Genomic DNA, 576,716 nt, shown 5'->3' with positions numbered 1-576,716 from the left:
AGCTCACGGGTGTGTTGCAGATTGATCCATTGTGAACACTGGAAAAGATTGAATTTGTTATGTCAACCAGAATGGTGTGACACCAACTGTGTTTTGATAATGTCAAAGTCAACATGGCTTTCTTGAATGAAAATATGTAAGAGATTAAACATATCCACAGTTCCTCTATTGACAAGAGATCTCCAGGCTTGAAGTTTTTGTTGAATGCATCAATCATTCAGGCTTGGCAGGGGGCTGGTCTCCCACCTGGCATAGTTTTACTCAGTTGATTCATTACATTGAACGTGGTTACCCGGCAATTGAGTTTAACCAGCCACATATTGTCTATCAGCAAGTTCAGGTTTCACACCAATTAAGAACTTGCATAGCTCTTCCTTGAGATTGAAGGCAGTGGTAAGCATTCTGATTCAACATAGCAAGTGTAAGCAATTTTGTTCGACCCCCCCCCCCCCCCCCCCCCACCACCACCTCTTTACAAATTGCAGCTCAACTGTTAAGGACACAAAGTGCTGGAGTAACTCAGCGGGGCAGGCAGCATCTCTGGAGAACATGGATAGGTGATGTTTCGGGTCGTGACTCTTCCTCAGACCCAACTCAAAGCGTCATCCATCCATGTCCTCCAGAGATGCTGCATGAACTGCTGAGATACTCCAGCACTTTGTGTCTTTTTGTGTATTAACCAGCATTTGCAGTTCCTTGTTTCTACACCTGGAAACGTGTTCTGCATGTATTAAAATTAAGAGGTTCACATGTGTGTGTGTGTGTGGATGCATGTGTGTGCGCATGTGTGAATGAATGAATGATACTTTATTATTACACGTGACATAGAAACATAGAAAAACATAGAAAATAGGTGCAGGAGTAGGCCATTCGGCCCTTCGAGCCTGCACCGCCATTCAATATGATCATGGCTGATCATCCAACTCAGTATCCCGTACTTGCCTTCTCTCCATACCCCCTGATCCCTTTAGCCACAAGGGCCACATCTAACTCCCTCTTAAATATAGCCAATGAACTGGCCTCAACTACCTTCTGTGCCAGAGAATTCCACAGACTCACCACTCTCTGTGTGAAAAAAAACGTTCTCATCTCGGTCCTAAAAGACTTCCCCCTTATCCTTAAACTGTGACCCCTTGTTCTGGACTTCCCCAACATCGGGAACAATCTTCCTGCATCTCGCCTGTCCAACCCCTTAAGAATTTTGTAAGTTTCTATAAGATCCCCCCTCAATCTTCATGTCATAGTGAAATTCTTTGTTTTGCAGGTTGCAGAGGTTCGCTTTTGTGCGTGTGCGCATATGTGCATGTGTGTGCGTGCGTCTTTTGGGGAGTGGGGGAGGGGACACCACACGTTCAGTATCTTTCATAACAAGCACCACTCAGTTTAAACAATGATGAGCCAGAAATTCTCCCTCACTCAGAAGGAACAAAGGCACTGTGCAAAGGAATAAAGGAGCATTGCACTCTGGCAGCAAAACTCTTCCCATTAACTTCAACTGAACTGAAATTTTGAGATACAGCATGCTGTGGCTATTGTATAGTACATTAAGCATTTTGCAAAACGTATTTCCAAATCCAAACTCAATCAAATAAACAGAGGGCATTAGCAGATTTATCAAGCTGTAAGGAAGTAATTGGTACATGTCTGGTCCATGTACGACCAACCAAGAAGAATCTCATTCTCTCCCATTGGGCCACATAGCCAGTGACGATCGCCTTCTGTATTCAGCTTCAAACTCCAGCTCCAGTGAAGTCAAGTAGTTAAATTTCACCTAGAGTATGATCAAAGTTAAATTTATGCTGTCTGCCATTAAATCTGTCTAACCTCTGACTATGTGAGAGAGGTGTTAGGTGTTGCATTTCGAGACGTCGAACAAGGGCTGGTCCTACACAGTAAATGGTAGGCCCCTGGGCAGTGTTGTAAAGCAGAGGGATCTAGGAGTACAGGTGCATGGTTCCTTGAATGTCGAGTCGCAGGTAGATAAGGTTTTCAAAAAGGCTTTTGGCACTTTGGTCTTCATCAGTCAGAGTATTGAGTATAGAAGTTGGGAGGTCATGTTGCAGTTATGTAAGACGTTGGTGAGAATATTGTGTTCAGTTCTGGGCACGTTGTTATAGGAAAGATATTGTCAAGCTTGAAACGGTTCAGAAAAGATTTAGAGGATGTTGCCAGGACTAGAAGGTGTGAGCTGTAGGGGGAGGTTGAGTAGGCTGGGTCTCTACTCCATGGAGTGTAGGAGGATGAGGGGAGATCTTATAGAGGTGTACAAAATCATGAGAGGAATAGATCGGGTAGATGCACAGTCTTTTACCCAGAGTAGGGGAATCGAGGATGAGAGGACATAGGTTCAAGGTGAAGGAGAAAAGATTTAATAGGAATCCGAGGGGTAACTTTTTCACACAGAGGGTGGTGGGTGTATGGAACAAGCTGCCAGAGGAGGTAGTTGAGGCTGGGACTATCCCATCGTTGGACCGGTACATGGATAGGACAGGTTTGGAGGGTTATGGACCAAGCGCAGGCAAGTGGGACTAGGGTAGCTGGGCATTGTTGGCCGGTGTAGGCGAGTTGGACCGAAGGGCCTGTTTCCACACTGTATCACTCTATGACTCTATGTGCAGAAATAAAGAACTGCAGATGCTGGTTTATACCAAAGATAGACACAAAGTGCTGTATCAACGTAGCGGTTCTGGCAGCATCTCTGGACAAAAAGAATAGGTGATGTCCTGACCTGAAACGTCCCCCATACCTTTCCTGCACAGATGCTGCCTGACCTGCTGAGTTACTCCAGCATTTTGTGTCAACCTCTGTCTATGTTCTGACTCAGACATTGCTATTTTATCCCGATTCCGAGTCGCCGAATAGTTCCTTCATAATTTCATTGGTGTGAGTCAGCTCCCCAACGACCTTCTGGATATTTTAACTCTGACAACTATCTGAACCGTAATGTTGGATGTAATGGTAAACCTTATGTTAGTGGCTGTTGCGAATTTTGTTACAACTTTAGGACCTATCAGTTGAAAAACAATTGTTGCTTGTCCTGCATCAAATGTTTCTGTAAATCAACCAACTAACCCACTTGTCTTTGGGACAATAGACAATAGACAATAGACAATAGGTGCAGGAGTAGGCCATTCAGCCCTTCGAGCCAGCACCGCCATTCAATGCGATCATGGCTGATCACTATCAATCAGTACCCCGTTCCTGCCTTCTCCCCATACCCCCTCACTCCGCTATCCTTAAGAGCTCTATCCAGCTCTCTCTTGAAAGCATCCAACGAACTGGCCTCCACTGCCTTCTGAGGCAGAGAATTCCACACCTTCACCACCCTCTGACTGAAAAAGTTCTTCCTCATCTCCGTTCTAAATGGCCTACCCCTTATTCTCAAACTGTGGCCCCTTGTTCTGGACTCCCCCAACATTGGGAACATGTTATCTGCCTCTAATGTGTCCAATCCCCTAATTATCTTATATGTTTCAATAAGATCCCCCCTCATCCTTCTAAATTCCAGTGTATACAAGCCCAATCGCTCCAGCCTTTCAACATACGACAGTCCCGCCATTCCGGGAATTAATCTAGTGAACCTACGCTGCACGCCCTCCATAGCAAGAATATCCTTCCTCAAATTTGGAGACCAAAACTGCACACAGTACTCCAGGGGCGGCACGGTAGCGCAGCGGTAGAGTTGCTGCTTTACAGCGAATGCAGCACCGGAGACTCAGGTTCGATCCTGACTACGGGTGCTGCACTGTAAGGAGTTTGTACGTTCTCCCCGTGACCTGCGTGGGTTTTCTCCGAGATCTTCGGTTTCCTCCCACACTCCAAAGACGTACAGGTATGTAGGTTAATTGGCTGGGTAAATGTAAAAATTGTCCCTAGTGGGTGTAGGATAGTGTTAATGTACGGGGATCGCTGGGCGGCACGGACTTGGTGGGCCGAAAAGGCCTGTTTCCGGCTGTATATATATGATATGATATGATAGGTGCGGTCTCACCAGGGCCCGGTACAACTGTAGAAGGACCTCTTTGCTCCTATACTCAACTCCTCTTGTTACGAAGGCCAACATTCCATTGGCTTTCTTCACTGCCTGCTGAACCTGCATGCTTCCTTTCATTGACTGATGCACTAGGACACCCAGATCTCGTTGAACTCCCCCTCCTCCTAACTTGACACCATTCAGATAATAATCTGCCTTTCTATTCTTACTTCCAAAGTGAATAACCTCACACTTATCTACATTAAACTGCATCTGCCATGTATCCGCCCACTCACACAACCTGTCCAGGTCACCCTGCAGCCTTATTGCATCTTCCTCACAATTCACACTACCCCCCAACTTAGTATCATCTGCAAATTTGCTAATGGTACTTTTAATCCCTTCGTCTAAGTCATTAATGTATATCGTAAATAGCTGGGGTCCCAGCACCGAACCTTGCGGTACCCCACTGGTCACTGCCTGCCATTCCGAAAGGGACCCATTTATCCCCACTCTTTGCTTTCTGTCTGTTAACCAATTTTCTATCCATGTCAGTACCCTACCCCCAATACCATGTGCCCTAATTTTGCCCACTAATCTCCTATGTGGGACCTTGTCGAAGGCTTTCTGAAAGTCGAGGTACACCACATCCACTGACTCTCCCTTGTCAATTTTCCTAGTTACATCCTCAAAAAATTCCAGTAGATTTGTCAAGCATGATTTCCCCTTCGTAAATCCATGCTGACTCGGAACGATCCCGTTACTGCTATCCAAATGCTCAGCAATTTCGTCTTTTATAATTGACTCCAGCATTTTCCCCACCACTGATGTCAGACTAACTGGTCTATAATTACCCGTTTTCTCTCTCCCTCCTTTCTTAAAAAGTGGGATAACATTTGCTATTCTCCAATCCACAGGAACTGATCCTGAATCTATAGAACATTGAAAAATGATCTCCAATGCTTCCACTATTTCTAGAGCCACCTCCTTAAGTACTCTGGGATGCAGACCATCAGGCCCTGGGGATTTATCAGCCTTCAGTCCCATCAGTCTACCCAAAACCATTTCCTGCCTAATGTGGATTTCCTTCAGTTCCTCCATCACCCTAGGTTCTCCAGCCCCTAAGTGGGAGGAAACCGGAGCAACTGGAGGCAACCCGCACAAGTCACACAGAGGGCGCACAATCTCCACACACACAGCACCAGAGGTCAGAATTGAAGACCTCACACAAAAGCATACTTGAAAGACACTGTGAAAGCCAGTTCTGTATAAAAAGCCCCATCAATAGGGAGGACCATTTGAAAACCACTGTGTGGTAATATTCAGACATGTGTTGCATATCACTGGATGGCTCTCCATATCTCTAGTAGCCACGAGGGCATAAATGACACGGAGGTCTCAAATTAATAAATCAAGCCATGCAAATTGCAAAGGGGTGGCACAGTGGCGCAGCGGTAGAGTTGCTGCCTTATAGCGCCAGAGACCCGGGTTCGATCCTGACTATGGGTGCTGTCTTTTGGAGTTTGTATGTTCTCCCTGCTATCCTTCATGAATAAAGGAATTACATCTGCTATCCTCCTGTAGAGCAATATTTAATATCATCACCGTGAGCTCTGCTTTTGAAAGTGATGAGCGGATGAATAATTTGTCCATCTCTGATACACCATGTGAAATGGCAGGCACTGCTGCCGGCATTGCCCTCTGCTACCCTTTCAGTTCCCACGCTGATAAGCTCCTCACCACAACCAAATGCATGTTTATGTCAGGCCGCATGAGCTGGCAAATATTAACAGACTTCCTCTGGAGATTAACAAAACAGCTATTAAAGGTGCAAGACAAACCAAGAATGGAGGACTCCAAGCAACCCCCTGCCCCTGAATGGCAAAGATTCAACTGCAACAACCTACAAGCTACCTACCACCCTAAAACAGAGGCAGATCTAGGAAATTATGTGAGATGATTTATACCCTCACAAACATTGCAATGAGCTTTGGTATAAAAAGTTTAGTTTAGTTTATTGTCACATGTATTGAGGTACAATGAAAAACTTTTTAATGCATGCTATCAAGTCAGCGGAAAGACTATACTTGACTACAGTCAAGTCGTCCACAGCGTACTGATGCAGGATAAAGGAAATAACGTCCAGTGCAAGATTAAGTCCAGTAAAGTCCGATTAAAGACAGTGATGGGTCTCCGATGAAGTAGATGGTAGCTCAGGATTACTCTCTAGTTATTGATAGGATGGTTCTATTGCCTGACAACAGCTGGGAAGGAACTGTCCCTGACAGCTGATCATATGAAACCTTTTTGCCCACTCCTCTGGGTATGCAGACCACCAGTTCTGAACCCTTTGTGTGATACAATTGTTTTCATAGACCCAAGTATTTCAACTATCTTCTGGTTAGCTTCACCTCTTGTGCTATCTATAAATTTCACGACATCCTAAACTCTAGTGTCCACATCCAACAAGTCCCTTTTAAACATCACCCCTATGCTCAACGATCAACAATGCCAATGATTTTTGAACACTTGGATTAGGGAATTCTCATTCTTGTTTCCCTTATCCCCCCCAGAGTCTAAACCCCCTCCAACCCCTCTCCCAATTTCTGTAACCTCTTCCACCCTTCAATTCTCTGTACTATTCTAATACTAGCCTTTTGAACTATGTGCATAAATCCACCATTGCCAGACATGCCATTAGCTGTAAAACCACAAAGTGCTGGAGTAACTCAGTGGGTTAGGCAGCATCTGTGGAGGAAGTGAGAGCGACAGACGATGTTTTCGGTGGGATCTATCTTCACACGATTGAGTATGCCATTAGCTGTCAAGACCTTCAGCTCTGAAGTTTTGTCTTCTCTTGCTATACCCCCCTTTCACCCCCCTTCTCTTCCTTGCACTCCACCTGGTTGTGCTCCATTTCCCTCCTCCCCTTCCCCTTCCACCTATATTTCTCTCTCTGGCTTTACATTTCATGCTTCCTCTATCCTTATCTCCTTATCGCACGCTTTCTATCTTTTCACCTCTAGCCTTTGTCCAACCATCAGCCAATCCAACCCCTCTCACGTATCCACCTATCACTTGCCAGAGTTTATCCCACTCCACGTCTCTTCCAGCTTTCTCCCCAACCCCCCCCCCCCCCTCCCCTTCCCTCCCCAACCACAAACAGTCTGAAAAAGGGTCTGACCTGAAACAACACCTCCAGAGATGCTGCCTGACCATTAGACCATAAAACATAAGAACAGAATGAGGCCATTCGGCCCATCAAGTCTGCTCTGCCATTCGATCATGGGTGATCTATTTTTCCCTCTCAACCCCATTCCCCTGCCTTCTACCCGTAACCTTTGACACCCTTACTAATCTAGAACCTATCAATCTTCTTTAAAAATACCCATTGGCTTAGCCTCCACCACCGTCCATGGCAATGAATTCCATAGATTCGCCACTGTCTAGATAAAGAAATTCCTCTTCATCTCCATTCCTCATCTGATCTGCCGAGTTACTCCAGCACTTTATGTCTTCTCTTGCTATACCCTATTAACTTGAATTTTTGGTCAAATTTTTGACCACCAATCATTGGAGGCAAATTTAATTTGAACTCATTGCTGCAAAGCATTGCAGGGAGCATAGGACTGTGAAATAAACCCACTAACGTTGCATATTACAACATATAATATTTCTGCAATTATACATTTGGAGGCAATTCCGTTTTTGCAGCAATGCATTTACATTGTTGACATGTTTTAGATGGTCTACTGATATGATTATGGAAGTTGGGACTTTATAATACAATTGTACAAGACATTGGTGAGGCCACATATGGAGCACTGTTCATTTCTGGCCATCCTGCTTTAGGAAAGATGCCATTAAGCTGTAAAGTGTGCTGAGAAGATTTACAAGAATGTTGCCAGGACTCAAGGACCTGAGCTATAGGGAGAGGTTGGGCAGATTAGGACTTTATTTCTTGGAGCATAGGAGACGAGGGCTAATCTTATCGAGGTGTATAACATCACGAGGGGAATAGATAGGACAAATGCACAGTCTTTTACCCAGAGTAGGGGAATCAAGAACCAGAGGACATAGGATTAAGGTGAGGGGGGAAAGATTTAATAGGAACCTGAGGGGCAAACGCAGACAAATGGGATGAGCTTAGATGAAGCATCTTGATCAAACGGTCTATTTCCGTGCTGTATGACTCCTCCATTTTACCATGATGACAGTGCACAGTACAACCAAATTGTTAAATGTGTTGGGGAACTTCACTGAAATATAACAATGGTATCCTCAAACGTTTCAAAGGAAAGGTTAATTTTTGAAGTGCCTTTTTTAAAATACATTATTCCCCTCCTGTTGACCCAGTGCAGCACTGCAGGATTATACGTATCAGCCGCTTTTCTTGCAACTAATCCAGGTCATTAATCATTTTGTCAAGGCCTTGGCAGGCTATTCATTCATGGCATCGTTGACCTTCTGTCAGTGAACAGGAGGCTTCCACCAGGAGCCTTGTGACGGGGAATCTAAAGAAAACACTCCTCTCCTTCTTCAGTTAACTGTTGATAAATCCACCATCCACTCTGCCTGAGGTGAGCAAGAGCATCACAGGCCAGCAAATTGGTCCATGATAACTTTGACAATCATGCTCTTGAGGGACCCCGGTAAACCTTACAGAATACAGAATACAGAGCCTTTATTTGTCATTCGGTACCGAGGTACCAAACGAAATTACGTTACCAGCAGTCACACAAAAAAAGAAACACAAGACACATAACCTCAACACAAACACCCATCACAGTGACTCCAAACACCCCCTCACTGTGATGGAGGCAACAAAACTTCCGCTCTCTTCCCCACGCCCAAGTCCCCACGGCCGAGCCACACCGGGCGCTGAAACATCCCACGGCCGAGCCGGGCGATGGAAGGCCCCGCAGCCGTACCGTGTGCAGCTAAGTCCCGCGGCCGAGCCGCGCCGGGCGATGGAAGGCCCCGCGGCCGAGCCGCACCAGCGATGGAAAGTCCCGCGGTCGAGCCGCGCCGGGCGATGTTAGGCCCCGCGGCCGAGCCGCGCCGGGCGATGGAAGGCCCCGCGGCCGAGCCGCACCTGGCGCTGAACCGTCCCGCGGCCGTACCGGGCGATGGAAGGCCCCGCGGCCGAGCCGCACTGGGCACTGTTAAGTCCAGCGGCCGAGCCGCACCGGGCGATGAAAGGCCCCACGGGCGATGGAAGGCCCCGCGTTTTTTTTTCCAGCGCAAATCCATAATACTTAGCATTCCACAAGAGTATAGAGTCGCCGTTCATGAATTTTACCTTTACAGAGTGTGACTCTTTAAAATTAAATCAAATTGAAGTGCAATAATATATTGATTAGGACACAAAGTACTAGAGTAACTAAGCAGGTCAGACGGCAACTTTGAAGAACATGGACCGGTGACGGCTAGACCCTTCTTGAGACTGAAGAAGAGTCTCAATATGAAAAGTCACCTATCCATGTTCTCAATAGATGCTGCCTGACCTACTGAGTTACTCCAGCACTTTGAGTCCTTTTGTGTATTAACCAGCATCTGCAGTTCTTTGTTTCCACAACATCTTGATTCGATTTACCATAGTCCATAGTGTGCATCTTTATGGATCCTGGTTACAAAGACCCATTGCTTGCCACAGGCAAAGCCAGCCAATCGTTTCCGAGTGTGAATATCGCCTCTGGTATTGTGAGGAGGAATAATGTGCACACCATTGTGAAATTTTTTTTTCCTTCCGGCTGTATATATATGATATGATATGATATGATATTTGAAGTACTCCACTGAAACAAAGGGTAAACGAGCTTTTAATTGGTATCCCCATATAGATGTTAGTCAGTTTCAGTGAATTTCAAGATCTTTTCTTCTCCCATGGGGGCCACTTTATTTCAACAAAGTCTGACTTTTCTTCAGCTGTTAACATGATGTGAATACTCAAAGGCATCATTGTTTCTCCTTAGCTTCTATTGAAGGCAACTCCAAAACACCAGTTCTCGTTTGATTGATGTCATTTTTATTTGCAACTGCCCAGGTTTTGTTTGAAGTCTTTAATTCCCCCCTTTAATCCTCCGTGTTCCCAAAGTTCCTTTGCATATGAATTATTTACCAGTGTTCAAGCTTTCACATCAGAGAAAGGAAAAATTAGGTGACTTGAAACCTAGCATCTCGGGCTGTTGGGATTGAGACAAGCCAAACTTTAAATTTCAACAGCTTAGATGTGGAAAGAACACTTCAGCTTGAAAATACCAAGTTGAAGAAAGATAATTTCAGTTCTGCACATCTCTTTGGCCATAAACAAAACAGCAAAGAGTGACATGGCATTGAAATTCTTTGCAACCCGTCTAAGACAATATTTTCATGGACAATCGAGTCTAACTTTCATTGTTACCCAGATCTGGAAAATGGAGACATAAAGAACTGCAGATGCTGGTTTACAAAAAAAAAATACAGACTGCTCGAGGAACTCAGTGGGTACAGGACATGGATTGGTGATGTTGGGACCCTTCTTCAGACCGATGGTAAGTGATGTTTTTGGTCGGGACCCTTCTTCAGACTGAAGAAGGGTCCTGATGCAAAACATCACCTATCCATGTCCGCCAGAGATGTTGCCTGACCCGCTGAGATATCCAGCACGTTGTGGAGGGTTTTCTGAAACCTAGACGATCTTACCAATGATTGAATAAATTTTGTACCAGCCATTCTGGACAAAGAGCTGCTCATAGACTGCCGTAAGCAGGGCTGGAAGGCAAGGTGTATGCCCATCGAGGTTGGCTGCAGAGGTTTTGCAGGACAATTGCTCTACAAAGCCTTGAGTGCACTGGGCATCACCGGAATAGAGAGGAGAAGAGTCATCAAGAACACCACAGAGGCAGTGGAGAAAACCTCGAGATGACTCTGGATCAGGAGAGGAGGTCCATGGGGCGAATGCCACCTGAACACAAGTCATGGTCTGATCAACCACGGCCGGGTCGCCCGGGCAAGGGTGTGTGATGTTGAAAGCCCCGAAACACCCAATGACCCCAGGTTACATCACTGATGATGTGTTCAGGAACGTCAAGAAATGTATTTTATCCAAAACAAAATGGAGATTCTACTTTGAATAAATTCTACACTAATAAATTCTACTTTGAATATTGGCATTGGATATTTTTACACACAATGCATCTGACAATCTGACACTGGGCGGCACAGCGATAGATTACAGCACCAGATCCCCAGGTTCGATCCTGACCACGGGTGCTGTCTATATGGAGTTTGTACATTCCCCCTGTGACCGCTTGGGTTTTCTCTGGATGCTCCGGCTTCCTCTCACATTCCAAAAACATGCAGGTTTGAAAGTTAATTGACTTCTGTAAATTGAGCCTAGTGTGTTGGATCGAACTAATGTGTGGATGATCACTGGTTGGCCTAGTGGGCCGTAGGACCTGTTTCCATGCTGTATCTCTAAAATAAACTAAACTTAACTAAAATCTGAAACCTCTATTTCATTACACAGACAGGTCACCCAATATTTATCCTGTCCTATTGTCTAAATAAAGGTCTAGACCAGAAATGTCACCTATCCATGTTCTCCAGAGATGCTGCCTGACCTGTTGAGTTACTTCACCACTTTGTGCCCTTTTGTGCATTAACTAGAATCTGCAGATCATTGTTTCTGCATTTATCCTGAGATGTCTGGAAATAGGTTTAGGCCTCAAGCTCCTGCCATTCCCCATTTTGGCCCGGGTACGGTATTACCATACAATATATTTCTTGCGACCTAGGAACCACTTTCATTCTGTCAAATACTGAACCCTCAGTGGAATGAGTAGTGATGACAATATCTGAATCAGCATTGTAAAATGAGTCAGTGAAATCACATTGTCGAGTTACAGTAATGCTATTAACTTAAAAGCCATTTGGCAAGATTTTTTTTCCTGATTGATTGCAAGAAATACACAATATTTGCAGCAGTGCCTTGTACATGGCTTCTGAAATTTAGTTCCATTGAAACCAAGGCTCTCAGGCAAGATTAGTATCAGTCAGATATTGACAAGGGAATCAAGGGGTGTAAGTATCAGGCAGGAAAGCGTTTCGTTTTATTGAAGAATGAAGCAGATTAGAGGGGTCACAACCTACTCGATGTCCTTGCTGGCTGATCCTGCTACCTCTACAAACAGCAAGCTGCCACTGGACTGATGCCCACAACCTCTGAGATGCCCACCCATAAGGATCGCTGGTTGGCGGGACCTCACCAGAAGGAGCATTGATCGGTGGAAGTTCGCACGAAGGCTCGTGGGTCGGCGTGACCATGAACCCACCCGAAGGCTTGTTGGGGCCCCCCCCAAAGACTCATCGGTGGCGTAAGCGGGAGGAAGCTGGAGGCGTCGGGTGCTAGGAGTGGGCTGGTAGGAGGGTGAACCTGGGTAATGCTACCAGCACCTTCAAGACCGGCTGCAGGACACACAAATGACTGGGCGAGGAGAAGATGGGGACATTGGTTCGCGGGAACTGCTCCAGTACATCGAGTGCACGGGTCGACCGGACTTTGGAGTTTGAATAACAGCGCCAAAAATGGCGGCACCAACTTGTGTAATATATGCAAAATGAATTTCACCGTACAGTTGCATATGTGACAAATAAAGCACCATTGCACAATTGAACAGCTTACTACAAATATACATATGAGAGCAATGGAGTGATTTTCTACCATTCTATCTTATGCTTGGTAGGAAGCAATGCACTGCAATTCACATATTTTCCAATATCTAGGCCTCTTAATCAAACCCAAAGTTAATTCCCAAAGGATTTTCCCCCTTCAACATCTTGTTAAAATCTTCCAACCCTAAAATCGAATTACTTCCCATTGTTCCTTTAGTTATTCCCATTGATGAACTCAGTGTTTTAATGGAATAATTCGATTGAGAAGAAAAAATATGTTTTCATAATGGTGCGGCACATTTTGCCTCTTCACAGAACCTGAAGCTATGTTGAGCCTCAGAAGCGATTGACTGTCTTTGCCTGTGGCAAGCAATGGGATCTTTTCAACAAGGATCCATAAAGTTTAGGCTACAAGGAAAATTAATGGGGGGAAAGGGGATTGCTCTGTGAGTTGGGATAGACTTGAGGTGCTCCAGGCAACTGTGATCCTGACCCTTCCATGTTTCTAAGACATGGAATAACTACCACAGACAATTTGAAGCATTGGAAAAGTACCACAAATATGTCTCTGTAAAAACCTCTATATTTACTGACGGGAGAAGTGAACCAATGTCACTGCCCTGTGTCCAGCCAATACCCCCAACAATAAATCCCTTATTACACTCAGTTGCTAAGTCTACATCTGTTCTTTACCCTTGGGTGTTTGGGTGTGCTGGAGAAAATGTGCATGTCCTGATGATCAGCGAATGCTGCCTCTCCTTTCTAAATATCTTTTTTTTTTAAAGTCTCCGGTTTTACTTTGGGCCTGTCTTCAGGGCCACAGTGGTGCAGCTGGTAGAGTTACTATTTTGCGGCATCAGAGACCCAAGTTCTATCCTTAGGCGCTGTCTGTGTGGAGTTTGCACATTCTCCCTGTCATCGCGTGGCTTTCCTCTGAGTGCTCTGATTTCCCCCCCAGATCCCAAAGATGTGTGGGTTTGAAGGTTAATTGATGCTGTAAATTGCTCCTAGTGCGTAAGGTGTGGATATGAGCGAGGGATAACATAGAACTATTGTGAATGGGCGATCGATGGTTTGCATGGACTCGGTGTGCCTTTGGGTGTGTTTCAATGCTCTATCTTTCAATCAAGTCAATCAATCAAAACTACAAACACAAAGCATGGATGACTTAGAGGTCCCATTGCACCTCAAGGAAATTAAATAACTCTGTGTCCCTGAAGACAGGACCAAAGGAAAACCTGAGACAAAAAATAAATGATATTTAGAAAGGAGAGGCAGCATTCATTGATCATCAGGACATGCACATTTACTCCAGCACTAGACCCAAACACCCAAGGGCAAAGAACAGATGTAAACTTATCATGAACAGCAAGGGAGGCAGCATCTGCTGGAAGGAACACATCAAAGAATTCCTCAAACACTGGGCTCTTTCCCTAATATGAGCGCCCTTGGATCCATTCCACAGCAAACTCTCCCATCCATTCTCATCAGCGCCCCAACCAAAATGATGTTGAAAAGTCTAGGAGCCGCAGTGAATTAGCTTGGAAGATCAGGACTTCACTTTTAGCTTCACCCATTCAAGAGGTTTTTGGATAAACACGGAGTGGAGGGACATGGATTATGCACAGGTAGATAAGAGATGGTCTTGGCATCATGTTCGGCGCAGACATTGTAGGACGAAGGGCCTGTTCTTGTGCTTACTGTTTTCTCTTCTATCCGTTCGGTAATCTGATAACAGTGGGAGAGGGACTTTTTTTGGCCTCTTGATCAGGACTGAGATGCGAACCTTCGGCGGAAGAATAAACAAGAGGAAAACTGCCTAAACCTCAAGTCACAGGTGGAAAGGTTAAAGTGACCTCTTTCTGTACTGCCAGGCTGTACTAAAAGTTGTTCCATTAGGCCCATTAGGTCTGACAAAATATTTCAGCGCAATTAATTTAGAGATGTCGGAACTATAAAGGGATGTACAGTTGGTTAACACATCAGTTCACTGACACAGCACTTAATGTTGCTGCCACAAATCTCAAGGGACCTGAGTTGAATTCTGACCTACTGTCTGTGTGGTGTCCACATGTTCTCCTTGTGAATTGCATAGGTTCCCCCTGGAGTGCTTTGGTTTCCTCTCACACCCTGACGATGAGCAGACTGGTCGGTTAACTGACCGCTGTAAACAACCCATGATGAGGGTGGAAGGCAAGAGAATGGGGGAATGGTGGGGTTGGTGGGCCTGTGAGCGAGAAAACGTCACAGGGAAATAAGTGGAGGAATCTGAGAGCTGGCGTAGTCTCAGTGAGCAAAGTGGCCTCCCTTTACAGAATATGAGGTGGGAAGTTAATAGAAAGCAATATTTTTTTTGGTCATTAAATTAAATGCCTGTTTCATGTTTGACATTTGCTCTGCAGGAGTAGCCAACAAAAAGATATGTATCATTACATTTAATGAGTGTCATGCACATATCAGAACATCCCAAATCTCTTCACATGAGTTTTTAAGTGCTGTCACTGAGACTGAGCTTTTCATTAGCCTTTTATTCACAAAATGCTGGAGTAACTCAGCAGGTCAGGCAGTATCTCGGGAGAGAAGGAATGGGTGATGTTTCGGGCGACCCGAAACATCACCCATTCCTTCTCTCCCGAGATGCTGCCTGACCTGCTGAGTTACTCCAGCATTTTGTGAATAAATACCTTCGATTTGTACCAGCATCTGCAGTTATTTTCTTATACTTTTCATTAGCCTTTCATTTCATATGGGCCATTTGAGCAAATGCAATGCTAGCGTTTATTTCGAGAGGACCAGAATATGAAAACAGGGATGTCATGCTGAGGCTTAATAAGACATTGGTCAGACAACCAAGTCAGTGGATATTTTTAAGGCGAAGATTGACAGATTCTTGATTAGTGCAGGTGCCGGGGGTTATGGGGAGAAGGTAGGAGAATGGGTTGAGAGGGAAAGGTAGATCAGCCATGACTGAAGGGCGGCGTAGACTTGATGGGCTGAATGACCTAATTATGCTCCGGTAACTTATGAACTTATGAACTTTCATCCTCAAAAACAGCTTAGACATAATTCTCAAGATTTAGGTAAGAGTACACATAATCTACACAATTTCAATCCAGAAAATTGTTTTAAATTTAATTTTAGGAAAGGTCTAATTTACTAATTCTAGTAAAAGGAAAACTTAAGAGTTCACATTAAAAAATAATAATTTCTCAACCAACTGATGATCTGTGCAGAGAAGATATTTCCAGATAAAACAAAGGTCTTAGTCCTGGCATAATTCCAAAGTCAAACGAATGTTGTAAAATGGTCACGCAAAGATCTTTTTAGTTCAATGAACCAATGTGGGCCAAGAAATTGTAGATTTATTCAGAACTATATCATCCTGCCTTATGGAATGATGGCTGATACAGCAGAGTATTCCAAATAGAGTCCAACCAATGCCTTAAACAGCAAGAACATCAATCTTATTGATTGTTAGTTTAAGTAAGACATTTGTCTTACTTAGAAAAGTCACAGCCTGCTGTTACCCTGATAGATCATAAACTAAAAGGTTTGTGGACTGTGTTTTGTAAACCATTCAGGTCCAGAATCTGATGAAATCATAAACTTTGCAATTTTTAGGACTTTAACACTTGGTATAATTGTTGCTGAATAATAAATTGGAGATAAATGTTTCAGATGGCTCTGTGATTTAGAGAGAAACTAAATATCTGCATAATTTAGCTCATTAGATCTATTTAAATCCTTGACCATCGGATGACAGCTGTTTTAGTTCAATAGAAATACTGCCAGAAGGACATTTTGTGCACAATCATTGTTCCTTGAGCACTCCGCGTATCAGAGGCAGTTGATGTGTTAAATTTCTTTTATATTTTCAGCTAAACCAAATCTCCACGCTTTGTGATTTCAAGACCTTAACAAAATCCAACTTCAAAAGCCAAAAGAAGCCTGAACAAAAAAGGCGACTAATACTAAATCACTGACAGGCGTTTTAATTTTTGATCATGGTAATACCTGTCAGTTTCTCCTGTTACAGTTCTTCCACAATCTTTTCCCAGTGCTGGCAGTGTCTTCTGTGGTCTGATGTTAGGCTTGCAATATATCTCCAGGGAACTCATAACATCAGGCATCATTTTGAGGTTGGTTGATGTATTATGATGTTTGCTCAATGTTGCTGCAACATCTATGCCAGCCCAAGTCATGCATGGAAACGGCAAACTATCACTAAAGTTTTTCAAGAACTTTTTGTGCATATTTTGAGAATCTTATCCCATTCCTGCATGGACGTACAATTCAGATATCAACTAATAACTAAACATCTAAGAATAATATTTATTTTTTTTAGTAAAAACAAAGAACTGTAGATGCTGGTTAACAAAAGAAATACAAATCAGCAGGTCAGGCGGCATCCCGGAAAAACATGGATAGGTGACGTTTTGGGTCGGGACCCTTCTTCAGATGTGTCAAGATGTGTCCGGACCCGAAATGTCACCTATCCATTTAAAAACCTTGCTACAATATGTAATTTTATTTCATAATATATTTGTTTTTTTAAACATTAGCACAAATGGCTCAGGGACATATGAATTATTCAAAGTACAGCTTCCCCAATGGAGACCTTCGAACTACCATTAATCAGACTTTATTGGACTTTATCTTGTACTAAACATTATACACTTTATCATGTATTTGTACACTATGGACAGCTTGATTGTAATCATGTATAGTCATTTCGCTGACTCGATAGCATGCAACAAAAAGCTTTTCATTGTACCTTGGTACTCGTGACAATAATAACCTAAACTAGACGAAAATATAGAACCCAAAAAGAGCATTGCCCATTAATCTCTATTTTTTTAACAAAGCACAAGTATTTTCCAAAGGATATGCCATCACAAACTGAATGATTCAAAAGTAAATATTTCATTTAACCCCTGAATAGGACTTCATAAAAGGATGGCATGATGGCACAGCGGTAGAGTTGCTGCCTTACCGTGCTTGTAGTGCCAGAGACCCAGGTTCGATCCCGACTACGGGTGCTGTCTGTATGGAGTTTGTACGTTCTCCCCACGACCATGTGGGTTTTTACCGTGATCTTCGGTTTTTCCTCCCACACTCCAAAGAAGTACAGGTTAGTAGCTTAATTGGCTTGGTGTAAGTATAATTGTCCCCAGTGTGTGTAGGATTGTGTTAATGTGCAGGGATTCCTGGTCGGCATGAACTCGGTGGGCCAAAGGACCTGTATCCGCGCTGTACCTCTAAACTAAACTATACTAAAAGAATAAGATCGTAAATAAATAACGTGAGATTATATATTTCTATATAGATACATTTTAATAGGTAGAATCATAGGGAAACAAGCGCTTTGCCCAATTTATCCATGCCAATCAAGACGTCTGTCTGAACTAGTTCCAATTGCCTGTGTTTGACTCATAGCCCTCTAAAACATTTCTATCCATATAATTATTCAAATGTCTTTTAAACATTGAAATTGTACCTGCCTCTACAGCTTCCTCTGGCAACTCACTTATCTACCACCCTCTGTGTGAAAAGTTGCCCTTCAGGTCCCTTTTAAATCTTTCCCCTGTCACCTTATATCTATGCCCTCCTGCGTAAGATTCCCTTTCCCTGGTAAAAAGACTGTGACCATCCATCTTATCTATGCCCCTCATGATTTTGTATAGCTCTATAAGGTCACCCCTTAACCTTCTATGCTCTAGGGAAAAAATAGATCCCAGCCTATCCAGCCTCTCCTTATAACTCAAGCCCACCAGACCCGGTAACATCTTTGTGAATCTTTTCTGCACCCTCTCCAAGTTAATGACACTATAGCTATAGCTGAACGACCAGACTGTGGTCTCACCAATTACTTGCATGGTTGCAATATGACACACCAACTCTACTCAGTGACCTGGACCAATGAAGGCTTCTTTAGCACGAGTGCCCAGAAGCTGAAAACAAATGAATAAAACAATTTCAGTTGTAAAAGGTCTAATTTTGTTTCAAGACTTTTTTAGAGATACAGCCCTTTGGCCCACCAAGTCCGCATCAACCAGCAAAAACCCCATACACTAGCATACCTACATACTAGAGACAATTTACAATGGCCATTCGTACGTGCGGAGGCCTAACACAAGGGACATCTTCCGTGTACCGAAAGTGCGAATTGGGCTGCCATTAACCGCGATGAGGGTGGGACCTGTCTTACCCGATCTGGTTTCGAGGTCGGTCGGCGGCACTATGCTGACGATGGCTCCCTTGTCTACCAAAAATTCTGTGTCCGTGAATCGATCATGGACATAGAGGCGCCGGTTCTGGCCAATCGTAACTGCCCCTATGTACGATCGGCCGAGGCATTTCCCGCGAAGGTACAAGGCAAACGACAGTTGCGGGATTCGTTACCCCATCGTAGGTGATAATAGCACCAGCCGCGCTTGTGCGGATCTTTTTGGCGGGCTTTCGGAGAATTGGCGGGAGACGTGGCGCCATCTTGCCGTCGCTGTGGCGTGGTCACTGATGTCGAGACTTTGTTGATTGAACCACTTGCCTTGTTTTTTGCCGCTATGAGCGCGTCCGCTTTCGCTGCATATGCTTCGGGGTCCTTAAAAGAACAATCCGTAAGCAGCAGTCGGACATCCTCGGGAAGTTTCTCGCGGAATGCCTGTTCAAACATCGGGCAATCCGTATGCTCACCGGCTAACATCATCATTTCGGCCATGAGGACGGAAGGCAGTTGGTCTCCAAGATCCGGTAGGTGCAGAAGTTTTGCCGCACCACCATGCTTATTCAACCCGAAGGTTCGTAGTAATACCTTCTTCATGGCCTCGTATTTGTCTTCCGCAGGTGAATTTACGATGAACCGCATCACGCGCTTGGTTGTGTCCGGCGATAGCGCGCTGACGAGGTAGAAGTACTTCGTGGACTCGTCCGACACCTTCTTTATATGGAATTGAGCCTCGGCGTGGATAAACCAAGCTTGCGGTGCGTACGTCCAAAATAACGGAAGATGAACGCCTGCCGCGCTTGACTCCGGTGTGCCCTGCTCAGCCATCGTCAACGAGGCGTCGGGTTCCTGCTCAGTCGGTGATCGTCCAGATCACGTCGGGGTCACCAATATGGCGAGTCCGAAACTTGTTGGTTGTAGACGAAGTTTATTGCAGCCGCAATACACGAATACAGAGTTAAACAACAAGGTACAGGACAACCAATACAAACTTACTGTCTTCCTTGAAGACTTCGCCGAACTGACTCAAACGGGCGCCAAACGCGCACCTGACATCGCTGGCCAATCAGCGATGTCGTTCCCTGGACCAATCCCCATTGTCGCGTTCCCACGTGACCTCGCTGGCCAATCCGAGGGTTCGACGACCTGGACCATTCTCTATGGTCGCTACACCTCACATGCTCTCTGTCTTCTTAATTACTTCCGGTTTCCAGGCCCCCACTCCCTCATCTTTACCATGGATGTCCAGTCACTCTACACCTGCATCTCCCACAAGGATGGTCTTGAAGCCCTCCGTTTCTTCCTCGAACATAGAACCAGCCAATCTCCCTCTACTAACACCCTCCTCCACCTAGCAGAGCTGGTTCTTACCTTCAACAATGTCTCCTTTGACTCCTCCCACTTCCTCCAAACCCAAGGCGTAGCTATGGGCACTCACATGGGCCCTAGCTATGCCTGCGTCTTTGTCGGGTACGTCGAACAATCCCTGTTCCAGACGTACACTGGCCCCATCCCCGAACTCTACCTCCGCTACATTGACGACTGCATTGGTGCTACCTCTTGTTCCCATGCAGAACTCACTGACTTCATACATTTCACCACTAATTTCCATACCGTTTCTGGATCTCACCATCTCCATCACAGGAGACAGACTAGTGACCGACATCTACTACAAACCCACTGACTCCCACAGCTATCTGGACTACACTTCTTCCCACTGTCTCCTGCAAAAAGTCTATCCCCTACTCCCAATTCCTCCGTCTATGCCGCATCTGCACCAGGATGAGGTGTTTCACACTAGGGCATCAGAGATGTCCTCCTCTTTAGGAAACGGGGCTTCCCCTCTTCCATTATAGATGAGGCTCTCACTAGGGCCTCCTCTATATCCCGCAGCTCCACACTTGCTCCTCCTCCCCCCATTTGTAACAAGGACAGAGTCCCCCTTGTCCTCACCTTCCACCCCATCAGCCAGCGTATCCAACAAATTATCCTCCAACATTTCTGTCACCTCCAACGGGATCCCACTACTGGCCACATCTTCCCATCTCTTCCCCTTTCTGCTTTCCGCAGACCATTCCCTCCGTAACTCCCTGGTCCACTCGTCCCTTCCTACCCAAACCACCCCCTCTCCAGGCACTTTCCCCTGCAACCGCACGAGATGCAACACCTGTCCCTTTACCTCCCCTCTCAACTCCATCCAAGGACCCAAACAGTCTTTCCAGGTGAGGTGACTTCTCTAACTTTAGATAGTTCCTCTGTCCCTTTCTTCCTCTCCCCCTTCCCAGTTCTCCCACTGTCTTCCTGTCTCTACCTATATCCTTTCTTTGTCCCGCCCCCCCTGACATCAATCTGAAGAAGGGTCTCGACCCGAAACGTCACCCATTCCTTCTCTCCAGAGATGCTGCCTGACCCGCTGAGTTACTCCAGCATTTTGTGATACCTTCGAAACAGATTAGCAGATTACTGCTTGTAGGAGTTACTTTTGCACAAAACAGCTGCTTCATTTTCTACCCTACAACAACAACATTTCAAGAGCAAATTTTTGGATGTCTTCGCTCTATGAACTCTGTTGACTCTAATACAACAATGGACCTATTACCCTCTATAGACCCAAAATGCTGGAATAACTCAGCGGGACAGACTGTTGAGTCCATCCAGCACTTTATGTCCTTTTGACCCTAATACTTATTTGCCTTGGTATTGATGTTTAATTGATAATCTTCTCAGACAGTTTGCTTCATTGCTGGTCTAAATAAATGGAAAAAGTTGCAGAAGATAGACACAAATGCCAGAGCAACTCACTGGGTCAGGCAGCATCACTGGAGAAAAGGAACAGGTGCCGTTTCTGGTCGGAACACTTCTTCAGACTGAAAGTCAAAAAGTCAGAAAGTGGAAAAAATTGCTGTTGTTTTGATATTTCTGGATTTCTACAATCTTTGGTTATATACAGCAATATGCTTCTCATTTCCCTTCTAAATATCACAGCTTCGATCTGAGGACATAAGATTAGAAACAGACCCTTCAGTCCAACAAGTCAGCCAAGAAAGGACAGAAAGTGCTCGAGTAACTCAACAGGTCAGGCAGCATCTCTGGAGAATGTGGATAGGTGATAGGTCCAGGACAGAAAGGTCAGTATGGGAATGGAAAGGGGAGTTAACATAGTTATCAACCGGGAGATCCATCAGGCCTTGGCAGACCGAGCACATCCCTTTTAACTCCCCCTTCCCTTTCCCATACTGCCCTTTTAGTCCTAGGCCTCCTCCATTGTCAGACTGAAGCTCCATGAAATTCGAAGAACAGCACCTCATATTCCACTTGATTAGCTTACAACCTACTGGTACGAACATTGCATTCTCCGATTTTAGGTGACTAATCTACAAAACAATGGCCATTTCCCCACCCCGCCACCCTCCTCCCCTTCCCCCCACAATCATTCAAAAGGATCACAACCCAAAACTTCACATATCAATGTTCTCCAGACATGTTTGATGTGTTTGATGTGTTTGCTTTTAGATGCCTTGAATTTGGATCATGCAGCATCACGTTTTTGAGTGCCATAAACAATAAAACATAACAGAAAACCGGTGATATTCACAATCTGCAATCCTCAATATGCTGACAGTGACATATATAGGAGTCCATCAGTATGTAATACGAGTACTGACATTACTTTCATGAGCCATAGCTTTTCAGGTACCTCGGTGCATGTAGCAATAAACTAAACTAAACTAAACTAAAGTTCTGGTGTGCATAGATTTGTGGGTTAACCGTGCAAAAACCTTTGGCACACTTGCGTCTACACAGAGGTTTCCCAGGCCACTGCTGGGCTTCTGACAGATAGAGAAAGGGAGAGAGGAGAAAGAGAGAGGAGAAAGAGAGAGAAAAAGAGGGAGAAAAAGAGGAGAAAGAGAGAGAAAGAGAGAGAGAGAGAGAGAGAGAGAGAGAGAGAGAGAGAGAGAGAGAGAGAGAGAGAGAGAGAGAGAGAGAGAGAGAGAGAGAGAGAGAGAGAGAGAGAGAGAGAGAGAGAGAGATAAAGGGAGAGATAAAGGGAGAGAGAAAGGGAGAGAGAAAGGGAGAGAGAAAGGGAGAGAGAAAGGGAGAGAGCGAGAGGGAGAGGGAGAGGGAGAGAGTGGTCAATAGTTGATGGATCAGGAGCATACTTAGCCCCACATAATGATGGAATGACTGTACTATCACAAAAACTACCATCTGCCAGCCCCATTAGGCATCAGATTCATCAACGACTAAGCCTTCTGTTCCCATATTGCTTTCATCATCCATCTCAGAACCTACAAAAGATTAGTGGGAGCAAGTCAATGGTACACATTGCCTGGTCCATCACAGGTACTGACCTCCCCACTATTGAAGGGATCTATAGGAGGTGCTGTGTCAAATGGCAGCCAGTATCATCAAAGACCCAAACCACCCTGGTCACACTATCATTTTACTCCTTCCATTTGAAGATGGTACTTGAGGCTGAAAAATATGACCACCAGGTTCAAGAGTAGCTTCTTCCCAGCAGCCATCAAGCTCTTGAATACTACACCACATTAACCACAGCAACTATGATCTTCTGTGGACTATTTATGGTTGCATTAAGGACTTTAGATTTTGCACTTGTATTTTGGTTATTCATTTATTGATTTTTTTAAAGATTATTATGTATTATCTATGTGTATCGCATTTATAGGCCTGTTAAGCTGTTGCAAGTAAAAATTTCATTGTTCTGTTGTCAGTATATATGACAATTAAATACTCTTGACATCCTTGATCCCAATGGAATGCCTGTGGAGTTCTTTGCAAGAGAAATCGCACAGCGTGTTATCAGGCTGAAAATAATTATTCTGGAGTGCTAGTGATTGTTAAAACCTTCATCATTACAGTAACATGCAGTTTGACTGGTGAATTCAAACACAATTTAAAAACCTTCACTCATCTAAGGTGCTGTTTAAGCTATTGACAGGGCCTTTAGGATGATTCACCTCATTTGAAGAAACCTTGAACTTCTTTCTCCACAATTTATCAAGGTGTTCCTGGTAAAAGTTGTCAAAAATTAAATTTCCAGGATGGCATGTCATGAACAGTCCCTTAAGAAATGCATTTTGTGAATTAATTTTCCTTTGAAGAATCACATTTATGTAAAATATGATCAAAAAAGGTGCCTTAAAAACAGAACACGTCAGGCAGCATCTGTCAAAAGAGAAATAGAGTTAATGTTTCAGTTTGTAGACCCTTCATTAGAACAAACAATATCTGCTTTTCTTTGACAATTTCAGCATCTGCCTTTTTTTGATTTTCAATTAGGCTTTTATACATTTGTCTTTTGCCGTACCAAAACACAAATAAATTGATATAAAAATGGGAAGTGTTGGAGAGAGAAACAATGTTAATCTTTCAGGTCTGATGAAAGGTTATTGACCTGTAATTTAACTCTGCTTTTCTCTCAATAGATGCTGCCAAACCTGCTGAATATTCCAAGCGTCACTATTTTAATTTCTGATGTCCATCGTCTGCAGTTTTTTTTCGGTTAAACTAATTTAAAACACCTCATATTCCACTTTCATTGCCTACAACCCAATGGCATGAATATTGAATTCTCCAATTTCAGGTAACCCCCTTTCCTTCACATTTATCCAGCCTTCCATCCCTTCCCCAGCCCCATCGCCCAGTTCTTTTCCCTTCCTTCACCTTCGTTTACTCATCTCTTATCCCTTCCGACAGCGGGACCCCTGCCCTGAGTTTTCTCCAACCCAACATCCCCCCCATCAGATTCTACTCCTCTCCTTCCTTCAAATGTTACCATCTGTACCTTTTTGCCCTCTCCCTTTATTGCCCCCAGCCTCGGTTTCTCTCTCCACTCTTTTCTCTCCCCCCTCCCCCCAACTGACTCACCTGCTTAACAACAGCTCCACACGTGGCTCCACACGTGGCTCCACACGTGGCTCCACACGTGGCTCCACACGTGGCTCCACACGTGGCTCCACACGTGGCTCCACACGTGGCTCCACACGTGGCTCCACACGTGGCTCCACACGTGGCTCCACACGTGGCTCCACACGTGGCTCCACACGTGGCTCCACACGTGGCTCCACACGTGGCTCCACACGTGGCTCCACACGTGGCTCCACACGTGGCTCCACACGTGGCTCCACACGTGGCTCCACACGTGGCTCCACACGTGGCTCCACACGTGGCTCCACACGTGGATCCACCTATCACCTATCTGCCTGCTCTTGTCCCACCCTTTACCCTCACCTCCCTTCACCAACTTTCTCCCCTCAAGACCATCAGTCTGAAGAATGGTCCCTGACCGAAAACATCATCTGTCCATTTCCCTCCAAAGATGCTGCCTGGCCCACTGAACTCCTCCAACAGCTTGCATAGGATTCAACCATCTGCAATCTCTTGTTTCTCTATTTCCTAGCTTGGATTGTTTAGAGCCATAGCGTCATTCAGCATAAAAGCAGGCCTTTTGGTCCAACTTGCTGACCCAAGATGCCCCATCTACACTCATCCCATCCTACACCGGCTCGCGTTTGGTCCACATCCCTCTAAAACATTCCTATCCATGTGCTATCCAAATGACTTTCAAATGTTGTTATAGAACCGCAATGTTTAAGAAACATTTAGACAGGTACATGGATAGGACAGATCTGGAGGGATAAGGGCCAAACACAGGCAGATGGGACTAGGGTAGCTGGGACATGTTGGTCGGTGTGGGCAAGTTGGGCCAAAGGGCCTTTTTCCATGGCGCTGTATGACTCCACGACTTGCCTCAACAGAGGGGTCTGGCAACACATTCCATGTACCCACCATGTGGCAGAAATTGCGGGTTAAAATTAATCATGACCCTGCAACAGACTTGGAGGTGCAGGCTGCGGCCCGTAACCATGGTAACCAGTGGGCGGGAGTGCGCGGGGTGAGAGGTGAGTGCGTGCGGCGGGCTCGGGTTCGGGCTCGAGCTCTACGCCGCTCGCAGCCGCCTCTCGCCATGACCAGCGACTTCCGACAGCGGGAGTCGGGCACCGAGGTGAGGGCCCGAGGGAAGATGGCTCGGAGAGCCGGGAGGGGGGGGGGGGGGGGGGGAAGAGGCGCGCCGCTGGGGAGGAGAGCCCGGTGGCTCGGGTATTAGCGAGGGAGGATCCGGGGGGGGGGGGTCAGCGGGACCGCACGAGGGGCGGTGACAGGGCGGGGGGAGTGAGGGGAGGGGGCGAGGGGAGGGAATCGAGGGGAGGGGGAGGGGAGGGAATCGAGGGGAGGGGGTCGAGGGGAGGGAGTGAGGGGGGGGAGGGGAGGGGGTCGAGGGGAGGGAGTGAGGGGAGGGGGGTCGTGGGGGTGAGGAGAGGGGATGAGGGGAGGGAGAGGGTGAGGAGAGGGAGTGAGGGGGGAGTGGGGTCGAGGGGAAGGAGTGAGGGGGGGTGAGGGGTCGAGGGGGAGGGAGTGAGGGGGGCGAGAGTGAGGGGAACGAGGGGAGGGAGTGAGGGGGTCCAGGGGAGGGGGCGAGGGGCGGGAGTGAGGGAGAGGGAGTGAGGGGGTTGAGTGGAGTGAGGGGTCGAGGGGAGAGAATGAGGGGGTCAAGGGGAGGGAGTGACGGGGGGTGGAGGGGAGGAGTGAGGGGTCGAGGGGAGGGAGTGAGGGGGCGAGGGGAGGGAGAGGGGGTGAGGAGAGGGGGTCGAGGGGAGGGAGTGAGGGGAGGGAGAGGGGGTCGAGGGACAGTGAGGGGGTCTTGGGGTGACAAGGGGTTAATGCAAGGAGATGGTGGGGGGGGGGGGGGGGAGTGCAGGAGAGGACCAATTGAAGTAATCCATGTCTGTGCAGCAAGACCAACAACACTCGGGCATTGGGCTTTTCATTGGCAAATGCACCTGACAGAAATGCCCTGGCAATGATTATCCCCAATAAGCTTGTGTATCCATCTACATATTTGATGTCATTGCCAAGTTACTTGATACTGGGAGGTAATGTTGACTATAAACTCAGCTGAACCAGCCACATAATACCATTGTTACAAGATTAGGTTGAAGGCTGAGTGCCCTGTGATGACTGGTTCACTGTCTGACACCCCAAAGCTTTTCTGTCATCCACAAGTTGAGAACAAGTTGGTAGAATACTCCATCTGCTTGGATAGTGTGGTGTTCAACAATTCTCAATATATAACTCCCTCCAGGAGAAAGAACCCTGCTTGCTGCACATCCTGACCATTAATTCCCTTTCCCATTGGCGTCTTGTGGTTTGCAGTTTGGGCATCGATAAAATGTACTGCAGTTATTCACCTTGATGACAATAGCGCCTCCCAAATCTGCAACCTCGAGCATCAAGAATGACAGGGGTTTTAGGGTCTTAAAATAACTGACCAGAATGATGTTCAATGTGTTGGTTTTCATTTTCAAACTGCCCTTGGATAGGCGAAGGTGACATTAGATTGGGGATTGAAACTGTAACACCTTTTTTCAGAAAGGGACTGAGGTTTAAAGCATGGAACTATAACACAGTTTGTTTCAAAATTCATGAGTTTACTTGTCATTTACACTGGATAGGAGCCAGAAAAATGAAATTCTTACTTTATGTAGTTTTATAGGCTCATTAGATGCAATGACATTCAGGAATAAACTCATTATAAAAGTAGGCCCTGGTAATGCAAAAAAATGTATACAGAGCAACCATAGTCGTGCAAACTCTAGTGGTTCAGTGCTGATGTAGGGTGCAATTAGGTTGTGCAGGTAGTTCAAAACTGATGGTTGATAGGAGATGTTCTTGAAGCTGGAGTTATCGCTTCTCAGGCTCCTGTTGCTTCTTCCTGATGGTAACAGTGAGCATGGCTCAGATGGTGTGGCATTTTCATATTAGCTGTCGACAGGAGATGGCACTTCCAGAAGATCTCTTCTAGTAGGGAGGTCAATACCCCTGATGGTTTGGCCATTGTCCACTAGAATCAAGGGTGTTTTATTGTCATATGTCTCAAATAGAACAATAAAATTATCACTTGCAGTAGCACAACAGAATATGTAAACATAGAACACGGTAAATAATATAATAAATGAGAAAAAAAGCCGTACATATAAAAAACAAACATACAATATTAGTGCAATAATAGTCTATGTAGTTCAGAGCTTATTTTAGGTTGTGATGTTCAATAGCCTAATGGCTATAGGGAAGAAGCTGAACCTGGACATTACAGTTTTCAGGCTCCTGTACCTTCTTCCTGTTGGCAGGGGTGAAATGAGTGTGTGGCCAGGGTGGTGTGGGTCTGATAATGCTGGTTGCCTTTTTGAGGCAGCGACTTCTGTAAATCCCTTTGATGGTGGGGTGGTCCACCAGCATTGGTTGCCTCGTCAACAGTCTGTCCTTTCTACTGTTTTTGTTATTTTAAGTATGTGTTAAAAGTATATTTTAGTGTTCCTTGATTTGTTTTATGTTGGTGAGGGGGGGGGGGGTTGGGGGAAACTTTTTTTCAATCTCTTCAACCTCGACGGAGATGCAATTTTTCTCCGTATCGTATTTCCGTCCCCAACGCGGCCTAACATCGAGGAGATGGCAGCCTTTCCCGGAGACCGGTCCAACGCTTCATGCCGGGGGTGCGGCGTGGACTTTAACATCGCAGAGCCTGGATCGACTGTGGAGAGCTCCAACCGCGGGGCCTGTGGACTTTAACATCGTGAAGCCAACGGTCTCTGGTAAGATTAGGCCGATTCGGGAGCACCATGCCGCGGAGAGCTTGTCAACCGTCCCGATGCAGGAGTTTCGATCATCCCGACGCAAGGGCCTCGGACAGTCGACGCGAGAGCCTCGGACAGTCGGCAGCGGCAACTGCGGATGGTTCAACGGTCCCGACTGCGATTGAACAAAGAGGACGATGATTGAACATTATTACCTTCCATCACAGTGAGGAATGTAGAATCCGCTGAGGTGGATGTTTATGTTAAATTTTATTTTATGTGGCTGTGTGCCTTGTTGCTTTTTACTTAGTATGGCTGTATGGTAACTCAAATTTCACTGTACCTTAATTGGTACATGTGACAATAAATTGATCTTGAAATTTTGGTCAGAATACCATTTTCTATATGTCTTTGGTCTTGAGTATTGAATGTCTAAAAGAGGCAGCAATCAATTTCTAAATGAGGCAGCATTCTCTATTGCACACCTGTTGTACAACTAAAACTTCTGAGGAAGTAGAGGCGTTGGTGAGCTTACATTTGTGATTGCATCAACGTGCTGGGCTCAGGACAGTCGCTACTGCCATCTTGCCAATTAAGTCAGGAGCATAGTCCCTTGGCTTTTCCTTTCTGAAGTCAGCAATCAGTTCCTAGGTCTTGTTAATGTTGAGAGCAAGATTGTTGTCCTGGTAACACTCGGCCAGATTGTCGATCTCCTTCCTATACTCTGACTCGTCATCCATTATTCATCCAACGCCAGTGGTGACATCGGCAAATTTTAAGATGATGTCAGAGCTGTATATGCAGTCATGGGTATAAAGAAAGTAGAGGAGGGGACTGAGCATTTGGCCGTGTGATGGGCAGCAAGGAGGAAGTGTTGTTGCCAATTTGTATTGATTGAGGTTTGCTGATGATGAAGTTGAAGACCCAGCTGCGCTGGGAGGAGCAGGGACCCATTTCCTTGAATTTGCAAATACATTTGGAAAGAATGATGATGTTGAATGCCCTGCCTTAGTCGACAAATAATGCGACATACAAGTCTGAAGAAGAGTCCTGATCCAAAACGTCACCTCGCCATGTTCTCCAGAGATGCTGTCTGACCCGCTGAGTTACTCCAGCACTTTATCTTTTTTTGTAAACCAACATCATCTTGTATCTAGTCTGACATACCTGTTCCCTATTGTCCAAGTATTTTGTGCAGAGTGAGGAGGCAATGAGATTGCATCCACTGTAAACCTGTTGTGATAGGCAAATTGAAGTGGGTCCAGGTCATTACTGAGGAAGGCGTTGATTTGTGACATAACCAACCTCTCGAAACACTTCATCGCATTGAGGCTTGTCATCTTGTTCTTGTGCACTAGTATTATGGATATCCTTTTACAGCAGGTGGAGACCTCAGACCATTGACGATGTCCATGAAAACACCTGCCGGTTAAATAACACACCGGTTGGTCTATGCAAGTTTTGAGAACACAGCCAGGTAGATCACCACAGCTCTCCAGTGGTTCACGCTGGAGAAGGATTTTCTGACATCAGCCTCGGAGATTGAGATCACAGACTGAGACTGTGGAAGCCCGTGAAGATACATCATCATCCTCCCTTTTGAAACGGGCAAAGAAAGCATTGAGTTCGTCTGGAAGTGATATTATTTGATCTCCTCGGTTTCACCTTGTAGGAAGTGATAGCAGGCCTAGCCACAGTTGCTGAGTGTCCATATGAGATTCCAGTTTAGTCTGGAAATATCTCTGCAATATCGATGGGCTTCTGGAGGTCGTACTTGGACTTCTTGTATGATTGTGGATCGTCTAGCTTGACGTCACAGATCTGATCTGGTCCTCAGTTAATTTATGGATCTCTTGCTTCATCCAAGGCTTCTGGTTGGGGAACTGTCAGATGGTCTTGATAGGAACGCATTCCCCCTCCCCACCCCCACATTTCCTCATGTAGTCAGTTAAGACTTTGGTGTATTCGTTCAGGTCCATTGTTGAGTCATTGAACATCACCCAGTCTACTGAGTCCAAACCGTCACAAAGCTGCTTCTCTGCCTCCTTTGACCAGCTCTACATAACTATTTTCACCAAAGCTGTACTCTTCAATCACTGCCTATATTTGGGAAGGAGGAGTATGGCCAGGCGGTCTGATTTTCCAAGTGTGGGTGAGGAATGGAGCGATAGACGCCCTTGGAGGAGTAGAGGTCCTCCGTAGCAGAGAACAATGATGAGATACAAGAAGGAGATAGAGAACTTAGTCATTTCAGGACAATACCTCTCCCGTGTCAGGAAGATGAAGGATCTAGTTATCGACTTGTGTGGTGGAGTACATGCACTGATCAGCATAAATGATGCCAAAGTGGAAATATTGAGAGCTTCAAGTACCATGGCATAAATATTACCAACAATCTCGAAGGACCAACCACATTGAAGTGTCAGCCAAGAATGCACACTGACATCTTCCTTACGAAACTGAGAATATTAGGCATGTCTCCAATGACTTACAAACTTCTACAGATGCTTCTTGGAAAGCATGCTGCCGGATAGCATCACAGCTTGGTTTTGGAACAGCAATGCCCAAGGAGGAGGTGAAAGGGGTGAAGAAAGGTGGCACTGTCAGCGATGGCTGCCTCGCCAATGGTCTGTTTTTTTGTCTTTTTTGTTATTTTTAGTATGTTTTAAAAATATGTGTTAATGTTCTCTGGTTTGATTTATGTAGGGGGATCGGGGGAAACTATTTTTCAATCTCTTATCTTGCCGGAGATGCGATCGTTTTCTGGATCGTATCTCCAGTCACTCTGCGGCCTAACATCATTTTTTTAGATTTAGAGATACAGCGCGGAAACAGGCCCTTCGGCCCACCGAGTCCGCGCCGCCCAGCGATCCCTGCACATTAACACTATCCTACACACACTAGGGACAATTTTTACATTTTACCCAGTCGATTAACCTACATACTTGTACGCCTTTGGAGTGTGGGAGGAAACCGAAGATCTCGGAGAAAACCCACATAGGTCACGGGGAGAACGTACAAACTCCGTACAGACGGCGCCCGTAATCAGGATCGAACCTGAGCCTCTGGCGCTGCATTCGCTGTAAGGCAGCAACTCTACCGTTGCGCCACCGTACAGTTGGCAACTCCATCATGGAGTTGGCGACCTTGCTCTAGACTGACTTTGAGCCCCACCGTGGGGCCGTGGACTTACCATCGGAGCCTGCGATACCTTGGCTGGGATCGACGCTCCAACTGCGGCCTGGGGATTTCAACATCGAGGAGCTTGCAGTCTCAGGTAGAGACTGATGTCGGGAAGCTCCAAATTGCAGAAGGTTCAACTAGCCCCGACCCGGAATAGATCGCCCGGCGCAGAGGAGCTGAGATTCACCCCCGATGCGGGAGCTTGATCGCTCCGACAAAGAGGGCCCGCCGCCGGCTACGGGAGTCAAGATTGTCCCGTCAAAGAAGGGAAGAGATTGAACCTTTTTGCGCCTTCCATCACAGTGAGGAATGTGGAGTAGTCACTATGGTGGATGTTTATGTTAAAATGTATTTTGTGTGTTTTGTTGCTTTTTATTGGTATGACTGGCAAAACAAATTCCTCGTATGTTGCAAAACATACTTGGCTAATAAAGTATGATTATGATTATGAAAGACAGGGCAAGGACAACTACAGGAGGGAGCTGGAGCTGAAACTGCAGTAGAACAACATGAGGGATGTGTGGCCGGTGTGAATAGCATTGCAGGCTACAAGAAGACTAATGGTCTGGGGAGGGAAAGCAATCAGGACTTGGCCAAAGAGCTAAACCTGGTTTTTAACTGATTTGATGGACGGGCCTCTGCCCACCCTCCCCCCTGCACCCCCACACTCTCCCCCTCAATTCCCCTGGTCCACTTCTGCCCTTTCTTTGTCAACAAACTTATCAGGAAGGCTGGTTCCGGTCCTGGGGCTTCCCTTCTGCCGTGGGGTAGATTGACGCCCCACCCCCCTCCCCAAATCTTTGCACATCCCCAATGCTTTCCACTCGTCACTTTTAATTTAATGTTTCATGTATCTTGTGTTTTATGACTGTTGCAAAGCAAAGTTTTCACTGTTCCTTGGTACAGGTGACAATAATAAATGTAAATCTTGCAGAGGTTCACGTGTTATATAAACATTCAGTTTAATATTTAAACGATACAGCTCAACAATTAGTGCAAGAGGTGTGTGTTAACATGTTGACTGTGAGGTGAAGACTAGCTCCGTCGTCTGCTGCACACCGCCGGCAGACCACCCAGGTCGGCATTGATTGGTCGGCCCAGTTCACGCCAGGTCCACACGAGTGCTTGGCTAATAAAGTATGATTATGATTATGAAAGACAGGGCAAGGACAACTACAGGAAGGAGCTGGAGCTGAAACTCCAGAAGACTAATGGTCTTCTTGATTGCAAAACATTCATGGTCTTCTTGACACTAATGGTCTTCTTGATTGCAATCAATGAAATACTCTTGATTCTTGACTCTTGAAATTAACATTGTTATTTGAAAGGGAAATCGCAACTGGTAGACTTGCTGCCTCACAGCGCCAGAGACCTGGGTCCAGTCCTGACCTTGTGCTCAAGCTCAATGAACGACGGTTCGAGACCAAAGTGGCTCAGCCCGCCACATGAGCCCCCCCCCCCCCCCCCCCCCAGAGGCGGTTAGGCTGTCAAGTGAGGCGGCCTGATCTTGTGTATGTGTCTCCTGTGTTTGGGCTTGCAGCTGGTTGAGTTGAGGGCGGGTTTGGTTGTGATGGACGTCCTCTGCGGTGGAGTTGTGCCACCTGCACTGGTTGATCAATGTCCAAGTGTGCCAGCTTATGACGGTCCATTGATCAGTTCCAGCACTCCGCCCACGGCTGTGCCAGATGCGTCGACCGTGAGAGCTGTTGGTGCGTTGGCCCGTGGATGTACCAGCATCGTTGCCTTTGCCAGCGCCTCCTTGGCGTTGTCGAACGTGGTGGTGGCCGCGCCGTCCCAGACGAGGTCTTTCGGCTTGTTGGCCAGGGCCTTGAACAGCGGTTGCATGATCCTGGCGGCTGCTGGCACGAAACGGTGGTAGAAGTTGACCATGCCGACAAACTCTTGTAGTCCCTTCACAGTCGAGGGTTTGGCAAACTTGTGAGTAACCTCGACCTTGGTCGGGAGCGGGACCGCTCCGTGCTGGTTGATGTGATGGCCGAGGAAGTTGATGAAAGTGAGGCCAAACTGACACTTGGCATGGTTGATGGCCAGGCCATGCTCGTTGAACCTCTGGCAGAGCTGCCGGAGGTGTGCGCGGTGTTCCTGGCGAGAGTGGCTGGCGACGAGAACGTCGTTGAGGTAGATGAACACAAAGTCCAGCCCGCGGCCCACCGTGTCCATGAGCCGTGGGAAAGCTTGAGCGGCGTTCTTGAGGCCGAAAGACATGCGCAGGAACAAAGAGCCCGAACGGAGTGATGAGGGCCGTCTTGAGGATGTCGTCTGGGTGGACTGGAATCTGATGGTAGCTGCATACCAAGTCGATCTTGGAAAAATCTCATTGTTCCTTTATCGGTACATATAACAATGAAATACTCTTGATTCTTGACTCTTGAAATTCACATTGTTATTTGAAAGGGAAATCGCAACTGGTAGACTTGCTGCCTCACAGCGCCAGAGACCTGGGTCCAGTCCTGACCTGTGCTGTCTGTGGAGTTTACACCTTCTCCCTGTGACCATGTGGGTTTCCTTTAGCTATTCTGGATTTCTCACACATTCCAAAGACGTGTGGGTTTGCAGGTTAATTGGCCTCTGTAAAATTGCATTTAATGTATAGGGAGTGGTTGGGAAAATAACATAGAACTACTGCACACAGATGATCAATAGATGGCAGACTCTGAGCCGAAGGGCCTGTTTCCATACTGCACCCCGAAACAAAACTAAGCATTTGACTAATTCATTGAAGTTCTTTGTACAAGTAACCTGCAGTGAATAAACTGGAACCAATAGATGTACTATGCTCACATTTCCAAATGGTATTTGATTGAATGCTGCATCAAGAATTATTGCAAAAATTAAATGCTGTTAATGCAGCAGGTAAATTTTAAAAAAACAACAATGCTGTAAATCTGAAATAAAAATAAAATGCAAGGATTTGGTCCAATAATGAAAGGCATCTCATGTGAAAGCTGGAAAGGGAGAGAGTCAAAACTTTCATCTGAACTGTCAGAATGATATAACAGTTGGTTTCAAGTTGAAAATCTGGAGAGGAATGGATAGAGCAAAGGAAATCTCTTTGAGTAATGTCTGGGCTGCCATAATATTATGTTGTTTACCGGACCAGCTGGTTGATCGATTAATGACGGCAGTTAGGAAAACAAACAAAGGGACATGTAAAGACTGAAATGCAGGTTATAGCTGATACGGAAAACTGAAACCAAAAAGAGAATGTTGGAAATGGCCTGAAGCCCAGATAGTATCTTTGGCGAAAAAAAACCTGAGAAAATATTACAGTCGGTAGCCTTAGAAGAACTAGCCAATGCTGAGGAAAAAAACAAAGTAATTTTAATATTGCGTCAAATAGGAGTTAGATTAATGGACTGGAAAGGAAGATTAAAGTGACAAGCAATTGGAAAGAAAATAGTTTAGGAGAAAATACATTTTAAATAGCTGGTAGTCTGGTTGTGTTGGTAAACCTATCCCTTGAGACAAAGAGAGGGAAGGGATCCAGAAAGGGAAGGGAGAAGTTGGAGATGGACCCAACAACTGGTCAAATTTAATCAGCCTCATGCACTGCCTTGAGGACATAAAATGTTGGATGGCACAGAACTTCCTTCAACTAAACGAGAGCAAGTCTGAGGTTATCCTATTCCCCCCCCCCCCCCCCCCCCCCCCCCCGACTCCATCAAAACTATAACAGGCAGCCTTGGAAGCCTATTCCCCCTGGTCAAACCGCATGTCAAAAACCTGGGCGTGATATTTGACTCGGCATTAAAATTTGACAGGCAAGTCAACGCTGTGGTAAAGGCCAGCTTCTTCCAGCTTCGTACCATAGCGAAAATCAAACCATTCTTCAAATCTGACGACACTGAAAAATCATTCATGCATTCATTTCCTCCCGCTTAGACTACTGCAACTCCCTATACACTGGGATCAGTCAATCATCCCTGTCCCGCCTACAATTGGTCCAAAACGCCGCAGCGAGACTCCTGACGCGTACCCGTAAAAGGGAGCACATCACCCCGATCCTGGCCTCTCTCCACTAGCTCCCAGTAAGGTACAGAATCAATTTCAAACTCCTCCTAATCACATATAAAGCCCTAAACAGGCTTGCCCCCCCTTATATCAAAAATCCTATCCCACCACTCTATCTCCAGGTCCCTCAGGTCGGCCGATATGGGGCTACTCACAGAAGGTAGTTGAGGCCAGTTCATTGGCTATATTTAAGAGGGAGTTAGATGTGGCCCTTGTAGCTAAAAGGGGGTATGGAGAGTAGGCAGGTACGGGATACTGAGTTGGATGATCAGCCATGATCATATTGAATGGCGGTGCAGGCTCGAAGGGCCGAATGGCCTACTCCTGCACCTATTTTCTATGTTTCTATGATACATTGAAGGTGAGAGCAGGGTGGAAATTGGCAACAAAAGTAGTGACATTTTCAAGTTTCATATGAGTGCATGGTGCAGAAAACAGCGAAGTTTTGCAAGAAAAATTGAGGTAATGCTCCTGATAAGGACTGAAACATATATCCAACAGAAAACATGTGAGTCGCACCTTTGTTCTGGAAACTGAGTAGTATTGAGGAAGAAATTGTTTAGTGTGAAAATTAGTGCAACCAGACCACATGTATATTAGTGGAGGGGAATTGGTTATCCCTTTGTTCAAGCAATAGGGGGGGGGGGGGGGGGGGGGGGTGCTCTCAGAACATGGTATGGAATGGAGGTGTAGCAGAATTGCACATCCATGTTAAAGATGAGCTGGTTGGGACCAGAAAATTGGACTGTGGGAGATGTAATATTGTTATTGTTTATTATGGCACATATACCGAGATACAATGAAAAGCTTTTTTGCATGTGTCCAGGCAAATCATTCAACAGGTATATTGCAAGTGAGTACAAGAAGTAGTGACAAAAGGCAAAGGCAGTGAGCGAGCTTAATTGAGCTCAGTGGTCTGGGACTTCTCCATGAGCTAAATCTCGTCAAATCTAACTCTGCAACCTTCTTCATATCATTGCATTTCCTAGAAGCCACAGCGATTATTTACTGCCTTTTGCCATACCTTTTCCAACAAACCACAATAGTGAAAGGCTTTTTAAAAAAAAAAGATGCATTAATCTTCTTAATATTGTCGAAGTGGCGTAATCCTTACAGTACCAAGTCACTGTTAAACGTGGATTGGAAGGATGTGTTTGGTGACAGAAAGAAACCCTTGCACAGTGGGTGGTTTTCAAGGTGACCCAGAGAAACATTAAGAATGTGTCGGACCTTAAATACCAATTCTATTGATGCCAAGTGGCATTCCACCCCTTGCACAAAGAAAGCATGAAATAGGTCCATAAAAAGGACTGAGATAATGCGCCTGTTGATTAGACCTCCAAAGGATTGTTTACTTTTGCCTTCAACATGTGGGGGATTGGGCACAGTAAAAGATCATCAACTTCATAAAATCCCCTATGCCACTGATGTTGGAGGTTTATGACTGTATGGTAAATTAAGTTCCTCATATGTTGCAAAACATACTTGGCTAATAAAGTATTATTGTGATTGATTGAAGTTGATCCTCAAACCCATAACAGATTTCTCAACTTTTTCAAGACAGGTTCATTTTGGCATTCCAATATAAGCCAATAATATCTGCATTTTAAAATTTGCTCCACGTTGTAATTTTTCTCCTTAGTGAGTTTACCCAGCTTGTTTTGTAAACTTTGCAGCTACTTCATGTTCTGCAGATGCAGTTTCACCAATCGATTTAACATAAAGCAGCCCATACCTCTTGAATTTCTCAAACCAATTCTTGCTGACTATTTTAGAAGTTTTCATGGCTGCTTTTCTCTCCCCAGAATTGACACAACTTTCTGTGTTGTTTCTTCCACTAAGTCTGCGCCAACTAGCGATCATCCAGTACACCAACACTAGCCTGCACAGTAGGAACCAATTACCGTTTTTACGGAGACAATTAACCTGTATTTCTTTGGAGTTCAGAAGGAAACCTGAGCACCTGGAGAATGCCTACACGGTCACAGAGAGAATGTACAAACTAGCACCCATAGGATCGAACCTGGGACTCTGGTGCTGTAAGACAGCATCTTTACCATTACACCACAGTGCCGCCCATAAAGAGATACGGGGTGGAAACAGGCCCTTCGGCCCACCGAATCAATGCTGACGTACGCTCGTTCCAATGACTACACCTGCAGGAAGTGTGTCAAGCTGCAACTCCTGGTAGTCCGTCTAGAGCAGTTGGAGCAGCGGATCAACTTGCTGTGAAACATCAGGGATGCAGGCAATGTAGCTGACAGTTAACGAGCTGGTCACTTCTCAGGTACAGAAAGAGATGAGGGGGGACCACCCGGAAGAGCAGCCAGGGTGAGTAAAGCACATTTCCCTTGCCAGTAAGTATGCCATGATAGATACTGTTGTGGAAATGTTCCCACCCCCTTTTTCTATCCTCATCCTGGATTCCTATTGGTTATTTTTGTAAATTAGGTTAATCTATTTAGCTTCCAAGTAAGCAATGTGGACCTGTGGAAAAGAACAAGCCAGGATCCCATTGACTTACAAATTCGAAAGAGAAAATGGAGTTGGATTGGACACACCCTCGGAAAACCTGCCACAAACATCACCCGGCAAGCCCTGAAATGGAACCCCCAAGGAAAAAGGAAAAGAGGTCGCCCCGGGAACAGCTGGAGAAGAGGTATCCCGGCAGAAATGTCTGAGAGTGGGCTCAACTGGGGAGATCTTGAAAGAACCGCCAACAACCGAGTGAGGTAGAGGACATTTGTCAATGGCCTATGCTCCCTCGAGGAGCCAAGGGCTTAAGAAGAAGAAGAAGATTTGGCTTCCCCCATTCCCTGTGTTCTGATTTATTGCTGCACAACACTTCCTAATTTTATTCTACACTTCACTGGGATCCAATTGAAAGCAAATTTCACAGAAATCACTGGAAATAAATACCCGGAGATTGTAAAATGACCAGAGAACCTTTTTGGAGAGATTTATTTCAGAAAAATATAAGATCAAATGGTGGAAATAGAAACTCATCATATGGAAAAATAGCAAAATCAGCCTGTGATTCAATTAATTTGCAAAGGATGTACTCTTAACTCTATCTCGTTTGTTATTCCAATATTGTTCTTTAATATTCTGTTGCACTACAATGATTTTGCACTGGAATCTTCTGCCGTTCTATTGTTTATGCACTCATTATCACTAATGTATTTATATTGTTTACTCTGAACTTCATGTGAACAAAGAATTTTATCACACTCTGGTGTATATGACACTAAACTAAAATGAATCTATCTTACAGTTTTGATCAGGACCAGGGAAGAGATTTGTTGCAGAAGAGGTTCATGTGAAATTGTTTAAGTGGACATTTATGATTACTAAAAAAGGTATTTTCATTTTTTGATAGCTGCTTGCCCGACTCAAAGGAAGAAGTTCTCTGAAGCATCTTGAGCCACGGCTTTTTTCTGAGGAAGGGTTGCTAAACCATGGTAAGAGGAACAATAATGTTGTGAAGAGTCGTATTAGCAAGTTCATCCTGTTTTTTCTTCTTTAAAGTTTTCTTCCAATAGTACTTTATGCCAGGAAAAGTAGAAACCATTTCACTCTTTATGATGACTGGCTAAGTGAAATTGAAGTTGCTTTATTTTCATATCTCGCCTGGAAAACTAACAAAGAATTGCCTCTGTGGTGATTTTTTTTTCATGATTGGGAAGCTTTTTGCATTGATTAAACTGGGCAAAATTTTGCAGTTCCATTGACAGTGGAACTAGCAGTTTTACTCATTAACTGGCAGTTTTAAGACTTCCACATAAAGGGTTTAGTTCTTAAGTCATTGTTTTGCAACCATCTCTACCATCAACAAAGGAAATGGAATTGGTGAAAATTTCATCAATTTACACACCAGCTTCAAAACCTTCTGCTTTGCAGCACAAGCTATAAGTGAGTTTTTGATGGTGCACTGCTAAAGTTATTCTTCAGCAAACTCAGGCTCTAAATGTAAAGCCTCTCCACAACACCTCCAGCCTTGGTTGCTTTCTCCAACCTGACTATACCCTCCAAACCTGGATCCACATATCATTTGCCATTTCTTATCCTACCCCTTCCCCTCACTTCTTTCTACCAGCTGTCTCCCCTTTACTCTATCAGACTGAACAAGTATCCACACCTGAAATGTCGCCTGCCTGTTTCCATCCTCAAATGCTGCCTGATCTGCTGTTCCTCCAGCAGTTTTTATTTTTTTTAAATATTTTCGCTGCTATGATCATATATGCTTTAATTTTTATCTTACTGCTTGTAAATTTGTTGAAATACACAGTACAAAAATGAACATTTTTTCTCTTGTTTTGCTGTGCCAGAATGTTTCAATGCATTTGACTGCTCAGCCAGTTTGATGGCATCATTGTTGCTCTGCATCAGTGATCCCACTGAACTGACACCTAGCAACAATCGAGTTTGTAGAATGAAAAGCCCACGCTGCAGAGATTGCTGGATCTATGCACATACCATGCTTTAAGGTCAACGTGGATTGCTTCACCATTTCTGTTTGCATTATACTCCTGCACTCACTCCCTAAATGGTATGGGGGTAGGAGGGATAGTTGGGGAAGAATAATTGGGAGGACACATATGGTGTATTGCAAGTACTACATTTCCTTGCCTTTGGTCGGGCGTGCACAATCTTCTGTTCTTGAGGAATGTAACTGTGAGGTTCTCTGTTAATCTTGGCCCTAGTTCCTCTTCCAAGCATTGGGAGGGGGAAAGTGCCAGAAAACATTATCTGACAGCTCTTATCTGGTTGACTTCTGAGCCAAAGAGAGGCGATGGTTGTACTCAGTGCAGACTTAACCTCCACATGGAATGCTTTGGAAGACTTTTCTTTTGATGGTTGAGACAAATTTAAGTGAATGCGAGTCATGGCTGCTTTATTCATCTTGCTTTTCCTCAAATGTCGCTCCTACCCGCACACCATTTAGGGAGTGAGTGCAGGGATATAATGCAAACAGGTGAAGCAATGCACTCCATGTTGACCTTGAAACAAGCTTGCTTTTGAAACTAGCCAGGTATTTTCAGACTGTCCATGGTCACCAAAATTATTCTCTCTTTATCGGTTGTTTAAGAAGAGTGGGTTGGACACATCAGAACAATGTATGTCTTTTCAATGGGCTCAATGAACTTGCCAGTCTTTTGATTATATTCACCCTTTTCCACGATGTTTGATGGTGTTGAACTATTTGATTGGATTTTCAAAGTGTTGCAGAATGACTAGAAATTCAGAACGTTTGCATTTGATGCCATTCTTCAGGACTTTGCAGCAAAAAACATAAGGAATTCTTTTTTTCTATGATCAAAGCAAAGTTCCACATATTTTAGTGATGAAATATAGTTTAGTAACTAAACTATATTTTAGTGATGAAATATAGTTCCACATATTTTAGTGATGAAATATAGTATACTATACTTTGTATAGTATACAAAGTTGTATAAAATACTGATGAAGCTGCAAGTCTGAAACAATGGTAGAAAATGCCGGATATATTCAATAAATCAGTGGAGGAAGAAACATTTGACTGTTCAGCTGACCTGCTGAATGTTTCCGCATTTTTTACTTTTCAGGTGCTGGTCTGTTATAAGATTTTCCCTGATAAACAGAAGAGTGCGGGTTTTATTTGAGCCTCTTGTATACATAAGACACCTAAATCGTACAGGTTAGAAGTAACATAGAGAAATTGGATAGTGTCCTAACACTGGACATAAGCTACTGACATCAAGATATCTGCTTGTCTCCCTCTGTCTTTTTGTTAAGGCTTTTTGTTGAATAATTGTCAGATTTGTTCTCTGTACTCAACAGCAGTGAAGTAAGCAAACTGAATCTCATTTTTATATGTGAGGATTTTTTAAAAACAGAATGAGCTGAATTCAAAATCATGTCTTAAAACCCTACGTCATTCAATCCCTGGAGCTCATTCAGAAGTATTTTCTTTTGGCTCTCTGCATAATTTATTCTGTTGGTGCTGTCCAAAACCTTGCTTATATTATCAAATGAAAGCTGAAACAACACATATTTCAGCTCTTGTTTGCCATTGTAAATAATGCAACTACACAAAATTCAACACACTGGTGAGTTTCCAAAAATTGATGGCACAAGATGTGAGCTCAACTTTATATATGTTTCCCCAATGAGCTATAAAGCAGCTGGGGTGGTGATGGTCTTGTCAGTGGTGCTGATGTATGCCCAGGGCCAGGCTGATTGCTTCCTGCTTGTCACAACTTTTTTTTGATCACTTGCTGGTTTCACTGTCTGAGATTCTGAAACAGATAGTTGTTACATTTCCAAATTCTGGCATATGCCACTTAAGAACTGTTTGAGAAACTACAGTTGTGCTAGAGAGCTTGCATTAAATAGTGCAAGAGCTTGTGACAGTTTTATTTTCTTACTGCTGCTACTTTTTGTCCTCTGAAATCTGCAGATTTAACCAGAATTGCTTTTTCTACTTTCTACAAAGGGGGTGCAGGTAGCAAAAATTAAAAATCATATGATCAAAGGGGCAGCAGCATTAACACAAACTGGAAACACAGTCGTTTCATTGCTTTAAGAAAAGTAAGCTTGACTTGCATGTTTCCCCGTTCACACACCCTGTATCAACCTATTACCTGCTCAGCTTTATCTTGCCCTTCCTCTCTTCCAGCTTTCTTGGGTCGAGATCCTTCTTCAGACTTGTTCTAACTCAGAATTGTTACTGTGGACCTGTTCCTGTGCTGTATTGTTCGATGTAAGGAGAATGCTGAAATTGCCCAGCAGATCAGGCAGCCTCCATGGAGGGAGGAAAAGTTGAGATAATTTTACATATAAATGACCTGACAGAACTGTCCAGTTATGACGTAAATAGGAAAGGCTAAATTAAAATTTGAAATTACCTCTTGCAGTCAAACATTGGAACGCACCAGCATTGAACAGTGGTGCTTTCGTGTGATCTCAGACGGGGATATGTCAGGCAACCTATAAACGAATAAGTCTGAGTGTAAAATGTAAGCTTAAATTAAAGTCTGATTCAATATGCTCAGCTGTGGATTGATTTCTAGCATGCAATGAGTAGAAATGGCACGTGTCATATTAGACCCTTGGGCACCTGATGTTGCCTCTAAATTGATTACAGTACAATTGAAATTCTAAGCCACAACCTTGTCACTTCAATATTGTTTTTATAGGAACTTGATGTGTGCAAATTGGACCTAAATCATAGTAGTGACTCTTCTTCAATAGTATTTCATTGATGTAAAGCTCACTGGGGTATCCTGACATGATAAAATAACCCATTTTACTGCCTTCAATTTATATTGACTAACTCGTCCAAATATCTGACGAGTTCCATATACCCACCACCTTTTGTGTAAAAAAAAAAAGCTACACCTCAAGTTCCAATGAAATCTCCCCTCACCTCACCTTAAACCTATGTCCTCTGGCTGCTCAACCATTCCTTTGGTTCAGGCTCTTGAGTCCTGGCAACATCCTCATAAATCTTCTCTGCATCCTTTCTAGCTTGATCTTTCCTATAACATGGTGCCCAAAACTGAACGCAATACTCTCAATGTGGCCTCACCAACGTATTATAGAACAGTAACATGACCCCCAACTTCTATGTGTAATACTCTGACTGACGAAGGCCAAAGTGATTCTTAATATAAGAACACATTAAGATGGCACGGGTAGGATAGACAGTTGTGTGCTTTATCCCCAGGGTGGAACTATCAAATGCCAGAGGACACAGCTTTAAGACAAGAGGGGCAAAGTTTAAAGGAGATGTGTGGGACAATTTTTTTTACACAAAGGGTGGTGAATGCCTGGAACGCGCTGCCTGGGGTGGTGATTGAGGCTGATACGCCACTTAAGAGATTTTTAGATAGGCACATGGATAAGCAGGGGTATGGATTATGTTGATGAGATAGGATTGGCATCATGTTCGACACCGGCATTAAGGGCCAAAGGGCCTATTCTAATGCTGCATTGTTCTATGTTTGATGATAATACAAAATGAATCCGTGATTCAACCAAGTTACATCTGGTACCAGTACAAAGGAGGAAGGCTTGCAAAATGGAATGACCAGCTGATTTGGATGACTGACCTTGAATTGTCCAGACAACTGCTTTGTCAGAAATCTTGTAGTTACTTTTAAACTTGAGATTAAAATGCAGGTGAATGTTAAAGTAGCATCCTGTAGAAGAAAACAAAAGGAACAAGGATACGCAGGGAATGGAGAGATATAGATCAAGTACAGGCAGATGAGATTAGTTTAACTCGGCATAGAGAACTCGGTGAAGAGCCTGCTCCTATGTTAAAAGGAACATTTTTATCTTGCCCTATTAAAGGTGAAAATGCTGTGTGAGATGCTAACTTTCTGCATGTTGTTTCTCTACTTCTCTGCTGACCCTGGGTTGTTGACTATTGGATATTTGCGCATAGGTGCATGAGGCAACCAGATTTCCCATAATGGCTAACCTTCACATGACACTGAAGGCATCACAAACCCACCAGGTTCACTCCTTATTTCATATGCACAATCTGTGGAGGCGACTGAAGCAGGAACCCTGCTTAAAGCTAACATAGGGGCACAAGTATATTGCAGCACATGTATAAGAAAATAACTGCAGATGCTGGTACAAATCGAAGGTATTTAGTCACAAAATGCTGGAGTAACTCAGCAGGTCAGGCAGCATCTCAGGAGAGAAGGAATGGGTGACTTTTGGGGTCACATGTATTGTGAGTTTGGTTGCACTCAGCTTTGTCGTAGCAGACTAGTGATAAAATCTTAGTTTTACCATTTTGCAACTCATGTCTAAACAAGCAGTAACAATGGGAATGTTAAATTTAAATAGACTAACCCACAGTCGCTCAGATATATTTTATCATGCGAATGACTGCGAAACTAGTACGAACCTGGTGTTGTCGTATTTTGTACAATTAATCTTTGCTGCAAGTGATAAACTATTTTACAAATTATCACATCTGCCAAAGGTTATCTTAATTGCAGCATTTGCACAGACTCTTCAAAGTGATCTTGCTTTGATTTTTCTTGCTGCGCTCTAGTAATTACTGCAAAATCTGTTAACTAGGTCAAATATTGCTTGAGGAATTTTGGAAATATATAATACTTCTTTTGTCTGGTGCTAACTTTCCCTTCTGTGCCTTACAGGAAATACGGTGGAGTTCCATGGCCCAGAAGGAACAGGAAAGACAGAAATGCTTTATCACCTGGTGGCATCTTGTATCCTCCCCGAATCGAAGGGTGGGCTCCAGGTTGAGGTGGTCTTTGTTGACACAGAATGTCATTTCGACATGCTTCGCCTCGTCACCATTCTGGAGCATTGTTTAGCGCAGAGCACGGAGGAGTCAGTTAAACAGTGCCTGGGCCGCCTGTTCCTCGTCCACTGCAGCAGCAGCGCCCAGCTCCTGCTGCTCTTCCAATCGCTGGAGAGCATGGTCTGCAGCCATCCTGCTCTCTGCCTGCTGATTGTGGACAGCATGTCTGCTTTCTACTGGATTGACAGACTGAGCGGTGCGGAGAGCTTCAGCCAGCAGGAAGCCAACCTCCGGCGCTGCGTCGAGTGCCTGGAGAATCTGCTGAGCGAGTACCAGCTAGTGTTAATCGCAACCACACAGGCCCTGATGCGCGGGCGAGATCCTGAGGCAGCCAGGCCAGATGGAGCTGTTGCAGCTCGGCAGCCACCGATGGCAGAATTTAAACCATATCTGTGTAAATCATGGCAAAAACTGGTCAAGCATAGGTTTGTTTTCTCAAAAAACACCACGGTGGACAACAAGCAAGAATTTGCTGCTGTTTCTCTCCAGCCAAGAAGCAACATTGTGAACAGGTGCTGCTTTATTATTACAGATGGTGGGGTCCAGTTTCTTTAACCCTTCGGCATTCATTCCTTAATCGACGACCGCTGGAGACCCACGTGATTGTACACGTGAGAAAGTGCCTCCCTTTTTGCTCACTGCTAATTGTTCTGGTTAACTGAAGTCTATTTATTGGCGAGCACTGGTGGGCACAATCTGATTAACCCTTGAACTGCGATTTGACCCTAAACGAGGTCAGATGAAGGTTTAGCCACCTTCATGTGCACATTGTTGAAGGTTTCATTGCAAATTCTCCAGCTGGTTTTGGCCTGATCTGCAGGTGAATGGAGCCAATCCAGGCACCTTATTCAAAGCTCCTTTTCTGGATGTATGTCCCCTTTGTGCATGTAGGCAAGTCCAGGACATGCCCTTAATATTGATTCCAGGCTCGTGGGTTAAAGCAGAATACCAGAAATACTGGAGTACATTTTTTTATGATGGCAACCAAACTGAACCTCTAAAATGCGATTTTAATAATTGTGGTGGAAAAATGTGATATTATTTAGCTTTCTCCGTATATAAATGACTTGTTCTCCAGGACGTTTTATAGGCAGAGCTCAATTTAATAAAAGCTTCAGCTGCAAGTGTAACCGGTCTCTTTCCATTGTTGAAACTTGGTTTAGCAGTCCTGTTTAATTTGTGATTGAAATTAGGGAGGAGGGGTTTATTGCTTTTTTTGCGTTTAAGTGGACAATTGATCCATGTTTCTACTTTAATACTGTAATACAGAGAAGACTGGGGCCAAGACAAGAAACAGAGCGATTGTAGAATTTACACCCACCTCTAATTTTTCAGGTGTACACAGGAATAAATAGAATGTTTTAACTTGAAAATTTGAATTTTAAAGCATGTTGCACACATTATTTTGAAGTTCTGGCTAGTTAAATCTCTTTCTAGACATAGCGCTCAGAAGGCAGCCACTCAATTCCTTTGTATTGGTATCAACTTTGATGATCCTCTCTAATTCTCTTGCCCTTTCCCCATTGTTTGCGTTCTCCAGCAGTGACATCTTTAAATTATTTTTCTGTCATCAAACTAAGACTCGGGAGGGGATTTAGGGACGAGGTAAGGAAAGAGGATGAAGTAAGGGAGGGGAGTGGGGGAATAGTTGGAGAAGGGTTAGGCTGAGGAAAGGCAGAGGACAGGTGAGGGAGAAGGTGAGGGTAGAGAAGGAAATGAGAGGTGAGGGGAGGGGATGTGAGGGGAAGGAAGAAGGACATAAGGAGAAGGATGGGGAGCGGGGCCTACAGGTGAGATGATGGACAGACTATCTTTCACCATGCCTAGTAGCTGCTGTTTGGCTGTTCACCACCCAGCCAGCCCATTGTGGGCAAAACATTAACAATGTAGGAAGACTGTAAGGCAGGAGAACAGAATTAGGCCATTTAGGCCATCAAGTCTACTTTGCCATTCAACCATGGCTGATCTATTTTCTCTCTCAACCACATTCTATTGTCTTCTTTCTCCCTCTAACCTAATCAAGACCTATCAATCTGTGCCTCAAAAATACCCAATGTCTTGGCCTCCACCGGTGTCTGTAGCAATGAATTCCACAGATTTCCCACCCATTCCTCCTCATCTCCATTTTGAATGTATGACCGTTTATTCTGATGCTGTGACCTCTGGTCATAGACTCCTATTACTGGAAACATTATTTCCACATCCACTCTATCTAGGGCTTAAATACCAATCATAAAAGTAAAACTTGCTTGGCAATCTTCTTCATAACAAACAAAATTTGTAAATTGAAACACTTTGTAGTTATAGCAGAGACTGAGACACATGAGAGCAGGTTGAAAAAACGAAGGCAACGAAAGCTGTGGGAGAGGTGCGCGTGTGTTTGCGCGTGCACAACTGATCCGGCCCGCATGAAGTCACATTTTGCCCATTCCGGCCTGTGACCTAAAATAAGTTTGACACCCCTGATTTAGACCATCGGTGTTGTAAATTCTGTGCCGCTGTGTCTGATGAGTGAGAGGGCATTGCAGTTGCTAGCAATGTTGGGGCAGTGTAAAGGCACAGAGTATGCGCTTGGGGAAGGACCGAGTATGTGCAGGTTTGTAGGTTAATTGGCCTCTATAAAATTAGAACTAGAGAACAGGTTGCAGATGGCCGGTGTGAACTCGGTGGGCAGAAGGGCTTGTTTCCATATTGTATCTCCAAATGAAACTAAAGTATTTATGGAGTGAAGGGATAGTAGGACAACCACAGAGAAGGAATGGAGGCACCAGATTAAAATATGGTCATAAAAGCAAAATATTGCAATTTTTGAAAATCTGATATACTTAGGCCTGGCAGGACCTCCAGAGAAAAACCGAGACACGAGAGTGCAGTGAAGCATTCAAGCAGAGGTGCTCTTGTATGATGGGTGAGGTTTATACATTATTACGTTTATGAACTGAGCTTTGTACATTATGACAGCAATGGCACTGCATTGGTGATGAATATCCTGTGGTTGTTTAAAGACGATATAAATAGAAGCCTTTTATTTGTTTGGGATGGCAATTGAAACATTTGCAACCCAAACTTAATTATAAAAATTCCTGCAAAATGTTGGAATAACTCAGCGGGTCAGGCAGCTTCTCCGGAGAAAAGGAATAGGTGATGTTTTGGGTGGAGACCCTTCTTCAGACCCGAAAAATCACCTATTCCTTTTTTCAAGAGATGTCGCCTGACCCGCTAAGTTACTCCAGCATTTTGTGTCTATCTTCGATGTAAAACAGCATCTGCAGTTCCTTCCTACACACTTTTTAGTCTCGGGAGTGCTGGCTTCCATAATGTTGTCCTGTATATTCAGGTTTCCATAGTCTTTGCAGTTTTCACTGCTACACTCAAAATGATGGGTGTAAAATATTTTCATAGAATCAAGGAATGATTGCAGTATAGAAGGAGGGCATTTGACCAGATGAGTCCATTGTGGTTCGAAGTACAATCCAACTAACTTCTGTTACTACAGTTTGTTTCCATGCAAGTAGTTCTCCAATTCCTCTTTGAACTTAAGTGAAGCTGCTGCCAATACTACCCCAGGAAAACAGGGATAGGTAACATTTCGGGTCGAGACCTTTTTTCAGACTGGTTGCGGGGGGAGGGGGGGGGAGGAGAGAGAGAGAAAGCTGGAAGAGGTAGCCTCAACCCAAAAAGTCACCTATCCATGTTCTCCAGAGATGCTGCCTACAATACAATACAATATATCTTTATTGTCATTGTACACGGACGGGTACAACGAGATTGGGAATGCGACTTCCATACGATGCAATAAATTAATTAGCTAATCAACATAAATTTAGACAACCCAGAGAAACAAAATTAGAAACAGTTTTAAAACAGAATAAAGTGCAAATAGGTCTGTGCCGGGTCGCTGTGCGACGTGACCATCCGACTCAGCAGGACTGGTTCAGAGCAGCTATGGCCCTGGGGATGAAGCTGTTCCTGAGTCTGGAGGCGCGGGCGTAGAAGGACTTGTAGCGTCTGCCAGATGGTAGAAGTTCGAACAGACTGTTGCAGGGGTGTGAGGAGTCTTTATGAATGCTGGTGGCATTTCTGAGGCATCGTGCATTGTAGATGCCCTCCAAAGCTGGTAGCTGTGTTCCGCTAATCTTTTGAGCTCTATGGACTACCCGCTGAAGAGCTCTCCCCTCTGCCTCCGTGCAGCTGAGATACCACACAGGGATGCCATGCGTTAGGATGCTCTCTATGATGCAGCGGTAGAAGGTCGTCAGCAGCTCTTGGGGCAGACCAGACTTTTTCAGTGTTCTCAGGTAGAACAGCCGTTGCTGCGCCTTCTTGACCATCGCAGCGGTGTTAGTGGACCATGTGAGGTCCTCTGAAATGTGAATGCCCAGAAACTTAAAGCTGGACAATCTCTCCACACTGTCCCCGTTGATAAAGATCGGAGCGTATTCCCCATTATGTGACCTTCGGAAGTTGATGATCAGCTCCTTGGTCTTGGAGGTGTTTAGAAACAGGTTGTTATCTGAGCACCAGTCCGCCAGGTTCTGCACCTCCGCTCTGTAGTGTGTTTCATCACCGTTGGTGATCAGCCCGATCACCGTTGTGTCGTCTGCAAACTTGACAATGGTGTTGGTGTCGAATGCAGGAACATAGTCGTGTGTGATAGGAAGTAGAAACACAGCCCTGTGTTGTGCCGGTACTCAGGGTGATAGTGGAGGACAGGTGCGGGCCCATTCTCACTGCCTGCGGTCGCTCCATCAAGAAATTCAGGATCCAGTCGCATAACGACGAGCTGAGGCCTAGCTGGTAGAGTTTGGTGATGAGCTTGGTGGGGATGACCGTGTTGAAGGCAGAGCTAGTCTATGAATAGCATCCTCACGTACGTGCCCTGTATCTCCAGGTGAGTCAGGACAGTGTGAAGAGCCAGAGAGATGGCGTCCTCTGTGGATCTGTTTGCCCTGTATGCGAATTGATGCAAGTCCAGTGAGGCAGGGATGCTGGATTTGATGTGTGAGAGGACCAGCCTTTCAAAGCCTGAACTGCAGTTATTCCAGCACTTTTGTGTATTAACCAGCATCTGCAGCTCTTGTGTATTAACCATTTTGTTAATTCCTTTTGTGTATTAACCAGCATCTGCAGCTCTTTGTTTCTCTAACCCCTGTTAGTACATTCCAGACCCTAATCACTTGTGTAAAAACATGTTACTTTCATCTCCAGCCTTTCAATACTTCAGAACCAGTGATTTGTATAGGAGACTAAGTGCCCCGATTTATCCCACAAACAAAAATAGGAGTAGTTAGTAATACCTTTGTGCATGCTTCGTAATGATCGTTGAACATAAAACAATATAGTGCTAGAACATGCCCTTCAGCCTATGAGGTACGTGCTGACGATGATGCCATATTAAATTAATCACATCTGCCTGCACATGATCCACATCCCTCTATTCCCCGCCTGTTCATGTGTTTAAATGCCTCTTAAATGTCACTATCGTATCTGTTTTCTCTATGCCCTGGCAGCACATTTCAGGCACTTAACCACTCGCTATGTTTTTAAAAAATTGCTTTGCAAATCTTCTTTAAATTTTCCTCCTCTTTAAATTTATGGTTCATAGAAACATAGAAAATAGGTGCAGGAGGAGGCCATTTAGCCCTTCGAGCCAGCACCGTCATTCCGTGTGATCATGGCTGATCATCCACAATCAGTAACCCGTGCCTGCCTTCTCCCCATATCCCTTGATTCCACTAGTCCCTAGAGTGCTATCTAGCTGTCTCTTAAATCCATCCAGTGATTTGGCCTCCACCGCCCTCTGTGGCAGAGAATTCCACAAATTCACAACTCTCTGGGTGAAAAAGTTCCTTCTCACCTCATTTTTAAATGGTCTCTCCTTTATTCTAAGACTGTGGCCCCTGGTTCTGGACTCCCCCAACATTGGGAACATTTTTCCTGCATCTAGCTTGTCCAGTCCTTTTATAATTTTATATGTCTCTATAAGATCCCCTCTCATCCTTCTAAACTCCAGTGAATACAAGCCCAGTCTTTTCAATCTTTCCTCATATGACAGTCCCGCCATCCCAGGGATCAATCTCGTGAACCTACGCTGCACTGCCTCAATTACAAGGATGTCCTTCCTCAAATTAGGAGACCAAAACTGAACGCAATACTCCAGATGTGGTCTTACCAGGGCCCTATACAACTGCAGAAGAACCTCTTTACTCCTATACTGAAATCCTCTGGTTATTAAGGCCAACACGCCATTAGTTTTCTTCACTGCCTGCTGTATCTGCACACCAACTTTCAGTAACTGGTGTACAAGGACACCCAGGTCTCGCTGCACTTCACCCTTACGTAACCTGACACCATTGAGATAATAATCTGCCGCCTTGTTTTTGCCACAAGTGGATAACCTCACATTTATCTACGTTATACTGCATCTGCCCACTCACTCAACCTGTCCAGGTCACCCTGCAACCTAACACACTCTTCACAGTTCACACTGCCACCCAGCGTTGTGTCATCTGCAATCTTGCTAGTGTTACTTCTAATTCCTTCATCCAAATCATTAATATATATATGGTGAATAGCCCCAACAGTGAGCCTTGCGGCAGTCCACTGCCTGCCATTCTGAAAAGGACCCCTTTACTCCTACGCTTTGCTTACTGTCTGCCAACCAATTCTCTATCCATGTCAACACTCTACCCCCAATACTATGTGCTCAAATTTTGCTCACCAATCTCCCGTGCGGGACCTTATTCAAGGCTTTCTGAAAGTCTAGATACACTACATCCACTGGCTCCCCTTCATCCATTTTACTTGTCACATCCTCAAGAAATTCCAGAAGATTAGTCAAGCATGATTTCCCTTTCATAAATCCATGCTGACTTGGACTTATCCTTTAACTGCTATCAAAATGCACCGTTATTACCTCTTTAATAATTGACTCCAGCATCTTCCCCACCACCAATGTCACGCTAACTGGTCTGTAATTCCCCGTTTTCTCTCTCGCTCCTTTCTTGAAAAGTGGGATAACATTAGCTATCCTCCAATCTACAGGAACTGAACCTGAATCTATTGAACATTGGAAAATGATCACCAATGCGTCCACTATTTCTAGAGCCACCTCCCTGTACCCTGGGATGCAGACCATCAGGCCCTGGGGATTTATCAACCTTCAGTCCCATCAGTCTACCCAATACTATTTCTCGCCAATGCAGATTTCTTTCATTCCTCTACCCCCCTAGATCATCTAGTACATCTGGGAGATTATTTGTGTCTTCCTTAGTGAAGACAGATCCAAAGTACCTGTTCATCATCGTCCTACTCAATACTTTAATACCTATTCTGTCCCTGTCCCTATCACTCTTCATGCCTTTTATTCCCTGAAATCGTTTACCTTGAATATATTTACAATATTTGACCATTACAGACCTGTGGTAGAGAATTCCGCTCTTTCTCCCCCTTTCCCCAACACGATTCTACCTCTCACTTACTTACTAGGGCAATTTACAGGGACCAATCAACCTGACAATCTGCACATCTCTGGGATGTTGGAGGAAACCCCGGTGCTCACAGAGAATATATAAACTCCACACATGTCACTGGAAGCCAGGTTGCTGAGCTGTGAAGCAGTACTTAATCTGCCTGAAGTAGTCACAAGATCAGATTTTCCAAAAAAGCATCTGAATAAATTTCACAACCCTATTTTAAGTTAGGATTGCGTACAACTTGAAGGAGATGATTGGCGTCATATTGTGTAAGGAAAATTGGTAGATCAACTAACCTCGCTGATCAAAGTTAGGATCAACTTGTCTTTCCTACTGAAATTTCTTTTCCTTTTCCAGTTCTGACGAAGTGTTCCAAGCCTGAAATGTAAACTGTTTCTCTCTCTGCAGGTACTTCCTGAATTACTGAGTGTTTCCTGCATTATCTATTATTTCAGACTACAGGGCTATTTGATGGAAATTGGTCATAGCCAGTAATTGAGAAGCCATAAGCATGAGACTAAATACGAGATAATCTAAAACAGAGCGAAAGAGGGAGACACAGTTTTGTGATTAAAATTCAACATTATATCTGATATAATTTGGATATCCAGCAATCTAAATTATGCTAATCAATTTAGATTGCTGCATACAAGAAAACAGATTGAAGATACGTTGGGTGTTAAAATTAATGAGAATGTTTTACTGTATACAGGTTAAGTTCAGAGACTGGGCCAAGGAATCTGCTTTTGCTTCTATACATTTATGCAGTTGGCTGATGTCTTGTGTTTTGTATTAAGTTTTATATTATGCAAAGTAATCACTTTTCTTTTAATTGGTACAATACAAACTCATGTATTTTGCACAAAGAATACAGAACACAATGAAATGGTTGAACCCATGGGTATTGGCGACTGATGTCAGAGAAACTCGGGCAGTAGTTCTCCCTTTAATGTAATCTCATTGAAGTTGTCATCTGCCAAATCTACTGCAATGTGGGCTTCTCCCAGTTCCTTTTGCATCACACAAATACATAGTGACAGATATATCTCTCTAAGTTCTTAGCGCTTTTTCTAACTCCACATAAGAATCAAGTCACGTCCATTTATTTAGCCCCCAGGCAAGTGCTCGCAGAACCCTTTGATGTCATGTACCGGATGAATTGCAGATTTCCATTTCATCTTTTGCCGCATTGTCGGTGCTCTTGTGACTGGAGCTGGGCTACAATAGGTTTCCCAATTGGGATTAGCAACAGCGTTGGGTATCTAGCAGCTCGTAACTAAAACATCAGTTGATGGAAAAGAATGATGGACTAACTACAATTGGTGATGTACAGATATGTGTAGCTTTGGATTTGTCCCAGATGTCCAATGGATACTGTATAGGAAAACATAATCTCCTTCAAGATGTAGGAATAAAGAACCGCAGGTGCTAGTTTACCCACAAAAAAATGGACACTAATTGCTGGAGTAACTCAGCTGGTCAGACAGCGTCTCTGGAAAACACAGATAGGTGACGTTTCAGCTCGGCACCCTTCTTCAGACTGATTGTAGTAGGAAGAAAGCTGGAAGAGGGGTGGAAGCCTCTCCCCCTCTGAACGTACAGCCCTCCACTAACACTGCAACAACCCCAACATTCATTCATATATCCCTTCGTTGTCACCTCTTCCACAGCCAACAATGTGAGCTCAGTCTTTCCTTTGTTATCGGTGCCGACTCTGATTTGTTCTGAACCTTTTTATACCTCTAGTTTCCCTGTGCCCTGACTCTTAGTCTGAAGAAGGGTCTTGACCAGAAACGGCACCTATTCCTTTTCTCCAGAGATGCTGCCTGACCTGCTGAGTTGCTCCAGCATTTTGTGTCTCTCTTTGGGGGAGGGACAAAGCCTGGCAAGTGATAGATGGATGGGGGGGGGGGGGGGGGGTGATTGGCAGATAATTGGACAAAGGCTAGAGATGAAAAGAGGAGAAAAGTAGGAGACAATGACAGAATAAGTGTGAAATGTGAAGCCACAGGAAAGGATATAGGTGGACAGGGGGAAAGGGAGAAATGGGTGTGCAACCATCCCCTTCAAGTTGCACACAATCCTGTCTTTGAAGTATATGGGCGTTACTGCATTCCCCTCAAGTCTACCTACTGGGAGATTACCTCAACTGACTTAATTAATGCAGGGATAACTTGCCACAAGAACATTCAGGCTGGGCGCAACCTGAAAACTAATCAGTTTATTTTGGAAAAGGAAATGTTGGCACAAATCAAATCAAATAAACATGCACTTTAAACTTTACATTTCACAATATACTTGTACGTGTTGCAAATGATAATATATATCTCATTTTAGTAATAGAGAAAAATTACAATAATTTTCTTCATTCACAGGATGTGGGCAGTGCAGATAATGCTAGCAATTATTCAATCCCTGACTGCCCTTGAACTGAGTGGCTTCCTTGATGACTTCAACAAAGAGGTAACCCCATGGCTGTGAGCTTAGAATCACATATGAACCAAATTTCCTTCCTTTAAGTGAACTGATTGAGTTTTTTAACCATACCCTAGTAGTTGAATAGTACGCTCCAAAGACTACTCTAACCAGACTATAATTAACTTGTTTAAATTCCCACAGATCCCTCAGCGTGGTTCACTACTCCTAATTTCGGGACCAGTTGATTAACCATGATGCCATTGTACCTCAACTTTTCCGCAACCTGATAACGGTGGGAACCATGCCCACAAACTGATGCCAAATGAGGGACCCATTTTGTTTGGTGGATCTGTGCCCACTTAGAACATTGCCCGCTTCCCAAGCTCGTTTCACTTAGGGTCCTTGCTCTCACAGACAGAGGACGTCCTTGTCATATCAGGAAAGAGCCCCTTTAATCTGGAATCACAAAGCACTTTGTCTACAAGGACATCCAGCTGCAAAAACGGCTTCATCTTCACATAAAGAGAGGCTGTTTGGAAAACCTGAAAGTGCTTTCAGGAGAGGAAGAGATGACACAAAGAGGAAGGGAAGCTTCACTGCAAAAATTAATGATTTTATGCTGGCAATAGCTGAGAAAATGCAATGGGCAGACTGTCCCCCTGCTTCAACAGAAACATCAAGAATGAAAAAAAAGCAATGAACTATAAGTCATTGAAGTGAATAAAATAAGGCTTTTATGTGTACATTTTAAAAGGAAAAATGTGTTGCATCTTACATCTAAAACAAACAAGTGTTGATACAAAACGATTAATGCAACTTGTCATTGTTTAAATGCTTCACTGGAGCTACAGCTTCTTTAAGTGGATACTCAGGAAAACAGGCACTGCCCAAAATATTACTGGATTAATTATGTTTGGATGAATTGACTCCTCAGATTTTGTTGCTTGTCCCACATATCTATTTTTAAGGAAAAAATTGTGTACGTTAAAAAGCCAAATATTACCCATCCAGGGAATAGCATTTTGTTTGAGAGAAGTAATATATTAATTGCACCATTATTAATGTACACGTTGGCAGGCAAACTCATGACATTAAGTGAAATGCCACAGAGAGCAAATCTCTAGAATATAGTGATTCCCCACCATTGTTTGAGCACAACCAGCATCTCTCTCTAGGGTTCTCTGTTGTTGCTGGATTTGCAGTTTTACTGCCACTGAAAATCAGGGGAGAAGATCATCTTGCTCTGCCAAATCTTTGCTAGAAATTACATGGAAACTCCACAATGGTGAGTAAAGGCTTTTGCTAATCTGGGGAAAAACCCAGAGGTGCTAACAGCAGTTCCAAGGGTGGTCCCGAGATCATGGGAAGGCTAAAGCAGGGCCTGAGCAAGGAGGGGGAGGGGTTCACAAGTTCTTGGAGTAGAATTCGGCCATTCAGCCCATCGAGTCTACTCTGCCATTCAATCATGTCTGATCTCTGCCTCCTAATCCCATTTTCTTGCCTTCTCCCCATAATCCTTGACACCTGTTCTAATCAAGAATATGTCAGCCTATGCCTTCAAATATCCACTGACTTGGCCTCCACAGCCCTCTGTGGCAATGAGTTACTCAAAATTAGAGAAATCAACAATCATACCGCTGGGTTGTGAGCTGCCCGAGCAAAATGAGAGGTGTTGTTCCTCCAATTTGCACGTGGCCTCACTCAGACATTGATTTGGGGGTGCGTCAAGGCTCGATTTGGGTGACAGTACTGGGGGACAGTAAATGTTGAGGAGGGTGAAGAAAAATGCCAGCAGGAAAGATGAACAAAGATGCACCATAAACAGTGGAGAATTAAGCAGCCAGTCACCAGTTAAAATGGTTCATGGTGCAAGTGGAGTTAGGAATGGTGCAGTGTATTTTGACAGCATGTGGGGTATATTTGTCTGAGTCGGAAAATGTCCCTCTTTGTGCTTCTCGACTGGGCCTTTTGAGTGGCTGGCACATTTGTATCCTTTGTTCATTCTAATGGTGCTCGGATGTTCAGGAAATGAATTGTGCTGTGTATCTTATCCTCGACTTTCCACATGGTTTCACTTATAAACCAACTGATGTGATCCCAGATCATCAGCAGAATGATTGAAGTGGAACATGGCACATGTGTGACTTTAAGAACTCTGTACCATGTGGTAGTAAGTTTATACATTGTTGTATCAGTGGGTTGCCATTTGGTTGAGGGACACTGCCCTTTAACAGTGGATGTTTTGACAAGAAATCTGTTTATTTCCTCATGTAACCAGCAACACAAAGGAACCCCCAGAGACTGCTTTAGAATGGAATTTGGGATGTTGCTACTCAAGGAGCGCCAAGACAATAATCGTGCAAAAAAACAGAACAGGGTTCCTCGGATAAAGCAGAGAAGCTGGCAGGCAGTGAACGTCCAATTTGTAGGGTGGCTTTGAGATGAGAGACTAGTACAGGTTGTTCCCCAGGTTACAGCAGGGTTCCATTCCTGAGAACAGTTTAAAGTCAGAAATGAGGCCTCAAGCTGAGTTCTCACATGACAGAAGATGCCTCAGTCCCCTGCAGCAGCCAGCAAATCCATCCCACCGTTCTCCTAAACATTGTTCATGTGTCAAAAGCTTTATGTAAATCAGGTGTTTCTAAGCTGAGGAGGACAAGTATGTGAGTACATATATTTCTTAAGATGAACAATGTGGTCAATGTCACTCGAGGAAGTCACAAGATGGAGAAACAAAACAATCTTGGGGAAGAGGGAGTCCATATTGCTGCTGTGGGTGAGGTCGAAGACATGTGAAAATTTGGGGAATCTACTGGTGCCACAATCTACAATAAAAGGACTCATCATATATTTGCGAATTCCTTGAATGGAATGAAGCAGATCACATTGGGCCTTCATTGTCACAGCCTTGCTCCTGCATCATGGAAAGATAAATCAAGGCAGCAGAAACCAACTGGTATATATAAAAAGGCACAAGCACATCATACGGTAACTTCAGTACCCAAGTAAATTGCTGCAACAGAACCAAATGCATAAAATGATCTCTTGGCAGCTCAAATCTCCATATTGTCCATAACTGTTGGATATCATGGTTGCTTCATTTCCAGCGGATTCAATCGAGCTAGATTTACACATTTTATGGACTCAAGAGATTCTGCCACAGCCAAGGTAAGATCACATTACTTATAACTCTTTTTCTTTTCCATTCTTCACATTTGCAAATGCATTGGTTTTCCTAAGAACCATTGCTGAAGGTTAATCGTATAGGGGAGGAAGTCATCAAAGATTTAAAGCCTCATTCATTGCATCGTCTGCATGACCCCAAGATAAAGACAGAATGTTAGCAAGGTGTCATTGTAGGGAGCGGAAGTCATGTGGCTGCAAAGCAGAGTCATCTGGAAACCATATGCAACATAAGCTTTACATCCCACTGAATACCAATGTGTGCAAATAAAAACGCTGGGAGTAGGACTAGTTTAAAAGCATGAGCAGTTTGATGACTATCTCCCATCCCGATCCCATATGGAGTCAGATCACAACCAAGTATAATCCCTCTTAGGTGCGAGAAGAGCTGGATGCATTTCCACCATGGATGTAACATTACAGGATGTGACTCATGGTAGTTCTTGCACGTATTTCCATTTATTTGATTTTTGGATGCCATGCAACAAATTCTAATCTTTTATCCGCTAAACAAATCTGGTGAAACAGAGAATGTTCAGAGATTTTCTGAGTCATGAAGTCGAGTATTTTATTGTCATGTGTACCAATAACGGAACTGTGAGATTCTTGCAGCAGCTTAACAGACCTGCAAATGCAATACATAGATTATATATATTTTTTAATTTAAATTCAATAATTTTTATGGCACAGCGGTAGAATCGCTGCCTTACAGCGCCAGAGACCCAGGTTTGATCCTGACTATGGGTCCTGTCTGTGCGGAGTTTGTACCTTCTCCCTGCGACTGTGTCGGTTTTCCCCAGGTGCTCTGGATTCCTCCTACACTCCAAAGACGTACTTGTTTGTAATGAATGGTTTTGGTACAAATTGTCCCATGAGTAGAATAGTGCTAGTGCACAGGCTGATAGGCTGGTCGGTGGGCCCGAGGGCCTGTTTCCGCGCTGTATCTAAGCTAAATTAATCTGAAATTGCTGTAATACTAGTGTGAAAACCAGTCTTTTGTGCAACCTGAGACAGTCTATAGAAGTTCATAGTTGCTGAGGTTAATGTGTAGTGTTCGATGGTTGTTGGGAAGAAGCAGAAGCGAACCTGGTGGTCACGCTCTTCAGGCTCCTGTACCATCTTCTCATCACCCAGGTGGTGGGGGTCTTTGATATTGGGGCCTTTTTGAAGCACTGCCTCTGACTGATCCCTTTGTGGCGAGATCTGCACCCGTGATGGACCAAGCAGTGCTACCACTCTCTGTACTCTCCTTCGTTCCTGGGCTTTTGAATTGCCCAACCAGTCAGTGATGCAGCCAGCCAGTATGCTCTCTACTGTACATCTGCAGAGGTTCAACAGAATATCTGTCGGCATACTGAGCCTCTCAATCTTCCCAAAGAAACAGAGGCATTGATGAGCTAGCTTTGTGATTGCATCAATGTGCCGAGCACAGCACAGATCTTCAGACATATGCATTCCCAGGAATTTGAAGTTGTTGACTCTTCACAACTGTCCCATTGATGAAGACAGGTTTGTGGATCTTTGGCTTTCCCCTACTGAAGTCAACCATCAGTGCCTTAGTTTTGCTATCATTGAGAGCAGGATTGTTGTTCTGGCACCATTCAATCAGACTTTCAATCTCCTTCCCATACTCTGACATAGCATTAGAATGCTCAGTAGATAGAATCTATGCAGGGATAAATACAAGATGGCTATCACAGTAGGGCAATGAATATCTGTACCTGGTCAATCATTGGGATCTAATAATGTAAAGGAGCAACAAGTCAAGTCAAGTCAAGTCAATTTATTTGTATAGCACATTTAAAAACAACCCACGTTGACCAAAGTGCTGCACATCTGACTAGGAAAAAAAAAAAAAAAGAAACATACAGTGGCAGGCAGCCAAACACAACGGCGCGGCCATCTTGAACAAAATGTTAATTCAATCACCCACAGTCCAACAACAAAAGCATTAAATAAGCATCAAAATTACTGTTTTTTTACATCAAATTACATCAAAACAGATGCTGGTTTACACAAAAGAAAGACACAAAATGCTGGAGAAATTCAGCAGAGATTCTTTCTGAAAAAGGGTCCCGACCCGAAACATTATCTTTTCATGTTCTCTGGAGATGCTGTCTGACTTGCTGAGTTACTCCAACATTTTGTGTCTTTCAGTCATTAAGGTCAATAGTTCTGCCTTTGTTTAAAAAAAACATTTTGCCCATGTATTTCTGGAAAAGTGAGCTCATAACATATATTGGGATTGGGATTCATTGGTCACCAACATCAGGTGAAGAAGAGATTCATTATGTGTGACATATTGGAATAATATGCTGCCTATGCCACCACTGACCCCTCCCATCCACTGCATCTCCCAAACCACCACCTCCCTACTTACCTGGCACTTCCTGAATGCAAAATATATGTTTGTCTCGGGTTCCTATAGGTATGCTTTGAACAATGTGCTCATGAATAACACAAATCCAACTTCTTTGGCTCTAATGTTGAATCGTTTGAATGGCTGTATCCTTCCCTGCTAGCAATAATTTCTTGTTGCTGTTTAAAACCTGTTTGCCTTTTGCGAATCCCATATTTTTTCTCCCTCTGCTTCTTTTTCCAGGCATGGTTGAATACCAAAGCCTAGTTGATTGTACTTCTATATCACAACCTCTAAATTACATTCCTTCAGGAGATAGACCAATTGTATGCAAAGGTCCCAGATGCCCTGTTGCCCTTGCGGCACCATTATCAGATTATACTTCCAGAAACTTGCAGTGCAAATATTTTTTTAAATGAGCAGCACATGCCACAAGTCTCCTGTCTCCCACAAGATTTGGGTTATTACATTCTGCAATTTGCTCTTTGTGGCTTGAGTACATTCAAGCTGAATAGTAGCCCTTGGTTATTCTTGATGAAATGCCAGTCCTGATATAAAGAGATAGCCAAACCTTTCTTTGGAGTATGTGCATGAATTTAAATTTATCTTACTTTGGAAACTTGCACATTTGCATCTATAGAGTTATGGGGTGAATGTATACAGGTGTCCTTTACCTTGTTTTTATTTTTTGGACGAAAACATGCCCCTGCACATCCACATAGAGTGTGTAATGGCCATCGCCTGTCCTTACTTGCTCTTCACCAGACGAGCTTTGCCCCCTTTGGTGTAATTTTAATGCAGTCTCAACCCAAATCGTTGACATTTCCTTTCACCCCAGAGATGGTGCTCAACGCACTGTTCCTGCAGCAGTTTGCTTATTTACTGCAGTTTTGAGTAAATTCAATAGGTATACGTTTAGGTATATTGTCACGTGTACAGAGATACAGTAAAAGCTTTGTTTTGTATACTATCAAATCAGATAGACAGCACAATGGCACAGCAGTAGTGCTGCTGCCTCACAGAACCAGAGATCCGGGTTCGATCCTGAGGATGGGTGCTATCTGTGCAGACTTTGTACGTTCTCCCTGTGACCGCTTGGGTTTTCTCCGGGTGCCCCGGTTTCCTCACACATATAAAAGGTGTGCATGTTTGTAGGTTAATTGACTTCTGTAAATTGCCCCGGATATAGAACTAGTGTACTGGTGATCAATGGTCAGTGTGGACCTGGTGTGCCGAAGGGCCTGTATCACTAAACCAAATATCATTCATAAATACTTTCAAGTCAAACTCGAGTACAATAGGTAGAGGAATGACGAAGATAGCAAAATATATTTCTCGGCACTGTAGTGCATCAGTTCCATGGACAACGTTCCAATGTCCCCACCTTATGGAAGGATTGTTCAGAAATCTGAAAAGAGGGGAAGATGCTGTACGGGCCAAAAGCGGGCAGTTGGGACTAGTGTAGATGTGGCATACTGGTTGACATGGGCAAGTTGGACCGAAGGGCCTGTATCCATGCTATTTACGCTATAAATTTGTAAGATTCATTGGAGACACGCTGAATTTCCTGTCTCCTGAGGAAGTTGAGGCATTGGTTTGCCTTCTTGGCTGTCGCTTCAACGTGATTAGTCCACGAAAGATCGTTGGTGATATTAATGCAAAGGAACTTGAAACTCTCAACAATTTCCATGTCCACACTATTGATGCTGATCGGGGCATGTACTCCACCACACTTCCTAAAGTTGATAACTAGCTCCTTCGTCGTTGAATTTGAGGGAGATGTCCTGACACCATGTTACGAAGTGGCGTCATCTGCAAACATCTAGATCGATAGAGCCAAATTTGGCCACTAAATTGTAAGTATATAGGTTGTATAGTAGGGGACACAGAACACTTCCTTGCGGGGCACCAATGTTGAGAATTATCATGGAGGAGGTGTCAGTGATTACCGTATATTAGCAAATGGTGGATGTCCATACAAAACGAGCATCTCCATTTATTTGAGATCCAGGTTAAACATAAAACTAATTAATGGCTTAATTGAGAAAGGATGGAGGCTCACATTGATGTCAACAACTGTTTCAGTGATGTATAAATAGAAAATTTCTCAAATGAACTATTATAAATCAGCTGGAGTAACTCAGCAGGTCAGGCAGCATCTGTGGAGAAAATGGGTGGGTAACTTTTCAGGTCGGGACCTTTCTTCAGACTGAAAGTAGGGTCCAGACCCGAAACGTCACCCATCCTTTTTTCTCCACAGATGCTGCCTGACCCGTTGAGTTATTCCAGTACTTTGTGTCTATATGCCAGCATCTGCAGTTCCTTTCTACATATTTTAAATCAGCTTTGGTGTCTGATGCGTTGACTTGGGAGTAACAATGCCAAGGTTTCAACCCTTAAAACCTATGTCTTTGTCAATAGATTTTGTCACATGTCCTGATAGTTTCTTCCATCGTTTGGTGTCAGATAATGTTTTAGTAACATTCTTGTGAAGAAGTGTGGGGCAGTTATATAAAAAAAAGACAGTACTAATGAATGCCGTGGAAAAATAAGGTCACATTTGAAAACGATCATGCAAATCTCGCTAGCTACAGATTTTGAACAAACATCAAGAGCGACATTGGAAGTTTGCACTTTAGATTGCCCTCATCTTCTGCTGGAACATTGACTGCTAATGTCCATTTTACCATTTTTGGAAGATGCTATTTTGGTTCATCCAATAAGCTTGTGTCTTTATTAACCAGAAATTTGGAATCTGAGCACCTTCACAACTCTATGGAGGCAACACAACTTTGCTGATGTTTGCCTACTTGCAAACTTTATGGTATTTGAAGATTGAGTAATAGTCCTCCTCTCCCTGGCACGATTGGTTTCTTGGAAGCTACGCTTTTCATCTCCTTCCTGTTCTTCGGACCGAGCTGGAAAAAAAACTCAATGAGGGAAAGCGAAGCTGATTGATTCTCACAGCAGTAACTTGGCCTTGGCAACTGTTATTCAGACTTCCTGTCAATGGCAGTGAGTGCCCCACTTCTTCCACTTTCTATGTGACAGGCTCTCTTTTCACAGAAGCAAAGCAAACTTCTCTTAGATCCCAACTTCTTTTGTCAGATAGCCTAGTTTTTGGCAAGGTTGCCGATTCCCGGGTCTCACATCAGATATAGTGTTTTTCATGTGATAGTTCAGCTTATATAATGTTTTCTCTGTATCCCTCTCTTTTTTATTCGCAGAGACAGCACAAGTTATTTAATTGGCCAACACAGAAAAATATTTATTTTTTAAGTTATTTATCCACAATAAATTCCATTCATAATTTCTCAGTTGCCATTAACATTGACATTTACAAAGTCTGGTACTGACACTAGATTAGACTATAACCTCATATCAAATACACTTGGATACTGTGATCTTCAAATTTTCACCAGGTTACCTTGGTAGAGCTTTGCTAGTTGTAATCTAGGCAGTATCTTAACGTTCCTTGCAATTATTGTTGTTCAGTCTCTTTAAAAAGAATTAAGCTAATGGCCACACTGTAAATTCAACGGAATTAATCTGAGTCTCTCTCTCTGTCTCAAGAGCAGAGGAAAAGAAAACAGTTCCTGAATGGTGTTTATTCTACGATTGAAGGGGAATGCACAAAGCAGTTTCCGGATTGGTAGGTCTTAAGTCACTTTGGGCAGTTGGCCAAATGGAGTGGAAATAAATTCCATTGAACCAGCGAACTTGCCAGTGATGTCACCAGCCAACCACCTCAATGAATCCTCTCAGTCCTAATGAACACGATGGGTATTGGAAGGAGAGATGGTAAAGATGCAAAGTTAAGAAAGGACACAGAGGAAACCCTGTCTTGTGTACTGAAACTGAATGCATCTTACAATTCCAAGATTTTTTTTTTGCACTAATGTTACCAGCTGCAAATATCACCAGGTAGGTATCTTTATCGATCATTATCTCAAATGTTTTATTCCAAATAATCCACTCATTGAACAACACCTGTTGCTCAAATGCTGGCAAAAGAGAGTCAAACTCGGTTATGCATAGTCTGGAAGCACATAGAAAGAACCCCCGATATATGGGTGTAATTCTGCCCCTGAAGACAAAACATATTCTTCCCACACCTTGGAGTGTGAGAAAACAGTTTCCAGGTAAGGATGCATCACACAAGGAAGCCCAAAAACAGAGTGCATTTTAGAATCATAGTCGTACAGCATGGAAACAGGCCCTTCGTCCCACCTGCCTGTGTTGGCCCATATCCCTTTAAACCTGTCCTGTCCACGTACCTGTCTAATTGTCTATCAGCTCGTTCCATACACCCACCACCCTTTGTGTGAAGAAGTTATCCGTCAGATTCCTATTAAATCTTTCCCCCCTCACCTTAAACCTACGTCCTCTGGTTATCGATTCCCCTACTCTGGGCAAGAGACTGTGCGTCTACCCGATCTATTCCTCTCATGATTTTATAAGATCACCCCTCTTCCTCCTGCGCTCCAAGGAATAGAGTCCCAGCCTGCTTAATATCAAACACTATTTAACTTGGGTTTCTTGGGAATTGATTAGAAGTTCTTGCAACACAGAAGAAGACTACAATGTGAATAATTAGCACCAGTAATGTTAGACAGGCAAGCATTGTAGCAATAGAAGAGCTTTGTTGACAGAAGCGGAACCCTGACAGCTAAAATGCTCAAATGGAAGCAATGTGCATCCATAATTTGCTTTCCAGGGCATGAAATCACATGAACTTAAGATGGAAAAGTCAGTCCCAAGGAGAAATAAACATCTTTTAAGTTTGATTAAAGCAAAGCAATTTCCACAGCAATTCCCCGATTTCTTTGCAATACAGCCATTGAGACTAAAATCTGATCACTTCTTGGCCCACTGGGACCTTCCCCGTCAGTCCCAAATTAAGCAAATTGCACATTTTTGACAGCTAAGATCTTTCTAAATGAGGTCCCAGTTTATGCATGTGTTAATAGTTGTCTGGCTTTGCAGTGTGGGGATTGATTAATCACAGCTTCTGCACGTGGAATAGATTTCCTTAAGGTTAACCTTTCATGCTAATTCACCTTCAAACCACGAAGGCAGAGAAGAAAGCATGTGCTCTCATCTTGTGAGCTTTATCATGCATGATCTCTTATTGTTGGCGCACCACATGACCATCTAAGCCCTTCTACAGGTTGCCCACAGCGTTGGAGAAGTTCAGACTATAGTGTGGGATACATGTTTCCTGAGGAAAACAAAGAAAAATATTTGCCTTTAAATACTGCCAGGGGCATTCTAAAGTGCTTTACAATCAATAAAGGAGTAGCCGTTATTGCCACTTACACCAACATGTGTATGGTGGGTGTATGGAACCAGCTGCCAGAGGAGTTGAAGCAGATACCTTTGCAACGTTTAAGAAACATTTAGACAGGCACAATCGATAAGACATGCCAAATACAGGCAGAGTGTAGATGAGACATGTTGGCCGGTGTGGGCAAGTTGAACCGAAGGGCCTGTTTCCACGCTGTAAGACTCTGTCTATCTAATTGGCCACTGTGAATTGGGAGCAAATGTAGTTGTGTTGAACTTGGAGAACTGGGTCTCTGCTCATCCCTATGCACCTGGATCTTCAACTTCCTCATTGGCAGACCACAATCAGTACAAATTGGCAACAGCATCTCCTCCTTGCTGAAATTTTGCACCGGAGCACTTCAAGGCTGCATGCTCAGCTCCCTGCTCTACTTTCTCTACCCATAACTGTGTAGCAATTACAACTCCAACACCATCTTTAAATTTGCTCACAGTACCACCATTGTTGAAAGAATAACAGGTAACAATGAGTCAGAGTAATGGAAGGAGATTGACAGTCTGTTGAGTTGCGCCAGACTTGTAGTCTTAGTTTAGTTTAGAGATGCAGTGCGGGAACAGGCCCTTCGGCCCACTGAGTACGCACTGACCAGCGATCCCCATACATTAACATTACCCTACACACACTACGGACAACTTTACATTAATACCATGCCAATTAACTTACAAACCTGTACGTCTTTGGAGTGTGGAAGGAAACCGAAGATCTCAGAGAAAACCAACGCAGGTCACGGGGGAAACGTAGACAGCAATATCATCAAAGGCCCACTCCACCCAGACCACGCTATTCTCTCAATGCTGCCAACAGGAAAAAAGTACAGATACCTAAGAAGTGAGTATTTTAAGTTTTCATAGAACAGTACTGCCCTGGGACAGGCCAAACAGCCCATTATGTCATTGTCAAACATGATGCCAAATTAAATTAAGCTTCTCTGTCTGCACATAAACCCATATTCTTCCATTTTCTGTTTATTCATGTGCCAATATAAAATCTTTTTAAACATCACTATTGTATCTGCTTCCATCATCACCCCTGGCAGTGTGTTCCAGGCACCCACCATTGTGTGTAAAATAAAAACCTGGCCCGCACATATCCTTTATAATTTTCCCCACTGACTCAAGGCTATGCCTGTTACCTTTAGACCTTTCTACCCAGGGATAAAGGTTCTGACTGTCTACCCTATCTATTCCTCTCATCATTTTATGTACTTCTATCAGGTCTCTCCTCAGCCTCCAATGATCCAGAGAAAACAATTTTAAGTTTGTCCAACCTCTCCTTATAGCTGATATCCCCAAAGCCAGGCAGAATCCTGGTAAACTTCTTCTGCACATTCTCCAAACCCTCCATCTTCCTGTAATGGGGCAACCAGAATGGCGCACAATACTCCAAATATGGCCTAACCAAGAGTCTATAAAGTTGCAGCATGACTTCCTGACTCTGATACTCAATGCTCCGACCGATGAAGGCAAGCATACCATGCCTTCTTTACCAATATTTGCATTGCTACTTATATGGAACTATGGCCTTGGGCCCCAATATTCCTCTGTACATCAGTACTATTAAGGATCCTGCCATTTACTGCCTATTTAACTTTGCAGTTGACCTTCCAAAGTGCAAAACCTCACACTTACACAGATTAAACACCATTAGCTATTTCTCCACGTGTATCTGAAACTAATCTATATCCTGCTGTATCCTTTAACAGCTGCCTTCATTATCTGCAATCTTCCATTTTTTGTGTTCCCTGCAAAGTTTCTAATCAACCAATCTACATTTTTGTCCAAGTCATATTTATATATGTCACAAATGACCAAAGTCCCAATACTGATCCCTGCAGAGCACCATTTTGCCTGAAGGCGACAGACCGCCAGCTAAAATAACACTCACCACCACCCTCTGTTCTGTATGAGTAAGCCAGTTCTGAACACTAAGTCACCATGTATCCAGTACATCTTAATCTTCTGGATCAGCTTATTATGAAGGACCTTGTCAAATGTCTTATTAAAGGCCACGTAAACATCCATTGCCCTAGCCTCCTGAATCACCTTCATCACCTCTTCAAAAAAATGCAAACAAATTTGTAAGATATGACTTGCATATGGCATAAAGCCATACTAATTATCCCTAATTAGCCTATTCATAGTGTCATACAGCTTGGAAACAGGCCCTTCGGCCCAACTTGCCCACACTGACCAACATGTCCCGTCTACACTAGACCCACCTGCCTGCATTTGGCCTATATCCCTCTTTATCCCTCTTATCCCTAATTAGCCTATTCATAGTGTCATCCATGTACCTGTCTAATTGATTCTTAAACATTGCAATAGTCTCTGCCTCAACTACATCCTCTGGCAGCTCATTCCACCCTTATGTGAAAACGTTACTCCTCAGATTCCTATTGAATCTTTCCCCCTTCAACATAAACCAATGTCCTCCTGTTCTCGATTCTCCTACTCTGGGCAAGGGACTCTGTGCATCTACCCGATCTATTCCTCTCATGATTTTATACACATGAATTTTATTCTCTTCCTAATGCAAGTAAATTCTATCCCGAAGAATTTGTTTAAATCATGCTGATGTCAGACATTTAAAATATATTAAAAATGAAGTCGAATTTAAAACATTGTGAAATGTATTCTATTTTTTAAATAAAATTATCATTAAAACAAATAATTTAAAAATACAAAAAACTATTTTTTAAAACGCTTACTTTCCCCTTTCTTCTCTACATCTCTTTCAATTCCAATTGAAATCTGTGGGGTCTCCGATCGTGTGCCAGGTTGAACCTGCCAGAGGATTTCACAGCTGATTCCCCAGCCTAATTACCAGGGAATCACAGCACGATGGAGTCCTGAATCTGTCAGAGAGCAAGATTAATGTGTTTAACAATACACATGCTAGGAGGTCCCGAACTTGTTTCCACTTAAACGAGTAAATGCTGGCAGGCACAGTAGGATGCAAATGTGGAGCCAGGAGCAAAGAAACAAACTGCTGGAGGAATTCAGCAGACTGAGCAGCATCTGGGGAGGCAAAGCTATGATCAACATTTTGGGTTGGGACCCTACATCAGGAATAAGAGTGCTGAAGGTAGCCAGTGTACGAGCTGAATTAGGGGCTGGCAGGTAATAAGTGGAACTAGACATGGGAAATATGATGGGCAGATAGAACACAACCAAATAGTGAAAGCCCTGGATACACAAAATACATAAAGCAGTCTACATCTTCCAGAACCTGCTGCTATGAAGAGGGAATTAATTGACAGAGGAATTAAAATAGAAAATGTTGGAAATAGCAGGTCAAATAGCATTTGTGGGAAGAGGCCCTTCATCAGGTCTAATTTACAGTTGGAAGATGAACTTTGATTTGCAAATGTTGTCTAATGCTTCAGTGATTCATTCCCTTGTACCTTATACGCTGATAAACCGCAGCTCAGTTTCCACAGCACCCTTGATCTGAGTCAAATTTAAACTCCTCACTGCAGAAAGTTGAGCATAACACCTAGGCTGACAGTTCAGTGCAATAGCAGAGTGCAGTACTGTCAACGATGCTGCTTTTTGCATGAAGGCACTCTCTCAGGTGAATGTATTTTGGAGAAGGCCAAAGGAGTTCTCACTGCAGCCTGGCCAGTATCTATCCTTCACTCAACATTATCCAACACATTATCTGTTCATAATGACATTGTTCACCGCCGTGGGAGTGTGCTGTGTGAAAATTGGCAGCTTTGTTTCCTACATCACAACGGTGACTGCACTTCAACAATGCTTATAAAGTGTTTTAGGTGGCTATATACTGCAAGTATTTCTGTTCTCTTCATATGATCTGCTTTGCTGCTCCTTCTCCACAAAGTGACCATTGTGCTGATCATCAGACACAGCATCTTTGCTGCCTTGAAGTAAAATAAACGTTGTTCTCCACAACTTCTATACAGCTGGGCCACGTCGCAGCCCTCTGCCCATTTATTCTGTTGGAATTGCTTTGAGTTCCAATGAAGCGTGAAAAATGTAAGCACAGAGATGCCCAGGAGCTTGGAAAGAGACGACCTCAATCATCATTTAACCAGGATTTAACAAGCTCTGATGAAAGGTCAGTCTGAAATGTTAACTCTTTTTCTTTGCACAGATGAGCAATCCCAGCATTTCTGTCCACACTTCAGATTTCCAGGATCTGCAGTTTTTTCTTGCTCTGCGTTTAATGGGTTAGAACATAGAACAAAGAACAGTTCAGCACAAGAGCAGGCCCTTCGACCCACTATGTCTGTGCCGAACATGATGCCACATTAAACCATTCTCTTCTGTATGTCCCTCCACCCCCTGCATATCCATGTGCCTATCTAAAAATCTCATAAATGCTACTATTGTATCTGCTTCCACCACCATCCCGGGCACAGTGTTCCAGGCACCCACCACTCTGTATATTAAAAAAAACTTGCCTCGTACATCTCTTTAAACATTAAAGGACTCAAAGTGCTAGAGTAACTCAGTGGGTCAAGCAGCATCTCTGGAGAACATGGATAGGTGACATTTCGGGTCGGGACCCCTCTTCAGAATGATCGGTCAAACAATCAGTCTGAAGAAGGGTCCCGACCCAAATCGACTCCTATCCATGTTCTCCAGTGACGCTGCCTGACCCACTGAGCTACTCCAGCACTTTGTGTCCTTTTGTGTAAAGCAGCCTCTGATGTTCTTTGTTTCTACTCTCTGTTTAAACATTCCCCTACTCACCTTAAAGTTGTGCCTCTAGTCTGTGATATTTTCACCCTGGTAAAAAAGGTTCTAACATTCTCCCCTATAAATGCCTCTCATAATTTTATAAATGTTCATTAGGTTTCCCCTCAGCCTCTGAAGTTTCAGAGTGCTATTGCAGTTGTTCATTAAGTCTCCAGTCATGGAGAGAGGCTTTGAGAGTCAGAGATTGTGAACAAATGAGCTCATGTAAAATGTCAATAAACAGAGCAAACAGCTCAATCGGTCTGGGTTTATCTTTGTCTTCTAGGAGATCCTCCTCCTACCTCAGTTCGCCCACTCTATCCGCTTGGAATTCATCCTTTTTTCCTTCCTGGAATCAAAAGTCTGTCGCACATTCACAGAGTGCAACCTTGTTTCTGAAAATCTACTGGTTCTGCAAAATATGGAAGAGGAGGTAGGGGGCATGTATCCATGAGCTTCCCCTTTCCTCAGGGTGGGTAAGGTTATCAGGATGAGGGCTTTTTGTGTGTGTATGTGTGATTAACCCAATCTCAATCCATCCACTCCCGGGGTGATCATTCTAGACAGAACTAGATAGAGTCAGTCCCGACCAAAATGTCGTCTGTCCATTCCTTCCACAGCCACTGCCTGACACGCTGAATTACTCCAGCACTTTGTGTTTTACTCATAGTTGCTGCATATGCAGTTCCTTGTGTCTTTATTTTCATTGTGTACTTTGTAGGTCTAAATGAAAGCAACAAGGAGTTCCTAATCATTTGTTATATATTTTGGATTGTTGTGGGGATGGGGACCAATATAACAATGATTTCAAGGGCGAGCAGGAAATTAGAACAGAAGTAGAATGTGTGGGTGTTCTAAGGGTGCAATCTGATAGAGTTTGTCCAGACTTTTCTCTTGATTTCATGAGTCATGCAGGACAGAATCAGGCCATTCGGCCCTTAGAGTCTCACTGACCATCAACCATCTGACATGAATCTTTTTTTTATCCTTTCATTCTCATCACCCTTTCCCAGATTCTGCCACTCGTCTGTGCACTGGGGGCATCTTACAACAGCCAATTAACCCGCACATCTTTGGGATGTGAGAGAAAATCGGTGGGTCACATGGATAATGTGTAGGTTCCAAACAGGAATTGAACCTAGATCTCTGGCACTCTACCAGCTGGGCCACTGCACCACCCCCTTGCACCCTGATGAATTCCCTTGTTGAGCTTTCAGAACCATATTAATCTTTGATAGATGCTGAGAAGTGGATATTCCAAGGACAAACGACCTTTCCTGCTTCCAAACTCCTGCTTTGTCCGCATTGACTGGGCAAAGAAATTAGTTAACATATGACTGTTTGGAGATCAATACCAGGATTTAGTTCAGAAGCTGAGGTTGGGAACTGAAGCCTCAAATGCAGAGCAAACCAAATAGAAACATATAATTTTGTTTTGTTGAAGCTCTGAATATTATAAAATCATATTGCAGCTCAAAATTAATCTTCGGGTATATAATTTACAGGTTTACCACACTCTCCTGTGTCTCCTGTGCCCTAATTATAAGTCATTGTCTTCACTTTTCCCCTAATGAATTTAATCCTTAGAGTGCCACAAGGTATATGTAATTCCCTGTCCTAAGATATACCATTTAATTATGAATCTACCATCTGAAAACACCAGAGGGAACAATGGAAGTGGTAACTATTAATGTGTCATACAGAGAATGTTGCAATAGTGATGCAATTTATGTTAATTAATTCACTGAAAAAACATTAAAATGAATAAATAATAATTTGTAAAGATTCGAATAGGTAAATCAAACCATACAATTGAATAAACAGATCTATTCAAGATCTTATTTCACCGAATGTGAATGAAACGCCATATTTCCCACTCTGAATCCTTTATTTCTTTGACTTGACCCTATGGTTCATTTTCAATTCCATCTAACGATTCTTCGGAACTCTCTCCCAAAGTCATAATAATTTTCCACATATCTCTTTTCCTCCAATATTCTATTTAAAACCATTAAAAACATTTTTTTTTGCAGTTCCTATTTCAACATTTACTGAATGTGGCTTATATTTTCACCAAGTGATCAACGTGCAGGATTAAAAAAGCAAGTATTGGTTTATTCTTGTCATGTATACAGTGAAAAAGGTTGATTGCGAGCTGTCTACTCAGATCATACCATACATGAAAGGACACAAAGTGCTGGAGGAACTCAGCGGGTCAGGTAGCATCTCTGGAGAACCTGGATCCTTCTTCATACTTCAGGATCCTTCTTCATACTTCAGACCCGAAACATCACCTATCCGTGTTCTCCAGAACTGCTGCCTGACTTGCAGAGTTAATCCAGCACTTTATGTATTTTTGTTTAAAACCAGTAGGAAAAAAACTGCAGATGCTGGTTTAAATTGAAGGTGGACACAAAATGCTGGCGTCACTCAGACTGAAGAAGGGTCTCGACCCGAAAAGTCACCCATTCCTTCTCTCCCGAGATGTTGCCTATTCAAGTAACTCCAAGTTACTCCTGAGTTACTCCAGCATTTGTGTCCATCATTGTGTAAACCAGCATCTGCAGTTCCTTGTTTCTATATTTGTTCATCCCATACATTAGTACAATCAAGTCATACACAAGTACAACAGGTAGTACAAAAAGAATAGAGCAGAGTGCATAGCATAGTGTTACAGCATAATATAGGATGAAAGGCAATCAAGTCAATTCTCGATCTTTCCTAGCATGAGCCACTTAATTTCATTTCCCAGAGCAGTCAATATTTTTCCCTTTGATTTTCCAATTTTATTTTGAAAACTAGAAGTAAATCACAGATAGACACAACGTGCTGGAGTAATTCAATGGGTCAGGCAGCATCTCTGGGGAAAAACCTAACTTTGAATATGGTCACAAGGCAAATCTCAAAGAGAAAATCAAACAAGGAATAAGCCAAAGGCACAGTCAAGCAGATGATCTGATGAAGTGTTTTGACGTGTTTAGGTTTGCAGCATGAAGGCTCAATTTATGAAAAGAATCCAGAGTTTGGGGCTGCCGTGGCTGAGGGCAATGCCATAAATGATGCAAGAGTGGCTTCAGAAAGAAATAGCTTTGTGATTACTGGCCCTGGCCCATTTGGAAGCATTCTTGCCTCTGACACAGATCATTGTGGGTTTAAATTATTTTCTAAACACTTGAGTATATAATCTAAGACAGGTCTCTCTGCAATGTGTGAAGATGAGGCATTGCCATCTCCCTGAGGTGGTTGCCAAAGATCATGGGGTGAATCTTCCTGCTGTTAACACTTCACCATCTCTAAAATAGATTAGATAGTGATTATCATAATTTGATTTGTGGGCCCTATTGAGTGCAAATGGTTATGAAGTGCTGGAGTAACTCAGTGGGTCAGCATCTGTGGAGAACATGGATCGGTAACATCCTTGGCCTGCTGAGTTGCTGCACCATTTTGTGTTTTTTTTGTAAACCAGCATCTGCAGTTCCTTGTATCGACATCCTTATTTCTGACCTTATCAGGGAAGGAAGATCATAGAAAATGAAGCTGAAAGTTGAACATCTGAGGGATTGCTGCAGTGAAGGACTGAGATGGTTTAGTTTAGAGATACAGAGCAGTGCAGAAACAGGCCTCTCGGCCCACCGAGTCCGTGCCGATCAGCAATCCCAGCACACTAACCACACATACTAGGGACAATTTACAATTTTACTAAGCAAATTAACCTACAAACCTGTACATCTTTGGAGTGTTGGAAGAAACAGGAACACCTGGAGAAAACCCACGCGGTCACGGCAAATTAACGTACAAACTCCATACAGACAGTACCCGTAGTCAGGATCAAATCCGGGTCTCTGGTGCTGTAAGTCAGCAACTCTACCACTGCGCCACCCACAGTAACTCTACCATTGCGCACACTGTGCTGCCCTTAGATAGTTGAGCCTTTTTCCCCTTAAATGCCCTTTGCTTCAGTTATCCTCTCCATATTCCTATCATTTCACCCCAGAATCTACTACCCCGAGTGCTACATACAAATTACACTCTAGGGGAAAATCACAGAGGCTAATTAACCTACCAACTTGCATATGATTGGGATTTGGGAGGAAACCAAAGGAGAACTGTCGCACTTGGTCCAAGCACTGCCTTAACGTCAAGGCAATCACTCTCACCCCATCTCTGGAACCCGGCCCTTTGATGTAAGTTTGAACCACGACTATCATGAAGTCTGGAACCGAGTGGACCTGGTAAAACCCAAACTGGGCGTCAGGGAGCAGGTTACTGGTGAGTAAATGTCTCTTGACAAAGGTGTTAGTGACACCTTTGGTCATTTTGTTGATGATTGAACGTAGAATGATTGGACAATCAGGTTGAACTTATCCCGCTTTTTGCAGACTGAGACAATTTTCCGTGTTGTCATACAGGCACCACTGTTACAAGCGATACTGAAATAGCTTGACCAGAAGCTCAAAGATAAGCACAAAATGTTGGAGTGACTCAGCAGATCAGGCAGCATCCCCGGATAGGCGACGTTTTGGGTTGGAACCCATCTTCACGTCCGAAACATCGGAAACTCTTGTATTTTGTGTCTATCTTTGGTATAAACTAGCATCTGCAGTTCCTTGTTATCACAGCAGTATAGCTCATTCTGCAGTGTGAATCCTCAGAAGGGAGAGGTGGGTGGTGGTCCCATAGTCTTCAATATCACAAGTGATCCCAGCCACATCACTTTCACAGGGCAGCAAATTAAATTGGCTATAAATAGACTTCTGAGATGGTAAGAACCTCAGGAGGAGAACAAGATGAATCATCCATTTGGTACTTCTGGCTGAAGATGGTTGGGAAATCGTTGTCTCTGGCACTTGTATGACCGACTCCACTGCCATTGAGGTTGGGGAGCATTTGGAGCCAAAACCTTGTATTTGACATTTCATTGTCCACGACCATTCAAGACTAGATGTGTCAAGAGCAAAGCCAGATTAGTAATTGTGTCAAAGGTTACGGGGAGAAGGCAGGGGAATGGGGTTGAGAGGGAAAGATAGATCGGTCATGCTTGAATGGCAGAGTAGACAATGAGCCGAATGGCCTCATTCTGCTTCTGTGACTCATGAACTTAAGGGCCTGTCCCAGTTAGGCGATTTTAAGGCGACTGCCGGTGACTAGGCTGTCGCCGAACGTTCGCCAGGGTGTCGCAGGCATGATCGTGAGGAGTCTTCAATGAATCGTAGCGGATCTCGGCGCGTCGCGGAAATATTTACCTGCTAGAAATTTCTCAGCGACAGCTGGCTTGTCGTGGGCGGGCGCTGTCGCATGCTGTTCCCAGGTGTGCTAGGTTGTCGCAGATGCATTTAGAAGCATGTAATATTAAAAATTTTAAAAGGCATTTGAAGATACCAGAAGATATTTTTGTTTAACCAATTTATTTACCGTCAGGACATTTGACAGGTAGATTGGAGGCGACAGTTTGAAGGTCAGGTAAGGGTGGGAATTTCGCGATGTTTCCGAAGACGGTGTACTCTCTTAGCCAGGTGCTAGTTCCACATAAAAAGTAACTAGTATCGACCTGACTCGGCATTGTCGTGGTCATTGTCGTAGGGTAAAATAACATTTTGGCGACCTGCTACGACTTTGACAGTTGCCGGCAGTCGCCTTATAAATCGTGTAACTGGGACAGGCCCTTTATGAGCTTTGATCTGATTCATTGGTTGAAGAATTGACCTAAAAACTTGCACATTTGACCTTGTTGGATGCATGCCAAACAGTTAATTATTACTGCATGAGCTAAAGCTTCATCAGTCTACAAAGAAAGGATTAGATTCAATTGTCTGTCATAGAATTAGAGTGCAGATGCTCAAATAAAACTTAATTCATCTCTGAATGGTCTTCAACACACAGACGTATTCTCAAAGATTGTATTCCCAAGCTTACACATAACATTAAAAAAACTAACTTCTGCAGATTCTGACAATCTGAAAGATAAATAAATATGATTTAAACAATCAACAGGTTATGCAGAAAGATAATACTGTGGAGAGAGAAACAGAGTTAATACTTCAGATCAATAACGCTATATCAGAACTGGCTGACACATTTTTACATTAATCAAATAATTTTGTCATGAGTCAAGAGTGAATCCTTTTCTACCTTTTCTTTAATAATAAATTCAAGCATTTTAACTCTCACTAATGTCAGGCGACCAGTTTTCGGTATTCCCTATTTTTCACTTTATCTCCTTTCTTAAATCTTGGTATTATATTTGTTGGCTTCCATTCTGTGCAAAGTATTCTTCAATCTATTTTGGAAGGTGATGTCCAGATTCGTATTTGCAGATTTTCCATTGCTATTTTTTGGCTGCAGATCATCAAATTCTGAGGTCTGAAGACGGGTCTCGATCCGAAACGTCACCCATTCCTTCTCTCCAAGATGCTGCCTGACCTGTTGAGTTATTCCAGCATTTTGTGATAAATGTTGAGGTTCTATCGCCTTTCAATCCCTTTAATTTTTCCAATAACTGTTTTGACTCATACTAATTTCTGTCAACTCTTCATTCACTCTTGACTTGTTCAGTTTAGTTTAAAGATGCAGTGCAGAAACAGGCCCTTTGGCACCGTATGCACCGACCAGCGATCTCCGCACATTAACACAATCCTACACACACGAGGGACAATTTACATTCATACCAAGCCAATTAACCTACAAACCTATACATCTTTGGAGTGTGGGAGGAAACCGAAGATCTCTGAGAAATCCCACGTGGTCTTGGGGAGAACGTACAAACTCCGTACAGACAGCAACCGTAGTCAGGATCGAACCCGGGTCTCCAATGCTGCAAGCACTGTAAGGCAGCAACTCTACCGCTGTGCCACCATGCTGCCCTGTTCTTCTCCATTATTTTTCTGAGATGTTTTGTATTTTCTTCCTTGAAGAGAGACACAAAATATCTGCCATTTCCTAGTTCCCCAATGTAATTTCACTTGCTTTAATTGATTGACTTGATTGAAAGATACAGTATGGAAACCGGCCCTTAGGCCCTTTGAATCCACACCGACGAAATTTGTTCTCTGTTATCCCACTTTCCATTCCACGCCCTTTACACTGGGGACAATTTACAGAGACAATTAACCGACAAACCCATACGTCTTTGGGATGTGGAAGGAAACGAGCACCCGGAGGAAACCCGCACAGTCATCGGGAGAACATGCAATCACCACACAGACAGCAGCCGAGATCAGGATTGTACTCGGGTCTCTGGCGTTATGATGCAGTACCTCAACAGCTGCACCACTGTGCCTCCCTTTCCAAATCTGTAAGGAGCTCATATTAACCTTTGATAAATATGTCCTTACTACATATTCGCTGAGATTTTTACAACGCATTCGTAATGGTCTCTGCTTGATTACTTTTGTATTCTCCTTTCCCATTCCTTATCAATTTCTCGGTCGTCTACTGAAATCTGAATTTTTCCTAATCGTCAGCCTTACTGCCTCTTTTAACAACATTCATTTGTTCCAGTAAACAAAGTGCAGGAGGAACAATGGGTCAGGCAGCATCCGTGGAGGGAATGGACAGGCAAATTTTCAGCTTGGGACGCCTCTTCAATCTAAATTCCTTCAGCACTTTGTGTGTTGTTCAGGATTCCAGCATCTGCAGTTTTGTAGTATCTCCCTTTGTTCTAAGGCTGTCTTTAACTTCTCAAATAGTCACAGCTGTTGATTTTGACTGGATTTTCTTTTGGTTTGAAAGGGTTGTGGTGACACCTTTAAGGTCCACTCCGATCCCAGCCACAGGCAAACAAGCCACAGCTGGATCAGATGAATGGTTATTGGACCAATTGATCTGATCCTTGCCCTTATAAACCCATGAGCCCAGCTGCAGAGGGAGAGAGAGAAAGCTGCTGGGATGATTTGAGATGTTCTTGTTTTTAAATAAAGCCCATCAGGTGAGTTCGCCTTACTGTGCTGATCCTGTGTCATGACCCCTGCCTCAGGGTATATATTTGATGTAAACTTTGTGTTCGTTCTTGAAATGTTAGCCATTGCTCACTTACTATCATAGCTTTTAGTCGAGCTTCCCAATCATCGTAAACAGCTTCCTTGTATTGTGCCAGCTTTTAGAGTTGTACAATGCAGAAACACTGTGGCCCAAATTGCCCATACTGACCAGGATACACCATCGATGCTAGTCCCACCTTCCTGTGTTTAGCCTACATCCCTCTGAATGTTTCATATACATTTGCCTGTCCAATGTCTTTGAACATTGTTATAATTGTTTTGTTTCAATGAAAATTACTAGGATTAATTTTCTGCAGAGTTTATAATAAGATCCTCCGGAGACTTTCTTTATTGTTAGCAAGCGATAGTGTTGGCCCCTCCTCAAACCATTTACTCCTAGTTGTCTGCAATATAAATGTTCTTCTCTGTAGAGAGAGATGGATTTTCATTATTTAATAAATCAATGGATTCTCCATAAGGAAGTCATTAATTTGGAATGGGTGCAAAGAGATTCACCAGGACCTTGCCTGGACTTGCAGACTTGCGTTTCAGAGAGTCACACAGAGAATCAGAGTCATAAGGCACCAAAACAGGCCCTTTGGCCCAACGTCCATGCTGACCAAGATGCCCTATCTAAGCAAGTCCCATGTACCCATGTTTGATCCATATCCCTCTACATTTCCTATCCATGTAACTATCCAAGTGTCTTTTCAATGCTGTTATTGTACCTATCTCCTCCAAAAGCTTGTTCCATATACCCAGCACCCTGAGTGAAAACGTTGCCCCTCGCGTTCCCATTAAATCGTTCCCCTCTCATCATAAAACAATGTTCCCTGGTTCTTGGTTCCCCAACTCTGGGTAAAAGACTCAATGAATTCACATAGCAATTCTTCACTTTATTTTATACAGTTTAGTAAGATCAGCCCTCAGCATCCTGTGCTCCAAGAAATAAAGTCCTGGCCTAACAAAATCTTGATGGCATGAATAAAGTGAACACTCACAGCCATTTCCCCAGAGTTGAGGATTCTAAAACTAGAATGAGAGGAGAGAGAGATATAAAAGAGACCTCTGGCAACCTTTTCAATCAGAGGATAGTCTGAACTGCCAGAGGAGCAGATACAATTACAACTTTCAAAAGACATTTGGACAGGTGTATGGATTCGAAGAATTTGGGGGGACATGGACCAAATGGAGGCAAATGGGACTAGCCCAGAGTGACAACTTGGTCGGCAGGGGCAAGGTGGGCTGAAGGGCCTATTTCCACACTATACAGCTCCATGACTCTCTTGCACCCTATTCAATCCTCATTATTATTTGTATCTTCCTTCCCCCATTGTTAAGGGACTTGGCTGAAGCTGTTACTCGTGTAGATTTGTTGAAGCAAATTTACTTTCTCACCTTACGGCCTTAGCCGCAGGCCACAATGCAAGGTACAGAAGAATAATGGTTAATGCTCTAGATGAATATGCAGAGGTCTAAACTGTTGATGAGGGCTTGTGTGTTTGAATCTCATCTAAGCAACATCTTCAATATATCTAGAATTAAAGAGCTGGTATCACAAAACTTGATGAACTGTCCTTGACGAGAAATATTAACTCTGTTTTGCTTCCCTTAGATGCTGTCAACCAAGAGCATCTCCAGCAGTTCCGTCTCCCCTGACTCTCAGTCTGAAGAAGGGTCTCGACCCGAAACATCACCTATTCCTTTTCCCCAGAGATGCTGCCTGACCCGCTGAGTTAATCCAGCAGCTTGTGTCTATCTTTGGTGTAAACCAGCATCTGCAGTTCCTTCCTACACATCTCCAACATTTTCTATTTTTATGTCGTAACATCCCAGCTGGTTTAGTAATAACCTTCAAATAAGGTAAGATGGCATCATTAAACCAGTCTGGCCTCTATGCGACTTCAGAAACACTGCTTATGATTGACTCTTAAACAGCCTCTTCAGTTTGGGATTGAAAGTAACTATGGGTTTGTAAGCAACATCTACCTCTCAACAGATTAATCGATAAAAATCGTGTAGTGTTTGTAAAAAGTGGATCACTCTAGTCTCTGCATATTGTACATCAATATTATTTGATAAGAATATCATGCAATATGGTTACGATCAAGTGACAGAATGCTGTAGACTTGATGGCAATTATAGGCAACTAAAGAAAAGGAAAATCATGCCATAAGAGGTCAGTGAATACAGGGAATTCTACCCATTGTTTTTGGCGGTGGATGTTGTATGTACACTCATTCTGTGAGATTTCTGACATGCTGGAGGCTTTAAGACAGAGTCACAACCAAAATACCTGCAATAATGCTGCTTAAGTTTAAACCTGCATTGTTTGATCTTCTGTAGCAAACATGCCTTTTGATCTGCCTCAGGTAATAGAGAAAACCCATTTGTATCCAGCAGATCTCAACTATAATACTCCACAATGCTGAGAACTATATTCTGCGCTGTATCATCCCCTTTGCTCCATCTATCGTACTTGCGTTTGACTTGATTGTACCTATGTACAGTACATGTGATCTGTTTGGGTAGCATGCAAGACATTATTTGATAAGAGTATCATGCAATATAGTTATGATCAAGTGACACAATAGATTCTTGATTAGTATGGGTGTCAGGGGTTATGGGGAGAAGGCAGGAGAATGGGGTTGAGGGGGAAAGTTAGATCAGCTATGATTGAATGGCGGAGTAGACTTGATGGGCTGAATGGCCTAATTCTGCTCCTACAACATATGAACTTATGAAGACAAAAGTTTTCACTGCACCTCAGCACATGTGATAATAATAAACCTACACCAACAACAGAAATCACGGTGGAAAAATTATCAACCTGTACTGAAAAAAATAATTTGTGAACACGCTCACTGCTGCCTTTTGCATCTTTTCATGCCTCATCACAGATGGAAAATGTATATTGGCGGATCCACACAGCAGTCTTGCAACCTTTCAAAGCCCTGGGGATCAAATCAGATCACATGTCACGACATAGCTGATGGGTAGGAAAAGTTTTTCCAGCGTATACAACAAAGTTTAATGGAAAGCAATTCACAGGACAGTAACCCTGAAGGCTTGAACTAATAATACAAAGATTAAACGTTCAAGTCCTTCAAAAACAATGTGAAAATTTGATTTCATTTTACTCTTCTGGAAATAGTGGAAATAATAAAGCAAGAATTTACATGATGAAACAGCGTATTCTGCTTGAGTAGCTTACAACCTAACAGTGTAAAAATCACTCTCAAACTCGTGTAATACTCTGCCCCAACCCTCTTTCTTTCCCATTTCCTCCCCCCCATTTCCGGTGTGCTCCCATTTCTCACCCCATTTCAACCCCCCTCCCCAGTCACCATGCTCCTTTCCCCTCCTTCATACACACGTCTTTCATCCCCAAGTTCTCCATTTTCTTCCCCCCTTCCCCTCCTCCACTCTTCTTCAACCCACAACCCTCCCTGCAGCTTTACATTTCACTCCTCCTCTTCTATCTGATAGCCTTTTGTCTCCTTTTCACTATCATTTGTCACTTACTCTATCCATCTCTCAATCAACTACTCTCCTCCTATCAATATACCACCTATCACTCACCAGGCTTTGCCTCACTCTCTTTTCCAGCTCCCCCCTCCTTCTCTACTCCAATACACCTGAAAAAGCCAAAATACCTGTCCATTCTCTTCCCAGATGCTGCCTGATCGGCTGAGTTCCTCCAGCACTTTGTGTTTTGTGCATGATATTGCAGAATGAAACTAAGAATATACAAGGAAGCCCATTCAGCCTATTGTGTGGGCCTAGGCTGTAAACAGCCCAAAGCTGTTTGAGAGACATTTAGCTGCAACAAAGTTTCTGTCTCTCCAACCATATTCTTGTATGTTACAGCACTTTATTTTTATTGAGGGATAAGTTCAGGCCTCTGAATTTCAGACCCCACCATCTTATGAGTGAAAAATATTTTCCCTCTAATCCTTCTGCATTTTGCCTTGAATTCCTGCCTTCTCGTTATTGGCCTCCTGTAATCTAATACGCCAGCTTCCTCGAGTCCAAAGGAAACAATTGCAGTCTAGCCATTCTCTCTGCAAAACCTGGCAGTTTAATCGTCTCTGAACTTTTTCCAGGGCTCAGACATCCTTCACTTCGTGCAGTGACATTTTCCAATTGGCTCACAGAACATTAGCACAGTTATATAATGGATGCAATTGCATCAGCTAATTCACCTTAGAACGAGTTTAACCTTCATGATTTTTAGTCCATACCTTGTTGATACATTTCTAATTCCATTCTATTTATTTATTTTGACCTGTTAGTCTCTCCAAATCCCATTTTCTATGATATTTTTGCCTCCATAACTTTCTTCCTGTTTCCACTCAGGAAGCAGAGGGTGGGAATAAAAGGAACGAAAAAGACACTAAATGCTGGAGTTACTCAGCGGGTCAGGCAGCATCTGTGGAGAACATGGATAGGTGATGTTTCGGGTCGTGACTCTTCTACAGACTGATAGTTGGTGGCGGGGGGGGGGGGGGGGGGGGGTGGGGAAGGAAGCTGGACGAGGGGAGTGGCAGGTGTGGCATAGGGGATGATGCGGCTTTGGTGCGTGTGTGCACATGCACACACTAACGCTGTCCTAGGGGCAATTTTACAATTTTCCTGAAGCCAAATAAACTACAAACCTGTATGTCTTTGGAATGTGGGGAGGAAACTGGAGCACCCGGAGAACACCCATGCGGTCACGGGGAGAATGTATAAACTCCGTACAGACAGCATCCCGTAGTCAGGATTGAACCCGGGGCTCTGGCGCTGTAAGGCAGCAACTCTACTAATGCGCCGTCCAATTTGGGGACTGTGATGTGCGAGGCACCACTGAAGAAATCTTGGCAACATATTACATTGCATTTTGTCGCTGATATGTGGTACAGCTTCCGTGTGCCAGCATTGGAGGGAGTGAATGCTAAAAGTGGTGGGAAAGACGCCAATGTAGCAGACTGCTTTGTCTTGCCTGGAGTTGAGCTTCTCAAGTGTTGCTAGATCTGCTCTCAGCCGTGCAAGTGGTGGAGAATTTTATCACAATTCTCGATTTGACTCGCGCAAATGCTGAAATGGCTTTGGGAAAACAGGTGGTGAGCAACTTAACACAGAATATCCAGGCTCTGAATCCTTTTGTAGTTCCAGTACTTAAATAGCTAATCCAGTTGCATATCTGGTCAATACTGACTCTGTCCAGGAAGTTGATGGTAGGGGGTTTCAGCAATGATAATGCTGACTACATTTCACATGTAGATATTTAGATTCTCACATTGGAGATAGCACTTGTTGGGCCACTGATCAACCCATATCTGAACATTATCCAAACCTTTCTGCATGCAGGCACAGATTGCATTATTATCTTTGCCTTCATTGGTCAGCGCATTGCGTGTAAGAGTCATGAAGTCATGTTGCAGCTTTATAAATCTTTGGTTGGGCTGCATTTGGAGTATTGTGTGCAGTTCTAGTTGCCCCACTACAGGAAAGATATGGAGGCTTTAGAGAAGGTGTAGAAGAAGGGCAGGAATAGCTTCTTCCCTGCAGCCATCAGGCTATTAAATACTGCAAACTCCAAATAAGCTAGAACTACAAAGACCTGGAGGCATTATCATATCATATCATATATATACAGCCGGAAACAGGCCTTTTCGGCCCTCCAAGTCCGTGCCGCCCAGCGATCCCCGTACATTAACACTATCCTACACCCACTAGGGACAATTTTTACATTTACCCAGCCAATTAACCTACATACCTGTACGTCTTTGGAGTGTGGGAGGAAACCGAAGATCTCGGAGAAAACCCACGCAGGTCACGGGGAGAACGTACAAACTCCTTACAGTGCAGCACCCGTAGTCAGGATCGAACCTGAGTCTCCGGCGCTGCATTCGCTGTAAAGCAGCAACTCTACCGCTGCGCTACCGTGCCGCCCATTGGTTTTGTCTTTTAACACTATTATTGTTTGTTTGTTGTGTGGGTGGGTGTGTGTGTATATGTGTGTGTGTGTGTCTGTGTATGTGTGTGTACTGAACTTTTTATTATATTATTATATTATATTCTGTTTATTATATTGTCTACAGAGTACTATGTTTATTCTGTTGTACTGCTGCAAGTAACAATTTCATTGTTGTGTTTGGCATATATGCCAATAATGCATTTATTTCCGACAGGGCATATATACAAAAACAGGGATGGAATGCTGAGGCTCTATAAGGCGCTGGTCAGGCCGCATTTGGAATATTGTGGGCATTTTTGGGCACCATATCTGAGGAAGGTTGTGCTGGCTCTGGAGAGGGTCCAGAGGAGGTTTACAAGAATGATCCCAGGAATTAATAGCTTAACATATGATGTACATATGATGTGCATTTGATGGCACTGGGCCCACACTTGCTGGAGTTTAGAAGAATGAGGGGAACCTCATTGAAATGTACAGAATAATGAAAGGCTTGGATGGAGAGGATGGTTCCACTAGTGGGAGAGTCTAGGAATAGAAGTCATAGCCTCAGAATTAAAGTACGTTTAAGAATGAGATGAGGAGGAATTTCTAAAGTCAGAGCATGGTGAATCAGTGGAATTCTTTGCCACAGAAGGCTGTGGAGGCAGTCAGCGGATATATTTAAGGCAGAGATAGATGGATTATTGATTAGTAAGGGGGTCAGAGGTTATGGGGAGAAGGCAGGAGAATGGAGTTAGGAGGGAGAAAAAGATCAGCCATGATTGAATAACGTGGGCTAATGGACATGCAGGGAATGGAGGGACATGGGTCACATGCAAACAGAGGAAATTAGTTTACCTTGGCATAGTGTTTGGCACAGATATCGTGGGCTGAAGGGCCTGTTCCTGTGCTGTACTGTTCTATGTTCTTTGTAAAACAGAAAATTCTAGAAATGATACTAGCATGGATAGCAGGTTGGCTGGGTGGCAGAAGGCAAAGAGTGGCAATAAAGGGGACTATTTCTGGTTGGCTACCAGTGACTAGCGGTGTTCCGCAGGGGTCGGTGCTGGGCTGTTACTCTTCATGTTGTATATAAATGATTTAGATGAGGTGATCAAAAGTTTAATTAAGCCTAATTCTGCTCCTATCACATGAACTTATAAATCTAAATCTGGCAGTGTAAGTTTAACTGAGGGCAGGTGCCATCAATTCACTTCTCTGGTAAAACTTGGCCCATTGTCCTTATAATTTATTGAGTCAGAAGCAAATCTTGGCATGTGATTCTTGATCTTAATCTAAAATAATTTTTTGAATGTCCTTATTGGCTCAACAGATTATGTTCACATAATTCCATTGTTTTTTTTGTTAGTTCTGCTTAGTCCCCCAAACTAAAGTCATGCTCTGGCTTTGAAACCTGTTCTCTTGTTCCTTTTAATGACAGTGTCCAATCAGCAGGAGATTAGTTTAGCCAGGACAGGTGACAGATTATTGTTCCTGATGGAGAACCATCTAACTTTTCTTTGGCTGTTTAAGTTGGCGACGGTCAAGGTAGCAAGTTAGGGAATTATACACATAAACCGGGGCGGTACGGTGGTAGAACTACTGCCCTACAGCGCCAGAGACCTGGGTTCGGTCCTGACTACAGGCGTTGTCTGTATGGAGTTTTTCCATTCTCTCCGTGACCACGGGGGGTTTCTCCAGATACTCCAGTTTCCTCCCACACTCGCGACATGGAGGTTTGTCGGTTCATTGGCTTCGGTAACATTGTAAATTGTTCCTGGTGTGTAGGATAGGGTTGGTGTACGGGGTGATTGCTGGTCGGTGCAGACTCAGTTGATCGAAGGGTTTGTTTCCTCACTGTATCTCTAAAGTAAAGTCTAAAGTAAAGTAAGAAAATTATATCCTGTTATATTTAAGTAAAAGCAAGAAATGCTGGGATGCACAGCAAATTTAGCAGCATCTGCAGACAGAGGGGAAACAAAGTTTCAGATTGAAGCCCTTTCATACACATATAGAATATACAACATAGAACAGAACAGGAACAGGTGCTTATGTCCAGAATGTCTGCACTGGACATGAAGATAAGACCAACTCTTGCCTCCCTGCACAGTCCTCTATTCCTTGCACATCCATGTGCTAATCCAAAAGTCTCTTAAATGTCACTTTCATATCTGCCTTAACCTCCACCCCAGGTAACACGTTCCAGACACCCACCATCCTCTGTGTGTGGAAAAAAAAAAAGAAAAACTTACCCTGGCTATCTATATACTAAAACTCTCGTTTGTTTGTTTGTTTGTTCCTGAACTACAGCCAAAACAGTACACGATAGCATGGCAATTTTAGGCCCACCTTACTCACCGTCATCCCTTTGGTGCTAATGGAAGAAGTTTAATTGAAATTGGTGTTATATTTTTAAAGTTATTCACATTTTAAAGTTTAAATCTATCTCCTAGAGAGGGGGGGGGGGGGGGGAGGAGGAAGGGGGGAGGAGGGAGGATAACGGGGTTGACGGGATGGAGTGATGGGTGGGGAAGGGGAGGGAGGGGTTGTGAGGGAGGGATGGGGAGGGGGGAAGCAGAGGGGGGAGGGAGGGGGGAGGGAGAGGGGAGGGGTGGGAAGAAGGGAAGGGGAGGGGGGGAGGGGGAGGGGGAGGGGGGGGAGGAGAGGAGAGGAGAGGGTGCTGCACCAATGCAGGAGAGGTTTGGGCCCAACGGGTCCACTTGATCTAGTCTCTTTGAAACTTTGCCCTCTCCCCTTAAAGCTATGCCTTCCAGTATTTGATTTTTTTCCATCCCGGTAAAGTGGTTCTGACCATCTATCCAAAATGCCTCTAATAATTTTATTTGCCTGATTTATGGTGCCCCCGTCTCTCTTCTTAACATATATTGCAGGTTGCTTGCTCTCCTCCCTGCTCCCCCTCCCTGCTCCCCATCCCTCCTCTGCACCCTTTCCAAAGGAATGTGGGCTTGGGATTTCCTATCCACATACCTGTCCAAATGTCTTTTAAATGTCAGTACCTGCCTCAGCTGCCAGAGGAAGTAGATGAGGCAAGTAAAATAACAACATTTAAAAGACATTTGGACATGTACACAGATAGGAAAGGTTTAGAGGGACAAGGGCCAAATGCAGGAAAATGGTTCTAACTTAGATGATCATCTTGATCGGCACAGATGTTGGCCCGAAGGGCCTGTTTCTGTGCTGTATGACCCTTTGACCCAATGGCAGTTTTATCAAAAAACAGAAAATCCTGGAAATGCTCCAGGGCAGGCAGGATCTGTGGAAAATGAAACGTTTGAAGCAAGTGTCTTTTCATCTGAATATTCTGAACCTAATACCAACATCCATATTTCAAATTTACAGCCTCTGCAGATTTTTGCCTTTCAATGCCGTTACTTTATGTTGGACCACTCGTACCTCCTGCGTTCACAATTATAAGAACAGATTGCTGGAGGAGAGGATCAAAAGCTGAATTAACCTTCATGCATTTAGGAAGGTGTGATCATTTTGTATTGATGATCACTTAACTAGCTGTTTTTGTTTCTCTCATGAACATTTGAAAATAAAACCAGGGGATTCTGGCAATACACAGCAGGTGTTTCTACCATCTGTCACAAGAAAGGACAGATTAACGTTTCAAGTAAGGGCCCTTTGCGGACAGTGGAAGATAATGAGCTGAATAATGCAACTGAATTATATAAAAAGGGATGGGGAGCAGGGAGGAGAGCAAGCAACCTGCAATATATGTTAAGAAGAGAGACGGGGGCACCATAATCCCAACCCCGGCAAATAATAAGGTACTGTTAGGATACAGAAGATGTCCCTAATTCTAACTGAGCAAAATCTAGTGATCAAATTTCACTCGAGTCAAGAATGTTTCATTATAACGTGTACCCACAACGGAACAATAACATGCAGCATAACAGGCCTGTAAGTACAATACGCATAATGTATAATAAAGGAAAAATCAATAAATTAATGACCGCATACCAATGCAAAAAAAATCTGACGTCTTTCGGGCAACCAAAAACAGTCCATAGAAGTTCATAGTTGAGTTTAGTGTGTAGTGTTCAAGAGCTTGCTGGTTGTAGGAAGGAAACTATTCTTACCTGGTGGTCACGGTTTTCAGACTCCTGTGCCTTCTTCCCAATGATTGTAGCAAAATGAGTGCATGGCCGGGGTGATGTGGGTCTTTGATATTGGCTGCCTTTTTGAGGTGGTAACTCCTTTGGATCCCTTCAATTGTGGGATCACTCCCTCATGCTTTCACTGCAGCGGGGATAGTTCAGTGTCGGTCCTAGAGCACTGTAACATAATGCCATTGACATGGTGCAGAGTACGAACACAAAGCTGCAAGACAAAGGTCTTCAAACAATCCAGCTCTACAGTACCACACTGCCCGTATGGGTTCTCTCTGGGAGCTCTGGTTTCCTCCCACAATCCAAAGACGCAAGGTTTGTAGGTTAATTGGCTTTGGTAAAAAATTGTAAATTGTCCCGAGTGTGTAGGATATTGCTACAGGATGATTGCAGGTCAACGCAGACTCTGTGGGCCTAAGGGTCTGTTTCCGCACTGTCTAAAAGTCTAAAGACTATGACATTAATGATGGCAATAATCCAAAGTGATTTTCCCTCTCTGGGTTTTAGGATGTGATTATCTGCTGTATATCTATATCATGAATGATTAAAGGAGAAAATGTGGAAGATTTTTTCAGGACTTTTGATTCAGCGTGTGGTCTATATCAACATGTTGCAGACACAGATGGCTCTGTCCATGTGCCAGGAACACCCTATCCTACTTGGCAGGGCTTGCTTACTTCCTGGGGCAGATTCCATTACATTTCAGCTCATTTGGTAGCACTCTGAGATTGCAGTTCACATTCGATTCATAGGGCCATAGAAATTTGCAGCACAGAAACAAGCCATTCAGCCCACCACTTCCATGCCAACCTTTTTGTCCATCTGTACTAATCCCATTTGCCCTTTGTGCCAGGACCCTATCCTTCAACACCGTGTCTATTTAAGTATCTGCCTAAAAATGTCTCTTGAACGTAGCAACCATATTTGATTCCACTTGCAGTGTGCTTCAGATACCAACCATGGGAAACTTTAGCCCAGCAAACTTTAGTAAGGCTCCGACGGCAGTACTGAAGGGCAATTGTGAAGTATTTTCAGAGATACTAAATTGCAAATTGATCTCTCAACGAGACGCAAGAGAAGTCGAAACAAGGAACCACAGATGCAAGTTTACAAAAATCGTAAGAGATCCTTGCATGCTGTCTCAAAATAATTACTTTCACTGTTGCGGACATAAATTTACCTTCGGCCCACATTTCCAAGAGATCTTGATGATTATTAACGTATTGTGAGTGCATGCTTTGCCAATTGTTGCCATGTTGATGTTACAAAGGGGCAGCACAGTGGCGCAGCAGTAGAGTTGCTGCCTTACAGCACTAGGGACCCGGGTTCGATCCTGACTACGGGTGCTGTCTGTACGGAGAATGTATGTTCACCCTGTGACCGTGTGGGTTTTCTCCGGGTGCCCCAGTTTCCTCCCACACTTCAAAGACGTCCAGGTTTGCAGGTTAATTAGCTTCGGTGAATATTGTAAATTGTCCCTAGTGCTAGTGTACGGTGATCGCTGGTCGGCGCGGACTTGGTTGTCCGAAGGGCTGGTTTCCGTGCTGTATCACTGAAATGCACTGAAATGTGAGCTGATCTCAGCGGATACTAGACACTTTGAGAAGAGCTATGGTCGTGAATGGCACTAGAGAAATACTATTCAGCTACTAGTTCCGGAAACAGCTGGCAGAAGGTTACATTAAAGAAACCCATACTCCTCTGCATTTGATTACTTCGTCCTGGTGGACAGCTGGCCCAGCCCACGCACCAGCTCCTTCTTTCAGAAGTGTTTGGAAGTAAGAAGCTACAAAGGAACAAGAGTCGATTACTCAACCCCTTGTTCTAGTCATTTACAGTGGGGACACCCAATCTGTGGCTTGTGGGCAACAGTGGCGCAGTGCTGCTGCCTCTGAAGAAATATTCTGACCCGAAACGACAGGACTTTCATATGAAGAAAGACTGGATAGACTCGGCTTGTACTCGCTGGAATTTAGAAGATTGAGGGGGAATCTTATAGAAGCTTACAAAATTCTTAAGGGGTTGGACAGCGAGATGCAGGAAGATTGTTCCCGATGTTGGGGAAGTCCAGAACAAGGGGTCACAGTTTAAGGATAAGGGGGAAGTCTTTTAGGACCGAGGTGAGAAAGTTTTTTTTCACACAGAGAGTGGTGAATCTGTGGAATTCTCTGCCACAGAAGCTAGTTGAGGCCAGTTCATTGGCAATATTTAAGAGGGAGTTGGATGTGGCCCTTGTGGCTAAAGGGATCAGGGGGTTTGGAGAGAAGGCAGGTACGGGATACTGAGTTGGATGATCAGCCATGATCATATTGAATGGCGGTGCAGGCTCGAAGGGCCGAATGGCCTACTCCTGCACCTATTTTCTATGTATTCCTTTGATGCTGCCTGACCCGCTGAGTTACTCCAGTATTTTGTGTCTCTCTTCACTACTGCCTCATAGTTCCAGTGTTCTGGCTTCAAACCTGATCTCTGGTGCTAACTGTACAGAGTTTGCATGTTCTCCCTATGATCATTTGGGATTCCAGAGTGCTCCAGTTTCCTCCCACACTCTAAGTATTTGCTGGTTGGTTTGACAAATTGGCAACTAAGGAACTTGCGTCGGAAGGGAATAAATGTCAGAGAGAATAAATAAGAAGGAAATAAGTTGGAGAATGGGATTGCTCTGAGTGGTGGCATTGATGCAATCACAAAGAAAGCCCATCAACGCCTCTACTTCCTTGAAGATTACGGAGATTCGGTATGTCGATGAATACTCTCTTGAACTTCTCCAGTGTACAGTTGAGAGCATATTGACTGGTTGCATCATGGCCTGGTTCAGCAACTTAAAAACCCAGGAATGAAGAAGATTGCAAAAAGTGGTGAACACTGTCCAGTCCATCATGGGTACTGACCTCCCCACCATTGAAGCGATCTACAGGAGTCGCTGCCTCAAAAAGTCAGCCAACATCATCAAAGACCTACACCACCCTGGCCAAGCTCTCATTTTACTCCTGCCATCAGGAAAAAAAAGGTATAGGAGCCTGAAAATTGTAACATCCCGGTTCAGGAGCAGCTTCTTCCAACCGCCATCAGGTGAGTAAACACGACAACCTCCAACTAAGCTCCACTCTATCCAAAGTGGGTGACTCTTAACTTCCTTCTCAGGTTAGGAACAAGGAGGCATGGTCATCACTGTCATTTTTGTCCACTTCTTACAAATGTTTTCATAAAAGGAAAAAAATTATCCATTGCTGTACTGTCTTAAACAAGACACTACAGCCTATTTCTGGAAAACGGGATTTTAAGACCTAGGCAAACTATCCCAAACTTGCAGTATAAAGCAGAAACATTGTAAACTGTTCACTGAAACTTTCTGGATTATTGTCAGTAAAAATTAGAACTGGTGGATTTGGGTTCAAATTCCCCCAAAAGATTCCTCTGAAATCTCCTATTGTGGTAAACAATGGAGATGTATCGGGGAGATGGTCGCAGAGGTTGAAGAAGTGACTTGGGAATGACAGGACATCACAGCGGATCTAGATAACAAGGGGGGCAGACAGGGTTGGAATACAAGAGGTTATCATGACCTCTATGGTCTCCAAGAGGGTATCATGAGTCTGTGACCTCCTGCACTGTCTCAGTAAGGCCCAACACAAGCTTGAGGAACAGCACCTCATCTTCCGTCTGGGCATGTTGTAACCTTTCAGACACAGAACTAATTCCTACAACTTCAGATAACTGATTTCTCTGCCTGCATCGGTTGCCCATCTGTGATAGTTTCTCGGCTTGTTTATTTATTTTCCCCTTTCCATTTTTTACCTAAAAAAATGGAGGACATATGCAACATGACCCGCTGGGCTTATCTACCTCCTCTGTATTTTGCAATGTTTACATTCTTTTGTGTGTGCCCTCATTCTCTAACTCCCAACACCTTCGCTCAGTCTGCCTTAACCAACCTGATCTCCCGGTGGCTCAGCACTTCAACTCCCCCTCCCATTCCCTGTCTGACCTTTCTGTCATGGGCCTCCTCCATTGTCATAGTGAGGCCCACCGCAAATTGGAGGAACAGCATCTCATATTTTGCTTGGGCAGCTTACACCCCAGCGGTATGAACATTGATTTCTCTAACTTCAGATAGTTCCTCTGTACCTCTCTTCCCCTCCCCCTTCCCAGTTCTCCCACTGTCTTCCTGTCTCCAACTACATCCTATCTTTGTTCCACCCCCTCCCCTGACATCAGTCTGAAGAAGGGTCTCGACCCGAGACGTCACGCATTCCTTCTCTCCTGAGATGTTGCCTCACCCGCTGAGTTACTCCAGCATTTTGTGATGCAGGAAGATGAGATTAGTTTATCTTGGCATGATGTTTGTCACAGAGATTGTGGGCCGAAGGGCCTGTCCCTGTGCTGTACTTCTCTATGTTCTTTTCTATTGAGCTTCAGTTGTAATAGAGACAATGTCAGGTTCGAAATGGCTTACTCACAACTATGGTTTAGTACTGAATGAGTATTTACTTTGAAGGGATAACAGCACTAATGCATTGAAATGACACCAGCGGTTAAAGGGTTGAAATATGACGACATTGGGTAACTTGCCCTGCTTGTTATTGATTCACAATGTAATTGGCTGGTGATCCAATTGAACTGTTTAAAATTATGAAGATAGTATTAACACAGATTTCGTTTCCTCTGGTGGGAGAATCTGGAACAAAAGAGCATAATCTAAAAATTAAAGCTATGCCATTCAGGAGTTCTTTTTCATGATGTTAAAAACCTGAAAACAAAACTGGATGCTAGGTTAAGGTTGCCAAAAACAAAATTGTCAAGATTTTTATTACTGAAGGCTTTCAAGGGATATGGATCAAAGCAGACAAATGGAGTTGAGATACAGATCAACCATACTCTAATAGAATGATGGAACAGGCCCAAGGGATTGAATAGCGTACTTCTTCAGTTCCTATATTTCTATTGCACAGCCATATGTTCTCAGATCCCTCACTCATTGTTCCCTCTTCACACACCTACACAAGCAGATCATTATCATGTGATGGGATGCAGATGACAGTCCCGCAACAATGACAATGGGACGAACTTTTGGGAGATGCTTCAGATCTGCTTTCTGCCCGAATGCACTTGAATGACAACAAAACGGCATGCAAACAATCTGAAAAGGACGCAGCTCCCAACAGATAATGGATTGCACAAAAGTCGCAGAACAAAAAAAGTTGCAGCATTGTTTTTCAAGTGAATGGAACTAATGGAGTGGGATTTCTTTGCTGGCTGGATCTAAGGATTTCAGTGACATAACAAGTCTGTAGATGTACTGTACTTTCACCCAGCAGTAATCAGACCTTTGAACTTGTTCCCTTCCACAATCCACATGCATAATTTACGGAAGAATTTGGGATCCTGATTTTTAACTTGCTCAGATTCTGGAAGCCAGAACTAAGTTAAGGAGAGGAGTGGGATTTAATTTAATTTAATTTGGGTGGCACGGTGGTGAGCAGTAGAGCTGCTGTTTCACAGTGCCTGCAACCCGGGTTTGATCCTGAATATGGGTGCTGTCTGTATGGAGTTTGCGCGTTCTCCTTGTGACCGCGTGGGTTTTCTCTGGGTGGTCAGGTTATCACCCACATTACAAAGACGTGCGGGTTTGTCAGGTAATTGGCATCTGTAAATTGTCCCTAGTGTGTAGGATAGAACTAGTGTATGAGTGATCAGTGCGGACCTGGTGGGCCAAAGGGCCTGTTTCCACTCTGTATCTCTAAAATTAAAACTAAACTAAAACTGAAGGATGGTGTCACTTTCCCCCAATGATCCTACTGTCTTCTTACTGTGAACTTCAAACTGATCTGCTCTTTCTGAGCTCGATTCATGAGCAAAAACAGTTCAATGTGTTCAGAAAGAACAAAACACTAGGTGCTTGAGTACTCAGAGGGTCATGAGCATCTGTGGAGGGAATGGGCAGGCGACGTTTCAGGTTGGGACCCTTCTTCAGACTCATTTTTGAGCGAGCTTAGGGCCGTGTGTTCAGTGGAGGAGTGGAGAAGTCAAGACGGTTGATGTTGCGCCTGCAGTTGGAAATAAAAATGTCCAGAGAGAGTGGAAGATCGATAGGAGAAAGCCAGGAGGAGGAGGAAAGTTAGAGATGGGGAATGGGGTAGTCACTGGGAGGCAAGGATTCCTTACCGGTGAAATAGACCTGGAGGCAGAGGCAGTGGAAGAAGAGCTCAACTTGATGACAGGCTCGGAGCTGAGAACTGCCAAAAAGAGCAACTGTTCCCATTCCTGGCACTGGCAAATAGAATAGAATGGAATCATTTGAAACTATTGTATGCAGGTTCTCCCTTGGTTAAAACAGAGTTTCATTCCTGGGAACTGTTTGTAAGCTGAACAAGGCAACAGAGTTGCGCAGAAGTAGAGTTGCTGCCTCACGGCGCCAGAGACTTGGGTTTGATCCAGTCTACAGGTGCTGTCTGTGCGTTCTCCCTGTGACCGTGTGAGTTTCCTCCCACATTTATAAGACATGCAGGTTTGTAGGCTAATTGGCTTCTGCACATTGTCCCGAGTGTGTAGGATGTGCAACTGGGATAACATAGAACTAGTGTAAAGGCGATTGTTGGTTGGTGTGAACTCGGTGGGCCCAGGGGCCTGTTTCCACACTGTATCTCTAAACTAAACTAAAGTTTGCAAGTTGGACATGCAATTGAGTTCCCATACAGCAGAAGTTGCCTGCAAATCCATCTCGCTGGTCTCCCCAATGCTTGTTCATATGTACGGGCTATCCAGAGAGGCACGAGGAACTGTAGATGCTGGAATCTTGCATTGAACAAGAGTGCTGAGGTAACTCAGCAGGTCAGTTGTTTGTACCCTGGGGAAGACCTGTGAAGTGTGCGCATGTGCGGGACTCGCGGGCGAGGCCTGCGGAATCAACGATAATTTCCAGACGCTTTGAAGATATGTATTATGGAAATGAGTTGCTTAAAGCTTAAATAAAGTTTAAGTAAATTGGAATTTTCATTTGCCTCACAACAATTTAAGCAACTCAATCTCAGAAGTTAAGCAGTGTGACGTTGAGATGGAGAAACTATTGAAACCACAACGTTTGGATCTGGATCCCAACTCACCTACTGCAGCAAAGGAATGGAAGCACTGGCTTCGTACACTAAATAACTTCTTTGATGAGTGTGGCGACAATGCACCAGACAAATTCAGGACATTAATAAGCTCTGTCTCTTATGATGTATATGATTACATAGAGGAATGTACAACTTATGATTCTGCTATTGATGTACTAAGCAGACTCTTCGTTAAGACACCCAATGTAATATTTGCTCGACACCTCCTTGCTACTCGTAAACAAAAATCTGGTGAGTCACTTGATGTGTTTTTACAAGAACTTCAAAGACTTAGTAAAGACTGTGCCTTCAAAGCAGTTACAGCTGATCAATATCGACAGGAACTTATTCGAGACTCGTTTATCAATGGTTTGGCATCGCCTTTAATACGACAGAGACTATTAGAAAACAAAACCTTGGATTTACAGTCAGCTTACAATCAAGCTTACTCATTAGACTTGGCTCAGAGAAATTCAGATGCTTATGGCTCATCTAATGTATATTCTGCTGCAACTACTACAAAAGAATCTCACCCAAGTACTAACATGGAGCAAGCTGAAACAATTTATACTGATAAATGTGCCCTTGCTGCAGCATATACTTATCCAAAAAGGAAGTGTTACTTTTGCAGGGGTAATATTCATAATAGAGAGATATGTCCTGCTTGAGAGGCAACTTGTAATAGTTGTGGCAAGAAGGGACATTATTCTAGAGTATGCAAGTCCAAAGCAACTACTAAAAGTGTGACTGCTGCCATGTATATGCCTTCTTATGTGCAATTACAGCTGCATTTCCTCAGAGCTTGTCTCATGCAGCTACAACAGTATCCATCAATGGCCATACACTTAATGTACTACTTGATTCTGGCAGTTCAGAAAGTTTTATAAGTGAACAAGTTGTGTCTCGACTAAATCTAACTATAATTCCTTCAAATAGAGAAATCTTGATGGCTCTGACATCTCTCAATGCTCTTTGCATGCTTTAGCCAAACCTGAATCAATAAATGGTCATAAGCTGTGCGAGTGAGTAACCGCATGCAACACAATTCCTAACAACAATACCATCCACATAAAGATTCATGAGCTGCCAATGGATTTAAGTGTGCATCTCTACTATGTATTAATGTATTCATTCCCACGATAATGCTTCCACATTGGGAATAATGAAATGTTAAGCAGGCTACTGGGATAATGACTTATGATGTTTTAAAAAAAAAAGAGGGAATCCTTCAGACCCTCCAGGAATGATGATAACAACATGTCAATGCAAGAAGAAGTGTACATTCTGTATGTGATCTTTCAAAATTCCCTAAACTATAGAGACGGCCCACCAGTTTAGTTCATTTTAATGTATAGATACAGCGTGGAAACAGGCCCTTCAGCCTACTGAGTCCGCGCCGACCAGCGATCACCCGTTCACACTAGTTCTATACTACATGTTAGGGACAATTTACAGAAGCCAATTAACCTACAAACCTGCACGTCTTTAGGATGTGGGAGGAAACTGGAGCACCAGGGGAAAACCACGCGGTCACAGGAAGAACGTGCAAACTCCATATAGATAGCGCCCGTAATCAGGATCAAATCTGGGTCTCTGGAACTGTAAGGCAGCAACTCAACTGCTGTGCCACCAGATTGGGGAATTTAAAAAAAAAAAATACAGTACCATTATTCCAGAGGCCAAGCTGCAAGGAGGACAGCTTTAAGGTGAGAGTGGCAAAGTTTAAAGAAGATGTGCGGGGTAAGTTTTTTTTACACGGAGGGTCTTGGGTGCCTGGAATGCGCTGCTTGGGGTAGTGGTGGAGGGCAGATACAAAAGTGGCATTTAAGAGACTTTTGGGTAGGCACATGGTAGTGCAAAGAATGTAGGTTTATATGTAGGCAGATTAGAGTTGGTCTGCACATCATGTTCAGCACAGACATTGTGGGCCAAAGGGCAGGTTCTTGTGCTGTACTGTTCTATGTTCTCTGACCAAAAAAAAAACCCACCAAATCATTGTAGATAGCTTAAATATTTTTTTTAAATGGCAAATGCAGATTATCTATTTGGGTGAAAAACCAGAAAATCAGAATATTATTAAGGGTGAGATGAACAATTGCTTATGTTCAGAAGTGTGGCCTTGTCCAAGAAGCGCAGAAAGTTCCATGCCATCACAGCAAGTGATGTGGAAGCCAAATGGAATGTGACCTTTATCGCAAGGAAGGCCAATGTGAGAATTATAGACCATCAGCTGTCGAGGAGAAATTGAATACAAACTTATATTCTTATATAACAACACCTGAAACATCGACTATTCTTCTTTCCCCACAGATGCTACTCGACCAGCCGAGTTCCTCGAGCAGATTGTTTGTTGTCATTATATGAGGGTATATTTGACTTGAAGCAGTTCACAATAAGGCTTATTTATTAGACTGTACACTGGATGGCTTGATTGTAATCATATATTGTCTTTCCGCTGACTGGTTAGCTTTTGAGTCTGAAGAAGGGTCTCGATCTGAAACGCCACCCATTCCTTCTCTCCAGAGATTCTGTCTGTCCCGCTGAGTTACTCCAGCATTTTGTGTCTACCTTCGATTTAAACCAGCATCTACAGTTCTCTCCTACACAAAGGCTTTTCACCGTACCTCAGTACGTGACAATAAACTAAAGTAGCTAACTAAAACCCTCTGTTATCAGGCTTCTAAATGATCCTTCCATAAGCTAGAATACTGTCCGATTCACCTCTACCCCATTGCAAACATTGGACTTTGTCTATGGAACTGATGGACTACAATGCTGAGAACTATATTCTGAACTCCATATCCTCTTCTATCTGTTGTACTTAAGTTGTACTTAAGTTTGACTTCATTGTATTTATGCATGGTATATCTGATCTGTTTGGATAGCATGCAAAACAAAGCTCTTCACTGTACCTCAGTACACATGATAATAATAAACCTAATCCTTTTGATTATAGGGTGAAGAGATGGGGAGAGATGGAATGGATTGGGCCGTTATTACCCCCACTGCTGTCTTCACAAAATCCTCCAAATCCACCAGCAACATAAGCGAACAAACATCTGCTTCCTCTCCCAGGCCAATGTTCCTACTGAGAGGCAGAGCAGCAAAGAGGAGTGGTAACAATCGTTAAAAAAGTGAATTTCAGACGAGGAACTTGTTTTGGTACTGGGGGTCCGAGCAGCGAACAAAAAGGAAGACAGGCTCCAGTGGGGTGGCCAATTTGAGAAAGGCTGCCTTAAGTTCACAGTGCTGCAGTTGAGGTCAATGTGTAGTCAAATGTGAGTCTCTTGACTCTTGGTGAATGCCGGTTGAGCAGCTTTAAAGTAAGCCGAGGCAAGGTAATGCAAGATCCTTCAGTCCACAAGTTGTTAAATGGGCAATAATGAAAGTCAGTGGAGTGGTATGCTCCTCCTGTGAGATGTGGGAGATCAGGGAGTAGTCAAGAGTCCCTGAAGACCATATCTGCAGGAAGTGTGTCCAGCTGCTGCTCCCCTCAGATGGCATGGATTGATTGGAATGGCAGCTGGACTTGCTAAAGGAGGCAGAAGGTTTATAGATAATAGTTTCAGAGAGGCGGTCACAAGGCCCTCGTGGTAAGCTTATCCAGAAGATGAAGGTGAAAATTTGGTAGATTGGATTCAAAATTGGTTTGGCCATAGAAAACAGAGTTGTTGTGAAAGGGTGTTATTCTGACTGGAAGTCTGTAAACAGTGGTGCACTCCAGGAATCATTGTTGGGACCTCTGACGTTTGTGATAAAAGATTTGGACAAAATGTAGGTGGGATGAAAATGTAAGTTTGCTGATGACATGTTGTGGATATCAAAGAAGGTGGCTAAAGGATACAGCTGGATAGAAAAGTTTGGAAATGTTACCAGATAAGTGGCAAATTGAGTTTAAGTTAGACAAGTGTGAGGTACTTTTACTATTGGAGGCAGGGCCGTCCTAACGCATGGGCCTGATGGGCACTTGCCCGGGGCCCCACGAGCATAGGGGCCCCATGCTGATCTGTGTGTGTTAAGTGACTTGCAATAAATAAATACTACTTTAAAAATGTAGGTTCAATAAGTGCTTTTTTCGCAACATTTTCGGTCCCTAAGTGCTTCTCACAGCGATCTGTAAGTGCTTTTCGCAACAATGTAGCACCCTAAGTCCATCGCTAAGTGCTTTTCGGTAAGTGCTTTTCGCCGGCACGACAGGGGGGGGGCTGGTAGGGAAAGGGGGGTGGGGGAGAGTAACGGTAGGGGCCCCAGTACACTGCTTTGCCCAGGGGCCCATAATGCTGTAAAAACGGCCCTGATTGGAGGTCAAATGTAAAAGGAGAATACACAATAAATGGTAGGACACATAGGAACATTAATGTACAGTAATGTCTTTGGCTACAGGCCTGTCGCTCCCTGAAAGTGTCAACATAAGTGAACAGAGTAGTAAAGACGTATAGGATACTTGTCTTTATCGGTTAGGAAAAGGAATAGGTGATGTTTCGGGTAGAAACTCTTCTTTGGAGGGAGGAGAACTTCTTCAAAGAAGATAGGAAAAAAACTGCAGATGCTGGTTTAAATCGTAGGAGACACCAAATGCTGGAGTAACGCAGCGGGTTAGGCAGCATCTCGGGAGAGAAGGAATGGGTGACGTTTCGGGTCGAGACCCTTCAGACTGATGTCAGAGGAGGGGGCAGGACAAAGATAGAATGTAGTCGGAGACAGGAAGACGCGTGGGAGAACTGGGAAGAGGGAGGGGGGAGGGGATAGGGAGGGAAAGCAGAGACTATCTGAAGTTATAGAATCTATCCGCTCCTTTCCTAGTTCTCCCACTGTCTTCCTGTCTCCGACTACATTCTATCTTTGTCCTGCCCCCTCCCCTGACATCAGTCTGAAGAAGGGTCTTGACCCGAAACATCACCCATTCTTTGGCTCCCGAGATGCTCCCTGACCCGCTGAGTTACTCCAGCATTTTGTGTCTACCTTCTTCAAAGTAGGGATACCTTGAGGAGATTTTGCATTGGTGCAGACAAAATGTGTAGGAAGGAAATGCAGGTGCTGGTTTATGCCGAAGATAGACACAAAATGTGACACTCAGTCTGAGGAAGGGTTTCGACCCGAAACATTACCTATTCCTTTTCTTCAGAGATGCTTCCTGACCCATGAGTTGCTCCAACCTTTTGTCTTCATCTTTGGTGTAAATCAGCATCTGCAGTCCCTTCGTTAGGATGTTGCCTCGACTAGAGAGTATTAGCTGTAAGGAGAGGTTGGACAAATTTGTTCTCAACACATGGACTTTTTCTCAAAGCTTCTCTTGACTTTGAGGTGTCAGAAGCCAGAGATTCTTCAAGTTGAACTTTTCCATGGGAGATATCTAGGCTCAGCAAATGGTCGTACTGCCTCACAGCTCCAGTGATGTGACTTAAAGATAGTCTGAGGGTCTCCAGTGATAAGTAAGAAAGATCCTTGAATCTATTTTTTTCCTGTTCTCTGGATAACTTCTTGAATAGAGAAATTATGAATGGGGTGCCTGTTTCATGAGTCTGGTGGAAACAATGTGACCTGCTCCTCTGAGCCAACTGAGTCTAATTTGTGTCTTAATGCTGTGAACATATAACAGTGCAACACAGGAACAGGCCCTTCGGCCTATGACGTCGGTACTGACCATGAATCCAATTTAAACCGATCCTATCTGTATGATCAATATTCCTTTATACCCTGCTTGTTCATATGCCTACCTAAATGCCTCTTAAATATTGGTTTTGTATCACCACCTCCCCTGGCACCCACCACTCTCTCAGGACAAACAAAACTTGACTCACAAATCTCCTTGAAACTTTCCCCCTTTCACTTTAAATCTATGCCATTTCCACGCTGGGAGAAAGTTTCTATCCTAGGTGTCTCTGCTCTACAACACTCTCCAGTGTCCTATCATTTATTGTGTAAGGGTGACTTGGTTTGACTTATCAAAATGCATTACTTCAGACTTGTTATACTTACATTTCATCTACCATTCGTTGGTCCACTTCCCGAATTGATCTAGATACTTTTGTACATTAGATGGCCTTCCTCACTCTCCATTATGCCACCAATTTTGGTGTCATCCAAATTATCAATTTATTTGACAAACAAAAGTGGATCCACCACGGATCCCTGCAGTACACCATGGATCACAGGCTTCCAATCAGATAAAACACCCTCCACACCCTCTGACTCCTTCCACCAAGTCAATTTTGAATCTAGTTGGCTACCTCACCCTGGATCCAATATGATCTAAACTTCTTGAGTTGCATAATGTGCAGGGTCTTAACAAATGCCTTGCTGAAGTCCATATAGACATCTACTGCCTTGACCTCGTCAATCCCCTTGGTGACCTCTTCAAGAAACTCTACAAAATTTGAAAGGGTTGACGTCCCACGTACAAAGCCTTGCTGACTATCTCTAAACAGTCTTTGCCTGTCCAAATGTTGGTAGATTTTGTATCTCAGAATCCTCTTCAGGAACTCACCACTACAGTCTGAAGAAGGGTCTCGACCCGAAACGTCACCCATTCCTTCTCTCCTGAAATGCTGCCTGACCTGCTGAGTTATGCTGCATTTTGTGAATAAATACCTTCGATTTGTACCAGCATCTGCAGTTATTTTCTTACACTACTGATGGCAGGCTCACCAGCCTGTAGTTCCCTGGCTTGTCCTTGAAGTCCTTCCTAAATAACAGTACAACCTTAGTCACTCCATTCTTCCAGTTCTTTCCACACGGCTAAAGATGATTTCCAGAATGTTCTGTTTTTATCCAATTCCATAAGAGAAAGAGTTTGTATGTTCTCCCCGTGACCATGTGGGGTTTCCCCATGTGCTCTGGTTTCCTCCAACACATCAAAGAGGTATAAGTTTGTAGATTAATTGGCTTTGGTAAAGATTGTAAATTATCCCTAGTTTGTGGGATAGTGCTAGTGTACGGGGATCGCTAGTTGGCGCGGACTTGGTGGGCGAAGGGCCTGTTTCCGCACTGTATCTCTAAACTAAACTAAAAATAAACTAAACGAAAGAAGAGTATTGGAGAAATGGGAATTTAGTTGAAACAGATCTTGTAATCCTCAAGAGTCATGTGTGTTCATTTATCATATTTATTCTCAGGAAGATTATACTGAATGTATCTATATTTCTTTACAAATCATGAATTTCAAACTATATCTGAAATTCTGGTGGAAGGTGGAATGGTTGAGACCCGGTCATTAAAATTGGCACAGCCTCAAGCTGCTGCAGGAGCAAAGGAAACTTATGGAAATGAGTAGTTTTAAGCTGGAAAATGCCAGTGAAAATGTCCCTCATAAAATGCACTAAGAGGTACCGTAACATCTCGTATTATATAGCAGCATATAACGAAAGAAAAACATGTCTATTTTGGAGCCCCTTTCCTCTTGTTTTGCTGCAAAATGACTTGTCCATGTGTTTCACTACATATTCTTGTAACTTATTTCAATCTTAGGTTGCAGACTGTAAAATTAAGGAAGACGTGCTGCAGTTCTCTAGGCATGGGTCGTTATTTTATTGTAACGTGTACAGAGATACAGTGAAAAGCTTGTTCTGTATGTTATTCAGTCAAATCATACTATACAGGAGTACAATAGATCCTCTTCTGGAACAACAAGCAGAGAGTCGCCATGTTCCAAGTATCTGAAAAATCAGATCTTGGCACAAGGAGATATTTCCTTATTGTCTTTAATTTTGAAATAGCTCACTTTAAGTCTCAATGGCTTGGCGGCACTGGATCGATGAAGTTGGGGTCGGCCTGGCGCAGTGTGATGCTGTCGACTCCATCCACTGCTGCTGTGTGAAGCTGCTGCAGGCTGTGCTCAATCCATTCCCTCAGTTGGCTGCTGTTGGACATCCCATGGCCATCTCACCAACACCACGACCCGTGACCACCACAACCATGGTGCTTGTCACATCGGGCAGCTATTCCTTCACTTCCGTGCATCAAGGTCACCTTGTCCTGCTTTCCGAGCCAATCACGGAACTTTAGGGTGCAACCCGAGGACGTGGGAGGTGAGCTTGCAGACCGTGCATAGCCAACAACTTTCCCCTTCAACTTCCACGACCGCCATATCGACTACATCAAGATTTTTTTTTCATTTAGTTTTGGTCTTCTTATTTAAAGAGGAACCAGCATTGGAAACATTTCAAATAAAATTCACAAAGGCATGTTCCTGAGATGAAGGGGTTGCATGTTGGTGAAAAACATAATGTGCAATAAGGAAGGCTAATTTATCTCGCTGTGGGAGTTGCAAGACAACCACAGCTGAGCTCTTGTATAAATTGTGAACCAGTTGCAATCATGCAAATCCAAAAACTGCCTTCTGGCGGATATATTTCAGATGGGAAGTAGTTCTCCTGCTCGTAGGTAAGCAGGATGTTGTAGAGTGTAGGCAGCTTACTTTGACAAACTCCAAGATATTCATTATAAAGTTTAGAAGAGTAATAATGCTTCCATGGGACTGTGTCAAAGACCTTGCTAAACTCCATATAGACAATGACCACTGTGCTCATCGGATCTCTTTTTTTAAAAAACTCATCAAATTTTATAGAGTTGACATCCCACACGCACATAATCATGTTGACTATCCCTAATCAGCACTTGGCTTGTCCCATTAGTATGTTAATTTTTTATGATATCTGAATCTTTTCCATTAGGTTCTACATCCATGATTTAGAATGTTAATTTCTCTCAATTGCCTGCCTAAAGAGTCCATCTTATTATTCAATTATGGCCAGATCACCAGTAGTATGATCCTATTTCCCGACATTAAGCTATTCGTAGAGAAGACACAAACTGCTGGAGTAATTCAGCAAGTCAGGCAGCATCTCTGAAGAACATGGACAAACGATGTTTCAGGTCAGAACACTTTTTCAAAGTGATTCACAAGGGGGTGGGGAGCAGTGAGAGAGGGTCTCGCAGAACTCCCATCAGAGAGAGGGGAAGATCTTCTTCAAAGTTTGCATGTCTTGAGGAGATTTTGCAGTAGGTCAGCAAAATGTAGAAACAAGGAATTGCAGATGCCAGTTTACAAAAGAGACAAAGTGCTGGAGTAACTCAATGGTGAGTTTTTGGTATCTTTGTCACAGATATTAAACTAATCATAATATGATTAATTAAACCTGCTTCACTTTTTGAGGTTTGAGGTTGGTATGCTCAAGTTAGGAAAAGGGGACGTACAACGTGATCTGGGTGTCCAAGTGCATCAGTCACTGAAAGGAAGCATGCGGGTACAGAAGGCAGTGAAGAAAGCCAATGGAATGTTGGCCTTCATAACAAGAGGAGTTGAGTATTGGAGCAAAGAGGTCCTTCTGCAGTTGTACAGGGCCCTAGTGAGACCGTTCCTGGAGTACTGTGTGCAGTTTTGGTCTCCAAATTTGAGGAAGGATATTCTTGCTATTGAGGGCGTGCAGCGTAGGTTTACTAGGTTAATTCCCGGAATGGCAGGACTGTCATATGTTGAAAGACTGGAGCGACAAGGCTTGTATACACTGGAATTTAGAAGGATGAGAGGGGATCTTATCGAAACGTATAAGATTATTAAGGGGTTGGACACATTAGAGGCAGGAAACATGTTCCCAATGTTGGGGGAGTCCAGAACCAGGGGCCACAGTTTAAGAGTATGGGGTAGGCCATTTAGAACAGAGGAAAAACTTTTTCAGTCAGAGAGTTGTGAATCTGTGGAATTCTCTGCCTCAGAGGGCAGTGGAGGCCAATTCTCTGAATACATTCAAGAGAGAGCTAGATAGAGCTCTTAAGGATAGCGGAGTCAGGGGGTATGGGGAGAAAGCAGGAACGGGGTACTGATTGAGAATGATAAGCCATGATCACATTGAATGGCGGTGCTGGCTCGAAGGGCCGAATGGCCTACTCCTGCACCTATTGTCTATTCTTTGGTTCTCGTTTAATTGTTTTTATATGTGGATACATGTGCCTTTTCAGTCCCCACACGAGCAGCAATGTACCCAAAGGTGCAATCTTTATAGCAGATAAGTGGCCCAGCAGTAGAGTTGCTGCCTTACAGTGCCAGAGACCTGGGTTCGAACCTGACTATGGGTGCTGTCTGTATGGAGTTTGTACGTTCTCCCTGTGACCACATGGGTTTCTTCCCATACTACAAAGACGTACAGGTTTGTAGGTTAATTGGCTTCAGTAAAATTGAAAATTGTCCCTAGTGTGTATGATAGTGTTTGCGTACAGGGTGATAGTTGGTCAGCACAGACCCGGTGGGCCAAAGGGCCTGTTTCCGTGCTGCATCTCTAAAGTCTAAAGTAAAGATAAAATCTTGGAAAACTGTTTTCTTATCATTCCGGAAATTCTAAATTTCTCCTTAGCCCCATATTTCTCATCTATATGCTGCTTCAATCATGTAATTCAAAAACTTCATATTCTACTGCTATGCTGACAATATCCAGCTCTGTCTAACAGACATCTCTCTTGACCTTATCTTGCTGCTTGTTTGTCACCCAGAGCTAGGTGAGCTAATTTTTCTGCATTGAAATATTGGGAAGACAAAGCCGCAGACTCGATTAATTGTTCACAGATTCCAGCAACAATGCTGGTCTTCGCAGTGATCCTGCTTCCCATATATAAATAATATTTAAACATTCATAATAAACCTGACCTGAAAGTGATGCAAATCATAGAGGTTTGGACCTTGAAACATTCCCATATTTTCTCCATCACTGAGGTGACATATTTCCGTCTCTTTTACACTCCCCATCTCATCTGTCAATCAAACCCTCTTCAATGCCATTGTTACTTTGAGTCCTTTTCCAGATGACCTCCCACTATGCTTCCTCTAAGTATGAGATCATCCAAAACCCACACCATCAATGCTCATTTGGAAAGGCAGGAACTGATTAGGAATCAGCATGGTGTTATGCAGGGGAGATCATGTCTCACAAATCCAACTGAGTTTCTTTGAGGAAGTAACTTAGCAGATTGTTGAGGAGAGAGTGGTAGACATGGCTCCTCCTCGTCTCTACAGCCATCCTGAAAAGTTGTGTTTTTCCAGTTTTGGTAGATTTTAGTAGTTCCACCATCAGGAGCCTGACTTCAGCTGCCCAACCTTAAACTATGAAAAACCTTGCTGGAAATATCCATGGTCTTCCTTTAAAATGTTCCTTAAAACTTATCTCTTTGCACTCTTAGTCACTTGTGTAGTTTAGGGATAATGTTTGTTTACAATATTCATGTATAGCATCTCACTGCACTTAATCATGCTAAAGCTAATATATTGCATTTATTACATTTAGTTTGTCCACTCCATTTCTTTTCTGATTTTAACTATTAGTTTCATCATCCTTTCTGTAGTTGTCATCAGTTCCCATTTTTATGAGTTGTTTGGTGAAAAATGAGATAAAACATCCATTTGATGTTCCTGTCACATGGGTATTAACCCCTGGCAGTTTGTCTTAATTTAGTGCCTCAATTGCTACCTTACCTCTATTTTTCATTTGACAAATTAGACTTATCTTGACGATCTGTAAAGAGGCAGAAGACGGCTTGTTGAAAAAACACAACTTGGTGGGGAAGGGGGCTCCCACCAAATTTGTGCAAGACCCCAAAAGGTAACATGCCATGCATGACAAACGCTGCACGCTGAATCTTACCTAAAAGTCTTTTGTCCACAAATTCATGAAATTGGTCACTGAGAAGTCAGTTGGTAAATAAATTGTGTCTTGTGGGGAGAGAGGGATAAATGAGTTCAAGGGAGGAAAAGATCATGAATGGAGGAGAGGATGAAAATCAGGAAGAGTCTGGGAGACGATCTGTGGTTGACAATTGGAAAGATGGTGTGGGGAAGGAGGGAAAGAGGATTAGGATGAATGATGATTGGTTGAGATAGGATTGAAGATTGTCAATTGTGGAGATGATTGAAGATGGCATAAGATTGGCACTGGTTTGGGGTTGCCTGAGGATATCAGCAGGGAAGAGGAGGGAAGCATGTGGAAACTAATATATACACAGGACAATCTGGAAAAGTGTGAAAAATGCACACTGCAGGTAAGGACACTGTGGCTTTAGGCCTGCTTTAAATAATGCCCAAGAAGACAATTAAGACCTGCTGCGTTTTGAATGGTCTGCATTGTTTAGCCTTGTTGCACAGGTCAAGTAGTTTTGCTATAATGTAATAGTTGCATTCTTAAAAAACTTTATGTAATAGAAAATAGTGTTCGAAAAACAATTATGGAAAAGGGGAAAAGGGGTCAGGGGCTAGAGAGTTTCAGACGTGAATTTTTATTCTAATCAGCATTTTCAAAAATAAATTTATTTTTAATGATTTTAGGTTTATCTTTGTTACTGCAAACTAAAAATACAAACCTTGCATGTTATCTTGTGTAATAGAGTATCATTGTAAAAAGGTCAATAGAAGTGATTCCTTGTCAATTCCAATGGCAGAAACTGACAGCGCATTCTTTAGGGACTTAAGGTCTGATTGCTGCGAGGAAATTATTTAGAAACAACTTTTTCACTCGACTGAATTTTTCATAAGACATTTTTGTTTCTGCTAGTCAATTTCCAAAGTAACTTTTCAGCAGTTATATAGTTCCTGATTTAAATTATGTGATAATTAAATTAACCTTTGTAATACAGATGGCTTTCCCTAATTCATAAATTGTGTTATATCCAATTTGTGATATGGAAACAGGTTTTATAGCAGAACTACCTGTACAATTTTGTGCAAATTGCAACAAACCGAGCATTGAAGAGTGTTTGACATAATTATGGATGGCCACTGGCATATGTTTTTGCATCAGATGCACAGAGGACACAAAATAAAAAGCTGCAATATTGGTGCAATCCAATTTTTGATCTAATACAACAATACGCACAAATGTTGTGTAGTAGGATGGAGTTTCTATTGTTATGTATTTAAAAAGTCAAAGCCCTTTACAGAAGGGTCAATGAACAATTGAATACTGACTGCAGAAGTACATACTACAGCAATTCAGCAAAAAATTGGTCAAATAGGTTTTAAAAAGCAAAATAGAGAAGAAAAGAAAGCTTTAAAATAGTTGACAATTTAAAATTTTAGACCCAAGATCAATAGTTCAGTGATTAAAATCATATGGTTAATAGGAATACTTTATTTTTTATATTCTTCGCAATTTTAATTAATTTTTTCCCTCAATTGTTTTTAAAGGTCTTTGCTAATATCATCGTCGTCCCCCTTTTACGTTATTCACTTAAGTGTTTTAAAATAGGTCATATTTTTTAGATTTATTTGATTTCTCCATCAAACACCACCATAGCAACCTCTCGATACTCCCAACACTTTTCCAAGAAGGGGGGGGGGATAAGGGGAAAAAATAGCGTTCACTTTCATTTTTCCCATATATATATATATATATATATCAAAAGGCGAACAAAAGTATATCAACAATTTTCGCTTCTACAACACCTGTGCCCTCTCGACTAATCCACCAGAACATTTCGCATGGATGGCGTAGCGCAGAACCAGAAAGAGAAAGCAAGAGACTCCAAATCCATTGGCTTCCCGATATCCAGACCAGAGTTTGCCACCGACATGTTAGTTAATGGTTGGTTAGAAGGTCTCCTCACTTGTGTTTATATCACTCCACGGGGTCATCGCAGTTGCTCTTCCAGCTCGAAAAAGAGGAATATTAAAAAATAAACGGGCCGGGGCTCACGGTGCTGACAGGGCCTCCTTGTTGGTTTGGAGCCAGTTGGTTTGCAGAGGGTGTGTATGTTGGTGGAGAAGGGGGGGCTGGGAGGTGGGAGACTTTAAAAAAAATCCTCTCCGCTTTCAGGGAGAGGAAGGGGGTGATCGAGGGAGGAGGGAGGAGGGAGGGAGAGAGCGACCGAACGAGCGAGAGAGAAAGGGAGAGAAAGAGGTTAGTCCTAATTGCTGCAGCAGACTGACTGACAGCACCGAGGGAGGGTTGTTCTCTGGCTCTTTCCAAGATGGCCACCAACGATGGAGTAATGCAATAACTTTACATCGAGACTGCCTGTTTTTTTTTGTTTTTTTATTGACAAAAAGTTGAGAGGCTGCTTTTTTTTCAAAACCCACAGAAAGAGAGAGAGAAAGGGGAAAGGAGAGGGAGGAAAATATACTGGATTCTGGCCTTTTTTCCCCCTCCCCTCAGTAGAAGAAGAAAGAAGAAGCACCATGTCTGATGTGTTTGTCTGTTGCTGGCAAACACCTTTGGATTAGAGCCGGCGAGGACTTCAACCGAGAGCTGTGCTTTCTTTTTCTCTCTCTCTCTCTCTCTCTCTCTCTCTTCCCTCATGACTTGGGAGGAGGACTAAGGGAAAACCCTTCTTGATTATATTGGATCTAATCCCTCCCCGAATTTCCCTTCGTAATTCCCACCCCCCTTTTCTCCCTCTCTACATTTCTCCTGTCACCACCACAAATAATATTTTTTCTCTCTCCCTGCTCTCGTGTCTGGAAAGTTTTGTGAAGGGCACCGTCGAAAGGAGAAGGGGAGGGAAAGAAAGTCTCTTGTATTTGTTTTTCTTTTTTTTCGCCAGGAGCGACGAGAGGGATTTGGAAAGAAGTAATTACAAAGAATTTGAAGGGAAACAACAAAAACCTCGACGCTTTGAGGCCGGATTTCTCTTTCTTAGAATATCAAATCGTTTTTTTTTTCTCCTGTGTGCGTGGGGACGTGGCAAGAAGAGAAGATTTTCACATTTATATTTCTTTTAAGGGAAGAGAGGAGGGGGAAAAATATAAGACCTCCACATCGAAGATTCTGGATAAAATTTCTGGTGGCCGCCAATCTCCTTTGATCAGATTAGAACAGAAACTTGTTTACTGTTCAATAGACAAGCCGGCAGGAACCACGGAGAGCTTTTCGTTAAAAATCTGTACAAAATATCTGCGAGGAAAATATTCTTTCTATCTCTCAAACCGAACCAAGCGCCGTTTACCCCGATGACAGTTGAGGTCATGAACACAAAAACTCCGCTCTTCTAGGATTTAGAAGGTGAGTACTTTTTTTGTTTTTTTTTAAAAGAATAAAGTTTATTTTTATTTTTGTTAATGCAAGTGTACGGCTTGGTTTGGTGGCTGGGTTGCGTGGCTTCGGCTCCCCTTTCAGGCCATTGGAGAAACGGGAGGGAGGGGGGGAGGGGGAGGGGGGTCGGTCGGTCTGGGCGCCATTGTGCAACTTGCTCAGTCATGGTTTGCAAGCCTCCCCAAAAGCTGTATTCTTGTTGACGACTAATATACATCTGGATTTTCTGTTACTTTTTGGTAGAAAAAAAGAATTGTAGAAAATAAACGTGAATGGAGAAGGGATCACTTTTTATTCTTGTTGATTTTAATTTTTAAAATGTGCATTTTGTTGACGAGAGTTGGAAGGAGGTGGTGGTGGGGTGTAGAACGTGGAAGGATTGAAGGAGAAAATACCTTGCAAAAACAAAAGCATGCAAAGACTTTTTAAACCACGGTTGCCGTGAGAATTGGTCACTTTTTGATTGCAATATTTGTCACCATTTTGTTGACTGCAAGAGTTATTGGTGGGCGAATTGGGTGGTGATCGGTGGTAAGAAAATAATAAACATATAGTGTGCAAATACTTGAATGCAGGTCTGTCGTGATAATTTATCACTTTTTCCTTGGGTTGCATTTTTAAATTTTAACTGGAGTTAGAAGGGGAGGAGTTGATGATGGAAGAGGAAAAATACTATTCTGGCGTTAGCGTGCAAAACGCTCATCCCCCGTGAGAACTCGTATCACTTTTCCTTTAGTTTTAATTTTTTGATTACACCATTTTGTTGACTGGAGGAGTTCGTTGGGTTGACGGTGGAGAGAAGGGAAGAAAAGCACAAATACAGACACGTATGAAGACAAAGCCAGAATGCGTCCCTAGAGAAGCTGTCAAACATTTTGTTTTTCAAAAACGCAACTTTCATTCCCACGATTTGAGATTGGGTGATCGAAATATTGGATCATTCTGGAGGGTTTGCTGTCCTTTCGCCGACTTTAAAATTGGGTATTGTAGTTGGCAAAACCGCCCGAGCTTTGATGTGTCCAAACTGCGCGGTCAAGTTGCCAACTGGAGGATCAGCCGCCCAGTCATGGCGGATCCCACTGTCCGTGTCAGTGTCAGTGTATGGCCGATGTGTGTGTATCTTCATTTTATACTATTAGTATTACTATAATTTGCATGTTGTCATCTCGTACAGCATTTTAAACATTCATTTGTGTACGAAATTCATTTGGATTTACATACCGAGTTAAATTAAGTCAAGCATTTTCAAAATTTGCTTTGACGTTGTCTGACATGGCCTGAAGGTTTTAGTTTTGAGCCCCCCTGCATTGGTTGCAATTAAACAGTTTCCAATTGGCAGTTTGCAATTTCATCTCTGTTTTGTGATTGAGAATTAAACTCGTGAGGTTGCAGTAAGAGGACTTCAACCCCAGTGTCATATTAAATTATTTTGCAGTGGATTTATAGTTTTTAATTCTGCTTCTCATTTTGATTAAAAATAAGGTCTTGTATTTCCAGATCGTTGCCAGGGCTTTAAATAAAGAGAAAGAGACTTGCATTGTGATAGCATCTTTTACTTCATTTTCTGTGTGTCTCAAAACAATGCACAGCGAGAAGTACTGACTGTTGTAAAGTAAGAAACGGTTTGGCAATGATTCGAAAAATAAATATTGTCAGTCAGCCTCCTTGGTCATTTTCAAAATAGTGCCCTGAGTTGTTTTTTGCATGGGGTCATGACTAACTTACTTATCTGAAAAATTACATGTCCAACATTGAACATTGCAAAACTTCCTCAGTACTGTACATAATTGGCAACCAAGACTTTTCTGTTCAAAATAACCTTAAATTCTGATATGGAACTTTATTTTTGTCATGCCAAATGAGCAATATTTCTTAATCTACCTGGCCTGCTGAATATCTGTAGCATCGGTTTGGCGATTTTTTTAGATTTTTTTTAGATTTAGAGATACAGCGTGGAAACAGGCCCTTCGGCCCACCGAGTCCGTGCCGCACAGCGATCCCCACACACTAACACTATCCTACACACACTAGGGACAATTTTTACATTTACCCAGTCAATTAACCTACATACCTGTACGTCTTTGGAGTGTGGGAGGAAACCGAAGATGGAGAAAAGCCACGCAGGTCATGGGGAGAACGTACAAACTCCGTACAGACGGCGCCCGTAGTCAGGATCGAACCTGAGTCTCCGGCGCTGCATTCGCTGTAAAGCAGCAACTCTACCGCTGCGCCACCGTGGCTTGATCTGGCAAAGATAGTATGCCACTTTTTAAATTGTACTGATTTTATTGTCTTAGTGTTAATGGCTCTATTTCAAAAGACCACGCACTAAAATATGGTTTAATACATCAGAATATGGAGTAAATCGTTTTCTAACTTTTAATGTGCCAGCATATCGATGGATTTTGTGGTTTAAGCTGAACTCATGATATATATAGAAGGTAGAAACAAAATGCTGGAGTAACTCAGCGGGACAGGCAGCATCTCTGGAGAGAAGGAATGGGTGACATTTCAGGTCGAGACCCTTCTTCAGACTGATCATGATGTATATAAATATTTAAAATCCAAATAAAACATCACACATTTAGAGCAAATACAAATGTGAGAAGAACTCTGAGTCAATCATGAACAGTGGAGGCAAAAGTTGCAAATCAACCCAATATGTTGACTTGCATCTGTTGCCATCACAGAAGCTGCTTGACCTGGATTTTTTTTCAGATTCCAGCATTTGTAGTCTCTTGGCCTTTATAATATAGGGTTTAGAAAATAGCTAGTTGTCTGATTATGACAAAGAAACAGATTAAAAGGTTGAATAGCAATATCGTTTTCAGTTTTGAAATTCCATCTCAATAACAATGCATTTTGGATGTCTTCAGCAGTCATATTCGCATGATGGTATTGGGAAGAGTGCAATGTTGTAAAATCAGTATTTTAGGAGGAAGAAGTGAAGAGAACCAGGCCACGGTGTTGTCTAACAAATACAAAAATATCACTTTTTAAAACTAGAAAAAAAAATGAAGTTTAGGGTGGGAACATTTTTTCCTGTGGAAGTATTTTATAGTGACAGTTGTGAATTGCTAGACTGGGATGTATTTTTGTTCCAAGTTAATCATGGTTCAAAATTCAAAGTAGTTGGTCCATGATTGCAGCTTTACTGTCTTTACTTGCCCCCCCTTTCTACACATTCAGAGGGAAAACTACAAATCTTAATCATACTTTTGTATCATTAAAATTGCAGAGTATTTTTAAATGTTCCAATCTTTTAGAAATCACTTTTTAATATTTGATTCAGTTTGACTACGTTTTATGTAACTAGCACTTTGTTTGAAAAAGCCATATTCCTTTAGCACTTTAACAGCTCTGTTTTATTTTGGCAATGACAGTTGGATTTTTTTGTTTGGTGCTTATTATTACCGTACAGTGGTTGATTTTGGACATAGTTATGGAGTAATACGGCACAGAAACAGGCTTTTTGGCTCACATTGTCGATGCTGACCATGGTGCCCATCTAAGCTAATCTGAATTGGGCATGAGAGAGAGATTAGGTTGGCGGGAAATAAATAGGGAAATGGGATTTCTCTGAGTGCTGGCGTAGATTAATGGGCTGAATGTTGCAGGGAAGTATGATACGTGATAGTCATAGAGTCATGCAGCACAGAAACGGGCTCTACTTTTCCATGCCGAACAAAATGCCCATCTAAGCTAGTCTCAACTACCTGCGTTAGATCCATATCCCCTCTAAATCTCAGTGTGTACTGAGACACATGAGAAATGTTATGTTGTTCTGTTGTTTTGGTTTATCTATCAATGATTGCCTTTAAACCTGGTGACACTTCAGCATACAGTGTTGTCAGGTCAAACCTGAACAAAGGTATAAAAAGGGCCAAAGACACCCACAGGCAACGGGTGGAAGACCACTTTAATACCACGAACACCAGAAGCATGTGGCAGGGTGTCAGGGACATCACTGGCTACAAGAGCAGCCCTGCCTGCCCCCACAGCGATATCGCACTAACCAATGAGCTAAACACCTTCTTTGCCCGCTTCGAAACTGGCAACACCACCATGAGTGGAAGAACCCCAGCCGAGGCAGAGGGACAGGTCTTGCAACTGAGCACACAGGAAGTACAACGCGCTCTGCAAAGGGTCAACCCACGCAAGGCTGCAGGCCTGGATGGAGTTCAAGGAAGGGTACTTAGGGACTGTGCTGAACAGCTGGCTGAGGTATTCACCAGGATCTTTAACCTGTCGTTATCTCTGGCTACGGTCCCCAAGTGCCTGAAGTCGTCTACCATAGTGCTGGTGCCGAAAAAAGCAAAGATCACCAACCTGAATGACTACTGTCTGGTTGCCCTAACTCCTATAGTCATGAAGTGCTTTGAAAGGCTGGTCCTCTCACACATCAAATCCAGCATCCCAGCCTCACTGAACCCACATCAATTTGCATACAGGGCAAACAGATCCACAGAGGACGCCATCTCTCTGGCTCTTCACACTGTCCCGACTCACCTGGAGAGACAGGGCACGTACGTGAGGATGCTATTCATTGACTATAGCTCTGCCTTCAACACGGTCATCCCCACCAAGCTCATCACCAAACTCCACCAGCTAGGCCTCAGCTCGTCGTTATGCGACTGGATCCTGGACTTCCTGCTGAAACGACCGCAGGCAGTGAGAATGGGCCCGCACCTGTCTTCCACTATCACCCTGAGTACCAGCACACCACTGGGCTGTGTTCTGAGCCCCATGCTCTACACCCTATTCACACACGACTGTGTTCCTGCATTCGACACCAACACCATTGTCAAGTTTGCAGACGACACAATGGTGATCGGGCTGATCACCAACGGTGATGAAACAAAATACAGAGCGGAGGTGCAGAGCCTGGTGGACTGGTGCTCTGATAACAACCTGTCCCTAAATACCACCAAGACCAAGGAGCTGATCATCAACTTCCGTAGATCACACAACGGGGAATACGCCCCGATCTTTATCAACGGGGACAGTGTGGAGAGAGTGTCCAGCTTCAAGTTTCTGGGCACTCACATTTCGGAGGACCTAACATGGTCCAATAACACTGCTGCGCTGGTCAAGAAGGCACAGCAACGACTGTTCTACCTAAGAACACTGAAGAAGTCTGGTCTACCCCCAGCTGCTGACGACATTCTACCGCTGCACCATAGAGAGCATCCTAACACATGGCATCCCTGTGTGGTACCTCAGCTGCACGGAGGCAGAGAGGAAAGCTCTTCAGTGGGTAGTCCATAGAGCTCAGAGGACCATCGGAACACAGCTACCAGCCTTGGAGGGCATCTACAACACACGATGCCTCAGAAAAGCCACCAGCATCCACAAAGACTCTTCACACCCCTGCAACAGTCTGTTCGAACTTCTACCATTGGGCAGACGATACAAGGCCTTCTACGCCCGCACCTCCAGACTCAGGAACAGCTTAAACCCCAGGGCCATAGTTGCTATGAACCGGTCCTGCTGAGCCGGATGGTCACATCGCACAGTGAACCAGCACAGATCTACTTGCACTTTATTCTGTTTTAAAACTGTTCTAATTTGTTTCATTGGGTTGTTTAAATGAATACTGACTAGCTAATTAATTTATTGCATTGTATGGGAGGTGCATTCCCAATCTCGTTGTACCCCTGTACAATGACAATAAAGATATATTGTATGGTATTGTACAGAAAGCATTAGTCCATTGCTGGTTGACATGTATTGATGATTTCCGTTAACTTCCCATAAATTAGAATTAATCTCAACTAAAAGTAGCAGCAGAATGAGGAATTGTAAAGTGTTGCCCCAACTTTTTCAATAACACTGATGTAGTAATCTATATATATTTATATTACTAAAACTCTCATCTTGTATGTATATATATTTGTATATAGGGATGTTCCTGAAATACAGCCAAAACGGTACACGATAGCACAACAATTTTAGGCTCGCCTTACTCACCATTCGCCTGTGGTGTGCATTGATCAAGTTTTGTTCCATTGTAAAAGTGATTAGCTTAATAAACTTGAATAAATGTGCTTTCTCCCCCCGCGCAGCAGCACCGGGAGTTCTGGCGCCTGTCCCGGCATGTCCCTCGCCTGACCTTCCTCCAGTGGTGCAATGTGGCGACAGAGGGTCAAAGAAGATGGCCGCCGGCAGGATGAACATATGGCAGCGCCTTGCGGCTGCCCTCCTGCTGCTGACCGCCGTGATGGCCGCTCGGGGCCGGGATGAGTGGCTCCTTCTCCCCTTTCCTCTTCCCCCCTCTCCTGGCCCCGGGGGAGACTCCCCGGCCGGCAACGGGTCCACGGGTCGTCAGTTGGGGGAGGGGTGCCAGGCCCGCAGAGGAGGTTTGGACCCAACGGGTCCACGGGTCGTCTAGTGTTAAATAAATACAATGTTACAAAAATTCCTAACTTTACTATGATAAACAATTCGATACTGTTTTGCAATAGTTCAATGTTTTACTGCAACTAAACTTAAAATGGAAATATATCCAAGAGTAATATTGTAATGGAGACTGAATTGCACCCATGCCATCTGGTCAGTTACCTGCTGCTATCGTCATACCTTTTCTTAATCTAAAAGCAAATAACTGTTAATGCTGACAATCTGAAATAATAGAACATACTGGAAGTATTCAGGCAGCATCTGTGAAGGTACAAACTGAATTCATGCTTCACGTCAATTACCTTTTATTTCGAGTTCTGATTTAAAAGGTTGTTAACCTGAAGTGTGAACTCTTTCTATCCCTCCCACAGATGCTTTCTGAGCTGAGTACTTCTAACATATTCTCTTCCTAACTTAGTTTGATTTCCTCAACTGAGTCCTGTAGGTTAAAGCAACTCATTTTTACCTTGATTTTTTTGTTAATCTCTTGTTTAACTTCAGGTGACCCAATCAATCAATTGGGAAAAGTAACTTTAAGTGGAAAAACATGAAGTGATTGTAATGAATAGAAAAATTGTTCAGCTGGCAATTTGTTTTTAAGTGCAGGGTAATTTCACGTTAAGGAAATGAATGTATGTTTTTTAAATGAATCTCCTCACACGGGGAATTGGATCTCCTCACAAATGAAGGAAATATCATTGAGAGTAACTGTTTTTGTTTTCATTTGTGGTAAACACAAGGATATTGATGAAATCAAAGGAGATGGGGTTGTTGGAGGGAAATGACTCTGGTACACGATTGGCCATAATCTTGATGAATGAAAGAGCAAGTTTGAAGGGCCAGATGGCGATTAGTCATTGTTCTTATCATTAGGTTGGTGAATGTAAACCATTTGTAGAGGTTTATAATCTTAGAGTCAAACAACATGGAAACAGGCCCTTCGTCCCAACTGGGCCGTGCCAATCAAGAAGCCCCATCTACTTTAGTCCCATCTGGCCCACACCCCTCTAAACCTGCATTTGGCCCACACCCCTCTAAACCTTTTCTATCACATACCTGTCCAAATGTTTTTAAATGTTGTTATTCTACCTGCCTCAATGACCTCCTATGGCACCTTGTTCCAAATACCCACAACTCTGTGTGGAAAAAGTTCTGTCCAAGTCCTGTTCCATTTAAATCATAATTTGCTTGGCTTTCAAACTGCCACTTGATATTGTTTCCAATTTATACATGTGTGGAGATTATTTGGTTTATTTTAAAGGTATTAAAACACACCATATAGAATATGGTTAGATTTATTTTTTAAGCTGACATCTATTCTATTGTTTAACTGATTTTTATCTGTAACAATTGCAACAATTCACATAGCATTATCAAAATTTAAATGTGAGTCCACATTTAATGAGAGATCAGGATATATGACTTAAAGATTAATCAAAAAGATGGCTTTTGATGTTAAACGTTCCAGTCAATGGTGTAAATGTTTAGGAACAATTCCAGAGACTGGCACTGGTAGTAGAAGCCCCATCTGCCAATTGATAGTTGAGCAGAAACTGAAGGTGGCAAGGGAGGTCCAAATCTTTCGCAAGTGGATGGAAATGAATGTGGAGAGATTTGAAAATGAGGATAAGAATTTTATAAAGGAGATGTTACAGGTTCTGTGCTTGGCATCAACTCCTTTATTATATTTTATTTCTTGCCGTCAAGACAGATTCATAAGCCTGCATATTCTGTGAACTGAAATTAGCATCCTCGTGTAAGATGAGCAGGAAGTAGTCTCACTTGGCTAATAAAGTTTTGATGGCATTATCTGTCAAGCCATGTCACCATCACACATTTTTCACTGCTCTGGTACATTCTGATTTCATCTAATATTTAAGCTAAACACCCTCCAAGCGTGTTTAGACTGGGGTGTGCTTGTATCTGAGGATCGGATAAGTTAAACCCTTGTTGAAACAAAGGTGTAATGACAAATCCAGTAACGACAGACCAGACAGTTTAATCTTAGCCTTGGGGAAAGTACTAGAAATAACAATTGGAGATAGAATTAGCAGATGTTTGCTTTATTGTGGATTAATTAGTAAAAACTAAAATGGATTTGTAGAAAAGAATTCTGGTTAACTACGCTAATTAATATTGTTTTAGAAGTAGGAGAGTTGATTAGGACAATGATGTCAAAGACATTATGATATAATGCCAACGAGTAAAAGGAGATGTAACAGCACAGGAAGAAAATTAGCTGAAGAATGGGTGGTGTAGTGGTGCAGGAGATTGTGATGCTAACTGACAGTGCCTGTGACCGAGGTTCAGACCTAAACTCCAATGTGGAACTTGCATGTTCTCCTTGTGACAGCGTGTGTTTCCCTAAGGTCCCTGATTTTCTCCCACATCCCAAAAATGTGCTGATTTGATAAGCTAATTGTCTCTTTATTAGCTAAATGGCCTCTTGGTTAAGATGACTGGTAGGAATGTCAAGATGGAGTTGATGGGCATAAGGTTGAGAGAGTTCTTTCCAGAAAAATAAGTGGAAGGAATGGGACTAATTAGATTGCTCAGAGATGGCCGGAGCTTGATGGGTCAAACACCAACCTCGTATGTCATGAGAAATGAAACAGAAATCAAAAATGGTAACAAACAAGGCAATCAACAAATAATCGATCAGACAAACGGGTAATGCAATTTTGATGCATTTTTCTTTCCAGGCACTTTGCTCACCTTTCTAAAATTTAAAAAATGCTGAACGGAATAGTGAGCAGGAGACTGGCTTGGCTAGATGGATCACTGCTGAAATATGCATATTTCTGGATTGAGTTTTTAAAAAATCCCACAAATACTCATCACTCATCCATGTTGACAGTTATTTTTAAAAGTTAGTGAACCACCTTAATAGTCCATTAAAAAAAAATGGATTGCTGAACTGAATTTGTGGGCAACTTAAAATGTGTTGAATCACAGGAAGCTATTTATTACATAGCCTAGACTTTATGTAAGTCTAATTGCATTCAAAATTCATTGTGAATTTACCAATGAGCTCCAAAATAGACATGCCAATTTAATTTACTGTTTTGAAACTTAATTTTTAGACAAAAACTATATAGATTATTAGCAGGGTACAAGTAGGCCGAGAGCTCGAACGTGCAGCTAGAAACAAAGTGGAGGTCAGTAATATGTCAACATTATGACTTTCTTTGCTGTATTAAAACAAATATTATCATTAAAAAAGTGCTTGGAACGGGCTGGAAGGATGTGCAATTTAAGTTTAACATTTATGTACAACCTGTTCCTTAATATTGTTCATAACTTCATCCTTGAATGTGAAGAAAACATGTTTTTTGCTTCTTTTGTGAAGATGTGTGTCAGCTTATTATTTTAATGTGTGCCAAGATGGGAAGTCAAACCAGGACAAGATTGTCACAGTGAATGGCAGAGCCTTGGGGAATGTTGTCGAGCAGAAGGATCTCGGAGTGCAGGTGCATAATGTCGTGGTAACTCGCATCATATTTAAATGTATCATGTGTTACTATGAGTTGGAAACGTCAGGACACGTTGCTGGGATGTAAAGGAATGGTGGAATAAAACAAAGCATTTATGTTCAGCGTCCTTGGAGTGTGTATTATATTCTGATCAAGGCGATAATCTGACATGAGGATGAGCTACTAATTGTTTACTTCAACTTTTGAAGCAGATATGGCACTTAATGAGCAGCTGGAATGAGTAGTTTGCATTAATTCGACCTGAGTGAGGAAGCAGGTGTTGTGAGTGAAAGGTGGGAGGCATGGTTAGAGGAATTTGATGTTTATGCAGACAGCATTGGACTGTTTGTTGAAGGAGCAATGGTGCCGGTGCAGCTCACACGACAGAGAGCATTGTTATTGTACAGTGCTGGAGCTTCAGTTTGGGAGACTTTCAAAACACTTCCAGAGACAGGAGGCAAAGCAGATTATGCAATGGCTGTTGCTGCTTTGAAGAAGCATTATGTGGTGCAAACAAATGCTGCATTTCAACGACATGTATTTTGCCAAATGACACAAAGAGGGGGAAAGCATTGCTCAGTTTGTCACAAGATTGCTTCAAGTTTCTGAGGGCTGTAACTATGGAGCTGAATTGGAGAATCAAACCAGGGATCAGGTTGTGCAAAGTTGCAAATCAAATGGCTTGAGATACAAGTTGTTGGAGAAAGGTGGCACGATAACATTAGTGGAAACATGGACAATTGCCGCTTCCTTTGAAACTGTGGAAACACATTTTCAGACCATGAGATTACGTGAAAGAAGCTACGTTAAGAAAATTACATCTACTGGCACTAGCAAGGAATATGGTAAAGGACATTCCAAAGCTGAAGATGACTGTGTTTTGGATGTGGGGATTTTGGACATTTTGCCACGGATTCATGCTGCCCTGCAGGGGTCATGTGTAAAACGTATGGGGGGGGGGGGGGGGATTTGCAAAGAAGTGTCGAGCCCCAGGCAAACCAGAGAGATGATGGAAAAATAAATAGATTTGGAAGAAGAAGAGGGCAGAAAGGCCGGTTACTATCAAAATTTAGGCCAATTTGATGAATGTTTGAATGAATGTAAATGTGATGAAACACGAATGGATGCAGGATATGCTTTTGCTATCAAAAATAAACACGCAAAGGTGCCAGTGAGAATTTGAGGTGTAGAAGTAGACATGGTAGTCTCTGGAAGTGATAGTAATGTCATTGATAGAGCCCTGTGGGAAGACTTAAAACAGATGTATCATTGTACATCATCGAAGCCATTCCATATGGTTGGAATTTTCCAGGCAGAGGTTCAAGCAGGTGATAAGCATACTATGACTGAATTTGTAGTCATCGAGGAGAAAGGACTGCCCAAGCATTAGGTGTGCTACAGATTGGGATAAGATGAAAGTCCAGTAGGGCGAGAAGGGGTACTTGCACAGAAGCATGGGGGACATTCGTGAGTCAAGCGTATGCACACAGGTATTTGACAAAAGTTTGAGTTATGGGCAGATCACAATCTGATGGAGACAATCTACTCCCCTCGATCCAAATTGCGTGCCCGGATTGAAAGGTGGATGCTCAGACTCCAACAGAACAAATAGAGAGTGATCCACATCGCTGGAATGAACCATAGAGCTGACTCATTATCCAGATTGCTGAAGGTAGCCAAGCTGCAAGGGCCTACACTGGAGACAGAAGCAGAATCATTTGTAAGGTTTGGCGCAGTACACTCTACACCAAGAGCAACAAGAACAAGGGAAATAGAAGAAGAGTCGGACAAGGATCTAGAGTCACAAGATGTTAGAGAGTGGATCCAAAGATGTGATTAAGGAAAGTCCACACAGGACATGTGCAGCTATCAGAGATTAACTATGCACAATTGGAAGGTGTGTGCTGAGAGGAAACATGATCATAGTGCCAACAAAGCTGAGATCAAGAATGATCGAGTTGGCTCACAAAGGACATTTAGGAATTGTTGAAACTAAACAAAATCTTCGTACAAAAGTATAATGGAAAAAATGTGGAACGACATGAGGTCATGCCATGGTTGTCAGATAGTAAGCAAACCCAATCCACCTGGGCCGATACGAAGTATGTTGTTACTGACAAAACCATGGGAAGATGTTGCGGTAGATTTTCTAGGCCCACTTCCATTAGGAGATTCAATACTAGTTGTGATTGACTACGACAGCAGATATTATGAGTATGCGATAATGAAGTCTACAACATCAGAAAAGACTAGCAGTTTTGATGGAAATCTTCAACACATGGTCAACCAGTGACATTATATTCAAACAATGGGCCTCAGTGCATTTCTCAGAAATTTGCTGACTCCATGAAGATCACAGGTGTGTACCATCACATAGTTACACCTAAGTGGCCGCAAGCTAATGGAGAAGTCTCTAGAGAAGAGAATGAGAATTGCCCAAGCAAAAGGCAAAGATTGGAAGTAGATGCTCTTATCAAATGTAGCAACATATAGAGCTACAGCACAACAGGGAAGAGTCCAGCAGAATTGTTGTTTGGAAGGAAAATCCGGAACAAGATACCACGGGTTAGTGACATGGTAAATGACCAAGAAGTGAGAGATCATGATGCAGAAAAGAAAGAGGCATCAAAGCTTTATGCAGACAGGAGACGAGGTGCCAAACCATTGGGTATGATGCCAGGAGATGAGGTGCTAGTGAGGGGAGAAAGTCCAAGCAAAATGGACACACCCTTCTTTCCTCATGCTGTAACTCTTTTATTGTCCATCATTCATTACCAGAAGTTGTAATACTGTACAGCTTCAATCTGATCCATTGTGCAGTTGCTTAGATCCATTTATTGCTGGCTGCTTCTGCATGCCTGTAGACTAGTGTTGCAGCTTCTCGACGTTGGCATCTCATTATTTTGGGGATCCAAGCATGCCTACCTGCACTCATTGAACCGGAATGAGAGTGAGAGATATGCCACGTGCATTGGGCGCATCTCAAAAGACTGTGATGGTCACCTCTACGATTGCTATCTTTGTCAGATGCATTTGCCACAAGTAGATTAGTGAGAACATGTTCAAATAGGTTTATCCATCATTGTTTTGCTTGCAATGTGACAGAAACCTAGCTTAATTTTGAGATACACCTTGGAAATATGCTCTTCAGTCCACCAAGTACACGCCAACCAGCGATCACCCGTCCACTATTTCTAGTTCTAGTTCGATCCTACACGCTAGGGACAATTTATAGAAGTCAATTAACATACAAACCTGAATGTCTTTGGAATGTTGTCGGAGACTGGAGCACCTAGAGAAAACCCATGCGGTCACAGGGAGAACGTTCAAACTCCGTACAGACAGCACCAGTAGTCGGGATCCAACTAGTTCTTTGGCGCTGTAAGGCAGCAACTATACTGCTGCGCTACTGGTTGCCATGTTCTCCAGCACTCTCGCACCTTGGTTGTTACTGGTGCTACTCTTGGCAATGCATAAAGTACATAAAACATAGTGCATCCAAATATTGTCCAACTTGGAGTATGAAATCATCAGCAGGAGGAGTACAGTGATCCACGTTGGCGCTCAATTTGACTACGTCAATTTTAAAATTCTGGTCTCTATTTACATAGAGGACAGCACTGAATCAGCCCCTTCGACCTACAATTACTGTGTAGATCACTCAATCTGATTTCCACTCTTTCCGCCCTTGCTCATTTTCTGATATGTTCGCGCTCCTCCATTTTTGAGTTTCAGGTTCTTGGCATCATGTTCGCCACTGACATTGTGGGCTGAAGCACCTGTTCCTGTGCTGCATTTTTCTATGTAACTCCTTTTTGAAAAATCTGTACTGAGAGGTAAGTTACAGTTGCCAATTCAGTTATTAGTACACCTTTGGGATGTGGAAGGAAGCCTGAGCACCCAATGGAAACCACATGTTCTCAGGGAGAATGTAATCTTTTAAGCAGACAGTGATTGCTCTCTGTCTGATTGAACCAGAGTTCCTGAAATTGAGGCAGCTATCTAACTGCTGTGCCAGTTGCAATAAGACTTCTGATATTTTTATTGCATGACTTCTGATATTCATATTGCCTCCATAATTTGTCTATGAACATGCTGCAAAGTACCGTCAATGTTTAAAATTGGAATTAAAACAAGCTGTTGTAAAACCCGGTGAGGTAGCATGGCTAGAGAAAAAAAGCTACAACTGAAAAAAAGTTATATTCTTTTATTCTTGAGAGTACAAATTTTTCTCTGCGAAGGCAACCAAAACTGGGAAAAACCTTATCTCCAGTGTGTACTCAGCTTGAGTAGATGTGGTGTGAACATTCATATTTTTATCATTGTAGGTACATTGTTATAATTTCTAATGGAACCTTGTACTTTAGGTAAACTGCTTCACTATTGATCGTAATTGGCAGATGGTGTACATTCGTAGACCATTCTTGATGTTTTTATCACTTAAACCTCTCTGGTTTGAAATTGGTAGAGTCACTTATTAGGTTAAAGCTATTGTTAAGGCTAATACATTTCAGCTGAGTTTTATAAGAAAATAACTGCAGATGCTGGTACAAATCGATTTATTCACAAAATGCTGGAGTAACTCAGCAGGTCAGGCAGCATCTCGGGAGAGAAGGAATGGGTGACGTTTCGGGTCGAGACCCTTCGTCGAGGCTCGGCGATCGCTTCGCTGAACACCTGCGCTCGGTCTGCATTAACCAAACTGATCTCCCGGTGGCCGAGCACTTCAACTCCCCCTCCCATTCCCAGTCTGACCTTTCTGTCATGGGCCTCCTCCAGTGCCATAGTGAGGCCCACCGGAAATTGGAGGAACAGCACCTCATATTTCGCCTGGGCAGTTTGCAGCCCAGTGGTATGAACATCGACTTCTCCAACTTTAGATAGTTCCTCTGTCCCTCCCTTCCCCTCCTCCTTCCCAGATCTCCCTCTATCTTCCTGTCTCCACCTATATCCTTCCTTTGTCCCGCCCCCCTGACATCAGTCTGAAGAAGGGTCTCGACCCGAAACTTCACCCATTCCTTCTCTCCCGAGATGCTGCCTGACCTGCTGAGTTACTCCAGCATTTTGTGAATAAATCAGCTGAGTTTTAGCTGCTCTGAGAATGTTGATTTTTGTTTTTATGTTGCTAATTGCCGTATATTTTAATTATGGAAGATTTTATCATATTGAGAGTTAATTTTTGATCAAAATAAGTACGTATAGCAGTTTTGGATATTTTAGATATGTATATTTTTTAATGTACAGTTTCCTTGAGTCCATTGAATGTAACGTTTATAAATTGGTAAATAATATAATATAAAGTGTTGGATATTTTCACTTCAGAAATGGTGACCATTTAATTATCAGCAATTAAAAATGATTTTAAATGTACAAATTAGTCACTGGTACTTCTGATTTGATTTGACTGCGACTTGAGCATACATTCGCTGAGCTCCGAGTTCTGAAAATTGACATTGTATCTTGTGTGCTACAAGGTAAAACAGATTTTAAGTTTATGTTCTTGGGAACTATGGTAAATCCAGAAAACTTTGTATTTTGCAGAATTAGTCCGTTAATTCTGGATTGTTGGGAAAATAAGTAACAAACGCTTTTAAGTTGGCCTTGTGGGGAAAGACTAAAATAGTTTTAAAATCAGTAAACTTTCAAGACATTGCATCAGTGGTGCAGCAGTAGAGTTGCTGCCTTACAGCTCCATTGACACTGACAATCCTGACTACAGGTGCTGTCTTCGGATTTGTACATTCTCCTTGTGACCATGTGCGTTTTTCCGGGTGCTCATGTTTCATCCCCCACTCCAAAAATGTACAGGTTTGTAGGTTAATTGGCTTTGGTAAAATTGTAAATTGTCCCTGTGTGTTAGATACAGGGTGATCGTTGGCCGGCATGGACTCCGTGGGCCGAAGGGCTGTATCTCTAAAGTGTAAAGCTACTCAGATTAAGTGGCAGCAGTTTGTAATGAATTAAAAAAAAAAAAAAGCGGTGCAGTCTATTTAATCTCACTTTATATGATGCACCTACTCGCTGAAGTGTCAGGTGAATATCTGTTGTGTGCCCTCTGAGGCAAGTTTTCATTTGGGTAACTTTATTTCATTTGACCCAAGTTTTCATTTGGGTCATTTTTGGAGAATATACAGAAACATTACTTAATTTCTGCTGGAAATTATGCTTGTCAAAAATGGTAAAAGTTGGAATGGAAGTGCTTACATCAAATTTTTGCCTCAAACATTTTCGTCAAACAGCACTTTTAACCTGTGTTTCAGAACAGAGTTGGGGACAGTGTATTATAGTTTTTGTGATTTTTATGTAAAGATGAGTATATTGAATATAGTTTATTTTGTTCCAAATGGGCTATATAGGTAAAGGATCAGAATTACTGACTTTAAGTAGTTTAATTGTGTTATTTCTGGACCAATTACATATTTTAAAAATAATATTGTTCATAAGATTTTAATGGTTCTTCAATGTTTTTCACATTAGCCACATTTTAAAGTAAACAATTTAAACCGGTTACTTTTGAACACTGAATTGGAACAGTTTATCCAAATAAAACATAGCTACAAAGTATGAAACATAATTGCCATTGGTTTATTTAGCACTCACTACATTTTCACCAATGAATTAAAAACTAGCACCGATGGTGTTAATAATAATAATAATAATAATAATAATGCATTACATTTATATAGCGCTTTTCTAGAAACCCAAAGACGCTTTACATATTAGATATAACATAAAGATAAATAAATAAACGAACAGAAAAGGAAGAATAAGGTGGAGCGACGGTCAATGATTGCAGGCGGTGTTGAACAAGTGAGACTTCAGTGATGTTTTGAATGTGGTGAGTGAGGAGGAGTCTCTGACGGTTTGGGGTAGTGAGTTCCAGAGGGTGGGAGCAGCGATGGAGAAAGCCCTGTCCCCCCAGGATCTGAGTTTGGTCCGGATGGGGGGGGGGGGGGGGGACAGGAGGTTAGCAGCAGCAGGGTGCGGGTGAGAGTGTGTCTGTGGAGGAGGTCAGTCAGGTAGGATGGGGCCAGGTTATGGAGGGCTTTGTAGGTCATGAGGAGGATTTTGTACTGGATTCTCTGGGGGATGGGGAGCCAGTGGAGCTTGTAGAGGACGGGGGTGATATGGTCACGGATCGGGGAGTGGGTGAGTAGACGGGCAGCGGAGTTCTGGATGTATTGGAATTTATTGATGATTTTTGAGGGTGAACCATAGAGGAGGCTGTTACAGTAGTCCAGACGGGAGGTGATGAAGGCGTGGATGAGGGTTTCTGCAGCTGTGGAGGAGAGGGATGGACGGAGACGGGCGATGTTTTTGAGGTGGAAGAAGGCTGACTTGGTGATGTGTTTAGTGTGTTTGTCGAAGGAGAGGGTTTGATCAAAAATGATGCTAAGATTCCGGATGTGAGGGGAGGTCGATACTGAGAAACTGTCGATGTTGAGGGTGAAGTTGTGGGTGGATTTGGTGTGCGTTTTTGGTCCGATGATGACGATTTCGGATTTGTCACAGTTTAGTTTGAGGAAATTGATTTGAAGCCAAGATTTTATTTCAGTAATGCAGTTTGTCAGGATAGAGTGTGTGGCGGTGGAGATTGACTTGGTGGAGATGAGGAGCTGGATATCATCGGCGAAGCAGTGGAATTGGAGACCATGACGGCGGATTAATTGACCAAGGGGGAACAGGTACAGGATGAAGAGGAGGGGGCCGAGAACTGAACCTTGGGGGACACCTTGGGGGAGGGGAGCTGTGGGAGATTTGCAGTTATTAATGGAGATGAACTGGTGCCTGTCGGTGAGGTATGATTTGATCCAGGAGAGGGCAGTGCCGGTGATGTTAAAGGTGGTTTCAAGTCGGGTGAGGAGGATGGAGTGGTTGATGATGTCAAAGGCGGCGCTGAGGTCGAGTAGTACGAGAATGTTGAGGTTGCCAGCGTCAGAGGAGAGGAAAAGGTCATTGATGATTTTGAGGAGTGCAGTTTCAGTACTGTGGTTGGAGCGGAAGCCGGATTGGAATGTTTCATACAGGTTATTGGCAGAGAGGTGATGTTTGAGTTGAGAAGCTACAGCGCGTTCCAAAACTTTGGACAAAAAGGGTAGGTTGGAGATTGGTCTGAAGTTGTTTGGGGTGTCAGGGTTGAGTCCAGGTTTTTTCAGAATAGGGGTGACAGCAGCGATTTTGAGGGATGGTGGGACGATGTTAAAACAACCTTTCAACAACCTTACTGTTTATTCACAAAATGCTGGAGTAACTCAGCAGGTCAGGCAGCATTTCGGGAGAGAAGGAATGGGTGACGTTTCGGGTCGAGACCCTTCTTCAGACTGATGTCAGGGGGGCGGGACAAAGGAAGGATATAGGTGGAGACAGGAAGATAGAGGGAGATCTGGGAAGGAGGAGGGGAAGAGAGGGACAGAGGAACTATCTAAAGTTGGAGAAGTCGATGTTCATACCACTGGGCTGCAAGCTGCCCAGGCGAAATATGAGGTGCTGTTCCTCCAATTTCCGGTGGGCCTCGCTATGGCACTGGAGGAGGCCCATGACAGAAAGGTCAGACTGGGAATGGGAGGGGGAGTTGAAGTGCTCGGCCACCGGGAGATCAGTTTGGTCAATGCGGACCGAGCGCAGGTGTTGAGCGAAGCGATCGCCGAGCCTGCGCTTGGTTTCGCCGATGTAAATAAGTTGACATCTAGTGCAGAGGATGCAATAGATGAGGTTGGAGGAGGTGCAGGTGAACCTTACTGTTGTTGAAACTGAACAGCGCCTGGGTGCAGTCTTTCTTCCAGTTCAACATTAAATTTGATTTTCTATGGGTATGGTTGAAATGAAGTGGTTTGTGAAATTAATATTGAGCTCCTAGTTTTGTTATAATTTCTGGAATCTGATCAAATTGGAATGTTGTTCATCTATACGCCACTACGCAAAACTGACTGGTTGTTGGAAGTAAACTGGTGTTCCACGCGGAGCATTAGAGTACTGTATATGCCCCACCCAGTGATTAGATAACTTGGTTGTCAATCATGGATCTCCTTTACAAATTGGGGCGACGAAAGCTTATATTCCCAGAGTGCATTACTTTGTTGATAGCAGCAGGTCGGTGGCAGGGAGACTGTTGGTGACTGGAGTCTGGCTGGCTGGGGAACAGCCAGCAACAAAAAAAAAGCAGTCATCGTGTAGAGCGACTTTACGTCGTAGCCGGCTTTCTTCACCTCTTACCATGACTGCATACGGTATTCATAAAGGGCGGAGAGAGGAAGGGGAAGTGAATGGCTTGACACGTGCATTAGGGTTTTCTGACAGCAAAAAAAAATGATGAAAGGGATTCATCTGTTTTAAACATTTGTGAGAGAACATCTATTTAAAAATGTTAACCTAATTTTGTAATTTCAATTTGAATACAAGATTTTTGCTATTCAAATCAAGTAAATTGTCAGACTTATTAAATCTATTCTCCTGCAAAACTGGACCTTAAACATTAAAACGTGTTTCGTTTTCTATGGAAGTCTCCTGATTACGGGGTGTTTGAATATTTCTGAAAAAGAAAAAACTAATATAGGAAGCGTTTCCCATTATTTTTTTACTGCTTATTTTGCAGTAATGACTCTCCGAGAGCTTCTGTTTGTAGCAGTACAATACATACAACAGACATTTGGTAGCTTTCTCTCTGGTTCTTGGCAGATTAAAAAGCAAGTGCACTATATTTGAAACTGGGACCTAATCCAGCGCTCCAACCCCCACTCCACAAATTGTGAAGAACAACTTGCTTTATATGGATGAGGGCATTGCTGGCAAGGCTAGATTTATTGCCTATTTATGACCTGAACAGAAGCTTGCTCGACCATTTCAGTGAATATTTAGAGGCAATCATATTGCTTCGAGACTGGAGTCATGTAAATAAGATTGGTAAAGATGGCCAGCTTCCTCCTCTGTAGGATATTGATTTATATAACAATTGTGGAATGAAAAAAAAATTCAAATGAGCTTAGCAGTTTGTCTTCATTATAAGAATGGTATGTATAATTGCCTCATTGGAATCATTTTGACTTCCAGACTGGGTGTGTCTGACAAAGCAATTGGGTGGAGTCCCAATGAAACTATAAATTTGTCAATTAAATTTTAAGAGGTGGCGGGAGTGTAAACCATGAGGTTGCTAGAATCTGAATTTCTATCACCATGTTTTTGTTTCCCACCATGTTATGTTTTGTGCGAATTTAACAAACGATAGGATGGTTTTTTAACTAGTAGCTTTTTTTAGGAAATACAGGTCTACAAAGAGAAAGTTACAATAAATGGAATTTGGAATTTATACTGACATATAATTTGTAATATAACAATAAATGCTGTTGAATAAATGGTGTGACATACTTAATGTTACAGACCAAACATCCAATGAAAGCAATTCAGCCTGAAACATTAATGCTGGCACTCTTTCTTCAGAAGTTGCCTGGCCTGCTGATTGTCTCCTGCATTTTCTGTTTTTATTTCAGGTTTCCAGTATCTGCACTTTTAAAATCTGTTTATTGGTTCTTCTACTGGTCATGTGTGGTAATTTTTGGATTGAACAAGTGAGAGAACAAAATGTCCAGAATAGAGCTCCTATGCTATGACTCTATTTGGAAAGAACTCATTGACTGAGATGTCACTGGGGTAGAGAATTTCTAAAATGTGACATCCTCAGCATGAAGAGGTTTCCTCTTTATTCCCAGGACTAAATGGCCCGTCCGAGTGTCTTCCTGGTTCTGGACCCTTCTGGCAGGGAAACAATCTCTCTTCATCTATCCTGTTGAGTCATGTAAACATTTTGTGTGTTTCGATCATTTCAACTCTCATTCTTGTAAACTCTAGTGAACAGCCCAAGCCTGCTCAGTTTCTCCCCAACTTTATTAATGTAAGAAGCATCGCAGCTAAAGAGGAAAAACTTGAGATGGTCCATGGGACTGCAATATTGTAACCATAATGAAAAAATAGTTGAGGGAGGGGATGACAGGCAGCATGGTGTTCTGTGGTACAGATATCACAGGCATGATAAAGTTGGAGATATAAGGAAGGGGGAATTGCTTTTTTGATACGGTAGAATATCACGGCAGTACTTACAAAGGACATTCTTGGGTGATTTCCAATGTGGCAGGGGATGATCATTTTGGGATTGTATTGTAGGCCCTCCAGTAGTGTGGAGGACGTGGAGCAAATATGTTTGTTGCAAAACAAATTTTAGAATAATAGTAGGTGATTTCCACTTCCCTCTGGCTGGAACTGCCATAATGCAAAGAATTTGGATGGTGCAGAATTTGTTAAATGTGTCCAGGAGCATTGCAAAATTAATATGTAAATGCCGCTACTAGAGAAGAGGTGACACTGGACCATCTATTGAGAAATGAGGCTGGGCAAGTGGTTGATGACAATGGGAAAGCATTTTGGGACCATTGACCATAATTCTATTTGTGTTTTAAAAAATATGAAGGATATTGCTGGTCTGCAAACATTGAAGTTATAAACCAGGATCAGGCAAATATTAGAGGCATTAAACAGGTTCATTGCAATAGGCTTTTTCAGCTAAAGGGGTATCTGACAAGTGGAATGTTTTTCAAAGTGAGATGAGGAGAGTTTAGGATCAGCATGTTTCTGTTTGGTTCATGGGCAAGGCTGGCATGATTAATGAACCCTGGCTGACAAGGGTTTTGAGGCTCAGGAAAACAGGCACAGAAAGCTGGTATTAAGCAAATCCCTTGATTATACAAATACATTTAAGGAAATCAGGATGGCAAAACAAGGGCATGAGATAGTTTTGGCAGATGAGATAAAGGAACATTTTAACAAATTCTATGTATATTAATAGCAAAAGGGTAACTAGGGTTAATTTAGGGATTAATGTGGTTGTTTGAGTATGGCTCTACAGGAGACGAGTGAGGTCTTAAATGAATATTTCTCATTGAGATTTACCATGGAAAAAGTCATGGAAGCTAGGGGAGGTGCTGATGGTTAAAACATATCAAGGTGGGTAAATACTTGGGGCCTGATCAAGCATAACCAATGATGTTGTGGGAATCTTGGGATGCAATTGCAGGAGCCCTGGTAAAAGTAGTTGCAGAATCTTTAGCCATACTGAAAGATTGGAGGGTGCCTAATGTTGTTCCTTTATTGAAGAAAGTGCTGTAAGGCAAAGTCGGGGAGCTGCAGTCAACATCAGACAACAACATGTAAGTCAAACATCAGTGGTGGGTAAGTAACGAGAGGGAAATCTGAGAGATGGGATCTACCACTATTTGGAAATACAAAGACTGATTCGGGATGGTCTGAAGAAGGGTCTCAACCAAAAACATCACCCATTCCTTCTCTCCAGAGATGCTGCCTGTCCCGCTGAGTTACTCCAACATTTTGTGTCTACCTTCGGGATGGTCAGCATGGCTTTGTTCATGGGAGATAGTGTGTCTTAAATTTGTTTGAATTTTTAGACAAAGTGATACAGAGGTTTGGTGAGGGCATGGTAATGGAGGCTGTCTACATAAACTTTAGTCACGCCTTTGACAAGGTATCCCACATGGTAGCCTTGTCTGGATGGTTAGATCACATAGGATCCCGAGTGAGCTCACCATTTGGATACAAAGTTGGCTTGGTGGAAGAAGTCGGCAGAAGTTATTCAGATTGGAGGCCAGTGACCAATCGTTGGTGACAGGGATCGGTGTTGGGTCCGCTGTTGTTTGTTGACTATATTAACAATTTGGCTGATAGTGTTGTTAGTGTGGTTAATGAGTTTGCAGATGACACCCAAACCTGTGATATAGTGGAAAGTGACAGGTGTTATTTAAAATTGCAACGGGATCTAGATTAACTGGGGAAATGGGATGGCAGATGGAACTTTGATAAGTGTGAGACATTGAGCTATGGTAAGCTACACCAGAGTAGGACTTGTAGAGTAAATTGCAAAGTCCTGCTGAGTGTTGTAGAACAGAGACTTGGGTGTATAGGTATATAGTTCCCTGGAAGAGGACACAGGTGGACGGTAGCAAAGAGGTAATTTATCATGTTCACCTTCATTGGTTAGGGATTTGAGTACAGTAGTTGGAATGTCATGTTAGTGCTGTACAAATTGTTGGTGAGACCATACATGAGTATTGCGTGCAGTTCTGGCCACCCAGCTTTAGGAAGGATGGCATTAATATGGAAAGGGTGCAGTGACAATTCATGGCGATGTCACTGGGACTGGAGGGCTTGAGTTTTATGGAGGGCTGGATAGGGCGAGACATATTTCCCTAAAGAGTCAGAGGTTGAGGGATAACATGTTTCAGATTTTAGATTTAGAGATACAGCGCTGAAACAGGCCCTTCGGCCCACCGAGTCCGCGCCTCCCAGCGATCCCCGCACATTAACACTATCCTACACACACTAGGGACTATTTTTTTTAATTTACATATTACCCAGTCAATTAACCTACATACCTGTATGAATTTTATAAAATCATGGGTGCAGAGTTAAGATGATTGATCATGCTCATTACCTCAAATTTGGGGAGTCTAAAACTAGTTGGCATACATTTAAAAGGTACTTGAAGAGCAACAGAGGATGGTGGGTGTATGTGCAGGCTGCCAGAGTCAGGTGCAGAGGCAGGTATAATGATGTTTAAAAAAACATTTGGGTAGGTTCATAGGAAGAGTTTAGAGGGATGTGAGCCAAATGCAGAGGAATGACATCAGTTCAGGTAGACTGGTTGGTGTGGATGAGCTTTGGAGGCCTGTGTCCATGCTGTATAATTCTGACTTTATAACTAATAAACTGGTTGCTCCGGAACCAGTCGAGCAATCTTTGCAGCACTCCCTCTGGTAAGTAAATGTTTTTAATTTAAAGGACAAAATTTTGTTCTCCAAGTGTAGTCTCACAAAGTCCGATGTAACTGCACTGAGCCACCTTCACTCCTCTGCGCACATCATCTTGGAATACCAGCTAATGTGCCATTTTCCTTCCTAACAGCAGCTGCAGTTGTATACAAGTCACTAAAATTCATTTGATTAATTTGCTATGTTATTGCTCAGAGATGACAGCTTTAAAAAAAAAAGGGATCTGGGCCTTACTAACAGGGCCAGTATTAATTGCCCATCCTTTTTTTGCACTAGCGGTGGTAGTGAACCACGGTCGTCTTTCTGTAGTTATGTTTAGGAAGTTCCAATTTTGAGGTAAATCTATTGTCATATGCACAACCTCAATGAGGTCCAATGTAGACACAAGGAACTGCATATGCTGGTTTACAAAAGAATACACTAAATGCTACAATAGCTCAGCGATTAGCCAGCATCTCTGGAGAATGTGTATAGACATTGTTTTGGGTCAGAACCCTTCTTCAGATTGATTGTGGGGGGGGGGGGAGAGAAACCTGGAGGTGGGGACAGAACAAAGTTAGGCAAATGATACATGAATGCAGAGGAGAGGGGGTTTTGATTGGCAGGTTGGACAAAGGTCTGAGATAAAAAGACAAAATGTGTGAGGAAAGGATAGAGGTACAAAATGTGAAGTCAGAGGAAAGAATACAGGCAGAAGGTAAAAGGGAGATAAAAATCTGAGGGACATTAGGAAGAGAGGGGAAGGTCTCGAGGCCCTCCATTTCTTCTTTGAGCAGTTTCCTTCTAGAATTCGCTGCCTGGCAGAACTTGTCCTTGCCCTCGATAACTTCTCTTTTGACTCCCCTCACTTTCTTCACGTTAAAGGTATAGCCGTGGGCACTTGCATAGGTCTCAGCTACGCCTGCGTTTTTGTTATGTCGGTCAGTTCTTGTTCCAAACGTACACTGGCATCTTCCCCGAACTCTTTCTCTGCTACATCGAGGGCTCCTTCCTGCACCCATGCAGAACGCATTGATGTCATTAACTTTACTACTAACTTTACCCTGCCCTTAAATTCACTTGGACTTTTGCATCTTTCTCCTCTTTCTTAATCTCTTTGTCCCATCACAGGGGACAGACTAATGTCTACCGAAAACCCACTAACTCCCACAGTTAGACACAAAATGCTGGAGTAACTCAGCAGGACAGGCAGCATCTCTGGGGAGGAATGGGTGACATTTTGGGTCAAGACCCTTCTTCAGTCTTCGATTTTAAACCAGCATCTGCAGTTCTTTCCTATACAACTCCCACAGTTATCTGGACTACATCTCCTCCCACCCCACATTGCCTTTTGCCTTTATGTCCTGGGCCGCCTTTCTTGCCAGAGTGAGGCCACAAGAAAACCAGAGGAACATCACCTCATATTTCACTTGGGTAGCTTAAAACCGAATGGACATTAAATTCCCCAATGGTTGGTAACTAACCTACACCCTCCCGTCCCTCTTTCTTCCTTGTGCCCCATCTGGACACCCATTTCTCCTTTTCTCTTTCCACTGTTCCCTTCCACCTATATTCCCTCTGGCGTTACATTTTATGCCGCTTCTATCCATGCATCTTTGGATACTTTTTTATCTTTTCATCTCTGATCTTTTGGGAAAACCAAAACTGGACATTCAGTAGGTTATCAGTGAGTAAGTATGCTTTGATAACACCATTGACGGTGGCTTCATCATTTTACTGCTGATCACGAGCAAACTAACTGGGCATTAATTAGCTGGATTGAATTTGTCCTGCTATTTTGTGTAAAGGCCATATCTTGGTAATTATCCACATTTTGTGATGTCAGTTTTATAACTGTACTGGAACAGCTTAGGTAGAGACACATTGGTTGTGAAGTGAATGATTCCAAAGTACATTACAACAAAGCCACTATTTCGATTTCCTACTCGTGAGTCATGGGTCAAAATGGATCACAAGATTACCGAGTGATAAAATACATCTAGTTGGAACAATTGTCAAGGTGCTGTATTTTTAAAATATTTATTTTTATTGAAGGAAAGATACAATACGAAAAACGTAATGCATTACATTCCCCTCCATTTTGTTCTTTATATATAACAACAAAAATAACCCTCACCCACCCTCCCTGGACACCCCTTTGCAGCTGATGTGTTCACAATACATCATACCACAAATACAAATGCACAATTTGACAGCAAAACCTCTACATTCTTCCAAGGTGCAGGACCATACATATCTACAACATGTCAGATGGTTCAGGATTCTCTCATTCATTATGCATCAGCCATCCTGTGAGGTAATCGGCAATTGTGTAAACAAAAATAAGTAAATAAATAAAAGTAAAACATAAGTTGCTGTATTTTAACCTTTGACAGTGTGATAGTCTGTTGGAGACGGAGTCAATAATTATTCTTTAAAAAAATAATTTTAGTTATATGGAAAAATATAGAGTATAAACTCCAAAGAAGTGCACACAAAAACTAGGTCTCTTTCTGTACCCCTTGTATATTTCTTGAGTCTAATAATCTAGGAAATAAATACAATCAGCAGTAGGCATTCAAGCCTCCTACCATTCAATATGAATGTGATATATTCAAATTCATTACCCTATTCCTGCTTCTACCAATATTCTGACCAAAATCAACATTAATTGGGTCTCTTCTCTCCCTCTGCCTCCATCCCCTTCAGAAAGACAGCCATTCTGAGACATCCATGACCCAAGCACTCGTCTGTTGAATCTTCCATCACTATTGCTCTCGTAGTCTTTTCCCTCCTCAGACAATTGATTATTCTTAACTGCCATACTTGTAGTTTGTGGACAACCTCAGCTAAACCTGGTTTTATGAATGACATTAGTGCCCCTGCTCCCTGATATCCCTTCATCTTAAAATCTGCAGCATCATTGCTGACCATGTAATATGAATAATGTCCATTCTCACCTCCCTACAACATAAGTTATTTAAGAATGACAGTTCTAATCTTTTCAATGTATGGCCATTATAGCTTGGGCTGTGTTCTGAAATATCCTTCCTGAACCCCCATTCTGCTCTTATAAGATGTACCAGGGCAGCTGATCTTTCCCGATTTGGTAATATGTTGATATACATTCTAGCACATGGAACTCTGAACATATTTGTATTGTGGGATTGCTATCGCCAGGACTGCATCGGTCCAGGAAGGCAGTTTGCCACCATCTTGGAGTTGGGAACTGGCAGTAATTTGTTTGCGTTATCAATGGTGCATCCTGAAAACTTTTTTTTTTTAAAGTGTCTGAATTTCCCAGGTGAGTTTTGTGTGAGGGTATGAATGAAGCAAAACGACCTGAAAATTGGGGGTAGAAGACACAATAACTAGACAGGAGACGATTCATTTTCATTTAACACTAAGTCGGAAAGAAATGTGGGTAATTATTAATTAACAATATGGTTCGAGGAGCTTGTACGGGACACAGAGGAGTGAGATGGGCCGATAGTTCCTTGGGTCGTCCGCAGGCTTGTTTGGTTTTGGTAGCACAATGACCGTGGCTTTCCACCAGATCTTCGGAATGGACTGACCAATGAGGCAAGAGGAGTAAAACTCACGGAGACAGGCCAGGCATTTAGGACCGCAGTGTTTCAGGAATTCTGGGGGGATGTTATCAGGACCACGAGCTTTTCCACATTTCAGTTGAGAGATGACAGAAGAAAGTTGTGCAGAGGAAAAGGGTGCTGACAGGTGCCCATCAGCGCCTGGAGCTTTCCAAAGATTAGTGGTTTCCTGTTTGACAGAACGAGTATGGTTCTTGTCCGCGTCTTTGGAGTGGCCATTGGCCAGGAACTGGTGGGTGTTGGAGTTGGCCATGACAGGGCAATGCTTTGGGTGGGTATTTCGACCGGTGAGGCGATTGAAGGTCTTCCACGCCACCCTACTGGAGTGTGTGAAGTCGATTCCTTGGACTGTCTCTTCCCACCGCTCTCTGCGCTTCTTGTCAAGGCAGTTTGTCAGTTCCTCAGCCTTGGAGGCAGCCTCTTCGCCAGGTTCAGCACACAGGAATGCATCGTAGCATGCGTCGCACACTTCGTCCCATCTGGGGATGTACCGGCGAAGATAGCCGCGAGGAATGGAACTCTTTGCTGCCCTGATGAGGAGTTTGCAGAGGGCTGAGTAGGCATTGTCCAGGTTGGAGGGGGTGGGAAGGCTATCGATCCAGAAGTCCACCAGACGTGATATGGCCCCACCTGGTCTTGCGAAAATTACACCTTCGCAGCTTTGGTTGGGACCGGCTCGATGGAGTTGTCCGGGATACTCAGAGATGGACGATGTTGTGATTTCGGGAAGTGATCCAGGGTGATACGGTGTGAGGATGGTCCATTCAGGTTTGCAAAAGCCAAGTCAGGGTTGGTAGTGATCTACGAAGATCTGGCGGAAAGCCACCGTCATTGCGCTACCAAAACCAAACAAGCCTGCGGACAACCCAAGGAACTATCAGTCCATCTCACTCCTCTGTGTCCCGTACAAGCTCCTTGAATGGCTTCTCCTGGCCTGGCTCGATCCAATCGTTGACCCTCAACTACCCGCTGGACAAGCCGGATTTCGGCGTGGACGCTGCACCACCCACCAAATAGTCAAGCTGACCAATGACATCGAAGACAGTTTCGAAAAGGGTCACAAGGCGGGCATCACACTGGTGGACCTCACCGCCGCTTATGATACTGTGTGGCACCAGGGCTTGATCTTGAAGCTCCTCCGAACCATCCCTGACCGTCATTTAGTGCGGTTCCTTGCCAACATCCTTGCCAACCGCAGTTTTGTTCTCAAGACCAGCGACGGACAATCTAGTGGACTGCGACGCCTAAGAAACAGAGTCCCCCAAGGCTCGGTACTGGCCACCATGCTCTTCAATCTCTATATCAGCGATCTGCCACGCACGACCTCGCGCCAGTATGGATACGCAGATGACTTGGCCCTACTGCACTCGGACAAGAGCTGGTCAAATGTTGAGGACGTGCTCTCGGCGGATATGGAACTTGTCGCAGGCTACCTTAAGACCTGGAGACTAAAACTGAGTATGGCAAAAACCACCACAACAGCCTTTCACCTGAACAACAAGGAAGCTCAACGCCAGCTAATCGTCACCCTCAATGGTCACCCCATCTCTACAACCCATTTCCGACATACCTCGGGGTGAAACTAGATCGCCACTGACCTACAAGCAACACCTTGAAGCTCTCCATGCTAAAGTCTCGACAAGGAACAACCTCCTGCATTGCTGGGCCGGATCGTCATGGGGCGCCAGGACATCTACTATTCAAACCAGTGCTCTTGCACTCGTGTACAGCGCCGCTGAGTACGCCGCCCCAGCATGGTGCCGCAGCGCTCATACCAGCAAGCAAGACGCCACTCTCAACGACACCATGCGTATCATCACTGGCAGCCTACGCCCTAGTCCGACGGATCTCCTGCTGGTGCTCACAGGTATCGCACCCGCCAAGCTTCGCAGAGAGTTCTTCACTCATAGGCTGGTGTGCAAGGCCCCATCGGATGCCAAACATCCTTTGCACCACCTCGCCCAGGATTCACAGCAACTAGGACCTCAACGCCTGTCATCTCGTCACCCTTTCTCCTGTCATGCAGCGACCCTCTGTGGCTCCGGTTTCAACATACTAGGAGCATGGAGAACCAGCTGGGAACAGACATCATGACCTCCTTAATTCACTGGCGCACCGAACACCACAGCCCCACCCGGCTCGGACATGCCCCGCAAAGAGTGGGTCGCCCTGAACCGGCTCCACACAGAGGTCGGACGGTTCAATGCCAACATGCATCGTTGGGGGTTGCATCCATCAGCAGCCTGCGTGTGTGAAGCAAAGCAGCAAACAGCGCAGCGCAGCACGTCACTTTCGACTGCACTGTCCTCCGTCCCCCTGGTGGAGGGGTAGACCTCACGGCCCTTGACAACAGCACATTGCACTGGCTACAGCGCCTGGAGGGCGTTACATAATTTCTGCTGCCTCAAACGCAAGAAGAAGAACAACAATATGGTTGCATAAAGATCAAGTAAATTGAAATAAGCTTGGCAAGCACAAGTCAGGAAGTGGGCTAAAATCTAATGGCTTCATCTTAATGTCAGCTTTTGGCTCAGAGGGCTTCAAAGGTTCCCCTCAACATAGCAAGAATATCCAAATTTTTACACACATCAAACTTCTCTCTGTCAGTGGATCAAAACCTGGCTGTCCTTATTTAAGCATTATAGGAACACGCTGACCATATTATTTTCAAGAATATATTCCACTTTTATTTCACATTATATGAAACTTGGCTGGATCATTCTTTAAACCCTTTAATTTTGTTTTAATGAGGGGTATAGGTAGTGCTGGCAAGGCCAAATTTCATTGGTCGCTGTAATTGTCTTTGAGATAATGATGGTATGCTATCTTTCTAATCCAGTAGAGATGAGCAAGCCATACACAGGGTAAAGACGAAAGGCATTGCAGGCAATTGAATGGAAAATATTGATGTTAAATTTTGCAGAGCTGCTGATCTGTTGGCATTTTCAGATGCAAATTAATATTGACTGAAACCTCTCTGGAAATATACATTTTTAGTTATGTATCTTGGAAGTAATGAAGAGTTTTGTTGCAGTGATGTTGCATATGCAAAAATATTGCCTAAAATTGTGTTCGTTTATATGCGTGTCTGGATTATTGAGCTTTATTATACTTTCTATTGATTAATGCAGGAATCTTAATGGTTATCTCTGCCGGAAGTACAGAGTGATTACATTCAGGCCAAAAATACTTTACGCAATTCTGGTACACAGATCTACGTTTCTGGATAGGTCCAGACATTCTGCAGAGGTATTCCAGGTAATACACTGCTTTATAGGACCATTGGCATAGGACTGAACAAACAATCTCCTTGCTGAACAGCTCTGTCATGTAGATAAACGTGTCACTGAAGGAAGCGAAGATGTGGCAAACCTCAAAAACATTCTTGCCCTTGGCCGCCTGTGATCCCAAGCTGATCCCCTACTCTTCCTTCTTCTCGGGGAGCCATTTTGCATCTCCTCCCGTGGGTAATGATCAAAGAGAATAAACAAAATACCCATGCCAAAAGTTCGATCTTCTGGGAAATTTGAAAAACAATTCAGCACAGAAGCATAAACCAGTAAGACAAATGTATTTTTAACACACTACCTCTGTCAACAGACAAGAGACTTGGAAAACAAAAGATCCAATGGAAGGCGAAAGTCAATTGTCAGAGGCATTAAAATGAATAGGCCATGTCATATGGCACAGAAAATGCCAATTCGTTATTCCATTGTGTCTGCATGGTTAAAGAAAAGCAACCAGTCTAATATCACCATATGTAGACACAAAATGCGGGAGTAACTCAGCAGGACAGACAGCATCTCTGGAGAGAAGGAATGGCTGACGTTTCGGGTCGAGACCCTTCTTCAGACTGATGGATTGTCTGACCAGTTGACCAGGAAGTTGCGGCGGGAATGGTCTCTGTGAAAAGCAGAAAGGGGTGGAGATAGGAAGATGTGACCAGTAGTGGGATCCCGTTTGAGGTGGCGAAAATGTCGGAGGATTATATGCTGTATGCGATGGCTGATGGGGTTCCGCAGAGACCATTTCCTCCGTAACTCCAAGGTCAATTCATCCCTTCCCACCCAAACCACCCCTTCCCCAGGTACTTTGCCCTGCAACTGCAGGAGATGTAACACCTTTCCCTTTACTCCCCCCCCCCCCTTATATAAAGGGCCCTGACAGTCTTTTCAGGTGAGGCAGAGGTTCTCTAACCTCCTCTAACCTCGTGTGCTGTATCCGCTGTTCCAGGTGTCAACTCCTGTATATCGGCGAGACCAAGCGCGGGCTCAGCGATCATTTTGCTGAACACCTCCGCTCAGTCCGTCTTAACCTACCGGATCTCCCGCTTGCTCGGCACTTTAACTCCCCCTCCCATTCCCAATCTGACCTTTCTGTCCTGGGCCTCCTCCATTGTCAGAGTGAGTCCCAGTGCAAGTTGGAGGAACGACACCTCATATTTCGCTTGGGTAGCTTACACGCCAGTGGTATGAACATTGTCTTCTCTAACTTCAAGTAGCCCTTGCTTTCCCTCTCTCTCTATCCCCTCCCCCTTCCCAGTTCTCCCCGACTACATTCTATCTGTACCGCCCAGTCCCCTGACATCAATCTGAAAAAGGGTTTAGCTGTGAAACGTCATCCATTCCTTCTCTCTAGAGATGCTACCTGTCCCACTGAGTTACTCCAGCATTTTGTGTCTACCTTCGATTTAAACCAGCATCTGCAGTTCTTTCCTACACCTAATATCACCATAGTTTTTTTTTTAGCCTTTAATCGATTCAGGTATTAGAAGTGTTTTTTCTTGCACCAGCCTCAGTTATTGAATTCTATAACCACACCACATCAACATAACCTTCTGATTCTTTAAAATGTTACTTTAAATCTAAGACTTTTGGTTGTTTAGATTTCTGCCAAAGGAAATGGATCATTGTATTAAGACAATAATTTTATAAAAGGGGTCGTGTAAGGAATTATTGCTTGGTGTTTTCTGCTTTTGAAATATCTGTTGATGCCTTCTAGAAGACAATGCCTTCTAAAAAGAAAATGAGAAGATAGATAATTGCAGAAGATTTATCCATAGCAAGAAGTGCATGTTGTTGGGTTAATTGGCCATTGTAAGTTGGTTTCGTGGGCACTTGAGGAAACTTGCATGGTCACATTATTTCAGCTAATTTTAACCTTCAGGAGCAGACTTCTCCGAGACCTTTTGATATTTTGCTGAAGAAATTGTTGACAAGAGGCAAGAATGATTTCAATGATTATTTTAGCCAAGTGCACCACCTTTGGTAGAAATTGTCCATAACAATGCACTTGCACAAAATAGCTTGTAGTTATTTAGATTTACTTAAATTTGTAAAATTTAGTGATGCATTTAGCAAAGAAAAACAATATCTGCATTTGTCCTGCAGATTTACAACAAATGATCAAAGTTGTGCCCTATTTCCTACAACCAACCATTTCTGGATTCGCAATTAGCTGTATGGGTAATGTTAGAAAATGCCACTTTAGATCTTGAATAATCGAAATCTGATGATTTTCGTGGCAATATGCCTTTTTGATAATATTTTATGTTAAAGTCGACTAACTTTCCTGGGCTAAAAAAATAATTCAGCTAATGTCATAATTAATGTCATATGGCAACATGCGTGTGAACTGTTTTGCTTCTGTTGACTTAAAGCTTGCTAATGTTATTTGTTTGATAATGTCGGCATGTTTCTTGGACTTAAAAAGAGAATTATTTATTTGTGTTCAGTATTTAGGGTATTTGTGCCACTTGGACCATTTCTGCCCCTTTGTGAGTGCTTATTGCAGTCAATGCTGACTCAGTTAAGGCAGAGACTCCCAAAAGTGCAAAGTCTGTGATTATCGTCCAGAATGACAAATGCTGTGTGCTAAATAAGAAGGGATTAATAGCTTGCATTTTGCTGTTAAATGCTGCTGGTTCTTATGATTTTTATCTGTAAAAAAGCGAAAAGACTCCGTCTTCTGTTCAAGTAGGTAATTGTGAATATACTGAGCCTAACAGCCCTGGTCACTATCTTTTGAAGTGCTTTGCTGCCGGATTTCTAATATAGAACGGTGGCTGAACCTAATCATGCCAAGGCTCCATGGCAGGTTTGTATTCTATCGTAGTATAGAATCCGTGAGAGAAATAGGGGCATTTTCAAATTTTGTTCTTGCGATATTGATTTTGTAGAACTAAAAATTTGTAAACTCTATCCATGCACGAGACTTCAAAAGAAATTTGCTTCTATCATTAAGGGACACTCTGTACACTTATTCTTGAGCGCTGGCTGTCCCGCTCTTTAATGGGTTATCTTGATTTGATGATGGTGCCTTTGCAATTCATGTCGGGTTTTTTTTACACTGCATGTATTAAAAGTGCATAATCTATACTGTTCAAGGCAATAAAGTTTTGGGGAAAATAATTTATTTCATGTTGTTTTTCAAAATGTGTTCCCTTTCTGATATCAGAACTATCAGCTGCCATTGTTGTATTTAAAACAGTGTTTCCTTGAGGAGAAGTGTAAATAAATATGAGTGTGTTAACATCCCTCCATCTACCAGAGAACATTTGAGGCAGAGGAAAATATACGGCCATGGGAAGAGACACAGTGAGTGAAGTTTGTTCCAGTTTTCTCCAACTGAATAGTTTTCTGCCGGTGCAAAGTCTGTTTTGTGGCTTTAAGTGAAGTTCAGATTGCAGAGATTTTTTTTTAAGAGATATAATTGGGAGTTTAAATGTTGCAGTTCTGTTTTCAATGTTAAAATGGTACAAGCTGATGGAGCTGGGACAGGAGGAGCAAGGGAGAATCAGAGGCTGAAAAATGATAAGTCGAACCAGCACGGTAGCGCAGCGGTAGAGTTGCTGCTTTACAGCGAATGCAGTGCCGGAGACTCAGGTTCGATCCTGACTACGGGTGCTGCACTGTAAGGAGTTTCTACGTTCTCCCCGTGACCTGCGTGGGTTTTCTCCGAGATCTTCGGTTTCCTCCCACACTCCAAAGACGTACAGGTATGTAGGTTAATTTGCTGGGTAAATGTAAATTGTCCCTAGTGGGTATAGGATAGTGTTAATGAACGGGGCTCGCTGGGCGGCACGGACTTGGAGGGCCGAAAAGGCCTGTTTCCGGCTGTATATATATATGATATGATATGATATGATATAAGGGAAGGAAGGTGGAAGCAGGTGAGAAAGGAGTATTGCGTACAGTTTTGGTCTCCTAATCTGAGGAAAGACATTCTTGCCATAGAGGGAGTACAGAGAAAGTTCACCAGATTGATTCCTGGGATGGCAGGACTTTCATATGAAGAAAGACTGGATAGACTCGGCTTGTACTCGCTGGAATTTAGAAGATTGAGGGGGGATCTTATAGAAACTTACAAAATTCTTAAGGGGTTGGACAGACTAGATGCAGGAAGATTGTTCCCGATGTTGGGGATGTCCAGAACAAGGGGTCACAGTTTAAGGATAAGGGGGAAGTCTTTTAGGACCGAGATGAGAACGTTTTTTTTCACACAGAGTGGTGAATCTGTGGAATTCTCTGCCACAGAAGGTAGTTGAGGCCAGTTCATTGGCTATATTTAAGAGGGAGTTAGATGTGGCCCTTGTGGCTAAAGAGATCAGGGGGTATGGAGAGAAGGCAGGTACGGGATACTGAGTTGGATGATCAGCCACGATCATATTGAAGGGTCGAAGGGCCGAATGGCCTACTCCTGCACCTATTTTCTATGTTTCTGAGAGAGGTACGGTATTGATTATTGTCATGTGTATTGAGATTTGTGAAAAAGTGTTTTGCGTGCTATCCATGCAAAATTGTGTCATAGATTAGTACATTAGATAATGCAGAAGAGAAAATAAAGTGCAGACTTTAGAGTCACAGCTACAGAAAAAGTGCAAATAAAAAAAAAGTGCAAGGACTGCAATGAATTATATTGGACTAGCCACATGGAATCTAAGACCGGCAAGCCAATTGGATTCAAAAATTAGCTTTGAGAAAGGTCAAAGGATAGTTGTAGAGGGTTGCTATTATGATTGGAATCTTGTGACCAGTGATGTGCTGCAGAGGTTTGTGCTGGGTGCACTGTTTGCCATCCAAATCATCCATGTAGATAACAATGTAGTTAATATTGTTAGTAAATTTGCAAATGACACCTACATTGGTTGTGTAATTGACAGCAAGGAAGGTTGTTAATTAGGTTACAACAGGATTTAGTTTGGTTGGAAAGGTGGGCTAAGGAATGGCAAATGGAATTGAAAGGTCAAACCTGGGCAGGACTTGCACACAATAGCTGTGTAGAATGTTGTAGAGAGAGATCTAGAAGTACTGGTGAATGCTTCCCTGAAAGTTGCAATTCCGGTAGACAGTGGCGAATAAAAGCAACCAGTCTGAAGAAGGGTCTCGTGCCGAGAAGTCACCTATTTCTTTTCTCCAGAGATGCCTGAACCGCTGAGTTACTCCAGCCTTTTCCTTAATTGAGAAGCGTATTGAGTACAAAAGTTCAGACATGGTAGTACAGCACATGATTGTGAGACCACACTTGGAGTACTGTGTGCAGTTCCGGTCGGTCAGCTATAGGAAGGATGTTATTAGGATGTTACCTGGACTTGGCTTCAGTTAAAGGGAGAAGCTGAATAGGCTGTAAATTTTTTCTTTTATAGCGACAACATAAGCTTATGCTCCCTAGTTTTAGAACCCTCTCCCACTGGGTAAAAGACTAAGGTGAGTGGGGAGAGATTTAAGAAGAAACTAAGAGCATCTTTTTCACTCAGGGTAGTCCATATCTGGAGTGAGCTGCCAGAAGAAGCTGCAGAAGCTGATCGAATTGTACATTTCAAAAGCCATTTGATCAAATATTTGGAATGGAAGGGTTTAGAGGGATACTAGATCAAGTGGACCTGTTGGGTCCAAACCTCTCCTACATTGGTGCAGCACCCCCTCCTCCCCTTCACCCCTCCCCCATCCCCATCACCTCTTCCTCATCCCTCCCCAGACACCCCTCCCCTCCCGACCCCCTCGGCCCAACCGTGGAGCCATTGCTGGGTGGGGAGTGCCCCCGTGGCTGTGTGCCAGCTAGGGAGGAGAGGGAAAAAGCAGTGACGTTGGCCCTGTTTCTCCTGTGGAACCGAAGTGTCTCCTGCAGCTCGGCTGCAATCTGTGGCGGGGAACGGTGGCGACGGCATGGACCCGTTGCCGGGCGGGGAGCGTCTCCCGGGGCCATGGGTGGGCGAGAGTAGACAGGGAGAAGGCACTGACCTCGGCCCCATTTCTCCTGCGATCGGCGGGGAGCAGCGGGGACGGCCATCTTGTTGGACCCTCTGCCACAGCCTCTGCGGCATGCTGCAGCATGGGAGGAAAGTCAGGCGCGGGGTACACCGGGATGGGCGCCGGTCCTCTCTCTGGTCCTTCGGGGGAGGGGGGGGCAGATTTATTGAAGTTTATATGGATTTTCTTTTTTAAAGTAATAAAAGTGGGTTTATTCACACCACATGGGAATGGTGAGTAGGGTGGGCCTAAAATTGTGGCTCTATCGTGTACCGTTTTGGCTGTGTAGCGGGCATGGTACACACATAAACACAAACAAACTGAGAGTTATATGTGCGTGTGTGCCAACTTGGTTCGAATGGACAATTAGGCCAAGTATGTTTCCATGACAAATAGGAAATTCATCCCTAGCATGTGAGTGATCCGTTCAGTAGTCTGATAACAGCAAGGTTGATGGTGTTCTTGAATCTGGTGGTACATGCTTTTGTATCTTTTTGTCTGACAGGACAGGGGAGAATGGACAGGACACGGGAGAATGAAAAATAGTCCTTGAATTATGTTTTCGGAAGGAACTGCTGATGCTGGTTTAAACCGAAGATAGATACAAAAGCTGGAGTAACTCAGTGGGTCAGGCGTCATCTCTGGAGAAAAGGAATGATGTTGGCTGCTTCTCCGAGGCAGCATGAAGTTTTGATAGTCGATTGGGGTGGAGGAGAGGGTGGTTAGTTTGTAATGTCTTGTCGTCTTTTGCAGTGAAGTTATCATACCAAGCTGTGATGCAACCAGATAGGATGTTTTTCTGTGGTACATCTGGAGAAATTGGTAAGAGTCATTGAAGATATGCCAAACTTCCTTCATCTTCCTAGGAAGTGGAGGTGTTGGTGTGCTTTCTTGCCTGTAGCATCAGTTTGATTGGGCAAATAGTTAGTGATATTCATACTGAAGAAATTAAAGCTCTGGGCCATCTCCACTTCTGCACCATTGATACAGACTGGGATGTATGCTCCGCCCTGCTTCCTAAAGTCAATTTGCTGACATTGAGGTAGAGGATGTTGTCTTGATGCCATGCTACAAAACCTTTTCTCCTTACTGTACTCCATTTTGACATTGTTTGAAATCTGGCCCACTATGTCGGTGTCATCTGCAAACTTGTAAATGGCGATAGAGCAAAATTTGGTTGCACAAGATGCTGTAAACCTAGCCTTTGGGCCCTTGAGAATTATTGTGGAGGATATTTTGTGGCCTCTTCTTAGTAAATATGGTTTGTTGGTCAGGTGTCTAGTTGCAGATGGGTGTGCTGTTCTAGGTCCAGGAGTTTGAAGATGAGTGCTTGGAACTATGATGTTGAAGGCAGAACTACAGTTATAAATAGGTGTAGGAAAGAACTGCAGGTGATGGTTTAAATCGAAGGTAGACACAACATGCTGAAGTAACTCAGCTGGACAGGCAGCATCTCTGGAGAGAAGGAATGGGTAACATTTCGGGTCAAAACCCTTCTTCAGACTTCTGAAGAAAGGTCTCGAGCCAAAACGTCACCCATTCCTTCTCTCCAGTTATAAATAGGTGTCTGATGTATGTGTCCTTGTTATGCAGATGTTACAGGGATGAGTGTAGGCCCAGGGAGATGATGTTTTCCATGGACCTGTTGTGGAATTAGACAAATTGCAGTGGATAAAGGCTGTCTGGAAGGCTGGTGTGCCATGATCAGCCTCTCTCAACACTTCATGATGGTGGATGTCAGATCCACCAGGCAGTCATTAAGGCCTGCTACCATTTTTTGTTTGGTACCAGGATGACAGTCTTCAAGCAAGTTGGAATCTCAGATTGGAGTAGGTGAGGTTAAAGATGCCCATGAATACTCATGCTAGCTGGTCTGTGAAAGTTTCGAACACTGCGGGGGAAGGGTGTGGCGAAATAATAAGGGCATAGGTTTAAAGTAAGAGGGGAAAAGTTTAAAGGAGATCTATGAGGTAAGTTTTTTAAACAGAATGGTAGGTGCCTGGAATGTGCTGTGTGGAAGCAGAAGTTTAAAACTCATTTAGACAGGCATATGAATTGGCAGAGAGTGGACGAATATGGACCACGTGCAGGTAGATAGGATTAGTTGAAATTGGCATCATGGTCAATTGGTATCATTGGACCTTATGGGCTAAGCGTCCTGCTTTTGTGTTGTCTTGTTCGGTGTCTCCTTTTTTTGTGACCAGACTGTTATACCCCTTTCTTCCCCATCAAAATTGGCTTATCTTCACTTTGGGACTTGAGGACCAGTCCTTCCTATTTCAATGTGTGGGAAAGAACTGCAGATGCTGGTTTAAATCGAAGGTAGACACAAAATGCTGGAGTAATTCAGCGGGACAGGCAGCATCTCTGGAGAGAAGGAATGGGTGATGTTTTGGGTCTCGACACGAAACGTCACCCATTCTTTCTTTCCAGAGATGCTGTCTGTCCAGCTGAGTTACTTCAGCATTTGGTGTCTACCTTCCTATTTCAATAACTATCTTGAAACTAATAGTAATATTGTCATTGGACCAACAGTGCTTTCCCATTGATATATCAACTATTGCCCAACCTAATTTCCAAAGAATGATTCAAGTTGTTCTCACCCCATATTCATTATTATATTAAGTTTTTCGAGCCTAGGTTGTGGGGGAATGGAGCAGAATTTTTTTCCATTTGCTCCAATTTTGTTTCAGCAGCTGAGTTGGTATAATTAGTGATGCAAGGGATTTGAACCTTGGCTGTAAAGACTTATAATTCAACTCGTCTTGTTTGCTAATTTGCCTCAGGAGAAATCATTAAAAGTGCAAAGTATCTTGACTGTGGTTTGTTAACTGATGGTAAAGATGTTATTGGCCAATATTTTCACTTCACCATCTGTTAATGATTAAGTTAAGAAATATGCCTTTTGAATGAGATGATGTAACTTGCGACGTAAATTTTCTGTTCACAGAAATATCTTTAAGGGGATAATACAGCATCTTGATGTTCTGACAAAATATGCTTAAAGATTTAAAGGAGAAAGATTCAAAGGTGTCCTGAGTCACAGTCGTAGAGTCGTGCAGCATGGAAACAGGCCCTTCGGCTCAATTTGCCCATGCTGACCAAGATGCCCCATCTGCACTAGACCCACCTGCCTGTATTTGGCTCATATCCTTTTAAACATATCCTATCTGTGTATCTGTCCAAATGTCTTTTCAATGTTATTATAGTAGCTGCCTCAGCTACCTCCTCTGGCTGCTTGTTCCATAAACCCTCTGCCCCCATGGAAAAACCTGCCCTTCAGGTTTCTTTAAATCATCTTACCCACGTTTGGTCCACATCCCTCTAAACCTTTCCCATTCACGTGTCTATCCAACTATCTTTTAAATCCTGTTATAGTACCAGCCTCCTCTGGCAGCATATTCCATGTACCAATTGCCCTCAGTCAAAACGTTGCTGCTCAGGTTCCTATGAAATCTTGCCACATTTGCCCAAACCCATGTTGTCTGGTTCCACTACTCTTTGTAAACGACTTCATGAATTCACATCATGATTTTATACCATAAGATCACTCCTCAGCCTCCTGCATCCAAGGAGTAAAGCCCGAGCCTGGTTTGAATTTAATTTTAACAATGTTCACAGTATCTGGCCTTTAAACAAAAATAGAGAATGATGGAAACGCTCAACTGATAGAGTTTTGGGCCGGAAATATTAACTTTCTTCTCTCAGTTGTTGCCTGGTCTACTCATTGATTCTAGCATTTTGAGTTTTATTTTAATTTTGGAGTTCCAACATTAAAAGTTTATTTTTCATAACCCTGGTTTACTTGTCCTGTACAGCTGATAAATTGGTTGTTGATTTGCTGCATACAAGCTATTTCTCAGGCCAACTTTGGGCTGAACACAAATACTATACTTAAAATAACAATATAGCAAAACTCTTATTCCATTGTTTGGAAATCCCAATGGTCTGACGTCGGGCTCATTAACCCAGAATGGGAGCCTGGGACTTAACGTGCAAGACGGCTTTGAGGCCAAAGCAGGTGGGGTTGGGGGGGCATGGGGGAGGGGGAGAAGTCATGGATTTGGAGTGTGGCTGGAGCTGATGTCCTGACTGAGGGCCTTCTGTGGAGCCAGGGTTGATTCCTTCAACACAGTCAGAAATGTGGATAGGTTTGCAGCTGTCCAGAGTGCATGTACATTTCTCGCTTCCATTAAATTAATCGGGTTCACTATTGCAACATATAACAAAAAATAAAGTAAAATGTAAATGTAAAATCTGCAGATGCTGGACATCTGAAGTTAAAAAAATATGCCTGAAAACTTATAATAAATTAGGCAGTACCTGTGGAATGTCAAGTTCAAGTCAAGTATTCATTGTCATATGCACAAGTATGGTGAGATACAGGCGCACTGAAAATGTTGCTTGCAGCAGCAGCATCACCACCGGTACATAGACATAATAATAGGAATTATACATAAATTCTTCAAGACTACAAAAACACAATTAGAAACAGTCCATTGTATTGCAAGTGATCTGTCGTGTCCCATTTTTGCTGAGATAGGAAGAGTGTTGTGCAGGTCATTCAAGAACATTGTGGATGTCCTGAACTTTGATGTGTTGGACTTTAGGTTTCTATGCCTCTTGCCTGAAGGTAGTGAGAAGAGGGCATGGCCCAGATGGAGGATGAGAGATGCTGCCTTTTTGGGAACCTCAATTGGGCACATGATGGCCTGCACAGATCAAAGCCAATATTATGGGACCACATGGATCAATAGCTGCAATTTGGGTTATGGTGTTCAGTTTTCATTTGAGCATTTCCAACATTAGTGGTATTTTAGATTTGGGCTTGTCCCTTACCCAGATTTTACTGAATGATTGTACACTTATTCTTGAAATGTTTACTTGGAATTTAGATTTTTTTAAACAAAGCTTGTTATCCAACTTTTTTTTACTCTGGTAGTTGTCAGGCACGCAAAATGTTTGCTGACTCTAAAAAAAAATGGGGAATAACTGATCCATTCATCTTAGAATCCATGTTTTTAAATCTCAGCATAGTAGGATTATAACCGCTGACATTTGTGGATTTGTGTGTGCAGAGAGGATAAAACTAATTGTGCTCGATGAGAAAAGCCGATTGCCGTGTATGGAAAATATGACATTTTTAATTTTCTCCTTCACTAATGCTTTGCCCATATATTTCCATTATATATTGTCTGTTATATATACTTGTTAACAGCTCTGAAATTCTTTAACCCCTTTCTGTGTATTTTCTGCATTTTTGTTTTTATTTCAGATGCCCAATCTAGGTAAACTTCTTTAGTTTTCTTGGCTATGCTTTATTATCATTTTTTAAAAAACTGGTATCTGAAGTTTGACACTGTCTTCCAAAGATAATTTAACAATGGCCTGATTTTGTGTTTGAGAGCAATACGACGAGAGAGCTTTACAATGGCCTTGTCTTTGAACAAGTTAAAAAAAAAACTTGCACAATGCTCTGGTTGAACTGATGCCCGTGCTTGGAACTGGGTCTGACGAACGCTCTCTGCTCCCTTGCCCCATCTATACCTCAGGAGGTGGGTGGTGCTGAGTGCCAGCTTTGTGTGACACTTTCAATTACTGGCTGCATATTGCACGTCCAAATGTTATTTTAGTAAACAAATATTCAAGGTCAAATTTTCAAGTCACACAAAAACTGCTGCAATATATCAGGTGTAGAAAGGACCTATGAATTGTTAAAATCTGTATTACATTTCATACAAATCTTAATTGGGGAACCATCTGTGTTGAACTTGTTCTTGAATATGTAGTGAAAGTGATTGCTTCATTAGCTTGCTGTCATGAAATTATAAACTGACATTGAATAGTTTGCTTAGCTGGACTTATGACCTCGTGATTTTTTTCAATCAAGAATAAATGGCGAATGGCCACAGTAGTATGCCATCCTTTTATCTCCTGATCTTCTGTTGGTTACATTTGTTAAATAAACCTAGTAAGAAAAAAACATAAAAGACACTGGATAGAACAACATAGACTTGTATTTATATGTTGTCTTCATTGCACTAAAATTTGTTAAGAGCACTTCAACAGAATGATATCAAGCAAAACCTGATACTGCACTACAAGGGGTATTAAGACACGATCAAAAAGAGGTTTTAGAGGTGGAGTGTAGGATGGCAGTTCTAAAGGTTTGTGTGGCAGTTAAAATGACTGAAAATTGCTGACACACAGAGACCAGAATTGGAGATGGGCAAGTTTAAGGAGGAGGTCAAATTGACAAGGTGCAAGGTCAGATGGATTTGAAAATAGGGACATGAATTTTTAAACTGAATAATTGACCTGGATGCTGAAGTAGGCCATTAAATATAGGAGTCAACACCTTTTGACTGTTTTCTCCAATTTAAGAAAATCTTGGGTAACAAAGTCATGGATGAGAAACAAAAGCAGTTGATGGAATCTTGTGGGAAAGGAGGGTGGAGAACAGGACCAAATAAGGGAGGTGGGGTAGGCAGATCAGAACAATGGGGGGAGAGAGCCCTATGGGAAGACATGTGTAGGTGATGGGCAGAAGCAGGTGATCGGAGGCAGGTGTTGTTAAAACAAATCCTTGTATGAGTGGGGGATCTAGATGGATAGCGGGATGGCAGGGGAGTAAATTACCTGAAATTAGAGAGTTCTCTACTTATGCCATCAGGTTGTAAACAGCTGAGGTAAAATATGAGATGTTATGTTAGTTTGAATTTGGCCTCATCCTGGGATGGATGACGCCAAGGATAGACTAGTGGGTGTGGGAATAAGGAGGGGGATTTAAATAAAGAGTAACCAACAGCTCCAGTTGGCCATGGCAGAGGGGCTTGGCAAAGTTGTTACATAGTTTGTGCTTGGTTTCACCAGTGTAGAGGAAGCCAATCAAAAGCACCTAATACAATGAATGAGATTGGGGAGGGGTGACTCTAACTTGCCTAGAAGGACAGTTTTGGTCCTTGGATGTAGTAAGGATTGAGGTGCAGGGACAGGCGTTGCGCCTTCTACCTTTGCAGGGCAGAATGCCTGGGGAGGGTGAAGGTTGGAAAGAATGAGCTAACTAGGGTGTCATGGAGAGGGTGGTCTCTGCCGAAAGAAGAAAATGGTAAGGAGGGTAGGATGTGACTAGTGGCCATAGTGTGGCTGGTGGAAATGCGGGATGATGTGTTTGATGCAGAGGCTGGTGGGCTGAGAGGTGAGTAGTCATTTGAATTGCAAGAAATTGCTTGGATATTATTTATTGGCATAATAATTGATAATTGTTCAGAAATCAATTTTCTTCATTATATTTAAGCCAGTTTAGAAATCTATTTTCTTCAAGGTATTTTCTCTCCATATGTTCCTAATTTTTTATGGTTACGCTGAATATTTATGCAATGTTTTCTTTGGAACTGTTTATTGAATGTAGCAGACATAGTACATTTTCTTTGGTAAGTTGAGTAAGTTGCTAGTTCCATAGAAATAAATAGCTTTTCTTCAAAAAAAACAGGTTCCAGAAATAATTTTCTTTAAATCAAAAGACCTGTTTTAGTTCTCACATTAACTGAGGTTTTAAAAATATGATTAGAGACTTGTTCAGAATGTTTGCATGGGTTGTAAAGGCTATGTAACTAGATTCCGTAATGGTTCTGAGGAGACAAGACACTGCAGATTATGGAATCTGGAGCTAAAAATAAAGTGGAAGATCACAGCAGTTCGAGCAGCATCAATGGAGATGGTCAGTTTTGGGCCAAAACCCTATCGGGTGTGCGAGCGTTGAGGGAAGACGGCTAGTGTATAGGGAACAGAAGGGGTGAGGCAGAGACTGGAAGTAATAGTTGGAACCAGATGAGGGATGGTGATGCCCAGATGGAACCATGTGGAGGTGGATTAAGTATTCATACCGAGGCTGGGAGGTGATGGATGTAAACAGATGAGCAAGGGATGATGGATAGATGGAACCAGGTGAGGAGGAGATGGGAAATGTGAAGAAACCCGGGGAGATAGGTGTGTTGGTGATGGACAGATGAATACAGGTGGGGGAGGGTGATGAGTGTAGGTAATGGAGAAGGACAAGGGTTGGAAAAGGTGAACAAATGTAGAGAGTTCCTGGATGGATTGTTAGGTGTGGAAAAGGAACATAAGCGTCTTTGAGTATATGAAAAGCGCTATATAAATGTAATGTATTATTATTATTATTATAATCTCTCCCTTATCTGGCTCCATCGATCCCTCAGCAGCCTCTGTCTCTGCTCTTTGCCTTTCCACCTTCCCCACCCAATGGCCTACATTTTTTTCCCCTGTTTATTTCCATCTGATCCCTCCCTCTCCCTTTAATAAACTGGCCATCTTCCCATTGCATGCTCAGTCTTGATGTAGTCTCAACCCAAAACCTCAGCCATCCCTTTGCCTCCATAGATGTCGCTCGATCTGCTGAGGTCTTCCAGCATGCTTTTTTTTGTAATGGTTTTGTTTGAATTTACAGTTGGCTAGCAAAGCTTGTAAATGTTATAAATGGCTTGAGTATTGGTTAGGGTGGGCAAGAAATAATGCTACCAATATCTTGCAGGCTGAGGCACACAAAGCTGCTCTAGTAGGTGCTTGTTCTGCTGCTCATCTACAGCTTGTGCGGGTAGCTCATGAGTGGAGATGGATGTTCCAATATGCTTGAGGCTTTCTGTGGTTGATGGTCACTGTATGGAGCAGGTTATGTAAATCAGACTAGTAATTGTGCCCTATGGAAATGTAGTTCATCTTTTATTTTCTAACTCTAGTATAAGGTGCAATGTCGTAACATCTCATCAGATTAAGGTATATTTGAAAACCTTACATTGTGAAGAATGAATGGTTTAAAGAGGGCAACTGAAGAGTGGTACTAAAGAAAAGGAGGACAAAACCTGCAAATACAAACACCTAAGATGACCTCCAAATAATTAATTTTGAACATTGTGAATATTTTATGGGCAAATGTCACATTGCATTATATTATGACACTTTTCCCTGCTAATTGTAATAGTTCATGAAGATCCTATGGGGTGCAGATCAATGAGACAGGCTGTTAGATGGGTTCGCAGTGATAATAAGGACCCACATTAGCAGTGTCCTTCACAACATATGGATGCCACAGACTGATTTGCAACCAGTAAAGTGCTTTTGAAGTCCAGTTGCCAATTTAATGTAAATTATGTCCCAAGTTGTCCACAATATGATTCTATAGTTGTTTTAGTTTAATTTGGTGATCCTTGTGGATTCTTGTTTAGTCAAAGTAGTGTAGGAAAATAACTGCAGATGCTGGTACAAATCGAAGGTATCACAAAATGCTGGAGTAACTCAGCACGTCAAGCAGCATCTCAGGAGAGAAGGAATTCCTTCTCCTGAGATGCAGCCTGACCTGCTGAGTTACTCCAGCATTTTGTGATACCTTGTTTAGTCAATTGATTAGTTCCAAGGATTGGCTAAGAGCTGGTACAATTTTAAAAATCTAGTGTTTCGGTCATTTTAGAAATGACTGGGTATACAGTCTCCCACAAATGGGACATTCTCAACAAAAGTTAAATGTATAGTTTGTTATTTTATAGACTTTCTGAATTTGATGGTCACTTGAAATCAGATTGATGTCATCAGTCGGCTGGAGGAGCAATATTATATTCTGTTGACATTTTTTTCACATTCTTGCAAATATCTGAACAGCATGAAGAGAATTTGATGAGTTAAGACAAGAACTCAAGACTGCTTATGCTAGATAACAAGTTTCGTAGTGTTGGGTGTAAATATATCTGAAATGTTACTGTTTCAGCAAGTAAAAGATTAATAGAGCAAAATACCTCACAGTGAAGTGGATTAGTTCAGAAAAATTAATACAGAAAGCAAAGTGGTTCTCTAGTTCCTGTTCAAAATGGTGTAGTGACCACTTCGGCCAGTGTAATTGCAAGTAATGTTCACTAATTCATCACTTACTCTATATATCATCCAAAATGACACCAGAGTGTGACAACTCTTTGCATGCTGTTGCCAGAGAAGGATCTACTACCATCCAATACAATTGTTTAACTCTTCTAAATCCCTTTTCTATCTGTAACGATATTCTGTATGCTCCTCTTTGTTCTATCTATTGTATTTGAGTTTTAACTGATTGTATCTATTTATGGTATATCTTTCAAAACATAGCTTTTCACTGTACATTGTCACATGTGACAATAATAAACATAAACCTAAATCACCGTTGCAATTCAGCAACTGCAGAAGTTCATAAGTCATAGGAGCAGAAATTTGGTCATTCGGCCCAGCAAGTCTACTCTGCCATTCAATCATGGCTGATCTATCTTTCCCTCTCAGCGCCATTCTCCTCCCCATAACATTTGATACCCTGACTAATCAAGAATCTGTCAATCTCTGCTTTAAAAATACCCGATGACTTGGCCTCCACAGCCATCTGTGGCAATGAATTGCAAAGATTCACTGCCCTCTGACTAAAGAAATTCCTCCTTATCTTCTTTCTCAAGGTACATCCTTCTATTCTGCGGCTCTGCTCTCATTCTTGTAAACTGCAGTGAGTAAAGGCCCAGAGCCATTAAATGATCATCATATGTTAACTCAATCATCCCTGGGATTGTAAACCTTCTCCGGACCATCTCCAACTCCAGTACATACCTCCTCAGATATGGGGCAGATAGATTGACCTAGGAACTGTTTATTGGTGGCAGAATATGTTGGAATTAGAAATGTTAATGTACCACCTTTTTGTGATCTCCAGATGTATCAATGATCTTTACGACCAATTAAGTACTTTTGAAATGCAATGCAAGAAACATGCGCAACAAAGTGGCAAAGGCCAGATAATCTCTTTTGGATGATATTTATTTGGGGATAATTATTGGCCAGGATACATGGAAGTACTGCAATTGTAAATATTTGCAGGATTATTTCAATCTAGAACAAGGTAGACAGAAGCTTGGTCTCAAGTCTCGTCTGAATGGTAGCACCTTCAATAATGTGCAAGTGGTTCATCTGGGATTTTGGTAGTCACGAGTGGGAATAGAACTCACACCTTTTGAATCTCTAGGTGAGCTCTGCCACTGAAATGCAGTTAAAATTACTTTTTCAGAAATCTATAAATTGCAGATGCTTCAATTCTCTGAAGGGTAGAAAGGCATAATAATAGCAGAAGACCAGGAAATAGGTGAGTCATGAAAATAACCATCTCAGCAATGATAGTTCCTGGAGAGCTTTTCAAATCCTGAGCAGGATGATGCTATGCAAGGGAAAGTTATACTGAGTTGATATCAGCCATCAAAACATGTAAAGCACATTAGGGAATCGAAAGTAAATAAGCAGTCCTATAGTTATAGTTTGATTGTTTTTACTTAAGCATTTCCAGCCTTTTCTTAATCTGCAGCATTGTTAAATCGAAAAAATGTATTGAGACTTTAAGACAATAGTTGCAGGAGTAGGCCATTCGGCCCTTTGAGCCAACACCGCCATTCAATGTGATCATGGCTGATCATTCACAATCAGTTCCTACCCTCTCCCCATACCCCCTGACTCCGCTATCATTAAGAACTCTATCTAACTTTCTCTTGAAAGCATACAGAGAATTGACCTCCACTGCCTTCTGAGGCAGAGAATTCCACAGATTTACAACTCTCTGACTGAAAAAGTTTTTCCTCATCTCCGTTCTAAATGGCCTACCCCTTATTCTTAAACTGTGGGTCCTGGTTCTGGACTCCCCCAACATCGGGAACATGTTTCCTGCCTCTAGCGTGTCCAATCCCATAATAATATATGTTTCAATAAGATCCCCTCTCGTCCGTCTAAGTTCCAGTGTATACAAGCCCAGTCGCTCCATCTTTCAACATACGACAGTCCCGCCATTCCGGGAATTAACCTATTGAACCTACGCTGCACTCCCTCAATAGCAAGAATGTCCTTCCTTAAATTTGGAGACCCAAATTTTAGATTGTAACTTTAAAGAATATTGTTTTGTAAAAATTGTTTTCATTTCTGGGACCCATTTTCTAAATTTCCTGCTAATTCATCATGATATAAGAAGAAGCTGTTTGTCCCATTTGAGTTTATTCCAACTTTCAAACATTCTCGAGATTCCCATTTCTTCACATCTTCCTGCCACCAGCTTTCATTCACCCACCGATGAGCTCCCCACTCATTATTTCTGCTTCCCACCTATACCTAGAGACAAATTACAGCAACGATTTAATCCACAACCACACTTTCGGGATGTGCGAGGAAACGGGAGCATCAGTGGAAACTTAAGCAGTCACTGGGAGAATGTGTAAACTCTATGTGGATAGTGTCCAAATGTTGACGATTGTGTATCTGTGCTGTCTGCTGTTCTAACTGTCTTTTTAAATGATCCTTTCGATCTGCATGTTTGCAATAATCTTTGGGCATCTGTCCTAATATCCCTCTGAGTAAAGGCAAAATGCTGGAAGATAAACATTTAATTGGATGTATAGATATTATCTCTCGTCTTTTTTTGTGGCTTATACTGTTATAGATCTTCCCTTGTATTTTCTTTTCTCCAACCTTTCTTTATGTCTTAGAATCTGGTTGTCTCAAAATGTGAGTTATTGTTAAATGCCATTGACCTTTCATGCAGCTTTTTTATTCTGGATTTACAGCATCTGCACTACTTTTGCTTTTTTAATAAAAAAATTGATTGAAATGTGTTGGATGATGCTTCTGTGGAATGCCGTAAGAATTTTTTAGTTGTTAAAGAAGCTATGTAATACAAATTATGAGAGATTTTTTAGAAGATGTTAAAAACAGGTAGTGTTTTCTAGAGAGCTTTAATATTCAGCTGACATTATAGTAGCAACAAAACTAATTATCTGTCAATGATCTGGTAGTTAAGGTTCTGGTCTTGCAAAGACCTAGACCATTGATCCAGGGGGAAGAGTTTGAATCCCACCATGGCAGCTGGGGGTTTTAAATTTTAAGTTTTTAAGTCATCCAGGATTTAAAGAAAAATTTAGTCTTAGTAATGGGAACCATGAAACTACTGAGCGCCATAGGAATCCATTGATTCCCTAATGTCTTTGGCAGATGGCAGCTTTCCTTCTCTTAATGTGATTTATAATTAATTACCCTGAACTGATTAGGGATTATCAATATATACTAGTATTGCCAGGAATGTCCGCATCAAATGAATGAAGACTAACCCTTCCTGAAGCCTTGTGAGGATGTCACCAAGTTCATGATTTTTGTGTTTGTTGGGCATTTCAGTGCTAAGGGTTGAAATAGGTATGGTAGTGCAAATATGATGCTTTCCTCTTTCTTTAAGATAATACTGAAACAAGGCAGAAGTTGAACCAGAATGATGTTTGTTTCCCTTGCTTCGAATAAATGTCATTGACGATGGAGAGATACAAATATAGGACATGTGACACCTCCTGCTTGCTCTACCATTCAATGAGATCATGATTGACATGTTGCTCCAGTGTCACTTTCCTGTCTGAACTTTGTTTCCAGAAGCCTCTGTCTTGATTACACTCAGCAAGCGAGCCTCTAAAGCCCCCTTAGGTAGAGAATCACTACTCTTTATCTGAAGCAATTTCTTCATATCTATCCTGAATGACCTACACATCATTTTCAGACTGTGATTCTTTCCTGGTTCTGGGTAGCTCAGTCAAGGGAAGATTCATCCTGTCTAAAGGACATAAAAGGACTTAGCAGATCAGGCAGCATCTCTGGTGAACATGGATAGGTGATGTTTTGAGTCAAGATCCTTTTTCATATCTGAAATGTCACCTATCCATGTTCTCCAGGGATGCTGCCATACCTGCTGAGTTACTCCAGCACTTTGAGTCATTTTATGGATTAACGAGAATCTGTAGTTTGTTTCTGCAATCAACCTGTAAAGCCCTTGAGTATTGGATAATTTAAAGAGATTACGACTTATTTTTCTGACCTCTCAGTCCAGTCTGGTTAACCTCTCATTCTATACAAATGATACAAATCCGTATCCAGGAACAGCCTGGTAAACCTTTGCTTCAAAGTCATACAGCATGGAAACAGACCTTCGGCCCAACTTGTCCATACCGACCAAGATGCCCCATCTACGTTGATACCACCTGCCTTCATTTGGCTATATCCCTCTAAACCATTCCTGTCCATGTACCTGTCCAAGTGTCTTTTAAATGTTGTTGATAGTATCTGTCTCAGCTACCACATTTGACAGCTTCTTCCATATACCCACCAGGGTCTGAGTGAGAACGTTGCCCCTCAGGTTCCTATTAAATCTTTCCTCTCTCACCATAAACCTATGTCCTCAGGTTCTTGAGTCCCCTACTATGGGTAAAAGACTGCATTCACCCTATCTATTCCTCTCATGACTTTGTGCACCTCTATTAGATCACCTCTCCTTATAACTCAGCCCCTCGTGTCACGCAACATCCTCGTGGATCTTCTTTGCACTGTTTCTTGCTTAATGGCATCTTTCCTATAGCAGGGTGATAAAAACTGAACACGCAACAAATGTAGCCATACCAATATGTTGTACAATTGTGACATAACATCCTAACTTTTGCACTCAATATCCTGACTGATGAAAGCACATGTGCCAAAAGCCTTGACCACCCTGTCTACCTGCGACACTACTTTCAGGGAACTATGTACCTACATTCTTAGATCCCTCTGCTCCACAACACCTTCCATCCAGTGTGAAGGTCTTGCCCTGGTTTGACTTCTCAAAATGCAACTGCTTGCACTTATCTGCATTAAATTCCATTCGCCATTTTTCAGCTCACTTGTCCAGCTGATCAGCTCCAGTTGTACTCCGCTCTATTTTGCTCAGTTCTCATCTCTCAATTGCAAGTATATCCTTCCTTGGGTCGAGAAACCCAACCCATGTGCAATATTCCAGATGGGTCTTACTGGATCGTATATCATAGGAGGAAGACATCTCTATTTTTAGACTTGAATCCTTTTGCAATAAAGATCAATGTATTTTTGTTCGTTTTACTAATTGCTTGCTCTCCCTGCACATTGCAGCGTAAAAGGACAGCATGACTGTTTGAGTATTAACACCTTTTAAGTTCTCGCAATTTAAGAAGCATCTCCAGTTTTCCTCCCATTTTTGCATATCACAGTGAATGCATGTTAACAATGTTTTATATTTCGGCGAAGAGAATTAAAGCTGGAATTAACCGGCTGATGCAGAGATATTATTTCTCATGAATATAGATTCTGGAGCTCACAATTGATTGGTTTTTAAATTATTTTGTGAAATTCTAATTGTGTAGGAGTAAGACCTGTGAGCATACAGTAAAACTGATCATCTAGTGTCGGTTTGTTTGGAAATCCTAATCTGGAATGCGAGGTTGGGGGGTCTAGAGTACAAGCAGGATGTGGGGCAGAGTTGGCATCCGGTGTGCAGCTGGAGCCAAAGGATTGCATATATAGCCAGGGTCGGAATTAGGGTCAGGAACACAAGAGGTCAGGTTTGTGGGTAGGTTTGCAGCCAAACCTAGGGATCCATACATTTCCTTCACCCTCAACTCACCAGGTTCAGATGTAAAACAAAAGTGAAATTAAATGTATTTGGAATTGAAAAGGAGTAGCATCCAACAATTCAGAAAATATTTTGGTACCAAGGGTGCCGGGTCATCAGAGTTCTACTGTACATGAAGATCACAAGCATCAACAAATTTTTCAGATAAAACAAAAATCTCTGTTTAAAAACATTGTTTGCTGCTCCTTTCCTGATGCTGGCCTCAAACACTTGATAACAAAACACCGGATTTCTATTGCAGAAACTATTTTTTCTGATTGTATCCACAAGTAAAATTCACGTTTAAATGTATTTGTTCTTTAATTTTCTGCCCTTTGTCTGATGAAGTATCACCATGTTTACAGACTTTGTGTGCCTCTTGTTATGACAGTGCATTGGAAACTGAGGCTAGGACCCACTGGGCTGTATAGCAAGCCACATTGACAAATGATGCCTTTATTCAGTTGGCCATTGAGCGAGTTTAATATTTTGTTTTGTCTGTTCACACATTTTCTGGCACTTGTTTCCCAGCTTTTGGTTGAATGTTTATATTGATAGATCAATGCCATTCTTTTGCCATCTGTTATGATTGGATAAGCATGTGCGTGGCTTGGAATACCACGCGATTGTAAGTTACTTTGATTAAAATGGAGCATCCCAGCCAAATTAGTTATCTGTGCCAAATTTTTGACTCGCTAATGAAACCAGTAGATGTCTGATAATTCATCATGGCCAAATCGGTCAAAATACGTGTTTGTTTTTGGGTATCATATATGGAAAGGTCAGTATTGGAAGTGGTGCAGCACAGATTAATTAGAAGGTGTAAGTAATGAAGCACGCCTTTCCCTTGACTTTAGATGATTGAATAATCTCTTCATAATGATTTAAGTCATAAAGAAGCTTGAAGATCACAAGCATCAACAAATGTGTTGTTTTCTTACCATATTACATTCAATATAAACCCGCTTTAAATTCAATTCTTTAATTGCTAGATCATGAGGAAAAGGAAAATTCAAATTGTTCCTAATTTGGAGAATGTTAGGGTCTGTACAAATTTTAATGTTTAAATACTGTGTCTGCATAGGGGTGACTTGATTTGGGGGGAAAAAATAAACTGACATCTTGTTTTGTTGATTTAGAGCATTTGGAAAAAAGGAAACAGTAACGTTGCATTTACTGTTTCCTTTTCATTTCTGTGATATAGGTTTAATCTAATAATGGAAGATTTTTTAAACTCTTAATTTCACCACGCTGACAGTGTTGACTTCACTGAAGCCAAGTCTTCACGAGCTCATACAGATGTTGTAGATGTTGCTGGAATGTTACCTTGGGTTGAATTCTGTGCTAACTCTGGCCAGTAGTATTTATCCAGTAGGAGTGGCTTCCCAGTTTGATTGTGTTTAACTATTAGCCACTTTAATCAAACAATGGGATATCAGGATGACGTATGTGAATAAGTCACTTGTCATGCAAAGGTTATGTGGCAGAAGTAAACACTGCCCTTTAAATTTTTACTTGATTCTTTTCAATTGTGATTCAATCATTCAAACGGTCAAAATCAACTGATTTCAAATGTAGGCATAAAAATAACAATTAAATGAATTGTTGCCCCATTCGTTTCCTCAAAATTTAAAGCACGTTTTCAGGATAGGTTAATACTGTGCTTCGATGGCCAATCTGGATCCAAGTTGTATTTCACATTAATTAATGTCTTAACCATAATAATGGGATTTCATTTTTTTTTGGAATCCCACATTCGAAAATTGTTATGAAAGTCAATGTAGAATTCAGAAGTAGCGTTATTAGAAGCTTCTGGATTTAAAAAAACCCAGTAATGGAGAAACTCAACAGGCCAGGAAATATCTGTGGAGGGAATGGACAGAAGCAGACATTGTTTTGGGTTGAGACCCTTCTTCAGCCCAATGAAGTAGAAGGGAGCAAACTGGATAAGAGAGGTAGGGCTGAGCCCTAGCCTAGCATGTGATACTCTGGTGAGGAGGGTAATTAGTAGATAAATGAAGATAGTGATAAATAATAGATGAAATTGGGACCAAAGGGTCTTGGATAAAGAAGGAAGAGAAGTGGAATTGAAAGCCGAAGGGAGGGATACAGTGTGGGGTGGGGGTGGTGCTGAGATAGAGACAGCATGGAAAGAGGCCCATTGGCCCAGCAATCTCTACATTAGTTCTATCCTACACATTAGGGATAATTTTGCAGAAGCCAATTAACGTCTTTGGGACATGGGAGGAAACCGTAGCACTCAGAGAAAACCCACATTTAAGGAAAGCATATTATTTAAATAGGAGAGAATATTAATCTCAAGGATGCACAGGGATTTGGGTGCCCTCGTGTGTTTGGAAAGCTCACGATATTAGTGTTTTATTGCAAGGGGAAACTAATTCACTTATTTCAGTACTATAACAACATTTAAAATACATTTGGACTGGTACTTGGCTAGGAATTGTTTAGAGGAATATGGGCCAAACATGGGCAGGTGGGACAAGTGTAGATGGGGCATCTTGGCCTGCATGGACAAGGTAGGCCGAAGGGCCTGTTTGTGTATTGTCTGACTTTATGATTCAAGTATGGAGGCTAAACATCCGTTATATAGGGCATTTGTGAGACCAATGAGGTAATACATATTGTATTGATTTCCATTATTTATGAAGGAATGCAAATACTTTGGGAGCATTCACTAGAACGGATGGGATATCTCGTGAGGAATGATTGGACAGGATAGTTTTGTTTCTACTTCAGCTTAGAAGAGAGAGATGACTTGCTTAAAATCCAATGAATAGATTCTTGACTGGGTAATGGTTATGAATATTCAAAATGCAGTGTTAAGATTATAATCAGATCATCTGTGTTCTCACTGAAGGGCAGAACAGGCTTGGAGGGTTGCTTGACGTACTCCTGTTCCTAATTTGGACGTATGTTTAGGCTCATGAATGATTGGAATTCTCTACCTGGAGAGGTCAAGTCAAGTCAAGTCAATTTTATTTGTATAGCACATTTAAAAACAACCCACGTTGACCAAAGTGCTGCACATGGAGACCAAATATTACCAGGGACTACACTGAGAGGTTGATGGATTTGGAGAACTGGCAGGAAAGAGGAATGGAAGCCAGGATTAGATCAACCATAATCTTATTGAATTGCAACCTGGCAGAGGGCCAACTAGTCTACTTAGACCACTTAACTTTACAATCTATTCTTTCCCTTCATCCACAAATGTGTACTTAACAGAAATCACCAGATTATATAATGTTGAGAATATCTTTGTTTTAATTTTCTCTGCACGTAGCAGAAGTCGATTACTCCATCTAAAATACATCAATGCCTTTAGTTATAATTGAAAATTAAGAGTTAATGAGTGTATCTACAGTTTTTGGTACACAGCCTTTTATGTATGGACTTCTGTATAAGCCCTGCATATGAGTCATCTGACACAAAATCTCTTTACCTAGGACAACTGAATGCAGGTGAAAGCCAATCTGCTCCAACATAGTGACATTCATGTGGCCTTCACCTTCAGTTTCAGGTTCCAATTACTGCATCAGATAACCCAGTTAAGACTGTTGAAGAGATGTGATGCTATTGGGTAGACTGCAGTATTTTTCCATGGATTCATTCTAGCCAAGAATTAAAAGGCTTGTAAAAGAAAAGTTAAATGTTGGCCAAGATTGTCCCATTTTCACAAAAGAGAGTCCATCTGTGACGATTTGAGGAAAATTTGTCACGATTGCTTTTCTTCTGAATCAAGTAATAAAGTGCCAGGCTTGGATCTTTGCAGAACCTCAGAGCTGACAGGAATATTATTTCTGGTGCAGTTTGAATATCACTGAGGAATCAGATTGGGTTTTATCTGTAATGTGTTCTCCTAACCAAAATGATTTTGCTAGATGACCTGAATATGGATCCTAAATGTTCCAGTTTTGACATCTGTCCTATTAATAGCAATATTTCTTAGCCTCCTTTTATGCAGTGTAAATGTTAGCTTTTTGTTGTACAAGCATGCATTAAGTCACTTCAAGCTTATTGTGTGGCTAATTCAACATTCGTATATAAATATTCATCAAAGTACTGTATTTGCTATATATGCTCTCTTAATGAGGTATAAAACCTAGTTTGTCAAATTAGCTGGAAAACATTATATAAAATAATTTACATGTGTTTTTGCATTCAGAATGCAATTGGGTTAACCACCGCTGTATCTACGATTGCGAGAAGTGCTTTAGGACAGATTTTGCATGCCAGTTTAAATGTCGTTATGGCAGAGAAAACAAATTCCAACTTTTAAATTGATGAGATGTATTTTCATCTCAACTTTGATAAAAACAGGTTGCATTTAATTAATCCAATGATAATGTTGAAGGTGAAGTAAAAGTTGGGCTACGTATAACTTTTTCTCCCTTGAAGTTTAGTTGTGCATGGTTTAAATCATTATATGGGTTTGATTAAAAATTTGCATTTGGTATTCGTCATTTACTTGTGTTTGAGATCCTTCCGACTCTTAACAGAATTTGGGACTGGTTGCTTTGTTTTGGGCTGATATATCCTTTATCATTTGGCTTTATTACTCCTTGGAAGGCACCTTTTCAAAACCACAACCTCTGCCGGCTAGTACAAGGGCAAGAAAAATTTGAGAACTCCACCACCTGGAAGATGCCCACCAAGCCACTCGCCATCCTGACTTGGAAATATTTTGCCATTCTTCACTGTCGCTGGATCAAACTCGTGCAACTCTCCTGTAATTTCAATGATGATGTATTCTTGCATTGAATATGTCTAAATGTTCCTTCCACCTGGCAAATGGGTTTGTCCTTGAATAACAGACATTGGCTGCTGTTTCTCAGAATAGTTGTAATGATTTTAAATGGCTTTATGATGGGGTTTTTCCAGGCTTCAGGCAGTGTTGACAATGGCTAGCTTAGTTTAGAGATACAGCACGGATACAGGCCCTTGAGCCCACTGAATCCACAGTGACCACTGGTTACCCGTTCACACTAGTTCTATGTTACCCCACTTTCGCATCTACTTACACGCTTGGGGTCAATTTATAGAGGCCAATTAACTTACAATTCCGCATGTCTTTGGAATGTGAGAGGAAACCTGGAGTAAATCCGCAGTCACAGGGAGAATGTGCAAACTCCACACAGGCTTTCACAAGATCATGATCAAACCTATGTCTCTGGTGCTGTGGGGCAGCAACTCTACCAGCTGCGCTGCTATGCCGCCCTAGTTATGAGTCTGGATCAGGAACATCAAAACATCAGACAAGCATCACATAGAGTGTGTCTCAAATATACCAACTTGTCCAAACATGAGAGAGCCCAAGAAATGTTCCCATGATTATTGGTGGGCGAGATCATAAACAATGACTATTATCTAGATAAAGAAAAAGATGAAGGCTGGGCATTCTTTGACAAATTACTCTTCCCATTGCTCCCAAAACCTTTCTATCATTTAAAAATCTCCACTCAACAGTGTGATTGTATTAACCACTTGTCTAATTGTTGCTGTGGCAATAAAATCTGAAGCTTAAGGTTATCTACGGTAGAATAATTCTCTTGATGGTGCTGTTGCCAGTGAACCTGATATCATCTGTTCCTTCAAGTACCATCACGTGTGTGGCTAGAGGTTGTGCAATTTGGGTGTTGCCTGCAGCGATTGGCAACATGTTCTTCCTCTAAAAGCTTACTGTTAAGAAAAAGATGCACAGATGACTGTTTCCCTTTAACTTGCACAGCATCATGGCTATTTCATCATGATGGTATCAAAAGCTTGGGCCTCTGGTCACAAACAGCATTGGCTCTAGGATTAAAATCATACATGCATACCATAGCATCTTGAAGTCTCTGTAAAGCACTCACTAATCGGCTACCTCTAATCGCATGAGCTTCAAACTGACTCAACTGCTTGTTTTAACAGATCCACTGGCAGTCCATTGCTCAAAAGTGAAATATTTTGGATGGATAAGAAATACTGCGTATTACTGGGATTGACAACTAAAATAGTGACTGAAATTAAAATGTTGCATTGATGGTTGTGGCACACAATCTCTGAAGTGAACCAATAGAGCCCTTTATATTACAAAAGAGATGGTTTTGTTAACAGTGTTTCAATCAGTTGCTAGTCAAAGGCAACCACAGTTGGTCTGTGCTATTTTATTTGGGTTAAAATAGCCAGACAGATATCTACCAGGTAATTGGGATTTAGCAACTGGATTTGATGCTTAGTTTGCAGTGTTAGTCATTGTTTTCTAATTCCAAATTTTATTCTTCCATCCTCCTTAGAATGTCATCAGAGGACAAAAGTGTGGAGGCATCTGACCTAGTACCGCCACCTCTTTCTGCTGCCCTCGCAGCTGTTCCTGTTGGCAGCCCTGTAAATAATGACAAACGGCCACGGGGCCGACCTCGCAAAGATGGCACAACTCCTCTACAGAAGAAAAAGAAGTAAGTGCTATTTGAAAATTTGTAAATTAAGTTGCATTGGTTGTGTTCAGATGTTACCAAGCAGCCACTGTACTAGTGATTGTTCTCCGAAATCTGCATTTGATATCTTGAGATTTGCTAATGCCTAAAATGCATCAGCTTTCAGGAACATGATTTTATTTTAAACCCGTTTGGTTTGTGTACTTGGGTCATGGAACAGGTGGCCTGGCATGGTTACGATAATATATTTGATGCTCCCTCAAAATCTTTATTGTTTTTGGAAATACAATGATCTTCTGCTACAAAGCCTTTTCTCTTTGAGGCATGTTAAAATCTGCATGGTTTTGAATCTTGCGCATGTCTTAAGGGCCTGTCCCACTTAGGCGATTTTTTAGGCGACTGCCGGCGACTGTCAAAGTCGTAGCAGATCGCCAAAATTTTCTTTTACCCGACGACAATGACCACGACAATGCCGAGTCAGGTCGAGATTACACCGTCTTCACAAACATCGCGAAATTCCCACGCTGTCAATGCTTCTCCGGTGTCCTAATTTTCGCTGAAATCACTGACAAGTCGGTAAGTACTTGAGAGTTTTGAACTATAACATCTTGTATGGGTTACTTACAAAACCAAGCTTCATGGTAACAAGGCATAAACTGGATTGACTTCCAGTTTACTAATGGCAGTATTAAGAAATTTAATTTTAAAAGTGGTTAAATGGATTTTTGTGAAAAGTGTGTGGGCATTCATTGAAAATGTACGGGAGATGCATATCTGGTTTCTGGGTTGCATATCTGGGTTGGGAGCCTACTTTAAATGTGATCGCTTATGGCCATAAACATCGTGAAAATTCCCACGCTTACCTGACCGTCAAATTGTCGTCTCCAATCTACCTGTCAAATGTCCTGACAGTAAATAAATTGGTTAAACACAAGTATTTTATGGTATCTTGAAATGACTTTACTTATTTTAATATTATGTGCTTCTAAATGCATCTAAGAGAAACTAGCAAACCTGGGGACAGCATGTGACAGCGCCCGCAATAAGCAACGATACCTGGCGACAAGCCAGCTGTTGCAGAGAAATTTCACTCAGGATGATTTCTCAGCAACGCGCTGAGATTCACTACGATTCTTGGAAGACTCCTCACGATCATGCCCACGACACCCCGGCGAACTGTCGGCAACAGCCTAGTCGCCGGCAGTCGCCTTAAAATCGCCTAAGTGGGACAAGACCTTTAATTCAAATGTATGTGGACTACTACTTATTTTGATAGGTCAGTTTAAGATTACTTTCTGTCAATTGAAGGTACAAGCCAGAACTGTGAAAGAACTTAAATTGCCTGGATGAGTGTAGCTCCAATAGCACTCAAACCTAACACCCTCCTGGACAAAACAGCTGATTATTGATATCTCATCCACCACTGTAAACATTGACTCTGTCTACCAAGCATGAGGTGTGCATCATTTGTTTCCCCAAGATATATGTAATATTTGCACTTAGCATTATGTAAATATTCTCTAATTTCACCCTTGTCACTCATTTAGTACAGTGCTTACATATAATCCAAAAAATAATATTTAAAGCGGTTTGACTAATTTCAGCATTTTTTCATCCACTCAAATTGTTCTAATTATGCCATCACTAGTACCAGAAATTCATTCATTCGTAGTAATGCATTCACTCCCAAAACCAAAACATTTGGCTGAGTGTTTTTTAAGCAGTTGGAGTGGAAGCTGTCTGAAAAATCTACATTTGCCATTAGGATAATTCTTCCTAAATTAAATTTAAGACGGAACAATTTATCTTTTATTTAAACTTCCTCTAAATTAATGTAGAAATGCAAAATAATCATAGATGCTGGAAATCTGAAATAAATGCTTAAAATGTTGGGAATGTGTGGCAGAATCTAGAAATTTGTGGCGTTCATCATCGTTCATCCCCTCCAAGCTCGCAGAATTGGGTCTCTGCAAATCCCATCTTCGACTTCCTCATCAATAGACCACAATCTGTATGAATTTGCAGCAATACTTACTCCTCGATAACCATCATCACGGAAGCACTTCAAGGCTGTGTGCTCAGCCCCCTGCTCGACTCCCTATATGCTCACAACTAAGTAGCTGGACACAGTTCGAACTCTATCTTCAAGTTCGCTGACGACATCATCGCGCGCGGTTGGACGAATTACAGATGACGATGTGTCAGAGTATAGGAGAGAGATCGATCAACTGAACAAATGGTGCCAGACCAACAACCTTGCACTTTATGTCAGTAAGACCAAGGGACTGATTGTGGGCATTGGAAGAGCAAGGCAAGGACCCAAAAACCTGTCTTCATTGACAAGACGCTAGTGTAGTCAAAAGCTTCAAACCTATGGGAGTGCATGTCTCTGAAGCTCTATCCTGGACCCAGCTCATTGATGCAATTATAAAGATAGCCCATCTCCACTTCCTGAGAACATTGAAGAGATTTGGTCTGTCAACGAGTACTCTTAAACCTGTACTGGTGTGCAGTGGAGAGCATATTGACTGCATCATGGCTTGGTTTGCCAACTTGAATGGAAAGGAATATAAAAAGTGGTGAATACTGCCCAGTCTATCACGGATACTGACCTTCCCACCATCGAAGGTATCTACAAGAGTCGCTGCCTCAAAAAAGCAGCCAGCACGATCAGAGACCCACACCACCCTGGCCACACATTCATTTCATTCATGTCATCGGGAAGACTGTATAGGAGCCTGAAAACTATAACATTCAGGTTCAGGAGCAGCTTCTTACCTACAACCACCAGGCTATTAAACACTACAACCTCCAAATAGGATCCAAACTTCAGACTCGGGGCATTATTTTTGACGTTGCACTATTATTGTTTTTTTAATTTTGTTTATTTGGAGTTTTACAGAGTATTCATATCTGTTGTGCTGCTGCAAGTAAGAATTTCATTGTTCCGTTTTGGGACATTTGACAATAAAACACTTTTGACTTGAAATAAAAATTGACTTAATGTTTCCGATCTTTCAAACTAAAAGCTGCTAACTTGAAATGTTACCTCATTTTCCATCTCTAGAGCTGCTTCCTGATCTGTTGAGTATTTCTTGATTTTCCTTATTGTGGTTTATAGAAGTCTGGCTGAAATTGACTTTTGAATTGCATTCCTAACTTAAACTATGATTAGAAATTTGTTTTGGCACCCTATTAATGTTTTTGTAGGGCAGTCTGCCTGGAAATATATAGTATGGGAGAGAGGGAGGAGGTCAAAATGGGATCTGAGAGGTAAATATTTCGTAGGGGAAAACTGGAATGAGCTGCCAGAGGAAGTGGTGGAGGCAGAATGTTTAAAACATTTGGAAAAGTACATGAATGAGTAAAGCATCGAGCGATATAGAATTAATGCAGGGAAGTGGAATTGATGTAGATAGGTATGACGGTTGGCATAGATGCAGTGGGACGAAGCACCTGTTAATATGCTATACAACTCTAATCAGACTGGAAAATTGAGCAGTGTCAGTAGAAGAAACAAGGTTTGTGTGATCTTGTAATTTTATTTGGAAAATAAAATTCTCAGTGTAGAGAAATCAAGAACCAGATGATATAGGTTTAAGCTGAGAGGAGCAAGATTTAATGGGGACGAAAGGCAACATTTTAGAATATTTTAGTTTTCTATGATATTTCAATTGTTCTAATTGCCTCTTTCCTGACTTTCAAGATTAAACCAAAATGAGTACTTCTGTGCTTTGAGGTATAAATACTTTAGAACTAAGTTGACACCGGGTTAATTTATTTTGCTTATTTGTCCAGCTGTTAAAGTGAGGGTATCTTAATCTGATCAGTTTGAGCTGTATTTGAATTTATATTCCCGAGATATAACATTGGTGTTGGCATTGACTGTACTAGTTCTCTGCTGATAATGTGGGCTTAATGTATGTTATGAAGGTTGTCCAATGTAATAGACATCCAAAATGGAAGTTTGAAGCTGCTTCTTATTTTGACAAAACATTTGTGCATTCGGAATGATCATGAGACTCTACATTTTGAGGGATAGATAGATAGATAAGAGAGTAATTGCTGTTGATGAATAAGATCATTATGCATGTTGTTATCAAAGGAATAGTAAATCTTAATTTAGAAAATAGGATATGGCTAAAGAGTAGATTGCAAAGTAAGGCTAAGACTTGTTTGTATCCTCTTCTACTTCATAATATCTCTTTTTGAATTATTTCTAATTATTTAAGTTTGACTTCTCCTTATCTATATTTGAAATGATACAATTCTACTTTGTCTCATTTAATATTTTATAATTTGATCAAATTTCTTGCCACTTGATTAGAGTTTGATTGTTGAGCTGCCTCACATCCACATTTGCTTTCCCTCTCTCTCCATCCCACCCCCTCTCCAGTTCTCCGACCAGTCTTACTGTCTCCTACTACATTTTATCTCTGTTTGCTATGTTGTTAACTTCTCCCAGCTAACAATGATCTCTACATTTTCCTTCTTTCCTTCTCTCCTGAGATGCTGCCTGACCTGCTGAGTTACTCCAGCATTTTGTGAATAAATACCTTCGATTTGTACCAGCATCTGCAGTTATTTTCTTATTCTACATTTTCCTTGATCTCTATTCCCTTTGTCCTTTTTTCACACTGCACACTTCCTTATCTATGTATTTCTCTCTCCCCTGACATCAATCTGAAGAAGGGTCTCGACCCGAAACAAGACCCATTACTTCTCTCCTGAGATGCTGCCTGTCCCTCTTCCAGCATTTTGTGTTTATTTTTGGATTATGTCTCTGGTTTCTCCATTTTTTGAATGCATATTCCCTTTATTAGCATGTATCCAAAGTTTAAAATATTACTTTGAACTGTTATTTCATCAATTAAAACTGTTGAATTATGTCAGTAGACTTTGTTTCAGTCCTGATATTTCATATTTTTCTTAACTGACTTGTTCAGATAGAAATGCCTACTATTAATATAAAGCATTCAATTCTTTCAGTTGATTTGGAAGTATTTTATGGGTGCTCTTGCTGTATTTCTGCTTTTCATTAATTATCTCAGTATAAATTGAATGAGTCATTTGCTGACTTTAATATAATTTATGTGGTAAGCACTTTCGTGTGTTCTGAATGCACCAGTATATTTTGTATTGTTTAGTACTGCACATCTATGACTGTTGGACAACCAAATGCCAACTTAATCCAAAACAAATTGTCATATTTACAGTGTTATTTCCTACTTATTTTTGTAATTAGCAAATTGAGCAATCAGATTGTAAGAATTTGAGGACTTAGTACCGATTCCTGTAGTACACCACTTGTATACATCTTGCCAACCACTAAAAGATCCGTTTTGCGTACTTAGTTCTGTGTTAGCCGACAATCGTCTGTCCACACAAATGTTATCTGCTACACCATAAGCTTTCAATTTCTGTAACATCATTTGATGCTGCCCCTTATTAAATGCTTTTTGAAAGTCAAAGTTTAGTATTTCCCCATTTTCTACAGTACATGTTACTACTTAAACGGACACCATTAAATTGTTCATAAATGATCTCCCTTTAAAAAAAACCATGTTGTTGTTGCCTGATTACCATGGATATCTTTTAAGTGCCTGCTTTAACATCTTTAATAATAGCCTCCAACAGTCTTCTTATGACAGCTGGTGAGTTAATTGGCCTGTAGTTTCCTGCTTTCTGTGTTCCTCCCATTTTGATAAATAGAAAATGTAATAACTGCTTCACTCAATCTAATTGAGCCTCCCCCAAATGTAAGGAAATTTTTGGAAAATTAAAACTAAAGCATCAACTGTGAAATTAAAACGTACTGCTGGAAATACTAATCAGTTTTGTGTGGTGAGAGAAACTGAACAAATGTTTTATGTCAGTGACCTTTAACAAGAACCAACTCTTCATTGATCACCTCTTTTTTAGACCCTGGGATGAAGTCCATCATGACCCAGTGAAGTTGCTAATTCAAGTTAAGTCGAGTCGAGTTTATTGTCATGTGCACAAGTACGTTCAAGAGTCAAAAGTGTTTAATTGTCATGTGCCAGGAGCAGAATAATGAAATTCTTACTTGCTTCAGATTTACTGGCCCATTTGTGAAATAACACAAAATACAAATATACAATTATTAATTATACAATAAATTAATAATAATCAACCAGAAGGCAACCAGATCATAACAGTGCAAAACCAAAGTAAGTAGTATGACAAAAACAAAGTCCATAGCAGATAGTTGCTGAGGCAGGGTGGTGTTTAGGGTTGTGCTGTGTAGTTCAATGGCCTGATGGTTGCTGGGTAGAAGCTGCTCTTGAACTTGGAGGTCATGGTACTCGGGCTCGTATACCACTTTCCAATTGGTAGCAGTGAAAGGAGAGCATGACCAAGGTGGTGTGGTCTTTCATATTAGCTGCCTCTTTGTGGCAGCACTTCCTGTAGATCCCTTCAATAGCAGGGAGGTCAATACCTGTGATGGTTCTGACAAAATCCACCGCTTTCTGCAGCTTCCTCTGTACCTGAGTGCAAGAGTTACCTAATCAGGCCTAACCAGATGAGGTGGTAATAAAAATCTTGACTGCAGCAGCATCTCAAGCACATAGACACGGCCAACATTCCGAAACATGAAGATTATACATAAATTGTATACAAATTCTGCAAATCAGTGAAAAGATAGACATTGTGGAAAAAAACATTAGTGCAAAACATAATTAGAAAATAAGTCCATGGTAGCGCAAGGCATGGTATGTCGTGTTTTGTAGCCAAGCAGGATTAGGGTTGGACAGATCAGTTCAGGAACCTGATGGGTGTAAGAAAATAGCTGTGCCTAAACTTGATGGAGTTGGACTTCAGACCTAGTGGACTTTTTTGACTTCTTGTTTCTCCACTTGTTTTCTTCCATCCAATTCCTTTCCTGGCTAATAACTATTTTGCAATATGACTATATCCTCTATGATGGCTGATATCTTTGTACCTCCCCTCCTTTGCCAATTTCCACCTTCTCTGCAGCCCCCTTCTTTGTACCTCACCTCCTTTGCCAATTTCCCCCTTCTCTGCATGTTGTCTCTCAAGATTTGCTGGAGATCCGAGGTCAGTGCAGGCTCAACAAAAAAAAAAAAGGCCGGCATACTCTGAAGCTGGAATTTAAAAAATCCAGTGCAAAGTTCACAAAATCCAACCCAACCTACTCTACTTCTTCCCAAAATCAATCTAGCCTGTCCTTGTTTCATGGAAATATTTGTAACTCAGCTTTTACTTTTGTTCTTGGGTTTTCTTCCTGAATCCCTTTTTCTGATGCCCTCAAAGGTTAATGTTCTTGTGGTTCTAATTTTTACTACATTTGTCCAATCCCTCCACTGCTTCATCTCTCATCATGCCACCCCAGATGCTCTTTCCTTTTTTGATTGGAGGCCAAACCTGTCCCATCTGTCACCTGTATTCTCTGCCTGACTGAACATGTTCTCGTATTACAAAACTTTTTACTCTATTCTCTTGAAATAAGGTGTTGCTTGTGGGAATCTGTATTAATCCCAGTTTTTTATTGAATATTTGGAATGTCTTTGTTTATTTTTTCTCACTTCGTTTTTCATTATATTCTCGCTCTTTTGTTTGAATTTTGTCCATTTTGGTACTTAATTAAAGTTGCATTTAGTCTTTTTTTTGCATGAGCCCACCTAACTTTTATTTTTCCTTCATGAACATCACTGTTTTCACTTCCATGTTATTGATTAATATACACTGTAGGTCCACAGATTCCCAACGCAACCTTGATTGCATTTCTTTATGCCTTGCTTCCTGAAAGGGCTATATTCTATTCTCCCAATTTTGTATTATTGGATGTGCGCCAATGATTACAACTTCCGCATAAGTACCAGTGACCATCATTGACAAAACCCTCTGTTCCTTTTTCTGCTTTCATGCTTCATGCTCCATTGGTAAAGGTGGTCTTTGTTCTTGCCTTCCGTCCCAGCATTCTCCACTGTAAACTGATCATCTATTTGCCATTTCTGTCAACTCTAAAATGATTCCACCATCAAGCAGATTTCTCTTCCCTCTTCAGCCTTATGATATAGCCATTCTTTGTACACTGTTTCTCTCTTCAGTTACTCCCCGCACTCTGGTTCCTTATAATATTTTTCCATGTTGGGCACAGGAATTGCTAACATCAGCTTTACTAGTACGTCTTCTATTTTTGTTCCTTCTACACCACACTACTGTACAGAGCCTTGAATAATCTAAGAAAATAACTGCAGATGCTGGTACAAATCGATTTATTCACAAAATGCTGGAGTAACTCAGCAAGTCAGGCAGCATCTCGGGAGAGAAGGAATGGGTGACGTTTCGGGTCGAGACCCTACATCTCGGCCCGAAACGTCACCCATTCCTTCTCTCCAGAGATGCTGCCCGATTCGCTGAGTTACTCCAGCATTTTGTGATACCTTCAATTTGTACCAGCATCTGCAGTTATTTTCCTACATGATTGGTTTGAGTCGTATCTCAATTTGATATAAAAGAATGACAGTTTCTCTTGCAATTCTGTTCTCCACACTCTTAAATTTTTGTTAGCTTCCTGTATTGTCCCCATGAAACTTAATCATAGACACATAGAAAGCAGGAGCAGAAGGACATAACATTCTTGAGCTTTTACTATGATCATAGTGATCATCGGTCTCCAATGCTGTATTTTCTATACAGTCGATACCTCTTGATTGTTTTACATATACAAAGTTAGCATTCCATCTTAAATATATTCAGCAACTTCTCCTTTACATCCCATTGCGATAGCAAATTCCATAATTTCATTACCTTCTGTAGAAATTTCTTCACATCTTGGACCTAAATTTCTTGTCCTGCAACCTGAGCCTGTGGCCCCTATCCAAAGGAAACATCCTCCCTGCACCCAATCTATCTAACTCTGCCAAATTTTCTTTCATTTAGACGACCCTCTTCCCCCCCCCCCCCCCCTTTATAAACTCAAGTGAACTCGACACAGTCGACCTATCTTGATTGAGTATGGACCTTGGGCGCCTTTTTCACTCAGAAGGTAGTCCACCTCTGGAATGTGCTGCTGGAGGAAGCATAGGTTCAATTCAGTTTGTTATTGTCACGTGTACCGAGGTCCAGTGAAACGCTTTTGTTGCGTGCTATCCAGTCAAAGAAAAGACAATGCATGGTTAGCAACAAGCGTCCACAGTACACATATAAAAGACACAATATTTAGTGCAAGATAAAGCCTAATTAAAAGTAGTTCAAAGGTCTCCAGTGAGGTAGATGGAAGGTTAGGACTGCATGCTAGCTGATGAATGGTCTGTTCCGTTGCCTGATAGCAACTGGGAAGAAACTTTCCCTGAATCTGGAGAAATGTGTTTTCAAACTTATGTACCTCTTGCCTGCTGGGAGATACAAGTGGATACAATTACAACTTTCAAAAGATATTTGGGCAGATGAATGAACAGGAAGGGTTTAGAGGGATTTGGGCCAAATGCATGCAAATTAGATAGAATGCCAATTTGGTTGGCATGGATAAATTGGGCTGAAGGGCCTGTGTCCACGCTGCATGACTCAATTACGCTGTGAGCTAACCTCTTCTCAACAGCAGTTCTGTGCCAGGAGCAATGACTCAACGTTTAACTGAGCATAGCGGCCTGTGGACTCAACATTAAGTTTAGATAATGATTCAGTTGTTGCCAATACACTTCTGCATATATCCTGTATTCGTTTCTTGCCCCATTACCATTCCCTTTATCCGTATACTGTAAGCTTATTTTAATTTCCCCAGCACTAACCGTTTGTTTCTGATGAAAGATCATTGATTTGAAACTCTCCCTCTGTTCTTTAAGTTAGGTTTATTTTTTAATGTAGAAACCTAGTCCGCCTTTAAATGTAATATGGAACAATTGCATTTTGTGTATCAATGAAATCATATGAAAGTGCTTGATCAGCATTGGAACGCAATGTGATGAAAATAATGCTAAAGGGAGGCTTTCATCGAGATGTTGAAGGTAATTATCTTGTCCAGAAACCCCACATTAGCAAGTATTAATTCCTGTCTTCCTTTGAGCTTGGTTAAGAATCTTGGCGTGTAATGGGTTAAGTTTTGCCATGTGTCAGTTTTTGAATCCAGATCTTAAACTGATCCATGCCAGGATTTTTGCTCAGCCTTAAGGTCGGCACTATTTTCGCCAGCAGTGTTCCACACCCCCCCCTTCGTTTTAGTTGGATCATGAGGATAAGTTTTATTGCATTGGCTGGGGGTGGGGTATGGATCATTAAGATTGTGGATTTTTTTGTTGCCAGCTTAATATTTTAAGTGGAAGTTACAACATACTCTGTGCAATTTCTTGTTTGTTTTCGGAAAACGCTTTCATTTAATGGGGGAGTTTACAATGAGCGCTGAATTTTCTCTCCGAGAACCAAACAAGACATTTTCGATATATTGACGACTTTAGAAAGCGGTTACTGAACGATATTTAAATATTGTGTTTACGACTTGTAGGTTAATTTCACTTTAAATGTCGGATCACATCTAAACAAACATTTGAAATGGCTCGCGATGAAAGGAGAGACGCGCATGGTGGAATATATAATGTGTAGTGATTTATGTTACCCCATCTTGCAGACCGCGGTGTGCATCTTCCCTCTGAATTATTGTTTACTGTTGGGCAGTGACAGTTGCTTTATCCTTCATTCGTCAGTAATTAATTGAGTATAGTAGTATTGATTGTTCTTATAGCTGTAGTTATGTTTCAAGGTCAGAATAAAATGGATTGAAAAAGTAATAGTTGTATTATAGAACTTGTAATTAAAAAATCCCTTCCTAATTCTTGTGTTAGGTTATATATTTACTGTAAGAAAAATATTGAATCTGTTGTCCTATCAGATTTAATGCATTACTTTATCATTTTCAACTTTATTGTTTGTACGTTAATGTACTTTTTTACAGTTATGTTGAAGTTATTAGATAAATGGTTAAATATTGAAATATGACTGGCCTATTAGCTCATCTGATGTGTTAAAAGTCATTGGTATTGAGGAGTAAATTTTAAAGTATAAAACAATTGAAAGAAGATTTGTCATTTATGCGCTCAGAAGCCACGTTGCCCAAATTTCACAATGGGCTGCATCTCAGTGCCATTAATACTTGCCCTCGGGTGTTTCATAGGTATACATGCATTTCATTTGGATACTGAGGTGCCAAAGATAATGGAATATGTGACTAAAAGATAGGACTAAGAAGTAGACATTACAAACAACTTGAGGAGAGGTGAAGCTACCAGTGGAATGGGTTGAGGATTTCTGAAGGCCAGAACTGGAGAAGTGGAAAGTTCTCTGGAGGTTGTGGAATGGAGCACACTGGAATGAGATGGGGCCATAGAAGAACTTGTAGGCACATTAAAATGGTTTAATCAGAAGGCTATTTAATTATACCCAGGGTTTGCACATTTAAAATTTTGAATTTAGCAACAAGCGAAAATATACACAAATCTTTGTGCACCTGCAAAATCATCCAGAGGAATTAGCACCTTCAATTGAGGAAGATATTGTAAAGAACAAACAATATCCATGCAACAAAAGGGGAAATTAAATAGGATTTAAGACACTCCATTGTATTGGAGTGTGATTATTGTATTGGAGTGTGATTAATGTTTACAGTGGGAGTCCGGCCCAACTCGTTCATGCTAACCAAGATGCTCTATCTAAGCTAGTATATGACCATATCCCTCTAAACCTTTCCTATCGATGTACCTGTCCAAGTGTCTTTTAAATGTTGTCATTGTACATAAACTACCTTCCCTGGTAGCTTATACCCACAACCCTCTGAGTGAAAAACTGCCCCTTGGGGCCCCTCAGTCTTTTCCCTCTCACTTTAAACCTATGTCCTCTGGTTTTTGATTCTCCTACTCTGGGTAAAAGACTCTGCATTCACCCTGTTAATTCGCCTCATGATTTTATACACCTCCATAAGATCACTCCTTTGTCTCCTGTGCTCAAAGGAATAAAATGCTGGCTTGCCCAATCACACTCTATAGTGAGACACAGAGAACAAAGAGGGGCCATTGGGACTACATTCAATAGTTTGTAACACTTTGCATACTTTGTGAATGGTCTGCAAAGCAAAAAGTATCAATCCATTTTTAACAAAACGTTGCAGTAACAAAACGTTTTTAACTTAAAAATACTCAGCAGATGAGGCAGCGCCTTTGGAAGGAGAAACGGAGTTAACGTTTATGGAAGATGTCCTTTCACGCTGAACTCTGGGTGGGCAGCTGACCGTGGAAATCTCAATTACCAAGGAGAGAGTTTCTTCACCCCGCCACACCAATGCCCCAGACCTTCCATTTTAGAGTGTAGAAACAGCAGCAGGGGCAGTGGTTATTTACCATTCCCCAGCTGCGTTGGACATGGTGGTGCCGTGTGATGGAGGGAGGTTCCACTAGGCTCTCGATGACGGGACACTAGGGCCCGGACTCGGCCAGATATCTGACACGGCCCAGGCTGTGGTGTCAATGGGGGAAAATCCCTTACTCGGTTATAGCAGACAATCGGCAATAACAGACACCATTCCTTACCATATGTCCTTTCTAATGAAGGCTTACTGTACATCTTATCTCTCAAAAGCTTCTCCAGTAATTTGCCTACCACAAATGTCAGGCTCACTGGTCTATATTTCCCAAGCTTTTCCTTGTTACTCTTCTTCATCATAGGCACAGCATTAGCCACCCACCAGTCATCCGGCACCTAACCGTATCTAATGATAATTGATATATCTCCATCAGGCCTTCTGCAATTTTTTCGCTAGTTTCCCACAGTGTCCCCGGATATATCTGGTCAGGCCCGGGAGATTTATCTACATTTATGTGCCTTAGCATGTCAAGCACCTCCTGAACCATAATACTGTCCTCAAGACATCACCGTTAGCAATCCCAAATTCATCACTTTTGTTTGGATTACTCTGGCCGCTGTCTTGTTATGCATTGTGAGAATCGTGTTTTTTTACTTCTCTGGTGCTTTTAACACCAACTGCCAGGGACCAAACTGGTGTCCTGGATTACCAACTACCTGACTGTGTCGCAGACATGGTTGTGAGCAATGCAGGGGCCCCACAGGGGACGGTCCTCTCCCCCTTCCTGTTCACCATCTACACCTTGGGCTTCAGATATAACTCTTTGACTGCTGCCACCTGCAGAAGTTTTCAGATGACTCTGCAATTGTGGGCTGCACCAGTGAGCTGTGGGAAGCTGAATACAGAGGTGTTGTCAACGACTTTGAGTGGTGTGGGCTGAATCACCTGCAGCTCAACACTGACAAGAACAAGGAGTTAATGGTGGACTTTAGGAGGAGAGGAACACCCCTGTCTCCATCAATGGTGTGGATGTCAATAGTCAATAGTCGTTTATTTGTCACATACACATAAATGTGTAGTGAAATGAAACATTACCCGCAGTTGAAACACTAAGACCAATAAGAATAATCAATAAAAATGCAATAACACATACAATCATACACTAACACCAAACAAAAAGAAACATCCATCACAGTGAGTCTCCTCCAGTCCCTTCTCACTGTGATGGAAGGCCAAAATGTCTTTTCTCTTCCCTGCCGTCTTCTCCCGAGGTCAGGCTGTTGAACTTGCCACGTCGGGGCTCCCGACATTGGAGCGCCGCGCCGGACGGTGAAAGGTCCACGGCCTATTCCAGGCCGCGCCGGACGGTGAAAGGTCCGCGGCGGGCCGACCCAAGCCCCGCGATTCGGGGCGGGCGAACACGCTGCCGCTGCCGGAGCTCCCGATGTCGGCCCCCACCCAGGGGCCTGTGGGCTTCTGACGTCCACGCGGCCCGCGCCGGAGCCTCCGGAGACGAGTCGCAGCCGCTCCCGCAGCATCCGCAGGCAGCCAGCGCCGCAGATGGTGAGTCCGGGCCGTGGGCTCTGCGAACCAGAGCCCCAGGTGGTCCCAGGTGCATGGCCGGTGGTAGGCCGCAACGGGAACGGAGGCACGACACAGAAACAAAGGTCGTGTCTCCGTTCGGGAGAGATAATTTTTTACAGTTCCCGTTCCCTCCCACCCCCTCCCCCCCACATAACATACAAACACTACACCATATTAAAACTACAATTCATACAAAAACAACAAAAAACACAAAAGACAGACGGACTGCAGGCAAGCCGCAGCTGCGACGGCAGCGCTGGCAGTTTACCAAGGAGTACAAATACATTGGAGTCTACCTGGACAGTAAACTGGACTGATCCAGGAACGCTGAGGCCCTGTACAAGAAGGGACAGAGCCGGCTGTACTTTTTGAAAAGGCTCAGTTCCTTCAATGTCTGCAGTAAGATGCTGCAGATGTTCTACCAATCGGTGGTAGCCAGTGCCAATTGCTTCGCTGCCATGTGCTTGGGCAGCAGGGCGAAGGCTGCGGACGCCAATAGAATTAACAAACTCATCAGGAAGGCTGGCTCCGTCCTTGGATTAATGGGAGGTGGTCTTGGAGGGGAGGATGCTCCTCAAACTACGGAGCATCCTGGACAATACAGCTCACCCCCTCCATGATACACTGGTCAACCTGAGGAGAACTTTCAGCAACGGACTGGTTCCACCAAAATGCAGGACAGAACGCCACGGGAGATGCTTCTTCCCTGTGGCTATCAAATTGTACAACTCCTCCCCCTTCTGTCATGGTGTAGATGATGATGTGATCTTTGCTGATGACAAATGTCATTTGTCACCTATCACATCATGTGATGATGTGATAGGTGACAAAATGTGATATTGACTGACTTCTGGCTTCATTTTAAATATAGGAGCCATTGCCGATTTCAGTGCCTCTCCATCAGTCTGATCTTTTCAAACACTTAAATTGTAGTCTCTGTAAATCTCTCTGTGTCAATGAATATACCGATAGTATTGCTACTCCTTTGAGTACATTTGTCAAATTCTGGATGAATCCATGTTATGTCTCATTCTTGAGTATTTATATAACACAATGGAATTTATTAAACTCTTATCTTTTGTGTTAGCTATATGCCCACACAAGATGATATTTCCAGTCCTTTGCCATGAAAAATATATTGATTTAACAATCAGAAATTTTCTCATTTTCCCAGCATTTTATTTTTGTAAAAAGAAAAGTGGGTGCATCATGCGCATGTCTTCCAATACATTCTGGCATAGTTTTTCTTCTAACTTAACTTGGGATAGGGCCTGTCTATTAGTCATCGATGCAACTGCTTTAAAGCAGCTTGTTCAAAATCATTCACTCCCATTGGGAAGAGTTGAAGAAAGCTAATTGGGTTTTTACACTTTTACTGACTTCTGAACACTTTCACTTAACCAAAAATTCAAAGAAAATTACTTTATTATTTCCTGTTTATAAGTGGGGCTCACCTTGGAAGGCTTCTTGGTAGACCTGCATTTTCATTGGTAAATTCTGTGTGGTTGGTGTGGAATTTTCCAACTTTAGATAGTTCCTCTGTCCCTCTCTTCCCCTCCTCCTTCCCAGATCTCCCTCTATCTTCCTGTCTCCACCTATATCCTCCTTTTGTCCCGCCCCCCCTGACATCAGTCTGAAGAAGGGTCTCGACCCAAAACGTCACCCATTCCTTCTCTCCTGAGATGCTGCCTGACCTGTTGAGTTACTCCAGCATTTTGTGGATAACTGTTTTGTTTAGTGGAAGGCCAAATTTGGAGTATTGTGTTCAATTTTGGTCACCTTACTATAAGAAGGGTGTGGTTCAGCTGGAAAGAGTGTAGATAACTTTTACAAGTGTGTTTGCCAGGACTTGAAGGCCTGAGCTGCAAGGAGAGGACATAAGGTTAAGGTGAGATGGGAAAGATTTAAAAGTAATCTGAAGGGCAACATTTTCACACAGGGTGGTGGGTATATGCAACAAGCTGCCAAAGGAGGTAGTTGAGGCAGGTACTAAACAACATTCAAGGATATTGGACAAGTACATGGATAGGAAAGGTTTCAAAGGAGATGAACTAAATGTAGGCAGATGGGCCAAGTGTAGATGGGGCATCTTGGTTGGCATGGGAAAGTTGGGCTAATGGGTCTGTTTATGTGCGGTATGTCTCTATGCTTCAAGTTTGAATATCCGATATTCATCATGTCAAGCAGAAACTGCAGAAGGAGAAAAAGGTAAAGCCAACATCTTTAAATTAATATCCAGGTGTATCATGAATGTTTTGAAAGAGCTTTTAAAAGCAGGGAGAAAAATAGGAGTTGGAAAAAAATTTAGGAAAGGATTTGAAGCCAGTAATCTGATATGGCTAAATGCTCCTACACCAAGGGTAATGTGCAGTATAAGAAAATAACTGCAGATGCTGGTACAAATCGAAGGTATTTATTCACAAAATGCTGGAGTAACTCAGCAGGTCAGGCAGCATCTCGGGAGAGAAGGAATGGGTGACGTTTCGGGTCGAGACCATGTGCAGGGCTGAAGCTGCGTTTGCAGCTAAGAATTGGCATAGAGATGATATGGTATGAAGAGTTCATTGTTGAGGTATGAGATGCCAGGGAAGATTAGCCAGAAAAGATAAAGCAGAATGGTGTCAAGATCAAGCATACAATAAAATCCATCCTAGGTTTAATAAAGAGGGGAAATAAGACTGATTTTGCCTAGCATTAAATAATGCAGCATTGGGAAATCCAGTTTTAGATTGAAGACATATTTTTAATGATCCTGATCCAGATCCTGCAGGAAAGCAATCTGAAATATTAATCCTCCCATAGCTTTCCCTGCTCTTGTTTGACCCACTGAGTTTTTTCAACAGTTTGTCTTTTACTCCAGATTCCAGCATCTATAGCCTCTTGTGATACATTTATATTTAAATATTTTTTAAAATCTTTCAAATGCCAACGCATGTGCATCTTGGGACATCTGAAGTTGTAAAAGGTGTTACCATAAAGATTAACATGTCCTCTTTTCACCCGACGGTGCAAAACAGGTTCTGGACGTTCACATAGATGCAGAAATGAACCATCTACAGATTGCAAATACCTGTTAATTTGTGATTGAATATCGCATTTTAAATACCAGAAGGTGCGATCTGTAAAATTGAAATATGATTTTCCTTGGTGAAATCTGCATTAACTGAGGAAAAAGGCATTTTAAAATAATAGACTAGCAATGTCAAATTGATTTGCCTTATGGTGGAGGATATAGAGTAAACATGGATAACTGTTTTGTTTAGTGGAGATGGCGATCATTTTTCCTAATGTGTAACGGGATGTGAAACAGGATTGTTGTGGCTTTCTCTTCTTGGGTCCATTTTGACAAATTCAAGCTCACCTCTAGACACTGTCAGTCACTTTCATTTAATTTCTTCTCCCCATCTTACCGTTGCTATTTTGTGTGCCATTTGTTGAGAGTTAATCATATCCTAAAGAGCTATAAGGCAGCGAAGTACTCTGCAACCTATGATTCCTGGATGAGGGATGGTATTCAGTGGGAAAAGTTAAGTAAAATGGGCTTACGTATTCTGAAGTTTCAAAGAGTGAGTGGTAATTTCATTGAAACTTAAGATGCTGAGGTTGCTTGACGGTAAATGCAATAGACAATAGACAATAGGTGCAGGAGTAGGCCATTCGGCCCTTCGAGCCAACACCGACCGCCATTCAATATGATCATGGCTGATCACTCTCAATCAGTACCCCGTTCCTGCTTTCTCCCCATACCCACTGACTCTGCTATCCTTAAGAACTCTATCTAGCTATCTCTTGAATGTATTCAGAGAATTGGCCTCCACTGCCCTCTGAGGCAGAGAATTCCACAGATTCACAACTCTCTGACTGAAAAAGTTTTTCCTCATCTCTGTTCTAAATGGCCTACCCCATATTCTTAAACTGTGGCCCCTGGTTCTGGACTCCCCCAACATTGGGAACATGTTTCCTGCCTCTAATGTGTCCAACCCCTTAATAATCTTATACGTTTCGATAAAATCCCCTCTCATCCTTCTAAATTCCAGTGTATACAATCCTAGTCGCTCCAGTCTTTCAACATATGACAGTCCCGCCATTCCGGGAATTAACCTAGTAAACCTACGCTGCACGCCCTCAATAGCAAGAATATCCTTGCTCAAATTTGGAGACCAAAACTGCACACAGTACTCCAGGTGCGGTCTCACTAGGGCCCTGTACAACTGCAGAAGGACCTCTTTGCTCCTATACTCAACTCCTCTTGTTATGAAGGCCACCATCCCATTGGCTTTCTTCACTGCCTGCTGTACTTGCATGCTTCCTTTCAGTGCCTGATGCACTAGGACACCCAGATCACGTTGTACGTCCCCTTTTCCTAACTTGACACCATTCAGATAATAATCTGCCTTCCTATTTTTACCACCAAAGTGGATAACCTCACACTTATCCACATTAAACTGTATCTGCCAAGCATCCGCCCACTCACACAACCTGTCCAAGTCACCCTGCAACCTCATAGCATCTTCCTCACAGTTCACACTGCCACCCAGCTTTGTATCCTGCAAATTTGCTAATGATACTTTTAATCCCTTCATCCAAGTCATTGATGTATATTGTAAATAGCTGTGGTCCCAACACTGAGCCTTGCGGTACCCCACTAGTCACTGCCTGCCATTCTGAAAGGGACCCATTTATCCCCACTCTTTGTTTTCTGTCTGTCAACCAACTTTCTATCCATGTCAGTACCCTACCTCCAATACCATGTGCTCTAATTTTGCCCACCAACTCCTATGTGGGACCTTGTCGAAGGCTTTCTGAAAGTCGAGGTACACCACATCCACCGGCTCTCCCCTGTCAATTTTCCTAGTTACATCCTCAAAAAATTCCAGTAGATTAGTCAAGCATGATTTCCCCTTCGTAAATCCATGCTGACTCGGAACGATCCTGTTACTGCTATCCAAATGCTCCGCAATTTTATCTTTTATAATTAATAATAATAATGCATTACATTTGTATAGCGCTTTTCTAAAAACTCAAAGACGCTTTACATGGTTTACTAAAACATAGAAAAAATAAAATAAATAAATAAGTAAACGAACAGAAAAGGAAAAATAAGGTGAGGTGACGGTCAGTGGTTGAAGGCAGTGTTGAACAGGTGAGACTTCAGTGATGTTTTGAATGTGGTGAGTGAGGAGGAGTCTCTGACGGTTTGAGGTAGTGAGTTCCAGAGGGTGGGAGCAGCGATGGAGAAAGCCCTGTCCCCCCAGGATCTGAGTTTGGTCCAGATGGGGGGGGGGACAGGAGGTTAGCAGCAGCAGAGCGGAGGGTACAGGTGGGAGTGTGTCTGTGGAGGAGGTCAGTCAGGTAGGATGGGCCAGGTTATGGAGGGCTTTGTAGGTCATGAGGAGGATTTTGTACTGGATTCTCTGGTGGATGGGGAGCCAGTGGAGCTTGTAAAGGACAGGGGTGATATGGTCACGGGTCGGGGAGTGGGTGAGCAGACGGGCAGCGGAGTTCTGGATGTATTGGAGTTTATTGATGATTTTTGAGGGTGAACCATAGAGGAGGCTGTTACAGTAGTCCAGACGGGAGGTGATGAAGGCGTGGATGAGGGTTTCTGCAGCTGTGGAGGAGAGGGACGGACGGAGACGGGCAATGTTTTTGAGGTGGAAGAAGGCTTGACTCCAGCATCTTCCCCGCCACTGATGTCAGACTAACTGGTCTATAATTTCCCGTTTTCTCTCTCCCTCCTTTCTTGAAAGGTGGGATAACATTAGCTACCCTCCAATCCACAGGAACGGAACTGAATGAGGATATTTAGCCTATTGGGAAGTAATTAACATGGTCTTGGGATAAGGAGGCAGCCACCTAAGACTGAGATAAGAAGTTCACAACCTTCAGTTGTGATTCTTTATCCCACAGATTTGTGGATACCCTGTTGCACCATTACATTGATTCTTCTAGGCATGAATAAAAGGTAATTATGGAAGTTCTCACCAATACTTTTTCACATCAGAGAAGTATGGGGGAGTGGAGGGGTGGTGGAGTGCCAGGTTCTTTAAGTATTGCATACTTGCCAAGCAAGATCCATTGTGCTTTGTTGCGTGTTCATGGAGCTAGAGTTTAAGGTACTTCCAAATTTTGCTGTTCAATTGATTAAAACCAGGCAGTTCATGGAAGAATCCTGCTGGTAGGCTTAAGGAAGCCACTTGCCCCTCAAATTTTTCCGTCCATTCTGCCATTTAACATAACATCTACTTTAATTATAATAACTCCTGATTTCTATCTACCTTGCTTATCAGGAATTTATTTACATTCTTGGGCCTTTGAGGATAGTTCCAAAGAGTAGGATGCTCTGAATTTATTTATTTTTGCCTCATCACTATCTTAAACCAGTGACCCATTATTTGAAGCAGTGGCCACTATTTCTAAAAGCTCAGAGAATAGAGCCATTGAAATCTGCAACAACAAAAAAAACATCACTAGAGAATTCAGCGGGCCAAGCAGCATCTGTGGAGGTAAAAGCTGCAAGTCAATGTTTCAGGTTGAGACCCTGCTCTAGTCCTGGATATTCTCTTTAGTGAATATAATTTTGTTGACTTTCTTCCTCTCTCCCTCGCTTCCAACTTTCTCTTGCTATTTCTGAGGTTACGTACACTCTGGACTGGGTGATTAAAGATGCATATTTAACTCATCTGCCATCACCTGATCTTCCATTATTAATTGTTCAGATTCAATTCTACGCAAGGCAATTCTGTTGGTATGTATACAGGTCTTGTTCAAACTGTCAAAAAATTAAACTCCTTTTTGGTCATATTTGTTTGAGAATCTTTCTGGTCTTGATATTAGACTCTACAACTTTGGCTAACTACTTTTCTGTTTTTATCATAATGGACAGTTTCTGCTGTAAGCTGTCCATCTGCAATAGTGGCTCTGTTACCACAGTTTAACCTGCTGGAAATGTTCAATAGCCATGCATTTTGCACTTCATTCGAGTCATGGAGTCACAGAGCATTGAAGCATTTTTCAGCCCACCATATTCATGGTCATTTTTAGTCATTCAACACAACTCCCATTTGCCCATAATAAGTATGAATCATTGGATGCCAAGCATATTTAAATACTTGCCTAAATATCTCTTAAACTTAACTCCTCTGGCGATATGCTCCAATATTAACCATTCTCTGCAAAAGAAACGTCCCCAAATCTTTTTTAAAACTGCTTCCCCATCTTAAGCCAATGCCCTCTTGTTTTGATGCCCCGATTATTGGAAAATATTTCGACCATTTAACCTTTCTATGCCATTTAGCTTTATATACCTCTATCAAGTCACCTCTTGGCCACCTTTGCTGCAGGAGGAACAAATCTGCCTTATTCAATCTCTTCACAAAACTGAAGTCCATTAACATCCTGATGAATCTTTTCTGCATTCTCTCCATTGTATTTTCACCAATCAACAACGATCCATTGATCGTATTATCACCTCAACCCACCTCCCATTGACCTGAGTGCTCATGCAGTTTATCTGTAATGAAACACTGACTTTTTCCTATCACAGATATTCCATTTATCCAATCCACCCTCACTTCCTTCCTCTCCACACCCCCCCCCAACCAAGCTTCTCCATAAAACAAGTGCATATTTTTCACTTCACATGACTAGTCTTCATTTTTAAACAACGAGTGTATTTCTCATTCTCCAGATGTTGCATGACCAAAGCATTTGAGCTTTTTATTTTATTGTTATTATTTTATTGTGTATCTAACATCATTTACTTTACTGACATTAGTTGAGGGAAGTGTTATTTCCTGAGGCTCTTTTCCACAAGCAATATATTGCACACCTTTCAATTTGGTGTATTGTTTCATTTTTAATAACAACTTTAAGTATTCCTCATCTGATAATGCCAAATTGTTAGATTAAGCAGTGCATTTGTTCTTTGTTTTCTGCAAATGTGATTTGGAAAAATGAAAGATAGGGGAAAATGAGCATTTGTACCTACCTAATTAGATGCATCTGAATTGGCTTTATAGTTTCCTTAATCTAGTATAGTGTCTCAAAGCAAAGGGCCTTGATTGGTTCTAACGTAATTTTGAGACATGGATAACTGGTCATTTTTACGCATGCTATATAGTATTCAAGTCTCTTTGTATGACTGACTAGCTACGTGGCTTCAACATTTCCGATGCAGTCACAGAGATCTGGATTTAATCAAGGCAATTGTTGAGAAATTTACATCTCAACTTCCTGAAATTGATGATGAGCATGTCTACACATTTACTGGTGCACATTGGATTATGTACTATTGCTTTGGTCTCCCCCGGTAAAGGAAAATTATCTTGTATTATGGGCTTTATCCTAATTAAACTGATATTTGAGCTTTAGAAGAAATCAGATTTTTAAATTAAATTATTGGAGCATTGTGAATTGAATTAATTGTGAATTCACAGGGGTTTTCTTAAGTAGCAAAGAGTTGCTGCGCAGCGGTAGAGTTGCTGCTTTACAGCGAATGCAGCGCCGGAGACTCGGGTTCGATCCTGACTACGGGTGCTGCACTGTAAGGAGTTTGTACGTTCTCCCCGTGACCTGCGTGGGTTTTCTCCGAGATCTTCGGTTTCCTCCCACACTCCAAAGACGTACAGGTATGTAGGTTAATTGGCTGGGTAAATGTAAAAATTGTCCCTAGTGGGTGTAGGATAGTGTTAATGTACGGGGATCGCTGGGCGGCACGGACTTGGTGGGCCGAAAAGGCCTGTTTCCGGCTGTATATATATGATATGATATGATAGCATTTGGCTAAGAACTAATGACTTTGTAAGTGAAGATGTTCTGCCCAAATGTCTTCCTGCAGAGCCATCCATCCTTGCTAATTTCCCTGTAGCCCTGCTACTTTTACACATGTCCATCAACTGCCCTTTGATTATTTTGCTACTTGTCTAAGGTAAGCGATAACTCATAGTGCTAGATATCCTACCAGTATGTCATTGGAATGTGCAAGTAAACTGTGAAAAGTAATGAGGTCATGGAGTATGTACAGGTTTTATGCAGACTGCCCCCTAGGTCAGGATTGAATCGTCCCTGGTCTTGAGGCAGAAGTGCCAAGACTAAAAGAAATAGAAACAGGAAAGGCCATTCAGCCCCTGGATCCTGCGTCACCATTTAGTAGTCAAGGGAGTTTTATTGTCATGTCCCAAACAGGGCAATGAAATTCCTACTTGCAGCAGCACAACAGAATATGTAAACATAATACTATGTAAACAATATAATAAACAAGAAAAATGGATCATGTCTGTTGGAGCCCTAGTCATGCAACAAGGAAATAGGTCCTTTGGCCTCTCTTGTCCATACCGACTAAGGTGCCTATCCAACCTGATTCCATTTGTCTGTGTTTGGCACATAACCCTTTAAAATCTTTCATATCCATGTATATGTTCAAGTGTCTTTGCAATGCTCCGATTGTACCTGTTCAATTGTTTTCTCCAGCAGCTTGTTCCGTATACGAACCAGAGGACTCTGTCCCCATAGCTCTCTGTGCAATAAGTTCCAAAGACCCAATCCTCAGAAAATATTCTTACTCAGCTTTGTCTTAAATGGAATAATTTTATTCTGAGACCACTGGTTCTAGACCTGCCCTTGAGAGGAAGCACCCTGTTAAATATTTACCCAATTTAGACTTAAGAATCTTTGTTTCAATAAGTTCCCCATATTCTTCCAAACTCCAATGAATAGTCTCAACCTGTTTAACATTTCCAAGGGAGTCACATTGGCTGTTTTTCTATCTTCTGAGTGGTGCTATTTTGAAAAATATTCAGCCATTGGGTCTATTTCTGTGTAGTCGCTTGATTTAAAACCTAAGTGTGCTGTCCATTGGGTCCTGGGCACTTCTCTGCCTAGAGCTCCCTGCATTTCTCCAATACTTAATGCCTTGTAATCGGAGTTTTTATGAATTCTACCGCTATTGTCTCCCCTGCCATGTTGCCAAAGGCATGTCATTTCAATAAAGAACATTAGATTTGCTTTTTTAAACAGTTATCCACAACTCTGGATTTGCTCTATTTTGTATATTTCCCTTTGCATCTTCTGCCCTTGACTATAAATTTATGAACTTCAGTTCCCACCTTATTATCTTCTACATCTACTCTTTAAATTCCTCCTGATTTATTAAACCTTCTGTTCACGGAGCCTTCCCTTGTCCTAATTTAAATGCGATCATCAACTCTAGTTGTGATTCATCAGAACACTATCAAGGTTCAGTAAAATAAAAAACTTCAAGAGTATTTCATCTAACTAGGTAAGAGGCAAAAGACTATCTAAAGGGAGAATAGATCAGTTAAGAACCAAAGAGGTAATTGTGTGGAACAAGCTTAATAATATTTTGTGATTGCATTCACTAAAAAGGGTACATTGCCAAAGTTGTAGTCAAGGCAAAAATGTGTGCTATATTTGATGGGATAAACATAGAAAAGAGTAATTAAGAGGTTTATTATCTAAGAATGGAAATCTTGTCCGGTGAAATATATCCGAGGCTATTAAAAGGAACAAGGCAGAAAATTGTGTATGCTTTTAAAAAAAATCTTCCATGGCTAAATGAGATCCCAGAGGATTAAAGGATTGTTAATGCTGTACTATTGTCTACAAAGCCAAGTAGGAAAAAAACAAATTACAGACCAGTTATTTAAACTTGAGCAGTGGGCAACCTATATGAAACATTCTAAGAAGATAAATTCTCACCTTAAATGCATAATCAGCTATTGTTATTTATTCAAGTGATGTGGACTTCACAGACTGAGGCAGCATACAATTGTCCATCCTTAATTGCTCTTGAGAGGGAGCTGGTGAGCTGCCGCCTTGAGCCACTGCAGTCCTTCGGGTATAGGTATACCCAGAATGCTTTTATGGAGAGAATTGCAGGGGTTTGATGCAGTAACGATGAAGGAACTGTGATATATTTTCAACTCGGGATGGTATGTAGTTTGGATGGCAACTTCTAAGATGGTGTTAAGATGCTTTTGCTGGCCTAGACCTAGCCAGTAAAGGTCATAGATTTTTGAAAGTGCTGTCTGAGGAGTCACGATGCGTTATTGCAGTGCATCGTGTAGATGGTAGAAACTGCTACTGCTGTGTGTCAGTAGATGGTTGGAGATAGAGTGCATATCAAGTTGACTGTTGTGTCTTTTATGGTGCCAAACTTTGTGTGGAAATTGGAAATAAGAACAAAAAATATTGGAAATACTCAGCACATCAGGTGTATCTATAGAGAGAGAAACAGTTACTGTTTCATATGGTGGACATTTTTTCAGAACTGGGAAGGAGGTATTTGGAGCTTGTTGGGTTATCTGGGCATTGAGTGAATTGAAACAGAATGAGAACAGGCAAAAGATTGTGGGAGTTGGGAAATTCATAGCAGGAAGACGTACACAGCCAGTCAGGTTGGGCATGTCCTCCACGACGAGGAGAAAAGAAAAGTAGGGGGAGAAAAAGCGAACAAATTTGCATTCTAAATAATGGAAACTACAAAAAGCAATCCCCAAAAAGTATTTGCAACCGACTTAAGCGAGGAAGGTTGCTTTCTGAGTTCACCAACGTGAATATATAGAATACTGCAAAGGGCCAGGTAGTGTCCTCTCTGCTTCAGGACTACCATGCCTATAGTTAAGTCTCTAGTCAAGCTGCCCCAGTCCAGCTACACCAGCGTATCTAACTAACAATATCCAATCCACAGAAGCTGAATAGGTTTTCACTGAGGTGATGCAATGTATAACTAAGTCTGTCTTTAAGTGACACTTAATCACTGCCTGCTCAGTTTGAGTTTGCAAGGACAACCAGATTGGGTTCAACGATAAGAGTACTGACTTCCAAAGGTAACATGTTAATGACAGATATTATGGCTTAGTTCGATTGAATTAGATTTTTAGATTTAGAGATACAGCGTGGAAACAGGCCCTTCGGCTCACCGGGTCCGCACCGCCCAGTGATCCCCGCACATTAACACTATCCTACACACACTAGGGACAATTTTTTTAAAACATTTTGCCCAGCCAATTAACCTACATACCTGTACGTCTTTGGAGTTTGGGAGGAAACCGAAGATCTCGGAGAAAACCCACGCAGGTCACGGGGAGAAAGTACAAACTCTGTACAGACAGCGCCCGTAGTCAGGATCGAACCCGAGTCTCCGGCGCTGCATTCGCTGTAAGGTAGCAACTCTACCGCTGCGCCACCGTGCCGGTATCAGGAAGTCCTGGCAAAACTGTTTTGGTATCAGGAAGTCCTGGCAAAACTGTTTCAATGGGCATATTGGAGAAAACTCCCATTGTATAAACTTGGAACCAACACAAAGGAAATTTTATCGCGGTTGTTAAGCCTTAGCTGCAGGACGTTACTGTAGGACTTTGAGAAAACACACCGAGATCTAACTCTACACTTGCTCCATCAATAGCCCGTATCATCATAAGGTCATAATGTCATCTGGTGATTACAACCTGAACTGATTAACACCAATTAGTGAAACCATTTTTATACATATGCAGTTAGGTGAAACTGAGGGCGTTAGGTATAAGAGACCGACAACATCCACCGAGAGATCCAAAAGTATGACTGTTACCAAATCACTCGCCATCAGCATCTTGGGATGCGATTCAACTTTGATCTAAAATTTAATTGGGGAAGTCTTAATTGCTGTGACAACACAACAAACCAAAGGCCATAATAACTGAGCACTGGTAAATTATCAATTAGATTTTTGCCATGTAAAAGAATAGTCTCAAGTTGAGCTAATTTGTTTTGACTGCCGACATACACCTTCGAACTACCTTCCACTGAATGATGGAGTGCTACCATTTACATACAGTTACTTTGAGAATTGTTCATTCAGAAAAGGTGTAACTTGGGTGGTTAAAATAATAAGAAACAAGTTAATATACTCCAGCAGAAATGAAGGTTTTCTCCCACCGTGCTGGGGTTGACAACTGAGACAAGAGATTTTGCTGCAGATTGTTTCTTTCATTAAACTCTTGAGTGATTCTTATTGCTCAGAACCACGTCTCCAAATTGAACTGTCAAAATAGAAAGCAGAAAATCAGAGGTGTATTAGGAAGTAGAATGTTTAAGTTGATCAGTAGAATGTTTACAGTATTCAAACAATACACCATAAGCACAAGTCAATCCATACAATGTTTATGACCCGAAAGCAGTGTGTGAAACGATAGCAGAGTCTGATTTTGAGATTTATGCCACTTAGAAACATGGAAACATAGAAAATAGGTACAGGAGGAGGCCATTTGGCCCAGAGCCAAATTCATTGTGATCATGGCAGCTCATCCATAATCAGTAACCTGTGCCTGCCTTTTCTCCATATCCTTTGATTCCACGAGCCCCTAGAGCTCTAACTCTTTTAAATTCATCCAGTGAATTGGCCCCCACTGCCTTCCTTGGCAGAGAATTCCACAATTTCACAACTCTGGGTGTAAAAGTTTCTTCTCACCTCAGTTTTAAATGGCCTCCCCTTTATTCTTCGACTGTGGCCCCTGGTTCTGGACTCTCCCAACATTGGGAACATTTTTCCTGCATCTAGCTTGTCCAGTCCTTTTATAATTTTATATGTCGCTATAAGATCCCCTCTCATCCTTCTAAACTCCAGTGAATACAAGCCCAGTCTTTCCAATCTTTCCTCATATGATAGTCCCTCCATCCCAGGGATTAACCTCGTGAACCTATGCTGCACTGCCTCAATAGCAAGGACGTCCTACCACAAATTAAGAGACCAAAACTGCACACAATACTCCAGATGTGGTCTCACCAGGGCCCTATACAACTGGAGAAGGACCTTTTTGCTCCTATACTCAAATCCTCTCGTTATGAGGGCCAACATACCATCAGCTTTCTTCACTGCCTGCTGTACCTGCACGCTTACTTTCATTGACTGGTGTACAAGGACACCCAAGTCTCGTTGCACTTCCCCTTTACCTAATCTGACACCATTGATATAATAATCTGCCTCCTTGTTTTTGCCGCCAAAGTGGATAACCTCACATTTATCTACATTATACTGCATTTGCCATGCGTCTGCCCACTCACTCAACCTGTCTAAGTCACCCTGCAACCTCCTAACATCCTCTTCGCAGCTCACACCTCCACCCAGCTTTGTGTCATCTGCAAACTTGCTAGTGTTACTTTTAATTCCATCATCCCAATCATTAATATATATTGTAAATAGTTGCGGCCCCAGCACCGAGCCTTGTGGCACGCCACTGCCTGCCATTCTGAAAAGGACCCGTTTATTCCTACTCTTTGCTTCCTGTCTTCAACCAATTCTCTATCCCTGTCTATTCCCATACCCCAATACCATGTGCTCTAATTTTGCTCACCAACCTCCTGTGTGGGACCTTATCAAAGGCTTTCTGAAAGTCTAGAACTGGCTCTCCTTCATCCATTTTACTTGTCGCATCCTCAAATTCCAGAAGATTAGTCAAGCATGATTTCCCCTTCATAAATCCATGCTGATTTGGACCAATCCTTTTACTGCTATCCAAATGTGCCGTTATTACCTCTTTAATAATCGACTCCAGTATCTTCCCCACCACAGATGTCAGGCTAACTGGTCTATAATTCCCCGTTTTATCTCTCGCTCCTTTCTTGAAATGTGGGATAACGTTAGCTACCCTCCAATCCACAGGAATTGATCCTGAATCTATTGAACATTGGAAAATGATTACCAATGCGTCTACAATTTCTAGAGTCACCTCCTTGAGTACCCTGGGATGCAGACCATCAGGCCCTGGGGATTTATCAGCCTTCAGTCCCATCAATCTACCCAATACTATTTCTCACCTAATGCAAATTTCTTTCATAGAAACATAGAAAATAGGTGCAGGAGTAGGCCATTCGGCCCTTCGAGCCTGTACCGCCATTCAATATGATCATGGCTGATCATCCAACTCAGTATCCCGTACCTGCCTTCTCTCCATACCCCCTGATCCCTTTAGCCACAAGGGCCTCTGTCCTCTAGTACATCTGGGAGATTGTTTGTGTCTTCTTTAGTGAAGACAGATACGAAATAACTGTTCAACTCTTCTGCCATTTCCTTGTTTTCCATAATAATTTCACCCGTTTCTGCCTTCAAGGGACCCACATTTGTTTTTTACTAATTTTCTATTAACATATCTAAAGAACCTTTTACTGTCCTTTATATTCTTGGCCAGCTTCACTTCGTACCTCATATTTTCAGCCTGTTTTGCCCTTTTTGCTACCTTCTGTTGTCCTTTGAAAGTTACCCAATCCTCTGGCTTCCCACTACTCTTTGCTATGTTACACATCTTTTATTTTTAGTTTTATTCTATCTCTAACTTCCCTTGTCAGCCATGGTTGCCTCTTACTCCCCTTAGAATCTTTCTTCCTCTTTGGAATGAAATGATCCTGCATTTTCTGGATTCTGCCCAGAAATTCCTGCCATTGTTGTTCCATCCTCATTCCTGCTAGGATCCTTTTCCATTCGACCTTGGCCAGCTCCTCTCTCATGCCTTCATAGTCCCCTTTGTTCAGATGCAACACTGACATTCCTGGTTTAACCTTCTCCCTCTCAAATTGCAGATTAAAGCTAATCATATTATGGGTCACTACCTCCTTGAGTTCCCTTATTAAATCTGGTTCATTGGACAACACTAAATCCAGAATTGCCATCTCTCTGGTAGGCTCTAGTACAAGCTGCTCTAAGAATCCATCTCGGAGGCACTCTACAAACTCCCTTTCTTGGGGTCCAGAACCAACCTGATTTTCCCAGTCTACCTACATATTGAAATCCCCCATAACCACAGTGGCATTACGTTTGTTACATGCCAGTATTAACTCCTGCTGCAACTTACATCTTATATCCGGGCTGCTGTTTGGGGGCCTGTAGATAATTCCCATTAGTGTCTTCTTACCTTTGCAATTCCTCAACTCTATCCACAGTGACTCTATATTGTTAATCCCTATGTCACCCCTCGCAAGGGACTGAATTTCACCAACAGAGCTATCCCACCTCCTCTGCCCACCTGCCTGTCCTTTCTATGGGACATATAACCCTGAATATTTAGTTCCCAGTCCCGATCCTCCTGCAGCCACGTCTCTGTAATCCCCACAATGTTATATCTACCAATCTCTAACTGAGCCTCGCGCTCATCCACTTTACTTCTTATACTTCGTGTATTCATATTTTGTAATTTTAATCCTTTGTTCATCTCACCTTTCACATCGATTCCAATTACACTTGGCCATTCTCTCCTATTCGTTCGTGAGCTTTCTGTCCTGTTAATTCGGGGGTCTTTCTTAACTTTTCCTATACTCTCTTTCCCTTTAACTCCATCCTTGTCTATCCCATTTGAAACACCCCCCCACTATTTAGTTTAAAACCACCCGTGTTGCAGTGGCAAACCTGCCTGCCAGAATGCTGGTCCCCCGCCTGTTGAGGTGCAACCCATCCCTTTTGTACAATTCACCCTTACCCCAAAACAGAACCCTGTGGTCTCAGAATCTAAATCCCTGCCCCCTGCACCAGCTTTTCAGCCACACATTCAGATCCCGTATCTCCCTGTTCCTGCCCTCACCAGCACGAGGAGCAGGAAGCAAACTGGAGATAACCACCCTGGAGGTCCGGCTTTTCAGCCTTCTTCCGAGCTCTCTAAAGTCATGTTGCAGAATATCTTTCCTCTTCTTCCCGATGTCGTTTGTGCTGACATGCACAACCACGTCTGGCTGCGCACCTTCACCCTTGAAGATGCTCTACACTCGGTCGATGATGTCCTGGATCCTGGCACCAGGGAGGCAACACACCATTCTTGAATCCTTTTGTATAAATTAATGTAAACTTTCTTGGAGTACATTTAATGCTTTATCAATTTTTTATGTGTATGCACAGTATTGATATATTTTTTAAGATGAGTTTAAAGACGACCTGATGGTTAGCTGTAATGAGTTTCTGCAATGTAATGATTAAAAGCATTGCACTATTATATATCAACATTTTTCAGTACAAATAAACAAAAACTGAATAAATAGAACATGGTACCTACTAATGTTGGTCCCAGAATATTGAGCAAGTGCAGTTGATGAAGTGGGAACTGGCTTTGCTGTGTTAATAGTGGATTATGCCTTCAGACCTGTATAATATTGATACCATTGTGATCGATAATAAAACTCCACACCAGAATAATTTCTTGTTTTTAAATAAGCCAAATACCCATTTTACCAATAGGGACCATATTTGTTCAGAGAACAAGTGATTGAGTTGTACATCGATGGGTGAATACGGGCCCATGGGGGATGAATTTATTTACTGAAATATAATGAATTAACATTTCTCATGCAAGTTTGTAAATTGAAGCAATAAATCTAAAAATGTCACCTTTATTGGAAGCCTGATTCTCTAACGGACGTCTAGGGCCTGTCCCACTTTGGCGATTTTTAAGGCGACTGCTGGCGACTGTCAAAGTCATAGCAGATCGCCGAAAAACTTGATTTTTTTTAACCCTACGACTCCCCCTACGACAATGCCTACAACAAGCTATGACAACCTACTACCTAGGCGACGGCAAGCGTTGGCGACAACTGGCGACCCAGTCGTCGCGACCTAGGACGTCCACTTACCACAGCGATTACGACAACCGAAGTCAACCTACCTCTACCCTCGACAAGCTATGACCCTGTCAGGTCACAACTGATGACAACGGGGGTAGCCATTTCACGTAATTTTGCCGCAAAAATGGGTTTGGGTAGGGTCTCCGATCATTCAGCATCATGACTGCCAGCAAGCAACAAGTGATGGCATTGCTCTTACATCAAATACAAGCCCTGCTGCTTGCAGCGGCCCTCATGCTTAAAATTCTGCAAGACAGAAGGACAAGAAGAATGGGGAAGAAGAAGCCCAAGAAGAGGTCTGTGTGGTTGAAGCCCTTGTCCCTGAAGAGACCCAATACAGTGCAATGTCAAAATAAATGAAGAGTTTGCTCTTCATTGCAGTGCAATGTTTGTGTTTGTTTTATTGTTCAAAATAAATGAAATTAAAATATTTGTAAGAGATGCCATGAGAAACTGAAATCCAATAACTTCAAACGTCAATCTTTGGTCAAAATGTCCAAATTTTATTTTATTCAAACAAACAAAATTCTTATAAAAGGTGGATCAGCAACAACCAAAGACACCTGGCGACAGCCTACAAAAGCGCCCACGACAGGATACGACAAGCTACGATCATTGGCGTCAAGCAGCTGTTGCCGAAAATTTGAGCAGGGAAAAATTTCCGCGGCGACCCAAGAAAAGCTACGATTCATTGGCGACTACTCACGACCATGCCCGTGACACACCGGCGACCGTGCGGCGACAGCCTAGTCGCTGGCAGTCGCCTTAAAAATCGCCGAAGTGGGACAGGCCCTTTAACTATGTAAAAGTGTTTTAGGTAATCCCTTCCACACACGCCCACAAGTTGCAGTTGCTTGGGTGACTGCAACTGATATCTCTCAAATGACTACCCAAAAAGTTGAGATACAGAATACAATTCGTGCTCATGAAATTTGTGTGAAAACAAGTAACTAAACATAAAATATTTTTTTCAACTTGTGCAAATGATATTGCTTCGTGTTACAGAAAATAGCAATCTCGGAACTGAATGCTGCCTATCCCCTTGGAAATCAGGATGGTTGTCTACATGCAACGTTCCTAAAACACTTGAGGCACAAGTCAAACTGTTGGAAGGATAAATTAGGTTGTTTAGTTTAGAGATACGGTGCAGAAACAGGCCCTTTGGCCCACCAAGTCTGTGCCGACCAGAGATCCCCTCACACTAACATTATCCTACATACACCAGGGACAATTTACAATTTTACCGATGCCAATCAACCTACAAACCTGTACCTCTTTGGAGTGTGGGAGGAAACTAGAACACCTGGAGCAAACCCACGCAGGTCACGGGGAGAACGTACAAACTCTGTATAGGCGGTCTCTGTATAGGATACTCTCTGGAGTCAGTATCGAGCCCGATCGCTGGCGCAGGAGAATGGGGAAAGGAGGGAGAGATAAACCAGCCATGATTGAATGGCGGAGTAGACGATGGGCTGAATGGCCTCGTTCTACTCCTATTCCTGATGACCTTATGACAGCAAATCTACGGCTGCGCCACCGTGCTGTAGTTTCAAGAAATTAGTTTAAAGGTTTTATAGAAGTGAGAAGTGGATAGGTTAGGGATGGAACTCTAGGGACATACATACACATTTGAAGGCATGGTCTTCCATTGTGGAATGAGGAGATTGACTATAAAAGATAGCAAAGAACATTGTTGGGTAAGATAGTGTTGTGGAACTAGTCAATGTGGTCATAATGTCAATTGCAATCTGCCGTAACATATTTGATCCCTGTATATTTACAATCACAATTTTTCCCAATAATTCAAGACATCTCTTTCCACAGCTTTTAAATGTCTTGGTGGTTCAGGAAACACCACCAAGACATTTAAACGCTGTGGCAAGAGATTTTTCTTGAATTATTGGGAAAAATTGTGATTGTAAATATACAGGGGTCAAATATGTTACGGCAGATTGCGATTGACATTTAAGCAACATATAATCGAAGTTTGTGGCACCCTCTATGGAAAAAGTTGATCCCTGGGGTTCCTATTAAATCTTTTTCCTTCATGTTAAACCTACAGTGCATTCAGAAAGTATTCATACCCCTTCGCTTTTTCCACATTTTGTTACGTTACAGCCTTATTTAAAAATGGATTAAAAAATTTTTTTATCATCAATCTATGCACAATACCTCATAATACAAAAGTGAAAACAGGTGTCTAGAAATTTTTGCAAAGTAATTAAAAAGAAATAACTGAAATATTACATTTACATAAGTATTCAAACCCATTACAGTACTTTGTTGAGGCACCTTTGGCAGCGATTACAGCCTCAAGTCTTCTTGGTAATGACGCTACAAGCTTGGCACACCTGTATTTGGGTAATTTCTCCCATTCTTCTCTGCAGATCCTCTCGAGCTCTTGTCAGGTTGGATGGGGAGCGTCGATGCACAGTTATTTTCAGGTCCCTCCAGAGATGTTCGCTTAGGTTCAAGTCCGGGCTCTGGCTGGGCCACTCAAGGACATTCACAGACTTGTCACGAAGCCACTCCTGCATTGTCTTGGCTGTGTGCTTCGGGTCGTTGTCCTGTTGGGAGATGAACCTCCGCCCCAGTGTGGTCCAGAACGCTCTGGAGCAGGTTTTCATCAAGGATCTCTCTGTTGTTTGCTCTGTTCATCTTTCCCTCGATTCTGACTAGCCTCCTAATTCCTGCAGCTGAAAAACATCCCCACAGCATTATGCTGCCACCACCATGCTTCACCTTAAATATAATATTGGCCAGGTGATGAGCGGGGCCTGGTTTCCTCCAGACATCATGCTTGGCATTCAGGCCAAAGAGTTCAATCTTGGTTTCATCAGACCAGAGAATCTTGTTTCTCATGGTCTGAGAGTCCTTTAGGTGCCTTTTAGCAAACTCAAAGTGGGCTGTCTTGTGCCTTTTAGTGAGGAGTGGCTTATGTCTGGCCACTCTACCACTATAGTGCTGCAAATATAGTTGTCCTTCTGGAAGGTTCTCCCATCTTCACAGAGGAACTCTGGAGCTCTGTCAGAGTGACCATCGGGTTCTTGGTCACCTCCCTGACCAAGGCCCTTCTCCCCGATTGCTCAGTTTGGCTGGGCGGCCAGCTCTATGAAGAGTCCTGGTGGTTCCAAAGTTTTTCCATTTAAGAATGACGGAGGCCACTGTGCTCTTCAGGACCTACAATGCCGCAGAAATTGTTTTATACCCTTCACCAGATCTGCGTTTCGACACAATCCTGCCTCGGAGGTCTACGGACAATTCCTTCATCTTCATGGCTTGGTTTTTGAGGGGGGGAGAGAGAGGGGGGAGGGAGAGGGGGGGGAGGGAGAGGGAGGGGGGGAGGGAGAACATACAAACTCCATGCAGACAGCATCTGTAGTCAGGATCGAACCCAGTTCTCTGGCTCTGTAAGGTAGCAGCTCTACTGCTATGCCACTGTGCCGTTCCTTATCAGAAGCTCTTAAGTCTTTGGGCTGAAAATGGTGAATTTCCCACAGGTGAATTCCATGAGGGTCAGCTTTGATTGAGTAATATCTTGCCATCATATTTGGTGAAGTTTTGACTTCAATGCAAATCATTATCTATTTTGCCACACATTTGAGGACGTGAGCTGTCAAAAATTGTGCAGACACAATTTTATGTCCAATTTCACTTGCGAGAATTGCAATTCAAACTCTTAAATTTTAATTGAATTGAATTAAATACATTTTATTAGCCAAGTATGTATACATACATGGAATTTGCCTTGGTGTTTTGCTCGCAAGGATAAGAACACGATATACAGTAGACAATTAAAAATAAAACATAATTTAAACATGTGAAGAATAAAATAAAATGTCAGTGCAAAAGGAGGCTACAAAGATTTGGCTGTTGAGTAGAGCTATTGCTCGTGGAATAAAAGCTGTTTTTAGTTCTGGCTGTGGCGGCTTTGACAGTCCGGAGTCACCTATCAGAGGGAGTTACTTCAAAGCGTTTGTGGCCAAGGTGAGAGGGGTCAGAGATGATCTTACCCGTTTGCTTCCTGGCCCTTGCAGTGTATAGTTCGTCAATGGGGGGAAGATTGAGGCCAACAACCTTCTCGGCTGATTGAACGATGCGCTGCAGCCTCTAGATGTCATACTTGGTGGCTGAGCCAAACCAGATCATGATGGAGAAGGCGAAGACAGACTCTATGATGGCTATAAAACTGGACCATCATTGCCTGTGGCAGATTATGTTTTCTCAGCTGCCACAGGAAGTACATCCTCTGTTGGGCCTTTTTGACTGGAGTCGATGGTGGCCTCCCATTTTAGGTCCCTGGAGATGATGTGACTGTGGTGTTATTGATGGTGAGTGGGGGGAGGGGAGGGAGAGTTCTCCTAAAGTCTACAATCAATGAGGATTGAGCTCCAGGTTGTTGCGATGGCACCAGGATGTCTGCTGTGTCACTTCCTGTCTAGGCAGATTCCTCCCCATCCTGGATCAACCCTATTTAAAGGTTTCAACTTGTATTTCGTTTTGAAATCAATTGATGAAAAGGATTTAAAATTATATCTCATAGCTGGGCTTGTTAGTCTTGTTTCTGTTTCTATTTATGTTAATAATACTTAGTTTGCAATTTATTACTTGAGAATTATAGCCTGCTGGTGCTTACATTCAAAATGGAGCTAAAAGCTCCGGGTGATCATTTATTTTCCAATCTGTCTCAAAGGGTTGTATTTGCATCATTTGTGTACATTACTTATCCAGAATTACAAAATGCAGTACTTATTCACAGGAATCATGGCCCCAAATGAGGAAATGCATACTTTAGTTTGGGATGTAAAAATTACTTCAAATCACAGGGGGAGCCATCCTTTGTGAGAGTGAGCCAGAGATGCTGCCTAACCTGCTGAGTTACTCCAGCATTTTGTGTCTATCTTTGGTATAAACCAGCACCTGCAATTCCTTTTTATTACATCCTACTTTCAACACCATATTTCTAATCAGACTCATCTCCAAACTCTTGGACCTAGAACCCCTCAGCATCCAGAACCTAGACTTCCTAACCTGTAGACCACAATCAGTAAGGACATGCACAAACATCCTTGGCGATAACACAGATTCCCCGCAATATCGCATCCTTAGCCCCTTACCGTACTCAGGGTGTGGTGAGGAGCTGTTGATGATCATGTCTGTGTGGCCAAATTCTGCGTAAACTCCAGTCATAAATTTGCACATGTCACCATTATAGTGGGGCCATATCTCAAAAAATAAGGAGGCGGGGCACATAAAAGAGAGCTTGGTAACATGGTGTATTGAAGATGAAAAGGAGCTGGCCATCGGGCAGGAATGCAGATCCGAGTCTTTATTAATGGTGTTGAAGTAGAGATACCTCTCAACCCCCCCTCCCCCCCCCCCCCCCCTCCCCCGGACTCCAACTGCACTTTATGCACTCTGGAATGCACCCATATCGAGGACCTCTCACATCCCAATCATTTATTTTGCCCCATCCCATTAAGCAAAATATACAAAAGTGTGAAAGCATCTACCACTACATTCAAAAAGCAACCTTTTCCTGCTGATACCACTCTTGATCAAACCTCTCATATGTTTAGAAGGTACTAGACCAAGTGCACCCGTTGGGCCCAAACCTCTCCTGCATTGGTGCAGCACCCTCTCCTCCCCCCCTCCACCCCCCCACTCCCCCTCCACCCCCCAGTCCCTCCTCCCCCTCCACTCACCCACTCCATCCCCCCTGAACCTCCCATTCACCCGCTCCATCCCCCCTCAACCCCAAACCTTCTGCATTGGTCTAGCACCCTCCCCTCGCCCCCACTCACCCACACCATCCCCCCTGAAGCCCCCTACCCTCCTCCCCCCCACTCACCCACTCCATCCCCCCTCAACCCCACTCACCCACTCCATCCCCCCTTGGCCCCCCTTATCCCCCTCACCCACCCATCCTCTCTCAACCCCCTTATCCCCCTCCTCCCTCCACCATTAGCCTCCCCATCCCCCTCCCTATTCACCCACTCCATCTCCCCTCGACCCCACTCACCCACTCCATCCCATCTCAATCCCCCCTCCCACCCCACCCCCCTCCCTCCCCTAAGGTGGGCCTAAAATTGTTGTGCTATCGTGTACCATTTTGGCTGTATTTCTAGCACAAGAATAAATATATAAATATACACACAAACAAGATGAGAGTTTTATTAATATGAATATAGATTTTAGATCTTCCAATCGACCTTGTTGCGACCTTTGCCCTTTTTAAAAGTCTGCACTTTCTCGCTTTATGCACTGTTTATTTTCTCTTTTGCACTACTCGTGTTTGGTCTGATTGTACTTGTATTATCTGCCTGGATAGTGCTGAAAACAAACTTTTTCCCCGTATCTTGGTATACATGACAATGAAATACCATGATAATATGTTTACTCACGAACTTGAGAATGGATAAGAGAATTTTCCAGTCATGAGCCCCGCTGTTTGAGTTGCTTCAAAATAATCACTTTTTTTTCACATTTTACTGAAGGAAAACCTTTGTACTGAATATATTTAAAGATGTTGTTGATTTGAATACACTATTCACTTTTCATGAAATGTCAATGCAAGTGTTCTTTATCATGAGAGCAAGCCATAGCAACATAATGCAAGGTGAAGTACACGAAAATGAGAATATAAGTTTCTTATTTTTTTGGTCATGTAATAATCATTTTCAAGAAAGTGTGGAGAGGCAAACAACTGCAGATCCTGGAATCTTGATCAAAACTTAGTACTAGAGGAACTCAGTGGGTCAGACAGTCTGGTGGAGGGAAAGGACAAGTGACATTTTGGGTTGGCTTCCTTCAGACTGATTTCAATAGGGGGAAGACAGCTGGAAAGGACAGGGTGGGGGCAGGACAAAGCCTGGTGAGTGATCGGTAGATACAGGTGGGGTGAGGGGGTTGATTGTCAGATGGGATGCTGAGTGTAAGGAAGATGAATGTCATGCAAAAATCATCTTTTGACATTTCATTTTGAAAAAAATCGTCATATTCCATAATAATTAGGTGAGCCAAAATTAATGCCAGTTTATGAAGCCATCAAGGTAATAATTTGAAATGCTGAAATGTTTTATTGACAATAAAATCTATAAATTCATAAAAACATAATTTATCTTTTCAGGGTAGTACTCAAGTGAATCATTTTTAAAAATGGGTGTAATAGAATGCTGCTGACATTCTCTTGCGGGACAATCTAGAATAAGGGTCATTGCCTCAAAATAAAAACTTGCTCATGTAAGACAAGTTTTTCTGAAGAGTATCATCTTCATCAATAGCTGTGAAAGCAGTTGCAGAATTGCGGTTACAATCAAATCAGCCATAATGTAATTGAATTGCAGAGCAGCTCAGCGCCAAGTTATTTAAACCTGCTCCTAATCTAAGTGGCCCATATATGTTAAGATAGCGAAAGGGATGTTGTGACATTTAGTTGTCCCTGGTTCCGATAATGGTGTCGCTGCTTTTGAATCTAAACCTGATGGAGCTGGCAAACTTGAAAACAAAAATTCTTTTTTGACTTTTCTTCAGTGGCTCATAACAAGACTTAAGAACGATATTAATGGATAACTTTGTATCTAATAAATCTCGTTATAGCAAAACATAACCATTTGCATCATGTGACCACATCTAATACTGTGGTTCCTGTTGGCATTGTCATCTGCAGATTTCTAAAAGCATTACATGAACAGAAAAAAGCAGGAGCAAACTATTTGGCTCCTTGAGTCTGCTCACCATTCAATAACATTGAGCAGCTCTACCAGCTGCACCACTGTGCTACTCAACTTGTACAGTTGCAACTGGTACAGTTATTCAGGCATTCAAACTACCAATGACTAGTCTTGAATGTGTTAACACTTTCAGAAGATTCATCATAGCATTCTTTTTCAGTCTGTATATAAGCGATGTCATGGACCATCATCAACCTTTGGCACACGTTGTTGATTCTGATCATGTAAGCACATGCTTAAACATCAGTCACACATCCCTTTCTCACGTTCAGTACACAACTGGAAGTACCATTCTGCTGCAGCCGGTAGAGTTCTGTTTCCAACAGATAATTGTATCAAGAGTATTATACACTTTTTATTTCATCAAGCACGTGTCAATGGTCTGCACAAGAAACAGTCTATTAACTGTCAGAAATGGATAGTGATCTTTGACTCAGCTGTGCCTGGGATTTTAATTGACACTTACTGCTGATATCACTTAAAATGACTCAACCCCCACCACTCCTCTCTGCTCCCTAACGTTGAAGGATTGTTCACTGAGAGTGCCAAAAAGCTTTGTTGATGGAGTCAGTTACATTACACACAAAAATTATCAATCGAATGCTTGTAAATCGAGCATGATCTGCGTAGATCATGTGTAGATCAATTCCAGATTCCTAGTATTAACTCTGCTAGTTAGGAAATGCAAGCTTAAGGCACTTTGACGCAACAAAAAATGAAACTGACCATTGGACCTCTCTAACGTGAATAAATGGGGAAAATTGTTAAGATCTAGGAACAGTTCATTTACAGCTACCATTCAATAAAGGAAAGTCTGTATTTTCAGATAAAGAGAGGTTGCAGACATAAACGAATAGAAAACTATTTTCTCTAAAATAGAGAGAGAAAGGAGGAAAAGCAAATTGAGAATTATTAAGGTTTTTAAAGTATTAAATGATTATACTAAAAAGTTAGAAATAGTAAGTGACCCAGTTCTTACGTGACAAAATAATAATAGGAATTGATCGGGCAAACACACGGAGACTCTTGCCCAGAGTGGGGGAATCAAGAGCCAGGGGACATAGGTTTAAGGTGGTGTGGGGGGGGGGGGGGGGGGCGGGGAGATTTAATAGGAACCTGAGGGGTGACTTTATTACACAAAGGGTGATGGGTGAGTGGAACCAGCTGCTCGAGCAGTTAGTTGAGGCTGGTACTATCGCAACATTTAGGAAACATTTAGACAGGTACTTGGATAGGATAGGTTTAGAGGAATATTGGCCAAATCACAGGCAGATGGGACTAGTGTAGTTGGGAAATGTTGATCGGCGTGGGCAGGTTGGGCTCATGGGCCTGTTTCCACGCTGTTCAACTCTATGAAAATATTTCATTTGATTTTAATGAGATAAAATCTCATCATAATAAACAGGAAAAAACTTGGGTAACTTCTGCAAGATAAATCCATTGTATTTTATAGCTTTTGACATATCTTTCATGATTGCAGGACTCGAAGCAGGGGGAAGATGGTTGTTGATGATGATGACAGTATGGATGGGTTGGAGACAACAGAAAATGCAATGGAAACAGGTAAAAAAATTACATCCTGCATTACATTACATTAGAATAATATTATCATCTTTGAAAATTATTTACTCGTGCTGCAGTGGGTACTTGTAATCTTCTTTCCTGTAAGTGGCAATCACAATTTCAGTGTTAAAAGCCCTGACTCATCCCCGATACAATATCGGGCAGATGTTTACAAAGTCCCACGACGAGCCACATCTGATCCCACTGGCAGTTATGTTGTTAATGTAACTTCTGATTTGAAGGAATTTCTTAGTGAAACTAAACCTGGTTGGAAACCGTAACAATGGCTGGAATGCTAGAAATTGAGAGGATGTTTCCCCCAGCAGGCGAGTCCTGTACTGTGGCTTTGGGGTCACAAACTGGATTTACACATGGTTTATTCAAAGGGTAATGCGTCGTTTGACTTTAAAGTAGAGAATCCCAATAAATTATTGAGTACGTTTAGAGTAGAGAGATTTTTGACCTCAAGGAATTAGTGGAAACGAGTATTCACTGAGAGCGTATTTGAGGTGGAGAATCAGTAATGAATCGTGCAGCTGGCCTCAGTTGTATGGCACAGTCCTTTCTGGCGTCATATATCATGTGCATATATAATATCTGATTCGTGTGGGCCGAAGGGCTTGTATTTGTGCTGTTCCTCTGAACGAAACTAATCTAAAATTAAACACTGGTGTAGGAAGGAACTGCAGATGTTAGTTTATACCGAAGGTAGATACAAAACACTGGAGCAACTCAGCAAGTCAGGCTGCATCTGTGGCCAAAAAGAATAGGTGAATTTTGTGGGTCGGAACCCTTCCTCAGAAGAGACTTTCTCAGGCCCGGGGAAGGATTCCAACCTGAAACGTCATCTACTCTTTTTCTCTAGAGATGCTGCCTGATCCGCTCAGTTACACCAAGATTTTAGTATCTATCTTCCAATACCAATGAGTTTATTTTGCTTTTAGTAGTATTTGGCATTTGTTTTCAAGAAATCATTGGAATTATTTTTGTGCTACGTGTCCTTTTTATATATGTGGAATAACTCTTCTGTATGGAGTCCAATTTTCATAGGCTAACTGCCAAGTTAGTCACTGAACCGGCACATTTTAAGTCTTCCCAAGTGTAAAGTGATCGGATAAAATTCATTAAAAACGATATTTTTGAAATTGCCACCTCGCTGTGTTACTTAATCACAACTATTGAATAGTTTTGAGTTACTGATATCTAAATTGAAGTTTTGGATAAGTATTGCATTGCTGCTGATTTCACGGTTTCATATTAGTTAATTTCCTGTTATGTTTTGCTGCTACAGTATTCACAATAACCTGAACAATTTAGTCCTCTTTTGTCTGTCACAGTCTGCACCATCCCTCAGCATTATGCAATGCTGATTATCGGATTCAAAGATTCCATTAACTTTGCGGAATTAACAGCACTTCCCTTGCTGTGCAGAAATAATAAACAGGTTCCACAGGATCATCTATTCAAATTACTTGGAAATAAATGTCTCCAATACTGTGAAAATGGCAGGTCAACAAAGAAATTACAAACCGTGTAAAAAGTGTTATGGAAGTGGTACTAATGTCACGACAAAATAATGAATGAATTAATTAATAAGTTTATTGGCCAAGTATGCATATACAAGGAATGTGCCTTGGTGCTCCGCTCACAAATGACAACACAAACATACAGTTAACAATTAAGAATAAAGCATAACCACATCAAACCAATAAGGATACAACATTACGGTCTAAACATGTGGGTGAAAATAAACCAGAGCAAAAAAGAGACTACAGACTTTGGTTATTGACTAGAACTATCACTCGTGGAAAAAAAGCTGTTTTTATGTCTGGCTGTGGCTGCTTTGACAGTCCGACTTCGCCTTCCAGAGGGAAGTGCTTCGAAGAGTTTGTGGCCAAGGTGAGAGGGGTCAGATATGATCTTGCCCGCTCGCTTCCTGGCCCTTGCAGTGTACAGTTCGTTTATGGGGGGAGGGTTGCAGCTTGAATCTTGGAATCAACCAGTGTCTGAGGCCTAGAAATCAAACTCACCCAGATGACCCATTTTGAATACATATGGAGAAACAAAAAATAGCAGATGCTGATTAATACACAGAGTGCTGGAGTAATTCAGCAGGTCAGGCAGCATCTCTGGAGAACATGAACAGGTGACCTGTTAGGTCGAGCCTTCTTCAAACTGATTAGGCTGAATGTGTGGGGAAAAGAGGGGGGAAAGAAAGCCGGAAATGGGGAGATGCAGGACAAAGCTTGGCTGGTAATCGGTTGGCATGGGCAAAGGCTTTTTTCTTTCTTTCTTGTCTCTGACCTTTGTTCCAACCAACTGCCAATCTCAAAATGCCTTACTTATTCTTTCAAAGAATAAATGAAGAAAAAATAATTTTGAAAGAAAAGGTGAAACGTATGAATTGCAAAGTCTTCAGATGTTCAATGAAACCAAGTTTCAGAAAGAGCATTTATAATTGGTACCATATATGCATATACAGTGCATTCAGAAAGTATTCAGACCCCTTCACTTTTTCCACATTTTATTACATTACAGCCTTATTTTAAAATGGATTAAAAAAAAATTTTTTATCATCAGTCTACACACAATACCCCAGAATGAAGAAGCAAAAACAGATGTTTAGAAATGTTTGCAAAGTAATTAAAAAGAAATAACTGAAATATCACATTTACATAAGTATTCAGACCTTTTGCTATGACACTCAAAATTGAGCTTAGGTTCATCCTGTTTCCATTGATTATCCTTGAGATGTTTCTACAACCTGATTGGAGTCCACCAGTGGTAAATTAAATTGATTGGACATGATTTGGAAAGGCACACACCTGTCTATATAAGGTCCCGCAGTTGACAGTGCATGTCAGAGCAAAAACCAAGCCATGTTGACGAAGGAATTGTCCGTAGACCTCCGAGACAGGATTGTGTCGAGATACCGATCTGGGGAAGGGTATAAAACAATTTCTGTAGCTTTGCAGATCCCGAACAGCACAGTGGCCTTCGTCATTCTTAAATGGAAGAACTTTGGAACCACCAGGACTCTTCATAGAGCTGGTTGCCCGGCCAAACTGAGCAATCGGGGAGAAGGGCCTTGGTCAGGGAGGTGACCAAGAACTCGATGGTCACTCTGACAGAGCTCCAAAGTTCCTCTGTGAAGATGGGAGAACCTTCCAGAAGGACAACTATATTTGCAGCACTCCACCAATCAGGCCTTTATGGTAGAGTGGCCAGAAGGAAGCCACTCCTCAGTAAAAGGCACAAGACAGCCCACTTTGAGTTTGCTAAAAGGCACCTAAAGGACTCTCAGACCATGAGAAACAAGATTCTCTGGTCTGATGAAACCAAGATTGAACTCTTTGACCTGAATGCCAAGCGTCACGTCTGGAGGAAACCAGGCACCACTCATCACCTCACCAATACCATACCTACGGTGAAGCATGGTGGTGGCAGTATCATGCTGTGGGGATGTTTTTCAGCGACGGGAACTGGGAGACTAGTCCGGTTCGAGGGAAAGATAAACTGAGCAAAGTACAGAGAGATGAAAACCTGCTCCAGAGCGTTCTGGACCTCAGACTGGGGCGGAGTTTCACCTTCCAACAGGACAACGACCCCAAGCACACAGCCAAGACAACGCAGGACTGGCTTTGTGACAAGTCTGTGAATGTCCTTGAGTGGCCCGACCAGAGCCCGTGCTTGAACCCGATCGAACATCTCTGGAGGGACCTGAAAATAGCTGTGCATCAATGCTCCCCATCCAACCTGACAGAGCTTGAGAGGATCTGCAGAGAAGAATGGGAGAAATTACCCAAATACAGGTGTGCCAAGCTTGTTGCATCATACCCAAGAAGACTTGAGGGTGTAATTGCTGCCAAAGGAGCCTCAACATAAAGGGTCTGAATACTTATGTAAATGTGATATTTCAGTTATTTCTTTTTAATTATTTGCAAAAAATTCTAGACACCGATTTTCGCTTTTTTATTGTGGGGTATTGTGTGTAGATTGATGATAAAAAAATGAATTTAATCCAATGTTTTAAAATGTGGAAAAAGTGAAGGGGTCTGAATACTTTCTGAATGCACTGTATGGCACCATGCATTGTGGATGGATTTCCAACATTGTCCTTGCAGTCCGGCTTCAGTTGTTTCTAAAGTAAGGTGCACATTTTGTATTACCTTTGCATTGGATAGGGTGAACAAAAATCCAGTGCAGAATAGGAACAATATGCCACCTTTCTGGCGTTGAACCAAACACGCTCAGTGGAAGCTATTGATTTTAGGCTACCTTCTTGGCATTTTCATGGGAAGGTGCTCCCTTCTTCCTTTCAGCTCCTCACCATAAGAACCAAATTGACACTGCAAAATAATATTACTCTCATGATCCATGCTAATGTTGTACAATAGAGGGCTGGAATGATTGTTTCCCCCTCCTTGCAGGATAATTTGCAATGTGGGACACTTCATCAAAATTTATGTTAAAGCCGATTAATTTATAAGAAATTAATGCATGCAGGATGTGAAGCATTTGAGATGGGCACAAATAAGTCTGCTAGGAGTCCAAGAGCTACATGTTACCAAATGATTTTGGAAAACAAAACATAAAATATAGCTATTAGTATGCCCATTGATCTTTTAACTATTTCTAAAATGTGCAAGTTTGTGAAAAATATGTCAACATGACCATGGATTTATGACCATAATAATATTTTACTTCATTTTAAAATTGGCCATGTCGTTCTACTAAAGAGCTAATCTTTCATTAATATTTCACGTAATACCTTCACATACAAACCTGTGTTCATTTATTTCTCAAACAAAGCAATATTTTTATTGTATAGGATAGACGAGGCTTGGATCAAATATATTTTCTATATCTGATATCTACAATTTAATCAGAAAGAGACCAACACTGTCTCAATAGTAAACATTACTCCATAAATTTTGGGTGACATCACTGTTGTCACACCGTTGAAGTGGTTCCAAAATTCTGCACAATCTCTGTGGCAGTGCAGCGTATTGATTTTCAGCATTTCTCTGCAAAACCCAGAGCGGTAGTCATGAAAAAAATGTCTTCTATTAGAAGATTACATGAAGGCCTTTTTGACCTACTTGATCTCAGCAGTTCAGAATATGAATCTATTCACCTGAGTAACAGTATCTTATTATGTCATCACTAAGCACTAGCTGCAAATGATCAAAATAGTATATTGCTTTTGGAGTGCTTTTTAAAAGAGCAATAATAGTAATTATCCCCGTAAAGTTTTCTATAATAGGTCATCTCCACTTATTTTGTTACTTACCTATGTAACTACAAGTTCCCCCCCCCCCATTAAATCCTTCATTTGTATCTTCAAGAGGAGCATTGATTGAACAGAGTGAGTGACTTTATGTGGTCTGTGACTAAATCACACCACACTAGTCACTGCCTGCCATTCTGAAAGGGACCCATTTATCCCCACTCTTTGCTTTCTGTCTGTCAACCAATTTTCTATCCATGTCAGTACCCTACCCCAATACCATGTGCTCTAATTTTCCCCACTAATCTCCTATGTGGGACCTTGTCGAAGGCTTTCTGAAAGTCAAGGTACACCACATCCACCGGCTCTCGCCAGTCAATTTTCCTAGTTACATCCTAAAAAAATTCCAGAAGATTAGTCAAGCATGATTTCCCCTTCGTAAATCCATGCTGACTCGTAACGATCCTGTTACTGCTATCCAAATGCTCTGCAATTTCGTCTTTTATAATTGACTCCAGCATCTTCCCCACCACTGATGTTAGACTAACTGGTCTATAATTTCCCGTTTTCTCTCTCCCTCCTTTCTTAAAAAGTGGGATGACATTAGCTACCCTCCAATCCACAGGAACTGATCCTGAATCTATAGAACATTGGAAAATGATCACCAATGCGTCCACAATTTCTAGAGCCACCTCCTTAAGTACCCTGGGATGCAGACCATCAGGCCCTGGGGATTTATCAACCTTCAGTCCCATCAGTCTACCCAACACCATTTCCTGCCTATTGAGAACCTCCTTCAGTTCCTCCGTCACCCTAGGATCTCTGGCCACTAGAAAATCTGGGAGATTGTTTGTATCTTCCTTAGTGAAGACAGATTCAAAGTACCGGTTCAACTCTTCTGCCATTTCCTTGTTCCCCATAATAAATTCCCCTGCTTCTGACTTCAAGGGACCCACATTTGCCGTGACTCTTTTTTCCCTCTTCACGTACCTAAAAAAGCTTTTACTTTATATTATTGGCTAGCTTACCCTCGTACCTCATCTTTTCTCCCCGTATTGCCTTTTTAGTTATCTTCTGTTGCTCTTTAAAAGATTCCCAATCCTCTGGCTTCCCCCTCTTCTTTGCTATGATATACTTCTCTTTTATTTTTATGCTGTCCTTGACTGCCCTTGTCAGCCACAGGTGCGTCTTACTCCCCTTAGAATCTTTCCTCCTCTTTGGGATAAATTGATCCTGCAACTTCTGCATTGTTCCCAGGAATACCTGCCATTGCTGTTCCACTGTCTTCCCTGCTAGGGCCTCCTTCCAGTCAAATCTGGCCAGCTCCTGCCTCATGCCTCTGTAATCCCCTTTGCTATACTGTAATACTGACACTTCCGATTTTCCCTTCTCCCTCTCAATTTGTAGAGTAAAACTTATCATATTGTGATCACTGCATCCAAATGGCTCTTTTACCTTGAGTCCCCTTATCAGATCAGGTTCATTACACAACACTAAATCCAGAATTGCCTTCTCCCTGGTAGACTCCAGTACAAGCTGTTCTAAGAATCCATCTTGGAGGCACTCCACAAACTCTCTTTCCTGGGGTCCATTACCAACCTGATTTTCCCAGTCTACCTGCATGTTGAAATCTCCCATAACCACCGTAGCATTACATTTGCGACATGCCAATTGTAGTTCTTGATTCAACTTGCACCCTATGTCGAGGCTACTGTTTGGGGGCCTATCATTCCTTACCAACAGAGCGACCCCACCCCCTCTGCCCACCTGTCTGTCTTTTCTATACGTTGTGTACCCCTGAATATTCAGTTCCCAGACCTGGTCCTCTTGTACCCATGTCTCTGTGATTCCCACAACATCATACTTGCCAATGTCTAACTGAGCCTCAAGCTCATCCACTTTATTTTTCATACTTCGTGCATTTAAATACAACACTTTCACTTCGGTATTCACCTCCCCTCTCACACCGGTCACAATTGGCCCTGACCTTACTCTCTTATCCCATCTAGAACTTCCCTTCCCATTTATTCGAGAGTCCTTTGCAATTTCTCCTGTATTCACTTCCCCTTTAACTCCAATTCATATTCCCAATTTGTCAACACCTCCCCCCCACTACTTAGTTTAAAGCCACACGTGTAGCACTAGCAAACCTGCCTGCCAGAATGTTGGTCCCCCGTGTGTTAAGGTGCAACCCGTCCCTTTTGTACAGGTCACCCCTACCCCAGAAGAGATCCCAGTGGTCGAGAAATCTAAATCCCTGTTCCCTGTACCAGCCCCTCAGCTATACATTCATTTCCCCGATTTCTCTAATAAAACATTAGAGGGCAAATTGGTTAATTATTGTCACATGTACTGAGATGCAGTGAAAATATTTGCATTTGTGCTCTCCTGGCAAATCATATCATACATGGGTATAATTAACCCATACATGAATACAACAGGTAATGTAACGATCGAAAGGAAACAGAGTGCAGAATTTAGTGTTGCAGCTAAGGGAAAAATTAATATTTTAAAAAGTACAATAGTCGTAATGAGGTAGATTGGGAGATCTGAAATATATTTGTAGTTTATGAGAGGTCTGTTGAATAGTCTGAAAACAATGATAGGTAAAGGAAGATGGCATCTGCAGTGGGCCTGTTGCAATGGTAGGCAAATTGCAGTGGAGCAAGGCACTCTGGGAGGCTGGAGCTGATGTGAGTCATGACAAGCATCTCAAAGCACTCCATGATGGTGGATGTAAGAGCATGGTAGTTATTAAAGCATAATGCCTTACTTTTCTTTGGCACCGGGATTATAATGGTCTTCTTAAAACAGGTGTGGACCTCAGAATAGTGTAGGGAGAGGTTAAAGATGTCTGCGAATACTCCTGCCAACTGGTCTGGCAGGTGACATCATTCCACTGACCTTATGTTCCAAACAAACATAAAATGCATTGACCCCAATGAGACAGGCATGTGAATTTTCTGTGTTTCCGCGGAATTCCGCATTTTTAAAATCCATTTTCCGTGCTTTTTGCATGATTTCCACGTTTTTCACTTTGCCAAATAAATGGAGAAATTGGATCGAAAAAAAACAGGGGAAAACCCCAACTATGTATAGACTTGTAATGAACACTAGGTTTCGCTAGAGGTCGCTAGGGGTTCCGCGAGAAATCCCCCGGGCCATGGAAGTCCTCCCGAAAATGTGGCGCCTCGGCTGGGCAAGGCAGCCAATCTCGACCTTATCGGGATTTCCACGGCCGATCGGTGGGTTGAATTTGCAACCTGCGGCAGGGGCTCTGGAACTCCAGCCCAGCTGGAGCCAGCACATCTATCCCCATAGCCGACTTCCTTGGCCTGCTGGATAAACTAGCAAAACTCTGAGAGTGTCAAGAGTGTCAGAAGAGTGTCAGAAAATCAAGTGGTGGAACTGTAATGAGTAAATATTAAATTTAAGTGCAAGATTATATAACTAAATTAATTAAGACAGGGTTAAAATATAAAACACAGCAAAAAAGCCAATTACCACCTTTTTGGGCTGATTATCAATTAATGTGCGAATATACTTCAAAATGTTATTAGTGTAGTGATATATTTACATTATTTTGTAATGTCTGTTTTAACTTTGAAATGCACTAAAAGAGGCTTGAAACTGGTAATATTGTGTGTAAATTTTCAAAAATATCCCAATTTTTTGACCCTTGTAAGTGCTCGGCTCTTTTCCTCTTTTTTTTTTTTACCTCCCTCACATACCTGATGAGAGGGATGTGTTTGTTGCTAGTAAAGATGGCATCCTTCACCTTTTGATTTGCACTTCTGAAAATATGTTTGCCTTGCTCAAAAAATGATAAGCATCTCGCTGTAATATTTCTAAACTCAGACCTCTCGAGCGCAGATACAGGCCCTTTGGTCCAGCTCATGAATGCTAACCAAGTTGCCTAACCAAGCCTGCCGTTGGTCTGTACCCCGCCAAACCTTTCCTCTATGTGTCTAGCATAAAGTGTACTGGCTCAGTCTGCTTAACACCATTCATCCTCGGTTCCCTTTAATCCCAGAAATTTGATCTGTTCAATTTCTGTTTCACTTCCTTTCTCACAAGACTTGAATGCACATTTTCAGTGTAGAGTCTTAGTGGCCTCAATAATTCATATGTGAGCGTACAAATGAATAATACTAAACCAACTTTGAATCAATTTTGCAATCCCACCCTAGATGCCAAGTATTTTGATCTACTGGACTAGCCTACCATGCAGAACTTTGTCAAAGGCCTTGCTTTGTAAACATCGTCCACCACCCCACCCTCATCAATCCTCTTGATCACTCCCTCAAATAGATAATCAAATTTGTGAGACAAGGTCTCTCACAAAAGAAAACCATACTGACTAACCGTAAGCAATCTTTGCCTTTCCAAATGCAAATAAAACATGTCTTCTTTTTTTTTAAACTCCACTAACGTTTCCACTGATGCTAGGCTTGCTCTTAATGCAAAGCTGGGTTTCTCTGTGGGTTGAGGAAGATACAAAGACATTTCACAGGATACAGACACAAGTGCATTGGAAAGATGATAGACTGATTGTGCAAGGAAAAAATATGCACTCCCTCTCGGCTTTTCTCTCTGCTTGTCTGTCAATGATTTGCCACAGATTTCCACAACTCTGCTCTGCTGCTGTAAAAAAAAACCTTCCACGTTTCCAGATTTTGTTCTCTTTCAGTTCTTATATTTGCTTTTTGCACTAGAGCTTCTGAGCCTCTTGTTTAGTTTCAGTGATCTGTGCACTCATTGCTGTGGCTTGATTTTGTTTTATCTGGCACCTTGACTAGCCTTCTGGAATTGTATTTTACTTAGACAGCTTTGGTCTTTGGCTCCCTTTTTGTAGAAGTAGGACGTTGACAAGAGGAGAGCAGTTAGTTCAGGTTGGGCCACATTGGCTCATTTTGTTTGTGTTGATGTGCTGATTCTGCATTTCAAATAACATGTTCTGCAGTCTGGTATTTCTGGTTTTGATTTCATTGTATTTCCATATAGATTTTTAATCTGTTGTTTTCTTTTGAAGGGCTTTTATATCTGATTAATACACTTTCACTGCCTCATTTAGCCAGCCTACACTAATTTCAATATCTTTTTGCTGCCTCAATGAAGAGAGCTTTGTATTTAATTCACTAGATTTAACCACTTGTTTGAGCTATCATTCAAAAATCCCTTCTAAACCTCATGTCCATACCCCAGGACAAAAACAATAAAATGTTGGACTTTTATTATAAATGCAGCCGAGCCATCTATTTTTTTGTCTCGACTGCATTCTTAGCTTCCCTTTGCCTTAATCTTCCATAATTTCCCCTGATATCTTGATGACAGGAGTAAGTTACTGACAATGTTGCTTCCCTTCCTGAGCTCTGTGTTAGATGTTACTCCCCTCAGTCCTCTCCTCTTGCGTTCCTTCCATTTTGCTGTAATTGCCTTTCCTCCAAAGAAAATCTATTCTTGATCATTGGCTGCTTGTGTTCTATTTAATTCCTCCAAACTGGTTTCTGACATAACATGATACAGAAAAGTCCTTAAAGTCAGAGGTAAACTTTATTGTGGTAAATCACAGATTTACTGGATATTGGTGGCATTTTGCTCTATACTGGTATAATCTCTTGGGAGCATTCCGTTCTGATTCCTTTCTGTTTTTGACTGACATCTAATACTGGATGAACAAGGTGAGCTACAGGTTAGACAAGAAAATCTGGACAATTTAATTCCTGCTACAAAACTGGTTTCTGGACAACATTCTCCTACAAATTTGTCTGAAGCTGAAATAGGCCTTGTGCAATCTCTTTCAAAACATCATGAAGTGTTTATCGTTCTCGTGGACCGAAGAGTGTGTGCTGTACTGTTCTATGCTGAAAACAGTTTTGTCTGCTTCATTATTAAAACTATCTATCTGTTCACACATTTGTTTGACTCTACGATATTTCAGCTCATTCTGATTGACGTTCTTGTGGCCTACAAAAACGTGCATTTATCTATCCTTGCCTTACAAAAGCTGCATCCTGCTCACCCATGGTGGCAGCTGCTCCCAAAACATCTGAACTTTGAAATCTACCATCAGTGGTACCTCTTCTGGCCTGCAAGTCTTGAACACATTTCTGTTGGTTTGAATCTGGCCTTTTGCACACTCCTAACTTTTAATTTCTCCCACTATGCTTTCAAGTGCCTAGGTGCGAAGCTCTGAAATTCTGTGCCCCTCTACCTTTTCTCATTAAACTACTCCTTAATCTTCCCTCTTTGAAGCAGACTGTCTGTTTTGATATCTATTTAACATGTCAAAACTGTGAGAAAGGGATGGCGTCAAATAGCATAAACCAGTATAGCACAGGACCAGGCCCTTCAGCCTGCAATATTCATGCCAAACATATTCAGGTTGCACAAATCTCATCTGCCTGCATGTTTTTTGTTTTAATTTTTTTTAAATAATTTATTTGAAAAAGGGACAATGTACATTAATTGACATTCAAACAAATGTAAATGTACTCGAGTTAGCCGAGAGGTTAGTTTTCATCGACAGTCCTGATGTTATTAGGCATCCTAGAAAAGAAATACAATACAATATGTACAATAGTTAAAAACATAGTACATTACCATACAAAGCAATACAGTTGATTAAAATGAGCAGACAAAACCCAAATAGCAGATGTAAAAATACAGTGAGAGTACAGTCTTAATTTAAAGTTTACATTTTTTAAGTTTAAGTTTTAAAAGTCACGTTCAAGTTGGATGTGATCCATATCCTTCCATTCCCTGCATATCCATGCACCTATCTTAAATCCTCTTAAACATTACTATTGTATCTGCTTCCACAACCACTCCTGGCCGCACAGTCTAGGTACCCAGCAGTCTCTGTGTTAAAAAAAACCTACCCTGCACATCTCCTTTAAATTTTGCCCCTCTCACCTAAAGATGCACTCTAGTCTTTGATGTTACCACCCTGCAGGATGTCTCTCATAATTGGCAATGCCTTTCTATGCCTCTCATCTATTCTATACACTAAAACTCTTGTTTGCTTGTTTGTTCCTGAACTACAGCCAAAACAGTACACGATAGCGCAACAATTTTAGGCCCACCTTACTCACCGGCATCCCTTTGGTGCTAATGGAAGAAATTTCATTGAAATCGGTTATATTTTTTGTTATTCACATTTTAAAGTTTAAATCTATCTGCTAAGGAGGGAGGGGGGAGGGAGGGAGGGGGAGGAGGGAGAGGGGGATTGAGGGGGATGTAGTGGGGAGAGGGGAGGGGGTGGGGAGAGGGGGAGGGGGAGGGGAGGGGAGGGGGGAGGAGAGGGTGCTGCACCAATGCAGGAGAGGTTTGGGCCCAATGGGTCCACTTGGTCTAGTAATTTTATAAACGTTTATCAGATCTCCCCTCAGTCTCTAACGCTCCAGAGACAACAATCTAATTTTGTTCAACCTCTCCTTATAACTAATATCTTCTAGTCCAAGCAGCATTCTGGTAAACCTTTTCTACACTCTCTATTGCCTCCGCATCATTTCTGCGATAGGTCGATCAGAACTGCACACAGACTGCACGTCCTTGCAAGAGGTGGTGACATGCAGTCTGGATAGCTGTGGGAGTCGGTGGATTTATAGTTTGGCTGCTTCTTGCAATTTTTTTAGTATACAAATGGGAACACTTTCAATGCATGCTTAATTGAATTCACATGTGTTGTGCATTTTTTGGCTGAACTACAGCCACCAGGCCAGAACACTGATTAAGAAAAAAAAAGAAACTGAAAATATCTTAATTGAAATACTCAGCAGGTCAGGCAGCATCTGTGGAAAGGGAAGCAAATTTGGGGTTTGGGTTAATGATCTTCCTCTGGTGTTTTACTAAAAGTTGGCCAAAGACTAAGTTATTATGAATAATGGGTGACTAAGACGAGAGGTTGGACAGATTGATGAGAAATAAAATTACCAAAGAGCTGTTGTCAAGTGTAGTTCGTTAAGGTTATTTTTTTAAACTGCAGGTTGAGTGATGGACAAGATGTTAAAGAACTATTGATACATTAAATACTGATTGAAGAGTTCATGTTAGAATTGTAGAAAGCATTAGTTTGGCCACAGCTAGTGTATTAAGTACAGTCACCACACCACAGGAAGAATGCTTGTAACTTAGGGGGTGCAGTGGAGATTGACACAGTTTTTGCCAGGTTGGTTGTTTTTTGACAGGGGTGGAGAAGTCTAATTTAGAGAAAATGACACAGTAAAGGCCGATGGGAGATCTAAATTAGTTGCATGTAACCCTGAATAGGATCAATTAAAAGGACCCATTTCCCTGAGCAGAGAGGTCACTATACAGTGATAGTGGTAGAGGTGAGTGCAATTACATTTGTCATGCCACAAAAGGCTGTGGAGGCCAAGTCAATGGATATTTTTAAGGCAGAGATATGGGCCAGGTGCAGCCATGTGAGACTAGCATGTAGAACATAGAATAGTGCAGCAAGGAACAGGTCCTTTGGCCCACAATGTTAATGCCGAACATGATGCCAGGTTAAACAAATCTCTTCTGCTTGCATGTGATCCAAATCCCTCCATTCCCGGCATGTCTATGTGCCTATCCAAAATCCTTTAAATCCCACTATCATAGCTGCCTCCAACACCACCCCAGGCAGCGGTTTCTAGGCCCCCAACCCCTGAGTTGAAAGAAAATTGCCATGCACATTTTGGGATTAGGTTTATTATTTTCGTGAAAAGGTTTATTTTACATGCTATCAAAACAGATCAGATATATAAATACGATCAAGTGAAACTCTATTACAATGGACGAAGCAAAGAGGAAGGTAAAGATTGCAGAATCTAATTCTCAGAATTGCAGAGCATTGTTGCAATTTTATAGACAAAGTCCAATGTCTTCAATGGGATAGAGGTAAATCGGACAGTGTCCCAGCTTATGGAAGGACTGTTCAGAAGTCTGACAGCTATGGGGAAGAAGCTATTCCGAAGTCTGTTGGTGCACGCTTACAAGCTACTATACCTTTTGCCGGATGGGAGTAGGGAAAATAGGGAATAACCAGGGAGGACAATTTTTGATTATGTTAGCTGCTGATTCGAGGAAGTGTGAAATTTAGATAGAGTCAGTGGTGGAACGTCTGATCTATGCGATGGACTGGGTTACCTCCACAACTCTCTGCGATTTCTTGGAGTCTTGGGCACAGCTGTTGCCAAGCCACGCTGTGATGCATCCTACAAGGGTGCTTTCTATAGTGCATCTGTAGAAGTTGGTTAGAGTTATCAAACTTATAGAACAAGGAACAATACAGGAAGGAACACACCCTTTGGCTCACAGTGTCCATGCCGAACATGATGCCAGGTTAAACTAATCTCTGTGATTTTAAACTTTGCCCCTCTCTCCTTAAGTCCTCCAGTCTTTGACATTTCCACCCTGGGGAAAAAAGGTTCTGATTGTCAACCCTATATATGTCTCTCATAATTTTATAAATTTCTATCAGGTATCCCTACAGCCTCTAATACTCCAGCAAATACAATCCAAGTTTGTCCAAACTCTCCTTATAGTTAATACCCTTTAATCCGGGTAGCATTCATATTAACCTATTTTGCACCGTCTCCATAGCCTCCTTCCAGTAATGGGACAACCAGTCAGTCATTGGAGACATGCTAGACTTCCTTAGACTTCTGAGGAAGTAGAGATGTTAGTTTGCTTTTTTGGCTGTAACTACTATGTTGTTGGCTCAGGACAAATTGATGCTGATATTTACACCTCAGAATTTAACGCTCTTGACCATCACCACTAGTCAATAACTAACTAACTCCTTTGCCTTGCAGACATTGACGGAGACGTTATTGCCTTGATACCATGTTACTAAGCTCTCTATCTCCTTTCTGTACTTTGTCTTGTCATTGTTTGAGATCCAGCCCACCACTCTGTTGTACACTGCAGGCTTGTAAATGGAGTTAAAGCAGAATTTAAATGCTCGGTTGTGAGTATAGACAATAGACAATAGGTGCAGGAGTAGGCCATTCGGCCCTTCGAGCCAGCACCGTAATGCAATGTGATCGTGGCTGATCATTCTCAATCAGTACCCCGTTCCTGCCTTCTCCCCATACCCCCTGACTCCGCTATGAGCTCTATCTAGCTCCCTCTTGAATGCATTCAGAGAATTGGCCTCCACTCCCTACTGAGGCAGAGAATTTCACAGTTTCACAACTCTGACTGAAAACGTTTTTCCTCATCTCCGTTCTAAATGGCCTCCCCCTTATTCTTAAACTGTGGCCCCTGGTTCTGGACTTCCCCAACATTGGGAACATGTTTCCTGCCTCTAACGTGTCCAACCCCTTAATAATCTTATACGTTTCGATAAGATCCCCTCTCATCCTTCTAAATTCCAGTGTATACAAGCCTAGTCGCTCCAGTCTTTCAACATATGACAGTCCCGCCATTCCGGGTATTAACCTAGTAAACCTACGCTGCACGCCCTCAATAGCAAGACTATCCTTCCTCAAATTTGGAGACCAAAACTGCACACAGTACTCCAGGTGCGGTCTCACTAGGGCCCTGTACAACTGCAGAAGGACCTCTTTGCTCCTATACTCAACTCCTCTTGTTATGAAGGCCAACATTCCATTGACTTTCTTCACTGCCTGTTGTACCTGCATGCTTCCTTTCAGTGACTGATGCACTAGGACACCCGGATCTCGTTGTACGTCCCCTTTTCCTAAATTGACACCATTCAGATAATACTCTGCCTTCCTATTCTTACCACCAAAGTGGATAACCTCACACTTATCCATATTAAACTGCATCTGCCATGCATCCGCCCACTCACACAACCAGTCCAAGTCACCCACCAAGTCACACCTCATAGCATCTTCCTCACAGTTCACACTGCCACCCAGCTTTGTATCATCTGCAAATTTGCTAATGGTACTTTTAATCCTTTCATCCAAGTCATTGATGTATATTGTAAATAGCTGTGGTCCCAGCACCGAGCCTTGCGGTACCCCACTAGTTACTGCCTGCCATTCTGAAAGGGACCCATTTATCCCCACTCTTTGCTTTCTGTCTGTCAACCAATTTTCTAACCATGTTAGTACCCCACCTCCAATAACATGCGCTCTAATTTTGCCCACCAATCACCTATGTGGGACCTTGTCGAAGGCTTTCTGAAAGTTGAGGTACACCACATCCACCGGCTCTTCCCCTGTCAATTTTCCTAGTTACTTCCAGAAGATTAGTCAAGCAAGATTTCCCCTTCGTAAATCCATGCTGACTCGGAACGATCCTGTTACTGCTATCCAAATGCTCCGCAATTTCGTCTTTTATAATTGACTCCAGCATCTTCCCCATCACTGATGTCAGACTAACTGGTCTATAATCTCCCGTTTCTCTCTCCCTCCTTTCTTAAAAAGTGGGATAACATTAGCTACCTCCAATCCACAGGAACTGACCCTAAATCTATAGAACATTGGAAAATGATCACCAATGCGTCCACAATTTCTAGAGCCACCTCCTTAAGTACCCTTAACTACCATCAGGCTCTGGGGATTTATCAGCCTTCAGTCCCATCAGTCTACCCAAAACTTTTTCCTGACTAATGTGGATTTCCTCCAGTTCCTCCTTCACCCTAGGATCTCTGGCCACTAGAACATCTGGGAGATTGTTTGTATCTTTCTTAGTGAAGACAGATCCAAAGTACCGGTTCAACTCGTCTGCCATTTCCTTGTTCCCCTTAATAAATTCCCCTGCTTCCGTCTTCAAGGGACCCACATTCGCCTTGACTATTTTATTCCTCTTCGCATACCTAAAAAAACCTTTCCTATCCTCCTTTATATTATTGGCTAGTTTACCCTCGTACCTCATCTTTTCTCCCCGTATTGCTTTTTTAGTTATCTTCTGTTGCTCTTTAAAAGATTCCCAATCCTCTGGCTTCCCCCTCTTCTTTGTTATGATATACTTCCCTTTTATTTTTATGCTGTCCTTGACTGCCCTTGTCAGCCACGGGTACCTCTTACTCCCCTTAGAATCTTTCCTCCTCTTTGGGATAAATGGATCCTGCAACTTCTGCATTATTCCCTGGAATACCTGCCATTGCTTTTCCACTGTCTTCCCTGCTAGGGCCTCCTTCCAGTGCCTCAGTGAGCACTATAGGAGCACATTCGTGTGAGGACTGATGTTGAGATTTATCATGGAAGATGTTATGTTGCCCATCCTCACTGTGGTCTGTGTATCAGGAAGTCAAAAATGCAGTTGCAGATCCAGGAGTTTGGGGATTAGTTTGGTTAGGATTATGCTATTGAAGGCAGAGCTCGAGTCATAAATAAGAGTCAAACATAGATTTCCTTGTTATCCATATGTTCCTTGGGTGAGTGTTGGTCCAGGGCGATGACATTTACTGTAGACCTTTTGATAGGCGAGCTGCAATGGGTCAAGGCTGTCTTTAAGACTGGAGTCAATGTGCACCATGAATAGCCTTTCGAAGCACTTCATCATGATGGATATCAGAGCCATTAGGTAGTCATTAAGGCATGGTGCCTTGCTTTTCTTTGTCTCTGGGATGATAGTGATCTTAAAGTAGATAGGAACCTCAGAATAGTCGGGAGTACTTAAAGATATTAGTGAATAGTCCTGCAAGGCAGGGTCCTTGTTCAGAGAGAGACAGTGAGATAACTCCCTGAATACAGTAGACGGTGTTGAAAAGGCACGTGGCATGCTTGCCTTTGTCATCCAATGCGTCGTGTATAAGATCTGGGATGTCATCTTACCGTTGTAAGACGTTGGTTCGAATGCGTTTTCAATATTGTGCGTAGTTCTAGTCACAGCACGATAGGTAAAATGTACTGAAGATAGACTACAGGGAAGTGGGGAGAAACCTTTGACTAGATACTGGTTAAAAAGTGGTACACTTTCCACAGAAAATATTGAAGATAAATAGCAAACATTTAATCGAGCAGGAGATTAGGAAAGCTCATGTTGGGAAAAATGAAAGATAGATTTGAAGGCAATTGGATGAAGAAGCAACATGCAGCGCACATAAACCAGGATGTCCCAGTGTGTCTGGATGTGTGATTTGTTGCCATGTGATATATCGTTGCTGTAATTGTGCCGAATTGTCCAACTGAGAATTATCAGTTCGACCCATAATCTTTGATACTTTGTTTCATGCTGGAGGATGGCCGGATCAGTCAAGCCCTTTGAGGATGATTAAACCGCTGACCTTCCACCCACCAACAAATTGGGTACCTTGCTAGTCGCTTGCCATTGGAAACGTAATCTCTCAGCCAGCCCATTGGTGTGGAGTTTTCCCCCTTTACTGATCCATGTTCAGGACAGAATAACAAATGCAAGTGTATTGCTGAGCATGGAGTGCATCAGAGGTCCGGTCTCCTGAACTCCTTTGGGCAATGACATCAATCTATTAATGTGTTACAGTCAGACAGTTGTACGATCTTACTTACAGTCTCTTGAGTATTTGTTTCTGCTGTGTAATAAATTGCGCTAATTCATACGAGCTGCAAAATTCATCTGATAGCTTTACATTTTCACAGGATTTAGTATTAATTTGACTGTGACTTCACATTCTTGGATAGCAGGTTATTCTGATAATTGCTTGATTATTTGTCTCCGTATCGGTGCTTTCTATAGCAAAGATTAAGGTACAGATAAGAAAATTGGGAATTAATTTGCAAAACATTTTGGTTACATCAGGTGTTTATTGTGACCGTAGTGCCATGAAAGAAGTGTGAATATTCCCCGCAATAAATATTAACCTTGAGCCAAATTGATATTTAAAAACGTCTCCGCAGACCCTTCAGTAAAATTTGAGTACTCTTTTTCATTTTCAGTCTCTGGTGTCTTAAACATACCTTTGGTTAGTTATGGAGGCTCCTGCAGAATTGAATTTCTATGCCTGGTTAACATTATGTAGTTCAAATTTTAATTACATATTGCTAAAACACTTTTCTATACCATTTTGAACACTCAATTATTGATCATTTACGATTAATTCTGTTATTCAAAACCCTTTATATAATGTGGAGCAATTGTAATGATTGGTGAGATCTGTATAAGTAGTAGTTATTGTTTTATTTTAGTTTCCTGGTTTTATTTCTCATTACCTTTTTTAGCTGGCAAAAGCATAAAAATATTTATTTGGGCTTTTAATTTTACGGTTTAATAGTGACACAGTGCAACATTTGTATCTAATAACTGTGAATGGTCTTTGGAGAATCTGTTTGTGAAAACCTTGGTTATGTTCAAAGATAGTTGGAGAGCACTGATGCAAATACTGTGAAAACCAATATCGTGCGTCAAAGGGTCTGTCCTGTGCTGTATTCATCTATGTAACAGTCATATTGCCTATATGGAATAGGGTTCAAACGCTATCTTATGTGCGTCTTCTAAAAGGAAAGGATATGAGGGAAAATTATGTTAGTGAAATAGTGCATCCTTTACAGAAATTATTAAATAATAAGGACCCCGGGATTTGAAGGCACAAGTTGATTAGAGACCTGAGAAGTAAGATTAAATCCAATTGCGGTAACTGGGGAATTTTAATCCAAGTAATCAAACCTACTTGGTTCACTAATGGCTCTTTCTGGGAAGGAAATCTTTCATCGTCGGCAATTTTGATCTACCAATTGACTTGGTATTATCCTCTGAAATAACCTTGGCAGCAACATTGAGATGGAATGTATGTTAGTGACAACCACATGTAAACAAATAATAAAACAAAATGGCCTTGAGATCTCTATCTAATAATGAGGGCTTGAAGGGTGCAGGAAGAAGGTGGATGAATTGGGTTGATTATGCATATCAATTAACTTGTTGAGTTTAGAATGATTGAAAACTGTCTCAGATAGAATTATCTCATCAATGAAATTTCAGGTTGATTTTTTTTTTCTCCCTGTTTACAAAATGCATCATCTTATCTTGAAGGTCCCTGGAAGGCACTAGATTAAGAGCAGGTGAAAATTGGATCTTTGACTATATTTCACTCTGCTAATCTGCCTCAACTACTTCAGTTAACATTTGTTAAGCAAATTATTGTGTCCCCCAAATATTTTTGAGGTTCTGAAGAGTATGACACTCTTGGATATGTGATTTAGTTGAATTATTTTTTATCAACCAAAGGATACTTGATTAGGCATTCAATACTACATAAAATGTTCCCCAGGCTTATCATTACGAAAGGAAAATAAATGCCACTCACTTACAATGCATTTATTTTCTTTAATTCTTTCATTCAAATTTATATATTGTTCTTTGTTCTCTACCACTCTTAACTGGGTTTAACAGTTGAGTATTTTAAATATGGCTTTCATTCTCCCAAGGAAATACATATATTTATAATGAAACATTGGGTATAGTCCATAGTAGATTAAATATGAAGGAATAGCAAATTAACTATATGAAAGAAAAGTATGGTTAGGAATGTTTGTTTTTATACAGTGATATTATTGTTTATGTTTGTCATTTCTGTTTAACAGACAGAATAATAGGGTGACCAAAGTACAAAATCCAGCCCAAAGTGTGATTGCTTGTGTCCTGTTTCAGCAAGGATTTAATGCACTTGCTGCATTGTAGATTGAGAACAATCCCTGCAGAAAATTAGGTCAATTGATACAATTTATTTATTTGTAAAAATAAATAACTGCGGGTACTGGGTTACCAAGAAATAAAGACACAAAATGCTGGAGTAACTCAGCACATCAGGCAGCATCCCTGGAGCATATGGAGAAGGGACCTGAAACGACACCTATCCACGTTCTTCAGGGATTCCACCTGACCCGCTGAGTTACTCCTGTATTTTGTGTCTTTCTTCAATTTATTTCTTTGTTTATCCTAAAGCTTTTGGCTGCCATCTTGAAATCTGGACCAGTCGTATATGACATTGCATAAACAAATATATCACTCTTCTGTCATTGAATGTACACCGAATATGACAATTCTCAGGTTGGACTTTGTCACAAAGGCCTTCTCTTTTTGCAGTCTGAATTATGTTTTCAAAGCCAAAACTGGAGATATAATCATTAGTCTCATTAATGCTCTAGCTTGCATCAGAGCACATCAGAGGATTAACACTGCTCCAGTGGAACTATAATGTACGTGGTAATATTAATAATTTTTTTTAAACAATCTATACTTAACTGGTAAGAGTGCTATAGATTCCGTTGATACTTTCAATGAGAGAGAGTTACATCATGGTTATCAACAATGATGCATGGTGAGGCAACCTGTGTTACAACAGCACAGCAGTACTCAAAAGACACAATGGTCAGCCCATTAGGGAAAGCAGATTTATTTTTGAGTTCTGGTTTCTTCACGACATGCCAAATATTCTCTTCCCCACCCGCCCTTCACCTCCCAGGAAGCACCAAATTTGGAAAAACTGTAGATGATTACAAGGAAAGAGGCAAAGTGTTAGACTAACTCAGCAGGTCAGGCAGCATCTCCGGAAGAGAAAGCTGGAAGAGAAAAGGGACAGGACAAAACATTACAGGTAATAGGGGAACATAGGTGAGGGTCTTCAGTCTGAAGAAGGGTCTCGACCCGAAACGTCACCCATTCCTTCTCTCCCGAGATGCTGCCTGACCTGCTGAGTTACTCCAGCATTTTGTGAATAAATTAACATAGGTGAGGGTAGGGGTTGATAGGCTGAAGATTGGACAAAGGCCAGAGATGAAAAATCAAGGTCTGGGACAAAAGGATTAAGAGTGCTACCTGCATCTGCAGTTCCTTATTTTTACAATGATTACAAGGTGTTTCCTCACAATTTTTGAATAGATATACTCCAGTTAATTTCTCATGATGAGTCGTGAGACGTGAACAGAGCCATTTCGAGAGGTTGACGTTGAGGGTTTTGCTTATTAGAGGTGATAGAAAAGAGAGGAAAAATTAAAAAGTTCAAATAAGGCCATTCACAGATCAGTATGACACAGCTCCAAAAGCTTTAATTTTGTTTGGCACAACTGAAAAAAAATCCTATAAAAGGAAGACTTTTTTCATCTTAAGGCACTGGAAAATGATTTTTATTGTGCACAATGCACAGCCCAATATATTTTGTTGATAAAATTGGTGCTTGAGTGCAGACGGAACAACTGTGTGGGGAAGAAAAAGGAAAACATCCATCATTTCATTTTACATTGTTTCCTATCATCCAAATGGAAAAATAGTGTCCTTGTGGAACAAAATCCTCAAGGACATGTTCCATACTATTCAACCTCGGGCAGCTTCTGGTTCTTATACTCTGCAAAGTCAGGTTTGCATTTTAAGTCAGGTTTGTAAGTTTAAAAATGATTAATTTGGTCCAGATTTATTGATAGATTGATTTCAATTCACAACACAGATCTGCTATTATCTTTGGTTTCTATTCCTTTCCATGTGTTTATGTGGTCTTTCTAAACAGAAAACCTTTAAACCCACATTTACAGGAATTACATGTTAAGATGCATTTAATACATCTTTCCAGTAGCTGCAATATATTTTGCATTAGACGTACAACTAAAAAATTGATTATTATTATTAAATTAATGCATAATTGGTAGTATAGGAAATAACTTGGGTTTTATATTGAAGATTATGAAAACTTTGCTTACTTTCTTCAACAGAAGCTAAAGATGACTCACTGGAGGAGGACAGCCGTACAGAAATGGAGGCCAATGAACAATCACCTCTATTGCCGCGCACGGTATCTGATGAGTCTGCCAGTTCCGTAGCCTCAATCAATCTCAATACAAAAACCAGGTTAGAACTTGAAATGCTGAGTCATTCCCTCATGTGTGATATAATGAGAAATGCAATTAATACCACAAATTGATTGTTAACCCTTTACAGGGGTTGAGAATGCAAATGGTTCTAAATTGAGACATGGCTTGAAATGAGCTCATCTGGCAGTGTATCTTAGATTGTTGGATGAATCCAGTGATTGTTTTATTTTAAATTCTGAACTCCACCTTTGTATCTGTTGAGTTTAAAAAAAGTTTTTTTTCTGTCTGTATCTCTCTGTCTTTGTCTGTCTGTGTGTCTCTCTATCTGTCTGTCTGTGTCTGTCTTTCAATACAATTAATAAGCAGTCTTGGAGGAGTAGGGAGGATATACTGTAGGAGTCAGGTTAGTTGTGGAAATGGGAAAACATTTTCTCTCATCCTTGCAGAAATTGGAGGAACTTCTGTTAAATTCTGAGAAACGTGAATTGGTTGGTTGGGTTTTGCTTTTGGATCAGGACTACTTTTTCGGAGGTATTACAATGGTGTATAGAGCAACATTGGGCATTTGACTTTAATGCAGCATAGAAATAAGCCCTTCGGGCCACTAAGTCCATGCCAACCATCTATTTACTGCATTAACCTCATCTTTTATTTTCCCCACATTCTCATCAACTCTTCCAGTTTCCATCATTCACTTACACACCAGGGGCAGTTTTAAGTGGCCAATTAATTTACTAACATCCACATCATTGTGATATGGGGGAATCAGGAGCACTCCGAAGACTTCCATAGAGTGCATGCAGTTTGCACAATTTATTTGAGCTCGGGATTGAACACAGGTCTCTGGTGATGTGAGTACTAGCTGCATCACACTGAAACCCACTCAGTGACTCTGGTGAAATCAAGACATAATTGATCATATTTGTATACTATGACCTTTGCAATTGGCCGGCAGATGCCATTTGCAATGTACCAAATTGAAATGCACATGACATTTTTGTCACTGGAATGCTATTTGCTAAATTGATTATTAGTTATCCCTAAAGTTATGAATTGTTTGCAGTGGAGCGAAATGTTAATCATGGAAGTTAAATCTCTATTTGTACTTTGTTTCTTTGCTTTACTGTGCTTACTGAGCTATTTTGGTCCAAATGTGTCAAAATTAGTATTAAAATCTCCCTCTCATCTGAAATATTTCTACAGCCATTCCCCTCAATGATTTCTAAGCACTGTCCACCCTTACAACTACAATACTTTGTCACGCCTGACCACTCTGTTATTCCAATCATGTCCAAAACTTTTGGGCAATACTAGCCGGAATACCGGCTGTCATCAACTCTTCACTATTTAATTCCTTAACGTATTCATTTGACCACATTTAACCAACTGCCCGATAAATTTGTCTTTTGTTGTGTACATTTTTTTGCCATTATATTTTCATAAAGTACATTGGGGCATTCTTTTGTGTTATAAAATTGTTCGTAGTCAGACTGTGCAATGGGCTACTAAAGATTCGTTTCTGTGGATTATGCAATGGCTTTTTAAAATTGTGATATCTGCAGTAAGTTTCTCAATCCCCCTATTTTATATCACAAGTTAAATTCCTAAATAGACTTTTTAATTTTGTAACAACAACAAATAGAATAGATGCTTTAAGGCTTGGTCCTGCACTTGCAAACCCGAAGCTTTCATTAAAAATTCCATTGTGACAAGATGTGCATTACATTTTTTTACAAAAGAAAATCAGTATTTTGTATTAAACTGTATGCTTTATCATTAACTCTTAATGTCCTTTAAAATGGTCTAGTAAAACCACTCAGTTGAACAAACAATTGCAGCAAAGCATGAATTCGCCATTCAAACTGCAGCAGTTCAGTTAGTTCTGCTGTTTGGCTTGTACTTTAAGAACAGCTTAAATATACAAAAAAGTCAAAGATGAAAAATGTGAGAGACTGAATGCTTTAATTGACTGTACAGGTTTAAATGGTTTGTTTTCATAACTACACACTGGTCTCTTGTCCACATAATGCAGCACTATGATTACTGTGATAGTACATTAATTAGTCTCTCCCTTGTGGCATTTACAAAACATATTCTGTAACTTGTTTTTTCTTGATGTCCCCAAAGCATTTTGAGTAAGTTTAATATATTTGGAAATATGTTAACAGTCAAATAGTTTATTTGCTTGGCTTTTTTACCCCATAAAATCTTTTCTGGAAATTCTGGACAATACAGTTCTACCCCCACTCGCGCCCCACAAAATGTACTGTTTTGAGTTTTGGTTATCAAAAAGTAGCCTTTGGAGATTTGTTCAAAGAATGGAGGAAACACTTTGATTTATCTGGATTATCTCCCATCACTTTACACGATTAAGAACTACATTTTTTATATGTGCCATATGTTGTTCTGCTCTCGCTTTCCATCAGGTAACATATGTATGGAAGACATGAATTGATAGATTCTCAAAAGTTTCCCATTTAATGGCCTAAAATAGAATAGTTCCTCTGAGAGAACAACTTTAAATCAAATTCCTTAAAATGTTGCTTGTCTGTAAAAGCAAAATTAAAATCCTTCTATTCCTAAATACTACTCGAGGTAAATATTAAATAATCGTCTGTGAAAATAGGCAAGTGTAAAATGATTGTTATAAGAATAAATGGCTTTAATCATGCTGTTAAAGGATCTATTCCATTTCGTGTGGCTGATCTACATCAGTTTTTTTTGTCAACAGTTTCAGTTGTGACGCAATAAAAATAGCTTGATTTAGTATAGTACCACAAATCCGTGGATTGTCACCTTCTCGTGGTGGAGAAGCTTGTGTGGTCCTGAGATCGTCTGTAGCTATGCTCCTGGTAGGGTCACCCATGGCGGTACGGTCGAGGAGGAGGTCCCTGACAAAGAACAATCCAAACAAGACCTCAACGGTGGAACAGGCGGTGGATGATGGCTGACTTTAGCAGAGCGAGACAGCGGCTGGGAAGGCGGATGAAGGCTGCAGCAGAAAAGGGTCCCCAGTCGTCTTGGCTTCCATACCACTGGATTCTGACCCAGATCTGTCAAGGACCGTGTGGTGGCTGTCTGTGCACCCTAAATGGACATCCCCCCCCTACATCAAAAATCTTCTAACCCACCTCTCTAACTCCAGGTCCCTCAGGTCGGCCGACTTGGGGCTACTCACTATCCCGCGGTCTAGGCTTAAGCTCAGGGGTGACCGCGCTTTTGCGGTTGCAGCTCCTAGACTGTGGAACAGCATCCCTCTCCCCATCAGAACTGCCCCCTCCATCGACTCCTTTAAGTCCAGGCTCAAAACCTATTTCTACTCCCGAGCGTTTGAGGCTCATTGAGGAGGCGCTGTGAACTGTTTTGTATGTGCTGATATGTCTGTGTGCTACTGTATGTTTCATTTTTTTCCTTAGTACCTAATCAGATGTACAGCACTTTGGTCAACGTGGGTTGTTTTTAAATGTGCTATACAAATAAAATTGACTTGACTTGACCAGTCTCCCCACGTTAAACAGAGACACGCACAGGCGTCCTCAAGGATAGTCATACTCGTTTCGAGTGACCGCCGATGATGATGACCACAAAGATAAAAAGTATGGGAGTATAAAAAGTGGGAAATCAGTTTATTTGCTATTTATGATGCTTCTTGCATTTTATATTTAAATAAAGAAATTCCTCAAAAATCTGTAACAAGTTAATGAGATGGGGATTTTTTCTTTGTCGTATGGTGTGAAATAGCAAATTTTGTGAGGGAATGGGCTTTCGATGTGTCGGGTGGAGAAGATAATATAATTTGGAATCCAATTTTTTAAAATATATTACTCTCCTTGCAGCAATGAACAGCTCTGTGCCTTGTGCTATTGTGGTGAGCGGAGCTCGTTGGGGCAGGGCGAGTTAAAAAGGTTCAGCCCATCTCCAGATTTCACCGTGCTAAGAAAGAGCCCATCTCAAGCAAAGCAAGACAGTACCAACAATTCAGAGGATAGTAATGACAAGAGCCACAAGCAGTGTTCCACGTCACAAAGGCAACAGAAGAAGTGAGTAGATTGTTAATTTTAGTCAAGAGAAAATCCATGTCCTTTTTGTGTGGTTTTGAATTTTTCAAAGTTTTGTTCATTTGGAATCTGTAAACATTTTGCAGTTCTTATTTCAGGATTATATTTGTAAACATTAATCATGTCAGCAATATATCCATTTAAAATATAACACTGATTTCAATGAAACTTCTTCCATTCGCACCAAAGGGACGATGGTGAGTAAGGTGGGCCTAAGATTGGCACGCTATCGTGTACCGTTTTGGCTGTCGTTCAGAAACAAACAAACAAACAAACAAGAGTTTTAGTATATAGATGTGTTTACCATTTGTGTTGCTACAGATGTATACACAAAATTTGTTGATGCAGTAGATTTATGTTTATTATTATCACGTATACCCAGGTATAATCTAAAGCTTTGTTTTTCCATCCTATCTAATCACATCAGATAAACAACACATAAATACAATCAAACATGATTATAATAGGTAGAGCAAAGGGGAAGGTACAAAAAGCAGAATATAGTTCTTGGCGCAACAGTTCCATAGACAAAGTTCAATGTCTGCATTGGGGTAAGGTGAATCGGACAGTATCCAAGCTTTTGAAGCTTTTGGAAGGACTGTTCAGAAACCTGATAACCGAGGGGAAAAAGCTGTTCCTGAGTCTGGTGGTGTGTGCTTTCAAGCTTCTATACCTTTTGCCTGGCAGCACCAGGGAGAAGGAATGACAGGAGTGGGATGAGTCTTTGATTATGTTGGCTGTTTTTCTGAGGTAGCGTGAAGTATAGATGCAGTCAATAGTGGGCAGATTGATCTGTGTGATGGACTGGGCATCATCTAAAACTCTGCAATTTCTTGCGGTCTTGACCAGAGCTATTTCCAAACCAAGCAGTGATGCAACCTCAAGGTATGCTTTCTGTGGCATGTCTATAGAAATTTGTAAAAGTAGTATGTGGAATATACTACTAGCCCCCTCCCTCCCCTCCCTTCCCCCCCCCCCCCCCTTCCTCCCCTCCCCTAAAAAGTAGTGTTTCTTTCTTGGATTAGACAAGTTTGATGTAAGATCAATAAGATTGTTAAGAAGCTGTGCGAATGCAAGTTTTTGGCCTATAATTTTTGCTTGGTTGTTCACTCCTCACTGGTTACTTTCTTGCTTTTTCAGTGCAAAATAACACAAAGAAGGTGATACAGAGCAGACGATTAAAGTGCTTTGAGTGCTGGTTAACCCATTACCCACATTCAAAAAAAGCTGAAAACTGTCAAAAAGCATAAATGTTTGAGTATGTCTAACATTCACAAGCAATGAGCTGTTAAATATTAAACATAATTTAAACATGTAGAACATTAGGATAAATTATCCAATTTAATCCAAAAGAAAGTTACAGGACAGATAACCCTCATTATAAAGGACCATGCGGAGGGGAAGAAGGGGGGGAATGGTGTTTGTTGTTGCCGAGTAACCGAGTAAGAGTTTTCCCCCTATTGAGATCACTGCCCGGGCGCCGGGTCACAATCCTGGATCTGTGTCACAGAGAGTCCAGTGGGACCTCCCTCACTACACTAAGCGCAGTGGCCCAAGAAGGATGTCTGGTACCACCTTGTCCAGCACAGCTTCTGCTGATTCCTGCATTCAGGGATTGAAAGCAAAATGGAAGGTTTGGGGTGGTGGAGTAAGGAAACCCTCTCCCGCTCTAAGTGAGACTCTCGACCAACTGCTCGCCCGGAGTTCAGGGTGAAAGGATATAGATCTTAAACAGTAACTCTGTTTCTCCTTCCAAAGGCGCTGACTACCCTGCTGAGTGTACAAAGTTATTTTTAACACATAAAAATGTATTTTTGGTACAGCAAGCTAAAAATAAAGGCTGTTTTTACATTGTTTGATAGAGTATGATTGCACAAGTGTCAATCAAAGCAATTGCTTGTCAATTTCAATAACCTCCTTTAGTGGAACTAGCAGCCAGTGTTCTTAAAGAGACAGTGGTGTCTAATTACTGTAGGGACTCTCTGCTGTAACCAAAATCACAAAGGTGGACTGTATATTTGCCCTTCCTACTTGTCCTTCTTTCTTGTAAACATCCCTTCAATGAAAGAAAGGACTGAGGGTTCTTGCATTAGGTGTAACCCGGTACAGGAACAATAGACAGCCTCTGGGTTAGATTCGGACCTTACATAAAACTAGAAAATGGTGGTTGGTGCCGGTCAATCATTCCCGTTGGATATTGCTGCATGAGTTCCTAAAGGATTTGTCCTAAATCCAACGTTGTGTCAATGATTGCACAATGTTTAATTCTCTTAATGATCTGCTTCACAAACAAATCATTTTCTGTATACTGCAGAACCTAAATGACAATTAGTCCTGGCTTGATAAGTGCCAAGTAACATTTGCGCCATAAACTGATCTTCAACACCTGTGGTTGTAAATTACTAGAGGGGATCCTGAAGGATAAAGTATCTACATTTGGAAGACACGTTGATTAGGGATAGTCAGTGTGGTTTTGTGCATAGGAGATGGTATCTCACAAATTTGACTGAACCTTTTGAAAATGTAACCAAGAGGGTTGATGAGGGCAGTCTTAGACATAATCTGTATGGATTTAAGAAAGACGTGATAAGGTTGCTCTGAAAGGTTAGATGGAGTGGGATCATCCACAGAATTGGCTTGATGGTAGGAAATTCGTGGTTGAATGGTGTTTATTGAACTGAAGGCCTGTGAATAGTGGTATATCTCAGGGATCAGTGCTGGGCCTATTGCTGTTTATGTATCAATGACTTGGATGAGAATGTACAAGACATGATTAGTAAGTTGGCAGATGACACTAAAATAGGTGGTATTGTAGAGAGTGAAATGGTTATCATGAATTACAGCAGGATCTTGATTAGCTGGGCAAGTGGGCCGAGGAATGGCAAAAGATGTTTAATTGAGATGAGTGTGAGGTGTTGCAAGGTGTTGAGGAAGTCAAACCAGTGCAGATATTCACAGTGATTAATAAAGCCCTGGGGAGTGTTGTAGAGCAGAGATCTAGGAATACAAGTATATATAGTTCCCTAAAGGTGGACTGTGTGATGAAGGCAGCTTTTGGCATGCTGGCCTTCATCGGTCATGGAATTGAGAATAGATGTTGGAACATTATTTTACTGCTGAGGCCACTCTTGGAATATTGTATTCAATTTTGGTCATGTGAAAGGCGGTCTTAGAGGTGTATAAAATTATAAGGGGAATCAATAGGGTGAATACATTCATTCTTTTTCCCAGAATAGGCAAATCAAGAACTAGAGGCCATAGGTCAAAGGTGAGAGGGGAAAGGCTAGTTTTTAACTCACACAGTGGTGGGTACATGAATTGAACTGCTGGAGGAAGTAGTTCAAGCAAGAATAATATCATCATTTAAAATGTGGAAAGGAGGAACTGAAGATGCTGGTTTATAAAAAAAGACAAGGACAATGTGCTGGAGTAACTCACTGGATTAGGCAGCATCCCTGGAGCACAGATGGGGAGCAGTGAAAGATGGTCTCACAAAACATGTCTGAGAGAGGAGGCAAACTTTTTTAAAGCAGGCATACCTTGAGGAGGTTTTGCAGTGGCCCAGTAAAATGTAGAAACAAGGAACTGCAGGTGCTGGTTTACAGAAAAAAACGCTGGTGTGAGTCAGGCAGTATCTCTGGAGCACAGGGGGAGCAATGAGAACATTTAAGTAGATTGGACAGGCAAGTGATTCATGTCCTGACATAGCGTCTTTGACCAATTACAAGGCTTAAGCCAGGAGAATGATTGAATATATCCACATGCCTTAGTGAGTACAGGTATAATAACAATCCAGGAGCCCAATACAATCCAAATCTCCAGGTCTGTGATCATACAGTGGAAACAGTCTGACTTGGTTTGACATACCAAAACAACACCTTATTCTTGTCAGAGTTAAATTCCATTTCTATCAACATTAACGGCATTGGCAGCAAATCATTAATGTAGATAATAAACAACAATGGTTCCAGTGGTGCAAAAGTCTACTCGTCACCATGCTACCGATTAGTAAAACAACCTCCATAATTTCCTTTTGACACCTTCCACCAAGCCGATTTTGAATCCAATTGTCTAGTTTACCTTGGAATCCATGTGAATTTTCAGACGTTCCAGACTAGCTTAATGTAGGAGCTGCTCATGATTTTAAAAACCTATAGAAGGTCACCCCTAGCCTCGACTCCAGAGAAAACCGTCCCAGTCAGGCCTCATAATTCAAGCTCTCTAGTCCCTGCATATCTTTTCTGCATCAGCTCTAACTTAATCACATCCTTCCTCTAGTATGATGCCCAGAACTGCTCACCAACGTCTTGTACTGCTGCAATAAGATGTCCCAACTCTTGAAGTCATTGCTCAGTTCCATGAAGGCAAGCATAACATACTCTGTTTTCGCCACTTTGTCTATTTGTATTGCCATTATCAGGAAACTATATACTTGTACCCAGAGGTCTCCCTGGTCTTCGTGTTGAGGAACCGAACTTATGGACACAGTTGAAGTTCTGAGATTTGTTCTTACAACTAATTTAGTCTGATAATATAATCAGCGAACACTGTATACTCAAAATTGCATTTTTAAACCAAACAAGGAATTGAATTAGCTTAATACTTTAATTACTTCACTTTGGAAAGGTCACAGTTGAAATCACTCTAGATAATTCCAAAACGGCCTTTTGCAAATAGCAATTAATTGAAGCTGGCAGTTAATTGAAGCTGGTGATTCATTCATCTTTCCTGCAAACATTGAATTGTCAACTGGACCTGAAAAGGTTCCCAACCTTCAAGGTAATTTTAATTGCACCACTTCAGTGCACCTGTGTGTGCATTGTGAATTAAAATTCTGTAAAATATTGGCTGCTGTACTTTTGTTGCATTCACTTTTTTCTTTAAAAGTTGTACTATTAATAATTCAAGTAATTATTTTTGTAACTGGCATGATCTTGGCTGGGGATATCATAACAAACAGGGGTGCAGTGCTGCCAGAGCTCATTGGAGCGCCGCTCCGGCACCTCTGTTAAAAAAAAAAGCCAAAATAAACAGTGGGGAATTTTAACTAGCGGGGAATTTAACAACGGCCGCTCCGGCACCAGTGACAGCTCCGGCACCTAAAAAATTAGCACGGCAACACTGATAACAAAGAGATCTTCGGTAAATGTATTATAAAGACAAGCCATGTGCTCTGGTTCAGTAAGTCTTTCTTGGGCCAAAATAATCTGTAACACTAGGCAAAATCCCCATCTGAATCTGCTGAAGTTAATGTAGAGGGGGGTGGGTAGCACAGGCAATTAACAAGGGTACTTTATCCATCTAGATTGTAATGTGTGTATTTATTTGTGAGTGCACGTACAGGTAAAGCTGCACTTTATAATATGGATAACAGTTGTCTGGTTGGACGACACGCAAATGAACTTATTTGAGCAGTTTTATTCCACTGCAGTTTATAACCTTGTGGCCTGGCCGATCTTTCACTTTTAATCTATTTTTATTAAACCATGGGACCAATCGTAACTTAATGGTGAAGTATAAGAAAGCGTGCTAGCAGCAGCAATAGCCATAAAAATGAAATGTCAATCTGTTTAGGCTTACAGTAGTAGACCATATACGTGAAAAATGAAGCAGGATCCCATAGGCCGAACCTTTGAAATTCCACAGACCAGATTAATGATGTGGGATCAATGATCAATCCTACCATGTCCAATCATAAACAGTGTTGGACAATTAAACCATAACTTGAGGATGGCTGCATATGGAGACACAAGGAACTGCAGATGCTGGAATCTTTAGTCGAACACAATGTGCTGGAGTAACTAAGCAGGTCAGACAGCATGACTACAAGATGTGGGCAGGTGATGATTTGGGTATTATATTGCATGATAAGTTGCTTTCATCAGAGTCTATCACTCTAATATAAAACAGGACAGCCATCTGCAGTTTTGAGGTGCTAAGGGCTACATACGGTACTCTTCCTAATACCTCTCCACCTGAGAAGCCAATTCAGTGCACTCTATTTGATGTCAAGGAAAGGCTAAACTCAATAGATTTTTTTTAAAAGTCTTGACATCAAGGCAGTGTATGCCTAAATGAGAAATTAGGATAACTTTTCACCAGCTTGAATCTAGATTTTGAAATGTTACCTTGCAAGCCCATACATGAGTCAAGTCTGTCAAAGAAAAATCAGGAAAAATTGTCTTCCCCCATCAGATTAACCTTCACACAAATCCCTGTTTGGTTGAGTGTTAACTGATTTCGGAAATGGTGAGTTTTGGGACCTAATTAATGATAACTGTAATTTTCCATTGGTGTTCCCACTGCACGAATAAGTAAATAGCAAAAGAAAATGGACAACGCCCATGTTTAGAAAATCCAATGATACTCCCTCCGCCTTACAAGATTCTGATTCTTCACAATCAGAATATCCTGGAAGTCTCCATTGACCAGAAATTTAACCTGAAAAATCACATGAAAGTTATGCCTGCAAAATGTGGTCAGAAAGAGAGCATTGTGCGGTGAATGACAAATCTTTTGACTTTCCATTATTTGAAAGATGCTCCAAAAAATGTAGTGAGAATTTAACTGAATTCTTTCACGCAGATGGCTGTGTATATTGAAGACTGCATAATATTTTCAACATTAATTGAATTGAAAATATGGGGAAGAGATGAAAAAAGCAGAAGAGGCACAGGGTTAGCTATAATTTTATTGAATGCAGTTTTGCAAGGAGTAACGGGTGAATGGTTCACTGATTCTGTTTGTGTTCAGGGGTGTGATGGAATACTCTCAAGTTGCATGAATGATTGCAAGCTTAGCAACGCTTGAACATTTGAGACACAATTTATAGGGACCTTGTACATTGTTCCAGAATTCAGACCAGTTGATTTCTTAGTGTTTGTTGTCATGAGAATTGAAAATACAGCAAAGTAAATGAGGCTATGAGGGAATCTGGTAGCAATTGTGGATTGTAAGATAATTAGGGGTTGTGCATCAGGAGTTTGTAGTTTGAAATTGAGGCTGTAAGGGTTGATGCGCTGGTTTCAGGGCAGCCAGAATTACAATGATAAATCGATTGTGTACAATTAAGGTCAGCCACCAAGACCACTGAGTAAATCTTAAATTATTATGACTTTAATTAGGTTGGCCAGGAATGATAGTGGGATGTTAACAAATGGGGAACAGGGTGATAAGCATGAAAATAGAATTAGTAATGCTCTCTTCCCTATCTTATTTTAGAATAGTAATCCTGTCAAACTTGTGTTCTGTAAGCCAAGCCTAATGATCTGTCGATATGATTTCAAGTGTTATCAGCTGTGTAATTTAAATTCAGTTTCATTTTAAAGCTGAAAAAAACAAATATCAACTTCTAAAATAATGGTTCAATGAACAAATTGTTTGTTCTTTGATAGAAGTGTTCTATCTGTTCTTACACACCAAGTCATGTCATATATGTGACTTTAAGCCAAAAGTAATGTGCTTAATAACTGGTCTCTAAAATTGCCTACTACACCTGTCAGTTCTATCAAATCACTACAAAAAACAGTTGGAAGACTAAAATTGAACAAATCAGTTAGAATCAACCTTAATACCAAATGGAACAAATGCACTGAGCTCAGTCAGTTTCATAAAGTGCATACATAAGTATCTTGAGTCTTGTGCTAAAATTGAATGAGCTTTCCTCTAGTCAAAATATTATCTGCATCTGATGTGATATGATGCTTCAAGAACTAGGGCTATGTACCTCCCTTTGAAACTGGATTTTTGACTTCCTCGTCAGCAGACTTCAATCGGTGCGATCGGTAACAACTTCTCCTTTCACTGACCATAAATACAGGCACACCTCAAGGCTGCATGCTTACTCTTTGTACCCACGACTGTTGCTAAGCACAGTTCCAATGCCATCTATAAATTAGCCAATGACACCACTATTGTTAGCCAAATCACCATTGAGGTGGTGGTGAGTCATTCATTGTACACAAGAGATGGAACACCTGGTTGAGTGGTGTCACAATAACAGCCTCTTATGCAAGAAAACCAGGTAACTAATCGTTGATTTCAGAAATGGGAAGTTGGGAGACCATCTACCAGTGTACAAAGGGGGGTTGGCAGTGGGGAGAGTTCAAATTCCTGAGCACTAAGGTATTGAGCCCAACAGTGGTTGGGGAGGAGGGGGATGACCGAACCAGGGAGTCGTGGAGAGTGATCCTTGTGGAACTCAGAAACGGGTGGGGAGCGGAAGATGTTTGACTGGTGGTGGGATCGCATTGTAGCTGGCAGAAATGTCAATGAATGATGTGTTGGATGCGGAGGCTAATGGGGTGAAAGGTGAGGGAACTATCCCTGTTCTTTCTTTTGGGGGAATGGGGGGCGGGGGGGTGGGGTCGTAAGAGCTGAAGTGTGGGATATAGAGGAGATATGAGTGAGGGCTTAACCTTTGAGGGAAAGGCGTGTTTCTGGGAAAAAGCAGGACATTTCAGATGCTCTGGAGTGGAAAGCATCATCTCAAGAACATTGCAATATAGACGGAGAAACTGTATATATATGATATTATATGATATGATATGATATGACAGCGGCCTTGCAAGGCAGATGATGGGTACCGGTTGCAGTCTTTTAGTTTTAGAGATGCGGCATGAAAACAGGCCTTTCAGCCCACTAAGTCCAGCCGATCAGCAATCAACTGTACACTAGTTGTATCCTACTCACGTGGGGCAATTTACAAAAGCCTATAAACCTGCAGGCCTTTGGAATGTGGGAGGAAACCAAAGCACCCAGAAGAAACCCACGTGGTCACAGGGAGAACATACAAACGCCATACAGACAGCACACATAGTCAAGATCGAACACGGTTCTCTGGCACTGTAAGACAGCAACTCTACTGCTGAGTCACTGTGCTGCCCTGTCGGTGGATTTGCTGTAGATATCATTGGACCATTTCTCTTCCGAGCTGCAGCTAAGAGATCAAGAAAGGGAGAGAGGTGTTGGAAATGGTCCACATGAATTTAAGGGCAGGGTAAAAGTTAGTGGCAAAGTTGATGACATTTTGCATGGTTACAGGAGACAACCCCATCCTAGTTGAGAAGAGTTGGAAAATGGTGCTGGGGTAGGCTTGTAACAAAGACTACACCACATAGCCAACAAAGTGGCAGGCATAGGTGCCTGCATAAAGTCCAAAAGATTATCCATGGAAACATCTTTAATTGAAGAAGGTGAGAGGAATCAAAAGAGAAATTAAGAGTGAGAACAAGTTCTGCCAAGTGGAGAAACCATTAGTTGTGAACATTGTTTGTCCAGCATCCGGATTTTAACACAGGGGAGTACAGCACAGGAATGGACCCTTCAACCCACAATGTTTGTGCCGAACATGATGCCAACTTAAACTGATCTCATCTCCCTGTACATTATCCATATCCCTCTACTCCCTGCACTTCCATATGCCTATCTAAAGGCCTTTTAAATGGCACTAACAGATCTGTCTCCACCACCACACCTTCCTCTGCGTATCCCCATTAAAATTTCCCCCTCTCACCTTATAAGCTATGCCCTCTAGTGTTGGACATTTCCACCCTGGGGATGAAAAGGTTCTGACTGTCTACCCTATCTACGCCTCTCAATAATTTAATATACGTCTATCAAGTCACCCCTCAGCCTTTGTTCCAGTGACCGAGATTTATTTCTCATTAAACATTCTGAATGTTGCATCCAAGTACTTTGGTTCTCATTAGTCTCATCTTCCTTCTCCACAACCCCTGTCCATGCCCCGTACTGTATCTTGGGGCAGTCTATTATGTTTGAATAATCAAAATATTTTATTCAACCCTGAATTTAGTTTTCAACTGCACATTGCTCCATTTGGAAATGCAGCTACTTCCAAATCAGCAACAATGCCTATTAGAGCTCTCAATGGACTTTTATAACAGCTTACTTCCAGATATTGAAAATTAAATTAGAAATCTTAAGCTGCCATGGTAAGTACAATCTTTGGACTATTAGTGTAGGCTTGTAGTCGACTGGTTACAAAACAGCCAATCCTCTGAGTCACCACTGACAACACATGGGAGATCTGCTAATTAATAGTAAATATTTGGGGACTTTGAATTTTATTATCTTGTTGCAAATTTGGAAAGTGCCACAGCTGCAACGATTCATTAAAGGATGATGTGAATAAATTAGAATAATTTTTACAAGTTTTGTATTGAGTCACCAGCTTCATGCATTAAACATGCAGTGTGATTTATAGTTCAGTACAATTATACATAATTTTATGCAATAACTACTATAGAGACTGTATGAAGGTGTGACTTGTGCACCAATCTTTTAATATTAACTTCTTTGATTGCAAATAAATGTTTTAGTTGTATGATCATTCATGGCAAACAGTAAAATTAATGTTTCAGATATTAGGTTAAGAATATTTTTTGAAAAAGATGCATCAAGTCTGAAAGCAGTGAATTGGGAGAGGGTTGTTTCAGTGAGATGTTAAGCAATCCAGCTCAGAAGGATTAGAAACAAAAACTGATAGGTTAAAATAATTAAATAGTTTATTACACATTATCTATTGAGAATTAGATAGGCGTCTATGTATTGCTTGCTAATTTTAAATGATTAAAAATCAATACATTTTTGAAAAACAAAATTTAAATACCAAAACATTTGAACAATGTTTAGAGACAATTATTACAAAAAGGAAAATGATAAAAAAATATATTTCAAGCTGTTGTATCTTCTATCCGATGGGCGAAAGGAGAAGAGAGGATGACTGGAGTGAAAGGGAACTTGGTTATGTTGGCTGCTTTCCTGAGGCAGTGTGAAGTATAGAAGATAGGGAGGCTGGTCTGTGCAATGGACTGGGCTTACATCTACGTCTGCAATTTCTTGCGGGAGTGCTGTTCCCTAACCAAGCTGTGATGCAACCCAAAAGTATGGCTTCCATGGTGCATTTGGATATGGAAGGGCTGCTTAGATGGTGGTGAAGGAAGAGTTGTAGGGATAAATGTTCCTTTGGTTGCAGGGAAAGTGCCAGGGGAGGGGGAGCGATAGGTGGTTAGGGTTGAGTGAACCAAGGAGTCACAGAGAGAATGATCCTAGCTGAAAGTGGTCTGGAATGGATGTTGCTTGTGATGGGATAAATTAACATTATTCATTTTGGTTCTAAAACAGAAAGAAGATCATTATATATTGATAAATTGGAAAAAGTGAGGTACAATGAGACCTAGATATCTTTGCATAAAGATATCTTTGCATGTAAGGCAGCAACTCTGCCTCTGTTCCACTGTGCACTCTACTCTTGCTGCTATTTTTTATTTGACTACATTAATAAATACTTGTTTTGACATAGTCTAAATTCCTGTTGTTTTTGTCATGTAAAATTACTCATTTGAAACAATAAACTTAAATTAGCCGAGAATTCTTACTTATCAATTAGATTGTAGTTTTAAAGGCATGGCTCTGTGTGGAAAACAGATAATAGATAATAGTCTTAATTGATGTAACAGATGTTAGTAGTAGTAGCACTGTGATATCTGAATAATGGTTTGTTCCAATGGTTCAATGGCTTGCCTAATTCAGGTAATGGGGTGCTTTTAAATAAGATCTCCAAAACCATAAAGGTGATCCATGGGCAAAATAATGATCACACTAGCCAAGGCAGGGAAGAATTCTTCCCACAGCAAGTTGTTTTACAACATAATTGTTGTGTGTTAAGTTTTCACCAGTTCACAATGTAAAGGTGCCATTTAGACTTGCTATTTAAATTGCAGAGTATGAAGACATAATATTAGTTTTGAAACAAAATGCGCCAAATATTTTGAATAGCTTGAAATCATGGAAACTGTTTTATTCTAGGTCTCCTTCCCACACTGCACCTGCTACTGTTCCAGCGGCACCCGAAGAACAGATATGCAGATTTTGGGACGAACTCAGTCAAGTTGGCCTTCCTGATGATGCTGATGTTCAGACCTTATTTGAGCCTTCAGGTATGAATAATAAATAGATATATTATTTTCTCTAGTTATCTAATTCCCTTTATTAATTACAAGTCAACATCCACATATTCTAATTATCAATTGTGTGAAAAATTTGTGCTCCATTGTCCTTCCTGTTTCAAATCCCTGGCATTTGTGGAATGCAGAAAAAACTTTCATTATTTGTCCTGTTTGAAAGGTACATGAACCTTTCAACGATAATTTTTGAAGAATAGATCATGATTGATTATTTTTAAGTGTTTTCCTACATGAGATCCGAAGTAATCTTGTTGCATTTGTAATAAATTGTGACTTTTCATAATATTTTCTCTTTTTTTAGGAACACTGGCTTGTTTATCAAAATTTTATTTTTGTTGCTATGTAATATAACTTTCTATTATACAAGATATATGGCAGTTCTACTATTTTCTATGGGATGTTCAACACGTGTTCAAAACGGACTTATAAATTGGCATTATTTGAAGTATTCATGGAAAATAGAAGTGTACCGTTAAGATGTGCTGGGTCAACAGTATATTTTACTGTTGTGGCTCTGATTTCCATCAGTAATGTCTGTTTATTACCTGCTAGTATTAATTTGGAATATGCAACCTAAATGTTGCTTCCTGACTTTAAAAAAAATGTGTGTATCGCCAAATAAATTGTCCTGATGTAACTAGTTTATTTACATCTTAGTTGGTTACATCTTGCACAGTTTGTTTACATCTTACTTGGCTTTAAAATAATACATAGTTACCAATAGAAGTGAAATAACTATCAATTTTTGGGTAGAATATATGAAGGGTAGAAGCAGGAGATGGCTATTTAGCCATTCATACCTGCTCAACCATGCAGTAACACCTTTTTCCTGGGTGCCAGTTTCCTGTACTAAACCACTATTACTCTTTCCCTTAATTTCCCAAAAATCTATCGACTTGCTTTAGTAGCTGGATCTTCGCAGCCCTTTACTTAAGAGATTTCAAAAGATCACTGATTTCATTTTATCTCAGTCCTAATTCGCTGATGTTGTCATTTTTAGACTTGAGCCTGAGAAACATAATCTTTTGACCTACTATTATGCTTCCACGAGACTTCTTGTTTTTCATTTAAACTCAGTATAGATCAGAAATTAGTCCTAAAAAGATCATGTATTGGGAAATGGGTAGGTAAGCATGTTCAACAAATGAATTATTAATCTTTTTCACAGGCCACTGTTGGGTCCACCATTGTTGTGCAGCATGGTCTTCTGGAGTGTGTCAGAAGGAACAGGTATTGGTGAATGTAGACAAAGCTGTTCTCTCAGGGAATACAGAGGTAAGTTGAAACGGGAAAAGAAGTGAACAAAAAATCATAACCTTGGAACAGCTGCAGCAATTGTGCTGATTATAAAACGTTATCTCACTAAGTAGATGATATTTTAGCACCAATTCAATGAAAATTATAACGTTACCGCATATTGAGTTGTTTGGATATTCAAGTTATGTTGCATCTCATTTCTAGAGCTTCTTGATTTTAAACCAAAAGCAAGGTTTTGTCTGTCTCTCTTTGTTTTATGAAAATTAAATGAGGAGCACCTTATCTTATGCAAACATACGAGATCCTAATGTGGCATGGCAGGGGGGATGTTGGGATGTTTTCACTAATGGGGAGTCTCAAAGAAGGGGACATAACTACAAGAGAAGGGTCCAATCATTTAAAACTAAGTCATGTAGAAGTTCACGTGGATGCGTTCAATGTAAAGCCTGTTTTATTTCTGTTTTAAATGAGTTTAGTAACTCAGTGTGTAATTGGGGCAGCCGTCTCTGTGGCTTTTTACTGTTTGATACACTATCAGTTGTTTTTAGATGATTGAAAGAAATAGATTTATCCTAAGATATACTCCTGACATTTTAAGATATCAACAATAAAATCTTTAGTGGTTTCTGAGTGTCACATTGCAAGAGATACATGCTTACTCTATCTAATTCTGACAGTAACTCTTTTGAAATCTGACTATAAGGGTTAATAAATTGAATTTGGGTCAATTAAAAATAGGAGTGATGTTTAGTGAACTGTTGGAATGGTGCATAATTATAAATCACAGGAAAGATTATTATTTTGAAATCCATAAATCATTGGTTAGGTGCTGTCTGGAGTACATGCAACATAGAACAGTACTGCACAGGAATAAGCCTGTCAGCTCACCATGTTTGTGTTGAACATAATGCCACGTTAAACAAATCCTCACTGCCTGCACGTGCTCCATATCCCTCCATTCCCTGTATATTTATGTGCCTATCAAAAAGTCTCTTAAATACCGTTGTCAAATCTTGGATGAGATGCATTTTGGGCAACACAGTGTGCAAGGGGTAGAGTTATATCATATCATATATCATATATATACAGCCGGAAACAGGCCTTTTCGGCCCTCCAAGTCCGTGCCGCCCAGCGATCCCCGTACATTAACACTATCCTACACCCACTAGGGACAATTTTTACATTTACCCAGCCAATTAACCTACATACCTGTACGTCTTTGGAGTTGCTGCATTACAGAGACCCGAGTTCGATCCTGACTACGGGTGCTGTCTGTAGGAGTTTTTATGTTCTCCTTGTGACCGTGTGGGTTTTCTACCGGTGCTTCAGTTTCCTCCCACACTCTAAATACATACGTGCGGAGGTTAATTGGTTTCGGTAAAATTGTAAATTGTCCCTCGTGTGTAGGATAGGGCGAGTGGATGGGGTGATCGCTGGTTGGTGTGGAATCGGTGGGGTGAAGGGCCTGTTTCTTTGCTGTTTGTCTAAAGTCTACTTCAACCATGTCACCCTGGCAGTGTGAACCAGGCACCATCTTCAGACTGAAGTAGGGTTATGACCCGAGACGTCATCTGTACATTCCCTCCACAGATGCTGCCTGACCTGCTGAGTTCTTCCAGCACTTTGTTTTTTGCCGTTGCGTGTTAGACATTTGTACCCTAGGAAAAATGGTTCTCCAACCCTACCTATGCATAGTTTTATATATAACTATCAGGTCTCATTTAAGCTTCAGATGCTCCAGAGAATGCAATCCAACCTCTCCTTATAGCTAATACATTCTATTCCAGACCACATCCAGGTAAACCTGCATCCTCTATAAGGCTTCCACATCACTTTCTTCCATCTCATCCATCATCATGGTGCATGGTATTAGGAAGACTGGAAGTGCCTGCCACCCTGGGTATTCCCTTTTTCTCATCTTCTTTCCAGGTGAAAATATTGTAGCATGAAAACCTCAACATCTAGACTGCAGAACAGGTTCTTTCCCATTGCTATCAGATTTCTGAAACATTCACCTCTTTCAAAACCCAATCCCAGAGATCTTGCCATGTATTCTTATTCTTAACTATACCTCTAAGTTCTTCTATTCCTGCACTGTCATATTTCTGGTATTGTTGCCATTGTTTTTTTTTGGTGTGGGTACTGAGATGCCTTGAAAGGCTTTGTGGAAAAATAAAAAAATAAACGGAGTGCAGAATTTAGTATTACAGCTACAGAGAATGTTCAGATGAAAAAATAGTGCAAGATCCACAATAAGGTAGATCGGGAGATCAGGAATACATCCTTAGCTTATGAGAGGCCTGTTCAAACGGTCTGGTAATAGCAGGGAAGAAGCTGTTCTTGAATCTGTTGGTATGCTTTCAAGCTTTTGTATCTTCTGCACAATGGGAGAGGGAAGTAGAGGGAATGACCAGAGTGTGAGTGGTAACTTGATTATGTTAGCTGCTTTCCTGAAGTACCATGAAGTATGGATGTAGTTGGTGTGGGGAGACTGGCCTGTGTGATCAACTAGGCTGCTTCCACACCTGTGCTGATTCCTGGGATCTAGAGCAGAGCAACTGCAAAATTTGGCTGTGATGCATCCGGATGGGATGCTTTCTATAATGCACTGGTAGAAATTGGTAACAATCCTTGTGTGCTGAACTTCCTTTGCCTTCTGAGGAAATAGAGGTGCTGGTGTGCTTTCTTGACTGCAGCGCCATTGTGCTTGGGCCAGAACACGTTGGTGATCTCTCTATCTCCTGAACTCCATCTTGCCATTTTTGAAATCCAGCTCACTACGGTTGGTGTCTTCCGCAATCTTGTAAATGAAGCTAGAGAAGAATTTTGCCGCACAGTCGTGAGAGTATTGGGTGTATAATAAAGGACTGTATAGTAAAGTGTGTATAGTAAAGGACTGAAAATTCATCTTTGAAAGTAACTGGTGTTACTTCAGATAGCATTAAAATCTACACTGTTCTGTGTTTTTGTATTTGTTGTTGTAGCTACCATGTATACTGTTTACTCTATGAACTTCATGTGAATAATGAATTTCATTCCACCCTGGTGTATGTGACAATATTCTGAATTTTTAAATATGTAATACGCAGTAGAGAGCATTTTCAGAAAACCAGCTCTAGCACAGTTGACTGAATATTTCCATCTATTGTGCAGCAAAAAAAAAAGTCCACAACAACGTTCAATTCTCATACAAACCTGCTGATTTAGTGCAGTGTTCACTCTTCAGTTTTCTCCTGACTGTTTAGCACTCTTCTCCTTAATGCTGTGGGTTGTGAGATGCAAGTCAGCAACTAATAAAAAGGTGATAGTTTCCAGCAATGTGACAGTAAAACCAGTTGAGATCAAAGCTGTGAAATCCGTATTGCATAAAAAATTTGTAGCAACAGATGTCACAGGAAATTGTTTGTTTCATACACCCCTTGGCTGTTGGGGATGAGGCAGAAGGTAGTGTGGGAAAAGAGAAGAGAATTTAGTCTATTCATTAATATGTCATCATGTGTAAGAGTCTGGTGCTGGGCATAAAGTATTTCAGTAGGTCTTCAGGAGTTTAAGCTTACTTGGTGGAAACAGCTTTCAAATCCTGGAGTACGTTTAGATGGAGTTTGTTTGGGATATAGGCAATGACATCTAAGTTAGATGGTTAAACATATCTTCTGTCTATATACTATTCTCCAGATTCATTCCTCCTCCACATAACCCATTGATTGTGCTGCAATAACAAATATGTTTTGTTTAATGACTCCCTTGAAAGAAGAAATGCAATGAATTGCCCTCATTTAAAATCTACATATCTTGCACCAAAGGTGTTCTGCAGGGACTCCAATGTATTTAAAAATCCGTCTGACGATTTTTGCACAAATCAATCTGTGAACGACTGTGCTGGATATCAGTTGGCACAGATAATCTACTATGCTTTGAAGTGACGTTTACTGCTGTATACTTATCAGTAGTACTTTTAAAGGAAAGGTACTACTTTCCATATTTTTCACCTGAATATCCTATGATAGTTCAAACATACAATGTATATTGTTGTATATAAAACACAAGAAGATACTTCCAGTTTTTTTGTTACCAGAGTTACACATCAGATGAAGAAAGACTGTCATGTATTAATTTTGTTTCATATTCTGCTTGAGATCCTGAGCCTGCTCCTTTGTTTCTCCCTTTACTATTTTGGAAGGCCATTTTGGTTAGGGACACTGGTGCATGTGGGTTCATCACTGAGAAATGGAAAATTGCTGATAAAGGGAAAGTTGGGATAAGGGGCAATTAAAATAAAATTTTAACGGATGAGAATTAAATCAAATGGTTACTCTTATCTTTTTGGAGAGCTGTAGCTATTGTTATTTTTGATTGAAAGACTCAGCATGGAAACTTTGGCCCACTGATTCCATGCTGACCATCGATCACCCATTCACACTAGCTCTGTCATCCCACTTTCGCATTCACTACCCACACAGTAGGGACCCTTTACAGAGGTCAATTAACCTATAAACACACACATCTTTGGGATGTGGGAGGAAACCAGAGTACTCAGAGGAAAGCCACATGGTCACAGGGAGAATGTGCAAACTCCACACAGACAGCACCAGAGGTCAGGATCGAACCTGGGTCTCTGGCATTGTGAGGCAGTGGCTCTACCAACTGTGCTACTTCGCCTCCTTTATTGATTGCCTTGTTTTTCTTAGGCATGGTTACCTTGTTCATCCGTGGGTGGCTTCTGTCTGCAGCAACAGTCAATTTCAATAGATAGAATCCATTATTGGATTGATGTTTGCTGCTCCATTTCAATTTTAGTTCTTGACCATCATAAAATGATTTTCTTAAATGTTATTAAAAATAAAATTAAAGATGAGGGAATGAAATTCCAGTCTTGTATAGATTGATTTAGTTTTTAGCAGCAAAATAAGTGTACTGTAATCTTGTATCTGTAAGCTGGGCGGCTCAATTGTAATGTATAGTCTTTCCACTGACTGGATAGCACGCAACAAAAAGCTTTTCACTGTACCTGGGATACACGTGACAATAAGCTAAACGAAATTAAACGAAACTAATTAAGACTTGCTGTGAGTTTTTTTTTAGAAAGGAGAGGTTCTAGTTTTGGTGTATTTGGCAAGTAATAACTAAGTACAGGATCTCAGTGTAGTTGAATACGATGCTTTAGGAAGTGCACGGCATCTCATATAGGAACTTAGATTTGTAAATTTAACTGTGCATATGTGGTCACTGTAGGTTGGTGTCTGATTAGTCGCTCATTATTCATCTCAGTTTTACGCAAGAAAGTCTGGCTTAAGGTTTTTCCTAAATTTTCCAGTGCAAGAGTCATATCCTTTGGGAAACACATATATTGATAGATTGGTATAGAGGGAGCAGAGATGATATAATAATCAATTAATCAGCACAATTGCTGCAGCTGCTCCGAGGTTGAACTTCTGGGGAAAGGTTACTTGATGAATACCTCAAGTGATGTCTATTGCTCTTCCTCCAATCCACAATCACAAAGTTAAAATGACTCCTTTGAGGATCTGGCTGACTATAGATAATTTTAATTGTGTTTGCAGAATCACTTAAAGGTACATTACAGAAATATCTCTGGCTGGACACGTCGCAAAACATAATCAGTTCATCTACCAAAACCCATTGCTGTATTAAAGGCAGGGTGGAAGCATTATTGTCAGTTGAGACAAATGGGCATATCATTAAAGGGTTTATAGAGCAATGATTTAAATTTCAGATTTTAGAGAGAGCGAGAGCGTAAACAGGCCCTTCTTCTTGCTGAGTCCACGCCAGCCAGCGATCACCCCGTACACTCGTACTATCCTACACAATAGGGGGACTTTACTGAAGCTAATTTTATCTACAAACCTGTACATCTTTGGAGTGTGTAAGGAAACTGGAGAAAACCCACACGGTTGCAGGGAGGATGTACAAATTCCGTACAGACAACCCCAGTAGTCAAGATCAAACCCGGGTCTCTGGCGCTGTAAGGAAGCAACTCTACCTCTGCACCACTGTGCCACTCACACAGCATGGAAACAGGCCCTATGACCCAACTCGTCCATGCCAACCAAGATGTCTCATCTAAACCTGTCCCATTTGCCTGTGTTTGGCCCATATTCCTCTAAACCTTTTCTATGTCAAAATGTCTTTTAAATGTTGTTATAGTACCTGTCTCAACCACCTCCTCTGAACGCTCTTTTATAAAATAAAGATTTACAGCTCATGCCTGTGTTCCCTAAGTAAAGGTGCCTTATCCTTTTGAAAGAATCTCGTGCCAGACATATACAAATTTTTAACTCCATTTTTGTGGTTTCTTTGTTTTGTAACTGGATAATTGTGCAGATATCCTCCAGGTTCTCAACCACCGTACTGAAGGAATGGTTGAAAGTTTGCCAAAGATGATCTACCATTTACACCCTACTTAAAGATATAGCAAATAGCATAATGCAAATAAAGTTTACAATAGATTTCTAGCAAACTGTCACTACCGTTTTGACCCAAGTTATAACCTAAATACAACTGGAAGTTTTGCAGACAAACTCCCAAGAATATGTGTTACTAAACAACACAGACGGAAATTATGATGACCTGAAAATTCATATCTGCACTGTTTACTATTAATTTAAAGATGGCCACCGAATGAATCAACCAAAACCAACTGCCTTTGTTCTATTTTTCATTGAAAACACTTTGCGTGATTACAATTAAAACACAAAATACTTGTGCGACAACTCCAGGATAAGCGCTCAACTAAGAAAACCAAGCCCAAATCCAAAGTATTATCTAATTAAATACACCAACTTACAATAAATTACTCCATATGCAAAAAAAAGCTACCTATAAATTAATTAGCTCTTAAAAAAAAAAAAAATCCTGCAGATGCAAGTATATAATTGGAGTTATCAAGTGGGCACCTCCCTTCATTAGTGTTTCATTGAGTTAGGCCCACGACACCTCGGGAAGGCTCAACAGTTGGTTCTGGCATCCCAGAACAATCCCCCTTTAAGTTGCAGCCAATTAGCTCACTCTAACAAATGCTAAACACCTGCATCTTATCTTCCACTAATCCCAGCCCATTATTAAGCTTATAACACCACAAATATCACCCTTGCAGAAGACCGGGATACACTTGCACAGACTACAGTTACAACAAATACAGCAAACTAAGACACATTCTCAACATTGTAACTGCAGCGATTGAATAAAGCTCAGAATGGAGCCTAATTGTACTGTATGCCTCTCCGTTTAATCATAAAAGAAAAATGTGTTTGTGTCACTCCTCATGACTTTGGGATGTCCCCAAGCATTTCGTAGCCAAAGCAATATTTTTGAAGTGTGACTTTCATGAAAAAGTGATGATTTATGCCCAGCAAAGGCTCATAAACAATGTTAATCAGATACTTCAATGAATTAAAAACAAAGTGGTGTGAATGTTCAGTAGACCAGATAGCATATCGACCTGACATTTCAAAAAGTGGCTTGGAAGATTAGTTAAATGTTCTTTTAGCAGTAAAAGTTAGCTGGCAACTTGAAGTAAACACTTGGTTGATTCTGAGTTGTGCCAAGGGATTATTAATGCCCTCGAAGGGACAGGACCTGCAGTTCAAAATTTGATCCAGAATGCAGCAGCATTTCAAGATGTGCTGGCTAGCGTGTGTGTTCACATTCATGGAACAGGTCTTGAACTTTGAGCTCCTGTTTGAGACACCTCTGCACAACCACAAGTGCTTTTAATGCGCAGTCAATTTTCAAAAAATATAAAACCTGTTGAAGAAAGGGAAAACAAATCTATATATTTTCATATGAGCTTGCTTTCTAAAAGACAACTGTAAAATAAAAAACATGAATTAGGCAATTTGGGGTGAAATGAAAAGTTTCCAAGCAGAGGATAGTAAATCTTTTTGGCGTCCTCTACCCTGGACGACTACAGAAGCTCAGTCAGTGTTCTAAACAGATATTGATAGTTTTCTGGATATTAAGGGAATTGTATATGAGGATGGACAGAAAAATGATTGTTGTGGAAGAACATCAGTCATTTTTGTGATGATTGACAGAACAGGCTTGACAAATAGCCTACATTTTATGTTTACTAACGATAGTTTGACTGCTTAGTGAAATAATCCAAGTAAATCAGATAGGTTCATAGTCAGCTGAAATTGTGTTGTCTTGTGCTTACCTGGTTTAGTAACATAGAAAATAGGTGCAGAAGGAGGCCATTCGGCCCTTTGAGCCAGCACCGCCATTCATCGTGATCATGGCTGATCGTCCCCAATCAGTACCCCGTGCCTGCCTTCTCCCCATATCCCTTGATTCCACTAGCCCCTAGAGCTCTATCTAAGTCTCTCTTAAATCCATCCAGTGATTTGGCTTCCACTGCCCTCTGTGGCAGAGAATTCCACAAATTCACAACTTTCTGGGTGAAAAAGTTTTTTCTCATCTCAGTTTTAAATGGCCTCCCCTTTATTCTAAGTACAGAAAAGAAAAATAACAGAATGTGCATTGAAAATAGTTTGATAAGCAACACGGTAGAATCGTGCCAAGTATACAGCTGGTGTGACACCAGCGAATTGAGGAAAATCAATTTCCTTGGAAGAAAAAGATTCTGTTTAATAAAGAATTAAACAAATACAACCTAAAATGAAGCAACTTTTATGCCAACAAGGGAAGAGTGATCACTCCAGAAACTGCAGTGAATGGAGGATGCAGTTTAATGTGGATAAGTGTGAGATTATCCACTTTGGTGGTAAGAATAAGAAGGCAGATTATTATCTGAATGGTGTCAAGTTAGGAAAAGGGGACGTACAACGAGATCTGGGTGTCTTAGTGCATCAGTCACTGAAAGGAAGCATGCAGGTACAGCAGGCAGTGAAGAAAGCTAATGGAATGTTGGCCTTCATAACAAGAGGAGTTAAGTATAGGAGCAAAGAGGTCCTTCTGCAGTTGTATAGGGCCCTAGTGAGACCGCACCTGGAGTACTGTGTGCAGTTTTGGTCTCCAAATTTGAGGAAGGATATTCTTGCTATTGAGGGCGTGCAGCGTAGGTTTACTAGGTTAATTCCCGGAATGGCGGGACTGTCATATGTTGAAAGACTGGAGCGGCTAGGCTTGTATACACTTGAATTTAGAAGGATGAGAGGGGATCTTATCGAAACATATAAGATTATTAAGGGGTTGGACACGTTAGAGGCAGGAAACATGTTCCCAATGTTGGGGGAGTCCAGACCCAGGGGCCACAGTTTAAGAATAAGGGGTAGGCCATTTTGAACGGAGATGAGGAAAAACTTTTTCAGTCAGAGTGTTGTAAATCTGTGGAATTCACTGCCTCAGAAGGCAGTGAAGGCCAATTCTCTGAATGCATTCAAGAGAGAGCTAGATAGAGCTCTTAAGGATAGCGGAGTCAGGGGGTATGGGGAGAAGGCAGGAACGGGGTACTGATTGAGAATGATCAGCCATGATCACATTGAATGGTGGTGCTGGCTCGAGGGGCCGAATGGCCTACTCCTTCACCTATTTTCTATTGTCTATTGTCTAATTGCATGAAATAGATCTTTCTTCGCTTAGAACAATACAGCTGCCAGGCTTAATTGGGTGAGAAATTATCGAAGCACCACTAGTCTTGTTGATAATACATTTGTTAATATATGCAACCTGAAAACAGATGAACTTGAAGATCATCATTTCATCATACTCTGTGTCCAAATGAGCTTCCCTTTTTATTCCTTTGATACTAGTTACGTTCTGAGTTTTGTTCTCTATAATAGCTATTCTTTCATCCATGAAGCTCATGTCCACTGGAACTCCCTCAATCTCTTGATCATCATAAATTCCTTTTGAAGGCTTTTCAGTTTTTATGATTTGGTGATTTATCTCCCCTTTTCCTCTTGTTCAGTGTACATTATATTCCTGAATCTATAATGGATAATAAATGGGTTTAAGATTGTAAATGCAGGTCATGAAACTAAATTGTATGAAAGGAAATGGTTTGAGAGTAAGTTAATACCAGAGAAAATTTAAATTTGCGAGAAAAAGAATAAAATCAACACGTGTTGAATTTGAGTATTTAACAAATTTTCGATAATCCTTCCGAGTCAAGTTTTCTTTTATCGCATTGCTACTATAATACCAGGTCTTTGGTCAGCTGATGATAACATGCATTTTGTTTACTCTTAATTTAAATGCAAGTTTTGCATTTTATGTTTTTGAGAGTCTGTCTCAGAAATGATCATAAATCAGATGATTTATTTCACCCAATATTTGCAATATACTCAAAATTCCATTTTTCAAAGCAAATTTCATAGAAAATTTGAAGCTCTAAAACCTTCTATATCTCCACTACTGCACTATGTGATCTCAACGGGCATTAGTTTTATGAAGAACAATGCATACAAGCCCCTCTCTCCACACTTCTATGTGCCGCTATTTGTTGTCAATACAAGGGCGACACAGTGGTGCAGTCAGGGACCCGGGTCCAAACCTGACTAAGGGTGCTGTCTGTATGGAGTTTATACATTCTCCCTGTGGCTTTGTGGGTTTTCTGCAAATGCTCCAATTTTCTCCCACACTCCACAAAGACGTACAGGTTTGTAGGTTAATTGGCTTCAGTAAAAATTGTAAATTATTCCTAGTGTGTTGTGTAGGAGTGATTGGGGGTCAGCGCAGACTCGGTGGGCCAAAGGACCTATTTCCACATTGTATCTCTAAAGTCTAAAGACCATGGTCCCTTATAGACATTGTCTAATAAGATGAATGGAGTACTTTTCCTTGTACCCAATTTCTCGCTGCATGTTGTTTGAGCAGATTCCCACCCATAAATGATGAGGAATTGCCTAATTCCAATCCTTGTGGAGACTAATTAAGAATGCAATCAGCAAAACAGCAATGAACAGTTGATCACAGTGCAAGACTTGGGTGCTCATGTGGAAGTCATGAAGTTACAGACAGTTACTGTTGAAATGTTGGAAGAGTTGCAAATAAATAATCCCTTCAATATACTCCTTTAATATCTAGTGAGTGATACATAATATCTAGCTGAGTGATACATTTATGGAATCACCATTTCATATATAATGGTTAAAGCATTTTTTTGGTTTGTTACCGGCTGTTATCTTTACCTGTCGCTGTTATTTTTAATTGCCTTGTACTTGATTCTAAGTTGTTGAAGTTTGAAAAAGATGACTTTCTAGCTGATTAGTTTTGTTCACTTTTATTCTGCTGACATAGTTTGGGAACAGTCTTAAAAACAAATTGAGGTGTCTGAGGTGCAAATGCACAGTTCTTTAGATGATCATGGGTAACCAATATTTATTGCAGGGTATTAAGTTTACATTTAAAGTAATTTTCTTATTTTAACATGCATATCTTTCTTTTTCAGCGTTGTGCATACTGTAAACACCTTGGAGCCACCATCAAATGCTCGAAAGTGAATTGTAATCAGCTGTACCACTATCCATGTGCAGCTGGAGCCGGTACTTTTCAGGATATTAGAACTCTTACGCTCCTCTGTCCAGAACACATTGATCAGGCTCCTGAAAGATGTGAGTGCAAGTGTGATTCCAAGTCCTTTTCTGATGTGATGTTTTACAAATAGTGAACATACTCAATTGAACTAATGGCATTTTAATAAAGATAACAATTATTATCTATTAACGTAATTAAAATAAACTGCTCACTTTGACAAGGTTGATATAATTGCTGCCTCTAGTGAATTATGTTTCAAATATATAAACAATGGGAAAGTCAAGGATGCATCCATTCCCTGAAGCTTTTGTCTTCAGACAGTTGTCCAAAGGCTGCAATTTAGCCACGACACACTGTACAAAACGTGTTTATATTGCCACATGTGACTGGAATGACAAAAGTGGGGTCGTTTGGCATATCAGCTAAAACAAGGTTTTTCTTTGCTCCAACCCTGGTGCCTTCATGTGTTAATTTATTGATTACCTTTTCCCCTTCTCAAAATGCTAGTTATCTTCCTGGAGGTATTGGGGTAATGGACTTATTTATGCTCAAAATTGTTGGAACTACTTCTTCTTGCGTTTGAGGCAGCAGAAATTATGTAACGCCCTCCAGGCGCTGTAGCCAGTGCAATGTGCTGTTGTCAAGGGCCGTGAGGTCTACCCCTCCACCAGGGGGACGGAGGACAGTGCAGTCAAAAATGACGTGCTGCGCTGTTTGCTGGTCTGCTCCACACACGCATGCTGCTGATGAACGCAACCCACAACGATGCATGTTGGCATTGAACCGGCCGGCCCCTGTGCGGAGCCGGTTCAGGGCGACCCACTCTTTGCGGGGCATGTCCGAGCCGGGTGGGGCTGTGGTGTTCGGTGCGACAGTGAATTGAGGAGGTCGTGATGTCTGTTCCCAGCTGGTTCTCCATGCTCCTAGTATGTTGAAACTGGAGCCACAGAGGGACGCTGCATGACAGGAGAAAGGGTGATGAGATGACAGGCGTTGAGGTCCTAGTTGCTGTGAATCCTGGGCGAGGTGGTGCAGAGGATGTTTGGCCTCCGATGGAGCCTTGCACATCAGCCTATGAGTGAAGAACTCTCTGAAGCTTGGCGGGTGCGCTACCTGCGAGCACCAGCAGGAGATCCGTCGGAGTAGGGCGTAGGCAGCCAGTGATGATCCACATGGTGTCGTTGAGAGTGGCGTCTAGCTTGCTGGTATGAGCGCTGCGGCACCATGCTGGGGCGGCGTACTCAGCGGCGCTGTACACGAGTGCAAGAGCACTGGTTCGAAGAGTAGCTGTCCTGGCGCCCCATGACGTTCCGGCCAAGCAACGCAGGAGGTTGTTCCGTGCCGAGACTTTAGCACGGAGAGCTTCAAGGTGTTGCTTGTAGGTCAGCTGCAGATCTAGTTTCACCCCGAGGTATGTAGGAAATGGGTTGTAGAGTAGGGGTGACCCATTGAGGGTGACGGTTAGCTGGCGTTGAGCTTCCTTGTTCAGGGGAAAGGCCGTTGTGGTGGTTTTTGCCATATTCAGTTTTAGTCTCCAGGTCTTAAGGTAGCCCGTGACAAGTTCCATATCCGCCGAGAGCACATCCTCAACATTTGACCAACTTGTCCGAGTGCAGTAGGGCCAAGTCATCTGCGTATCCATACTGGCGCGAGGTCGTGCGTGGCAGATCGCTGATATAGAGATTGAAGAGCATGGGGGCCAGTACCGAGCCTTGGGGGACTCCGTTTCTTAGGCGTCGCAGTCGGCTACATTGTCCGTCGCTGGTCTTGAGTACAAAACTGCGGTTGGCGAGGATGTTGGCAAGGAACCGCACTAATTGACGGTCAGGGATGGTTTGGAGGAGCTTCAAGATCAAGCCCTGGTGCCACACAGTATCATGTTGGATGATTCAGTCTAAATAGTGGAGGTACTTTAAATTGTTTTCTCAAGGTTAACGTCCTAAAATATATTTCTACAAGTGGTGGCAGACATCAGAGCTTCAACAGTGTACCAATAGACAAAATTATTTTGGATTGGTATTGGTTTATTATTGTCACACTATACTGAGATCCAGATAAAAAACTTTGTTTGCATGCTATCCAAACAAATATACAATACATGAGTACAGTCAAGTCAAATACAAGTACACAGGTAATATAAAGAAAAAATACCAGAGTGCAGTGTAACAGCATCATAGTTACAGAGAAAGGGCAGATTTTTTTAAAGTACATGGTCCGTAATGACGTACGTTGGTAGATCGGGAGTACGTCTTAGCTTATGGAAGGACCATTCAATAGTCTGATAACAAACAATGGGAGTGGTGCAATGAGAAGCACCCAACTCTGGATCAAGATTGCGAAATTGTGTCCCACTTCAGTGTTTAATGAGAAGAGTCAGGCTGAAACTCCAGAGCTGTACCATTTAGGGAAAATGGGAATAAGGAAAGAAAGTCGGGGCAGTGGAGGGAATTGCAACATTAACTTTTACAGATCGTCCGTAATCTTATTATGTGATGGTGTGAAAATTAGGCACAGCTCTGATTTCTGCTCTGATTTATTATTCCATTAGCAGCATCTTAGAAGAGAAGTTTCAAAATATCACCCAAATTCAACATGCCAACTCCTCAGAAAGGTTGGTGTATCAGGAAGTAGGAATGGAAATCCAATTGATATTCCATTCTTGTTAACATTTCCAAATTAGGAAGTTTATTGTAACATCTCATGTATGTCTCACTATTCACCACTATACAAATGCAACCAAGAGATTTTTTTTTTTCTCTAGGTCATTTTACGCTGGCACATTATGGGTGGAACTAATCCTTAAAACGATAAAAAAATCATTCAGCTGAAGTTGAAAGAGCCAGCTTGCCTTTCTAAGGGAGAAATTTGTCAGGTGTTGAGTTCTGACTTAGTTGCTTCAATTAAAGACTATTTCAAATAAAATCGCGAAACTCCTTTTCAATATGGGTTTGACCATAACCAGCGATTGTCAAGTTATTACAGCTCATTTTGTCTTTAAATGGCACTTGAGTAACCGTTGCTAATTTTTTTTTCAGCCAAGGAAGAATCAAATTGTGCTGTATGTGATAGCCCAGGGGAACTTTTAGATCAGCTTTTCTGCACTAGCTGTGGACAACATTACCATGGAGCATGCCTAGACATAGCTGTGACCCCTTTGAAACGGGCTGGATGGCAGTGTCCAGAGTGCAAAATCTGCCAGACCTGCAGGTAAATTCCATGTTAGAAGATTCGCTTTTAATGCGGAGCAAGATTTTGAAAAATAAAATGGTAATACTACTTTAGTGCAACATGAATCACATCATAAATTATGTAATTATGGTAATTAAACTAAAATGTGGAACAAGGGAGCCAGTCCTGTTTCATATTAGATGCTCTAAAAATGCAAATAGATTTTAGCATTGAATGATAACTTATCTTAGTGAAACCCTTGCTTTTTAATATTTTAGAAAATATTATTCTAATCTTCTGTGGAAAAAGAAATACAGGTTTATTTACATTTTCAGTATCTTCAACATTTAGTTTTCACGTTTCATTGAAACTAAATTCCATGTTGTGGAAGATTGTTTGGACTAAATATATAAGGCATAGGCATGTTAGTAATAGCCATTTTTGTTTGCTATCTGCATTTAGAGTTTCTTTTCGGTTTTGTGACATTTGAAACAAGTGGGAACAGACCATTCCCTCCAGCGTACTCTGCTTTTCAGTGAGACCATGGCTAATCCGGTCTTGGTCTCAAATCCATTTTCCCATATCCCTTATTCCCATGTAATTTAAATATCTGCCATCACTGTGATGACTATATTCAAATACTTCATTTCCATGGGTCTCTACAGTAGAGAATTCCAAAGATAAGGGGCCCTGTTGTGTGAAGCAGACAGCACCTTTTTTGAGACCAGGTTCCTGGTTCTTGATGCATCCATGAGAAAACCATCCCTTCTGGATCCACCCTGTGAATCCACCTTATGCATTTCAATAAAATCACCTTTTTCATCACAATACGATAGAACTTATTTATCCCAGGAGGGAAATTGATCTGCCAACAGTCATAAAAACACAATACACAAAACACAAAATACAGAAAACATGAAATTAAAGTGACGAGTGAAAAGGCTTGGGGGATGTACAAAGATTGGGGGGCGGGGGGAGTCAGTCTCGGTCTACCGCATGACAGAAGGGGGAGGAGTTGTAAAGTTTGATAGCCATAGGGAAGAAGGATCTCCTGTGGCATTCTGTCCTGCATTTTGGTGGAACCAGTCTGATGCTGAAGGTACTCCTCAGTTTGACCAGTGTGTCATGGAGGGGGTGAACTGTATTGTCCAGGATGCTCCGCAGTTTGAGGAGCATCGTCCCCTCCAAGACCACCTCCCATGAATCCAACTCCGCCCCAGGAGGGAGCCAGCCTACCTGATGATTTTGTTGATCCTATTGGCATCCGCAGCCTTCACCATGCTGCCCCAGCACATGGCAGCGAAGAAGATGGCACTGGCTACCACCAATTGGTAGAACATCTGCATTGCAGACTCAGTGAGCATGTACTCAACCGTCTCAGCCTTCCTTCACACATCAATTCCTTCATCCCAGAAATGAACCGAGTGACCCTCCTGTGCTGTTTCTTATCTTAAATATGGACACCAAAACTGTTGGCAGTACCTCAAATGTAATCTCTGTGCTGTGTTAAGTTGTAACAAAATGTCCTTCCATTAATACTCCATACTCCAGCAATAATTCTTATGCAACTTGAAGAAATTCTCCGATGTTGAATCTGAGTCAATGTTAGTGCGTGAAGTAAAATTTCAGAATCAATAAATGATCTGCTGGAGGAATTCAACAAGTCAGGCAGTAACTGTGGAAATAAATGGTCGACGGTTTGAGTTGAGTCCCTGCATCAGTACTGCCAACTTTGAAGAGGTTTTCCTCCAACAGAACTTTCCACACACAGAAGATAGACACAAAACCTGGAATAACTCAGCGGAACAGGCAGCATCTCTGGAGAGAAGAAATGGGTGACGTTTCGGGTCGAGGCCCTTCTTCAGACTGGTTAGGGATAAGGGAAACAAGAGATATAGACGGTGATGTAGAGGGATAAAGACCAATGAATGAAAGATATACAAAAAAGTAACGATGATAAAGAAAACAGGCCATTGGTAGCTGTTTGTTGGGTGAAAATGAAAAGCTAGTGCGACTTGGGTGGGGGAGGGATAGAGAGAGAGAGAGAGAGAGAGGGAATGCCAATGCTACCTGAAGTTAGAGAAATCAATATTCATACCACTGTGCTGCAAGCTGCCCAAGCGAAATATGAGATGTTGTTCCACGTACAGATGCTGCTTTACCTACTGAGTTCCTCCAGCAGATTGTTGCTCCATTTTCCAGAACCTAAATGTTTAGAGACACAAGAGACTGCGGAATATTTGATTTGGGCTGCATCACCTGTATGGTTTTAAAGACCAGAGTTTGATGCAACCCTTAGAGGTCACACGGTTCTAGTTTTACAAAAAGCGAAATTGTTCTTAAATGTTATCATTTTATGTTCTTTCAGACATCCAGGTGATGACAGTAAAATGTTGGTTTGTGACATATGTGACAAAGGCTATCATACGTTTTGTCTTCAACCAGCAATGGAGTCAATACCAACAAATGGCTGGAGGTGTAAAGTGAGTGATAATTTGAACCTGTTATATTTATCTACCAATTGGTTTGCTAACGTTGCACCAAACGTAAGAAAATCTGATTAACACTTGTTTCAGAATATCATGGTAATTTGTACATTCTTGTATAAAGATTCTCGCGGCAGACTGCAAGAGACCAAGGAAGGTTAATTTTATAAAACCATTTTTCAAAATTAAATTAAATCCCCTCCACCCTGTTCTTTGCCAGCTTTTGATCTGTTTCATTATTTATTTATCCTTGATGATGCCAGCAAATGGTTTTTGACTCCTTTTTCCCAAGAAAGAGCCTCTTATTTTGTATCGGTGCAAAAATAATAAATTTGTCTGACAATGTTCTAGATTCCTTGAAGGCAAACACAGGTGGTGTGGAGTTTATTATACTTAGTGGTCATCAAGCTAGAAATGCTGACAGTGCAGGGTATTATGGCTCGAAGCCACTTCTATACTATTGTAATTAGACTGGTTTAAAAACATACTGATGTGACACATTATAAACCTCTGAAATTAAGCACCAAGAGCAATACAGGATTCATACCCTTGCTGTAAATGTTTGTGTACATGATCAGAAAAGAAAAAGGGAATTTTGTTTGATTTGTGGCATAACTTAAATTGTATCCTGCATTTGATGTTGGATGTTGCAATCTTCAGACGTGCTAACATTATGTGCTGTAGGTATACCTTTAATCTGAACTGGCCTTCCTTTCATGTCTCCTGCTCGTGTCTCTGTCAGTGTTATTTTTTCCTCCAATTTTCAGGTACAGTGCTTCAGTAATAGTTTTTGGCATATGCTGTATACACAGGAGCACCTGTCAATCACTGCAGCATCACACCAGCGAGCCTTGTCCCCAGAAGCAATGTGAGTTTGTGCCTGCAGTTCCCCATATAGCCCTCTGAAATGTGCCCCCTGTCAGCAGTAGGTCTGAAGCATGCTGTACAAGTAAAACTTTATTAAATTATTAACTTGACTTGGGTTAAAGTCTGCATCACAAAATTGGTTATAATTTGGTAAATGGATGCTAAATGTCAATCTGACCCTGACTGAAATGAAAAATATATATTCTTTAAGTGTAGTGTTTTTAGGGAGGGAGATTGGGAAGGTGATACTATTGTGAGATGGATGGTAAGGAACCATAAACGGTACCCTGACACTGAGCATTTGATGCAGGGATTGTGTTTCAAAGAAAAACCTGTCACTTTTTAGCACTGACTATGTGAATAAAAATATTGGCCTTGCCATCCTACGCAAAAAATGAAATTGCATGAAACTTCATTATTTGTCAAATCTTCAAACTTCTTCAAAGTTGGTACCGGTTTACTGAGCGTCACGGCATCATTTACTGTGTTAATTGCAGGCCTTTACTATTAATGGACTGCACTTAGCACAGCAAATGATGCCCATAACATTTGGTAGACTGTTGCCGACTTGCGAGGAGTTGGAATGATTCAAGACTAAATCTCCGAAGGTATCTAGGATGAGATGATGGACTGAAGTGTGTTTCTTCATTGCATGTTCTCTTTACTTCCGTCATTTTATACAACCACTGAATTTTCAATCCACCATAGGTTCTAAAGTTGCATTTTAGCTGCTGGATGAACATGTTCCAACTATTTCACTCACTGTTTCAATAGTAGTCCATTACTAAGACTTGACTTGCCTATTTTTACACTCCTCGGATTTCCTTTCACAAGTACCACCTCTCGTGTAATCTGGGAACTAATCCCAGAATCTTGTTCACAAGACAGCAAAATTATTGTAAGGAGTTGTGGGTGATAATTGTGTAAGATAACATGCTGCTATACCCTGATTTCTGCACATGTGAGAATTCATCAGAAATGTTTCTTATAATAACATTGTTTGCAGATGAAATCGGATGTTTCTAAGGCTGCTTAACTCATCGCACACAGTAGCAATAAATGATTGTGATAATACAACTGATTAGGCAGCATCTATAAAGAACAAAAATGTCTTTATTCTTTGCAGATGTTGACTGCTTTGTGTACTTATTTGCTTCTTTTTGTTTCAGATTTTCAGTTTTCCAGTTTCTGTTTCATCATTTGTAAATCACCTTGTTCAGTTGGGTCATTAATTGGTTTGCTTTGCTTGGTTATTTATATTTATTTGTTGTATTTCACTAACACAAAAGGTTTAATGCCCAACATTTTGCTTCAGAATTGCAGGGTATGTGTTGAATGTGGCACACGGAACAGCACTCATTGGCACTACAACTGTTCACTTTGTGCTAGTTGTTATCAGCAACAAGACCACAGCTTCTTCCGTCCACGCTGTGGCAAAATCTGCCATCAAGACTCCCAAAAGGACGCACTGCATTGTCAGATGTGCAAAAGGTAAGAAGATGATCCACAGCTTTATAAAAATGGCCCATAGCATAGCAACTTGAAAATTTACTGGCGAGCAAAAAATTCAAAATCGACATGTTTTGTGTTTCAAATTATTCTAGGATAGCACAACAATTCTCTACTGCCTTGCAGGGGAAGATGCTACAGTATGTCTCGAGGTAGGGTGCATGGGGAGCCTCTTAATCTTGGCAGAACGCTCTTATTTGATTATTTTACAGCAGGTCAGGTTTTCTAAACTCAATGAGCAAGTCAGATTCTAGTCCATCTCTTGTATTACAGGGAAGAATGAAATATAATTTTTGTTTTACTTCAGAAGATAGAATTTAAATATAGTACCATATCTCTGGCGTACTCTAATGCAGCAAAATGACTACAGTTTCAAACCTACATTGCATAGTCCCAATGGTCTTTCTTGTGCTATCCAAAAACTTCAAACCTCAAAGGGATGAGGACCTTGCTCTTTTTCATTACCTGTCTGTGCCTCATGCCTCGTACCTCGTGTCAACTGATAAGATAAGATTCTGTCCCAAACCAATGTCTCCAGCATCCACACCAGAAGAAGACATAGAGCAGAATTAGGCCATTCAGCCCATTGAGTCTGCTCTGTCAATCAATCATGGCTGATTTATTTCACATTGCTGAAAGAATCGCAGATGAGGTTGGCAGGATATGTCAGAAGAAGCAGCTACTTTACGGAGAATTCCCTGAAGGCAAATGATCACATATTGAACAGAAAGAGTTTTAAAGAATCTTAAAACATCTCTAAAGTGTTGTATCATTGATACACACCACTGGGAACAACAAGAATTGGATTTGCCTGTTTGACATACTTGCATAAAAGTGATGATGAGGAAGCTAGAATGGAGGGAAAAGGGAATCTCAGAAATCAAGAACCACTGATACTACACCTCCGTCACCGATGTGTAAGGAACTTTTGAGGCCAGATTGGCCCTATTAGCCATCTCACACATCACAACATTTAAACTAGATGTCATAGTCATACTTGAGAATGGGTGAACAAGCCAGATTAACCTACAGATAACTTTCCACCACCTTATATTATGTGCACTTTGGTAATAGGACAGGAGCTCTTTTAGTGGTGGGTTGTTGGTTCCTGGTTGTTGACTGCTTGCTCCAAACCTCGGCCAGAGCAGCGTCGATGTGTGGTCGGATGCAAGCCTGGGCGATGTCATATGAAGGACAGGCTGTTGCCCATGCAGCACGTCCCCCCTCTCCACGTCGCTGATCAATCCAAAGGAACAGCAGAGCCGTTACGGTTTGGCACCAGCGCCTTCGCAGGAGCTGCCAGAACGAGGTTGTAGACAACGACAAACTGCCTTAGGGACTCCGACTCCGGATTTTTCTTGAGGTTTACTCCTGAAGCCTTTTCCATGACTGGATATGGCCACAAGGCAGTGGAGGTTTTAGATCAGAGTTTTCCCTCTCCTCATCTGCCCGAGACTCGTGGGGGCAGGAGCGTCTACCTTCCCGTCTATAGCACCTGCCCACTGCAGTCTTCATCCGCCTTTCCAGCCGTTGTGACGCTCCACTAAAGTCAGCCATCATCCTCTCCGCCTGTTCCACCATTGAGGTCTTGGTTGGATTGCTCTTTGTCAGGGACCCCCCCCTCGACCGTACTGCCATGGGTGACCCTACCATGAGCGTAGCTCCAGATGGCATCGCTGCACACTTTCACTGCACACTTTCATTTCACTGTCACACTGTGCATGTGACAAATAAAACTTGACTTGACTTGACTCTCAGGATCTCAGGACCACACAAGCTTCTCCACCACGACAAGTCTATGTATATGAAGATTGAAAGGGTAGGGGAGAGTAGATCTCATCAATGATCAGTGCAGTAATTCATGTGTGAGGCCATGGAAAGTGGGCAGGCTCTTAAATGAATACTACTTGCCTGTAATTATCCTGGAGAAGGATATGCGGCCATGTAAGTTCAGGGAAGGGGAGGCCAATACACTAGAGCATATCCACATTGTAAAGGAGGAGATAAATATGTTATGGGAAGCGAGAGAGTCAGAGAATGCTGCATCTTTAGCCATCAATGAGATTCAGAAAGACTGGAAGACAGCTAATGTTCTGTCTATTTAAGAAGGACAGCAGGTGAATCGTACATCAATGGTGGGAACGTTTATTGGGATTCTGAGAGAGAGGATTTATTTGCATTTGGAAACGCATGGACTGATGAGGGATAATTGGCAACGCAAAATTGATGGTTATACAGGCATGTGCATTTTCCGCGGATTTCCACGTTTTAAAATTCCATTTTTCGCGCTTTTTGCATGATTTCCGCGTTTTTCTCTTTGCCAAATAAACGGAGAGATCGGATCGGAAAAAAGAAAGAAAAATAAATAAACAATGTATAGACTTGTAATGAACACTGGGGTTCCGCTAGAAGTCGCTAGGGGTTCTGCGAGAAATCTCCACGCCCTGGAAGTTTCCCCGAAAATGTGGCACCTAGGCTGGGCAAGGCAGCCAATCTTGATCTCTTCGGAATTCCATGGTTAATTTGGCCGCTAGAGGTCGCTAGGGGTTCCGCGAGAAATCCCTCGGCGTCCTGGAAGTCTCCCCGAAAATATGGCACCAAGGCTGGGCAAGGCAGCCAATCTCGACCTCATCGGGACTTCCATGGCCGATCGGTGGGTTGAATTTGCAACCTGCGGCCGGGGCTCTGGAACTCCAGCCCAGCTGGAGCCAGCACATCTATCCCCCTGGCCGATTTCCTTGGCCTGCTGGATAAACCAGCAAAGCTCTGGAACCAAGAGTGCCAGAACATCAGTGGTGGAACTTAATGAGTAAATATTAAATTTGTGCAAGATTACATAACTAAATTAATTAAGACAGGGTTAAAATATAAAACACAGCAGAAAAGCCAATTACCACCCTTTTGGGCTGAATATCAATAAATGTACAAATTTACTTCAAAATGTTATCGGCAAGCGCTCGGCTCTTTTCCTCTTTTTTTTTACCTCACTCACATGCCTGGTTATAGGGTATAAGAAAGGTGCATAAAAGATTCATGAAGATGTAACTAGGACTGGGAGGCTTGAGTAAGAAGGAGAGGCTGGATAGTAAATAGGCTCCCTGGAACTTAGGAGGCTTAAGTGGTGATCTTATGGAGTTTTGTAAAATTATAAGGAGCATAGATAAGGTGAACAGATTCCCCCCCCCCCAAAAGATAGAGGAGTCTGAAACTAAAGGGCATGAGTTTAAGATGATGGAGGGCAGATTTTAAAAGCATCTCAGGGAAGGGGAAAACAGGGTAGGAGTACATCAACTTTTTCATACAAAAGGTGACGCTTGTATGGAACGATCTGCCAGAGAAGAGCTGTAGAGATGGGTAAAATGACAACATTTGAAAGACATTTATACAGGTACATAGATAGGAAAAAATTTAAAGGATAAGGTCCCACTGCAAGCAAATGGAATTAGCTGAAGTTGATACCTTAGTCAGCTTTGTTGAATTGGGCCAAAGAGCCTATTTCAATGCTCTGTAACTGACTCTCTTCTCTTTCCTGTACAGCATCCTTTTTTTTGCAATTATCATTTCTGGATTGTAAATGCCTTAGTTTAACATTAACTATTACATGGGAATGGCTGCTGTCTGGATCCATAAAGCCTGATGTCATGGTTTTATTGGTTTGTTGAACCATGATTAATGTCTCTTTGCTCTTTCGAAACTCCTGTAATGAAGCCCTGCTAAAACGATTAACATTGAACTAACAGAATGGAGTCTTCTTGATTGGTGATTAGTCATTAATTCTTCACAAGAATATTGTGCTCCTGGGGGTTCTTGGAGTAGTGAAGCCAAGAATGTTAGGAGAATCTTTCTGTCATAGCTGAGCATTGTCGCAGCATAATTCACTGGTATCAAACAATTAAGTTTGGGTTTTATTCCATATAGAAAGAGGTTTAATTCTTTCATTTAACCACAAGTATTTCACCTAGTCATTTAACAGCTTTCATTAGAGAAATGGGTGCATTCAATGATGAGCAAGTGAAGAGCTATCAAGACAGAAATGGACCAAGAAGGATAAGTAATCAGATTACACACCTTCTGTGCCTTCTGTCACATTACCAGAAGGAATTAGAGTCATGGTGCATGCAAACAGGCCCTTCGGCCCAACTCGTCTAAGCTGACTGCAAAGCAATGCCATCTGCTAGTCCCATTTGCCTGTTCCTGGCCCATATCGCTCTTAATCTTTCCCATCCATGAACTTATCCAAATGTTTTTTGAATGTTGTTATTGTATCTCCCTCAACTACTTCATCTGGCAACTAGTTCCATATGCTCATAACCTATTACATGAGAAAGTTGCTCCTCAGGTTCCTATGATATTTTCTTCTCACCTTAATCCCATGCCCCCTAGTTTTTGATTCCGCTATCCTGGGAAATGGACTCTGTATTCGCCCTATCCATTCCCCTCATGATTTTATACACCTCTATTAGATCACTCCTCAATCTCCAGTACTCCAAGGTATTAAGTCCTGGCCTGTACAACCTTTCCAATGGCTTAGGCCTCAACATCCTTGTAAGTCATCTCTGCACTCTCTACAGGGAGCTATGTACCAGGACACCTTGAGCCGTCTGCTATACAGTGTTCCCCAGAACCCTTTACTCTACAATTCACTGCGAAGATCCCACCCTGGTTTGACTTCCAATATAAAACACCTCACATTTATTTTAATTAAACTCCATTTGCCATTTCTTGTTCCATTTGCTCAGCTGATCACAATCCTGCTGTAATTCCTGATAATTATCTAACTGTCTACAATGCCACCTACTCTAGTGATAACTGCAAATTTAATAATCCTTAATTTACTCCCCCCTCACCTTCATCCAGGGACCCCGCAGCCCTTCCAGATGAGTCAGATGTTCATGTGAAGTGTGTAGGAAGGAACTGCAGATGCTGGTTTAAACCGAAGATAGACACAAAATGCTGGAGTCTGGAGAAGGGTCTCGGCCCGAAACATCACCCGTTCCTTCTCTCCAGAGATGCTGCCTGTCCCGCTGAGTTACTCCAGCCTTTTGTGTCTATCTTTGGACACAACTTCCTCTGATCTCATTTACTGCATCCGGTGTTCCTAATATGACCTCCTGTACATCGGCAAGACCAAGTGTAGATTCAGCGACCATTTTGTCGAACACTTGGACTCAGTCCGCCCAAGCCTATTGGATCTCCAGGTTGCTAACCATTTTAACTTCTCTTCCTATTACCATACTGACCTTTCTGGCCTGACTGCCTCCATTACCATACTGAGACCACATGCAAAACTGGAGTATCAGCACCTCCTATTCCATTTGGGTATCTTACAATTCATTGAATTCTCCGGTTTTAGGTAATTACAAACCTGTCTCTTTGCAGCCCCCCCCCCCCCCCCCCCTTTCTCCCCTGTGTCCAACCTGGGCTTGCACTTATTTCTCCTCTCCCCCCCCCCCGTCACTTCCACCTCCATTCTTTCCTTTAGCTTCATAATTTGTAACTCCTCAACCCTTTTGTTTCACATCTTCTTTCTTTTCACCACTGGCCTTTGTCCATCTGTCTATCAACCCTAACAAACTCCCATCACCCGTACCCACTTCTTACTTGCCAGGTAGTCACAAAATGCTGGTGTAACTCAGCGGGACAGGCAGCATCTCTGGAGAGAAGGAATGAGTGATGTTTCGGGTCGAGACCCTTCTTCAGTCTGAAGAAGACATTTTGTGACCACCTTCGATTTAAACCAGCATCTGCAGTTCTTTCCTACACATTTTGTCTTACTTGCCAGGCTTTGTCCTGCCCTTGCGCTCATCCAGCTTTCTTCCCACCCCACCACAATCGGTCTGAGGAAGGGTCCCAATCTGAAATGTCACCTACCCATGTTCTCTAGAGATGCTATGTAGTCTGCTGAGTAACGGGGACTTCAAGAGAGAGTTAGATTTAGCTCTTCGGGCTAAAGGAACCAAGGGATATTGGGAAAAAGCAGGGTACTGATATTAGATGATCAGCCATGATCATATTGAATGGCGGTGCTGGCTCAAAGGGCCGAATGGCCTGCTCCTGCACCTTTTTTTCTATGTTTCTAACCCCACCACTTTGTATCTTTTTTTGTAAACCAGCATCTGTAGCCCTACATCTACGGCCCTGGCCTCATTAACCTTCTTGGTTACCACTTCAAAACATTCCTATCAAATTCATGAGGCATGATCTTCCATGCACAAAGCTATGCTGACTATACTTAATCAACCCCTGTTTTTCCAAATGTTTATATATCACATCCAATAACTTTATTACCACAGATGTTAGACTTACCCGTCTTTAGCTTCCAGGTTTTTCTTTGAAGCCCTTCTTAAATAAGGCACAACATTACCACCCTCCAGTCTTCAAGCACCTCACTCGGGTCGAACGATATTTCATATATCTCAGCCACAATTCCTTCAAATTCTTCTCTTGCTTCATGCAGAGAGCATGGATCTACCTGATCAGGCTCTGGAGATTTATCTACCGTCACACTTTTTAAGACACTCAGCACCTCCATGACTGTAATCTATAGCTAAACTTTTCCAAGTTCCTTCGTCTTCGTGACTTTCTCCACAGTAAAAACATAGGAGAAATATTCATTGAGATTCTCCATCACCTGTGGCTCCACACACAGAGGACCAATTTGTTTTTTGAGGGGCCCTATTCTCTCTCAGTTACTCTTTCCCCCTTAATATACATAAAATCTCTTTGGATTCTCCTTAATCCTATCTGACGGTGTTATTTCATGCCCCTTTCCTGCCCTCCTGATTTCCTCCTTGAGTGTGCTCCATAGTCCCCTATTTTCCTCCAGGGATACACTTAATCTCAGCTGCCTATTTCTGCCCCCTTCTTCCAGACCAGCACCTCATTCTTTGTTGTTAAAACATTGCAAGGAAAAACAAGCTGTTTTATCAAAAGGGAAAGAAAACTCTCAAATTGTTGAGCCATACCTAATTGATCACGTATTAACATTGATCATTTATGGAAATCAGATGGTGATATGGCCTTGGGGACTGATTATGATTGTACAGTAGATAGTGTGGAAGATCCACTTAGGAAATGCAAAATCAATTTAGCCACTAAAAGTAACGTTTCATTCTATTCCTTCTAGCCCTTTTATATCCCCAAATAGCAAGTGCTATTTTCAGGTTATAATTTATATTGCCAGGATTCTGCCAGTATTACAGTTACAAGAATACCTCTGTGTAACTCCTGATTCTATTTGAAGTTTTCTGTTAACCATTCAATTGAAGCAGAGCAGTTATCACTATTTTAATACCGTTTGCTTTAAACTCTATTAACATTGTTCATTTGTAACAGGCTGCCAAGCAGTGGATTTATAACTTAGCCTTCAGGAACAGAGTTGATTGAAAACTTGGAAAGCTAGCTTCATTGATGTGAATGTGCCAGCTTGTTTTTCCTTGCAATATTTTGAATGTTCCTTCACTTGACTTTACCTTTTATTTTATTCAAGTTTCTTCCCTAGCCACCTCTGGCCCCAGTCCTTTCCTCAGAGTGGTGCGACCATATGCTGATAGAGTCCTGTGATGTCTTCCAATGACCTTTTAAAGGAAATCATTCTTATGTTTAGTTCAACAGTGAATGATGGCAAAATGGTTGACTGGAAAACATGAGAGCTGAAATTTTCCCTATATTTATCCGACACCTGCATGGATGTGCCCAGGAAAATTGCTGGGAAGCAAGAAGGAACTCTGGCTGAGTTTCCTCCTTGTAAACTAAAAGCCTTGAGAGTAGTTATAATACTGTTATCATGCACCATCCGAGATCTAATTCCGAAGAGCAGTCCAGAGACTGAGTCTACAACCATTATGATCTGTTCAATATAGATTCATTGGCGTACCTGTCTTTTCTACTCTGACTGAATGGCAATTGAAATAATGTGACTGCTTCTGTTCTGGTCTTTAGGTGGATTCATATAGAATGTGACAAATCTTTGGAAAATAATGAGGCTAATTTGGTAAAAGAATGCTACATCTGTGCAACGTGCAAAGAAACTGGTGCAGAAGAAAATGTTCAGTCCTGTGAGAACAAGGTTGATGATTGCATTCCAGAACGTAAAGCAGGTAAGGTTATTAAAAATCATTTAAAATATATTAAAAACATGTTACATAAGGCTCACTGGAGCAAGAGGTAAGTAATTGATTTTTGATGAGACCATTTACCATGCGTATTTATTGTGTTAATAGATTTTCTGCAACCATAGTGCTTGTATCGAAGTTGCAAAAATGTTCAGCTACATTGAATTATAAAAGGAGATACAAGGAATTGCAGATGCTGGTTTATACAAAAAAAGATACAAAGTGCTGGAGGTACTCAGCGGGTCAGGAAGCATCACTGGAGAACATGGATAGGTGACGTTTTGGGCCTGAAGAAGGTCCCAAAAACCATAGCCGATCCATGTTCTCCAGAGATGCTGCCTGACCCACTGAGTTATTCCAGTGCTTTGTATCTCTTTTTTAATTAAAAAGGTTGTCCTTTTATTTTGTGATTATATCCAAACTCTATCTGGATGAGTCTTATTCCATTCTCCAATCTTTGCAACGCTCTTCCCCACTCAACCCCCATTCTGTGATGAGAGAGAAGAGTAAATGTGGCCAAAGGATAAAAATAGCAGATTCAAAAAGATCCATTTTCAAGTGAGTGCATGCTCGCTCAAATCAATTTTGTCAAACAGAAGTGTAACAACTAATGGCAGCACTTGGTAAGATTAGTGAGTCATTTTAAAGGAAACACTAAAAGCACATGTGAATTGCTCTGAACATTAGAAAGCTTCAGCACTGACATATCATCATGACTATAAATCACAGAATACTGATGGGCCATCAGCTCTCCTAAGTAGACTAATGGCTCATGGTATTTCTCTGTGTTTACTAAATAATCTCCACAGCAAATGTGAGCCATTCCATGCAAGCAATCTTTTGCTGTATACTATTGCAGATTATATTTCTATCTAAAGAATGGAATGCCCAGAAATATTCCCAACAAATTGTTTTTTAAGCAGTCCTTGTGGTAATGTGCTGAGATGACTAAACTAATTGAATTGTTGCCTCGTGGCTATTGTGGCTTGGGATTCATTCCTGATTTATTCATAAAGTTGCAACATTTGAAACGGGCCCTACGGCACCCCTGAGTTCACACTGATCATTAATCACCCGTTCACACTAGTTCTATGTTATCCCACTTTCTCATCCATTCCCTACACATTAGGGGCAATTTACAGAGGCCAACTAACCTACAGACCATCATGCTTTTGGGATGAAGAAGTAAACCGGAGCACCTGGAGGAAAACTACCAGGTCACTGGAGATTGTGCTAACTTGAAACAAACAGCACCAGATGTAAGGACTGAACCCAGGTCCCTGGAACTGTGAGGTAGCAGCTCTATCAGCTGCACCACTGTGCTGCGCCTAATTTTGGTGCTCTGTGGAGCTTACTTATTCACCCTGTCACCTTATGATACTGTCGAATTGTTCTGGTTTCCTTCTACATTCCAAAGATTTGCGCAGGTTGGCAGGTTAATTATCTATAGGCGAGTGGTAGAATCTAGTGGGTTCTTTCAAATGTGTGGAGGAAAAATAGGATAAATATGTGAATAGTGTAAGTGCTTGTTTCATGATCAGTTCAAACCATTGTCATAGGATCGTCATGATGTGCAACCTAAATGTTGTGTATTGCCAGTGGACTGCTTGTTCTGTTCAAGTTCTCTTTTTTTTTTTTTAAGTGTTGGCGAGGGCCCTTTGCCAGTTGAATGAGCCACTTAGTCGATTACAAGACTTACTTGTTCTTGTAGTGAATACTGTGTTGCCAGGGCTGATGCAGTTAAGATTGTTGGCGTCCTTTTGAATCAAGTGTAATTGAGCAAAGTAGAGCACATTCATAACAATCTGCTTCTGGAGTTTTGTTTTGGATCCATGGCCACTTTGAAACAAGTAAAAAGCTGAATTACAACTAATAGAGTAATTACTGAGATAATGGGTTATCAATTTTTGGATCATTTTGTTGGAAAAGTGTTGGAAAACGTGTAGGTTTAATAAATATTTTAAACCAACTTATTTGCATTTTAAATAGATTTAAATTCAGTGTTAGGTGATTTGTTTCTGTTGGTTAAAAGGCAAATTGTTAATATTCAGTGTTAAATCAGCCATTAATTTTAGAGTTCATGTGCTGCATACATTGTAACTATATTTAATGAAGTTACTAATAATAGACATCAACTTATTTGATTTTTAAATCTGGTATATTTACAATAAATCTTCATCAGTGTTAAAATATTCAGCTGAGATCTGGTTTTGAAAGTAGCATTGAGGCTTGTGCTACTAATATTTGTATTTTGAAACGTGTAGGTGTTCCTGGAATTAATGGAGCTGTTGAGGAACAGTTATCACAAGGAGAGGCTATTCACCAGCCAGACAACCCTATTAGCCTTGCTGAAGATCGGAGTATTACAGTTAAGAAAAATGGTAGGAAGTCTGTTATTTTGATTTTCTGCCTTGTGCAATGAGAACTTTGCTGATGATGGTCAGCATGGTGTCAGGTTTAACTCCTCACTTCTTCCAAATAGTGCATATATTTGGCTTGCAAGCAGTGAGGAGGAAATATTCAAATATTTTGCAGCGTAATGTTGCTTATCATATAGCCATTAGCTCCAACGTACCTACATTTCTTCATTATTTTTTGCAAAACATTCTAATCACTTTCATGCCAATACATTTCCATCAATACTATGAGCTTCTATCTTATGCACTAGTCTTCTATATGGCACATTGACAAACACAAACTGGCCTTTATTCGCAAAATGCTTTCAGCATTTTGTGAATAAATACCTTCGATTTGTACCAGCATCTGCAGTTATTGTCTTATAACACAAACTGGCCTTCTCTCACCCCCTCCTCCCCCCACACATTCCATCGACTCCCTCTATACTTCACATCACTACTGGAAAGTAGCTAACATAATTAAGGACCATTTACACCTGGACGTTCTCTCTTTTCCGCCTCTCCGTCAGGCTGGAAATTCAAAAGCTTGAAAGCAATACCACCAGATGCAAAAATAGCTTCTTCGCCACTTTTACCAGACTGTTGAACGGACCTGTCATATGCTAGGGATGTACTTCCTAAATCTTCCAATTTGCCTGGTTGGGGTTTTTGTTCTTTTAATCTGCATTATCTCTGTAGCTGTAAAATTATATTCAGCACTCTGTTTATTTTCTCTCCTTGCACTACCTTATCAGAATCAGAATAACCTTTATTGTCATCCAAAAAACAAGTCTTTTGGACACAATTCTGTTACCCACAGTCCAACAATAAGAGCAATAAAAATGCGCAATAACGCACGCAATCACAAACCAACACAAAACAAAAAAAAGAAACATCCATCACAGTGAGTCTCCTCCAGTCACTGTGATGGAAGGCCAGAATGTCTTTTCTCTTCCCCTGCCGTCTTCTCCCGCGGTCAGGCTGTTGAACTTGCCACGTCGGGGCGGTCAGGGCTCCCGACATTGAAGCCCCGCCGGGCGGAGAAATTCCCGCGGCCTATTTCAGGCCGCGCCGAACGGTGAAAGGTCCGCGGCGGGTCGACACAAGCCCCGCGATTCGGGGCGTGCGAAGACGCTGCCGGAGCTCCCGATGTCAGCCCCCACCCAGGGACCTGCAAGCTTCCGATATCCATGCGGCCGAAGCCTCCGGAGCCTCCGAAAGCGAGTTGCAGCCGCTCTCGCAGCGCCACCACAGCCTCCAAGGCAGCCAGCTCCGCAGATGGTAAGTCCGGTCCGCGGGCTCTGCGAACCAGAGCCCAGGTGGTCCCAGGTGGAGGCTGCCAGCTCCAGGTGTTTGGCCGATGGTAAGCCGCAGTGTGAACAGAGACACGACCCAGAAATAAAAGTTCGGGTCTCCGTTCGGAAGAGACAATTTTACAGTTTCCGCCACCCCCACACACATAGTACACAACCACAAAAAACACTACATCACATCTAAACATTTCAATTAAGACAAAAATCAACAAAAAACACAAAGACAAACGGACTGCAGGTTATTGAAACATATAAGATAATTAGGGGATTGGACACATTAGAGGCAGGAAACATGTTCCCAATGTTGGGGGAGTCCAGAACAAGGGGCCACAGTTTAAGAATAAGGGGTAGGCCATTTAGAACGAAGATGAGGAAGAACTTTTTCAGTCAGAGAGTGGTGAAGGTGTGGAATTCTCTGCCTCAGAAGGCAGTGGAGGCCAGTTCGTTGGATGCTTTCAAGAGAGAGCTGGATAGAGCTCTTAAGGATAGCGGAGTGAGGGGGTATGGGGAGAAGGCAGGAACGGGGTACTGATTGAGAGTGATCAGCCATGATCGCATTGAATGGAGGTGCTGGCTCGAAGGGCTGAATGGCCTACTCCTGCACCTATTGTCTATTGAGCCGCAGCTGCTGCGCAGCGCCGCCACTTCCTATCGTGTCTGACATAATTTGCCTGGATAATATGCAAAACAGTTTCCCACTGCATCTCAGAAATAATATACCAATACCAAAATCCAAAAACGTCACCTGTATATGTCTTCCTGTATCAACTCTGGTTTTTACATTCTCGGAGAACTCATGCAAATTTGCCAAAATGCAATTTATCTTTCATAAATCTATGTTGACTTGGTTTGCTACATTAAGTTTTTCTTTAAGCAAACTTAAATTTATTTTGTGTTTGTCTTCTTGTCTATTGCAAAATAAGGTAGAAGCTTCCATTTACTTTATGACACTTAAGTCTTCCTATTTAACTCTAAGCTCATCTCTCGTATTTTTCCATTTCAATCTGAAGTATATATTTCTTGTCTTTCCGCATAAATCAGAATGTTTGACCTCTCATGGAATCTCCATTGTAACTGTTGTATCATAAAATCATCTCCACAATATTCAGAATGCAACATGTGACCAATTTTAGGAGAATTTAGCCTTAAGTAAAATAATAACCTATTAACAACTGTGGCTTTTGGGTTTAATCTAAGTTTTCATTCATGGCTTGTCAAGATTTATCTTTACAATTTCACTAAATTGCCTTTAAACTATCTTTGTAAAGAAATGCATAAATACAAGTCTGTATTAGCACGGTCAAATTCACCCAGCCAAATTTTTGTTCCATTTATTCTTACGTGCAAGCAGCACAGAACCTTTTTGCAACTGGTGATATTTACTTATTGGGTTTCATAAATGCATTATTTTGATTATAATAAAACTCATCAGTAACTTAAATATGCAAAGATTCATTTTAATACTAGTTAGAGAAAGCATCTAAAAAGCATTCCACTGTGAGTAAATTACTGGAGTCTGTAAGTAAAGAGAGAATGACAACACCTTAATATTTGGCTGATCTGAGAATTAGTATGAATTTCTGAAGGCTTGATCATACTAAAAAATGTCATGATTTTTTTTGAATCGTTGATTTTATTTAAGTACTGGACTGGGGAATATCTTTGGCTGTTTTTGAGTAGATTTAAAAGGAATATAATAAAAGTTGCCCATTGTTGAACTAGACGTTGCAGCATTGTAAGCTGTTTGATGCACTATACCTTGGAAAAGATGGACTGGTTTCGGAGAGAGCACAGTGCATTCTTTAACTTGCTAAAGATTGCACAAATTGGGATGCAGTTCCTGAATTCATAAGATTAAGTAGTATTTGCTCCAGGTTTCTAAGATGATCAAAATAACTAATGGGAAGAAACTTTTTTATAGGTTAAGTAGTTTAGGACTGGGGTGAAATCTGGAAGGTAGAGCCTGGCATTTCAGGCAAGCTGGTTTGCATGATGCACTGGGCTGCGTTCACAAGTCTGCAATTTCTTGCAGCCTTGAGCAGAGTGGTTGTCATATAGGATGCTTCAAATGGTGCTTCTGTAAAAATTGGTAAGAGTCATTGGAGATGTGTCAAATTTCTGTAGCCTTCTGAGAAATTAGATGCGTTTTCTTGGTCATAACATCAATGTGGCTGGACAAAGTTTTGGTGACATTTACAGCAAGGAACTAAGAACAGCTATATTGGGACGTACTTTTTTTCTGGTAAAGTAAACAAGTATAGTCTTCAGTTGTCACAAACATTTTAATATTAAAATGTTGTTGAAAATGTTCTTTCCTTTGATTACCATAGCCATATTGGTAGATTAAATTGATTTGAATGCATTGCTCATAGCTATTTCAAGTTATTGATTATCAAATGAAGTAGCTGTCACCTCATTTCAAGGCTGACTTTTATATATTTGAATATATTTCCAACATCAGATTTATTTTAAAAAATACTTTATACTTATACAGTGAATACAACTGCCACACATCTTTACATACTTTGTACCAATACATTCTTGTATTATCTGTTAATATCATTTGCGTTTCCTTCTTAAACAATGCAACCATGAATCGTTTGAAAGATAGCTAGACAGGTCTCAGCCTCTTAGTGTCCAGTGGTGGAAAAACCCTAGGCTGTAGTCCTTCCCCACAAAACCTTTGTGGTGGCTGCATCGAGCTTCCATATGTCCCTCAGCACAAACGTCTGCGCCTTGGAATTTGTCAATCAGCAGCATTCACCTATGGACATCTCCCTGCACTGAAAGACAAGTCTCAGGCAGACAAAAATGCCTCTTTCATCAGATTAATGATCATCCATTAGCAGTTGTTGTTTGATGGAAGTTGCTCAGAGATCACGAGACCTCTGTTACGCAGCTGCTTGGTTGAACCTTGACAAGGATCATTGCATCCTTTTCCAGACTTTGGTAAGCATACAGTCGACAAGCAGGTGGGCATTTGTCTGACCCCCAACATCTCTGCCAACGTAAGGGCAGCAGGCAGTAAGAATGATGCTCTGCTTTACAGAAAGGATCTGATGTGGGAGGCACCTCTCACTGCCAGACAAACAAGGTTTTGGTTTGTGTTGTGCCAATGAGGCATTCTGGCAAATGACTTTTGACAGTATGCTCCAGAAACTATCCCACAGGACCCACTGACTTCCTGCAATGATTCCAGGACATTTTGTGCTGGCTGCTGCCTGATGACCTGTGATTGAAGGTGGTTTTCTGCAGAAAACACTGGGGTCAAGTAGAATTTCAGCATGCACAGCACTTGGTGTCCGCATACTGGGGATCTATCCACAGCTTGATGCAGCCTTCGGCCAGTAAATTATGAAAAGTAAAATTAAATGTGACTCTGGTCACCACCCTGCTCTCTGTCGTTCCCTTCTCTCCCCACTTCCCACCTCAATGATGTGATGCAAAGTTGCATAATTTGATTTGGAAATTAATTGATCATTAACAAAAAATATTGAATTGATAGCATTGCCTTCAGAATTAACATCCAATTTAGTTTTAAAAATGTAAATTATATAAAAATTCCAATGTTGCTATTTAATTTAGCTATGCATTTCTGGACTTCAATTTTGAAATGTAGTCACATTTGATAGATCTTTTTCATTTTAATTTGTTTATGTTTGTAGATTTGGCAACAGCCCATACAACTGACCACATAGAGTCTGATTTGCCCAAGGACGCTATGGTCTCTGGAGAAGTACTTCAACAGCTTGAGTGTCCAACAGCGGTGAAAACAGCGGTGAATGTAGTCCAAGACACAGAGACGAATGAAAATAAACCTGAAACACTATTGCAAGCTCAACTGGATGAGAAGGCACTACATTTGAAAGAGTTTGTTGAAGAAACAGTTCCAGTAGCAGAGCACCCGATTTATGAGAACAAGACTGAACCAATGGAAATTTCAGCCACAGAAGTGTTAAATAATGGGCTTCTACAGGAGGCTGTACTGACCAAGGAACTTCCAGAAATCGTACCGGTGGATAATGTGGCACAGCGAAGTGAAGAAAGAAATTCCCAAGTGTCTCTCAGTAGCAATGTTTTTGAAGCTGAAGAAATTCCCAGTGAGTATACATCAGAGCTAAATTCACCAATTGAAAATAAAGCTGTCAAAGGCTTTGGAGAAACAGGCAATAATTATGCCAACAGCAGCAGATCCTCTTCAGTTTCTCCCTCTTCTGTGACTGTTTCAGTTGGTTTAACTCCGATGACTAATGTGTCTTGCACTTCAGCTCCAACCACATTTGGTTCAAGAATTCCTGCACCTGCCTTCGTACCTCTGGTTCCAAAAATAGGCATGGGGAAACCAGCTATTACCAAAAGGAAATTTTCTCCAGGAAGACCCAGAATGAGACAGGTACAATTTGCTAATGTGTATTAAGTATATTTATCAGTTCTAAACTGGCTGTAGTATTTCATTAGACCATAGCTGTCTGTGTATTTTACTAGACAGATATTGCATTGCAAAACAAGACAAAACACGTATAGTGGCAGAGACTTTAAGAATCCAAAGGATAACATTTTGTTTAAAATTAGAGATGCTAACAAAAGTCGAGGTTTCATTGGCTTTATGCCATGCCAGAATTGTATTAAAAGCAAAATGTTTTAAACTTAATACAAATAATACCTAGTTAAGCTGTTGATTCAAAAATATATTTCACTTTTAAAATTTTGAGTTCCTAGATGGTACATGGTAACTTAAGTAAATAAGATAATCATGTTCATTGTTTGAAACCAATTGAATGCATCTCGATATCTGATAGGTTGTTCACCTCCTTGTGAAACTTGCCTCTCTCAGTATTGTGCACTGGACTTTATTCACAGTGTGTGGCTTATTTGTGTCCAAACAGTGTTGAGACACAAATGCTTTAAAAATGTTCTTGTGCCGTTTACATGAAGCGTGAAAAAAGCATTTTAATGCTTTCAACATAAAAATAAGGATTGTGTAGAAAATCTCGTCTTTGAGTAGACAAAAAATATAACCATACAAGGAATATTTTGTTCTTAATGTGAAAAATTTTAGTTAAAGAAATAGGTGTTTGCTTTTCATTTGGAGTAAAGTAAGTGTAGGTAGCAAGGAACAAGATATTACATATCAGCAGTGTCAATTTAATGTTTGCTGCACCAAAAGCAGGTAGCTTTTGCTGCTGGTGGCATTAAATGCAATACTGCTAATTTGTGAAATCTTGTTCCTTGATACCCACAATTGCATGGGATGGCTTTGGCTTGCTTGTGCCTTATGTTAATTTTAATGAATAGAAATGGTAGTATTGATCCTTATAGAGTCTATTTCAAATTTTAGACCCTAGTAATTTAGAGATGTGTTGACAAGTGAAGTTAAATAGCTTGAAGGACAATGTGACCTTTTTTTCTCTCTTTTAAATCATCCTGAGATCTTTCAGACAATTCTAGATCTTATTATTGTGCTATTTAAAATGGAGAGAAACTGTTCTCATTGGCAGAAGAATAAGAACCAGAAGACGTGGATAGGGTGGTCAAAAAGGCTTTTGGCATATTGGCCATCAGAGTATTGAGTATAGAAGATGGAAGATCATGTTGCATTCATATGTGATGTTGCTGAGGCCGCATTTAGAATATTTTCAGTTCTGGGACCATGTTACAAGAAAGATGTTGTCAAGTTGGAAAGGGTACAGAGAAGATTTACGAGGATGTTGTCGGAACTAGAGAGTCTGAGCTATAGGGAGAGATTGAGCAGGTGCCTTGGAGCACAGGAGGATCAGGGGTGATCTTACAGAGGTGTATAAAATCATGAGAAGAATAGATTGGGTGGAAGCACAGAGTCTCTTGGCCAGAGTAGGGGAATCGAGAACCTGAGGACTTTGGTTTAAGGTGAAGGGGGAAAGATTTAATTGGAATCTGAGGGGTTACTTTTTCACACAAAGGGAGGTGGGTGTATTGAATGAGCTGTCAGAGGTGATAGTTGAGACAGGGGCAATGTTTAAGAAACAATTAGACAGGGACATGGATAGGACAAGTTTGGAGGGAAATGGGCCAAACGTAGGCAGGTGGGTCTAGTGTAGATGGGGCATGTTGGTTGATGTGGGCAAGTTGGGCTGAAAGGCTTGGTCCACGCTGTATGACGCTAAATGGGACTAGCATAATTGAGGGATCTTGTTCGGCATGGATGATTTGGGCTGATGGACTTGCTTCCATACTGTATGACTGGCTCTAAATCGTTCACTTTAATACTCAGATCCCTCTGCTATAACGTGTGTTTCCATAACGCAAATTGAATACCATGTGATTAATATATTAGTGGACATGATTTGTATTATACGGGCCATTTGAATTGGTTATAATGCAAAAGTCTGAGGGTGAAGAAGGAAACTGTTTTCATGTAATGTCCTTGCAGCAATAGAGATTATTGCCTCTTCAAAACAGTTAGTCTATATCACTGCAGGTGGCCATTGAAACTGACACTTGTCCTAGATACTCTTAGTAACAAAAATGAACATACAGCTTAGAAAAAGATCTTCAGTTATGAAAATTCAGCAGGGGAAAATATGGTTATTATGAATCTGAAACACTGCCTATATACCCCCTTTACGCCTTGAGATAATTGATTTTATAACGTGAGCTTTCATTGGAATGCTACGATCACATGTGGAACAGCATCCCTCTCCCCATCAGAACTGCCCCCTCCATCGACTCCTTTAAGTCCAGGCTCAAACCCTATTTCTACTCCCTAGCGTTTGAGGCTCATTGAGGAGTCGCTGTGAACTGTTTTGTATGTGCTGTTATGTTTGCGTGCTACTGTATGTTTCATTTTTTCCTTAGTACCTAATCAGACGTACAGCACTGGTCAACGTGGGTTGTTTTAAAATGTGCTATACAAATAAAATTGACTTGACTTGACATTATAGGAGAACTGTATTTAGATAGCATGCTTTTTTAAAAGAAAATTCCTGTCAAAATGGAATTTCCACTCAACCTTTTTATATTCCTTTGTATCTTCCTTGTGTCCTCTTTGTAGCTTGCTTGTGCATCTGCTTTTATGTTTTCAGAAGATTTAGCCCTGATCTAAGTCATATTTTGTCTGTGGCCTGAGTGCGTGTAGTTTAGTTCATGTGAATTCTACAAGCATAAAGGATTTGATATTGGAAGCGATTTGGGCCATGTGGCAAGGTGTAACTACATAGGCTTGTAATTGACCAGTGCAGCAACCGAAGTGCATTACATTGAAGAGGAGTAAAACCAAAAATCTACCCATGAAGATCACAAGTTGTGAAGAGATGGAGATGCAGGGCAGATATGAAGCTACGGTGGAGGAGATCTAGCTGCACAATGTTGATTACATTTAACTGTGGACCTGGGAAATCATCTTACGAGTGATTGAGGAGTGATGAGAGCAGCGTTCTGAGATTGCGTTTCTGGAATTTGCAGCATTGTACAAACTACCACATAAGTAGGAATTTGAACTTTGCTTTAATTGAGGTTCTTGCATTTTATTGCTAAGATTGGTAAGAAATTGAAGATGAAATCAGCTTCACATAATTATGTTTAATTTGATTGCTACATGTCAAATGTCAGTTGTATGACTTCAAGGATAATTTTATGCTTTATACCTTGTCAACCATAAATTTTAATTACACGCGGATAGATATTTCATTGTTTTGGGATGAATTATATAAGTATAAATTCCCACAAAGGTTTAGTGTATCAATTAAGCAGGTTATGTGCTGCTTCTGTAATTCAACCCATGTTATGGTACAGCATTTGTGCTTGGGATATTTTCAAATTGACATTGATTTGCTAAAATCATAAGTATTGGATAAGTTAAACACAGGCAAATGGAACTAGCTCAGGTAAACAGCTTGGTTGGGTATGGAGAAATTGGGCAAAAGGCCCTGTTTCTGTGCCATGTAACTGAGGTCTGGGCTCAGTTGAGTCCTTTTTTGTCTCGACATTGCTGACACTTGATGTTTATAATTGAAATCAATGGATCCAGAAAACATTGATTTCAAATGGCTTTCCCAACAGTACAAAAAAATATCAGGCACATTGAGCTTGAGCTTGGCTGCAGGAAAATAACTGCAGATACTGGTACACTGTTTTTGCATGGTCACTAAAAGTTTTGTCAATCGTTACTGTTTATTTTTTTGCCACTCAGCTAATTGTTAAACCAACTTGTCACTCTCCGTCCGATCCCATAGGTTCAAATTACTTAATCAATCAATCATATCATATTCATATCATATCATATATATACAGCCGGAAACAGGCCTTTTCGGCCCTCCAAGTCCGTGCCGCCCAGCGATCCCCGTACATTAACACTATCCTACACCCACTAGGGACAATTTTTACATTTACCCAGCCAATTAACCTACATACCTGTACGTCTTTGGAGTGTGGGAGGAAACCGAAGATCTCGGAGAAAACCCACGCAGGTCACGGGGAGAACGTACAAACTCCTTACAGTGCAGCACCCGTAGTCAGGATCGAACCTGAGTCTCCGGCGCTGCATTCGCTGTAAAGCAGCAACTCTACCGCAACTCTCCTGTGCTTTCAGTTCTGTTTTTACTTTGTTTGGTGCAATAATTAGTTTGCACAATTATTTGTAAACTTTCTGCTTTTACCTTGATTCAATCCTGCATCCCGATGTCCAGTCCCTTCCAACCTACGTCTATGGCACCTCTTATGCCCTCTCATGAAAATACTTAATTCCCTGGCCCCTTCACCATCTCGCTTTCACCAGTCCTGATGCAGCATCTCGATCAAAAATGTCAATCATCTCTATTCTTCTATAGATGCTACCTGACACAATAAGTTCCTCCAGCAGTTTGCTTGCTGCTTCAGATTCCTGCACCTGCAATCTATCATGTCTCTCTGAATATCATTTACTGTGTTTTATTCCACGGTGTTTGGCTGGTGATTGCCTAATATATTGCCAAATATATTAGGTACTAATGCCCATGTGATTTAAATTTCGGGAACAACATGGGGGAAGTTGCATCCATTTTGACATGAATGTACATCCTGATGATAAATTTGAATTCTAATTGTTCACTCAAATGAGGTAATGCTATCATCTTTGCAGATGATATAAAAGTGGGTGGTTTTGCAGCTAGTGAAGATTGGTTGTGAAAAATTGCAGCAGGATCTTTTGATCGATTGGCCAGGTGGGTTGAGGAATGGTTGATGGAATTTAATGCAGGGAAATGTGAGGTTTTGCATTTTGGGAAGTCTAACATGGGCAGGACCCACACCGTGAATGGTAGGGGTCTGGGTAGTGTTGCTGAGCAGAAGGATCGAAGTGCAGGTGCATGGTTCCTTGAAGGTGGAGTTGCAGGAAGATCGGGTAGTCAAAAGAGCTTTTGGCACATTGGCCTTCATCAACCAGAGTATTGTGTATAAAGGTTGGAAGATCATGTTGCAGTTGTACAAGATGTTGATGAGGCCGCATTTAGAGTATTGTGTTCAGTTCTGAGCACCATGTAAAAGGAAAGATGTTGTCAAGCTAGAACGGGTGCAGAGAAAATTTACGAGAATGTTGCCAGGACTAGAAGGTCGGAGCTATAGGCAGAGGTTGAGTAGGCTGGGACACTATTCCTTGGAGCACAGGAGGATGGGGTGATCTTATAGAGGTGTATAAGATCATGAGAGGAATAGATCGGGTGGAAGCACAGAGTCTCTTGCCCAGAGTAGGTGAATCGAGAACCAGAGTACAGAGGTTTAAGGTGACGATGAAAAGATTTAATAGGAATCTGAGGGGTTACTTTTTACACAAAGGGTGGTGGGTGTATGGAACTAGTTGGGGCAGGGATCATCCCAACATTTAAGAAACAGATAGACCAGGTTTGGAGGGATATGGACCAAATGCAGACAGGTGGGACTTGTTTAGCTAGGACATGTTGGCCGGTGTAGGCAAGTTGGGCCGAAAGGCCTGTTTCCACACTGTATCACTCTATGACTCCATCTACCCTTCTAATTTAGCATAACCTGCTGTAGATTAAATGCATTATGTATGGCCCACATGAGATGCAAACTTTTCAATTGAAATGGCTTACAGAATGCATTATTCCACTGAATATTTATTATGTGCATATTAGATAAATGCTTAGATTCATGCATGAGTGCAAAATTTACCATACTGCCAATCAATTTTAATATATTAGATGAGTTAGATGAGAGTTCCATAAAAACAAAGATAAGCTACTAAGAATGGGATGTGAATTCTTGTCCCAGAAGGTACAATGGTTATGCTCTTCTTGCCATTCAGTTTGCTGATTCAGTTTATACCAAATATTTATGTTGATTAGTGTTTAAAAAAAAATGATGCAAACTGAACTACTGATGCATTACATTTTTACCTGAAGCTTTTGGGACAAGGTTTAATATTTATTCATTTAAATACACGTTAAGAGTAATTAAAGAATATTTTAGAGTTATCAACAAAATTCACATGAGAAAAAAGTACATATTTCTGTGGGCGCAGGTAAGTTTGAGGTAAATTAATATTGGAATTGAAGTGCTCACTAGGTTAGGCAGTATTGGGAATAAGAAACAAAGTTACAGTTTCTCATAGATGACGTTTTGTGCGTACAGGCCACCACCGATTTTCCAGCAGTTGATGCCTTTTTCAATCTGGACAAAATTACAAGAGTGCACTTGAAATATGCCCAGGAGGTCCCCCTGAAAATCTGGCGCCAAGGCCGGGTAAAGCAGCCGATCTTAACCTAATTGGGCGGACTTCCAATTGGCGGGGCAAATTTGATCACTGCAGCCGGGGTCTTGAACTCCGGCCTGGCCAGAGCCGGCAGATCCGTTTCCATAACCGCCTTCCACTGCCAGACTTCCAATCGGCAGGTCAAATTTGCCTCCTGAGGTTGGGGCGCTGGAACTCCGGCCCATAGCCAGCCGACCTCCAAGACCAACTATGCAGGCCCGTATCTCGGCTCCCCTGGCGGCCTTAGGTGGACTGTCAGGCTCCTTGGAGGCCATGACCTTTGTTGGATAATCTGGCAAGGCTCTGGAATCAAGGGTGCTAGCAAATAGGTGGACCTGAATAATTATCAATGATTTTGATGATAGGCCATCAACATAAAGCATTAATGCTGTTACTATCCATGGATATAGTCTGATTCTGACCTTTTCCAGTATTTTTATTCAAAATCAATTAAAGACAAAAGAATAAGAACTGCAGCTCCTCTGCACTAGCCGAACTGATTTTCATACAGAAAACACTGTTTAGGATGGAACTATTCTAATTTCTCGGGTTGAATTTGCAGAAGAAGTAAATTATTGGGTGTGTAGTAATTTTAATTTCTCATGCCCTGCTCCCTGTGTAATCAAATTTTACAAACTTTATGATTTAATGCATTATGTCCTGCAACCAAAATTTCTCTTATGCTTTCATTTTGTATTACCATACTGATCACCTGTTTAACATTTTAAGTTTATTTTGCTGGGGATTTCCCCAATTACATATTTTTTCACCTACCATATCCTAGGGCATATGGGCGACAAATGCTATGAGTTCACCTTCCTGGTCTGCAAACAGTTATGAATTTCGGGAGAGTATGGTAAAAACAAAGCAACCTCAGAACACCATTTGGAACGTCAAAGTGGTAATTCATATTATTTCATGTCTTTTTATTTCCTTGGTGAATTTGTTTGGCTTAACTGTTTCTATCATGTAATTAGAGAGTAGCGTGATTTTTGTTTCTGATTTTTGTTCGTTCCTGCTTTGCAATAATCATTACAAATCATTGTAGGCGAATGCAAGTGCTCTTTTCTGTTAAAGAAAATAATGTTGTTAAGCTAGATGAAGTTTTCACTCCCTTTCCTTATCCATGCCCTTTATTATAGGACAGGTTATTTTCAACATGAATATGAAACCAAGCGTATCTTTGCAACATGCTCAAATACAGAGCTTCTTCCAGATGTCTATCCCTAAAATCCGCCATCAGTTTTATTTAACAATTATTGGTATCACTGCTGATTGCTGTACCCCAAAGACAACTATCATTTTTGCTTGGTTCTCTTTTCATTCATGCAATTTTTAACATCTAGCCTTGTTGGCCTCTATAGATTTAGTTTTAAGGTATTTCTGTTTGTAAAGTAATTTGAAGTTCTGTTTTGTTTGATGCAATTTTCTTTATCTAGCACATAAGCATTGCATAGAGTTTAGCAGGAAAATAAGTCAATTCAGACCAATTTCTTGTACCTATTTACCTTCTATATCCCTATTCATCCAGTCTTATATCATTTTTTTCCCCAGTTGTGTGTTTAACTATTTTTTCCTTTATCACTTGTGGTAGTGAGATTTATCTTGAATTCTCTCTGACTTGTCAGTAGCTTTCTTATATTTATGATCTACAATTCTAGAGACCCCACTTATGGAAATATTTTTCTCGGTGTTTCTCTTCATTTTAAACATCATCTAGTGTTTTTTCTTACTAGCAGCGACCCGGCCACTCCCAGCAAGCAGCGGCTTGGGCACTCCTGGCAATCAGTGGCCATGGCACTCCCAGCAAGCAGCGGCCCTGGCCACTCCTGGCAATCAGCGGCCCTGGGCACTCCTGGCAATCAGTGGCCATGGGAATTCCTGGCAATCAGCGGCCCTGGCCACTCCTGGCAATCAGCGGCCCTGGACACTCCTGGCAATCAGCGGCCATGGGGATTCCTGGCAATCAGCGGCCCTGGCCACTCCTGGCAATCAGCGGGCCTGGCACTCCTGGCAATCAGTGGCCATGGGGATTCCTGGCAATCAGCGGCCCTGGGCACTCCTGGCAATCAGTGGCCATGGAGATTCCTGGCAATCAGTGGCCCTGGGCACTCCTGGCAATCAGTGGCCCTGGCCACTCCTGGCAATCAGTGGCCATGGGGATTCCTGGCGAGCAGAGGCCCGGGACACTCCCGGTAAGCAGCAGGCCGGGACATTTACGCAGTCCCGATGTCCGCCAAGGTTAGACAACGGAGGAGGACTCGCCCTCTGCAAACTGACGACGTAGGAGGACCCGCCCAGCTTGTCCACCGCTGACTCCAAAGTGGCCCAGAGCCTCTGGCGTTGATGGGAACCGCTCCACTGAGAGCGAGGTGGACCGCCGAGAGCAATGGGGGGACCCAGTGGAGGGCCGCTCAGAACAAAGGGGGCACCCGATGTGAGGGGGTCGCCGAGAACAAAGGGGAAGACCCGGCATGGGGGGCTGCCAAAAACAAGGGAGGCACCGAGAATGAAGGGGGAACTGGTGTTCGGGAATGGAGGGGCCTGCTGCTGCCACGTGCTGCGGCAGACAGTAGATAGGACTGTTTGGTATGTTTGTAACTTTGTCGGCGCCAACACATGGCTACACTTGTGCACTGCCTAGGTTGTATGCAAAACAGAGCCTTTCACTGTACCCAGGTATCCCAGGTACATGTGACAATAAAGTATCATTCATTCATTCATTTATTCATTCATCACCAGGCTGTCCAAACTGGTCAACATCTTTAATATCTGGGACTAGAGTTCCAATTTTGCAGTGTATCCTCGCAAATGTTTATCTTTTCCAGACAGTCTCTGTGCCCTCGAATATTATCATGCAATTTTTAATAAGCCTGAAGCTGTTTTTAAATTCATTAGTTAGTGTTATTGCTGAGAAGCTGATCTAAATTAAGTTATCCAGATGTAACTAGAGGCTTGTTCCATTTCTACCATGATATCCAGCTCTATTTCAGATGGAATTGAGCTTAAATGTGAAGAAGAAGAAAAAAAGGGAACCAATTAATTAAGTTGTTTTGACATTCAACCCCATTCACCAGTAGCCAGGAGTCTGTTAAATCACATAGGACAAGTTCTGAACAAAGGGCTCTAATTTTATTTGTTGCATATTTTTCATTATTCACATGGTTAATTGTTGCGTTCAATATCGTCTGGTTAGCAAAATGTTCACTTTTGTTGAGAGATAGTGAAAAATAGAAGGAATTGACTACAGTAATTATACTCATCCCACTGATATATCATTAAATTTAAAAAACTGCTTCTCATTGCTAGTGCTAGTCACTGATCTTGTCAGGTTATAACAGATGCTGTACGGGCTGAATCCAGTCAAGTGTCTTCTGTGCCAGAATGAGCAAAAATATTGTTTTGCTCTCCCAATTCTCAATGGATTGTTTTTTGTCTATTCACCCCAAATATCTCTGATAATGCTTTTGATATAGACTGCTAATTCAGACTGATGAAATAGGGCTTCCCTGTTGCCATTGCCTGATGCCTAAATGTAATTTAACGTGTTATTTTATGGTTGTGAATATTAAATTCTGAGGCCTTGAGGTCATATATTTTCAGAATATTTCTCTAAAATACCTCAGCATCCTCTTTAGGTGCATGTGTGATTCTGTCACTAAAGTTGCCAAACAGGATTCAACCCTGATTTCCAAAGCTTCCAGTGTTCTTTGAATTTTCCATCATCTCCTTAATGGCTTAACATATATTTTACTTGGGGAGGGATGAACATACTGTATTTGGCAAGAATACAGGGAATTGCTTCCAGTATTAGAATACATTGTCTTTATTTCTTATATTATGGTAATATGGGGGGGGGGGGGGGGGAGGTGGAAATCCAGAAGTAGGGGGATCCTTCTCAGATTGGCCAGATGTGACTAACAGGGTACCTCAGGGGTTCGTGCTTGGAACCGAGCTCTGCGCAATCTGTATCAAAGATTTGGCTGAGGGGGATCTAAATGTCATATTTCCATGTTTGATGATGTTACAGAACCAGGTGGGATTGTGAGTGTGCAGAACGTACAGAGGATTCAACAGGATGTAGACAAACTACATGAATGGGCGAGAGCACAAGTTGCAAATGACATGAAAAAACTTGAATTAATTTACTTTCGTGGGCAGAAATAAAAAGAGTACCCTTTTCAGTGGGTAATGGTGATATTCAAAGGCAATTGAGTGTCCTGGTGTACATGTTGATTGTCCTTGTGTACATGGAAAGCCACCATCCTGATACAACAAGATATTAGGAAGGCAAATTACATGTTGGATACTATGGTAGGATTTGCATATAGGATTAAAGTCTTCCTGCGATTATATGAGACCGTGGTGAGACCTCGCCTGTTAACCTTTTCTAAACACAAATATAACTTTCCATAGAGGGAATGCAGTGAAAATTCATTTGATTGATTGATTTTGGGGATGATAGGTTTGCAATATGAAGAGAGATGGAATAAGTGGCTTGTATTCTCTGGATTTACATCTGTTAAATTAATTGGCTGAGGAGACAATTAATAGGTGTTTACCAGGAGACTTGAGATCCAGAGATTACAGAATAAAAACTGAGGACTGAAACGAGAGAAAGACTTCCTCACATAGAGGCCAGCGAATCTTTGCTTTTCTCTAGTCCAGGGCACCTAGTGGTTCAGACGCTGAATTTTTTCTAAGCAGAGGTCAACAGATTTCTGTAGATTTGGGAATCGACAGATTAAGAGGATAATTAAGGGAATCAAGGAAATTGACATGGAAGTAGAACAGGATGATCTTAATGAGTGATGAAACAAGCTCAAATGGCGAAATAGCCTCGCCTTCATGTTCTTACATCAGGCGTAATTCATACACAAATATGAGACAAAGATTATGAATTTTCCGTCACTCTAGTGATGTGCAATTCATATTATCGGTTTTCATGCTTACACCAACACTTCGATTTTATTTTTAAGTCCGTATTGTTTTATATGGCAACAAATGATTTGTTGCCCGATAAAAGAACTGTGAATGCCGTCAAGTTCCATGGGAAATATGATATTAGATTTTGAACCTGAAAAGTTCATATTTTGATTATTCTTGTTTTGATCTGCTGAATAGATCATTAAAAGGTAGTTTCTACATTCTGTAGTTTGCTTCCATTATTGCATCTTTGAGACTGAATATAGATCCTCAGCTTGAACGTTCAACCTCAGCTGACTTCTGCGCAGCACTAATGGTGCACAGAATTTGCCAGCATCCAAATTAGATGTTAACTTGTAAGGGCAGATCATAATTGTTTATTTATTCTTGAGTATGGTCAAGCAATAAAGGCACATTTTGTCCATTTGATGGACCACTAAAGTCACATGCTGACTGTGCTTTCATATTGCTATTAAGTGGGAAATTTCAAGATTTTGACCCACTCATGAACAACAGTATCTTAAAGTCAGGATGAAACTTTTCATCGAGGTGATGGTTACATTTCCTACTTGTGGCAAACTACTGTTGACACTTAACAACTGAAATTTAAAAAATCATATGCTAGAAAGAATCATTAGCGTAGCGAAATATTTGGAAAATGAAACAGAGGGATGTTTCGGGTGTAAAAACAGACCTGAAACTCTCAACAGGTCTGGCAGCATCTGTGGAAAGAGAAACAGTTAAAGTTTCAGCCAGAGAACATCTGACAGAACTCGGAAAGAGAAAAAAGTTTGTTTTCAGTTGCAGAGAAGTTGTGAGACGATGGGTAGAACAAAGGGGAGTATCATTGATAGGATGAGACCAACTGAGTACATTTAATAGTTAATGTAGTAGTTAGGATTAGATTATACTTTGTGTAATTTGTTGCTAATAACAAGGCCATGAAGTACGCCCAGAAAGCCACACTGTACTGATAGAAAAGAAAAACTGAGCCAAGTTGCTGATGCAGACGTGGCCAGATTTGATATAGACAGAAAGAAGGCGATTATCTGATGAATCTTTTCTGCACTCTTTCCAACTTAATTAAATCCTTCCTATAGCTGGGTGACAAAAACTGCATCCAGTACTCTCCAAATGTGGTCTCACCAATGACGTATGGCTTACAAAGCATCAACTTTCTTTAAAGAAAATTATCCGTAATACTGAAAATCAGCACGGTGCATTTTAATTAATATTGGCAGAGTTTACTTTTAACGTTGCATAAACATAGGTAATTGACATGTTACACTTTTTAGTAACCAAGACAAGACAAAGTAGATTTTCACTGTACTGAGGGGTGGTAGAGCGGTAGAGTTCCTGCCTTACAGCGCCAGAGACCCAGGTTTGATCCCGACTATGGGTGTTGTTTGTTCCAGGTTTGTACGTTCTCCCCGTGACCGCATGGGTTTTCTCTGGGAGCTGCGGTTTCCTCTCACATTCCAAAGACATACAGGTTTATAGGTTAATTGGTTTCCGTAAAAATTGTAAATTATCCCTAGTCTGTAGGATAATGCTTGTTGATGGGGTAATCGCTGGCCGGCACGGTGGTGGCCTGAAGGGTCTGTTTCTGCGCAGTGTCTCTAAACTAAACTGAACTAATATTTCTCCTGCAACGTATTGCAGGTGCATTGTATTCAGAACAGGACTTTCTGAAGTGTTATTTTCCACAGGGTCGTGGTGCTGGTTTTCCTGGTAAAAAGAGGCCACGTGGTGGAGGACATCCTGGTCGAGGAGTTAGAGGCAGGTCCAAACTGAAAAATGGCATTGGTGCGGTTATAACATCAGGAGTAAGTACTTGTTATTTGTATTTGAATTTAAATATGATTTTAGATTGTATATATTGACTTTCCAAATAGTTACTAATAATCTGGTGTAATCAGTTAGTTGCCAAAATGAACATAAAATCCTTTATTTGAAATGTGTTTTATGTGATATATTGAATGTGTGTTCTATTGCACATTCTTTTTGCATCTTGACATCACGTCCAATTTGCTTGTTTTTTGTCTTATCACATACCTTTTGATCTGTTGAATATTTTCAGACTCCACGGACTAAAATGTAATTTTCCCAGCATGTTAATGCCTGTTAAAGGTATTTTTTAAATGTATACTAGACTGAGGTGGACAGAAAAAATTAGGCTATCAGTCTTTTTACCGGGCATTACAGATCATTTCTTGGGTATGTAATTTAAGCAAAGATTTGGGCCCAGAGACTTGAAATGGAATGCAGATTTCAGCCTCTGGTTCCAACATCATCGTCACTGTCCTTTGTTGCCACCGATCCCTCTATTTGTGAATAATCATTAATAAATCTCATGACAAAATTGTCACTTGATTCTAGGGAAACCGTTTGGGGTCATCGCTTTCAAAATTGTGCTGAACATGTATATTTTCTAGGTTTGCTTTCAGTGTATCTTGGAGAGTCATAGAGTTAACGAGTCAGAGACATCCATTGAATTGAATTGAATTAAATACTTTATTGTCACATGTGACAAGTCACTGTGAAACTTTTTGCTTGCATACCCAAGGTATGCAAATAGTCGCCACCTGAAGGGTGCTTACAAAGTTACAAAGTATCGCACTCCAGGTCCCAGTTTTGTTCTCCCCTCTCTCACGGCGATTCCTCCTCGCCGGGTCCTCCTTTGTGCTCGATGGCGCAACCTCCGGCCCCATTCAACGCAGGCTCTGGCCGCGGGCTCCATTGACCCAGGCTCCGACCGCAGGCTCCATTTGACGCAGGCCCCTGCTGCGGGGCTCCGCAGCCTCCCGTGCATGTTCGGCCGCCTCCGTTCCCATCTGGTCTCCTCTGTACCCGTTGACCCTTCCTATGGAGCCAAACGAGCTCCAGGCGGGTTCGGCAATCCGCCGAGCCTTCTGGGTGGCGTCGAGATCGCGGGGCCTCGATAAAGGCCTCTGGCCGCATTACTGGACCGCAGCTGCGGCTCGGCGGGAAGCCTTTGCACAGTGAATATATTAGATTTCATCATTCAAACCATTGTGAAAGATTGTGAACAGCTTAACACCAGTCCCTGCAGTATTCCACTAGTTATAGCCTCCTAAGCCAGTTGGTTAACTGTGTCAGCTTCCATGAAGGTGGATTCAAAAATGTTTTGTTTTTTTTGCCGTTTGTTCATCTCTGATATAATTTTTGCTAGTCAGTCTGTAAGGAGGCTACATTAACATAACTTCTTTTTTCTTCTGTATCTATCTAAGATCTCATTCTGTTTCTGTTTTCCAATGTCTCTAACATTCACTTGATCAATAACTCAATGTGCTTATTGTTGAACAAATTTGTCTGATTTGCCAATATTTCATTGTGCTCACAAATAGGATACATACTGTATGCCATTTCCTTCTTCACGGTTGTCAACTTCCACACAATGAAGCTAAACACAGGCTTTCGGCCTTACCTTCATTCTGAAATCCAACCTGAATGCAAGTGCAATTGGACCTTTATGATCTTGCATTGCTGTTCTGGGTATTGTTTCTCCCATATAGCAATCATCAGGACATATTCGTACTATCTGCCCTATCTCAATATGGCTACATAGAACATGGGCTATTTGGACAGAATTCTTGCATTTCATGTTATCTTCATCTATGTTGCTTCTGACAGACTTTCTCAAAAGTAAGCTTAGCTGTGCCAAATAACACATTAAATGTTTTTATCTGTCAACCAATCAAACAGTTTTCTATCTCTTAGAACTTTAAGAAACCCACTGAACTTTCAGAGTAATGAACGTTCTTCTGTGCTATAGTTCTTTCTAGACTTGCCTAACATTTGATTTAATTTATTTTCTTCATCTGCAAAAGAGTCATCTATTGCTTTGAGGTGTGAGTTAATTGGTCAGAGTTCTGTACATCTCTGGTCCAATTTCAGTTAAAAGGATCACCATGCAGGGGGATCAGGGGGAAAAACACACTAGACAAGGTTTACTCAAATATTAAGAAGGGGTTCAGGTCAGCACCACTACCACACCTGGGGCAGTCAGATCACCTGTCCATATTCCTAACCCCAGCATACACCCCACTCAGGAGGAAAGCTCCAGTCACCATAAAGACTGTGAAGACATGGCCTGAAGGAGCTTCCTCGCAGCTGCAGGATTGCTTCGAAAGGACCAACTGGGATATTTTTGAGGATCAGGACTTGGAGGAGTACACATCAACTGTACTTTGCTACATCAAAAACTGCGTTGACAATGTCACCGTCGACAAACGCATCCGGTTGTACCCCAATCAAAAACCCTGGATGACAAAGGATGTCAGGTCTCTCCTCAAGGACCGTAACACCGCCTTCAGGTCTAGTGACAGAGCTCTATACAGTGCTGCTAGAACCAACCTGAAGAGAGGCATCAAGGATGCCAAAGCGTCCTACAAGAGGAAGATTGAGGACCACTTTTCCAACAATGACCCACGGCGGGTATGGCAAGGCATCCAGCACATCACCAATTACAAGACCAGCAACCGCACGACTGCCGACGGCGACGCCTCGTTGGCTGAGGAACTTAACTGTTTCTTTGCTCGTTTCGAGGTGAAAGCTACAGTGGCAGACATTACACCCTCTCCAGCACCTGAGAGCAACACCTTCACTGTGCAGGAGTATGACGTTAAGCGAGTGCTCAGAGCAGTGAATCCCAGGAAAGCTGCAGGCCCCGATGGTGTGACGGGCAGAGTGCTGAGGGAATGTGCAGACCAATTATCTGAGGTCTTCACAAAAATCTTCAACCTGTCCCTTTTAAAATCCACCATCCCTCCCTGCCTGAAGTCCGCCATAATCATCCCACTGCCGAAAAAGCCTGTCATCAGCGGTCTTAACGACTACCGTCCGGTAGCACTCACACCGGTCATCACAAAGTGCTTCGAGAGACTGGTCCTGCAGCACATCAAAGCCAGCCTCCCACCCACCTTCGACCCATACCAGTTTGCCTACAGAGCAAATAGGTCTACAGGGGATGCCATCGACACTGCTCTTCACACTGCACTGACCCACCTTGAACACCAGGGGAGCTATGTGAGGATGCTCTTTCTCGACTTCAGCTCTGCCTTTAACACGGTCATCCCGAGCAGACTGGTCACCAAACTTTCCGACCTTGGATTTTCCCTAACCATCTGCAAATGGATCAAGGACTTCCTGACCAACCGCCCCCAGACAGTCAAAATAGGCCCTCACCTCTCCTCCACCATTACACTGAGCACCGGCTCACCACAGGGCTGTGTGTTGAGCCCCATCCTTTACTCCCTCTACACTCACGACTGCGCCCCCACCCATCCCACCAACACCATCATCAAGTTCGCGGATGACACGACTGTGGTTGGACTTATCTCAGAAGGAGATGAGACAGCCTATAGGGATGAAATCCAAAGGCTGGCAGCATGGTGTTCAGTGAACAATCTGGTCCTGAACTCCTCCAAAACAAAGGAACTTATAATTGACTTTAGAAAAACCAGTGGAGATTACGACCCACTCTACATCAATGGGGTCTGCGTGGAAAGGGTACCAGCTTTCAGGTTCCTGGGTACGCACATCGCAGAGGATCTCACCTGGTCTACCAACACCATCACCACAGTAAAGAAGGCACAGCAGAGACTCCACTTCCTGAGGATCCTCAGGAAAACCAACCTGCAGGAGAAGCTCATGTCCTTCTATCGCTGCTCCATCGAGAGTGTGCTGGCATACTGTATAACCACATGGTATGCCAGCTGCTCAGAAAAGGACAGGAAGGCCCTTCAGAGGGTCATCACGACGGCCCAGAAAATCATCGGCTGCTCACTGCCCTCCCTGGAGCACCTGTTCAGCCTGCGCTGCCTCAGTAGAGCAGGCAAAATAATAAAAGATCCATCCCACCCTGGCCACCGTCTGTTTGTTCATCTGCCCTCTGGTCGACGTTTCAGGTCAATCAAATCCCGAACAAACAGACTTAAGAACAGTTTTTACCCCAGGGCCATACGAGAACTGAACACTACCTGTGCACTAGGCAACACCGTTAAAAAATCTTGTACTTAATTTAATTGTATTTATGTATTTATTTGTTTTTGCATTTATTGCATATATGTTTGTACGCACCGTCAGGATTGGCTGTTTTTTAATTTCGTTGTACTCGTTGCAATGACAATAAATGAATATTATTATTATTATTATTATTGTCTTGTTGAGTAATTCAATGTTTTCTGCACATGTATTCTCCCTGCTCTTAATAAGAGGTAAATAACTCTATATCCCAATTGAAAGTTTCTAGCTTTCAGTAATAGTAAAGTGCAGTAGCCAGATTAGAACAATCTTCATTAGGTTTGGTCTCTGCCAGCTGACCTTCTAATTATGTATTTTAAAGAAGAGTACGAGATGTGCATTCAGAGAAGGTGACTGACAGAAGTTGTGTATTTTTCATTATAGGCTGGGGCCACAGAAATGATCGTTAATAAGGACCAAGATGAAAATGCTATGCACAACACAGTTGTTTTGTTTTCTACCAGTGATAAATTTACCTTAAAACAGGTAAGCGATATTTGCTCATTAGGAAACCCTCAGCATAGGAGAAATCTATTTAGCTATAATGGTCTTATTAAATAATCCCTGAAAGCTCAGCAGTATGAAAAAACAAGTAGTAGACTGGTGGTGCCAGTTATTTCTTTGCAACATACAGTGCATTCAGAAAGTATTTAGACCCCTTCACTTTTTCCACATTTTATTACGTTACAGCCTTATTTTAAAATGGATTAAATTCATTTTTTGTATCATCAATCTACACATAATACCCCACAATAAAAAAGCAAAAACAGGTGTTTAGACATTTTTGCAAAGTAATTAAAAAGAAATAACTGAAATAATGAATTTAATCCATTTTAAAATAAGGCTGTAACGTAACAAAATGTGGAAAAGGTGAAGGGGTCTGAATGCACTGTATTTTACTCGATGAGGGCAAGAATCAGAATCTGCATTCCAGTTAGATGAAGGATCAGATGTTGAACTGAACTGTAGCTCAGAAGTGTAAATTACGTTTTAGTCCAAATATTTGTTTTGTGGAATTTAAAAACTGGAGAAACTGAGGATAAACACATTAACATAATTTTGTAGATTTTACTCAAATTTGGCTTCCATATTTGCCTATATTATTAATGTCTATAATTCATTTTGGGCACGAATGATAGTTATTTCCTATTAATCTCATAGAGTAAAGATGTTAACAAAAAATACAAATTTGACCTGATGTTTTCCTCTCCATAAGCAAGAATTAAATATTTAAAATTGAACCAAAAGACAAACTGTATTAATTTTTAATGTGATTTCAGGACATGTGTGTTGTTTGCGGGAGTTTTGGGAAAGGTCCAGAGGGACGATTGCTTGTTTGCTCTCAGTGTGGCCAGTGTTATCATCCCTATTGTGTCAGTATTAAGGTAAGAGATGATTATGTTTGTGTGGGATCTGAAGGACTATGGATAGACTTCAATATTTTTCATGATTATGTGGCGTTTAAGATCAATCGGTGATAATTTTAATTGATGTTGTAAATTGATAGAGGCTAAAATAAGGAACCGAGAAAGATTCTGAAATTTGCTCTTGGGAATAAAACATTTTCAGGCATGTGAATTTTCCCCGTTTCCGCGGATTTCCGTGTTTTTAAAATCCATTTTCCGCGCTTTTTGCATGATTTCCGCGTTTTTCACTTTGCCAAAATCGCGTTTACCAACGGAGAAATTGGATCGGAAAAAAAAAGAAAACGTTGTATAGACTTGTAATGAACAAGTTCCGCTGGAGGTCGCTAGGGGTTCCGTGAGAAATCCCCCGTGCCCTCGAAGTCTCCCCAAAAATGTGACACCTAGGCTGGGTAAGGCAACCAATCTCGACCGCATCGGGACTTCCACGGCTGATTGGTGGGTTGAATTTGCAACCTGCGGCCGGGGCTCTGGAACTCCAGCCCAGCTGGAGCCAGCACATCTATCCCCCTGGCCGATTTCCTTGGCCTGCTGGATAAACCAGCAAAGCTCTGGAACCAAGAGTGCCAGAAAATAGGGCGGCACGGTGGTGCAGCGGTAGAGTTGCTGCCTTACAGCGAATGCAGCGCCGGAGACTCGGGTTCGATCCTGACTACGTGCGCCGTCTGTACGGAGTTTGTACGTTCTCCCCGTGACCTGCGTGGGTTTTCTCCGAGATCTTCGGTTTCCTCCCACACTCCAAAGACGTACAGGTATGTAGATTAATTGGCTGGGCAAATGTAAAAATTGTCCCTAGTGGGGTGTAGGATAGTGTTAGTGTGCGGGGATCGCTGGGCGGCGTGGGCCGAAGGGCCTGTTTCTGCACTGTATCTCTAAATCTAAATAAAAAATCTAAAATCAGTGGTGGAACTGTAATGAGTAAATATTAAATTTAAGGGCAAGATTATATAAATTAATTAATTAAGATGGGGTTAAAATATAAAACACAGCAGAAAAGCCAATTACCACCTTTTTGGGCTGATTATCAATTAATGTGTGAATGTACTTCAAAATGTTATTAGTATACCGTGACATATTCACATTATTTTGTAATGTCTGTGAAATGCACTAAAAGAGGTTTGAATGGTCATTTTGTGTGTAAATTTTTTTACCTCAGCTGTACGCCTCGCGCAAGCGCTCGACTCTTTTCCTTTTATTTTTACCTCACTCACATGCCTGCATTTTGAACTGTTAGAGTGGGAGTGCTGTTCAGTTTGTCCTGTGTGCATGTTCTGCACACTGATATCTTTGTTTTACTAATTGGCTAAACTAACCATACCCATACGTGATGAAGAAACAATGCACAATTTTAGTGCATAGTCTGCTTTGTCTTTCGCACCAATAACCTTATGCCCGTAAAGGATTAAGATAAAATGGGATCATATTATTTACCTGAAACTGACATTTTCATGAATCATTTTCTGAAGAGTTAGAAAAACAATTTCATCCATTCCTTTTTTATAAAGGGTGCATCCCACATGTAATTTTCGTCAGTGCTTTGCACAACTTATAATCAGTAAAACAGTTTATTTATTTTTGACTTTCAAAGATTCAACAGTTATCGAATGTACTGATGTTCCTCCGCTTTTCTTTTCTCTTCTGAAGCAGAGACTATTGCATGATACATTTTTCAGATCATATCAACAAGAAAGCTGCGACCTATTGCTGTGGAATCCTGTGGAAAGGCCTATTGCACTGCTCCCCTTCCTACTTTAGTTGATAACAAATGAATCCTTATACCTCAAAAATGTAACCTTGATTATTTTTGTATCTTAGGCCTTTGAGTGGATTGGCTCACAAAAGACTGGAGCACATAAATGAACACATTACAAACACAGCACATTGTGTTCCTTACATTTCTCATATTTTTTTCCTCTTCATTTAATCAGTATGTTTACAGTTATATCTGGCCTATCAAATAAGTCAGCTAATTATCAACTCTAATTGCTAGTAAATTGAACAGTATTCTTAGACTTTAAAATGCTAGTGTGCTCAGTTGGATATATTAGATGTGGAAATATTTTTTAAATTGGTGCTTGTGGAGTGCAGGTGGTCAGCTTATGAATAATTGCTTTGCAGGATGATAGACTATATTCTTCTGAATACCACCTTGTACCACAAAAAGACTTGTGGGTGTTTGTATATAGATTATACTTCCAATGCTAGTTCAAAAAGTCACATTTCTGAGAAATGACATTGCACAATGGGAGATAATTCTTGAGATCTTTGTTCTGCACAGATCACTAAAGTGGTGCTGAGTAAAGGCTGGCGATGTCTAGAATGCACAGTGTGCGAATCCTGTGGAAAGGCCACCGATCCAGGTCGTTTGCTTCTCTGTGACGATTGTGACATCAGTTATCATACCTATTGCTTAGGTCCACCTTTACAGACAGTTCCCAAAGGTGGCTGGAAATGTCGATGGTAAGTTATTTTAGAAAAATTGTAAAAGTAAACTTGTGATCATTGCCTGTATGCAGTATTTTGTCCGTATTAAATTAAAAGCTTATTAGGAAAGTATCCTTTGTATTCCTGCTGAGGCACTTTTAACAGGGATGTGACTGAATAATAACACACGGTAAGTTGCAGCACATTTCAACACTGGGACATTGCTGGTTATCCTTTGTTTATAAAGGGTTTATTGATTTACTCGGGAGTATTTTGTATGTAACCAAATCACTCTTTTTAGTCAATGGAGAAATTTGTGTTATTTTATAGTCCTTTCAAAATTGCAATTGTTATTAATTTGCTTCACAGATTTTCAGCAGCTACAACTACTGCAGTGAACGCAAATGACTAAAGTGTTGTTCGAGCTGAGTTGTATGCTGCTGATACTTGGTTGATTTTGTTTTTAAAAAGGGAATGGTGGTGTAGAGTGCTTCTGAAATAATTTTAATGAGGGCAACATCTTGAGAAGTTTGACATTGGGGAAGTGGAATATGTGAAGTTGGCTGAAGAAGGGTCCTGAACTGAAACATTACCTATCAATGGTGCTCTGACTTATTTGGAGTCTGTGACAGAGAGGCTTGCATGTGAGACGGAACATTTTTGCTCTGCAAAATTGTAAACTGCATCATTCCATTTCGAAGCCAACATTAGGAGCTGCAAATTTAGGCTGCTCTACTAAACCGCTCTCTGTAGAATACCATCCCCCACCAATAAAGGTCACAATGAGATCTTATAAAATATAGACCATTTCTCAGAGGTTAGAAGCCATCTTTCAGTTAAGGCTGGCATCAACGATGACATTCACCGTCTTCAATATACTATGACAACCTTTAGTCGATTGATGCTAAGAGAATTTTAAGATCAATACCATAGACTTGGCACAAACCTAGCAGTGATGCTCCTTATTTGCTTCTGAGATGACCCATGGCAGGCACTTCAAGGTCATGGAAAGGTATTGCAACACCAGCATTGAGGCCTGAGTTGCACTCAGTTGATCTGGGTGTCCTAGTGCATCAGTCACTGAAAGGGAGCATGCAGGTACAGCAGGCAGTGAAGAAAGCCAATGGCATGTTGGCCTTCATAACAAGAGGAGTTGAGTATAGGAGCAAAGAGGTCCTTCTGCAGTTGTACAGGGCTCTAGTGAGACCGCACCTGGAGTACTGTGTGCCGTTTTGGTCTCCAAATTTGAGGAAGGACATTCTTGCTATTGAGGGCGTGCAGCGTAGATTTACTAGGTTAATTCCCAGAATGGCGGGACTGTCATATGTTGAAAGACTGGAGCAGCTAGGCTTGTATACACTGGAATTTAGAAGGATGAGAGGGGATCTTATCGAAACATATAAGATTATTAAGGGGTTGGACACGTTAGAGGCAGGAAACATGTTCCCAATGTTGGGGGAGTCCAGAATTAGGGGCCACAGTTTAAGAATAAGGGGTAGGCCATTTAGAACGGAGATGAAGAAAAACTTTTTCAGTCAGAGAGTTGTAAATCTGTGCCTCAGAAGGCAGTGGAGGCCAATTCTCTGAATGCATTCAAGATAGAGCTAGATAGAGCTCTTAAGGATAGCGGAGTCAGGGGGTATGGGGAGAAGGCAGGAATGGGGTACTGATTGAGAATGATCAGCCATGATCACATTGAATGGTGGTGCTGGCTTGAGGGGCCGATTGGCCTACTCCTGTACCTATTGTCTATTGAGTAGACCATGCTGTTTATTTGACTGGCACTAGACTCCAGAAATAGATGTTTCTGAGCTCTGCCTTGAGAGAGCTTACTAGATGGTCCAAGGAAAAGATTCATGGATGTGCATTGAATTTTCCTACCAAATGTTTCCCATATCAGTTCAAAGTGGAGAAGGGGTATTCTAGATGGTGCTGAGTCCTTGAAGTCTCTACATTGGGAGCACACAAAAGCTCAACATAGATGGTGGGAAAAGTGTACTATGTCAGGAATTACCTGCCCCATTGGAAAGATGGGTGGGATGACAATTTGACGAAGTGTAGTTCAGTACATGGCATGATGGGGCAGAGGGCTCAGTGATGGAAAAACAAAGATTAAAAATGCAATAATGGGTAATTTTCTACCCAAGTGGACAGAAGTCCTTCCGTGAATACAGTTTTACATGGTGTGCTGCCTACCTCAAGCTACGTTAAGGGACATTAAGAGCTGGGAGTTATCTATAGGCCCCCAAACAGTAGCCTCGACATAGGGTGCAAGTTGAATCAGGAGATAAAATTGGCGTGTCAAAAATGTAATGCTACGGTGGTTATGGGAGATTTCAACATGCAGGTAGACTGGGAAAATCAGGTTGGAAATGGACCCCAGGAAAGAGAGTTTGTAGAGTGCCTTCGAGATGGATTCTTAGAACAGCTTGTACTGGAGCCTACCAGGGAGAAGGCAATTCTGGATTTAGTGTTGTGTAATGATCCTGATCTGATAAGGGGACTAGAGGTAAAAGCCATTAGGAGGCAGTGATCACAACATGATAAGTTTTACTCTGCAAATGGAAAGGCAGAAGGGAAAATCGGAAGTGTCGGTATTACAGTATAGCAAAGGGGATTACAGAGGCATGAGGCAGGAGCTGGCCAAAATTGACTGGAAGGAGGCCCTAGCAGGGAAGACGGTAGAACAGCAATGGCAGGTATTCCTGGGAATAATGCAGAGGTGGAAAGACTCAAAGGGGAGTAAGAGACACCTGTGGCTGACAAGGGAAGTCAGGGACAGCATAAAAATTAAGGAGAGGAAGTATAACATAGCAAAGAAGAGTGGGAAGACAGAAGATTGGGACTTTTTTAAAGAGCAACAAAAGTTAACTAAAAAGGCAATACGGGGAGAAAAGATGAGGTACGAGGGTAAACTAGCCAATAATATAAAGGAGGATAGCAAAAGTTTTTTTAGGTACGTGAAGAGGAAAAAAATAGTCAAGGCAAATGTGGGTCCCTTGAAGACAGAAGCAGGGGAATTTATTATGGGGAACAAAGAAATGGCAGACGAGTTAAACCGTTACTTTGGATCTGTCTTCACTGAGGAAGATACACACAATCTCCCAAATGTTCTAGGGGCCGGAGAACCTAGGGTGATGGAGGAACTGAAGGAAATCCACATTAGGCAGGAAATGGTTTTGGGTAGACTGATGGGACTGAAGGCTGATAAATCCCCAGGGCCTCATTGTCTGCATCCCAGGGTACTTAAGGAGGTGGCTCTAGATGCTCAACATCGGACACGGCTGCAGGAGACTGGCTGGTGAGTACCACAAAACCCTCACCAAAGTCCCGACGGAGCTTGGTAGAACAGGCCCCTGGACCACCACACCGGGGGGTTGGAGAAGGAGCCAGCGCAGGGAGAGGAAGCAAAAACGTGGTCGGAGAGCGGGGGTGCAGGCCAGGCTAAGGAGGGCCCCACAAAGACCATCCTTACCAAGCATCTTTCTCGCCAATGTCCAGTCACTCTCCAACAAGCTGGATGAGGTAAAGCTGTGGATCAACACCCAGCGATCCCTGAAAGACTGCTGCGCGCTGATCTTCACGGAGACGTGGCTCAACGCGCTGGTCCCCGACGGGGCTGTGGAGCTAACAAACCGGTCACTACATCGGGCCGATAGAACAAAGGACTCCGGTAAGAGCAAGGGCGGTGGGCTCTGCATCTACATCAACAATGACTGGTGCACCAACCACTCCGCAATAGAGAGCTACTGCTCCCCAGACCTGGAGTACTTACTGCTCAAATGTAGGCCATTCTATCTGCTGCGGGAGTTTACGGTGGTCATCATCATGGCCGTATACATTCCCCCACAGGCTAATGCTAACCTAGCACTAGCACAGCTGCACTCGGCCATCAGTAAGCAGCAGGATGCCCACCCCAACGGTGCCTTCATTGTTGCAGGGGACTTCAATCAGGTCGACCTACGAGCCTCGCTCCACAAATTCCATCAGCATGTGCAGTGTCCTACCAGGGGCTCAAACACACTGGATAAGGTGTACACCAATGTAAAGGACGCCTACAGAGCTCTCCCCTGCCCACCCCTGGGACAATCCGATCACCTCTCACTGTTTCTACTGCCCGCATACAAACCCCTCATCCGCAAGACCAAACCCACAATAAAGACGGTCAAAATATGGCCCGAGGATGCCACCCTACAACTCCAGGACTGCTTTGATCGCACCGACTGGGACCTGTTTGCACAACAGGCCACCTACGGTTCAGAGGTAGACTTGGAGGAATACGCATCCACTGTACTCTCCTACATCAACTGCTGTGTGGAGAATGTCACGGAGGACAAGGAGATAAAGATGTTCCCAAACCGGAAACCCTGGATGAACAAGGAGGTACAGAACCTGCTGAGGGCACGCAACAATGCCTTTAAATCTGGTGACACTTCAGCATACAGTGTTGCCAGGTCAAACCTGAACAAAGGTATTAAAAGGGCCAAAGACACCCACAGGCAACGGGTGGAAGACCACTTCAACACCACGGACACCAGAAGCATGTGGCAGGGTGTCAGGGACATCACTGGCTACAAGAGCAGCCCTGCCTGCCCCCACAGCGATATGGCACTGACCAACGAGCTTAACACCTTCTTTGCCCGCTTTGAAACTGGCAAAACCACCTTGAGTGAAAGAACCCCAGCCGAGGCGGTGGGACAGGTCTTGCAACTGAACACACAGGAGGTACAACGCGCTCTGCAAAGGGTCAACCCACGCAAGGCTGCAGGACCGGATGGAGTTCAAGGAAGGGTACTGAAGGACTGTGCTGAACAGCTGGCTGAGGTATTCACCAGGATCTTTAACCTGTCATTATCTCTAGCTACGGTCCCCAAGTGCCTGAAGTCGGCTATCATAGTTCCGGTGCCGAAAAAAGCAAAGATCTCCAACCTGAACGACTACTGCCCGGTTGCCCTAATGCCGATAGTCATGAAGTGCTTTGAGAGGCTGGTCCTCTCACACATCAAATCCAGCATCCCTGACTCACTGGACCCACATCAATTTGCATACAGGGCAAATAGATCCACAGAGGACGCCATCTCTCTGGCTCTTCACACTGTCCTGACTCACCTAGAGCGACAGGGCACGTACGTGAGGATGCTATTCATAGACTATAGCTCCGCCTTCAACACGGTCATCCCCACCAAGCTCATCACCAAACTCCACCAGCTAGGCCTCAGCTCGTCATTATGTGACTGGATCCTGGACTTCCTGCTGGAACGACCGCGGGCAGTGAGAATGGGCCCGCACCTGTCCTCCACTATCACCCTGAGTACCGGCACACCACAGGGCTGTGTTCTGAGCCCCATGCTCTACTCCCTCTTCACACACGACTGTGTTCCTGCATTCGACACCAACACCATTGTCAAGTTTGCAGACGACACAACGGTGATCGGGCTTATCACCAACGGGGATGAAACAAACTATAGAGCGGAGGTGCAGAACCTGGCGGACTGGTGCTCGGATAACAACCTGTCCCTAAATACCACCAAGACCAAGGAGCTGATCATCAACTTCCGTAGGTCACATAACGGGGAATATGCCCCGATCTCTATCAACGGGGACAGTGTGGAGAGAGTGTCCAGCTTCAAGTTTCTGGGCACTCACATTTCGGAGGACCTGACATGGTCCAATAACACTGCTGCGCTGGTCAAGAAGGCACAACAAAGACTGTTCTACTTAAGAACACTGAAAAAGTCTGGTCTACCCCAACAGCTGCTGACGACCTTCTACCGCTGCACCATAGAGAGCATCCTAACGCATGGCATCCCTGTGTGGTACCTCAGCTGCACGGCGGCAGAAAGGAAAGCTCTACAGCGGGTAGTCCATAGAGTTTAGAGGGCCATCGGAACACAGCTACCAGACTTGGAGGGCATCTACAACACACGATGCCTCAGAAAAGCCACCAGCATCCACAAAGACTCTTCACACCCCTGCAACAGTCTGTTCGAACTCTTTCCATCGGGCAGACGATGCAAGGCCTTCTACGCCCGCACCTCCAGACTCAGGAACAGCTTCATCCCCAGGGCCATAGCTGCTATGAACCGGTCCTGCTGAGCCGGATGGCCACAACGCATAGATCAACTTGCACTTTACCCTGTCTAAAAACTGTTACAATTGTTTCGTTTCGTTGGGTTGCTGTTAATTACTTAAATTATTGCATCGTATGGGAGGCGCATTCCCAATCTCGTTGTACCCCTGGGTACAATGACAATAAAGATATATTGTATTGTATTGTATTGTATTGTCTATCGTCTGTATAGGAACCAGAAGCATTGGGGGGAAAAAGTTGAGGTCCCACAGTCAGAAATTCAAAAATTAGGATGCAAATTAAAAAATAGAATACTTGAATTGGTCACTTTATTGGCAAGAATTGAAATAGAAAAGTAATGTGTGATTAAAAACATAATGCAGGAGTGCGGGCTTCAGATTCTTCAAGCATTGAGATCAGTCGTACGGTAGAAGAATGTGTTAAAGCTAGTTGGGTTGCATCTCAACAGAAGTGTTTCATATAGTTTGTTAATGTCATGTGTGCCGAAGTACAGTGAAAGGCTTTTGTTTGCCTGCTATACAGTCAAGGAAAATACTAAAACATGAATACAATCAAGCTGTCCACAGTGCACAAATAAAGGGTACAACATTCAGTGCAAGATATAACATTGAAGTTTGATAAAGTACAATTAAAGATAGTTCAAAGCTCTCCAATGAGGTAGACGGGAGGTCAGAACCGCACTCAAGCTGATGAGAGGACTTTTCAGTTGCCTGACAACAGCTGCCTCCTTAATCTGGAGGTAAGCATGTTCAAATTTCTGTACCTTTTGCCTGATGGAAGAGGGGAGAAGAGGGAATGACCGGGATGACACTGGACCATCATTAGGCTGGCAGCCTTGCTGAGGTAGTGTGGTGTAGATGGAGTCAATGGAAGGGAGGCTGGTTTGTGTAATCGTCTGGGCTAGGTCCACAACTCTGCAATTTTTTGCGGTCTTAGTTAGATCTGTTCCCAAACCAGGTTGGGTAAAATGCTTTCTACGGTGCATCTGTAGAAGTTGGTGAGCATTGTTAGGGGCATGCCGAACTTCCTAAGCCTTCTAAGGAAGCCGAGGCGTTGGTGCGTTTTCTAGGCCATAGCTTCAATGTGGCTGATCCAGGACAAATTGCTGGTTATATTTATTCCTTGAGATGAAGCTTTCGACCATCCCTACTTTGGCACCATCAATGTTGACGGGTGTGCGAACTGCTTTGCTTCCTGAAGTCATTCACAATCTCCTTTGCCTTGCTGACGTTGAGGGAGTGCTTGTTGTCTTCGCATCAAGTTACAAAGTTCTCAATCTCCTTTCTGTCCTCTGCCCTATTCAATATCAGGTCCACGACAATGGTGTTGTCTGCAAATTTGCAGATTGAGTTGGATTAGTGTTTGGCTGTACAGTTGTGAGTGTATAACGAGTATAGTGAGGGGTTAAGAACTATCCTTGCAGGGCATCAGTGTTGGGAATTATTGTAAGGATGATTTGTGGAATTAATGTTCTCTCTGACAATAGACAATAGGTGCAGGAGTAGGCCATTCAGCCCTTCGAGCCAGCACCGCCATTCAATGCGATCATGGCTGATCACTCTCAATCAGTACCCCGTTCCTGCCTTCTCCCCATACCCCCTCACTCCGCTATCGTTAAGAGCTCTATCCAGCTCTCTCTTGAAAGCATCCAACGAACTGGCCTCCACTGCCTTCTGAGGCAGAGAATTCCACACCTTCACCACTCTCTGACTGAAAAAGTTCTTCCTCATCTCCGTTCTAAATGGCCTACCCCTTATTCTTAAACTGTGGCCCCTTGTTCTGGACTCCCCCAACATTGGGAACATGTTTCCTGCCTCTAATGTGTCCAATCCCCTAATTATCTTATATGTTTCAATAAGATCCCCCCTCATCCTTCTAAATTCCAGTGTATACAAGCCCAATCGCTCCAGCCTTTCAACATACGACAGTCCCGCCATTCCAGGAATTAACCTAGTGAACCTACGCTGCACGCCCTCCATAGCAAGAATATCCTTCCTCAAATTTGGAGACCAAAACTGCACACAGTACTCCAGGTGCGGTCTCACCAGGGCCCGGTACAACTGTAGAAGGACCTCTTTGCTCCTATACTCAACTCCTCTTGTTACGAAGGCCAACATTCCATTGGCTTTCTTCACTGCCTGCTGTACCTGCATGCTTCCTTTCATTGACTGATGCACTAGGACACCCAGATCTCGTTGAACTCCCCTTCCTCCTAACTTGACACCATTCAGATAATAATCTGCCTTTCTATTCTTACTTCCAAAGTGAAAAACCTCACACTTATCTACATTAAACTGCATCTGCCATGTATCCGCCCACTCACACAACCTGTCCAAGTCACCCTGTAGCCTTATTGCATCTTCCTCACAATTCACACTACCCCCCAGCTTAGTATCATCTGCAAATTTGCTAATGGTACTTTTAATCCCTTCGTCTAAGTCATTAATGTATATCGTAAATAGCTGAGGTCCCAGCACCGAACCTTGCGGTACCCCACTGGTCACTGCCTGCCATTCCGAAAAGGACCCATTTATCCCCACTCTTTGCTTTCTGTCTGTCAACCAATTTTCTATCCATGTCAGTACCCTACCCCCAATACCATGTGCCCTAATTTTGCCCACTAATCTCCTATGTGGGACCTTGTCGAAGGCTTTCTGAAAGTCGAGGTACACCACATCCACTGACTCTCCCCTGTCAATTTTCCTAGTTACATCATCAAAAGATTCCAAAGATTTGTCAAGCATGATTTCCCCTTCGTAAATCCATGCTGACTCGGAATGATCCCGTTACTGCTATCCAAATGCTCAGCAATTTCGTCTTTTATAATTGACTCCAGCATCTTCCCCACCACTGATGTCAGACTAACTGGTCTATAATTACCCGTTTTCTCTCTCCCTCCTTTCTTAAAAAGTGGGATAACATTTGCTATCCTCCAATCCACAGGAACTGATCCTGAATCTATAGAACATTGAAAAATGATCTCCAATGCTTCCACTATTTCTCGAGCCACCTCCTTAAGTACCCTGGGATGCAGACCATCAGGCCCTGGGGATTTATCAGCCTTCAGTCCCATCAGTCTACCCAAAACCATTTCCTGCCTAATGTGGATTTCCTTCAGTTCCTCCATCACCCTAGGTTCTCCGGCCCCTAGAACATTTGGGAGATTGTGTGTATCTTCCTCAGTGAAGACAGATCCAAAGTAACGGTTTAACTCGTCTGCCATTTCTTTGTTCCCCATAATAAATTCCCCTGCTTCTGTCTTCAAGGGACCCACATCTGGGGATGTTCATGAGTGTGGATGGGAGCAGTTAGATTGGAAGGCAGTGGGTCCAGAGTGTACAGATGAAAAGAGGAGTAACATAAAAGAGAGAATGTATCACAAAATGCTGGAGTAACTCAACGGGTCAGGCAGCATCTCAGGAGAGAAGGAATGGGTGACGCTTCAGGTTGAGACTCTTCTTCAGACTGATGTCAGGGGAGGGGGGTGGGACAAAGAAAGGATGCAGTGGGAGACAGGAAGACAGTGGGAGAACTGGGAAGGGGGAGGGGAAAGAGAGGGACAGAGGAGCTATCTAAAGTTAGAGAAATCAATGTTCATACCGCTGGGGTGTAAGCTGCCCAAGCGAAATATCAGGTGCTGTTCCTCCAATTTGCGGTGGGCCTCACTATGACAATGGAGGAGGCCCATGACAGAAATGTCAGACTGGGAGTGGGAGGGGGAGTTGAAGTGCTGAGCCACCGGGAGATCAGGTTGGTTAAGGGGACCGAGCGAAGGTGTTGAGCGAAGCGATCGCTGAGCCTGCATTTGGTCTTGCCGATGTAGAGAAGTTGACATCTGGGACAGCAGATACAATAGATGAGGTTGGAGGAGGTGCAGATGAACCTCTGCCTCACCTGGAAAGACTGTTTGGGTCCTTGGATGGAGTCGAGGGGGGAGGTAAAGGGACAGGTGTTGCATCTTCTGTGGTTGCAGGGGAAAGTACCTGGGGAGGGGGTGGTTTGAGTGGGAAGGGACGAGTGGACCAGGGAGTTACGGAGGGAACGGTCTCTGCGGAAAGCAGAAAGGGGTGGAGATGGGAATATGTGGCCAGTAGTGGGATCCCGTTGGAGGTGACGGAAATGTTGGAGGATAATTTGTTGGATACGCTGGCTGATGGGGTGGAAGGTGAGGACAAAGGGGACTCTATCCTTGTTACGAATGGGGAGAGGGGGGGCAAGAGCGGAACTGCGGGATATAGTGGAAGCCCTAGTGAGAGCCTCATCTATAATGGAAATAGGGGAAGCTCTGTTTCCTAAAGAATGAGGACATCTCTGATGCCCTAGTGTGAAACACCTCATCCTGGGCGCAGATGCGGCGTAGACGGAGGAATTGGGAGATGGGGATAGACTTTTTACAGGAGACAGGGTGGGAAGAAGTGTAGTCCAGATAGCTGTGGGAGTCAGTAGGTTTGTAGTAGATGTCGGTCACTAGTCTGCCTCCTGTGATTGTGATGGTGAGATCCAGAAACGGTAGGGAGATGTCGGAGATGGTCCAAGTATATTTAAGAGCAGGATGGAAATTAGTGGTGAAAAGTATAAAGTCAGTGAGTTCTGCATGGGTACAAGAGGTAGCACCAATGCAGTCGTCAAGATAGCGGAGGTAGAGTTCGGGGATGGGATCAGTGTACGTCTGGAACAGGGATTGTTCGACGTACCCGACAAAGAGGCAGGCATAGCTAGGGCCCATGCGAGTGCCCATAGCTACGCCTCGGGTTTGGAGGAAGTGGGAGGAGTCAAAGGAGACGTTGTTGAGGGTAAGAACCAGGCAGAGGAGAGTGTTAGTAGATGGAGATTGGCTGGTTCTACGGTCGAGGAAGAAACGGAGGGCTGCAAGAACATCCTTGTGGGGGATGGAGGTGTACAGTGACTGGACATCCATGGTAAAGATGAGGGAGTGGGGGCCTGGAAACTGGAGGTTATTGAGGAGACGGAGAGCATGTGAGGTGTCTTGGACATAGGTGGGGAGGGATTTGACCAGGGGTGATAGGATGGAGTCGAGGTAGGTGGAAATTAATTTGGTGGGACATGAACAGGCAGAAACGGCACGGTGGCGCAGCGGTAGAGTTGCTGCCTTACAGCGAATGCAGCGCCGGAGACTCAGGTTCGATCCTGACTATGGGCGCCGTCTGTACGGAGTTTGTACGTTCTCCCCGTGACCTGCATGGGTTTTCTCCGAGATCTTCGGTTTCCTCCCACACTCCAAAGACGTACAGTATGTAGGTTAATTGACTGGGTAAATGTTTAAAACAAATTGTCCCTAGTGTGTGTAGGATAGTGTTAATGTGCAGGGATCGCTGGGCGGCGCGGACTCGGTGCCGAGTCCGCGCTGTATCTCTAAATCTAAAAAATAATCTAAAACAATAGGTCTGCCAGGACAGTTCTGTTTGTGGATTTTAGGTAGAAGGTAAAATTGGGCCGTGCGGGGCTGGGGAACGATAAGGTTGGAGGCATTAGAGGGCAGAGCCCCGGAATTGGTGAGATCAGTGATAGTGTTAGTAATGAAGGTCTGGTGCTCGTCGGTGGGGTCATGGTCCAAGGATAGGTAGGAGGAGGTGTCTTAGAATTGTCGTCTGGCCTCGGTCCGGTAGAGGTCAGTGCGCCAGACTACCACGGCACCTCCCTTGTCATCGGGTTTGATGACTAAGTTGGGATTGTTGCAGAGTGAGTGGAGGGCTGTACGTTCAGGAGGGGAGAAGTTAGAGTGAGTGAGAGAAGAGAGAATGATAGAATGAGATTAGGAATGTAATAGCAAGAGACTCGGATTCATACAGGCCCTTCTGTCCATCATGTCAATGCCATTGTGTAACATAATTTCTCATTAATTTGACTTTTTGAACTAGCATTTCAAGTACATTAATTTGTTGCAGTGTTTCAGAGATGTACCCTCCTTGGTATTGTAATTTTATCCATTGTTTATACCTGACGTTTCATAGACATGCTTCCAGACATCGTGATAGACACAAAAAGCTGGAGTAACTCAGCGAGATAATGGAAATGAGAGATATAGACAATGATGTAGAGAGATAAAGAATGAAAGATATGCAAAAAAGTAACAATAACAAAGGAAACAGGCCATTGTTAGCTGTTTTATAGGGTGAAAACGAGAAGCTGGTGCGACTTGGGTGGGGGAGGGATAGAAAGAGAGGGAATGCTGGGGTTACTTGAAGTTAGAGAAATCAATATTCATACCACTAGGCTGTAGCTGCCCAAGCGAAATATGAGATGCTGTTCCTCCAATTTGCGTTTAGCCTCACTCTGACAATGGACGAGACCCAGGACAGAAAGGTCTGTGTGGGAATGGGAAGGTGAATTAGTGTTTAGCAACCAGGAGATTAGGTAGGTTCAGGTGGACTGAGCAAAGGTGTTCAGCGAAATGATCGCCCAGTCTACCTTTGGTCTCGCCGATTCATACAAGTCCGCATCATCAACAACGGACCCAGTCGATGAGATTGGAGGAGGTGCATGATGTCTGAGTGCAAACCATGTTCTTCTGATGCAGTTTCCTTTTTGTTTTATAGGTGTGTTGCTTGCGTACAGTGTGGGGCAACCTCACCTGGGTACAAGTGTGAATGGCAGAACAATTATACACAATGTGCTCCTTGTGCTAGCTTGACTGTCTGCCCAGTCTGCAATAAGAACTACAAGGAGGAGGAACTTATTATACAGTGCCGACAGTGTGACAGGTGGGTGCATTCAATTTATCCATGGCTTATCTGGATTGTATGAAATAGAAATTCACTAATGAATTCTAATAGTACCCAACTATAATTACAAAGATATAAACTATATGCATTTTTAAATATAAATATAATTGAAAGGAAAGTGTGGAAACATCTATTAGTCTTATCATTGTGTTACTTGAGCAAACTGAGCTAAGCAGGATGCACGATTGCTAAAAGTGTTACAGCGTACCAGTCATGGCCTGATATAAAAGGGAAAGTATTAAAACCAACATTTAAAAAAAATAGTGAATACTGCACTTGCTAGAAATCTGAAATAAAGCAAAATGCTAGAAATACAGTTGGTCGATTTCATGTAAAAGAATGGGGAAAAAAAGCAGGAACTACAGACCAGTTAGCTTAACATCTGATAGGGGCTTGTAATAAGCTATTATTAAAAACATTTTAGTTGCAGGACAGTTAGAAATAAATCTCAGTCATTGTTCAAAATCAGAATATTTTTTTGTTCTTTTTAGGAATAATGTGTACTGTGGGGAAAGTGATAAATAGATTTCCAGAAGGCATTTGGTAAGGTGCCACGTTTAAGGTTATTTAGTTTAGAGATAAAGCATGAAAACAGGCCTTTCAGCCATCAAGTCCACGCCTATCAGCGATCACCCGTACACTAGTTCTATCCTACACACTAGGGACATTTTACAGATGCCAATTAACTTACAAATCTGCACTTCCTTGGAATGGAGGAAACCTAGGAGGCCACAGGGAGAATGTATAAACGTACAGACAGCACCCGTCGTCAGGATTGAACCCGGGTCTTTTGTGCTGAAAGTGGGATATCATTGGACCAGTGTGAACGGGAGATCAATAGTTGGCATGGATTTGGTGGGCCAAAGGGTCTGTTTCCATGCTGAATCTCTAAACTTAATAAAAAGGGTTGATGAGCAAAAAATGTTAACTGTTTCGTCACAGAAGCTGTCTGACTTATGGTGTATTTCCCTTTTTTTAAACCAGAGAGAGGAATTGAATGAACAGTTGAGACTCAGTGATTGATATTAAATTGCATTGGATTTAAAATAATAGGCCGATTAACCTGTAGTTCATCTTCTGGTTTTATTTATCTTTCCATTTCACTGCAGTGCAAGCAGGTGTCCATTATTTCTTAAATTGAGGTCACCAGTTTAATTGCAAGATCCACAAATATTTTTTTCTCTATTCTATAAGCCTGACTGTTTTAGATTACAGCTGGTGCATTATTGCTCGGTGAATTAAGTGATATCTTAAAGATGCAACAGAAGGCAGACAACTAACATTTAACTGTTTAAACTCCATTACCATAGATTCACAAGATGCATTACGGTTTGGACAATATCCTATGTGAACATAGTGGAGTTTTGTTTTTCACTATAATTTTCCAAATGCTATTTACCATCATCCAGGGTGAAGCATAAATTGTTAATTTCTTGCTTCTGAATAAAGAAAACAAATAGCATCTGATAAGGAGGTGGTACTAGAAATGCTTAAGTCACCAAATCGGGATGGGGTGATTTTAGATTGTTTGGGGAAGTGGGGTGGAAGTTGCAGAAGGGCCCAGCATAACAACCTTAAGGGTGGCCTCAATGCAGGGACAGTACCTCAGGATTGGAAAATCTCAAAAGTAACTTAGAGTTGACTTGGGGAGTGGTTGCTTAAGGACATGCCACGCAACTGTAAATCAGTCAGTTTAATCTCAGTGAAATCATTTAGGGGAATTAGAGCAGTTTGTGTTGATGATGGGCAATATTGATAATGAATTTGTTAAAGCTTGTTATTTACAGCGGTGGTGCAGTGGTTAATTTATAGGACTTGTAACCCAGAGGCTTAATCAACATTTAAAGTTCAAATCCCACCATGGCAGCTGTGGAATTTAAACTCGGTTAATAATCTGGAATTTAAACATAAAGGACAGCTGGCCTTAATAATAGCAGCCACGAAAATCCCAGATTGTTGTAAAAGCTCTTCTGGTTCACTAATATCTGTCAGAGGATCCGTTTAGTATCTTACTCTGGACAATGTAGTTGAAGTTTTTAGAAGAAAATAGTCCTCTGAAATGACTCTGTCTCCATTGAAGATGGGGGTCAATAATAAGTGCTAATGGTGCTAACATGCACAGATCCCAAAAAAGTATTTTCTTAAAACAAATCATGGGTTACTAGTGAGATTGAATTTTTATTTTGATCAGGTATCAGAGAAGGTTGTTGAAAGAAATGTTGTTGATATCAACTACAAGAATTTTCAGAAAATGTTTGATAAAGATCCACGCAAAGGGCTGGTTAACAAAATTCAGAGCTGTGGAATTAAAAGATCACTAACTGCATTTATAGGAAATAGGCTTTTTTTTTTAAATCCGAAAAGATAAATGATTGATTTTCAGATCGGAGGATGATAGACGGTCATGTTCTTCAGCAGTTAGTAGTGAGAATTCTGCTATCTTTGTTGACTAGGAAAATGCATATTGTTGAATTGGCAGATAGTTGAAGAATAGAGAAACTGGGTTGTTCCCCTTTAGAACAATGAAAAGGACGAGGAAATTGGATAATAGTAGAAGAACATAACTTTCTGAGATAAGATCAATTCCAGTTACTTGATGGTTAAAAGATAAGGGTGTGTTTAAAATTGAGGGCAACTGGTACAAGGGAAAATGAGAACAAGTATGATCTGGATTTCAATTCCTGTAAGGGTGCTAGGAACAGAATCAATCAGTATCTTCAAGAGAGGATTTGGAGGACACTAAAGAGAATAACATTTCCAGGCCTGTAACGATACAGCAGAATAAAGAAACTAATGGGATTGTTCTACAGTCATCAAATTATGTCACACGGAAACAGGCCCTTCGGCCCAACCCATCCATGCCGACCCATGTAAGCTAATCCTATTTGCCAGTGTTTGCACATATGCCTCTAAAACATTCCTGTCCATATACCTGTCTAAACAATGTTTCATTGTTATTGTATCTGCCTCAACTACTTCCTGCAGCTCGTTCTATTTACCCATCAACCTTTGTGTGAAAAAAAGTTGTCCCTCAGGTTCTGATTAAATCTTTCCGTTTTCACCTTAAACCTCTTGATCCCCCTATCCTGGGAAAAAGACTGTGCAAACATCAGATCAGTTCTTTTCATGATTTTATACACCTCTGTAAGATCACCCCTCTGCTCCTTGCACTCCAAGGAATAAAGTCCTAGTCTGCCCAACCTCTCTGTATAGTCGAGGCCCCACAGTCCTGGTAACTTTTACCAACTATTCCATATCTGACTGCAAAAGACATGATGACCCAAATGGAAGCCTCCTGCAATGTAATAGTCATAAGACTGTATGTTAATAGGAAATAGAAATTTGGTGATGAGTTGTCCCAGCTTGTCATTCATTCTCAACCTGCTCTTGTAATTGTGACCTAGTTAAATTGAACAGTAAAATGTAAGATAATATGCGCGTTTTTGAGCAGACAATTATCGTGTGTTTGACAGGTTCAATGATTAATAAAGTTGTATGCTGCTCTAGTAATCCACAATCAGAGACATGCCAATTTAGAAAACTAAGCTGGCAACAGTCCCAAATGGACACTACCTGAAGAATGACTGTAATTATGAACCAATGATGTGTGAAAACAGGTAGTTTCATGGCTTTGTAGTTTCTGCTTTGGTGCGAATGCAACATTATTTCACATAGGGAGAAAAAAAGTGCACAAATGTGGAAGGCGCAAAATTTGTTGCAGATTTCTACATTACTTTAGGGATATAAATCCCTGGAAGGTTACATTTATTTATTTATCCGGGTTGCTTCAAATATCATTATTTTTCTCAATAGAACAGTATTTTGAATTTCCGGGAAATCTGTCATCCTTAGGTGATCAGGCCCTATCTGACTCCAGATTAACTGATGTGGTGCACTCAAGGGCAATTAGAGACATTTTGCATCCAATAATTGATACATTTTAAGTAAAAAATCCTGTTCCCTATTTCGTTCCTTTCTCTTGGTTACCATAATTTCCTTCCTTCCCTTGTTCCTTTCATTATCATCCCTTCATCCAACGAACCCGACCTCCCACACCTGATCTTGCCCCAAAAGGAGCCCTATTTTTTGTGATGCCAGAAATGTTGGCAGGATAAATGGATGAAAATAATGCCCATGGACATTTCTGCAAAGGATTCAGTTGTTGATTGAAGTGAGAAGAGAAACACTGGCAAAGTAACCAATGCCACTAGCTGACAGTGTTTACTTCTATTCTTAGTAGCCTCTTTGAACGTAATCTACATTACTTATTTTGTTGCAGAAGAAAAACATTTAGACATTACTGGCTTCCACCAGAGCAATCTCAGCACTGCCATTCCACTTCCTCTTTCCCTGCATTTGTTCTCTTTCACAAGTCATAGAAACTTGTGGTCCATTGGGTAATATAGACCAAATGGATCTTCCTTTGGTCGATTTGGTCTATATTACCCATCAACTACCCATTTACACTAATGTAGTATTAAACCCATTTTTTATTCTCTTCAACTCCCCAACCCCTCACCCCATAGATGTATGTGATCTCCTTTTTGGTTCTTTTTTTCCACCTACCTACATGAAGGAATGGTTTAAATATCCAATTAACCTACCAGCTTGTCTTTGAGGTATGGGTGGCAACATGAGCGTCTGGTGGGAACCTACACGGTCACAGGAGAGCATGCAAACTCCACTTAGACAGCATCGAAGATCAGATCAAATCTAGCTCCCTGTGAAGCTGGGGAATGAGCACTACCACTTTCCCCCACCATGCCACACTGTGTATATTGTAAAGTATTCTTTTAAATTAAATATTATTGTCATCATCTTTATGTTCTCAGGTGGATTCATGCTATTTGCCAGAACCTGAACACAGAAGATGACGTTGAGAATGTAGCTGATAACGGCTATGACTGTTTTACATGTAGACAATATGCAACGACAACTCCAGGTTAGAACTGAAATAAACCCTTTTGCTCAAACATTTCTTTTAAAGTGCTTGACCAAAATAACTATCCTTTTATGCTGGATTGATTAAGATTGTCTGCAGTTAAAACAATAATTAATCTCAGAAGCTACAAAGTTTCTAATCGGTTTCTAATTTCTTTTGCCTCAGTGACTACCTCAGAAGGGATGGATCTGTCTTTGATTACACCTCAAGTTATTGTAAAGACAAAGGAATCAGGTAAATTTGATCCCAACTTTCTACCCTGCTATGATGCAGGATGTCTATGTGCATGCTTGCTGAGCCAGTCTCAGTGAAACTGTATCAGTCAGGTGGTCATTCCACATTTGTGAGCACAATAGTGAGTGTCTCTGGATGTTCAATAAATCATTGCAAACAACCTTATTCATGTCTTCAGCTGACATCCAGATATATAGCATTTACAACACAAGATGATCGTTTTGAAAATAAGCAGATTGACATTGCCTAATTTCAGGATACAAATCACTCTTTTAAAAAAAACCACATAGAAAAAATCATACCAGATTGTTCTGAATGGCCACACTTGCCAGCAAGATATTTGGAGATCTTTGAAGGTTCAGATCTATTCAACACATTTCACAATTTGGATCAAGCTTGCATGAACTTGGATTGTGCAAACCTGCTTATTTTCCAGTTGCCAAATGAGGGAAATTGACACCATTTTTGTAAATGACTTAAATGCACCAGGGATAGATTGAGATCTTTAAAGGATGAACAGAAATGAAAGCAGGATTATATCCACCACATCATTTTGTTACATGGATCAGAGGTAGCAAGGCAGCTTGGTGATTCAGCAGCTAATGTTGCAGGTTCACCACCCAGTTCTGACCTTGCATGCTTTGTTTTCTCCAACAACCCAAAAGTGTATTAATATGTAAATTGGTTTCTAAAAATTACCCTTTTGGGTAAATTGATAGGAAAAGAATCAAAAGGGAGTCATTGGGCATGTGAGAGAGACATAAAAAGCTGGAGTAACTCAGCGGGACAGGCAGCATCTCTGGATAGAAGCAATGGGTGAAGTTTCGGATTGAGACCCTTCTTCAGACATAAACCTTACGTGAGAGAGATCCGTTTGCAAGGCTACAAAAGGATGGGACTGATGAGCGTGTTCTTTGGTAGCTGGCATGGACTTGATGGATGAAATGGTCTTGTGTTAATTATTAACTAATTTACTAATTAAATAAGCTAGTAAACCACAACTAATTTAAGTTTAATTCACATAAATTAAGTTTACTCAGATTTTAGGTTTGTTTACATAGATTTTCAGAAAGCCTTTGATAAGGTGCTACACGTTAGGCTGCTGAGGAAGATGAGTGCCCACGATATCAAAGGGCAGATACTAGCATGGATAGCAGGCTGGCTGGATGGCAGAAGACAAAGAGTGGCGATAAAGGGGGCTTTTTCCGGTTGACTGCCAGTGACTAGTGGAGTTCCGCAAGGGTCGGTGCTGTGGCTGCTACTCTTCACGTTGTATATTAATGATTTGGACGAGGGGATTGAAGGCTTTGTGGCAAAGTTTGTGGATGATGTGAAAATAGGTGGAGGGGCAGATAGTGTCGAGAAAGCAGGGACTCTGCAGAAGGACTTGGATAGATTGGGAAAGTGGGCAGAGAAGTGGCAGATGGAATATCGTGTAGCAAAGTGTGGAGTCATGCATTTTGGTAGTAGGAATAAAGGTGTAGACTATTTTCTAAATGGGGTGGGAATCCAGAAATCGGAGATGCAAAGGGACTTGGGAGTGCTAGTGCAGGATTCCCGAAAAGTTAATCTGCAAGTCGAATCAGTAGTAAAGAAAGAAAACTCAAAACTCAATTTCAAGAGAACTTGTATACAAAAACAGGGAAGTAATATTGAGGCTCTATAAGGCACTAGTAAGGCCACATTTGGAATATTAAGAGCAATTTTGGGCACCATGTCTAAGGAAGGATGTGCTGGCTCTGGAGAGGGTCCAGAGGAGTTGTACAGGAATGATCCCAGGAATGAGTAGGTTAACCTATGATGAGCGTTTGTCGGCACTGGGCCTGTACTCGCTGGAGTTTAGAAGAATGAGGGGGGTGGGAAACGTACAGAATAGTGAAAGGCTTGGGTAGAGTGGGTGTGGAGAGGATGTTTCCATTAGTGGGAGCTTCTAGGATTAGAGGTCATAACCTCAGAATTAAAGGGCATTCTTTTAGGAAGGAGATTAGGAGAAATTTCTTTAGTCAGAGAATGGTGAATCTGTGGAATTATTTGCCACAGAAGGCTGCGGAGACCGTCAGTGGGTATTTTTAAGGCAGAGATAGATAAATTCTTGATTAGTACAGGTGTCAGAGGTTATGGGAAGGCAGGAGAATGGGGTTAGGAGGGAGAGATAGATCAGCCATGATTGACTGGCTGAGTAGAGATTATGGGCCGAATGGCCTAATTCTACTATTCCTTACGAGCTATGATGACCTTATGAACATTGGGACTAGTGATCACAATTGGGTTGAATGTAAGATTTTTTTTTTTAGTTTAAAAAAATGATTGTAATAGAAATAATCATCTTCAGAAAAACAGAAGTGTGGTTTCAGTGCTTGTAATGTGGTTGTTTAAGTTTAATTCTAGATTACCGTTAAGAGTTAGAGTCAAACAGCATGGAACAGGCCCTTCAACCCAACTCATCCATGCCAACCATGCTAGTCCTACTTGCCCACGTTTAACCCATAGCTCACTAAACTTTTCAATTTGTTCACCTGTCCAAAAAGATGATGATGAATGTCCAATATGGCCAGAATTTGGATTCTTCCTTTCTATTCTATGTCCCTGAGTTTGATTTTGAATCTCTCTGTATTTTACTATGCTAGAGATAGAACATACTGAAATGGGCTAAATGTAATTCAATTTATTTTGACATTACACATTGTTAACTTGTGTGTAATTAAGTACTGACTAATGAGAGATTGATTGTGACTTGGAATAGAAAATAATAGGCATGACAATCAAAATCGGAATGAGTTGTGAAATAATTAAAACCACTATAGTAATAGTCTGCTGTAAAATATTAGTCAAAGGGTATATCACGATTGCAGAGGTAATACCAAGGTTTTATAAAGGATGTTGAACTTCCTGTATTATGTTTAGTTTCAGCTAGTGAGCCAGAAGAAATGGAATAAACTTGATTTTTAAAAGAGGTGTATGCGCAGTAAAGGTTCAAGAACTATAAAGTTATTGGACAGAGCAAAGCTGTTTGAAGGGGAGAATTTACGTTCTTTATAAGATTTGGAACTGCAAGGTGATAGAAGCAAATGCATTCAGGATTTCCCAGGACAATTGGATGGTGTGATTGGAAAGTCAACACTCTGAAGGAATGAGTTTTGATGGGAGAACAAATCTTTTCTCATCTCTGTTTTCTGCTGTGATAACAAAGTAAGAATTATATATTATGGACCTATGACTTTTTGTATAGCACCATCAACAATGTATTGAAGAAAATTATAACCATTGTTAAAAATGGTGAATAATTCTTGGATGCCTCCAACAAAAAAATTTAGAATGAATTTAGTAGGAATCTCCTATCTCATTTGGATTAGAAAATCCTCACTCAGTATAACCTTTGCTTTTCTTGGAAAACAGAACCAACACGGACTTATACACAGGATGGTGTCTGCCTAACGGAGTTGGGTATGTCACAGCTCCAAAGCCTCAGTGTTGCTCCACCACGTCGGAAGCGACCCAAGCCAAAGTTGAAGCTAAAGATCATAAATCAAAACAGCGTGGCTGTTTTGCAAACTCCACCTGATCCGCAGTCCGAACAGTCCAGAGACCTAGATGGAGATATGGATGATAGCAGAGGTACAATATTCTGGCTGATCCCTTTCATTAATTAACTAAAGTGAAGAAAGAGTGTTCACGTTGAATATTTAAACCTCACTTGCATGTGTCCAAATTAGATAACTAAGTGGAGGAAATGCCTTAACACTCCCTGTCTGTTTCAAGTAACAGTTGTTGATAAATGCATTGAAGTACCAATCTCATGCATTATTTCACCAGCATGGCTTTAAGATTTTATTTAGTCACTTTTTTTAAGCATCGAAACATTACTGGCAACTTATTGCTCATCCCTAATTGCCCTTGAAAGTAGCTGTAAATTACTGCCTTGAACTGCTACACAGCATAGAGCTTTTGGGTAGGGAATTCCAAAATGTCTGCCCAATGACAATGAAAGGCATTGATATATTTCAAGGTCCGAAATGTGTGCAACGTAAGAGTGGAACTTGTAAATGCTGATGTTCCCCAAGTGCATGTTGTCCTGGTCCTCCTTGGCTGTTGAGGTCATGGGTTTGGAATTGCTTTGAGCCTGATCAATAACTGAAATGCATTTTCTAAAAGGTCCACTGCAACCACGATGCATAAGCAATGAAAAGAATAATTAGATAATGTAATTAATGGGGTACCAATCAGGCAAATTGCATTTAGAATATTGTGTTCAGTTCTAGGCACCATGTTATAGGAAAGATATTGTCAAGCTTGAAACGGTTCAGAAAAGATTTACAAGGATGTTGTCAGGACTAGAGGGTGTGAGCTGTAGGGAGAGGTTGAGTAGGCTGGGTCTCTATTCCATGGAGCGCAGGAGGATAAGGGGTGATCTTACAGAGGTGTATAAGATCATGAGGAATAGATTGGGTAGAAGCACAGAGTCTTTTGCCCAGAGTTGGGGAATCGAAGACCAGAGGACATAGGTTGAAGGTGGAGGGGATTAAATAGGAATCCGTGGGGTAACGTTTTCACACAAAGGGTGGTGGGTGTACGGAACAAGCTGCCAGAGGAGGTAGTTGAGGCTGGGACTATCCCATCGTTTAAGAAACAGTTAGACAGGTACATGGATAGGACAGGTTTGGAAGGATATGGACCAAGCGCAGGCAAGTGGGACTAGTGTAGCTGGGACATTTATGGGTGGTGTGGGCAAGTTGGGCCAAAGGGCCTGTTTCTACACTGTATCGCTCTATGACTATGAGATACTTAATCTTGGATACTGTTAAGCTTCTTAAGAGTTGTTAAACTTGCTCTCATCCATACATGCTCCTGATATTAGACACAAAATGTTGGAGTAACTCAGCGGTCAGGCAGCATCTCTGGAGAAAAAGAATAGGTGATGTTTCGGGTCGGAACCCTTCCTCAGACTGAAAGTGTGGGGGGTGGGGGGGAGATAAGCTGCAGGCGAGAAAAGGCCAGAACAAATCGGGGCCAGCAGCAGATGACCTCAGGAAGAGTGGAGCCCATAATGGCCCATTGTTGGTTGGGGAGGTGTGATAACAAGAGGGAGACAAAAATGCGAACGGTGGAACTGATAGGACGACTAGGGTGCGGGAGGGTGTGCTCCTGATGTTTGCCAGCGGTGGAAAGGCGTTGGGTGTAAGAAATGAGTCACTCACAGCAGGATATCTAGACTCTGCTCTGCCCTTGTAGCCATGTGACTATTCAAGTTGAGTTTCTGTTCAGCAGTTACTTCCAGAATGTTTCTGTTTGAAGTCTTAGTAGTCGAACCAAGATTAATTGCTGATTCATTTCATTGGTTTTGTAAACATTCCGGTGCATAATTTATGCTGGGAATTTCTGTTGTTCAGATTTTAGTCTCTTGAGATGCGTATAAAATAGCAGTTATCTTCTTTAGCACCTTTATCTCTCATTCATTTTTCTCCATTTTTTAGCAATCCCACCCATTGTTCCCCAATTATATTTCAACCCCTTCAAGTTTTTCTTTCCTCCTGTGCACGTTGCACTAGATCAGACTGACATTTTGGAGATTGTCGGGTACAATACATTTAAGAAATGAATATATTTCTAAGAAAATATGATATTGATGTCAGGCTAAGTTCAGATTAGTTTATTGTCATTTACATTAGGGTGCAATGAAATTCTTTGCATAAAGCTCAGAGGAAAACAGTATATATGGCAATGATAGAAGCAATAAAAACTGCAACAAATGCAAAAGAGCAGAATGGTGCAGAGATTGTAGTGCAACCTGATGTAGTGTAAAAACAATCCTAAAGTGTGATAACAGAATAACTGAGGTAAAGTTAAGAGTAAGAGTACACTGCAGCAACTCCAGGAAGGGGTTGTGAAGGAGGTTATTGGTAGAAGAGACTGATAGAAGAGAATGAGAATTATCCAGAAAAGGGGTTGGATTTGAATGTTTGAACACGTGTTGGTCCAAATGCAAATAGTTACCTTTGTGCTAGTTTGCCTAATAATTTGAGACATTTATTTTCATGAAGCATGAAAATGTATTTGCAGTGGTGTATTAGTTTGAGATTTCTAGATAGTGAAGCCCTTTGGCCATGTACATTATTTCATTCTATCTATATGCAAACAAACTATTTTGTTCAATTCTCTTTCTTTGATCTACTGTTAAATTTGTATCAATTTTACAGCATGTCTGCTTTGGAAAGAACAAGTTCTTTTAATGTACACCAGAGAAAACTGGCTAGGTTCCAATTTATATTTGATTGCTGCCTTCTTGAATCCAGAATATGCATTGCATTATTAAATCTGCTCTTGGGTTTCAGCTTTCTTTAAGAAAAATACAGAAATTTAGATAGTTTAATTTTGAGACATATAACTCTTAATAACTTTGAGATATTAAACCAGGTCACTTCCCTCAGATGGGTATAACGCATCTCCCAGCGCTATTTTGAAGATAAATAGTGGGAAGTTTCTTCCCAATATTGCAGTTAATACTTAAAACATTACCAAAGCCAGCCAAGATGATTTGTTCACATTCAGGCCAGAATTAGTATATGATGGCTAGAATATTCCATCCTGATTCTAGCACTAACCCAGGAATTTACCCATTTCCCCGCCGAAATTTCCAGTTTCCATCACTGGGCTTAAGCCATTGATTCTCATCGATGGCAATGTGAATGAGGTGAATGCAACTTCATTCACATTGCCATCGAGGTTGTTAGCTGATCTTGTGGTTTATGTGTCTGAAGAAGCCCAAGCCTCTGCAGGCTTCTTAATTCCAAGGCCTATACCAAGAGTCAAGAGTGCTTTATTGTCATGTATACCAAAACAGAACAATTAAATTCTTACGTGCTGCAGCTCCATTCAAATTATTGGAAGATATCGGCTGCAGAAGTAAGGTGGCCTGTTTGACCAATTAAATTGTTTTATGTATGTGTGTGTGTGGGGGTGTGTGTGTTAATATGCACACAAGCACATGCAAGTGTTTTTGTTTTAGTGCTTTACTCTAACTTATTTGGAGGGGGGGGTGGAATCATGTTTACAAAACCTTTAACAGTTCCCATGCTTTCAATATTTGTGAACGGGGATGACTATTTTAACACCCCATGAACCCCAGGATAGGATGTCAAATTCATACTAAATGCACAGATGGCTGCTTGAGCTACACTCGCCCCGATACTGCATTCTGCTAAGAATGGCAACACTGTGCCCACGGCCATGCTGGAAGAAACAGCAGGGTCCTCTGAAGGCAACTGGTGATGCAACAGTACAAAATCTGCTTCACATATGATGTTATGCGCTTCATGCATAATGTTATGCTGTGAGTGGCACAGTTGTGCTTTCTAATCCAAATGCACCCATCTCAACTCCTCACTGACCTATATTTTTACCCCGCCTCCTTACTCTCTCATTTAAAATTGCAAACATCATTATAAACCATTACGTTTATGAACCTTACCCTGTTACTATAATTATCAGCTTCTCACAGATTTTCCTCTCCCCTTAAATTTATTTGCTCTGCAGTTATTACCAAAGAAGATTGCTTTAAGAAACTCGTAACAAAATAATAAACTATATTTTGGCAACAGATTTTTTTAAATATGTGGAATATATAGGTGCATTCTTCCTCAATTTAGCTTGGAGCATCAATGTAGTCTCCAAGAGCAAAGTGTTTTTAAGAACAGCTGTGTGAAATGTTATCTTGTAGAGACATTACTGCATGTCATTTTATTTCAAGACAGCTAATTCAAATTAGTATGTGCAAGGTGGACTTCAGTCAACACATTGGAGCTGTTTCAACAATATGCAATCAAATATAGTTTTCTCTGGATAAATGTACAGTCCAGTTTAAAACTACATTCTGTGGCTCTGATGTTTATTTTTCTAAATTCACTTCATCTTTCAATCTTAAATTTACAGTAGCTGATCTCATGGACGGTGATGCAAAGTCTGATACACTCACTAGCCCAGAACGAGAACCAGCAGATGATGAACATAATGGAGGAAAGGGGTCTGACAGCCTAAAGAAGAGGAAGAGAAAACCATATAGACCTGGTAAAGAATCTCCTTAAGTCAGGTTCCTAAGTCAAGTTTGTTTAAATACTTTTTCCTGTGAATGAAGAGTGACCCAGCTTGAGATCAATGTGTGAATTTTTATTACACATTTAATGTTGTTATATCAAATTGCAACAGAATTTTTAGCATTTCATTCAGCTGAGTTTAACAATTTAAAAAATATATATTTGTCAAATATAGGAGTATTTCATTACCCCCGCTGAGGTTAATTGGATATGTAAAAATGGCTCAACAAATGCTAGGCAACTCTGCGATGTGTTGGATGTTTACAGAGCTTTCTCTTGTTCTGTTTCCTTCTATTTGTCTCCCACTGACTCATTTGTAAAATCAACACCACCTCCAATTTCTCCTGTGCTACACGAGGAAAATATTGCAGATACTGGAAATCTGGTGTAAGTACAGAAAATGTTGCTCATACTCAACAGGTTAATCAGCATCTATGAAGCATGAAATAGTTAACACTTCATCTCAATGATCTTTCATCAGAACTAAGTTCCAGAACTTAATTTTTTTTAGCAGGTTCTGTTTTCCCTACATTTTGCTTTAAAAATTATGTAAATTTTCATCCTTTCCATAGCATAGCAAAGAAATCATCCTGATTATTCTGTTATTTTCATGGTACTTTTTTGTCACTAAGCTTTCTGTCTACCAGACTTTGATGTGCACTGACATTTTAATTACCTCGTGCTGCAAAACAAGTATATTCTTGCTAATGTGATATTAATCCTCAATTAACTTATTTCTCTTGGGATCTACTCCGAAAGTGTCTTAGCGCAGTGGAGCATTAACATAGGAGACCTCAGAATAATGAGATGTATATTGTTATCTCATTACATTGCTGTGCAGAAGTGCCAAACAAAAGGCAATTAATATCTTCATTGCCTATTGAAAATTAGGTGAGAAAATGCTGGGTAACATTCCTGCAGCAGGGCACGAGCAGCATTGATAGAAGCCCATGATTTCAGATTCTGCATCAACTGCAGTTACAGTAAAGTTGAAGCGGTTCAGGTGTTAATATTACTGTGTTGTTATATGTCCTTCAATTAGTGCAATACAAATGTAGATTCATATGATATTGCAACTTCAACAGTTACAAAATACTTAATTTTTGAATTGTAGGATTTATACGTTAATACGAAGAATATAGCTCAATGAAAACACAGTAGACTGCAAAAAAAACTGCTGGAGGATTTTGAGTGAAATACAAAGTGCTGGAGGAACTTGGGCAGCATCTGGGGAGGGAATTTGTTTTAGGTCAATACCCTCCTTGCTCAAGATTCCAGCATCTGCCATCTTTTGTGTCTCCATGCTGGAGAAACATAGTGGGTTTGGGAACATCTGTGGAGGCAAAGGAGTGGCAATGTTTTGGGTTGAGACTCTCCCTTAGGTCAGTCCAATCCCCTTGTTGAATAATTAACATGATCAATAGCCTTTTGAAAGATAGGTTAATATCAAAATTTTAAGTTTAGGAAGCTAATCAGAATGTGTTGAAGTTTGTCCTTACTCTTGTACATTTTTCAGTGAGATGGATTAGCATAACAATTATATTTTGATACATCAGGATTAAGGAAGCTTGGCAGTGGAGTGTACTTTTTGTTTCTTAATTTACACTTCGTATCAGGTTGATTAACGTGTATTTGCCCATGTACGATTTAAAATTACATTATCAACTAATAAAATGTTAATCCATCTGACTATGATGTAAACAAATTAAATTTTCTTCTCATCTTCTTCCTACATCTTGGTTGGGCAGGCGACAATTTTATTCATTAGAGCGCAGGAAGCTGAGCTTGTAGCTGAACAACTCTCTGAATTCACCCTATCTATTCCTCTCATGATTTTATACACCTCCACAAGATGTACACCTCAATGCGAGTTTTACGGTAGGAGTAGAAAGATTTAATAGGAACCTGAGGAGCAACTTTTATACAAAGAGGGTGGTGGGTGTATGGAATGAGTTGCCAGAGAAGGTGGTTGAGGCAGGTACTATAACATAATTTAAAAGATACTTGGATAGGTACATGGATAGAAAAAGTTTAAAGGAATATAAGCCAAGCATGGGTAAATGGACTAGCTGTTTCGTGCTGTTTGATTTTGAGTAGCAAAACAGTTCAGAAGACAATTGAGAAAATGGTCGAAAATTGAAAAGTAATTTTCTACCTCCCTTGATGCAAAAGAGTATCAAGGAGATTAGTAAAGTGACACCTTATTCAAAAAAAGGTGCCATGGGACATGCCAGGCAATATGTGATGGAAAAATCTAGCTTTTGTGAAGCTTTTAGGAACAGTAATCAGGGAAATCATTATAGGTGTAAGGAGATTTGAATTAATATAGGAAAACCAGCATGTATTTGTTAAGATACATTGTGCAGAATTCATACACAATTAAATTGAAGGACTTAGTGAGGATATTCTTGGGGGATTGTCTAGTGAGTTTAATGGGTAGAACGTGAACAGCAAGGGAATGATCACTTTGATAAAACTGTATTAAAAGCCCTTAAAAGCATGTGGGAATTAGAGGAGCAGATGTGCAGGAAGATTGCAGGTTGCTATAAGAATATAGGGTCGTATCTGGAAGTAATTTCAACTTCCCAAATATATTGATTAGGATTCCCATGGTGTATAGGGCTTGGAGACATGGATGGAATTTGATAAGTATGTCCAAAAAGAGCCTCCTTAACCAATACGGAGGGCTCTACTAGAGAGTGCCAACACTGCACCTCCTGCTTGGGAACTAGAGAGGACACAACACTGGATCATCTCTTAGGGAACGAGGTATAGCAAATGACTGAGCTGGGGAAGCACTTTGGAACCAGTGACCATTATTTTATTACTTCTAAAGTAGTGGCGAAGAAGGATAGGGCTGGCCCACAAGTTAAGATCCTAAATTGGTCTCGGCTGATTTTGGTTACATTAGGCAGGAACTTACAGAGGTCAATTGGGAGGTTCAGTTTGCAATTATGAGGACGACGGGCACGTGCAAGGCTTTCAAAAGTGAGATGGCAACAGGGGCTGCATGTTCCTGTTAGGATCAAGAGCATGGCTGGCAAGTTTAGGGAACCCTGGTTGCCGAGAGATGTTGAGGTTCTGGTAAGGAAACATACATCAGATGTAGGGAGTCAGGATCAAGCAAACCTTTCCACGAGTATAAGAAGTGTAAGAGTACACTTGAAAGGGCCATCGGGAGGGCAAAAAGAGGACATGAAATGGATCAGGCAGCCAAGATAATGGAAAATCTTGAGATTCTCCAAGTATATTAATAGTAAAAGGATGGCTAGTGAGAGAATGCCACCCTTTAAAGATCAACATGGCTGTCTTTATGTAGGGCCATAAGAGATGGGGAAGTTATTAAATTAATATTTCCTCATCCGTTTTTACCAAGAAGATCATGGAAACTAAGGAATTGAGGTATATGGGTTGTGATGAGTTAAACAAACACCCTCGCATCGAAGCCTTTAATATATATTGAAAATTAGCAATGATCCTGCCACTGACCCTATCAAAACAACACTATCTGCAATCCTTCCATCCAAGTCGTTTTTGAATGTGAAGAATGTTAAGCCCGCAAGCTCCAGAATGGAATAAGGTGTAACTTTACTAATCTTCATTGTCTGGCAACTCCTTTGCATCAAGAGAGGTAGAAAAGTTATAGCTATTATGCAAAATTGATCCCAATTTCCCTCTTTGACCTGGAAATATCCCATCCAGACCAAATGATCGGATGAGAACATAAGAGAATAGATTTTTTAAGCATACCCAGTCATTGATAAGCCTTCTCATTAGTTTTCATCTCTTTCATTATCTCTATCTCTGATGAAAGATCCCAGAACTGAAATGTTAACTGTTCCTGTCTCCACTGATGCTGACCGATGTGCTGAGCTTTCCAGCATTGTGTCTTTATTTCAGTTTTCCAATATCTACATCTCTACCACCACCTCCTCCGTTGAAATGTCTCGTCAAAAATTGTACTCTAGCTGTGGCATCACACGTGTTTCTTAATTCCATCATCACCCTCTTTCTCATATTTTATTCCATAACAAATACAGGAAATGTATCTAGTATGTAGCTTTATCAGTTTATCCCGATTACTCTGAAGATATGTGAATATGCAGCTACGGTCCTTTTACTATTATGCCTCCAATCTTAATATCCTATCATATATTGTGTTCTCCCTTGTATTATTCACCTTCCCCAAATGTATTATCTCACACTTCTCCAAATTTCATTTGTCATCTAGTTGTCCGATTGATCAGTCCGTCAATATCTACCTTCAGAATTTAGCTTCTTTCCATGGTCAATTTTGTATCATTTGCATCTTTTTAATCATGTTGAATATATTAAATCTGAATCATAGCCTAAAATGCAAGATATTTTACCCATGACTGTGTTCCCTATTTGCATAATAATTGTTTATCGGTCACAGCTTCAACGGTATAAATTGATTTGAAAATCATTGATTTGCAGACAAAATTTCCAGTCTTATGCCATTAGCACGTTTATATGTTTTGTAATTTTCCTCTACTGTCTCTAAATTCATGCTTTTTGAAAAAATTTATTTAACAGCAAATCATAGCGTCATAGCATGAAAAGTATCCCCTCAGCCCAACTCGGCCACGCCGATCAAATGCTCATCTAAACTCGTCCCATTTTCCTGCATTTAGCCCATATCCCTTTAAATCTTTTCTATCCATGTACCTATCTAAATGTTGTTATTGGACTTGCCTCAATAACCTTCTCTGGCAGCCTGTTCCATATACCCACCACCCTCTGTGTGAAGAAATTGGATCTTGTATCCCTTTTAAATCTTTCCTCTCACCTTAAACCTGTGCTTAGTCCTCAATTCCCCTTCCCAGGGAAAAAGACTGTGTGCATTCATAAATTCACAAGACATATGAGCAGAATTAGGCCATTTGATCATGGTTGATCAATTTCCCTCTCAACCCCCTTCTCCCCATAAACTTTGACACCTTTACTAATCAAGAACCTATCACCTTATCTATGCTGTCATGAATTTATAGATCAATATAAGATCACCCCTATAATCCAGGGAATACTATCCTTGCCTGTCCAATGTCGCCTGATAACCTAGGCCCAAATTTTATTATTCATAATTAATATGTTCTTTTAACTCTTTGCTTAATTGTCACTCGGTATCAGAACATTTCTTTTCACTACTGTCTGATTTCAAAAGTATCTTGACATTGTGTAATTATAAGGTTTTGAAAATCGTGGCCTTGGGACAACGATGCAAGTGTGAGCTTTATTGCAGAATAATTGCTTGGTGAAATTCCTGTCTGTAATATCACCTTGGTTATTTTTTGTTCAGGGCAATGTTAGCTATATTCACTTGTTGTTCTTGTTCTGATAGGAATTGGTGGGTTCATGGTACGCCAGAGGAGCCGGACAGGACAGAATAAGTCAAAGCGCTCATTGTCCAGGAAGAATTCCACTGGTTCAATGTCTGAAATGATGGCTGGGAAGGAGGATGGTAAGAAATATACCACTTGCTGAAAGTATTCTCAAAATAACCCAAGCATTTGAATAATTTTTTTCTGGGTTTTGGAGAAAAAAAACAATTTGGGAAACTGTTTGAAAGGGGAAGAAATAACTTCACAGCTCATATGTCCCATGCAGCACAAGCATTTTTATTTCATGGCCTAATCCAGTGATGCTGTGTAGAATCCTAAAAATCCTACTTTCCATACTAAATAAAAAGTCACCAAGTTACAGCACATCTTTTTTCACTCTCCACTAATGCCTGCTGAATCTTTCCAGCTTTATTGGTTTTATTTCATCAGTAAAGAGTAATAAAATAACGCTTCTCAGTCCAGAAATTATGAATGTTATGGACTTGAGTTAGAAAGGATCTCAAACTTAGTATAAGCCATTCCAAGTAATTGTAAGTAAACATTCCTCCTATAGATCAAAATACTTTAGAGGGTTACAATTTCTCCTTCTGCAGAAAGGATTCTTAATTTCATCAAGGATGACAAAGAGAGGTACTCTTAAGTTAAGTTGTTACATATAAACTTTATACTAGTTTTACATTGAACTTTTGATTTTGATTTTAAAACCTCATACTGCTAGATATGCCACAACCAGCACATTCTACATGTGCAATTATGGATGTGCTCAATTTAGCTCGAATTTACTATCTCCGAAGGATTTCTCAGAATGGAGTTAAATGAGTTGTTGTATTTGTTTTTATAGGTTGGATTGAACAACAATCAGAAATGCCTGTTGATGCAACGGCTATTGTCCCTGAGATTGTAGAGAAAATAAAAAAGCGATATAGGAAAAAGAAGAATAAATTGGAGGAAATGTTTCCAACATATCTGCAGGTATGGTCATTTATCAAGTCAAGTCAAGTCAAGTCAATTTTATTTGTATAGCACATTTAAAAACAACCCACGTTGACCAAAGTGCTGCACATCTGATTAGGAAAAAAAAAAAGATACAGTGCCTTAACCCAACACTTATTTTCTGTTCAAATGCTGTATTTCTTCAATGCAATGTCTGCAGCGAGTTGATACTACTGTATGTGACCATTACTGTCCCTAATCAAGGCGGATAATGTTAGAAATGCCAAGCAGGTCAGGCAGCATCTGTGGAGGGAGAAACGGAGTTATCTTTCACAGACTTGAAACCTTGATCTATTTCTCTTTCTTCAAATGCTACTTGACTGACAGAGCATTCTCAATTTTAACTGAAGCAGATTTCCAGCATCCATAAGATCTTTTTTACTTGTTCTCAGTGTATGGGCTTCTGTGGCAAAGGAAGAGTAATTTTTAGTTCTTTGATCCCATGAGAAAATGTTGAAGGGCCGACTGAAAGGCTTGGTTGATCCCTTCACAGAAGAGAAAAATGAATTTCTTTATGGTGGGACAGTTAGAACACATTAGTGGATCCTGTTGATTTTATAATCATAACTTCTTTACTCTATTTCTATTTTTACTCTTGGCATTCTTTAACTGTATTAAAATATCTGATAACCTTGGTAGGATCTGAGCTGCATGCAATTCAGGTCACCATATAATAAAAAAGGGACTGAGTCACTGGTCAGGGCGCAGAGAGAATTATCAAGAAATGAAAGCGTATGCACACGAGTACAGACTGTTTTTAGTTAAAAAATAAAGCGAAGATGTGACTTTAAGGAGTTCTATAAATGAAAGGAGGGATGCAAACAGAGTGACTAAAAAGTAGTCAATATGAAGTAGTGAGCAAATTAACCAATAGCAAATTTAGAAAAAGCTTTACCCAAAGAATGAGGACTTCACCATTACACAGGTGTAAGTTGAAGCAAATAGTATAAATGTGTATCAGAGGAGGCAAGACAAACATGAGGAAGACGGGGATAATTAAACTAATGGATTAAGTAGAGAATAGACAAGAGAAGGCTTGAGTGAAGCACAAGTGCTGACCTGAACAAATTAGACCAAGTGTTCTTGTGTCTGAATCCAGAGGTAATTGACAAGGTATCATGTAGAAGTCTGGTGCATAAATCAAAAGCCAAAGGGAAGTATGTTGGAATGGATTTATAAAATGGATCTGCCTCACAGAAAACAGAGTTGGAATGAATGAGTCCATTCATACTGGAAGGAGATGACCATGAAATACTGCAGGGATCAGTTTATTGTTCACAAATTTGTCGAAGATACGAAAATAGGAGGTGTGTTGTAAGATGACTTTGCAACAGGATATAGATTGAGTGAGTAGGCAAAAGACTGCCAACTGGAGTGTGTAGTTATGCACTTTGGTAAGACAAATCAATGGGCAGATTATTTACTAAACTGAGAAAGTGAGAGAAATTACAAGTGAGGTCTGAGGGATCTGGGTGTACTGATGTAGAAATCATTAAAAGCCAGCAGGCAAGTCCAACAAATAGTTAAGAAGGCAAACAACAATTTGGCCTTCATTACAGAAGGGTTGCAGTTTAAAAATAGGGAGGTTCTGTGGCAATTGCAAAGAGCATTGGCGAGGCCTCATCTGAAATACTGCATATTGTTTTGGACCCATTACCTGAAAGATATAGTAACATTGGAAGCCGTACAAAGGAGATGGAAAGAGATGCTGTTGCACCAAACTAAATAGTTTGGGCCTATATTCCTTGGATGAGGGGTGAACCTAGTTAAACTTACGAGACTCTAAGGGGCCTGACAGGGTTGATTTTGGAAGGTTTTCACCGCTGGGAGAGTGTCAAATAACATGATAAGAGGTGCTCATTTAGAACTAAGGTACACAATAAATTTCTTCTCGTAGAGGATGGAGAATATAGAAACATAGAAAATAGGTGCAGGAGGAGGCCATTTTGTCCCTTTGAGCCTTTCATTGTGATCATGGCTGATCATCGACAATCAGTAATCTGTGCCTGCCTTCTCCCCATATCCCTTAATTCCACTAGCCCCTAGAGCTCTATCTAACTCTCTTTTAAATTCATCCAGTGAATTGGCCTCCACTGCCTTCTGTGGCAGAGAATTCCACAAATTCACAACTCTCTGGGTGACAGTTTCTCACCTGTTTTAAATGGCCTCCCCTTTATTCTTAGACTGTGTCCCCTGGTTCTGGACTCCCCCAACATTGGGAACATTTTTCCTGCATCGCGTGTCTAGTCTATTTATAATTTTATACGTCTTTATAAGATCTCTCATCCTTCTAAACTCCAGTGAATTCAAGCCTGGACTTTCCAATCTTTCCTCATATGACAGTCCCTCCATCCCAGGGATTAACCTTGTGAACCTATGCTGCACTGCCTCAATAGCAAGGACGTCCTTCCTCAAATTAGGAGACCCAAACTGCACACAATACTCCAGATGTGGTCTCACCAGGGCCCTATACAACTGTAGAAGGTCTTCTTTGCTCCTGTTCTCAAACAGTTATAAAGGCCAACATGCCATTAGCTTTCTTCACTGCCTGCTGGACCTGCACGCTTACTTTCAGTGACTGGTGTACAAGGACACCAAGGTCTCGTTGCACTTCCCCTTTACCTAATCTGACACCATTGAGATAATAATCTGCCTCCTTATTTTTGCCGCCAAAGTGGATAACCTCACATTTATCTACATTTTACTGCATCTGCTATGTATCTGCCCACTCACTCAACCTGTCCAAGTCACCCTGCAACCTCCTAACATTCTCTTTGCAGTTCACACTGCCACCCAGCTTTGTGTCATCCGCAAACTTGCTAGTGTTACCTCTACTTCCATCATTCAAATCAAATATATATATTGTAAATAGTTGTGGCCCGAGCCTTGTGGCACTCCACTCTCCACTGCTTGCCATTTTGAAAAGGACCCGTTTATTCCTACTCTTTGCTTCCTGTCTGCCAACCAATTCTCTATCCATGTCTATACCCTACCCCCAATACCCATGTGCTCAGATTTTGCTCGCCAACCTCCCGTATGGTACCTTATCAAAGGCTTTCAGAAAGTCTAGATACATTACATCCACTGGCTCTCCTTCATCCATTTTACTTGTCACATCCTCAAAAAATTCCAGAAGATTAGTCAAGCAGGGTTTCCTCTTCAAAAATCCATGCTGACTTGGACCAATCCTTTTACCGCTATCCAAATGCGCCGTTATTACCTCTTTAATAATTGACTCCAGCATCCTCCCAACCACCAATGTCAGGTTAACTGGTCTATAATTCTCAGTTTTCTCGCTCGCTCCAATTTTTTGAGGATGTGACAAGTAAAATGGATGAAGGAGAGCCAGTGGATGTAATGTATCTAGACTTTCTGAAAGACTTTCTTGAAAAGTGGGATAAGATTAGCTACCCTCCAATCCACAGGAACTGGTCCTGAATCTATTGAACATTGGAAAATGATCACCAATGCGTCCACGATTTCTTGAGCCACCTCCTTGAGTACCCTGGGATGCAGACCATCAGGCCCTGGAGATTTATCAGCCTTCAGTCCCATCAGTCTACACAATACTATTTCTCACCTAATATCTGGAATTCTCTAACCCAGAGGGTGGTAGACGCTGGATCTTTAGAAGTATACTAGACCAAGTGGACCCGTTGGGCACAAACTTCTCCTGCATTGATGCAGCACCCTCTCAGATTTTACAAAATGTTACGGCACCTATTATCTATTTGGCCAATTGTGCCTCTGATAACTCTTGAGAGGACAGTTATTTATCATTCATTTACTTTTACAATTGTGTTGAATCTTTATAAAATAAACAACATTTTTTTTCATGTAACCCCCGACGTTTTAAGATATAGGGTCGATTTACTATAGCTCTATTTTGGCTGATTGTTGACTGGTACTTGAAGCACGTCAACAAATCTCAGCCAGTAATAGAGAAAACGTGATACTGCCAAATTGAGTACCGTCACCACAAGGCATCCTTGGCCAGCTTTGTCATCCATCTAGACATTCCTTGCATAGAATTTACTTCAGTTTAGAAATCAGGCCATTTTGTCCTAAAATAGAGAAGTGCATCCCTTTGTACTGATATCCATAGCGATGGTGTATAACCTGTGACGACCAGGGAACGACTAATTCCTTCTGTACAATCTTTAATTGTTTGGATGTTCAAACAAATGCAAACAGAAGAAAGAGCCTTGATCAGCCTGATTTTCTGGTAGTGATGCTGATAGCCCCTTTCAGAACTCAAACACGATAACAATGCAGGATCTTTGACCTGAGACGTCAACTCTGATTCCTCTTTTTCTGATGTTACTGACCTGAGTATCTCCAGCTATTTTGTTTTATTCCACACTTTCAGTACCTTTGTTGATTTCTGATAGTTAAAACATTTGCCAAAGGTTCACCGTTGCAATTTAACATTGAAATATAAATATCAAAACCACACTTTTGAGGGTGATTCAATTTGAAAAAGAAACAGAAGTTTGGCTTCACCTCATCAATCAAGTCACTAAATAATCAAAGATAGATGCTGAAGTAACTTAGAGGGCAGGCAGCATCTCTGGAGAAAATAAATAGGTGACCTTTCAGGTCGGGTCCTTTCATCAGAAGACTGAATGAAGAAGGTGTCCTGAAATGACACCTATCCATTTTCTCCAATTATGCTGCCTGACCCGCTGAGTTGCTCCAGCATTTTGTGTCTATCTTTGGTATAAACCGGCATCTGCAGTTCCCTTTTATTACACTAAAAGATCAATTTTGAAGTGCAGTGGCTATAATGTTTATTTTTTATGTGCATTCCTTTCTCAGGAAGCTTTTTTTGGTAAACATTTACTGCATACGAGTCGACAGAGTAAGTCAATTTTGGATGCTCTGTCTGATGATGAATCTTCACAGTTACCAAACAGAGTACCAAATGTGAACGTGAACTTCCTGAATCCTTCTTCTGACCCACTGTTGAGTTCAGCTGCCACACAAGTATTGACAAAACAACGAAGTGGACAAGGTATGTATGGATCTTTAAAACATCAATGCTAATCATGGAAAAGGAAAAAATAAATTCACTCTTTGCTTGTATAATGCAGAACATAACATTGCCCTTTTCCTCTTGCACTATTGCACCATGCTGGTACACTATTACAGAGTTGTGTTGTCGTATTGATATGGAAAATAGTCCCAATTTCCCTCTTGTACACTCTGTATTCGTCCACTGTATTACTCATTTGGTTTATTCTAAGTAAATCTACACTATCCACATTACACCATTTAATTATGTCTCTCATGATTTAAGGGTTTTATTTGCCATCTCACCATTACTGCTACTATGTAAATAGTCCTTTGAGGTCAAGGATGACTTCCTTCTGCTCCAGATCTGAGAATTTTAATTGACAAAAATTTAGGACCTGCAGACTCTACTACAAATGGCACAGGAGAATGTTGTCAGTGGGTACAAGGAGCTGCAGATGCTGGTTTACAACAAAAAAACCCCACAAAGTGCTGGAGTAATTCTGCTAGTCAGGCAGCATCTCTGGAGAATATGGATAAGTGATGTTTTGGGTCAGGGCTCATCTTTCGACTAGGACTTGTGGGTATGTCGTAAAGTGAGAGATGGTGGTCCTTCTGTCATTACTGGACGTGAATTCCTTTAATGAGGAGACTGTTCTCAGTGCAAGAAGCTCTATCCTTGATACGTTTCCTCTGCCTTTCCATTCATCTCTTGCTATGATGGAGCTTGGTGTAATGTATCTGTTTTGGGAGTCTTGCATTGGACATGCAAACAATGTGGTTCACCATAGAAGCTTGCTGAGTTCTTTTAGAATCACAATCACAAAATGCTGAAGAACTCAGCAGGTCAGGCAACATCACTGCAGAAAAGAAATAGTTGCCTTTTCGGGTTGGAACCCTTCTTCAGACAGTTTGTAATAGATGTTAGTCAGTGGGTTTGTAATAGCCCTGGAATCTGAACAAGGGTTCTGACCCGAAACGTCACCCATTCCTTTTCTCCAGAGATGCTAACTGACCTGTTGAGTTACTCTAGCATTTTGTGTCTGTCTATAGAATCACAGTGTTGGCTTGTAAGGATTGCTGATGTTAGTTTGCTTATCCCATTTGTGTTTTTTAGAATTTTGTGGAAATAGTTTAAGCATTACTTCTACATTGCTTTGAGGAGTCTATTGTAGGTCCTCTATATTTCTGTTGGGTGAGGACCAGCCTTTGCACCAGTCTTTATGCAAGGTTTGAGATCTTGGTTTTCGAACAGTCTCGTCCTCGGACAGTCAAGGACAGTGTTGGAGCTGGTTAGTTTCATCTTTGATGTCTGCTTTTGCTGTGAGGTTTGTAATCACCTTTTTCCCATCTTTGTCTAACTTATTTGTATGAGTTTAGTTTAGCAATATAGCGTGGAAACGGGCCCTTCAGCCCACCAAGTCCATGCCGAACACCGATCACCTGTACACTATTTCCATCGTAGACACTAGGGACAGTTTATGGACGCCAATTAACCTATAAACCCGCATGTCTTTGGAATGTGAAAGGAAACTGGAGGAAACCCACACGGTCACAGGCAGAACGTGCAAACTCCGTACAAACACCACCTGTAGTGAGGATGGAACCCAGGTGTCTGGCGCTGTCAGGCAGCAACTCTGCCACTGTGCCGGCCAGTGTCACACTTCGGGTACCCACATCTATGCTTCATAATCCTAGAAGTGTTCTTGACTTGCATAAATAGGATTCCCTTTGTTTTTTTTCAGTGTTGGGCTTTAGCTGCTTTTCTGCACTGCCAATCCTCATTGATTTATCTATGCACTCTCCTTCCAGGAACGCCTAACTGGATATTGATTTTTTTGTGTGCTAGTAAAGGCCATATGGTGTCATATTTAATCGTTAAGCTGCTATCACCCAGCTGTCCTTGCTTCCCCCTCTAGAATGTTAATTGTGTCACTTTAGTGTAAAAGTTGTCTTGCTACATCCTTTAACTGCCTGGTTCAGTAGAGAGTCATGTATCACAGTCTCCAGCTCCCATTCAAATACTACTGAGGAAGTCTTAAATTTAGATGTATGAGGCTGTTCTCAGTTTATTATGTTTCCCAAAATCCTCTTTATTGTAATGTTTTTATTTATAGCTACTTTTTCTTGTAGTGTCATTCGTCACACCCATGCCCTTCTGTTTAATTTTAACTTAGTCATTCATTGCAAGCTCACATTATTTAAACTATCTAAGTGTTAATATAGCTATAAATTACCATATGTTTGGACCTGAGGGGTAGGAAGAGGGAAGGACAAGTCACAACATGCAGAAGCTCGGGAGGGTAAACTGGGAGCAGGTGTCATTGGGCAAATCTACATCTGACTTGGACAAGTCTGCGTCATTTAAGGATTGGCTGATCAGTTCATTTCCTGTATGTTCCAGTTTGGGGGAGGGACAAGGATGACAAAGTGAGGGAAAATGGGAGAGGTTGTACATTTGATCAAATGGAAAAGGAAGCATGTCTAAGATTTAGGAACACTAAATCAGACAAGGCTTTGAGGAATGGAAAAAAACTGAAAATAAGTCAAGCAGGGAAATACGAGGGCCCAGAAGGTGCCATGAAATGTCATTGGCAAGGAGGATTAAAGGGAACCACGTGGCATTTATATACAAATTAATAACAAGAGGGTGACTAGGAAGAGAAAAAGACCACTCAAGGATAAATGAGGGAATTTGTGATTGGAGTCAGAGGACGAAGGTGAGGTACTATCATCAGTAATAATCAAGGGGAAGGTCATGGTAGATGGTGAGATCAGTGTGGAGTGTACTAATAGGCTCGAGCAGTTTGAGATCAAGGAGGGGGTGGTCATGGATTTCCTGAAGAGCATTGCAGTTGCTGAGCCCACAGGGACTGATGGGATCTATCCCCATTTATTGTGAGGCAAGATAGGATATTGCTGGAGCCTTGAAGAAGGCAATTATATTCACTATAGCCAGGGTGAGGTCCTGGAGATCCTCACATTTGGAACTGAATGGGCTAATTAAGGATTGTCAGCATGGTTCTCTACGCAGTATGTCATGTCTTATAAACTCAATTTAGTTTTTTGAGAAGGTGACAAAGGTAATTGATGAAGGTCGGGAAATGGATGTTGTCTACATGGATTTTGGTAAGGTATTTGATAAAGTTCAGCCGATTAAGATGCATGGGATCCATAGTGACTTAGTAATTTGGATTCAGACTGGCTTACCCATTGAAGACAGGGAAGTGGTGAAAGGGGTGTTATTCTGGTCGGAGGTCTATGACCATAGTGTTCTGCAGGTGATATAATTATGGAAAAAATATAGATGGGTTCATTTGTAAGTTTGCAGACAACATAAAATTTGGCAAAGAAGGCTGTCAAATGGTACAGCAGCGTATAGATCAGTTACAGATTTGGGTGGAGTAATGGCAAATGGAGTTGAACCTGGACAAGTGTGTGTTGTTGCGCTTTGGGAGGTCAAATGTACTGTAATAGTATACAATTAACGACAGAACCCTTGACAAAACAGCATTGGTGTACAGAGGGATCTTGGAGTCCCAAGTTCAATGCTCCCTAAAAGCAGCAATCCAAGTAGATGAAATGGTAAAGAAGGTATATGGCTTGCTTGCCTTCATCATTCAGGGGCATTGAGTATAGGCCAGGTGGTCATGTTGCAGCTTGGTAGAACTTTAGTTAGGCTGCGTTTGGAGTATTGTGTGCAGAACGTGCAGACAAGATTTACAAAGGATGACGCCTGAATAATAAGGTACTAGCTACGCTTTACAGTAAGGGTGGAAATGTTATAAGGAGATGTGTAGGGAAGTTTTCTTTACAGAGAATGTATTCCCTGGAATACACTGCCAAGTGTGATGCTTGAAGCAAATATGATTGTGGTGTTTAAGAGGCTTTTATATACACTTGGATATGTTTGGAATGGAGGAATATGGAGAATGTGCATGCAAAAAAGTTTAGTACAAGTAGGCATCATGTTCGGCACAGTTGTGGGCTGAAGGACCAGTTCCTGCTCTGTGGTGGCAATTAGAAATGTAGCAGTATTCACAAAAACTAGCGAGGTGAGCGACTGATTTAGGGAATAACACAAAGATAATTTCTACCCGTCTTAGGGTAATATACTCAATCCACCTGAAAAGGTGCAATAGAAATCTGAATTGAACCAGCAAGCTATATATGGGCATATTGATTGGCATTGATGAGTTTGGCCAAAGGGCTTCTTTCCATGCTGTATGACTATTAACAGACCACCACAGAAACCATTCTGGTCAGTTAACGATTCAGGAAAGTTGTTCACCAACTTGTTGAGGTGAGCTAAGTATGGGCACAGTATGTGGCCCCGGCACAATATGCAAATCCCACAAATATGTTGTGAAGTAAATCTGTACCTTTTTCTGTAAGGTTTGAGCTTATTGATTGCTCTGCAGGTAATGGAGATGATCCACTTGCTGATCTCTCAGAAGTCCTTACCACGGAAGACGATATCCTTGGAATGCTTTCTGATGAATTGGGAAAAGCAAGAGATGAGTCAGGTATGTTTGGACGCTACTTTGAATCTCATAAACAACCTCAGACATTTCCAGTGTTCTGTGAGGAAGAATAAATGGAATCTGTGATGTTTCAACACGTTATTTTATTTAGGTTTTCAATGTCACTTTTCTAGCTGTTACGTATTTCATCTTTTGTGCCTGTTTTATTTCAACATTTTGCTGTGGTGTGCTGTGCTTGCTATATAATGTAGCTATCCAAGACATTAACAATCAGTGCTTATGCTACTTAATGCGCCACTGCTCAATGCCTGAAGCATGCTCTTGAGTTGCTTATACTGTGTTTGAGTTTTATTTGTTTTCTTTTAATTCCCCCAGTTATTTATCCATTTTATCTGGTTTGGGTCCTGTAGGTCTTGATTTATGCACTTTCCAGGTCGAGAATTCACCATCTCCATTTGGTAAGAGACTAAATGGTGGATAGCAATAGTCTCATGTCTGGTGCTTCTGTCTTATTAAACATAATGTCTGTCTATGCATGTATGTACATTTTGGAGAAATCCTTTGATTTCTTAAGTTCTTTGTTCTGTTGCACTAACAAATTTTATCATGCCATTAGTTTGCTTGAAAAGTAAGCTGTATTTTTGCATCCGCATTAAACAGTAGAATAACTATAACTTCAAATGGATTAGATAATTTAAACAAGATCGTAATATCCACGCGGGTGTGTGGGCCTGACTTTGCAAATAACTTGATTTGGGCTTTCATGTACTGGATTGTACAGATACATGTATTGGAAAAGTTTAGAGGGAAATGGATCAAACACGGCCAGATGAGACTAGCATAGATTGGCATCTTGGTTGGAATGGCTTAATTTAGGCCAAAGGGCCTGTTTCTGCCCTGTACAATACTATTGATTCTACAATCTGTTTGAGATTATGGCAACGGTACTTGACGCAGTACCTCCCCAGCTTAAGAAAGGCCGACTTGTGTTCAGCCCACATGTACGATTGCGTGTTTGGGAGACTGGCAGGATGAATTTGGCAGCCATTTTCTGTTGGGTGGGAACTCTGTTCGTGCCAGCATTGCCGACTTGTGAACTGTTCATGCTCACTGCCATAACCTGGAGAGGATCAGTATAAGGGAAATTAAAGTAAATTTTAGCAATGGAAGTAGGAAAATATCAGGAACATGCCAAGCATTTGCAACTGGGGCTACAGCTGAAGGAAATTAATGTATGTGAAAAATTATAGAACGTATGCTTCAAATTGACAGGGACATTGAGCCAAACTTTTCTGAAGAAACAGCAGCACATTAACTGAATAATGTGCTGGTCAGCCAGGAAATTCTTGAATTTGAGGGACACAAGAACATAAGTAGGTGAAGCCATTCAGCTCCTCGTGTCTGTTTGTTTTTTTATCTCAGTGTAGCTTTCCTGTAGTTTTCCCTTCCAGACCTCTTATTCTGAAACTAAGATCACTGTTTCTAGGTGTCATCCCTGCAAAGATCCAGGTTCAATCCTGACCTTGGTACTGTTTGCGTGGAGTTTGCATACTCTCCCTGTGATTGCATGCATGGGTTTCTTCTGAGTCCTCTGATTTCCTCCCAAATCCCAAAGATGTGCTTTATTCGCTACTGTTAATTCCCCTTGTGTATAGATGAGTGGACAAAATCAGGGTGGGGGATGGTAGTGTAATGGTTGATGGTCAGCATGGACTTGATGCACCTAAGCACCTGTTTTCTTGCTGTGTATCTCTGACTCCATGTCAGGCACTGTAAGAATTTTGTACATTTCAATAAACCCACTTTTCATTCTTAATTCGAGAAACATGGTCTGTTCGATCATCAATCAGTTCCACTCCCCTACCCCAGGAATGACTCTGGTGATGCATAAGTTGCAAATCTTCAGAGATTTTCTGGTGATGTACATTAATTGCTTTTACAAATAACATTTTCCCCTCTTGTGCTCCCGTTTATTTTTAAGAATTTTCCATTCCCTGAGTTTGAGGGAAATGTGAAAAAGGAGTAAGAATGGAATTGTACAACCACCCTTGCTTTCCATCTCTGTAGCTGATTATTATCAAGACCTGAAATTTCTTGAACCATGTTTCCCATTTCTTCTTTATAATATAGTCTGTTATCATCAGCCCTGCTCTGAAGATGTGAGAGATAATATCATGGGGGAAAAGGCTCGACATTTAAGATGCATTTGTCTTCCAAATGGGATTATTTATCTGCAATTAGCCAATTACCCTCTATTTCACCATGGTTCAGCCTAGAGATAGAGCTGTCTCTGTCTGAGCTCATGTATTCAAGAGGGTGGGGGAAAAGAGCCACCTACTAGAACCATTGAAGTCTTTGTGGTGATGGTATCAATATTCTGGAGTTCCAGGATTTTCATCCAGCGACAGAGGACGGTCCCTATTTCAATGGTGCATGCCTTGGAGAGGGACTTGCAGCTGCTTCCCTTCTCCTTCCAAGCATTGGAGGCGTCAGACTTTGGTGGTATTTTTGAAGGAGTCTTGGCAAGTTGTTAAAATTTACTCTGTAATGGTAAGCCCAGATAGTGCTGGATGGGATGCCAATCAAAAACCCTACTTTGTGGATAATATTCCACACTGAATGTTGAATAAAACAACCTCTGAATGTTGTTGAACCTGCACTTAGAGGCAAGTGGAGAATATTCTATCAAGCTCTTGACTTGCCCAGATAGGAAATAGAAAAGCATTGCAAGTCAGGAGGTAAGTTGGTTTGTGGCAGAATATCTAGTGTCTGAGTGTTCTTCTATCCACTGCATTTATGCAGATGATCCTGAGGTTTAAGCCAACTATATCCCCCATAATATTAGTTATGTGAAATTTGAGAATGATAATGTTATTAAATTTCATAGAGAGCAGTTGGGTTAGTTATTTGACTGGCACTTAAACTACTTACCATTACACAAGAACCTGCACAAGAATTTGTTTGTCATTGTGAGGCAAGATAGGATATTGCTATCATAAGTGAATGGAAATCATAAGTGAATGTCACCACTTCTGTTCTAGATAGAGTGCCAAACAATTTTTTTTCACTGTATCTCAGAACACATGACAATAATAAGAAATTTATGTTGGAAAGAATGTTACTGATTAAGCAGTTGAAGAGAAGTAGATGTATTCACTGAATAAATTTTGCAACGATCAACTTGGATTCAGATAATAGCTGTTGAACAAATCCATTACTATCATCTTTTCTGTTTTAAGCTAGTTCTAGCTTGATGAAAGTGGCAGGTTGGAAAAGTTGCTTTTTTGTAAAATAGCCTATGAACTCTAGCACTTTATAGAGGCACAGAGTGCAATAATAAGGAAGCCATAATGACTCTGTATCAACAATGTAGTTGAACCATAACTAGGGTACTAGAAAGGTGTATGTGGTTTAGTGAAATTATCACAATGATGGGGGATTTTTGAGGCTAGACTGGAGATGGGGTAATTCTCCCTGGAATAGATTGCATGGGAATCTGATGGAAGTGTTTAAAATTATAAATTAGAGAGAAACTGTTACCATAGATGGAAGGGCCATGAACCAGAGGACATAGAATGAACGTGAATGACAAAACAATCAAAGTGATTTGAAATCATTTTCTGCAGCCAGCAGTTAGGGTTTGATCTGTCAAGGGTGGAATGAAGGCAGATTCAATTGTAGTATTCAGATGAGAGCCTGATACAGCTGAAAGAAAACAATTTGCAGGGTAATGTGGGGACCAGTGCAGGAACGCTCTGCAGGATGAGCTGGATGGCTCTGGCACAATATCTGTTCAGACTCAAAACCCCTTTTTTATAACCACCTTGTGATTCAACAAATACTAAACACAAGGTCAGTACAATTTCTCTCATGTGTTTGAGTTTATTTGCAGAATTCATTGAGAAATGAAAACATATGGTAAATGCAGACCATTTGGAGTTATAAAACAATTGATAAATTACCAGGGGTAGGATATAGCAATAATGTTTTTACAGAATATTACGTGTTGTTTCATAAGCACACTGCAGCCATCCTTATTTAGTGCAAACATACATTCAGAGGTTGTTGATGATGGTGAAATTTGGGTGTGGCAGATTTTAAGAGTTTTGAAGAAAAAAACATGGAAGACTTAAATAAATGTTGGTTCAGTTTAATATAGAAATATGAAGCGATGCATTCTGCAAGGGCAGCACAGTGGTAGAGTGGCTGCCTCACAGTGCCAGAGAACCGGGTTCGATCTTGACTACAGTTGCTGTCTATATGGAGTTAGCACGTTCTCCCTGTGACCACGTTGTTTTTTTCCGGGTGCTCCTGTTTCCTCCCACATTCTAAAGACATGCATGTCGCAGGTTAATTGGCTTTCTGTAAATTGTGCCCAGTGCATAGGGGAGAGCGAGTGTCTCGGTGGGTTGAAGGGCCTGTCTCCATGCTGTATCTCTAAACTAAACTAAGCACTAAACTAAACTACTAATAAGGAAAGGAAATTTTACAAATTAGCCCTTACTGCCCAATTTAGAAGGATAAAGTAATAAAGGAATGCGGTAATGATGAATTTGTACAAGATGTAACTGGAATGATGTGCAAAGAAAGGATCCCGCTTTATAAAGAACATAGAGTTACTGAAAGTAGCACCGGACAAGATGGAAAAACTGTTGTTAATTGAAGTCAAGCCCAACAGAATTCCTGGATTATGAAGGCTTACAATTAAAAAAGTAAAGTGCAGTAAGTAGGAAGCTATTCAACCCACCGAATCTCCTAAACCTACTGCTCTTTGTGAGTGTGTATATATCTACAATTTTTAACGTTTATCTATTTCCCTTTGTGTGGCTACAGTTGGATTAATTTCCACTAGTCCAAGAACTAATGTATTCAAAATTCTGCCTGTGATTTCAATTTAACAGGATTGAAACAGTAAAAAGGATGGATATATTTTAGCGAATCGTAATCAATGGATTGCAAATATTTTTCTTAAGATACAGTGAGACTTGCAGTTCTCTGTTATAAATAATCTTGAAGCTGAATCCTTGGATATTGATGGTGATGTGACTAGAAATTGGGATTAGATTTGGGTGAGCATGTGAAGAATCATAGGATTTTGCAGCGTAAACTTGTTCCTTGAAACCTTTCTTGAATGTACTATAATGGTCTGTGATTCTAGGTGCTGCAACACGGTAGCCACTTGTGGCTGAGTAACTTCACCAACCAGAGTTTTATTCAAAGAGTTATTGACAAATATAAAGTTTTCCAATTGAGAAAAATTGGTGACAAATAATTAGTATTGCCAGCTTCGTCAAACAGAGGTTTCTGTTACACTTAACTGATTCTGTGAAAATAATCAAACAAACCTTTTGTTCAGCTGGACTGGATCTTGGCCCAATTTCAGAGGATCCATCCTCTGGTTCGCAGTCAAGTGGAGGCCAAGGTACACGACTGTCTGAGGAGCAACTCGACCGAATCCTCAGCCCTGACCTTGAGAAAATAGTCACAGATGGTAAGATAATTTGATGGTTATGCATGCTTTGTTTTGCATACACATTCAGGATGTCCTGCGAACCGCCTTTAAAAAACATAAATATTTTGTTTTGTAGGTACAATTCTGAGTAACCTTTACAAAATTCCAGGTAAGTGTTTTCAGCTATTTAGAGATACAATGTCATTTTTATATCCGTTTAATTATTACTACCATTAATATCTCTCTTTCTTACAAATGAAGAACTGGAAGGAAAGGAAGTGGAAGATCTGTTCACGGCCGTGTTAAGTCCTTCAGCTAACCAGCCGCCTCCACCAGTCATGCCCTTGCCACCACCTGACCATGGTATAGAATTTCTTATAATTATATGAATTTACACAGTATCTCCGTGCAATCCCAAGAAACTTTCCATGTGTAAAACATTAAATCATTTTAAGCAAAAACAAATTAGATTATTAACATGTTTAATAGCTAACATATTTTAGAGTCATACAGCTTAGAAACAGGCCCTTCAGACCAACTTGCCCATGCTGACGAACATGCCCTATCTACACTAGTCCTACCTGCCTGCATTTGGCCCATATTCATCGAAGCCATTCCTACCCATGTACCTGTCCAAATGTCTTTTAAATGTTGTGATTGTACCTGCTTCAGCTACCTCCTTTGGCAGCTCATTCCATATACCCACCACCCTTTGTGTGAAAAACACTAAAGGCTGTCTGTTATATTGTTTGATAGACCTATAAACCATCTTTTATGTTTTTAGTGATCCATTTAGCTGAGTTCATTATATTGTAAATTGTATTTGCTTTTTATAATTATTCATGGAGAATTTAACTTTTCATATGGGGACTTTCAATTTGTGCCACGTTTGAAACATAGACATAGAAACATAGAAAGTAGGTGCAGGGATAAGCCATTGGGCCCTTCGAGCCATTCAATTGATCATGCTGATCATCCAGAATTAGTACCCATATCCCTTGCTTCCGTTAGCCCTAAGAGCTGTATCTAACTCTCTCACGCATACATCTGTTTCCACTCTACCTCACAATCTAAATCCTCACCATTAACACTGTTCATTGGTGATCTTAAAGAAAGCCACTGCAGTTCGGAAACACTCTATGATGGGGGATTTGTGGATTTTAGATCTCGGAATTTAAGAATGGGGAAAAAAAATCCTAAATATTTTGTTATGTAAATCAAAACTTTTATCCAAGTTGATTAACGGAACTATCAAATTAAATGTAAAATATGTTTATTATTGAATTGAATTGAATAAATTTTATTAGCCAAGCATGTATACATACAAGGAATTTGCCTTGGTGCTTTGCTCGCAAGTAACAACACGATATACAGTAAACAATTAAGAATAAAACATTAAAACATTAAGAATAAAACATTATAGTTTAAACATGTGAAGAATGAAATAAAATACCAGAGCAAAAGGAGGCTGCAGACTTTTGGTTGTTGAGTAGAGTTACTGCTTGTGGGAAAAAAGCTGTTTTTATGTCTGGCTGTGGTGGCTTTGACAGTCCAGAGTCGCTTTCCAGAGGGGAGTGCTTCAAAGAGTTTGTGGCCAGGATGAGAGGGGTCAGAGATGATCTTACCCGCTCGCTTCCTGGCCCTTGCAGTGTACAGTTCATCAATGGGGGGAAGGTTGCAGCCAACAATGCTCTCGGCTGATCGAACGATGTGCTGCAGCCTCAGGATGTCATGCTTGGTGGCTGAGCCAAACCAGACCATGATGGAGAAGATGAGGACAGACTCTATGATGGCAGTATAAAACTGGATCATCATTGCCTGTGGCAGATTGTGTTTTCTCAGCAGCCGCGGGAAGTACATCCTCTGTTGGGCCTTTTTGACTGTGGAGTCGATGGTGGCCTCCTATTAAGGTCCATGGAGATGATGGTTCCAAGGAACTTTAATGACTCCACAGATGTGACTGTGGTGTTGTTGATGGTGTGTGGGGGGAGGGGAGGGGGACCTGTCCTAAAGTCTACAATTAGTTCCACTGCCTTAAGAGCATTGAGCTCCAGGTTGTTGCGAAGGCACCAGGACGCCAGCTGTGTCACTTCCTGTCTGTAGGCAGATTCCTCCCCATCCTGGATCAGTCCAATTAGGGTTGTGTCATCCGCAAACTTGAGAAGCTTGACAGAGGAGTCTGCGGAGGTGCAGTCGTTGGTGTAGAGAGAGTAAAGGAGAGGGGAGAGTACACAGCCTTGTGGTACTCCTATGCTGAGGGTCAACGGGTCCGAGATGTGCTTTCCCAGCCTCACATGCTACTTCCTGTCTGTCAGGAAGTTGGTGATCCATTGACAGAGTTTGGAGTGTAGTAGCTCTGGCACAATGGTGTTGAATGCAGAGCTAAAATCCACAAACAAAATCTTGGCATAGCTCCCCTTGCGGTCTGGGTGTTGGAGGATGAAGTGCAGGCTGCGTCGTCCCTGAACTATTGGCCCGGTATGCGAACTGCAGGGAGTCCAGCAGGGGGTTTGTGATATTTTTCAGCTGGGCCAGCACGTCTTTCAAGGGTCTTCATGATTACAGAGGTCAGTACGACAGGCCTGTAGTCATTAAGTCATTAAGTCATGTATTATATATTTTTTAATAAAATAGAAATATTAACCTATGTCTATAAAGAAAATAAGGAAAACCTAAGTCAACTCATCAGTACAGCTTAAATGCAGAAAATTGCTGGAAACACTCCATTTAGACAGCATCTGGGGAAAGAGAAAAAAAAATACAGTTTCAGGTCGAAGACCTTTCATCAGTACAACAGAACAACGTAGCACATTCTGGAAAATTTGAAGTGTGACAGCTGTGTGTGTTGGCAGTGTGCAGGGGGGGGGGGGGTGGAAAAGGAAAATAAATCTTGGATTGTAGTTACTTGACATTAGTCCATTAATCCATGAGTTGTTTTGTTACTGAAATGAATTGTAACTGAGACTAATTACAGAAAAAAAACATTGACTTGCACATTCAAACAACGGCCAAGACTGGACAGAACAAATGCAATTTTAGCATTTTGGTCTTGATGACCTAAAACCACAGAGGTCATCAATGAAATCTGCCATTACATTATGACAGAGTTTGGCAGTTTTCTCTTATCGTTTTGAGAAGCTCCAAAACTGGCCATCAACATGGGGGAGATTTGATTCCCTCTCTGGGAATGGAGCCATAATTTTAGCCACCCCTATTACAGACATTTCCATGCGACAGACAGCTGTCATCCATCTGTCTAATTTGGGAAGATGTCAAAGACTCGTATCAGTTTTCTAAAAACATCCAAAACTCTGCATATTTCTGCCTGAATTTTTCTGGCATTGTGAGAACACTTCAATTCAGCGCCCATCTCATTGACAAGTACAGGATTTTGCTTTTCATAAATTAGCTGCATGGCTGTCCAAAAATTGCACAGTGAATACATCCACAACAGAAATTAATTGAACATATCGTAACGGGCTAAATAAATAGATTTATTTTTCAGATTGTTTGCTGCTTAACCTACATAACAACAATCAACTTCCAAAAAATGGGGGAGTATTAAGATGGTTTGGGACTTGGTAGAGATGTTATTCTGCGTATATGTAAATCATTAGTTACATGACAATTACACTGGTAGTTTAATGGTGACTTTTCTTTGTCTGCTCCTAAATAGGAAATGGAGGCTTTGCCAGGGTTCCAGCCATGAATGGTGTGATTGGACCACAACGTCAAACACCTTTAGCACCTGGAAATGGACGTTGCATCAGCACTTCTTACTCTTCTATCCCTCAGGCACCGTTCCCTGATGGCAACCGGTATGTATTCCACATTATTAGATTTTTCATCCAATTACTGTACATAGATTTTAATATATCCAAAAGAGTCTGTGAATAAACCCTCCTAGTTACGAGGACTAATGCCATCTAAGAAATTGCAAAGATTATAGTTAATTATCAGAGGGACAGTGCAGTCAAAGGGTGCAAGTAGGAACTGGAGAAAGTCATTTTACATAATCATGGCTGATTATCTGCCTCAGATACCATTTTCCTGTTAATTCTCATATCCTTTTGACTCCTTTAGTAACTAGAAATCTCTCATTTGAATGCGATCAATGATTGAATCTCCACTGCCATCCAGCACAGAATTCGCCATCCTTCAAGTGGCAAATTTCTCCTTATTTATTTTTAAATGGTCTATTCCTTATTTTGAAATTTCGAGTTCTACGTTCCAAAGACTGGGGAAAACCTCCTCCCTGCCTCTGTCCTGTCAAGCTTTTTTCAGAAATGTGTCTGTTTCAGTGGGATCATTTCTCATTATTCTAAACTCTACAGAATCGAGGCGTTATCAGTTTAATCTCTATCCATTTGAGGAAACCACCATATAAATAAATGGATGAATTATGAGCAGGTGCAGGTCACTCAGCCCCTGAAGCATGCTCCACCATTTGGTCAAATTATGGCTGATCTGATTATAACCGGATATTTCTGTCTATCATAGCAAACTTTCATCTTGCTTATCAAGTATCTACCTCTGTCTTAAAAAATATATTCACTGCACAAAAATATATTCAGGAAGAGAGTTGCACCTGTAACATTCTCTCTCTTTTCCCTTTCTCCACAGCTGCTACCTGAACTAACTGAATTTTTCCAGCAGTTTCTTTTATTTCAGGTTTCCAGCATCTGCTGTGTTCTTCATCTTATAGTTCAATACTTTTTTCTCTTTTTACTGCTCATGTTGATCTTCCTCCACTTACATTCCTCACACATCAGCTATTGTTCAGCCATAGCTTATAAACATTAATCTCCCTCTCTTAGAGAACATCAACGGAATTTGTGTTACCTGAATAACCTTTGTTTTTGTTGTATCACAAACATTCCTCTGTTTTCTTAAGTTCTCCCAATCTCTATAATGAATATGCTTGCACCCTCACTTTTCTACTTTACATGAAGGGTCATCAATTTGAAGCATTCAAGTTAATATCTTTATCCACAGATGTTGCTGGCCTGCTCAGCATTTTCTGCTTTTACTTTCTCTTCTAGCATTGAACTAATGACATTCTCGGATATACTGCACTATCTTATTAATATAGATTTTAAGCAGCTGAGAGTCCAAATACTAATTTTACAAAACCTAATTCTTGCTATTGTACTAATCTGAAACAAATCAATAAGTTCCAATTGTTTTATGTCTGTTAACTGTCCTAATTTCTGGCTGATATTTATGCCCAATGTCGTATCCGAGGGATAATGTATATTTTAACGGATAATCATCGAAATTAGGACCAGAAGTAGACCACTTAGGACCTTAACCCTGCTCTGTCTTTCATTTAGACCATGCATAATTCATATCTCACCTTCACATCAAACCCACTCTGGGTTTTTTTATCCTCTTGCTTATCCACGGTTTTCTACCCCAGCCTTAATAATCTGCTTCCTTTAAAGAAAAAGTTCCAAACACTCTCAATCCTCTGGGAGAAAAGCCATGTGTTTCTCTCTTAAATGGGTGACCCCATATTAATTCCTTAGTTGTAGAATCTCCCAAAAGAAGAAGCATCCTCTCCATATCAACGTGATTGGCCAATTGTTTCTCAAAAGGGCACAAAATGCTGGTATAACTCAGCGGGTCAGGCAGCATCTTTGAAGAACAAGTATTAGCGGCGTTTTGGGCTGAGACCCTTCTTCAGACTCTGATTTAGTAGGGTTTTGACCCTTAACATCACCTATCCATGTTCTCCAGTGATGCTGCCTGACCTGCCGAGTTACTCCTGCACTTTGTGTCCTTTTGTGTATTAACCAGCATCAGCATTTCTTTGTTCTACATTCTGGGTTTTTTTTCTTCTCCATAAAAGAATTGATTAATCAAAAATATCCTTACAACAGTTTCTTGGTTACTGCCATTTAGCCAGCTTTTTATTTGGCTTCTATTCGATTTCCAGAATATAAATCCGCTGTTGCTGTGATGGAATTGGACCTCTCCTAATCGGTAGTCCAATCCCAAGTCCATACTTTATCGATTGTGCTGCAGTGCTATTTATAATTACTCTTCCCTGAGGGATTCTTACTGTTATATAAATAAGAACACTTTCTTTAAGCAGTGCTAGATCTAAAGTAATCCATTCCCTAGAATCCTTAAACCTCTGATTTAGTAAAGTATTCGAACATTAGTAAAGTATTCATCAACATCTCCTGCGTATTTTCATGTGTGGATTTTCTGGTCTATGAAATCTCCAGTGTTTATTTTAAAATACCTTTAAATTTTTTAATCTTTTTCCACCTTCCCACTTAACTTCCAACAGGAGGACGTAATCTGCACCCAACAATTATTTAACTGAACCCAAAATGCATTTTGATTTTCAAATACAAGATCTTTTCTTTGCATCTCACTATTTGCTCGTCATGCTAAACCTTTTCATTTTGTGAATCTCTTCGCATGTACAACCATCCCAGAATAATTAGTTTCCAATGTCAGTCATTCTACACCCAAGTCTCCTAAGTGATTTAGATAAACTCTTTTACTTCTATTCATGCAAATTCATCTTGTTTGCATGCTCTTTGTTCTGTGACATATAATGGCAATTTTTGGGGGGCTTTTCCCTGTTATAATCTTGGTCAGTAATGCCCAGTAATCTGAACCCTTTATCCCTTCCTGACTGTTTATTTTTACCTAAATTATTCTGCTGGGTGGTCCTTTAAACTGATCACAAATTGAACCTACCTCCTAAATAATGTTCTCATTCTCCTCCCCATTCGCCTTTAGCAGCTTCATTAGATTAATCCTGCATATGCCACCTTAGTTATTCAATATGCAGGTCATGGCTTTTACTTTGTTTAAGTGGGATACATCTCTTCGAACAACTTGCCTTTGCCTCAGACCTGGTGCTCAGTGAATCAAAACCCTTGTATCTAATACCAGTCTTTCTTCCATAAACATAACGTTCACAGCATTTTGCACATATGATTTTTGAGCGTGGCTTGTGTAAGAACTAGGTGATTTATTATCAATTTGGATCTGGGTTCAATAAATCTGTTTTTACCTATGTTATTGGAATAGGACACATCTACCTGTGTTACTGGAAGGAATCCATAAACCCCAATACGCCCACACTGTCTCTCTGCATAAGTAATCCAGTTTGTCCCATTCTCCAGCTCTTTCCCTATAACTCTTGGGTTTTTTTTTTCTCCCATCTATTGAAATCTACAATTCAGACAGTGAATTCCGAATCAGGAATGTTTTTGCTGTTCTTAGACCTGATTCTTAAATTAATTATCTTAAAAATGTGGGCTGTAGATACTGTTAAATGTTGTTTGGAAAGGCAAATGTGAAAGAAACAAGCTTTCTACTTTACTTAATTTCATTAAAGATGGCAGATAACTTATTTTATGATGTGTTCTACTGTATATGTAGCATTTGCAATTAATAGGGTGATTTAAGTCATTCTTTAAACTCGTGTTTGAACTGGATCTATTTAATAGAGACAAGAACCATACTTTTAGTCAAGTTGTTGGTGACGGACCCAGCCCATGGGTACCCTCTGCTCCTGCTGTGGAAGTGGAAGGAGACACGCTAAACTATACACAGCGGAGTACTCTGAAATGGGAGAAGGAAGAAGCTCTGGGAGAAATGGCAACAGTTGCCCCAGTTCTGTACACAAACACAAACTTCCCAAACCTGAAAGAAGATTTTCCAGGTAATGCCAACCAACAGATCATATTTCTAGAAATAATGAATGAAAATCAATAAACTGCGGCAGCTGGAAATCTGAAATAAAAACAGAAAATACTGCAAACACTCAACAGGAGAGGCTGCATCAGTGGAAAGATAAACCGTTAATGTTTTGGGCCGATAAATTGTTCTGACAACCGGCCTTAAACCTTAATGCTTTGGGCTGATAAATTGTTCTGACAAATGGTCTTTTGCCAGTCTTAGCTCTTTTTCTCTCTGCTGATTTCCTCTCTGTGTTTCTAGTATTTTATGTTTCTGAAAATATTGAATTCTCATGAATGAAATACACGAAGCATTTTTCAAAGTTATAAACTTCCCCCAATTATGGATAGTATGATGTTATTTAAATCATGATGACTTAATTTGTTTTCAAATATTTTAGCAAAGTGTTTTTCAGGCACTCTTGCCTCCAAGTTTAAAAGAATTTATATTTGCAGAAAACTTTTTAGCAAATATTTCCGCTTGACATTTTATGGCAGCAGCAGTATAACATTTTAGATTATGTTGAAGCTTTGTAGCTAACTACTATTTTATTAAAATGCTCTTAATTTAAGCTGAATACTAAAAGGGAAAATTGTGATTGTTGTTTAGAAAGGCTAAAAGTAATTAGGTGTGTTGGCATCGTAAAAAACATATCTGATCAGTAGGAAAAGTCCCTTATTAAGTTATTACTGACTTTTGATTTTGAGGCTGAATATTTTTGGGCCGGAAGATAAGTTTTACGATTTGACTGAATGAATGAATAAGTTTATTGGCCAAGTATGCATATACAAGGAATGTGCCTTGGTGCTCCGCTCACAAATGACAACACAAACATATAGTTAACAATTAAGAATAATAGTTAACTGTTAAGCACAATAGACAATAGGTGCAGGAGGAGGCCATTCGGCCCTTCGAGCCAGCACCGCCATTCAATGTGATCATGGCTGATCATTCTCAATCAGTACCCCGTTCCTGCCTTCTCCCCATACCCCTGACTCCGCTATCCTTAAGAGCTCTATCTAGCTCTCTCTTGAATGCATTCAGAGAATTGGCCTCCACTGCCTTCTGAGACAGAGAATTCCACAGATTCACAACTCTCTGACTGAAAACGTTTTTCCTCATCTCAGTTCTAAATGGCCTCCCCCATATTCTTAAACTGTGGCCCCTTGTTCTGGACTCCCCCAACATTGGGAACATGTTTCCTGCCTCTAACGTGTCCAACCCCTTAATAATCTTATACGTTTCGATAAGATCTCCTCTCATCCTTCTAAATTCCAGTGAATACAAGCCTAGTCGCTCACATCAAATAATAAGGATACACCATTACGGTCTAAACATGTGGGTGAAAATAAACCAGAGCAAAAAAGAGACTACAGACTTTGGTTATTGAGTAGAACTATCACTCGTGGGAAAAAAAGCTGTTTTTATGTCTGGCTGTGGATGCTTTGACAGTCCGGAGTCGCCTTCCAGAGGGAAGTGCTTCAAAGAGATGGTGGCCAGGGTGAGAGGGGTCAGAGATGATCTTGCCTGCTCGCTTCCTGGCCCTTGCAGTGTACAGTTCGTCAATGGGGGGAAGGTTGCAGCCAACAACCTTCTCAGCTGTGCGAACGATCCGTTGCAGCCTCCGGATGTCGTGCTTGGTGGCTGAGCCAAACCAGACCATGATGGAGAAGGTGAGGACGGACACAATGATAGCAGTATAGAATTGGATATTCATTGCCTGAGGCAGATTGTGTTTCCTCAGTTGCCACAGGAAGTACATCCTCTTTTGGGCTTTTTTTACTGTGGAGTGGATGGTGGCCCCCCCATTTAAGGTCCCTGGAGATGATGGTTCCAAGGAACTTAAATGACTTCACAGATGTGACTATGGTGTTGTTGATGGTGAGTGGGGGGAGGGGAGGGGGATCTCTTCAAAAGTCTACAATTAGTTCCACTGTCTTGAGAGCATTGAGCTTCAGGTTGTTGCGATGGTAGCAGGGCGCCAGCTGTGTCACTTCCCATCTGTAGGCAGAATCCTCCCTATCCTGGATCAGTCCAATCGGGGTAGTGTCATCCGCAAACTTGAGGAGCTTGACAGAGGAGTCTGTGGAGGTGTGGTTGTTGTTGTAGAGAGAGTAAAGGAGGGGGAAGAGTACGCAGCCTTGCGGTGCTCCTATGCTTGAGGGTCTGTGGGTCCGGGATGTGCTTTCCCAGCCTCACATGCAGCTTCCTGTCCGTCAGGAAGTTGGTGATCCATTGACAAAGGGGTTCATGCACAGTCAGCTGGAAGAGTTTGTAGTGTAGTAGCTCTGGCACAATGGTGTTAAAAGCAGAGCTAAAGTCCACAAACAAAATCCTGGCATAGGTCCCCTTGCGGTCTAGGTGCTGGAGGATGAAGTGCAGGCCTAGGTTGACTGCGTCATCCACCGATCTATTGGCCCTGAATGCAAATTGCAGGGGGTCCAGTTGGGGGTTTGTGATGTTTTTCAGCTGGGCCAGCACAAGTCTTTCAAAGGTCTTCATGACTACAGACGTAAGTGCGACAGGCCTGAAGTCATTAAGACCAGTGATCCTTGTCTTTTTGGGTACAGGGACAACAGTGGAGACCTTGAAACAGGCAGGGACAGTGCAGGTTTGCAGGGACTGGTTGAAAATGTCTGTGTTGGCCAGTTGTTCGGCACAGAGCTTGAGGGTAGAGGGGGAAACATTGTCCGGTCCTGGAGATTTCTGGCTTTTCTGTTTTCTGACTAGCCTCTCCACCTCCGAAATTTCTATTGTTAAACTGGAGTCATTCTGTGAGGATATGCAAATTGGTGATTGCAGACGGGTGGGGGGGGGGGGGGAAGGGCCAGACTTTGCAAACTCCAGCCAGTCTCTGAGTAGGTGTGAATTGCTGCTTGGGGAGGAGTGTGTGGGGACGGATCCAGTCTTTGCAAACTGGAGTCAGTCTTTGCGTACGTGTGAAGTGGTGATTGGGGGTGGGGGGAGGAGGTTCCAGGATTATGTTTCTGTTTCTCGAACCTGATTTAATCGTCCTACGATCTATTTGCCCATCAACTCCCACCAATATTCCTTCTTCCATCCCTCCTATACTTGCAGCAAAATGCATTGGCCAATTAACCTACCAGCACATTTGTGGGATGTGGGAGGAAACCAGGGCACCTGGGAGAAACCAATGAGGTAACAGGGAGAGCATTCAAGCTCCATTCAGTACCCAGGAACAGGATGGAGTCTATGTGCTTTGTGGCAGCGACGTTAACTGTTGTGCCTTGTTGAAGATTGATTATTGGCAGCCAATCTTATTTTAATCCCATGAATTTGGAAGGTTAGGCGACATCTGCAGACAGAGAAACAGAGTTAATGCTTCTAATTATTTATGGAATTGAATCACATTCATGACACTGATGAAGGACATTTGGCTCAAAGAGTCCATGCAGGGCAAAAAGGAACCCAAAAGCTTAATTCCACATTCAAGCACTTAATCCATTAGCTCCGTAGGTCGTAGCACTTCAAATAAGCATCCAAGTACATCTTAAAGGGGGTTGAGGGTTTCTGCCTCTAATGCCCTTTCATTTGGGAACTTCCAAACCACATTACTTTCTGAGTGAAATTTTTTTTTTTCATCCCCCCTTTGATCCTCCCAACAATCTACATCCCAGAGTCTTTTATTCCTTTGTAAAGGAAAAACTGATTCATCCTATTTACGCTGTATATACATCTCATCATTTTATGCACCTCAATTAAAACTTCTCTTAGCCTCCTTTACTCAAAGGAAATGACTCTAGCATAGCCATCCTTTTGGCTGCAGTTTTCCAGTCCCGGCAACATCAACACAAATGTCCTCTGAACTCTTTTCTATTCATCAGAACTTCAGAGTTCTGATAAAAGATCATTGACGTGAAGCATTAATGCTGCTTCTCTTTCCACAGGTGCTGTCTAACCTGCCGAATATTTCTAGTATTTTCTGTTTTTATTACAGATTTACAGCATCAGACATTTGCATTTCATCCAAATTTAATGTGCGAGAGTGTAGGAAACTTGCTTTTATCGTTGCCTCTTACTTAGCCAGTTCTTGAAGCAATCTTCTGGTTTAGAGTTGCGCTCACTCTGCAGCAACCCTGACATTATAATCAAACCCGCTGACAAGGGAGGTGCCATGGTAGTCTGGCGCACTGACGCTGAGGCCAGGCGTCAACTCTCAGACACCTCCTCCTACTTATCCATGGACCATGATCCACAGATGAGCACCAGGCCTTAATCTCAAACACCATTACTGATTTCATCACTTCTGCCTGTCTGCCTTCCACATCTTCCAACCTTATCGTTTCCCAGCCACGCACAGCCTGTTTTTACCTTCTCCCCAAAATCCACAAACACAACTGCCCTGGCAGACCCATTGTTTCTGCCTACTCCTGTCCCACGGAAATGATTTCTACGTACCTCAAATCTATCCTATCCCCCCGGTCCAATCTCTCCTGTCCTATATCCAAAATACCTCACATGCCCTTCGTCTCTTCAATGACTTCCGCTTTCCGAGCCCCCACTCCCTCATCTTTACTATGGACGTTCAGTCATTCTACACCTCCATCCCCCACCAGGAAGGCCTTGAAGCCCTCCGTTTCTTCCTTGACCGCAGAACCATCCAATTTTCCTCTACTAACACTGTACTCAGCCTAGCGGAGCTGGTCCTCACCCTCAACAGTTTCTCCTTTGATTCCTCTACTTCCTCGGTCCAAGGCGTAGCTATGGGCACCTGCATGAGCCCCAGCTATGCCTGCCTCTTTGTAGGGTACGTTGAACAACCCCTGTTCCAGGCGTACACTGGCCCTATCCCTGAACTCTATCTCCGTTACATTGATGACTGCATCGGTGCAACCTCCTGCACCCATGCAGAACTTATGGACTTCATCAACTTCACCACTAATTTTCATCCTGCACTCAAATTTACTTGGACCATCTCCGACACCTTACAGTCTCCATCACAAGAAATAGACTATTGAATGACGTCTATTACAAACCCCACAACTCCCACAACTATCTCGACTACACTTCTTCCCACTCTGCTTCCTGCAAAGACTCTATGCCCTACTCTCAATTCCTCCGTCAGCGCTGCATATGGTTCCAAGATGAGGTGTTCCACACTAGAACATCTGAGATGTCCTCATTTCGGGAACGGGGGTTCCTCTCTCCCATCATAGAAGAAGCCCTCACTCGTGTCTCCTCGGAACCTCGCAGCTCCGCCCTTGCTCTCCCTCCCCCTAGTCGCAACAGAGTCCCCCTAGTCCTTACCTTCCACCCCATCGGCCATCGCATACAACACATAATCCTCTGAAATTTTCACCATCTCTAACGGGATCCCACCACAAGCCACATTTCTCCATCTCCACCCCTTTCTGCCTTCTGCAGAGACTGTTCCCTCTACAACTCCCTGGTTAACTCATCCCTTCCCACCCAAACCACCCTCTCCCCAGGTACCTTCCCCTGCAACCGCAGAAGATACAACACCTGTTGCTATACCTCCTCCCTCGACAGTCCTTTCTGGTTAGGCAGACGTTCATTTGCCCCTCCTCCAACCTCATCTACTGTATCCGTTCTTCAAGATGTGGACTCTTATACATCGGCGAGACCAAACGCAGACTGGGCGATCGTTTCGCGGAACACCTTCGCTCAGCCCGCGTGAACCAACCTAATCTCCCGGTTGCAAGACACTTTAATTCTCCTTCCCATTCCTACACAGACCTTTCTGTCCTCAGTCCCCTCCATTGTCAGAATGAGGCTAAATGCAAATTGGAGGAACAACATCTCATATTTCGCTTGGGCAGCTTACAGCCCAGTGGTATGAATATTGATTTCTCTCACTTCAGGTAGCCCCCACATTCCCTCTCTCTCTATCTCACCCCTATCCAAGTCGCACTAGCTTCTCATTTTCATCCTACAAACAGCTTACAATAGCCTGTTTCCTTTATCATCGTTACTTTTTTGCATATCTTTCATTCATTGTTCTTTATCTCTCCATGTCACCGTCTATATCTCTCGTTTCCCTTATCCCTAACCAGTCTGAAGAAGGGTCTCGACCCGAAACGTCACCCATTCCTTCTCTCCAGAGATGCTGCCTGTCCTGCTGAGTTACTCCAGCTTTTTGTGTCTATTCTCAATTTTAGATGTCAGTTCCAAGTGAATTTATTTTCAGTTTTATTAATACATGCTGGAAAATGAAGCAGATGATCTGCAATGTTTTGCCGAAAACCACCTCCAAAATCATTCTGATAAGCATCCTAATATACCAAATTAGATTGCAGAACTTAATTTATGCAGGTGGTCCAAGGTGAGATTTGGCAGATATTGAATTATCAATTGCCAATCTATGTGTGATTTAAATATCCCTGCATCCAGATTAAATAATTGCAAGGTTTCATTATACTGGAACTCGTAGCTCTTTTTTGGTATGTATACTCTGCCAATTATAATTCAGAAATCAACATTGCTTACCGAGTATTTGCAGACCCTAATCTAGACGACATCTGTTTTTTTCAGATTGGTCTACCAGAGTTAAACAAATCGCTAAACTGTGGAGGAAGGCAAGCTCCCAAGAGCGAGGACCTTATGTGGTAGGCATTATTTATTATACGCTTTACTGAATATTATGATTATGTGAGGAAGCAAACCTGGTGATTTGTTTGATTTACGATAAGATATGATAAAATACGATAGAACTTTATTCATCCCCGGAGGGACTTCACTATTTAATTAATGATACCAGTTTCTATCAGTGCATTACTGTTTGGGACTTAGACCTTTACATTTCCTAGATGATATCATGGTGTAAAGTTGAAAGAGGTTGAGTTGTTTTAATGTTTACTATATTATGCCAAAACATTTAATTCCTTTATGTTTTAAATTGTAAGCTATTGCAGTGCAAGGCAGCCGGATTTTGAGTCTTTTACAGGTGAACGTTATGAGAACAGGAGTTTTGAGAGAAAATTTGCGACTCATGGGGTTTATAATAGTTTTAAATATTGTGACCTATTTTGAACACATTTATATTGTATTTTTCGTAAAAGTAATGCATTGAGAAGAGATTTACAGGTAAATTTCAATTATAGTCCCAACTTGAGGGCAAGTTATGGAAATTGAGAATGCTTTAATAAATTATTGGGCATAAACCATTGTTTGCTGCAAATCCCTCGTTACATCCACAATATTAAAATGATCTTAAGCATTCAGGAGATAAAGTTACTTTAAAGAAGTGCTAAAAATACCTCACTTTCTCAGTAGCATAAATTATATTCTTTGCCATGAGTTGTGATGAACTCTTTTGTAAATGTTCTCCTTTTTCCAAATGAATTAAATCTGCTTCATAAAATTAGTTTTAATTTTCTATGAGATGTCTCCTGAAGATTATCTTAAAAATGGCTCGAAACATCTTGCCTGTCAGCTCCCATTTCTCTACTCTGTCCAAAGTTATGGTCATGCTTTGTGAGACCAAAACTAATTCTGTGTTCAACAAACGAAGACGGAAATGGACTCAAAATTCTCAGTGACAATTTTTCTCCGCAGCTTAAAGCTACCATTTTATCTGAGAGAGGCAATTGGATATTGAACTAAAAATGTGCTGGCTCTCAGTATTTCATTCCAGTATACATATTTGAATTGGATAAATAATAATTAGTAACTGCTAGTCATTCATTAGAAATTAAAATAAATTTATGATTATGCTCCTACCTGTTTTTTTAAAACAAAGCATTCCCAACCATCCACTATTTCCCAAAACAATTTTTTTTGGTTGCATAATTTGGAAATTGAGGTGGCTCCTGTTCAATTTTTTTTAAATAATTGTACTCGCTCTTTAAATATGTTTTCTGTTCTCACCTTTTACTGGTTAAAAGAAAATCCAAGTCCTGATAACAATCAGCATACATATAAAAACAGATTTTACGAATTGTAAGCTGGCTTGTGATTCTGGAAGTTTAAGATTTTTAAACAAGAGTTCCATTTTGCAACCCTAAAATTAACTACCCTAAAATTAACTACTTGTAATGGTAAATTGGGAAATTCATTTTCACTTGTAAATTGAAAAATAATTGTTATACATTTGTGCAGCAAAAAGCAAGAGACAATCGGGCAGCATTACGTATAAACAAGGTTCAAATGACGAGCGAAACTTTGAGAAGACAACAACAGGAATGCATTGACTCTGTATCGCACCCTGATGTTGACCTGCCGTTTAAGGATCAAATGAAGCAAAAGGAATCGGAGCATGAGCAGGAATGGAAATTTAGACAGGTAATCATATTTCTGTGAATTCACAATTGTTATGTCAGACTCAAACTTTTTTTGTATCTTGTCAACAATCTATAAAGTATGGCTAAATTATGCACAGAATTTCAATGCATATGGTGAAAGGTTTCATTTTAAGACGCTTATTAACCTAGTTTATGGAGGCCTGGGTTGGCAGTAATTAATTAAAAATTAAAGATGCAGATTCTTGAGTTTGTTCCCATATTAAGTTTCATCCAGCCATTGAGATGAACCACAAAATGTTATGGGAGTATTTTAGGGGATGCTGACCAAGATAGTTTATATCTTGTGGTCAGCCATGAAATATTGTTGAGAACACCCAGGCAATCCCATGGCATGATGTCAACTAACTTATTGTTTATTTTGAATTTATTGTAAAAAACTATCCATAAACATGTTCCTTTACATTGGAAAGAATACTTTTTCTTCCCAGATCATGTTAGGTGATTCACCTGACTCTAAATAAAGAAAAAGGCACATATCCAATGTTAGTGCAGGAGAAATATATTAAGTCAGGAAGGAGGTATTCTGTCTCCAAAAAACAGAAATGCTATGTTTGACAATTATCTTCCTTGGATTAGGGGAGAATTCCATTAAAATATACTTAGAATGAGTATGTAGTCTGTTACATTTGTCAACAGATTTCAGGTCATTTTTCTGTTTAATATGCCCTCTTGAATTCCATGTATTATCTTTGCAATTTAAAGCTGTAGTTTGTGCATGTACGTGGATGCATGTGTGTGTTAGTATGCTAAAATTGATGTACATTTAAACCACTATTTCCATTCCTCATTACATAAATCCTTATTTTAGGTCTATGAACTTTATTGACAATTAGTTTATTGTTTAGGTCATCAACTTTCACTCTTTCTATATTTACTGCAGACCTGCTGAGTGTTTTGAATATTTCCTGCGTAATTTCATATACCCAATTACTTTAGAAAACCTCCTTGAATTAAATCTGATCCTGTTACATTCTTTCTTGATGTCATGATGGAGTTTAGACATTTAGAAATTCATCTTAATTTAGTACAGGCATGACTTTTTTTCTTATCACTCTTGCTAACTCACAGCTCTGGAGACCCGGCTTTGATCGCAAGTTTAAGCGTATCCTTGCTGCTTTCTTTGTTTAGTTAACAATTTCTCCCTGTGGGTTTGTGGAAGCTCTGGGTTTCCTCCAGATGCTCCAGTTTCCCCCCTCATACCTTGGTTGATGTTTGATGGGTTAATTGTCCTGATGGAGGAAAATGGGGTGCGAGCTGGTTGGGCTTTTTTTAAAACTTTCCTTTTCATCCCCAACAACTCTGTTAGGGATGAAAGGGAAAGTTTGGGGAAAAAAACTATAGGATTAGTATAGATGGGCACCTGATGGTTGATGTGGACCAAAGGGCCTATTTCCATGCTGCATATGTTGACTATTGTGCAATGTTTGAGTAGAAACCTCTGCTAGATAACATTTCTTTGCACAGCTATATTTATCGTATTTTTCAAACTTTAAAAATAGCGTAAGTTGCACATTTCCAGGTGGTTAATGGACCATTATTTCATTTATTTTCTTTGCTGCTAGCAAAATATCAGTGTAAAAGGTCAAAGGAAATTTTGTTATAATAAAACATGAAAGTGTATGGTTATCAAAAGCTGAATAGCAAATTGCACAACAGTGGAATTTCTAGCCTTCAGCTTTCAACACTTGCATCTTTCCCAAATATTCTAATGTTCTTATGTCATACAGCAGAGAAATAGGCTCTTAGATCCATGTCCATATAGATGGTTTTGCACATCTACACTAATCCTATTTGCATTGTCTGTGTCCTTCTACAGCTTTACTATTTAAGTGCCTACCTAAATTCTTCCTATATGTGATGATTTTATCTCACTCCACCACCTCAGGCAGTGCTCCAGATATCAACCACACTATGTAAAAAAAAACTTTCCCCTCGGATCCCCTTCACAACTCCTTCCTCTTAAATCTATATTGTCATGTTTTTGATACCCCTACCAGAGCAAAAAAAGATTCTGACTATCTTATCTACTCCTCTAAAAAAAAAAAAAATCTCGATGAGGTCACCCCTTAACCACTTTCATTCCCAGCCTATCCAATCTCTCCTTATAACTAAAGTTCTCTAATCCAGACAACATCCTGGTGAATCTTGTTTACATTCTCATGAACACAAACATATTCTTAAGTGTTAATGAAATTGCTTTTCATGCAAATCTGGTTCTATTTCAATTCTCCTTTAGTCATACATCATTCAATTTATCAGTTTGTATTTCATGTTGTACCAAAACAGCAAATGCGGCAAAAGAGTAAGCAACAAGCCAAGATTGAAGCTACACAGAAACTGGAACAAGTGAAACATGAGCAACAACAGCAGCAACAGTTTGAATCGCAGCAATCAACAGCTGAGGATGATTCCAACAGTCCTAAAGTAGATGAACAGGACAATGAGCAACTGTCTCCTCTACAACAGTTGCCCAAAGAAGAGTTTACAGGACCTCAGGTTCCTGGCACTCCTGCATTAATGTCATCAGACGATGTCTTCTTAAGACCACAAGCTCCTCCTCCAACCCCAAACAGGACCCCTTTGCAGGATCCATTTGCACAACCTCAGACTTCACAGCCTTCAACGCAAATGTTTTCTTCAGCTGCAAATGGATCCAGGCCATCATCTCCTTGGGATCCATATGCAAAAATGGTTGGAACACCGAGACCACCACCAGTCGCTCGGAGAAATTCAGTGCCCTCTCCCGATTCCTGTGCTGTTCCTCAAGGTGTTTCCAGGACATCCCCAGCTGCTGAACAGATCGAGAAAAGTAGACCTTCCTTAGCCAATGAGTCCTTTGGTTCACCAGCACCGCTGGCCAGCATTGATCCTTACGCAAAAGCACCAGATACTCCTAGACCGGCTATGACCATGTCAAAAGATCACTTTTCAAAGCCATTAGGATTGCCAAGACCACCAATGAATCCTAATTCAATTGCAACTGATCCTTTTGCTAAACCTGCACTCAGGCCTGATATGTTTCCTAGAAGTCAGGTGTCACATAACAGAATGGCAACTCATGATTTTTATTTGCGATCTCAATTGGCATTAGGGTCAGCCGGTAAAGATGGTGGAAGTGGACACTTGTTTAAGACACCGATGTTACCACATCAGTCACCACAAGACCCTTATGCATCAGTGCCTCTAACTCCAAGACGTATTCCTGTTGATCCGTTTGAAAAAACTGCATTGACCCCTGGACCTATGGATGACTTTCAACAGAACCCAGTGCAGCCTCAATCTCAGGCAGTGGATCCATACGCACAGCAACCACATACACCTCGTCCTGAGCCGTATCCACAAAGTCAGAGAATTTCCCAGCTGACCCAAGGCGATATGTTTATTCAGCCAGGATTGAGGTCGAGATGTTCTCCTCAGGATCCTTATGCACAGCCGCCTGGAACACCTCGTCCAGCAACTGATCCTTACGCACAGCCGCCTGGAACCCCTCGCCCAGCAACTGATCCTTACGCACAGCCGCCTGGAACCCCTCGCCCAGCAACTGATCCTTACGCACAGCCGCCTGGAACCCCTCGCCCAGCAACTGATCCTTACGCACAGCCGCCTGGAACCCCTCGCCCAGCAACTGATCCTTACGCACAGCCGCCTGGAACACCTCGCCCCACAACTGATCCTTACGCACAGCCGCCTGGAACACCTCGCCCCACAACTGATCCTTACGCACAGCCGCCTAGAACACCTCACCCCACAACTGATCCTTACGCACAGCCGCCTAGAACACCTCACCCCACAACTGATCCTTACGCACAGCTGCCTGGAACACCTCGCCCCTCAACTGATCCTTACGCACAGCCTCCTGGAACACCTCGCCCCTCAACTGATCCTTACGCACAGCCGCCTGGAACACCTCGCCCAGCAACTGATCCTTACGCACAGCCGCCTGGAACACCTCGCCCAGCAACTGATCCTTACGCACAGCCGCCTTTAACTCCAAGGCCGGCTCCCGTTGATCCATATGCACAGCAACCGCATACACCAAGACCTCCTCCACACCAAACAGATCTATATTCCCAGCCGTCTGGAACTCCAAGGCCTGGACCTGGGGATTGTTTTGTGCAATCACCAATCAGTAAACGATATTCTGATCCATATGCACAAGCCCCTGCGACCCCAAGAGCCATTGTTACTGATGTCTTTTCACAACCTCCACAGTCTCCGAGACTCATTACAACAGAGTCATTCGACCGGCAAGCATTGACAAGACCAGGTTTGTTGGCAAATCAGGATCTATTCTTGCAACTGCAGATCAACAGAGCCTCGAATATCCAAGATACATTCGTGCGACCTGCTGATCCACGTGGTCGAACTCCTCAGAATCCCAGGCAAGCTGGAATGTCTGATGACCCCTTTTCACCCCATGCTCCATCACTGAGGCCAACCGGTGATGCATTTGGACATATGGTACATGACCCATATGATCAACAACCGAGGACTCCAAGACCTCAGATCAATGACATATATGTCCAGGGGAGGCTTAATCACGATGTTAGCGACCAGCAAGGAACTCAATCGGATATCCTGAATTTCAGCAGTTCTACGGAGTCACCCATAAATACACAAGTGCAGCAGTTTCATAATGTGCCTTCAACACAAGATCAAGTCCAATCAACATTGGCGTCAGAAACTCAAAATAACACAAGCACAGGTCATATGGGCAATGAAGAGAAACAAAGACAGGTAAAAAGGCTACCTTATTTTGACATAGTTCCAAAGTTAGTGATTAAATGTTTAGAGATGACGCATTAATAAAATGCAGTTACAAATACCTACCTCAATTTGTGTAGAGAATGCAGATAAAATGCAAGAAAACCAAAATATGGTTGTTTTCCATTTGTGATGATTTCTCAATTTATTAGCTGGTCTTAATCTTGGAAGCCTATTAGGTTACCATATGACATAAAATGATGTTGGACCAGGAAAGGGGGCATTTAACTGATTTGGCAATATGATACAAGAACATTTTAAAAACTAAAACACAGCAAGGGAAAGATGTCATTAAAAACATGAGAATAATTGGTTGAACTAGTTATGCTAGAACCAGAAAAAATGGTCGTGAATTCACGTATTTGGATACAATTCCAAATTTTATAAATGTAGTTAGAGCAGAAGACATACCAGTGCCTTTTGCAGGAAGACTGTGCATTAGGAAATGTGATTGGCTTTCTAAGAAAGAATCTCTCACTTCCATGTTTCACAGTGACAGCCCAGTTGTTACAGCTGTGTTTAGGCAAGGCAAGGCACGTTTATTTATATAGCACATTTCATACAGCAATGCCAATTCAAAGTGCTTTACACAGAGCATAAAAAATACAGAACAAGGAGAAAAGGTAGGAAAATACAAATAATAAGAGTAATAAAATAAAGAAATAATAATTATAAGTAAGATTAATAGAGTAATGGGGGATCATGACAGAAGCCTCCTCGTGGCGATCCCCCGAAAAGACGACATAGTAGTCTTTATGAACCCAATAAAGCCAAAATATTACTGTTTGTGAAGTGCAGATAAACAATTTTTCTCTTTGCAGAATTTTCATGTGGGCGGTATTAAATGGAATTCCATACTATGCAGCCAGAAAGTCAAATTTGATAGTGAATGCAGCACTTGGTGAAAAAAGTACTTAAAACATGTGCCATGAAACGGGAATTTCTTATGTTGCAATATTCCAATGCGGTACCCATTATATTTTTGGTACTCGTAGAAACCACCCAGATCATTTTGCTTTGGTAAATCTCCTGAGATTTGTTTCCCTTGGTCTGGGTTATATTTTGAAAACCTCTATAAAAATAAATGTAATGCTAATTTGATATTTAGAGCATCTAGACCACGTGCATGTGTGAAGTTATTTATAGTATATCCTCCCATGAATCATTCAATTGGTTTATAAAAACTTTGAGGACTCTGTCCACAATTATATATTTTTGTTTTCGGTCAAGGAAGAATTAAAGCATTATCTCAGTGATTGTGAGTAAGGACCATTTTAATTTGTTACAGAGACTGAGATTACGGGAACTGATTCTCCGCCAGCAACAGCAGAAAAATGCTGTCCGACAGGAAAAGAACATGCAAGAACAAGCAATGACATCTGCTGCAACACCACTGAGGCACTGGCCACAGGAGGATCTAAAAAATCACAATGAATTATTTGGAAGGCCACCTCCACCGTATCCTGGCATTGTGCGAATTCCACTTGCACCTCAAGCTGGCCAAAGATTTTCCGGCCCTTTTATAAATGAACCAAGGCGACGTTTTTTAACTGATGGTCAATTTAACAGACCTCAATTCTCTGGAGATGCTGCAAGAATGGTTATGAGACCCCAAGGTCCAAGGTATTACCTCCCTTCCCCCCCCCTCCCAACATCTTCCTTTCCAAGACTGAGATGCATTTTGCTTTAATTAAGGAAGTTAAATTCATCTAAATTTATTTTGCTACATATCACTTAATAGCTATTTTGCATTAAGGGTAATTTTGAAAATCTGTTAATTACAGAAATTAGTCATGAATATTGACATATTAGTATCTTTCATAACATCCGATAATCTTAAGTGTATTAATGTGAGATCAGTTTAATTGCATTTGGTTGCAGCTATGTGCTGTACCATAGGGATAACACTAAGTGCCTTATTCCTCTAATATTAGAAGCTACTTGTCTTGAGTGAATGCAGAGATATAAACTAATGCACTGTGCCATTTTAAGGTATACTGTTCGAGGTTGTGTTTTACATTGTGTATCTCCCTTTTTCCTAGGTATTTTGCAGGAAATGGACAGAGACTTTTTGCCAGTCAGGAACTCTTTCTTGCGCAGCAGCAGATGCACATGCATGGTCCAGGTCTTCGACAACAACTAAGGAGATCATTGTCTGTAGACTTTACCAGGTCTTTAAACAATCCACAGGTGAACAATGGAATGATTATTCCTCAGCATTTTCCTCCTCAGGGTATACAAATGCAGCAGCACAATATTTTGGGTCAACCATTCATTGAACTTCGGCACAGAATGCCAGAAAGTGGGCCGCGACTTCCATTTCCATCAGCCAGTGGTTTAAATCCAGCCAGCCAGCAACAAAGACCTGGTGAGGTAATGCCAGGACAGGGTGCCTTCTCTTCAAGTCAAGGACCAACGTCATTGGACTCTGTATCAAACCAACAAAATATACGTAGTCAAGTGGAAAATTGCAGCAATATGGATCAGCTTAATCAGCACCAACAGCAACAGATGCATATACACCATCCAACTGTGCCCCTCTCTCGTTCGTTAAGCAATCCTCCAGCTAGTCAGGCTTTTTCATCAACAGTCTCTTTATCAACCAGTTCTTCTTCACAAGGAGAGGGTATGGTTGAGAAACTTGATCCTGATGATCCTTCAGTGAAAGATCTTGATGTGAAGGAACTTAAAGACTTGGATGATGAAGATTTGGAAAATTTAAACTTGGATCCAGTGGATGGAAAAGGTGATCCTGATTTGGATAATTTAGATAACATAGAAACAAATGATCCACATTTGGATGACCTGTTAAAATCAGGGGAGTTTGACCTTATTGCTTATACGGATCCTGAGCTGGATCTGGGTGACAAAAAGGATATGTTTAATGAAGAATTGGAGCTGAATGATCCAATAGATGTTAAACTGGATGAGCATAAGACTGAAGAAGAAAAGAAAGCTGACCAGGAAACCAAAGCAGGAGAACAACCTGGTAGTTTCACTGATAAACAAGCGGCTGCTTTGCCCTGCGATGGATCGGCTGATAGGAGTCCGATTGAATCAAAGTACTGTATAAAATCGGAAACTGTTACTGATGATGGTAATCATGATACTCCATATGGTGCGAGTGCAACTGATTCTCAGGCAACAGATACAATAACGGATGGTACTTCCACTTCTGACTCTTGTATTGGTAGAGAACTGGAAATCACAAAGGAAGAAGAAAGAGTGGATAGTAACCAAGAATTAATGGGGGCTAGCCCATGTTACAGTGACTCGCAGTCTTCTACCCAAACATCTATGTCCTTAGGAAGTTCGTGCAATCTGACTGGTTCCACTCCAGTCCTTTCAAATTTGCTAACTGAGACGACAGCTAATTCTGGAGTTGCATCATTGAGTTCGCCTTCCAAAGTTGTGCCATCACCCCAGCCACATCCAGAAACAGGTATACCACAGTCTCCCAAAATGGCAGGTTCCCCAGGACAAATGACTGAGAACCTAATAAATCCAAACTTGCAAAGGTTAAAACGTAGCTTTTCGCAAGGCCCTTCAGGAAATCAGACCTTTTTTCAAGTCCATCCACCCAGCCAGAATTATGCACCAGGGCAAACTCCAAGTCAAATTCTGACTCTAGCCAGTCAGCCAGGACTTAGTAATCAGTCTAGCACACAACAAATCATGCTTTCCCAGGCGATGGGTTCCCAGGGGCAACGTGAGAGGCCCCTCCTTTTGGAAGAGCAACCCCTCCTTCTGCAGGACCTTTTGGAGCAAGAAAGGCAGGAGCAGCAACAGCACCGACAAATGCAGGCAATGATACGTCACCGATCTGCCGATTCCTTCTTTCCTAACATTGGTGAGTTCAGACATAAATTGTTTTCACTTTTTTAGGAATCCAAACTGGAAAGTAATGAATTAGTAGGTTTAGTGATTCAGGATATTTTACTGCAGGTAGGAGTTATAAACAAAGCCTAGAGTTATATCATAAAATGTTTTGTGTGCGAAAAGCAATGAACCTCACTAAATTAGCTAAGGAAATCTAAGAGAGATGCACCCCTCCCAACCCTTCCGAATTTGGCAGAAAGTTTCCGCTTTCTTATTTCATTTCCGCCATTCCGATTTCGCCTCACATATTTCCGCAAAATAGTCGGTAATCGCAATTTGTTAATTCGGTCGCTAGGGGTTCCGCAAGAAATCCCCCCCGACCTGGAAGTCTCCCCGAAAATGTGGCACCTAGGCTGGGCAAGGCAGCCAAACTCGACCCCATCGGGACTTCCATGGCCGATCGGTGGGTTGAATTTGCAACCTGCGGATGGGGCTCTGGAACTCCAGCCCAGCTGGAGCCAGCACATCTATTCCTCTAGCCGACTTCCTTGGCCTGCTGGATAAACCAGCAAAGCTCTGAAACCAAGAGTGTCAGAAAATCAGTGGTGGAACTGTAATGAGTAAATATTAAATTTAAGTGCAAAATTACATAACTATATTTATTAATTAAGACAGGGTTAAAATATAAAACACAGCAGAAAAGCCAATTACCACCTTTCTGGGCTGATTATCAATTAATGTGCGAATTTACTTCAACAAATACTTCCGTATGCTTAGTCGAGTCGCATATATCAACTCTTTCTTCATAACTTAGACATACATTTTATAACCATTGTTCTTTCATTCAATACCAAGAGAATTGGGATGTATAAGGAAAAAGCAAAATAGAAAAATCAAAACAAAACAATTTTTTCTTTGTGTTGCAAAAAGTATCTCTGTTCAATAACCTTTCTATAAATAGCAGAATATACTCATGATAGGCCTGACATTGTACATGTAGTCCAAGAACTACAGACTGTTGGAAATAATAGTCGTTTTTCACACATGAATGTAGCACAACGTGTATGCGCATTTGGCGTGCATATCTTTTTTTTGCTGAAAAGTTGCATTAAGCGCCATATTATGAATTTTGATGTTAAATTATTAATTTTGGGCATCAAAATTATGAATTTGTAAAATCAAATGTTGGGAGGTCTGGAGATGACCAAATCAATCTCTTTTGGAAACGGTAAACACCTGAGGCAAATCCTAGGGCCTGGAAATGTTGGAGTAGATCTTACCCTGGACAAGAACTTTGATTTGTATATTGGTAAGAGAGCCTATGCCATGAATGAAGAGGGATAAAGCCACCAGACACTGTTATGGGCCTTTATATTCTGTTTCTCCATTTACCTGTCCTGTTTTATTTACCGTTTGTTCATTTTCACTCTGGTGCTTCCTTTGACCTTTCAGCAATGTGCTGTAAAATGTGAGAAACTTTTTATTAGAAATATTAGAATGAAGGGAATAAAAACAAAACAAAAGCTGGAAGCATTCAGCAGGCCAGGCAGCATCAGTGGAAGGAATAACTGAGTTAACTTTCAATGTTAAACATATAATTCTGTTGCAAAGAACAAACTCCTGGAGGAATTCATTGGGTCAGGTCGCATCTGTAGAGGGAAACAGATTGACAAAGTTTCTGTTTTTTATTTCTATAGATCCTGTTTGACTTGAATGTTCCCAGTATTTTAATTTTTTTAATTTTTAGAATGAAGGATTCTAGTTTATGTAGAATGCTGTGATTTAAACAAAATTGTATAAAGAAAATATCTCAGTAGTTAGACACAAAGTGCAACGGGTCAGGCAGCATCTCTGGAGAAAAGAAATGGGTGACGTTAAGGGTTCTGACCTGAAACATCACCTATTATTTTTCTCCAGAGGTGCTGACCCACTGAGTTACTCCAGCACTTTGTGTCTATCTTTAGTATAAACTAGCATCTGCAGTTTCTACAACAGTATCAGTAGTTTTCAGCTTTTGTTCTGAGTTAATCCAGGTGTTGCAGCAAATAATTCTAAACTCTTCAAAAGTAGCATTGAATGTATTTGCTTCGGTGAAATGAAAAGTACTTAGAAATGATTTATTCACAAAATGCTGGAGTAACTCAGCAGGTCAGGCAGCATCTCAGGAGAGAAGGAATGGGTGACGTTTCGGGTCGAGACCCTTCTTCAGACTCATTAGAAATGAGGTTTGCAGTTCCTCCCCAGAATAAAGGAAAGTGAAGTATTTACACTAGTTTAAGATTATTAACAATGCCAAGTTGTTTCTGCATTCCACCAGCAATAAGCATATGATCCCAATTTTAAGACCCAAAGTGATTGATAATCTGTCTGTCTACACCACGGCCATGACACAACACAGCTGTAGCATTACTAAACACTCAATGTCACTAGTTCCAGGTTGTTGACTGAGAGGTGATTTTTTTTTAAACTTGCTTTATCTAGTGAAAAGCAGGTATCAATGTGGTTAAAATTTGGCATTTTGTTTTTGTGGTGCCACCTGCCTGCATTAAAACCACATGATATGAAATAGTGAAAAAGTAAATCTGTACCAATATTACCAAGTCTATGTTGTCCAATGTGACAAGTGGGTGTCCATTTACTCAACTATTTTACATTTTCTCACTGTGCTGCATGTGACATGGTCACAGTGATGTGAGATGTGACATGTCGTTGTATAATTCCATTTCATTTACCTTTATCCTCTTTGTCTGAACCTGGCAAGGTACGCTCTAATATAGTTCCAAGTTGAGCAGCATCCATTGACGTGCTTTCGCAGCTTTATTGAATGGATAATCCACACCCCAATTCAAAGCGATCTGGCCTTGGAAAACAAATAAATTCAATATTTTGTTCTCCAAGATTCCAGATTTAGATTTGAAGACAATCAAATAGCAATTAGGACTGAAGTGTGTTCTTCTTTGTCGCCATTATTTCCCTTTCACTGATCTCTCCGAGTTTGCCATGCTGAATTAGTATACACCTACCCTCGCTAATAATGGGCTCACCAGGACACCACCCTGGCAGAGGTCATTTGTTGCCGGCTCTGACTGATCGTGGTCTTTTCTCGCCTCCAGCTTTTCACCCCCATCCCCTACTTTCAGTCTGAAGAGAAGGGTCCCGACCCAAAACGTCATCTAACCTTTCTCTCCTGAGATGCTGCCACTGAGCTACTCCAGCACTTTGTGTCTAGCTTTAGTATTCCAGCCAACTTAGTTTGCTTTTATTTTGCTTTTGGATGTGGTAGCACATTAATGTAAATTTAAATTGCTCAATTCTATTGACCATGGAATGTAATGAACCTTTGTATAGATGGTTCTGTCACAGTTGTGTTAGGTGAGGAATTCCACAATTGTACAGTAGTGATTTATACATCCCAATCATGACATGCCAGGAAATATTGCAGGGTTGGTGTTTACATGCCATTGGTGCATCAATTCCTCCTGTAGGTAGATGTTGTTAGACTGGGAATGCTGTGAGACTTCCTGTTGTTCATACATACATACTACAGTTAGAGAAATGGTATTCAATTTAGTATTTGATATTTGAACACATGGTTGGATAATGAGTCCAAATCAGCTGATATCTAGATGACATCTGATTTTCTTTCAGGTTCAGAGAGCAGATGCCAATCAACTAGCAATTCTTTATTTTTAATAAGTTTGAAAGTAATTGGAGGGGAGTTCCAAAATCACCAAATAGACTCTCTCTCTCTACCCCCGACTCTCTCTCTACCCCGACTCTCTCTACCCCGACTCTCTCTCTACCCCGACTATCTACCCCGCCTCTCCATCTACCCCGACTCTCTCTCTACCCCTCTCTACCCCCCTCTCTCCCCTTCTCCTCTCACTCTCTTTCCCACTCTCTCTCTCTCTCTCCCCCCCCCTCTCTCTCCCATCTCTCTCTCTCTCCCTCCCCCCTCTCTCTCCCCTCTCCCAGCACCAGCGAGATCTGCGCCGCTCCTCCTCTCCCTTCCCCGGCCCCGTCTTCCTCCAACGCAGCGAAATAAGAATAAACACAAGTGTTGTAGTTGTTGTTCAGAAGCCCCGCATCCCCGGGGTGAGAGGCGGTGGTGGTGGCGAGGAGGGAAGTTTCCTTGGGTTTGTTGTTCGCGAGGGGGCACTGCGATCTCTCGCCTTGCCCCGGCTCTGGGTTGGTGGCGATCCGCTCTCCAGTGAACCTTCGCCGGCAGCTTCTGCCTCCAGTGCCACCGCTGCAGCCGCGGTTCCACGGCTCCGGGACAAGTTAAAGAGTCGGGGAGCGTTATGGGGAACTCGCCGCATAAAGCAGTCGTCGTAGGTTTTACTAATTAACCATATATATACACCAAATTAACAGTTTTGAAAACAGTATTTTCTTACTTATATGGAGAAAAACTGGAAAAAACCATCAATGTTTGCTGGATATTGGTCCTTGAAAATTGGATTTTTGGACCTTGAAAGTCCTTGAATTTTTTGCGGTTCCAAGTGTGTGAACCCTGTATGTAGTGTTGATTACAAAAGTATTTGTTGAAAGGTTTATGACCCCAATACCAAAATATGAATGAATGAATAAGTTTATTGGCCAAGTATGTACACATACTGCCATGATGCTCCGCTCGCAAGTAACAACACGAACATACAGTAAACAATTAAGAATAAAGCATAAAACATTAAGAATACAATATTACGGTTTAAACATGTGAGTGAAATAAACCAGAGCAAAAAGAGACTACAGACTTTTGTTTATTGAGGAGAGCTACTACTCCCGGAAAAAAGCTGTTTGTATGTCTGGCTGTGGCGGCTTTGACAGTCCGGAGTCGCCTTCCAGAGGGAAGTGCTGCAAAGAGTTTGTGGCCAGGGTTAGAGGGGTCAGAGATGATCTTGCCCGCTCGCTTCCTGGTCCTTGCAGTGTACAGTTCGTCAATGGGGGAAGGTTGCATCCAACAACCTTCTCAGCTGATCGAATGATGTGCTGCAGCCTCTGGATGTCATGCTTGGTGGCTGAGCCAAACCAGACCATGATGGAGAATGTGAGGACGGACTCTACGATGGTAGTATAGAATTGGACCATCATTGCCTGTGGCAGATTGTGTTTCCTCAGCTGCCACAGGAAGTACATACTCTGTTGGGCCTTTTTAACTGTGGAGTCGATGGTGGCCCCCTATTTAAGGTCCTTGGAGATGATGGTTCCAAGGAACTTAAATTACTCCACAGAGGCGACTGTGGTGTTGTTGATGTAAGAAAATAACTGCAGATGCTGGTACAAATCGAAGGTATTTATTCACAAAATGCTGGAGTAACTCAGCAGGCTAGGCAGCATCTCAGGAGAGAAGGAATGGGTGACGTTTCGGGTCGAGACCCTTCTTCAGTCTGCGTACTCTCCTTTACTTTCTCTACACTAATGACTACACTTCCCCAGACTCCTCTGTCAAGCTTCTCAACTTCAGACTTCTTAACATGAAGTTTGTACTTTGGGAGCTCGCGACTGAGGTTAGCCTTGTTAAAGTCCCCCAAAACAATGACCATGGAGTCCGGGAAGTCACTCTCTACCCTCAATACCTGGTCAGCGAGTTGCGTTTGCGCCTCACATACGCAGGTTTGGGGGGGGGGGGATGTAAACTCCAGCAAGAATAAAATCGGTAAATTCCCTCGGAGAATAAAAGGGTTTGCAGTTGATAATGAAAGATTCTAGATTGGGGGAACAGAAGTTAGACAGTACCGTGATGTCGCTGCACCAGTCCTGGTTAGTATAGAAGCATATTCCACCTCGTCTAGATTTTCCAGCTGCCTCTGCCTCGTGGTCCGCTCTGTGTAGTTGAAAGCCAGCGAGTTGAAACGCATTGTCCGGGGTCGACTCACACAGCCAGGTCTCGGTGAAGCACAGGGTAGCTGCTCGAGAGAAATCCTTGTTTGTATGGTGCAGGAGTTGCAGTTCGTCCACTTTGTTGTTGAGAGAACGCAGATTTGCAAGGAATATACTTGGGAGCGGTGTGCGTAATCCTCGTTGCCGGAGTCGGGCAAGTGCTCCAGAGTGCTTCCCATGGGTCCTCCTCCGTTTCAAGACCTTGAACACAGCCATAGCCCCTCCGACAATTATGTTCAAATAATCCAGTAAGCGAGAGAAATCTGGAATGATGTTTGAAGGTACCCTATATCTGATGTTAAGGAGTACCTCTCTCATGAAAGTGATTTTTGTGGGATTTTCACAGACGACACAAACAAACAAACACATTCAAAACAGCAAAGAGCAGTACACCGTGGCAGCCATCGTCGGCGCCATCTGAAATATGACAATTATACATTTTAATCTGCATTTCTTACTCTATAAATTACTTTATTTCTTTCTGTCATATTGATTGTATTAGTTCTAACACAGTTCTATTATTACACATCTCCACAATGCCCAGATAAATACAAATTTGATATAACGCGATTGATGAATTAGGGAATCAGGTGTTCAATGCCGTTTAGGACAAGTGTGTCCACACCTGCGAGACTCCAACACAAGATCAGATACGGAGGTGACATTTCAGGTCGAGACCATTCTTCAGAGGCGTCTGAAGAAAGATCTTGACCCGAAACATCACCTATTCCTTTTCTCCAGAGAAGCTGTTTGACTCGTTAATTTCTCCAGCTTTTTGTGTCCATCTTCGGTGTAAACCAGCATCTGCAGTTCCTTCCTACACAAAATCAGATATGTCTGGATGGATTATCATATCATATCATATATATATCATATCATATATATAGAGCGCGGAAACAGGCCTTTTCGGCCCACCAAGTCCGCGCCGCCCAGTGATCCCCGCACGCTAACACTATTAACACTATCCTACACACACTAGGGACCATTTTTACATTTACCCAGCCAATTAACCTACATACCTGTACATCTTTGGAGTGTGGGAGGAAACCGAAGATCTCGGAGAAAACCCACGCAGGTCACGGGGAGAACGTACAAACTCCTTACAGTACAGCACCCGTAGTCAGGATCGAACCTGAGTCTCCGGCGCTGCATTCGCTGTAAAGCAGCAACTCTACCGCTGCGCTACCGTGCCGCTACCGTGGATTGTGTGCCATTTTTACCCACTTACCCATCGGATATCTTTTGTCAGGTATGTTGATGATGTTGAGAGACCAAATTGTAATGTGCTTCCAAGGGATGCCACTTACCTGGACTGGCAATTTAGTTTTGATACCTTTTACTTCCAGTTGACGGGGATCTGTTTGCGCTTTTGTGTTTGGATCATACTAAATTTTGCTGTATTTTTCAGATTTTGATGCTATCACTGATCCTATCATGAAAGCAAAGATGGTAGCGTTGAAGGGAATCAACAGAGTTATGGCCCAAAGTAACTTAGGAATGCCACCAATAGTAATGAACAGGTAACATTTTTCGTTTTTATAACCATTTCATAATGATGCCATTTTAACCTCTAGTCCATGACAGCAGTCACACCTTTTATACTTGTTTTGAAAAGTTATTTGTGTAATAATTGAACATTACTCCTCCATTTACCCCAATTAAAATCCTTAGCATCTCCTGTTTAGCCACACCAATTTTTATCACCAAGACATTTACCCTTGTAGACCCCCCCCCCCTCCCAAAAAAACCTGAATTAATACTTTTTTTTGTAATGCCAGCAATGTGTTTCCTCATTGCACTAAATGTAAACTATCCACTGTAGGTGGCCTGATGCCCTACGCCATTCCTTCTGTGCATTTGCTTTCTGCCTTATTATGCACAAAGAAACATTCTTTTGAATGTTTTTTGGTTTTTCCTCTTGGCAATGAAATCAAGCCTGACACTACCATCCTAGGACTTGAGCAAAATCACAAACATTTGAACTTCCATCCAGAAGAGTGAAATGTTAATAGTTGTGCAAGCAGTAAAACAAATCTCTTCCACCATGAAGTATGAAGTATTTCCTGCTTTTCATCTCATTTGTCACATCCACTCTATCCAAGCCTTTCACTATTCGGTAAGTTTCAATGAGGTCCCCCTTCACCCTTCTAAACTACAGCGAGTACAGGCCCAGTGCCATCAAACGTTCATCATATGTTAACCCACTCATTCCAGGATCATTCTTGAAAACCTCCTCTGGACCTTTTCCAGAGTCAGCACATCTTTCCTCAGATATGGTGCCCAAAATTGTTCACAATAATACCAAATGCGGCCTTACCAGTGCCTTATAGAGCTTCAGCATTACATCCCTGTTTTTGTATTCTAGCCCTTGTGAAATAAATGCTAGCATTGCGTTTGCCTTCCTTCCAACCGATTTGACTTGCAAATTAACTTTTTGGGGAATCAGCCAGCACTCCCAAGTCCCTTTGCATCTCTGATTTCTGGATTATCCCCCATTTAGAAAATAGTCTACGCCTTTATTCTTACTACCAAAACGCATTATTCCACACTTTGCTCCACTATATATTCCATGTGCCATTTCTCTGCCCACTCTCCCAACCTGTCCAAGTCCTTCTGCAGAGTCCCTGCTTTCTCTACACTACCTGCCCCTCCAACTATTTCCGTACCATTGCAAACTTGACAACAAAGCCTCCACAGCTGCAGAAACCCTCATCCACGCCTTCATCACCTCCCGTCTGGACTACTGCAACAGCCTCCTCTATGGCTCACCCTCAAAAATCATCAGTAAACTTCAATACATTCAAAACTCCGCTGCCCGTCTACTCACCCACTCCCCGATCCGTGACCATATCACCCCCGTCCTTTACAAGCTCCACTGGCTCCCCACCCCCCAGAGAATCCAGTACAAAATCCTCCTCATGACCTACAAAGCCCTCCATAACCTGGCCCCATCCTACCTGACTGACCTCCTCCACAGACACACTCCCACCTGCACCCTCCGCTCTGCTGCTGCCAACTTCCTGTCCCCCCCCCCATCCGGACCAAACTCAGATCCTGGGGGGACAGGGCTTTCTCCATCGCTGCTCCCACCCTCTGAAACTCACTACCCCAAACCGTCAGAGACTCCTCCTCACTCACCACATTCAAAACATCACTGAAGTCTCACCTGTTCAGCACTGCCTTCAACCACTGACCGTCACCTCACCTTCTGTCTCCTTTTTCTGTTCGTTTACTTATTTATCTATTTATTTTCTTCTCTATGTTCTAGTAATCCCTGTAAAGCGTCTTTGAGTGTTTGAAAAGCGCTATATAAATGTAATGCATTATTATTATTATTATTCAATCCCCTCATCCAAATCATTAATATACAACATGAAGAGTAGAGGCCCCAGCACTAACCCCTGTGGAACTCCACTAATCACTGGCAGCCAACCAGAAAAAGCCCCCTTTATTGGCACTCTTTGTCTTCTGCCATGCAGCCAACATGCTATCCATGCTGGGGTATATGCCCTTTAATACCATTGGCTCTCATCCTCCTTAGCAGGCTCATGTGTGGCAGCTTAACAAAGGCTTGCTGAAATTCTAGGTAAACAATATCCACTGACTCTCCTTCGTCTGTCCTGCTATTTACTTCGTCATGATTTCCAGCAGATTCGTCAGGCAAAACTCCCCTTCAGAAAACCATGCTGACTTCAGCCTATTTCATCATGAACTTCTAAGTACTCTGTAACCTCATCCTTTATAATGGACTCAAAATCTTACCAACCACTGAAGTCAGACGAACCGACCTATAGTTTCCACTATTCTGCTTTGCTCCCTTTTTGTTCTGCGAGGTAATATTGGCAATTTTCCAATCGTCTGGAACCACTCGACTCGAGCGATTCTTGAAATATGACTATTAATGCCTCCACAATCTCTAAACCCACCTCTTTCAGAATCCTAGGGTGCAGTCCATTTGGTCCAGTTGACTTATCCACCATTAGCCCTTTCAGCTTCCCAAGCACCTCCTTAGCAATAGCCACTCCACTAATTTCCACCTCCTGACTCTTGAATTTCAGGCATGTTGCTGGTGTCTTCCACTGTGAAGACTGATGCAAAAACTGATTCAATTCCTCTGCCATTTCTTTATTCCCCATTATCACTTCTCCTGCATCATTTTCCAGCAGTCCAACGTCCACTCTTGCCTCTTTCATGCTCTTATATATCTGAAGAAACTCTTGCTATCCTCTTTTATATTATTAGCTTCATCTTTTCTCCACGTATTGCCTTTTTAGTCACCTTCTGTTGTTCTTTAATAGCTTCCTAATCCTCTGGCTTCCCACTAATCTTTGCAATATTAAATGCCTTCTCTTTTAGTTTTATGCTATCTTTGATTTCCCTTGTCAGCCACAATCGCCCCATTCTCCCCCTAGACTCTTCCTTCTTCTTTGGAATGAAAAGATCCGACATCTTTTCATTATTCCCAGAAATTCCTGCCATTGCTGTTCCATGGTCATTCCTGCCAGGGTCCCTTTCCTGTCAACTTTGGCCATCTCCTCCCTCATGCCTCTATAGTCCCCACTGCTCAGCTGTAATACTGACACATCCGATTTAATCTTCTCTCTCTCAAATTGCAGGTTAAATCTTATCATATTGTGGTCGCTACCTCTTAGTGGTTCCTTTATCTTGAGTTCCCTTATCAAATCCAGTTCATTACACAACACTAAATCTAGAATTGCCTTTTCCCTGGTAGGCTCCACACAAGCTGCTCTAAGAAATCATCTCAGAGGCACTCTACAAATTATCTTTATTGGGGTCCATTAGCAACCTGATTTTCCCAGTCTACCTGCATATTGAAATCTCCCATGACCACCACAACGTTGCCTTTCTTGCATGCTGTGTGCTCTCTAAGCTTGTGTGTACAATAACTTCTCATGCAACAGTTAGCTATCCAAATAGATAAAAGATTTAATAATTGTAACACAAGTTAAAGGACTATGTCAAAAAATTGCCATATAAGGTGTATTGAAATCTTAACGCTAATACAATTAGAAATTTTACATGGTAAAATACACATTTTACTGGTTATCTTTTATTTAAATAAACCCACATCATTCTAATTTATATCCGTATAGTCATTTAGGACTAAGCTGGTGTGTTGGAACTGGAATATTTGAGAATTTTCAGTTTCTGTGCTTTGCGAATGTGAAATAAGATGCAATAGTGAATTAGTACCAAATAAACATAGCACAAAAAGTAAGGAAATTTGTGTTTGGTAGATTATTTCTTTGTTGTAACAATGCTTCTTGGCAATAAATCTTATACCGTTGGAAAGCCTGTTTATTTCCCTTTTAAATGGTGCCACATTTGTAAGGAACATGCATTTGTGGGATGAGCAGCAGAGCTGAGTATGTGGGTTGCGCCCATGAAAAATCTGCCAAATCTTCTCTGCCAATGCCAAACAGCTTATTCAGCCATTGACTCTTGTTTGGTGTTGTTTGGTGGATTGGATGATTGAAGTCTGAAGAAACAAGACATATTGGCAATTTAACAATTTATTCATTTAATAAACAGGAGCCTCAGTAGCGTGTGGAAGAACCATACACGCCACAACAGCCTGGCACCTCCTCCTCATGCTGGTCACACACTGTTGTGGGATGGCATCCCATTTTTCAACCAGCATTTGTCGCAAGTCAGCCAACGTGGTTGTGTTGGTCACTCTGGCACGAACAGCACGCCCAAGCTGATCCCACAAGTGTTCAATGGGGTTGAGGTCAGGACTGCTGGCAGGCCATTCCATCCTCTCCACTCCCAAATTCTGGAGGTAGTCTCTGAGAAACCCTGCTCTGTGGGGGCGAGCATTGTCATCTTGGAGGATAGAGTTCAGTCCCAGACTGTGGAGATATGGGATTGCCACTGGTTGCAGAATCTCATCTCGATATCTCTCTGCATTGAGATTGCCTCCAATGATGACAAGCCTCGTTTTTCCAGTGAGGGAGATGCCACCCCACACCATCACACTGCCTCCACCAAAAGATGTTACTCTATCGGTGCAGCAATCAGCATAGCGTTCTCCGCGTCTTCTCCACACTTTGACCCTATGATCCAACTGCCGTAGGCAGAATCTGGACTCATCGCTGAACATAACGTTCCTCCACATGTTCAGGTTCCAGTGTACGTGTTGCCGACACCAGCGCAAAGGGCCTGACGGTGAAGGGCAGTCATGGCAGGCCTCCTGGCAGCCCTATGAGACCGGAGATCGGCTGCGTGCAGTCTGTTCCGAATTGTCTGGGCAGAGAGCCGTCGGCCATATCGTCCTGCAAACCTTGACTGCAAATCTGTAGAAGACAGCCTACGGTTTCTAAGTGCTGACAGGGTGAGGAAACGGTCTTCTTCGGGTGTCGTCTTCTTGGGACGCCCACTTCGCGGCCTGTATCTGACATCCCCCGTTATATGGAACTTGGCCTTCACTTTGGAGATGGTACTAGGGCTCACTCCAAATAATGCCGCAACTTGGTTTTGCGGAACACCAGCTTGAAGTTGCCCTATCGCACGGGCCCTATCCAGATCAGTCAAATGTGGCATGCCGATTCTTGGAGCAGACACCTACTGTAGCAGGGCCCATGCTCACAGATGCTGCCAATCAGGCACCTGATTGTCAGCACCTGGGGGTACCAGAAGCTCAAAACAAGAGTCAATAGCAACAGCAGAATAAGCTGTTTGGTATTGGCAGAGAAGATTTGGCAAATTTTTCATGGGCGCAACCCATATACTCAGCTCTGCTGCTCATCCCACAAATGCATGTTCCTTACAAATGTGGCACCATTTAAATGGGAAATAAACAGGCTTTCCAACGGTATAAGATTTATTGCCAAGAAGCATTGTTACAACAAAGAAATAATCTACCAAACACAAATTTCCTTACTTTTTGTGCTATGTTTATATTTCAAGGCCTGTAATCACAAGATGACAAAATAGATTTGGATTGTCACATTTTCTTTCATTCTAAATTCTTGGGTTGAATAGGGGAAGTATTTTGTCAGACTGAGACTAGGATATTGGGAGGAAGAAATTACCCAGACAATTTTTGCACTTTTTTTTTTAGCTCTTTACAGTTGGTTTAGCATGGCTTTGGGAGCAAGTCCTTTTTTACTTGACCTGTGTGGTTGATACAAGGTCAAAAACCAACTGTTGTTCAGGATACTTATTTTTGTTGCATAGTCACACATGTAGTTAAGATGCTTGGGGCTCTTTCTGAATCTAGCAAGCTATCCATCTAATTATCAAAATATTTATATTCTTCTGGTACTATATAAAATATATGCACAGGAGGTGGATTTTCATATAAATGAATATTTGAACTTTTATACTTTTTTACTTCAGTTTATTGTTATGTGTATTGAGGTACAGTGAAAAGCTTTTTCAGATTTATGAAGATGTGATATTACTAATGCCCTTTGTCACATCACCTATCATTACTCCCATCCTCAAATTTCAAATTCTTAACAGTACTTCTGCCCTTGTAAATTATAGAAAGGATAGTAATCTATATCTTGGTGTGAAAAGAATAAGGCTGTATTATTAACCTTAACTTTTTGATGGTCACCTAAATTCATGTCCATCTTCCCCAGCTCTCTGACTCCTGTCTCCTCTCTGACTCCTGAAAGAGAACAACTTGATTGTAGCCATATTATCACTTTCATTTGTGATCTTATGATGAGCTTCAGACCATGTGTCTCTCAAAAGCAACTGCCTGTTTCATTCATGTTTTCAAATTTCTCCCTTGACCTCAACCTTCCCAGTCTCCGATGACCCCTTATATCCCAAATAGTTCTCCTCCTGCAATTGATTTACCATTCATCTTTAGAATAAGGGGTAGGCCATTTCGGACTGAGATGAGGAAAAACTTTTTCGCCCAGAGAGTTGTGAATCTGTGGAATTCTCTGCTACAGTAGGTAGTGGAGGCCAATTCACTGGATGTTTTCAAGAGAGAGTTAGATTTAGCTCTTAGGGTGAAAGGAATCAAGGGATATGGGGAAAACTTGGAACGGGGTACTGATTTTAAATGATCAGCCATGATCATATTGAATGGCGGTGCTGGCTCGAAGGGTCGAATAACCTACTCCTGCACCTATTTTCTATGTTTCTAATTTACTAAACTCTGGAACTCCCTGCTAAAACCTGGCCTCCACTCTTTCTTGCTTTGAGATGTTCCTTAAAACCCACTTCTTTGATCAAACTTTTTATCTCATTAATGTTTTTACAGAGCCAAAGGTCAAATTTCTTTTGATGCCCCTTGTGAAAAGTGCCTTATGACGTTTTGTTCCATTAAAGACGAAATATAAATAAAAACTTTGTTTCACCCGGAACCTATTCTCTCAGTCTTTTTACACAATAAATTATCATGCCATCTTTTACTTATTCAAATACACATAAGGTATTATTGATTCTTGCTTTGCTAGTTTCTCCCTCTTCCCTCAAAGAAGTAGCTCTAGTTCCAAAGAATGAGAGAAATCTCATCTGACTGATCCTTAAATTAAATTACTTTGTAGAGTTGGAATGAAGTTGACTGATCTTCTTGAAGGATGGGAAATCAGATGGAGAGTTATTAACTGTTACAGTTTTTCCTGCATCAACCCTGATGGAGATTGAAGATTGGTCAGGAAATAAATAGAACTGAGCCTTCATTGATTTCTAATGGAATCAAACTTTCAATTTGGTCAAGCAAATACGCTGAAGACAATTCCTGTGCTTTTTGCCTGCTATCCATATTTTTACTGTAGCCCACAAAAAAATATTCCGTGATCTTCCACTTTATGAGGGCCAAACCAGAAATAATATAAAGAGTAGATCACGAATAATGCTGGTAACTTCTATAGCCTCTCTAAAGTAAGTATACTTGAAGAAACCAGAAAGATATTTCTTACATTTCTAATCGTATTTGCTCACAATTTCTTCCAGATTTCCATTCGTGGGTCAGCAAATGTCAAGTCCACAGAATGGTGATGGTGGGCAGAATCCCATTCACCAAGGAGTTACCTCGGTAGTTATTTAACCAGATATGTGTTGAATCAATGTAATGTATTGTAAACAGTATTGTCCGTTTACTGAATTTCAGCCACAATTACTCATTCACTCCCGTCAAAGATTCATACTGAAATTAGCCTTTCACCCCATTAAGCCCAGTAGTAATTTTCTCCACATGGTCCATTTCTTTAGTTCCACTCTGACTTCCAGTGCTCCACTTTCCTCCCACATCCCAAAGATTGTGGGTTTGTAGGTTAATTGGCCTCTGTAAATTGCCATAGTGTGCAAGGAATGGTTAAGTGGGATAACGTAAAACCTGTGATCAATGGTCGGAGTGGACTTGCTGAGCCGAATGACCTATTTCCATGCTGTCTGTTTTTCTAAATAAATACCAATTATTCAAGACTCTTGGAACTTTTTAAATTCTCTAAATATGCTCAATGACTTTCGACAGCACCGAACTGTCAAAAGCCTACGGGTTATTCCGGGTGGGGTGCCTCAAGGAATCCACCCTAGTCCCTACTCACTGCCTGCTTCACATGACAGGATGACTTGAGTACAACAAGATCACCTGAGTTGGATTAATAATGAACAGCCACAGCAAGATTAGTATCCTGTACCAAACCAGCCCATTGTTAACACTCCACGCAGCCTACTTCATGTATAGCAGAAGGCTTACTGGTACATATCAAACTAAAACACCAGCAGGAAGAATGAAGTTTGGAGATGTAAGCCAGCCATTTTACAATGAAAAAGAATTGAGTCACTTTTCCTTTACTGACCAATTAGTATTCAAAAACATTGAGTGTGACACCGGTTGTATTTTATCTCTGAGGAATAACTTAAGCTCCAAAGGCGCACAGTGGCCAGAGACCTGGGTTTGATTTTGACTAAGGGGGTTGTCTGTGCGGAGTTTGCAAGTTCTCCCAGTGACCTTGTAGGTTAATTAGCTTCTGTAAATTCTGTCCCTCATGTGTAGGATGCAAAAGTGAGATAGTATTGAACTGGTATACGGATCAGTGGTCGGCATGGACTCGGTGGGCCAAAGGGCCCGTTTCCAAGCTGCATCTCTAAACTAAGCTAAAATGAGACTGGGACAAGAGAAAAGGCAGTAAAATAAATTTATAAATGGAATCCCTAAAATAAGATTTAATCTTGCTGTGTTGTGGTTTAGAAAGTCTTCAGTGATGGATCTGATTCTAATTATTATAGAATATAAAAAACAATGTTTTCTAGATTTAAAGATTATTTCACTATGAAAAGTACTGAAATATTTATTTTGTTTGGACTGTTTTCAGGATGGAAACTTGGCACCTCAAATGCAGCGTCCAAACCCTCCATCATTTGGTCCTGGTTTCGTGAGTAAGTTACAGTATCCTACAGGTGTCTTTAATTGCCATTTTTATTTTTATCTGCTTAAGAACCTGTATGTGCTTAAGAACCTGACAAAATTCAATAAAATATATTACTTAATTCTGAAAATAGCTTGAAGGAGATGAAGGAAATAATAAACAGACAGAATTTAGCAGGTTTTGAAATGCTGCAAACAAGTTTCTATTTGCTGGCTTATTTCATCAATGTAAACCTGATTCATGGTAGGAAATGGTTGATTGAAATGATAATCCATTTCTCAAATCCACACTGCCTGCTGACAGAAGGTAGATCACAAAATGCTGGAGTAACTCAGCAGGACAGGCAGCATCTCCGGAGAGAAGAAATGGGTGGCGTTTCGGGTCGAGACACTTCTTCAGACTGTTGACAGTCAATAGTCAATAGTCGTTTATTTGTCACATACACATAAATGTGTAGTGAAATGAAACATTACCCGCAGTTCAACAATAAGACCAATAAGAATAATCAATAAAAATGCAATAACACATACAATCATAAACCAAACAAAAGAAACATCCATCACAGTGAGTCTCCTCCAGTCACCTCCTCACTGTGATGGAAGGCCAGAATGTATTTTTCTCTTCCCCTGCCGCGGTCAGGCTGTTGAAGTTGCCACGTCGGGGCGGTCGGGGCTCCCGACATTGAAGCCAGGCGGAGAAAATCCCACGGCCTATTTCAGGCCGCGCCGGACGGTGAAAGGTCCGTGGCGAGCCGACCCAAGCCCCGCGATTCGGGGCGGGCGAAGACGCTGTCGCTGCCGCTGCCGGAGGTCCCGATGTTGGCCCCCACCCAGGGGCCTGCGGGCTTCCGACGTCCAGGCGGCCCGCGCCGGAGCCTCCGGAGACGAGTCGTAGCTGCTCCCGCAGCCTCTGCGAACCAGAGCCTAGTTGGTCCCAGGTGCATGGCCGATGGTAGGCCGCAGCGGGAACGGAGACACGACACAGAAACAAAGGTCGCGTCTCCATTTGGGAGAGAGAATTTTACAGTTCCCGTTCCCTCCGACCCACATAACATACAAACACTACACCATATTAAAACTACAATTCAGACAAAAACAACAAAAAACACAAAAGACAAACGGACTGCAGGCAAGCCGCAGCTGCGAGGGCAGCGCTGGCAAACCAAAAAACTGATCTGCCAACAGTCATAAAACACAAGGTACATGATATTTGATATTGTGTTGACAGTGCTGGAAGTGTGTCTTTGGGTGAGAAAGTTAAGCCAAAGCCTCTATCAATCTGTTCAGGCAACGTAAAAGATCACTACTTAAAACAGACCAACTGCATGTTTCTGGTGTCTAACCAAAATTTGACCCTATGCCAATATCTTTTCAACAGGTTAGTGGTTTACTTAGCTCATTGGTTGCGAGATTTTACCGTAAACATGTTGTTTGAATTTCCTTCAGAAATTACTCTTGGTATGATCTCTGAATTATCTGAATTTGAAATTTTTTTTCCAAGTAAATGGGGGGCGTGTTATGGATTTCAATTCTGATCCTACGCACATCATTTTAACATCAGAATATTTACCAGAGTATGCACTTGTTGGGAAACGATGCTTGTGATTTTGGCACATATCTTCCTGATTTACGTGGACACACTCCTCCCTAGGCCAAAAGGTTTTTGTATTGAGTTCTCAACCTTTGTGTTTTGAGCATGATGCCTTGATGCTGATTAATTTTTAATTCAATAACCCATTTTCAACGGTTCAAGGATGCTTTAATGTCACATGTACCTAGGTGAAGTGAAGAGGTAGATAGAGCTCTTAATGATAGCGGAGTGAGTTAGATAGAGCTCTTAATGATAGCAGAGTCAAGGGATATAGGGAGAAGGCAGGAACGGGGTACTGATTGTGCATGATCAGCCATGATCACATTGAATGGCAGTGCTGGCTCGAAGGGCCGAATGGCCTACTCCTGCACCTATTGTCAATTGAAATTCCTTTTTGCACACAATTCAGTAAAAATCTTAGTATATATAAGCACATTCATGCTTGAATTGCATGAACTAAGAATTGCACTGAGACAATACTCAAAAACCACGTTTCCGGTGCCATTTTCAATGGACTGTTACAGAATCGCCATGCTCTGTCGGATATCTTAACGTATTGCAATTGAATGGGGTTTTTTCATTCAGTTTTGTGCATTATTACTTTTTTTTTGCGTGCACAAATGTAAAATTCTTAGTAATTTGCAACTTGGTAGTGTTGGCTTGTTGAGATCATAAATTTAAAGCTCTACTTTCCAAATCAATGGCATTTAATTTTGCAGTTGACAAGGTAATCATCCTTCATTTTTAACTTAATGTGACTTCTTTTCATTTCCAGTCTAAAGAGCTATAATAGTGTTTTCTCTGTTGATCCTGTCACTGTCAGAACAGTAAATGTTTGCATAGTGAAATTTAGACAGCCCTAACAATTATTAATTTCTTGTGCAGCCTGAACGTAACCAGTGACAAAGCAGCAAATACTTAACTTGAACAAGTAAACCAAGCAGATCAAATGTTGGTCCACTCATCCAAATTTTGCTGGTTGTGGTCCTTTGATTCCGCTTCAGCAGTGTGTAGATCAGTGTGTAGATCCTTTGATGTGAACGTAAAACAAGGTCAAAAAGACTACCTTCAGATACAATACTGATCTAAATATTTATCAATCGATTAGACACATAGAAACATAGAAAATAGGTGCAGGAGTAGGCCATTCGGCCCTTCGAGCCTGCACCGCCATTCAATATGGTCATGGCTGATCATCCAACTCAGTATCCCGTACCTGCCTTCTCTCCATACCCCCTGATCCCTTTAGCCACAAGGGCCACATCTAACTCCCTCTTAAATATAGCCAATAAACTGGCCTCAACTACCTTCTGTGGCAGAGAATTCCACAGATTCACCACTCTCTGTATGAAAAAAAACGTTCTCATCTCGGTCCTAAAAGACTTCCCCCTTATCCTTAAACTGTGACCCCTTGTTCTGGACTTCCCCAACATCGGGAACAATCTTCCTGCATCTAGCCTGTCCAACCCCTTAAGAATTTTGTAAGTTTCTATAAGATCCCCCCTCAATCTTCTAAATTCCAGTGAGTACAAGCCGAGTCTATCCAGTCTTTCTTCATTTGTAAGTGCTGCCATCCCAGGAATCAATCTGGTGAACCTTCTCTGTACTCCCTCTATGGCAAGAATGTCTTTCCTCAGATTAGGAGACCAAAACTGTACGCAATACTCCAGGTGTGGTCTCACCAATGCCCTGTACAACTGCAGTAGAACCTCCCTGCTCCTATACTCAAATCCCCTCGCTATGAATGCCAACATACCATTCGCTTTATTCACTGCCTGCTGCACCTGCATGCCTACTTTCAATGACTGGTGTACCACGACACCCAGGTCTTGTTGCATCTCCCCTTCTCCTAATCGGCCACCATTCAGATAATAGTCTGCTTTCCTGTTCTTGCCACCAAAGTGGATAACCTCACATTTATCCACTTTATACTGCATCTGCCATGCATTTGCCCATTCACCTAACCTATCCAAGTCACATTGCAGCCTCCTAGCATCCTCCTCACAGCTAACACTGCCCCCCAGCTTCGTGTCATCCGCAAACTTGGAGATGTTGCATTCAATTCCCTCGTCCAAATCATTAATATATATTGTAAATAGCTGGGGTCCCAGCACTGAGCCTTGCGGCACCCCACTAGTCACTGCCTGCCATTCTGAAAAGGACCCGTTTATTCCTACTCTTTGCTTCCTGTCTGCCAGCCAGTTCTCTATTCACATCAATACTGAACCCACAATACCGTGTGCTTTAAGTTTAAGTTTAAGTTAAGATTCTTCATAAATGTCATATTTCTCAAGGCAGTGCCTAAATATCTGGTTTGAGGAGTAGAAATATAAAAGATGGAGACCAGTGGTAAAGCACAGCTCATGGGTTCTGTCAGAGCAATGGTTATGAGTTTAGAAAGTTTTATGTATCTGGTATGTACAAAATCAAGGAACTTGCTCCCAATCGACTGGACTTTGTTGTTAATAAATCATCAAACTGAGCCAATTCTTCACTTCTGTGTACATGAAAGATCTCATGTCACTATTTCAAAGAGAAACAGGAGAATTCTCTTTGAAACATGACCTGTATTTACCCTCGCATCAGCACCTAAAACAAATTTGTCACAGTACTGTTTGTGAATCTCATCCTGTGCATATTGGCTGTACAATCCCACATTTCAAAAGTGCTTCAGTGACCATAAAGCACTCAGAAACACCATGATTACAAAAGGCATGATTTGAAAATAGTTTTCTTTTCCCTGTCCTGTTATCTTTAAGAAATATTGTTATCCTTCAGATGATGCACAGAAGAAACAGTATGAAGAATGGCTCCAAGAAACTCAAAAACTCCTCCAAATGCAGCAGAAATTTCTCGAGGAACAGATTGGAGTACACCGGAAATCAAAGAAGGCACTCTCAGCTAAACAACGTACAGCTAAAAAAGCTGGGCGAGAATTTCCAGAAGAAGATGCAGAGCAGCTGAAGCACGTAACTGAGCAACAAAGCACGGTGCAAAAACAGTTGGAACAGGTAATGTTCCCATTCCCAGATATGGTGCATTTTGAAAAATTCAGTCTTCACCATTACAGAAGACTGCTATTAAGCCTGTTCTTGAGCTCAGCTGGAATTTGTGTTCAAGTAGATCCCAGCAGAGGCACTGGATGGAATAGGAATGCTGGTCAGTCTTTAATATTCTAGCCAGTGTTGCTGACGTTAATTGTTAACAGTTGTTTCAGCTGAGAAAAGGCTGACGATATTACAGCTATCTTGGCTTAAAAAGGGTCAAGTCTGGTAGCCTAACTTTCTTGAAAAAGGGTTTAAAATAGGATGAGGCAGAGAAAGAGAAATAACAACTTTGGTAAGTAATCATTAACTGCTCTGAGGAGGAATGATATGTTAAAAGGACATAGAAAGACGTGCAGGTTTGTAGGTTAATTGGTTTCTGTAAATTGCCCCTAGTATGCCGGATGTGAAACAGGGATAACATAGAACTAGTGAACGGGTAATCGCTGGTCGACACAGTCTTAGTGGGCCGAAGGGCTTGTTTCCATGCTGTATCTCTAAACTGAACTAAAGACAGAAACGGAGCATTCTCACCATTGGGAATATTATAGACATTCAAACAGTCCAAGAGAGACAACATAGCAAATTTCTGGTGAAACAAACAACTGATGAATGAATTTTGTCTTTTAGATTCGAAAACAGCAAAAGGAACATTCAGAACTTATGGAAGAGTACCGTATAAAGCAGCAGCAACAATGTTCAATGCTATCATCCACCATGATGCCTGCTGAATCAGCACAGCTTCCCTCCATTCAGGGTGGGACTCCACCTTCAATAACGCAGCAGAATTTCCCAATGATGCCACAGCAGCAATCCAGACCACAAATTCAGCTGCCTGTTCCTCCACAACCAGCCAGCAATCGAATGGTTACTGCTCCTCAGTGGAAGTCTTGCAATCCTAATGCAGCCGCCCCTCCCCCCATTCCCATGGGCACGCCTCGGATGCAGCACCCTGCGCCCCCTCAGTTGCCAATGCCCAACACCCCATCGACACAAGCGGCATCAGTGACAGCGAATCAGCAGTCCAACGTGCCGCCACGCGTTGAATTTGACGACAACAACCCATTCAGTGAAAGCTTTCAGGAGAGGGAACGGAGGGAGCGTTTACGAGAGCAGCAGGAGCGCCAGCGCATCCAGCTTATGAAGGAAGTTGAACGTCACCGTGCAATGCAGAAGCGGATGGAGATGGAACAGCAGCAGGGGCTCTCTGATTTGAACACACCCACCCTTTCGCAAATGCCATATTTTAATTCTGAGTTGCCTTGTGATTTCATGCAATCTCAAAGACCACCGCAGCAGATGGGACATATTCCTCCCCAGCAACAGAATCTTCTTCCACAATTCATGAATTCACCTCCTCCGTCACCTTTTATGCAGTGCGGTGACAACAGGCCGATGGGGATGGCACGGTTTGAGCCTGAAGCCAATGCTGTCCCGGGTGGGTGCCCACCTATTCACCCAATGAACCAGGTACCATCTGGTCTTGGTTTCCCTCAGAACCTACCTCGCCCTCTATTTGGACCATCTATGCCTGATGGATCTCATGGGAAAGTTGATGGAGGTCAATTTGGTCCAGAAGGTGGAATGCAATTGCCAAGCAATTACCCAGGCCAAGGCCAATCACTCATACAACTTTATTCCAATATTATACCAGAGGAAAAGGGGAAGAAGCGAAGAAATAGAAAGAAAAAGAAGGATGACGAAGAAGAGTGTGCAAGGAGAACATCTACTCCTCATTCCGACATTACTGCACCCACTACACCCATTGTTGCTGACTCTGCCAATGCAGCTATTAATCTACCTGGTGATTTTGTATATAATCAAGGTGAAAATGATAATGGAGAGTTAGCTAGTAATTTAAGTGACCATCAACCTCCATCTGAGCTTGAACGTCAGCTTTCTTCCAACGTTAATGTACCACAGAGAACGGTGGTGCAGCAGGCCTGTCTCCCCTCTGAAATAGAACACTGTCCATCGAATGAAGCTGCCAGGCCAAACTTGGTGAAGGTGGAACAGACTGAAGCCACAGATTGCCGTGAGCACGTACCACACAAGGTGGAAGCACACAACCCAGTGAAGTTGGAGGAGAAGATCAGCATTCAACAGCCTGTGGTTTCGTCTCACAGTCCAGCAGCAGGAGCGTCAAAGCAAGAATCAGGGAATGAGCTACTGAAACATCTTCTGAAAAATAAAAATCCCCCACTATCTGCTCCCCAGAGATCTGAAGAAAAATCTGACGATGAATCGAGTATGGAAAGCAGATTCGTAAAGAAGCAGAGCCCATTTTTTGAGGGGCAGGTATGTCTGACTGTGTCACCTTATTTTCTAAGTGTGTAATTCTCTGCACGAATTGTGTTCATTATGTAGTCATAGAAACATACTGCCATTTGGCCCAACTTGCCCACGCCGACCAACATGCCCCATTTACACTAGTCTAAGCTGCCTGCGTTTGGTCCATATCCTTCTAAATAGACAATAGGTGCAGGAGTAGGTCATTCGGCCCTTCGAGCCAGCACGCCAACTATCTTATCCATGTACCTGTCCTAATGTTTTTTTAAAGTTATGATAGTACTTGCGTCAACTACTTCCTCTGGCAACTCGTTCCACATACCTACCATCCGTCATGTAAAAAAAGCTACCACCCTATGTGTTATATTCTGCTTTATTCATTTTAGTAAACTTTAAATAAAATGTTAGAGCCCTATATTTTGCAACTCGAGCCGAATCCTAAACTGCAGTCATTACAAAATATGTTGCTCCATTTGGCCTTTTAAATTTGTTTTGTACATATTTAAAGTACAATGAATGAATTGTTGTTACTTAACAACAATTAACAACATCCCTAACTAGCAACGAATTCAGAAATTTTCTCGTAAGAGCAGTGTGTTTTTGAGTGGACTAATAAGTATGGTATAAATTGTGTTCATTTTTAGTTTTTCTTTTCCTGATCATGAAGTTTCATTTACTCTTCCATGATGTAAATGAATTAATGAAATATTTTGTAAATTATTTTATGTTGATATTGTTAACAAGAGAATGGTTAAAGTAACAGAGACCAAACACTTGCACAGATTCTAATTGAGTGCAATTGGTCTTGTCCAATTCATTTGACCTTGTTGAGATGACCTACATCCATTTAAATTAAACCGCTGTTTTAAAGAGATTTTGTACTGGCATAATTGGCTAAAACTGTCCATAATACTGATTTCTGATCAGCTTATGCATCAATGAATTGCACAGATTTAGTTTATTACATGTACCAAGATACAACGAAAAGCTTTGTTTTGCGTGCTATCCAAACAGATCAGATGTACCGTACATAAATATGATCAAGTCAAACTCGGGTACAATCGATAGAGCAAAGGGGAAGATATAAAGAGCAGAATATAGTTGTCAGCATTGTAGCGCATTGTAATGCATCAATTCAAACAAATCCATCACCTATTACCTTTGAGCAACATTGGATTTATTGTTTAATTGAAAAGAGCTGTGTTTCAGTCTTGAAATCGTGCATGACCAAATTTCAATCTAAAGGAGCTTTTAGTGACCTAAAATTACCAGCGGCATTCTTATTGGCAATGGCAATGGTTCCATATAGGAGTTGCTGATTATGTTTTGCATGGAAGAGAAACAACAGCGTGAAGAAAAAGATTTGGTTTGTGTTGGATTAAGGAAAGAATTACCCAATTTACTGGATAGTTTGAGACCAAAGTTAAATAATATCGAACCTTGGTAGGATTGGATTCAGGTCACATTAAGCAGTATATATTTCATTTAAATTAATATTTTATGATAAATGCTTCTGCATTTAAGAAGGAAAAAATTAGCTACTGGGCTATGTTTTAATGCAGAGTCCGCCAAGTGCATATGCCTTTGATGGAAAGATGATTCAGCTGCAAAGGAAAGATTCAGAGGAAGAAAAGAAGCGGCCAAAATATAAACGATCACAGAAAACGGCTGAGAAGACAACATCACGTTATAAAAAACGAAGAAAAGATGAGGAAGAGAGGCATGCAATTTATCCGAATACTGATGTACTAATGAACCAGTTAAAGCAGGTAGGCATTTCTTGCTACCTTTTCCAGATTTGCCTTTTAACTGCTGATGTTCATAGAAAGGAAAATCTATCTAAAACAGTTGTCTCCACCAACATGATAAAGGGATCTGGCTATTAAATTGGTGCAGATATCTTTCTTTCACAGTGCAAATATGTCTGCAAAATAACCCATTTTATTCATTGGTGGACCTTGAACAGTGCAATGGCAGTTTTTACTGGTAAGAATATATTTAAAAGAAGCAGGAATCAGCCTTTTCTACCTACTCTCAGTAAAACCATGGAGCTGTAAGGCACCAACACTAACTGCTGTACCATCCATAGTGCTGCCTTCAGTTGGCAGTGCTGCCCTATGATCTATGGGAACCGTTTCATTATCTATAACATTTTGGAATTGCTTTAATTGATTGCAATTCACTGGGTGTACAATTAATAATAGATTTACTATCAAGGATAGATCTTTAAAAAGATGAATGCCATGATTGATGGGTCTGATAGAAAAAAAGAATGGGTGGACTTTGAAGAGATAATTTAAATAGATTTCCCCCATGTCCCCAACCACCCTTCTCCCCCCCCAAAGTTCTTCAATTAAACTTTAGATTTGATTCTAAATGCTTTATTTTGTACACGGAATGATACGGCAGTTGTCTAATTCCAATGTGATGAATTGATCAATTATTTGAGGTGTCTTTTTCATAATACAGCAAGAACAAAATCTTCAGGGAAAAATCCAAATCATAAAAACAGGACTATAAAGCAAATGTCTGAACTAATTACGTTACCATTATATTTTGCTTTCTTTTCGATCAGCAACTGACTCTTCTCCCATTACTGGAGCCAACAATCAGTGTGAATTTCGCTTACTTCCCTCCCTATGGTAGTGGACAGTTAAATGGTGATAATCTGCTAACCGGGTCTTTTGGAAGTGCTACTCTCGACAGTGTCCCAGATTATTACTCTCAATTGATTTACAAGGTATGTGTGTTGTGTAAAACGGTTGTGACTTTTTATAATTACAACTTTAAGGGCTGAAATAAACTTGAATTAATCTGTTCAGATGTAACTATGAATAAAAGATTATTCCCAACGACAGTGTCACTGTCTTCCAGACATCTGGCACCTCTTCTGTGGTCAGCAAAGATTTAAAGATTTCCATTTGAGCACCAGCAATAAATTCATTTGCCTCTCATATAGTCCTGGAAATATGTCCCATTAGGTCCTGGAGTTTCATCCTCATTTTAAATTAGCTAAAACATCTAATCTTTTTTGTTGGTAATTGGTGTTCCATAATTTTCCCACTCCCCGAATTCTCCAACTATAGTGCCCTTCACCATGATAAATACATTATCTGGCTCCATGCACAGACGGGACCCTAGTAGGCCTTGCCAATCCCCCTACATGGGTTCATTCGGATATTTGTCCCTGTGTTCGATCTTCAAACTCGATCCTTTCTAAAAATGTTGTCACTTTCAAAAATTACATGCATGTAAAATGCAAATTACATTTCCTTTGAAAATCTGTGTTTTCAGATCTTGTTTGTGCAATATTTACATTGATCTTCCAACATTAGGTGTTCTCCCTTTCTCTCCTCAATTTCAACTTTGAGGTAATGTTAGAAGACTCGGGCCAGCTGCCACCATAAGCTGTTGTTTTAAAGTTTCCTCTATAATGAAAGTCTATCAAAGTAGGGAAAGTCATTTTCCTACTGAATGTAAACTTTTAGTATCTGGCTTCTCACAGATCACTACAAAGCAATTGCACATCAAAGTAACAGGAGGACTTCAGATATGGTGCATGATACCACAGTGAAACAGTTTTAATTATCGGTGTTCTTTCAGCTTATTTATTCATTCTTCTGCAAGTATAAAAGATGGTGTTGTCTCGGGTAAATTTGCCTTCAAACACATATCAAATTGTACAGGAAACATCTATGACAAAAGGTTGATCTTTTGAAAGAACTGTTTTTCAGTAAATACAGCAGCAGTTTAATTTTTGTTTGTTTTGGCACAACAGAACAACCTAAGCAATCCTCCCACCCCACCAGCTTCCTTGCCTCCTACACCACCACCTGTGGCTAGACAGAAGATGGTGAATGGTTTTGCTACGACTGAGGAGCTTTCTGGAAAACCAGGAATAATTGGACATCATGATGGTAGGGAGAACTGCAATGTTCACATTGTTTATTAAATCATAAACCACAACATGTAGAATTATTTTGAAGGGGTAAATTGCTGCGAATCTGCGGTCTGGTTATTGGCTCATAAAGTTGTGCACTTCTATAATTCTTAATATTTTCTTTGGTAGTCTGCTAAACTATTTGTTATTCTTTTAGATCTTTAAATCAAATTGCTTCATAAATATATATTTTCTTTTCAGTCACCAAGGGTCTTGGGCCGAAACAATACCAGCTACCTTTTAGACCCGAGGATGATTTATTAGCAAGAGCTTTGGCCCATGGACCGAAAACAGTAGATGTCCCTGCCTCCTTACCAACTCCGCCTCACAACAATCATGAGGAATTAAGGTTTGGTATTTCATTTATTAAAATTTATGGTAGTATTTTTGATTGTATTTTATTCTTTTAGGAATAGATATACCTGGGTTGTTCATCTTGTTGCTGAAATGCTTATATTTCTCCAATTACCCTAATTTTAATAAAATACTTGCCCTTACGTAAAAAACTACTTTAGACTTTAGAGATACAGCAAGGAAACAGGCCCTTCGGCCCACTGAGTCCACACCGACCTGTGATCCCCATACACGAGCACTATCTTATACACTAGGGACAATTTAAAATTTGCTCAAAGCCAATTAACCGACAAACCTGTACGTCGTTGGAGTGTGGGAGAAAACCCGAGTACCCATAAAAAACCCACGCAGTCACAGGGAGAACTAACAACCTCCGTACAGACAACGCCTGTAGTCAGGATCGAACCCGGGTCGCTGGCGCTGTCAGGCAGCAACTCTACTGCTGCACCATTGTGCTGCTCTTATTGGCTTCTGGATAAACATCAAATAGAAAAATTGCAAATGAACTAAGACTTGCTGTGCATTTTTAACTACTTGGTTACACTCTGTTTCAAAAACAAAACACAATGTTTCTTACAGAGGGCAAGACCATTGCGGTGACGATGACCGTGATTCCTCGGATAGCTTTGTAGCATCATCATCTCCTGAAAGTGTGGTGGGCAAGGAGATCAGCAGATATCCTGATCTATCCTTAGTGAAAGAAGAGCCACCAGAACCAGCTCCGTCGCCAATCATTCCCATGCTTCCAAGTTCCATTGGCAAAGGTAACGGGCTAATAGTCAATAGTATTAATGACTATAAACCTCTTTGAAATGAAGAGTATTCTTAACATCTTGCACCATCATCCGAGTTATGGGGCACCTGTGGAATAATATTGGAAACATTCTTTGTTGTTTCAGCATAAAAAAATGATTAAAAAATTGGCTGATCAAGCATGATTGATCCTCTCATCAAGCATGTCACATAAAAGATAATTATCCATTAACATCACATTGACAGTCTAGATGGCTAGGCATAATAAATATTCAATTGAGAGATTATATCTACTCTTCAACTCATGAACAAGCTCATCTAATTGGTTTCATTGATCTTGAAGAAAAGTGTTATTGGGCACCTGGGTTCAGTATTTCTGTCATGGCTGGTCAATATTGCAGATTAAGCTGATTTCCATAGAAATTATTTGGTGACTCGTTGGTATTGGTTTATTATTGTCACATGCACTGAGATACAGTGAAAATCTTTGCATGCTTTCCAGACAGATTATACCATACATCAGGTAGTAATAAAGAGAGAACATAGTGTTACAGCTGCAGAGAAAGTGGAATAAAAATTTGATGCGTTACACTGGTGTATACAAATTTCTTGTTGCAAAGGAATACCTTGAATGTTGAAGACAAAAGAGATTGCAGATGCTAGAATTTGGTGCAACAAACTGTCTGCTAGGGGAACTGAGCAGGTTGAGCAGCATCTGAAGGGAGAGGAAGGAATTGTCGACATTCAGACCAAAACATTGCATCAGCCTCTTACATAGAAACATAGGAAATAGGTGCAGGAGGAGGCCATTTGGCCCTTCGAGCCAGCACTGCCATTCATTGTGATCATGGCTGATCGTCCACAATCAATAACCCGTGCCTGTCTTCTCCCCATATCCCTTGAATCCACTCACTCCTAGAGCTCTATCTAACTCTCTCTTAAATCCATCCAGTGATTTGGCCTCCACTGCCCTCTGTGGCAGAGAATTCCACAAATTCACAACTCCGGGTGAAAAAGTTTCTTCTCACCTCAGTTTTAAATTGCCTCCCCTTTATTCTAAGACTGTGGCCCCTGGTTCTGGACTAGCCCAACATTGGGAACATTTTCCTGCATCTAGCTTGTCCAGTCCTTTTATAATTTTTTATGTTTCTATAAGATCCCCTCTCATCCTTCTAAACTCCAGTGAATACAAGCCTAGTCTTTTCAATCTTTCCTCATATGACAGTCCCGCCATCCCAGGGATCAATCTCGTGAACCTATGCTGCACTGCCTCAATTACAAGGATGTCCTTCCTCAAATTAGGAGACCAAAACTGTACACAATACTCCAGATGTGGTCTTACCAGGGCCCTATACAACTGCAGAAGAACCTCTTTACTCCTATACTGAAATCCTCTTGTTATGAAGGCCAACATGCCATTAGCTTTCTTCACTGCCTGCTGTACCTGCACACCAACTTTCAGTGACTGGTGTACAAGGACAGCCAGGTCGCGCTGCACCTCCCCCTTACCTAACCTAACACCATTGAGATAATATTCTGCCTCCTTTTTTTTGCTGCCAAAGTGGATAACCTCACATTTATCTATATTATACTGCATCTGCCACGCATCTGCCCACTCACTCAACCTGTCCAGGTCACCCTGCAACCTCCTAACATCCTCTTCACAGTTTACACTGCCACCCAGCTTTGTGTTATCTGCAAACTTGCTAGTGTTGCTTCTAATTCCCTCTTCCAAATCATTAATATATATGGTAAACAGTTGGGGCCCCAACACCGAGCCTTGCGGCACTCCACTCACCACTGCCTGCCATTCTGAAAAGGACCCGTTTACTCCTACTCTTTGCTTCCTGTCTGCCAACCAATTTTCTATCCATGTCAACACCCTACCCCCAATACCATGTGCTCTAATTTTAGTCACCAATCTCCCGTGCGGGACCTTACCAAAGGCTTTCTGAAAGTCTAGATACACTACATCCACTAGCTCCTGTGGTGGTTTTGATTGATTTGATCCATAAAATGTGTTAAGATGATAAGCTGTATGTGAATTTAATCCTTTAAGGCAGATTGTGGGTAAAAAATATTCTGCCAAGATGCATGCAGCAGTAAGTCTCCAGTCTATTCTCACACGTGCCACATAATCTTGGCATAGAAAGTACCCAGATAATTAGATTCTGGATTCTGAAATGTCTATATTGGGTGAAATTTACACAAAGATCATCATGTTGTTGTGAGCTATTTCATCAAAAATTATAAGAAACTCTGAAAATATCAAGCTGTTTATATATATATAAGAAAATAACTGCAGATGCTGGTACAAATCGAAGGTATTTATTCACAAAATGCTGGAGTAACTCAGCAGGTCAGGCAGCATCTCGGGAGAGAAGGAATGGGTGACGTTTCGGGTCGAGACCCTTCTTCAGACTGATTGATAGCCTTAAGAGGAAGAGAGAATTTGTGCTCATCTATAGTATCTAAAATGTTACGAAATAAATGGTTTCAGATGAAGCCAAACAAGAAAATGAAATTGTGTGTGGAAATGTAGATTATTTGAAAACTGTTTGAGTGATGCTCTATTTTTTTCCAGAAAATATTAGTTATGTAAATCAAGTGACATTATTAGATTCCTGTTTAAAATATACTGACTTTAGACGCAAGGACAAAATCAAATGAAAGTTGTTTGTTTGCATCTAGTGCAGAACTTATGCTGAGCTCTACTTCTTGGAGCAGACTCATGTGCTTCTATGATGGATCTGGTTGCTACTCTAGTTACTTTGATTACATTTGATTTTGACTGAGGACAATATGAGCGATCAGTTCTTTCAGAAGTTAACAGAATGGATGTTAGAAGTTTTATTATCTTTATCTAAATTTGAAATCAAGTTGAACAGTAAATACATTCTGTTCTATATTAACATCACTTCATTGAAATGTGACTGTTTCTAAAACCCTTGATGTTGTGACAATTCTATTGCATAGTAGTATTTACATTAAACCTTTTCATTTTTTTCCCTTCCCTCCCCCCCCACCGTCTGTATTTCAACAAAATAGCTGTGCGTAATGTGGGCAGCGAGATTCTTCTCACACGATTTTGTGTTCTGGTTTCAGGTTCAGAAGCTAGACGGAGTGAAGTTAAGATGGAACCGACCTTTGGAAATATGGGTTCATCCATGTATTTTAAAAATCAATTTGCACAGTCCCAAAATGGACCTAAAATTGGCTTTGTGTCTGTAGCACTTACATTGACACCAACTGCAGCTGAGGTGAGGCAGTGCTAGTAGTATATATATTTGATTTAATATTTTGCATATTTCCTGTTTTCTGTCTGAACGGTAAACTTTATACTGGTCCCAAAGTAAAGATACTTCCTCAACATCCCATTCACCCATGAAAGTTGTTTTAAAATCTTGAACCAGATTTCGTTTTCGTTCCAATGATCCTCAATGACATTAAGTGATGAAATTAGCAAAAGCATCCGTTGCTCATCAAGAAATTTAACAATAGATACAGATAATATCTAATAAAATTATTTCTTCAAAATTAGGACATCAACGGTGTTGTGGCAGCAGTGGCTGATCTCCTGCGTTTTAAAGTTCCCAACAGTTATGAAGTCAGCAGTGGACCTGAACCATCACCAATGCCTTTGATGAATCCATACAAGTTCAATCAAACATTTGAAACTAGACCACCACACATGGTTCAAGCATCCCACCCTGGGTTTACTGGCCCTGTCAAGATTATGAGATCTGCTGGACCTTCAAGCCTTCCATATATGATTCCTCACCATGGTAAATTTATTTGTTTAATCTCATGGTGTAGTTAATATTGTTGGTAAGACTACTGTTTTACTTTAATTTAGAGATACAGAATGGAACCGGGCCCTTTGGCCCACCGAGTCCATGCCGACCATCTCTACACATGCTGAACGATTTAGGAATTGTATATTAGATTTACAGCAATTGTGCTATTATTTCCTTTGTTTTGTTAACTCCCTGGGAAAACCGGTTTAAGAAATATTGAGATATTTACTGATGCATACAATGCATGACTTTACTCTTTTAGAAAATGAAGAAAAAGGTGACCATTAAAAGGTGAGGAGAAAAGAAACCATTTTCAGTCATGTGGATCTCATGTACAATGAAATGTTCTACAATGTCATATCTTAGATTTACCTAATTTACCAACTAGGGAGATAGGTTCAGTGCAGTTCAGGAAAGTCCTCCAATCCTTTTCTGGATTAAATGGCTGACAGTTTTTCAGTGATCTCTGAAGTTCAGAGATTGTTGGTAAATGCATGGGAGATGGCTTGTGCTATTTTGTTTTCATCCAATTGTCTTCCCTCATTAGGCACAGTGCCGCTCAAAATAGATCATCGAACAGTCATGAACAGCTCTACCAACGCAAAACCCCAATGGTGCCGTCACTGTGATGTTGTAGTGCTGGGTAATGGTGTACGGAAGACACTCACAGATCTTCCCTTTAATAAGCAGGTATGTTATTTTATGCAACAAGCCATATTTATTGCAGACTTACTACACACACTTTAGTCTTACGCTCCACTATTAATGGATTAATTTTAATTAATGGGAAGTAACAATATTTGGTGAATAAAAGTACGTATTTTTGGATAAAGCTGTGCTCAAAAAATATGACAATATAACATTGATACACAACACTTAAGTGACTGTATGCACATAATGGGATAACATAGCAAAGCTATTGACAGATATTGATCAAAGTTTTCAACCCTCAGAGCATGAGAGAAATTGCAGTGGAGCTGTTTGAGGACTGGAGAATTATAGCAACGAGAAAAGATTGACAAGGCTGGAAGTTATTTTTGATACAAAGGAGATTGGGGAGGGATGAATTATGCAGAATATGAGAGGTGCAGATTGGGTGAACAAGGATGATAACTAAAGAATATTCATTTAAATTAGATGGCAAAAGGATTAGAAGATGGGAAAACTAAAGAGCTGAGGAGAAAAATAAACAGACATACGGGTGTCGGCATTCTTCCCTCTGTAGACCTTTTCATTTCCTAACTGTTGGCATGACATCAACTGTCTCAACTTTTCCAGTCCCTTTACCTACTCTAACCTCACCCCCATCTGAATGCACGGCCCTTCACTCACTCTGCAGCAACCCTGACATTGTCATCAAACCCGCCGCCGTGATAGTCTGGCAAGCTGACATCTACCACTCTGAGGCCAGGTGCCAACTCTCGGACACCTCCTCCAACTCACCGCTAGACCACGACCCCACAGATGAGCCATCATTTCACAGACTATCTCCGATTTTATCATCTCTGGCTGTCTGCCCTCCACAGCCTCTAACCTTATCGTTCCCCAGCCAAGTACAGCCCGGTTTTACCTTCTCCCCAAAATCCATAAACACACCTGCCCTGTCAGACCCATTTTTTCTGCCTGCTCCTGTCCCACTGAATTCATTTCCACGTACCTCGACTCCATTGTTTCCACCCTGGTCCAATCCCTCCCTACCAATGTCCAAGATACCTCACACACCCTTTATCTCTTTAATGACATTCGTTTCCCAGGCCCCCATTCCCACGTCTTCACTATGAACGTTCAGTCACTCGACAGCTCCATCTCCCACCAGGAAAGCTTTAAAGTCTTCCATTTCGTCCTCGACTGCAGAACCAGCCAATTTCCCTCCATTAACACTATCCTCTGCCTGACGGAACTGGTCCTCGAACTCGCATGGGCCCCAGCTATTCCTGCTTCTTTGTAGGGTACGGCGAACAATCCCTGTTCCAGGCGTACACTGGCCCTAAACCCGAACTCTATCTCTACTACATTGACGACTGCATCAGAGCTACTTCCTGCACCCATGCAGAACTCATGGACATCATTAACTTCGCTACCAATCTCCATCCTACACTCAAATTCACTTGGACACCTCCCTCCCCTTTATTGACTGACATCTATAATAAGCCTACTGAATCCCACAATTATCTAGACTACACTTCTTCTCACCTGCAAAGGCTACTCCCGATTACTTTGTCTATGCCGCATCTGCAACCAAGCTGAGGTGTTCCATACTAGGACCTCCAAAATATCTTCATTCTTTAGGGAACGGGGGGGTGGGAGGGGGTTCCCTCTTCTATCATAGATGAGGCCCTCATATGTGTTTCCTCGGTACTCCGCTCATGCTCCCCCTCCCCCTAGTCACAACAGGGACAGAGTCCCCCTCTAGTCCTCACATTTCACCCTGTCAGCCATCGCATACAACACATAATCAGCCGACATTTTTGTCATCTTCGGCGGGTTCCCACCACTAGTCACATCCTCCCATCTCCACCCCTTTCCACAGAGACCGTTCCCTACGCAACTCCCTTATTAATTCATCCCTTTACACCGAAACCACCCCCTCCCCAGGCACCTTCCTGCTGCAACCACAGGAGATGCAACACCTGTCCCTATACCTCCTCCCTCGACGCTGTCCGGGGACCCGACAGTCCTTTCAGGTGAGGCAGAGGTTCACTTGCACCTCCTCCAACTTCACCTATTGTATCCGCTGTTCCAGGTGTGGACTATATATCGGTGAGACCAAGCGCAGATTGGGAGATTGTTTCGCTGAACACCTTCGCTCAGTCCCGCTGGTCTATGTGATCCACCGGTTGCCAAGCACTTTAACTTCCTTTCCCATTTCCATACTGACCTTTCTGTCCTGGGCCGCCTCCATTGTCAGAGTGAAGCCAAACGCAAATTGGAGGAACAGCACCTCATATTTTGCTTGGGCAGTTTAGAACCCAGCAGTATGAATATTTTGATTTCTCTAACTTCAAGTAACCCTTGCATCCCCTCTCCCTCCGTTCCTCCCCCACTAGTCGTCATACTAGTTTCACTGTAGTCCTGTTGAGTATCACTGTTTGTAATAATCATTGTCACCTATCCCACTGCCAACAATGGACCATTGTGTGCTCCACCTTTCCTTGATCATCGTTGCTTTTTGCATATCTTTCATCCATTTGTTCTATACCTCTATATCACCGTCTATATCTCTCGTTTCCCTTTCCCATGTCTCCCAGTCTGAATAAGGGTCTCGACCCAAAACATCATCTATTCCTTTTCTCCAGAGGTGCTGCCTGACCCGCTGAGTTACTCGATATTTTTGTGTCATTCAACCACTAGGATCAATTCCCCCTAAGCCAAGGGGTGACCTTGTAAAAGTTTATGAAATAATGAGGGGTAAGAAATAGAAGGTATGTAGGTTAATTGGCTGGGTAAATGTAAAAATTGTCCCTAGTGGGTGTAGGATAGTGTTAATGTACGGGGATCGCTGGGCGGCGCGGACTTGGTGGGCCGAAAAGGCCTGTTTCCGCGCTGTATATATATGATATGATAAGAATAGCCGATCTTTTCCCCAGGCTAAATAAGTCTAAAAATAGAGGGCATAAGTTCAAGGTGAAAGGAGAAATATGAGGGGCAACTTGTTTTCTCACAGAATGCATGGAGCAAGTTGTCATCGGAAGTGATGGAGGTGGGTACAATTTTGATATTTAAGAAACACTGGATAGAAAAGGTTTAGAGCAGTGTGGGCCAGGCGCAAGCAAGGGCAAACAGCTTGGTTAAACAGTTTGACATGAATGAGTTGTGTCTGTCATATAGGCTCTGTGACACTGCCTATACGACAGGCAGAAAAAAGAGAGGGATGACATGGAGGCAGATAGGATTACTTTAGATTGGTATCATTAGTCAGTACAGACATGATAGGCCAAAGGGCCTCTCACGGTATTCTACTGATCCATGTTTAAAAAATGCAAACTGAAAGTGATTGATGGGCTTTAAAGTATAGTTAATTATCTGACAACATATTAAATAGTGTGGCTTTTTCTCAATGGGACAATATGATCATGTATGTTAATAATACATTCAAGCATTGAAACCTGTTGGCAGGACTAAATACTTCATTGATCTTTGTATTCGTTTGAGTGTTGCTATGCCTTATTAAGATCATTTGCTCTTTACTATATATCTTTTTAAAATCAAATCAACATACACAATAAAACTTCCCAGAAGTTGATGTCTTTGAGCAAAAGCCACAGAGGCATACCGCATGGAAATAAGCCCTAGAGCCTATCCCGTCCACAATGATTAGTGGAAATAGGCCTTTCATCTTGCCGAGTCCATGTCGACCAGCGATCCCTGTACACAGTTCTATACACTAGGGACAGTTTACAGAACCAATTAACATATGAACCTGCACATCTTTGGAATGTGAGAGGAAACCTGAGCACCCGGCAAAAACCCACATGGTCACAGAGAGAACGTACAAACTCTGTGCAGACCGCACCCGTGGTCAGGATCAAACCCATGTCTCTGGTGATGTAAGGCAGCAACTCTACCGCTGTGCCATTGTGCCACCTTCTGTGGTTAAAGTAACCACATAATTGTTGAAGTGAGCTAATCTATATTTGGTTTGGCTGATTACTTTTTAACCTAAAATAAAGTACCAAACTTACACCACATAATTGTAAGTGGGGCATAAAGACCTTTTCCAATGAAACAGTTTAGCATTCTGTCAGCTTTATAAATAGTGGTACTTTCCTATGTATCTCCTGTGAGCCAATTTGCAATGCATGTAAGAGTGTTACAGCTCAATAGTACTTTACGTCATTTAGAGTACATAAATGTAATAATTCTGTACAGTGCCAAAGCCTGCTTGCCAAATAGTGATTACAGTTTTGATTGATTTTATTTTGACATGAATTCTCGTTTTTGTAATTCTTGAGGGAACATTTATACATATTTCTGTCAAAACACTATCATAAACCTTTTATTCCTTCCCTCAGGACTCAAGAGATGGAATAGCCAAAACAGAGACTGATATTGTTTTTTGCAGCAATAGTTGCTTTGTGCAGTATGCAATGGCCACACAAGCAAAAACTCCAGATTCAAAGGTAATCAATAGAAAATGTTTCCAGAATAAGTGTTTTCAAATGTTATTTTAAGCTTTTATAAGTACACATATTCAGATGGCAACCTTTGAATTTTCACCATGTATTTCAGAATCGATGCCTTTTAATATTAAAATACTGTAATATTTATTTTAAGTGAATTTATTTGAATAAATCTGAATAAAGTAATGGGTCAAATATGACAAAAATTAGTTTTAGAACGTACGTATTGAAATGCTTTATAGTACAAGATCAACTTTCATAGTGGAGAATCTTGAAGAGTGTATATAAAAAAACAAGGAATTGCAGATGCTGGTTTACACAAAAAGACAAAGTTCTGAGAAGGATCCTGACCCAAAATGTCACCTATCCATGAACAGTTATATTTACTTTCATTGAATTTCACTGGCAGATGATAGAATAATTTTATTTAACGTCATGTACATTTTTGAAAAGATAATTCTGTTTATCATATAATGGTTTAGGCTATTTTGATGTGATTTTGACTCAGTTGAGATTTAAGTGGCAGACATTTCATTCAACTGGATCTTTTGGTCTCCTTCCAAATTCCAAAGGAGTGATGGTTGGTAGATTAGTTGGCTACTATTGATTGCCCTAGGTGTAGATGCGTTTAAGAGAATCAATGTTGTGTTGATGGGCATATTAAAGAGATTAGGTTACAGGGGAATGGAATTAAGAGAGTTTCCTTGAGATCAAACACAGCCTTACAGTGCAGCGAAATTCAATGAATAGCATTTCAAATTCAGGAGGGTAGAAAAAATGTATAAAAACCTGGAGTCCAGAGTTTGGATCAATGTAAAATTTACTTTAGGTTTAGGTTTATTATTGTCGAGGTGCAGTGAAAAGCTTTACTTTGAATGAATGAATGAATGAATATAACTTTATTGTCATTCAAAACTATACACCTGGCTACACAATGTAACACCAAATAATAAAGATTGATTAAAGAAAAATAAATAAATAAGTAACTCGCACATAAAATAATAGCGGCGGATCATTGTGAATTCAAGAGTGATGGCTCGGGGGAAGAAGCTATCGCAGAACCTGGCTGTTCTGCTCCATATGCTGCAGTGCCTTTGACCAGAGGGCAGCAGGGTGAACAGTCGATGATGGAGATGGGTGGGGTCTTTAATGATATTTTTGGCCTTGGACAAGCTGCGTTTGTGTGCAATGTCCTGGATGGAAGAAAGTGAAGTCCCGATGATTTTCTCGGCCGTCCTCACCACTCTACACGGACTTCCAGCCTGAGGCTTTGCCGTCCCCAGACCAGACAGAGATGCAGTTGGTCAGTATGCTCTCTATGGCACCTCTGTAGAAAGTGGTGAGGATGGGATGGGGAAGGTGTGCTCCTCATCCGGCGCAGAAAGTGCAAACGCTACTGGGCTCGCTTGACTAGAAATGCAGTGTTTGGGGACCAGGTCAGACTGTCTGTGATCTGCACCCCCAGGAACTTAGTGCTACTGACTACCTCCACCGTGGTGTCACTGATATGGAGTGGTGTAAAGATTCAAGATAGCTTTATTGTCATCCAAATTGGACGAAATTCAGTCACCCACAGTCCAACAACAAAAGCATCAAAATAGGCATTAAAATTACACAACCCCCAAAAGAAACATCCATCAAGAAAACATCCATCACAGTGAGTCTCCTCCAGTCCTCTCCTCACTGTGATGGAAGGCCACAATGTCTTTTCCCTTCTCCTGCTGTCCTCTCCCGCGGTCAGGTTGTTGTGGTTGCAGGCCGCGCCGGACGGTCCGCAGCGGGCCGAGCCTAAGGCGAGTCGCAGCCGCTCCCGCAGCCTCCGAAGACGGCCGGCTCCGCCGATCATAAGTCCGATCCGGGGCGAGCGAACACGCTGCTGCTGCCGCTGTTGCTGCACGTCGGGGCGGTCGTGGCTCCCGACATTGAAGCCCCCGCCCAGCAGAGAAATATCCCGCGGCCTATCTTAGGCCGCGCCGGACGGTGAAATGTCCGCGACCCAAGCCCCGCGATCCGGGGCGGGCTAGCACGCTGCCGCTGCCGGAGCTCCTATCATCTAATACTATACATAAATACAATCAAGTCAAAGTCAAGGACAATTGGTTGAACACACAGGAAGATACAGAGTGCAGAATATAGTTCTCGGCAGTGTAGTGCATCCGTTCCATAGACAAAATCAAATGTTCGCAGTGGGGTAGAGGTGAATTAAACTACCTTAGTTTATGGATAGACCATTCAAAATCCTCATAACAGGGGAGAATAAACTGTTCCTGAGCCTGCTGGTGCGTGCTTTCCAGCTTTACCTCTATCAGACAGGACCAGGAAGAAGAAGGAATGGTCAAGTCTTTGATTATGTTTGCTACTTTTCCGAGGCAACGTGAGGTGTAGATGGAGTCAATGGTGGGAAATATGGTCTGTGTGGGCTACATCTACAACTCTCTGCAATTTCTTGCAAGTTCCCAAACCAAGCTGCGACACAACGCACCACTATGCTTTCTAGGGTGCATCTGTGGAAGTTTGCAAAAGTCATGAAGACAATCTCCTCAGAAAGTAGAGGCATTGGTTTGTCTTCTGGTTGCTGCATCACTGTGAGCTTGTGACTGTGTTTGTGCCAACATGACTATTACTAGTAGATTTCTTGTTTATCTTTCATTATATTTCTGTAAATGTCTTGGATGTCTGGGATAAATGCAACCTAAGTGAAAATACCGAGAAGGGAAATTATTGTCATCCAATGTAATTTATTGTTCTCATTCAGGTTGTTTAGTCTTAAGTTTTTACCCATGTGTTCAATTATATAGTTTTTAAATCTGCTCTTCCTCAAAGTAGTTTGCACATATCTTGTGGAAGATTGACTATTGCTTTTACTTGACCCTAGTTGGAATAAATTATCTTTAAATTCAATTGTCTATTTTAAACCAGCAGGCAGTTCCATCTATTATGGCAGAGCAGCAACTCAAGGATGTGGCGCGAAACACATTCCATCATTACAACAACAACACCTCCCCTTTAGATGTCCATCGCCTTCCACGGATTCAAGAGAATGCAGTCTCTCCATCAAATCCTGGTGTTTATTTCCCTCCAGCCAACCTGCAAATGTTCAAACAAGATCCAGAAGATCTCAAGGTGATGGTGAAGCTGAAACCTAGGCCAAGATCATTGCATGGAGGTTTGGATGGAAATCGTTCCATTAAAAGGTGGAAAGGGATGAAGTGGAAAAAGTGGAGAATTCAGATAGTCATTCCTAAGGACCATTTAAAGCTAGTGTCTGAACAGGAGATAGATGAACTTCTAAACAAACTCGGGACATCATTAAGGCCTGAACCTATGCCGCGTGATTATAGAAGATGTTGCTTATGTCATGAAGAAGGTGATGGAATAACTGATGGGGCAGCAAGACTCCTGAACCTTGATCTGGATCTCTGGATCCATTTAAACTGTGCCCTCTGGTCCACAGAAGTATATGAAACCCAAGCTGGTGGCTTGATTAACGTGGAGTTGGCTTTGAGGAGAGGCCTTTCTATGAAATGTGTTTTCTGTCATAAAATGGGAGCTACTGGTACATGTCATCGGATAAGATGCACCAACATTTATCACTTCACCTGTGCCAGTAAAGCTCAATGCATGTTTTTCAAAGACAAGACCATGCTCTGCTCATTACACAAACCAAAGGGACCTCACGAGCAGGAGTTGACATATTTTGCCGTCTTTAGGAGGGTTTATGTGCAACGGGATGAAGTGAAGCAAGTGGCCAGCATTGTACAACGAGGGGAACGCAACCACACATTTCGAGTTGGAGGATTAATTTTCCATGCCATCGGTCAGCTCCTTCCGCAACAGATGCATTCTTTCCACAGTTCAGTAGCACTCTATCCGGTTGGCTATGAAGCAAGCCGGTTTTACTGGAGCACGCGTTACTCCAACAAACGCAGTCGGTATCTGTGTTCCATTGAAGAAAAAGACAGTGCTCCAGAATTTGTGGTTAGAGTCATTGAGCAAGGTCATGAGGATCTGGTCTTAACGGGAAGCTCTCCAAAAGGTAAGAAAAAACACTGTGGTGTCAATCCTATCATACTAGATCCAAACTAGTAAATTTAGTATAGTTTGACATACTGGTCAAACGTGCAATTATACTGATTTCTAAGTCTAGATTTGAATAGGAACCCAAGTATATCTCACCAGATTTACAATATATTAAACTAAAAAACAACAACTGCACTAATTTCAATTTAGTTTATTGACACGTGTACCAAGGTACATTGAAAACCTAACCAGTCAGCAGCAGAAAGACAAAAACATGATTACAATCGATCCATATAAATAGAATCATGTTTAGTTTTTTTAATGGCATTTCAATACAGTAGATATCATTATGCAGTAGAGGTTTTTATTTATCAAGAGATAGAAACATTATTTTTCTGCGCATCAATCCGGGACTTATTTTGATTGAAAAACAGTCCATTGTATGCAGCTTCAGATTGAAAGATACTTTAAGCATGCTCCTAAGAAGCTACATTTTTAGATTTCAATAACATTATACCTAGCTGAAGGGCGTCTTATTCTATGGAATGTTGACTTCTGGAATTGGATAGGCTGAGCAATTCACAAGACTGATCATATTGTGTGCAGTCACAGAGAAACAGCACAGAAACAGTCTCTTCGGCCCACCGAGTCTTTGCTGGCCATCAATAATCCATTTACGTTCATCCTAAAGTTTATACATTTTTATTTACCCCAACTCCTCTATTTCCCCCTCACCTCCAAAACAAAATATTCCACCACTCAGTTTTTTTTCTCTTTGTCCCACCCCCCTGACATCAGTCTGAAGAAGGGTCTCGCCCGAAATGTCACCCATTCCCTCTCTCCTAGATGCTACCTGACCTGCTGAGTTATTCCAGCATTTTGTGATACCACCACTCAGTTACTACACCCAAGGGGCAATTTATAGAGACCCATTAATCAACCACCTTTAAGTCTTTGGGATGTGGGAGGAAAATAATGCGCCCGGTGGGAACCCACAGGGAGAACATAGCAGGTCAGGCAGCATCTCTGGAGAGAATGGGTGATGTTTCGGGTCGAGACCCTTCTTCAGACTGATGTCAAGGGAGGGAGCAGGACAAAGATAGGATGTAGTCGGAGACAAGAAGACTAGTGGGAGAACTGGGAAGGGGGAGGGGATAGAGAGGGAAAGAGGGACTATCTGAAGTTAGAGAAGTCAATGTTCATACCGCTGGGGTGTAAACTAGCCAAGCGAAATATGAGGTGCTGATCCTCCAATTTACTCTGAGCCTCACTCTGACAAAGGAGAAGTTGTTGAGGGTAAGAAAAAGCTCTGCTAGGCGGAGGAGAGTATTGGTAGATGGAGATTGGCTGGTTCTGCGGTCGAGGAAGGCACAGAGGGCTTTAAGACCCTCCTGGTGGGGGACGGTGTAGAGTGAATGGACATCCATGGTAAAGATGTGGGAGTGAAGGCCTGGAAAACTGAAGTTATTGAGGAGACTGAGAGCATGTGAGGTGCCTTGGACATAGGGAGGGATTGGATGGAGTCAAGGTAGGTGGAAATTAATTTGGTGGGACATAAACAGGAAGAAACAATGGGTCTGTCAGGACAGTTCTGTTTGTGGATTTTGGGGAGAAGGTAAAATCGAGCCGTACGGGGCTGGGGAACGATAAGGTTGGAGGCTTTAGAGGGCAGAGAGCTGGAAGTGATGAGATCAGTAATCGCATCAATGCTCAGTTCACTTTAGTGCTGAACTTTACCATGATATATCTTATTTAAAAACACAAAGAAGATCCAAATGTGTTGTAGGGCAAAATAATTTGGATTCAAGCATGGATTTAAATAGCACGACAAGCTTAACTTGACAACAATGAATGCGGAAATAAAGATGCCATATAAAGTCTATTTATACAATGGAACTTGCACTTTTCTCTTTCAGGGGTGTGGCAAAAGCTTCTGGAGCCCATAGCACGTCTCCGCAAAGATGCAAATATGCTGAAACTCTTTCCAGTCTACCTTCGGGGAGATGACCTCTTTGGCTTGACTGTGTCTGCAGTTACAAGGATAGCCGAATCGGTATGTGGACTTTACAATGCAAGATTGGTGTTCAAAATATTAAAAGCTGGAGAATGCACCTTCTTCCCATTTTCCATGTTTGATCTGTCATTTTATCAAATGTAAGAAATGGATTTTTCCATGTTCTATGCTAAAACATATTTAAATATAGAGATGTTGACAAACGGTTACTCTTGTACTCTTGAAGAGGCTTGGCCACAACATGCAGCTGATTCTGTAGTACAAAGGAAAACTTGAGCCACTCCCAATTTCTTGAAAGCCACCTCTTAACACTGCTTTCAATGCAACAGCACAGCCTTTCCTTAAAGAAGGAAAGAGGTATATGGAGATCAAGACCTCAGATGTTGCCCAATGCACAAGGCCTTACAGACCATTGTGATCCCAGCCCTCCTTTCTGTTTCTGAGATTTGGACTACCTGCAACAGGCACCTCCAAACATTGGAGAAATATCAACACTATTGTTGTTTCTGCAAGTACATTGGAAGGATAACCAAACCAACCTGACGTCCTCTCTCAGACCCCAGCACTGATCATGGGTTACACTCAGTCTGCCGTGCTGGATGCATGAAACTAGCCTCCTAACCCATTCCCATACTGACCTTTCCATCCTGAGCTTCCTACATTGCCAGAGTGTGACCAAGCGCAAACTGGAGGAACAGCATCTCATATTCCGATTGGGTAGCTTATAACCCAACAGCATGCATATTGAGATGTAGAAACAAGGAACTGCAGCTGCTAGTTTATAAAAAAGACAGAAAGTGCTGGAATAACTAAGCGGGTCAGGCAGCATTTCTAGTTTGGAACCCTTCTTCAGACTGATTGGAGGGAGGAGGGGAAGAAAGCTGGAAGCAAATATAATAGAGCAGAGCAAGATAGACCACTCGACCCAAAAAACCGTAGTATGTCATGGCGCCATTTTAGTAGGCAGAAACTTGCAGAAACATTTAAAAAGAAAAATAACAAAAATCTGTGAATTGATAGATGAGATATATTCTGCATTTTAATGGTATCATCACACATACTGTTCCCCCACAAGTAGTATAAGAAAATAACTGCAGATGCTGGTACAAATCGATTTATTCACAAAATGCTGGAGTAACTCAGCAGGTCAGGCAGCATCTCGGGAGAGAAGGAATGGGTGACGTTTCGGGTCGAGACCCTTCTTCAGACTGTTCCCCCACAACACTGATTACACTCCGAGAGGCATAGCGAACGTTGGGTTTTGCCTACTAAAATGGAGGACGTTACGCTCCTTTGCGTACTGCACTTCAGTATAGGCGATTTCGACGGAGTGGTTCACCTTGCTCCTCCAGTATCTTTGGCTAGAAGAGAGGAGGGGCAGAACAAAACTTGGCAGGTTTTGGATACATGTGAGGAGGGTTTTGATCGGCAGATTGGTGAACAAAGACCAGAAATGAAAAGATAGAAGATGCAAGACTAAATGGATTGAAGAGTTGTGAGTTGGGGAAGGAATGTAGGTGGAAGGGGAGAAGCGCAATGGGTGCAAGTCCAGGTGGGGCACAGGGAATGGGGGGGGGGGGTGAAAACGGGGTGTGGGAAGAATAGGAGGGGTTGGTTTGGAGGGGGGGGGGGGGTGTTTGCAGTGAACTAAAAATTTCCAATTCTGCAGTTCCTTCTGTCTAGCTTTATCTTGTTGCCATTTAGAGCATGAAAGCCCAAATTCAATCCCCACGATTATTCTGAAGCATGCTTCTAGAGATTTTTTTGTGATTCATTACAAAAAGTCATCAGCGACGCATTTTGAAAGGGAATTGGTTAAATGAATGCAACCCAGAGTTGATTTTTGGATTGTTGTATCGTAGCTGCCTGGAGTGGAGAACTGCGAAAACTACACATTTCGCTACGGCCGCAATCCTCTGATGGAACTTCCGCTTGCAATAAATCCTTCAGGCAGTGCCCGATCTGAGCCCAAGATGAGTACCCATGTCAAGAGGTTTGTGTTAAGGTATTTTTATTTTCAACTTCACATAGTACAGTCCAGGGTTCGAGGTTGCATTGCTTGCTCTGCTGTGCCATGTCATTCATGATGGGGTGCAACAGAAAAGTACGTCTGATCGTTTAGACCCTCTCGTACGTTGCCATAAATTGCCACCTATACCTCGTGTACTTCCACAACTTTCCTTGACACTTTGTGCCACTGTGAACTGGAGTATAATTTAGACTTTCCTGTGAGATACAGCGCGGAAACAGGCCCTTCGGCCCATCGGGTCCGTGCCGACCAGCGATCACCCCATGCGCTAGCACTATCCTACACACTAGGGAGAATTTTACAACTTACAAATCATACAAACTTGTATGGTGGAGGAAACTAGAGCACCCGGAGAAAACCCACGTGGTTACAGGGAGAACGTACAAACTCCATACAGACAACATCTGTAGTCAGGATCAGGGTCGCTGGCGTTGTAAGGCAGCAACTCTGTTGCTGAGCTGCTATGCCACCCCAATTCTTGCCTTGTTCTCCTGTACTTGGGAATGTCCAATCACATGATTTGTATTGGGAATGAGGAGAAGGAAAAATTAGGGGAAAACGACAGATATTTGAAATAGTCCCTATTCTCCCTCAATAAAATATACCTGAAGAGACAAACTATAATGTGTTTATAATTTCTAGTTGCCTATTGCGCCCCTTCTGCTTAAAGTATAGTACTGGTACACCACCAATTTTCCAGCATCCGTGGATCCAAAGCCTTGGCGGACTATCGGTTTTGCAGGACCAACGGAGGTCACATATTGATGAAACAACAACACACCGAAACAGTTAGAAACAGACAGGTACATGGATAGGACAAGTTTGGATGGATATGGACCAAATGCAGGCAGGTGGGACTAGTGTAGCTGGGACATGTTGGCCGGTGTGGGCAAGTTGGGCCAGTTTCCACACTGTAACACTCTATGACCTCTGACCCACTAATTATACCCCTCCCATGTCTCAAGCACCATGGACTGCCAGCAAAAAATAAAACAAATATTAAATATAAATTTAAATTCACAGCAAAACTTGCATTTCTTGCATGGACTGCCCCCGGCGCTGGTTAATAAGTTGCTCTCGGAAGTCCTGATGTGGGTCAGACCGGCGCGGGGCCGAGGCGCTGTTTTCCAGGCAGAAACACGAACCCTTGTCGAGATTGGCGGCCCCACCCGGCCTAGGCGCCACATTTTCGGTGGACTTCCAAATGCCCATACTGCCAAGTGGTGGTGCTGTTGGCAAATTGCATTGTCTGGCCACAGAAATCCCGATGAGGTCGAGATCGGCTGTCTAACCCAGCCAAACATCAGGTTTTCAGGGGGATTTCCGGGGGGAAATTTCAAATGCACTCTTGTAATTCTGTCCCGATCAAAGGAGGTGCTGGACCATCAGTTGCCAGAAAATTAGTTGTGTACCTCATCATAATTATGTACATGGTTATTAAATTACTCAGCTTAGTCCATTTTGTGTGCAGTTTCCCTTCCCATCTGACAAGAATAAAAATATTTCTAACGGTTTACTTATTTTTATTCCCATTGATCAAAAGGAACTTCAGAATTTGTTTCTTTTTCTCCTTCTTTTCTCGTTACTTGGTGCCAAATCGTGCTAGGCCACATACGCTGAACAGCACCAGTACTTCCAAGTCTTTTCAGAGCACAGTCACAGGAGAGCTGAATGCACCTTATAGCAAGCAATTCGTTCATTCCAAATCGTCTCAGTATCGTAAAATGAAGATCGAATGGAAAATTAATGTGTACTTGGCCCGTTCTCGGATCCAGGTCAGTATATTATTAAATAAATTGATTGAGCTACATTGTTTAAAGACTAGGTTCTGGAGTAACTGAGTGGGTCAGGCAGCATCTCTGAAGAAGGATCACAACCTGAAACATCGCCTATCCATGTTCTCCAGAGATGCTGCCTGACCCCACTCAGTTATTCCAGTACTTTGGGTCTTTTTTTGTAAACCAGCATCTGCAGTTCCATAAATCTAAGCTAAATTGTTTTATGGTTAATATAAAAAGCTATTTGAGTCCAGAACAAGGGGCCACAGTTTAAGAATAAGGGGTAGGCCATTTAGAACGGAGATGAGGAAGAACTTTTTCAGTCAGAGAGTGGTGAAGGTGTGGAATTCTCTGCCTCAGAAGGCAGTGGAGGCCAGTTCGTTGGATGCTTTCAAGAGAGAGCTGGATAGAGCTCTTAAGGATAGCGGAGTGAGGGGGTATGAGGAGAAGGCAGGAACGGGGTACTGATTGAGAGTGATCAGCCATGATCGCATTGAATGGCGGTGCTGGCTCGAAGGGCTGAATGGCCTACTCCTGCACCTATTGTCTATTGTCTATTGCTAAAATTATGATTCTAGTTGTGTATTGGAACGATGCGCAACGCAAAAGTTGATAATGATAAGGTATGGTTCCTTCTTAATGGGAAATGTTATTAGAGATGTATCCTAAAATGTTTAATATTTTGTAAATGTAACAAGTTTTCACAAAATCAGCTTTTGTGTGGTGGATATTAATTGGGAAATCTGTTTTCTGCTAAGTCCTTTGAGTTTCCTGCTTCTGCATTTTCAGTATCACAAGCTATAGGAGTAGAATTAGGCCATTCGGACCATCGAGTCTACTCCGCCTTTCAATCATGGCTGATCTCTGCCTCCTAGTCTCACTTTCCTGCCTTCTCCCCATAACCCTTGGTACCTGTTCTAATCAAGAATATGTCCCTCTCTGCCTTAAAAGTATCCACTGACTTGGCCTCCACAGCCCTCGGTGGCAATGTTCCACAGATTAATTACCCTCTGACTAAAGAAGTTGCTCCTCACCTCCTTTCTAAAAGAGCACCCTTTAATTCTGAGGCCTCTGGTCCTAGACTCTCCCACCAGTGGAAACATCCTTTCCACGTCCACTCTATGCCTTTCATTATTCTGTAAGTTTCAATGACACTGTTCAATTTTTAATTCTCTGGTTTCGATCTCCCTCTTGGAATGGTGGGGATAGCTATCACCACTACATCAATGACCCTTCACTCCATAGGGACAGATCCAAACTCTTAAGAAACTTAGATAATGACCACCAATTCATTCATTATTTTGTGTGTCACTTCCTTAACTATTCTTGGGTATAGACTAGAAGACACAAAGTGCTGGAGTAACTCAGCTGGACAGGCAGCATCCCAGGAGAACATGGAATGTTTCCTTTAGGGTCAGGACCCTTCACACCTGGGTACAGAGTCTTGAGCACTGGGCATTTATCAGTCTTCATTCCATTAATTTCCTCAACTTGGAAAGACACAAAATGCTGAAGTAACTCAGTGGATCAGGCAGCATCCTGAAGAACATGGATAAACAACTTTTCGAGTCCGGATCCTCCTTCAGACATCATCAGTATGAAGAAGGGTCCCGACCTGAAACATCTCCTATCCATGTTTTCTCAGGATGTCATAGAGTCATAGAATCATAGAGTGATGCAGTGTGGAATTGCTTTTGTTTTGAGAAGATAAAAAGCATAAATTGGTCCATGCTCATAAGTTTGGAGCAAGGCTCACAGTGCATTTATAATAAAGTTACCTGCCCAGATTTGATTCTCCAGTGTTAATTAAGAGCTGCACATCAGTATAATGCTTCAAAGTATAATTTCAAAAATAATGACTCTAAATGCTACCATTTGTATTATTGTTGTGACTCAAGACCAAAGATTCTGTCTGATGAATTCAGAATGAGATAAATCACAGATGTCAAATAACACACTCTATTTTTCCCCTCAGGGTCTTGGTTTGTATGCTGCCCGAGACATTGAGAAACATACAATGGTTATTGAGTACATTGGAACAATCATACGCAATGAAGTGGCTAACAGGCGGGAGAAACTTTATGAATCTCAGGTAATCTCAGTATTTACTTGTGGCGCAGCGGTAGAGTTGTTGCCGTACAGCGCCAGAGACCAGAGTTAATTCCTGACTACGGGGGCTATCTGTACGGAGTTTGTATGTTCTCCCTGTGGCTGCGTGGGTTTTCTCCATGTGCGCCGGTTTCCGCCCATGCTCCAAAGAGCTACAGGTTTGTTGGTTAATTGTAAATTGTCCCTCGTGCGTAGGATAGTGCTAGTATACGGGGTGATCGTTGGTCGGCACAGATTCGGTGGGCCAAAGGGCCTGTTTCACTGTATCTCTAAAATCCAAAATATATAATGTTTAATTTAAACAAGCAAACATTTTTTGCTTTGAGATAGAATGGTTCAAGCCATTCATGGCTTGGTAGTATTTTGTCAATCTATATCCTGATCTCGAGCCTTACAATCCAAAAAACTCATCTAATCAGTCCGAATCTTTGTATCATCCAACGCTGTTTACTTCTTTCAACCTGACCCCATCCACAGCTCACAGCATGTAAGAGACAGAACAATTTGATTTGTAAAGAGTCATCAGAATGAGAAGTTTTAATTTATTTCAGAGTAAACACATGCACCCTGATGTTTATAGCAAGTGAACTATTTTTGAGAAGTAGGATGGGGAGGAAGGAATAGTTTGTTCTTGTGATGGAGAGCTTAAACTATGAAGAGCTCTTGCAAAATTTAATGTTGATGCCTCTTCTCTGATATCATGTGTACAAAACATTCCATCCCACTCAAAGAAAAAATACTTTAGATGATGGAATTCTCAGGATAAGGTAGGAAATAATGGTAAGAAGAGACTCAATGTCTCAGCCTTCATGTGCGTACTTGAAAAAGATTAAAAGGTTATCTTCGCAGATGCTGAATATTTCCTTTTTTTCTGGGGGTTTTTCCTCACTTGCACCAAGCGATCTGAAGTCAAAACACATTGCTTCTGCAGACAAAAGGTTGATTTCCGCCATGTATGCAGAGAAACAGGTGAAGTGCAGAACAGGAAAGATGCACGATGGCACTTCACCCCAGTTTGTCTAACCACACCGTGATAGCGAAATAAATAAAAATGTTTTTTACCAAAGCCAACTAACCTACAAACCTGAACGTCTTTGGAATGTGGGAGGAAATCGGAGTACCCGTAGAAAACCTGCGTGATCACAGGAAGAATGTACAAACTCAGTATAGACAGCACCCGTAGTCAGAATCAAACCCTGATCTCTCGTGCTGCAAGGCAGCAACTCTACCGTTGCTCAACTAATGTTAGATACAACTCCAAAAATAATTCCCCAAATAAAAAGCTTTTTTTTCTCCTTGTAACTGAACCACTTGAACAAGTCAGTGGCATCAGGACATCTCCATTACATACTTAAAAACTATTCCAGAGAGATGCCTGTGACATTTACGTAAAATGAAATGCTACTAAAACAGGAACTAAAAATGAGCATTTATTTAAAGTGTCCCTGGCATCTGAGAGCTCCCTCCAGAGAAACATGTCAGGGCGGCACGGTGGCGCAGCGGTAGAGTTGCTGCCTTACAGCGAATGCAGTGCCGGAGACTCAGGTTCGATCCTGACTACGGGTGCTGTACTGTACGGAGTTTGTACGTTCTCCCCGTGACCTGCGTGGGTTTTCTCCGAGATCTTCGGTTTCCTCCCACACTCCAAAGACGTACAGGTTTGTAGGTTAATTGGCTGGGCAAATTGTCCCTAGTGGGTGTAGGATAGTGTTAATGTGCGGGGATCGCTGGGCGGTGCGGACCCGGTGGGTTGAAGGGCCTGTTTCTGCGCTGTATCTCTAAATCTAAATCTAAAAAATGCTCCTCGAGTCACCTGCATTCATTCATTATCAATGCATCTATGTCTACCAAATACCTTTCAACCAAAGTGATTTTTGTTTGGACTTGGGATGGTCAGCCATTAACTGTTTTCAATTTACGGCACACTATCTCAAGTTAATATATCCTTATTTATTTTCTAGCTCCATTAAGAATCACAGATAGAAATACTACAGATAAATTGAGATGAGCGAGAACATGTGTTCCATTTCCCAAATATTCTTTCAGTTCTTCCTCAAAGTGTTTTTTTTATGAACTCCATGAGTTTGCAATACCTAAAGAGAAATGTCAGTCTCTTGGAGAAGTGCTTTCCATGGTTCATCCCATTGCCTGTGTACAACAGCTTCGAAGCTGGGAATGTACTTGAGCTCAGATGCCAGCACATGTAACTTCTGATCTGCCACTCAAATTAGCCCTGTCAGGGAAGCTCCTTTTTGTATGGGGCAAATTAGGTCACTAACCTATATTGAAAAAAAAACTTGCATGTAAGTGGTTAAGAGCAGAGTGCTGGATGTAGTTAACAAGTCACACAGCATATATGGAAATACAAACAGAATTAACATTTTGGGTCAATGAACTTTCTTCACAACCTTTTAGTGAAAGGACATTCACCTGAATATTAGTTCCGTCTTAATTTTCGGACAGTGCAGTGGAACAGGCTGCCTGATGTGCTGAATATTTCCAACAGTCGCAGTCAATTCCGCTGCATAGGATGGCCACAGAACTAAGGTATGGAACTCTCCCAAACATAATCGACCCAGTGGTTCAATGTTGGTCATCATAGAACTTCGAACATAGAATGGTTCAACACAGGAACAGGCCCTCAACCCACAATGTGCTTGACATTATGCCAAGCTAAACTAATCTCATCTGCCCGCACATGATCCATATTCCTCCATTCCCTGCTTCATAGGATTTGTGCAAATATAAATAGAGTTTGAGAATGGTGTTTATTCCCCCAACTTGCAAGACTAGAAACATCAATCAAAGTACCACAGTGCATACCAGTAGTACTTACCACAACAGCAGTAGCTGGAAATATTTCGTTCTGTAGATTTTTTCATTAAAAAGAGTTCTGGGTATAACAGATGTAAAGGGAGAAGTATTTTAAAACCTTTTATCTCTTTTTTTTTGCAGACCCTTTCGTGGTCATTTCCTCCCACCATAACCCCTCTCGTCCTCCAGCTTCTCAGGTCTCAGTGCTTCAGGTTTATCTCACATGCCCAATTATCATTACTCTACTGTTGAGATCCCTAACCTCAGCTGCACTGACCCTGAACTTCGGAATTCCTTCTGTGAACTCTTGGTTTCTTTCTGTCCTTGCCTCCTTAAGTGCTCACTGACAAACTCTGTTTGATAACACTCCTGGGAAAAGTCCTGAGATGCACTTTGTTAAATGTGCTGTAAATGCAAATGATTATGCAGTATCACCAGCAGTACTGACTCTGTTTAGTTTTATTTCCAGAATCGTGGAGTGTACATGTTTCGTATTGACAATGATCATGTTATTGATGCAACTTTGACGGGAGGTCCTGCAAGGTGCGTACTTTTGTAAATAAAGTCGAGGCAAATTCCATCATCAGTTCCCAGCAATCGTCTTCTTAGGACAAAGCATCAATGTCTCTTTGTTACATTATGGGGTTCATGTTGCTTGCATTCTTCAGAGTATTTGTATATCATGAATGCATTTCTTTGAATTGCAGTTTTTTCAAATATAAGTACTGGTCTTGCCCAAATTTCAAGTTGCAAACATCACGTGGTATTTCATAATAGCACCCACTAATTAGGCATTCAATCGCACAATATTCCCATGTCTACCACATTACAAGCTGAATTTTGTTGTGTGTAGCCTTTTCAAAATTGGAGGGATAGTTGCTGAATTTAAAAAGTGGAATTTTGGGTTCATTGACATTAAAGTCAGACTCGAGTCAGAAGTGGAAAGGCTCATTTGCCATCTGAAGCTCAACTCTGCTACTAGGCCTGACTCGATGACATTCTGCTGGATTTTGAATGTTCCTGATGGGTTTATTTCAACTTCCAAAGGAAGTTTGTTCTCAGATGAGTTCACAGTCAGTAACCCATGGAATGGTTGAACTAGTTTGACCTTATGTTGTAGTCAAGTGTGTTTTATTATCAGATGTCCCAAGAGGAACAATGAAATTCTTATTTGCAGCAGCTTGATGGTTGTAAACACAGTTCTCAGTAGATACCATAATAAACAATAAAAAGAAGTTCAATACATTTTTTTTAAATAATATAGTGCAAAAAACAACAAAACCCGAAGCCCTAGTGCAGTCAAGGCAGTTCGGACTTTAGTTGTAGTATTCAATAGCCTAATGGTTGTTAGGAAGAAGCTGATTCTGAATCTGGATGTTATACTTTTCAGACTCCTACATCTACTTCCAGATGGCAGGAGTGAGGTGAGAGCATGGCCAGGGTGGTGTAGGTCCTTGATCCTTGTGTATTGTTATATTGTAAAGCTGCCCTTCAACTTTCGGTGAATTCGTTTGCTGATTTGCTAATTCCACCGTGTAACATTGTTATAATTATGCACTCTAGTTTATATTGCCTCCTCATATTCCTCCTTCCAGGCTACAACTCTTCACATTTCTCAGCATTTAATTCCAACTTCCACTTATTTGCCCATTCCATCAGCTTATCAGCTTCCATCACTACACCTCCCAAGTTTTGTCATTTGTAAATTTAACAAAATATCACGTGCATCCAAGTCCAAATTGGTTTTTTTAAAGCTGTTATTCAAGTACTGACCTCTGGGAGCTCCATTATAAGTTTACATTACGTTTTGTTACTACTATTTCTTATTACTTAGCCTATTTCATTGTCTTCAATCTTGAAGTCAACCTCCATTATGTGGAACCTTAAAAACAAAATATTTTGGAATGTTTTTTATATCATATCACAGAGTCATGCACCTATATATAGCACTAGACCAAGTGGACCCGTTGGGCTCAAACCTCTCCTGCATTGGTGCAGCACCTTCCCCCCTCCTCTCCCCATCTCTCCCCTTCCCCTCCCCCACTCCATCCCCCTCAACCCCCCCTTATCCTCCCCCTCTCTCCCTCCCTCCACCCCCTCCCTCCCCCTCAACCCCCCTTATCCCTCTTCCCCCACCCTCCCTAGGAGATAGTTTTAACTTTAAAATGTGAATAACTTAAAAAATATAACATCGATTTCAATGAAACCTCCATTAGCACCAAAGAGACGACAGTGAGTAAGATGGGCCTAAAATTGTATCGCTATCGTGTACCGTTTTGGCTGTAGGTCAGGAACAAACAAACAAACAGGTGACCAGTTCAGAGTCAGATTCAGCTCAACACCAAGGAAGAAATTAATATTATTTGGATATGGATCAGATCAAAGTGAATTATAAACACTTACCACCATCCCCAGTGAAGGGGTAATTGACCAAAGCCTGATGCTGTGTATAATTGGTGTTGAGGGCAGGCAGAATCTCAACCCACCCTAGTGTTTCAGTCAAAGGCATCATATTAATTGGGAGCATCCCAGTGAAATGAGCCATAACAATTTCAGCATGAAATCTGTTGTTTTCAAGAGAGAGTTAGATCTCGCTCTGAGGGCTAAAGGAATCAAGGAATATGGGGAAAAAGCAGGAATGGGGTACTGATTTTAGATGATCAGCCATGATCATATTGAATGGCGGTGCTGGCTCAAAGGGCCGAATGGCCTACTCCTGCACCTATTTGTCTATGTTTTCTGACGGCTTTGTACAAGGATCCCTCTTTGTTACTTCCTCCAAATTCTCTATCAATTTAGTTAGACAAGACCTGCCTTCACAAATCCATACTGTCTTTCTCTAATCAATTCTCACTTGTCCCTCTTGACTAATTCTGTTCCTGGCTATTGTTTCTATGATTTGCTCCATCACCAAGATTAAACTGACTGGCGTGCAGTTATTGCAAGATTGAACTGACTGGCGTGCAGTTATTGGAATTTTTCATGCAATTTAAATCTCCCTTGTAATTTCTGAAAATTTATTCCGATGTTATTTATGTCTCCCAAGCCCTTTTACATCTCTCTTTTCCCCTTTTAATGCTGCCATCCTGTACCTACTCTCTGCTAAATTAACAAACCTCCTCTAATCTTCCACAGAGAACATTGGTTCTATTGAAGTACAGTCCGTCCAAACTGTATTGGCTACACCTTCACAATATCCCAGAAATCTGAAATACTCCTTCCTGCCACATACTTGTGCTAACCACTTCTTATCCTCTTAAAATCTTCTGCCATTTATAAAACTGGAATAACTTTGTCCTTGTTTTTGTGAGGAACAATTATTGGAATCCTTTGAACTATATCCCGTAGTCTGATGTTCTTTATAATCTTTCAGATATATTAATCATTCCTGTGCACCAAATTGCGTGGCTGAGGTGGTGACCTTTGAGAAAGGACACAAAATAATCATCAGCTCCAACCGTAGGATTCAAAAAGGAGAAGAGGTAGGTCCATCTTGTAATCAAAGCTTCATTAAGTCTGCTCTGTGGAGGCTGGAAATTCAAAACAGAAAATGCTGGAAATACTCGGGTCAGGGCCATCTGTGGAGAAGAAAACAGTTAAGGATTAAGGTTAAGACTATTTCTTCTCTGAGATGTCTGATGAAATGGTATCTGTTCTCTCCACATTTGCTGCCTGGCCTCGGTATTTTTAGCATTCTGTTTTAATATCATTGCATTTGATCCTGAAAATGGATAACATGAAAGAATCTGAGAGGAGTCGAGAGGAATGTTGGGAGAAAAAATGGGATTCATGTAAGATTAGGTTAAATGGTTTGTGCCAACCTGGAAGGACTGAAGAGCCAGTTTCTGCTCCATATCTCTCTGTGACTCTGTGAATTATGGCGACATATCAATATTCATGGATTTGTTTGGATATTTGCTGAATAAGAGCAAAGTCCAGGATGAGACAAAGTGTGTAGGTCCTTGTTCAAATGCAAAACTCTGATACATAAAATCAACAGCACTCTTCCTAGTAATTAGTTTTACCTCTGAGCATGGAACTTCAGGAGCTTTATCTTGCACAGGGTGCATATAAATTTTATCAGAATAATGCCAAGAGTTGAATGGTTAAATTGTGAGAAAAGAGTGCATGAATTGGTTTGTGTTCCCAAGTTCAAACAGTTGGGTGCTGATTTAATGAGCTCCTTAAAATAAAGTGGATGCAGATAAACTCGTCTGTGGGGAATTCGGAACAAGAGGGCATTACCTTAATGTTATAGCAAGGCCATTTTGGACAAGAAGTGGGAAGCTGCTTGAATGATTTAGAATTCCCTACGTGAAAGATGAATATTTGAAATTACGAGCAAAATTAATTTCAGTTGAGTGAATCGCATCAAAAGTATGTACAGAAGTTGATGACGGTTCAGTCAGGCACTAATTGGTCAACCTAATCCAGTTCACAAGTGAGAATGTATACTTAAGCAGCTATTAATTGACATATCTTGGCTTGAAAGAATCTCTACACTGCAGTCACAAAAGAACAATGGGTTAAGATCAACAACAGATTAATATTTTAATTGCAAGAGATTAAAAAGGTCACCCTGAATTAATAATTATGATTTGTCTTCACTGTTTGTCCATTCCTGAATATAACCACGCTCGAAGGGAGAGAAGTATTTTTCCTGAATGATCTACTAATGATAGATCAGATGGGTTTTTTCCTGGCATGGTTAAAGGGCTCAACATCATGAGTGCCCCTTCACACGCAGTTGAAGAAGGCAGCTCATCCCTACCTCACAGTACAACTAGGGATGTGCAGTAAATCATCGTAACCCACTGAACTCAACTGAATCTAGAACTGAATAAGCAGTTCTGCCTTCAATACATGCACTCCCATACAGGTGTTCCTCAATTTACGATGGGGTTACGTTCCGAGAAACCCATCGGAAACCAAAAATATCGTAAGTCAAAATGCATTTAATACACTTGATCACGTGGCCGGAAGTGAGCTGCGGCTCGCTATGGGCCGCTGCCGTTTGCACCATCGCAAAGTCAAAATATCGTAAGTCGAAGCATCGTAAGCCAGGGAGCATCTGTATACAAAACAGATCATCCAATTATTTCAATGAATTTTACTGCTGTAATCTTCTGGAAATACTGGCAGCGGTGCTGCCTCGCAGCGCCAGAGACCCGGGTTTGATCCTGACCTCGGGTGCCGTCTATGTGGATTTTGCATGTTGTCTCTGTGACCGCGAAGTTTACCTCCAGGTGCTCCAATTTTCTCCCATATCCCAAAGACGTGCAAGTCTGTAGATTAATTTGTAAAATTGCTCCTAATGTTTAAGGAGTATATAAGAAAGTAGGAATACATACGACTAGTGTGAATAGGTACTCAGTGTGCTGATGGGCCCGTTTCCATGCTGCATCTCCAAACATACCGACTTATTTCATGGTTACCGTGTTGCTTTTCAAAAGAAATATAATGTTATTTTTTGTGAAATGGGGATGTCAAAGTCATTTGATTGTTGCTCAACTCTTGCCTTTATTTTCACGGTACTTTACAAGTCTCAAAATTGCTGATTTTTTCTGACTGTTGTGAGTGGGTGTAGGCGTTGGAGTTCAGTTTAACTTTGTACGTCTGTGTGGTGTGGTCTGTAATCAAGGTGCTGTGCATTTCTGACCCTCGGTTTCTGCTATCAATCTTTCTCATCCAGTCAGTGATCGGAAATGTTTTCTGTTGCAGCTGTCCTATGATTACAAATTTGATTTTGAAGATGACCAGCACAAGATCCCGTGTCATTGTGGAGCTGTGAACTGCCGTAAATGGATGAACTAAACACATTCCTTGCAATACTTCTGGGGTTGCTTGTCCCTGGAAAGAGATGCTCTCTTTCTCTCTTACACAGAAAAACATACAGACACACACGGGCGCACACTTACATACACGCGCACACATTTTTAAAAGTAAGCCTGGAGTTCACAGATGGTTCTCCTCATCTCCAGCAGCAGCACAGAGTTGTATCACAAGCATACACGAAGACTGGCTGACGTATCAGTCACTCCCATCTGTCCATATATGATGCAGGTGGAAGCAGATTATTAATTGGTCTAGCACTGGAGTTACTGTCCTGTATTGAAAACGAGCAATGGTTTTACTAGGAAAAGAATCAATGGCTGACCTGCTTACAAGTAGGGTAGGCACTTATGAATGTAGGACTGAATTCACCAGCTAGGGGAAGGATCAACAGTGCTGGCCACAGCCTTATTTGCAAGGGGCAGGCCCTCTAGTTTAAATAAATAATTAATTAAAAGTAGACACCACTGAACAAGGAATGTACTGAGGTGATTTCCTTAGGGATACAGCTAAGGGAAATAACTTGCACTAAAAACATTTAAAATACTTGATTCCATGAGTCAGTTTATTGTAGTTTTTTGATTTCTGTATGATAAAAGAGAAACATTTTTGTATTTATTGGATAAGTGAATGAAGCTATTTTTAAAAATAAAAGTAGAAGAAAGCCAAGCTGCTGCTGTTACCTGCAGATATAAAAACCCTGTTACTTTGTACAAAGTGTAAATAAAGCGAGGAATATACAATATTAAAAAAATGACCAAATGCTACCTGACACTGCAGCCATTTGCTTTTAGTGGAGTCCTCTGAGTCAGGTTACATGGTGTATAATTTTAACCAACTGTGAATTAGGTTCAAAACCACACCCAGGTAGCGGCTAGAAGCTCCTTTGGCAAGCCTAGACATTAAGGTAGAGGATTGCAGACACAATACATACAGCAGAATCATGTTAAGGGTTGTAGACTCAGAAAGATAATTTTTATTTTTAAGCAAAATTATGAGATGTAATTATGCTAACACTGCAGGATTTTTTGGCAATAGGGTTTTGAAATAAATGAGAAAATAGGCACAAAAATATTTGTATGGATTGTTTTTGTTTACATTTCTTTAAACAAACACTGTTTTGTGTTGGCTTGTAGAAGTTTAAAATGCATTTTGAACCAGGTTAGCTTTATTTTGTACTTACAGAAAAGAAAAATAACTGGTACTGACACTTCACAACTATTAAGTTCGAAATAAAGTTTTTTGTGCACATTATCAGTAAATTGTTATATTCAATGAAGCAGTCATAAATTGTAATGTATATGGCATGTTGTATTTTTTACCTTACAGAAGAAATCAATTGTACATAGTTCTTCTTGATAAATAGCTGTATGAATTTGTTTCTTGGATATTTTTTCTCTTGTATAATATTCCAACATCCTACCAGTATTTGTCCAACAGTTTTTTTCTGTCCTGTACAATAGTATCTAATGTTGGGGGAAAAAGAGCTTTTTTTGAAGTGTAAAGAGTGTTATTGGGTTTTGGAGTTTGTGCAACCAGATTAGGAGATCAGCATTTACAAATAAAATATTTTACATCTATGAACAGAATGGTTTTGTTGTGATGACTAGATGGAAATGTGAAGGTATTAATCTCTCTTGGTTCCGGTGTGTTTGTCCAAGAACATAGTGTTGCTTCATGTTAATGTGCTGTCAATGTGATATCATGGGCTTGGATTTTGCAACAGTAAAGACACTGCAGTTACCATCATTCTCCATCTACTCTGTGCAACCAACAGCATCCTTGTAATGTCTGCCATTGCATATTTAACTCTGAAATCACAAACTTACAGCGAATCACAGATGAAGACAGTAAGTAAAAGTTCCGAATCAATGTGCATGGTACTTCGAAATGTCAAGAAAGTTACAATGGGAGGGAAAGGCCTGAGAACTGGACCAAGGTAAGATGATGGTGAAGATCAGAAGACATTCGGCCCATCTATTCTGCTGTGCCATTTGATCATAGCTGATCTATTTTTCTCTCTCAACCCCATTGTCCTGCCTTCTCCCCGTAACCTTTGACACCATTACTAATCGAGAACCTATCAATCTCTGCTCTAAAAACACCCAATGACTTGGCCTCCACAGCCTGTGGCAACACAGTCTGTGGTAATTAATTCCACAGATCCAACAGCCTCTGAAATCCCTCATCTCCATTCTAAAGGTACGTCTTTTTATTCTGATTTTAATCTAGATATGTAGCTGACAATTGTGGTCGAAAGTTGATTATCATTTTCGAGGATTGGTTGGAATTATATATGCATATGGATAAACAGATTTAAACTTTTTAAATGTGTTTACGACAGTGAGCTTATGTGATATAAACAGTAAGAAAGAAAATATTATAACTAAGGGGATGTTGTCTGGCAGAAGCTGAATTTTAGAACTTCACTGACGTTACGATCTGAGACCTTTGATTTGGTCAGGGTTTGATCTTTTTGTCAATTTGTTGATCAGATGTGATGGCAAAGCTAGACTGAAGAGGCTGCTTGGGATTGAGTCAATGGCACTCGCATCAAGAACAGAGACATTGTTTAGGTCTTCAAAGTGATCCTTCCAGCACCTATTAACTACCTCGCTGTCCTGAACAAGTTCTCCATTCTAGGCCATTTGTGTTTGGGCACGTCTTCACCGAATAAGCCACATGTGGCTGAGAGCGGGTTGCTGGGCCATGATCACTCCCTCTACCCAACATCTGTCCTTTGTTTTCTTAGGGGCCTCTGTCTTCAGCTGTTAGTAGAGCTGTTTCTTTTATCTTGAAGGATGGTGAAACTGGCACTGAGTGAATTAGTTCCTTGATGCTCTGGTTATTCTTATTCATAATGAAGCCAGGAGTCTCTTCACAGTGCAAATTATCATGGCCCAGAGGCGCCTACATGTTGCGGACACTCTGTGGCTCTTTATTGCACCCTCTCTGGAACTTTCATGTGTGGTTATACCAGTATTGCATTGCAATGCTGATCAGAGTTTAAAGACCAGGATGGTGGGTGTACCTGGATGATATAACCTATGTGTTCTAACCATATATATTTCCATACAAAATTAGGGAAAGCCTTTTGGTTCATCCAGGCTCTGCTGACATTCAGAGCTTTCTCCGGTTTCCTCCCATATTCCAAAGACGTGCAGGTTTGTAGGCTGATTGGCTTCTGTAAATTGTCCCTAGTGTGTAGGATAGAACTAGTGTATGTGTGATCTTAGGCTGGTGTGGACTCAGTGGGCTGAAGGGCCTTTTTCCACGCTGTATCTTTAAACTAAACTACAAATAACATTGAAGGCCTCAATGTTCTTCTATCATTCTGTCTCTGTACCCCAACTGGAAAGATGGCTCACGGTACGTATGCAGCTGTCACCAAAGCCCGTATAGTGTCAAGTCAAGTCAAGTCAAGTCAATTTATTTGTATAGCACATTTAAAAACAACCCACGTTGACCAAAGTGCTGTACATCTGACCAGGAAAAAAAAGAAACATACAGTGGCAGGCAGCCAAACACAACGGCGCGGCCATCTTGAACAAAATGTTAATTCAATCACCCACAGTGTGTCGTAGAGCTATAGAGTGGCACATTCCTGCTAATTCTGTGGGTTGCTCTATCCCGGATGTTGTTAAGAAATGCTCATCCAGGCAAGTGGAGAGTATTCCATCACACTAATTTGCTGTCCCTTGCAGATCGTGGAACTATTCTGGTTAGTCTGGAGATGGGCAACTCTCACCACAGCTTCAGAGCTGTTCACAGCTTCATTGTGACTGGTGCAACAATGTTTCTGGTCGGTGGTGACCTCCAGGATGTTGGTAACAGGTGGTTGATGATTCAGCCCAGTGGAAAATTGACAAGGGTTGATGGTGACCTTTCATGAATGAGTGTCCCAAAACAGGATGAGGCTTCAGCAATGAGAAAACCTGTCCTTCGCAACCAAAAGACCCCTTTGTTTATCATTCATCTGCACTCACTTAGGCTGTGATTACTTGGATGTTGAACAGTTGCTGCTTTATGCTTCAGCTTCACTGCAACCTCTATCGAAGTGGAAAGTCATTTTCATCTGAACTCAGAGCTTTCATTTAATGGCTTAAACAAGTAGCTGCAGCTTTATACTGGCTGTAATTAAGAATGCCAAGTGCAAAAGATTAACATTGGAATACTTCCACATCTTAAGCACTTTGTAATCTGTCATCGTCCAAAGTTCCTCATTTATTTTACTTCACCCTCATGTGAATTGTTTGCTTTGCCAGTTTACATGCAGTTGTTACTAGCTTGTCAAGCTGTCATCATCTTCAATGGTCCAAACTTTGATCCTAGAGCAGTCTTCAGGGAGAGAATAAGAAAACATCGGCCATGGTTTAGTGAAGAAACTTCCTCCTTCTTGAGGAAGTTGTGTTCTGACATGTCACAACAAACCCTAGCTTTTCTGCAATGTTGCAGAAATGCTGTAATGTTAGCAATTATCTTTCAGTATGTCTACAGCTAGCTCCTGTTCCACTGGGCATAAGAAATAACGGCACGTTGGAAGAGGAGAAAAAAGGGCATTATCCTGATGTGTGGCTGACTTTTCTCCCTCATTCAACCATGCCACAGGATTAGTGAACCATTCATCTTTTAACAAGGAAATAGGAAAGGCTTTGTGAAATTGTACACGGGAAGGATCCACAAACTGCAGAGGCAGGTAAATAATTAAGTATGTGGAGGAAGGAACTGCAGATGCTGGTTTACACTGAAGATGCACACAAAATGCTAGAATAGCTCAGTGGCTCAGTGGATCAGGCAGCATGTCTGGAGAAAAGGAATAGGCGACTTTTCGGGTGGAGACCCTTCTTCAGACTGAGAGTCGGGAGAGGGAAATTAGAGGTATAAAAATAGTCTTGTCTGTTTTCAGTGGTGTTTGAAAACCCAAGCTAAGGGAGCAGGCCCACTTAAGCCCACTCCACCATTCTAATCTGATCTTTGCCTCAGCCCCACATAATGAAAGCCTTTTCCCAATAATCGGACAATCCGTCTTAGAGCTATAAATGTCAACCTCAAATGAGTTTTGTATGTGAATACAAACTACAATTTTGTTTTTCAATTGGATAAAGAGTATGAGCATTGTGGGGCCCTTAAACTGTTGAATATTGTAAATTCAAATATAGAAAGGGATATGACAGGTAAAGTTGGAATGCTTGATATTCATTTATTTAAGACCTTGCCCATCTCCTGTGGCTCCACTTATAGACGGCTAAGGGGCCTTATTCTCTCTCTAGAGTCATAGAGCATGGAAACAGGCCACCAACTAGTCCATGCCGACCAAGATGCCCCATCCAAATTTCTCCCCTGAAATCTAGTGAATTGGGCATGGGACTCAGCAAAGTTAACAGAAGCAAAGCAACAGTGATGTAGAAAATGCTGGCCACTAATAGTGGCAAATACCATATATCAGCTTGAAAGGAGTTGAACACATAACTGCATATGGTTTAACAATGGTCATTCCAATTTCTCATGATTTCGGAACTGGTTTTGTAATCAGTAAATTGTGCTACGTAAGAAACCAGGGAATTATTAACCAATTAAGCGAACATCTGGTATTGGGAATTTACTTGAGTCTGTAATTAAAGTATAATGACTGTAGATCTTGTGAATTTTGATTGGAGAGAGCCAGTGGAGATGTACAATGGGTGAATCATGCATTAAAACCTGGTTGAAATGACATAAAAGTAGATGGTGCAATATCCATCAATATTATTTTACTGAATTCTAGAAAAACATTTATTTAAGCCCATAATAACATTGTCAGCTAAAGATGACATTCATGGAATTGATGGCAAATTATTGACTTGGGTAGGAAAAGAGAGACATAGATTAGGATAATTGGCTGATGCTTATATTAAAAGGTTGCAGCTTGCTACAAGAACCCAAGAAAAACATCACAAAATGCTGGAGTAATTTGTTCTTGTATGTTCCTTGATGTTCTCATCTATATTACATCAGTATTTACACTAGGAGCACTTTGTTGTTTGTTAAACCTGTTGGGTTGACAGAACACACAGAAGGCATCATAGTAGTGCAATTGTAGCCTTACTTTAAATGATTTTTTTAAAGGGAAGCAGCAAGTTTTTGGCTGCCACACAAAGAAAGGTGGAAGGAAAATTAGCAGAACAAGACAATTTGGCACAATTTAACTCTTCCAAGTAAAAGCTTAAAAATAGCATCTTACATCAGTAACCCAATGATATGAATGCAAAAACAATTATTTAACATTTGTTTTGTGACCCAATGTTGACATGGAACTACTGGCGAATCTGATGTTTTGGGTCTACAAAAGGGTGGGTCAAGAATGAATGTGTATATTTGTAGGTCAATATTTTATTAAAAATCCAGCTTTTTGAAGATACCTGAATAATTTATCTGCTATAATAGTCATAAATAACAAAATAGTTCCTCGTGATCAATCACACAAAAAAATTGAATAGCAATCCTTAGAGATTTTTTTGTAGGTTACTGCTTGAGTGGCAGAATTTTGATTTATAACCTTGCCTGGGCTATTGATATCTTTTGGTACACGTGTGAAAGGTTTTTCTAATCAAAAACTTACTTTTACAGGGTCTGTGCCTTAGAGAAAAATGGTATCCATTTAAAGTTCATTTTGGGGTAGACCCCTGCTAATTCCTCTCATTTTATACTTACTTTGCTTCTCCTTTATTTCACAGTTAAATTTGAGTGGAATTACAACATACTATAAAAATAAGGGCTATTGGGACATAAAGGAGCTGTAAATTCCTAACATTTAACCAGCTTTATCTACTGTGTATTTCAGACCCTGAAGAAAGAAAAATGTAAAATCTTAATCTTTAAATTGTCTCACCCATTGGGATTATACTGCTATATGTCTGTTGTGACACAACAGTAAAATCTGAAGGCCGAAACTAAAAGTCCAGAGACCCAAGTTCAGTTTCCAGTAATGGGAGTCTAGAGCCAGAGCTGAATTAAAGGATGTATCTTTCGAATGGAGAAGAGATTTCTTTAGCCAAAGGCTGATGAATCGGTGGAATTCATACCCACAGATGGCTGTGGAGGCCGACATTGGGTATTTTTAAAGCGGGAGAAGGCAGGAAAATAGGGTTGAGAGGGAAAAATAGATCAGCCATGATTGAATGCGAGGGTAGACTCAATGGGCCATGTGGCATATTTCTGCTATATCTTTTGGTTTACATGAACAATTTGATATACAAAAACATCTGGATCAAAGGTAGACACAAAATGCTGGAGTAACTCAGCGGGACAAGCAGCATCTCTGGAGAGAGGGAATGGGTGACTTTTCGGGTCGAGACCCTTCTTCAGACTGATGTCAGGGAAGTGGGCGGGACAGAGATAGAATGTAGTCAGAGACAGTAAGTGGGGGAATTGGGAAGGGGGGGATGGAGAGAGGGAAAGCAAGGGCTATTTGAAGTTAGAGATCAATGTTCATACCACTGGGGTGTAAGCTACCAAAGCGAAATATGAGGTGCTGTTCCTACAATTTGCGCTGGGCCTCACTCTGACAATGGAGGAGGCCCAGGACAGAAAGGTCAGATTGGGAATGGGAGGGGGAGTTACAAAGTGTTGAGCCACCGGGAGATCAGGTAGGTTAAGGCGGACTGAGCGGAGGTGTTCAGCAAAACGATCGCCGAGCCAGCGCTTGGTCTCGCCAATGTACAGAAGTTGACACCTGGAACAGCGGATACAGCAGATGAGGTTGGAGGAGGTGCAAGTGAACCTCTGCCTCACCCGAAAAGACTGTTGGGGTCCTTGGATGGAGTCGAGGGTAGAGGTAATGGGACATGTGTTGCTTCTCCTGCGGTTGCAGGGGAAAGTACCTGGGGAGAGGGTGGTTTGGGTGGGAAGGGGCGAGTTGACCAGGGAGTTGCGGAGGACTCAAGTCTCTGCGGAAAGCAGAAAGAGGTGGGAAGATGTGGCCAGTAGTGGAATCCCGTTGGAGGTGGTGAAAGTGTTGGAAGATTATATGCTGTATGCGATGAGTGATCGGGTGGATGGGGACTCTGTCCTTGTTGTGAATGGGGGGAGGAGGAGCAAGAGCAGAGCTGTGGGATATCGAGGAGACCCTAGTGAGAGTTTCATCTATAATGCAAGAGGGGAATCCCCGTTTCCTAAAGAATGAGGACATCTCCGATGATCTAGTATGGAAAACCATCCTGGGCACTGATGCGGCATAGACGGAGGAATTGTGAGTAGGGGATAGAATACAGGAAGCAGGGTGGGAAGAAGTGTAGTCTAGATAGCTATGGGACTCAGTAGGTTTGTAGTAGATGTCGGTGAATAATCTCTCCTGTGATGGAGATGGTGAGATCCAGAGAGATATCGGAGATGGTCCAAATGAATTTGAGTGCAGGATGGAAATTAGTTGTGAAGTTGATGAATCTGGATCAAAGTAATTACTGATGAACTACTTACCTGCCGAATGTAGCTCATATTTTATTCTTGAATGTTTGTTGTTGGTTCAGATCTCCTAAGTAAATTGCAGCATTTTGCTTAAAATCATATCTATATTTAGTTTTAGTCCAAACTGCCTCCACTGTTGTTGTGTTAAATGTCTGGAAATCTTATTAGCAGCATGGAGGAAGTCCCTACGTCATTAGGCTTGCAGTGACTGTGGAAGGCCACGGCACGATCACCTTACCAGCAAGTCGGGCAAGGCCATAAACATTGTCCGTGCCAGTCACACTCGCCTTCACTCAGCAGTATCAACCCATGGCTCTGATATGAAGAACCCAAAGAGTTATCATCAGTTTAGAAAAATGCAAATTTGGTAACGAGGTGAGTGAAAGCCTTCCTAATGTGATCAGCTTATCATTTTAAAAATAACCCATTCACAATAAATGGTTGGCTGAAATGGCAAAAACAGGAATGCCAGGGCAGTATTGCAGAGATCAACATTTGAAGCAAGGAGAGTGATATATACTGCAATATGTGCTGACTTTTAGTTCTGTCTCATTCCATATGAAAACATGGGAAATTATTTGGCGAAATGTAGAAATAAGGAATTGCAGATGCTAGTTTACAACAGAAGACACAAAGTGCTGGATTAACTCAGCAGGTCAGGCAGCATCTCGGGGGAAAACATGGATAGGTGACGTTTCGGATCAGGCTGCCTGCAGACCAGAACATTTGGGAACTGCAACAAAAGGACACGTACTTTTAATGGAGAATAAAATATGACAAACATTCTCTTGGCAAGAGAGTAGATGTCAAACATTTTGAACATCAGGGCAAGGAGTGATAGTTGTGTTTTGATAAGTTAAGTTTGAATAAGCCCCAGGAGTCAAGTTGGTCTCTGATGGCAGGATTGCGGGATGAAGCAGTGAAGCATTGATACACTTTTAGCTTTGGAGATGGGTAATTCACAGACAAACACCCAAAAATGTTAAACCACCTGTTATTTTCCGGTTAATATATCTTGACTTCCCAACCCCTCCCCCCATTGCCCATGGAACAACTGTGATAAAGGGATCCAGTTTCAAAGCGACATGGCTCTGAACTTCCAAGTAACCTGTGGGCTATAATTTTACTGTCCATTTGTGGAGGTGGGTGGATCTTCTTTTGTCATTTTCCAATCTTAAACTAAGTTTTGGACCGCAAAAGCCTTCACGGTTTATTCATTTGGCAATCTACTGATCCACACATCAAACTCAGAATTTTGTCAAATCATTAAGAATACACCTAAGTACCATGTTAAAAAAAAAACTTTTAGTGAATGCATGGTAAATTGTGAAACCTGCAAGGTATTTGGCAATAATCCATACAATTCAGATCTGTTAGCAGCTATTAGAATATTTTAAAACAACCGTATTGTGAGTACACTAAATGTACTACAATATACAAATGAACTAAGTGCAGGATTGATAAATGATCTGGATAGATCATCTTCCTTCTCAAGAACTTTGTGCAGTTGCTTAATTTGAATGAGAATGGAATGAAACGTCCAAGCTATTTTGATAAATATGCGAGTAGAAAGTCTTGGATACAGGCTGTGTGGCAGAATTGTCCATTCATCTACTAAAATATATCATTACCATGCAGTGATAGGATTTACCTTCCCTTATCTTGTAGCAGTCAACATAGGGACCGAAATCACAGCAGGAAGAAGCTGTTATCTCACAGTGAAGCCATGTGCTATCTCCACTCTGCCCCAAAGCCTCAATTCTTTGGTCATAATCTGCAGTTGCCTGACTTATTTAGAAAGCATTAAATGCATAAAAGATTTGAGAGAAGTAAGTGCCAGAATGAGAAATGCTTCTCGGCCAGAAAGGTGGAGTGCACTATTGAAAATCCCAGGTGAGGATCTCTTTTTATATCTTTAAAAAAAGAACCCGTTTTACCCAGTGAATAGCCAAGTTTGTGCAGTGAGTACCTGAGCTCTGTGGATGTAAGTTTTAGCAGAATGAATTCCTGCTTGGTTTCTATCCGATTTCTGAATGTCAGTCCTGAATGCAGGAAATTTACACATCGCAAATCAGGTTGAGATTGAGGAGGTGGGAATAAAAATTGAGCAATGCTAAAAATGGACAACTATCCATTGGAATGGTATCCACCCTGGCTATCCTGCCCCAGTAGGTGGAATGGTTCCCTAAAATGTGGGCCATACATGAATAATGGTCATTTGAGCATGCAAAACCTTGCAACAATGAAGTACGGTTTGATTAGTATAATGGATATGCCAAATTTGGTAACATTCAGCCAAAGGAGATATATGAGCATAAGGAACAAAAAAAGTTTGGTTTTAGAGAAACTTTGAGGGTTTAGGAAGAAATACAATGGGTTGATTGATTAAAAGATAGTGTTAGTGAAAGAATTCCAGAAGTTGGAGGCAAGACTGTTGAAGGCAGAGCCGTAAATTGTAAGGCAATGGAAGGCTTGACGGCAAAGCACCTGGAGTTGTAAAGCCTTTTGAATGAGAGAACGAAGATCTGAAAGCAATGTTTTATATACTGGAACTGCATACTGGAAAAATTAGTAGGTGATGAAAAGAGCGAGGTTCATGCAGGCTACGTGACTGGCATCGGTATTTTGGACTAGCACGTGTTTATGAAGGATGCATTTTTGAATGATTCCCAGGATAGCATTTGACTAGTTGTGTGTAAGTGCCAAAAACATAGTTGAGGGAAAACACAATGAGCAAAGTGTTTAGCAGGGAGATGCAGCTGAAACAATGTTAATAATGATAATGACAAAATAGGATTAAACGTTAGTAGAGCTTGGAAGTAATGTTGTAGGTGGCATGAAGAGTGTTTTCGTCAAAGTTGTATGCAAAAGTTCTCTGAATGACGATGCAAGAGGTAAGGTGGTATGGTTCAAGAGGGGAGCTCAGCGTGGAAGGATGTAACTAGTGAAGTATCGCAGGGATCAGTTCCTGGCCTGTAACTGTTCACTATTTCCATGAATGTCTGGGAAGAGGGAATATGTAAATGTTCAAATTTACAAATGGGAAAAGATCTGGTAATTGGAGTTTAATTTGGGAAAATCTAAGGTCATGCACTTTGGTAAGAGAATCAAAAGGAAGATTATTATCTAAAATGGAAAGAGAGACAGAAAGGGAGTACAGAGGATTCTGGCTGTTCCAGTGCATGAATCATAAAACTCCAACAGGCATGTCCAACAAGTAGTTAAGAAGGCAAACTGCATTTTGGCTTTCTTTACAAAGAGGTCAGGGTTTAAAAACAGGGTGGATTTGTTGCAATTGTTCGGGGGTGTTGGTGTGTCCCCACCTGGAATAATGCATAGTTTTGTTTCCCTTACTTACAAAATATTTGTAATATTGGAGGCAGTCCAAAGGATATTCACCAAGCTAACTCCTGGAATTACAGTTGTTCCACAAGAGAGAGTAAATGTGTGCCTCCATCCCTTGTGAGTTTAGAAAATTGCAGGGTATATTATTCAAACATTAAAGTTCCTTAGGGTTTGACAGGGTAGATGTCGGAATGTTTTCATTCGTGGGAAGTCACGAACAAGGGGACATAACTATAAGATAAGCAGTCAGTCATTCACAACTTGTGGGCATGCAGAGATTTCTTCCCAGAGGGTGGTGAATCTCTAGAATTCTCTTCCTCGGCTGGTGATGAAACTGGCTCATTATAAACTTTTAAAACGGAGGTGGATAAATATTTGACAAATCGAGGAATAGAGTTGTGAAGAAATGGCACAGAATGTTGAAAGACTGGAGCGGTTAGGCTTGTATACACTGGAATTTAGAAGGATGAGAGGGGATCTTATCGAAACATATAAGATTATTAAGGGGTTGGACACGTTAGAGGCAGGAAACATGTTCCTAATGGTGGGGGAGTCCAGAACCAGGGGCCACAGTTTAAGAATAAGGGGTAGGCCATTTAGAACGGAGATGAGGAAAAACATTTTCAGTCAGAGTTGTAAATCTGTGGAATTCACTGAATGCATTCAAGAGAGAGCTAGATAGCGCTCTTAAGGATAGCGGAGTCAGGGGGTATGGGGAGAAGGCAGGAACCGGGTACTGATTGAGAATGATCAGCCATGATCACATTGAATGGTGGGGCTGGCTCGAATGGCCGAATGGCCTACTCCTGCACCTATTGTCTAAGAGTTGAGGCCATTTTAGATCACCCATGATCATATTAAATGGTGGGGAAGGTGTGCCGATCTTGTGTTTTCAGGATTGAAGATGACTTGCTTCTACTCCAATCCAAGGTGACTGGTCAGGTCAACGTGGGAACCATGGGAGGTATCTGATGGGGTGAGTGGCGAGGTGATATATTGGACTCTGCGCTCCTGAGTGCTGTCCCGAATACTCCTCCAATTTGAACAGTCTTCGGCCAAGGATCATAGGAGTCACTTAGTAATTGCAATTGTTGAAGATTGGGAGAACATCCCTCAATGTTTTCCTTTGTCCTCCTGGTAATATATTATGATAGAGCTCTGAATTACGTATTTTGGTGTCTTGCACAGGAAAAATGGGGCTTGCCCAACTAAACATAATCAGGATGTCAATGCCAAGAATGTTGACTTGGAAGATGTTGATGTCGGTTTGATTAACCTTCCATTGGATTTAAAGGATTTTGCAGAGATAGCTTTGGTATCTTTCCAATGTCCTTGGATCATTGGAAAGTAAACAATCCCGGTCTCAGAAGTATAAAGGAAGGAGGGATGACTATTGCTTGACGGACCATGAATTTTGTACCAGTTTTGCTCTTCAAATACCCTTTTCTTCAGTCAACTGAAGGGCTCTGATGGCAATAATGAATTTCATCATTGATGTCTGCCTTCACTGAGATAAGAATAGTGGCTCATGTTTTCAAGGATCTCATTGTGAACTTTTAGTGTCAAAAGGCTGTGTGGTACTAATGGGCTGGTCAGTCAAAGACCATTGCCTTCCTGATGTTGAGTGCAAGGCCAATTGGTTATATCATATCATGTACATACAGCTGGAAACAGGCCTTTTCGGCCCTCCAAGTCCGTGCCGCCCAGTGATCCCCGCACATTAACATTATCCTACACCCACTAGGGACAATTTTTACATTTACCCAGCCAATTAACCTACATACCTGTTGTTTAGTTTATTGTCACATGTTCTAAGATACAGTGGGAAAAACCCAGTTTTGTGTACCATCTAGTTAAATCATACCATACATGAGTATATGTTAAATAATGGAACAAGGATTTATACTGTAGTGGATAATAATAAATCCTCTTCATGATGATTTGTAACTTGTCTTCTAAATGTCTGCACATGACTACAGAGATTGGAGTGACCTTTGCTCCTGGATTGCAGATGCTGTAGGTTGAACAGTTTCTCTCTCATTAGTCCTCTAGATTAGCTCCACTCCAGCAGGCAATTTGTTGAAGGGGAGGTGCCGCATTCTGGAAGAAAATGTTTGCAACATACATGTCTTAATAGTAAATTAATGTACATTCTGAGGGCAATGCTGGCTGTAATTGGCCTACTTGATCAGAAGGGAGAGGGAAAATAAGTTAGCTTTGAATTGAATCTGAAATTAATGCAGCTCCTCAAACTCTCTTTTAACATTAATTATATTGCATGCAGTCAATAAAAATATCTCCAATCATCTCATACAACAAGATTCCCATAATTTTAGAAGTTATTACCAAATAAGTCAGAAACTGGATACTGAATCAGGCCATACATATCAAATACTTTAACCTTTCAATTGCCACCAATGGTATTGGAATTCAGTGTCAGAAGAGGAAATATCTCATGATTTTCTGGAAAAGATATTGCATAATATAATTGCAATTTAAGCATGTTGCATATATACATGATAAAATCTTCATTAGATGGCTCTAATTCACATTATATATTGTAAATCTTTCACGAGAATTTAAAAAAACACCTAAATTGACATCCATTCAAATTTCTGCAACCTCACCTAGCCTAGAACAATCATATCATTAAAGTATATAAATAATAATTAAAATCTTGATACGGGTTTTTTTTTACAATTTCAAAGCTATTCAGCTCATGATATTCATAGAATCTGAGGCAAAAAAATAGAAAATATTTTGTGATAAAATAGTTGTTTTAAATCATGATCAGCAAGCTGAAACAGTTGAGATGAAGACTCAGACGGGGATTTCCTGGCCTTTTGTTACAAGGTGTAATGATCAGCTTTTTCCACTCCCGAGTGTTTTTTCAATTGAAATTCAATTTTCTTCATGATGCATTTTCGAAAGCCCACTTCTCCGTTCAGCTCTCTATCTGCCATTGCTGCATAATAGAGCCATCGCAAATTGCCATGGCGACGTATCCTTTAATGTTGTCGGGATCTACCATTTGAAGGCACTGCCCAGCTGAGACTTGGTATATGCGGTTATTTATCTGCAAAGTGCAAAATGTAAAGTATTTTCCTGCATTCATTTTACTGCCACATGTCAATTTATTTGGAGAATAATAACTTGCTCACAATATTCCTAATAGCTTATGGACATAAGTTTTCGGAGCAGAATTAGGTCATTCAGCCCATCAAGTCTACTCCGCCATTCAATAATAACTGATCCCTGCTTCCCTCTCAACTCCATTCTCCCCATAACCCCTGATCCCCATACTAATCAAGAATATGTCAAACTTTGCCTTAAAATTACCCATTGACTTGGCCTCCACAGCCATCTGTGACCTACCTGCACATTTTGGGAGTAACTTTAGTGTGACAGCTTGGCAGAGGAATGTGAGGAAGAACAAGTGATTAAAGTTAAAGAACTAGAGTGGGTTACAGATTCTGGGAAACAGGCAGGGTTTATACACAATGTAATTTTAAAATGTCAGCTAAGGTCATGTACCAATTAGGCGTTAGTCAGGATTAACATAGGCTTTCTGTCTTCAAAAGCTGTAAGTAGCTATTTTGTACTAGGTTCAGCTAGAAAATCTTGACTTTATATTTAATAACTGCACTGGATTTCATAGAATTATATGCAATAAATGGACGGACGCTGAAAACATAAGAGGAGAAAAGGCCAACTGAATAGTTACAGGTAGATTTCAGACAGGAGCGAGTGAACTACAGATGGAGGTAGTTAGGGAGTGACTTCTGTGTGACAGGCTTGGCAGGTGACTGTTCAAACGGGAGGAAGTGAGGTATAACAAGTGAGCAAAGTTAAAGGACCAGAGATTTGGCGATGAGAGTGGGTTACGAATTCAGCGAGCCAAGAAGGGGTTATCCTCAAGAATGTCATTTTAAAATTTATCAGTTGAGCTCATGTAGGGTGTGGCAATGGCATGATGAGCAGAGTTTGGTAATGGTTAGGACAAGGAATCATAGGTCTGAAGGGTACAAACTGGAAATGATTAAACGTGGAGGCGATCAGTCGTTGAAGGGGTGCGGATATGATGACGTTGGCCAGAGATGGTAGTTGCGGCAATGACTTGAGGCTTGTAGCTCACATACAAGGCTCTGATTTAACTGGGACAGAAGCTGAGGAGGGTCAGTGTGCAAGAGCAGAAGGTCTATGGACAAAGGCTTTGATAATTACAGGAGGAATTTGAAAAAAAGAAATGGGATTCAGCTTGAGTAATTTACTGTACGTTTATTTATGCATCAGGCATTGCAATCAATCAAATATGTCACAATGGGTATATGCTGAAGCACTAGAAAATAATAAGTTGCTTACCCCCAGAATCCACTGTTGTGATCCCCCAGAGCCGTGACATTTCATAAGACGTGGAGAATCTGATGAGTGAGTCTCTGCCATGTCCAGGCAGAGAAGGTTAGCCAAAATTAATTCATGTTCTTCATTATAAACCCAAATCTGCAAATATCAACACCAGTGAGAATAGCAAATAATAGAAATTAAATGCAAACTAAAGTAGGAATTTCTCCTCTATTATTCATTAATACAAGAAAGTTGAACTCAGTTTCTGATGTTCTTCAAGGGAATTAATGTAGAACAGAGGACAAATTATTACTCTACAGTAACTCATTGAAATATTGAGACAAAACTAATTATAGGTATGACTTGAATTTAAAACTAAAGACGATTTGCATCAGAAAATATTATTTACATATAAAGTATTCTTTGTATTTGCCTGTGAATGTACTGTGCCAAATGTGACCCGTGGGGTTAAGACACAAGGAACTGCAGACAACCCAAAAGGTTCCTTACGTTTTTCCCTTTTGTTTCTCGCCAATTTAGCACCTTTGAATGACTGCAGCTTTGCTCTGAAACATCCACCAGTGAGCAGGCCCTCAGAGCTCCCTCACCCACAGGTGTGTTTCAGTGGGAATTTTGTATTTCTGTGTCGGTCATCTCAATTCCTGAAACTGAGCTTAATGTGCAATATACCAGAAACTACAAATATACATTTTTAACTCCACTACAAGAATGGTTATATTTATCTACCAAAAATCAAGAATTTATCAAAGAATTGTCAAAACAAAATCATACATTATGTTGAACATTTAAACAGAAAAAAAATCTTTCAACTTGGGCCAGAAAGCCAGGTGAACAGGGTAGAAGCCATACCTGCCGGGAACAAACCACTCACTTGATTTAGATCTGATACGTCACATTCTTTGACTACCACTATTCCTCCTTTCTGGCTTGGATGGCTCTGGGCACTGATACACTTGCCTGACAGCAGATGTCTTATCTGTGGAGATGGACACCAAATTTGGTTACATCTCATCAAAACAATAATTATTTATCTAGTGATTTGCAGCGGTTCCTTGTGGTACATGAAGTTCTTGCAGCCCAAATCACCCACACTGCTGAGGCTCCAGTAATAAGATACACACGTGCATGGGTGTGGCCCACAAAACTCATTCAATTCTACAAGTGGAGCTCATTATGGCAAACAGATTGAGAACTGTTGATTGGTACTATTAACTTTAACTACACCCTTGACTGTAATAATAAATAGACCTACTTTCTGTGTAAACGCCATTTCTCTTAAGTTCACTTAAAGATTTAATAGTGACTATTTTGTGTTGGCCTTCCTCACTGGTACACAAATCATCTTCAGAATCAGAGGGGTCCCAACTCAAAATGTCATGTTCTCCCGAGATGCTGCCTGACCCATTGGCTTACTCCAGCACTTTATCTTTTTCTGTAAACCAGCATCTGCAGTTCCTTGCATCCAGAAATCTTGAAGTATATCCTATCAAATAGTGTATGGTATCAAAGTGAAGACATTACTGCCTAACATCTAGAAGCCTGAACCACTCATCCACAGCCAGAAATAGACCATGGCAGCTGGGGAGATTAAATTCAGATAATTAAATAAACTTGTAATTAAAAGCTGGTGTAATTATGGCAATCATGAAACTACTGGATTGATGTAAAATTATATCTGGTTCACCCATATGTATTAGGAAGGAAATCTGTCTTTCCAGGTTCTACCTCCATAATCATCAATGTGATTGACTCTTAACTTAATTCAAGGATAACCTGGAATGGACAATGAAGTCTGTCACTGCCAGCAACATCAACAGCTCATGAATAATTGAACAAAAATTCCTTTAGGATTCTGAGACTTTCTGATAGGTCAACATTTGGGTTTCTCCTTTCTAAATCCAAGCATTGTCAGACTCAATCAATTTAAGTGGCAATACTCAATTCCACCCACCATAACAAACTACTCAATTCCTACTCTCCACTTTCTCTAATAATCTCCCGCAAGATACCCTGTCAGAAGACTACAAATGCCATTCCCATTAGGATCACAAAACTATGCAGCATGGAAACAGGCCCTTTGGCCCATGCCGACCAAGCTTGCATTCTGGGCTAGTCCCATTTGTCTGCATTGAGTCCATATCCCTCTAAACCCTTCCTATCCTGGATACAAAGCTGTATTTTGAAAGATGTAATTGTATCTGGTTCTATAGCTTCTTCTGGCAGCTCATTCCAAATTGCCTGTGTTTGGTTCCTGGCCATCTAAATAGTTCCTCTCCATGTATATGTCTAAATTTAAATGTTGTATTTATACAAGCCTCCACCATTTTTTCTGGCAGCTTGTTTATTATATATGTGGAAAAAAAATCCCTCGGATCCATTTAAATCTTTCCCCTCTCACTTTAAACCCATGCCCTCTAGATTTAGATTCCATTCCAGTGACCTTATCTATGCCACTAACGATATTATAAATAAGGTCACCCTTAAGCCTCCAAAGAAAACACCCAGGCTACCTACTACCTCCTTATAACTCAAGCCATCCAGTCCCTGGATGTCAACATCCTCGCAAATTATTTCTGCATCCTTTCCAGCTTAATGATACCCTCGCTATTGCCGGGCAATTTAGATGTTAACTTCTGCTGTAAGTGACACACAAAATGTGAAATGACCCTGCAAATGCTGGCACAGATCCATCTATTTCATAACCTGTTGCTTCGGAATGGTCGAAACTAATCCAGAGTAACCTGACCTCAGAAAGTTCATTTTACTTAATCTACTGACAAGGCACAGAGGGGTATGGGTCTAATGCAGGCAAAAGGGATTAGTGTTGATGGGCATCACAGTCAGCCTGTTTCTGTGCTGTACATTTCCACAATTTGCATCTTGTTTCCAGATACTCAGTTATTTTAGCTCAAGGGCTGAAGGTTGGGTGTCAATGCCACAGGTTTTCTTCCCATTTCAATCTAAGAGAAGCCCAGAAAACCCAATATACAGCTGAAATCATACTTTGGGGGATTTTTTTTCACCAAACGTACAAGGTCATTTCACCTTGTCAGCTGCTTTTTGCACGTGTTCTCCAATCACTGCGAGAGACTGCTCTGCTGAAGGTGACAGATTGATTTTAACCCAATAATTTATGTTGCCATCACTGCAATTTACAAGAGAAATCACCCTGTTAATTTTGGAGATAGACATAAAATGCTGGAGTAACTCAGCGGGACAGGCAGCATCTCTGGAGCGAAGGAATGGGTGACGTTTCGGGTCGACACCCTTCTTCGGACTGTTATTTTTGGGAAAGCTTGCTGTTGTTATGACTATTAGTTCTATTTCTGTTATGTCTTTCAGTAATGCACTGTTTAAGTAAATTCTGTCGAATTCTCCTTGCTTCCAAATCACTGGTTAACACAATGAAATCGTTGGATATTAAATTAATTCAGGAAAAGTATGCAGTAACTCAGCGGGTCAGGCAGCATCTGTGGAGAACATGGAAAGGTGACATTTTGAGTCAGGACCCTTCAGACTACTTGTGGTGGTGGGGCGGAAGAAAGCTGGCAGCGAGGAGAACATAGCCAGGCAAGTAATAGGTGGATTTAGATAGGCAGATGGTTGGACAAATGCCAGAAATGAAAAGACAGAAGCTGTGAGACAAAAGGGTTGGTATTGTAAATTGTGAAGCGACAGGAAGGAATATATAGGTGAAGGGGGAGGGGAGAAATACATGCAAGTCCAAGGGGGCAGAGGGGAGTGAGGAGAGGTGCCAGGTATTTTGGTTAGTTACCTACATGTGCAGAATTCAGGATTTAGTTTTAAAGGGTTCTGTTTTGAAGAGGCCGAGAGTTTTTTTTTAATGTGCTTTAGGTCAAACATGAGGCTGCAACAATGAAAATAAATATTACAAGGAAGCCAACCATTTTACAATTGGTTTTATTCCCGATTGAGAAAGAGATATTAATAAGCAGCTGACTAACCCCAGAAGTGGTTAGAACTAGTAATTAACTGAATTAAAGTATTTAGATTACTTCCCCAGAGGGAGTAATTGGCCTCTCAGGAACAAGACGCAGCAGTGAAGCAACACGACCACACTCCAGGGGACAGTGAATGCTGCTAGGGGAGCTCAGGAATCTGATTTTAAAACTCCCCAAGTTTTTTAATATAGATTTTGCACTATCTGAATTAAGCACCTACATCCAAATAGCAGCTGAGCAGTTTCACTGAACTGTATCAATGTGTTCATTGTAATATACCAAGTATGGTCTCAACTTGCAATATGATATACAAGCTGGTGTAAATCAGATACAACTTTTTCTCTTCCATGCCCTTGCCTTCACAGGTGCATGGGGCTGTAAAACAGCTGGCCTTCACATGGGAACCAGGGCACACCAGCATGGCACAGACATAAGGCTGAGACATTTACAGAGGTTTGAGTACTGGACGGGAATAAGAAGAAGTGAAATGTTACTCAGGGAGCAAGTAATTTAATTAAGCAAAGGTTACTCGTTCCTCTGCAGAACACAGTAGCCATTTTATTTCTCAAGGGTTCTCAATTAATTGCAATCTCATTGCAGCAAATTAATTGCCCTTCAGTTCAACTGATTCTCAAAAATAGACAGAAATAAAATGTGATTGTCAAGGACTAAATGTTGATGAGCTAATTATCATAGCCATGACGTTTTCACATTTCAGAGAATTGAGCAATATTTTAACAGTGAAGAATTTCCATAATGTGTTTCTTTAAGAAGACACCATTTACTCACACCAAATTGTGGGCTATGATTCCAAATCGTTCTATACTATTTTAAACATGTTTCTGGTGCATTGACAATTGGCACTGCGCGAGCGAGGGTGGATCTTGGAGTTCTGAACTTCGGTTGGTGTCAAGAAGTAATTCTCAGGAATCCAGTGGAGAAAATTGGCAGGAATATAAAGCAGAGTGGGTGTAAATCAGCTCTTGTTGTCACCTTTTGAGCAATAAAAACTAACATTAGAGAAAATTATCCTCAATTTGGGATATTTTTTACAAGCTGTGTGATCTTCTGAACTCCAAAAGGACTATAAGAGTCAAAACCAAGCCAGTAATCTAGGTTGCTAGACTCTGGTTTCTACCAGGTAGTTACACAGTCTATTAGTAATGACACTAGTCACAGAACCATAGTTGTACAGCACAGCAATAGACCTTCCCAAATAGTCCAGGCCAACCACTGCTAGTTCCAATTGCCCGCATTTACCTCCTATCCCTCCAAACAGTTTTCTGTCCAGATGTCTTTTTAAAAATATAACTGTACATATCTCTACCACTTCCTCTGGCAGCTTGTTTTACAGAGCCACCGCACATGAAAAAAATGTCCTTCGTTCCTTTTAAATCATTCCCCTCTCACTTAAATTTATGACTCCCTGAGGGGGGTAGGGGAGGAGGGAAGAGACTGTAACTCTGCACCTGATCCATGTCCCTCATAATTGTATTTTCCTCTATACATACACCTCTTTGCTCCTTCGCTCCAGTGAAAACAGCCCCAGTCTATCAAATATCTTCAATGTTACAAAAGCTCACATAGTCAACATCTACTGCCCTGTCCTCGTTAGTCCTCTTGCTCACCTCCTCAAAGAAAAAAATTGTATCAACCTCAAAAGCTGTGATTTTTCACGCACAATGCTATGCTGTCTATTCTTGCCTTTCCAAATGCAGATAGATCCCGTCTTGTTTACAATTCCCTCCAGTAATTTTCCTACCATTGATTTTAGGCTCACCAGACTATAGTTCTCTGGCTTGTCTTTGCAGCCTTTCTTGAATAAAGGCACATTAGTTACCCTCCAGTTTTTTCTCATCCCTGCCAGGGCCCCGATAATTTCTTCCCCGGCTTCTCACAATGTCCCAAGTTGCTCTTGAACAAGCCCCAGGGATTTATCTAGCTTTGGTCCCACTCTAGCATTAAGTAGGTGAGTGATGCCACATGTACAGGAGCAATTGGCTTTCTCATTTTTCCATGAATCCAGCAGCCAGGCCAAGTTTCCCCTTCCACTCTAGTCTAGGACATTATTGCCTGTACAAAAATCACTATAACTCCTTTGGAAGAGCCGCTTTGTTAATCAGATATATTGGTGTCTAGTATGTGATCCATTACCAGCACATCCTACTGGTCTGTGCCTATTTTCCTCACATGCAGAAATAATAATAATAATAATAATAACAAGCATTTATTTTATATAGTTTTATTTTATAATGTTTTTTTTCTATTTATAGATAAGAGATAAATGCATTTTTTTGCATACTTCCTGACTCTTCTGCAGATCCTAAGCTCATTGATTGATATCCACTACAATCAAATCCCGAAGTTCAACTGGAGCCCTTGTCACGTTGGCCACTGGGAATTTTCAAACAAGGAATGTTCAAAACAATTTGCCTACCAGCAATTCCAACCAATCTGCAGTCAATGTTTTGTCACATTATTGTACATTGGCTTGGCCTGCAATGGAGCCCACGTACCCATTAGCATTTAGGTAGCACAATCTGAGAACTTGCCTACTTCTACACAATTATTTATCAACCCACGACAGAGCACATCAGCCACGATACACAGAAGAGCTCTTCATCTAACCATTCATTGGTTTGGGAGATGTACACCACATCTCCCACTTGAACCCACTCCAAATCCAGAATTGCCATTCACATTATCCAACACTGCAGGGTCACAAACAATTGCTCTGTATCCACAAATAATTCATAATTGTTTATTATTTTATTGCCTCATAACACAGGTTTAACAGTAATTATCACCAATGTCTGCCTTAAGCATTCATTTTTCTCCTGCAGGGAGCTCAGAGTCTGCAACAAAGGAGGAATAAGGCTGAGGTTCATTATACAACATTATACAACTTCTGAGACACCGAAGGTTGTAAATCTTTAAAAGCTCAGGTTTGAGAGCTCCCAGCTGTGTACAGCAGAAATCTAAGTGGGTGGAGAGCCACTGGTAAAGGTAGCCATTGGTTGAGAATTATTTTGCATTCTGACTCTGAAAGTTAGTAATATGTTCTATTCTAGTGAAGAACACTTACAAATCTGAAGGAGAGCAAAGAAAAATAAATTAATGTATAGTTTGATATCTTTCATCTCAGGCTGGAGATAGTGACAATGTTACTTCCAGTCAGGATGGAAATGACTGAATATTTTCTTCATCAATTGGGCACGGTGACTGTACTATGAATGATTGAACTGATCTTATGCACATAATCTATTTTTGACTACCTTCCATCCATTACACATTTTGCTGGAGACATTATTCTACATTTAATGGGAGAAGCTGCTGTCGTTTCTCACAAATTTTGATCCACAAACTGGTTATTTTTGAATAAACTGACTGCGTTGCTGAACAATAATTGAATGTGTTCTCCATCATACATCCTGCTCCGTCTTCAATTCACCGGCTGACAGATTAGTCAACACTCAGTTCATCTTTTACATTTCAACCTGGTCTTGCATTCTCAGAAAAATTTGGTGCAAGTTGCAAATAGCAATAAAGTCACAAGTTTCATATTAAATTATTGGCAATGGAAATTTCAGGATCATTCAGTCAATTACAGTACCAGATTAAATAGGCATATTACACTGCAACAAAACTGCAAAAAGTCTTCAATGGCACAACAGAAGTAGTAATTAGATTCCCTTAGACATTCTCAATTTACTGATTTTCCAGCACACTGTTCCAGAGCCTTTCTGCATTATCCTTTTCCATGGCCTGGGGGTTGGGGGGGAGCCGAGACACCAGCCCGCAAAATCTGCTATGGGAACGGATCTGCCAGCTCCAGCAACCCGGAGTTCCAGAGACCCGGCCGCAGGGAGCAAATTTGACCCACCAATCGGCACGGAGGTTCCGATGAGGTCAAGATTGTCCGCTTCACCCAGCCTAGGCACCACATTTTCGGGGGTGGGGGGGGGAAAAGAGAGAGAAAACTACCAATTGCCGGAAAATCAGTAGTGTACTTGTACTAACAAAGCTTTTACAGCAGCTTTCCGAAAGGCCACTGATAATTTGGCACCCTAAGATTAAGCCTTACCCTTCCATGCTGGAGAACCTTTGGCCGTTTCACGGCTCTATTCAGCGGCTGCTGCACTCTGGCTTTTTCATTTGGTCCAAGAACTTGCATCTCTGGGTAGACATTGTCCAGATACCACTTGAACGATTTACACTTGAGCCTTCTTCTCAGCTCGACACGTTCACTGATGTTACCATAATTTCTGACTCTAAGCTCAGGCCTGAGGGCAAAGTATTGTTCCTGAAATGTTTTTAAGGTTTATGTAGTTAAAATTGAAGATGATTAATATTTTTTAAAGCCTCAAGAAAATGAAGAAACCCTGATAATTGATAAAAGGCGAATTAGCATCTTGACAATATTATGTGGATAATTAAATCTACATGAATTACCCAAGACATTCAATTACGTCAATCTGAAATAAGAACCATAAAATAATAAGACTGGCGTAATAGCATTGCGATAAACTGCAGCAGGATATAAACAGGTTGGTGAAATAGACAAAAACAGCGATGATATTTTACGAGGAAAATTTTGGTCAGGAGAAAGATTAGAGGCAATATAGAACACTTCTGAAAGAGGTGCAGGAGCAAAGGGACCTGGAGATGTAGGTGTACGTCATTGAAAGTGACTATCAATAAAGGTTTAGAGTTTAAAAATGTGTTCAATTCATCATCACATTATAGCATGTGAAGTCATACAGGTCCAGATGAGATTTATGAGAATTATTTCTCGGGTGAAGGATTATGGTTACACAGCAGATTGGAGGGGTTGGGGGTGTTTTTTTTGGCGACAGCTAAGGGAAGATCTCATAGTATATGATGAGAGGTCTGGACTATGGACAGTGAGAGGCTGACATGTTGGTGGTAGGGACAAGGATTAGGGGGTCACAGATACAAAGTGAAAGGAAAAATAATTAAGAATGACATGAAGATTTCTCTTTCACAGCTTGGTGGAATCTGGAAGGTACTTTTTGGAGATGTGATGGAAGCTGCTTCCATTTTGGCCTTCAAGATGAAATTTGGTTAAAAACAAAATGGTGAGGAAAGATTTGCAAAGTTTACAGCAAAGAATTCTGGATGTGGATCTAATCAGTTACTCTAGTAACGTATAAGATTATTAAGGGGTTGGACACGTTAGAGGCAGGAAACATGTTCCCAATGTTGGGGGTGTCCAGAACCAGGGGCCACAGTTTAAGAATAAGGGGTAGGCCATTTAGAACTGAGATGAGGAAAAACCTTTTCAGTCAGAGAGTTGTGAATCTGTGGAATTCTCTGCCTCAGAAGGCAGTGGAGGCCAGTTCTCTGAATGCATTCAAGAAAGAGCTAGACAGAGCTCTTAAGGATAGCGGAGTCAGGGGGTATGGGGAGAAGGCAGGAACGGGGTACTGATTGAGAATGATCAGCCATGATCACATTGAATGGTGGTGCTGGCTCAAAGGGCCGAATGGCCTCCTCCTATAGTATATAGTAGTGAGCTTGAGTGGACACAATGAGCCAATGGGGTCCTCGAGCTGTAAAATGACCACCCCCAGTAATAACTGTACCAGAAACTCTTAGTATAGAGGTCCACCATTGATTTTCCAGCACACTTGCTTCCAGAGCCTTTCTGCATTAACCATTTTGCCAGAGCAACAGAGGTCATGACCTCCAAGAGGAGCCAGGCTGAAGTATCAGTGCCATGGCCACAGGAGGCAAATTTGACCGGCCGATAGATGCAGAAGTCCCAATGAGGTTGAGATCGGCCGCCTCATCAGGCCAAGGCAACACATTTTCAGTATGACGTCCAGGGAGAGGGGGAGGGGTTCAATTGTGCTCTTGTGATTGTATCCGGATTAAAGGAAGCACCTGACCATTAGATGCCGGAGAAACGGTGGTGGACCTGTACTTATGCGAATCAAAAGCAAGTCATCCTCTGCAACCAGCCTTGTTAATTTGTCCTTATGACCAGTGACATAACGCACCTTGTATTCATCCATCCAGACATGTGCCAGGCGAAGAGAATTGTGTGCCATGGTATCCTGCCCTCTGGGTGAACCATACGGCCGACGCTTACGGAAAATGTGCCCAACCCTGGAGCAGGGAATGATTTTTAGCTGACCCCCGCACGTCCAAATCTGAACCAAAACAGAACATGGACATGTTACCTAATTGTACTCAAGACAAGAATAGTGAATAACAGTTTGTTTTTTTAAACAAGATTTCTGAAACTTGAGATATTTTAAATATTCCATTTTCTGGGAGAATTCCTCTTTAAAAGGCTGACCCAGTGCATTCATCACCCAGGCTTCATGGGATATCATGGAGAAATCCTTGAATTTATCTATGTTGGTTCCCTTTTTGGGGATCAGTGCCCATCTTATGATTCAATTCATTCCATGTCAATTCTTACGACATGTGTGCACGGAATTAAAGATGGATGGCATCATCTATTGAAGAAAAAGACAATATTTTTAAAACTCCTTCCTTGACCAGGGGATGCTTCAATTCTCTTCACTATGGACTGTGGTCACACAGTGAGCAAGTTGGGAATGACTGGATGTTCTATTCTTAGTGATGTTAGCTGGGGGAATAAACATTACCTAGGACACCTGTTCTTCTGCATAGGAGATTTGAAGCTCACAGAGGCTTCGTTTTATACACTTATCTGAACATGCCTGTGACATTCATCTGTCGAGGCACAGAAGGGATGCTGAAGCTGCACTCTGCCACTACAATTACACCATCTGTATTTATGTTCTGTCTTCAACAGAGCAAATCGTCATTTCACAGGAAAGACAACTAATAAACTCTGACACTCAGCCGTGTAAGATATTTAAGCCAGAAGATCCAAAGCTTGGACAAATGGGTAGGTTCTAAAGGGGGACAGAGGAATGTGAATTAAGGATGAGTAAATTTCAGACAGGCCTAGGCAGGTAAAGGCACTGCCACCACTGATGAAGCAAAAGTGCAACTGATGGAACATAGATTTCCAAACGGGCTGTGGGAATGGAGAAGTTTACAGAGATAAAGTGGGATAAAATCTTGTAGGCATTTGAAATTGAGGTGAGAAATTTTAAAATTCAATGGTAGCAATCTTAGGCAAACACAGATTAGAAACACAGGGGTGATGGGTCAACATGGAAAAATAATGGCAGAGACTTGGACGAAATAACATTTATAACAGAAAGAGTGAGGCAGATCCATCTGGTGTTAATTTTAAAGTAAGAAAAGTTTGGATGAGGGCTGCAGCAGAGATGAGCTGAGCCCAAGCAGAATTGAAGATAAATCAAAGATAGTCCAAGGGTCTCCAATGAGGTAGATATTAATTCAGGACTGCTGTCCAGTTGTTGATAGGGTGGGGGAGTTAAAGTGTTTATCAAAACACTTTACTTAACCAGTTCCAGTTCCACCTCCAGTTTAAATTCCATTTAGAATATTTTGGAGGACCAAGAACCAAGAACACTTTAACTCCCCCTCCTATTCCCACCCTGGGCCTCCTCCATTGTCAGAGTGTGGCCCAGCGCAAATTGGAGGAACAGTACCTTATATTCGCTAAAGTATTTACCAGCTACTAAGAAAAAGTTGGAATTATATCCGTTCAGTTGGTATTTAAAACCGTAAAATGGTGAGGCAGGATAAACAGAAACAGATTATTTCCAATGATTACAGTTTAGAATTCCCCAAGATGGAAATATCAAATACCAGAGGGTACAGCTTGAAGGTGAGAAGAGCAAAGTAAGGGGGATGTGCAGGGCAGGTTTACTTAAATAGAGGGTGGTGAATGCCTGGAACACGTTGCCAGGAGTGGTGGTTGAGGCAGATACGACAGTGGCATTTAAGAGAATTTTGGATAAGGGTTGGCCTTGGCACCATGTTCGGCACAGACATTGGACCGAAGGACATGTTCCTGTGCTGTACTGTTTTATGTTCTAATGCAAAAGCCTAGTACAAAAGGCGTTTAGGAGAGAGATCAGGAGAAATGTAATTATAGAAACATAGAAAATAGGTTCAGGAGGAGGCCATTCGGCCCTTCGAGCCAGCACCACCATTCATTGTGATCATGGCTGATCGTCCACAATCAATAACCCTTGCCTGCCTTCTCCCCATATCCCTTGATACCACTAGCCCCTAGAGCTCTATTTAACTCTAATTAACAGTGTGAAACACATTGTCAAGTGGTGATTGACACACACCATCACAATATTTAAGTAGATGTTTGAAGAAAAGGTGAATGTACAGGAACAACATGGGCATGTGGTATTAGCACAAATTGTTCTGTGGAGGACAAACATTATCAGCAACAGAACAAGTTATTTCCATGTTATAATTATAACTTAAGGTAGTTTTAAGTTCTATTTACTTTCTTTAAATAAGCCTTATTAAGAACTGTGCATTAGAAAAGTGAAATTTCACATAAGTCAAAAAACATTACCCTAAATGAAATTTCCAGATTTTCTCCTCCCCAAATATCCATGCCACTATCGTACTGTCCAAGTTCATTAAAGTAATCCTTGTTCATTGCAAACAGTCCTCCTGCCATTGTAGGTGACCTGAATAGGAAGAATTTATAAAGAAAATCGTAAATCTAATCATATAATTAATGTAATTATAATTCAGCAGTGCAAATCTGAGCTAAATTATTTCTGAGTTTCAAACACTGCATTTCCTATTTACATTTTTCATTATATTAAAACAGAACAAACGGACTAAACTCAAACATGTTTGCCTCCTGCCCTTTTCTTACAAATTTCCAAACATGCAGAGCCAGTATTTCCAAGATAGGTTTATCATGCTTGTTCCAAGATTTAAAAAAATGTTTTTGAACCAACCAGCTTCTTCTTACTTTAAATGCTGTTAACAAACAATAATATCCCTCTGCGCATTACAGGCAGTAATTCCTATGAGAGCAGCGGATTTCAAGCTACTGAAGGCACAATTATGTATGCTCCTGTGCCCCAAATCATGCTGACATTCTCCTCTCACCTGCAGACACTTCACTGAAAGGAACAGCAGCAACAAGAGATGGGAAACGTCGGATCTAGTGATAATAATGGAAGATGGGGAGGAAAGCATCCACATAGATTGGTATTGAAAGGAAGACCAAGATGAAATTATGGAGGAGAGAGAATAGTGCCAAGGCTAATCTGGCAGCAGGAAGGTCTGTGAAAGTATCTGTGCAAGATTTGGGCACTGGCAATAATGAAATGACATTAACACCTCATCAATAAGATCAAGTTATTGGATATGGTAAATCAAGAGAGAGGATGACAATGGAGGAGGCCCAGGACAGAAAGGTCAGATTGGGAATGAGAGGGGGAGTTGAAGTGCTGAGCCACCGGTAGATCAGGTAGGTTAAGACGGACTGAGCGGAGGACTTCAGCGAAATGATCACCGAGCCTGCACTTGGTCTCGCCTATGTAGAGAAGTTGACACCTGGAACAGAGGATACAGTAGATGAGGTTGGAGGAGGTGCATATGAACCTCTGCCTCACCTGGAAAGACTGTTTGGGTCCTTGGGTGGAGTCAAGGGGGGAGGTAAAAGGATAGGCGTTGCATCTCCTGTGGTTGCATGGGAAAGTACCTGGGGAGGGGGTGGTTTGGGTGGGAAGCAACGAGTTGACCAGGGAGTTTCAGTGGGAACGGTCTCTGCGGAAAGCAAAAATGGGTGGAGATGGGAAGATGTGGCCAGTAGTGGGATCCCATTGGAGGTGGCAAAAATGTTGGAGGATTATATGGGGTGGAAGATGAGGGGAGTTTGTCCTTGTTACGTATGGGGGGAGGGGGAGCAAGAGCAGAGCGGATCAGGAAGGACTGCAGGTCAACATATACAAGTTAGAAGAAATGATAGTCAGGTGTCAGATGTAAATATATGCAAATATATAAAACATACAATTCAAGATACAAAATAAAATTATTTTACAATAGAGTTTTAGTGGTTAGGGGGAAAGGTTTAGATAAATGCCCAGAGTTGGGGAAGCGAGAACCAGAGAACTTGGGTTTAAGGTGAGGGGTAAAGGTTTAATAGGAACCTGAAGGGTAAATATTTTTTTTACACATTAAGGGTAGTGGGTGTATGGAACGAGCTGCCACAGGAGGTAGTTGAGGAAGGTACTATCTCAACATTTAAGCAACATTTAAACAGGATAGGACAGGTTAGGGGTATGGGCCAAATACAGGCAGGTGCGACAAGTGTAGATGGGGCATGTTGGTCGGCGTTGGTAGATGGGCTGAATGGCCTGTTTCCACACTGCATGACTCTATGACTCTAAATGGAAAGACTGATTTCTAAGACAATTAGATGAAATGTGGATGTAAAATATTTTGAGAGATTCTTTCCTGGCATGCACTGTTTCAATGGCAATATTCAAAAGGAGGCACGGAGGCGTAGCGATAGAGCTACTGCCTTACAGTGCCAGAGACCTGGGTTCGATCCTGACGGCTGGTGGCTTGTCTGTATGGAGTTTGTACGTTCTCCCCATGACCTGCGTGGGTTTTCCCCCGAGATCTTCAGTTTCCTCCCACACTCCAAAGACGTACAGGTTTGTAGGTTAATTGGCTTGGTATAAATGTAAAATTGTCCCTAGTGTGTGCAGGATAGTGTCAATGTGCGGGGATCGCTGGACGACGTGAACTCGGTGGGCCGAGTATCTCTAGGCTAAAGGAATGCAGCTTTTTTGCTGAAATATAGAAACGGAGCGGGTGTGTCCAACTGATGAACCCACTAGCCATCCTCTGCTGATGAGGATCACAAAAAGAGAATTAGAATTACTTTACTTTATAGCAGAGAACACTGAATTTAAAATCTGGACATGAAAATGAAACGTCTGAATATCTGGCAATCACAGAAAGTATGAGTAACACAATAATTCTCTGGATTAGAACTAACAAATTATAGTTAAAGCTTCATATTATTTATTTGATTTACTTGATATAACTGTTTTTAACTGGAATGAAAAAAGTTAAAGGACGACCAGTAAAAAAATCATGATATTGTTAGGAGATTACAAAGAGTGAAATTTTGCATCACTTTTTTCATGAATTGTGCATAAACTCTCACAGATTTAATGACCAAAAGAATGTAGCAGTTAACAAATCCTCCCCAAGAACTTTGTCATAACGTTGAATATTTTGTTATAAATTGCTTGATGATAGATATGGAAGAAAAAAAATTGAAACAAAAGTAAACCTCAAAAATCACATTACTTGGACTTGGGTAGAAGTTTTCTTGTGTAAAGGGGCGGAGTTTGTGTACGGGTATATCTGGACTGCAGATCCTTTAGAGTTGTCTGTGGAAAATAGGGAAACTACAAGGAGAACCAAGAGTGTTAATGCCAATTGAATGCAAATTGTAGATTTGGAATTAAGAATACTGGTGTTGCAAAGGTTAAGTCCCATCTGTAAAAATGGCTTCTGGAACACAGCACATAACAGTAATGAATATGTAAATTAGAATTGTGGAAAGAATAAAAACATAGAAATAAAAGTTTAGTGATCTCTCAACCTGCACGCTGGTCATAAGTGAAACTTTAGCTTACATCATCATGGAGTACAACTCCCTTCATGAAAGCAGATTTGCCAGTTGCTGGCTACATGAAGTAAAGTTGTTTACTTCAGATTGCAAAATTTAAAGAAAATCTTTATATATATATATATAAAGATATATATATCTTTATATGTAAGTATATGTGAAATTGGTTTACTACTTGATTGCTGTTGTTTGTCCCTCTGGTCCATTCAACGTCGAAGCAGGTACTGGATCCCACTTGAAGTGCAGGCCCCAGTTAAACCCTCCCCTCACAATTGGGGAAGCGCTGTAGATTAATGTGTCAGCGTTGATGATGTCAATCACCGGGCACACCACAGTCTTGCGATCCTGCATAATTGGAGCCAGCAGGGGTTGTAGCCACAACTCATTCACCTCGCAGTGACTGTCAAGAAACACCAGTATATCTCCTATGGAAAACAAACGTTATAGAATTTGGTTACAAAACTGATTTCAAAGCATAACTAAAACCAATTTAAAAAATACCAAATAGACTACTCAAGTGGTGAATCATTAGCCCGGCTAATGATTCACCATTATTCAGTAATTATTTTTTTTTAATTAGTTCTACAATTGTTAACCGTTGCAAATCTAAATTAATTCATAAAAGTAGTAAAAGCCACGCAAACTTTTGCGATATTTAACAGCGACGCAAGCATATTTTTCCTCAGTTGCTTTCTGGACAATAGTTTGTTGCAGCAGACCGTCTAACCATAGCAGAACCTGGGCAACATTTATTCCAATGTTGGGAAACAATATCAGACTTGCATCCGGGTGTCGAGTTGGGAGGGATCAGGAGCAGGGGTTGGAGGGGTGCACTACACAAACTCCTGCAGATTAGCCAGTGCTTAGCCCTGGATAGCTGCCTGTGGAACATGCAGTGGGCACATCTCTATTGCACCATACATTTTCTATGATAATGTAAATTTCACAGCGGCATGTTATTGTAAATTTAGTCAAGGCCACAAACTTCCTGCAGTTATCTTCCTTCCTTATCTTGCATCCTTACTGCTGGAGTCCTTCAGTAATCTATTCTTCGACTCGGGTGAAATTATTATGGGTAACAAGGAAATGGCAGAAGAGTTGAACAGTACTACGGATCTGCCTTCACTAAGGAAGACACAAACAATCTCCCAGATGTACTAGAGGACATAGGATCTACGGGGGTAGAGGAACTGAAAGAAATTTGCATAATGCGAGAAATAGTATTGGGTAGACTGATGGAACTGAAGGTTGATAAATCCCCTGGGCCTGATGGTCTGCATCCCAGGGTAATCAGCGAGGTGATTCTAGAAATAGTGGATGCATTGGTGACCATTTTCCAATGTTCAATAGATTCAGGATCAGTTCCTGGGGATTGGAGGATAGCTAATGTTATCGCACTTTTCAAGAAAAGAGCGAGAGACAAAACGGGGAATTACAGACCAGTTAGCCTGACATCGGTGGTGGAGAAGATGCTGTAGTCAATTATTAAAGAGGTAATAACGGTGTATTTGGATAGCAGTAAAAGGATAAGTCCAAGTCAGCATGGATTTATGAAAGGGATATCATGCTTGACTAATCTTCTGGAATTTTTTGAGGATGTGACAAGTAAAATGGATAAAGGAGAGCCAGTGGATGTAGTGTATCTAGACTTTCAGAAAGTCTTTGATAAGGTCCCACATGGGAAATTGGTGAGCAAATTTAGAGCACATGGTATTGGGGGAAGGGTGTTGACATGGATAGAGAATTGGTTGGCAGACAGGAAGCAAAGAGTAGGAGTAAATGGGTCCTTTTCAGAATGGCAGGCAGTGGCGAGTGGAGTGCCGCAAGGCTCAGTGTTGGGGCCGCAACTGTTTACCATATATATTAATGATTTGGATGAAGGAATTAGAAGTAACACTAGCAAGTTTGCGGATGACACAAAGCTGGGTGGCAGTGTGAACTGCGAAGAGAATGTTAGGAGGTTGCAGGGTGACCTGGACAGGTTGAGTGAGTGGGCAGATGCGTGGCAAATGCAGCATAATATAGATAAATGTGAGGTTATCCACTTTGGCGGCAAAAACAAGGAGGCAGATTATTATCTCAATGGTGTCAGGTTAGGTAAGGGGGAAGTGCAGCGAGACCTGGGTGTCCGTGTACACCAGTCACTGAAAGTGGGCGTGCAGGTACAGCAGGCAGTGAAGAAAGCTAATGGCATGTTGGCCTTCATAACGAGAGGATTTCAGTATAGGAGTAAAGAGGTTCTTCTGCAGTTGTATAGGGCCCAGGTAAGACCACATCTGGAGTATTGTGTACAGATTTAGTCTCCTAATTTGAGGAAGGACATCCTTGTAATTGAGACAGTGCAGCGTAGGTTCACGAGATTGATCCCTGGGATGGCGGGACTGTCATATGAGGAAAGATTGAAAAGACTAGGCTTGTATTCACTGGAGTTTAGAAGGATTAGAGGGGATCTTATAGAGACATATAAAATTATAAAAGGACTGGACAAGCTAGATGCAGGAAAAATGTTCCCAATGTTGGGCGAGTCCAGAACCAGGGGCCACAGTCTTAGAATAAAGGGGAGGCTATTTAAAACTGGTGAGAAGGAACTTTTTCACCCAGAGTTGTGAATTTGTGGAATTCTCTGCCACAGAGGGCAGTGGAAGCCAAATCACTGGATGGATTTAAGAGAGAGTTAGATAGAGCTCTAGGAGTGAGTGGATTCAAGGGATATGGGGAGAAGACAGGCACGGGTTATTGATTGTGGATGATCAGCCATGATCACAATGAATGGCGGTGCTGGCTCGAAGGGCCAAATGGCTGCCTCCTGCACCTATTTCCTATGTTTCTATGACTCCTGCATTTTACCCCTTCACATAGCATCATCATCAAGTTACCTGTTGCATGGGATGCTCCAATCATTCTACCACGTATCAATCCCTCTCGTTCAGAATTTCGCACCAGCTTCACTTTTCTGGGTAGAGATTTCCAAATGTAGTCCTCAAGTTCATCTTTTAGATTAACTGACAAAACAAATCAGAAAATTAATGAAGAGTCACCACTGAAATGTTCATTTATGTTTCGCTGCAGGTTCATGCTTCCAAGAACAGTTTTTGTGCACCGCTGGGAATGATGTTGACTTTCAGGAAGTTGAATGCTTATTAGAGTCTCAGAACCCACACTATGGCACCAGAGTAAGCCATCTCTTTGCAAGCTGGCCACCGAGGATCTATGTGCATTACATACACCTTCTGTACCACCCTATCTGCCGCTGCTGCTACCTTTAGAGAGCTATGGACAGACTCCAAGATCCCGATGCACATTAATGCTGTTAAGGGTCTTGACATTAACTGTATACTCTCTCCATCCATAAGTTCTAGACTTAAGTCCCATCCGTTTATTTTCTCTTTTGTATAACCGTTAGACTTTGGAGATACAGCGCGGAAACAGGCCCTTCAGCCCACCAAGGCCGCACCGATCAGCGAGCACCTGGAACATGTGCACTATCCTACAAAGTAGGAACAATTTGCAATTTTTTTTACCGAAGCCAATTAACCTACAAACCTGTAGGTCTTTGGGATATGGGAGGAAACCCATGCGATCACAGGGAGAATGTACTAACTCCGCACAGACAGCACCCGTAGTGAAGTTCAAACCCAGGTCTTCGGTGCTGTAAGGCAACAAAAGTCTATTGCTGCGCCACTGTGCTGTCCTATTATATTTATGTATGGTATGATCTGCCTGGATAGCGCACAAAACATTTAATCATTGTATTTCGGTACATGTAACAAAGATAAACCTATATCAATTCAATTAAATACTGAAAACAAGCACTCAGCCTGAACTCATCCCACTACAGCACTGAATAGATTGCCTGGTCATGAATTATATCTGCTCATTTATGAATCTGGTCTAAGAATAATACGAAATTCACCACCTGCCAAGGAAGGAATACATAGAAAACAGAGAAACACTACATGTGACTCACTGAAATCGCTGTGGTCATCTACAAGGATGATTTCGTGCAACAGATTTGCTGGGGAACGATCTAGCACACTCGTCACTGTCCGCAGCAGAACTGATAAAGCTTCATTATAAAAACAGATAATAATGCTGGCAGAAGGTAGATTCATTGGGTAGCTTTTTTCTTTACACCTGACAACAGAAGAGAGTCATTTAGGGTAGAACACAAGAAAATGATCAACTTCAAAAAAGAATTGCCTTTGCCAACTAATCTATCTTGTATGACTATGCAGCCATAAATGTGTAATTTACATCAAAATATGTTGTTATGTGGTGATGCTGTCACTCTGCAAAGAAATATCCTTTCTAGTGTTAGTGATAATGCATTTCCTTTAACGATTACGCTCCCCGTGATACATTGAGGCCTTATCTTTCTGTCACTTGCATCTTTCATTTTAGAGATACAGCATCAAAACAGATCCTTCAGCCCATCGAGTCCATTCCGACCTTCGATCACCCATTCACACTAGTTTTACATTATCTGACTTTCTCATCTACTCTCTACATGCTGGAGGCAATTTTACACAGGCCGATTAACCTGCACATCTTCAGGACGTGGGAAGAAACCGCAGCACCCGGAGGAGACCCCCACTTTCACAGGGAGAACGTACAAACTCCACACAGACAGCACCCGAGATCAGGATAGAACCCATGCCTTTGGTACTGTGAGGGTGTAGCTCTACCAGCTGTGCCACTGTGCCATCACAAGATCATACGACAAAGGAGCAGAATTAAGCCATTCAGCCCATCGAGTCTGCTCCGCCATTTTATCATGGCTGATCTATTTTTCCCTCGCAACCCCATTCTTCTGCCTTCTCCCCGTAACCTTTGACGCCCTTACTAATCAAGAACCTATCAATCTCTGCTCCAAAAATGCCCAATGACTTGACCTCCACAGCAGTCTGTGGCAATGATTTCCACAGATTCACCACCCTCGGGCTAAAGAAATTCCTCCTCACCTCCGTTCTAAAGGGGCGTCCGTTTATTCTGAGGTTGTGCCCTCAGGTCCCTAGTGTGTAGGATAGTGCTAGTGTACAGGATGATCGCTGGTCGGCACGGACTCCATGGGCCGAAGGGCCTGTTTCCGCGCTGTATCTCTGAAGTCTAAAGTAAATCCAGGTGAGTTGACAGCCCCGGCCTGGTGGTTGCCAATGGAGTGGTCATGGCCCAAGGGAAGATGGAATGCAGGTAAGGGTCGGCAGGCGTGGCCTGGAAGCGGCTGAGGAAGCTGTGTGGGCCGGGTGCGGTATTGGCAGCTCGGCCTGGAAGCGAAGGTGCAGGACGTGGTTGGTGTTTGTAGTTGAGTTGGTGAAAGTCAGTACCTGAAATCAGTTATAAAGAGGACCATAATAATGAGGGTTTACTGTAGAATGAAGTGTGCATGAATGTCAATGGTCCTGGGAGAATGGATCAACAATGGTTCAACTTGTCCTAAGAAAATACAGTAAGGGGAATGGATTTTGATGGGCCAAACATTGGGAGGAAACTGTGGTTGGAAATAATGCAAACTTAAAGAAAGGATAACCCCAAGTGTTACTGGGATTGTCATATGAGCAAATTCCATAACCAACATCATCCCAACTTTGCCAATACAGTATACCAATATGAAAAACTTTGCATTATATTTGTTAATGCCTTTCAGAATACTGATGTTCTTGAAAAGACACTCCGTTTTCCTCTTTTTAAGGCAAAGATATTACAATTTCAAGTTCACCATTCATATAATAAAGTCAAATGCACTAGCATAAACTTTTCTGACAAATAACATTTTGATTACTATGAACACGAGTGCTGCTATTCTTACATTAGAATGGGGGAAGCAGGAAACAGAGTCATATGAACATGTGAATATGAACATTTAATATATTTTATGTTCTAAGTTGACAGTCAATTGATCCCTTGAGCCTGCTACACTATTTATTAAGACCAGGTTAATCTGATTATTAAGTGATCTCCACGTCTCCACATTCCCACAGTGTCTTCACACACCAATCACCTATCTGTTCTGACCACTCCATGTTTTGATGGAGAGTTACATGGATTCACAACACTCTGAAGGATAAATTTGTGTCTGATCTCATTCTTAAACAGTGACCCTTGGGTCTAGATTTTCCCACAGGAAGAAACACCCACCCTACATCCACAAGGCAACTTCTCGCAATATCTTGTATATTTCAACTAAGTCATCTCTCACTTGAATAAATGTCAGCAGATACAAGCCCAATCTGTCCAATATTTTTGATTTATGTTAATACTGCATGACTGACTTTTGTTTCATATCCACATATCACACATTTAAAATTTTTAAATTACTTTTTAGATTGAAAAGACCAACCATCCTAGTTATTTCTCACTTTTCCACTTTTTAATGCAAATATATTTCAAGTTCACCGAGTTAGTTACAGAATATTATCTGATCATCATGAAAAATCTTAGATACTTCTTTCTGCAGAACAAAACAAATAGGTAATGATATTGACAATGATACCTGAAATATGGCCAGATAGGAAACTCTAAGAATGCTTAAACCTTCATTGTAAGAGAGTTTAAAAAGGTGAAAAATGCGAAAGATACATATTTTAAATCATAAAAATTTACAGCATAGATCATTCAGCTAACTGTGTCCATGCTGCCCACAATTGGAGCTATTTATGCTTCACCACCTTTTCAGTTCATGGGCCACACCTGTGGTTCTTCAAGTGTTCACTCGCATGAGTCTTAAATACGATGAGGGTATCTGCCTCAATCAAAATGTCAGGCACTGAGTTACTAATTCTACTACTCTCAAGGTGAAACAATTATTCCTCGACTCACCTATAATTCCTCCTCCAAACAACATCATTCTGTCATGACATCTTCATCACCTTCACAGAAAGGATGAATAGGGGGCATAGATGAGTGCACAGTCTATTTTCCAGGATCGGGGAAATCAAGTACTAGAGAGCAAAGGTTTAAGGTGAGAGGGGAAAGATTTAATAGGGGCAACTTTGTCACACAGAGGGTGGTACGCATATGGAACGAGATAAACGTGGTGGCTCAGACAGATACTCTTACAGTATTTGGAAGACATTTGAAGATGTATATAGATACGGAATGTTCGAGGAATATGCGGGCAAATAGGATTAGCATAGATGGGTATTTTGGTCAGCATATGCAAGTTGGACCAAAGGGTCTGTTTCCATCTCTATAACTATGAATGTGTTATTAACCCCTCTACCGCAGTTCTTTATTCTCTCTAATCATCTCTTAGACTAAAGTCTAAAATCTCTAATTTTTTACACCACAATTAATTGTCCATCAGAAAATAATGTAGCTTAGACACTCTTCTCAAAATTGTAACCTGGCAACATCTTGTAAATCTCCTCTATGCCCTCTCTTGTAGTGTGGTAACCAAAACTGTATAAAGAACGCCCCTGTCCAGAGGTGCCTAACTAGTGATTTCTAGTTCCACCATCCCTTTTCAGCTCAAAACACTTATTTAACCATTCCACTGCATCTGGGACATGTAGACATGCATTCTACTACAAATAACCCGCCTTGTATACCTTGTTCAAATGTAATAGAGTTGAAGCCAATAGAGATCAGCATAAATCCCAGTGCAAGGTGAAGGAGATTGTATGAAGCATGGGATGTGAGCAGGAGATGTCTACAGGGGCTGATGGACATTTGCCAGCATAGAATAGAAACATAAAAACATAGAAAATAGGGTGCAGGAGTAGGCCATTCGGCCCTTCGAGCCTGCACCACCGCCATTCAATATGATCATGGCTGATCATCCAACTCAGTAACCTGTACCTGCCTTCTCTCCATACCCCCTGATCCCTTTAGCCACAAGGGCCACATCTAACTCCCTCTTAAATATAGCCAATGAACTGGCCTCAACTACCTTCTGTGGCAGAGAATTCCACAGACTCACCACTCTCTGTGTGAAGAAATGTTTTCTCATCTCGGTCCTAAAAGACTTCCCCCTTATCCTTAAGCTGTGACCCCTAGTTCTGGACTTCCCCAACATCGGGAACAATCTTCCTGCATCTAGCCTCTCCAACCCCTTAAGAATTTTATATGTTTCTATAAGATCCCCCCTCAGTCTTCTAAATCCCAGCGAATATAAGCCTAGTCTATCCAGTCTTTCTTCATATGAAAGTCCTGCCATCCCAGGGATCAATCTGGTGAACCTTCTCTGTACTCCCTCTAAGGCTAATGCAGTGACAGCATCAAGCTCGGAGGTGATGAAGGTGTCATAGAGTCATACAGTGTGGAACCAGGCCCTTCGGCCCAACTTGCCCACACCGCCCAACATGTCCCAACTGCACTAATCCCACTTGCTTGTGTTTGGCCCATAGTCCACAGCTGCGTGCCATGGCAGCTTTGGAATTCAGCATTAAGCAACATAATTAAAAGCATGGGCAAATATGGAATGCATCTTTTAAATCAAACAAGAGTTAAATATGAAGAACTTGCTTTGGGTCTCTGGTATCAGGAACATCCCTGTTATAGCCCAAACGATTACTGATGAGCACATTAAACGCGTGTTTCTGGTATCCTGCATTCCGAATCTGCTGGTCTACTTCATTGAAAATCATACCTGAAAAACAATAAGACCTTATTAATGTACTTGGGGATATTTATAATAACAGAATACAATGGTTTATCAGGAAACACATTTCAATATCAGACAATCCATCTGCCTGATTGTCACACTGGGTGATGGTGGAGGCCAGAGTTCAGGTGTCCTTTGAACAGCTGCACTCTGCTCCTGAGCCTCGTCTCCTCTCATTCCAATGCTGCACTTGATGTTTAAGGAGGTTTCCTACAGGGGATCTTCTCCCCTATACAAGTTCAGTCTCCTGGCAGTTCAATATATTTTATATATATTTATAAATCAGTACATTGATATGATGTCATTTTTTAGAACATAGCATTATTATCACGGCATCAATTTTCTTCCACATATATTCCTTGAGCAAACAGTCCCTAGAGCTTTATATACGGGCTGCAGTACCACAATGTGCAATGGCACATCATAAACTGGAACATTCTTCACGGCCTTTGTGGAAGCCACATCATGCTTCAGCATGCCCATAACTAGAGCCAGGATGTTTAGGCACTAAAAATCTCTGAAATAGGCATAATAAAATTACAAAAAAAGGCACAAAGGCATTTATTGACACAAAAAAGGCATGTATTTCCACCACCAAAATATGGTTTAAAATGATAATATAAAGGTTTACTACATTAAATGACCATAGTTGCCTGGTTGCACATAATTACTAGCATTTTTTCAAATTATCTGGTGTTAAACTATGCATCTGTCGGACAGACTATGCTTCAGTTGTGAAAAACTTATTTCTACCCCAGCTGAGGTCACTGGTGCATACCCGAAACAAGCTACAGACTCTATATTCATGTCGATATCTTGTGCATAACTGCCTTTGAGAACTTTAGCTATGTTTTGTATTTCTTCAAGATCTTTGTTACCTAAAATCACTCTCACATTTTGCTAGTATGTCTTTACGTACATCTCCAGGAACTTTACGGATATCGTCAGTTACTTGTTGAAAACCTTGATATATATTTAAAAATTCATTCCTATAGTTATTGGGGACTGTACCTTTAAGAATAATGTATGGACAAGCAGATGCTTGTTCGTAGACTTTGCTCACTTCTATTAGGTGCTAACTGTAGTTTTGTACTTTGCATACCTACATGATGAGATTGATTAGGTTGTACTTTGCATACCTGCATGATGATTAATTCACAAAATGTTGGAGTAACTCAGCAGGTCAGGCAGCATCTCGGGAGAGAAGGAATGGGTGACGTTTCGGGTCGAGACCCTTCTTCAGACTGATGTCGGGGGTGGGACAAAGGAAGGATATAGGTGGAGACAGGAAGATAGAGGGAGATCTGGGAAGGAGGAAGGGAAGGGAGGGACAGAGGAGCTATCTGAAGTTGGAGAAGTCGACGTTCATACCACCGGGCCGCAAACTGCCCAGGCGAAATATGAGGTGCTGCTCCTCCAATTTCCGGCGGGCCTCACTATGGCACTGGAGGAGGCCCATGACAGAGAGGTCAGACTGGGAATGGGAGGGGGAGTTAAAGTGCTGGGCCACCGGGAGATCAGTTGCGTTAATGCGGACCGAGCGCAGGTGTTCAGCGAAGCGATCGCCGAGCCTGCGCTTGGTTTCACCGATATAGATGAGTTGACATCTAGAGCAGCGGATGCAATAGATGAGGTTGGAGGAGGTGCAGGTGAACCTCTGTCTCACCTGGAAAGAATGTTTGGGTCCTTTGATGGAGTTGAGGGGGGAGGTAAAGGGACAGGTGTTGCATCTCGTGCGGTTGCAAGGGAAAGTGCCCGGGGTTAGGGTGGTTTGGGTAGGAAGGGACGAGTGGACCAGGGAGTTGCGGAGGGAACGGTCTCTGCGGAATGCAGAGAGGGGAGGGGATGGGAAGATATGGCCAGTGGTGGGGTCCTGTTGTAGGTGACGGAAATGTTGGTGGATGATATGTTGGATCCGCTGGCTGGTGGGGTGGAAGGTGAGAACGAGGGGGATCCTGTCCTTGTTGCGAGTGGGGGGATGGGGAGCAAGAGCGGAGCTGCGGGATGTAGAAGAGACCCTAGTGAGAGCCTCATCTATAATGGAGGAGGGGAAGCCCCGTTTTCTGAAAAACGAGGACATCTCGGAAGCCCTAGTCTGGAACACCTCATCCCGGGCGCAGATGCGGCGTAGACGGAGGAATTGGGAGTAGGGGATAGACTTTTTGCAGGGGACCGGGTGGGAAGAAGTGTAGTCCAGATAGCTGTGCGAGTCGGTGGGCTTGTAATAAATGTCCGTCACTAGTTTTTCTCCTGTGATGGAGATGGTGAGGTCCAGAAACGGGAGGGAGATGTCAGAGATAGTCCAGGTATATTTAAGGGCAGGATGGAAATTGGAGGTGAAGTGATTAAGTTGTGTTACATACCTGCATGATGGGATTAAGTTGTGTTCAATACATCTCTGTCTACTCCATGGTATAAAGAAATGAGGGGGGCACTGCTGCGTTAGAGAGACTTGTTCAGACTCCTGTACTCTGTGCAATCCTCTCTCATGTATTAAAACATTCAGTTGGATCTAAATTGCTGTGACTGTCGTTTGTTGGGAAAATATTTCTAACATAATTGGCGCCCAACGTGGGGCCCCAATACCTCTGTTGCCTTCTTCCAATAAACCAAGAGCGCTCACTTTAAGGATTTACGGAAGGTGGAAACAGAGTGACGGGGTCCAGTCGACACGACCGAGATAAAACTGAATGTTCCGTAGGAAGGGGGCCCCCCCGGGTTAAGTAATTTGATTTTGTCGAACCGTTTGATTCCCCGCTGACCTGTGTAGGAATTGTCTAGCACAAAAAATCGGAGAGTAGTGCGACTACTTCTCCAAACGGCGCGGCCGTAAGCGAAGTCAGGGACTTCAAGAGTCAAGTGCGACTTGACCACAGGAAGCAGTAAGTACTAACGGGAAGGTGGAGAGCATGGGTTCGGCAAACCCAAAATATTACGAAGGCCATGAAAAATGCATGTTTATAGATAGCAAAAAAAATTGCAAACACCTGCGGAGGTGGAAAAGAGACTATGGGTTTAGTGGTAAATTATTGGTGGACGATTGTTCTAAACTAATGTCCGCCATATGAAATGATGCCGTTAAGAAACGTATGAACAAAGATAAATTAGGCTACCAACAGGCACGAATTTGGCTCGGCGTAGCCAAAGCACGGAAGGACGGACAGGAGGATAAAAAGAAAAAAGAAAAAAGAAGAACAGACGACGGCGTACTTACAGAAAGGAGACAACGAGGTCTTCTATCGATCGCCGCCTCAAAATGCGTCGGCACCCTTGCCGGCGAACCCCGGGACGGCGAGTGCCCCCCTCCCTATTTTCAGGAAGGTGGAGTGGCCTTGCCACCGGGAGAAAGGAGCGAAGCTGGGACCACAACGGCCCGAGTTCACGGACCCATACCAGGTTTACAGAATCCGAGCGTCACCAGGTCAGGAACTCATTTTAAACCATTGGGGCCATTTATGAAACAAATAACAGAGGGAATGGGGGCCCTAATGAGCCCGCCTCACCCGACCTTTAACAAAGTGGGCGAAGGGGAGAAAAATATCTTGCCAATGATAGCCATGCCTAATCCAGGAGGAGCAGTACATGCGGAAGAAAATGCAAAAAGCAGAAAAACCACAACCAAACAAGTTTATCTGGCCGAAGTAATAGAGGGAGAAGAGACTGCCGTCTCAGTATTCTACCAACAGGGGTATAAAGGAAGGAGCCGAGGCAGAGGCAGGGGAAGGGGCCGAGGTGGCAGAGCTCCCAAGGGAAATGGCTGCTTCAACTGCGGAAAAATCGGCCATTGGGCCCGAGAATGTCCGCAGCCGAAGCGGGGGGCAGAAGACGAGGAAGAACCAGAGAAGCAGAGTAAATCCTGACTAGGGGAAGAAAAATGGATAAGGGATCCACAGCCGGCCCCATATAGAGAGAGCCAGGAAAACACTTTAAATATCTTGGATCTGGAATGTATCTTGCATGGTCTACAGGACTTTGTGAAACCAACCATTACCCTCTTCGCCAAGGGCAAGAAACTAATTTTCCTGTGTGACAGTGGGGCTTGCAAGACTGTTATCACCAAAGACGAGGAACCTCCAGGAGTCAAGTACTCCAAAGATTCCATCACCGTAAAATCGGCCACAGGCCACACCAATGTCGAGTTCTTAACTGAGCCCCTCACCTTTAAGGAACCATTATCCCAAGATCAGTGGCAGGAGCAAGTCCTCATATCAGCGACGTGCCCAGTCAACCTGCTGGGACGAGATGTAATGCAAGGACTAAAAAAAGGGGTGATGCCGACCGGGTCCGGAATGAGGGCAGTCAGATGGGCACCCGGCAGTGCGGATATATTGGTCCAGGAAGGAGTAGGCGAACCTCACTACTACTGCACCATAGATCTGGCACAAAATGGACCAGGAGCAGTGGGGAAAGCATTGGTCAAAGAAGCCAAGGCTAGGGTCCCGGAAGAGGCGACAATACATAGGGCGGAAGACCTACATTGTACAATATGGTTTAAACCTACCACAGGACCGGATAAAAAATACGAGACCAAATTTATGAAGGACCCTAGTTCTGCCATGACACTGACCAACCTCTCTCTATTGGGACAATAAGGGAAACGGCGCTGTCGCAGTCAATTTGGATAAGAAGGATGACGAGCTCTTCAGGGAATACCCGTCCAGACCCCACGTCTCCCTGTCCAAGAAACAGGGGGGCAGGTGGCGACACTTAGGGGAATTGGTGGCCAAGGGAGAAGCGGAGCAAAAGTGGGAATGACTCGATGATAGAGGCCAGGTGTTCAAAGGAAGGGATACCGGTACTTATACTAGAACCCTGACCTGGAGGACAGGGGGATCGAAGGAGGTCCATTTGGCCGCGGGGAGAGAAACAATTGATCCTTAATCTCACTGAGGATGAGGAGGAGATTTTAAAAGACCTGCCAGCTAGATTGTGGTCGGCAGGACCGTCGGATGTGGGACTAATCAGGGGAATTGAACCAGTAAAGGTCACCCCCCGATCATCCTACCGCCCCTACCAGAGACAATACCCCCTCCGAAAGGAGGCTATCGAGGGGATCAGACCCATATTCGAAGCCTTGAGAGAGAAAGGCGTCCTGATTCCCTGCAAGGAATCCCCGTGTAATACCCCCATGTTCCCTGTACGAAAGGCCAGTGGCATACTATTCTACGAAACTGGACCAGGTGGCGCAAGCACTGCCAACTTGCCTGCAAGCAGTTATTGCGGCGTCCCTCGCGGTGCAAGCCTCCGCCACCACAGTATTGTACAGGACCTTAACACTGCGGGTCCCACACGCGGTCGCAGTACTGTTGTTACAACAAAAAATCTCATATCTTTCACCGGCAAGACACCTTTCTTGCATGGCAGTACTGCTATCACAACCTAACCTGACAATCGAGCGATGTACTATGCTGAATCCGGCCACCCTACTGCCAACCGAAGCGGACGGAGAACCACACAGCTGTTTGGAAGAAACGGACAAACTGGTCATGCCACGTCCTGACCTGAAAGACGTGGCGCTGAAGGATCCGGACCTAACTCTGTATATTGACGGGTCATGCAAAAAGAATGAGATTGGAGAATATATTACGGGATATGCGGTCGTTGATGACACAAGGATCATCAGGGCCGAAGCACTACCTAAGCACTTCTCAGCGCAAGCCGCTGAGCTAGTAGCCCTCATTGAAGCATGCAAAATGGCGAAGGGGAGGCGAGTAAACATTTACACCGATAGTGCATATACCTTCTCCACTGTCCACACGTTTTCGCAGCACAATGGCGTAACCGTGGCATGGTCACCTCTGCAGGCAAACCCATTTTACATAAAGACGTGATCCTGGAACTGTTGGAGGCAGTGTCGCTACCCGCAGCTGTAGCAATCTGCAAATGCGCCGCCCATACTAAAGGGACCGACCAAGTAACCAAGGGAAACCACCGGGCGGACCAGGCAGCAAAAGAAGCAGGAGGGCGAGAACTGGAGGCAAAGGAGGCTTTTGGGCTAGAATTACAAGAAGTAGATCATGAAGTGCTACGATGTATGCAAAAAGTCGCTCCTCCTACCGAAAAAAGCAAATGGGCAAAAGAAGGACAAAGAGGGGAGGACGAACTATGGAGGAATAATGAGGGAAAACTAATCTTACCAAAATCACTATTTAAATATGCATGTTTAATGAGCCATGGGGTAACCCATGTCTCAACAAGAGGAATGATACAAATAGTGGACAAAATATTCCAAACCTACGGCTTCACATATTTTGCAAAGAAATACTGTGAGACATGCGAGATATGTGCCAGATACAATCCACAAGGGGGGTTGAAGCAAGCACCAGGCAAAGCACCACAACCAAATTATCCTTTTCAAAATTTAAACATGGACTATATAGAATTGAGTCCTGCACAAGGGAAAAAGTACTGCCTGGTGATAATTGACGTTTTCTCTAGGTGGGTAGAGGTCTTCCCCACGGCCAACGCAGATGCGTTGACAGTGGCGAAGGCCCTTCTAAGGGATATCATCCCCGATTTGGAATCCCAGAAAAGTTATATAGTGATAATGGTAGTCACTTCGTGAATGAGATAATAGCAAAACTAAGTAGTGCCCTAAAGATACAGGTAAAACACCACTGTTCGTACCATCTCCAATCGGCAGGATTGGTGGAAAGAACAAACGGGACTATCAAAAGCAAATTGCGAAAGGCCATGGCAGAAACAGGGTTCTCCTGGATAGACTGCCTACCCCTCGTATTATTAAATATAAGAATGATACCGAATGTAAGGGGAATCTCCCCATATGAAATATTATATGGGAAACCCTTCCAATATCCCATCTTCCAGAAACTAACCGAAACAGTACAGGAAGAGGAGACACTGGCTGACTATATGCAAAAGTTATTAATAACCAAATCTCATGTGTTAAGGAACCTGACCAGCCTGGAACAGGAAAACCAAGGTTCGAGAAGGTTGTGAAACCAGGCGACTGGGTGTTTATCAAGGTCATCAAAAGAAAAAGGTGGTCAAGCCCTCGGTGGGACGGACCTTACCAAGTTCTGCTCACCACACCAACGGCCGTAAGGATTGCGGAGAGACCAACGTGGGTACACATAACACATTGTAAACGAATGAAGGTAAACTCTGAGAACGAAAAGGAACAAGGGAATAAGTGACGGCTGACGGCCTACCAGGGCCCAGTAACGACTAAAACCCGAGTAACTTGTCGTAACCAGAAAAAGAAAATGAAAAAATCAATCATAAAATGGATTTGGACGACTAGTCTTTGTATGGTTGTAAATGGATGGGATTACGTTATAAAACTTAAGGAAGATGAAACAGGCACCTTCCACATTGACCCATGTAAAGAGTACCCCGGAATGTGGTGTGCCGAAAGAGCCTATGGCACCGATGGAACATACGTGTGCAGAGCCCCGTGCCGCACATGGGGTCAGGTTTTCCAACACTCTCTCAATGGGGGCTACCAAGGGTGGGGAATGTCTGACGGAACAGACTTACACAGCAGATGGTCCCTGATCGGTAGCCTCCACACCCCTCCATCGAAAGAATTGGAAAACCATCGTGACAATAAAGAAGCCCAAACAACAGGACGTAGGCAACTACTTCCTTTGTGTAGATGCAAGGATGCAGGATCCATGTTGCAAATTCAGAATAGAAGTCGGGAAAGTGAGTAAGACAGGGGTCACGCCCACCCCGAAACCAAAAGGACCTGAAGAGAGGATTATAAAAATAATTCCAATAAAAGACCTTAAAAAAATCCTTGGAGGTAGAAACGGGATACGCGGACAAAAATGGCCTGGCAAAATCGGATGGCCTTAGACATGTTATTAGCAGATAGAGGAGGCGTGTGCGTCATGTTTGGCTCATCATGCTGCACCTTCATTCCAAATAATACTGCCCCGGACGGCTCAGTCTCCAGGGCCTTGGCTGGGTTAACATCGCTGGCGGAGGAGCTAGGCGAGAACTCCGGGGTAGACACTTCATGGACAAGGTTCCTTGAGAACTGGTTCGGGAAATGGAAAAATATTGTCATTTCTGCACTAACATCCTTCGTAGTGATTACAGGAATGTTAGCCGGATTCGGATGCTGTATAATTCCCTGTGTTCGAGGGTTCTCTCAAAGACTAATAGAAACAGCCCTTACAAAGAAAATGCAGATGATGTACGAGTTGGTTCCTCAGAAAGGGATTGAGGAAGAAGAAGTGGACATTGACCTAAGGGATACCTTCATGGCCTAAACAGACCCCCGCGGATGAACAGATTGCAAAAAGTCAAAAGAAAGTGCAATGTTGTGATGGAACCGGGGAGGCGTTCGGGACGGGGGAATTTTTAGAAATTGTTAATAAATTGTTGGATAATTGTATAAACAGGAGGAAAATTATATATATTAAAAAATTCATTCCTATAGTTATCGGGGACTGTACCTTTAAGAATAATGTATGGACAAGCAGATGCTTGTTCGTAGACTTTGCTCACTTCTATTTGGTGCTAACTGTAGTTTTGTACTTTGCATACCTGCATGATGAGATTGATTAAATTGTACTTTGCATACCTGCATGATGATTAAGTTGTGTTACATACCTGCATGATGGGATTAAGTTGTGTTCAATACATCTTTGTCTACTCAATGGTATAAATAAATGAGGGGGGCACTGCTGCGTTAGAGAGACTTGTTCAGACTCCTGTACTCTGTGCAATCCTCTCTCATGTATTAAAACATTCAGTTGGATCTAAATTGCTGTGACTGTCGTTTGTTGGGAAAATATTTCTAACAAACCTGCAAGTTATTCACTAATGTTTCGTCACGTTTCTCAAGTGAAGTGATAGCTTGTGGGAACTTTGCAAAATTGGAAGCAATAAACACAAGGTCGTGGTGGAGGGACTTTTTCTACATGATTTCACTGGTGATCCTGACTGCAGCAGAATCTTCTTCTTCAAAACAATTGCGGATTTCTTTTATCTTTTCAAAATTGCAGCATTGTAGAGTACAGCAGAGAGTATAGTAGAGTATAGTAGAGTACAGCAGTACAGCATGTACCCCACCTAGTCAAAACAAGCTGAGGAGGTAGCGGAATCTCGGGTGCCATTTCCTTGAACAACTGCACATGTGACGGTGCTTTGAAGAAGATTTTCTTGACATTGGAAACTAGGCGATCAACATTTGGAAACAAGCTACGTATGTGCTCGGCAATTCTATGGAGTCCATGAGCTAAGCATGTCAAATGCAACATTTTGGGGAATTAAACTTTAAGAGCACGAGCAGCTTTTTTCATGTACAGAGCTGCATCAGTCACAAACAGAAGAACATTCTCGTGTTTTATACCTTCTGGCCAAAGTACAGCAAGTGAAGATGTAAACAACCGAGCAATAGTTGAGCTGTTTGACTTTTCCTATACTTCCGATGTTAATAAATACTCCTTTGATGGTTGACCTGCCTCCAGGGAACCTTGACCAGACCTTGGCAAATGTGCATTGCAGAAGTAGAGTCATAGATTTATACAGAAAGGAAGCAGGCCCTTCTGCCCAACATCCGTGCTGACCAAGATGCCCCATCGACGATAGTCCCATCTGCCTGCATTTGGTCCATGTCCCTCTAAACCTTTCCTATCCATGTACCTATCCAAATGTTGTTGTAGTAACTGCCACAACGACCTCCTCTGGCAGCCTGTACAATGTACACCTACGAGTAAATGTACAATGATCCTGTTCCCATCATAGTCACCTCGAGAGGCACTGGCACTCCAGTGGTACACAAAGGATACGAGTCCAGCAAGGCCTTTCGTGCTTGTTTAAAAGCTCTGGTGATAATGAAATCTGTTGACTGATTCTTACAATCGGTTTGGGCAACTACTCAACACAATTCACAATCTCCTCCCCGAACACTTAGAGTACATTCCATTCACTCTTCTGGCTTACTGACAAAACTCAAAAATAATCTTCTGGCCAAAATATTCCAAGAAGGATAGGTGAGAGGGTGCAATACAAAAGAAATGGTGGTATGATCCGAGCCATCCTTTGCGACACAAGGGACAGCAGTCCTCAGCAAGAGTATCTGGTAGCACTCCAATATAAAAAGCTGCATTCATTTAAATGAAGTCATGCTCTTCAAATGTGCTTCTTCTCTTAAATGAATACTATCGAGGTATTCATTTACCTACCCAAGTCCTCTTGCTCCATGTACAGATGACTCCGTTTTTTCTCCCCAACAACCTCCACTCCTTCTCTAGTTACTCTCTTGTTCTTAATATACGGATATTCTGATATTTGTGTCGCCCTTGTGCTATTTTGATCTCTTTTTTATTTTAAGTACCCACCTAGATTTTCAATAGTTCTCCCCCATTTTATAACTTCTTATTGATTCTGATAATCCAAATATGTCACATCCACTAATCAAGAACTTGTCAATGATGGGTTTCCTTTCATAAATTCATAAAATAGTCAACTAATCTGCCACTACATTTTTGACACATGGGAAGAAAACAGAGTACTCGGCAGAGCTGGTACAAAGTGCCAAATGGCCTCCTCCTACTATTTCTTAAGCCCTTACGAAGGTCTTTGGCCAGCCTCAGACCTACTCTCTGTCATAGTTTATACCAGTGGTCATTCACCTTCAGGTCAATAATGACCGTCAGTGGGCACACAAATCATTGTACACCTATTCATTCAATGCTAAGCACAAGAGGTTATTTCAAAGAGGCAGATGCTGGAATCTAGTGTCGAGCACAAAGTGCTGGAAGAACTCAGCGGGTCAGGCAGAATCTCTGGAAGACATGAACAACGACATTTTGGGTCGGGGCCGTTCTTCAGACACGTTATTTCCTGGCATCTGAATGGTGTAAGGTCATTGGGATATGATTTAATATTTGTAAGAAGCTGAAACTTTACATCATAATTGTCTTCTATAGCAACTCAACAAATCCACAATTCAGACAATTAATGTTGCCAAAACAGTTGTCGCCCATATATTTAAAAGGGACAAAAGCTAGTATCCCATTGATTTTTTCTGCTTGTCAATTGATCCATGCAGAAATAAAAAATGTTATTTAAGTATCATACTTAAGGCAACATGAACAGCATTTGAGCTTTTATGAACTTAACTTTGATCAAATACACTGTCAATGGTGATTTAAGAACAACAGAGCAATATTGTGTTCTCATCTTCAGGTTTTTAAAAACCATAGACATTTTGGATAAGAACATTTTACAAAAACACTTACTTAAAACAAAACGTAACATTCCAAATCAAACATTAATCGGCCATTTTAAAATACAGTGCCTAACGGGAGAAATTGACTCACCCAATTCTGAAAAGTGCTCCAGTTTTTTCTCTGACATTTTTGGTACGTGCTTCATAAACTGGCTGTCTGCTTTGTCTTGGTGCTGGGTTTCAGGCAGACGTTTGGGTCCTTTGGTAAATCTGGGTTTGAAACTCCATGGTGCTCGCTGGCTCCCCTGGAAGGGCACATTGCTGAAAGTATAGCTTTCGCTGCTAAAGTTGAAGTAGATGAAAAGGAGAAGTGTCCAGGTCACGGACGTAAAAAGACATCCATAGCAGAAGTAGCGTAGCGTGACACTGCCCATGGTAGCCAAAGCATTGTTAGAGGCCCATTTTCATTCCTCTGAAGCACATAAAGTTAAGCCTGTTTGAGAAACGAGCTGTTAGTGATTATCCGCACACCAGAAACATTACAAGAATTCCTCTGAAACAAACCACAAAGCATTACAGATGAAAAAAATATTTTCAATGCAAATACTGCAACCCTGCCAATATTATGAAAACAATGGTCCCAGTGAAACAAACGTTAATAATAATCGCCTGAATGTGTACTGCATCCTCAACATAGTTACCCACCTCGCGTTATCGCTGGAAAATAAAACAAGTCGTTTGTTGGTTGACAATGTTTGAGTATACAAAACCTGTCAATAAACAATAATGAAAACCAAATGTCTTGTGACAATCTGATTTTGCAGCAATAATCTAACATTAATTTCTGAGAGCAGAGAGCTCAGTGGAGAGATAACATCCATTGTAATACTCTGCTGGTTACCGAACAAAGTTCATTGGTAAGAGGATTCATGCGTTTGGGATCAATTATTAACAGCGTTTTTTCCTATGAAAATGGTGTTTATTTAATCTCTGGTGACTGAGTCTAAACTGTCTATCACTACACCGCTCCCATCCCAGAGAAATAGTGGGAAAATCAAGCAGAGAGGATGACTGTGTGGGAAGGAACAGCAGATGCTGGATTATACCAAAGATAGACACAAAATGCTGGAGTAACGCAGCGGGTCAGGCAGCATCTCTGGTCTGAAGAAGGTCTGAAGGACCAAGGTCTGAAGAAGGGTCTCGACCTGAAACGTCACCCATTTCTTCTTTCCGGAGATGCTGCCTGACCCGCTGAGTTACTCCAGCATTTTGTGTCTATCTTCGATTTAAACCAGCATCTGCAGTTTTCTTTCCTTAACAAACCCATGTCATCTTTCTTTTATTAGTGCAAATCTTTCCAAATGCCTATAAATGTTTTTTCTGATTATTGGTTTAAAAAGCTTTCCCACCACCAAAGTTCACCTGCCTGGCCTGTAATGATCTGATTGGCACCCTTGGGATCAGCAAGCTGCCAGCCCTCCCCCCACTGTGTAGCAGTGCTTGACAGCATTGCATCAACAGTGGGCTGGGATAGTTTGATGGAAATATCCTTGGGTGGCAGGCCCAACCTGGACCCTGGGGTATAACACAAAGGAAAAGCAATGCCATGGTTCTCTTCCAATGCTTCCACCCAGAGGTCCAAAGTGGTCCCCAAACCACAATGAGATTCCATAGATCTAGAGACACATTGGACACGATCATCACTGCTTATCAACTCCAAGCGAGATGCAGGGAGAATCATCAACCATTGTAAATGGCCTTATTGACTCACAAAAATCTTTGACTCCCTCAATTAAAGGGGAGCATTGGGCATCCTTCTCAAATTTGATGCCTGCAGACATTCACCTCCATCGTACGTCTGCAAGTCATGATCGTGCGGTCTATCATGTCTGTGCCTTTTATTGCTCTAGAGGTGCAACAAATTTGATCTACGAATTCTACTATTCGATCTACGTCAATTTAATTCTAAAATCAAAGTTATTCCACATTCAGAACAAGATATTATATGCAGACAAAGAGCATTGCACATTCAGAGGCTGAGCTCCAAGTCAGTGCCAAGTCATTCATTTTAACATTTTGGAGAATGGGTTTTTGACTTATTACTCACAAAAAAATGTCCTATAAAATCTGAGATATTTGAAAACGTGAAACATCCCCACTGATTTATAGGAATCCCTGTCCCATGAACAGACAAAATGCAGAAGACACATTAAAGGTAATATTAACAATCTCCAGTTCACATGATGGGAATGCACGTCCAGTGTAAATTGTGGAAGCAGTGCACCCACCTCTGAAACCATCCACCTAGTCTCTCATCACCTGCCCCGAATGTGACAATATCTGCTCATCCCACAAGCACCTCATCAGCCCATTAGAACCCACAGATGTGGAACGTGGGCAACATTTAGCATTGGTTCCATTAAACCTCTTGTCCCGAGCACTAAATGAGATAACATTGTATGTTCTTACATCGCTTTTTGAACAATCTTCTTCACCAAAATTCTGTTTAGTACTTTGCTTGATAGTTACTGTTCAACCCAGACATTGTACATTTCTGCAACTGCAAAGACACTCAGGATTGTTACTGATAGTGTGGGAGGGATGAGAGAAGTGGGTTGTGTGGGAAAGTCAAGGGTGGAGAAGTGATTATGTGAAAGAGAGAAAGAATATGGGGGATGATGTGTCTAGGAGAGAAAAAGGTGGTGTTTAGAAACATTGGTAACGGTTTATTACTGCCACATACACTAATGAGCCAAAAAATTATGACCACCTGCCTAATATGCTATTGGTCCTCTGTGTGCCGCCAAAACAGGGCCGACCCCCCCCCCCCCCCCCCCCCACCCTGAAGGTGTCCTGTGGTATCTGGCACCAAAACATTAGCAGAAGATCCTTCAAGTCCTGTAAGTTACGAGGTGGAGCCGCCGTGGATCAGACTTGTCCATCCAGCACATCCCACAGATGCTCAATCGGATTGAGATCTGGTGAATTTGGAGGCCAGGGCAACACCGTGAACACTTCATCATGTTCCTCAAACCATTCCCGAACAATGTGTGCAGTGTGGGAGGGCGCATTATCCTGCTGAAAGAGGCCACTGCCATCAGGAAATACCATTGCCATGAAGGGGTGTACGTGGTCTGCAACAATGTTTAGGTAGGTGACACTTGTCAAACATGATGTCCACATGAATGGCCGGACCCAGGGTTTCCCAGCAGAACATTTCCCAGAGCATCACACTCCCTCCACCGGCTTGTCGTCTTCCCACGGTGCATCCTGGTGCCATCACGTCCCCAGGTAAACGGCGCACACGTACACGACCACGCATGTGATCTAAAAGAAAACAGAACTTATCGGACCAGGCGACCTTCATCCACTGCTCCAAGGTCCAGTTCCGATGCTTGCGTGCCCAATGTAGGCGCTTTTGACGGTGGACAGGGGTCATCACGGGCACTCTGATCGGTCCGCAGCTATGCAGCCCCATACACAGCAGGGTGCGATGCACTGTGTATTGTGACACATTCCTCCCATGACCACCATTTAAATTTTGTGTGTCTTGTGCCACAGTAGACCTGTCGGTTCAGACCAGATGGGATAGCCTTCATTGCCCTCGCGCATCGATGAGCCTTGGGCACCCAACACCCTGACGTTTGTGGTTTGTACATCCTCAGACCACTGTCAATAGGTACTCACCACTGTTGACCAGCAGCACCCCACAAGCCTTGCCGTTTCAGAGATGATCTGACCCAGTCGTCTGGCCATAACAATTTGGCCCTTGTCAAAGTCGCTCAGGTCATTACCCCTGCTCATTTCTCCTGCATCCAACACATCAACGTCAAGAACTGACTGTTCACTTGCTGCCTAATATATCCCACCCCTTGACAGGTGCCATTGTAACAAGATAATCAATGTCATTCACTTCACCTGTCAGTGGTCATAAGGTTTTGGCTCATTGGTGTACATTGAAAAAGTTAAAAACTTTCCTTTTTGTGCTATCCAGGTAAATTGTACCATCCACAAGTAGATCAGGTAGTACAAAAGAAAAAATAAAACAGACTACAAAATACAGTGTCACAGCTACAGAGAAAATGCAGATTAAAAAAATTACAAGGGCTGTAACATGGTAAAAGTCTGAAAACAGTGAGGGTGGCTGAAGTGGATTGCTGTGACAGGTAGTCGGGACGGCACTTCACTGTTAGATAGTCCAGGACCAGGGAGCAGGAACAGGCCATGATCACCACGTCCGAGCACCACGAGGTGTTGATTAGGGTGCAGATCCCTCCACCGTGGCTGGGGACACCTTACAGTCCATCTGGTGAATGGGGAAGCACTCAGATAGTACGGCACGGTCAGTTGCAGCAGATGTGCAAAATGTATGTAGAGGAGAAGGAGGCGTGATGGGAACAGATGGCTGTGCAGAAACAGGTCATGTGTGAGGACAAAAAACAGATGGTGTTCAGGGAAACAGAAAGGTGTTGGGGAGAAAGATCGTGTGCACTGAAAGACAGATTCTGTTTAGTACTTTAGTGCGGGGATGTCATATCGTTCCCATTTTTCCACCGTCTCCCTCTCTTTCTTTCCTGATCCCTCTCTCATTAATTTCTTTAAACCCACTCTCCATTTTAATTCTCCACTCTTTCTATCCCTCTCCCCCTGAACAACTTCTCTCACTTCCTCTCCCAACTCTTGATATTACCTCACTCCTCCCCTGACCCAGGCACCCACTATAATACTCTCACCCATCAACCACTCTCTATTGTAACTCTCTTTTAAACACTGTGATGGAGCAGTAGTCAGAGCTCTCAGCTGAAATCGTGGGGCACCGCAGAGCAGACATGTAAAAAAAACCTTCCCTCAGTAAGACTGGGAAAAGGGGGGAGGGGGGTGGAGGGACGACCAAAGAGAGGATCTGAAATCAAGAACTGTGGTGTGGATCACTTCAAGATCAAGATCAACACATCACATGGATCGGGTGCTTTAAATTCTGTGGGAACATGGTGAACTTACTGCAACCCCATCTGAATATCAATCGGCCTTCCCAGTCTGGGAAGCGTTAGCAGTAAGTGCACCAGTGTACAGGTTTTAGACCAAATGATTTCTAGATAACTAACAGTTATGCCACATTTTGCAGTATTTTAATGTTTTAAATGTTTTAGTAGAATCATTTATTTAAGTTTTAATTCTCAATAAAATTTGATATTTCTCCATTGGCTAATACATCATCAGCTGATGCAACCGCTTGACAAAGTGGTGCAGGAATTAGCAATCAGGAATTAACGTCTAGGTCAAGTTGTCACACACGTTTTTTGGAGATTGGGCAAGGTTGAAAGCAAATTATGCAAAGTGTGAAACAAATCAAATGAGAATTGCCGCAGTTTTCTTTCCCCATCAAGATAAACAGCAGCAGGCAAAATAACTAGTAATGAAAGATTTATGAAAAACAGGTTCAATTCCAACTAAACTGAGTATTTCTGCCTTCTGCTTGATCACAGATCCCCAAGTATGGGGAAGCTAAATAAACTGTTTTTTTGCAACCCCATTGCGATCCAAGGTCAGAAGAACAGCCAGGCAGCCAGAAGGATATAGGTCAGAAGTGGCAGCACAATGGTGCAGCGGAAGAGTTGCTGCATCACAGCACTAGAGACCCTGATGATTCTGACTGTACAGTTTGTACGTTCTACCCGTGACCGCGTGGGTTTTCCCCGGGTGCTCTGGTTTCCTCTCACACTCCAAAGACCATAGGTCTGTGAAAGAGTTAATGGCTATTAACTTTGCATGATGGGATGCTTGGCCGTTGTCTGCAAACCTGTTTGTATGCTTGTGCAGCTTCTATATTGTTGAAAGTGGAGAAATGTTAATTGCTCATAAGGATGTATCTGGTAGCTGAAACGTACAATCCCCGGAAACCACAGAAATAATAAAATGGTAGAATGAATGAACAGGATGAGCCTGAACTTCGGGTCCTGAATAGCTGATGTTTGCAAAATTGCACCAGGCACGATATGACCATGTGATTCCTAAAGCTTGTTTGACGGTATATCCTGTTTTGCCTGGGAAGAATATCTGGGAAAGACGATGGACAATGCTCTCGCTAAGATTAGTATGTGGTTAACTGTTGACTACTTGTGGGAATGTGTAAACAAGACCTTCTGTGGTATGATAAGGATCCTTACCTTCGACTAATGACTTATTGTGTGGAATATTTTATGATTGAAGGGTGTCAAGTATATTGTGTTCGATACAATTTGTGATTGATTTGAAGGAAATGTTGTGTCAAACATTCTTGCTGCAAATTCTGTATAAAAATGCGGCAAAAATGCTGTATCTTTGAGTGGAAGCAAGGGGAGTGCTGAGTATGGTCATACACCCTTAGCACTGATACCCCCACTCTCGTCTGACGATAATTAAAGCTTTGCTTGGTTTACCTTTAACTATTTATGTTGTTGTCTGTTTTAAGAACCGAACTTTAACATCTGTACGTTAATTGGCTTTGCTAAAAATTGTGAATTGTCCCTACATGTGATCTTGGTGGGTAAAAGGGCCCGTTTCCGTACTGTATCTCCAAACTAAACTGCCGGTGTGAGAAACAAAATAAAAAAAATCCTCCATGGCTCTTACAAGCTTGAAGTTACCACTGATTGCAACTTTTAATCTGCATTTCTGACCATTGCCATGTGCATGGACACGGAGCAGCAAGCATAGACAGCTTGCTATTCACCAAGGCATGGATGGAAACATCCCATGGGCCAGATCCCACCAGCAGGCCAAATGATATGCACATGAAGTTACGTGAAATGCTCAAAATCACAGCACAGAAGTTACTGTTGTGCCTGCTACAGAATGCAATTAGTTCTGCTCTCCCCTAATAATATTTTTTCAAGTGCATCAACATGCCCTTCTGAAAGTTACTAATGCAACTGTTTTTTGGATAGTTTAGATCATAACCTTAAAAAATTCCACTCAATTCTGTCCCTTTCTCATACCACCTTATAACATAGTCTTTTGCTTATTCAAGACTGCTGGTATAGGTCCACCACCGATTTTCCAGCAATTGGTGGTCTGCCACTCCCTTAATCCAGACAAAATGATGTGAGCGCACTTGAAAACTTGACAAAATAATGTGAGCGCTCTGGAACTCCGGCCTGGCTAGAGCCGGCAGATCCATTCCCATAGCTAACTTCCGCGGCTGACTTTCCGGGCCAGTGTCTCGGCCCCCCAAGGTCGTGACCTCTGTTTGTCCAGCAAAATGGACAATGCGGCAAGGCTCTGGAACCAAGGATGCTGGAAAAACCTGCACTTCTATTATATCTCCACCAACAATACCAACTTATCCAATCTTTCTTCAATATCGTGTGCATTATTCTTTGAGTGATGCTGCCCAATGCATAAATGCAAATTCTTGTTAACATTCCGATTTATATTTATTATATCGATCAAGTCTATTCCCTATCATTATTATTTAATGTGGAACCATTAAAAATAATGCATTATGATAGGGATCAATTTAGGTAATACAGATACCAACAGTGCTCTGCCTGGAAACAATTTTCCTGACAACCGTTTGGAATTAGTAATGCTTTTTAAAAAATCAAGGCCTTGCTTATTCAGGTTAGAATGTGAAAGACATGAGGATGTGAGAAACCCAGATATGTGGACATGGTCATACAACGTGGAAAGAGACTCTTTGGCCAAACATGCCACCTGCACTAGTCCCGCCTGCCTGTGTTTGGCCCATCTATATACTAAAACTCTTGTTTGTTTGTTCCTGAACTACAACCAAAACGGTACACGCTAGCGCGACAATTTTAGGCCCACCTTACTGACTGTCATCCCTTTGGTGCTAATGAAAGACGTTTCATTGAAATTGGTGTTATATTTTTAAAGTTATTCACATTTTAAAGTTTAAATCTATTTCCTAGGGAGGGAAGGGGGGAGGAGGGAGGATAAGGTCGGTTGATAGGGATTCGATTGGGGGGGAGGGGAAGGGAGAGGGGGGAGGGGAAGGGAGAGGGGGGAGGGGGGAGAGGGAGGGGGAGAGGGAGGGGGGAGGGGGAGGGGGGAGGGGAGGGTACTGCACCAATGCAGGAGAGGTTTGGGCCTAACGGGTCCACTTGGTCTAGTATCCTCTAAACCTGTCCTATCCATGTTGTAGAACCTTGGTGGATTTTCCTTTACGTAACTCGCCAAAGCTACCTCATGTCTCCTTTTTTCTCTCCTGCTTCACTCTTCAGTTAAGGTCCTGCACCACCTCAAGGGATACACTTGATGGTAGCTACCTGTACCTGATAAATGCCTCCTCCTTTTTCTTGGCCAGTGCCACAATATCCCTTGTCATCTAGAGTTCTCTACTACTGCCTGCCTTGACCTTCACTATAACAAGAACAAGTTGGCCGTGAATGCTCCGTACTCATGTTTAAAAGCCTCCCACGTCAGGGTCCCTTTCGCTGCAAACAGCCTCCCCCATCAACTTTTGAAAGTTCCTGTCTAACACCATCAAACCTGGCCCTGCCTCAAATTGTCATACTCAGACTATGGAAAAGCAGGTTGAATTTAATACAGAAAAAAAGTAGCTGTATCAAAGAAAAGTGGACGCAAGAGATATTAAAGAGTGTAAGCAGAAAAACGACACATTTTATCATTCTAATATATCACATATTGAGTGTTCCCAATCAATGCAAAATTTTAGTGAACAGTGCTATCAAATGTTGTCAGACACCTTGAGAGTATTTCATCACAAATGCCTGAAGCAATTTTAATAATATACATCCTGAATATTGTGAGCTATTCAAAACGTTGAGATACTGTTCAATGAATTACAGATTTAGATCAGACAGCTTTGAGTCTGTATAATATGAATTCAAGACAGGTTAATTAAATTGTAGACATTGAATATCTGACAACATAGCATAGACTGTAATAACATTAGATTGAAAGCCAGACTTCCTGTTTAAAATGCATAATTTGAGAGAGAAATCTGAAATTTTGGGGGGGAAATTTAGTCTAATCTTAATTGAAGTACTATCCTCTGAACTACAACTGATAGATTATTTTATCAATAAATGCACAAGCTTACTAAGGCAATCTCCTCTCTTTATTTTATCTAACCTTACCCCATCCCTTTACCCAATTGTCCACTATGCACACGTGGACTTCCTTTGGACTGTTTGAAGTGCACAGAAGGACTCTTTGGAGCCCAGCATGAAACACGAGTATAATTATCAGTTGCCAGGTGTACTCATTTCTGTCCATTTGGTTCCACTGAAATCAATGTGTAGAAATGTCAGCCAGTATTCTTACACAGGATTCACGCTGGTGACCACAATGCAGGGGGCCGCCGAGAACGAAAAGGGACCTGGCTGGGGGGCCGCCAAAAATGCAGAGGGACCTGGCGGGGAGGGGGGGTTGCCAGTGGCCACATGCGGCGGACGCCTGGTTCACCGCTGTGAGGAAGACACAAACAATCTCCCAGATGTACTAGTGGACAGAGGATCAAGGGAGACAGAGGAACTGACAGAAATTTGCATTAGGCGCAAAATAGTATTGGATAGACTGATGGGACAGAAGGCTGATAAATCCCCAGGGCCTGATGGTCTGCATCCCAGGGTACTCAAGGAGATGGCTCAAGAAATCATGGATGCATTGGTGATCATTTTCCAATGTTCAATAGATTCAGGATCAGTTCCTGTGGATTGGAGGGTAGCTAATTTTATCCTACTTTTCAAGAAAGGAGCGAGTGAGAAAACGGGGAATTATAGTCCTGACATCGGTGGTGGGGAAGATGCTGGAGTTAATTATTAAAGAGGTAATAACGGTGCATTTGAATAGCGGTAACAGGATTGGTCCAAGTCAGCATGGATTTATGAAAGGGAAATCAAGCTTGACTAATCTTCTGGAATTTTTTGAGGATGTGACAAGTAAAATGGATGAAGGAGAGCCAGTGGATGTAGTGTATCTAGACTTTCAGAAAGCTTTTGATAAGGTCCCTCACGGGAGGTTGGTGAGCAAAATTAGAGCACATGGTATTGGGGGTAGGGTATAGACATGGATAGAGAATTGGTTAGCAGACAGGAAGCAAAGAGTAGGAATAAACGGGTCCTTTTTAGAATGGCAGGCAGTGGAGAGTGGAATGCCGCAAGGCTCGGTGCTGGGGCCACAACTATTTACAATATATATTAATGATTTGGACGATAGAATTAGAAGTAACATTAGCAAGTTTGCGGATGACACAAAGCTGGGTGGCAGTGTGAACTGCGAAGAGGATGTTAAGAAGTTGCAGGGTGACTTGGACAGGTTGAGTGAGTGGACAGATGCATGGCAGATGCAGTATAATGTAGATAAATGTGAGGTTATCCACTTTGGCGGCAAAAATAAGGAGGCAGATTTTTATCTCAATGGTGTCAGATTAGGTAAAGGGGAAGTGCAGCAAGACCTTGGTGTCTTTGTGCACCAGTCACTGAAAGTAAGCTTGCAGGTACAGCAGGCAGTGAAGAAAGCTAATGGCATGTTGGCCCTCATAACAAGAGGATTTGAGTACAGGAGCAAAGAAGTCCTTCTGCAGTTGCACAGGGCCCTGGTGAGACCACGTCTGGAGTATTGTGTGCAGTTTTGGTCTCCTAATTTGAGGAAGGATGTCCTTGCTATTGAGGCAGTGCAGTGTAGGTTCACGAGGTTAATCCCTGGGATGGAGGGACTGTCATATGAGGAAAGATGGGAAAGACTAGGCTTGTATTCACTGAAGTTTAGAAGGATGAGAGGGGATCTTATAGAGACGTATAAAATTATAAAAGGACTAGACAAGCTGGGTGCAGGAAAAATGCTCCCCAATGTTGGGGGAGGGGGGGGGGGGGGTCGTCCAGAACCAGGGGTCAGTTTTAAATGGCCTTCCCTTTTAAATGGGGAGGCCATTTAAAACTGAGATGAGAAGAAACTTTTTCACCCAGAGAGTTGTGAATTTGTGGAATTCTCTGCCACAGAAGGCAGTGGAAGCCAATTCACTGGATGAATTTAAAAGAGAGTTAGATAGAGCTTTAGGGGCTAGTGGAATCAAGGGATATGAGGTGAAGGCAGGCACAGGTTACTGATTGTAGATGATCAGCCATGATCACAATGAATGGCGGTGCTGGCTCGTAGGGCCAAATGGCCTCCTCCTGCACCTATTTTCTATGTTTCTATGAGAAGATAAGACTGTGCTATGAACTTTTGAAACTTTGTTGGCGCCAGAAAAGTGGCAATAGTTGGAAGTTTAGAATAATAGACATCGAACATCTCAGATTAAAAATGATCCTCTTCATCAACCACCTGCAATGACAATTAGACAATGATGTTTCGTAAGGATAAGTGATAGCGCCACACATAAATAAATGACCTAGATATCAGAGTACAGTAAAATGTAAATATTTGCCGGAATTGGAAATGTGGCAATCAGTATGACGCAACTGATTTGTAACAAGATATGGCTTGCAGAATGGGCTTAGCAGCTGTTCGTTAATAAAATATAAGGAGGAGAGATGACAGGCGATATAGATTTAATGATCAAGTTTTAATGAGTGTGCGGGAGTATAAGGGCCTGGTTATTCATATGCACATACATACATGTACACATCTGTGTGTGTGTGTATACACACCTATAGATACACACACACATATACATATGTGACACACACATACTCTATCTATCTATCTATCTATCTATCTATCTATCTATCTATCTATCTATCTATCTATCTATCTATCTATCTAGACAATAGACAATAGGTGCAGGAGTAGGCCATTCAGCCCTTCGAGCCAGCACCGCCATTCAATGCGATCATGGCTGATCACTCTCAATCAGTACCCCGTTCCTGCCTTCTCCCCATACCCCCTCACTCCGCTATCCTTAAGAGCTCTATCCAGCTCTCTCTTGAAAGCATCCAACGAACTGGCCTCCACTGCCTTCTGAGGCAGAGAATTCCACACCTTCACCACTCTCTGACTGAAAAAGTTCTTCCTCATCTCCGTTCTAAATGGCCTACCCCTTATTCTTAAACTGTGGCCCCTTGTTCTGGACTCCCCCAACATTGGGGACATGTTTCCTGCCTCTAATGTGTCCAATCCCCTAATTATCTTATATGTTTCAATAAGATCCCCCCTCATCCTTCTAAATTCCAGTGTATACAAGCCTAATTGCTCCAGCCTTTCAACACACGACAGTCTGTCTGTCTGTCTGTCTGTCTGTCTGTCTGTCTGTCTGTCTGTCTGTGTCTGTCTGTCTGTCTGTCTGTCTGTCTGTCTGTCTGTCTGTCTGTCTATCTATCTATCTATCTATCTATCTATCTATCTATCTATATATATTATATCTTTGAAAGTAGAACACATTGATAAACTAGTTAGCTAAACACATGAGTATAAGATCCAGGCCAGTTCTGCTGAACCTCTATTGTTCAAGCAAAGCTATCAAGTGAATATTACAACAGTTACAAGAAATATTACAATGGGCACAGATTTTAAATTTTGTGCGAGAAATACGGAAGAAATGTGGGAAAGAACTTATTTTAGACAGCAAGTGGTATGGATCTACAATAAAATAGTTTACTACACAGAGAACCAGAATGGACGATGGAGCAAATGGGCTCTTTTTATGGTAGTGTGATTCCACAACAAAAGCACTGAAAAATGTTGCTGAAAAATCTCTGGATACTTATCTCTCCTTACAAACCACAACTCATTTGACCAAAGTTTTGATTATCTGCCCTAATATTTCAAATGAAGCGGTGCCTAATGCTGTCTGATAATGTTCTCAAAGCACCAAGTGACATCTTTAATAAACTCAAAGAAGAACATAACTCATTGTTTAATTTGGGGACAAAGTTGCATTCCAAATTATAATTTCAATTTGGAAAGAATGAAAACTCTGTGCATCGAAAGCAGATAAATCTTCTACTGTGATTCAATTTTAGATAAACAGATTGGGAAGGACCAGAGTTTAGAGGTTTAGTTTGTGCAAGGATAGGAACCAATTAAAGGCTTGATGTTCCTTTTCTCAGAGAGCAGCAAGCCATTCGATTCTTCTGTGGACTGCAATGTTGCATCCTACCTCAAAGAAGTTGACCAAAATCCTGATTGCATCAGTAGCCATCTTATACAGCAGACAAATAGTTGTATATCTTTATATATATACTTGATTTCTTATATTGTATCAACGGTGAACTCAAGACCACAGTCAACCATATAGCTGAGAAACTTTTATAGAATTTCTATCTCGTTACTTGCACGTCCTTTATACCATAATCAGCCAAAATTAATTTTAATTACATTACAAACCATTCACAGAATGTAATTTATAACACTGAAGTGGCACAGAGAGAAGGTATACAATGAGTCTAATATTTGAACTTGAAAGATGTATTATTGCTACTTTACATGATTAACAATGTACAACTGGTTGCGAACAGTAAATATAGTAATAATCATGGCCATCAGTTGTACAGTGAATACAATGGGACCTAATGTCAGGAAGTGCGACAGCCAAAAACTGATATTGTCACACGCTTTTAGAGTTCGCAATTAAAACCAAAATTTTCATGGAATGATTTTTGAAACTGCCTTGTGGAAGAGTGCATGGAATTGGTACAAATTGCCCGTGGAACAAGATTCATTGCTCTTCAAATGTGAATTATTATACACAGAGGAATATGAAATGCAGTACCTTGCCGAGGCGTCCTTTCTAAACTAGGAATAATTTAAAAGAATAAAAACAAAGGCGAGCACCACAGCTCATTACCATAGCTGAAAATAGTAAAGGAGAAGATAACATAAATCAGCAAGTGATCGTATGACACCAAAGTTAATTTGAAAAACCTGGGTTTGTAAGAGAAAGGAAAGACAACAAGAAATAAATTTGACAGATTTGACTTCCTCAATTAACTAGAATACTACACCATATGTCTTTGACACTGAGGAAAGAGCAAATGCACATGGGCAATACTTGGAGTACAAGAGGAACAAAAGAAACTCTTGTTTCACAAGGCCGTAGATCATAGGTTATTTTTTTAAAATGTGATATGGTTTGAGAGGGGATAGCAAGGTGAGAAATATTAGGATAGAGACAAAAGGCACTGCTAAAGGAATAAAAACAAAATGTATACATCTGTATATAACCCTTCATATCAGTGGATTCAATCATTCTACATGAATGAACCTGAATCTTATAGAACATGCAAAAGTTTTAATGAAAGAATCGCCGAATGAAAACAGTGAATGTTTCGAATTGCATTATCTTAATGTAGAAAGCTGATTTAATGTTAAAAGCGGTTAATTTCTACATTAATCCTCGAGTAAACCAGCATCACAAATAATGATGAAAAATTATTTGTTCGAAACGCAATGGCACTTTTATTATTAATCTATAAAGACGTGAAAATTAATCAGCAAGAGCAATGAAAACAAAGTACGAGATGAAGAAAACAATATTGCACCATTAATCATGTAAAAAGGTGATACATTTACTACCCCTGATGACTTTTAAGATGGCTCTAGAGATGGTTGAGTACTAGTTCTCACCATCCAGAAATCGCACCATTTAAGTGAAGAAGGATATGGAGAACTTCAGATCAGATAGTTTGATAACAGTATTTAGGGAAATTGCTGGAATCTATTACTAAAGTAATTACAAAGCACTTAATAAAATCTGATTGGGGAGAGTTGATGTGGATTTATGAAAGGAAATCATGAAACTGTAACTAGCAGATTAAATAATGGAAAAAATCAGCAGAGCTGGTACATTTGTGCTTTCAGAAGTCCTTTTATGTCACACAAGATCTTATTAAATGGATTACACCGCATGGACCGAGGAATTATATACTGATGTGGACTAAAAATTAGACAGCAAACAGGAGGAATAAACAGATTATTATTTGCTTGTGAGGTTGAACTAGAGGGTGTAACAGAGATTATTGTTGAGTATCTGGCTATTCATGATCTACATTATTGACTTGTAATCAGGGAACAAGTGTATTATGTACTGGTTGGCAATGCAAGTTTTCAGGTGGACAGAAAGGGTTCAAGGAGATAGGACAGGCTCAGTGAATGGATAAAGACATGGCATGCAAAATGTAATGTTGAAAAATCGGAGGGCACTCACTTTGGTAGAAGAATGCAGAAGATTGAAGAGTGAACGGGGGACTGGGGGTGCTGATATCTAGGGAACCAGATCTTTGTGCACAAATCTATGAAAGTTAACATATAAGTACAGTCAGTAAGTGGGAAGACAAATGGCATGTTGGCCTTTATGGCAAGAGGATATGAGTAGAAGAGTAAAGTCTTACTGACATTTTATGGGACCCTAATGAAACTGCATCTGTACTTCCGGCTTAGCAATCAATGGAATAGGACACGAATTTCGGGGCTTCTGCAATAATCTAAATAAAAAAATCCGTCTCTAGGCACACTTTTTGGGGGTTTTTTGGTGTAAGTTTTACCCAATACTTAAACTTCGATTTCTTGCTGATCAAAATGCCTGCAAAAGCCAAACCCGGGAGGACTTTATCTGCACAACCACAGCGGCCTGCTCCACAAGCCACATCCCCGCCTCGTAGTGACTCATCTTCCAGTCCGGACGGAGCGGCTACGCTATCAGGTGTTACTGCCTTATCCGACTTCAAGGCCGACCTGCTCTCCCTTCGCTATGAGATGGCGTCTATTTTTAGGACCGAGCTTCAAGTGGCCTTGATCGAGAATTTATCTTCCATCCAGACGGAGTTACAGGCAGTGAAATCAGATTTATTGGATTTATCAGATTTATTTGTTTCTATTACCAACATCCAGTCCGACGTGAGTGCGCTGAAGAATACCGTAGGTGAAATGGAAACCTCACTCTCTACTTGCACCGATGACATCACCACTCTCCAGAATAAAGTGGATTATCTGTCAGCCGAAATGGTAAGAGTGGAAAATAAATGCGAGGACCTTGAAGCGAGATCACGGCGCAACAATATAAGGATAGTGGGTATTCCCGAGGACTCAACCAACTCCTCCACTGCAGCGGCTGTCTCCACCCTTCTCAAGGGCACTCTTAAACTTGAGAAAGGGCCTCTCTTGGACCGCGCTCATCGCACTCTCCAGCCGAAGCCGAAGCCAGGTGAGCGCCCCCGCCCCATAATCGCCCCACTACATTATCATATGGACTGTGCGGATATTCTGCGGCGAGCCAGAGCCCAACAACGGATCAAGATCGGAGACATAGTCATCTCTATCTTTCCCGATTACACAGCGAGGACGGCCCTTGCCCGAGCAGCCTTTAATGATATCCGGCGCCAGCTCCGTGAGATACCGGGGATATGGTTTGGCCTGCTATACCCGGCCCGCCTCCGTGTTACCCATAACGGCGCCGAGAGGGAATTTAAATCACCAGAAGATGCCAGATCATTAATTAAAACACTGAGCAAGTAAGAGAACTGAGAAGAGATATATAAAGTTGACAAAGTACTTCTCATTTAGTATGGACATTTATAATTTCTCTACTCTACACACCAAGTTTTGTGATGTTGAAGTGGATTGGCTCATTTGTGCCTTGTTGTTTATCACCGTTAAATTTGCAGGAGCCCAGATTTATATCTAAGTTATACTATTACCATTAGGTTAAAAGCTGGAAGCATGTCTGTTAGGGATTTGACTCCTTGTGGAGTTTGCACTGGGTTCTCCATCGTTTGGGGATGGCTCGATGTAAGTGCTATGGGGGGAGGTGGTGGGGTTGTTTTGTATCCGGGGTGGGTTTTTTTCTCTTCTCTCCTTCTTTCTCATTTTGGGTGGGGGTCCATGTTTACGCTCTTTCTAATAAATGGCCACTAATACTAGTAATTCAGTAATCTCACATACTGGCTCTTCTGTGAGGTTTGTAAGCTGGAATATTAAAGGTATGGGGAGCCCTATTAAGAGATCAAGGGTAATTGCTCATTTGAAACGACTTAAAGCTGACCTAGTGTTTTTGCAGGAAACCCATATGCGCACTAAAGACCAAGCCAGATTAAAATGCCCCTGGGTTTCTGAGGTGTTTCACTCAAATTTCAACTCTAAAGCCAGAGGGGTTGCCATTTTAATCGGGAAATCAATTCTGTTTTCAGCGTCCAAAATTATATCTGACAAAAATGGCAGATATCTAATTGTCTCAGGTACATTGTCTCAGGTTCCCATTTTATTAGTTAATATCTATGCCCCTAATTTTGATGACCAACACTTTATGGATAAGCTGTTTGAATGTCTCCCTTCGTTAAATAATAACTTCCTTATATTTGGTGATGACATGAATTGTGTAATTGATCCCAAACTAGACTGCTCCAATCCCTAAATACTGACGCCATCCTTGATGTCAAGATCAGTTTCTGATTTCATGTCTAAGAATGGTTGTATTGATCCCTGGAGATTTTATAACCCCCAAATTAAAGAATATTCCTTCTTTTCACAGATGCATCAGTCTTTCTCTCGAATTGATTATTATTTCATTGATGCCAAATTAATCTCCAAAGTGTTAACCGCTAAATACCATCCTATTGTTATCTCTGACCATGCCCCTCTTTCTTTGGATATTCAGTGTTCCCCTCAACCCCGGTACTCAGCATTATGGAGGTTCAATACTCTGCTTTTGTCAGATGATAAATTCAATAAGTTTATTGCAGCCTCAATTGATGACTTTATTTCTATCAATCAGAATGAGACGGAACCTGTCTCTTGCTCACTGCTATGGGAATCACTAAAAGCGTATTTACGGGGTCAAATTATTTCGTATTCTGCACAGTTGAATAAACCCGTAAAGCTAAATTGCAAGAGCTCTCTATTAACATTAGTAAATTGGATCAACAACTTTCTTCTTGTCCCTCTCCCAGTTTACTTAAATGTCGTGTTGATTTGCAGACTGAATTCGATCTCATCACAACCACTGATGCTGAGCGCCTTTTTTTGCGTTCGCGCTCCACATATTACAAACATGGCGACAAGGCAAACAGGCTCCTGGCTCACAAATTACGCCACCAGGCAGCCTTACGTATGATCCCTCAGATAAAAGATTCATCAGGCATGTTACATTTAGATCCTACCACCATTAATTCTGCTTTTGCACTTTTTATTCTTCTTTATATAAGTCTGAGTTTCCATCCGATACCACCAAAATGAACTCTTTCTTAGACAATCTCAATTTCCCTGTGATAAACCCAGATGTTGCTAAAGAACTCGATTCACCATTAACTACAGAGGAAATCACCCTCGCTCTAAAAAGTATGCAAAATAATAAAGCTCCTGGCCCTGACGGATATCCGGTTGAGTTCTTTAAAAGATTTCACACTAAATTGGCCCCATTATTGCACTCTGTATGTAAGGAATCTCTGCAGCATGGCTCTCTCCCTCGTACATTAAGACAAGCCTCCATAAGCTTGCTTCAAAAAAAAAGACAGAGACTCAAATCTTTGCAGTTCTTATAGGCCTCTCTCCTTAATAAATGTGGATGCAAAAATCCTGGCTAAAGCTCTGGACCATCGCTTGGAAAATATTCTCCCAACTATTGTTTCGAATGAACAGACTGGATTCATAAAGGGGAGCCAGCTGTTGTATAATGTCCGTACTCTCTTAAATATTATCTATTCTAAAACTACCACAACAACTCCTGAAGTAGTGATCTCAGTCGACGCTGAAAAAGCCTTCAACAGGGTTGAGTGGGACTATTTGCTTACAGTTACTAAGTAAATTTGGGCTGGGAAATGTATTTATTTCGCTCCCCCTCCAATGCAGGAGCACGGTACCAGTGAAGGAGAAAGAAGATGGCCGCTGGCAGGACGGTGTCAGTGGCTCCCTCTCCCCTTCCCCCCCCCCACCACCACCCCTTCCCCCCTTCTCAACCTCCTCTCTCCACCCCCCCATCCCATTCCCCCCTCCTCACCCATCCCTCCCCTCTCCCCCCCTCACCCATCCCTCCCCTCTCCCCCCCCTCACCCATCCCTCCCCTCTCCCCCCCTCACCCACCCCTCCCCTCTCCCCCCCTCACCCCTCTCCCCCCCCTCCCCCCCCAATTGATTTTTTTTTTTTTTTTTAACAGACAATTTATTTTAAAGAAAAAAAGTAATTTCCCCAGGTCGCAATGGAAACCCTACGAGGATGGGCCCAACGGGCCCACTTGGTCTAGTCTATTCTAAAACTACCACAACAACTCCTGAAGTAGTGATCTCAGTCGACGCTGAAAAAGCCTTCGACAGGGTTGAGTGGGACTATTTGCTTACAGTTACTAAGTAAATTTGGGCTGGGAAATGTATTTATTTCGTGGATACGTCTCCTTTATACATCTCCACAAGCTAGTATTTCCACCAATGGCATTCAATCCAGTTTTTTCACTCTGTCTCGTGGCACCAGACAGGGATGCCCCTTATCCCTCCTATTGTTTGCACTAGCTATAGAGCCCTTGTCAATATATTTTGAGGTCTTCTCCTATTTTTACTGGGATATCACGATTGGGCATGGAATTTAAGCTATCGCTTTATGCTGATGATTTATTGCTGCATGTTTCAGATCTAAACCAATCTATACCAGCAATCCTATCTATTTTTCAGAGATTTGGCTCATTCTCAGGTTATAAAGTTAATATTTCCAAAAGTGAATGCTATCCTATCAACGCTCCTGCATTACAACTAAACAGTCTCAAATTGAGCCCCTCTGGCTTTAAGCACCTGGGGATCAATGTAACCAGAACTTTTACCTCCCTTTTTTCTGCTAATTTTTCCTCTTTAGTGTCTAAAATGAAGTCTGACCTTCAAAGATGGGGAAGTCTACCTCTGACGCTGATTGGAAGAATAAATACAATTAAAATGAACATTTTGCCCAAATTCCTGTTTCTGTTCCAATGTCTCCCCCTTTTCTTGTCGAAAAGTTTATTTAAAATGATTGAACAAGCTATTTCTTATTTTTTATAGAGTGGAAAGGCACCCAGAATCCGTAAATCTGTACTTCAGAGATGCAAATTCAATGGCGGATTATCTCTCCTAAATTTCCACAAAATTTCGTTTTGGTTGAAATCCATGGATCCACAATGGTGTAAGTTAGAGGCACAATCATGTGTTTCATCTTCCCTAATGGCTCTACTTACTTCTTCTATTCCAACTAACCCCTCTGGCTTTACAAATAACCAAGTGGTAAGTTCCACTCTTAAAATCTGGTACCAATTCAGGAAGCATTTTAATTTTATTTCACCATCTACTTTAGCCCCTTTACTGAGGAATCAATTATTTAAACCTACGTTTATAGACTCCACCTTTTTTGATTGGCACGATAAGAGCCTGACATATTTTAAGGATGGCATTTTTCGTAGCTTTGCAGACTTGTCAAGTGAATTTCATCTCCCACCGTCGCATCTCTTTCGATATTTTCAAATTAGACATTGCGTTAAATCTTTGTTTCCATCTTTTCCTTCCTTACCTCCGAGTCAACTGTGGGATGAGTTTCTCACTTTTGACCCCTTTCAAAAGTCACTCATCTCGAAGGTCTATAACAAACTCTTGTCTTATGACAGTTTACCAGCTACCAAAGTCAAGACTGCCTGGGAGCGTGAAATGGGGTTGAACCTGGAGGATAACTGGTGGGACGCTGCTCTTAATAAAATTCACACAAGCTCGACTTGTGCTCGTATCACTCTCATACAGTTTAAGGTACTCTTTAGAATTCATTTTTCCAAAGCTCGACTGTCACAAGTTTATCCCAATATCAACGACAGCTGTGCCAGATGTCACGCTTCATCCTGCAATTTAACCCATATGTTCTATTCTTGTCCATTATCAGTTTGCTTTTGGCAGAACTATTTCAATATTATGTCAAAAATACTTTAGATAACTATAAACATCTCTCCCCATATTGCCATATTTGGGCTTCCAGAAGACTACAACCGTTACACCTCCATGCAATTAGACATTCTTGCTTTCACTTCCCTACTGGCAAGACGGCATCTTCTTCTTCACTGGAAGTCTACTAAAGCTCCCTCCAGCTCTCGGTGGCTCAGTGATATCATGTCCTTTCTAAAGTTAGAGAAGATTAGATATTCAGTGAGTGACAATTCTGATAAATTTTATAATAAGTGGCAATCTTTTTTAACGTTTTTCCACTCTCTGCAATCTCTGTCTCCTGACTAACGAACCCCCAACCCCTTCTCCCCTTTTTTTGTCTTTTGTTTTGCTTTGTTCTGTTTTGTTTTATTATACCTTTGAAACACAGAAAGTATGACTAGTTTTTATTTCAATCTATTGAGATACACAGTACTTTGTTTGTAGTATTGCCATTTTTGTTTCTATCCTTTGACTGTGATTCTCATCATTGAACTGACATTGTTTTTCATTTTCATGTGTCATATTTCTTAATAAAAATAAAAATAAAAAAATAAAAAAGAAACTGCATCTGTGATTGATTGATTCATTGATTGAAAGATAAAGCATGGAAACAGGCCCTTCAGCCCACCGAGTCCATGCCAACCATTGATCACCCATTCACACCAATTCTATGTTATTGACTTTCTCATACACTCCCTACACACTATGGGGAATTTACAGAGGCAAATTAACCTACAAACTTGCACATCTTTGGGATGTGGGAAGAAACCGGAGCACCTAGAGGAAACCCACGTGGTTACAGGGAGAACACCCAACACCCAACACCCACGGTCAGGATCGGGTGCACCACTGTGCCCCCTTCATTTTATTGTAGACACTCTTTTTTCTACCTAAATTAGTATGCAACAATAGGAAGATTTATCCTATGAGAAAAGATAAAGCAGACTCCTGGGATGGTGTAGGAAGGATCTGAAGATGCGGGTTTATACCGAAAATATAATTTTCTGGAGTAATTCAGAAATCCCGGAGTAATTCAGTGGGTCAGGCAGCATCGCTGGAAAAAAGGAACAGGTGACGTTTCGGGTCGGAACCCTTCTTCAGACGAAGGATTCTGACCCAAAAACTCACCTATTCGTTGTCTCCAGAGATGCTGCCAGACTCGCTGAGTTAGACATATTTTATGTCTAGCCTTGGATGGTATGTTTGTCGTATTAAAAAAAAATTTAAGCAGGATTTTGGAAGAAAGAGCATCTCTCGCTGAAACATGCAAAACCCTCCTAAGGTCTGACAAGGTAGATGAAGGGATGATGGCTTCTTTGGCTGGAGTATTCAGAAGCAGGGGTCACATTCTCAAGATATGACGATGGACAGTAAAAACATACGAGATAAAATGGTTTACCCAGACAGTAGTGAATCTTTGATGTTCTCGACCCAAGAGAGGTGTTAAGATTCAAGAGTCATCAATAGTTTTTCCATCGGTAGACGGGACAATAATAGACCAATACCAAAAGAGTTTTGCCAGAGTGAAAGTCAATAACCAAATGCATAGAAATGACAAGCTGCAATGAATGTCATGCATCAAGTTTGAAAGGTTTATTCAATGTTGTTTGTAATCAGCATGTATGTGTAAAACTATAAACTATTTGCCAGATGTTGAAATTGCAATGGCCATTATGTTCAGAATATTGCAAATCATCTGCAGTCCTGTAATTTTCAGTATGTTCTAATGGAGAGTAGAGGTGGTATCGCATCGTATATCCATTTTATTTGTGTTGGTTGTTAATATTCTTTCATTATGAAGCTTTGCCTGACACTATTATTTTGTTTTGTTCTGTCCAATTGCTCTCGGCTTTTGACATCATATGGACAAATGCCATACAAATGAAATTACAACCTTCTGTAATTGGCCTCAGTGAAATTTCCCTTTCATTGTACGTTTCCATTATTCAGTTTCTGGTCATAACTTCTTGAGCTGTGTAACTCTTCCTTAAGTAGGTCATGTGACATAAGTATCGCTTGACTGCAGTGTGTATGCTGGAGCCAGGGCTACTCCAACAGCATGTCTCAAATCTGTGACTGTCGCACAAAGGCGGACAAAGCCATCTGACACACCATCTGTACGTTCCTCTCCTCGTCACCAACCTGGGATACAAATATTACTTTGACCCTGGACCTAAATTCCAGAAATCTCTGATCAAATCGCATTGTGAGAGTGCCTTCGTCATGAGCACAACGATTTCAAGAAAACTTTGACTTGTCTAACTTTAGATAGTTCCTCTGTCCCTCTCTTCCTCTCCCCCTTCCTAGTTCTCCCACTGTCTTCCTGTCTCCACCTATATCCTTTCTTTGTCCCGCCCCTCACCTGACATCAGTCTGAAGAAGGGTCTCGACCCGAAACGTCACCCATTCCTTCTCTCCAAGATGCTGCCTGACCTGCTGAGTTACTCCAGCATTTTGTGATACCTTCGATTTGTACCAGCACCTGCAGTTATTTTCCTACTCAAGAAAACACCCCATCACTCTCTTCACACTTAGGGATAAGCAATAAATGATGGGCTTACCAGTGACACACACACACAACGCAAAAAAATGAATAAGAAAAAGAATGGCTGCTGTTCATTTTAATTATTCCAACAAACTAACCTGCTAAATTTTAGTAACTCAGATGCAGAGGATTTAAGTATTGAATTTTGATAGATTCAAATATAGTCAGTACTCATTCAGTAGCAGTCTTGACTCAGTTGGCAGCACCCTGCTTTCCACGTTGAAGTGTGTGCCTCAGCAATGTCTCTCCAATGAGATGTTAAATACAACCTTCCATATTGAGTTGTCTTCTCATATGAATGCAAGGAATATTTTAAGCAATTATTCATCTTAATGTCTGCCTAATATTCAACTAATATCACTAGAATAGGCATAACTTCAGTCCACAGAGCATGTGTGACCTGCTTAGTTACATGCATGCAGTATTTTATTTTTTATTACAGTATTCCAGTGTCTTTTACTTTTGTGCAACAGATTAGACTTTAGAGATACAGAGTGGGAACAAGCCCTTCAGCCCACTGAGTTTGGCCAACCAGTGATCACCCCAACCAGGATAACACAAGCCTACACACAAAAGGGACAATTTTTACTGAAGCCAATTAACCTACAAACCTGTACATCTTTGGAAACCGACAGTGGATGGTTAAACTGCGCCGACCACGGGAGAATAACGAGGAAGTAGATTAGACTTTATTGCCTTCCATCACATGTGAGGAATCTGTTGTGGTGGATGTTTATGTTAACTTTTATGTGGTTGTGTGGCTTGTTGCTTTTTTTTGAGTAAGGTTGTATGGTAATTCGCATATCACTGTACCTTAATTGGTACATGTGACAATAAACTGACCTTTGAACCTTTGAAACCCACACGATCACAGGGAGAATGTACAAACTCTGTACAGACAGCACACGTAGTCAGGATCGAACCGAGGTCTGTGGTGTTGTAAGGTGCTGCATCACTGTCCCTCCCATCCTCCAGCCAGTTATCTTATTGTTCTAATTTTAAAACCGTTATTATAATGGACAAGCTTTGAAACTTTTGGGATCAATGAGATCCTAATAGAAAAGTGGTACCTCCCTTTATGGAAAAAAAGAAGAAAATATAGGTCTATTAAAAGTCAGACATAGGTTGGAACTGCTTTTAGAGTAATGTTGTGCAAATGGATCCTAGAAAGCTAACACGAGCTGTAATGTTCTGTAAGAGATGAGTGGGTAAATAGCCATATTTCCTTGCAATTTAATGGCATAATTCTTATCATTGTGTTTGTACTGGTAATTGGTACATATGACAATAAACTGACCTTGAAACCTTGATATTAGTGATGATGTTGTGCTATAATGCATTGCTGTTGTTCATGTGGGCCAATTTACTCCACAGGCATCCACTGGCTACAGTCAGTCGGCAAATGAAATCTATACTGGAAGAACCATATTAATGCCATTGCTGCCATGAATGCAGATTCTGCATTACTGGAGGTAGCTGGCCTTCTCAAAAGGACCACAGTCAGTCTGCACATGACTTCCAAGAGGATCCCTTTTCAGCATTTAGCAGCCAATTGCAAAAGAGTACAGTTCTGGAGAGCTGTTTTGCTACGTTTTTTTTTTAAAAGCTAAAACTTATGGAATATTGAATAATGCAACAAAAAAAAATGCTTCAATTAAACTAGAATTAAATTATAGGAGCGATCAGAAAAACAAAAACAAATAATAGTCACAACGGTGGGCTTGACTGAGAACAATGAGGTGGGGAGGATAAGTAAAGAAAATTTCAGAATTTACCCTGGTCAGCTGAATATAACTGGGAAATCACTCTAGTTGTCCAACACAAATCAATATAATTTGAGATAACTGGCCTTTTAGAAGTGCTTTAATTTCCACGCTTGGTAAAGAATTTATAAGCACAGAAGAGGAATAAAAGACTTTAAAGGGTACAAAGAAAGATGTTTGAAAATGGGCACTATCAATTTTCACAGCAGATTTGGGACGTTGAAAAGCTTGCTCATATTATCTACTCCATTAGCAAGACAATGCAATTTGTTTCTATTCCTTGCCAGTATTCTAAAGAAAAATTTAACTACTACAATTCAGTACTTGCCGCTGCTTTTAATCATTCTGAAAAACATAGTTATGAATTATTAGCACCCGGAACTAAATGGACATCATAGGTTAGTAGTATTTCTAATGTCCCTCTCGTGAGCTGAAGGACACTGAACCTTAAAGGACAATATAGGACACAGACTCGGAATCCTTTGTTGCCAAAGTGTCAAACTCCTCCAGCATTAAACTATTTCTGGCAAGGTTAGAGCTGCAATCAAGTCTAACTTGTAAAATTATAGCCTCTCATCTCTGCAGATTGATTCTTCGTTAGTGTGACCACACTTGGAGTATTCTGTGCAGTTCTGATTACCCAGCCCTTGGAATGAGGTAATTAAGTTGGAAAGGTGCAGAAGAGATTCACCAGTATAATACCAGGACTTGCAGGTTTGAGTTATTGGGAGAGGCTGCGACTTTTCGCTCTGCAGCATGGAAGACAGGGGAGAAACCTTACTGAAGTGTACTAAATCATGAGAGGCATGGATAAAGTGAAAGCTCAAGTCTTTTTTCCCAGGGTAAAGGATCCTAAAACTAGAGGGCAAAGGCTTATGGTGACAGAGAAAAAATTTAGAGCGACCTCAGGGACAACCGTTTCATTTAGAGGATGGTCTGTATCTGGAATGAGCTACCAGAGGAAGCTACGGAAGTGGATACAATCATGACTTTCATTTGGACAGATATATGGATACGAAGGGTTTAGAAGGATATGGGCCAAATGGGACCAGTATTTGTTCAACATGGATAAGTTGGAATGAAGGGCCTGTTTCCATGCTGTAAAGTTCTATGACTCTATGGACACGTAATGGTTGTGCAGAAAGGTAAACAGTAAAGTGCTTGCTGACAAGCACAAGCATTGCCATTTAATTATCCTTTAAAAACGGACTCATTTGATGTAGATATGGATCAAAAATGTCATGTGCCACATAAACCAAATGCAACAAGTTTCCAGCACACTCAAAGCCAGTGGAGTTAGACAGTTAATTTAAAATTCACATAAACTACGTACACTCTTGGTTATGGCAGAAGCCCCGAAGACTTTTTTGGTACAAAGAATTGAACGACAGCAGTGAATGAGAAACAAACTCCTGCAGCAGCTCCTCCCGCTGAGAACATTGGCACTCCATTCCACATGTAGCTGCCAGATTGAGTATCAGCCACTTAACCTTGGCACGCTAATGCAATCATCCAGGGCACAATGCTTGCTGATGGCCATTGTTTATCAGAAATGCATGCACTGATCACCAGAAAATGCTTGAAATTCTCCGAGGCAACTCTTTCAAAAAACTGAAATGCACTCTGTGGAAACAAGAAATTGCAGATGCTGGTATATACAAACGGATACAAAGTGCTGGAGTAACTCAGCGGGTCAGACATCACCCTGGAGAACATGGATAGCTGACGTTTCGGGTCGTGAGAAGAAAGCCGGGTATGAAAAAACGCACTCTGAAATGCAGTCTGGCCTTCTTTATTTTTATGGTTGTGCCAAATAGGTGCAGCAATGCAACACTTTATCATTAACCAGTTAGACCATTTTCTTACCAGCAGCATATATTGATTATCATGTAAATTCAAATTAATAATTGACTTAGTGGATACTTTTTAAAAGGAGCTGATCACAAATGGCAGCATTTAACTTTTTTTTTTTTTTAAACCTTAACACAAATAGTAAATAGACTGCTATCTGAAAGTTTCATTTCAGAATGCGCGCATGTATGAGGTTTACTACTGGTGTTGCACAGAAACAATTGCCTCCTGATTTATTACTTGATTAAACCCCAACCAACATCGGGCTTTTTTCTCCCATATTTATTTGGCATTTCCAAAATATAACATTAAACCACTATTACTAAGTTACTAAACTAACTGTCATATCAAATTACTTTCCTACATAACATTCACAGTAATCTTCTGACAATCTCTTTCAAGAAAAGTAATTTCAATAGATTGATACAAACTACAATAGGGTCAGTCCAAAATATTATACAGCAAAATCTAGATGTTTGTCCTTGGCTCCGAAGTAAAACAAGGAAAACCAATCCTCATTTACTTGAGTTGTTAATATAGATCTCCTTTCAGACAAGCATAATAACTCAGAGCAGCTCTGCTCAATGATTGTAATTGGAGTCTAAAGTTACTGTTCTATAAATACAAAACTGGAAGCAAGATCACCTTGAGATTTTATTCATTTGAGCTTTGTCCCAAGATTACAATTGTTCTTCAGGCTTAGTGCATGATTGTGTAATTCCCAGGTAAAGTACATTTAACCAGTGAACTGTCTGCTATCTCAAAAAACACAATTTTCTGAACTAGTTGGTGAGGCCGCATTTGGAGTCATTTGTTCAGTTTTGGTCACCTTGCTGTAGGAAGGATGTCATTAAGCAGAAAAGGATGCAGAGAAGATTCACAAGGATGTTGTCAGGTCTAGAGGGCCTGAGCTCGGAAGAGGTTGGGCAGCCTAGGACATTGTTCCTTGGAGGGCAGGAGGCCGAGGCATGATATAAGGAGGTGTATAAAATCCTCAGGAGAGGAGATAGGGTGAATGCACAGAAGTTGGGGAATCAAGAACCAGAAGACATACATCCAAGATGAGGTACGATTTAACCCGAGGGGCAACCTTTTCACATAGAGGGTGGAGGATATATGGAACGAGCTGCCAGAGGAGGTAATTTGGAGAGAGACATGAGTAGGAAAGGATTAGAGGGATATGGGACAAACACAGGCAGGTGGGACTAGCATAGATGGGGCATCTTGATCAGCATGGACAAGTTGACCTGAAGGGCCCGGTTCCGTGCTGTATGACTCTATGCTCATCATTTTAAATTACTTTTTAAAATTCATTCTTCAGGATCTAGCCATCAACGATTAGGAATTAACTCCCTCTCCCCTGACGCTCAATGTGAAGAAGGGTCTTGAACCGAAACGTCACCCATTCCTTCTATCCAGAGATGCTGCCTGTCCCGCTGAGTTACTCCAGCATTTTGTGCCTATCCCCCTGGTGAAGATACCACAGGGGAGGGAATACCAAGATTTAGACTCAAAGTCAATGAAGGAATGGCAATATATATCCAGCAAGTCTACATGATGTGCAACATGGCAGAAAACATGGAGGTGATAGAAATCCCCTGCATCTCAAACCCTTCTTGATGACGGGGCTGTGGCTTTGGGGTGCAGTAAGAATAGCATTAGTAAGTCGTACATGTAGCCACGGTGGTGCACTGGTGATGAAGAGAGTGAATATTCAGGATGGTGGATGATGTATCGTTTAAGAATGCTACCTGATGGTGAGCACAGTCAAACATCTTCAATGTGGTAGGAATTTCAGTCGCTTCCATCACACTCCTGATCGTCAATTGTGGAATGGTACTGAGGAGTAAAGAAATGCACCAAGCTGATATTCCGCAAGCTGAAGGAATTTGATTTTTTTTTGACAAGTTCATCTATGCAGGATGTCGGACCTTATGGAGAGTGCTGTGTTTGTTTACTTCAATCATACAAGTGACTCAGATCTGCATTCAGTTGGGGAGACAAGCTGTTGCCCTCCGTGGAACAGGGAACATTAAGCAGAGATTTCAGAGAGGTGTTCAAAGTTATTTAGAAATTTGTTCAAGCAGCTGAGTTGTACCCAGAAGAGAGTGTTTTCAGGCAACTGGCAAAAGAAACAAGTATGATAGAGAAACATATTTTAGGCAGTACATTGCCATGATATGAAAGGCATTGCATTGAATGTTTAAATGCCTGGATTTAGCAGTGATGTGACAACACGCTTCGATGACCTCAAAGAATGTTTAGTTTATGTTAGTTTGAGATACAGCGTGGAAACAGGCCCTTCGACCCATTCTCCAGCTGTTTAATTAGACAACTGAACAATCCTCTCACCATCTAGAGTGCAGTCCTGGCCTCTCATCTACCTCATTGGGAAACCTTTGAACTATCTTTAATCAGACTTTATTGGGCCTCAAAGTTATATCTTTACAATAAATGTGCCTTTTGTCCTTTATCTGCGCGCTGTGGACGGCTTGATTGTATTCATGTATAGTCTTTTCTTTGACTTGATAGCATGAAAATAAAAGCTTTTCACTGTACCTTGGTGCACATGACAATAATAAACTAAACATAAAGACAATTGTGCCAATGGGGAAAGGGAATTCGGGGCTGGAGAGTTTCAGGCTCACAATAACAAAGTTATTTCCCCTGCAGGATTTTTGAAAAATAAAGGTCTTTTCAATGGCAATTGCAATGGGAAAAATTTGTTAGCAAACTAATTTTGTTTCCATTTACTTATTTCTAAAAAGTTACAAAACTATGCACCCCATAGAAGAGCGTGCTTTTAGTTACAGTAGCTTTTGGATTTCAACATTTAACCATGGCATCATTATAAATGCAAAACATGAGCCAACACTAACTTCCAGAAATAAATTGGATAAATACTTAATAGGGGGAAATTTGTATGTCTATGGTAGTAAGTGGTTGGTTCTTATCCAACGGGGAGCTACTTAAAAGGGCCAGTCTCCTTCTGTGCCATATCACTCTTTCCTATTCTGAAGCAAAATGCTTTAACCCTTACTTTGCCCTCTGCTTCCTTGCTCTGTTTAGGAAATGTAATGACACCATTGGTCAATATCAAACCAATATTAGATGTTTGTCAATTTTTGGACTTTTCTCCACTGGAGGGAGTATTCACTACCTGACATAAAAATGCAAAAATTTATGTTTAAAAAAGGATAGATGGAAGAACTATACTGTCCACGATGCCTACAGTGAGGGCTTTGGGCTCAACATGCAAGTGTTTTACTGCAATGCCTTTCCTCTTGGCTTTGGTATAATTAGAGGTCCATACTATTTTGTATCTCTGTAATTATATTGTTTGGGAAATTTTGTGATATCTTCTGTTTTGACTCCCATATTTTGCAGCACATTGTTATGCAAGTGCTTTAATTACTGACTTCAGAACATCAATAAACGTAATTTTTGTTGAAGGTTGCAGATTTTTTTTAATGACAACCACTTCAACTGGAGAAGTTGGGAAAAATATATTTGCAATAATTTCAGTGGTTTACTCTATCTGCCACAAGCAGGATAAAGACAATACATATACTTGGGGGGATAAAAAAAACTTGTTTCCCAATTCCAACTTAATGCTAATGTTTGCTAGTACACCTGAATATTAGGAGTCACATAGCAAAATTCAGCTTTATCTCCTCCAGTATTATTTGCTCACTTCAGATTCCCTCTTGCAAGTAAAAATGGAAACTGAAGTGAAGTACACGTGGCAATAATAAACTAAGCTAAATAGCATGTACATTCTCTAATTCTTTTTTTTTAATCCCGTATTGGGAAACTTATGTAAAGATGTATATTTTCATATTAAGAGCTATCTTGGTCTCTATTCATGCTTTACACCTCCAATACATCCTCTTACTTCCTTCATAGAAGTGTGAAAAAGCACATCTCCAGATTCAGGGACAGTTTTTTCCCAGCTGTTGTCAGGCAACTGAACCATCCTATCACAACTGGAGAGCAGTCCTGAACTACTATCGACATCATTGGAGACCCTCGGACTATCTTTATCATGTATCTGTACACTGTGAATGGTTCAATTGTAATCATGTACTGTCTTTCCGCTGACTGGTTAGCATACAAAAGCTTTACACCATACCGCGGTACACATGATGATAAACTAAATTAATGCATCAATCCCATTCATAAAATGTATAGCATTACCCTCAACAACTCCTTGTGTTGAGAGTTCCACCTAACAATAGATTGTTCTTGAATTTTTTCACAGATTTTTTTTAAAATCCAATGATTATAGGCTGGATTTGTAGCTTATCAATTGACCGTGCATTGGAAATAATCATTATGCGCTTATGGGTTTTGTTTTGTTTTCATGGAATGGAACATCTCTAACAGTTTTTTTTTCTTAATTTGATAACGGCAAGGCAATATTATTTCCATTTCCCCAATTGACCTAAGGGCATCAAAGTCAGCCATGCAGTGAGGCACTCGAATCACCTAAATGCTTGGTTAGCAGAACAGTATATTTACTTCCCTGAAGGCCATGAGTGAACTAATCATTAACGACAATCGAGGAGCTCTCATGGTTATTTTCCACATTAAAAAATAAACAATTGCGATTCTTGAACTTGACCTGATATGATTTAAACTCAGCATTTTGGGTTGCCATAACCAGTATATTACCAGAGCCAAGCAAGTAACACTTTTCTAGTAATTATTTTGAAAACACAGGTAGAATTGTTAGAGAATGGCTGGGATACTCGAAGAATCCATCTGTTTTTGTTTGAATCACTGCTCTATAATCTTTTATGCATACCTGAATTTAAAGTTGTATGCGATAGTGCCTATGACTGCACAGCAAAACCATAGCCAAAACCAAAACCAAAACTTCATAAAGTATAATTAAAACAAAACGTCCAACGTCCTGTAGTTTCTTTGTTTTTCCAATGTTTTGTGATCTAAGAATGATCTTAACACAGATGGTTGTCCACATTGTTATACTTGATTACAATAGTTATTTCCCAGAAATTGTATAAAGTCAATTTTAGTAAAGTCTTGCAGCAGGCAAAACTTTGGAAACTAATGTAAATACTCTGATTGACAGTCTATGCGATTCTTTGCTTACCTTTGTCATTAAACTGTCATATGAAAGTATTGGAAAGGCTACAGAAATGATTAAGCCAAAAAAATACAGTCATTAAACAGAGTTATTATACTTTTTAATAAGTCAATGATCTGCAAAATTGAAATAGAAAAGCAATGAACAAGTCAAGATTTTTAACACAGCGTGTAATTTAAAAACGTATTACCAGCTGAATACCACACCATTTCACTGCACCAAGTTAAAAATATCTGCGAGTACTTTAGTTTTCATACAATAAAAAGAAACACAACTTGCTGGCAACATAACCAAAATAATGCTAATGAGTCACCTTAAAGCACTTATTCTTTAGAATCCTCAAGGCATTTAATAGCATTCCACACATTTAGCATTTCAGAATTTATCCAAATCTAACCAAAAATTAATTTCACATGAGCTTAGAGTGGAAACTAATTTTCTCAATCTCTGGAAGACATTTGGTGGGATCATTTTGAATCAGTTAGTGAGAATCTACTTGAAAATTGAAAGTTGAAAGTAATGATAACAGCACCTTGGTCCAATGCATTTTCTTTTTAGATGTTGCTTTTACTTTATGTATTTCAAATTATTTAATGTATACAACTAACTTCGAAAATATATAATTGGTTATAAATATTTTGGGGATATCACCAAAAGAATCATAAAGGTGTTATGCAAAACTTTCCTTTTATATTTAGCAGAAAATGGTTGCCAGTTGTAGCATCAATTCATAATCCGTAAACACAGATTTAAGGAGAACAATCAATTACTGAGAACAGAACTAATATAATTAACAAGATGGCCAAAAGAGAGATCAAGCTCAATGCCTAAAAGAGGGGTGGAAGCAGGCTGAATAGCAAAATTCAAATGGACCAGATAAATGTTTAAGTAGAGAACTCAGTTACACATCTATGAAAAGAAAATCGGTATTGTGTATAAAGCATGAATAGAGACCGAGATCGATTTTAATGAGAAAATATACATCTTTATATAAGTTTCCCAATACTGAATTTAAAAATAATAATTAGAGTAATGTACATGGTACTTAGTTTACTTAACTTACCATGTGTACTTTACTTCAGTTTTAATTTTCACTTGCAAGTGGGATTCTGAAGTGAACTAATGCTGGAGGAAGTAAAGCCAAATTTTGCCATTTGACTCCTAATATTCAGTTGTACAAGCAAACATTAGCATTAAGCTGGAACTGAGAAACAGTTTCCCCCCCCCCCCCCCCTTAGTACAGTGCATTCAGAAAGTATTCCGACCCCTTCACTTTTTCCACATTTTGTTACCTTACAGCCTTATTTTAAAATGGATTAAATTTTTATTTTTTTTATCATCAAGCTACACACAATACCCCAGAATGAAGAAGCCAAAACAGGTTTTTTGAATGCACTGTATATCCATTGGCTTTATCTTTTTGTGGGGCAGATAGAGTAAATCACAGAAATGATTGCGAGTATATTTTTCTCAACTACTCCAGTTGAGGTGGTTGTCATTAAAAAAAATGTTGCAGCCTTCAACAAAAATTACATTTATTGAGGCGCATCGTTGATGTTCTAAAGGCATGATATCTCAAATGGTCTCCTATGCTACACTTATCTCATGTTTACAATCCCAGGTTACCTCCCTATGCAGGTGTTTTCTATAACATCTTTCCATAACACTAAATGGATAGGTTTAGGTTTATTATTGTCACAGTGAAAAGCTTTGTTTTGCATGTTAAATACAACCAGCTCAAACTCGAGCACAATAGACAGACCAAAGGGGAAGATACAGAGTGCAGAATATTGTTATAGGTAGAAAAGAGATTTATAAATGTTAAGCAACTACATTGGATGGTAGTATATCGTTCTCTGGAAGAATATGCAGAGTCCCCACACTCCTGCAAGGCAAGTGATGAATTAGAGAACATTACTTGTATTACACTGGCCGGATTGGTCACAACGCCATTTTGATCGGGAACTAGAGAACCAATTCAAAAAACACATCTGTAGTCAGAAGAAGGGTCCCAATCTGAAACGTCACCTATCCATGTTCTTCAGAGATGCTGTCCGACCTGCTGAGTTACTCCAGCACTTTGCTTCTATCTTTGTGATAAAAATACTAATGTCTTTACAAATTGAAAATCCATTACCCAAAATGTGTTACACATTTTACTGTGGGGCTTCATATCATTACAACGTTCAAAAGGGGTTTTGTGCGTCACCACACAGTTATTTTCTCCAGTCTGACTATGCTGAAAATAAAAAAGCTTTTAGGTTTAAGTAATGGAAGCTTCTGACCTTTCTTTCTTATTACCAGCTGTTTAACACGTCACCATTAATGGACGAGGGGAATGTGCTTAAGCAGTTTCCTGGGCTTCTGCTCATTAAAGGAACTTAATAAGAAAAATTGATCTATTTTTATTTTGAAAACATCAATTGAAATTGTTGGTTAGATTTGGATTTTCTTATGAATACACAGCTGACAGGTTGCAGTACATGCACTTTCCAAAGGAACTGCATTGCTGATTTTTGAAGTTCTTGCTAATTTCGGTGTGAAGTATGCATGATGGAATTTCAACCAAGTTTGAGTGCATGTTCAGATTTCAAAAAAAATTACAGTTTGCATAATAATCTAAAATGACTGACCACGGAATCCTAACACCACCCAATCCATTCCCCTTTTTGAGCTGACACCAAGAGATCTCCTGAAGTGGGGACAGTGGAGCGTTAGTATTGAGGGACTTCCAGCAGACTGCTGACAAAAGGTAGACAGAATAATTTAAAAGAAAATATAGTCACTTAAATCTAATTAGACAAATGTAAATATATTGAGAATGTCAGCTTAAAAATACTTTGAAGACTTTGATTCACTTCAAAAGCGATTTGGAGCAACAATAAACTGGCCGTCAATCCCTGTAAAGGGTAAATTAATTGCAGGGCAAAAAACCCAGTCTGTGGGATGGGGATAAAGTGGGACAAACCTTAAGTCTCTTTGAGGCAGGTACTATTACAACTTTTAAGAAACATTTAGACAGGTATATGGATAGGATAGGTTCAGACATTAATCTTTAGAGATACAGCGTGGAAACAGGCCCAGCGGCCCACCAAGTCCGCTCCGACCAGCAATCACCCCGTACACTAGCACTGTGTTGCACACGAGGGACAATTTGCAATTTTACCAAAGCCAATTAACCTACACACCTGTACGCCTGGAGTGAGAGTGGAAAGCGGAGCACCCAGAGAAAACCCGCTCGGTCACAAGGAGAATGTACAAACCGTACAGCCAGCACCCGTAGTCAGGATCGAATCTGGGTATCTGGCGCTGTAAGGGAGCAACTCTACCACTGTGCCAAACGCTGGCAGGTGGGACAAGCATAGATGGAGCATATTGATCAGAATGGGTAAGTTGGGCCGAAGGGCCTATTTCCACACTCTATGGCCCTAGCTTGACAGCTGGAAAACTGATTCTGCTAATGCATGTGAGACAAACATACAGACAGCAAACCTTTGCCACTCTGGGATAGTTTTCCCAGAGTGAGAAGATGGCAACCAGATACAAATACACTGAAGCCAAATTAAGGATTAAGGTAGAAAAAGTTCAATGGGTCTTTATTGGTACATATGAAGAGTACAGTGAAATTCTTTTGGATAACCCATAAATGCCCAGTCATATCATATCATATCATATATATACAGCCGGAAACAGGCCTTTTCGGTCCACCAAGTCCGTGCCGCCCAGCGATCCCCGTACATTAACACTATCCTACACCCACTAGGGACAATTTTTTTATTTTTTTTAATAACATTTTTACCCAGCCAATTAGCCTACATACCTGTACATCTTTGGAGTGTGGGAGGAAACCGAAGATCTCGGAGAAAACCCACGCAGGTCACGGGGAGAACGTACAAACTCCTTACAGTGCAGCACCCGTAGTCAGGATCGAACCTGAGTCTCCGGCGCTGCATTCGCTGTAAAGCAGCAACTCTACCGCTGCGCTACCGTGCCGCCCATAATAGTGCATAGACAAAAATAATGCCCCCAAATCTATGTACAGTAGTGCCAGTCGTCATGTTTTGAACCCGTTTACAATGGAAAAAAAAGTCTAAGTTCAAGTCCAATCCACATGTTGGAAGTACTGGAGTGCCCCCGCTACAGGTAATCCCAGGTTGCTGCGGGCCCACAACTTGTTCACGTTGCAAGAGCAACATGAACAGGAACACCACTAATGCAAGTTCCTTCCCAAATGACACCTGTGTCCTTGATTTGGAAACGAATGATCATGCCTTTTTCATCAAGCCTGGAATAACCCAGTTGGAGCTAAGCTAGAGTTTAGCTGGAGTTACTCCAGCATTTTGTATATACCTTCGGTTTTAACCAGCATCTGCAGTTGCTTCCTACACATACCTTTATCATCAATGGACCTAAATCCCATATTTTGCCATGCAAGAGCATGGAGGTATACCTTAAACAGAAAGGCTGCAATAATTCAAAGCAGCTCACCAACTCCTATTGAAGGAAAATTTGAGATGGCTGATGTAACAAGCAATGACTGCATTGCAACAGGTGAAAGTACTGCCCTCATATTCATTCGACAAAGCATCAATTGCAATAGACGAACATAACTGGATGCTGGACTACCTCACCAACCGACCACAGTATGCGAGCGACAAAGGACTATGTGTTGGACATGGTGGTCTGCAGCACAGGGGTTCCGCAGGGAACAGTGCTAGCTCCATCACCCTGTACACTGTGGACTTCAGGCACAGCTCTGCAAACTCCTATCTACAGAAGTTCCCTGACGACTCTGCCATCGTCGGCCTCATCACAGGCGACGATGACAGGGCATACAGAGAACTGATCAAGGAGTTTGTGGTCTGGTGCCAGCGGAACCACCTCCGGATCAACGCGGGGAAAACCAGGGAGATGGTGGTAGATTTCTGCAGGCACAGCCAGGTCCCCTCGACACTGGTGAACATCCAGGGAATGGACATCGGGAGGGTGGACTCTTATAAGTACATGAGTGTTTACCTCAATAATAAATTGGACTGGACCAAAAACACCAATGCAGTATACAAAAAGGGCCAGAGCAGACTTTATCTGCTGAGGAGACTCAGGTCCTTTTGGAGTGCAGGGGGCACCCCTAAGGACCTTCTACAACATGGTGGTTGCATCAGCCATTTTCTATGGAGTGGTCTGCTGGAGCAGCAGCATCTCAGCGGCGGAGGGGAAGAGACTTGACAAGCTGGTCAGGAAGGCCAGTTCTGTCCTGGGTTGCCCCCCCAACTCAGTGCAGGCGGTGGGAGAGAGGAGGGTGATGGCAATGTTAACATTGTTGCTGGACAACGACTCCCACCCCATGCAGGACACTGTCACTACACTGAGTAGCTCCTTCAGTGACAGACTCCTTCACCCCAAGTGCCTGAAGGAGAGATATAGGAGGCCCTTCCTTCCCGCTGCTGTGAGACTGCACAACCAGCACTGCTCCCAGAAGACGAGTCAACAGTGACAGTTAAGGAATACACAGTAAACTGATGACAATTTATTCTTGTCTTTAATTTTATTTATAATGAATGATTTCTTGCTATCCACTTTGCTGCTGTAATACTGTAAATTTCCCTGGTGTGGGACGAATAAAGGAATATATTATGGAATATATTATTAACTTCATGATCTTTCAACAGTAAACTTTGTTGAGGAAGTTTTTTACTAGGTTATCTTCACAAGCAGCAGAGATGAACCCCACCCTTCTATGTTTCAGAAACAATGTACAAGAGTACTAAATCATTCTGAAAACTTGTGTCACCTGTGAAGTGAAAACCACCTTCAAGAATGGAGATCATGATTATGATAATTATGGTGAGGTCTCTGTGCTCTGATGCTGTGAAGATATCACAAGAATTTGTCTCAACCACCTCCACCCAGTCACTGAAGAGCTTCCAGTCACACTACTGATTCCATCCATCAAAAGATTAGACATGATCTCCACTCTGCTGAAGACGTCAGAAAAATATAGAGAGCAGCGCCAGTCATCATACATGACCCTTCTTGACCTCGGAATAAGGTCATTTTGTCTCCATTAATTGAGAGGCATTATAAAGAATCCTTCACAAATTTGTCTGTCCTCGGAAATTCATTAGCATTCTACATCTGCAGCACAATGACATGCAAGCCATATTCCTGACCTTTAAATCCCGATAGACTGAAGGGAAATACATATGTATCAGTACATTAAATTCTGCACTATTCATTAATCTATTTTATGGGGGGGGGGAGGGGCGTGCGGATGTGAAAAAAAAATCATATTGGCTCAAACCCTGTGATCCAATTTAACTGGCCCACAATTGTACAATGAAGATTATAATTTTTAATCTAGAAAGCAATGATCTCCTATTACAATCTTTAGGTCTCACTTTAATTTGTAAAGTACCAATATGGTATAATCTACATTACGAGAGTGGCAACTGAATGAATAATTATCCAGTAGCTGCACAGGATTCATTCTATTGCTATATTAACTGGGGTTTAGGTTGCTTGGAAGCCAATGCAAGTCTCACTAGAATTGGTAACCAAAATAATTTACAAAATAAAAGTCTCCGGGTAATTGTTTTAATGAGTCCTAGTAGATTTACCCTGGGCATATGACCAGATCAGCAGTTCAGAAGCCAGCTTGCAGATAATGCCATTGTGGTTTCATTCAGTGAGATTTGAAATTCAATTTATAAACTTTAATCATAATTAGGCATAGGTTGTGCCAAAGCTGGAGTACAAATTCTGCGCACCACAATTTGGAAACAATATCATGATAATAAAAAAGGACATAATTGAACCATGCAAAACCAAAGACATTCAGATATATTGGAAAACTGGTATTGTTTTCCACACAGCAGAGAAGATTAAAGGTAATAAATGTAAACAGTAACTTTTAAATTATGTGGAATTTTGATAAAGGAGATGAAAACGTTTTTCACCGACAGAGCAGATAGAACCAGAGGTCAGCAGGTTAAGATTATTCTGAAAAGAGCCACAAATGATGGGAGGAGCGTTGCTGTGATAGGGTTGAATGGGTACTGCTACCAGATTGAATAATTTCCTAAAGCAAATTGGACAAATAGTTTCCCCAAGTGACTGTGGATTTAGGAAGAGGAGGATTGCAGGAGATTTTAAAAGCAGCTGTTAAGGTAAGGGCTTATTGGTTTCAGAATAAAAGGGAGTCAGGCTTTAGCGGTGCGGCCATTGCGAGAGTGGCTGAGTGTAAGTCGCAAGCGCAATGTTTGAGTAATAACCACCGAGGATTCGGCTTCAGGAGGGGACTGAGCTAAGGCAGAGGTAAGAACATGTAAGGTTTTTTAACTTTATTCTGCAGTCATAGTGTAGTTGGGATGGCAATTAGGGTAATAGTATGCAGGATGTGGAAGAACAGGGAGACATCTGGCGTCCCTGGTGACTTCACCTGTGGGAAGTGTGCTCAACAGCAGGCTCCTCTGACTGACCGAGTCAAAGAGTTGGACGCATTAAAATTCGTCCAAGATGCCGAGAGCATCAAAGATCAGTTTAAATCGGTTTAGTCAAACCTAAAGTGCAGGCAGCTGGATGACCATGAGGAAAGGTGGAGTGGAGCAGGCACACAACATAGGATTCTCCTGTGGCCAATCCCCTCAGTGAAAGTCCCCCCAATAGTCAGAGGGAATTAGGGTATCATAGCACCCCCACCCCTCCCCAAAGTCAGAAAGAATTAGAGGATTTGATATGCAGAGAAGTTGCGGAGACTTGTAAGAATTATAGTGTAGTATTAATGGGAGATTTCAATTTTCCTAATATTGACTGGGTCACCCAGTATGCAGAAGACTTAGATGGTGTGGAATTTGTTAAATGTGTCCAAGAAAGCTCACTTAACCAATATAAAGAGTACGCAACACATGATCTTCTCTTAGGGAATGTGGCCACTTTAGGACCAGTGACCATAATTCTAATAAGAGAAACAGTGGAGTCCCAAAGATACTTCTGGGTTTATGTTTTAACACCATTTTAAGCAAGTTCAGAAAATAATCAAAACATTGCTATGGAAAGCGAATTGGAGGACTGGAATAAACATGGGGTGAATGTTACAGGTGTAAAAAGTCCTGATTGAACCACACCATGAAGTTCTAAAAATCTGCCCTGCTGTTTATGTTAGTTTCGTTTTTAAGATAAAGCATGGAGACAGGACATTCACCCCACCGCGTCCAAGTCTTCCATCGATCACCCGTTCACACCAGTTCTATGTTATCCCACTTTCTCATCCACTTCCTGCACACTGGGGACAATTTTACAGGGACCAACCTACAAATCCGCATGTACTTGGGTCCTGGGAGGAAACCAAAACGCTCAGAGGAAACCCACACGGTCAGAGGGAGAACTTGCAAACTCTACACAAATAGTACCCAAGATCAAACCCAGGACTCTGGTGCTGTGAGGCAGCGGTCCCACCAGCTGCACTGAAGAGCTGCACACTATCTGCCACAAAAAATCCTAACTTCACTCCTGAAATACTGCGTCTAGATTTTGGGAACTTTCTTTTGCAAACAGCATTAAGACAAGGTCAATTGTTAATTTTAAACCCGAGGTTGATAGATTTTTATGTATCACTTATTTCTCATACAGGGCTTTCATCGTATTTACATCAAGTAAAGAAAATTTGCTTCAATCAGACTCACAAACACAAGCTTGCGTTGAAATACAGGGTAACTATATTCTAAAAGTTGTTAATGTTAACTGTGTTACTTAAAGGCAACTTGCCACGGAGAAGGTGCAGGAGCCTTAATGGGTTACTTAATCCTTATGAGTTTGCAATAGCACCTTAAAGAATTGGGTTGCAATCATTTGTGGAATTAAATGTATCAATAGGTTTTCACAGCAGCCTAATCATGTTAAAATCTACAGTAGCAAGATGATGAAATGCAGAAGACCTTTACAACTCAAGACATATGGTGTCCATAGAAAAACAAAATAGCTGGAAATAGCATAGTCCCAACTGTTAAGATCATTTAAGAAGAAAACATAGATTGAGGATGTCACTTTAACAATCAAGATCATGTCATAGTACAAATAATGGCACCGTTATATAACCATTGCTTATCACCAGAATCTAACGAGGCCCCAACCCATTACTAGCAACAGTGTTTAATTTTTAATGGTCCCCAATTTAAATCCATAGGATGGCTAATTGGTCTTTCTATTTAAAAACAGGGTGCAATAAAATTGAAATTGGTCTCAATCACTAATCATAGTAAAACTTATTAATTTTTCAGCCGAAGTATTGTCCCAAAGACCACGAGTCTGAAGAAGGGTCACGATCCGAAACGTCACCCATTCCTTCTCTCCAGAGATACTGCTTGTCCCGCTGAGTTACTCCAGCTTTTTGTGTCTATCTTCGGTTTAAACCCACTTGACTTTGGATCATATAATGGCATCACTCGGCATGTATAACCAGTGTCATTATCCTACATCCCAGTCAAATTAGCTTTTTCCATCACTAAATCAACAGAAAGCGACACCATTGAAAATAACCTCTTTAAATCAAGATGAAAATGACAGTGGAGAAAATTACACAGTGCACCAGCCATTGTTAGATTAATTAAACTGACCAAAAACTTCTGCTGACAGCTTTCAAGCTCTGGCTGCCAGGTAAATTATGTTTGTAATTTCAAATTATACCTGTCATGCGCTGTAAAACTCGAGATATAAGGAGACAGAATTCCATTTTCCTTGAAAACCTGGGTTATAACTCAAAAGAATGAAAAAGATGCTACTCAATTTATCTTCGTGAAAGGGAACCTATATAACCCCAATTACCATAAAAACCTGCATATAGATTGCACCTTTGTTGAGCATTAGAAAATGTAATAAATGCCGCGGATCAATTGTACAATTTTGAGTTAGCTTCTGTACTATCCACTAATTGATCAATTACGCAGATTGAAGATAATTTTATTATAACGAACATGAATTAATTGAATTGCATTGCCTGGTTCCATGTTCCAATTTCCATCACCTAGACATTATCTAAATATCTAAACAATGTAGGCTGTTATTTTGTCAATGAGCAACGTTAATCCTGTTAATTTTCCAAATCTTATCTCTAGCCACCTTTTCATGAAATTATTGTATTTTCACGTTAATCGTTGTACAAATATTTAACAGCTTAACTAAGCTTTTCACAATATAATAATTGATGTGACTGCGAATCAATGGCTCTTGAAAAAGTGAGTGCAGTCTGATGTCTTTCAAGTTCCGAACTATTCTAGGAAATTTGAAATTTCTAAAATCTAATGAGGTATGATGAGATTGAACAAATGAGTAAATCTGTGGCAAATGAATTCTAATGCAGGCTAACGCGTGGTCATCTAGTTTGCACTCAAAATTCTACTCACTGAATGGTAAAAAGACAGAAGCCGCAGAGGTATAAAAATAACACTAAATAATCAAAGCATTTCTATGGAATGCCGACACATTTTTCAAGGTTGGAATAAAGGGGAAAGGAACTCTTTATTCCAGTTCTTTTTGCTATGGCTAAACAAAATCTTGATTAGACTTCACTTGGAATATTGAAAACAATTCTGGGCACCACATATTTAAAACAATTTTGGGCACCATATAAATTCAAATTCTGTTTAATATTTTTTCCTATCCAAGTCTATTTTACTCCAGTGGATATTGGTTATTCTGTACCTTCATATTGATATAATTCTTCCTCTCAGCCTCTAATTCTCTACATTGCCTCAAAGAAAGCCAAGGTAGTTAAATGCAGAAACAAGAGTCTGCATTTGCTGGAATTTTGAGAAAAACAAAATCAGACTGCTGGTCCCTGTCTATTTCCCTACACAGATGCTGCTTGAGTCACTAGGGCGGCCTGGTGGCGCAGCGATAGAGTTACTGCCTTACAGTGCCATAGACCCGGGTTTGATCCTGACTACGGGTGCGGTCTGTGCGTAGTTGTACGTTCTCCCTGTGACCGTGTGAGTTTTCCCCGGGTGCTCCAGTTTCCTCCCACAATCCAAAGACGTAAAGGTTTGTAAGTTAATTGGCTTTGCTAAGAATTGTAAATTATACCTCGTGTGTAGGATAGTGCAAGTGTACAGAGATCGCTGGTCGGCGGGGTCTCGGTTAAACTAAACCAAACTAGAGCACATAGAATAGAAGTCAAGAAGTGGATAAAATCCTTTACTTGATCATACAGCCGTATAAAACAAATGCACTAATGAAGTAAAAAGGAACTGCAGATGCTGTTTAAAAAAAGAAAGACAAGGTGCTGGAGTAACTCAGCAGGTCAGGCAGCATCGCTGTAGAACTTTCGGGTTGTGATCCTTCTTCAGACTGATTGTTGGGGGGAAAGAAAGCTGGAAGAGAGGAAGGGCAGGACAAAGCTGATAGGTAATAGATTGATACAGGTGTGGGGGGGATCTTGGTAGGCAGATGGAAGACAAAGGCCAGAGATGAAAAGACAGAAGCTGTGAGACAAAGGGATTGAAGAGTTGCAAATTGTGAAATTAGAGGAAGAAATTCAGGTGGAAGGGGAGGGGAGAAATAAGTGCATCTAGGTGGAGTACAGGGGAGGATTGGAGAGGGGGGGGGGGTGAAGAGAAAGAAGGGAGAGGCAGAGGGTTTTGCAGTTACCTAAAATTAGAATACGAGATGTTTGTACCTCCAATTAATATGTGGCCTCGCTCTGGCCATTGAGCAAGTCCAGGACAGAAGGTCAAAATGGGAATTGGAAAAACGGTGTTAAAATGGTTGGCAACCAGGAGATCCAGTAGGCCTTAGCGGACCAAGTACGTGTTTGGCAAAATGCTCGCCGAGTCTACGCATGGAGGAATAATACCTCAAATACCACTTAGGTAACTTACAACCCAACGGTATGAACATCCAATTTTAGGTAACAATAAATTCCTCTCTCTCTCCCTTTTCCCCAACCCCTCTTTCAATTGTGCCCCACCTGTGCACCCATTTCTCCCCTCCACCTACATTTATTCCTGTATCTTCACAATTCGCAACTCTTCAATTTTTGTTTGTCACACACTTTCTATCTTTTCCTTTCTGACCTTTGTCCACCATCTGACTATCAAAAAGCCCCCTAACCTGTATCAACCTATTGCTGCCTGACCTGCTGAGTTACTCCAGCACCTTATGTCTTCAAATGTATTAATGACATTGTGGAAACCATTACAAGCACAGATTCTACTGAATATAAATACCCATCTGTGAGGAATAGAGCATAGAAATTGAGTGCTAACTTGCTGCTGCAAAAAAAAATCTATTCATAAATAGAAATACAGATGTACCATTGACAAAGCAGTAGACATATTCTTCATACGACTACTTTTTCCTCCAATACTAAAATCTGAACAAAGAGGGCTGCAGTTTATACCTTAATAAAACCAGGAGTTGTGCTTGATCTTTCACCTGCAGATAGTTGTATCTGTTATCGCTTTGAGACAAAGCTACACTGGTCTCGAATATTAGACAATGTAGAACCATTTTCATTACCCTTACAATTATCAGAGTGTCTGAGAGAGCAGACATCTCTTATCAAGCTACTCCGTTTATCTGGAATTTCAATTAGCAATTTTGAAGGTTGTGCTGCCTTGAGGCAGTCAGGTTTCAAGTTGTTGCAATCAGCTATTGTCAACTTGTTAATATGTGATTACTGTACTGATGAGACCCTGAATGCAACAGATGATTGTTTAGGAAGAAACAATTGAAAAATGAATCTGGCTGCATCTTATAAAAGGATATTTACCCATAATGGTTCAGGAGAACTTATGAAATTAATGCTTCTTTGGAAAACAGACTTTAAAGTCTAAATCTTGTAGACTTTAGGAGAGCTACCCCACTCCTCCCCTCCCCCCACTGTAGACTTTGGGAGAACTCCCCCCCCCCCCCCCCCCCCACACTCACCATCAACACCACAGTCACATCTGTGGAGTTATTTAAGTTCCTTGGAACCATCGTCTCCAGGAACCTTAAATGGGAGGCCACCATCGACTCCACTGTGAAATAGGCCCAACTGTACTTCCTGCGGCAGCTGAGAAAACACAATCTGCCACAGGCAATGATGGTCCAGTTTTATACTCCCATCATAGAGTCCGTCCTCACCTTCTCCATCATGATCTGATTTGGCTCAGCCACCAAGCATGACATCCGGAGGCTGCAGCACATCATTCGATCAGCCGAGAAGGTGCAACCTTCCCCCCATCGACGAAATGTACACTGCAAGTGTCAGGAAGCAAGCGGGTAAGATAATCTCTGACCCCTCTCACCCTGGCCACAAACTCTTTCAAGCACTCCCCTCTGGAAGGCGACTCCAGACTGTCAAAGCCGCCACAGCCAGACATAAAACAGCTTTTTTTCCACGAGCAGTAGTTCTACTCAACAACCAAAAGTCTGTAGCCTCCTTTTGCTCTGGTATTTTATTTCATTCTTCACATGTTTAAATTATAATGTTTCATTCTTAATTGTTTACTGTACATCATGTTGTTACTTGCGAGCAAAGCACCAAGGCAAATTCCTTGTAATACTTGGCTAATAAAATTTATTTTATTCTATTCTATTAAAGTCATAGTTATATCATATCATCATATCATATATATACAGCCGGAAACAGGCCTTTTCGGCCCTCCAAGTCCGTGCCGCCCAGCGATCCCCGTACATTAACACTATCCTACACCCACTAGGGACAATTTTTACATTTACCCAGCCAATTAACCTACATACCTGTACGTCTTTGGAGATATAGAGATATACAAGATGGAAACGAGCCCTTCAGACCACGTTGTCCATGCCAAGTTGGCATTCTGGGTTAGTCCTATATGCCCATATTTTGCCCATATCCCACTAAACACTTCATATTGATATAGCTATCCAAATGTATTAAAAGAAATGCAACACTAAAAACCAAAAGGGAAAAATGTTGCAGGCATCAGCAAAAGGAACAATAATTTGAAACCATTTATATGATATTTAAACGAAAAAGAAATGAAGCTAGGTGGAACTCTTACCCAATCTTATAAAATAATCTACCAAATAGATTTTTCCATGCAGTGAGTACAACTAACTTTAAGTAGTTGACCGGATGAATTTTATTGCAAAGTGTGCATGGATATCAGAGATATTCCAGCATTATATAACATATTTTCTCCCCTTGGAATTCAAGTGTACATGTGTTCTCCATGTTGCTGATTAATAAAACAAACATCAAGATCAGTTTCCCAAAAGAGTAATTTCTGAAACCAAACACAGAACAAGATTTTCTAGATTTGGCATCATGCACAACATGAAATTTACTTTAGAGATACAGCATGGAAACAGGTTCTTCTGCCCACCAAGTCCACACTGACCATCAATCACCCGTTCACAATGGTTCTGTTGTCTAACTTACTCGTCCACTCCTTACACACTAGGGGCAATTTACAAGAGACCAATTAACCTACAAACCTGCACATCTTTGGCATGTGGCAGGAAACCACAGCACCTGGAGGAAACCCATGCACTCACAGGAAGAACATGCAAACTCCATACAGAGAGCACCTGACATCGTTCAAACCCGGGACTCACCAAAGCCAATTAACCTGCAAACCTGCACGTCTTTGGAGTGTGGGAGGAAACCGAGCACCCAGAGAAAACCCACGTGGTCACAGCGAGAACATACAAATTCCATACAGACGGCACCATTGTCAGGATTGCACCCAGGGCTCTGGCGTTATCAGGCAGCAACTCTATATTGCCTACTCTGTCTATCTGTGTTTCCATTTTCAGGAAGCTCTGTACTTGTACCTCAACTTCATTCTGTTCACCAACTTTTCCTTGGGTCCTGCCATTGACTGTGCATCCTGCCCCGATTTAACTTCACAAAAAGCATTACTTCACACTCATCAGAGATAAATTCCAACTTCCTATTCTTTTGCCCACTTTCCGTCTTGATCTAGAACCAGTTTTAAACTTAGACAAGCGTCTTCACCGTCCATTGGTGTCGTCTGCAAATACAGGCTAGATGCAGGAAAAATGTTCCCAATATTGGGGGAGTCCAGAACCATGGGTCAGTTTAAGAATAAGGGGTAGGCTCTTTAGGACTGAGATGAGGAAAAACCTTTTCACCCAGAGAGTTGTAAATCTGTGGAATTTTCTGCCACAGAAGGCAATGGAGGCCAATTCGCTGGATGCTTTCAAGAGAGTTAGATTTAGCTCTCAGGGTTATCAAATTCAAGGGATATGAGGAAAAAGCAGGAATAGGGTGCTGATTTTGGATGATCATATTGAATGGCGGTGCTGGCTCAAAGGGTCGAATGGCCTACTCCTGCACCTATTTTCTGTTTCTATGTCCAAGTTTCCACACCTAGCACAGATCAAACAAGTTATTTTCCTTGAGCTTTGTGATTCTTTTGAACTCTCTTCCTCAAAGGGTTCCAAAGCAGTTTTTAAAAATATTTTTAAGGGTGCGGTAATTCATGATAAGCAACGGAGTGAAAGGAGGACTGCAAGATGTCTAGAATGTGCAATTGAGATGACAATCAGAATAGTCATGACTTCAGTGTGAAAGGACATCGACCTTAAATATTAACTCCGCTTCTACTTCCAAAGACACTAACCTGCCAAACCTGCTGAGTGTACAGAGTTCTTTTTAACAGCTAAAAATGTATTTATATTAAGCTAAAATACTAAAGGCTGTTTGTTACATTGTTTAATAGAGTTAAGTGTCGATGGAAACAATTGTTTGTCAATTTCAATAGCTTGTGAATTTCAATGACTCTGCAGTGTAACTAGCACCCTGTGTTCTAAAAGTGACAGTCTGCTATAACTGAGATCCATTATAAAAAGATCCGTAATAATGAGAGTTTACTGCACATATATAGAAACAGAACAGTTTGAAAGACCTTGAAACTCTTTCAATTCATTATCATGAGATTTACAAAAGCAGCAAATTAAAACATCAGGGCACAACCAATACGCAGAAACTCAAAGACCAAACAAAAATGAAACGCAGTGAATCTGTAAAGTTATGGGCATTCTGAGAGTTCAGGGCTGACTATATATCCACAGAAATAAAACTTCGTCAGCATTCTGAAAATTAGACAAAGCAAGGAAATGCAAAACATCCAGCACTCATCATTACCCATACAAGAACGAAGGCTAAACCATCTTTATCCCGACATTGGTCATTGTATGGACTGTCAACCTGTTTTTGAAATTCCATTTTTTTTTTTGTTTAATCATTTAATTGAAGTTTATTATTATGATGTGCACCAAAATACAATTTTAAAAAACTTTTGCTTTCCATGCTATCCGGTCGGATCATACAATGCACGATGAATTGTACAATACAAGTGAAAGGGTGGAATGGTTGGAGTAGATTATAGTAGATCCTCTTCTGAGACAGCATGCAAAGAGTTTTCATTTTATACAGCATTTAGAGATACAGCACGGAAACAGGCCCTTCGGCCCACCAACTCCATGCCGGCCAGTGATCCCCGCACACTAATACTATCCTACACACACACACACAAGGGACAGTTTACAATTGTACCGAAGCCAAATACCCTACAAATCTTTGTGTCTTTGCAGTGTGGGAGGAGACAGGAGCACCCGTAGAAAACCCACGCAGGTCACGGGGAGAATGCGCAAACTTCATACAAACTCCATACAAACAGCACACTTAGTTAGGATCCAACCCGGGTCTCTGGAACTGTAAGACAACCACCGTGTCGTCCTGCTCCAGTGCCATCTTGTATCAAGTTACAGGTCTCTGCAAATTTCAAGTGTGACGTTAGCCTAATGAGATATTTCTCGCTTTTGTATCTTTACGGTCCAGAGTGCAGGCAGCACCCAGCGCAACACCGTCAGATCCTTTCACGGTCGACCGGCGCTCCGTGCTGCAATCGCTCACCCAGCTGCTGTAGGACCTCCAACGGCCATCTCATCTTCCTGACCACGCTGGCTGAAGGGAAACTGGTGGTGTCACCTCCCACAACTACCCCTTCACTTCCTTGCATCGAGATCGCCATTTTCCATTTGAGGAACAAGATAAATCTTGCCAAAATGACCAACAGACTTTTGGCTGCTTTCTGAGGTGAACTCACAAAGAACACAAAGATCTAAGATACTGACCAATTTCTAACCACCCATATTTCACCTCCTATTGTGTAACACTCACCAAGTGATAGGTTAATCATTCAGAATTGTGCAGAACAGAAATGGACCCTTTGGACCGTCACGTCCATGTCGACCTTTCTCGCCATCTCCAGTGATATTAGGTCTCTGTCTTTCCATACCGTGTCAATTCAAGTGCCTATCTAAATGTCTCTTACAAGTAGTGTTTGTATCCGATCCCATCACATCCTATAACAGCAAGTTCCAGTGATCAACTACTCTCAATGTAAAACCTTTCCCCCCAAACCCCCAATAAAATGTCTTCATCGCATCTAAATTTATGCCATCGGGTTTTTGATATTTCTAACATGAGGAAAAGATTCTATGCTTCTTATATTTTAACATACTTCTAATGTCAAAGTTAACATTTTGTACTAAAACGGTGCAGCAATATAGTAAACCACTTTCCAACCAAGTTCAAAATAAAGCTTATCCTCACATACATCTTACAATACACCTCAACTTCAATCACAGAGAAACACAAGTTACATCAGCACAGCATCCTTTCAGAAATCTTTGTATAAAAGCAACAAACAAATATTCAGATACAATTTTCATCTCACGTCGACTTAAACGATTACAACATGACAATCTTTTGCATACCTCAATAATATACACCACAAATAGTTTTCAAGCAATGCTAATGTAAATCCGTATCTTTTAACACTAGTTTAACACAGTATTGGCTCCTATCAATGGAAAATACAGTTGGGTCAGAACTGATCAGATGCAATATCAATCCGAAACTTTAATTCTACTTTTTTCTAACCACAGACTGTGCTTGATCCACCAAGTATTTTCAGTAGTTTATGTTTTCATTTTGGATTTCAGTGTTTTATATTTGTTAATTGTGCTGCCCCTATTCTCAAATCATCACTCCAACGCAAACACAAATCAATGCTAAAATAACAACAGAAAATATCAGGAAAAACTCAATTGGTCAGGAAGCATTTGTGGAAACAGAAAGAGTTAACAATCCAGTTGGGGACACAAGGAACTGCTGATGCTAAAAATCTTGAGCAAAACACAAAGTACTGGAAGAACTTAGCAGGTCAGGCACCTTTACAAGGCATTGCAGATGCTGAAATCATGAGCAAAACATAAAATGCTGCAGTAACTAAGCAAGCCAGGCTGAAGAAGGGTCCTGACCCGAAACATCACCTGCCCATTCCCTCCACAGCTGCTGAGCTGTGCCCGACCTGCTGAGTTACTTTAGCACTTTCTGTTTTGCTTTTAGCAGTCGAGTTGCTCATTCTCCCATTAACCTGCTCAAAAATTCATTCACATTCAATATCAAAGCAATTTAATATTCGAAGCAAGTAGCAATGGTACTGAAATGTACTGTGATCTTGAACAAAGGAGCAATATTTTTGTTTATACACACTTACGTAAATAAACTTTTTAAAACAAGAACTACATAAGTTTATTTCTCTTCACTTGCAGGCAACGACACAACTCTATCATTAATACTCATTAGTCACAGCGAATTCAGTCCTTCATGACACATTTAACTGTTGGTAAATTTGTCCACTACAAGTAATATGATCAGCATAATAGAATCCAGTAAATCTTAAGAATATTTACATAATTGATTGAATTTTAGATACCCAAAAACAAGTTATGTAAACATAGAGAAAAGCCGACATATCAATTTAAACAATGACAGAACTTACCCCTGCAATGTATGATTGCATTGTTTCATCCTTCAAATAGCATCAAGCCCATTGAATGGCTTTTTCATCTAAAAGAAAGAAAAACTGTATTTATCAGATCATGTCATCCAATAATGCTCAAGGACCATTTAAGATAGAATGAATAATACACGTCGGTTTGCTGTAAATACTGCACTTGTGAGATCATTTCTAAGAGAACAGACAATGTGCCATAAATAAGACAGAAAATACTGGAGTAACTCAGCAGGTCAACCAGCATCTCTGGAGAAAATGGATAGGTGATGTTGCAATTCAGGACTTTGTTTCAGACTGATTTGTTAATGGGGTGGAAGCAAGAAAAAACTAGGACAAATCAGGGCCGTCAATAGATGACCTCAGGCAAGCAGATTCCCTGATAGACAGCATTTCTGGAGAGGAATGGGTGACATTTTAGGTCAAGACCCTTCTTCAGACTGGTCTCGACCCGAAATGTCACCCATTCCTTCTCGGCAGAGATGCTGCCTGTCCCGCTGAGTCACTCCAGCTTTTTGTGTCTATCTTCGGTTTAAACCAGCATCTGCAGTTTCTTCCTACACAGGTTCCTTGATAGGCTGATAGTTGGCTAGAGTCAGGTGTAAGACAATGATTTGGATGAGAACATACAGGGCAAGAATAGCAAGTTTGCTGATGATACAAAAGTTAGTGGTTTTGCAGATAGTGAACGTGGTTGTGAAAGATTGCAGTATCGATTGATCTGGATCGACTGGCCAGGTGGGCGGAGGATTGGTTGATGGAATCTAATACAGAGAAGTGTGAGCTGTTGCATTTTGGGACGTCAAACAAGGGCAGGACTTACACAGTAAATGGTAGGCCGCTGGGTAGTAGAGCAGAGGGATCTAGGAGTGCAGGTGCATGGTTCCTTGAAGGTCAAGTCACAGGTAGATAAGGTGGTCAAAAAGGAGGATGAGTGGTGATCTTATAGAGGTGTACAAAATCATGAGAGTAATAGATCGGGTAGATGCACAGAGTCTCCTGCCCAGAGTAGGGGAATCGAGGACCAGAGGACAAAGGTTCAAGGTGAAGGGGAAAAGATTTAATAGGCACCCGAGGGGTAACACAAAGGGTACTGGGTGTATGGAACAAGCTGCCAGAGGAGGTAGTAGAAGCTGGGACGATACCATCGTTTAAGAAACAGTTAGACGGGTACATGGTTAGGACAGGTTTGGAGGGATATGGACCAACCACAGGCAAGTGGGACTAGTGTAGCTGGGACATTGTTGGCCAGTGTGGGCAAGTTGGGCCGAAGGGCCTGTTTCCACACTGTAACACTCTATGACTAAGAGAGATACATTGTTGCAAACTGAGCTGGTTAACGAACTTTCAGTGGGGATGGGGGCGGGAGCGGGGGAGGAGGGAGGAGGAGGAAAAGAGGTAGATAAGGCAGGTGCTTGTAGAAGTTATCTAAAATTGGAGAATCCATCATTCATACTGCTGGGTTGTAAGCTACCCAGCGAAATACAAGGTGCTGTTCCTCCAATTTGCATGCGGCCTCACTGACAATAGAGGAGACCCAGTTCGTGTTTATTACATTTAGACAATGTGCCATGTCAAATAAGTCTCATTTTTTGTTTGGTAGAAGGAAGATTAAAAGAGTTATAAAATATGAAAGTTGGCAGAACGTAATTCAAAAGTTTAAATGTGTCACATATCTAAATAATAACTTGATTTATACATTTTTTAATGATGCATTGTCTTTAAGAAAATTGATGGTAGTGATCACATCATAGGTAGTAGTACATAATGCAAAAAGTAGTTTTTTTTGTATGTTGCCATCTTAATGCCAATACTATGAAAATATCTAACTGCTAGAACAGTTTGAATTATTTTGATGATCGTGAAAATTTGTTCTTCTGAGAGGAATGCCAATGAATAATTTTTTTTAAAGTAGAATGCTATCAACCATCTCCAATTTGTTCAGTAATTTTCACAGATTTTTCACAAAATATTCCCCAGCATTTTAGGGCACATCTATCCTTCATGTAGCAACCAATCTCAACAATAATGAGAAACCGAGAAAAAAAAGATACATAAATAAAGATTCAATGTACTAATGCTTGTTTGCGAGATAAAATGAAACGTGCTAGCACAGCCTCACTGGAGTGAGGGAGTGTGAACAACTGAGATCTTAATTAGTGTTTCTAACAGCCAGTCTGACACCATGATCATTTTGCTGTTTTCAACAATTTTATACATGTGGCAATTCATTAGGCTGGAACCAATTCCAGTTGATCATATTAACACTTCATTCTTTTATTACCATCAGTACAATAAACACATCTAACAGGAAGAACAAAGAGTCTATGCTGCTAATGCCTCTCGAGCAAGATAACTGGATTATTAGACAATTTCCCACTGTTAGTTGAACATTTTAACTCCCCTTCCCATTCCGACCTTTCAGTCTGAAGAAGGGTCCCGAGCCAAAACATTGCCTATCCGTCACCTATTTAAGCCAGAGAGATGACCCCACATTTAATACTGAAACCCAGACGTGTCAGTCTGACACCATCATCACTTTGCTGTTTTCAACAATTTTGTACATGTGGCAATATACTTTGGAGCATTCTTCCTCAGACAGCTTTGATAGTCTTTAAATGTTCCCGGAGAGTAATGCTCCCGGAGAGTAGTATATAGATTGAGGCATGCAAGTGTAATTGAAAGCTTACTTCTGAAATGTTGGATTAGGAGAGGGCATTGATGTTCACATCCTGTAATTTTATCACTAACTAGACCAAGTGGACCCGTTGGGCCCATTCCTCGTAGAGGGGGGACAGGGAAGGGGAGAGGGTATGAGTGAGTGAGCCCTGGACCCAAAGCCTCTCCTGTATTGTAGCACCCTCACCCCCCCCCCCCCGCACCCAATCCCCCTTATCCCCCCTCCTCCCCCCACTGACCCACTCCATCCCCCCTTGCCCCTCCCCTGCCCCCAACCCCCACTTGCCCCTCCCCCCCCATTCCCCCCAGCCCTGCCTCCACCCCATTACCCCCTCACTCGCCCCACCTCCCTCCCCTCCCCTACCCCCATTCTCCCTGCCCACCCTAGCTTATGGAAGGACTATACAGAATCCTGATAACAGATGGGGATCTGCCCAAAAAGAGCAGGGAGAAGAAGGAATGACCAGGGTGAGACAAGTCTCTGATTACGTTGGCTGCTTTTCTGAGGTAGCGTGAAATGCACATGGAGTCAGAGGTGGAGAGCCTGGTTTGCGTGACAGACTATATCCCCACCTCGTTGCAATTTCTTGCAGACGTGGGTAGTTCCCAAACCAGTAGAACCATTTAATGACATTAAGTTAACAGTAAATAGTGTAATAACAAGTAACTGCAGATGCTGATTTACCAAAGAAAGATAAAATGCTGAAGTAACCCAGCGAGTCAAGCATCTCAAGAGAACATGGATAGGCGACATTTCAGATCAACACCCTCATGCAGTAAATAGTGTAGATAGAAACAGAAAATTGAGAAACGGCATTAACAAATTGGGAGTGATGAAAACGATGACAATGGAGTTCAGCATTGAATGTGGAGTCATCCATTTGGGATTCTAATGAAACACCACAGCTTTTTTTTCCCCAAGAAGACAAGAACTATGGACGAGCAAGAATCTAACTGAAGAACCCTTTGTGGAAAGGCAAAATATATAAAAAGATCAAATGGACTTTTGCCTTAACATCAAGGATACAGCTTTAAAGTTAATGCGTGCACTCTCTTCTAGATTATTCTGTTCAGTGCTGGTAAATAAACCAGGAAGAAAATATGACCTTGGAGTGGCATAAAATGCTAATTAGCAACTATGATGTGGCACTATAGTGAGTAGTTGTGTCGGCTAGGCCTGTATTCCTGAAACTTTAGATATTATCTATATTCAGAACTAAAAAGAGAAACTATCTGCTCTGTCGTGGAAGAGCAAAGAATATGGGACGTACCTTTTGATAGCGTTTTATCTGTCTGTGGATGATGTCAGTAAGCACTTATTTCTCTTTATGACAGTGGAAATGTGCAGCTGTCTGCCTCGAAAACAACTGAGGTTTTGTCAGTTGTATAGTCAGTGAAATTAAGATTTTTGTTAAAAGTAATGAATTTAAGAAATATAGAAGAGTTAAAGCACAAGGATAGGTGATAACAAGGGAAGGGGTAGAATGAAAGAAAGGAAATACATAAAACCAGAAACATTTGAACACGCATTTATATTAAAAGTTACAATTTGGTTTGAGTTTAGTTGATTTTATTTTTAAAAATATTTAAATTGTATTTTTTGCTAACTATTGAACTTTGAATAACTGAAAAGTTTTTTTAACGAACACTACTCTTATAAGATTACACTTATTGTTTATACTTTTAGTATTGTTATAAAGGTTTAATCTAATAGCACCAACCCCTCCCAAAGTGTGGCCTTGGAATTGTCAATTATCGGGTGGTGTCTCAAGGGAGCATTTTTATCAGTTTGTATCAGTACTTTTTTAAACAAACCAAATCTCAGAACATTGCTCAATCCCAACAGAAATAATTTTTAAAAACTGCCCAATGTTACAAACGTATAGATGAACAGGTGCCCAAGAATGAAAATACATAATTTCTGCAAAGAACACATGTAGTGCAAAAAAAACTAGCCAATCAGTCCTGATGAGGTGTCACAAATGCTGAATTCCTACAATAGCCCGTTCTTTTTCCCTCTAAATTACATCATCCACAGTCTCTTGTGACTCCAACTGGCCACTACATTTTAAGTTTGTGAACAGAATTCAGCACTTGCGAAAATTAACTTGTAGCAAATGAAACGATATAGGGTTAGTGAGTGTAAGAAAATAACTGCAGATGCTGGTACAAATCGAAGGTATTTATTCACAAAATGCTGGAGTAACTCAGCAGGTCAGGCAAAACATCTCAGGAGAGAAGGAATGGGTGACGTTACGGGTCGAGACCCTTCTTCAGGGCGAGTTGTAAAGAGATAATATCATGGCTGATCTATCATTGAATTGTAGAGTAGGCGGGAGATGCCAAATTTATTATTTTTTAATTGTTCTGTACATACAAGTGTTCGGGCCTCCAATGAGAAGAAACTGCAATTTACGTTACATCAACCGCACTCTCCTGCTTAAGTACAGCCAAGGTTAAAAGAAAAACAAAGAGAGAGACAAACACAGCGAACTGCAGATGTTCTTGAGTCTTGAGTTGAGCTTAAAAGTGCTGGACGAACTGTGTGGTTTAGGCAGCATCTTTGGAGGGAATTCCTTCCCAACTTCCCACTGAGTTGCCCCAGCACTTTTGTGTTGTATTCAAGGTAAAACAAACGTCACCCTACCTTGAGCTGGAATATGGCGTTTGCCCAGGGTGAGGGAGAGGAGAGAAGGGGAGGGGAAAGACGTCCCTGCTCACGCCACGCACTTAAACGTGAACCTCCCACTTTCCCCACACACACACACACACAGCAAGGTCTCCACTCACCGACCTGCCATCTTAGTAAAGGAGGTCCGGTGGGGGGAAAGAGAGAGAGAGAGAGAGAGAGAGAGAGAAACTAAGAGAAGGAGGAAAGAAAAAAGCACCAGAGGCGTGATTGAAACTTCGCTTCGTTTTCTGTCGGAGGTTTTGGAGGGGATTGATTTTTTTTAATTTTTTTTTTAAGATAATGCCGACCAGTTGCGCGGCCTACGGATGCACGGCCGTGTACAACAAGAACGCCAACACCAGCTTCCACAGGTAGGGGAGGGAGGGAGGGAAGAAGGGAGGGAGTGAGGGATGGAGGAAGGGAGGGATGGAGGAAGGGAGGGAGGGAGTGTGGGATGGAGGGAGGGAGTGTGGGATGGAGGGAGTGAGGGAGGGAGGGAAGAGGGGAAGGGAGAGCGGGACGGGCTCGGGGAATGGGAGATGAGAGGGGAAACTCCTCGGGTGCGTCAGTGTTAACGCAAAGCCTGCGGCCTACTGCGCCGTTCCCATGGCTGCCGCCGGGGCTGCTCGTTCGCCCCCCCCACCCCCTGAAAAACACGCTCATCATCTTTAATCGCTTGGGGGGACAAAAAGGGGGCGTTGTAATAAAAGCACGTGAGGGAGTGTGGAAGTTTTATTCTGTACATTGAATGACCGATGCCGCTCCTCCCTCGCCGTGGGCGGGCGGGCGGGCGGTGGAGAGGCGCCTACCTGCCTGTGCGGTGTGCGGGCCGGGCCCCGGACACGGGTTGCGTGTAAGCATCTGTCAGTCTCTTAACACGGAGCCAGGCAGGGAGGGAGGGAGGAAGGGAGGGAGGGAGGGAGGAAGTGGTTGGGAAGTAGTCGGGCCCCCGCCCCCCCCCCCTGGCTTTGTGCGCGCCCACTATGGACTGGGGACGCGGGACGCGGGACGCAGCGGCGAAGGCGACTTGCCGCAGTTGTTGGGCCCAACAACCCCCCTGCAGCATCGCCTTCTCAGTACATTACCTCCTCAGTTGCTGCCTCATCCGCTGCGATCCTCCAGTACTTAGTGTTTTGTTTCAGGGGGGGAAAAAAGCTGTCCTGACTTCATGTAGTATAAGAAAATAACTGCAGATGCTGATACAAATCGATGGTATTTATTCACAAAATGCTGGAGTAATTCAGCAGGTCAGGCAGCATCTCTGGAGAGAAGTCTGAAGAAGGGTCTCGACCCGAAACGTCACCCATTCCTTCTCTCCTGAGATGCTGCCTGACCTGCTGAGTTACTCCAGCATTTTGTGAATAAAACCCTTCGATTTGTACCAGCATCTGCAGTTATCTTCTTATAACCCATTCCTTCTCTCCTGAGATGCTGCCTGACCTGCTTGGTTACTCCAGCATTTTGTGAATCAAGACTTCATGTAATGACTTCATGTAAAGATGTAATTACTTTATGTAATGACTTCTGTCCCAACCACTTCCGACATCAGTCCTGACCCAAACAAAACGTCACCCATTCCTTCTCTCCAGAGATGCTGCCTGTCCCACTGAATTATTCCAGTATTTTGTGTCTACTTTCGTGTAATATCTCGTCACTTAAGAACACACCAGCAGGTGAACATTGTAATTGCTAAGGTATTTATTTCACCAAATGCTGGAGTAAGTCAGCAGGTCAGGCAGCATCTCAGGAGAGAAGGAATGGGTGACGTTTCGGGTCGAGACCCTTCTTCAGACTTGTAATTGCTAATCTTTCCTATTGACAAAAAAAAGACACAAAGTGCTGGAGTAACTCAGCAGACCAGGCAGCATTCTGGAGATCATGGATAGGTGATGTTTTGGGTCGGGATCCTTCTTCAGAATGTCTGTCTTTGTTTCTATTGACACTTGTGCAATGATACCCTATTAAACAATGCAGCAAATTGCTGCAGCGATGGGCATAAGGAACTGAACATTAGATTATTCTTAGATTAGAGATACAGCGTAAAAACAGGGCCTCCGGCTCACCGAGTCACGCCGACCAACGATCACCCATACACTAGTTCTATCCTACGCACGAGGGACAATTTATAGAAGCCAATTAACCTACAAACCCGTGCGTCTTTGGAGTGTGGGTGGAAATCAGAGCACGTAGTGACCCACGCGGTCACAGGGAGAATACAAACTCCATAGAAACTGCACCCCTGGTTGGGATTGAACCCGGGTCTCTGGCGCTGTGAGGCAGCAACACTACCGCTGTGCACCTATGCCGCCCTGATGTTTGGAATCTGCAGCAAAGTGATGGATGAACTCAGTGGGTTCAGGTAGCATCTGTGGAAGGAAAGCCGAGGCAGGTCCACAGGTTCTGTGGTGCTGAGTGAGATTCCAGTAGGCAATAGGCAGGACAGCAAGCATGGTTTAACGGTTCTTTATTATCACATACTGTGAAGGAATTGCAAGAAACTTGGGCAAATTGTTGGAGGAATTCAGCGGGATCAGGAAGCATCTTAGTCATAGAGTATGGAAACAAGTCCTTCGGCCCAACCTGCCCACACCAACCAACATGTACCATCTATGCTAGTCCCACCTGCCTGCATTTGACCCATATCCCTCTAAACCTGTCCTATCCATAGACTTGTCTAATTGTTTCTTAAATGTTGTGATAGTCCCTGCCTCAACTATCTCCTCTGGCAGCTCATTGCATACACCCACCACATTTTGTGTTAATCTGTGGAGGGAAAGGACAAGGCAGAGTCCTGACCCGAATCAATCGGCGCCTGCCATTCCCTCTACATGTGCTGCCTGACTACTGGATTCCTCCAGCATGTTGTGTTTTGGAGAACGGATGCGGAACAAATGCCCCTGGTCCTTACCTTTGTCCCCATCGCCCTCCACTTCCATGGGTCATTCTTCACAATTTCCATCAGCTCCGAGATTCCACCACTGAACACATTTTCACCTCCCCTCCCCCTTTCGGCATTTTGAATGGATTGCTCCCTAGACTTGTTAGTTAGGGGGACACACACGTGGTTCTGCAACGCTAAGATTCCAGTGGGCAATAGGCAGCAGGCAAGCATGGAGATCTATTGAATCATACTGCATTAACTTTAATCCAAGCAGCCTGGCAGGTGAGGCAGAGGAACTCAGGGCAAAGAAGCACATATGGGGTTGTGATATTACAACCATTATACAAACCTGTTTAAGGAAAGACTGAAGAAGGGACCCAAACTGAACGGTTGGCTATCCATTCCCGGCAGAGATGCTGCCTGACCAGCTAAGTTCCTCCAGCACATTGTGTTTTGCTCAAGAATACAGCATCTGCAGTTCCTTGTGTCTCAATGTTTAAAAGATGGGCATAGTTAGCAGCACGATCGTACAGTGTACAGGTGCTGTCGGTGTGCTTCTTCTTGCGTTTGAGGCAGCAGAAATTATGTAACGCTCTCCAGGCGCTGTAGCCAGTGCAATGTGCTGCTGTCGAGGGCCGTGAGGTCTACCCCTCCACCAGGGGGATGGAGGACAGTGCAGTCGAAAATGATGTGCTGCGCTGTTTGCTGGTCTGCTCCACACACGCAGGCTCCACAACGATGCATGTTGGCGTTGAACCGTCCGACCCCTGTGCGGAGCCGGTTCAGGGCGACCCACCCTTTGCGGTGCATGTCCGAACCGGGTGGGGCTGTGGTGTTCGGTGCGACAGTGAATTGAGGAGGTCGCGATGTCTGTTCCCAGCTGGTTCTCCATGCTCCTAGTATGTTGAAACCAGAGCCACAGAGGGTCGCTGCATGACAGGAGAAAGGGTGACGAGATGACAGGTGTTGAGGTCCCAGTTGCTGTGAATCCTGGGCGAGGTGGTGCAAAGGATGTTTGGCGTCCGATGGGGCCTTGCACACCAGCCTATGAGTGAAGAACTCTCTGTGAAGCTTGGCGGGTGCGATACCTGCGAGCTACGGCAGGAGATCCGTCGGAGTAGAGCGTAGGCGGCCAGTGATGATCCGCATGGTGTCGTTGAGGGTGCCGTCTAGCTTGCTAGTATGAGCGCTGCGGCACCATGCTGGGGCGGCGTACTCAGCGGCGCTGTACACGAGTGCAAGAGCACTGGTTCAAAGAGTAGATGTCCTGGTGCCCCATGACGATCCGGCCAAGCAACGCAGGAGGTTGTTCCGTGTCGAGACTTTAGCACAGAGAGCTTCAAGGTGTTGCTTGTAAGTCAGCTGCCGATCTTGTTTCACCCCGAGGTATGGGGCTCATGTTGTTGACCTCCCCGTGGTGAGACAATAGACAATAGGTGCAGGAGTAGGCTGTTCGACCCTTCGAGCCAGCATCACCATTTGATGTGATCATGGCTGATCATTCTCAATCAGTACCCTGTTCCTGGCTTCTCCCCATACCCTCTGACTCCACTATCCTTAAGAACTCTATCTAGCTCGCTCTTGAAAGCATTCAGAGAATTGGCCTCCACTGCCTTCTGAGGCAGAGAATTCCCCAGATTTACAACTCTCTGACTGAAAACGTTTTTCCTCATCTCCGTTCTAAATGGCCTACCCCTTATTCTTAAACTGTGGCCCCTGGTTCGGGACTCCCCCAACATTGGGAACGTGTTTCCTGTCTCTAACGTGTCCAACCCCTTAATAATCTTATGTGTTTCAATAAGATCCCCTCTCATCCTACTAAATTTCAGTGTATACAAGCCTAGTCGCTCCAGTCTTTCATCATACGACAGTCCCGCCATTCCGGGAATTAACCTAGCAAACCTACGCTGCACGCCCTCAATAGCAAGAATATCCTTCCTCAAATTTGGAGACCAAAACTGCACACAGTACTCCAGGTGCGGTCACACTAGGGCCCTGTACAACTGCAGAAGGACCTCTTTGCTCCTATACTCACCCCTGTTAACTGACCTCAGTTAGGCGAACGACAACAAACAGAGACAGCAGAAGCAGAAAAAACAGCTTGCAGCTCAAATGCAACCTCAGTCGCTGCAGCTTGGCGCCAACCCGGAGCATGCGCCCTCCTTAGGGCGGGCACCTACGGATGTCGAACCAGATGGCATCACCCTGCTGCGGCTGAATGCGGAAGGCCTCACCAAGGCGAAGACCACCATCATTGAACATCTGCTACAGACCCACAAAGTCACTGCAATCCTGCTCCGAGACTCACAAAAGTGACAGCTCGCATCTGAAGATCCCTGATTATACCCTGGCCGCCTACACCGAGAGCGATATCCACAGGATTGCCACTTTTGTAAGGAACACAGCAAAATGGAAAGCGATCGCAGCATCCCCTCCTGACTCCGACGTGGACTGGACGGCAACGCATGTCGAAGGTGTTGCTATCATCGATATAGGTGTGCGAGAGGTGGAAGATAGTGAGAAGTTAATTATTTGATTAGTGAAATAATCATGGCGGTACAGTAGTTGTGCTCTAACACGACAGTTACATTCAGTCGAAACACTGTCACAGAAAATCACGTTATAAAGACGATTGTGTCAAAGGATTAAAGAGGGCTCAGGACAAGAAAGTTTCAGATTCGCGATAACATTATTTTTCTCACAGGACCTTTTTAATAGCAATAAGTTCATTTCTGTTACTCCAAGCAGAAAATACAAAATGCTGCACATTACATTGTTTAATAGGGTATCGTTGCACGTGTCACTAGACGAAGGATCCTGACCCAAAACATCACCTATCCATGTTCTGCAGAATGCTGCCTGATCTGCTGAGTTACTCCAGCACTTTGTGTCTTTTTTTGTCAATAGGAAAGATTGATTATCAATTACAATGGCCACCTGCTGGTGTGTTCTGAAGTGACAAGATATTACAAGAAGGTAGACACAAAATACTGGAATAACTCAGCAGGACAGGCAGCATCTCTGGAGAGAAGGAATGGGTGACGTTTTGGGTCGAGACCCTTCTTCAGACTGATGTCGGAAGAGGGTGGGGCAGAAGTCATTACATGAAGTCATTCCATTATTACATGAAGTCAGGGCAGCTTTTTTTTCTCAAACAAAACACTAAGTACTGGAGAAACGCAGCGGATAAGGCAGCAACTGAGGAGGGATTGTACTGAGGAGGCAACATTTAGGGCCAAAAACCCTTCTTCAGACTGATTGTTGTAGGGGTAAAAAGCTGGAAGATGGTGGGAAGGCTGAACAAAGCCTGGCGAGTGATAGGTGGATACAGATCAGGGGGTTTTGATTGGCAGATGTGTTGAGTAAGTGACAAAGGCTAGAGGTGAGAAGAAGACAAAAGGATGTGAGATAAGAAAAGACGAGGAGGAGTGAAACACAAAGCCAGAGAGAGGAGTATAAATGGAAGGAGATGGGAGGGGTAAACAGGAAATGAGTGACTCAGGGATGTGAGACGAGTGTACCGAGGAGGGAAAAGGAGTGATCCGATCTGGGCGAGAAACTAGGCGAATGGGTGCGCACCAAGGTGGAGCTGAGAGGGGTGGGTACACAGGAAAGAGGTGCTATAGAGTGTTTTACTTAAAATTGGGATATCAATATTCATGATATTGGATTGTAAGCCACTCGGGTGAAATTTGAGATACTGTTGCTCCAGTTGGTGTGTGGTCTCACTCTGGCAATGGAGGAGGCGAAGAATAGAAAGATCAGTATGGGACGGGGAGTTATCAATAGTCAGTTCTTTGCTTGTCAATTTCCAAAGCAACTTCGAAGTGGTTCTTTGGTTCCTGATAGAAAGCATGTTATAACCATTTCGGCTCAATATAAATAGTATTCGCTAATTCATGACTTGTGTTGCGTCTAATTTGTGTTATGGGAACACGAGTTAGAGCAGAACTTTCTGTACTTAGAGAGTATATTCCTAGGGGAACTGGATCTCCCAGTGAGACTACATGGGTTGAACTGAGAAGCTAGAAGGGAGTGATAATTTTGATGGGGGTTGTATTAGAACCTCACCCGCACTAGTCAGAGGGAATTAGAGGAGCACATGCAAAGGGAGACCGCAGATAGTTGTGGGTATAGTAATGGGTGATTTTAACTTCCCTAATTAATTGGGACAGCCTTTGTGCTGAGGGCTTGGGTGGATCAGTATTTGTCCAGTGTGTGCAGGGAGATTTGATTAGGGATAAACCACATGTCTTTGTGGTTGGAACATCATGTCTAATGAATTTAATTGAGCTTTTTGAAGAGGTGACCAAGAGGATTGACGATGACAGAGCAGTCAACATTGTTTATATGGACTTCCGCAAGGCTTTTGACCAGGTCCAGCATTGTGGAATGATGAGAAATATTCATTTAAAATCTCACCCATCTCCTGTGGCTCCACACTAAGATGGCCATCTCCCGGTGAGCGCTGTGCAGCCATGCTAGACCAGGCCCGGCAGCCAGCAGAGAGAGGAGAGATGCACCACGCGTGCGGCAGGAGTATCCTGGGGAGCGCCGCGGCTTGTGGACCAAGCACCCTTGCAGAAGGTCCAGCCCACTCGCCGGAGACTGGGGACTCGTCCGCCACGCCATTGACGAAGGGAACCCACCTGGAGGGCCTGTAAGCAGATCTGCTGCAGGAGGGAGTGCATTGCATCGGCGAGGGAGTGGGCCGCTGGAGACCCCGCAGCTGCCTGGGGTTCGGCTGGACTGGGAGCCGCTCCAAGTGGCCAAGCACGTGGACTGGATGCCGTGGTGGAGCAGAGGCGGAGAACACCATGGCTGCACTTGGAACGCCACCAGGACATTAGACCTTCATGATCAGATCAAGAACCCTGCATTTACAACAACTGGGACTTGAAAATGGCACCAAACTGGCGACTCTGTATAGTGCCTCAGTGTACTACTGCCATATACATGCACTGCATCTGCGATACTTATCTAATATGTATCTAAGTGCTTGTGTTTTGTGATACTTGTACTGAACTGTATACAAAGTGAATTTCATTGTACCTTGGTGCATGTGACAAATAAAGTACATACCATGTTGATCTTTAAGGAGACCTATTATGGGATGGCACCATGGCGCAGCTGGTAGAGCTGCTGCCTCATTGTGCTAATAAATAATTGTGCCTCATAGTGCCGGAGACATGGGTTTGTTCCTAACCTGGAGTGTTCTCTATGTGGAGTTTGCACATTCTTGCTGTGACCACGTGGGTTTCCTCTTTAAATTGTCCCCCAATATGGGGGGGGGGGGGTGGATGAGAAAGTGGGATAACATGGAACTAGTGTGAATGGGTGATCGATCGTTGGTGTGGACTTGGTGGGCCAAATGACCTGTTTCCATGCGGTATCTTTAAAATAAACTATTCCCTCCCCAGCACCCTTCCAATACACCTGCAGAATCCCTAGCCTGAGATCTACCTTGCCCGCCAGATCCATATTTTTGCCCTCCTGATTTTGCACGTAAGTGTACTCCTGCACCTCCTATATTCACTGAAAGATTGTAGAAGCAGGGAATTGTAGATGCCTGTTTACCAAGGAAAATACACAATATGCTGGAGTAACTCAGCAGGTCAGGCAGCATCCCTGGAGAACATGGATAGGTGACAGTTCGGGTCGGGACCCTTCCAGATATCAAGAACACCCTTCACCTGTGTTCACCATTGACCTCCCATTCTTTGTCCTGCCCCTCCACTCTTCTAGCTTTCTTTTCATCCATCCCTGCAATCAGTCTGAAGAAGGGTCCCGACCCGAAAAGTCACCTATCCATGTTCTCCAAGGATGCTGCCTGACCCACTGTGTTACTCCAGCACTTTGTGCCTTTCCTTCACTGAAGGGTTCACTTAATCCTGGCTGCTGACATTCTTCCCACATATCCGTCAATTCTCCACTGATTCTACCACCCACTAACACACTAGGCACAATTTAAAATGGCCAATTGACCCAATAACCTGCTTGTCTTTGAGAATGTGGAAGGAAACCCATGTAGTCACAGAGGGAACACGCAAACTCAATGCAGACAGCACCCAAAACCAGGCTTGAACCAAGTGACTGGTGTGTGGCAGCAGCTCTACCCGCTGCCCATTGTGCCACGGTTATCTATTTTCTCCATTATTGAAGCTTTTCAATGCAATTATATTTAGGAAACTTTTGAATCCATCTATACATTTGGATCAGCAGTCCCCAGAAAAATAACCTTATTATTTTTCTTTGCTCAGGTTTCCCAGAAACCCCAGGAGGCGGATGGAGTGGATCCAACTTGTTCGACGGGAAAACTTTCATCCGACCAGACACACTTTCCTTTGTTCCAAGCATTTTGAGCAAACCTGTTTTGACCGGACAGGACAGACCAGACGCCTGCGAGAAAATGCCATCCCTACGATATTTGACTTCCCTCCGCACGTTCAAAAAGTAAGTGTGCAAGTGTTACTGGTATCAATACCAATGATCCCGGGCAGTATTGGGATAGCACCCTAGTGTGCGCATGTGCGTGTGTGTAAATATACAAGTAATGTTCCGAGCTCACCTTTTTTGGAACATACTGGATGGGAAGTCATTTCAAGTAAAAAGTAAATAACCAGAGAATTAAATTTAAGTCCACTTCCACATACCTTTCTCTGGCTTCACATTTCACTTATAGGGTCACACAACCGGAAGCAGGCCCTTCAGCCCAACGCGGAAACAGGCCACGTCCCTAGTGTGTAGGGTAGTGCTAGTGTACGGGGATCGCTGGTTGGTGTGGACTTAATGTGTTAAAGGGCCTGTTACCATGCTGTATCTTTGAACTAAACTAAACCTGCCTGCATTTGGCCCATATCACTAAACCTTTCCTATCCATGTGCCTGTAAAAATGTCTTTTAAATGTTATCATACCTGCTTCAACTATCTCCACTGGCAGATTGTTCCGTATACCCACCCTCCGAAACATCGCCTGTCCATTCCCTCTGGAGATATTGCCTGACCTACTGAGTTCCTCCAGCACTACATTTCTTCCTCTGGCTTCATAAGTCGCAATTCTTAAATTATTTTGTCTCACACCTTCTGTTTTAATCCCTGGCCTTTTCCAACCATCTGCCTATTCCCCCCCCCCCCCCCCCCCCTCTCTACCAGCTTTCTTCCCCACTCCCTCTCCCCAACAATCAGTCTGAAGAAGAACCCGACCCAAAATGTTACTTATTCATGTTCTCCAGGAATCTGCTGAGTTACTCCACCATTTTGCGCCCTTTTTAGTTGGAGTGACCTCGTTGGCTTCTTTTAGCAAATGTGGCCTTTTATTCCCTAAATTTCCATAATCCACTTCTGTTACTCCATTCGCAAGGATAGCACTTCAGATTAAGGACACAAGAAATAGAAGAAAGAACAGGATTCTTAGTCCATCTGCCGCTCATTAAATCGTGGTTGAGTCTGAAGAGGGGTCTCGACCCGAAACGTCACCCATTCCTTCTCTCCCGAGATGCTGCCTGCCCTGCTGAGTTACTCCAGCATTTTGTGAATAAATACCTTCGATTTGTGCCAGCATCTGCAGTTATTTTCTTACACTATTTTTACCTCAGTGCTGTTTCTTACACTAATCCCAGAGTCGATATCAAGATCAATCAATCAATCGCTATCATGAAAATACTCAACAATTGAGTCTCAGCAGCCTCCTTGCATAGAAAAATCCAAGGATTTACCACCTTCTGGTGAAGACATTTCTTCCCATTTGATTGACTTACTGGTTCTAGACATTCAGGGGAACTCCACATATGTATCATGAAATCAATGACAAATTTCTTCCCAGTTTTTTTTTTAATTAAAATTATTCTTTGTTTTTTTATCATCGGAGATTATTGCTTAGATCTCTAAGTAGTTTCATTTTACAAAATTTACAATGTATTCTTTAAATATTAGAAATGTTTTCCTTAAGTATTGGAAAAATAATCCAACCATGTCCAGGATGTGGACGATACAATCAACTTGCCAAGAGAAAGGAAGCAAGGGGTTGCAGAGGCTACACGGACAGGAATCATGAAAATGCTAAAATAAATGTTCTTAAATAACTGGTAGAGCTACTGCTGCACTGCACCAGAGACCCGGGTTTGATCCTGGTCTCGGGTGCTCTCTGTGTGGAGTTTGCACTTTCTTCCGTTGGTTTCTTACGGATGCTTGGTTTCCTCCCAAATACATGCCAGATTGTGGGATTCATTTGACTCTGTAAAATTTCCCTAGTGTGCAGGGAGTGGATGCGAAAGTGGGATAACATAGAACTAATGTGAATGGGTGATCGGTGGCCAACCTGGGCTGAAGGGCCTCTTTCCATGCTGTATCGTTCAATCAATTGAACAGTTGGATATCTTGAACAATTGTTCATTTTCTTCCAATGTCAACTTGATTATCATTGCAGATGATATGATAATTGGTGTTTTCTCCTCTCCTGCACTTCTATCACACAGTAAGATCTCATCATATTCTCCATCCTGCACTGCTACCTCCTCTCTTTCTTTCACTTCTTAATGCTCCTTTCTCCTTCTCTTATCAAGTTTCCTTTCCTCCTTCCCTCCGTCACTCCGCCCTTCCCCGTCAAGAACCAGAGGGCATAGGTTTAAGCTGAGATTTTAGAAGGATGAGAGGAGATCTTATTGAAACATAAGATTATTAAGGGGTTGGACACGTTAGAGGCAGGAAACATGTTCCCAATGTTGGGGGAGTCCAGAACCAGGGGCCACAGTTTAAGAATAAGGGTTAGGCCATTTAGAACGGAGATGAGGAAAAACGTTTTCAGTCAGAGAGTTGTAAATCTGTGGAATTCTCTGCCTCACAAGGCAGTAGAGGCCAATTCTCTGAATGCTTTCAAGAGAGAGCTAGATAGAGCTCTTAAGGATAGTGGAGTCAGGGGTATGGGGAGAAGGCAGGAACGGGGTACTGATTGAGAATGATCAGCCATGATCACATTGAATGGGGGTGCTGGCTCGAAGGGCCGAATGGCCTACTCCTGCATCTATTGTCTAACGGGAACCTGTGAGGCAACCTTTTTATGCAATGGGTTGTATGGAATGAGCTACCGGAGGAGGTAGTCGAGGCAGGCACTATCACAACATTTAAGAAACATTTAGACAGGTACATGGATTGGATAGGTTTAGAGAGATATGGGCCAAACACAGGCAGGTAGAACTAGTGTCGACGGGGCATGTTGATCGGAGTGGGCAGATTGGGCCGAAGGGCCTATTTCCACACTGTATGACTCTATGAAAGTACTTCCACAATACTGCAGGAGAGGAAATATCAGAATTTAGACTCTCTGGCAATATATATCCAATAAGTCTGCATGATGTGTAACATGGCAGAAAACATGAAGGTGATAGTAATCCCCTGGGCAAGCTGGGCCAAAGGGCCTGTTTCCACTCTCTACGACTCAATTTCTGTAATACTCTTAATAATTGTTGTTTTGTTTTGCAGAAGTTAGCAGGCAGAAAATCCCTCCTGACTTCAATGGGCATCAGTAACCCGCAAACACCATCCTTCGTTGGCACTGGTCATAACACCAGCATTAGTGCTAGTACTAGTGACAGTACCAGCAGCCAAACCAGCAGTGGCATCAAGGGAGTGTTCGAAGAACATAGTTACTGTTTGGCAAATCCTGCTGAGGCCAAGAGGAAGATATTCCAGTTGCTAGACGAAGTGGATTACCTCAGACAGCAAGTAAAGATCAGCAGGCAGCGAGAACGCCGTGTGGTCGAGAAGTGGAGAGGGATCTCCAACCTTCTCATGGAGCTAAGAGAGAAAAATCTTTTGCCTCCTGACAAGGAACCAGAGCATATTAAGACCGAATGACAAATCTCTTAAAAATCCATCAGCTCATTGAAGTTGACCAGAGCAAATGGTACTGTAGCCCAGAAAAGACAGCTTGTTTCACTTTTCTGTCCACTTTCTTTCATGCTTTTCAACAACCTTATACTCTCAAACTTTAATTTATTGGTTGTTTATCAGCACATAATTCATGATGATGCACATTGCATTCATCGACTTAAAATGTGATGAACAGTGTTGCATGGAACCAGTGTTTGCATTGGCAATGAATTATGCACAGAAACATAGTCAGACAGGTGCTTTATCATGGTTTGTCAGAAGATATTGGACAGTAAACGCAAGCCATGTCGTGACATTTTTATTCATTGAGCCTCGACAAATAACCAACCTGAAAAGTGCCTCGACACCAGCCTCATAGCCCTTCTAAACCACAGAGATGTTTTTTTTTAATTTCTATATCAATGGTCCTGTCTGCAATTGCCAATTCGTGCTCAAGAAGCTTTATACTGCAGACATGTGCAAACTACGGACTGGTTTGAGACTTCATCTGACCCATGATTCTTGCGGAGAGCTGTAAAAGAGGTAAGATGTTTATTCCACTAACAAGAGAACATTATCGCACATCGGTGTTACACCTGCTATTGTTTGGGTAACAAGAGGTTTCCCCAGCCATCTCCTACTGTTCCGTCTGTGCTGGTAGGTCTTCCGCAACCGATTAACGGTCTTTAGACTTTAGAGATACAGCGTGGAATCATGCCCTTCGGCCCATTGAGTCTGTTCCGAGCAGCAATCACCCCATACACTCGCTCTATCCTACACACTAGGGACAATTTACAATTTTACCAAAGCCAATTAACTTACATACCTGTATGTCTCTGGTGTGTTGGAGGAAACCACAGCACCCAGAGAAACCCCACGCGGTCACAGGGAGAACGTATAAACTCCGTACAGATAGCACCCATAGTCAGGATTGAACCTGGATCTTTGGCACTGTATGGAAGCACCCTCTACCGCTGCACCACTGTGCTGTGCCAAATTGGCTTTTTATATACATTTTTTGAAGTGACAAAATGTATCTTGCATTGCGGGGAATCAATGTGCATGTGCCAATTCAGAGTTCGAACAAGGCTCTACTTTCAGTACCCTGGAGAGTCAAAGCCTAACATCAGATAATACAAAGATCTTGATTTCATCTGGTGTTAACTCTCGTGTGAGAAACAGAAGGACCCCTCATCAGATGACGTGCAAATGTTCATTAAGGTAAAATAGGTCAGTGTGTTCTCATAATAGATTAATGTTATGCTTTAATAAATGCTGATGTTTTAATGATCCTTTTAGAGGCTCTGATGTCTGATGCAATGAGTCTTCATCCTTTCGCAAAGCAGTGACTTTCAATATTATATTGTGATATCTTTCCACAACTTTCAAAACCTGCTCCAAATTTCTCTCTCCCTGTACCTTCGACTAAATTCTCCTTAATCTATATTTCAACCCACACCTCATTTTGTGTGAAGTTCCTCTGCCCATTTTTCTGTCAAACAATATATATTCTGCAGATAGACACAAAAAGCTGGAGTAACTCAGTGGGACAGGCAGCATCCCTGGAGAGAAGGAATGGGTGCAGTTTCGGGTCGAGACCCTTCTTCAGTCTCGATCCAAAACGTCGTCCATTCCTTCCCTCCAGAGATGCTGCCTGTCCCGTTGAGTTACTCCAGCTTTTTGTGTCTGTCTTCAGTTTAAACCAGCATCTGCAGTTCCTTCCTGCACAATATATATTCTGCAGTTCAGTGTGAAGAAAGGTCCAAACCCAAATTGTCACCTAATCCATTTCCTCCAGAGATGCTGCCTGAGTTACTCCAGTACTTTACTCCAGTGTTTTACTCAAGATTCCAACGTCTGCAGAACCTTGTGTCTCCTCTATCTTCTGCTGTTGCTATTTACACACTCTCTCAACCCATCCAAACATTTGTCACTTGTCATTTTCCTTGCACAAATTTCCCTCCTTAATCTCTTCTGCATTCCACCCTGTAACAGAACTTCCTTGTTCTGTTCCCTGTTCCTCACCTCCCACAACCCCCCCCCCCCTTCTCTATATTTAGACACTTCCAAATCTAATGACAGGCCAACAACCATTTCGTGTTGGTCTCAATGGTTATTGCATGAACAGCAGAGCCATTCCATTTGTTTTAAATTTTATTCAAAAATTCCAAGATCTGCAAGATATTTTGCATGTGTGAAAGGTAACTGCAAGATACGTAAACTTGGATAATCTGCTATCTCATTGTTTAGACTTCCTGAGCAGTTCAGCATTTGACTGGTGCTAATAGCTGCTCCATCTTTAACACACTAGGGCCTCAGTTCCTAGACTACCTTATACATAATCTGTCTCCAGTTTTCATACTCCCTTAACACTGCAAACCAAGTTCTGAACGCTCCATTTTACACACTGGCGGCCCTGGTTACTGCGCTCCTCTTAACACACTGGAGCCTTGGTTGCCACGCTTCATTTAACAATCAGTGCCTCACAGTATCAGAGACCCGGTGTTATCTGACCTCTGGTGTTATCTGTGTGGAGTTTGCATGTCCTCCCTGTGGGTTTCTTCCGGGTGCTCCAGTTTCTTCCCACATCCCAAGACATGCGAGATGTGGGAAGAAATTGATTGATTGGCCTTTGTGTGCAGGGAGTGGATGCATAAGTTGGATAACATGGAACGAGTGTGAACAGGTGATCGGTGGTCAACATGAACTCAGTGGGCCAAAGGCTTGTATCCATGCTGTATTGTATTAAAAGTGTGTTGAAATATTAATGGGAAAGCGATAGACTGGAAAATCTGCCAATCCAGCACCACCAAATTCCCACGGGTGTCAGGCTAATGGATTTTTACTGTAGTGCTGTCCTTTATTGTTTGACAATTAATTAATTTCATTTTGAGGTTATTGGTGTTTTTAGATTCTCCCTCTCCTTCAGACTACTTTGATATTTTGTTCATACTCGGGGAGGGGAGGGAGAGCTTTTCCCTTTTGTTTCTTCCTATTTGAATCATTTTACAGCTGTTCCACAAGTTCTCTGCAAGGGGTGAAGTGGTAGCTGATTCGCAGCAACAGAAGAACGTGCTTGAATCTAGGTAAAATAATAGTCTGGAAATGTCAGACCAAAAGGAATTGATGGAAAATTGATGCATCTGTGCAATATACTGGGCAGTTACCAATGATAAATAACTTTGCTGAAAATAGAGAATCGAACTGAGTTATTCAAGATTTTGAATGAAGTAAAAACTCAATTCCCTCCTTCAATGGGGCCACAGAAAAGTCAGGGGTGTAGGCTTAAAATTAAACATCTGGGAACAAGCCGCCAATCTTTCCTGTTTGAACTAAGCAAATCCAAGAAGACATTTCATCATAACCATGATAACTTTTTATTTGGGGGCAGCACAGTGGTGCAGTGGTAGAGTTGGAGCCTTCCAGAGCCAGAGACCCGGGTTCAATCCCTTTTACGGATGCTGTCTTTGTGGAGTTTGAACCTGTGACCACTTGAGTTTCCTCCCACACTCCAAAGATGTACAGGTTTGTAGGTTAATTGGCTTTGGTAAAGATTATAAATTGTCCCTTGTGTATAGGATAGTGCTAGTGCACGGGGATCGCTGGTCGGCGCAGGCTTGGTGGGCAGAAGGGCCTGTTTCTGCATTGTATCTCTAAACTTCATTATCATACTGAGATCAGACTCTAAATCAGTGCAGTCAGATGCCATGGGCCAAGCCCTGATCACTTCTTTCTGAACTCTGGCGACAGCTTCCCGCTGCTTGTTTGTTCTGGCCAGCAGCTCGCCAGCCTATCATTCAGGCAGTGAGAGAGATGTGGGCGTCAATAGCTCTTGTCAGCACATATCCCTAATTCCTCAGCTGTGTGCTATGCGGTGCTATTTCACTAAACAATCGACTATATTGCAATGGCTCTGGTGGTTGTATGTAGGATTGTGGAATTATTTTCTCAAACATTAGTGACTCCGAATTTATTTTTTGTTCTACTTGACTGGTAGTTATTTAGTCACTACTAGTGAACTTCCAAATTGAGATTTTGTTTAGTATAGTTTAGAGATACAGCATGGAAACAGGCCCTGCGGCCCATCGAGTCCATGCCGACTATCGATCACCCGTTCACACTAATTCTATTCTCATCCACTCTCTACACACTAGGAGGCAATTTTAAAGTGGCCAATTAATCTACAAACCCGCACGTCTTTGGGATGTAGGAGGAAACTGGAGCACCTGGAGGAAATCCACAAAGTGAGTGAGCAAACTTCACACAGGGTTTCTGGCGCTGTGAGACAGCAGCTCTACCAGCTGGTTACATATTGTCCTAGAGGCATGAGAGAACATATTTCTTTCACATGGTTAATATCAAATTCATCACCACCCACCAATGGTTGTTGGAATCAAATATGTAGACAGTTTAACACAACTATAAAGTTGGCTTAGTGTGAAATGCTCCATTAAAGATTTGGTGGATTAGATTGTGCCAGCAGGCATTTTAATTCTTATTTTGTTCTTAGAGATAGGTATATCTTTTGACAGCAGTGATGTGTTTCTGAGAACATTTTCTTTTTCACTTTTAGGGAATTATTCAGAACTCCCATGAAATTCCACAAATTTGCAGTTGAAGGAGACCCCAGACCCCAACTAAAGGCTTGTGACAGCTTACCTCCCCTCTCAGCAGCATGTTAGTCCCTTGAGTCTGCTGACTGCCCCATGGTTAATGCAGCTGTTGTAAACATGAAGTGTGCTGAGTCTTTTTTTTTTTAACTGACATGCGAGTATTGACGGATGGAAGAAGGAAAAGTATTCAGTGCAACAGCAGTACATACCAGCAAGAAATGATTTGATCCCTTCAGGATTCACTTTCAGAAATTTCCCCCAAACTATGGAGGTACAGCGTGCAATTAGGCTCTTCAGCCCACAGAGTCCATGCCGACCATTGATCACCCACATACACTAGGGACAATTTATAGATGCTGATTAACCACCAGGGACATAGGGGGTAGAATAAGGCCAAACAGCCTTCTTTGACCCTTTTCTCTCATTGAATCCCTCATTTTACCTGATTACCATTAATGGCCTTTGACCACCCTTGCCGAACAAAAATCTATCAACCCTGGTGATTATTTTTGACATTACCAACGAACACCCCTACTCGCTAAGCTGCCTGTTTTTTTCCTATAGTAACCGGGACCAATGTAACCGGGAAACAGGCCTTTCACACCGAGTCTGCACCGACAAGAAATCCCCACCCATTAACGCTAGGGACAATTTTTTACATTCATACCTAGCCAATGAACCGACAAACCTGTACGTCTTTGGAGTTTGGGAGGAAATCAATGTTCTCAGAGAAAACCCATGCAGGTCACGGGGAGAATGTACAAACTCTGTACAGTCAAGCACCCGTAACCAGGATCGAACCCGGGCTCTGGCGCTGTATTTTTCGAGTTTTTGAGTGTCTCGTCCACTTGGTCATTTTGAGCGAAAACCACAGGTCCAGGGAGGGGTCCTGGTGTTCCAGATGGTAGGGCGGATTGGTATGATCTTTGATTTCAGTATTTCATAAGACTGCTCTTGTTCACCAAGCAAGGAAGTCACCACCGCAGGGGAAACGGAGCTGAGCTAGTTTTTATGGTTAGTTATTGTCTACATCATCTGATGTGTCTTTTTTTATTAATTAAATATTAATTGCAAAAATCAAACCATCAACAATGCAAACCAAAAAAAACATTTCAACTACAGATCCGTCTCTGTAGTTTTTCTGCGGACGTGATTTTGTGCCCGTCTTATTTCCGCGCCTGGGACTTATTAGGCGGTTCTAAACTTTTTGTCGAGATGTGTTCCTGGCCATTCCAGGGATGTAATATACACATCGTATTTTGTCACCTCTTACTGTTTCCTCGGTTCTCAGGGCTCTGACTAGCCGAACCGGGTACCAGCAAGGCACATATTGGATCTTATTTGTCATATCCTCCTCGCAGGTTTAGGTGGAGGAGACGTTAGCACAGGTTAGCAGACATCAACCTGGCTCTCTAGTGCAGCATGTGCATTTTACACAGCGTGCCGCTGCCTGACAACACTGCGGGGACGTTGTTTGTCCGGGTCAAGTCCCATCCGGTTGGGCACAATCACAATGATCGAAACCCCCTTTTGTTTTTGTTTTCGCACTTTGGCCCTTGTCTGCCCGGGACTCGATCTGGTCAGATCGGATGGTATGTCGTGTTTCTTTCTAGTCGTTTCAGCCGACGAAAAATCGTCGTTTCCAGCGGGACCTCGGGGAGGCACGACTCGCTTGAGGACGGTGAGAAACACGAAAAGACGTCCTCAGCTACGGTAACTTGCCAGCGACTCTCCCTTAAGAGAGTCATAGTTACTCCCTTTGTAAGGCAGCAACTCCACCGTGGCTCCCTAACAGATGTGACAACTTGTGTTGGATTCAAGGCAAGAAATCACGTGCAATTAGCAAAACTGTTGGTAAAGAAATAACGACAAAATTACTTGGCACAGAAGAAGCCCAGAATTGTCTTGAATCTGCCTGGACCAACTGATCATATTTGGGAGGACAGGAAGTTCATTAATAACAAAAAGAAACTACACTGAAAGCTGGATTTGCTGGTACTGATCACTGCAATCCAAAGGATTTTAAGCATGGTAAAGGTTGCATTGCGGTAAACATACCTATCCGTATTGTGATTTTAGTTTATGTTGATGAATCAAACCGAGAATATTAGACCCTGTGGTGCTGCAAAGGGCCTGTTTCTACACTACAACTCGATGATTCTAACAGATTTCAAAAGATAGGAATAGAAATGAGTACGTGAACTTAAAATCAATAAAGTGAAGTGAAATAAATGTGAGCTGATACCTAAATACAAATGAGATTTAAAATACTTGGGAGAAATTATTTTTTTGTAATACTAACAGGCAGATACTACAAAGTGTGTAGGAAGGAACTGCAGATCCTGATTTACACCGAAGATAGACACAGTGCTGGAGTAACTCAGTGGGTCAGGCAACATCTCTGGAGAAAAATAGGTGACCTTTCGGGTCGAGACCCTTCTTCAGATACTGCAAAATTCTTATTCTTAGGCCCCCTCGGTCATGGCTAACCATGGGTGATGCATCCTAGTTGGCTGCTTGCTCCACACCTCGGCTAGAGCAGCGTCGCTTGTGGCTGACGAGACCAATACGGGAGTGACAGTCTCTGTCGCAAAGGTCACATTTGTGTGTGGACTCTGGTCTGTTGAAGTTGCTGCCCTCCTTTCTGCGTGCCCGCTTTTCTGCCGCTGCATTCATCAGTTTCTCTTTCCCCATTTTGAGATGGTGGTTCAGGGTACCTCTCCACCTCGTACGGTCAGCTGCAAGGCTCTCCGGACTCCACATGGATGTCGAGCGCCTTCAAATCTCTCCTGCAGACATCCTTGTAACGTAGTTGGAGGCAGCCGATGGTTCTTCTCCCAGATGTTAGCTCTCCATAGAGGATGTCTTTTGGAATATGGCCATCCTCCATGCGGTGGACATGGCCCAGCCACCACAGCCTGCGTTGCCTGAGTAGAGTGTACATACTTGGAAAGCCAGCGCGAGACAGAATCTCGGCGTTGAACACTGCCTTGCCAGGATATACCCAGGATACGGATAAAGTATGTAGAATAAAAATCAGTGTGTACTCATGGAATCAAGAAAACATGAGACGGTCTGGTTCATTCTTTTGGAGGTTTCACAATCACATTTTAAAATGGTACTAATTTCTCTTGAGATTTTCAGCTTAGGGGGTTACAGATCGAAACTCTGCGGCCTAGCAGGCGATGATTCTGTGATCCAGTATGTTGTGAATCTGTAGCACAAAATCTGTACTAATTAACTAATTCTAACTAGCATGTAAAACTAACTCAGATCTGTACTAAACTAGCAAATTAACCTACCTGTGCAACTTTGGGATCACAGGCGACAGTGTTTACAATTTATGGACACTATGGATTATGGATAGTTCTCAGAATACTCCAGTTTTTATTTCCCACAATTGTCCCACCATACTTAAAATTTCTCTGCTCGGAGGAAGATGATCCGGGGGATGGGGGCAATTTTTGTACCACCCTCCGGTCAGGTCACAGGGTACTTGACTCGAAAGTTTCAACCTATAGTTGTTTTCTGGCACATTATAAGTGTGACTTGCTGATGACAAACCAGCTGTGTTACTTGCATTTCATGGCCATTTATTTTCCTGCAGCAGGAAATAGTCCATGCTAATTCTACTTGAGTCCGAAGAAGGATCCCGACCAGAAATGTCACCTATCCATGTTCTCCATAGATGCTGCCTGTCCTGCTGAGTTACTTCAGCACTGTGTCTAATTCTACTCAGTGTGCCCAATGTGATTTACAGAATGGTACTTTATGCATGTAAAGTTGATCACATTGAATGTATTTCAAAGGAACTTCAGTTTTAATTTCAACTGCCACAGATGGCTGCAGAGGCCACGTCAATTGATATTATTAAGTTGGAAATTGACAGATTTTTGATTAGAAAGGTTGTCAGTGGTTATGGGGCAAAGACAGGAGAATGAGGTTGAGAGGGTAAGTTAGATGAGCCATGATTGAATGGCGAAGTAGACTTGCTGGGCCAAATGGCCTTGTTCTGCTTCTAAAACTTAATAACTGACACTATTTGCACATACAGAACAAATTTATGCACAGTGCCCTCCATAATGTTTGGGACAAAGACCCATCATTTATTTATCTGCCTCTACTCTGCAATTTGAGATTTGTAATGGAAAAAATCACATGTGGTTAAAGTCCACATTGTCAGATTTTAATAAAGGCCATTTTTAATACATTTTGGTTTCACCATGTAGAAATTACAGCAGTGTTTATACATGCCCCCCCCCCCCCCCCCCCCCCCATTTCAGGGCACCATAATGTTTGGGATACAGCAATGTCATGTAAATGAAAGTAGTCATGTTTAGTATTTTGTTGCATATCCTTTGCATGCAATGACTGGTTGAAGTCTGCGATTCATGGACATCACCAATTGCCGGGTGTTTTCTTTGGTGATGTTCTGCTAGGCCTGTGTTTCAGCCATCTTTAGCTTATGCTTGTTTTGGGGTGCTAGTATCCTTCAGTTTTCTCTTCAGCATATAAAAGGTATGCTCAATTGGGTTCAGATCGTGTGATTGACCAAGAATTGACCAATATTTAGCTTTGAAAAACTCCTTTGTTGCTTTAGCAGTATGTTTGGGATCATTGTCTTGCTTTAGAATGAACCGCCGGCCAATGAGTTTTGAGGCATTTGTTTGAACTTGAGCAGATAGGATGTGTCTATACACTTCAGAATTCATTATGCTACTACCATCAGCAGTTGTATCATCAATGAAGATAAGTGAGCCAGTACCTTCAGCAGCAATACATGCCCAGGCCATAACACCCCCACCAACGTGTTTCACAGATGAGGTGGTATGCTTTGGATCTTGGGCAGTTCCTTCTCTCCATACTTTGCGCTTGCATTCACTCTGATATAAGTTAATCTTCATCTCTCCTGTCCACTACCTTTTTCCAGAACTGTGGTTGTTCTTTTAAGTACTTCTTGGCAAACTGTAACCTGACCATCCTATTTTTGCGGCTAATTAGTGGGTTGCATCTTGTAGTGTCGCCTCTGTATTTCTGTTCATGCAGTCTTCTGCGGACGGTGCTCATTGACAAATCCACACCCAACTCCTGAAGAGTGTTTCTGATCTGTCAGACAGGTGTTTGAGGATTTTTCTTTATTATAGAGAATTCTTCTGTCTTCAGCTGTGGAGGTCTTCCTTGGCCTGCCAGTCCCCTTGCGATTAATAAGCTCACCAGTCTCTTCTTAATGATGTTCCAAACAGTTGATTTTGGTAAGCCTAAGGTTTGGCTGATGTCTCTAATAGTTTTATTCTTGTTTCTCAGTCTCATAATGGCTTCTTTGACTTTCATTGGCACAACTTTGGTCCTCATGTTGATAAACAGCAATAAAAGTTTCCAAAGGTGATGGAAAGACTGGAGGAAAGACTAGGTGCTGAGAGCTCTCTTATACCTGCATTAAGGAGGCAATTAAACACATGAGCAATTAGAAATGCCTGTGAAGCCATGTGTCCGAAACATTATAGTGCCCTGAAATGGGGGACTATGTATAAACACATCTGTAATTTGTATATGGTGAAACCAAAATGTATAAAAATGGCCTTTAATAAAATCTGACAATATGCATTTTAACCACGTGATTTTTTTCTATTACAAATCTCAAATTATGGAGTACCGAGGCAAATAAATAAATGATTGGTCTTTGGCCCAAACATTATGGAGGGCACTGTAAGTCAAAGTTTCAAGTCAACCGTACACTTTTTTCTCCTCTCAACTCCAGCTAATTCTGCATTACTTTTGACAAATTTGAAAAAGTACCTTTTAAAAGAAACCTCAAGAGTTATAAATGTCACAGTCATGGATCAAGAGGCGGGAAGCTGGTTTGAACCTCAAGTCCGTTATGGGTCGACATGGTCTCTATGGGCCAAATGGTTTTCCTTCTGTGCTGTAACTTTTCATGATCTTCTTTCCCCATTACTTCTTTCCTCCCTGTGCGGAGAGACCACGGGACCTAAAATGATTGCCTTCTTAATCTCCTCCTTTGCCCCCTCTCTGCTAGTCGTTTTGCCAGTTGCACAGTTCTCTATATTGTTTCCCCCTTGAGACTATATCTTCTCTAGCCAACAGTGGGCCTACTAGGGCACCACCCTGCCTGTGTTCATTTGTAGCCAGCCCAGATTGGTCTTGCTTTCTCACCTTCAGCTCTTCACCCCCCCCCCCCCCCCACTTTCAGTCTGAAGAAGGGTCCTGACCCAAAACGTCACCCTTCCTTTTTCTCCAGAAATGCTGCCCGCTGTGTCTATCTTTGTTATTAACCAGCATCTGCAGTTCTTTGTGTCCACTTCTTAATCCCATCTTTTCTTTTTTTTTAAACTTCCATTGGATTCATCTCTTTCACAATGTTTTAATCATCTATCCCTCCCTAGTCTTTAAATTTGATATTTATTTTCCATTTGTCCATTTATAAATCATCTAGTGACTTTTTTAATATTACATTCACTCTATATACAGAGGTGATGATTGTCAATAAGTATAGGCAACTTGACATCAATAGACTCAATAATAGTTTCCAGACAGTATATTTAACAAGTGCTTCGACATACATAGAGTTTGTTAAATGGAGTGCAAAAATTACAGAATAGTAATGTGCGAGAGCAGATAGCAAAACACATAATTCATCTGCAACTTTTGGAGAATTCTTATCTGATTTCTTTCAATTCATGCATTTACCAATACAAGGAAATAGGCTGGTAATCTGTTCCCAGACTACTATGAGAATATCTGCCATCAAAGGACAGGAAATGGGTCCTTGTTATTCTCCGTTACACAAGGAAACAATAATTAAGTGGAATGACTGACTGGATCTTTCCATCTAAGCTGTTTCATGCATTTGATGAATATGACTGCCAAAAAGATTCCCAGTTCATGGAATAGTACAGCACAAAAGACATTCTTTAACCCATTAAGTCGCCAACAATTCATCTGAACAGGTGCACTCCCCTTGCTCTTTCATCAATCCCTCCACAATTTATTTCCCCTTTAAGTATTTGTTCAGATAACTTTTAAAGACTACTATTATATTTTTCTCCACCATCCCTTCCAGCAATATCTGCTAACCACTCATAATATAAAAAATGTTTTCCCTTTAGACTCTGATTATTTTGGCACTCAATTTAAAACGGCATCCTCTAAATATCGACCCTTCAGTCTCCAAAATCAATTTCTTTCTCAAATTTCTATACCCTTCAAGAATTTGAATCTCTCAAATTTAGCCTTTAGCCTTTTCTGTCCTAAGAAAACCAATCCCGCAATCCTAGAACCATTCCTGTAAACATGTAGATTATAACAATCAATTTGGAAAAGAACATGTTAATACAATAATTTTTGTTGTTATTTTATCCTTGTATGTATTCTCCTTTATCCTTGTTAAATGTTTGCAGTTCAATGTCAATGGTTCTTTATTATTACATGTGCAGTGAAGTTCTTTTCTGAACATACAGTTCAGTAAAGTATGGCCACACCTAAACCCGATCCCCGAGTGTATAGAAAGAATCCACTGGGACCGCATGCAAGTCGCCAGTTTTTGGCACCATTTACGATGACTTGTCCAGTCTGTGCTCAGTCTTCTGGATCAGTGCTCGATTGAGGCGAGCCCAAGGCTGCTGCAAGTCCAGCAACTGTCATCCCTCTCCTCGCTCGACTACCTTCAGCCTTTATGCCTCCTGCAGCTGACCTTGATGATGCGGAAGGTAGGACCCCAGTTCACACTCTTACTGGCCCTTGTTCAGGAGTTTGCTGTCACCGGCTGCCCCCAGTCTTATCTCCGGTCCTTGGGGGAGCAGGGGCCAGCTCAGCGGTTTCCATCTACAGGCCACAGTCCTCCGTACCTTCTGGCCAACCTTGACTAGAGTAGGAAGTGTGTGGATGACACTCTAACCATAAGACATAGGAGCAGAATTAGGCCATTCAGCCCATTGAGTCTACCCCATCATTTAATCATGGCTGATTTATTTTTACCCCTCAATCCCATTCTCCTGCCTTCTCCCCGTAACCTTTGACACCCTTCCTAATCAAGAACCTATCGATTCTCCACCTTAAAAAATACCCAATGTCTTGGCCTCCAGAGCCTCTGAGGGTGAATACTGTCCGATTGCATGCTGCTATTCCGCAGCACAGAGGCGCAGCGTTGGAGTTGCTGCCTTAAGGCACAAGAGGCCCTGGTTCAATCCTGACTACCGGTGCTGTCTGTATGGAGTTTAAGCGTTCTCCCTGAGAGCGCTTGGGTTTTCTCCAGGTGCTCCAGTTTCCCCCTACGCTCCAAATACGTACATGTTTGTAGGTTAATTGGTTTCGGTAAAGATTGTAAATTGTCCCGAGTGTGTAGGAAAGTACTAGTGGAAGGGGTGATCAATGGTCGGCGCGGACTCAGTGGGCCGAAATGCCTGTTTCCACTCTATATCTCTAAACTAAACCAAAACTAAAATCAATTGAGAGGGAACCTCGATTGCATGTCCTAGATTGAACACTGCACTTAAAGTGTGAACACTTCAGTACAACAGACAAGGACAATAATCAGTGAATTAGACTTGAGAAATGGCTGCTATAAAATGTGATAATTGTGGGTGTTTTATTTATTTATCAAAGCAGTGAAGAGTTCTAGGTGCTATTACTTCAGATGTATTACATGAAGTGGAAGAGTTGTTAAGATAGACACAAAATGCTGGAGTAACTCAGCGGGTCAGGCAGAATCTATGTGAAAAAGGAATAGGTGACGTTTTGGGTCCAGACCCTTCGTCAGGGAAGGTGCAGAACAACGCACTTATTGACCCGAAAGGTCATCTATTCCTTTTCTCCAGAGATGCTGCCTGACCCGCTGAGTTACTGTAGCATTTTGTACCAGCATCTGCAGTTTCTTCTTACACATCTTAAGCATCTTAAAAGTCTTGGGTACAATGAATTGCAGTTGCAGATACATTACATGGGATTTAATAATGAATTCTATTTTATTCAATGTTGATATTCTGAACATTGTGCATTGTGACCAATTGAATAAAGAGTACTTTTTCAAAAAATATATAACTCGTGTTCTTTCAGGCATTTAAGTCTCCATGCCAGTACTTGTGAATATACTTTGGCCCAATTCTGTGATTACAAAATTCATTCCCGAGCCAAAATAATTAAGTGTTCACTTCCCAAACACAACTGCGTGAGGACGATAAAAAGGTTCCGAATGAGTCAGCCAGAAAACTTCCCACGCCTCGAGCAGACCAATAAAAAAATGTTTGTTTTGATTTCTACCAACAGCTATGTTGCAAAGAAAATCTGCTTTTACCTGCCAGTAGGATGATGGAATTCACCCAACAGTCCCTCTGGAAACAGATTGTTGTATTACGATTTTACAGAGTTTGATAAAAAAATAAGACATAGGAGCAGAATTGGGCCATTCAGCCCATCTAGTCTGGTCCACCATTTCATCATGACTGATCTATTTCTCACTCTCAACCCCATTTTCCTGTCTTCACCCTTACTAATCAAGAACCTGTAAATCTGCACCAAAAATACCCAAAGATTTGGCCTCCACCACTGTCTGTGGCAATGAATTCCACAGATTCACCACCCAGGCGAAATAAATTCCTCCTCATCTCTATTCTAAAAGTATGTCCTTTTATTCTGAGGCTGCGCCCTCTGGTCCTGGACTCCACTTAGTACTGGAAATATCTTCTCCACATCCACTCTATCTAGGACTTCCATCATTTGGTAAGTTTCAAAGAGATCCCCCTCATCCTTATAAACTGCAGCAAGTACAGGCCCAGTCCCTTCAAATGCTCCTCATACATTTACCCATTCATTCCCGTGATCATTCTCATAAACTTCCCTAGAACCGTCTCAAAGGTTTCAAGGTCTTTTATTGTCACGTGTACCAATTAAGGTACAGTGATATGCGACTTACCATACAGCCGTACGAAGAAAAAGCAACAAGACACACAACTGCACAAAAGTTAGCATAAACATCCACCACAGCGGATTCCCCACATTCCTCATTGTGATGGAAGGCAAAAACTCCAATCCGCTTCCTCTTTATTCTCCCACGGTCGAGGCAGTCGAACCATCCATCGGGGCTATCAAAGCTCCCGCAGCCGGCGATCGAAACTCCTGCTTCGGGGCGGTCGAAACTCCCGCGGCTTGGAGTTCCCGAAGTCAGTCTCTGACCAGAGGCCGTGTTAAAGTCCACAAGCACCCACGGTTAGGGCTCCGAGGTCAATCCCTGGCAAAGGGATCACGGGCTCCGCGATGTTAATGTCTGCTGGCACCCGCGGTGGAGCTCTCGAAATCGGTCTCCAGCACAGACCGCCAACTCCTCGATGTTAGGCCACTGTGCCGACGGAGATACAATACGGAAGGGGGGGAAAAAAATCGCATCTCCGTAGAGGTAAGAGATTAGAAAAAGTTTCCCTCAACCCACCCCCCACATAAAACAAGCTGAAGAACACTAAAAACATACATTTAACACATACTATCAAAACACAAAGAAAGAAAGGACAGACAGACTATTGGACAGGCAATCATTGCTGGTGCCACCCGCCACTATGGTTAGAAGTAAGAGCTATAAAAGGAATATAAGAATTGTGTGAGTGATTGTGTTGAACTCTGGAATATGCTACGGTGGTGATAGAAATAGGTACACTCACAATATTTGGGAAGCATTTGGATGAGCGCATGAATTGCTGTGGACCAAGAGACCAAGGTAAATGGATCAATAGAGAGCGGCACACAACATTGTGGGCTGAAGGATCTGTTTCTGTATAGTACGACTCAACATCTTAGATTGATAGAGCAGAAATGTTGCCCACTAATCGTTGTGTCAGATTAGATCTCCCTTCTCGATCTACAGCTGAGCCACTTAAAACAGGAAGTTTCAATGGAAGGCTCAATCACAACTTTGTGCTGTCAGCGAATACCTTTTTAGTTTTAGCAATACAGCGCCAGAACAGGCCACCTAGTCCGGGCCGACCAGCGATCCGCGTACACCAGCACTCTCCTGCACATTAAAGACAATTTGCTATTTTTACCCGAAGCCACTCAACCTACAAACCTTTGCGTCTTCGAAGCACCGGGAGAAAATCCCATGCGGTCACGGGGACAAGGTACAAACTCCATACAAACAGCACCCCATGGTCAGGATCGAACACGGGTCTCTGGCGCTGCAAGGCAGAATCTCTACCACTACACAACCGTGCTGTCCACTCTACAGCAAGTGTGTTGTAATTAATCACTGTATTCTTGAGCTGTAGAAGGTGGGAAATAGTGAGGGTGGGAAACATATCTGGGTATGGATATCTGCCAGCTGTTCTTTTCCTGGCCTCCAGTGACCCACACTGAAAAGTATGTATTTGGAGAACACAAGGTTTGGCTTGGCCGAGATGCAACCACAAACAGCCTGCCAATATTCACTGACCAGGCAGGCACATGGAAGTGTTGATCCAGTTTCTGAGGAGCTGATCAGGCCTGTGCAACTGGACCAAGTATAATCCAGCAATTTCAAAACAGGAGGAAATAGGCTGAAATAAAATCTGTGAAATGAGTATCATTACTGAAACCTTTTTCCATGGAACAAGTAAGAAAAGAAACTGAACATATTCCAGTTCTGATTCTAGATATAAACCTAGGAACAATAAACCTATAAGCATGTGTTGCTAAATTATAGCACAGATATTCTGAATTTTCACGTACAACAGACACATTATCAGCTACTTTGAAGGTGGCATCACAGGTAGATTGGGTCGTCAAAAAGGCTTTTGGCACATTGGCCTTCATCAGTCTGAGTACTGAGTTTAGAAGCAGGGGGGTCATGTTGCAGTTCTACAAGACATTGGTGAGGCCGCATTTAGAGTATTGTGTTCAGTTCTGGGCACCATGTTATAGGAAAGATGTAAAGTTGGAAAAAATAGAGAGAAAATTTACATGGATGTGGCCAGGACTCGAGGGTCTGAGCTATAAGGAGAGGTTGAGCAGGCTGGGACTCGATTCCTCGGAGAGCAGGAGTATGAGGAGTGATGTTATAGAGGTGTATAAACCCATGAGAGGAATAGGTCAGGTAGACGCACAGAGTCTATTGCCTAGAGTAGGGGAATTGAGAACCAGAGGACATAGGTTTAAGGTGAGGGGGGATTTAATAGGAATCTGAGGGTAACTTTTTCACACAAAATGTGGCGGGTATATGGAACGAGCTGCCAGAGGAGGTAGTTGAGGCAGGAACTAATGTAACGTTTAAGAAACAATTAGACAGGTACGTGGATAGGACAGGTTTAGAGGGATATGGGCCAAACACAGCCAGGTAGGTCTAGTGTAGATGGGACATGTTGGTCGGAGTGGGCAGGTTGAGCCAAAGGGCCTGTTTCCTCACTGTACGACTCTAATAAATAGTATGTCAACAAATTAGACCAGTTGTACACAATGTTGAGTGGTTTTATCAGCCCTACTGCCACAAAAGAGTGTCCAAGAAAGACCATCATTCTTTGTAGGGTACGTTGAACAATCCCTGTCTCTTTGTAGGGTACGTTGAACAAACCCTGCTCCAGGCGTACACTGGCCCTATCCCCAAACTCTCTCCGTTACTTGACAACTGTATTGGTGCTACATCCTACACCCATGCAGATCTCATGGCAATCATCAACTTCACCACCAATTTTCAAGAGCCTTTTGGATAGGCACATGGATATGCAGGGAATGGAGGGATATGTATTGTGTGAAGGCAGCTAAGGGTTGGTCATGGCATCATGCTCAGCACAGACATTTCTGTTTGACTAAATTATTCAATAGTTTCTCAACATCATGGCAACAATGGGGATATGAATTGAAGACACAGGAAACTGTAGAACTGCAGATGCAGCATCTGCGTGGATGGAATGAATAGGCAACGTTTTGTGTCGGGACCCTTTGTCGGAGTGGGTATGTGTTGAGTCCAGGATCACTGGAGCTGTGAGCTCGAGGTTCTACCAGCCACTATTCAATTTGTGAGCAGGATCAAGAGACCTTATTGTCAATTTTCCCGCTGTTTTATCTTTTCCTTTGTGACAGACTAAGTTGGGCCACAAGGGCCTGTTTCCATGCAGTAGACCGCATCCGACACTAAAACTCTAATACGGAGATGAAGAGTTTGAGATTCATTTATTGTCACTTGTACGGTGAAAAGCATTTGTTGCGTGCTAACCAGTCAGTGGAAAGATAATACATGATTACCATCGAGCCAATCACTGTATGCAGATACATGATAAAGGAATAACATGAAAATAACGTTTAGTGCAAGATAAAGTCCAGAAAGTCCAATCAAAGATAGTCCGAGGGTCTCCAATGAGGTGGATGGTAGCTCAGGACTGCTCTCTAGTTGTGGTAGGATGGTTGAGTTGCATGATGACAGCTGGGAAGAAACCGTTCCTGAATCTGGACATGTATGTTTTCACACTTCTATACCATTTGCCCGATGGGAAGAGGGGAGAAGCGGGATTAGCCAGGGTGCAACACGTCCTTGATTATGCTGCTGGCCTTGCCGAAGCAGGGTGACTTGTAAATGGAGTCAATGGAAGGGAGGTTGGTTTCTGTGATGGTCTGGGTTGCGTCCATAATTCTCTGCAAACAAATAGTAGATTTGCATGTGTTAGTCATTGTGAAAATATCTAGAAGGAGCCAAACAGACCACATCATCTAACAAATCATTCATAACTGTGGTAGTGAGTAGAACAGAAGCCAGACTGAACATATTCAGACAGAAAGTTATCGGGAATTGGCATGGTGCTGTTTGACAAGAACGTAGGGAGGGGAGGTACAATTATTCAACAGAATCCTGTCAAATTCCTTTGTTCACAAAATGCTGGAGTAACTCAGCAGGTCAGGCAGCATCTCGGGAGAGAAGGAATGGGTGACATTTCGGGTCGAGACCCTTCTTCAGACTGAAGGGTCTCGACCCGAAACGTCACCCATTCCTTCTCTCCCGAGATGCTGCCTGACCTGCTGAGTTACTCCAGCATTTTGTGAATAAATACCTTCGATTTGTACCAGCATCTGCAGTTATTTTCTTATACAAATTCCTTTGTTACCTATTTGAACGAAGGCGTTGGTTTGCCTCAAATAATTTCACACTTTCAGCACTCAAGAGTCATAGAGTCAGGAAACAGGCCCTTCTGCCAAATGTGCCCTTGCCAACCAAGATGCCCCATCTTCACTAGTCCCATCTGCCTGCATTTGGCCCTTATCCCCCCCGACCTTTCCTATCCATTATATATATAAATATTGCATATGTTTGAATTTTATAAAGTAAGAAAACTGCTTTGAGAATATTATTGTTGAGATGATCACAACAAAATCAGGATTTTTTTGCTACGGTAAAATAATCACAAGGTGAAGTAGTTCTCACGTCCTGACTCTTGCCAAAAACATCACCTCTAGTGTCTGTTTTGATTGCAAATGCTGTAGAATTATTCACAGCCTGTTCAGCCACAATTTGTACTTCCAACCCCAGATTTTTTTCCATGGAAAATGACAACATGTTCTCAATGGATATTAACAATTTTGACATTATGCCACTGAAAGCAAGGCAGTACTGAGACTGAAGATAGACACATAATGCTGGAGTAATTCAGCAGGTCGGGCTGTATTTTTGAAGAAAAGGAATTGTTGATGTTTCAGGTCGAGACTCTTCAGAATGAAAGTTAGCGAGGGGGAACCTTAATTCCAGCCCCTATTTCTTTTCTCCGGAGATGCTGCCTGACCCGCTGAGTTAAACCAGCATTCTGTGTCTATCTTCGGTGTAAACCAACATCTGCAGTTCCTTCCTACAGCTCTGAGGGTGCTAATCTGCAACCCAAGATTGGCACCTTCAGTTCTGCGCCACAAACAAAATACCTTTCAAACCACCTTCTTGTT

The 576,716-nt window shown here is 41.9% G+C and overlaps 4 protein-coding genes across 16 annotated transcripts; 3 read left to right on the top strand and 1 right to left on the bottom strand.

The window, feature by feature from the left end:
- Positions 1–25,788: 25,788 nt before the first annotated feature.
- Positions 25,789–46,169, top strand: xrcc2 (X-ray repair complementing defective repair in Chinese hamster cells 2). Of its 2 annotated transcripts, none has more exons than XM_078429315.1 (3): positions 25,789–25,881; positions 39,102–39,183; positions 44,884–46,169. In XM_078429315.1, the coding sequence occupies exons 1-3, from the start codon at positions 25,843–25,845 to the stop codon at positions 45,603–45,605; spliced, it is 843 nt and encodes a 280-aa protein (XP_078285441.1). In that variant the 5' UTR covers positions 25,789–25,842; the 3' UTR covers positions 45,606–46,169. The 2 variants fall into 2 exon arrangements, with proteins under 2 accessions (XP_078285441.1, XP_078285448.1); XM_078429322.1 differs by lacking the exon at positions 25,789–25,881 and adding an exon at positions 42,381–42,464.
- Positions 46,170–109,635: 63,466 nt separating this feature from the next.
- Positions 109,636–438,333, top strand: kmt2ca (lysine (K)-specific methyltransferase 2Ca). 6 transcript variants are annotated; one of them, XM_078424479.1, is made up of 61 exons: positions 109,636–110,660; positions 169,013–169,174; positions 209,886–209,968; positions 232,784–232,919; positions 236,719–236,922; positions 248,770–248,900; positions 250,096–250,202; positions 261,556–261,718; positions 264,677–264,848; positions 267,178–267,292; positions 269,478–269,653; positions 277,613–277,770; positions 280,050–280,166; positions 285,160–285,887; positions 293,002–293,118; positions 298,853–298,969; positions 303,573–303,674; positions 304,469–304,573; positions 306,891–307,072; positions 319,685–319,849; positions 324,703–324,812; positions 324,978–325,046; positions 328,443–328,661; positions 332,973–333,107; positions 338,496–338,615; positions 339,338–339,468; positions 344,308–344,503; positions 348,924–349,028; positions 349,397–349,444; positions 354,343–354,477; positions 354,575–354,607; positions 354,700–354,801; positions 358,115–358,256; positions 361,914–362,128; positions 368,659–368,732; positions 370,225–370,407; positions 372,714–375,164; positions 376,480–376,814; positions 377,234–379,041; positions 386,299–386,410; positions 393,831–393,912; positions 395,195–395,258; positions 399,617–399,849; positions 400,513–402,180; positions 403,734–403,940; positions 404,747–404,911; positions 405,950–406,088; positions 406,313–406,460; positions 407,045–407,229; positions 410,324–410,478; positions 410,760–411,003; positions 411,563–411,705; positions 416,028–416,135; positions 419,055–420,171; positions 422,072–422,208; positions 424,032–424,174; positions 425,805–425,973; positions 427,952–428,068; positions 431,369–431,442; positions 434,273–434,381; positions 436,621–438,333. In XM_078424479.1, exons 2-61 carry the CDS (start codon positions 169,014–169,016, stop codon positions 436,711–436,713), a joined length of 15,462 nt encoding a protein of 5,153 aa, XP_078280605.1. In that variant the 5' UTR covers positions 109,636–110,660; position 169,013; the 3' UTR covers positions 436,714–438,333. The 6 variants fall into 6 exon arrangements, with proteins under 6 accessions (XP_078280605.1, XP_078280586.1, XP_078280622.1 ...); XM_078424460.1 differs by having other exon boundaries at positions 425,742–425,973; XM_078424453.1 differs by lacking the exon at positions 109,636–110,660 and adding an exon at positions 144,554–144,574 and having other exon boundaries at positions 372,687–375,164; positions 425,742–425,973.
- galnt11 (UDP-N-acetyl-alpha-D-galactosamine:polypeptide N-acetylgalactosaminyltransferase 11 (GalNAc-T11)) lies at positions 437,418–545,987 on the bottom strand. 7 transcript variants are annotated; one of them, XM_078424545.1, is made up of 13 exons: positions 545,967–545,987; positions 539,096–539,163; positions 488,317–488,658; positions 476,878–477,001; positions 472,382–472,548; positions 471,291–471,416; positions 468,590–468,839; positions 465,319–465,436; positions 462,869–463,021; positions 460,930–461,148; positions 453,755–453,859; positions 452,881–453,018; positions 437,421–451,594 (listed from the first exon to the last, which is right to left on the bottom strand). In XM_078424545.1, the coding sequence occupies exons 3-13, from the start codon at positions 488,597–488,599 to the stop codon at positions 451,463–451,465; spliced, it is 1,815 nt and encodes a 604-aa protein (XP_078280671.1). In that variant the 5' UTR covers positions 488,600–488,658; positions 539,096–539,163; positions 545,967–545,987; the 3' UTR covers positions 437,421–451,462. The 7 variants fall into 7 exon arrangements, 6 of the variants coding, with proteins under 6 accessions (XP_078280680.1, XP_078280671.1, XP_078280642.1 ...); XM_078424516.1 differs by lacking the exon at positions 545,967–545,987 and adding an exon at positions 545,267–545,358; XM_078424538.1 differs by lacking the exon at positions 545,967–545,987 and adding an exon at positions 544,675–544,692.
- Positions 544,758–562,720, top strand: LOC144607665 (THAP domain-containing protein 2-like). Its single transcript, XM_078424670.1, has 4 exons — positions 544,758–544,828; positions 553,599–553,791; positions 556,816–557,748; positions 561,779–562,720. Exons 1-3 carry the CDS (start codon positions 544,758–544,760, stop codon positions 557,188–557,190), a joined length of 639 nt encoding a protein of 212 aa, XP_078280796.1. The 3' UTR covers positions 557,191–557,748; positions 561,779–562,720.
- The last annotated feature ends 13,996 nt before the right edge of the window (positions 562,721–576,716 follow it).

The sequence above is a fragment of the Rhinoraja longicauda genome, chromosome 2 (genome assembly GCF_053455715.1).
Source record: "Rhinoraja longicauda isolate Sanriku21f chromosome 2, sRhiLon1.1, whole genome shotgun sequence".
Classification (NCBI taxonomy): domain Eukaryota; kingdom Metazoa; phylum Chordata; class Chondrichthyes; order Rajiformes; family Arhynchobatidae; genus Rhinoraja; species Rhinoraja longicauda.
This window is presented reverse-complemented; position numbering and strand designations above follow the sequence as displayed.

Excerpts from the sequence above, each read along its gene's own strand:
- kmt2ca (XM_078424453.1), top strand. The coding sequence starts at position 169,014 with ATGTCATCAGAGGACAAAAGTGTGGAGGCATCTGACCTAGTACCGCCA. Across the intron at positions 250,203-261,555 it reads TTCTCTCAGGGAATACAGAG|CGTTGTGCATACTGTAAACA; the intron begins GTAAGTTGAAAC and ends TTTCTTTTTCAG. Across the intron at positions 307,073-319,684 it reads GGTGGCTGGAAATGTCGATG|GTGTGTTGCTTGCGTACAGT; the intron begins GTAAGTTATTTT and ends TTTGTTTTATAG.
- galnt11 (XM_078424545.1), bottom strand. The coding sequence starts at position 488,599 with ATGGGCAGTGTCACGCTACGCTACTTCTGCTATGGATGTCTTTTTACG. Across the intron at positions 471,417-472,381 it reads AGATGACCACAGCGATTTCA|TTAATCTAAAAGATGAACTT; the intron begins GTGAGTCACATG and ends TTGTTTTGTCAG. Across the intron at positions 468,840-471,290 it reads TGGAGCATCCCATGCAACAG|GAGATATACTGGTGTTTCTT; the intron begins GTAACTTGATGA and ends TGTTTTCCATAG.
- LOC144607665 (XM_078424670.1), top strand. The coding sequence starts at position 544,758 with ATGCCGACCAGTTGCGCGGCCTACGGATGCACGGCCGTGTACAACAAG. Across the intron at positions 544,829-553,598 it reads GCCAACACCAGCTTCCACAG|GTTTCCCAGAAACCCCAGGA; the intron begins GTAGGGGAGGGA and ends TTCTTTGCTCAG. Across the intron at positions 553,792-556,815 it reads TCCCTCCGCACGTTCAAAAA|AAGTTAGCAGGCAGAAAATC; the intron begins GTAAGTGTGCAA and ends TTTGTTTTGCAG.
- xrcc2 (XM_078429315.1), top strand. The coding sequence starts at position 25,843 with ATGACCAGCGACTTCCGACAGCGGGAGTCGGGCACCGAG. Across the intron at positions 25,882-39,101 it reads AGCGGGAGTCGGGCACCGAG|CTGCTTGCCCGACTCAAAGG; the intron begins GTGAGGGCCCGA and ends ATTTTTTGATAG. Across the intron at positions 39,184-44,883 it reads GGAAGGGTTGCTAAACCATG|GAAATACGGTGGAGTTCCAT; the intron begins GTAAGAGGAACA and ends TGTGCCTTACAG.